At 44.4% G+C, this 420,000-nt stretch overlaps 3 protein-coding genes across 7 annotated transcripts in view; all 3 read left to right on the forward strand.

Moving 5' to 3' along the window:
- The first annotated feature begins 46,760 nt into the window (after positions 1-46,760).
- Positions 46,761-286,602, forward strand: LOC121276969 (aminopeptidase Q-like). 4 transcript variants are annotated; one of them, XM_041185717.1, is made up of 21 exons: positions 46,763-47,610; positions 83,320-83,462; positions 122,245-122,381; positions 125,754-125,880; positions 131,750-131,904; positions 147,698-147,811; positions 159,560-159,703; positions 201,011-201,076; positions 201,857-201,922; positions 204,686-204,846; positions 226,705-226,781; positions 227,818-227,954; positions 241,664-241,719; positions 242,579-242,726; positions 247,013-247,107; positions 262,520-262,630; positions 265,420-265,587; positions 270,335-270,475; positions 276,772-276,850; positions 277,711-278,321; positions 284,948-286,602. In XM_041185717.1, exons 1-20 carry the CDS (start codon positions 47,003-47,005, stop codon positions 277,864-277,866), a joined length of 2,889 nt encoding a protein of 962 aa, XP_041041651.1. In that variant the 5' UTR covers positions 46,763-47,002; the 3' UTR covers positions 277,867-278,321; positions 284,948-286,602. The 4 variants fall into 4 exon arrangements, with proteins under 4 accessions (XP_041041654.1, XP_041041651.1, XP_041041653.1 ...); XM_041185719.1 differs by having other exon boundaries at positions 284,999-286,602; XM_041185718.1 differs by having other exon boundaries at positions 277,711-277,992.
- Positions 286,603-305,003: 18,401 nt separating this feature from the next.
- On the forward strand, positions 305,004-324,336 carry LOC121277123 (ARL14 effector protein-like). The gene is made up of 6 exons (XM_041186159.1): positions 305,004-305,048; positions 314,991-315,027; positions 316,204-316,349; positions 318,005-318,138; positions 321,621-321,633; positions 324,127-324,336. Exons 1-6 carry the CDS (start codon positions 305,004-305,006, stop codon positions 324,334-324,336), a joined length of 585 nt encoding a protein of 194 aa, XP_041042093.1.
- An 11,062-nt stretch (positions 324,337-335,398) lies between these two features.
- commd10 (COMM domain containing 10) overlaps positions 335,399-420,000 on the forward strand; it is a 136,279-nt gene continuing 51,677 nt past the window's right edge. Inside the window, exons 1-5 of one of the 2 annotated variants that reach the window (XM_041185502.1) lie at positions 335,399-335,584; positions 340,070-340,160; positions 347,104-347,214; positions 352,215-352,370; positions 353,512-353,622. In XM_041185502.1, coding sequence (XP_041041436.1) covers positions 335,556-335,584; positions 340,070-340,160; positions 347,104-347,214; positions 352,215-352,370; positions 353,512-353,622 — 498 coding nt within the window. In that variant the 5' untranslated portion in view covers positions 335,399-335,555. The remainder of the gene's footprint in view (positions 335,585-340,069; positions 340,161-347,103; positions 347,215-352,214; positions 352,371-353,511; positions 353,623-420,000) is intronic. The other variant, XM_041185503.1, reaches the window with a different exon arrangement.

The raw sequence follows: 420,000 nt of genomic DNA on the forward strand, positions 1-420,000 counted from the left end.
TACCAAAATTACCATCTAGTCTGACAATTTCCCCTCCTGGTTTTGCCAGGGCAAATCTTTTAGAGTTTTTAGATTGCCATGGAATGTGTCTCTTCGACCAGAGACCATCACCCCTGCGTGTTCTGTTTGGTAGCTCACTGAGGACTCGCAGATTTCTCCACTATGTTGAGCACGCCAGCTGCAGCCTTTTGTCTCCGTGAGATCTCTCTCGCTCTCTGTCCAGAGACTTGGGGCAGGATTTTACGTGTCGGTGAGTGGGAGCTCCCGAGGTCACCGCGCCCCATTTAAATTTTCAGGAAGGCGGGGGTGCAGTGAAATCAGCTGTGCGCCCGCCGACCTGTCAATGGCCAATTGAGGCCACTGACAGAGGCTATTAAGTAACTAAGGGACCTGCCCGTCCAACCTGAAGGTTGGCGAGCAGGCCAGGAGCCCCGGTGTGAATTGGAAAAAGCATGAAACCTCGTCCACGGGCGGGATGAGGCTTCATGTAGCATTTTAAAAAAATTTTATTAAAGTTTTTGCGAAAATTATGGACATGTCCCAACTCATGTGACATTGTCAGATGAGGGGATGTGTTAGCGAAATTTATTTTTCTATTTTTATCTTTTTGACATTTACAGCCGATCTCCCTGAGGCTGCCCTTAGCCAGGAATGTCCATGCCCATATCCCATGAATGAGTTAAAAAAAAAAACCGTAAAAGGTTCACAAAGCTGTAGAGTATTGTTTGACATATGTTGTGTTTCTCAGTTATAAATCTGCACAAAGCTATAGGAAAAGCAATAAATAAATATATAAAAACAGTCAATTTAGGATTCTTACAATTTCATAAATGGAAATTAAATTTAAAAATTATTGGAATTAATTTTCTACTTGTAATGATTTATCACACTGTTTTACTCTATCACCTGCGATCAGCCCAAGGATGCACAATTAATTATTTAGTAGCAAATAATGACATGTACTACCATAAATTTCAAGTAATTAACACCCCTAATATGTGCAAGTTGAATATAAAGTAGAAACAGAAAATGCTGGAAAAACTCAGCAGCTCTGGCTCTTCTCTCTCGGCAGATGCTGCCAGACCTGCTGCGTTTTTCCAGCAGCTTCAGTTTTTGTTTCAGATTTCCAGCATCTGCAGTATTTTGCCTTTATCTACGTGCAAGTTCAGGTTTGGTGAATGTTCTGATCGATAAGCAGTGTGTTAACTTCTGCCTGAGGAGCAGCAAATCTAAATTGGGGCAACACAAGGGTCTAAGGTCTCCGCTTTTGCAGAATGGGGATGCATCTCTGGTGGGGCCGGACCTTGTTCCCACACCCTGGATGATCTTCTGGCCTTGAGGACGTTTGAATCTTGAAGATGGTCTCCCTGGCTTTCATATCTGATGCCTTTACAAAATGGGTGCCGAGCTCTACTACAGCAATCCTAGACCTCTATGTTACCTTTGCAACAATTGTTTTTGTTGTAAGAGTTAAGGTTTGTGCCTGAGCACTCTATCATTTTCAATACCTACCATGCAGACATTTTTTTAGGACCCCCTTCACCACCATTGGCATAATGGAAGGTTGGCACAAACAGATATTCTTTACGCCCACTATTTTGGAGACACACACAAGTGATGAACACCAGAAATGGAGTTATACTGTTCCCCAGGTTTTGAAGCAGGAATTGGGGTAGCTGCACAGCAACATGTGGATAAGAGCACATGATGTCCCCAACCAATTTTCTGCCCTGACCTACCTTAAATCCATTGAAAAATCCTGGTAGGCAGGCTAACCAAGTGCTTTTAGTTTTTTTGGGGAGAGTAGGCCTTTTAGGTAAATTGACATTTTAATGGGCAAAATATTGCAGATGCTGGAAACCTGAAATAAAAACAAAGCATGCTGGAATTACTCAAGGGGTCAAGCAGCATCGGTAGAAAGAAATGGAGTTAGCATTTCAGGTTGAGGTGATCAGAACCCAGAACCTCTGATGAAAGGCCATCTCGATCAGAATCTGTTTCTCTGTGCAAATGCTGCCCGATCTGCTGAGTATTTGCAGCATGTTTTGTCTTTATGACATTTCTATGGAGCTATTATGCATAAGTTTTCAACATTCCATAGCTGGATTAGAAAATATTTTTGCAAGTATGCATTTAAGTATTAATTTGGGGGGGTGGAGAATGATAATTGATACCTTACAAGGTCATAAAATTGACTTTGTAACACCCATAGACCTGAATCTTTCCCTAGTCAGGCCTGCGCGATCTGTGGGCTTGGGAGCCAGCATGAAGCAGGGTCCTGAAAAGCTCAGCCCTGCCGGGTTGGGGGGCAGCAACATCACCGAGGGCAGGGTGAGCACCTCAAGAGAGTCCTGGAAGGCAGACAGCTGACTCAGGGAGTTGCGGACCTGCAAATAATAAAATAAGGCGTAAAAAAGCTGCAAAAACTGCCCATGCAGCACAATCAAGCACCTGAAAGCATACCTCATAAAAAATTTTGTTCCCAGATATTTCTTTTAATTTTATTTCCTAATGGAGATTTCATCCCACCCTTGGATGAGGTTTCATGAAAAATGTGAAAGACCGCCTGGTGGATTGACCTGTCCTCCCAGTCCGTAACGTTGGACGGGCCACGAAAAATCGCTGACAATTGTGCCGTCAATGGGCTTAATTGCCAGCGTAATTGTCAGCGGGCATGTTTTTGACTGCCGTGCGCACCCACCGAGCGAAATATCGCATGAGTGCGTGATGACGTTGGGATGCTCACCCGACAAGATCTCGCACGATTTTACACCTGACCGGGTTGGGAGCTTGCCCCCCACCCCATGGAACGTAAAATTCTGTCAATAGTTTTAGTGCATTGGGTGCCATTTTGGAACAAAAATGTCATCTGCAGCGCTTATGCTCACTTCTGGCCAGGACATTGGTGTGGACATTAGGAATATGTGCTGAAGGTATATGGAGTAGGCAGGTCATGACGTGTGTCAGCTTATAAACAATGATTTTATGATGTTAGTGCTATCATTCCAGGCCACTCTGCTCTCTCTTAACCTTTCACAGTTGAACATGCACTCAGCAGCAGGAAGGAGTCATTCCGACCATGCCCCTCACACCCACCACCCCCACTCCCCCAATTCCTGGCCTCCCACCCAGTGTTATATAATTGAATGACTAGGAGCTATCAGGTTAGTTGTTGATTACTTCCTACTGGCTTCTACTAACATGAAGTTCGCATGCTGCCTAGATGACTTTGAATGGGGCATGGCTTAATCATGAATCCCACTCCTGTTTTTGATGTTGTATTTGGCCATTTTTCATCTGCTGCTCCTGCCAAATTTCTATTGTATAAAATAGTTTGCAGCAAAATTCTGCACATTCTACCTTTGATTTGAGTCCATTACTGTCTATGAAAATAGGATAATTAATAATATTTGCAAAAAGAGGAAAATATAGTACATTGCGCTAATCATTTGTGTATGTACAAGCTAAGTTAGTCTGAACCACATTGTTTTACTTATGTTCCTGTTTCCTTGCTTCATCTTGGAATCCTGACCAACATCTGTGTTCTCATTTTTTTTAAATAAGTTTTTGCAGAGTTCCCAGTTACCATTAATGCCATTAAAGTGTGCTATTTTTTCTTCCCTGCTCCTGGAAACAATAGTCAAAAAAGTGCAAAGAGAACAGTTTACCTCATTTGTAATTTTAGCGAGAAGAGAAACATTGCACTGCAGAATGAAACTTTCTGCCACTGGCAAGTGGTGTTTACCAGAGTATCATGGGACCTGTGTACATTTCCAAAAACATCTGGACTGAGATCTTGCTATGTTCATATGTCTTCTTCATTATATTCTTCAAATGTTTGAAATTATTCCAAATGGTTGAAGTGATCAGTAACTCACACAAAAAGAAAGACAGCGTGTTTGTGTAGACATACTCTGATGCAATGTCAGTTTAGAAGAAAACATCTTTTAACTTTGTTTTGTCAGTTTAGCCAAGATTGTGCATCATGTGGCTGCATGTCTGCATGTGTAGCCTACTGATTCCAAGCAGTTATCACTATAGGGATGCATGATGAATTTAAGTTCTTAAATACCACTATGTAGAAAAACAAATTGCATCAAGGGGGGGGGGTAAATATTGCCAGGCCTCAAACGTATTAAATACACAAATTGTTTTTTAACGTGGAGTTTTGTGGATTCTGTGTAAATAAAATGTTTGTCGACTTCCAAAATTTTCACATAAAATTCATTCCTTATGTTGATTGATCGAGCGAACAGTCCTGGGTGACTATTGCTTCTGTAATTTTCCTGTTTGGTCCTTGTTAAAGACCAATTCAGGGCATTACATGATAAGCTTCCCCATAGTCTTGGACTGCATACATTCCCTCTGTGTATTATGAGCTGTTAAAGCTGGCGTTAGATCAGTGCAGTGAGCTGGTAGAGTTCCACCAGAGAATAGAGGAGTAACACAATTATTGACAGAGTAGTATTCATTTGTCTGCAGCTACAGGGTGCAGCATGTATTCCCATATTTAACTGGCAAGCAAACAGGATAGGCTTCGCTAGTCATACCAGAGGACACAGAAATAGGGTAGCATGTTCAGCAGTTTGCACTGGGTGTTACCACAACAGTGTACTATCAGAACCTCATAGGGGATTTGTGATTGGGTGTAAATTATAGAGTTTCAAGGTATAAAACCCTTTTAAATAAAATCTTTAAGTTCCAAATTCTTAATTTCTAATATTGGGGTCCTCAGTTGTGCCTGACCTAACAAGATATGAATAGCTAGCATTTATCAATCAAGTAGAATTTATTAAGCAAGATCTTACATATACTTAATAAAAAACAGTGAAGACAACATGGAAGTTTCTTATCCCTCAAGGTCCTAGGATTTCTCAATTACTGCCAACACAGGCAATGCCTTTCTTCTTCTGTTTCTGGAGTGATGTTATGTTTCAGAAAAATTAAACCACAGAAGCCATGACAAAACTGCCAACAAAGGCTCTGATGTTCCCACTTATATCCCTAATCCTTATTATTCTAGAATCCCTTATTAGGAAATAATCCAAATTCACCTCTTCTATTGGCTTAGGGTGTGGGTCATCTGGTGTCTCCCCACCTCTAACTAGACTCATGTAGACTGAAGACAAATGTCCATCTCTTATTCCATGGGCCCCCAGAGCTACATTCCATTGTGAAAAAATGACACATCTTTGTAGGTACAGAGCAGTTACAAACGATGTTAAATTCTCTTAAACATATTTCAACCCAAGTCGCACAGATACTAAAGCAATCAAAAATAAAAGTTAATAAAATTTCCTATTATAATGTCAAAGAAGAACGGTTTTCCTCTAATAGAGATGTTCTGTCCTATACATATGGTTAATCAATTAAAACAATACATGGTTTTGTTCAAATATAAGGTATCATCCTAAGTTCAAGCTATCTTATAGCCATTTCTTCAAAGCTAACAGAAAGACCCAATTTCCCATGGTACAAATAAGACAACAGGCAACTGCGTGAACCCAGGCTTTACAGTACCTTTAAAGTAAAAAAATCCATTAACACCTGTTCCTCACAAACAGCTACCATCCTGTGCCCTTAACTGCAAAGTAGTCCCACCAGCAAAAATTCAAACTGAACTGTTTAAAAAGCGGTTAGAATAACGTCCATCGCTGTTACTTCAGATTAAAATGGAACCCAAAAAATTAACAGGTTCATCAAAATCTTACATGGGAAGCTCCAACACAGCCGTTGCCATATTCACTGTTCACGTAGGGCTGCAAAAAGTTGCTCATTGTGCGAGCATTTTAATAGTCACAAAAAGCATTGCAAGTTATATGCCGTCATTGAAACATTGCACACGTGGGGAGGAGGTGATGATTTGAGTTATGGAGCATTTGAGAAAACAGCATATAAGTAGCAGTTTTGCAAAAGCAGGCGGAATCTGAAAATAATAGGTGCAATCATGTTAACCACCCTGTGATCATGCCAATGGCATAACTAAAATATTGTGACTTTATTTTCATCCTTTTTTTTTCTAATTGGATTATGAGCTGTGCACAGCAGAACCAATTTTTTCAAACTAAAGTAATTAACTTGCAAATTGTCGATCTGAATTCACCAAAAGGTTACAACAAACTAATCTCGATCTGCTTTTCTGCTCTAAGAATTAAGGGGATAATTTTTGCCTCACCATTGTCTCTTTTTATCGGAGGGAATGGAACATTAACATGACAAAATATTTTTATAAACCTAATGCTCACCAGATGCCCAAGGTCTGCCTGATTGCAATTAAAATAAAAACATTGGCAAATGAGAGTAAACTAGCGAAAAACATCAACATTTACTGTATAAGCTTCTATAGGTAGGTAAAAAGGAAAAGATTAGCAAAAGGCAAATGTGGGTCCAATACAAGTGAAGTCAGGAGAATTTATGATGGGGAATAAGGAAATGGGATAGAAACTAAACTAACACTTTAGGCGGAATTGTCCCAGATTTGCACTAAGTGTGGCATGAAAATGTTCTTTTACCGGCTGGCCGCAATGGTGGGTTTTCATGCCATATCGTCCTATTCCTGAAATATTCTGCCTCATTAATAAAGCATGCATGGACAACACTCTGGATCTATGGTGCGAAGTTTTCTGATTTGCCTGCCCCGCTGTCAGCTCAGGCCTTCAGTAAACAAGGTGCCTTATTTAAAGGGCACCACTGGGCAGAGCTAGCTCTCTCTAAGGGATCAAAAGTTGCTGGAAAGTCATGTCTGCCAAAGAGAGGCAACATGCTGCCCCCAAATTTAGCGACACCTCCCTCAGGTGCCAACTGGGCACACTGAAGGTCGGCCATGGAGTCCTCTATCCCCACTCTGCGAAGATCAACAAGCAAGGTCAACAATCCAGCATGGGAGGCAGTAGCAGCAGTGGTCAGCACAAACACCCTGCAAAAAAAGATAGCCACCCAGTGTCAAAATTGGATGAATGATCTCCTCTGTTCCACCGGCGTAAATCACTCTTCTTATCATCTCAACTCACACACTCACAAACTCATCACACATCCACAGGGATTTCATTCACTGCCAGGTCAAGGGACATCACCATTCACTCTCTCACACACTACCTTCGTCTACCTTATGGATCGTGTCCTCATCCCATCCATGGCCCCGCTCACCACCCAAACATGCCAGACATCCTTCTCACCTGGCCTGGTAGGTGTCCTGCTTACAGTCTCTCCGTCTGTCTTTATGTAGGACAAGCTGGCACACAACAAAAGGAGAGGTTGCAGACCAGTGGAAGAATGCTCAACATCAAGGTCCTCGCAGACTTTGAAAATCGAGTCATCCAGCTGGCCGGCGAGGATCTGGACTGTTCCTGTGCTGATGGTGAGGTCAGTGGTGCTCAACCAAGTGAGAATCCAGCAGTGCAACATCCATTAGACAACCATGCTGTGAGTGAGTTCCCCTGCTCCACAGCCCCTGCTGTGCACTAATTATCTCTCCTTGCTTTTACAGGCACATCTGGGAAACAGCTGGTGGAGTCCATGAGCCAGGTCCTTGACTCAAGCTCTGAAGACACCTCGGAAGAAGAATCTGCTGAAACCCACATTGAAGTCCTGTCACAGCGCTCACCCACACCCTGCACCAGCACAGAGATGCACACCTCGGTGGGACCTAGTTCTAGAGTAGCCTCAGGCTCACAATCTGGGGAGCACGTCGCACTGTCTGATCAACAGCAGGTGGAGGCAGGGACTTCCCAGGTTTCCTGAAATTGCAGTACTGCTGGAGGCCAGGAATCTGCTGAGTCCGAGTCAGATAGGAGCCTCTGGACTCGGTCATACCTCAGTAGTTGGAGCTGCAAAGGCAAGCTCAGGAACATCAGGAAGGGCTGTCCGTTGCACTCCTCAGATTGCAAGACACGATGGAGGAGTCCGTCCGCCTTCAGTCTGAGGTTTTAGAGCCTCATGTCAATGTACTGAGGTCAACACTGGTCAGATGGCAGCCGCCATGGAGATCTTGGTCCAGGACATCAGTCCTGCACTGCTGCACGGGCTAAGCTCCATCACTGATGCCATAGTTGACCTCCAAACAACGTGTAAGTGAGAGGGGCAGGGGGCAGCTCGATCTCACTCCAGCTTCCCCTTCTCCTTGAGGAGTCAGCCAGGGGCCAAGAGATACCGTAGGGAGGAGGACCAGCAGCTCGACACCCTGGAGCCATCAATCCAGGTGACTCCGGCCAGTCCAAATCCCCTGTTTCTGTGATCCCTACATCTCCAGCTCCACAGGCTGAGGACAGTGCAGCTGGCCCACACCAGGGCACCCAAAGCAGCTCAGGGCCCTCCAAGTCTCAGTCCACCAGAGGACGCCCGCCAAGGTCATCATAGACAGGGTGTAGCAGTCAGCAGGTTGCCTCCACCCCCTCTAAGGATGTCAGGAGAGCACCAAGATGTAGCGGCAAAGTTAGGAAGGTTAAGAAGATGTAGTTGCACATCGTGGGCACGGCTGTTAATCACATGTACATAATGTTCACTATTACAAATAAACTCCCAAGAATGTCTCCTTGCCTGTGGCTCCTTGTTATGTCTTGAGGGAAGGTGCTCCTCCCTTTGTTGAGCCAGATGCCTTCACCACACTCTTATCCTTCGTCACTGCTCCCTGGAAGCCATGACGAATTCCACTAAATCACCAGGCTCCATGATCCTGATTTTCTCCTCCTGCAGGGTCAAAGATAGAGACGTGTGTGTTGGCATAGGTGACCTAAGAACTTCCCTTGGTTAAGTCTGAAGGCCCCTTCACACATGAAGGTGAGTGCCAGCCACCACTTGTATGGCCAGCGTGTAGCGTGCTCATTGGCTGTCTGAAACCCCAACCATTCCGCCCCACTCCACTTGACCGTTTGGTGATAGCTTCGGCCACTGGACTGGATGCTGTGCTCTCAGCTCAGACGCAGGCATTCTCCTAACCCACGCTGCAAGGCTGCGCTGTTAACTTGACCCATGATGGATCCTGGTCCAAACCTTAATAAAGATATTGCAAGGGGCTGTGAGCACCTCCACCAGTGACTGCAACATGGCCAGCTTTAGCAAGGGGATTCTGCAACTTTCCCAGTTAGCCAATTGCTTTGCTGTCCCCTAAAATGCATATTAATTTGCAGTCTGTGCCTGAGGGGGTGAAAAGTTCTGGAGCATTTGGTGGCACTTTTATGCTTTTGCATTGCGTGAGTGGACAGAAAAGCTTCAGAGACCCAACTGCAAGCATATCGATGGAGCTGCTGCTGAACTGTCTCAGCTGTGGAAGTATGCTCACTTTTGACAAGTGTTTCCAAGTGCGTGGCCACTTCCCTCACCCACTCACCCCCCCCCACCCCACCCCCCAACCCTCACCACCCCAGCATGTGCTTGAGTACTTCCTTCAGCCTGGGCTGCCTTTCCCCCAACTCACCCCACCCCACCAGTTTGGCCCTCATTGGAGCCCTTGGAGGACTGAAAGCCAGTCAAGGTAAAAGAAACTTGCCTGTGGCCTCTCCGACCGTGTGGTGCCTCTTCCTTGATGTCCTGTGGATTATGCTGATGAGCACTGCGCAAGGTTTTGTGCACTCACCTCCCTGTTCCCCTTGAAGATCAGGTCACCAGGTCCACGCCTTTTTAAGGCAGTCTTGAAGCACGCCGTTCTGAAGGCACGCCTACATGGGTGGTAAATGATTTCAGCAAGCAAGGCTTATAATGAGATGCTGAAGTATTGAAATTAGGCTCCCGATGTGCAGTGATGGGAAAGGAGGTCCACCTTTGATGGGCGGAACGGACAATTGCAATCGCTTTTTGGCCTTCTTGCCATGCTGTCCGCTAAAGCCAATCATGACACCCGTCGCCAACGAGGCCAGACAGACCATAAGACATAGGAGCAGGAATTAGGCCATTCAGCCCATTGATTCTGCTCCACCATTCAATCATGGCTGATAAGCTTCTCAACCCCACTCTCCTGCCTTCTCCCCATAACCTTTGAACCCCTTACTAATCTAGAATCTGTCTATCTCGGTCTTAAATTTACTTAAATGACCTGGCCTCCACAGCCTTCTGTGGCAATGAATTCCATTGATTCACCACTCTCTGGCTAAAGAAGTTTCTCCTCATTTCTGTTCTAAAAGATCTTCCCTTTACTCTGAGGCTGTGCCCTCAGGTCTTAGTCTCTCCTACTAATGGAAACATCTTCCCCACGTCCACTCTATCCAAGCCTTCCAGTATTCTGTAAGTTTCAAGCAGATCCCCCCCATCCTTCTAAACTCCATCGAGTATAGACCCAGTGTCCTCAAACGTTCCTCATATGTTAAGCCTTTCATTCCTGGGATCATTCTCATGAACCTCCTCTGGACCCTCTTCAGGGCCAGCACATCCTTTCTGAGATACAGGGCCCAAAATTGCTCACAATATTCCAAATGTGGTCTGACCAGAGCCTTATAAAGCCTCTGCAGCACATCCCTGCTTTTATATTCTAGTCCTCTCGAAATAAATGCCAACATTGCATTTGCCTTCCTAACTACCGACTCAACCTGCAAGTTAACCTTAAGAGAATCCTGGACTAGGACTCCCAAGTCCCTTTGCAGTCCAGATTTCTGAATTCTCTCCCTATTTAGAAAATAGTCTATGCCTCTGTTCTTCCTACCAAAGTGCATGACCTCACATTTCCCCATGTTGTATTCCATCTGCCACTTCTTTGCCCATTCTCCTAACCTGTCTAAATCCTTCTGCAGCGTCCCCAACTCCTCAATACTACCTGTCCCTCCACCTATCTTTGTACCATCTGCAAACTTAGCCAGAATGCCCTCAGGTCCTTCATCTAAATCATTAATGTATAAAGTGAAAAGTTGTGGTCCCAACACTGACCCCTGCGGAACTCCACTAGTCACCGGCTGCCATCCTGAGAAGGACCCCCTTATCCCCACTCTCTGCCTCCTGCCAGACAGCCAATCTTCTATCCATGCTAGTACCTTGCCTCTAACACCATGGGTTCTTATCTGACTGAGCAGCCTCCTGTGCGGCACCTTATCAAAGGCCTTCTGGAAGTCCAAGTAGATAACATCCATTGGCTCTCCTTTGGCTAACCTGCTCGTTACCTCCTCAAAGAATTCTAACAGATTTGTCAGGCGTGACTTCCCCTTGATGAAACCATGCTGACTTTGCCCAATTTTACCATGCACTTCCAAGTATTCTGAAATCTCATCCTTAATAACGGACTCTAAAATCTTACCAACCACCAAGGTCAGGCTAATCGGCCTGTAATTTCCCATCTTTTGCCTCACTCCCTTCTTAAACAGGGGGGTTACATTAGCAATTTTCCAGTCCTCTGGGACCCTCCCTGACTCCAGTGATTCCTGAAAGATCACCACTAACGCCTCCACTATCTCTTCAGCTATCTCCTTCAGAACTCTGGGGTGTAATCCATCTGGTCCAGATGATTTATCCACCTTCAGACCTTTCAGTTTTCTTAGTGCCTTCTCCTTGGTAATGGCCACCATACTCACCTCTGCCCCCCGACTCTCTTGAACTTTGGGGATGTTACTCGTGTGTTCCACTGTGAAGACTGACGCAAAGTACCTATTCAGTTCCTCCGCCATTTCTTTAACCTAGAAAAAGTTAGAAGAATTAAAACCTCTTCTAACTTCTAGGTAACTATTGTACAGACCCAGACCAAACCCCCATGGGACACCCCTCACACCGCCAATCCCCCAGGGGACTCCTCCCACCTCCTGACCAAGCTTCCACTCCCAACCAGACACCCTCCCCAACACACCCCCACAGGCCCGACAAAAAGGAGGCCTGTCTTCCTTCACTTCAACTCTCCTGCACTTTGACTCTAGGCTTCGAGGACGTGCTGCAGTGCCTGGATCTTGCCCAGCCTGAGTCGGAATGTCAGGTGAAACAGATTGGAAAAAAATAATATAATTGGGCACAGAGTGACAATCCGACACGGATTGCCACTCTCAGGAAGTTCTGGCCCAGCATGTTAAAATGAAATAAGTGCTAGTAAATCATTTTTCACTTGGAAGGAGTGTTTTGGGCTTTGGATAGTGAGAAGGGTGGAGGTGAAAGGACAGGTGTTGCATCTCCTGCACTTGCACAAAAAGGTGCCATGGGGAAGGGGCATTAGGGGTAACTGAGGAATGGACTAGGGTGTCATGGAGGGAGCGGTTCCTTTGTAATGCTGAAAGGCGAGGGCAGAGGAAGCTGTGTTTGGCAGTGGCATCACACTGGAGCTGGTGGAAATGGCGGAGGATGATCCATTGAACATGAAGGCTGGTGGGTTGGAAGGTGAGAACCAGGGGAACCCTATCATGGTTCTGGGAAGGAGGGGTGAGAGCAGAAGTGCGGAAAATAAATCGGACACAGTGGAGGGCCCTGCCAAACATGCTGGGTGGGAATCCTCGGTTCAGGATAAAAGAAAGCATGTCAAAAGTGCTGGTGTGGAAGGTTGCATCATCAGAACAGATGCGATAGAGACAGAAAAACTGGGAAAATGGAAGGGATTCCTTATAGGAAGCAGGATCTGAGGAAGTGTAGTCAAGGTAGCTATGGGAGTCCGTGGGTTTGTAGTGAAAATTAGTTGATAGTTTATCTCCAGAAGTGGAGACAGAGAAGTTGAGGAACGGAAGGGAGTACTCAGAGATGGATCTGGTGAAGTCGAGGGAAGTGTAGAAATTGGAAACAAAGTCAATAAAACTTTCCAGTTCATGGCGAAAGCAGAAGGCAGCATCAATACGAGCATCAATATACTGGAAAAAGATATGAAGGAGAGGGCCCAAGTGGAACTGAGATAATGAACATTCCACATATCCCACAACGGGGCAAGCATAGCTAGGACAGATGTAGGTACCCATAGCAACACCTTTTATTTGGAGTGTTTCTTTCTTTATCCCTTCAAGTTGCATTCAGATGACTGAAGCATAGACCTGACAACCAAATTTTGTCTTTTGACGGAAGAAATGAACAAATATTTTACTTCTGTGTTCACTATAGAGGATACAAACACATTCCAGTCATAGCTGCAAATCAGGAGGTGATCAGGAGAGAGGGACTTGGTGAAATTGAAATCACTCAGGAAATGGAACTGAGCAAATTGATGGAGCCGTGTGCTGGCAAGTCTCCCGGTCTCAATGGACTACATCCTAGGGTCTTAAAAGAGGTGGCTAATAAGGTAGTCAAAGCGCTGGTGTTAATTTTCCAAAATTGGCTAGATTTGGGAAAGGTGCATCAGATTGGAGAGTAGCAAATGTAACCCCTCTATTCAAGAAGGGAGGGAGGCAGAAAACAGGAAACTATAGGCCAGTTAGCTTGATGCCTGTCATGGAGAAGTTATTAGAATCAATCATTAAGGAGGTTATAGCTGGGCACTTAGAAGAGCTCAAGGCAAATGGGAAGAGTCAGCATGGTTTTGTGAAAGGAAAATCATGTTCAACCAATTTATTGGAGTTTTTTGAAGGAAAAAAGGAGAGTGTGTAGACTTACTGTACTTGGATTTCCAGAAGGCATTTGATAAGGTGCCACATCAAAGATTATTACAGAAAGGGAGTTCTTCCTCCCAACCCACCCCCTTCAGCACCAGGTGCCCATAGATCAGGAGCATGGGATTGAAGTACAACCAAAACAAAAGCAAAAGGTTCTTCAAATAATTAAAAAGGGGGTACGGCCTACAGCAAGTAACATATGCGTGGCCCACAGGCGCCACATGGTCGTACAAAGTGCAAGCATCTTGGGAGTCTGTGAATCGACACAACCTACAGTTGTACAGGACTGATGTGTGCAACAGCCTCCACGCCAGGTCCCTGATGGAAAGTGGGAGGACAACCCCTTAGAGGGCCCCACTGGGGACTTCCGCAGCCTGAAGGCAACAAGGCATGCCAGGGTGTGTCCGGGTGGTGGGTGAGGGTAAGGAAATGAAGGGTGTGCAGCAGCAGCCTGCAGCAGGAAACCCCTCCACTAAAATTCCAGGAAAGACCCCAGCGAGATTTAAACTCGCAGCCCCTGGTTCACAAGACCAGTGTTCTAACCGCTGAGTCAAGGAGCCAATTCAACTCTCCTGAGTCCGATCAAATAAACTCAATTAATGAATCAGGGGACAAATTAAATAGCAGCCCCTTAAAGGGAAACTGCAAAGATAAAAGACAAAATTTAAAGGAAACTTACAAACGTCAAACCAAACTGTGATCAAAGGGGTCAATAAAGCACCCCAGTCCCCACAGTGTCCACTGAGCATGGAAGGCCTTGACGGTGCCAGAGGACACTGCATGCTCCCTCTCCAGGGACACACAGTCACAAACGTAGCTGCGGAAGAAGGGCAGACAGTCGGGCTGGACGACCCCCTTGATCGCCCGCTGCCTGGACCTGTTAATGACCAACTTGGCCAGACCCAGGAGCAGGTTCACAAGGAGGTTATCCTCCCTCCTAGCCCCCCTCCACACCAGCTGCCCATAGATCAGGAGCGTGGGACTGAAGTGCAAACAAAAGAAAAGCAAAAGGTTTTTCAAGTAACTAAAAAGGGGGTGCAGCCTGCAACAACTTATTTAGGTGTGGTCCACAGACTCCACAAGGCTGCTAAAGACAGAGGCATCTTGGGAGTCTGTGAACCAACACATCCCGTGGTTGTATGGGACTGGTGCGTGCAACACCCTCAAGCCCAGGTCCCCAATAGAAAGGGGAGGACTCCCATGTAAACAACCTCCGCCGTCGGATGACAACAAGACAAGACAGGGCATGTCCGGGCGGTGGGCAAGGAAAAAAATTCCAAGAAAGAGATTTGAACTCACTACCCCTGGGCCAGTGCTCTAACCCCTGAGCTATGGAACCAATGTGGGCATGGGTGTTAATCACTGTACATAATTTTCACTATTGTAAATAAACTCCCAAAGGTTTCTCCTTGCTTATGGCTCCTTGCTATGATAAGCAGTGTTAGTGTTACTCAGATATGAAACCTTGGTTCCTGCATAAGATAAAGGTAGGTGTCTCGGTCTAGGGCCTCTTCCCTGTGCACTGTGTAATCTTCAGACCAAAGTGATGGTCCGGCTTCACACTCACTGGACACATTACTGATGCCTGCACCTCGATGTTGCTTGTCATTGCTGCCAGAATGTCGTGGGCAGGTGTCCATCATTCTCTCTGTGTGCTCTCAGCATATTTAAGGTGGGGCTGGCCCCCATCTGTACAGCATCTGTGACCAGTGACACTGTGCTCCTGAAGGAGTCAGGTGCTGAAGTGCTGACGAAGGATCAGGCGTTTTTAAAGTTTCACAGCCGCATCTCTATGATATGACTCTGATCACAGGATAGGAGTCAGGAATTCACAGAGGCTATGTGAGGACCTATGGGGTGTCCTCACTGCATGTTGTCATTATCCTCCTGAAATCTAACGACTATTGGGGCCTCCGCTGTGCCTCCATGACATGATCCTGAACAGTGAAGGTATGTGCGCAGCCACCAGCCACAAAGGAGTCAAACGTTCACAGATGCGGAGTGAGGATGTCCTCACTCCATCTCATCATCATCCTCCATGAGTCGTGCAGCTATGAGGGCCTCCTAAACACGCTTGCCTTGACTAGCCGGTGCGATGGCCTCATTGCCGGCATTCTCGACTTTGAGTACCTCATCACCGTCATCTCTCTCAATGGCCTCCTCATTGGAGCAGACATGCAGCTCCTCCATCTCCTCCTCAGCCAGGTTCTCCCCCGGTTGGAGCGCCGGGTTGTGGAGTGCGCAGCAAGCTACGATAATGTGTGACATCCTCTGGAGACTGTATTGCAGTGCCAAAGCACCGGAACCTCATTTTTAAGATGCCTATCATTTGCTCCAGCAAAGTCCGGTTCGCAGCATGAGCCTCGTTATACCGTTACTCTGTGAGCACTCTGAGGACACCCCACAGGCCTCTGCGGTCGCCCTTGTCTCTGCGGAGCCAACCCTACAGCCTCTGTGGACCCTGGGAGACATCAGGGACCTGAGAACTGCTCAGGATGTAGGCGTCAAAGTCACTGCCTGGGAATCATACGCAGATCTGTAGGATGTGTTTGTGGTGGTTGCACACCAGCTGAACATTCAGCGAGTGGAAACCCTAGGGGTTAATGTAGGTGACTGCCTGTTGCCACAGAGATCAAAGTGTCATGTGAGTACAGTCAATGGCACCCTGTACCCAGCTCAGAAAACCTGAGATCTGCACAAATCCTAGCGCTCTTGCTTCCTGGCTTTCCTGATCCTGGCCGAAAGGCACAAAGTTCTGTGCCTTCGTGAAGATGCATCAATGACCTCCTGGATACACTTGTATGGGAGGCTTGTGAGACCCCTTGGATCTGTGGAAGGAACCACTGGCATAGAAATTGAGCACCGTGGTCACTTTCACAGCCACTGGCAGCGAAGCCCTCCATGTCCCCGCCAAATCCTGCAGCAAGTGACATATGTGACCGACCAGTTCCATAAACACGCGCAGTCTTCAGCGACACTGGTTCTCAGTCAACTACAGGAATGACAGATGCCGTCTATAGACCCTGGGCCTAGTGAGGCAACCACGAGCGACAGCTCGCTGCGGACCTTCAGCTGCGTGCTCAACAGGCCCTGCCTTCCCTTACCTTGAGGGAAGTGCTCCTCACTTTCCTGAGCCAGGCCCCTCGACCGCACTCTTCTTCTTCTGATCTCTCTAAGCCATGAGGCATACCGCTAAATCACCAGGCTCCATGATTCTGATGTTCTCCTCTTGCAGGATCAAAGAGAGAGACACATGAGTTAGCCTAACAACTTCTCTTGGTTAAGTTTTATGGCCCCTTCACGCAGGCAGGAGAGTGCGGGCCACCACTTGGATGGCCGGTGTGTAGTGTGCTCATTGGCTGTCCAAAACCCCACCCACCTCCGCCCCACTCCACCTGACCAATTGGCAGGAGCTTTGCCCACTGGACTGGATGCTGTGCTCTCAGCTCAGGCACAGGCATTCTCCTAATCTGCACTGCAAGGCTGCGCTGTTAGCTTGAACCCTATGGGACACTGGTCGAAATCTTAATAAAGGTATTGCAAGGGGCTGTGACGCCTCCACCAGTGACTGCGCCATGGCCACCTTTTGCAAGGGGATTGCAGAACCTTCCCAGTTGGGCAATGGTCAGCTGCTCCCTAAAACGCACATTAATTTGCAGTCTGTGCCCAAGGGGGTGAAGAAGTCTGGAGCATTTGGTTGCACATTCGTGCTTTTGCATTGCTCGAGTGGGCAGAAAAACTTCAGAGGCCCGACTCCAAGCATGTCAATGGAGATGCTGCCGAACGGTCTCAGTTGCAAAAGAATGCTCACTTTGGACAAGCGTTTCCAAGTGCATGGCGGCTTCCCTCATATCCCACCACCACCCCCCCTCCCCTGCTCCCACAACTTGTGGTTGTGTACTTCCTTCAGTCTGTGCTACTTTTCCCACTACCCCCATCACCCCGCCATTCCCCCCACTCCCCCGCCCCCCCCACCCCGGCACTGGGGCCTTTGCTCCAGCACCACACTAAAAGACAGCCAGGAGAAAGTGACTTGCTGTGTTCCCCCTCAAATGCGCGGTGTCTCTTGTTTGATGTCCCTACGGGCGATGCTGACGAGCATTGCGCAGGGTTGTGTGCACTCACCTCTGAGTTCCCCTTGAAATTCGGCTCAGCAGGGTGCACACAATTTAAAGGCAGTTGTGAAACACACTGTGTTGAAGTCACGCCAACATGGGCAATGAATTTGACATGGGGGGGGGGGATGATGTGAGGGCACAATAATAAGATGCGAATCCATTAAAATTAAATTTCTGACGTTGGAAGGCAGGAAGCGTGACTCACCATTGGCAGGCGGAGTGGACAATCACAAATTGGTTTCAAAATGGCGTGAAACCAATTTTTGACCTTCTCACCGTATTGGCCGCGCATGCTTGCTGCCAAAGAGACAGGATAATTCTACCCTGAGTTCGAAAAAAACAATTTCAAAACATAAAACTCATCTTTGTCAGGTGATTTCCAGTAAACCATTAAGGCCTTTGCCTTTAAAAAAAGCTCCCCCCCCGCCTCCCCATCCAGCCATTAAAGTAATTACTATTCAAATAAGCAAATAGCTCTCCTCCTCAAGTATCTTGTTTATCATTTAACTCAAGTTATGTGATTTCTTGGGAAAGGCAAGCTAGCTCACAGCCCAAGGTGAATTTATGACATTTTTTTTAAAGTCCAAGTCAGTTCCCAAATGTCCAAATAATGCCAAATTTTAAAAGAAAATATAGTTCTTGAATATATGGTTTCCTAACATTATGAAAAGTGGGGGTGACTAAATGTTTCCCATTGACCTTGCTATCTTGAAACAAATGCTAGAGAGAAAGGAAATCTCTAAGATGAAATGAGTGGGTGCAAATCATCAAAGGTTGGATTGCTTAACACATTGAAATGTATGTCCAAATAAGTTGTTGGGTCCTGAAGGGTCATCTCTCAATCTTCAGTGGGGATTCCATATTCAGCAAGTAGGGGGCGATGATAGCATAGTGGTATTGTGGCTGGACTGGTAATCCAGCGACCCAGGTGATGCTCCGGGGACGCAGGCTTGAATCCCACCATGGCAGATGGTGGAATTTGAATTCATTAAAAGTCTAATGATGACCAGGAAACCATTGTCGATTGTTGTAAAAACCCATCTGGTTCACTAATGACCTTTAGGGAAAGAAATCTGCTATCTTTACCTGGTCTGGCCTGCATGTTACTCCAGACCCACAGCAATGTGGTTGGCTCTGAGATGGCCTAACAAGCCACTCAGTTGTAACAAACTGCTACAAAGTCACAAAGAAGAAATGAAACTGGACAGACCACCTGGCATGGATAATGGCAATTGCATTCCTGTTGACCCTGCAAAGTCCTCCTTACTAGCATCTTGGGGCTTGTTATGAAGCTATTAATGTATATAATATTTTGGAAAATATTTTTCTTTTAAAATAGAGGTTTAGCCTGTAGGTGTATCTCAACTGGATTAAAGCCAGCTAGCCTGGGTGCTTTGATGGGTACGAGTTTTCATATTTAAAAGAGATAGTGTTCATGTGCATTTTTTGAATAGAGCATTCAAGAAGTAGGGTGAAAATTGATGCCTTTCTAGCAGCTACCAAACCATATGTTTATATTACTAATAACATTGGTACTATGAAAGGGGTTTCATTGTTAGAGAGGTTTAGTTCAGAGGTTGCTGATACAATGGGAATTAGCATTCAATGGGGCTGGTAGGTATAACTTCAGCAGTTTTTGGGTGTGCAGTGCAGATGCTGCGTGAGATCAAAATGCAGCTTCAGTCTCCAACTCTCTTCATGGGAACCAAAGTGAAAAGAACCTCATTTTGAATTTGTAAGGTGAAAATGCTTTGCCTGGTGTTTGGTTAAGTCTATGGGTTGCTGTTGCCGTAATGGAGATTAGTTTGGGAATTTGTTAAAAGTTATCATAGTAGTAATTTGAAGCCATGTGTATCTATATTTTAACCTGTGTAAATTAATAAAGTGTTTCATTTAGTTTAATGTAAAACCTCATGAACAGGTGGTCTGGTTCCTGAATCTCAAACATAACACTTAAAATGATAGATTATGACAGTTGTTTTAAGTTTCCCTCTGAGATTTTTAAATAACTCTGCTTTACCAACTTCACCAATCATAACAGGGCTAGTGCAAAAATTGGGAGAGCTGTCTCACAGGCTGGTCCAGCAACAGCCTGACATAGTCATCCTCACGGAATCATACCTTACAGAAAATGTCCCAGACTCCACCATCACCATCCCTGGGTATGTCCTGTCCCACCAGCAGGGCAGGCCCAGCAGAGGTGGCAGCACAATGGGATACAGTAAAGAAGGAGTTGCCCTGGGAGTCCTCAACATTGATTCCAGACCCCATGAAGTCTAATGGCATCAGGTCAAACATGGGCAAGGAAACCTCCTGCTGATTACCACGTACCACCCTCCTTCAGCTGATGAATCAGTACCCCTCCATGCTGAACATTACTTGGAGGAAGCACTGAGGGCAGCAAGGGTGCAGAATGTACTCTGGGTGGGGGCTTCAATGTCCATCCCCAAGAGTGGCTTGGTAGCACCACTATTGACTGAGCTGGTCAAGTCCTAAATGACACAGCTGCTAGACTGGGTCTGCGGCAGGCAGTGAGGGAACCAACAAGAGGGAAAAACATACTTGCCCTCATCCTCACCAACCTGCCTGCTGCAGATACATCTGTCCATGACAGTATCGGTAGGAGTTTCCACCGCACAGCCATTGTGGAGATGAAGTCCCACCTTCACAGTGAGGATACCCTTCATCCTGTTGTGTGGCACTACCACTGTGCTAAATGGAATAGATTTCAAACAGATCTAGCAACTCAAGACTGGGCATCCTTGAGACGCTGCTGGCCATCAGCAGCAGCAGAATTATACTCGAACACAATCTGTAACCTCATGGCCCAGTATATGCCTCATTCTACCATTAACATCTTGCAAGGGGATCAACCCTGGTTCAATGAAGAGTGCAGGAGGGCATGCCAGGAGCAGCACCAGGCATACCTAAAAATGAGGCGTCAACCTGGTAAAGCTTTAACACAGAACGACTTGTGTGCTAAACAGCATAAGCAGCAAATGATAGGCAGAGCTAAGTGATCCCACAACCAACAGATCAGATCTAAGCTCTGCAGCCCTGCCACATCCAGTTGTGAATGGTGGTGAACAATTAAATAACTCACTAGAGGAGGAGGCTCCACAAATATCCCCATCCTCAATAATTGAGGAACCCAGCACATCAGTGCAAAAGATAAGGCTCAAGCATTCACAGCAATCTTCAGCCAGAAGCGCTGAGTGGATGAACCATCTCGCCCTCCTCCAGAGGTCCCCAGCATCACAGATGCCAGTCTTCAGCCAATTCGATTTACTCTATGTGATATCAAGAAATGGCTGAAGGCACTGGATACTGCAAAGGCTATGGACCCTGACCATATTCCGGCAATAGTAAAGAAGACTTGTGCTCTAGAACTTGCCGCGCCCCTTGCCAAGCTGTTGCAGTACATGTGGAAAATTGCCCAACTATGTCCTGTACACAAAAAGCAGGACAAATCCAACCCAACCAATTATCTCCCAATCAGTCTACTCTCCATCATCAGTAAAGTAATGGAAGGGGTCATCAACAGTGCTATCAAACAGCACTTGCTTAGCAATAACCTGCTCACTGTTGCCCAGTTTGGGTTCCGCCAGGGCCACTCAGCTCCTGACTTCATTACAGCCTTGGTTCAAACATGGACAAAGGAGCTGAAATCCCGAGGTGAGGTGACATCAAGGCAGCAGTTGACTGAGTGTGGAATCAAGGAGCCCTAGCAAAACTGGGATCAATGGGAATCAGGGGGAAAACTCTCCGCTGGTTGGAGTCATACCTAGCACAAAGGAAGATGGTTGTGGTTGTTGGAGGTCAGTCATCTCAGCTCCAGGGCATCACTGCAGGAGTTCTTCAGGATAGTGTCCAAGGCCCATCCACCTTCAGCTGCTTCATCAATGACCTTCCTTCCATCATAAGGTCAGAAGTGGGGATGGTCACTGATGACTGCACAATGTTCAGCACCATTCATAACTCCTCAGATACTGAAGCAGTCTATGTCCAAATGCAGCAAGACCTGGACAATATCCAGGCTTGGGCTGACAAGTGGCAAGTAGCATTCGTGCCACACAAGTGTCAGGCAATGACCATCTCCAACAAGAGAGAATCCAACCATCACCCCCTAAGGTTCAATGGCATTACCATCACTGAATCCTCCACTATCAACATCCTCGGGGTTACCATTGACCAGAAACTGAACTGGACCAGCCATATAAATACTATGGCTACAAGAGCAGGTCAGAGGCTAGGAATCATGCGACGAGTAACTCACCTTCTTCCTCAAAGCCTGTCCACCATCTACAAGGCACAAGTCAGGAGTGTGTTGGAATACTCTCCACTTGCCTGGATGAGTGCACTCCAACAACGCTGAAGAAGCTGGACACTGTCCAGGGTAAAGCAGTCCGCTTGATTGGCACCACATCCACAAACATTCACTCCCTCCACCACTGAGGAACAGTAGCAGCAGTGTGTGTCATCTACAAGATGCACTGCAGGAATTCACCAAGGTTCCTTAGACAGCACCTTCCAAACCCACGACCACTACCAACTAGAAAGGCAAGGGCAGCAGATGGATGGGAACACCACCACCTGGAGATTCCCCTCCTGACTTGGAAATGCCTTTCCTTTGCTGTCGCTGGGTCAAAATCCTGGAACTGCCTTCCTCACAGCACTGTGGGTGTACCTACACCACAGGGACTGCAGCAGCTCAAGAAGGCAGCTCACCCACCACCTTCTCAAAGGCAACTGGGGATGGGCAATGAATGCTGGCCCAGCCAGCAAAACCTACATCCTGTGAATGAATAATAAAAAAAATAACATCTAAAGCAAACAGGATTCTTCAATATTTGAGGAGGAATCTTTGGTATTGCAGTAAAAATATCAGAGTTATAGCTTGCCAACGTTTTTAGCATCTAATCATGTAGAGTGTGTAAGGTGAGATAGAAGTGTTAAGGGAAAACACAAGTAAAGTGTGTTGAAAATCTGTGTCTCCTCGAGCTTTGCCACTCACCCTTGACATACCTCACTCTTTGTCTGTGATGGTCAGCAGATCTTGCTTGAATGGGGAAAAGACATGCAGGCAGCCTTATGCTTCTCTGGTCAGCATCTGCTGCCTCAATATGTTGGCCACTTTGTCTTACAAGAAAGGAGAGGGTGTTTTAGCAACAACCTGAGGTTTATTGAGGGTGTGCCTATCTTGGACAAATAGCATTGATATTGTGTGCAAGATTTGAAGTATAGGAAAATGAGACTTGCAATAGTACTGAAAGTAGGAGGTGCAGAGTGTGTCTGAATAGGAAATGTGAGGGAGTGTGGTGCAGTGATTGTAGGGGAGTGAAAGGAAGTGGGATTGGAGAGTGATGTTAGTGGTGGAACTGCAGGTGACTCTAGTAGAATTTATAGCTTGAGAACTCTGCTGAGGTCTTTGAACTTTATCAACATTGCAGCACTGGCTTGGATGTTAAACTGTTCGCATTTAATTCTTCAGACATGTCTTCCCATTGTTTTCTGAAATGTTGGCTGGTGGGTTTCCTGCCACCTCCCCTGTTAGCAATAAGAAGACACAGGATCTCTCTTCCTGCCACACACCTGAACTATCCTTCAAACTGGCATTGGAGAAGGGAGGTGTGCTTTCTGGAGCACCTGAGAATGAAGATTGGGCCTCAATTTCATCTGAAAGACAGCATGTTCAACAATACAACACTAAATCTGTACTGCACTGAAGCGTCAGCATAGATTATACGTTCTTGACTCTGGCATGGTTTGAACACATTATCTCCTGACTCACAAACAAAAATAGCTGGAAAATCTCAGCAGGTCTGACAGCATCTGCGGAGAGGAACACAGTTAATGTTTCGAGTCCCTGACTCAGGTGCGAGAGTGAGCTAGATAATGCATTCCCTTTAAAGGAGTTAATTTACGTATAGGTACAGTAGATCAAATCCGGCTGTCCAAAAACCTGCGATGTCTGAAAACTGGACATTTTTTTAGAGCTTGAAGAGCTTTTTCCCAAGAACGACATTCCCTTAGTCTACTGACAGAGAAGTGCTACGGCAATCTGTGTGATTTTAGCTATAATGCTTTTAATCTATGCAAGCTATTGCAGTCATGACATTCTTAACTGGCTGCCAAAGACTATGCTAAGAAAATAATAATGTCATTTTGATTAGTCGCATGACCTAAACCCAACCCAACCCAACCCAAAAACCACCAACATCCAAAATCTGGCACCTACTTGATCACGAGGTCGCCAGTTTTGAAACACTATCTGTATAATCTTGTTATTGGACACCGAGGAGCTTTTAATTATACGTTCAGTAAAACATAGAAGACTATCTATTTCCTTGGTAATTAATGGCCTACGAATGAAACTGCATTGCTTTGGAATGTATAGTTTCTGAAAATGTAATCTTGTTAGCAAGTCAATAAAAATACAAAAAAAAGGCATGCTCTCACCTTTTTAATTAAAGGAAGAGTTACACCCAAAGTGACTTTCTTCCAAAATGGTTTTCCCTACACTGGCTCATTTAGCTGCACATTTGGCGTTACTTTCAAAACAAGGATCACATGCCTTTGCACTGGGAGTTTGTTACCTATTGGGAATTTCCTGTTGGTCACTGTAATTTGGGTGAAAGATCAGTCAACGCCTCATATATCCGTCTATCCAGGGTTTCTGCTGAAGCAACAGTGGACAACCAGGAGAAACACTGAGAAAAAATTCCAGGCATTTCCCCTTAATGCTACTAATTGATCTGACTCACTGGGCCAAGTCTTCCGGTCGACATGCGGGGGCGGGCCCCAGCGCGTGAAATGATTCGCGATGATGTCGGGCATGCGCCCCGGCCTTAGCGGGTGCCGTTGCGATAGTCCGTTCGGCGGGTTCACCCCAGAGTCGGCTGCACACCTGCCAAAGTCTCAGCAGCCTACTGAGGCCATTAAGAGATTAATCAAAGTATTTTTGTCCCAACTCACGTGCCACTGTCACACGAGGGAACATGCTTAAATAAATTTTGACCTTATTTATTAAACTATTTTATTATCTATTCAATCCCCCTGAGGCAGCTCCGTGCTATGAGGTAGCTCTGAGCGCTATCAGCCCCGGGTTAGGCTGGGTGGGCCTTAATTGGCCCGCCTGCACAAAATGGCGGCGAGCAGCCTATCGCGGGCGGCGATCGACTCCGCGCCTGCCCCGCCCACTCCGGCCCAGCATGCCTGCCATAAAAAATATCCAGGCAGCTGTGTTTATGCTGCTTATCTTTCTGTTTCCTTGCTCTCCTTCCTCATACTTCTCATGTCTTATTAGTAGCTTCAAGCTTAGGAGGGGTATCAGTTTCCATAATTCAAACTAAAAATATAACACTATACATTTTTAATAAGTACATGGGCCAAACTGAGCAAGATGGAAAAGTCAAGTTTGTAAATGGCAAACTAGGACTTTCTTTGCCTTTTAGAGATTAGAAGGCTCTGTTTTTACACTGGCCAACATCAGACAAGTTAATCCACAGCCATATAGGCTTGCTTTGGCAGAATAGGTTACTGCAGGAAAATGATTAAATGTATTCAGTGCAATTAATCAGCATGGCGAACGATTGCACATGAACCCTGAAGGATTCAACTGTAAGTAATTGATTATCCTTGACAGAACCAATAGGCTTTGCAATAACTTTGATCTCTTACTGTGGTATCAAACTGAATATTGCAAGGAAAGTTCAAAACAAACACAACGGCCTCCAGTTACCTAAATCTCTTTCAAGCTCTCTCTCCTGAACATATGTTTCACAATCACTATCCTGCCTGTATTATTGCAGGTTTTAATTAACACCTTGTGCAGATTTGTAGCACTTTATTTATCAAAGCCGTGGCTTGACCTTTACAAAGTTTTGTTGTAAATTCAAAACACACCTGGGAGGTTTGTTCCTTGCACTATTTGGACATTTCTAAGTGGATTTGCTTGGAGGAAGTTTCTGTTGGACAACCAGATTTTCCACACTTCATACAATTTAGAATAAATATTTGCAAAATGTTGATGACTTGCAGTGTTTCTCAACACTAAACTAGGAGTGTTTCTGTTCCTGTACAAAGGTGGTACCTTTAATTGTCATTTGTAAATGCACGTTATATGTACATGCCTTTGATTTGTATTTGATTTGTTAGGGCAAATCGTGTTTAAATAACTTGCTTTAGTTTTTTAATGAGGGAATAGCAAGGTTTGATGAGGGCCATGCAGTGGATGTGGTGCACATGGACTTCCAAAAGGCATTTGATAAAGTGACAAATAACAGGCTTGTCTGCAACATTGACACCCATGGAATAAAAGGAACAATAATAGCATTGATACAAAGTTGGCTGAGTGACAGTGAACAGAAAGTGGTAGGGAATGGTTGTTTTTCAGATTGGAGAAAGATATCTAATGGGGTTCCCGGGTGTTAGTGGTAGGAGCACTGCCTTTCTTGATCTATATTTAGTATACAGAGCACAATTTCAAAATTTGAGGAAGATACAAAACCTGGAATTATTGTGAACTGTGAGGAGGATAGTGATAGACTTCAAGAGCATTTAGACAGGCTGGTGGAATGGGCAGACAGATGCCAGATGAAATTTAATGCAGAGAAAGGTGAAATTACTCTTTTTGACAGGAAGAACAAGATAAAGGGTACAATTCTAAAGGGGGTGCAGGAGCAGGGCAGGTCATGAAAGTGGATAAAAAGATATTCAGGATCTCGGGTTTTAAAAATAGGGGAACAGATTACCTAAGCAAGGAAGTAAGGATGAACCCTTATAAAACTTGGCTTGGATTCACCCGAGAGTATTGTATCCAATTCTGGGCACCGCACTTTCGGAGGGATGTGAAGACTTCTGGAGACTAACTGTTTGGAGGGACATTAGAAGAGGCAAGCAGAAATGGAAAGCTCAGCTGTCTGTGAAGGGGGCCCAGAAAAAACAGAGGCCAGCGAATCCTGCACCTTCTTAGCTGACTGCCTTCCTTTGCAGCAGATGCAGCAGAGACTGTCTTGCCAGAGTGACGCTCCCTGAGCTACACCAGGCAAAGTTTAACACAGAATTAACCACCATGACTCAAACCACCATATCACAAGGCAGAAGGCTGCAACAGCTATAAGAAGGCATTAAAAGAGGATGCAGAGAAAATTCCCAAGGATGGTTCCAAGTTTGAAGGACCTCAGCTATGTGGATAGATTGGAGTAGCTGGGGTGTCCTCCTTGGAGAAGAGAAAGTTAAGAGGAGATATCATAGAGGTGTTCAAAATCATGAGGGGTGCGGTGAGAGCTGATAGGGAAAAACTGTTCCTGTAGGTGGAAGAGTTAAGAACCAGAGGGCACTGATTTAAGGTGATTAGCAAAAGAAGCAATGGCAACATAAGGGAAAATCTTTTTAAGTAGCCCATGGTCAGAATCTGGAATGTACTGCCTGAGAGTGTGACCGAGGCAGATTCAACCGAGGCCTTCAAAAGGGAATTGGAGAATTATCTGACGTGAAAAGATTTGCTGGGTTTCAGATAAAAGGAGGGTGAATGGGACTAGGTGAGTTGGTCTTCCAGACAGCTGGCACAGACATGATGGACCTCCTGTGCTATAACCATTCCACAATTCTATAATTCTATTTATTAAGTGGATGTGGTACATAATATATCTGTGTAGCCAGTGATGTTGTGTGATCTTTTACTTTTAAATATCATGTCTTTAATTGATTTGCTTTGTCTGTATGAGTTTATGGGTGGAATCAACGCAGATTTGCACTAAGTGTAGTAGCAGGCGGGTAAGATGACGTTTTACCTGCCGGCCACAAGACGACTATCCACGCTGTATTGTCCCAATCCTGCCGTATTAATTATGCATTCCCGGGAAACATGCCGGGAAGCGGCCTCTCATTCACCCGCCAAGCTATCACCTCATTACGCCAAGCATCAGATTTAAAGTGCAGCCGCATGCACATCATTCAGTGTTTCCAACTCATGACTACTGTAAAGAAGACACGGCCCTGAAAGGCACAAGATTGCAGCCCCCAGGTTTAACGTCGCATCATTGGAATGACTTTTGGATGCCAGAAAAGCCTGCCACAGTGTCCTCTAACCCTGCTCTGGCCATAGGACAGGCAGCAGCATCACCAATCCAGCATGGCAGGTGCTGGCAATGGTGGTTAGCGCCATTGCCCTGCAAAAAAGGAGAGCTACCCGGTGCCACTACAGGATGAATGGTCTCATCCATTCCGCCAGAGTAAGTCACTCTCCTCATCACTCTCAACTCACACACCCACAAACCCATCACACATCCACAGGGATCTCACACCTCAAGGGACAACACCGCTAACTCTCACACACACCCTCACATCTCCATCAGGCTCATATCCACTCAAGCCCTCATTTTCATCCCATCCATGGCTCTGCTCACCACATAAACGTTCCATGCAGTGCTATGTGTCCTGCACACACTCTCTCCATCTGTTTTCATGCAGGAGAAGCTGGCTCACATCAGCAGGTAGAGGTCCCAGACCAGGATTGGAGTGGCCCACATTAGGCCCCTCACTCACTTTGAGGAGTGTGCCATTGCACTCACTGGTAAGGATATGAACTATGCCCACGGTGACGGTGAGGTCAGTGGTGAACACCCTCATGAGGATCCAGCACGACTTCATCCCTCTCTCAACGTAACTGTGAGTGCTCTGTCTCCTGCTTTTGACTCTGCTGCCATGCACTGATTATCTCTACTTTGGTTCACAGGGAGCTCGGCCAAGTGACCGACACCCTCAGCCAGTCAGTCCCTCAGCTCCATCTATGTCCTCATCTGCAGCCTGGAGGACATCTTCTCCAGTGAAGAGGTGAAATAAGCAGCCTGGAAGACCCATCACAGCGCTTACCCACACCTTCTAGCAGCACAGAGACACACACCTCAATGCGGCCTAGATCTAGAGCAGGCTCAGGTTCACAATCTGGTGCTCACCACATGGACACGTGTCCGCAGCAGGAGGTGGCAGATTCCACTAAGCTCCCCAGCACTTGGAGGACTACTGGGGAAGAGGCATCTGTGAGGTCTGAGTCAGATGATGAACCTCTGGATTTGGCCTTCCAACTCATCCTGGAGAGTCAGCAGAAGACAGGGGAACATCAAGCCAAGATGTTGGAAGCCCCCAATAGGGTGACTCTCGAGTCGGAGGAGTGTGTCTGCCTGCTCTCTGATGAAGTGGTGCTCACATGTGCGCATATGGAGGTCTCCATCGGGAGAATGCGGACGCCATGGAGACCCTGGTCCAGCAGAACACGGAGATATGTGCAGACATACAGTCCGTCGCAGGAGCCATGGGTGAGTTCCTGTAGCAGCAATGCAAGAGGGAAATGGGGCATCTCAACATGGCTCTAGGTGCTCCTTCCTCTCAAGGAGTCAAGCCAAGGCCCCTGGGCACCAGAAGGGAGGAGGAGCAGCAGCTGGACACCCCTGGGTCATCCACTCAGGAATCTCAGAGGCTGTCCACTCCCTCTGAGTCTCCTTTGCCTGTGACCCCCTCAACCTCGTCCTCTGTCACTGCAGAGGGAGCAGATGGTCCGCAGGTGATTCTGGAGGGAGAAGTGTGTGTGTGGCAGGGCCTTTCAGAGGCTATTGCAAGCACTCTCACATGCACGTGGATCCTTTATTTATCACACTCACCTCAATGTCCTGAGCATTTTCAATGCTGCCTGCTGGGGTTCTCTATCAGTTGTCCATCTGAGCTGAGCTACATCTCCGCCCACCCACTGATCACACTCCCAAGCAGCCCCTGATCTCGCTCACCATGACTCTTGTTTCACTTTCAATTTGGACAGCATGGTCTGGATTCATTTTTTTCTGCGGTCCCCTGTCTTTTCCCATCCCCGAGTCACCCATTTCCCTTAGCCCATCACGGCTGACACCCCAGCATCACCTTTCACCTCTCCTCCGTGACCTACCAGCCTCAACCCTCTCCTTTGGGGATATCCAGCTGAACATGCACATTCCCTTCCTTCCTGAAAATCCCACCCCCATCCACACTAACCTTACCCGACCTGCTCCTTCCCACTCCCAGGGTCCATGTTTGCCTCCGAGACCCCACCAACTGTCTGGTTGCTGTCCCTTCTTCCGCTACTGTCGAACCCTCACCCTCCCATCCTGCCTTCTCACTCTGTCCTTGGTAATTTCACTATTCTTTCATATCACGCCAGCCTTCAGGTCACTCCCCAGGATGCAGGCATCAACCTATCAGACCCCTCCCTTGTACCTTCACCTGCACATGCCCCCCTCTGGACCCCCTCCCTCCTTTGAGACCCTTCCCCCACTGGAGCACTTCCTCCCACCCTTAGTCCTCCAAACTCCCGGACTCCACCCCCCTGCTTATTCCCTCCCCCTTCCTGAGTCCTCTTTCCTCCATCCTTACTTCTTCCACCATACTTACTCCTTCCCCCTTCCCAATTCCTTCCTCCACTCTTACTTCTTCCTCCACCCTTAATTTCTCCCCTCTCCACACTTCTTCCTCTCCCCAGACACCCTCCCCTCTCACACTACTTCGTCCCGCTGGACACCTTCCCGTCTCCGCACTCCTTCCCCTCCCTGCATTCCTTCCCTTACACATTCCACCCCTCTTAAACCCACCTCCCCAGTTGCTGTCTTCTCCCGTTACCCCCTTCTGCTGCCATCCTCCCTCCCCCTCTCCCAACCTCAGCCCCCGACACCTTCATTCCCCCCCCCAACCTCACCCCCCGACACCTTCATTTGCCCCATCCCAATCTCATTACCCCTCAATACCTCTTCTTCTCCCAGCCAACCTTAGACCTTTCTCTCCCTCCCCATCATCGACCATCATCTGTTGTGAGCAGACCCTCACCGGTGACTTTCCAACTTCCATGAGCTGCTTCACGGCAGAGCCATGTCCATGAGAATCCACCCAGCATGCCATGGACGCTCCTGCAGTGTGCTTTGGCTGTTGGGCACCAGCATCTTCTGCTCCTCGGACGTCCGCGATGTGAGAAAGGCCCTGGTAGGTAAGTCTTGACTTCTGCACATCACACTTGTCAAGATGTGTCCTACACCGGTGGGTTTTCCTGCCAATGTGGGCTGACGATCCAGTACGGGGGGGGGATGAATCTGGCGGGCTGGTCTTATAATGATATGCTGATGGGTTACAATGAGGTTCCTGATGTCTGATGGCAGAAATGCAGCCCACCATCGGTAGATGGAGCGTACAATCGCAAAGTGGTTTCATGACTTTGTGAAACCGATTTTTGGCCTTCTCGCCATATTGTCCGCTCATGTCACCAAACACGCCTGACGCCAGCGAGCACAGAAAATCCTGGCCTAAACGTTCTTAATATTTAAAGCGTGATGATGCCTGCTTTATCAGAAAATAATAATGGCCTAAAGCGATCGTTTGTATAATTATGCTACACTCTAAGCTTTGGTTGAAGAGTTGTACAAACTTACAAAGAGAGGACAGGAAATGTCCAGATGGTCCATTAAGCCTATCCGGTGCCACAAGATGCTAACACCATTTAAACCCACCCCATCCATCTTCTAACCCCACTTGCATTGCAATCTCTTGAGAGAAGTAAAACGGCAGAAATAAACGTAGGTTAATACAGGAAAGCCTCTGGGAGGTTCTTCTTCCATCCCTGCCATAGCAAATACATTTGTAAGAGAATTGTAATTGTAACACACCAGTATCCCTTTAGCCCATATTTCTTCTATAACAAGAACTATTTTAAACTCTCGCTGGCAAAATTATTCCAAAGCTCCATTACCATCTGTAGAATTTCCTTTTGTGAATTCCTCCTTGCCTTATGAAGTTAACTGATCTATAAAGTGGATGGAATCTAATCCCTTCATGAGCTTAAAGATCTCAATAACATTCCCTCAAGTGGACAATTTTCCAAGTTAAAAACTACCAGCTTCCTGACTGACCTAATATTTAATGGGGGGGGGAAATTTTGACTACATGCAATAATGCAAAGCAAGCTGATAGTAAATTGACAGCACATTTTGTATCTCTCTGAAGGTCAATGCACATAAAGGTTGGGAGACTTGAAAATTTGGCTGCCAACTTGCTTTCACCCTTCTAATCCCCTCAACCCCCACCCCTGGATCCTTCCAATAAGTATCATAAAATCATAGAATGATAAAATACAGTGGCATGCACATGTACCAGCTCTTTGAAAGAGCAAGACACTTTGTCCCACTACCCTAATCATTTCCTATAGCTTTGCAAATTTTCCCCCTTCAACTACTTATCCAATTCCCATTTGGCAAGTTATTATTGAATCAACTTCCATCATGCTTTGAGGCAGTGCAATCCAGGTCATAACAAATTGCTGTGTAAAAAATGTTTTCCCTCACAGTGCCTCTCATTCTTTTGCCAGCATCCTTAAATCTGTGTCTTCTGGTAACTGACCCTCCTGCCACCAGAAACAGTTTTTCCATATTTACTTTATCAAACCCCTTCATTATTTTGAACAACTGTATTGAAACTCCCCATAAGCAGATTGGACCTTCTCCGGAGGTGCCCAGCATCACAGATGCCAGTCTTGAGCCAATTCCATTCACTCAACATGACATCAAGAAACAGCTGAAGACACTGGATACTGCAAAGGTTATGGCCCCTGACAATATTCTGAGAATAGCACTGAAGACTTGTGCTCCAGAACTTGCCACGCCCCTAGCTAAGCTGTTCTAGTACAGCTTCAATACTGGCATCTATGTGGAAAATTGCCCAGGTATGTCCTGTACACAAAAAAACATGACAAACCCAACTCAGCCAATTACTACCCCATCAGTCTACTCTCCATCGTTCGTAAAGTGGTGGAAGGGGTCATCAACAATGCTATCAAGCGGCACTTGCTTTGCAATAACATGCTCAGTGACACTCAGTTTGGGTTCCACTCAGCTTCTGACCTCATTACAGCCTTGGTTCAAACATGGACAAGAGAGCTGAACTCCAGAGATGAGGTGAGACTGACTGCCCTTGACATCCAGGCAGCATTTCACTAAATGTGGCATCAAGGAGCCCTAGCAAAACTGGAGTCAATGGAAATCAGGGGGAAAACTCTCCGCTGATTGGAGTAATACCTGGCACAAAGGAAAATGGTTGTGATTGTTGGAGGTCAGTCATCCATGTCCCAGGACCTCATAGCAGGAGTTCCTCAGGAAAGTGTCCAAGGCACAACAATCTTCAGCTCTTCATCAATGACCTCCCTCCACCATAAGGTCAGAAACGAAGGTGTTCGCTGATGACTGCACAATGTTCAACACCATTCACGACTCCTCAGATACTGAAGCAGTCCATCCCATGTGCAGCAAGGCCTGGGCAACATCCAGGCTGGGGCTAATAAGTGGCAAGTAACATTCCCGCCGCATTAGTGCCAGGCAACGATCAGCACCAACAAGAAAGAATCTAACCATTGCACCTTGACATTATATGGCACTACCATCACTAAATCCCCCACTATCAACATCCTGGGTGTTACCATTGACCAGAAACTGAACTGGCCTTGCCATATAAGTACTGTGGCTACAAGAGCAGGTCAGAGGCTAGGAATCATGTGACGAGTAACTCACCTCCTGAGTCCCCAAAGCCTGTCCACCATCTACAAGACACAAGTCAGCAGTGTGATGAAATATTCTCCACTTGCCTGGATGAGTGCAGCTCCAACAACACTCAAGAAGTTTGACACCATCCAGGACAAAGCAGCCCGCTTGATTGGCACCACATCCACAAACATTCACTCCCTCCACCACCAATGCACAGTAGCAGCTGAGTGTACCATCTACAAGGTGCACTGCAGGAACTCACCAAGGCTCCTTGGACAGCACCTTCCAAACCCACGACTGCTACCATAAAGAAGGACAAGGGCAGCAGGCAGATGGGGCCTCCACCGCCTGGACGTTCTCCTCCAAGCCACTCACCATCCTGACATGGAAATATATCGCTGTTCCTTCACTGTTGCTGGGTCAAAATCCTGGAACTCCCTCCCTATCAGCACTGTGGGTGTACCTACACCACATGGACTGCAGCGGCTCAAGAAGGCAGCTCACCACTACCTTCTCAAGGGCAATTAGGGATGGGCAATAAATGCTGGCCTAGCCAGCAATGCCCACATCTCATAAATGAAAGAAAATAAAGCTTCTCTCCTTTAAGAAGAGCAACCCAAGTTTCTGATGAAAGGTCATCAACCTGAAATATTAACTGTGTTTCTCTCTCCACAAACACTGCCTGACCTGTTGAGCATCTCCAGTATTTTGGGTTTTTATCTCAGTTTCTCTAGTCTTTGCACATAAGTGAAGTTTTTCATCCCTGGTATTATTCTAGTAAGTCTCCTATGGCCTTGACCTCCTTACTCGAGTATCGTGCAAATAATTGGATACGATACCCCAGCTGGACCATTATAAATGATTTTTAAAGGCTTAGCATAACTTCCTTGCTTTTGTACTCTATACCTCTATTAATAAACATAAGGAGCCATATGCTTTTTTAAAGAATTTACTGAACTTGTTCTGCCACTTTCAAAAATGTGTGTACAAATTCTTCCAGGTCTCCTTGTTTCTGCAGCCCATTTTAAAATGGTACCATTTAGATCCTATTACATCTCTTCATTCTTCTTACCAAAATGTATTACTTCACACTTCTCTGTGTTAAATTTCATCTGCCATGAAATGATCAGATCATTTCAACAGCCTGCAAATGTCCTCCAGAGGTCTGCTCCTCCTCATTGTATACCCAAGTCCAAGTCATTAATATTTATTGAAGTACAGTGGCCCCTACATCGACCACTGGAGGACACCACTAAAAGACAACAGTTCACCACTACTCTCTGCTTCCGTGCCCCTAGAAATTTCCATATTCACACAGCCACTGCCCCCTTAATCCCATGGGCTTCAATTTTTCTAATAAATCTATTATGTGGTAACTTATCAAAAACCTTTTGAAAGCTCATAAGCACAACATTATTTGTACTACCCTCGTCAACTCTCTTGGTTACTTCATCAAAGAACTCGACCAAGTTAGTCAAATACAATTTAACAGATCCATGTTGTCTTGTCCAGAATTTCCAAATGCTAATTAATTTTGTCCCTGAACATTGTCTCCGAAAGTTTCTTCACCACGAACATTAGGCTGGCTGGTCTGTAGTTGCTGAGGTTAACCCTCTCCTCTTTTTTGAGCAGGGGTGTAACATTTGCAATCTTCCAGTCCTCTGCCATTAATCCCATATCCAAGGATGATTGTGGCCACAATTTCTACCCGTAATTCCCTCAGCAACCTAGGGTACATCCCATCTGGACCGGGTGAGTTTTCTTCTTTGAAAGTTGCCACACATTTAGGGCTGGATTTAATGCTTCCCCACCGGCGGGTTTGAAGGCAGGCAGGGGACATGTTAAATCCAGCAGGCAGCTTGCCCACTGCCTACCTGCCTGCCCCCACAGCAATTGTACCCATGGAGGGGGTGGCATTGGGTGGCCTGCCTATGAGTGGATTAATTGAGACCTTGAAGTGGATAATTAATGCCCAGTTAAGGATCTCATCCCATTGCCCCCAGGATTAAACAGGGGCAGGAGTGGCACATGCCAAGCAGCCAGCCTGGCAGGTTTCCCTTCATGGGCTGGTGGTGGGCAAGGGGGGGGTTCCCTTCTTAACTGGCCCACGGGACCATCAAAGGATTCCCCTTTAAAAGTATTACACGGCCCAGGTTCCCCTTCCATCATGGTCTCCCATATCCCATCCGCACACCCCTCCCCAAACCACAAACACTTACAAAGTTCTGATCTATCACTGAATGCCTCCTCAAGCCCCGAGTGCAGTACTGACAGTGGCCGTGATGACACTGCCTGTGCTTGAGAGCTGCCAGCCTCTGCTTGGCCAGAAGCCCTCTGAGGTGGCACATCTGTCTCTGAAGGGCAGAAATCCTGCATCCAGCCTATTCATGGCCAATTGAGTAAATAGCTATGGGGCTGCCACACTTCCCATGGGCATGCTCGCCCTGACTTTTTAGCTGAGGATGCAATGACCATGGTGCATCATATAATTCAGGCCACCTCTGAATTTTTCAAAGGACTTGCTATACCTGACCATGTGAAGGGAACAAAATCTAGAAACGGTGATCTAGATGCTGCTAAATCAAAGTCTAACTCTAGGTAAGGATCATTAATATTTAATTACCTAAGTTATGCATTCTAGCACCCTATTCAACTTTCACAACAGCCTCATTGTACTTGTGGGCCTTAGGGTACTCATGAACGATAATCCCCAGATCCTTTTCTTGCTCATTGTGAGAAATAACCCAAGACAAAATTACTTGGCACTTGGGAAAATATTGGCTAAAAAATGCAAGCCAGCATAGATTTGTTAACTTGTGTTTGAATAACTTGTTTTGGTTCTTTGTTGAAAAATCAGGGAAGGTTGATGAAGGTACTAGGATTGATGATTGATCGTTGTCTTGGGTGTGCAATCCCTAAAGACATATACTTGAATAGAATTCTCCTTTCCCAAGTGCAACTCGATGCACATGTCCATATTTAAAATAACAGTTACCAGTCAGGTTCCCCCATTGTCTCCAAATCTTCTTAAAACCTAGTTTTCCCATCTTAGGTCCTCATATCTGCAAACACATGTTTATCATCCACAAAATTACAGATTGTTAATGAAAATGCTGAAGTGCAATAATCATAACATGGATTCTTACTCCACTGGTGGCCAATGCCCAGGCAGGGTTGCTGAATCACTAAATAACTTAAACACATATCAAAATCCCTGCATGCAATATTGGCCCATAATTTGCTGTCAACATAATGGCAAAGTTAATAGTTATTTTTTTGCACACGCTTGAGAAACTTCAAATGAAGGAAGCTGCCTGATTAAACTCAGAAATCCAAATATTGTTGCCAACATGAGCTGCTCCTCCATTAGCTTCACAAAAACAGCATCTTGTTGCCTAGATCACCATAGAGATACATTTAGCCACATGAAGTTGAAGTATTTGTATGGCAGATACCAATTAAACTTGCCACAGAAAATTAGAGTTGGTCTGAAGTGATGCAGCAAACCTGCTTTGAAGCTATTTAAGCTTGAGCATATTTAATTATTAATTGATTAACTATCAGAAATTATTTTAACAAAGTGCTAACTGTTAATTATTGTCAATGGCCCTCTCTGACACTTGAAAATAAACTATTACAAGAATGGAGTCTCAATCTTTTAGGTTTTAATTATTGTTGGACTTTTTGAAAATGCAAATTTTATTTATTTTTAACTCTTCCTTTCTTACACTTTTCCTTTCTTAATCCAATCTTTCATTCCCTCTGTTCAATTCTCTTATGGCACTTGCTACTGAATTCACCCATTCTAATTTACACTCCCTGTTCAGTCCTTGTGTTGTTAATTTCAAATCCTGTAATCTGATTGGGGAAAGACACTTGCTTGCTGTGTTTACTCATGTTTCAGGTAGCCTGTTTCTCTTGCTGCAGGTTTTTCAATTCACACTTTGGTGCAAAATATTGTTGAGATTAAACAGGCGGGAACACATTTAATAAATGTCAGGCACTGTTTGATTCACTCCTACAGCGAATTATGGACCAATGTAAACAGCACCAAAAGGTATTTCAGAATAGCTAAGGTTATTTAAGAAAAGTTCACACTATTTATCTACTTTTAAATTAAGCATTTAAATAAAGCACAGTAAGGGTATCCAGTGTCCTTATTTAAATGTGATCTTCTGTGTACTGATTTTAAAAGTAAAAATTCTCTGTTTTTGTTAAATGTGTAAGATGTGTATTTGACTAGGGATGGGACATAAATACCAGTCACATCAGCAATTCCCACATTCTAAGAATTAATCAAAAATATGGCATAAGTATCACATGTACAATCCCCACATTTGAAATCACTGAGAATCCCAAAAATGCCAAAGGAATGATTCCGTGCTAAGCTCTTCCAATGGTTTGTTCTCTCTATTCACTGAAAACACATAGCTAAGAATCTGGATCAAATTCGTCTACTGCATTAGTTGCTCCCAATGCAGTTTCCTCTACCTTGGAGAGACCAAAAGCAGACTGGGTGACCGCTTTGCAGAAAACCTTCGGTCTGTCCGCAAGCATTACCCAAACCTCCCTGTCGCTTGCCATTTCAACACTCCACCCTGCTGTCTTGCCCACATGTCTGTCCTTGGCTTGCTGCATTGCTCCAGTGAAGCTCAACGCAAACTGGAGGAACAGCACCTCATCTTCCGACTAGGCACTTTACAGCCTTCCGGACTGAATATTGAGTTCAACAATTTTAGATCATGAACTCTCTCCTCCATCCCCGCCCCCTTTCTGATCTTCCCCCCTCCTTTTTGTTTTTTCCAATCATTTATATAGATTTTTCTTTTCCCACCTATTTCCATTATTTTTAAATGTATTTCCATCCCTTGTTTTATCCCTACCTTTTAGCCTTTTTTGATTCCTTCTCCCCCCCCCCCCCACCCCACCCCACCCCCACTAGGGCTATCTGTACCTTGCTTGTCCTGCTTTCTATCCTTAATTAGCACATTCCTTTAGATAATATCACCACCTTCAACACCTCTTTGTCCTTTTGTCTGTGACATCTTTTGATTATCTTCACCTAGCACTGGCCCTCTACCTAGCTCTTCTTGTCCCAACCACACCCCCCCGCCTTAAACCAGCTTATATTTCACCCCTTCTGTATTTTTAATTAGTTCTGTTGAAGAATCATGTGGACTTGAAACGTCAACTGTGCTCCTATCCACCGATGCTGCCAGACCTGCTGAGTTTTTCCAGGTATTTTTGTTTTTGTTTTGGATTTCCAGCATCCGCAGTTCTTTACTTTCATAGCCAAGAATCTGCTGTAAAGTAATGGTGAGGCTAACAGTGCTCTCCGTTATTTATTCACAAATTATACAGCAGCTTCAGGTGAATGGCAGATGAATGGTTAAATGCCAAACATTTACATTTCCTTCTTGGCCCTTGCACTGTTATTTTCACAATATTTCAGTGTGATTATTTAAGGAGTTGTTTACCCTGTTTACTGACGTTCCAAATGTCCTGTCATTAATGACAGCTATTAATATATATAATATTTTGGAAAATATTTTTCTTTTAAAATAGATGTTTAGTCTGCAGGTATGTCTTAACTGGATTAAAGCCAGCTAGCCTGGGTGCTTTGATAGGTATTAGTTTTGATATGGAAGACAAATAGCGTGCATTTGCATTTTTTGAATTGAGCATTCAAGAAGTGAGGTGAAAATTGATGCTTTTCTAGTAGCTGCCAAGCAAATGAATATATTACTAATAAAATTGGTATTATGAAAGGGGTTCATTGTTAAAAGGTGTACAACCTGTTGATACAATGATAATTAAAATTCAATGGGGCTGGTAGGTGTAGATTCAGTAGTTTTCGGGTGTGCAGGCAGAGGCAATGTAAGATCAAAAGGCAGTTCCAAGCCTCCAACTGGCTCCACATTTTGAGTTCGTAAGGTGAAAGTGCTTCGCCTGGTGTTTGGTTAAGTCTATGTGTTGCTGTTGCCTTAATGGAGATTAGTTTGGGAATTTGTTAAAAGCTATGATAGTAGTAATTTGTAGTCATGTATATATATTTTACCCTGTGTAAATTAATAAAATGTTTCAATTAGTTTAATGTAAAACCTCAAGAACTGATGGTCTGTTTCCTGAATTTAGAGTTGCATCTCAAACATAACACTTAAAATTATAGGTTATGACAGTTGTTTAAATTTTCCCTCTGGATTTTTAAATAACTCCACTTTACCAAGTTCATCGGTCATAAAAATTGGCAATTCCAGTGTCATATCAGTGCGATATTGTCAGTAACTTGCTACGCAAAGGTTTGAAAACCTAAATGCCTGAGGGCAAATTTAAGAACAGGCACTGTTAGATTCATCCCAGAGCAACTCATGATCCAATGTAAACATAGTATTATGTCCACAAATGGCATAATACTGCAGATGCTGGAAATCGGAAATTATAAACAGAAAATACTAGAAATATTCAACAGGTCAGTTAGCATATGTGGAGGGAGAATCAGAGTTAACCTTTCAACAGAACTGGAAATCGTTAGATGTGTAACAAATTTTTAGCAAGTTACAGGGGCAGAGAAAGACAGGGAAAGTCTGTGATAGGATGGAAGGCAGGAGAGATTTTAATAAAACAAAAGGATGGTGGTGCAGGGCAGAATGAGATATGAATGGAGCAAAAGATAACTCAAGAGGAACTGCAAATGGCAACTACAAAATCATAACCAGCAACATTACCAGAAGGCTGGAAAGTACCTCACTGAAAAATGAGTGTGCTATTCCTCAAGCTTCTTTTCAGCTTCATTGGAACAGTTGAGGAGGTGGAGGACAGAGAGGTTGGAGCATGGGTGGAGAATTAAAATGACAGGCAACCAGAAGCTTGGGTTCACTTTTGCGGAGGTGTTCAACATTTGGTCCGCCAAATGTAGAGAAGACTGCGCTGTGAGCAGCGAATACAGTACACTAAATTGGAAATAGTGTAATAAATCACTGTTCACCTGAGGTCTGTGGGGCCCAGGAAGGTGACAAGGATGGAGGTGAAAGGACAGCTGTTGCGTCTCCTGTATTTGCATGGGAAGTTACGGTAAAAAGGAGAGGAGGTGTTGGAAAAGTGGATTAGAATGTCATGGAGGGAATGTTTCCTTTGGAACACTGGAAGGGGAGGGAAGAGCAAGATATGTTTGCTTGTGGCATTGTGCTGGACTTGGCAGAAATATTGAAGGATAATTCATTGAATGTGGATACTGGTGGGATGGAAGGTGAAGAGAATGGGAACCCCATTGCAGTTCTGAAAGGGAGGTGGTAGGAGCAGAATTGTGAGAAATGGGACAGACACAGTCAAGCACCCAATCAGCCATTGCGATGGGGAATCCTCAGTTGAAAACAAAGGAAGGCATATTGGGAAGTTGGCATTGTCAGAGCAAATGCGCTGGAGACAGAGAAACTGGAAGAATGGAATAAAGCCCTCATAGGACATTGGTGACTGTGAAGTGCAGTCAGGAAGTGTGTTAGTAGGCTTGTACTAGATATTGATTGATGACCTAGCCCCAGAATTGAAGATGGGAAAGGAGGAGTCAAAAATGGACCATGTGAGGTAAGGAAGACTGGAAATTGGAAGCAAAGTTGATGATTTTTTTTTAGTTTGGAATGATTGTAGGAAGCAACACCAATACAGCCATCAATATATCGGAAATAGAAGTAAAGGACATATGTAGGACTGAAACAAGGAATATTCCCGTGTCCCAGAAAAAAGCAGGCATAACCAGGACCCAAATGGTTTCCCATGGTGACACTTTTCAGTTGGAGGAAATGAGAGGAGTCAAAGGAGAAGTTGTTCAATGTGGGGATATTTTCAGTGATGCAAAAAATAAAGGTGGTGTATATGGGTTGGTTAGACTTCCATTTAAGGAAGGAGCACAGACTTGCAGGACATTCTGATCATCTCTTAATGAGCCTCCTGGACTCACATTGAACTCGAAGCTATCAAATCATAACCACTGCCCCATTTTTCTCATACATTGGGTGCTGGTAATGAATCTGCTGTTGTCATTTACAGTCTTTTGTTTCTTTGCCTGTCTGTAACAAACTTGCTGTAGCAGACAGGTTTCTTACTTGAAACAGTTAACTTTATTTACAAAGTTCCTGAAGAAGCTACATGTTTGAACCAGGTCCATGACTAGAAAGCTTCACCCCTAAGATTACCTGCACTTAGGGATGATTCGTTAATACTATCACATGATCCCTAAACAGTAGGAAAGGTTTTACTTACAATCACTACATTATCCCATTACCAACCCCTTTTGCCCTGCACTATCACCTTGTTTGTCATTGAAATCACTCCTGCCTTCCACCCTATCTGAGACTTTCTCTTTTCTTTCCTCCTCACACCCATTTCCTTACTTCAGTGCTAGTAATATATGTAGACAAGGACTGCGTGCAGTCTTTTCCAGCATTATGTAACACATACGTGGATGAAACCTTAAACCTATGGTTTGTAAAGCGCCTAATTGTCCCATAACTTATTTTCCGACATGTGATGCTTCACTGCCAGAGTGAGGTTATTCTTTAAGATTGAGAAACCTGGGTGAATGGTACAAGACAGCACAGAATGAAAATGTAGATATTTGGAATAAAGCTAATGAATAGAAAATTATGGCCAATGTGAGGGCAATTTATCAAAATGTGCCCTATTATCTCCTATCCAGTGCGTAAAAAATAATTTTAAGTATGAATTACTTTGTTAAGAATTGCTACCTGATATCAATCCTGAATTCACCTGTCGCCAGTGTTTAATTTTAAATACCGCATTTTTCATTACAATTGTACAGATCTCATTTGTTATAGTCATGTTACTTTACTTTTCAAGTTCAGGAAGGATTTCTATTTGCCAACCGAATTAAATGTTGCAGGGTGCCTGTTTCTCATAACCCAGGCTCCAATCTGCATTGAGGTCTGTTACACGAAACTCAAGGGAACAACAACCAGCAATAAGATTGCCTGAAGTCAAACAGCTGTGTTTGCTTCTAAATCTGCACCAATACTTTTAAGTAATAAAAAAGTTAATAAATGCAGTAGGTTAAATTCAATAGCCTCAAAAATAGGGGCAGTAATCCAGATGAGCACTTAACTTACACCCCTTGACTACAATGCAGGCAGCTCACCAACATCGTGCTGCCTGCTGTTATAAAATATTTCAGCAACCAGCCAGTGCTAATTGTGCTGTTGATTGGCTGGATGCCTGAACAAGGGGCCAATATCATGAGCGGCTACCACCAGTTAAAGCTAGACTGCACAACTTAAAGCTACATTACAGTTTAAAGCTAGATGGCACCTCTTGAGGGAAGTCCATTGCGACTGGAACAGATGTTGGCGGTTATGCAGTAAGTGAATCAGGTCAGTGAAACACAGGAATGACACAACACGAGAGAAAGAGAAAGCAGGATCCAAGGTTTCTGGATGCAGCATTGGAAGTCTTGGTGGAGGAAGTGCAAAGGAGGAGAGATGTCCTTTATCCACAGGGGGACAAAAGGCCCTCCAGACACACGCTAAGTAGCCAGTGGGATCAATTAGCCATGGAAATCGATGTCAGGTGTCAAACCGAAGATTCAGTGCTGCAAGAATTTCCATGTCCTCACACAAGTGGTCAACATCAGTGAATCTATACTCAAATGCCATATCCTACTGTTTGTATCACTAGCCCCCCACTCTGCACAATTCACCACAGCACCATCACCCACCTACCAACAATTTTCTATCAATCTGATTCATATCTGATATTCATATGTTCTACCATATCCACATCTCACAGCTATACACAGTACCAACTTTTCAACCATGACAGCCACATTAGCCAAATACATTGTACAACACAGACTAACGTACTTCCCTCTCTCTTGCAGACGAAGATTACACACAACCAGAAACAGCATGAACTAACCAGAGAGGGACAAGCTCACCCAAAGGTACTAGCCCCATGGAGGAGGCAGTGTTGGTCATTGTTGTACTGGCCATTACTGAGACAGTGGACAGTAGAGGGGTTGGAACTGTCAATGATGATGCTATCCTCATTCGTAATTCTCCTTTTCACATCCCACCACTCCCTCACCTAAATTGTCTCCTGATTTATAAGCTACAGATGGTATAAACATGCATCTCTTACTCTTCCCTGCTCCCCACGCCACCACCTTACCTCTGTGCCTATTTCCTTTCAGACGCCTATGAACTTAACCTGGCCAGGTATTGGAGGAACAGCAAGAAGACACACTATATTTCAATTTCACACTCTCATGATCAGCTCAGATACTGACACAGTGCATAAGTTAGAGGATAACAACGAGGTGGGACCTGCACGTGGTGAAAGATAAGGCCCAGATGGACTGCAACCAGGTCAGCGGGCAAGGATAAGGCAGGTACCAGCTTGCTGGAGGAATGTTGCACATGGGTTCTTCTCAGAGGATTCAGATAAGCATGGCGAAGGGACAACCGACACATGGGTATTCACAACAAAATGTTTAATGTAGTTGTGAACCTGCTAGGAAGCCTGTGATCAATTTCAAAATGCGCATAGGGGTCCAGCACCAATTTGACCCAGGCCTTTATACAAATATTAGAGCCCATCCCTTCCAGCATGCAAATGTTGGCCAACTCCATCAGCATACTTGTGCACCCAACTGTCCAAACTCCATCAGATGGCCCATATCTCAGCTTCCATTGCAACACAAGCTGGTTCCATTAGAAGCCTGAGTGCTGCAGTGGACGCTCTGACTGAGGTCATGAAAGGTCAGTTAGCTGCCATGCAAGTGCAGACTGCTGTCATCTTGGCTGTGGATTACAGTGTGAAAAAGGGGCTTATAGGATGTCACAACAGTCCAACAATCTGCCCGCCAATACTTCACTAGGATCACTGAGGTGCCACCCCATGGGAATAGCAGTGAATTTGTGAAGCACAAACCAGGTGATCCTCTCTCAGGATGACATAATCGGTCCTCTCACCCATGTCAATCTGCCAGTGCCTTTGCTAATGCCTGTTAGCCAACCAGCCCAGTCTGCTGTCACCTATACCAAGATGGTGCATTGCGCAGCAAGCCTTCTAGGTCCAGAACAGCATGAGTTCATTCTCCAAGGCCACCTGCAGTCTCAGTCAGCAGCCTTCCACCAGTCACCAGTCATGCTGCAGTCACTGGGATAGAACTATATAGGAGACTAGGACAGGCAAAGCACATGGGTGAGGTTACTGGTAACATGCTAGAATTCATTCTTCACACACAGCCTGACCAGAAAGTGGGTGTTTAGGCTGCAGCTTCCCTTCCTCTTTCTCATCATCCATCTCCTCCTCTTCAACATCCTCATTTTTCTCTTCCTCATGCTCCAGCTTTTCAGCTTCTTACATGGAAGACAGGCACTAAGGGAATGCACAAAGGTAATTAACTAGCCTTTGCATGCATAAGGAATGATTTGAATTATAAATTTGGTTTGGAATGTTTATTTTTATATTGTGGTCAGATAGATGCTGTGATGTTCACTGACAAGAGGTGTGGGACTGATAATGAATGGGGAACTGGGGCTGTGGTTACTGGTGTCGCAGTCGAATGAGTTCGTCATGGACGGCCCAGCCAGAAAGCAGCTGATTAGGTTGCCTTCTCTTTTCCTCTTCCTCCACTTCACCCTCCTCTCCCTCTCCTTCATGCTCCTGTTCCTCCTCCTCATGGATTGCAGCATGCAGCAGACTGCCACAAATCTTGACCCGCTGTGCCGAGTACTGCAGGGCTCCTCCAGAGTGCTCCAGGCAGTAGAAGCACTGGTTTGCTCCCGTAGATATCTTGTGGCAGCATGGCTTTCATTGTATGCATACTGCACGTATGTGCTTGGTTTTCCATCAGAGTCATCAGCCATATCATCAGTGGATAGCCCATGTCACCTAGTTGCCACCCTTTGGTTTGCTATGGTGGTGGAAACATAACTGACACAATGGACTGCCAGGATATAGGACATTGACCTGTATGATCCTCTCCCTATGATCACAGCTGGACATTGAGAGAGTGGAATCTCTTTCGTTTTCACTATATGGCAGAGTGGCACCCTGCATAGGAACAAGGAACTGAGAGGTAAACATGCAATGCCCAATCCAATCTACAATTTGCCTGGGAACCAAGATTCCGCCTGCTCTCAGAATGAAGTCACCATGCTGTTGATTTTCCAAACCATCAACAAGGTTGTGAATGACAATGTAGAAGCCACGAAGAAATGCGTGTGCATTCAATGGTGCTCTGCACCATGCACAAGCCTGTAATCCTCATTCCACCTGCTTCTCTCTAGCAAGAGGGAATGAAATGTAATCAGTTCTTAATGAATAGAGAGTCTCAGTGACCTTCCTGATGTAACAGTGGTTGGAAAACTATGGTTTTAAAAACAAATTTGTTCATGGGATGTGGGTGTTGCTGCCTAGGTCAGGATTTATTGTCCATCCCTAATTGCCCTTGTTCAGAAGGGCATTTAAGGGTCAACCACGTTGCTGTGGGTCTGGACTCACATGGAATCAGCCCCCGACTGTGATTTCACGCTGACTGGCTAATTAATGGCCAGCCAGCATAAAAGGCGCGCTGAGAAACTCAGTGCTGCCGGGGTCGGGGTCGGGGTCGGGGTCGGGGTCGGGGTCGGGGTCAGGGTGGGGGTGGGGGTTGGGGGCAGGAGAAGAGCGAACGCTGAAGTCAGCGCTGAATGAAAGCTCCTTGAAGGCAGAGAGCTGTCTCAGGGAACTGAAGACTTTAAAAGCAATAAATAAAGAGTTTAAAAATCGGGACACAATGCCCATGCATCAGAATCAGTCACCAGGACATATACCTGATGAAAATTCTGTCCAAGCGTTTTTATTTATTTTTCATTTAATAACGGAAACCTCATCCTGCCCGTGGATGAGGTTTTCTGGAAAATGCAAAGGCCACCTGGCTGATTCGCTTGTCCGCCCACCAACAGTAACATTGGATGGACAATGAGAAATCTCAGTTAATTACTACTTTAATGATCTTAATAGGCCTCTTAGTTGTCAGTGTGTGCACTTCAGACTTTCGTGTGTGCCCACACACCAAGCGAAAAACTCTGCCCCCAGGCTCATATTCCAAACAGAATGCCTACTAGGTTATCCATGTCCAGCAGCAACTGGTTTGTCCAGAAGTCCACAAGTCAGCAGAAAATCCACCAGCAGTTAATACAACACTCTCTGTAGACTTTTGCAACTTGGAACAACTAAAGAAGTCACCAAACACTTGTCGAATTATAGCAACAGCCAGAAGATCTCAACCAGCTTCTAACCTGTAAATAGCTGGTGACCCCTTTAAGCAGCACTGGCTGAGTGGGGTCCTTTTGTTGAGTTGTGGGAAGTTAAGAGAGGGTGGTTAACGGGAGCATGAGCTCCAGAATGGCACCACTGGCATCAAATCAGCGAGGTATGTTGGTCTCAAATGGCACTCAAACAATGGGTGCTATTGATCTCAGTTTTCTACCAGTTTGTTGTAGAATAATCAAGTACTATTTCAAATGTAGTTCTACGAATTACTTAATGTAAGCAAGACGCAAAGCCCTTTTATCTGATTTTTCACATTCTACTCGAATCTCTTCGCGAACAGACTCCACCTTCATATTCAAAGTGATCTGAGGCACTCAAAGTATTTAAAAACAGTACGCTTTCTGCTATTGGTAAAATGGGATATCACTGGGCGTTTGACGTGGTGTAACCTCACCAAAAACTATTCCGATTGCTAGTCAGATTGATGTTGGTCCGAATGGGATCAGTTTCAATCCTTTCTCACTCCGGCAATTTGAGACCTTTAATAAAATGTGAATAAAGTCAGCAGAGCTGGAGATCACATAAGGACCCGGGATCAAAAATGGGACCAAAGTCTAACTCTGGGTTCTATCTCAGCAAGAAAGTGGTTGCGTTTTTCACTCTCCTCATCCTAGCTTTACTGGTGATTTCAACTGTTTTTACGATTCTTTACGCCAGGCTGAGAACTGGGAAAGCCGAGGAGATCTTCCCAACGCCCTGGGAGCCCCCTGGCACAGCGACCGTGCCTGAGCGGTGGGGACCTTGGAACAACTCCCGTTTGCCAAGCAACCTCTTCCCCAGTCATTACCAACTGGAGCTCTGGCCAAAGCAGGTGCCGGGGCAGGACGGTCTCTACTTTTTGATCGGCCAGGCCAATGTGACAGTGATGTGTAGAGAGGAGACTGAGATCATCCTGATTCACAGTCAGCACCTCAATTACTCCGGGGTGACTGTCACTGTGGCCGGCAGCCCCTCTGATGCCAAGCTTCGCCCCACTCCGAACATTCAAGACATCTGGGTTGAATTTGAGAACGACTACCTGGTGATCGAACTGGACGGCAAACTGGAGACAGGGCAGGAGTACATCATCCAGACTAACTACAGCGGGCACCTGGACGAGAATCTAACGGGGCTTTTCATCAGACGCTACTCGGAGAATGACAAGGACAAGTAAGTGAGAGTTTGAACAGTCCAAGTTGGGAAAGTCTCAGTTGTCGGGCGCGCTTAACCGAGCAAGTAATAATGTTACATTTGCTGCCTCTTTAAGGGAACACTTCCGAAGTTTGGTTTTCCTTTGATCCTACGTGGCTTTCTTTAGGCGTCCCCGTGTTGTCGGACAGTCTGTCCATTCTCTGTAAGAATGATATATATATATATATATAAAAAATCATCTGTGCTGCAAACAGATTATTATGATCTCGAACCTAATACATGCACGCGCTTCTGAATGATAATCTTCACCTTCAAGCTGTTGTTTATTTCCTTGTTTTCAGCCTTTGCCGTGTTTGAATTCTCCCCAAGTTCAGCGTTAATCAGCGGTTAGGTCGCTGGGCGATCAGATGGGCCGAATGGCCTCCGTGTGTGCCGTTAAAATCCTGTGATTCTGAGTACCGAAGGGTCGTTTTTGTTCACTTGATTTCTCGAGGATTTAAGAAAATGCATTTTGAAGCACAAGCACTTAATTAACGCTTTGCTGTTGTAGGTTTCTCGTCTGAGAGCTAATCTAGTCCAAACGGCTTTAGTGCCATGCACAGCACCGTGTTAGACCCACTTATACCTTTTCTTCCCCAGTGCCAATATCTTATTTCGTAAAGAAACTCAGCAATAATCTCCTTGCTCCCCACTTGGAAGAAAACTAAATGTATTATTGTATCTTTGCAATAAAACATATTCGGGAGCAACAATTATTATAATACGTACATATTGCTAAGGCAAATTATTTCAGTAATTTTATCTTGTATTTATAGCTTAAAGTTTAACTGTGCAACTTGAGTCACTGAAACCATATACTTAATACAAAAATACAAGGGGAAAAAACATGGGAATTTCTGTTAACGCAGTTTCCTACCATACACTTAAGAATATTTGACTAGGTTTTCCCTTTTCTGACATTCACATCCACATAGCTTATATTTATCATGGTTGATGTGCCGCCTGGGAGTATCTGAGACTAAACAGTATTGCCATATGGACAGCAAAGTGAACAGTCTGACTGTACCCCTTAATATGAAGTTGATTTGGCGAACCTGATTTGTGTCTGGGCTCCTAGGGGGTCTAGAAGAGGACCTGTAACATTGCACACAAAGAATGATATACTTTCACAGAATCACAGAATCACACAGTGCAAAAGAGGCCCTTGGGCCCATCAAGTCTGCACTGACACGTGAGAAACACCTGACCTACCTACATAATCCCATTTACCAGTACTTGGCCCATAGTCTTGAATGTTATGACGTGCCAAGTGTTCATCCAGGTACTTCTTAAAGGATGTGAGGCAACCCACCTCCACCACCCTCCCAGGCAGCGCATTCCAGACTGTCACCACCCTCTGGGTAAAAAAGTTTTTCCTCACATCCCCCTAAACCTCCTACCCCCTCACCTTGAGCTTATGTCCCCTTGTGACTGATCCTTCAACTAAGGGGAACAGCTGCTCCCTATCCACCCTGTCCATGCCCCTCATAATCTTATACACCTCGATCAGGTTGCCCCTCAGTCTTCTCTGCTCCGACGAAAACAACCCAAGTCTATCCAACCTCTCTTCATAAATTAAATGTTTCATCCCAGGCAACATCTTGGTGAATCTCCTCTGCACCCCCTCCACTGCAATCACATCCTTCCTATAATGTGGGGACTAGAACTGCGCACAATACTCCAGCTGTGGCCTCACTAAGGTTCTATACAACTCCAACATGACCTCCCTACTTTTGTAATCTGTGCCTCAATTGATAAAGGCAAGTGTCCCATTTGCCTTTTTCACCACCCCACAAACATGCCCCTCCACCTTCAGAGATCTATTGACACACATACCAAGGCCCCTTTGTTCCTCAGAACTTCCTAGTGTCATGCCATTCATTGAATACGTCCTTGTCAAATTACTCCTTCCAAAGTGTATGACCTCACACTTTTCAGGGTTAAATTCCATCTGCCACTTATCTGCCTATGTGACCATCCCGTCAATATTTTCCTGTAGCCCAAGACACTCAACCTCACTATTAACCACCCGGCCAATCTTTGTGTCATCTGCAAACTTACTAATCCTAACCCCCCAACATAGTCATCTATGTTGTTTATATAAATGACAAATAATAGGGGACCCAGCACAGATCCCTGTGGTACACCACTAGACACTGGCTTTCAGTCACTAAAGCATCCTTCTGTCATCACCCTCTGTCTCCTACAACTAAGCCAATTTTGAATCCACTTTATCAAAGTACCCTGTATCCCACTTTGTCTGAACTTAGTCCCTTTTCATTATTATTTATGTCTTTGATTAACTTAGATACATTTCCTCTTTTTGGTTTTACTCACCTGTGTGTAATAACCATTGCTGGTACATTTGGTGGCATTGACAATAAAAAGATACATTTCTTGAAATGGTTTATCTGTTATTTTGTCAAACACTAAGGATTTCAAGTTTATCACAATCCTATTTTGTTGTATTCAAACTTTGTGCATAAGGATGGCCTTTAAGCAACTTATTTTAGTATCTGCATAGGCACATTCGCATTTTGGTTGATACTATGGTTGGACTGTACATGCCAGTTATGGCTCGGTTGGTAATGCTCTTGCCTCTGATTCACAAGGTTTTGTGTTCAAGTCCCAGGTCTTAAGTATAAAAATCAAGTCTGACGCTCTAGTGCAGTACTGAAGGAGTGCTGTCTTTTAGTTGATGTGCTCAACTGAGGCATCATCTGCCTGTTTGGGTGGATGTAAAAGATCCCATGGAAATATTTCAATGAAGAGCAGGGAATTCTGGTGTTCTGCCCAATATTTATCCTTCAAATAATATCACAAAAACTGATTATCTGGTCATTATCACTTTACAGCTTTTTAGGAGTCACTGTGCAAATTGGCTGCTAGGTTTTCTAATTACAAAAGTAGCTACACTTCAAAAGCACTTCATTGCTGCAAAACACTTTGAGATGTCCTGTAGGCATGAAAGATGAGATATAAATACTAGTCTTTCTTTCTTTTACTTGGGTGATGACAATCCCTGCATTATTAGCTTGGACCCATCATTTCCTGAATGAAGGGAGAAAACACTTTAGAGATTTCATTTATCAAATCTGGTATCTGAAATTTGGCATCAAAATTGGCTGTTTTTCAGTGTTCATTTTTGTATTATTTTCAAAAGGGCTCCAACCATTGATGACCCTCATCTTGGTGAAGCTATCATTGTGAGCCAGTCTTGTTGCTAATATTCCTGTTGTTGCTCAGGCAACAAGTCTTGCACTAACAACTCTCTCTCTCTCTTCAGGTACCATGCCCTAAAAGGGCTTTGGCAACATGGACTTCCATGCATTGGTCCATGGTTAGGCTTGGCAAGGTACTACAGTGGTTTGCCATTACCTCCTGCAGGATCTGGCTGACCAGGAGATTATCACCTGCCACAGGCATATTGAAAAGATTAGCCTGTTTGGCCATGTTATGAATGCACCTTCCATGACCATCAAAAGTCCCAGAGTGGCTTTTTGCTCAGAGGTAGGGTGGGGGCACTACCACTGCACCACAAGACGCCACACTAACAGCTAAAAGATCATAATTATCACTCTTTAAGCATTGATTATACAAGCAATTAATAGGCACAAACAGTTGTAGTCAGGGTCACTGTGCAATTTGAACAACAAGTAACTAATGGATGGAGTTACTTAACAAAATGAATAATAGGTTATAACCTATTATTCAGCATTAATTGGATTATTGAATATTCGGAGTCTAAAACTTGTGTAAATTGAAAGACTGGTTGAGAAGTTAACTCCTTAGTTTCTGACAAGTTAACAGCATTGATAGGCAGTCTCTTGAACAGATTAGAGTCTACACATGGGCGAAATGTTCTTAGAGTTTATACAAGCTTATCCTTGTGAGTGGCATGGTTTGATTGATCTTCTTCCTTACATGGGATGATGGTGTTAGTTTCTGAAACTTTGAGTTGATGAGACCTTCAATGGTGAGGCAACCAGACCATCCATTCTGGATTAATCCACCTAATGGGTGGTCACTGTTTCTGAGATAGCTGTCTTAACTATCACTTTCTTTAATGTCAGACAACTTTAACAATGAAGTGAAACACTACCTATAACTGGTTCATATATCCGTAAAATGTGATTCATATAAAACCACTTACTCTCTGATATGGATATACTTTATACTTCTAAATGTGTCCTTTTAGATAAGCTGGATAAAGATTACTGCAGAAAAAAAACCAGATTAGGCAAAGAGAACTTCTGACTAATAAGAGAGCTTACACCTAATAAAGAGAGTCTGTCAGAGAGGATGTCTATAATTCTAGATTCAATGAATAAATCAATTTTTCCATTCACTTGACCTGCATGACACATATGTCTACATTGTTCATCTCTTTCAGTATTCACCTCTTTTGGTGTCAGTAATCTCTAACAGTCACATAAGCGTCTTGGAAGATGTTGAAATTATTGAGGCATAAATACCTAGGCATATCAAATTCCATTTTCATTTCATAAGTTCTGAATCTTTCTTTCAAGAAAGGGTTTACAAAAAATAGAAAAGGCGTAGCATATTTCCACCCCACTAGTGAGTTATTCCTTTCCTCAGCTCTTAATGCTAACCTCTTATCAGTGGTAGAGAATGCTTGTTTAAGTCAACTCATACGCCTAATTAGTTTTGATTTCCCAGCATTCAGCAAACTATTTTTTGGCCACTTTTTAAGTTAAACTCAATTTGAAGAAAACATTTTGGAAATTTGCAAAATGGCTTTTGAACAATGATGAAGATGGAAGGAAAGTTCCTCCAACAGCATGAAGATGTTGATAAGAAGGAGAGATGGTGGATGATGACTGTGAGAACCCATAGAAAGGAGGACATAACTTGTGGATCCAAATTCCCAATGAATAAAAGATAGTGTACCAAATAATTTCACTTCCTATCTCACTGTTCTTCCCACCCTTACACCCTCACAAAGTATGTCATTATCAAAGACTTCTCCCGAATTCCTACATAAATTCCCATATAATCAACCTCCCCCCAAATGTTGCAAGTGTACAAAGAAATTAACTCAGAACTCTATGTACTCAAGTGTTTATTTTCATAATATTTTTTCACAAAGTTGCCAGAAAATGTATTCACCCCCAATTAACTATTTTTAAACCACTATGTCTCCCCCTTATGACAATTAATGCACTCAACCTTGATTGGTGTAAAAATCCTACAAGATGCTCCCTGAGTGAGAGAATTTGGTAAGTGAGTGGCTGCAATGGTTCCCTGGAGCCTTAAAGCTGATGCTTATTGCAGGAAGCTGTTCTTCCAGAGGAGCCAAAATCAGACCCATGGGATCTCAATCCTTCAACACCACAGATGTGGTATGATTTTGGTGGTGTGCAGCAATGGGGCACCAGTGAAGCCCTGAGGACCAAAGTAAATTTTTCTTCTTCAAAATAGACAAACAAATTGCAAGTGCCAAGAAAGTACACCAATGCAGCTGATCTGCTGTGACTTCATCACACTGAGGCCTCGAGGTAAGTCCAGGAACAGGGAGGTGATTGGGAATGGGCTGAAAGCTGGCTGGTAGCGATCTGCAGTTGATTAATGGAGCCAGGAGCTGGTTAGGCTGTTGAAGACTAGAAATGCCAGTCAGGACCTGCACATCACAAGCTCTGACTCTGGCCAACTAATCTGGGGGCTCTGATGTGATAGGAGTGGAGCAGCCTTGTCTCAAGTCTATGCTCATTTCAGGCAGTCATGAGAACAGGAGAATACTTTGCACTAAAGCTGTTATGAGGCAGAAAAAAAAAATCACAGGAGTTAGTAATTGAGCAGAAACCTCATCTCCATTTGAAAATAGGTTAGATAGGTGGTAGATGAAAAGTGGAGTAAAAGGATTTGGGAACATGTTAGGCACTGTGATTATGACCACTGCTCATATTTACACGTGGTAAACACAAACTGGTTGGACTGAATGGCCTGCCATGTCCATGTAATTTCTGTGTAAATCCAACAACCTTTTTCTTACAAAGCAAAGGGAATTCAAAAATCCATGTCAGAAACTTTCTCATGTGCAGGCATTGGACAGGCCTTTAGGAAATAGGCATAATATCATCATTCAGAAAGCAGCAAGTTGACAAGTCTTTGCAGCCCATGGTTTCTGGCCATGGTCAGTGTCATCCCAGGTGTAATAGACCCAGTCAGGTGTTGAAAGTTCTGTGAAAGTGAACTACTCAGTGCAACTATTGCACCACTCGTAGTGGCCACTCCGAAAGCCATCAATGTCCTTGGAAGCTGTTCTTGAAATGTTACTATCTGGAGGTTGTTTTGTAGGTTGTGAAAAGCTTCTTGCAATGTGTTGCAGGTCCTGGAGCCCCATTTATGTATTGTCTCAACCATATAGCTGGAATTGTCTTTACTGAGATGAGATCAATGTTCCTTAAACAAATGCTCCTTTTGAATACTGGGTTTCTGAGATATGGAACCCAAGGCTTCACTGTTTCTCAACCTTCTGTGGAGGGATACACCAAAAGACAAAGGACATTAATAGAAGGAGATGCAAGGAATCGATGAGTAGTGAAGATTGAGAGCGATACAAAAATCAGTTAAGGAAAAGCTATGAGTACACCAGAAAGACAATACGGGCCAGAGTTATTTTAATTATAAGTGGTAGAGAGTGTTATAACTGAAATGGTTTATCTGGGATAAATTAGGTGGAAATATTACAGGGGATCAGAAAATAGCAAAAGTGTTAAATTAATTCTTCACATCAGTTGTTACAAATTTAAGATATGAAAAACACAAAGCATTTAGAAGACTTTTCCTCTCTGGTCGGCTTTAACACTCGTTGGATAAGAATTTGTTGTCACATGCCTTAAATTCATAGAGGAACATAGTACATTGTAATTAGCAGTAGCTAAAATCAATCGTGAAAGATTTTTTAAAATTAATTTATGGGAAGTCAGGAGGTGAGATACTCGCCACAGGATTCCTAGCCTCTGACCTGCTCTTTTAGCTACAGTATTTATATGGCTAGACCAGTTCAGTTTCTGGTCAATGGTAACCCCCAGGATGTTGTTAGTGGGGATTCAGTGATGGTAATGCCATTGAACATCAAGGGGTGATGATTAGGTTTTAGGTTCTCTCTTGTTGGAGATGGTCATTGCCTGGCACTTGTGTGGCGCGAAGGTTACTTGCCATTATCAGCACAAGCCTGGATTTTTTTCAAGTCTTGCTGCACTTGGACATGGACTGCTTCAGTATCTGAGGAGTCACGAATGGTGCTGAACATTGTGCAATCATCGGTGAACATCCCCACTTCTGACCTTATGATGGAACGAAGGTCATTGATGAAGCAGCTGAAGATGGTTGGACCTAGGATACTACCCTGAGGAACTCCTGCAATGATGTCCTGGAACTGAGATGACAGACCTCCAACAAAGACAATCATCTTCCTTTGTGCTAGGTATGACTTTAACATATGGAGAGTTTTCCCCCTGATTCCCATTGAAACCAGTTTTGCTAGGGCTCCTTGATGCCATATTCGGTCAAATGCTGCCTTGGTGTAAAGGGCAGTCACTCTCACCTCACCTCAGGAATTCAGCTCTTTTCTCCAAGTTTGAACCAAGGCTGTAATGAGGTCAGGAACTGAGTGGCCCTGGCAGAACCCAAACCGTGCGTCAGTGAGCAGGTTATTGCTAAGCAAGTGCCGCTTGATAAAACTATTGATGACCTCTTCCATCACTTTACTGATGATGGAGAGTAGACTGATGGGGCAGTAATTGGCCTGGTTGGATTTGTCCTGTTTTTTGTGTATAGGACATACCTGGGCAATTTTCCCCATAGCCGGATAGATGCCAGTGTTGTAGTTGGAACAGCTTGACTAAGGGTACGGCAAGTTCTAGAGCAGAAGTCTGCAGTACTATTGCCGGAATATCGTCAAGGCCCTTAGCCTTTGCAGTACCCAGTGCCTTCAGTCATTTTTTGATATCATTTTGAGGTATCATTTTGAGTGAATCAAATTGGCTGAAGACTGGCATCTGTGATGCTGGGGACCTCCAGTGGAGACTGAGATGGATCATCCACTCGGCACTTCCAGCTGAAGATTGTTGCGAATGCTTCAGCCTTATCTTTTGCACTGATGTGCTGGGCTCCGTCATCATTGAGGATGAGGATATTTGTGGAGCTGCCTCCTCTGTTTAATTGTCCACCACCATTCATGACTGGATGTGGCAGGGCTGCAGGGCTTAGATCTGATCCGTTGGTTGTGGAATTGCTTAGTTCTGTCTAACACTTGCTGTTTGGCATGAAAGTAATCCTGTGTTGTAGCTTCACTAGGTTGACACTCATTTCTGGTGTGCCTGGTGGTGTTCCTGGAATGCCCTCCTGCACTATTCATTGAACCAGGATTGATTCCCTGGCTTGGTGGTAATGGTAGAGTGGGGGAAATGCTGGGTCATGAGATTACGGTTTGTGGCTGAGTACAATTCTACTGCCCACAGTGCTTCATGGATGCCCAGTCTTGAGTTGTTAGATCTGTTCGAAATCTATCCCATTCAGCACAGTGTTAGTGCCACACAACACGGTGGAGGATATCCTCAATGTGAAGATGGGACATTGTCTCCTCAAGGATTGTGTGGTGGTCACTCCTACCGTTACCGTCATGGACAGATGCATCTGCAGCAAGTTGGTGAGGATGATGTCAAGCATGTTTTTCCCTCTTGTTGGTTCCCTCACCACCTGCGGCAGACCCAGTCTAGCTGCTATGTCCTTTTGAACTCGGCCAGCTTGGTCTGCCGTGGTGCTACTGAGACATTTTTGGTGATGGAGTTGAAGTCCCCCACCCAGAGTACATTCTGCACCCTTGCTACCCTCAGTACTTCCTCCAATTGGTGTTCAACATGAAGGAGCACTGATTCATCAGCTGAGGGGGGTGAGGGGGTGTTGGTGGTGGTACTTGGCGATCAGTAGGACGTTTCCTTGCTCATGTTTGACCTGATGCCATGAGACTTCATGGGGGCCAGAGTTGATGTTGAGGACTCCCAGGGTAACTCTCTCCCAACTGTATACCACTATGCCACTATCTCTGCTGGATCTGTCTTGTCAGCAGGACAGATGATGGTGGTGTCTGAGACATTGTAATGTATGATTCTGTGATTATTACTGTGTCAGGCTGTTGCTTGACTAATCTATGAGACAACACCTGATCAGTGTTGAGTGTGATCATTATTATAGTTTAGTACCCTAAGGAAGAAATCATCTTCTTTATTCTTGTAGACAACTAGGATGCACAGAGCTGAAGAATTTAGACCTACTTGTGCAAAATTGATCACAAGAAAGACATACTATCATAAGAAATTGGAGAAGGAATAGACTATTCGGCCCATTGAACCTGCTCCACTATTCATTTAAGATCATCACTAATCTAATTTTGGCCTTAACTCCATTCTTCAGCCTGTCCCCCATAACCCTTGATCCCTTGGTAGATCAAAAATTTGTCTAACTCAGCCTTGAATACATTGAATGAGCCAACCTGCACTGCTCTCTTGGGCAGAGAATTCCATAGACTAACAACCCTCTGAGAGAAGAAATTTCTCATCATATCAGTCTTAAATGGGAGGCTCCTTATCTTTAAATGTATCCCTTGTTCTACATTCCCCCCCACTCTCTCAGCATCTACCCTGTCAAGCCCCCTCAGGATCTTATACGTTTTAATAAGATATCTCTCATTCTTCTAAACCCCAATAAGCATAGGCCCGATCTGCTCAACTTTTCCTCATGAGACAACCCTTCATCCCAGGAATCAGCCTAGTGAACCTTCTCTGAGCTGCTCCCAATGCAAGTCCGCCCCTCCTTAAGTAAGGAGACCAAAGCTGTACACAGCACTCCAGGTTTGCTTTCACCAATGTCCTGTAGAGTTGTAGCAAGACTTCTCTACTTTTATAATCCAGCCCCCTTGCAATAAAGATTCCATTTGCCTTCTTAATTACTTGTTATACCTGCAAGCTAACTTTTGTGATTCATGTGCAAGGGCATTCAGATCCAGCTGTACTGTAGCATGCTGCAGTCTGAACTTAAATAAGATTCTGTTTTTCTGTTCTTCCTGTCAAATTGGACAGCCTCACATTTTCCCAAATTATACACCATCTGCCAATTTTTTTGCCCACTCACTTAACTTGTTTTTATCCCTGAAGTTTACCAAGGGAAGGAGAATAGTGATATTTAGCAAGGGCTGGAGTTTTCTCTCCCTCCCTAGTTCCTGAATACAGGACACCTGGAAGGTATGAAATACGCCCTACAATCCTTAAGGAAAATAGTGAAGAAATAAAAGTGCCAGTAGATAATATTTTTAGGAACTCTACAATTATAATTGTTGGATTTTGAGTCACTGAGCAATAGCAAGTATTGCTACAATTAATAAAAAGGAGTAAGACGTGAATCACAAAATTATAGACCAGTCAGCATAAAAATTGCTGTGGAGGAAATGCTTAACAGCAGTAGTCAGATGCTAATATTGCATACCTAAAGAGTGTTACTAGTAGTCAATATGTTTCATTATTCAATGGAACTCTTTGAGGAGGTAATTAAACTAGTGAATAAAGGTGTATGTTAGATTGGGGCCTAGATCTTTCAGTCTCCAGATGGCCAGAGATTGGTAATACCCTGCAAGAAGCAGCGCAGGACTCTGCAGAAGTCCCAACACAGTGACTCCGTGGGAATTGCCCGGGAAGTCTGAACTTCTGATGGGCCATTCCCCTGCTCCACTTGACCCTCCAGAAGATTCTCCAACTCTGAGTTTGAGCTGGAGACTTTGGACCGTTGCAACTTTCTTACCTGGATAGTTACCCAGGAAATGTTAAATGAAGAAACCTAGTCTAACCCCTGGGAATCTATACAACTGAGCCCCCAGTCACTCACATTGATCCCCTGTCCCTCTGACTCCCTGCAACCCAAGCTGACTAACCCCCAGCCCAACCTGAGTAGCTCCCACCACTCAATTATCACCCCGCCCCCCAACTCCGACCGAGCCCTCAAGCCGCCCCAACTCAACGTGACTAGCCCCCAACCTGATCTGACTATCCTCCTGCTCCAACTCACTCCCTGAACCAACGTAACTCAACCCCACCACACTACTCACCCCCTGATTACCCCTGACCCAACCTGACTAGCCCCCAACTTGACAACCCTATCCAATCCAAACTGATTAATCCCTGACCCACCTACACACACACACACACACACACCCACCTACCCACCTCATCCACCCTGCCACCCTACACCCACCTGTCTCCCTATCCCCTTACTCACCCTACCCCCTCAGCCACTTACCTTCTTACCCAGTTACCTGACTTACCCTACCCACTTACCTTCTCTCTGTAGCTTTTCAAAGAAGCTTTGGACATTTAGACTCTTTGCGTGGCACCAGCTGCCATATTCTGTTAAATAAAGGGGATGTGGTTTCTTCATGGATTCTCTCCACTGCTCCCACTGAGGTTTGCTGCACTGATTCAGTTCTGCAGGATCCCTCATTGGAAGGTTGGCCAGAAAAATCGGTGGAAGGTAAGTATGTATTTTATCGTCTGATCAGGGCCCAAAATAGGGTTTCTGATCTTGATCAGATCCGGACAATAATTTAATTGGATTTTCAAAAGACAATATCCAAAGTCCTGTGTGTAAGTCTTCCAATGCTCTAAGGAGCATTGTTTTAATGGTTTGATTAGAGGGGTGGGGGAGAGGATTAGTGGAATTCTCCATGGATCTGCTCTGCCGACTTTGTTGTTTTTGCTGTTCATAAATTATATGAAGGTTGTTACTTTTTAAATTAATCTAAAATTTACTATGACTGGTATGTGAGATTGCAAATTTAAAATGGATTTGCACCAATTGAGTGATGAGCTTAGAAATGGAAAATTGATTTTAATGTGAATCAGTCTTAAGTAATATTAAAACAGCAACATACAGAAATTGATTAGAAAGTGCAATAATAGAAAAGAGTTTGCTTCTGATTATAATATGCTCATGGAATTAGCGGCTGGTGCTGTTATGGAGCAGCATTGAATGAGAAATAGAAAGGAGCCTAGGATAGATTCTTGGGGTATACTAGAGGTAACAGGTGGGGAGAGAACCCACAGCAGCTAATTCTCTGGCTACAACTAGATAGATAATAATGGAACCAGGTGAAAGCAGTCCCACACAGCTGGATGACAGTGGAGAGGCTATAGTGGAGGATGGTGTGGTCAACCATGTCATGCTAACAGTTTCAGAAAGCTGGTGATGGCTGGAAGATGTGTTTGGTGGAACACCTTCGGTCTGTCCGCAAGCATTACCCAGACCTCCCTATCGCTTGCCATTTCAACACTCCACCCTGCTCTCATGCCCACATGTCTGTCCTTGGCCTGCTGCATTGTTCCAGTGAAGCTCAACGCAAACTGGAGGAACAGCACCTCATCTTCTGACTAGGCACTTTACAGCCTTCCGGACTGAATATTGAATTCAACAATTTTAGATCATGAACTCTCTCCTCCATCACCACTCCCTTTCCGATCCCCCCTTTTTACAATAATTTATATAGATTTTTCTTTTCCCACCTATTTCCATTATTTTTAAATGTATTTCCATCCATTGTTTTATCTCTACCTTTTAGCCTATTTCGATCGCTTCCCCCGACCCCACCCCGACTAGGGCTATCTTTACCTTGCTTGTCCTGCTTTCTACCCTTAATGTCACCGATTAGCACATTCCTTAGATAATATCACCACCTTCAACACCTCTTTGTCCTTTTGTCTATGACATCTTTTGGCTATCTCCACCTATCACTGGCCCTCTATCCAGCTCTACCTGTCCCACCCCCTTTAAACCAGCTTATATTTCACCTCTCTTCTATTTTTACTTAGTTCTGTTGAAGAGTCATATGGACTCGAAACGTCAACTGTGTTCCTCTCCGCAGATGCTTTCAGACCTGCTGAGTTTTTCCTGCTATTTTTGTTTTTGATTCAGTGACCCCTCCCTGGGACACCTTCTGGATACCATTGGAGCTCTCCACGATGTCCTCTACCCCTGCTCTGGCCACAGGACGCCCATCATTGTCATCACATGGCTTGGGAGGCAGTGGCAGAGGTGCTCAGTGCCAGTGCTGCACAGAAGAGGTTTACCATCCAGTGCAGAAAGGGGATGAATGGTCTCATCCATGCCACCAGAGCAAGGCAACTATCTCATCACTCTATACTCACACACTCACAAGCCCAGATAGAGAATGGGTGACCATCAGTCAGAAGAAAGGTGTCAGGCAGGTAGTCAGGGAATCCCCAAGGTGCATCTCGCTCGAGAACCGTTTTCTGTGTTGGAAAACGGTGAGAGTGACGGTTCATCTGGGGAGTGCAGCTACGCTCTTGGCACTGTGAGTGGCTCAGCTGCACAGAGAGGGAGGAAAAAGAGGGGAAGTGCAATAGTGGTAGGAAACTTGATAGTAAGGGGAACAGACAGGCATAGACGTGACTCTAGGATAGCATGTTGCCTCCCTGGTGCCAGGGTCAAGGATGTCACTGAACAGCTGCAGGGCATTCTAAAGGGAGAGGGCAAACAGAGATCGTGGCACACATTGGTACCAGTGACATAGGTAGAAAGAGGAATGAGGTCCTACAAGCAGAATTTAGGGAGCCAGGAAGCAGATTAAAAAACAAGACCTCAAAGGTAGTAATCTCTGGATTACTTCCAGTGCCACGCGCAAGTGAGTATAGAAATAGGATGTTAGTCCAGATGAAGGCGTGGCTGGAGAGATAGTGCAGGAGGGAGGGCTTCAGATTTCTTGGACATTGGGACCATTTCTGGACCTGGCAGTGGGACCTGTACGAGGCAGACAGGTTGCACCTGAATCAGAATGGGACCTACATCCTTGTGGGAAGGTTTTCTAGTGCTGTTGGGGAGGGTTTACACTAACTTGGCAGGGAGATGGGATCCTGAGAGGAGGTTCAGCAGGGGGAGATTCACAGCCAAAATTAGAAGAGAGAGCAAGTAAGCCTGGAAGGCACAGAAATTATAGGCCAGTTAAGGTGCAAGGGAGTTTGGCAAGGTTGGATGGTATTTATTTTAATGCAAGGAGTCTGATGAATAAGGCAGATGAGTTGAGGGCACAAATTAACACATGGAAGTATGATGTCATTGCTGTCAAAGAGACATGGTTGAGAGAGGGGCAGGATTGGCAGCTCAATATTCCAGGATATAGGGTCTCCAGGCGAGACAGGGAAGGAGGTAAAAGAGGAGGGGGTATCACAATTTTGACCAAAGAATCAATTACAGCAGTAAGGAGGGATGACATCTTAGAAGGCTCCTCAAATGAAGCCATAAGGGTAGAACTGAAAAACAAAAATGGAGCAATCACATTGCTGAGAGTGTACTATAGAACCCCAAACAGTCAGAGAGAAATAGAAGAGCAGAAATGTAGGCAAATTTCAGAGAAATGTAAAAATAATAGGGTAGTAATAGTGGGGGATTTCAACTTCCCCAATATTAACTGGGTTAGTCATAGTGTGATAGTTTAGAGGGAGCAGAATTCTTAAAATGCATCCAGGAGAGCTTTTCAAGCCAGTACCTAGAAGGTCCTACAAGTGAGGGGGCAGTCCTGGACTTAATTTTAAGGAATGAAGCCAGGCCAGTGGTGATCATAACTCCGTTAGATTCAACTTTGTTATGGAAAAGGCCAAGGATGGGCCAGAAATCAGAGTTCTAAATTGGGGGAAGGCTGATTTTAATAAAATCAGATATGATTTGGCCAGAGTGGACTGGGAGCAGCTACTTTTTGGTAAATCTGTGTCAGAGCAGTGGGACGCGTTCAAGAAAGAAATAGGGAGCGTAAAGGGCCAACTAATTCCAGTAAAGGTAAAGGATATGACCAACAAATCCAGGAAATCCTAGATGTCAAGGGATATGCAGGACTGGATAAAGAGAAAAAGGGATGCTATGGCAGATACTGAGGGCTCAAAACAGCGGAAGCCCTAGAGGAGTATAGGATGTGTGAGGGGCAACTTAAGAAGGGGATTAGGAGAGCAAAAAGGGGGGCATGAAAAAAACATTGGCAGGTAAAATAAAGGAAAATCCAAAGTTATTTTACAAGTACATTAAGAGTAAGAGGATAACTAGGGAAAGAGTAGGGCCCATTAAGGACCATAGTGGTAATTTGTGTGTGGAGCTGGAAGACATAGGTAGGGTCTTAAATGAATAATTTATATCAGTGTTCACAATTGAGAGGGACGGCATGGGTATGCAAATCAAGCAGAAGGACTGTGATATAATTAAAGAAATTAGTATAGAAAGGGAGCAAGTTCTAAGTGGTCTGGCAGGCTTAAAAGGAAATGAATCTCAGGCCCAGATGAAATGTATCCCAGGCTGTTGAGTGAGGCAAGGAAGGAGATAGCAGGGGCACTGGAAGTAATTTTCAATACATGTCTGGCCACAGAAGAGGTGCCAGAGGACTGGAGGACAGCCAATGTGTTATCATTATTCAAGAAGGGAGGAAGGGATAAACCAGGGAACTACAGGCCAGTCGGTCTAACCTCAGTGGTGGGGAAACTATTGGAAGCAATTCTGAGGGACAGAATTAATCCACACTTGGAGAGTCAGGGATTAATCAAGAACTGTCAGCATGGTTTTGTTAAGGGGAGGTCATGTCTGACCAATTTGATTGAATTTTTCGAAGAGGTGACCAGGTGTGTAGATGAGGACAATGCATTTGATGTAGTCTACTTGAACTTCAGCAAGGCTTTTGATAAGGTCCCACATGGAAGACTGATAACGAAGGTAAGAGCCCATGGGATCCAAAGCAATTTGGCAAATTGGATCCAGAATTGGCTGAGTGGCAGGAAGCAGAGGGTGATGGTTGGGGGGTGTTTTTGTGACTGGATGCCTGTGTCCAGTGGGGTTCCACAGGGGTTGGTGTTGGGTCCCTTGCTGTTTGTGGTAGATATAAATGATTTAGACTTGAATATAGGAGGGTTGATCAGTAAGCTCGCAGATGACACGAAAATTGGTGGGATGGTAAATAGTGAGGCGGATAGCCTTAGATTACAAGAGGATATAGACAGGTTGGTCAGATGGGATGATCAGTGGCAAATGGAATTTAATCCGGATAAGTGTAAGGTGATGCACTTGGGCAGGATAAACAAGGCACGGGAATACACGATGAATGGTAGGACCCTGGGAAGTACCGAGGAGCAGAGGGACCTTGGTGTGCATATCCACTGGTCCCTTAAGGTAATGGAATAGGTAGATAAGGTGGTTAAGAAGGCATAAGAAGGGATACTTGCCTTTATTAGCCGAGGCATAGAATATAAGAGCAGGGAGGTTCTGCTGGAACTGTATAAAATGCTGGTTAGGCCACAGCTGGAGTATTGCATGCAGTTCTGGAATCCATATTATAGGAAGGATGTGATGGCACTAGAGAGAGTGCAGAGGAGATTTATCAGGATGTTTCCTGGGCTGGAGAATTTTAGTTTTGAGGAGAGATTGGACAGACTGGGGTTATTTTCCTTGGAGCAGAGGAGATTGAGGGGGGTCATGATTGAGGTGTGTAAAATTAGGAGGGGCATAGATAGGGTAGACAGGAAGGAACTTTTCCCCTTGGTGAAGGAATCAATAACCAGGGGGCATAGATTTAAGGTAAGGGGCAGGAGGTTTAGAGGGGATATGAGGAAGAATTTTTTCACCCAGAGGGTGGTGGGAATCTGGAACTCACTGTCTGAAAGGCTGGTAGAGGCAGAAACCCTCTTAACATTTAAGAAGTATTTGGATGTGCACTTGTGATGCCATGGTATACAAGGCTATGGGCCTAGTGCTGGAAAATGGGATTAGAATAGTTAGGTACTTGTTTGACTGGCGCAGACTTGCTGGGCCAAAGGGCCTTTTTCTGTGCTGTAGACCTCTGTGACTCTATGACCCATCACACATTCACTGGCATCTCACTCACTGCCAGTTCAAGGGACGTCACCACTCACTCGCTCATACACACTCACACACCTCCATTTGGCCTCATCTCCTCTGGAGACTGCCTCATCGGTCCTCACCATCTTGAGGCCACTTGCACAGATCAATATGTTCTCTGCATACACCCTAGAATACCCACCTTCCGCAGACAGCACTTGCCCTGCAGCCTCTTCCCTTACCTGAGGCCACTTCTCCCCCTGTCTCAAGCAAGCCCCAGCCCTGCAGCCATTGAAAAGCCACTCCTGCCTTATGGGTGGTCTGGTAAGGAGAGGCCTGCCTGTAAGCCCCCCCCACCGAAGCAAGGTAGGCAAACAAGCCTTAAAGCTCTGAGGGAAGTGCAGTTCGGCAGGTGCACATCGCTTATGTCCAGTTGATCCAGCCTGGGGGAATGATTCCCGGGAGCAGGACTTATAATGAAATGCATATGTATTGTAATGAAGTTCCCAACGTGCAGCGATGCGAAATGCGGCCCACCACTGACGAACAGAGTGTACAACTGCAAACTGGTTTCATGGCGTCGTGAAAGCGATTTTTGGCGTTCCTGCCATGTTGTCCGCTCGTGCCTGTCAGGACACCTGAAGCCAGCGGGTACAGAAAATTCTGCCTATAGTATTTCACTTGTGACTTTGATAAGAGATGTTTCAGCACTGGGGCAGGATCAGAAACCTGAATGGAGGAATTCAAATACAGAGTTCTGTGAAAGACGGATTTGAGGGGGGGTGACAGCATGTTCAAGGACTTTGGAGAGGAAAGAGAGTTTGGAAGTGAGGCAGTAGTTTGGAAGGACAGATTGCTCAAAATTCCTCAAAATCAACTTTAGGAGTTCCAACAATGTGTCACAATGTTCTTCAGTCTTAATTTCTTATATGAAATGCAAACAAAAAGCCATCCCAGCCTCGTTGTTGTCTTTCTGTTGTGTACTACACTGAGAAATGCTCAACATATGGATTCACCGCGAGCAGCCAATATTGAACTTACTTTATTTACACCTCCCAAACAGACATGATAGCAGAGAGCAGAATATAACAAAATGTTCAGATCTTACAAAAACACTACACCTAGTTTCATAGGGGAAAATAAACCTGGTGAGACATTCATCTGTGAACTAATAATTACAGTATATTGATAACAGAGGTATAAACAGTTACTTGTTTCAACTTTTAAGTGTTACACTGCAGGGCATGAGCACAATATTAGCAATCTTCACATAAGAACCATTTTATTTCTCTTTTAGGACCATAGATACTTAAAAGTTGAAACAAGTAACTGTTATCCATATATCCTAATTATTAGTTCACAGACGAATGTCTCATCAGGTTTATTTTCCCTTATGAAACTAGGTGTAGTGTTTTTGTAAGATCTGAGCATTTTGTTATATTGTGCTCTCTGCTATAGATAAATTTCCCAGAAAGAACAGTTAATCTATATTGAATTACTTTAAAAAAAAGTCTTGCAACTTTAAAACCTTTGTATTCTGAATGGCTGGAAGGTTACTACACTTCAGCATCAACTTACTGCACAACCCCAATGTGCTGTGGCACTGTACAGGATACTTTTTACCAAATCACCAAGACTTCTATCAACACCTCCAAAACCTGCAACTTCCACCATCTAGCAGGGCAAGTTGAAGAAGCTTGGTAACACCATTATCTCCAGTGTCCCCTCCAAATCGTGCACCATCCGGACTTAGACAGATATCACCACTCTTTCAATGATACTGGGTCAAGATCTCGGCACTCCTTGCCAAACAGCAGCTTGGGAGCACTTACATCACATAGGTGAAAAGGTTTAAGACGATGGTCACCAGCACCTCTAAAGGGCAACTAGGGATGGCCATAAACCCTGGATTTTCAGAGACATCCCAATTCTGAGAATAAAAAATAATATGCATACATAGGGCTGGAGTTTACTCATTGATAGCCTGAAGTCAGAATCTGAGTTGCCCTCTGGCGGAATAGTATTTGTAGTATCCTATCTGCCTGCGACAGCTCCTGCACACATGGGGTGGCATCATCCCAGATTTGCACTAAGCGCTGTAGCGGGTGGGTAGAACAATACTCTACTCACAGGCTGTGATGGCGGGCTTTCACATCGTATAGTCCCAAACCCACCACGTTATTTTTGCATTCCTCAGAAACATGCCATTTTCATGGTGGGCGAGCTCTCATTCGCCTGCCCACCATCACCTCGTCGCTTCATCACACCGGGCACCATATTTAAAGTCCAACCATGCGCACACATCTCAGTGCTTCCAAACCACGAATGCTGCAGGGAAGATGTCCACTAAAGGCAAAAAGACTGCAGCCTCCAGGTTCAGTGACGTGTCACTGGAACACCTTTTGGATGCCATGGAGTCCTGCTGGGATGTCCTCTACCCCCGCTCTGGCTGTAGGGTGGGAGCAGCTTGACCAACCAGGCTTGGGAGGCGGTAGCAGCAGTGGTTAGTGCCAGCGCCCTTCAAAAAAGGACAGACACTCAGTGCCACAAGAGGACGAATGATCTCCTCCGTTCCGCCAGGGTAAGTCACTCTTCTCATCACTCTCAACTCTCACACTCACAAACCCCTCACACATCCACATGGCCCTCACTCACTGTCAGTTCAAGGGACATCATCATTCACCCTCTCACAATCACCACCACTGTCCTCATCCCATCCAAGGGATCAATCACCACTCACATGCCAGGCATACTTATCAACTGGCCTAGCAGGTGTCCTGCTTACACTTTCTCCATCTCTATTCATGCAGGACAAGCTGACACACAACAAAAAGGAAAAGCCGCAGACTGGTGGAGGGATGACTGAAATCAAGGCCCCCGTGGACTTTGAAAACAGAGCCATCCAGCTGGCCGGCAAGCGTCTGGACCGTTCCTGTGCTGACGGTGAGATCAGCAGCGCTCTACCAAGTGAGGGTCCAGCAGTGTAACATCCATCAGACAACCATGCCGTGACTGATGTATCCTGTTTCACAGGCCACTGCCATGCACTAATTATCTCTCCTTGCTTGCACAGGCACATCTGGGACACAGCCGACAGAGTCCATGACCCAGGGCCTCCAATCAAACACTGAAGAAAGCTTTGAAGAGGAATCTGGAGGCACCATCCTAGAAGGTCCCGACACAGTGCTTACCCACACCCTCCACCAGCACAGAGACACACACCTCTCTTTAGAATGGCCTCAGGATCACAATCTGGTGAGCACATCACACTGTCTGATCCACAGCAGGCGATGGCAGGGACTTCCCTGGTGTCCAGCACTCGGAGGACTGTTGGAGGCCAGAAACGTGCTGAAATTGAGTCAGATGATGAGCCTCTGGACTCGGCCATGTCATAGTTGCTGGAGCTGCATAGGCAAGTTCGGGAACATCAGGAAGGGATGTCCGCTGCACTCCTCAGATTGCAAGGCACGGTGGAGAAGTGCATCTGCCTTCACTCTGAGGTGATAGCTCCGGCATGCTACTGCACCAAGGTCAACACTGGTAGGATGACAGGTGTCATGGAGACCATGGTCCAGGACATTGGTCCTGCAATGCTGCGTGGGCTTAACTCCATCGCTGATGCCATAGTTGGCCTCCAACAGTCTTTTTTTATTCAATCGTGGGATGTGGGTCTCACTGGCTGGGCCAGCATTTATTTCCCATCCCTAATTGCCCTTGAGAAGATGGTGGTGAGCTGCCTTCTTGAACTGCTGTAGTCTATGTGATGTAGGTACACCCAAGGTGCTGTTAGGAAGAGATTCCATGATTTTGACCCAGTGACAGTGAAGGAACAGCGATATATTTCCAAGTCAGGATGGTGAGTGACTTGGAGGGGAACTTCCAGGTGGTGGTGTTCCCATCTATCTTTTGCCCTTGTTCTTCTAGATGGTAGTGGTCATGGGTTTGGAAGGTGCTGTCGAAGGAGCTTTAGTGAATTCCTGCAGTGCATCTTATAGATGGGACACACTGCTGCCACTGCGTGTTGGTGATGTTGGGAGTGAATGGTTGTGGATGTGGTACCAATCAAGCAGGCTGCTTTGTCCTGGACGGTTTCAAGATTCTTGAGTGTTGTGGGAGCTGCACTCATCCAGGCAAGTGGGGAGTATTCCATCACACTCCTGACTTCTGCCTTGCAGATGGTGAACAGGCTTTGCGGAGTCAGGAGATGAGTTACTCGCAGCAGGATTCCTAGTCTCTGACCTGCTCTTGTAGCCACAGTATTTATATGGCTAGTCCAGTTCAGTTTCTGGTCAATGGTAGCTCCCAGGATGTTGATAGTGGAGAATTCAGTGACGGTACTGCCATTGAACATCACGGGGCGATGGATGGATTCTCTCTTGTTGGAGATCGTCATTGCCTGACACTTGTGTGGCATGAATGTTACTTGTCACTTGTCAGCCCAAGTCCAGGTTTTGCTGCATTTGGACATCGACTGCTTCAGTACCTGAGGAGTTGTGAATGGTGCTGAACATTGTGCAATCATCAGCAAACGTCCACACTTCTGACCTTATGATGGAGAAGGTCATTGATGAAGCATCTGAAGATAGTTGGGCCGAGGGCAATACCTGGAGGAACTCCTGCAGTGATGACCTAGATCTGAGATGACTGACCTCCAACAACCACAACCATCTCCCTTTGTGGTAGGTATCACTCCAACCAGTGAAGAGTTTTGCCCCTCATTCCCATTGACTCCAGTTTTGCTAGGGGTCCTTGGTGCCATACTCGGTCAAATGCTGCCTTGATGTCAAGGGCAGTCACTCTCACCTCACCTCGGGAGTTCAGCTCTTTTGTCCATGTTTGAACGAAGGCTGTAATGAGGTGTACGTGAAAGGGGTGCTGGGCAGCTCGATCTCACTCCAGCTATCACATCCCCTCAAGGAGTCAGCCAGGGACCCTTGGCACCCATAGGGAGGAGGATCAGCAGGTACACACCCTGGGGCTATCCATCCAGATGACGCTGGGAATTTCTGGCCCAAATAAATCCCCTCTTCCTGTGACCTCCGCAGCTCCAGCCCCACAAGCCGATGAGGGTGCCACTGCCATAGAGCAGGACACCGAAAGCAGGCCAGGGCCCACCAAGTCTTGGACCTCCAGAGGACACCCGTCAAGGTCATCACAGACAGGGCATTGTAGTCAGCAAGCTGCCTCCACCTCCACTGTGGATGTCCAGGGAGCTCCAAGACATAGCGGCAGGATTAGGAAAGTTAAGAATGAGTTGCACAGCCTGGGCATGGGCGTTAATCACTTGTACATACTATTCACCATTGTCAATAAACCCCCAAGAATGTCTCCCTGCCTATGGCTCCTTGTTCTGATGAACAGTGTCCTTGTTACTCAGATGTGAAACCTTTCTGCATAAGATAAAAGGCAGGTGACTCAGTCCAGGGCCTCTCCCCCATGCCCTGTTCAGCTTTCAGACCAAAGTGATGGTTTGGCCTCACATCCCCTGGAGCACTTGGTGGCTCTTTGATGCCTCTGCATTGCTTGAGTGGGCAGATAAGCTAGAAACCTGACTCCAATCCCATCAGCGTGGCTGCACCTGAACTGTAGCAGCTGCAGAGGAACGATCACTTTATACACGTTTCCCTATTGCTTGGTTGCTTCCCTCGCCCACCATACCCCCCAACCCCTAATGCTTGTGCACTATATTCAACAGCAGGGCTACCCTTGTGGTCCCCCCCTCAACCCCCACAAGTCACCTCAACTGCAAGGCAACCCTTGTCCCCCGCAACAAGTCACCTCAATGGCAGATCTGCTCTTGACCCTCCCCCCACAAGTTGCCTTAACCACAAGGCAGCCCTTACCTGCCCGCACCCCTACAAGTCACCTCAACGACAGGGCTGCCGTTGACCACTTGACCACTCCCCCACCAACTTGGGTTGAACTTTAGCTTGATGTTAAACAGGTGATGGGATGGGGAGGGGGGATGATTCCGGTGGGCTAGCCTAATAATGATAGACAAATGTATTACAATCATGTTCCTGTTGTCCAATAGCAGGAAATGCGGCCCGCTGTTGTTGGATTGAGTGGATGATCTCGAACTGGTTTCACGCCATCGTGAAACCAATCGCGCCATATTGTCTGCTCATGCCACTGAACACACCCAATGCCAGCAGGCACAGAAAAGCCCAGCCTAGGTGATCCGCTTCCTCTAACCTATCCTCTAAAGCAATGTTGCCCAATACACTTGCTACTTGTGGTGAATCAACCACAGCCACGTGGCAAATTGATGCTGTTCATTTTTAGAGCCACACAATGGTGAGTTCTGTTAAAGCTATAGTTGTACTCGAGGGTCTGAGTAAGGGTGTCACTTGCTAGACCACTATTCTGTCCCTAATCTGTCCATAATTAAGCGAGGAGGAATCAGCCATATTGCTTTCAGATAGGAATCACATATTGTTCGGACCGCGATTATGTTTATGAGTATAGTTCAGTTGTCAGGTTTCTGGTGACCTGAAAGCTGAAGAATCACTTGCTCAAGAAACCAGAAAGAAAATAATTTGCCATTTGTTACCTGCTCTGTCCCTGGTCATTCTGGGTGCCTTTAATTGACAGTACAATTAGACCTGCAGGGTGTCTCGGTGGAGTGCTGTGAAAACAGAGTTGGCCTTCAGAAGGACAGCGGTCTGATTGCTTTCCATTTTCTTGCGAAATCTAATGACACAGGGAGTACTAACTGGACGACCTGGTCCTGTTTAGCTTGTAGTTGGCGGATTTCACAAAACCGTTGAGGCGAGTGAACCATGGACAGCACTGCATGGCTACAATGAGGGTTGAAATGTGCACTGTTAGCAAGCCAGGGCTTGCAGCAATAGTGAAATCTATTCAGAAGAAGTCACATGGACTTGAAATGTTAACACTGATTCTTCCTCCATAGATGTTGCCAGACCTGCTGAGATTTTCCAGCATTTTCTGTTTTTATTTCAGATTTCCAGTGTTGGGTGGCGGGGGGGGGGGGGGGTGCAGCGGCAGCAGGGGGGGTGGGGGAAGTTAAATATATATATTAAAAATGAGAACACAGTAAGAGTTTGCTGAACCTACTTAAAATCACCAGGCAGCCATTGATGCTAAACATATTAACAGTTAAGGATAATCAGATGGACATTGCATACAAAGAGGCTTTGAGATTTTGTGTGATTTACACAGAAGTCAAGAAATGAGCTAATGTCCAGTAACAGGGAGGACAGCCTCTGTCAGGCTGGACAATTGAAGTAGAGCAATGATGCGGTGAAGCCTTGAGAGCTAGACTGGAGATAAAACATGGCACAAAGTTAGATTAAGTATGCTCGACCCTCAGACAAGGGGAGGACAAATGGTTTAGCTTAGATATGGATTAGTTTAGGAATGATGAACAATGGACAAAGAAGGGGCTTTGATGAAACACAAAGTCTTGAGTTGTAAGAGCCAAGGTCTTTGCGTATGTGTTTTAATGCTGATTGGATAATATTATGTATACATCCTTTAGAATAATTGCTAAGAAAAATCACATGTTTCTATACTCAGTAGGATAGAGTTACTTTGGAGCTGGTGCGCCGGTTACCGATTGGATGTATTCAAATGTACTCAAATGTGTTATGATAAGAAAAAGTACAAGAGTAGTGAAATGTCATCAGTCAGGGAGCTGGGTCTTCATTCTTAGGAATGATTGCAGTTCCCTTGCATATGCTTGAATAAAACCAGTTAAAGGAAGCCTGAGTCTCTGTGGTCATTGCGGGATCGGTGAATGTAACTTCTCCTCTTCATCCAGCATCCGCAGTATTTTGTTTTTATTCAAATGTGTTCAACCTTCATCTTAATGGATCTGTTGAAGTGAGCAATTGAAAGGAATATTGGCGTAAGAAGAGAGATTACAGGAGATTGCCCATGAACCAAAGATCTATTAAATGTTTGGACGCTGTGTTTGGAATGGCAGGCAACAGAGCATCAGCAGGGCAAAAGTTAGAGGCAGAAGCCAATACTTAAAGGACAGGATTTTTCCGTCCGCGTGCGGGGGCGGGTCCAATACACCAACGCGTAAAATGACACGCGATGACATCATTGTGCTGAGTAGCAATGTTTGGGTCGGCGGGCACACAGCCAACTCCGGCTGATATATAAACGGCCTATTAAGGCCATTAAGCATTTAATTAAGGTTATAATAGATGCTGCCTGTCTAACCTTTTAAGGTTGGCGGGGCAGGCGAAAAGGACAAGCGGCCTTCGCGTTTTTTAGTAAATCTCATCCACGAGCGGGATGAGGTTTCCTAAAACTTTTATTAAATCAATAAAAACATTTTTATGAGTATAAAAACATGTCCCCACTCATGTAGTCACATGAGTGGGGACATATTTAAATCAATTTTTAAACCTTTAATATCGATTCAGCTCCGTGCCACAGGGAGATTGAAGCACTCTTTCGCGCGCATTTGTGAAAGAGCACTAGCCCCGACTCTCCCTCCTCCCCCCACCGCACACACAGGTAGTGCTAACTGCTACCCATCGCATCATATGCTGGGTGGGCCTTAATTGGCGTAAAATGGTGGCGCAGAGCTGATGGCAAGCGGTGATCGGCTCCACACCCGCCAAGCCCACCCACCAAAGGAAAAATTCCACCCAGAGGTTTGTTAATTAAAAGCAAAATACTGCAAATGCTGGAGATCTGAAATAAAAACAGAAAGTACTGGAAAATGCAGCAAGTCTTGGCAGCATCTGTGGAGAGAGAAACAGAGTTAACGTTTTGAGTCCAATATGACTCTTCTTCAGAACTGAACTTAGCGCTTTGTTGATTCTTTTCCCTCCCCAAGTCTCCTTATATATCAATGTTGATAAAATAGAGGCAGTTTACTCTTGAAGAAATATGTTTATTTGAAATATACTGGAGCGCACTGTCAGAAATAGAACTCTTCTGTTAACAGATTGTCATCACCCTTTGAGAGTGTATTGAGCAGACCTGCTTTGTAGAATCGTTGGAATGCAAAATCCTCTGAAGCTGTTCCCTGGCAGTGGAAGTATCGGTTTTGATTGCTGACAGCTTAAAACCTCAAACCTAATTTCAAAGGATTGTACGTTTGTTTAATTAATAGTGCCCATATTTTGTATCGAGTAGTGAATATGGTGATTAGATTGCCCCAAGTTTGGTGAGCTCAAAACTCTATTGGAAAACAGTGTGCTAATGTAGGTGTGGTGCTAGTCTCTGAACTGCTGCTTGCTGGATTCAAATTACACTGCATCCATAGAAACTCTGTCCTCCACTTCTACACTGGTACTGGGGCCTGGACTTTTCCACTGCCTGAAGAGAGAGACAAAGTTTTGCTTTAAGTGTGAAGAGAGATCAGAGAGACAAGAATGGCTGCTGAAGAAGCTGCAATCTGTCATGTAGAGTATATGTGAAGAGGAAAAGAGGCAACCTCTAGCTTCTCCAGTCACTCTTTCCTGCCTCATACTCTGTGAAATCTGCTCTTGCAACAAAGAGGGAAATATACTGCAACAGCCTTTGAGAATATGCCTGTCAAGATCAAATGAACCAATTGTTGTGTGCCAGATATGAGTTTGGGGAAGCGAGGGTTACTGTTTGTGGAATCTTTCTGTGTGCAACTTGGCTTGTTTGTTTACTTTATAACAATTATTACACTTCAAAAGTATCTCGTTGGGTGTGAATACTTTAGAACATTCTGAGGATGTGAAAGGCTCTATTGAAATACCAGGTAATTCTTTCTTTCACTCTTACATTCTTCCAGAAGTGGGTTCAAATAAACATCTGCTTGTGAACACTGTGGCACTTTTAAACATGGAAGACAACCTCTTAGAATCTGACTTTCAAGCTATGGTGCACTTGATCATAATTAGAATTAACATTAATTCCAACGTAAATGAGTGTCAGGATTATACTTAGGGCACAATTCACTAAGCAAGCAACTATTAATCATGAAGTATGTAATATTCTCCCTTTAATGACCAAACCATCAGTTATATTGTAAACAGCTAACTAGCAGCTGTGAGACCCAATTTTGTAGTCAACAGTGAAGTGACAGTATCACCACTGATCTGTAAGGAAGCTCCCCACAAAGATCTAATGATATCTGTGATGTGGATTTCATCTTCCCTGGGGTTGATTTCATTCTGACATTATAGGTGATCTCCAGCCTGCAGTAACAGTCATGACATCAAGCAGGATAAGCAGCCAATCACATATCACAGTCAATCACACGTCACAGACAGCAAAACCAGCAAGTAAAATGACAGAAACAAATATTAAGGATGTTGGAAATCTGAAATTAAAAATAGAAAACGCTGGAAACGCTCAGCAGCTCAGGCAGCATCTGTGGGGGAGAGAAACAGAAAACTTGAGAACTTTTGAAGAAAGGAGGTAAAATGAACGAATTATCTTTTACTTTCTGATCTTTTTGCAGAGCAAAATAAAAATTAGGACATTCACCGGGGATCAAGGTGGAATGTGAAGTATCATAAACACACTGTTAAAACATTTTAATTTAAAGATGAATGGAAATTATTATTATCAAGTAAAAAGCTGACATTCCACAAATATAGGTTGTTAGTTGAAGGGTCAGTCACGAGGGGACATAAGTTCAAGGTGAGGGGCAGGAGGTTTAGGGGGATGTGAGGAAAAACTTTTTTACCCAGAGGGTGGAGAGGGTCTGGAATGCGCTGCCTGGGAGGGTGGTGGAGGTGGGTTGCCTCACATCCTTTAAAAGGTACCTGGATGAGCACTTGGCACGTCATAACATTCAAGACTATGGGCCAAGTGCTGGTAAATGGGATTAGGTAGGTAGGTCAGGTGTTTCTCACGTGTCGGTGCAGACTCGATGGGCCGAAGGGCCTCTTCTGCACCATGTGATTCTGTGATTCTGAGAAATATAAAATTGGATTTTTAGGGCTAGGGTCAAAGAGATTGTTCAGCAATAATTATGACTTTATATGTTGTTTTAAAAAAAACAGTTACACCTCATTCAACAAAGCATAACTTTTTCAAGGGCTTTTACAGCAAGACTAATAGTGTAGAAGTGGAAATTCACATCAAATCAAATGATTTCTAAGATTTCTACCTGTGAGGATTTCAACATTGCACCCACTGGATGAACTAAGAATCATTGTCAGCAAGCTTTGGATTTCCACGTTTAAATGTGCATGTGTGGGTGGTAGAGGTTTCTGTCAGTTTCACAGTTATAATGATGGATGATAACACTAATGGTTTTACCAACATTGCAATTGCAAAATATGGGCCTATGTTAATCTGAGACCCCAAATTACACAGGGCAATAATGTGAGGGAAATAAATTGTGCACAAAGCACTTAGTAATAATATGAAAAACAACTTATATTTTATGAAGGCCTTTGACATGGTAAAATGTGCCAAGATGCTTCACAGCAGCATTATCAATCAAAATTTGACACCAGACCACATAAGGAGATATTAGGGCAGTTGACCAAAAAGTTTGTTCAAAGAGGTAGACTTTAAGGAGCATTTTAAAGGAAGAAAGCAAGGGAGAGAGGTTTATAGAGTGAATTCCAGAGCTTAGATACTTAGCAGCTAAATACACTACTGTGAGCTGTGGAGTGATTAAAGTTAGGGGTGTGCACTAGGCCAGAGTTGGAAGAGTGCAGATATCTTGGAGAGTTGCAGGGCTGGAGGAGGAGGTGTAGAGATATTCCTCCATGGTCTCTCCCTCCATATCTCTGTAATCTCCAGCTTCACAACCCTCCCAGATATCAACACATCTCTAATTCCGGCCTCCTGAGCATTCCCAAAAATTAAGAAATAATTATAGGGGAAACATTTTATCAACATCCACTAACATAACCCACCAAGGGGGTTGGTGGGGATGTTGAAAACAAGGAAGATCATTTTAAAATCTAGGCATTGCTCAACTGAGGGCCGGCGTAGGCGCATGAAAACAGGGTGGTGGGTAAACTCAAGTTGAACCCTTTCCAATAATATCAGCATTTTTTTTCTGAGCCATTTGCTGATCCATGGTATTGGAATGCATCATTTCAAGCTAACATTTAAGAGTCCAACTAACTGAGTAATGCTATTTGCAGCCGTCACTTTAACCACAATATGGCTGTGATTCTCTCCAGATGGTAAAGCTAATATCTGCCAGACCACATATTGTACTATTGTAGTAGCTGTTGAATAGGGATGTGTTTGTGTTGTAATCTTTGAGAATTAATTAGGTTTTGAGGCACTTTATCTGAAATTTTCATAAAAATGATATATTGTATGATTTCTAATATTACCAGACATCGGCAGTTCTAAAAGTTATGCTCAGAGTTATTTACTTTACTCTGAATCTTCTAGTTAATATTAAAAACACATATTCCTATAGCAGAACAAAGTTTGTAGGCTGCGTAAGATATCAAAGAAATTTATTACTGGTGGGCTGTAATGAAATTTTGACTTATTTATTATGTGGACTCAGCAAAAAATGTATCGACTGTAGAGTTGTGTCATGGCAAGAAGGTCCTGGTGGTAACTGTGCATGTACCTATATGTGAGAAGGAGCCAGGGTTAATAGTTATTAAGAATAAGAATACAGTTTTAAAGAGTGACAATATAAAAATATAATCACTTAAACAAATGGCACCAAAAGAGGAAAATAGCACAGAGGTGCTGCTATAAGAATAGGCCTACCCTTTGTTTGCAAGGAGTCAAATAGTTAAAAAGAGTTTTGATTTATCCCAACCTACTTTTGTTTCTTCTGCTTATTTTGGTTAAGCTTTAAAATATGTGTGTTTAAATGGTGAATGCTGATAATATTTTTAAGAACTATGTGATATGCTTCACTGAACGAAGCTACACCAGGGTCTGAGCTAACACAGAGACAGAGGCCTTGAAATCCTGCAGGTATTCTCCTGATTTTTATTTTGCTTCAGTTAGAGCAGGAGATTGAGGAAAGCCCTGACCAGTGAGATTACTGAAGCGTGTTGAATCAACATTCTTATCTCCTGCTGTTAATTCAACTCCATCACGCTGTCAAGTTCAGTTACCCCTCCAGATCAGATACCCAATGGTATCAATAGCCGCTTGGTAGTACAGAACTTGAATATTGCTGAAAAGAGAGACATATTGCTGAAGTTTTTCATCTTGGACTCATCAGGACAAAATGAAAGAATGCCAAATTACAAACGATCACAAAAATTTACACGCAGGAGAAAAGGGGTGCTGATTGGTTGGCATTGCCATGAAAAAAAGCAATGGGGAACTATAGGCTCCCCATGCTTACAGGTAATTGAAAAAAAGGCACAAGACTTGAACATACTGCTTTTGTTTGTGGAGATCAGGTCCCTGCATATGAAGGTCTGTCACTTCAAGAAAGCATAAATGAGCCACGTTATGAGCTTGATTGATAATCTTAATTTGGTTGTTAGTGTAGTCATTAGCACACTCAGGATTGTTCAGCAGCTGCTGCCCAATCATGAATACATTTAACAGTAGAAATTTTGTTTTGGGTTTTGCAAGTGTGGGTTGATTGAGTATGGTCTGTGCTCTGCCTATTACAGACAGTTGGAGGAACATGTTGCTTGATTCAATCAGCCACTCATTGGGATGTACTGCCTATGTACCTGGCAACACACTGGTACAGAAATTCATATCTGACATTGCTCAGTTGTGTGGTAGGCAGAACAACTTTCTGGACTGATGATAGCATCCTGTAAATGGAGATGGTTTGTGAGGCTTAGGATTTTTTTTGTTTTGTTTTTGTTTACCTTGGTTGTATTTGGTAGTTTGGGAGGCATTCATGCTGGAAGCAGTTTGTGTCTGGAGTAGTTTTGGAGCAGGCAGAGAGAGAATCTACCAGCAGCCAGAGTAAGGAGCAGAGGGCAATCAGGAACCAGTGGTGTTTCTGATTTGGAGTCACTGTGCAAAGATGGGGGTCGTGGGCCCATGCTCAGGCTGGAGAAATCCAAATTTGTGTTGAAGTAGGGCTCAATGATTCCCCTAGCCAGATGTTGGTGGGAAAATCCCCAAGGAACTCCTAACATCAGAAGATAACTGGGAAAAAGAGAAAAACCACAGTAAATCCTTGGAAGCTGAGGCATATTGGCTTGTTTCACCACTTGACACTCGAGAAACGGTAATGTAAAAAGGGATTTTTGGTTAAAATTCAAAGTGAAATGGGAAGTGTTCTGTTTGGAATTTTGGGTTTAAAGTGCTTACGGGAAGCAGCATTAATTTAATACAAAAACAGAATTACCTGGAAAAACTTAGCAGGTCTGGCAGCATCGGCGGAGAAGAAAAGAGTTGACGTTTCGAGTCTTCATGACCCTTCAACAGAACTGAGTGAATATAAGGAGAGGGGTGAAATATAAGCTGGTTTAAGGTTGGGTAGGGGGGGGCGGTGGTGTGGTTATAGGGACAAGCAAGCAGTGATAGGAGCAGATAATCAAAAGATGTCACAGACAAAACAACAAAAGAACACAGAGGTGTTGAAGGTGGCGATATTATCTAAACGAATGTGCTAATTAAGAATGGATGGTAGGGCACTCAAGGTACAGCTCTAGTGGGGTTGGGGAAAGACTAGCAGGGCATAAAAGATTTAAAAATAATGGAAATAGGTGGGAAAAGAAAAATCTGTATAAATTATTGGAAAAAACAAAAGGAAGGGGGAAGAAACAGAAAGGGGATAGGGATGGAGGAGGGAGTTCAAGGTCTAAAGTTGTTGAACTCAATATTCAGTCCGGAAGGCTGTAAAGTGCCTAGTCGGAAGATGAGGTGCTGTTCCTCCAGTTTGTGTTGGGCTTCACTGGAACAATGCAGCAAGCCAAGGACAGACATGTGGGCAAGAGAGCAGGGTGGAGTGTTAAAATGGCAAGCGACAGGGAGGTTTGGGTAATTCTTTCGGACAGACCGCAGGTGTTCTGCAAAGCGGTCGCCCAGTTTATGTTTGGTCTCTCCAATGTAGAGGAGACCGCATTGGGAGCAACGAATGCAGTAGACTAAGTTGGAGGAAATGCAAGTGAAATGCTGCTTCACTTGAAAGGAGTGTTTGGGCCTTTGGACGGTGAGGAGAGAGGAAGTGAAGGGTCAGGTGTTGCATCTTTTGCATGGGCATGGGGAGAAATGTCAATTCTTTTCTTCTCTGCCGATGCTGCCAGACCTGCTGAGTTTTTCCAGGTAATTCTGTTTTTGTTTTGGATTTCCAGCATATGCAGTTTTTTGTTTTTAGCATTAATTTAAAGATGCTTGTTTTTCCTCTTGTTTCTGGCAGTCAGAGTCTTTTCCTTTAAAATGTGAAATCTTGTTGCATGGTTTTTTCAGTTAATAACTGGGCATCGTAACAATAGGATGCAAAGTACTGACGATCAGAGGGACCTTGGTGTGCCTATCCACAGATCTCTGAAGGTAGCAGGGCAGGTAGATAAGGTGGTTAAGAAGGCATATGGGATACTTTCCTTTATTGGCTGAAGCATAGAATACGAGAGCAGGGAGGTTATGCTGGAACTGTATAAAACGTTGGTTAGGTCACAACTGGAGTACTGTGTGCAGTTCTGGTCACCACGCTATAGGAAGGATGTGATTGCACTGGAGAGGGTGCAGAGGAGACTGACCAGGATGCTGCTCGGGCTGGAGGGTCTGAGCTATGAGGAAAGATTGGATAGGCTGGGGTTGTTTTCCTTGGAGCAGCGAAGGTTGAGAAGGAACCTGATGGAGGTATATAGGATTATGAAGGGCATAGATGGGATGGATAGAAAGGCACTTTTTCCATTAGTAGAGGGGTCAATAACCAGGGGGCATAGATTTAAGGTAAGAGGTGGAAGGCTAAGAGGGGAGTATAGGAGAAATCTTTTCACCCAGAGGGTGGTGGGAGTCTGGAACTGCCTGAAAGGGTGGTTGAGTCAGAAACTATTGTAGCATTTAAGCAGTATTTAGATATTCACTTGCATTGCCATAGCCTCCAGGGCTATGGGCCAAGCGCTGGAAAATGGGATTAGGGTAGTCAGATCTTTGTTGACTGTGCAGACACGATGGGCTGAATGGCCTCCTTTTGTGCTGTAAACATCTATGAGTTTATGAGTAGGGAATGCTAAGACTGCTGATAGAAGTGGCCTTTCCACAGCGTGGGAAAATAGCTAGTTTAAAAACTTAAAACAAGGCAGTCTTGGTCTTGTGAAATATTTTGAAGTTTAATACGATGGCTTCCCATAGCAATTCAAATGCCTGCTTCTTGATCGCATCTATTTCGGCAGGGTCAGCAGTGAGCTATCTAAGACTAGGAGTAGATCACTAATTACTATGCCAGCAAGAGTACCTGTGCTACTGTGAAAGGGTCAGGAAATATGTCGCTATTAAGATACCAGCACTGCAGCCAACATCACTACCAAGAAAATGTTTTAACACTCTCTCTAGGATGTTCTTCTTCAGCCAAGGCCTGGAAAAATCTTTTGTCCTGGGCTGGGGCCCAATATGATTCCCTGCTGGCACTTTGAACTTCTGTCTGCCTTAAACATTGTATGCACAGCTTGTGCCATGCACATTTTGGACAAATGTTTGTGAGTTGCCTGTCTATTTTAGATGGGACTGATCCCTACCTAATTTCCAGAGAACAACTGAGATGTCTATTTTGCCTTGCAGAGCAACCAGTTTAAAATGCCTTGAATTCTGGATGTAGACCTAAAACCCAGATTTATCACAGAAAATAAGCAGCTCCAATTCTGCTGACGCAAGCTTATCTAGAAAAACATCAGTTTTATCATTATTATAATAGAACCATACTGGACTGTTCAAAGAAATCAGAGAATGATACTTACATTTTAACAGGGGTAGATGATCCTTAGGGTGGTGTAGTGTTAGCGTCCCTACCTCTGGGCCAGAAGCTCTGTGTTCAAGTCCCACTACAGGACTTGATGGCTACAGAAGGTGCATTCATAATGTGGCCACAAATAGGTTGACTGTCAACCTATAAATTCTTCCAATCTGTCTGACGGCAGGAGGTAAGATTGGGAGAGTTTCCTGGCCAGCCACACTGCAGAAGGCATTGGCTAACCACTGCAGTACTTTGCCAGGCAGAATCATGGACCAATCCATTGGAAGTCCATGGTTCCCAATGCCGTCTTAGGGCCTGGTCCCTGAAGAGGAGTAGGAGATGATCCAGGACCAGATTCTCAATGGTTCTGGCGAAGGGTCATCAAGCTGAAGAATTAACTCTCTTGCTCTCTCCACAGATGCAGCCAGATCTGTGGACTTTTTCCAGTATTTTCTATGTTTATTTCAGATTTCCAGCGTCAACAGTACTTTGCTTTTATAGCAACTTCAATGTTGAGAACGTGAACTGTGAGACCATACAGTAAATGAAAAATAACCTTATTTATACATTTAAAAAGGGAAATTTAGTGCAGGACGAGGCATTTATTTTATTGCATGTTTCACCACAATAACTTTAACTTACTGTAAAATAATCAGAACTTGAAGGCCTCCTGTATAGATTTCAGAAGTCAATTGGATGTAAAGCAGACATGCTCAGTTGTTACGAGATACAGAGAGTTTTGCAGGCTAGGCCCAGTAGGTTGGGTCTTGAGTCCTGTATTGTTTTGCCAATATTTGTGAACTGTAGCCTTTCTGCTGGTCTGGAGCCTGCCTCTGCCCAGTTAACTGATTATTTTTCAGTGAAAGATCTTGTTTCAAACCTAAAGATTTAACACAAATAAGGAAAATACACATCTGATTCAGTCGGTAACTGGAGGTGGATGTACAGGGAGGTACTTTGAATAGAAAGATTGGTAAAAGCACAATAGTCATGATGCTATGGTTAACATGGCAAGCTTATTGGACCAGCAGATCTTTTTCTGCCCATCAATTTTAATAAGTTCGGTTACAAGGATAATTGTGCCATTAGAAAGCTAATTGTTTCTCGGAATAATCGTGATGGGTTAGTGTTGCTAGGGACATGGAGACAGTGGGAACTCATTTAATACATCAATGTAACGGGCGAGGTTTCCTGCTGGCATCATGGACTTATAATCCTCACCCTCTGTGACATTGAATCTGGAACCAGTAGTTCCAGCCTTAGTGAAAGTTTGTGAAGAACTGATCTCATCCCACAAATACAGATTTTCTGCAACAGTCTTAGCCAGGACTTGAGCCTGGATCTGCAGATGGAACTCACTTGTGCCACTCAACAGGCTGGTATGCTTTGTTCATCCCAGTGTACTGGCTGCCTGGTGAAACTTAGACTGGAACTCAGGGAATTCTCTTCCTTGGGCACAACCACCCACATAAAGAGTCACATTTGGGACAGGTGGACATTCAACTGCAAACAACCCTCTCAGAACCTTGCTCATGAGGCCTGGACCTGACATATTCCCAGATCTTCTGCTGGTCTCCTGTTGGACTTACATGACGAGTGTACAAAAAAGACTAATGTATTTCTGTGACTGAGATATTTTAATGGGTTATCTTTATTTTTTTTCCGGGGGTTACATCAAGGCCTGAGTAGCCTCTACCCAATGGTTTCCAGTAGCAGCAGGCTGGCAGGTGCCTAAGATGAACATATAGAGGCATTGGGCACCCACCAGCCTCAAGCAATTATGGTACTCTCCTGTTATACCAAATACTCTGACAAGGATAATGCTGGGGCCATTAATAGACAATGTTCTGGGAAAGCCTCCAAGATCTCAGACTACTGATTTTCAAGACTTGTAATTGTTGTGCTGCAGGACCATGTTCCATAATCTGAATGGTCTTTTACTTCCACAATTTTGCTCTTTTACTCTTAAATGAAAAGAGCAATAATTAGTTGTATGTTTTTCCTCCAATCAGAATTATCATTGCATCACTGTTGGAACCAACATATGCCCGATCAGTTTTCCCATGCTTTGATGAACCTGCTATGAAGGCAACTTTCGACATCAGGCTTGTGCACCGCTCCCAGTTTGTGGCACTTTCTAACATGCCAGCAATTGGTGAGTAAGAAGACAAAAGTGGTAACTCTAAAAGCAATCTGGTTTCTCTAAATAAACCATGCCATTGGCAACTAGTAAGAGCAGCATTGTTCTACACATATTCTGCATTTGTGTTACCGATCTGTAAATACACTGCAAGATTATTTAGCGATTACCATGTGAAGAGAAATTCTGCCTCATTAGCATCTAATTTTGGTTAAAAAGAGAAAGTACTCATGCAATCATGAAATACAGAATGACTGTTATGATGTTCTGCTGTGAATGGAAAATCGCGGCTGTCAGTCTGATTTACTGACTCGCACTTCTGCCTGTGAAGACTCACGTGCAAAGTCTGCCTCTGCATGTCACATTAATGATATATTTGTTACTAAGGGGAGTACTCCAATCAACTGTGGCATTGGACAGATGCGGAACAGCTGTAGATGAGATTGGATATTTGAATGAGACGGCCTTAGATATCTTCTCCATCTGATTCTTCTGCTCAGCATTTCCTGGCCAACTTTGATTTGTGTGTTACAATATCACCACACATTTTATGTTGTCTCCTCATCAAACTGAATGGCAAAAGCATTTGAGTAAATATCCAACACAATTTCCCAGTTTTTGCCTCAGGTTTGCAATTTTAATCTTCAACTCGAATGAATGTAAAGAAAGCATCTAAGGGAAGCACCCCTTTATCCCTCTCCTCCTATCCCTTTATTCCCCCCAGCATCCCCTCCTCACTAGCAGCTTAAACTCAAAGTTGGTTCCTGAGCTTAGTGAGCTGATCGATTGTGATACTATACACTTTCAAAATTAAACTGCTGGTATGCACTTTAGTGCAGGGAAATAGATGATCAAAATGGAATGGGTAGGGGGCCCAAGACAGGCCAAGGATGGGTGGCCAATCATTGCCAGTGCTTCTGGGCGGAGGGGTGAGTGGGGTGGAGGGGTGGGGTGCAGTGAGCAGGGGGGGTGGTGGGTGGGGGCGGCTGTCAGGTGGGGAGAGGGCGGGGGAGAGATGTTCATGACCCTGACCATTAGATGGACAGACAGAATGAAACTGAGTATATATTCCCAATATGTAGAGTGTTGGAGTTTCCAAAACTTGGGATGTTTTCTTCATGAAGTAAGAGCAATGAACTAGTTGTTGGAGGTGTACTTGTTGCTGGCAACAGCCGATATGAGCAGAAATGCTTAATTCTGGAGCTTGCAGTCTGGTAATCATCTTTAAGGAGTGATTGCTGGACCTGCAAGAGAATTTTTGTAGTTTACTTTTGGTTTGCAGGAGAGAACTGATCTTCCCTCCGACAGCCCGAGGACCTATGAAAATACTGCAAGACTTTTCCATCCCCACAAGGTAGGTTCAGAGTGTTCTGACCAGGTGAGAAGGGGTGAACTGGCTCCCCTCTAACAACCTCCTCAATTGGTCACAACAAAGGTTTAAGTTTTTTTTTCACGAGGATATGCCTTTTCCAAACCCAAATGTATTTTACTATTTAAACTCTGAGCAATAAGAAGCCAATCAAACAAGTCAAGGAAAGAGCAAATTTATTAACCACTAAATCTGAGAAAAATAATAACTTTGCATCCACTGGGATGGCAAAGTAAGTCACAACCAGAATCGTCCCCCCCGAGGCCCGATTTACCTTTATGCCAGGGGGAAAATATGCCGGTGCAGGACATGTCTGGACAATCGTGGTGTGCAGAAGTTGGGACTTATCTTTAGGGCCTTGCTCAGATTGTGGACATCCAAGAAAAAGAGGATGCTGGAGGCCAACAGCTACCGGACCCTGGAATAACACGTGCATTGTATGGTGGCTAGATCCTCATGCACATGGCTCTGCTGTGAAGCAGCTCTTGGAAGGTGGGAGGTCTCCACACAGCAATTTCAACTTTGCTGAGGCTTCAAAAACTTCATGGACTTCACTGATGCTTCAGAGTCTTTGCCATGGGCAGATATGTGCAGTACAGGAGAGGAAGGGAGAAGAAGGTCTAGGTGTGAGTGTTGGGGTGGCGGGGGGGGAATGCGGTGGGGAGGAGGAGGACAAATGTGTCGGGAGGGGTGAGGTTGGGGGGGGAAGCGAGGGTGTTGGTGGGGTGAAGTTGGGAGGGAAAGAAGGTGTAAGGGGGAAGGAAGGTGCAGGGGAAGCACTTGCAAAGCCTGTAAGTGAAGCTGAAAGATAACATTACCCATTATTCAGCAAAAGTGACTATTTCTGTGTTCACCTGTGCACTTGTGATCAAAATTTCTTAACTTTTCTAGGTCTATCACTTCATCAAGGTGCTGCCCTGATATCCGCAGCAGGGCTGGAGACAGCCAGTGGAACAATTAGCCTTATTGCCTCTGCTGACTTTGGCGTGCGTCCTCTGGAGACCCAAGGCCTTGAGGGCCCTGGCTTGCTTTGGCTGTCCTCCTGTGGGCCAGCTGCTCCCTCTGCAGTGACAGAGGATGAGGTTGAGGAGGGTCACAGGCAAAGGGGACTTGGAGGGCCTCTGGGATTCCTGAGTGGATGACCCAGGGATGTCAAACTGCCACTCCTGCTCCCTTTGGGTGCCCCAATTCCTCAAGGAGAAGGAGCACCTGGAGGTACGTTGAGGTGCCCCATTTCCCCCTTACATTGCCACTGCAGGAACTCACCTGTGGCTACTGCGATGCAATGCTGGTCTGCATGCATCTCCCTGTTCTGCTGGGCCAGAGTCTCAATAGTGTCCGCCATCCTCACCATGGAGAGCTTCATTCGCGTACATATGGGCACCACTTCATTAGAGAGCAGGCAGACGCATTCCTCTGACTCGCATGCCACTCCTTTGAGGGCTTCCAACAGCTCTGTGTGATGTCCCCCGGCCTAATGCTGACTCTCCAGGATGACTTGGAAGGCCGAATCTAGCGTCTGGTCATCCAGCTTGGACCTCACAGATGCCTCTTCCCCAGAAGTCCTCCGAGTGCCGGGGAGCTCAGCTGAACCTGCCTCCTCCAGCTGCAGACAAGTGTCCATGTGGTAACGACCAAATTGTGAATCTGAGCCTGCTCTAGATCTAGGTCCCACCGAGGTGTCTGTCTCTGTGCTGGTGCAGGGTGTGGGTAAGTACTGTGATGGGTTTTCCAGGCTGCTTATTTCCAGCCCTTCAGTGGAGGAGATGGCCTCTTGGCTGGAGGTGAGGACGTGGATGGAGCTGAGGGACTGGCTGGCGGAGGGTGTCAGTCGCTTGGCCAAGCTCCATGTGAACCAAAGTAGAGATAATTAATGCGTGTCAGCAGAGTCAAAAACAGGAGAGAGAGCACTCACAATTACGCTGAGAGAGGGATGATGGAGTACAGGATTCTTGTGCGTGTTTGCCACTGACATCACAATCACCACAGGCATGGTCCATGTCCTCACCAGTCAGCGCGCTGTCAGGCTCCTCAAAGCGAGCAAGGGGCCTAATGTGGGCCACTCCACCCCTGGTCTGGGTCCTCTTCCTGCTGCTGTGAGCCAGCTCCTCCTGCATGAAAACAGATGGAGGTAGTGTGAGCAGGACACACGGCACTGCATGGAATGTGTGGTGAGCAGAGACATGGACGGGATAAGGACACAAGCTCCAGAGAATATGAGCCTGATGGAGATATGAGGGTGTTTGTGAGAGTTAGTGGTGTTGTCCCTTGAGATGTGAGATCCCTGTAGATGTGTGATGGGTTTGTGAATGTGTGTGTTGAGAGTTACCCTGGGAGAACGGATGAGAGCATTCATCCTCTTCCTACACTGGATGGCTGACCTCCTCTGTGCTCCATTGGCAGTGACCACCACTGCCAGCACCTCTCAGGCCGGATTGGTGACCCTGGTGGACCTCTTACGGCCAGAGCACGGGTAGAGGAAATCGCGGCTGGCCTCAATGGCATCCAAAGGGCGCTCCAGTGAGGCATCACTAAATTTGGGGACTGCTTTCTTCCTGTTTTCTGGGGCCATCTGTTGCCTGGAGCAGTCCTGGTCTACGGACATGAAGTAGGCTGTGCTCTGGTGTGCTTTAAATATGGCACCCGGAGCAAGCAAGTGCTGAAGTCATGGCGTGGTGGACAAATCCAAGCCCGCCCATCAGTGATCCAGCGTGTTTCCCATGAATGCGTTATTAGGTGGTTGATATGACGCAAAAACCCACCATTGCAGCCGGCAGAAGAAACATTTTTCACGCTCGCTACTGCACTTAGTGCAATTCAGGGACTATTCCACCAATTGTGTATTTCCAAGAGGTTTTGAGCATGTCTGCAGCAGCCATTGTTTCAGTATCCAGTATTTTTAATTTTTTTATGTCCCTTCCTTAGACATTTACAAGTTTTGATGGGTGTCTGGATTATAGGAAATGTCTCTCTTCATATGCCCCTGGGAGTGATTTGTTTGTTTCTCACCTTCACCTTAGAATGTGGCCTTGCAGTTTGTTCTGTCTCAATTCAAATTGCAAAATTTCCAGTCAACTGAGAGTTGAAAAGTCATATTTTCAAAAGTAAAGGGGCAGAGCCTGGTGGCTGGGGTTGTAGGATTCCAATGAGCAGTGTAACTGAAGGTGCAATAAAAGCAGTAGGCACTGGGGAAAAGAGAGTTAGAAGGGTGTGTTCAACAACATATTACATTTCTCTAAAGAATTTACAGGCATTGCAGATCTTACAAAAACCTCAATGAAGATCCCTGCCAAGGAAGGCTATAGGAGAGCTTGGTCCAACTTTTTGAGGAAGATCTGCAGCCAACATCATCTGGCCAGAGAATTCTGCCAGAGATAGTAAATACAACCACGGCTCTCAACTTTTACAATATTAGTTAATTACAAGATGTCTCCGGGGATCTTAGAATACCACCAAAGATTCCATCGAGGCATTCATTTGCTAACTCACTGACAATCATTTTTAGTTCATTCAGTTTGGCTAGACAGCAGCCTGATAGAACCATGGCATTTTATTCAGTTGCTTTGTTTCCTGAAGTGCAGAGTTCAATCGGTGACATTCATGTAACGTTGTGTGTACATACAATAAGCCTCCTAAACTTTCTGAACTTACTGAACATATACATTGTATATGACCAGGTGCAAATAATTCCAAAAGTACTGCTAGATTCTCTGAAAGGTGCTCTGCCACTTCAGTCCTGGCCAAAACTCTGCTCATGACTTAGGGGGCAGTGTTACAGTCCAAGTAAGAGATTTGAATAATCTTGATAGAGTTTGTTTTTTAAAAAAAACATTGCATTGCCAGGGTATCCCTGACCCTCCAATGAGTGTATATGAGGGGCGCGGAACCTTCTGCCCCCACAGGAGGTGAGGAAGGAGGTGGGAGGGCCTGAAAATTCGGTGGAGGACTTTAGATCCAATGCCCAATGTCTTCCCGCCTCCACAAAAAGTAAGTTCTGGGCAGGAAGGCCATGGTCGACCTTCCTGCCCTGCCTCCACTTGAGACCCTTAAATGGCTAGTTAACAACCACCCAGAAGCCTCTTCCTGCCTCTGCATGACAGGTTAAACTGTGTGAGCTGCATGTCAGCTGGAGCAGGGTCCCTCAATCTGCATTAATCTGTGCATGATTAAGGTCAATGGGCATGGGGCAGGGAATGGCTGCTGACCCCCCTTCTTCACCTCTCCACCACCCCCTCCCTGCCCCCCAAAAGAACCAACCACCCGGCCATTTCTTACCTTTTCCCTGGGGCCTGGGACTCCAGGGGATGCTGTTTCAACAGCAGCTACAGCCTCCTCCATGGTTCTGTTGATGCCAGCCGGCTCTGGCTAGCTTGGCAGCTCTTGGAAGGCAGGACTTCTGCCCCCGGGCAATTGATTCTGGAGGAAGGTCCACTGCTGTCCCTGATTCTGCCTGATTGGCATAAGATCCGGCAGGCCTTCTGAAGGAGAGGCAGCGTGGGGGGTCTTGTCAGCTCTCTAGCCAGCAGGCGAGACCCTCACCACCAATGGAAGATTTCACTCCAGGAATTCAGGTGCACACTTCCCATTACTGTCCATCCCAAATACGCACCCAACTTCCTCTAGATGCTCCTAAAGGATAAGACTCTGGACCAGAAGTGTGAGCTTCTAAAAAATACTTCAGATATTGCTCCATATATAACTTTAAAAATGCACACTTTCCTGTAGTAACATGATTTTGATTCTGGGCACTTTCATCAACCAGTGTATGAGCTCATATGCATATTGTTTTTGCAGAGAAGGGCAGTATTGGTCTTATTAAGATCAGAGATGCCACTAATGACAAACCCAATCCAGGCATAACTAAATTGTTGGTGAAATTCCTCTTTCTTCCAATATTGCAGAAGATTACCACTTGTAGCGATGTTGTAAATGTATTTGAATAATACATATTTACAATATTAGTACATGTAGCCTATTTCCTGGCCCACTCCAGATCCCAAAAAGTATAAATCAGGTGAGTAGATTGTAGTAATTATGGTTTTATTTAACGTAATGTACCTTTAAGAATAATACGTGTTAGGAAAGATCACATGATCAATAGGAGAGTAGCAAGGGCTACCTCAGCAGACAGTCTAGAGATAGGGTTGGAGTTGAAAGCACACATGTAGTTGCTGCTGAGTATATTGTAAATAAGCTTAATGTTTCCACTTAGAAAGTTGTCTGCAGATCAACTCTAATACTAACAGTACAACCCAGCCACCCTACAACATAGATAAAACAGATCTAGCGATCCAGATTTATAAAATCATTATAACCTAGAGCACGTCATGTGTGCTGTGACTGAAGGCAGATCCTTGGCTCATTATCTGCTGAAGCTTCAGCCTGAGACATTTTCCTTGACAGTCTTTTTTAGTCAGTGATGGTTTGCCATTGCTTTCCACGCACAGGGGCTGGGTAAGGAGGCAGACCCCAGCAAACCTACCTCAGCCCGAACAGCAGTTGAAACCCATGTTGGCGTTATTCTGAACCACATTTTGCCCAAATGAGCTCACCAGCCTCCCAACCTAGGGAGCGCATTGGAACAAAATCTAATGAATCACTAGGCTTTGGCACAAGATGTATAGGATATAAAAGCAAGGGAGTAATTCACAGTTCTCACTTGGAGCACTGCTTTCAGTTTTGGGACTTCAGAAGGATCCTGGTCCAGTGACGATTCTTCTGAGTGATACCTAGGATGATTTTGCTATGCTGTGAGACCCGATAACCTCATGTTCCTCAAATATGAAAAGGGTGTTTAAAATAATGAAGCGGTTTGACAAGCTGATTGGGACTTTTCCCTTTAGTGGGAGAATCCTAAACGAAAGGTGGAACTGCCACTCTGGGCCTAAGTTCCATGTGGGGGCAGGAAGTTGGAGTATTCCCCGCCGCAGATCCCAGTGGGAAATCACGCGATGCTGGGCTCATTAATTAGGCAGTCGAGGGTTTCCCAACATTTCTCCTGGTGGGCCGGGCAGGATGTTGCGTGTCCTGTGATCATATCCAGGTGCCATTCTTAAAAGGCGCCCAGATAGCAACTTTCATTTCGCTATTTACAAAAGACCAGATCATGGTACGTAGATGCCAAGAAGCACCAGCCCCCAAATTAGACACTGCATCGCTGGAGGTATTGCTGAATGCAGAGGAGGACAGGACAGATGTCCTTTACCTTAGGGATGGGAGGAGGAAGCCTACCCTTCTCACCACCCCTTCATGGGAAACAGTCTCCAGGGTGCTGAGTGCCAACTCCATGCACGGGAGGACCGTCCTTCAGTGCAGACAAAGGATGAATGACCTCATGTGCACCGCCAGGGCAAGTGAACACTCTACTGCCCTTACTCATCTGACTGAATGAGAACTGCGACATGGGTCTCAGTAGCAAGGCCACCATCTGCGCTGCCCATGCATAAGCTAGTCTCAACGTGTTGCGTTGTTGCCTCATCACCACACTGCAGTCCATGTAGTCTTCAGGTATCGAGGTGACTGTATGCTTCTGACCCTGCCACATCGAGAGCTCACATTTGGCGGGGAAGGGTTGTTGGCATAGAGGGCAGCATCAAGCGCTGATGATGCCATGCCTCTGTTGGTCTTGTCCTTCTGGCTGCAGGAGTTCACTGCTCTGGAGGGTGTTGCCAAAGAACCTTTGTGGATTAGCTGCAGCGCATCTTTCACACAGCACTGAGATGCCCGTTGGTTGGTAGTGAAGATTGGCATCATGTGAACATCACCTGCATCCCAATTGCTCTCAAAGCATCTTTTCACCTTGCACAGGGCAAGTTATTGCACAACGTGCTGAGAGAGAGAAGACAGGAGGGGGCATGCCCAATCTCCGCCTCCTCAAACTATTCAAAGAGCCGGCTTCCAAGCAGGCAGGAGAGGATCGAGACCGTGAATTTGGAGATGGTGTGTCGATGTCCGCCCACCATCCAATATGCAACCATGCTTAATGACTTCACAAAGAAACCTAAGGGTCATGCTCAATGCAATGTTGGAGGCTGTCCATGCAGTCACTCATTTTCTGTTCTTTCCATTACAGGTGCCATCAAGAAGAGGGTTGGGCCCAATCCCAAACCTTAGTCTAGCTCCAGCTCCAGCCTGCAGAGGAGCAAGGACAATGAGGATGACAATGATATTGGACCTGTTGAGCCATCACAGCAGTCACTGGTCCTCCACCAGCACAGAGACACACACCATGGTGGGTACTAGAGCTCGTTCATGCAGGGTTTCACATTCTGGTGGTCACAGCATGAATACGTGTCCACTGTAGGTGGAGACAGGGCCAAGCTCACTGGCACTTGAAGGGCTTCTGGGCAAGGACCCTCTGCCAGTTCTGAGTCTGATGATGAGCCTCAGGGAGCATTCTAGAGAAGATGCTGGAGATGTAATGAGAGGTGGGGGAACATCAGGCAGAGATGTCGGAGGCTCTTGACAGAGTGGCACATGAGGTGGGGGAATCTGTCCAGCTGCTCTCTGAAGTGGTACCGACGTGTGTGTGTTGGATGCAGTGCCCTTAGTTTGTAGGGGCTAAAGGATCCAGGGTGCACGCTTATTTCAGGGTGACCAAGTTGGTACAGAGACAGAGAACAACATACATGCTGTTTATTTACAAACTAAACTCAGCAGCTACACTTGTGTGCTCACAACTCAAAATTCTGTCTTCACTCCTCAGTGTCTAACTCAAGACTCTTCCACGTAGAGGTAGTCCGCACTACTCTGCTATTGGATATTAAGATCATGTGACCTTACATTACAATACGTCTTGAAGGTATACTACATATCAGATTACTACATCCCTTCCCCTTTACTGAAAAATACATTTTTAAAATTTTTCAATATATCAAGTTATTTACACAGATCAATTATTTTCAAAGTCAGTCTCTCTGGAGGTTTCCTTATACGTGTAGAATGTCTCAACTCTACAGCTTCTGAAGTTTGCTTTGGGATCTCCCTTATTGAAGTCATCTGAGCATCTGGTTCCACAGTAGGTATCTGTAAATTTGTTTCTTCGACTCTTTCAGGCACAGTCGTCCCTTCAAATACATTTGTACTCAACTGAGTTCTTTTAACAGGAGATGTTGGTTCAGTCTCGAACACTGATGGAATCACTTCTGGATATTTTGTTTCTCCACCTCGTATGTGATCCATGTCTCCTTATTATTTGATCTCCAACTTCCACATAGTAGGAAAGAGTCCCATTACTACATTCATTTCACTGAATAATCATGCTGGTCCTTCTCTAAAATTTTTCACAAATACCTTCTCTCCTATGTTAAATGTTCAGTCCTGACTGTGACAATCATGTCCTATTTTCTGACTTTCATGCCTCTTTTCTAATAACTCCCCAAGTTTGGTTTAATTAGGCTCAGTCTCGATCGGAGACGGTGCTTCATCAACAATTCCACAGGTGTGACACCTGTTGTTGAATGAGGGGTGGTTCTATAATGGAAAAGAAAATGTGCTAATTTAGTCGTTATCGAATCTCCAGATAATTTCTTCAGACCTTCTTTGCTTTAGTGACTGGCCAATGTCCAGTGGCGTACCACAGGGATCTGTGCTGGGTCTCCTATTATTTGTCATTTATATAAATGACATAGATGACTCTGTGGGGGGTAGGATTAGTAAGCTTGCAGATGATACAAAGATTGGCTGGGTAGTTAACAGTGAGGTTGAGTGTCTCGGGTTACAGGAAGATATAGATGGGATGGTCAAATGGGCAGATAAGTGGCAGATGGAATTTAACCCTGAAAAGTGTGAGGTGATACACTTTGGAAGGAATAATTTGACAAGGAAGTATTCAATGAACAGCATGACACTAGGAAGTTCTGAGGAACAAAGCGACCTTGGCGTGTGTGTCCATAGATCTCTGAAGGCAGAGGGGCATGTTAGGGGGGTGATGAAAAAGGCATATGGGCCATCTGCCTTTATCAATCGAGGCATAGATTACAAAAGTAGGGAGATCATGTTGGATTTGTAAGGAACCTTGGTGAGGCCACAGCTGGAGTACTGTGTGCAGTTCTGGTTGCCACATTATAGGAAGGATGTGATTGCATTGGAGGGGGTGCAGAGGAGATTCACCAGGATGTTGCCTGGGATGAAACATTTAAGTTATGAAGAGAGGCTGGATAGACTTGGGTTGTTTTTGTTGGAGCAGAGAAGACTGAGGGGTGACCTGATCAAGGTGTACAAGATTATGAGGGGCATGGACAGGGTGGATAGGGAGCAGCTGTTCCCCTTAGTTGAAGGATCAGTCACGAGGGGACATAAGTTCAAGGTGAGGGGCAGGAGGTTTAGGGGGGATGTGAGGAAAAGCTTTTTTACCCAGAGGGTGGTGACGGTCTGGAATGCGCTGCCTGGGAGGGTGGTGGAGGCGGGTTGCCTCACATCCTTTAAAAAGTACCTGGATGAGCACTTGGCACGTCGTAACGTTCAAGGTTATGGGCCAAGTGCTGGTAAATAGGATTAAGTAGGTAGGTCAGGTGTTTCTCACATGTCAGTGCAGACTTGATGGGCCGAAGGGCCTCTTCTGCACTGTGATTCCGTGATTCTGTGAATGTCTGAACTGCTGCCTCAGAGAGTCCATTTGAACAAGAGTGGTATGGCGAGGTTTTCACATGAACAATACCATTGAGGCTTGTAAATCGGTCAAATTCAGTACTTGCGAATACTGTTCCATTATCTAGTACTAGCACTTCAAGTAATCCATTTATAGTGAAGCTTTGTCATAGTTTGTCTATTGTCGCTGAAGATATGGGTGACCTCACTTCTTATATGTCCATCCATTTTGAATGAGCGTCTATGATAAGGAGAAACATTGTTCCCATAAAAGGTCCCACATAGTCGATGTGTACTCGTACCCATGGCCTTCCTGGCCACTCCCAGGGATGTAATGGAGCTACTGAAGGTAATCTGCAAACTTGTTGACACTGCAAACAATTTCTCACAGTCTTTCCTATTTCTCCATCCATTCCTGGCCACCACATACAGCCACGTGCTATTGCCTTCATTATGCAAATTCTGGGATGTGCACTGTGAAGTTCAGATAACAATAGGGCTTTCATTCTTTTGGAGGAGCAATCACTTGAGCTCCCCACAATAAGATACCTTCTTGGCTGGTTATCTCGTATCTTCTCTGGAAATATGGTTTCATTTCATCAGATTCTTGTGTTTGTGACCAACCATGAAGAACTTGGTTTCTCACTTTGTATAAGACTGGCTCTCGATTCGTCCAATCTTTAATTTGTTTAGCACATATCGGTGATGAGTCCAGGAAGTTCAACAGCAAAATGTACTCCTGAGGAATTGGAACATCATAATCTTTTACTTGCAAGGGTAACCAGTTGAGTGCATCTGCATTTGCAATCTGACTTCTGGGTCTGTGGATAAAAGTATTCTCATATGCTGCCAAGATCAATGCCCATCTTTGTACTCTCGCACATCGAATAATCCTAATAATGGCTTGTGGTCCGTTATGATAGTAAAATGATGACCGTGTACATATTGATGAAAGTTCTTAACACCATACATGATTGCCAGGCCTTCTTTTTCAATTTGTGAGTACTTTTTCTCTGCATACTAATTGTTCTCGACACACATCCTATAGGTCGTTCTGATCCATCATCCATTCAATGGAAAAGCACTGCTCCCACTCCATAAGGTGATGCGTTACACGTTGATATCAACTCTTTCTTTGGGTCAAAATGTACTCGAAGTGTAGATGACTATAGCAACTGTTTCACTTTTGTGACAGCTTCTTCTTGTGGTGTTTGCCATTCCCATCGCTGGTTGTTCTTCAGCAAATAATATAGTGGTGCCAGTTCTATCGACAAATTAGGCAAGAAGCATCCATAATAATTGATCATCCCCAACAATGGTTTCAGTTCGGATGTATTCTTTGGCGCTGGGGCTTCTTTAATGGCTTTCACTTTTTCTTCAATTGGATGTAGGCCTTATGAATCTAGGTAAGTTACTTCTTTCACCTGAAATGTGCACTTTTCCTTTTTCAGTCTCACTCCAACCTGCAAAAAAACGTTTCAGAACTTCTTCCAAGTTCATCAAATGTTTCTTCTCAGTGAGTCCAGTAACGAGAACGCTATCTAAATAAACTACAAAGTGGGACAGTCCCCATAGTAAACTTTCCATGGCCCTTTGGATTATGGCGTAAGCAGAAGATACGCCAAATGGTAAACAGGTGTATTGGTATAATCCCAAATGTGTATTTATGGTGACAAACTTCTGGGATGCCTTCTCTATTTCCAATTTCTGGTAGGCATGACTCATATTTAAATTTGTGTAGACCTTTCCATCTGCCAATTTAGCAAATGAATCTTCTATTTTAGGTATGGGGTTTCCATCCAATTTTGCCACTTTATTAACTGTTAATTTGTAGTACCCGCATATTCTAATGCTTCGGTCAGGTTTGAGAACAGGTACAATTGGAGCTGACCACTCTGAAAATTGTACTTGTTGTATCACTCCCAGCTTCTCTAATCTGTCCAGTCTGGCATCTACCTTATCTCTTTTTGGTTGAGGTTCCCCACCCAACATGGAGGATGGCATCATTTTGCCCTCCTTGAATGGCTTCTGAGTCTCACACTGTACCTTCCATTGCAAGAGTGATTTCCAATGCCTTCTGAAAGTCTAGATTTGTTTCAACCAGTAATCTCCTCTGAATCACATTTTTGTTTATACCGCACACCAAACAATCTTTATGCATATCATTGATATAAACTCGCAATATTCAGTTAACTACTTCAGACTTGCCACAATCGACTGTCTCCCCTGCAGCTCTATTTCTTGAGTTAAATTTAAACAGTGTATTGTCAACGACGCTCGGGCTGGTAATGATTCTTTACAAGGTTCACTAAATCATCAAAACTTTTCGAGTCTGGGATACTGGGCACCAACAGATTTCAAATTAATCCATACGTCTTACCCCTACACATGGACAGAAGGATCGTGCGCCTCTTCTCCACCCCCGCAATGTCATTCACCTGGAAGAAGAACGTGAGGCGTTCGACATAATGAGACCAATCGTCTGAGGTTGGATCGAACGGCTCCACTCTTCCAAATTGCGGCATGCTCTGAGGGGATCACTTAGACGCTCAGGAAGGAAATTTTTCTTTACTTACAACTACCGTGCAAGGTACAGCCCGATTTCAGTTCTTCTGGATTCCTTCATTTTTTTTTTTTACCTTTTGCCTCGTTTTTTTCATTGATTTTTCATGCTTTTACTCTCTGTTGGATCCAGTGCCCTTGGTTTGTTGTGACTAAAGGATCCAGGGTCCACACTTGTTTCAGGGTGACTGAGTTGGTACAGAGACAGAGAATATCAGGAGATCATTGTTAGAATAAACACATGCACTGCAGTGCACATCAAGGTCTCCATGTGGAGAGTGCCGGGTGCCATGGAGAACCTGGCCCAGCAGAATTCCCAGTTTCCAACAGACCTGCAATCCATCGCTGGAGCCAAGGGCAAGCTTTTGCAGTGGCTACATGAGAGCAGAATGGGACACCTCAACCTCCCTCCAGGTGCCCCTTTCCCTCAAGGGGTCAGGCAAGGGCCCTCGGGCACTGAAAGGGAGAAGGAATGTCAGGCTGACACCCATGGGCCCTCCACTCAGGACTCTGAGGGTGTCCAGCCCTTCCAAATCCTCTGTCTGTGACCTCATCAGCTTCAGCCTCTGGTTCCACAGAGGGCGCACATGCCCCAAAGCAGGAAGCCTAAAGAAAGCTGGGGTCCTCCAGGCCTTGAGGATCCACAGGACACCCACCAAAGTCATCAAAGACAATAGGGCATTATGGTTAGCAGGCTTCCTCCACCCCTGCTGCAGATGTTGGGGAAGAACCTCAACGCAGTAGCAGCTAAAGTAAAATGAAGAAGTTCTGATTTCATGATGGTAACACTGTTATAGCATAGCCGATGGTAAGTGCTGAGTTGTTCAAATCCCAAACGGAAGCTTGAAACTGCCACAACTTGTTCTGCTGTTTGTATAAGTTTCGAGAAACATGCCTGGAATTCAGTAGTAACAAGACCACCAAGTCTTATAGGTTTTTACAAAACTAGATTAAAAATTTATTAATAAGAGAAATGTTTTTAAACACATACATAGGTCTACAAATTTCTACTATGATAACTTTTAAATCCCCTAATCAATCTAACTCCCATTTACACTTTCATTAAGGCAATAGTAAGACACACAGATTTTAAAAGACCCAGGCAAAGAAACATGATACCCTGAACAAGTTGAATTCAAAGTGAGTTTTCTTAACTTCAGTTCTTTGAAGACAGCAACTTGAGGCACAGATGCTGAAGGCTTTTCACCCTTGTTAAATCTCAAAATGCCTCCCTTACAAACGGTCTTCTCTCCTTTATATATATATTTTCCTCTCTGAATGCAAATTCCCATTGTTTCACTATGTCTTTTGAACATTACCTCTCTACTAATAGAAAATCTATCATAGTTTTTAAAAAAATTAATTCATGGGATGTGGGCTTCGCTGGCTGGGCCAGCATTTATTGCCCATCCCTAGTTGCCCTTGAGAAGGTGGTGTTGAGCTGTCATCTTGAACCGTTTCAGTCCCTCTGGTGTAGGTACACCCACAGTGCTGTTAGAAAGGGAGTTTAAGGATTTTGACCCAGCGACAGTGAACGAACAGCGATATATTTCCAGGTCAGGATGGTGAGTGACTTGCAAGGGAACTTCCAGGTGGTGGTGTTCCCATCCATCTGCTGCCCTTGTCCTTCTTATTGGTAGTGGTCATGGGTTTGGAAGGTGCTGTCAAAGGAGCCTTGGTGAATTCCTGTAGTGCATCTTGTAGATGGTACACACTGCTGCTACTGTGTGTCAGTGGTGGAGGGAGTGAATGTTTGTGGATGTGGTGCCAATCAAATAGACTGCTTTTCCCTGGACGGTGTCAAGCTTCTTGAATATTGTGGGAACTGCATTCATCCAGCTCTCACATTGATGAAGCAGCTGAAGATGGTTGGGCCGAGGACACTCCTCTGAGGAGCTCCTGCAGTGATATCCTGGAGCTGAGATGACTGATCTCCAACCACAGCCATCTTCCTTTGTGCTAGGTTTGACTCCAACCAGCGGAGAGTTCCCCCCCACCCCTCCCCGATTCCCATTGACTTCAATTTTGCCAAGGCTCCTTGATGCCACACTCGGTCAAATGCTACCTTGATCTCAAGGGCAGTCACTCTCACCTCACCTCAGGAGTTCAGCTCTTTTGTCCATGTTGAACCAAAGCTGTAATGAGCTCAGGAGCTGAGTGGCCCTGGCAGAACCCAAACTGAGCTTCAGTGAGCAAGTTATTGTTAAGCAAGTGCTGCTTGATAGCACTATTGATGATCCCTTCCATTACTTTACCGATGATGGAGAGTGGACAGATGGGGCAGTAATTGACCAGGTTGGATTTGTCCTGCTTTTTGTCTGCAGGACAAACCTGGGCAATTTTCCACATAGCCGGGTAGATGCCAGTGTTGTAGCTGTACTGGAACAACTTGGCTAGGGGCGCGGCAAGTTCTAGAGCACAAGTCTTCAGTGCTATTGCTGGAATATTGTCAGGGCTCATAGCCTTTGCAGTATCCAGTGCCTTCATGATGTCATGTGGAGTGAATCAAATTGGCTGAAGGCTGGCATCTGTAATCATGGGGATCTTCAGAGGAGGCCAAGATGGATCATCCACTTGGCACTTCTGGCTGAAGATTATAGCAAATGCTTCAGCCTTGTCTTTTGCACGGATGTGCTGGACTGCTCCATCATTGAGGATGGGGATATTTGTGGAGCCACCTCCTTCAGTGAGTTGTTTAATTGTCCACCACCATTCACAACTGGATGTGACAGGACTGCAGAGCTTAGTTCTGATCCATTCATTGTGGGATCGCTTAGCTCTGTCTATCACTTGCTGCTTATGCTGCTTGGCATGCAAGTAGTCCTGTGTTATAGCTTCACCAGGTTGACGCCTCATTTTTGGGTATGCCTGGTGCTGCTCCTGACATGCCCTCCTGCACTCTTCATTGCAATTCCACTAGTAACCTTTGGAAAAAATAAATGAACACACTATTCCTTACTACTTCTGCTGGCTATGTATACATTACACCCCCTCCTTTGAATTCAAGCCACTATAGTTTGTGTAAAAATGCAAATGTTCCGTTTACAGTTCACATTCTCAAAGTTCCCATGCTTGCCTAATGAACATTTCAAACCTAACCTCTCTTCTTTCACCAAAACACTCAGAGTGGCTACCCCTACTTCAATTAACACACACACACACACACACACACACACACACATACGTACATCCCACTATTACCCTGTTTTACAATAAATTCCAATAACATTGTGGAAATTATTATATCTTCCCAACAAGCACAGCTGCACTATCATTGTTCATTGTTAATGCCATTTGTTAACATATGCAGAATCACACAGTGTAGAAGAGGCGCTTTGGCCCATTGAGTCTGCACCGACACGTGAGAAACACCTGACCTAATCCCATTTACCAGCACTTGGCCCATAGCCTTGAATGTTATGACGTACCAAGTACTCATCCAGGTACTTTTTAAAGGATGTGAGGCAACCCGCCTCCACCACCCTCCCAGGCAGCGCATTCCAAACCGTCACCACCCTCTGGGTAAAAAGGTTTTTCCTCACATCCCCCCTAAACCTCCTGTCCCTCACCTTGAACTTGTGATCCCTCGTGACTGACCCTTCAACTAAAGGGAACAGCTGCTTCCTGTCCATGCCCCTCATAATCTTGTACACCTTGATCAGGTCATCCCTCAGTCTTCTCTGCTCCAATGAAAACAACTCAAGTCTATCCTACCTCTCTTCATCACTTAAATGTTTCATCCCAGGCAACATCCTGGTGAATTTCCTCTGCACCTCCTCCAGTGCAATCACATCCTTCCTGTAATGTGGCGACCAGAACTGCACACAGTACTCCAGCTGTGGCCTCACAAAGGTTCTATACAACTTCAACATGACCTCCTTACTTTTGTAATTTATGCCTCAATTGATAAAGGCAAGTGTCCCATGTGCCTTTTTCACCACCCCACTAACATGCCCCTCTGCCTTCAGAGATCTATGGACCTTTGTTCCTCAGAACTTTCTAGTGTCATGCCGTTCATTGAATACTTCTTTGTCACTTCCTTGTTGCACTTCAAGGTGGTCGGATGTGTTTTTAACATGTCTGTTAGTTTTAAAGTCTGTGCACACCCTCTGTATTGAAGGGGACAACCCAGGCTGTGTCTGTGTCTCCCAGAATCATGCATGTGCAGGTAGGAATAAATCTTTGTCAGGGACCTTGCGAGCAATGTGCAAGAAGCCTCCTACACACGCTGGTCCTTTTTTTCTTCACACCCTTTTTGATCCAGATGTTGCTGCATCTTCAGAACTACTGGGATTCCCCTTCAGTTGTCCAGTTGAGCTGACCTGCAGCTCCACTCACCCAATGACCCAACTCCCATGTAGCATTGAGATATCTGGACAGAGGCAGGTTCACAGCAGCCTTCCACCTGTTACCCACACTCTCCAGAGACCATCACCATTGACCCCCCCCCCACACCGGTATCACAGTCAGCCTCTCCACGGTCACCTTTGAACGCCCCCCACCCCTACCTGTTACCCTTCAGCCCATCACAGTCACCATCCAAGTACTTTGCCTCCCCAAAGAGCCCACCTCAGTTACTGTCAAAATGCCCAACTCGTCCTTCATCACCCAAAGATTTGTGGTTTTGTTTTGTTTCTCCTCCGCACAACCCTAACTGCCCTTTCACCCATCATCACAGGACAATCATCTTCCCAACCTACCGCACACCATTGCCCTTTTAAGAGTTACAATTCCATCCTACAACCAATTCCCTGGCGTTTCCACCAAGGATTCATCAATTGATTCCACAGACACCTCCCTTTGAACCCGACCCCTACCTTCCCCGTCTAAACCTGCCCCCCCCAACTCACCATCCCCCTTGTAAACCTGCCCCCCCCACTCACCATCCCCCTTACACACCTGTCCCCCCCACTCACCGTCCCCCTTGTAAACCTGCCCCCCCCACTCACCGTCCCCCTTGTAAACCTGCCCCCCCACTCACCGTCCCCTTCTAAACCTGCCCCCCTCAACTCACCGTCCCCTTCTAAACTCACCCCCCCAACTCACCGTCCCCTTCTAAACCTGCCCCCCCCACTCACCGTCCCCTTCTAAACTCACCCCCCCCAACTCACCGTCCCCTTCTAAACCTGCCCCCCAACTCACCGTCCCCTCCTAAACCTGCCCCCCCCACTCACCGTCCCCTTCTAAACTCACCCCCCCCAACTCACCGTCCCCTTCTAAACCTGCCCCCCAACTCACCGTCCCCTCCTAAACCTGCCCTCCCCACTTACCGTCCCCTTGTAAACCTGCCCCCCCACTCACCGTCCCCTTCTATACCTGCCCCCCCTACTCACCGTTCCCTTCTAAATCTGTCCCCCCCCCACTTACTGTCCCCTTGTAAACCTGCCCCCCAACTCACTGTCCCCTTCTAAACCTGCCCCCCCACTCAGTGTCCCCTTCTAAACCTGCACCCTCCCGCCACCCCCCCTACTCACCATCCCGTTTTACATCTGCCCCCCCAGTCCCTTTCTCCACTGGCACCCCCTCACTCATTTCCCCCTTCCCCCTACTGCCCTTCCCATGCTCCTGCTCCATTCCCCCACCGCACCCATCTATGAGCCCCGCCGGACTTCAAACTCTTCCCACCCATTCCCTGGCCTTTTGGCCTCCACAACCACCCAACCTCTTTGAGCCTCCCCTCCCACTATTCTCCCCCACCCCACCACAAAGACCATCGATGTTCTCCACTGTCTGTTGTAGCCATACACCTTCTGCCCGATGCTCCACTCACTCACTGGTCTACATGCTACTCCAATGTCCACTACCGTGCGACTGCCACATCTGCTCCAGGGTCCAGATGCTGCTCCAGACCTCCATCCAGATAAGCCACGACATGTGCATGCCACATTGGTCCAGGCATGTTTTGGACCCACATGAAATCCCGCTGGCGGGGTGGGCGAATGGATGGGAAGGTGGGGGAACAATTCCAATTGGGTCTTCATTTGAATCCTGACAATGTGATGCAAAATGGCTTCCCAATGGCCTCTGGTGGGAGCGGTGACCCGCCATTATCCTGTAATAACTGCTGGGACCTGAAGTTCCCACCGTTGGGAAACCAGTTTTTGAGCTCCTACCATATTGTCCGCTTCCACCCACCACGATCCCCACCACTTGCAGGAGGGGACAATTCTCCCCCAAAAAAAGTTCCCATAAAGGGTTGAGAGAATGTACAATGCACTGCTCTGGAATCCATAAATATAGCATCGCTCAAGGTTTTAATGGGAAAGTAGGTATTTACTCGGGAAATAAAGATGAAAGAAACATGGAGAAATTGCAGGGAATTGTGATTTAAAAGACTAAGAGCTACCATAGCTAACACAAGATCTTTAAAACAACCATGGGGTCAGGGCCTCTGAAATCTCAGCAGAGACCAATGGTTCCCATCAAGACTGAGATTCCCACAACCCAAGTCTCTGATGAAGGGTCATCAATTTGAAACATTGGGCGGAATTTCCCACCCCTGCCATGGGTGGGTTTCATGTGGAAGAGGAAAATTTGGAGACCAAAAATCGGATTCCCAGTGGTGAGAAAACAGTTTGGAATCTTCCCTCACCACTTTCACGGCTGGTTGATAGTGGGCTGATCCCTGTTGGGAATGCCATTTGCAAGCATTGCCACGTCATGAATGCTCATTAAAAACGCCACTCGTGAGAATCGCATTCCCCCTCCCAATCTTGCGTCACGCCAGCGGGAAAGATACCGGCCTGAAATACGTTTGGAAATGAGTGGGGTATGCAGCAACCCACCCTCACTTTGCTCATGACTTTGAGGTGAGTACAATGTTCAAAGCCTACCTGCAACAGCGCTACTCCGGTTTCTCAGCAATGGCTGTGTGATGCAACACTGTAGGTTTGGTCTGCTCATGGTGGGTGCTTAGTGGGAGGACACCACTCTCAGGCAGGGCTGCACCCTGAAAGAGAGATCAGAATTGCGACCATGGTGGGGGTTGGGGGGGGTGAGATGCAAGTATGGTGGAAACATTGGAGCAGTGGGATATGGTGGGGTTGTGGGTGGGGGGGAAGGATGATGGAGACATGAGGGCCAATGGGGTATGGTGGGGTTGGGGAGGAAGGATGATGGAGACATGAGGGGCAAAGGGGTATGGTGGGGTTGGGGGGGAATGATGGAGACATGGGGGGCAAAGGGGTATGGTGGGGTTGGGGGGGAAGGATGATAGAGACATGGGGGGCAATGGGGTATGGTGGGGTTGGAAATGGGGAATGATGACAGGTAAGGGGAGACCAAGGGCAGGAAAATTGGCACCTGACATGGAAAATTAGAGTATGGTGGGGTTGGGGGGGAATGATGGAGACATGGGGGGCAAAGGGGTATGGTGGGGTTGGGGGGGAAGGATGATAGAGATATGGGGGGCAATGGGGTATGGTGGGGTTGGAAATGGGGAATGATGACAGGTAAGGGGAGACCAAGGGCAGGAAAGTTGGCACCTGACATGGAAAATTAGAACGCAGACACAGAAGGGGGTGAATGGGAATCGAACCGTATGAATGGGAGGGGATGTACGCAGACTCCAGAATACTGTAGGATGGGTGGTGGGGTAGTGTTAGTGTGGCCCAAGAGGGATAAATTGCGCAGAGAGTCATGGGATGCAGGGGGAAGGGAAACTGTGTTGCGATTAGTCATGAGGAAACAGGGAGCTCTTTGAAGAAAGTCATTATCCCTAGTCCACAGTGAGAGATTAAAGGCAGTCATGGAACTTTGTGGCCATGCTACAGGGCTTTGCATGGTATGCACACAGAGGGGTAGGGCCTGTGTGCTCAATTGGAATAAGACAGTTTGATGAGCAGCACTTGGTCATTGTCTTACAGTCGGTGGCAGTGAGGTTATCTGGCTTGGCACTGGGCTGCAGATGGGATGGTCATGGTTAGGGGAGGCATCTGCAGCCTGTAAATGGGGGAAAAGTAATAAAAGGGAGGGGGAATCTCAAAGCTCTCCTGGGGGGGGCCAGGAATGTCCACCACAATGACAACAGGATCCAGGATTACTGGGGGAGGCTGGAGAATAACTGAAGGGAGGGTCTACCTGCACATTGTGAGGGTCCAGGAAAATTGGAGGGACCCAAACATTGACGGGGGAGGGTCGAAGCTGGTCTCAAAATTCAACACCACCACCTTGAAACCACGAAGTACTGGCACAGTTTAAAATCAAAACTGGAAAAGTATTTACATGGGAGGGGTCTGTGGCAGTGTGGGAGGAGCCCATGGCTAGACTAAGGGGATCTTTCAGGGGCACTTCTTGGGGTCACAATGTTGAAATAGAGTCAGAACTGTGAGAGAAGAGGAAGACTTCCTTGAGAAGGTGCCATTGGAGCCAATGCCTTTTGATGAGCATTAACAAGAGACTGCATGGGTCATTGGCCTAACAATATAGTTGCTCCATTTTAGTGTTAACAGAGAGGAATGTGATAATGGAAAATGCAGGCAACCATAAAGGAAGCACAGCTGTTGCATATCTGCCAGATCATCAAAGAAAGCCTCTAAAATGCTTTCTCCAATTGACATGGATAATGGGCCAAAGGGCATCCAGTGATTGTTGAAATGTAAGTTGACCTTAATCAGTTTACTAGATCAGAGGTTGTAGGAGTTTCTTTGGTAAGGTGGCACACTTCCTGAATGTGTCCAACCCCCTTCCATCCTCTCTGGGATTGATATGTAAAGTATCAGGGTTACCTAGATCTGTGAGTTTGTGCTGCAGCTACAAGTCAGTATCAGCAAAAAGCCAGTAGCACAGACAGAGCTCTAGGGCATGACAGTGGCTATCTGTTTGCGAGTGGGGGGGTGGGGGGTTGACTATATTTGCCCACTATTTATTAATCTGTTGATCTATCAGTCCACAGGGAGAAAAGGTTTGGATAATGGAGCCTGTGCTCAAAGCTGCCTCCTTGATGGCAGTGATTCAACTGAGGAGGTGAAGAAGGGTTCGGTGCTACCTTGCTCAACGTCGAGAGCAGACCCAGCCTGAGGTCCATGGTCCAGGGGAGTTCAGCAACATCCAGAGGATGAAGAGGTCAAGAAAGCTGGTGGATCATATCTGCCACATTCTGCGGGAGTATCTAATGCCCTGTGGGTTGAAGGACACCCCCTGCCAATGCCCCTGAAGGCCACTGCAGCACTCAATTTTTTTGTCTGCGGCTCATTCCAGTGATCCATAGGATCCTATGCAGCACTTCACAGTCCTCAGCACATGAATGTATCAAGGAGGTGACAAATGCCTTCTACAGTAAGGCTCATCATTATGTGAAGTTCACACTCGCTGAAGCTGGCCAGGCAGCTAGATTTCTGGGGTTTGCAGCTATCTCAAGCTTCACTGAGAGTACAGGGTACATTCGATTGCACACAGGTGGCTTTGAGAGCTCCATGGCAGCAGCCCCTGATGTTCATTAACAGGAAAGAGTTCCATTCCCCCAGTGTTCGACTAGTGTGTGTGATCATCAGAAGCACATCATGCATGTTTGTGCCAGGTACCCTGGGAGTTCCCATGACTCATACATCCTGAGACACTCCCAGGTACCTCACATATTCAAAGGGCCTCGGCGATTATAGGACTGGCTGCTTAGGGATAAGGGGTACCCACTCAAACAATGGCTCATGACACCCATGCATCATTCTCAGAGTGCATCGGATGTGCACGTAGCTCAGCACAATCCATCATCGAGCAGACCATTGGCATCCTGAAGATGCATTTCCAAAGTTTGGCCTGCTCAGTTGGGGCTCTGCAGTACTCTCCAGAGAGGGTGTCCTGCATCATCGTGGTCTGTTGCACCCTTCACAAACTGACGCTTCGAGGGTCTGCTTCCATATGAGGATGCTATCGAAAAAGGACAAAGTGGAAGATGTGGCCGTGCCACACTGATAACCATAAGATTCCAGGAGGAGTAAGGTCCAGACAAAGGGACACGGCCACATTCCTTCTGTCCCTTAGTGCCATGCCAACGCACTGAGAGGCCTTTACAACCAGTAACATCGAGAGCAAGTTCAGCATTCAGACTTGCACCTTCAACCCTCATAATTCACTAGGCCCTAAGCTTTGGAAAGGCCAGCGGCGAACCCTGTATCTGTGCGCTCTGGGAGGTGAAAGCTGCCACAACAGCACAAATGCTGCGTCAAACGAGTTGATGCGATCATTGCCACCTTAATGAGAAACTTTCAGCAGACACTGAGATGCATGCATGATTGGATAAACCATCATGCCTGCAGGTCTTGTGCTTTAGCGCTACCGGTGAAGGCAGCCGTCTCATTTTGCGAAACAATTGCAGCTGCCCCTCCAAGGCCAGTGAGCAAGGCTAACTCCATGTTGTCTTGTAAGGAGTAGAGATTACTTACGTGCTTTGCAACACTTACAATAAAGAGTTTGACACATCTCCCTGACATAACACAAGGGTCGAGTAGCTAGCGTGAGTCATCAACACATCACGTGAACGTGAGGCTCACAAAGGGAGTGAACACTGAATGGGAGCATAGCTCACTTTGGCAATAAGAGAGCACATATGCATATGCACGATGCTTTGAAATGACCAGATAATTACCATGAACAGCAAATGTATTTACAAAGGTGCATGGTGTAAACAGTGATTGAACATCTGTGACCCAGAAGTGATGTCAAAGTTTCTTAAATTTTCTTGTCTTGGTGCATCCCCGACATTCAGAGCAGAGATGGGGGCAGCCTGCTGACTGCTACACCCTGTTGACTGTGATGATTTTAGCGGGTGTCCTCTAGAAGGCTGAGACCTGGAGGGCCCCAGCCTGCTTTCGATTTACTGCTGTGGGGTAGGTGCACCCTCCTACCCTGTACAGCTGGAGGTGATGGGGTCATAAGCAGAGGGAATTGGGAATGACTGGATACTCTCGGAGTCACCTGTGTGAATGGCCCCAGGCTCTCCAGTTGCAGGTCCTTCTCTCTATGGGTGCCGGAGGGCCCCATTCTGACACCCTGAGGAGAAGGGGCATCTGGAGAGAGGTTAAGGTGCCCCACCCCCTCGCCTGGCCATTGATGGATCCCACCAATGTCTATAGCGATGGAGTGCAGGTCCGAGCGCAAATGAAGCAGGATCTGCTGGACTAAAGTCTCCAAGGCGGCCACCACCCATGGTGACCTCTAGGCTCTCGCATGTTGGAGGCACAACATCAGACAGAACTTGGACAAACTCCTCCAACCATTGCTCTAGTTTGTTGACTGCCTCTCAAATCTCTACTTGATTTTCTGCCACCCCCAGCATGTGTGACTTGAGGGTTTCCAGAGATTCATCATCTGACTTGGACACAACGGGCGGCTGTTCTTCAGCAGTCCTCCAAGTGCCAGAGACCTGGGCTGTCACTGCCCTTGACTGCTGTGGAGACATGTCTGTGAGGTGTTCTCCAGAAAGTGACCCTGAGCTTATTCTTGAACTATGACCCACCAAAGTGTGTTCCTCTGTGCTAATGGAGGGTGCAGATGAATGCAGTGATGGCTCTTCAGTGAATGCATCCTCATCATCTTCCTCAGAGGTGGGCTGGGGGCTGGAGCTTATGTTGGCTCTGCTGCTCTGTCTGGACCTGCTGCTGCCTAAAAGAGAGAGAAGATAGATTTAGTTTATGAACAGGCTGAGTACAATATTGTATGTCACTCACTGAGAGTGTCTTGACTAAGACCTCCCTCAAGAAGCTTGACACCGTCCAGGACACAGCAGCCCACCTGATTGGCACCCCGTACACAAACACTCACTCCCTCCACCACCAATGCACAGTGGCAGCAGTGTGTACCATCTACAAGATGCATGACAGAAACACACCAAGGCTCCTTGGACAACACCTTCCAAACCCATGACCACTACCATCTAGAAGGACAAGGGCAGCAGATAGATGGGAACACCACCACCTGGAAGTTCCCCTACAAGCCACTCACCATCCTGATTTGGAAATATATTGCCATTCCTTCACTGTCACTGGGTCAAAATCCTGGACCTCCCTCCCTAACAGCACTGTGGGTGTACCTACACCACAGGGACTGCAGCAGTTCAAGAAGGCAGCTCACTACCATCTTCTCAAGGGCAATTAGGGATGGACAATAAATGCTGGCCTAGCCAGAAAAACCCAGATCCCTTGAATGAATTTTTAAAAATGTGATCAACTCATGGAGGGCTCATCCGATAAAGCTCCTGTATGTTGGCCGTCCCACCTCCAGTATAGGATCTATCCCTCTTGTTGGTATCGCAAAGAGATTAATGTCTATAATGTTATTAGAAATTATTTTTTAAAATAAGGTTTAGTGATGTCTGTGTTTATGTACGTGTATGTATGTGTGTCTTAATTGGATTAAAGCCAGCCGGTCTAGAGGCTTTGAGGTACAGCAAGAAGTAGGTTTGAAATGGTAATTAGATAAACATGGGGAAGTTTAGAACCAGAGGTGTCAAGGAGGCAATTTGCATTTTTAAGTAAACCATTCAAAAGAATGGGTAGAATCTTGCACCTAGCTAGAAGACGCCAATCAATGTGTTTATTTTTTCAGCTTACTAGTAAAATTGATAGAACGAAAGGATGTTAATGTTAGAAGAGGTAAAATTAAAAGCCTAGTGATACAATGGAAAATTTACATTCAAAGAGAAAGATATGTATAAAGCAGAAAAGAGATTGTGCGTAAGCAGAGGCATTTTAAGATCCAACAAATGTGAGAATCCTCAAGCTGCTGTCTGCAAGGACCCAGAGCTGAAAGAAACCCATTTTGAATGCGGCTGTCCAGGGTGTGCTCTGCCAGGCATCTCTTTAAATCAATGAATTTTACTGTTGTCTTAATGGAGGTGTAACTGAGAGATTATTAGGGGATTTTTGTAGATACATCTGTCTACAAAATTACTACTATAGCATATGTTTACAATCTTTCTTGTATTAATAAATGTTTAATTCAGTTTTATAAAAACCCTATTGAGACTCAGTGGTCTTATTACTATTGAATTCAAAGCCTGCATCGCAAAACATACAAATTGCAAAATGGGTTCTTACAGTTGTTTCAAGTTTCCCTCTGGGATTTGAGCAACTCGGCCTTTTACCATCGGCTGTGTCATAATATTTTGGGCAAGCTTGGCCTGCATAAAGACAAATAGATGAAATGTGATGAGAAGGGATGAAGCAGAGGTTGAGAAGCATGCATACCTCCTGTGCATGTTGAGCCCATCCCAGTAAGGCCTGAGGATGGAGTTCGTGCAGCACAATAGATGAGATGCTGGTGGTGTTAAAGTGTCCGTGCGACAATCAGTGTCCCCCGCTATTATTGTGTGAGGTCCCTGACAGTGTAACCCTTTGGGCGCATGATGCCATGATGACAGTGAGATTGGAGTAAGTTGAAAGTTGACTTACCCTGGCGGAGCGGATCAGATCATTCATCCATTCATCCTCTTCCTGCACTGGATGGCTTTTCTCAGGTGGGTGCCTAGACAGCTGACTGCCCTTTCAACCACGTCTGCGGCCGACGAGATGAGACTGTTAGGCCTCCTGTGGCCATCCCTGGTGTAGCCAACATCCCGGTGCTGCTGGACCCCATGCATTACAGCCTCAAGGAAGCCATTGCTGAACCTTGGTGCAGCCTGCTTCTTGGGTTCAGCTATCTTGAGAGGTTTCCTGAGGTCAGCAGGGCTGGAGAGAGTGAATGTGTGCGTTCGGGTGACCTTTAAATATGGTGTCCGGATATTCGAATCCATTAGGTAACAGCGGAGCGGATGAACTGATTCAAGCTGCCCATGTGATTGTGGGAAGCTACTTGCCAATGCATAATTAATGAGCTTCTGAGCGTGAAATCGGGCGTGATTTCCCACCTCGCGGGACCAGCAGGAACACATCGCGAAACCCACCCACCCACCACGGCACTTAGTTTCCAAAATGGAAAATTCTGCCCATTAACTCTGTTTCCCCCCACAGATGCTGCTTAACTTACTGAGTATTTCCAATCTGGGCATCCTCTGGTGTTTCACTCCCCTTCTCCACTGAAATCGCATATGCAAAAGCTTCTCATTTGCTCGTCAAGCTGTTGGTCTTCAAGCTGCAAGAGAGTGGGGACAGCGAGCCTTTGTTAGGTTTTCAGTGATGTTCATGTAGGCCAACTGTTGTCAGTCAACAGGCTTCTGTACGTTCTGCTACTCCTATCAACCAAATATGGCTGCATAACAAACCACTATAGGAGACTGGTGAATGTCCCATAAGACAGTGTAAAATTTTAAGAATCTGTTCAATAACAATAAAGCACATAAGTTCCTCATTAGTGTTGAAACCTACAAAGTTCGAAAAATGCACTTCACCATTCCAGGATATTGTGTAAGAGCATCATGCCAGTTTCTGTGCATGAGATAATTTCTGCCATCCCATATTTAGTGCTGCAAAAGCTTGACTCACACAAATGAAAATGTCACCATTGCAGAAGGTAGACGGGTGCCCAGAACATTACACAAACATGTCTGGTATTATTAAAAAGTCTTGCATTATGTTCTTGAGAAGTAACAAAGTAGGTTGGTGGTTTGGATTAAAATAATTTTACTTCAGCATAAAAAGCAATTTACAAGCACAGTATTAACAGCAGACAGCACAATTGAAATTAGCATGTGTTCTGCTCATTGTACTAATGAAGAGAAGAAGTTGATTATCCTTGTATGCTATTTTTCTTTAGCAAGTGGACTTTTCTCTTTTCTCTCCAATTGGTTCTTTTACTGCACATTGCACATCAGGGAGGGGGAGAGTTACCTGAATGCTTTGTACCAGGAAGCAGGCACACTACTTAGGATAGGGTCTTGATTTGGTTAGTGGTCAGGGACAGGAGGGTGTGACTGCAAGTGAGGCAGCTAAGGGGACACAGAGGGCAGGAGTGCAGGAGTCTCAGCCTTTGCAATTGTCCAATAGGATTGAGGTTCTCTTAGCTTGTTTGGATGAGAGTGAGGGCCGCAAAGTGGATGAACAACAAACTTATATGGCACCGGAGGAAGCCATCCAAGTGGGGGAGCAAAAAGGAATGTAGTGGTAGAAGGGGGCAGGATAGTGAGGAGGATTGTTCTCTGCAGTTAAGAGCAGGAGTCCAGGCGGCTGTGTTGCCTCCCAGTGCCAGGGTTCAGGACATCTGCTCAGGGCTGGGGAGAAACTCGCATTGGGAGGGAGAGAATCCAGTTTTCATGGTCCACGTAGGTACAAACAATATAAGTAGAACTAGGAAAGAGGCTCTGCATAGAGAGTATGAGGAGCTAGGCACTAAATGCAAAAGCAGAACCTCCAAGGTTATGATACCTGGATTATTATCTCATCCATATGCAAATTGGCATAGGGTACATAAAGTTAGAGAGATGAATACGTGGCTCAAAGACTGGTGTGGGAGAAGTGTGTTCCAGTTCATGGGGCACTGGCCCTAGTTGTGGGAAAAGTAGGGACTGTACCATTGGGACAATCTATTCTTGAACCATGCTGGAACAAGTGTTCTTGTGAGCCTCATAACTATGGAAGTAGAGAGGGTTTTAAACTAAATAATAGAGGAAAGAGATCAAATTTGGAAAGATGTGGTAAATCAAAGAGTAGAGACAAGGCAAGAAAGAAAGTTATTAATGTGGGAAATGATAGATAGGGACAGAGTGTACATGGACTACAAATCTAAGAGTAAATCAGGAGGTAAAGCTAGAGTTTACAAAAGTAATAAAAGGACAAAACTAAAGGCTCTGGGAATCGTCCCAGATTAGCATCAAGTAGCCGGCTGCAATGGTGAGTTTTCACGCTGTATCGTCCCCATTCCCGAGAAATGTGCCATTTCGATGGTGGGCAGGATCTCATTTGCTCATCATGCCATCACCTCGCCACTTTATCACACTAGGCGCCATATTTAAAGTGTAGCCTCGTGCACCCCTCTCAGCCCAGGATTGCTCCACAGAAGACATGGCCCCTAAAGGCAAGAAAATTGCAGCCCCTTGAATTAGTAAAGCATCCCTCAAGAACCTTTTGGACTCCGTGGAGGCTCACCACGATGTTCTCCACCCCCACTCTGGCAGCAGGAATGCCAGCAATATTGCCACTCTGGCTTGGGAGGCAGTGGCAGCAACGGTCAGTGCCAACGCCCTGCAAAAGAGGACAGCCACCTATTGTTGCAAGAGGATGAATGATCTCTTCCGTTCCCCCAAGGTAAGTCACTCTTCTCATCACTCTCAGCTCACACACTCACAAACCTATCACACACATCTGCAGGGTCCTCACACATGGCCAGTTCAAGGGACACCGCCATTCACTCTGTCACACACATTGTCCTCATCCCATCCATGGGACCACTCACCACCCACAAATTCCTAGCATACTTATCATCTGGCCTGGCAGGTGTCCTGCTTGCGCTCTCCCCATCTGTATTCATGCAGGACAAGCTGGCACACAACAAGAGGGAGAGGCCGCAGAGGTCGTGGAGGAATGCTGGAAATCAAGGTCCTCATGGACTTTGAAAATAGAGTAACCCAGCTAGCTGGCAAAGGTCTGGACCATTCTTGTGCTGGCAGTGAGGTCAGCGGTGCTCTTCCAAGTGAGGATAAAGCGAATGCAGTGCAACATCCATCAGATAACCATGCTGTGAGTGAGTTCCACTGTTCTGCAATCCCCTGCCATGCACTAATTATCTCTCCTTGCTTTTGCAAGCACATCTGGGAAATAGCCGATGGAGTCCATGACCCAGGACTTCCAATCAGGCCCTGAAGAAACTTCTAAAGAGGAATTTTAAGGCAGCTTCATTGAAGACCTGTCACAGCGTTCACCCACACCCTACACCAGTGCAGAGACACATACCTCGGTGGGACCTAACATTAGAGTAGCCTAGGGGTCACAATCTGGTGAGCACATTGCACTGTCTGACCCACTGCAAGTGGCAGCAGGGACTTCCCAGGTCTCCGGCACTTGGAAGACCACAGGAGACCAGAAATCTGCTGAGTCCAAGTCAGATGACAAGCCTCCAGCTCAGCTTACATGAGTTGCTGGAGCTGCAAAGGCAAGTTTGGGAACATCAGGAAGGGATGTCCGCTGCACTCCTCAGATTGTAAGCACGATGGAAGAGTCGATCCGTCTTCAGTCTGAGGTGATAATGCCATCTTGCCAATGCACCAAGGTCAACACTGGTAGGATTGCAGCAGCCATGGAGACTTTGGTCCAGGACATTGCTCCTGCACTCTGCGCAGGCTGAACTCCATCACTGGCGCCAAAGTTGGCCTCCAACAGTGTGCACTCGAGAGGGGTGCAGGGCAGTTCAGTCTCACTCCAGCTTCCCCTTCTCCTCGAGGAGTCAGCCAGGGGCCAGCGGGTACACATAGGGAGGAGGAGCAGCAGCTCAACACCCCAGGGCCATCCACCCAGGTGACTCAAGAAGTGCCCAGCCCATCCGAATCCCCTCTTCCTGTGATCCCAGCAACTCCAGGTCCACAAAACGACAAGGGTGCCACAGCCACATGGCAGGTCCCCAAAAGCAGGCTGGGTTGTCCAGGACTCTGTCCTCTAGAGGACACCCGTCAAGGTCATCACAGACAGGATGTAGCAGTCAGCAGGCTGCCTCCACCTCTGCTGTGGATGTCGGGGGAGCACCAAGACGGAGCAACAGGGTTAGGAAGGCTAAAAAGATGTAGTTGCACAGCCTGGTCACAGATGTTAATCCCTTGTACATAATGTTCACGGTTGTAAATAAACTCCCAAGAATGTCTCCCTGCCTATAGCTCCTTGTTATGATGAGCAGTGTTCATGTCACTCAGATGTGAAACCTTGGTTCCTGCACAAGATAAAGGCTGGTGTCTCTGTCCAGAGCCTCTTCCCTGTGCTTTGTCCGGCTTCACACTCCCTGAGCACGTTGGGGATGCCTGCAACTCAATGGAGCTTGTCACTGCTGCCAGAATGTCGTGGGCAGGCACCACAGAGTTCCATCATTCTCTCTGTGCGCTCTCAGCATCTTTAAGGAGGGGCTGGCCCCCATCTCGTCAGCATCTATGACCGGTGACGCTGTGCTCCTGAAGGAGTCAGGTGCTGAAGGCTGACTAAAGATCAGATGCATTTAAAGTTTCATGGCTGTGTCTCCATGATATGACCCTGATCACAGAGCGCAAGTGAGCTGCCCTTGGCCAGACAGGAGTCAGACATTCTCAAAGGCTGTGTGAAGATCTATGGAGTGTCCTCACTGCATGTTGTCATCATCCTCCTGCAATTGAGCAACTATTAGGGCCTCCGCTGTGTTTCCATGACAGAGGTCTTATCAACAGAGTGTATGTGTGCTGCCATCAGCCAGTCTGGAGTCAAATGGTCACATATGCAACGTGAGGATCAATGATGTCTCCTCACTGCATGTTGTCATCATCCCCCACAATTCTAGCAGCTATGAGGGCCTCCTAAGGATGTCTGCCTCATCTGGCCAGTGCGATGGCCTCATTGCGTTCAGCACTGCCTTCGAGGACCTCCTCACCCTCATCCCCATCAACGTTCTCCTCATCAGAGGAGATGTACAGCTCCTCCATCTCCTCCTCAGCCAGCTCTTCTCCCAGTTGCACACCAGGTTGTAAAGGGCACAGCAGGCAACAACGATGCATGACAGGCTCTGTGGACTATATTGCAGAGCTCCACCAGACGGGTACAGGCACCAGAACCTCATTTTCAGCATCCCAATGGTTTGCTCCACCGAGGTGTGAGCTGCAGTATGAACCTCATTGTAGCTTCGCTCAGCTGCAGTATGAGGCCCCCGCACAGGTGTCATCAGCCACGTTCTCTGTGGGTCGCCATTGGCCCTGAGGAGTCAACCCTGCAGCCTCTGTGGATCCTGGAAGACAACAGGGGTCTGAGACCTGCTAAGGATGTAGGTGTCATGGACACCCTCTGGGAACTGTGCACACATCTGCAGGATGTATTTGTGGTGGTCGCACACCAGATCACCATTCAGCGAGTGGAAGCCCTCGCAGGTGTTGTAGTCGACCGCTTGTTGCCACGGAGATCTGAGATCCATGTGAGTGCAGTTGATGGCATGCAGTACCTGTGAGAAACTTGAAATCTGGGCAAATCCCAGCGCTCGTTCCTCCTGGCTTTTCTGGTACAGGGCGAAATGCACAAAGGTGTGGCCTTCACAAAGACGGCATCTGTGACCTCATGGATGCACTAGTGAGTGGCGGCTTGCGGTATCTCACAGATGTCACCTGTAGAACCCTGAAGGGAGCCACTGGCATGAAAATTGAGCAATGCAGTCGCTTTCACGGCCACCAGCAGTGGATGCCCACCATGTCCCTGTGGCGCCAACTCCTGCAGTAACTGGCAGGTGTGACCGACCAGTTCCCTAGACACGTGCAGTCTTCAGCGACACTGGTTGTCAGTCAGTTGCAGGAATGAAAGGCAGCGTCTGTAGACCCTGGGTCTAGCTAGGCACCGACCAGAGATGGCTCGCTGTGGCTCTTCTGTGGCGTGTGCTGGAGCCCCAGCTGCCCTTTCTTCCAGAGGATGCTGCTCCTCCCTTTCCGCAGCCAAGCATCTCCCTCACTCTCTTCTCAGTCGTCTCTGCTCTCTGTACGCCACGAGGCATACAGCTAGTTCACCAGGCTCCATGCTGTTGATGCACTCCTCCTGCAGTGTGAAAGAGAGAGATGCGTGGGTTAGCATGGGTGTACTAAGAGCCTCTCTTGGTTAAGTCTGAAGGCCCCTTAACGCATCCTGGAGAGTGCTGGCCACCACTTGGATGGCCAGAGATTAATGAGCTGCATGGCTGCCCGAAACCCCACCCACCTCCACCCTACTCCACCTGGCTGATTAGTGGTAGCCTTGCCCATTGGACTGCAGGCTGTGCTCTCAGCTCAGGCACAGGCATTCTGCTAACCCGCACTGCAAGGCTGCACTGTTAGCTTGAACCATGGGGGAGACTGGTCCAAACCGGGATGCTGACATTGCAAGGGGCTGTGAGCATCTCCACCAGTGACTGCTCCATGACCAGCTTTAGCAAGGAGATTGTACAATGTGCCCAGTTGTCCAACTGTTCTGCAGACCACTCAAATGCTCATTAGTTTGCAGCCTGTGCCCGAGGGGTGAAAAGCTCTGGAGCGCTTGGTGGCACCTTCATGACTCTGCATTGCTTGAGTGGGCAGATAAGCTAGAGGCCTGACTCCAATCATAACAACATGGCTGTACCTGAACTGTCTCAGCTGCAGAGGGATGGTCACTTTATACAAGGTTTCCCAAATGCATGGCCACGTCTCTCCCCCCATCCCATACTTGCTTGTGCACTGCCCTCAACTGCAATGCAGCCCTTCCACCCCTGCCAAACATGCCTTGACCACAGTGCTGCCCTCGCACCACCCCCCCCCCACAACCCCACGGCCAAAGTCGCATCAACCTTGAAGTCCAAAAGACGACCCTGGTAAGCACTGCGCAACCTTACTGTGCACTCACCTCCAAATTCCCCTTATAGTGCAGCCCTCCAAGTGCACAGCTTAGATATGCTGTTGTGAAACACACTGGCAGATGATCCAGCGTGGGGTGGGGGTGGGGAATGATTCCGGTGAGCTGGGCCTATAATAATATCCAGATGTATTACAATGAAGTTCCCAACGTCCGATGATGGGAAGCGCGGCCCGCCATTGATTGTTGGAGTGGACGACTGCAAATTGGTTTCATGAAGTCGTGAAACCCGATGTTTGGCCTTCTTGCCATATTACCCGCTGATGCCACCAGCAGGCATGAACAGCTCTACCATCTGTATTTGAATGCACGTAGCATTCAAAACAAAACAGATGAATTGATAGGACAAATAGAAATACATAAGTACAATCTGACAGCCATCACACAAACATGGTTGCAGGGTGACATAGATTGGAACCTGTATATTGAAGGGTAAGTGACAGTTAGGAAGGACAAGAAGCTAGGAAAAGGTGGAGGGGTGGTTCTGTTAATTAATGATGATATTTGCACATCAGAGAGGGATTATCTAAGTTCAGGAAACCAGCATGTAGAAACAGTGTGGGTAGAGAGGATAAATGATAAAGGCAAGAAATCACTTGTGCGAATGGTGTACAGGCCCCCTAACTATAACCATACAGTATGACAAGGTATTAAGGAAGAAATAATGGGAGCCTGTCAAAAATGTACAGCGATAATCATAGGGGATGTTAATCTACATATGGAAAAATCAGATGGGCAAAAGTAGCCTAGATGAGGAATTCATAGAATGTTTTCAGGATAGTTTCTCAGAACAGCATGTTCTGGCACCAACCAAAGAACAGGCTATACTAGACTTGGTATTGTGCAATGAGATAGGATTAATTAATTATCTCATATTGAAGGTGCCCCTAGGTAGCAGCGATCATAATATTATTGAATTTTACATTCAGTATGAGGGAGAGAAGAGTGGGTCCAACACCAGTGTTTTAAACCTAAATAAGGGCAATTATGAGGGCATGAAAGCATAGCTAGCTAAAGAGAACTGGAAAACTTAGCTAAAGGATAGGTCAATAGAAATATATTTAAAGGAATATTTCAGAATACACAGATTAGATACATTCTAATGAGAAAGAAAAATTCCAAGGGGAGGATGCATTATCCATGGTTAACTAAAAAAATTAAAGATAATCTCAAATTAAAGAAAAGGCATATTATTGCACAAAGATGAGTGGCATGTAAGAAGATTAGACAGAATGTAAGGATGACCAAAAGATTGATAAAGAAGGAGAAATTAGAGTAAAGAGAAAGCTAGCTGGAAATAGAAAGATAGATAGTAAAGTTTCTATCGATATTTTAAAAAGAAAAGAGTTAATAAAGTAAGCATTGGTCCTATAGAGAATGAGTCTGTGGAATTAATAATGGAAAATAAGGAAAAGGCAGATGAATTGAACTAGTATTTTGTGTCAATCTTCACTATAGAGGATACAAGTAACATCCCAAAAATAGTTATAAATTAGGAAATGGAAGCGAGGGAAGAACACAGAGAAAATTAAATCACCAGGGAAGTGGTACTGATAAAATTGATGGAATTGTGAGTTGACAAGCGCCCGGGTCCTGACTGACTTCATCCTAGGCTCTCAAAAGAAGTGGCTAGTGAGATAGTTGATGCATTGGTTTTAATTTTCTATAATTCCCTAGGTTCAGAGAAGGTTCCATTAGATTGGAAAAAAGCGAATGTAACTCCTTTATTCAAAAAGGGAGAAAGACAGAAAGTAGGAAACTACAGGCCAGTTAGCTTCACATCTGTCATAGGGAAAATGTTAGAAGCTGTTATCTTAGACGTTATAGTAGAACGGTTGGAAAAATTCAGCACAATTAGGTAGCATCAACATGGTTTTGTGCAAGGAAAATCATGTTTACCCAATTTACTGGAGTTATTTGAAAAAGTAACATATGCTGTGGATAAAGGGGAACCAGTAGATATGGTAGATATACTGTATTTAGATTTCCAGAAGGCATTTGATAAAGTGATAGGTTATTGCGAAAAATAAAAGCTCGTGGTGTATGGGGTAACATCTTAGCATGGATAAAAAATTGGCTAGCTAATAAGAAACAAAAGGTAAGCATAAATGGGTCATTTTCTGGTTGGCTAGATGTAACAAGTGGTGTGCCATAGGGATCTGTGCTGGGGCCGCAAATTTTTACGATTAATATCAATGAAGGGATGAAGGGACCAAAGGTATGGTTACTAGATTTGCTGAATACACGAAGATAGGTAGGATAGTAAGATGTGAAGAGAACACAAGGAAGCTACTAAGGGTTATAGATAGGTTAAGTGAATGGGCAAAGACCTGGCAAATGGAGTAAAATGTGGGAAAGTGTGAAATTGACTATGTTGGCAGAAAAAATTAAAAAGAAGCATATTATCTAAATGTTGAGAGACTGCAGAGCTCTGAGATGCAGAGATATCTAGGTGTCCTAGTGCATGAATCGCAAAAGGCTAGTATGCAGATACGGCAATAAATTAGGGAAGCTAATAGAATGTTACCATTTATTGCGAGGGGAATTGAATACAAAAGTAGGGAGGCTATGCTTCAATTGTACAGGACACTAGTGAAACCACATTTGGAGTACTGTGTGCAGTATTGGTCTCCTTATTTAAGGAAGGATGTAAATGCTTTGGAAGCAGTTCAGAGGAGGTTTACCAGAATAATACCTGGCTTGGGCTGGTTGTCTTATGAGGAAAGGTCGGACAGGCTAGGATTGTATTCGCTGGTGTCTAGAAGAGTACGAGGCGACTTGATTGAAACATATAAGATCCTGAGGCGTCTTGACAAGGTGGATGTGGAGAGGATGTTTCCTCTTGTGGGAGAATCTAGTTCTAGAGCCCACTGTTTGAAAATAAGGAGTCACCCATTTAGGACAGAGATGAGGAGAATTTGTTTCTCTCAGAGGGTTGTGAGCCTTTGGAACTCTCTTCCTCAAAAGGTGGTGGAGGCAGAGTCTTTGAATATTTTTACGGCAGAGATGGATAGATTCTTGATAAGTAAGGGGGTAAAAATAAAAAGGAAATATTATCTAAATGGTGACAGTTTATTTACGAGTAACTGCCCAGTTTGCAAGGTTGCTAATACTAAGTTACATTTCTCCTCAATGTTAGCTACACGCCACAGTTTGATATCATCAGCAAACATTGATACTGAGTTATTTGTTCCCAAGTCTGAGTCATTACTGCAAATTGGAAATTATTCCACAAGGACCAGTGTTGGGGCCACAAATAATTCATAATTTGCAGTAATGACATGAACTTTGGAACAAATAACTCAATATCAACGTTTGCTGGTGACATCAAACTGTGGTGCATAGCTAACATTGAGGAATATTACAACTTAATATTAGAAACCTTGCAAACTGGGCAGTTCAGTGGGAATAAATTGTCACGTAGATGAATCTGAGAAGAAGCACTTTGGTAGAAAAAAATAAAGGTGAGCCACACTTTAGAAAATTGGGGGTAGGCAGGAATGTGGAGTTGAGGTTACAGTCAGGTCAGGCATGATCTTACTGAATGGCAGAGCAGGCTCGAATGGGTGAATGGCCTACTCCTGCTGCTAATTCGTATGTTCATAAATTCATATATTGCCTTATACGATAATCTCTAGACTAATTCCTAGTGTCTTATTTATGCAGTGTGCATCGGCATCCTTCAACCACCCTGTGATTACTGCAGCAGTTGCACTGTCCTTGTTGTAAAAGTCACAGTCTGAAAGTTTCTATTGGCAGGACTTCAAGTTTCAGCCCCTTGTTTAGTAAACAGGTCAATCTTAAACACACTGACTGTTGCTAGGATAATCTTCATCTCTTCATCTCCACCCCTCTCTCATGTCAACATCTGGTGTGCCAGTTCACATGCAATCATTGCGATAATGGGCTGAATTTCCCCAAATTCGGGCAGGGTTGTGTGGGGGGTGGGTAGGAGCGAGCGCCCCAATCGGGTCCTCAGGGAGATTTGCTTAACTTGTAAACATCTGAATAAAGTAATTAAAAACTCTTAAGACATGTCCCCTCATGTGACAGTGTCACATGAACTGGGGACATGTCAATAAATTTTTAAAATAATCTTTATTGCATTTTTAAACACTTCATGAAACCTCATCCCGCCCGTGGATGAGGTTCCATAAAAAAATGCAATGGCCGCCTTGGCTCTTCGCCTGCCCCCCCAGGTTGGACGGGCAGCTCATTTAATTATATCAATTAGTTTGTAACAGGCCTTAATAGGCCTTTGACAGTTTGGTGGGTGAGCGGCTGACTCGGTTGTGAGTCCGCCAAACTGAAAATCTAAGTGTCGCATGGTGGTCACCAAGCGTCATTTTATGTGTCAGCGAGTGAGCCCCACCCCCGCTCACTGACTGGAAAATTCTTTCCAATAGCTCATTCCCCAGAGCGAAAAAACAATAAAAACTGGAAAATGAGAATACTAGTCCGAGCTGGTCTTGTGTACCTTAAAATGGAACACCAGTAAAAACTGGGAAATAAGAATATTGGTCCGAACTGGTCTTGTGTACCTTAAAATGGAATACCAGTAACAACTGGGAAATAAGAATACTGGTCCGAACTGTTTTTTTCCTTCTGGGCTATTATCAGTGTACTCTTGCTTTGGATGAAGCAACCTTGAATTCTTTCAGAATATCAGAAAACTCCCGGTTTCCATCACACCTGCTGCAAAGTCAGGCATTTCCTTGAAAAAAATATCTGTCAGAGACTAAACCCATGAGTACTAATAGATAAGTCAGTATAATGCCAGCATTTTCACCATTGCAGAAGCAATAGGAAACTATTCAACTTGAATGTTTTGAATTTTTAGATGTTTCTGAAAGACTGGACGTGGATGGTAAATGGAAAGTTACAACATTTAAGACCAGTGTGAAGATGTCTACTTATGTAACTGCTTTTGCTATTTGTGACTATGATTACATTAACACAACTTTCAATGACATAGAGGTAACTATCAATGATCTTAATATTTATTATTTCTAGGAGTGTTATTTGTATTTTTTTCCTTTAGAAATTTTAACTCTGCTGTATTGACTATATCATATTTAATTCAAGTTGAAAATAAATTAGGTTAATGGAAAGACATGTTTCTGAACTAGTTTAGCAGCTTTTAAATGGAAGTCATTTTGAGGAAAACTTAATAAAGAAAAAAAACTGGATTTATAAAGATTAGCACACGTGGAGTAAGGGAATAAATAGCTGAATGGATAACAACTTGGGGCTAAAATATGGAAAACAGAGAATATTGGTAAAGAGTAGCTATCCAGACTGGAAGAAGGTAGAAATTATTCTTCCACAAGGATCAGTGTTGGGGCCAAAAATAATTCATCATTTGCAGTAATGACTCTAACTTGGGAACAAATAACTCAATATCAATGTTTGCTGATGACATCAAACTGTGGTGTGTAGCTAACATCGAGGAGAAATGCAACCTAATATTAGAAACCTTGCAAACTGGGCAGTTAAGTGTAAAGAAACTGTCAAATAGATGAATCTGAGATGATGCACTTTGGTGGAAAAGAACATAGAGATGAGCCACACTTTAGAAAATAAGAAACTGAATGGATTAGAGGGCTAACATGATCAATTGGGATACAGGCAAACAAATTAAAGGCAGCATCAGAGGTTAGCAAAGCAATTAAAATGCTAACAGCACTGGTATTAATTCTAGAGGTGTAGAATTCAAAATTAATAAGCTATGTTGCATAGTAACATGGTCAGGTTGCACTGAGAATTGTCCACTGTCTGCTGTTTGTACTATAGAAAAGACTGCAGATACTCAAGCACAAAAGTCTAAGCTGAAACCCCAGTGCAATACTGAGGGAATGCCACATTTCTGGAGGTACCATCTTTCTGATGAGAAGTTAAACCAAGCTCTCTCAGGTGGACATAAAAAATCCCCTGACACAATTTTAAAGAAGAGCAAGTAGTTACCCCTGGGATTCTGGCCGATATTTATCCCTCAATTAACATCAAATACACAAATTATCTGCTCATCATCACGTTGCTTGTGGGATTATGCTGTGCACAAATTGGCTGCCATGTTTACTACATTGCAAAAGTGACTACACTTCAAAAATACTTCTTTGGCTGTTAAGCACTTTGAGGAATCCTGAGGTCATAAAAGGTGCTACATAAATGTAAGTCTTCCATTCATCAAAAAAGACAGAGAAAGTGCAAAATAGGATAGGACCAAAACTGAGACACTACAGCTTTGGGGAAAGAGTGAATAGGTTGAGGATGTTTTCTTTAGAAAGAGAAGACTTAGAAGACTTGATCGAGACTTTTAAAATGATGACCTGAACTTTTGTAAAGATGGAGACCTCTCTGTCATTATGAAAGTGGCAGTGGAGGCCCAAATCGGGAAGTCCTTGCCACCGAACATGGCACCTACCATTTTCTCAGCGGGGTGGGGAGAATGAGGGCAGGGTGCAATGCATGAATCTGTGGTTCATGGAGGGAGCTACATGTGTTAAAGTGCAGCTGCCTCAGCTGATCTGATTTTTGCTGATGGGATATGCACTTTAAATGTGCTCAGAGAAGGTCTAAAGCTGCCAGAGTTCTTTGGAGAGGTAGAGTACCCTTTTCGAAATGACCCTGGGACACCTTTGAGAGAGGTCAGGTGCCCTTAAGGAGAGGGTAAGGTAGCCTTTTGGATATGGTCCCAGGACACTTTTGGGGGAGGTCAAGTTCACTTTGGGATTGTTAAAATTAGGCATGAATGTGTATATAAAGTGCTTAAACTCATTGGAACCGTTAAGCTCATTTGAACTATAAAAAAGGAGCTTTCTACCTTCAAGGCTTTAAAAATCCTCCTCTTTAAATATTTAGGAACATAGGAGTAGGAGTAGGTCACTCGTCCTTTTGAGCCTGTTCTGCCATTCAATAAAATCATGGCTGATCTGATTGTGGTCTCAATTCCACTTTCCTATCTGTCCCGATAACCCTTTACTCCTTTGTCTATCAAAAATCTGTCTAACTCAGTCTTGAATAAGATCAAAACCCAATCTCCACTGTTCCCTGGGTAGAGAAATCCATTTACTAATGACCCCCTGAGAGAAAGAATTCTCCTCATCTCCGTCTTAAACGGGAGACCTCTGACTTTTAAACTGTGTGCCTTGGTTCTAGTCTCCCCCACAAGTGGAAAAATCCTCCCGGTATCTGCCCTACCAAGTCCCCCCAGAATCAAATGTGTTTCAATAAGATCACCTCTTATTCTTCTAAACTTCAATGGGTATAGATCCAACTTGTTCAACCTTTCTTCATAGACTAAGCCCCTCATTCCCAGGAATGAGTCAAGTGCACTTTCTCGGTACTGCTTCTAGCACAGTTATATCTTCTTTCAAATAAGGAGACTAAAACTACATAGTATTCCAGATGTGGTCTTACCATTGTGATGAACAGCTACAGCACAATTTTCCTACTTTTATATTCCATTCCCCTTACAATAGATGCCAACTTTCCATTTGCCTTCCTAATCACTTGTGGTATCTGCATTCTAACTTTTTGTGAATCACGTACCAAGACCCCCAGCTCTCTCTGTACTACCATGTTCTGCAATCTCTCTTCATTTAGATAGTATGTTCCTTTTCTATTCTTCCTGACAAAGTGGACAACTTCACATTTTCTCACATTATACTCCACCTATCTGTCAATTTTTTTTGCTCACTCATTTAACCTGTCCATATCCCTTTGCAGGCTGTCTACCTCACCTTGACAATTTACTTTCCTACCTTTCTTGGTGTCATCAGCAAATTTAGCTACCATATATTTGGTTCCTTCATTCAAAACTAAGGGCCATAAAAGTAAGGTAGTTATTAATATATCCAATAGGGGAATAGGGAGGAGTTTCTTTTACTCATGAGTTTTTAGAATTCGGAACTCACCACTTGAGGAAGTGGATGAGGCAAATAGATTAGATTCTTTCCAAAGGGAATGGAAAGATATGCTGAAAGCTGAGATGAGAAAGCTAGAATGGGAGGAGCCATATGTGAAATACAAACATCAGCACCCACAAGTTGGGCCAAATGACCTGTTTGGGGGCAGTATATTCGGTGTAATTCTATGCAATATTGTGCCTGTCACCACTTCAGGGCGTCCATGCGATTTCCAAACAATGAAGTAATGTTGAAATGTTGTCCCTGCTGTAATGTAGGAAATGTGAGAAGTTTGAATTACTAGAGATAACAAATCAGTCAGCAAGGGCAGAGAATTACATCAACTGGAGGGAGGAGATGGTCCTAAGTTTTAATATGAAACCAAAATTTTAATTAAAAATTATTTATAAATGCTGTACTTTAAATTCAACAACTTTTTCAGATTCGCATTTGGGCTGATAAAGCAGCCATATCAAAAGGTGAAGCTGATTATGCATTAAATATAACAGTTCCAATACTTGCATACTTTGAAGAGTATTATAATGTGAGTTACCCCCTCCCCAAATTAGGTAAGTCACTTATTTGTATACTCTTATCCTATGATTCTAAGGCCAACTGCAACATAAACTAAAATGTCTTGATTCATTTCATCTGTCTGTCAGTCTGTCTATCTATCTGTCTGTCTCTATTATTTAAAAATGCAGTTTACAATCATAATCATTTCAGTATTCCGTGGTTTTGTGAGTAATGTCTGAACCATTTTATCTCCCGGGTCTCATCCAAATTAGTCAAACCCAACTCCCAACCAAAGCTGTAGGCTTTAACTTGAAGGTCATGGGCAGGAGCAGAATTTCAGGATTTTAGCAGAAAGCTGAGGGACTGTGCACAATTTGCCTGATTTTCTGTTAAATTCACAGCGAGTCCAGATTATTTTAGCAGGCTTCATTTTTTTCATCATTGATGAGGCATCCACTAACCAGAATTGATGAGGTTAAAATGGCAGCAGTTAGAACCCAACCATCATTTTCATCCATTCACTTTAGGAGTCATGGTTTAAAATCATTGCACTTGAATTCAAATCCTACTGCAGCAAATTAGGAAATTGAATTCAGTAAATCTGGTCATTTGTGGACTAGTACTAGAAAATGACATAGTCATAAAAACCCAACTTGTTCACTAATGTCCTTCAGGGAAGGGGCCTGAGTGATCGTGTAAAATGGCCATTACCGAATTGACTGCCTATTTTACATATCTCCCAATTTTTGTTGTCATTGCAGGAAATAACTTCTCTCTCTTCTAATCTTAAACATCTGCATTAGAGTGCTACTTTGGGCTGCATTAGAGTATTTAAGTTGGAGTTTGGCGAGAGGGGGACTTTTAAGGGTTAATTTAAGGGTTAATTTCTATCTAAAGTCGAATCTTTCTTTAGTTTAGCAACCACCTAAAAGTTGCTCTTTGTATTGGGAGAAGGTGAGTTTTAGTCCAACTTTAAAATGGCTCTGCTTGCAGCTGCAGCTAGTTAATTAGATAACTTGCTTAAACAGGTTTTCAGAAGCTAGATTCAGAGAGCTTAAAAGCAGGCTGTCAACAGTGCTGCCTGGTATGCACTGGAGTGCTGGTTTGGGTTGCTTTAGAGTGCTTAGCTTGGAATTTGGTGAGAGAGGGAGTTCGCTGAAGAGGGAAGGAGGGTTCCTTCATCTTCTACCTTTCCTCAGTAAGAAGAGCGGCGGCCTTGGTAAGTAGGACCTCGTAAGCATTTCTTCTATCCTTAATATTCTCTAAACTAGAGGAAGTAAAAGTAAAGGGAGTAATTTAAGGGTAGGTCATGGCAGGGCAGCTCAGCCAAGTGGAATGCTCCTCCTGTGCAATGTGGAAAGTCAGGGACACTTCTAATGTCCAGGGTGACCACATGTGCAGGAAGTGTCTCCAGTTGCAGCTACTTGAAATTCCTGTTTTGGAGCTGGAGCTGCGGCTGGTGTCACTGTGGAGCATCCACAAGGATGAGATCTTTGTGGATAGCATGGACAGTGAGGTGGTCACACCGGAGGTAAAGAGTGCACAGGCAGAAAAGGAACGAGTGACTGCCAGACAGAGTAAAAGCACTAGGCAGGTAGTGCAGGAGTCCCTGGGTCCATCTCCCTCGCTAACAGATTTTTTGTTTTGGACACTGCTCGGGGAGATAGTTTCTCAGGGGAAAGCAGCAACAGCTAAGTCTGTGGCACCAGAAATGGCTCAGCTGCTCAGGGTGGGGGTGGGGGGGGGGGTGGAGAAAAAAGAGTGGGAGAGCAACAGTGATAGGGGATTCTATCGTAAGGGAACAGACATATTTCTGCGGCACAGACGCAACACCAGAATGGTATGATGCCTCCCTGGTGCCAGGGTCAAGGATGTCACTGAGTGGCTGCAGGTCAGTCTGAAGGGGGAGGGTGAACAACTAGAGGCCGTGGTCCATATTGGTACAAACGACATAGGTAAAAAGAGTGATGCAGTCTTGAAAGCAGAATATAGGGAGCTAGGAAATAAATTAAGAAGCAGGACCTCAAAATTAGTAATCTCAGGATTACTCCCAGTTCCACATGCTCACGAGATCATGAATAGGAGAATAGATCATTATGAATGTGTAGCTGGAGAGATGGTATAGGAGGGAGGGATTTATATTCCTGAGGCATTGGGACTGATTCTGGGGAAAATAGGAGCTGTGCAAGCTGGACGGGTTGCACCCCAGCAGGACTGGGACCAATATCCTCACAGGGGTATTCAGTAGTACTATGAGGGAGGGTTTAAACTAGAGTGGTAGGGGAATGGGAGCCTGAGTGGGGAGACTCAAGGGAGGGAAACAAAGATAGGGATGAAAGACAGAAAAGGAGAATGCAAATGTGGAAGGCAGAGGAAACAAGGGCTAACAGAAAATAGGACCATAGTACAAAAAAATGTATAAAAATGTTAAAAAGCAAGTCTAAAGGCACTGTATCTGAATGCGCAAAGCATTCGCAATAAGGTAGACGAATTAACAATGCAAATAGATGTAAATGGGTACGATACAATTGCAATTACGGAGACATAGCTGCAGGGTGACCAAGGCTGGGAACTGAATATCCAGGAGTACTCTAATCAGGAAGGACAGGCAAAAAGGAGAAGGAGGTGGGGTGACATTGTTAGTTAAGGATGAAATCAGTGCGATAGTGAGAGAGGATATTGGCTCAGAAAATCTAAATGTAGAATCAGTCTGGATGGAGCTAAGAAGCAACAAGGGGAAGCAAACATTAGTGGTGTTGTATATAGGCCTCCAAACAGTACTGGTCAGGTAGGGGATGGTATTAAACAAGAAATTAGAGATGCATGTAACAAGGGTGCTACAATAATCATGGGTGACTTTAATCTACATATAGACTGGGCAAACCAAATTAGCAATAATACTGTGGCAGATGAATTCCTGGAGTGTGTACAAGATGGTTTTTTTAGACCAGGACAACAAGGAGCCAATTAGGGAACAGACTATCCAAGATTTGGTATTATGCAATAAGCAGGAGTTAATTAATGACATTGTGCTGCGGGGTCCTTTAGAGAACAGTGACCATAACATGATAGAACTCTTCATTAGGATGGAAAGTGAAGTAGTCTGATCCGAATCTGGGTCCTAAATCTAAACAAAAGAAACTATGAAGGCATAAGTTGGCTAAGATAGATTGGGGAACTTCATTAAAAGACATGATAGTGGATAGGCAATGGGTAATGTATAAGGAATGAATGTATGCATTGAACCAGTTATACATTCTTTTCTGGCACAAAAACACAACAGGAAAAGCGGCCCAACCATGGCTAACAAAAGAAATTAAGGACAGTATTAGATCGAAAGAGAAGTCATATATATTTGCTAGCACAAGTAGCAAACCTGAGGATTGGGAGAAGTTTAGAATTCACAAAGGAGGATCAAGAGATTGATTCAGAGGGGGAAAATAGAGTATGAGAGTATACTTGCAAGGAGCATAAAAGCAGACTGTAAAAGCTTCCGTAAGTATGTAAAAAGATTAGTGAAGACAAACGTAGGGCCTTTACAGTCTGAAATGGGAGAATTTATAATAGGTAACAAGGAAATGGCAGAGCAATTAAGCAACTACTTTATGCCTTCATGGAGGAAGATACAAATAACTTCCCAAAAATGCAAGGGAACTAAGGGTCTGATGAGTAGGAGGAGTTGAAGGAAATTAGTATTATTAAAAAAAATAGTGCTGGAGAAATTAATGGGACTGAAAGCCAATAAATCCCCAGGGCCCAATAATCTACATCCCAGGGTACTAAAGGAGGCGGCAATGGAAATAGTGGATGCATTGGTTGTCATCTTCCAAAATTCTATAGATTCTGGAACAGTTCGGGCAGATTAGATGGTGGCAAATATAACCCCACTATTTAAACAAGGAGGGAGAGAGAAAACAGGGAATTACAGACTGGTTAGTCTAACATCAGTAGTAGTGAAAATGCTAGAGTCTATTATAAAGGATGTGATAACAGGACACTTAGAAAATATCAACAGGATTAGACAAAGTCAGCATGGATTTATGAAAGGGAAATCATGTTTGACAAACCTACTGGAGTTTTTTGAGGATGTCACTAGCAGAATAAATAAAGGAGAACCAGTGGATGTGCTGTATTTGGATTTTCAGAAAGCTTTTGATAATGTCCCACGTAAGAGGCTAGTGTGCAAAATTAAAGCACATGGGATTGGGGTAATATATTGGCATGGATTGAGAATTGCTTAGCAAATAGGAAACAGAGAGTAGGAATAAATGGGTCTTTTTCAGAGTGGCAGGCAGTGATTAGTGGGGTACCACAGGGATCAGTGCTTGGGCCCCAGCTATCAATGATTAGATGAGGGAACCAAATGTAATATTTCCAATTTTTCTGATGACACAAAACTTGGTGGGAATGTGCGTGGTGAGGAAGATGTTAAGAGACTTCAAGGCAATTTAGACAAAGTGAGTGGCCAAATAGATGGCAAATGCAGTAAAATGTGGATAAGTGTGAAGTTATCCACCTCGGTAAGAAAACAGAATGGCAGAGTATTAGTTAAATGGTGATAATGGGTGTCCTGTACACCAACCACTGAAAGCAAGCATGCAGGTGCAGCAAGCATTTAAGAAGGCAAATGGTATGTTGGCCTTCATTGTGAGAGGACTTGAGTATAGAAGCAAGGATGTTTTACTACAGCTGGACAGGGCCTTGGTGAGATCACACCTGGAATGTTATGTGCAGTTTTGGTCTCCTTACCTAAGAAAGGATATACTTGCCATAGAGGGAGTGCAGCAAAGGTTCACCAGACTGATTCCAGGGATGGCAAGATTGTTGTATGAGGAGGGATTGGCTCCACTAGGCCTGTACTCACTGGAGTTTAGAAGAACGAGAGGGGCTCTCATTGAAATGTATAAAATTCTGACAGGGCTGGAAATACTGGATGCAGGGATAATGTTTCCTCTGGCTGTGGTGTCCAGAATAAGGGGTCACAGTCTCAAATATGGGGCAGGCCATTTAGGACTGAGATGAGGAGAAACTTCTTCACTCAGAGGGTGGTGAACCTGTGGAATCCTCTACCACAGAAGGCTGTGGCAGCCAATTCACTGAAGATTAAGAAGTAAATAGATACATTTCTAGACTTTAAAGGTGTCAAGGGGTATGGGGAGAGAGCGGGAGTATGGCATTGAAATAGAAGATCAGCCATGATCATATTGAATGGCGGAGCAGACTCAAAGGGCCAAATGACCTACTCCTGCTCCTATTTTCTATCTTTCTATGTCTCTCAATTGGAGCATCCCTTAATCTTCTATACTCATTGTTTGACTCTACTATTCATTTGAAGGTATTGACCTAGAAATTTATTTGCTGGTGTGAACTGGGCACAGGGAATAGTCCACATGGTGGACTGGTTAGGCCTGAGGCACACCGAATATTGAAGGAGAGTAGATGAGCGATCAAGAGAGAGAGGGTCAAGCAGAAGTTGCCAGGTCTTCAGGGTTGTAGTAGGGTTGAGAGGAGCACTCCTGCTCCTCCTGATGCCACGTTCAAGTAAGGTTTTTTTTTAGAAAATTTGCCTTTCGATGATGGCCTGCACATGTCAAACATGCTGTCCTGAATGCAGCACATTTAGTGCCAGTGTGTTCAAGATAGACCCAGTTTGCAAAAGGGACCTCAAACACATTTTTGGCTCTTTATTTGCATTTGCAAAGGGCCTAATGACTGTTTCAGGCATGGGCCCTGGAATTTCCTTTTTGTGCTTTACCAAAGTGGTGAAATTTGCACCTCATGCTTCCTGCCAAATTAAATGCTTTGATATCAATTTTACATGTGTAACGTGGATATGGCACCAGCCAATTGCTAGGCTATTGTGCAGTATAACTTATTACATGACTGCATTGCAACTGACTCATTGTGTTCTTATCCTTTTAGATATAATAGCATTGCCTTACTATGGAGCAGCGGCAATGGAAACCTGGGGTCTGATGATGTTCAGAAAGGATTCGCTGTTATATCGTCCAAAGATGAAATTCTTTGATGATGACTTAAGCATTTCTATAATACTTGCACATGAGCTGGCACATCAGGCATGTTTGCGCAATGCTTTTTTTTATATATTAGTCGCTGTATTAATTTCTGTTGGAAGTTAGGGATGGTGCAGAAACTGTTCAGGGCACACAGCTATATTCTATATTTTGTGATGGTGATTGTTTTAAATTGTTGTTTGAATTAGGTGATTGCAAGTACTGAATACGGGTTTGAAGAAACTGTCTAACACACAAAAGATGGCATTATACAGAACCCTGGAATAATGAAGTAATTGTGATGTTAAAAGTTTGTATTGAAAAATTTTATTATATGTGTATGCTGTATCGTGTTTACACTAAACTGGCCTCTGACTTGTCTAATAGTCTATGGGACATTCACCAGTTTCGAATGGTGGGTTGCCATGAAACTTTATTTGGTTGGTAGAGATTGAGTGGCAGGAAGGTATTGCAGCCTGTTGATTGGCAGCAGGTAGCCTGTATGAACACCAGTGAAATCCTCATTGATCTTTCTTGTCCCACTACTCACCATGCATCTCCAAGACCACCACATTTACCAGCAACTGAGAAGCCTTTGCATCTGTGATTTCAGTGAGGAATGACACATCCAAGTACTGAGAATAGGTTGGCCCCCTTCTCTGAAATAAGTTTGTTCCATTCATGGAATTGTCTACATCTCTCTGCATTGTCTGTAAACAAGCCTTCATCTACAATGCTTTGGATATTCCAGGAACTGCATCAATATCACACACCTACTTCCTAATCAAACGTCGGCCAGAATGTTCAGCAACCCCCACCCCATCCCGAAGCAGACTGGCATTTGGGAATGGCGGGGTTAAAATCAGGTGGGATGGTGCCGTGCCCATTGCCTACCACTGGAATCTTGCCATTAGCGGGGAAGGTAGCAGGTGGCTTGTCCACCTTTGGGCCAATTGAGGTCCATAAGTGGCCAATTAAACCCTGGCAAGCCAGCTGCAGGTTCACAGGGGCAGGTGGGTTTGGGAGGGTCCCTCCTGTTCAGGTACCCTGTGCCCCACAGAGTACCCCTCCCACCCACCCAAGTGAAATGACCACACTACTTCAACCAATTCTCCCAGTTTCCTGGCCTCCCAATCACAGCCACCCCCACTGGAGGTTGGTCATGTCAGTCCCAGCACAGCGTGACAGAAGTCTCTCAGGATAGTGTCCCAGGCCCAACCATCTTCAGCAGTTTCATCAATGACCTTCGTTCCATCATAAAGTCAGAAGTGGGGATGTTCGCTGATGATTGCACAATGTTCAGCATCATTCACGACTCCTCAGATACTGAAGCAATCCATGTCCAAATGCAGCAAGACCTGGATAATATTCAGACTTGGACTGATAAGTGGCAAGTAACATTCGTGCCACGTAAGTGCCAGGCGATGTCCATCTCAACAAGGGAGAATCTAATTCTCTCCCCATGACATTTGATGGCATTACCATCACTGAATCCCCCACTGTCATTGTCCTGGGGGTTACCATTGACTAGAAACTGAATGGACTAGCCATATACATACAGTGGCTACAAGAGCAGGTCAGAGGCTAGGAATCGTGCAACAAACAACTCACCTCCTGACTCCCCAAAGCTTGTCCACCATCTACAAGGCACAAGTCAGGAGTGTGATGGAATACTCTCCACTTGGCTGAATGAGTGCAGCTCCAACAACATTCAAGAAGCTTGACACCATCCAGGACAAAGCAACCCACTTGATTGGCATCTCATTCACCATGATAAATATTTACTCCCTCCAACACCACTGATGTATAGTGGTGGCAATGTGTACCATCTTCAACATGCACTGCAGCATTCACCAAGGCTCCTTTGACAGACCAGAAGACATAGAAATAGAAGCAGTTCATTCAGCCCATCGAGTCTGCTCTGCCTTCCAATGAGATCATGGCTGATCTGAAAATCCTCAACTCCACTTTCCTGCCTTTTCCTCAAAATCCTTGATTCCCTTCCTGATTAAAAATCTGTCTATCTCATTGGTAACATTGAATAGACAATGACCCCGCCTCGACAGCCCTCTGAGGTAAAGAATTACACAGATTCACAGCCCTCTAAGAGAAGAAATTCCTCATCTCTGTCTTAAATGGGTGACCCCTTACCCTGAGATTATGCCTTCTGGTCCTAGACTCTCCCACAAGGGGAAAATAACCTCTCAGCATCTACTCTGTCATATTCAGCCCCTCTATTATTCCTGCCAAAGTGCATAACCTCACATTTTCCCACATTATATCCCATCTGTCAAGTTTTTGCCCACTCAGTTAGGTAGCCAATTCTCTATCCATAATAATATACTACCCCCAACACCATGGCCTCTTAACTTATTAAGTAGCCTTATGTGCGTCACCTTATCAAACACTTTTTGGAAATCCAAATATATTACATCTACTGGTTCCCCTTTATCTATCCTGCTTGTTATCTCCTCAAAGAATTCTAATAAATTTATCAGGCATGATTTCCCCTTCATGAAGCCATGCTGAGTCTGCTTGATTATATTATATATTTCTAAATGCTCTGCTATTACATCCTTTATAATAGACTCCAATATTTTCCCAATGACAGATGTTAAGCTAGCTGGCCTATAGTTACCTTTTTTTTGTCTCCCCCCCCCCTCTGCCACCCCATCCAATTTTTGAATACGAGTGTTAAATTGGCAGTTTTCCAATCTTCTGGAACTTTTCCAGAATCTAAGGACCCTTGGAAGATTACTACCAGTGCATCCACTGTCTGTGTAGCTACTTCCTTTAATATCCTAGGATGCAACCCATCAGGTCCAGGGGACTTATCGGCCTTTAGCCCCATTAGTTTCCCTAATACTTTTTCTCTAGTGATAGTTATTGTATTTATTTCCTCCCCACCCCCCTCCCCACCATTTTGCCCCTTGATTATTTAGTATTTTTGGAATGCTATTAGTGTCTTCTACCGTGAAGACTGATGCAAAGTATTTATTCAACTCCTCTGCCATTTCCTAGTTCCCCATTATTATTTCTCCAGCCTCATTCTGTAAGGGGTCTATCTTCACTTTGGCCTCTCTCTTCCTTTTAAAGTATTTCTTACTGTCCGTGTTTATATTGCTTGCTATTTTACGCTCAAAGTTTATTTTCTCCCTCTTTATTGTTTTTTGGTCATCTTTTGTTGGTTTTTAAAACTTTCCCAATCTTCTGGCTTACTACTGATCTTTGTCTCATTGTATGTTTCTTCTTTCAATTTGATACTATCTTTCACTTCCTTGGTTGACCATGGTTGGTTATCCCCTTTCTAGAATCCTTCTTCCTCACTGGGATATATCTGTGTCGTGAGTCATGAACTATTTTCTTAAATGTCTACCATTGTGCATCGACCATTTTTTCTGCTAAACTCCTTTCCCAACTCTAACCAACTCTGCTCTTATTCTTTTGTAATCATCCTTATTTAAGTTTAGCATAGTTGTTTTAGACCCAAGCTTCTTACTGTCAAACTGAATGCTAAATTCAACCATGTTATGGTCACTGTTTCCTCAGGGATCTTTTACTTTGAGATAATTTATTAAACCTACCCCATTACACATTACCAGATCCAAAATAGCCTGATCCCTGGTTGGATCCACAACATATAGTTCTAGGAAACTGTCCCAAATATGTTCTTTGAATTCTTGCTCACGGCTACCTCTGCCAATTTTCCAATCTATATGAAGATTAAAGTCACCCATGATTAATGTAATTGGCTTTTTTTTACATACCCTCATTATCTACTGATTTATTCTCTGTCCTACAATATAGCTACTGTTAAGAGGCCTGTAGACTACTCCCACCTGTCTTTTTCCCCTTGTTATTTCTTACCTCCATCCATATGGATTCTACATCTTCCAATCCAAGATAATTTCTTGTACTTAGTCCATCTCGTACTAACAAAGCTACCCCACCATCCTTTCCTTCCTGTTGTCCTTTCAAAAAGTCATATACGCCTGAATATTTAGTTCCCAGCTTTGATCTCCTTGTAACTATGTCTCTGTAAGGGCTATAAGATCATACCCATTAGCCTCTATCTGTGCTGTTAATTCATTTATTTTGTTTTGAATACTTCGTGCATTTAAGTAAAGAGCCATTCATTTTGCCTTTTTACCATTTTTCCCCCTTTGACCCTATTTTCTGCTTTTTTTACGTTGGTACACTCTATCCTTTCCTGTCACACTCTGGGTACCATTACCTAAATAGCTGCCCTGCAATGCTGCCATATCCTTTTGCTTTGTAAGCCTATGCATCCCCTCTCCAGAACCTTCCTGCCATTCTATTTATTTTAAAGCCCTTTCTACAGCTCTAGTTATTCGATTTGCCAGGACACTGGTCCCAGCACAGTTGAAGTGAAGCCCATCCCAGCTGAACAGCTCCCTTCTACCCCAGTACTGGCACCAGTGCCCCATGAACTCCCACATCAATCTTTGAGTCACACATTTAACTCCTTGACTTTATTTATCCTATGCCAGTTTGCCCATGGCTCAGGTAGTAACCCGAAGATTATTACCTTGGAAGGTTCTGCTTTTTAATTTTGCTCCTAACTGTCCAAATTCTTTTAGCAGAACCTCCTTTCTAGTCCTATCAATGTCATTGGTACCAGCATGGACGACAACAATGGGATCCCTTTCCTCCCACTCCTTCCTTCCAGTTCTGAGATGTCCTTAACCCTGGCACTGGGCAAGCCTTCAAGACTCATGCTCATGTCTGCAGAGGACAGTATCTATCCGCCTAATTATTCTGTGCCCTACCACTACTATGTTCCTATTTCCTCCCAACCCACCTCTTGAATGGCTGCCTGTACCACGTTGCCTTGGTCAGTTCACTTGTCCTCTCTGCAGTCCTCGTTCTTGTCCACACAGCAAAAACCTTGTAGCTGTTGGACAGTTGTAGGGTCCGAGGCTACTCAAATACTACCCCCCAGGGACCTCATACCTGCTTCACCTGCAGTCACACCCTCCTGTCCCTGATCACAGACCGAATTTTAATTACCTCATCTGAGGGGTGTGACCACTTCCTGGAGCAAAGTGTCCAGGTAACTTTCCCCCTCCCTGATGTGGCGCAGTGTCTGCAGCTCGGACTCCAGCTCCTCAACTCGAATCCAAAGTTTCTCGAGCTGCAAGCACTTACTACAGGTGTGTTCGCTCTGGATCAACTTGGTGACCAGCTAGCCCCACCTGCTGCTCCAGCAACATATCGCCCATCCTGTCATCGCTATCGTATTTTATTTACTTTATTAAATAATTACTCTTGACACTTGAAGAATACCCCGCTCTTTACACTTAATTGAAATTATTTTCTACACCAGTGTCGACCCTATACTTAACAAGCTATTTTTAAGAAAAAGAGAAAAAAAAGACTAGAGACATAAACAAAAACTAAAGACTTTACTTTTATTTTAAAGCCTAGAAATACATAACAATCATACTCACCAATCAGCTGCTCTCCGTGCTGTTTTAATGGCCTCTCCATGCCCTTTAATGGCCTCTCTCTCCGTGCTCTTTAATGGCCTCTCAATTCTCTCTCTGTGCTCTTTAATAGACTCTTGCCTCTCTCTCTGTCTCCATGCTCTTTAATGGCCCTCTGGTTTCTACCACTTAGAAGGACAAGAGCAGCAGATGCATTGGAACATCACCACCTGCAAGTTCCCCTCCAAGTCATATACCATGCTGAGTTGGATTTATATCGCCCAGTGAAGGAGGCTTCACTGTCACTGGGTCAAAATTCTGGAACTCCCTACCTAACAGCACTGTGAGTGTTCCTACAACACATGGACTGCAGTGATTCATGAAGGCAGCTCACCACCACTTTCTCAAGGGCAGTTAATGATGGGCACTAAATGCAGCCAGAGCCAGCAATGCCCAAATCCCATGAATAAATATTTTTTTTAGAATGAGGTCAGCCTGACTGGCCCCAGCATGGCTCTCTGAATTACCTTCCGGACCAGCCTCCTCAATGGCTGCTCATCAGGACTGACTGCAGTCTCGGCTTAGCCACAGCTCCCGGGACTGAAGAGCTGATATTCTCTCACGTTGCAGTGGAGGCCACGACCTCAGGCAACTAATCGCCCGATGACCATAAAATCCAGTCATGGCTTTCCAGGCTTGGGGAGGCAGTTTCGCTCCCAACATTTCAGCCGGTGGCTGGGTCCACCACCTCACGTAAAATCCAGCCTATGCATTCTAAATTTTGAAATAATGCCCACCTGTATGTTTTGCTACAGACCTTTACATCTGCTGTAGCCCATGATTTCCCACAGTAGGCACGCTCTCCTAGGTGAATGTTTTCCTGCCATGAGCTCCCCAAGATTGTACTGATGATTTCAGGAGTCTGCAGGAGGACAGTCTGGTTGGATTTGCATCAGATTAAAAATCTAGGCTCACATATCAAAAGTCCTTAGTATAGTTCAACATTAGTAACAATTTTAAGTTATTGTCTATGCACTTTCTCTCTAAAGGGTCTTAATAAATAGATAACGTTCTTTTGGCAACTGCTATAGTAGTGGGTATCTAGATATGTTCCTTGACCATGATTGCATGTTTTGGTAAAGAGCCTAGTTGAGTATCCCACAATTTAAGAGTGCTGAGTTCAGGTGCTGGAGTTATTAATTTATTCTTTGATTAGTTTGCCTTTGGGAGCCAGTAAAAAATAGCAGCATAGCTTAGACTTAGGTAGCAACAATTATATAAATAATCACTTAACAACTAAAGAATTTATGTTAAGTTTCTAAGTGGAATGGAGGCACAGCTATGACCATAGCCTGAAATTCCTGTGTCACGCGGGAATTTCAGGACACTTCAGATGCCCTGGAGGTCAAGGTTCACGGGATGTGCAACCAACTGCTTGAACTCACACTGAAGATTTCAGAGCTAGAGGGATGGCTGGGTCCACTGCAGTGCATATGGGTGGCTGAATGTTTCCTCAATCAGCCAAATAGAATAGAAAGTGGCTGGCCACTAGAAATGGGAGGAAAATCGACGTTGGAACTAACAATATAGAGAGGAAGAGGGTTGAGATCGTGAAGTCAGAGTTTAAGGAACTAGTGAGGAAGTTAAAAAAGCAGAACCCTAAACGTAGTGATCTTTGGATTACTCCCAGTACCATGCAGTAGAGTGAGTAGAATTGGGGGATATGGCAGAAAATAGGTGGGTGGACACATGGTGGAGGAGGGAAGGCTTCAGGTTTCTGGGACAATGGGACCAGGTTTGTTGCAGGAGGAACCCATTCAAAATAGATGGGTTACTCCTGAACGGAAGTGTCCAACATCCTTGTGGGGAAGTTAATTAGTGCTGTGGGGGATTAACTGATTCAACAGGGGGTTGGTTCCAATATATAGCATTAAAAAGTATAAACAAGATGCACAGCGAACTGGGAGAGACAGAGGTATAAATAATATAGAGTTAGATAGGATCATAGAAAATATAAAGAGGGCTATGTCAGGTTTGGAGTGAATGTGCAGTTAATAAGGTTGGTGAGCTGAAGGTGCAAATAGCCACATGGGAATATGATGTAGCAGCAATAACTGAGGTCTATCTTAAAAAGGGGATGATTGGATGTTCCTGGGTATAAGGTATTCTCAGCAAAGATGGGGAAGGAAAATTGGTAAAGGGGTAGCAGTTTTGATTAAAGAAAACATTATAGTGCTAGAGAGAATGGGAGAATCAAAATCAGAATCTATTTGGTTGGAATTAAGAAATTATAAAGGAGCTAATATGCTGTTTGGTGTACATAATAGGCCACCAAATAGTGGAAAGGAGATGAAGGAGCAGATTTGTAAAGAAATAGCTGAGAGGTGCAAGATCCCACTTCTGACTGTATAATGAAGGGAATATCATTGATGAAGATGCTGAAGGTGTTTGGGCCTAGGACCGCACCTTGAGGAACTCCTGCAGTAATGTCCTGGAGCTGAGATGATTGACCTCCAACAACCTCAACCACATTCCTTTGTGCTAAATATGACTCCGATAAGTGGAAAATTTTCCCCCAATTACAGTTGACTTGAACTTTGCTCGGGCTCCTTGATGCCACATTTGGTCAAATGCTGCCTTGATGTCAAGGGCAGTCACTCTCACTTCACAGACACATTTGCGACAGGCAGATTGGCAAGGGCAAGGTCAAGTAGTTTTGAATCATTCTTAGATGCAGAGCTGGTGTCAAAGGACTGGATGATAAGCCCTTGTTCAAAAAAGGGAAGAATTATAAACCTGGCCAGTCACTTTACTGTCAGTGGGGGGGAAGCTTTATATGATAATGAGAGATGTTAACAACCCCAATATTGAAGGGACAGAGAAAGGGAGGATGTTTATGAGAATTTTCTTGATCCATATGTTTTCTGCCCAATAAGACAGGAGGCATTCCTGGATTCAGCTCTGGGGAATGAGGTGGTCAAGTGTAGAATACGGACATCTCAGGAGTTGTGGTCATAAAATTGTAAAGGTCTAGATTAGTTATAAAGAAGGACAAGGAGCAATCTAGAATAAAAATACTTAACTGGAAGGGGTTAAATAAAGTGAATTAAGGAAGGGCCTGTCCTGGCAAATTGGAGTCATGGGCTGGCAGGCAGAAATGTAATGGAGCAATGGATGGTCTTTAATGAGGAGATAGTTCGGGTTGACAATGTGTGGCTGTGAAAGCTGGACCAGCAAAAGGAGTGGCTAGGCTTGAATAAGAGCATTTAAAATGAAAGGACACAGACGGACATTACATGTGCCATAGACGGCCAAGTGGACAAATGTGTGTGTGCTTGAGAAAGCTGGTGTTGAGGAATTTGTTTGAGCCAGTGATATCAAGGAAGTTCACATATTTTGGACACGTGATGCAAACAGGAGGGGAGTGTTGGAACAAGAAGTAAAGAACAGAAAAATGCCTGGAAAATGTGTGCAAGGAAGACCCAAGATGGCATGAGTGGATAATATCGGAATGAAGACTGCCAGTGAGGGCAGCAGAGAATTGAAATCAGTGGAGAAAGATTGTCATAGAGTGGCCAACATTCGGAACGAGGACAGGTGAAAGACAACACAAGACTCAAGATTCAGGTTGAAACTAGGTGCCCTCCTACAAAGGGGAAAGTCAGGATGACTGAAGCCAGAGCTTCCCAAATAACAAAGGAGTTGGATTGTAGGATGAAGCAGAAAAAGATGGGGTACGATAGACGTCAGCTCAATAACACAAGGGAGAATCAGGCTGAATATAAAAAATTCAAAGAAGAAGTGAAAAAGTAAACAAACATTAATAATGAAACTGTTGTCAGAAGAACAGTAGGGCTGATTAGGGACCAAAATGGAGAACTATAGCTGGAAGCAGAAGGCATAGCTGAGGTACTTTGCATCAATGTTTACCAGGGTGGAGGCTAAAGTTATGATAAACAAGGAGATTGCTGAGATATTAGATGAGGTAAAACAGATGCATAGGAGGTACTGAAAAGGCTGGCAGTACTTAAACAAGATGGGTCACCCAGTCCAGACAGGGTGCATCCTGGTGCTGAGTGAAATAGGGTAGAAATTGCAGAGGTGCCGGCCACTACCTTTCTTTCAGTTTGTTCAGGGTATGTGGCCAACACTGGCAAGGCCAGCATTTGTTATCATACCTACTTTCCCTCGAAAAGGCAGTGGTGAGCCATCATCTTCATCAGCTGCAGTCCACGTGGTGTAGGTACACCCACTGTGATATTAGAAAGTTCCAGGATTTTGACTCAGTGGCAGTGATGGAATGGCAAATCTTGCTCCAAGGTCAGGATGGTGTGTGGCTTGGAGGGAAACTTGCAAGGTGGTGGTGTTTTCAAGTGCCTTTTGCCCTTATCCTTCTATGTGCAGAAGTCGCAGGTTTGGAAGGTGTTGTTGAATGACCCTTGACAAGTTATTACAGTTCATCTTATATATGGTACACACTGGTGACACCATTCATCGTGATGTTGAGAGTCAATGGAACACTTGCTAATCAAGTACGTTTTGCCCTGAATGGTGTCAAGCTTTTTGACCGTCCTTGGACCTTCACTCATCCAGGCAAGTGGCATGCATTCCATTATGTCCTGACTTGTGCCTTATGGCATAAGTGGACAGGCTTTGGGGAGCCTGGAGGTCAATTTTCACCGCAGAATTCCCAGCCTCTGACCTGCTCTTGCAGCCACAGAATTTATGTGGCTGGTTCAATTCAGTTTCTGGTCAAGGGTAACCCCCAAGATGTTGATGGTGGGGGATTCAGTGATAATAATGTCATTGCCTGGCACTAGAGGGAGATGGTTAGATTCTCTCTCATTGGAGATGGTCATTGCCTGGCACTTGTATGGCACAAATGTTACTTGCCACTTATCAGTCCAAACCTGATTGTTGTTCAGGTCTTGCTGCATGTGTTCATGAACTGTTTCAGAATCTGAGGAGTTGCAAATTGTACTGAATATATGAATTCATTAGCAAACATCCCTCTTCTGACCGTATAATGAAGGGAATATCATTGATGAAGCTGCTGAAGGTGTTTGGGCCTAGGACCGCACCTTGAGGAACTCCTGCAGTAATGTCCTGGAGCTGAGATGATTGACCTCCAACAACCACAACCACATTCCTTTATGCTAAATATGACTCCGATAAGTGGAAAATTTTCCCCCAGTTCCAGTTAACTTGAACTTTGCGCGGGCTCCTTGATGCCACATTTGGTCAAATGCTGCCTTGATATCAAGGGCAGTCACTCTCACTTCACAGACACATTTGCGACAGGCAGATTGGAAAGGGCAAGGTTATTCTTAGATGCAGAGCTGGTGTCAAAGGACTGATGATAAACCATTGTTCAAAAAAGGGAAGAATTATAAACCTGGCCAGTCACTTTACTGTCGGTGGGGGGGAAGCTTTTAGAAACAATAATCCTGGGGAAAATTAACAGCCACTTGGACAAGCACTGAATAATAAAGCAGAGCCAGCATGGATTTGTTTGACTCACTTGATTTGGTTTTTGATGAGATAACAGAGTGGGGGGATTAGGGCTGTGCTATTTTTTGTTATGCACATGGACTCCCTAAAGGTGTTTGATAAAGTACCACAAATGTTTGCAAAACTTAAGCCTACGTGATGAAAGGGGCAGCAACAGCATGGATCCGAAATTGATTGACGGATAGAAAAGGGTCATGGTGAATAGCTGCTTTTTGGAATGGTGGGGAGGTACACAATGGTATTCCCCAAGTTTCAGTACTAGGACCACCGCTCTTTTTAATGTAAATTAATAACTTGGGCTTGGGAAAGAGGGCACAATTTGAAATTCGCAGGTGGCATAAAAGTCAGAAGTGAAGGAAATAATAAGGAAAATAGTAACAGACTTCAAAATTCACAGGCAGGTGAATAGATAGTTGGCAGATGAAATTCAATGCAGAAAAGTGTGAGGTGATACATGTTGGTAAGAATGAGGAGAGACAATACATACTGAGAGCTACCATTTTAAAGGAATACAATAATGGGGAGACCTTGGGGCAGTTATGCATATACTGAAAATGGCAGGGCAGATAAAGCAACTAAAGTATATGGTATCCTGGGCGTCATAAGTAGTGGTATGGAGCAAATCTTAATAGCCAAGGTGGGTGGGTTTGGGTGAGGGGGGTTGTAGTGGGGAGTTTAAAGCCCCACAAGGTTCTGGCAAGACTGGAACCCGACATGGTCTGGCTTACTTCTAGGTTTAATAGAGGCATGTTTGGGAGCAAGCCAGGAAATCCCAGTAGTGCTGTCCTGTAATTGTATAAGATATTTAAATTGTGTATTTAATATAAAATGCAGACATTAAAAGACAGTGGACTGGTTTAAAATCACCGGGGTGGGGTCACCTAGGTGAGAACACAGCAGGGAGTCATTGCTTAATGAAACTAATTGGGTTGAAAGACCTTAAACAGTGAAACTGCATAGCTGCTGGGTTACCCATGTAAAAGTTTTGGGCTCAAAGACCTTAAACAGAAAGCCAGATTTTACTAGCTCACTGGTGATTTCCAACCTTTAGGAAGCCACTTCACCTCACTTGGACGTTAATCACCTTGGTCTGATCTTCCCTGCTGTCAGCCTTCACTGTGGTATGGGAGCATGAGGACCAAGAACAACAGCAACACCAACACCACCAGAAGCAGTAGGAACAACACCAGGAGCTGATATTTCATCTGCCACATGCTGCTCCACAGGAGAAAGAGGATGGTCACAGAGATACAGCTCAAAGGAAGTTATTCTTCCAACATAGGGTCTATAGGCAGAGGACCAGGTTTCTCAACACATATGAGTACCAGTGCCTCATGAGGATCAGGCTTTTAATGCAGGTCATGAATGACATCAGCAGCCTCCTGCAGCAAGACCTCCTTCATTGTGGGCCTCTAGGGCATCCATTGTCAATGGCTGCCAAAGTGGCTATCACTGGAGGGTCACCCCTAGTCTCTCCCTGGAGTTGTGCACTCTCTTCTGCAAGGAGAGAAATCGGAGAGAAACGCATATTAGAAATGGATTGTGCGGACAGGGTGAAATGAGAACACTTGTTGAGAGTGACTGTGAAGAATGGGTGCAAGATGCAAATAAGATGAAGGTGAGTGTTGCCTGTTCAAAGGGGGATGTGAGGAGGTGTTTGCAGAGAGGGGAATGAGTGGATCTAGAATTTGTGTTGTTCTGAGCAATGTTGTGCAGGAGAATGTTGGGCAGATTAGACTGTGGAGTGTGATACCGGGAAGTGTTGTGCCACTCACTTTCCCTGTCCTCCTGAGATCTTACTCCACTTGGTGCACTGTCTCCAAGTTGGGAAGGACCACACTCCTGCTGCCTACTTCTCCCAGTCAATTCCATCCACGCCTGTTCAGTTTGAGAGGTCAGCCTCTCCCTCCCGTGCAATTCAGTTTAGTGCCTCAGATCCCACTACAGGACCTCCAGGGATGAGTTAAAGACCTAGCGTTGAGAGTGGGCAGCTTGGGAGGGAGGGGTGGCACCTTCTCAGGCCTCCATTCCTGTGGATGCTGAAGCCACAGAAAGTGATGTACAGTTCAGGCGCCCTGACTCCTGCCAACGTTCATTTAAGTAGAAATCCTTCCTCTGACAGAATGGGGCTTGTCATCATGCCTGCACGATGTGATTGGTTGGGAAAATGGAAAGCGGATGCTAATGCCATGGCTAATTTAAAGATCTACGACAAAGCTACTGAATCAACAAAGTTCTTGAACATTTTGGAGCAAATTCAGAAGAGATTTATGCGAATAGTTCCAAGTTTGAGGGATTACAGTAATGGGGATAGACTGGAGAAGCTGGGGTTATTCTACTTAGAACAGAGATGTGTATTTAAGACCAAGATAGATAGGTTCTTGATTGGTAAGGGGATCAAAGGTTACGGGGAGAAGGCGGGAGAATGGGGTTGAGAAACTTATCAGCCATGATTGAATGGCGGAGCAGACTCGATGGGCCGAATGGCCTAATTTCTGCTCCTATGTCTTATGGTCTTATAGTCTTATGTCAAAGTGGAGATTTGGTACAGGTGTTTAAAACCATGAAAAGATTAGCTATAGTAAATAAAGAACATAAGAACATAATAAATAGGAGCTGGAGAAGGCCAAATAGACCTTTGTTTCCAAAGGTTGGAGGGTCGATAATCAGAGGACACAGATATAAGGTAATTGGCAAATGAACCAGAGGTAACATGAGGAAAAACTTGATTATATATGAGTAGTTAGGATTTGGAATGCACTGCCTGATAGGATGTGGATTTCCATTCAATAATAGCCAACAAATGAGAATTAGATAAATACTTATGTTCTTAGGAGAAAGGTTTACATGGGAAAAGAGCAGGGAAGTGGGACAGACTGGATGGCACTTTGAAAGGGCAGGTGCAAACTTGATGGGGCAAATAACTTCCTGTGCTATACTGTTGCACAATTCTGATTCTATGGGTGGAATCATCCTTTCTCAGTGGGTATCTCTCTCGCTGCCTGAAAAAGCGACGAGAAACCTGTGCTAATTCTGGGGGGGGAAGGCCCACCATATCGTCTGCCTGTCAGGCATTTAACCAGACAGCAGCGGACCTTCCTATCAGACTGAGGACCCTGGAAGATGATTTTCCACCTGCCAAGAGCTGCCAGCCAATCAAAGGCCGGCAGCTCTTGGACTTGGCAGAATATAAAGGAGGCTGTGGCTGCTACCAAAACAACACACCCTGGAGACCCAGAATCACAGAGCGATCCAGGAAAAGGGAAGTACTGTTGGTCCGTGTGGTGGGGGGTGGGGGGGGGGTGGAGGGGTGTTGTCTAGTGGAGTGGGAGTCACGGGGAGAGAGGGGAGGGGGGTCAGCAGAAGAGGCAAGAGGGCAGTTGTCATGGCCAACCCCTCCCCTTGATCGTTCACAGATTAATGCAGATCGAGGGGACCTCCCACCACCGCCCCCCCCAACCATCCCCTCTAACTAATGTGCAGTCCGCACAGTATTACCAGTAGTGCAGGCTGCATGTTGGCAGGCCCGCCTGGACCTGGGAAGATTGCAGTGGAGGCAGGAAGAGACCCTTTAGTGGTTGTTAATTGACCACTTCAGGGACTCAAGTGGAGGCGGAGGGGGAAGGTTGACCACGGGCCTTCCCGCCTAAAATTCACTTCCTGTGGAGGCAGGAAGGTGTCAGATGTCAGTCCCAAATCCAACCTTTCAAATTCTCAGGCCCGCCCGCCTCCTTTCTCACCTTCTGAGGGAGTATAAGATGCTGGCCTATATATGGAAGAGTTGATCATGTAGATAATTATATACAAAATAGAAGCAGGACTAAGTCATACGGACCTTCTAGCCTGCTCAGCCATTCAATAAGATTATGGCTGATCTATTCTTGACCTCAAATCCACTTTCTTGCCTGCTCCCTATAACCCCTGACTCCCCTATAGTTCAAGAATCTATTACTTTCAGCCTTGAATATATTCATTGACTCAACCTCCACTGCTCTCTGGGGTAGAGAATTAAAAAAAATAACATGCCCGCTTGAGAGACAAAATTCCTCTTCCCCTTATCCTGCAGCTATCTCCCCTTGTTCTAGATCACCCATGAAGCGAAACATCTTCCCAGCATCTTTCCTGTTAAGAACCCTCAGAATTTTATATGTTTCAATAAGAACACATCTCATTCTTCTAACTCCAATGGGCATAGGCCCAACCTGCTCGACCTTCCCTCATAAAACAATCACTTCATTCCAGGAATCAGCATAGTGAATCTTCTCTGAACTACCTTCAGTGCAACTGTATAAAGATAATGGAATGCAATGGCTGCTGTGACCATGTTGTATTATTTGTCAAAATCAATGTCCGTTTCAAGGTTATACCGATGTTCTAAAACTTAGCCATGGTGAGTTTGAGACTGGGAAAATTCTGACAATATTGGCACATCAACAATTTACTTATAGTGTGCATTAATACATGCATCTTCAAATGTCAGATGAGAAATATACGATAAGAGCATAGACCATCCCCAGCTAGTATATCATGTGCTTTTTGTTTAGACAAGGGGACACTATCCTGCTGGCAGTGAACAATCATTGCCAGTGTGGCAGCATGATTGAATGAGCTCGCACAACAAAAATAAGTTACAAGTGATATTCATGTCACCAATAACATTAAACTTCTCAAAAAATGTGAATTACCCACACGGCACCGAAAAGGTTAAGCATGTCAATGTGCGGTTCCAATAAAAAGGGCTTTTAAAATGACATGTTGTTTGCAATGGCATGAACTATATTTGCTGTAAGCATGCTTAAAAATTATCTTCAGATTTACAAACTAGGGACCTTTGTGGATTAGAAAGTTCTGGAGTATTCAATTTATGATGAGTTTTGTTTCTCTGTTTCTTTTTGAAGTGGTTTGGAAACTTGGCTACAATGAGATGGTGGAATGATCTGTGGCTTAATGAAGGATTTGCATCATACTTCGAGCACCTTAATATTGCCTCTATAGAGACTTTAGAAAATTTGGTAAGAAAATCCGTCAATTCCAAAACAACAATATAGTAAAAGTTCTGTTACTAGACTCTGAGAAGGGTGGTTTGAAGAAGTTGAGCTATTCACAATCCTCTTTACAAAACATGGGGAGTTAACACGATATCACAATGGCATTGAATAATTAAATTCACATTAGTTCTTCCAAAAGAAAGAACAGACTTGCAATTATATAGCACCTTTCAGGATATCCTAAGATGCCTAACAGTCAAAAACTTACTTTTAAAAGGAATTTACTGATTCATTGGCAAATGTGGCAGCCAAATTGCTTATAGCAAGATACCACAACGAGAAAGAGGAGATAATCTATTTTTGGTAATTGAGGGATAAATGTTGGAGAAAAAGTAGACAAAGCTCTTAACATTTAAAAGAAAACAAAACTGTTGTAATATAGGAAACATGACAACTAGTTTGCACAAAGCAAGTTCCCACAAACAGCAACAAATTAGTGACCAGATGATTTGTTTCAGTGGTGTTGATTGTGGAATAAATAAATACTGGCCAGGACATCATGAAAAACTCTCCTGCTCTTCACAGAATCACAAAATTGTTACGATGCAGAAGGCCATTTGACCCATGGTGTCTGCACCGGTTCTTTGAATGGGCATTATGACTCAGTGCCATTCTCCTGCCTTTTCCCCGTAACCTTGCATATTGTTTCTATTTAAATAATTACCTAATGCCCTTTTGAATGCCTCAATTGACCTGCCTCCATCACACTTCCAGGCAATGCATTCCAGACCCCAACCACTCGCTGTGTGAACAAGTTTATTCTCTCATCGCATTTGCTTCTTTTGCAAATCGCTTTAAATCTGTGCCCTCTTATTTTCGATCCTTTAGCGAGCAGGAAGTTTCTCCCTATCTACTCTGTCCAGCTCCCTCATGATTTTGGACACCTCAATTGAATCTCCTCTTAGCCTTCTCCCCTCCAAGAAGAACAGTTTCATCTTCTCCAATCTATCTTCAAAAATTAAGTTTCTCATCCTTAGAACCATTCTTGCAAACCTCTTCTGCCCTCTTTCCAATGTGTTCACATCCTTCCTATAATGTGGCACCCGATCTGTACACAATATTCCAGCTGAGGTCTAACCAGAGTCTTTTACAAGTTCAGCATAAACTCCTTGCTCTTGTACTCTCTGTCCCTATTAACAAAGCCTAGGATACTTTATGCTTTATTAAGTGCTCTCTCCACCTGTCCTGCCAACTGTAATGACTTATGCACATATACACTCAGGTCCTTCTGCTCCTGCCCATCCTTTAGAGCTGTACCCCTTATTTTATATTGTCTCTCCATGTTCATCCTACCAGAATGAATCACCTCACACTTCTCCACATTGAACTTCATCTGCCATCTATCTGCCCACTCCACCAACTTGTCTATGTCCTTTTGAAGTTCTGCACTGTCCTCCTCATAGTTTACAATGCTTCCAAGTTTTGTATCATCTGCAAACTTTGAAATGGTCCCCTGCACATCAAGATCTAGATCATTAATATATACCAGGAAAAGCAAGGGTATCAATACTGTTTCCTGGGGAATTCCACTAAAAGCCTTCCTCCAGCCAGAAAAATATCCATTAACCATTACTCGCTGTTTCCTATTACTTAGCCAATTTTGTATCCGCATTGTCCCAAGCTCTTCCTTAATATAGTGCCATGGAATCTTTTAGGTCCTGCTGAGAAGTCAAACAAGGCCTCAGTTTAACATCTCATCTGAAAGTACAGCTCTCCTTCAAGACGGCATTGAAATGTCAGCTTAGTGCTGAAGCCTCTGGAATGGGGTTTTAAAATCCACCACCTTCAGAGCCAAGAATGCTATGACTGAGCTACATCTGACATTAATCAGGAGATCCAAAAATGCAGGAATTGTAGCTGACAACTTAGGGATAATGAATATTATTCCAATATTCAAAAAAGACTACAGATCAGTTAGTGGAGAAAATGCTTGTGATAGAGGATTAATTGATAGGTCAGATAGAGATGATGAGATAGTGTGTGGAAAATGATTATTCTTCAGTTCTGGCACCATGGAAATGCTTTGCAAAGATTAAGATAAGGTTGCATATTCAGGAGTTGGAGACAGCGTGAAGTTTAACAGCAGCAAAGTTATAAAAGCTTATATTTGGTTAATAAGCATTCTGCGTTTCATCAATGACCTTCCCTCCATCATAAGGTCAGAAGTGGGGATATTCGCTGTGAATTGCATAATGTTGAGCACCATTCGCAACTCCTCAGATACTGAAGCAGTCCATGTCCAAATGCAGCAAGACCTGAACAATATCCAGGTTTGGGCTGAAAAGTGGCAAGTAACATTCGTGCCACACAAGTGCCAGGCACTGACCACCTTCAACAAGAGACAATCTAGCCATCGCCCCTTGAAGTTCATTGGCAGTACCATCGCTGAATCCCCCACTATCAACATCCTGGGAGTTTCGATTGAGCAGAAACTGAACTGGACTAGCCATATAAATACTATGGCTACAAAAGCAGGTCAGAGGCTGGGAATCCTGCGGCAAGTAACTCACCTCCTAACTTCCCAAAGCCTGTCCACATCTACAAGGCACAAATCCGGAGTGTGATGAAATACTCTGCACTTGCCTGGATGAGTGCAGCTCCAACAACACTCAAGAAGATTGACACCACCCAAGACAAAGCAGCCCAGTTGATTGGCACTACATCCACAAACATTCACTCCCTCCACCACTGACACACAGCAGTGTGAACTATCTACAAGATTCCCTGCAGGAACTCACCAAGTCTCCTCAGACAGCACCTTCCAAACCCATGACCACTGCCATCTAGAAGGACAAGGGCAGCAGACACATGGGAACACCACCACCTGGAAGTTCCTCTCCAAGCTACTCACAAACCCTAACTTGGAAATATATGCTGTTCCTTCACTGTCGTTGGGTAACGTCCTAGAACTCTCTCCCTTACAGCACTCTGGGTGTACCTACACCACATCGACTGCACCACCATCTTCTCAAGGACAATTAGGGATGGGCAATAAGTGCTGGCGACGCCTGCATCCCATAAATTAATAAAAGAATAAAAAGTGAAGCTGTTATCAACAAACTGATTATGTACAAAAATGCAGCACGAGTTGATTTGAAGTTATCACAAGTTTAACTTAGCATTGTAGAGATTATTAGTTGGATCATATTTTGAATATTGAATGCAATTTTGGACACCCAACCTTGAAAGGGATGTGAAAATATTAGAGAGGCTTTAGGCACGAGGGATAGGAATGGTTTCCGAACTTGGGGCTCTAACCTGAAACAAGGGAACCACAAAGTATAACCAGAACTGAACTTTATTGGGAGGAATGTCCCCTTGTCGAGTGGGTGCGGCGGGTGGACCTGGGGGCGGCAGTGAAACGGTCCGCAGCCCGCAATCGGGCTCCGACCCGTGATTTCACACACTGGCTGGCCAAGTAATGCGTGAAACATCCGCTGAGAGCCTCAGCACTGCTGGGGTGGGGGCTGGAGGAGGGTGAGCGCTGATGTTTGCACATCAGTGCTGGGGGGTGGGGGGGTGGTGGGTGCGCTCCTTGAAAGCTCACAGGATGTAGCGAGCTGCCTCTGGGAGCTGAAGATTTTTAAAATGAGGAAAGAAGAATCTACAATGAATATAAACATGTCCCCACATGTGACTTTGAGATTTTTTAAAAATCCATTTTTTTTTTTACTTAATTGTTGGAAACCTCACCCCACCCGTGGATGATATGTTACTAAAAATGCAAAGGCCGCCTTGGCCTATTTGCCTGCTGCTAACCATAAGGTTCGATGGGCAGTGAAGAACCCTGCTTAATGAGCTGCTTAAGTGCCTTAGTAGGCCTCTTACTGGTCGGTGAGCACGCTGCCGACTCTCACGCGTGCCCGCCGACTGAAATACCGCGCGAGTGTGCGATGGCCTCAGGACATTAGCCTGAAGTTATCATGCGCTATTCCACGTTCAAATGTGTTGGGCGAGCACTCGCACACCGAGCTGAAAATCCTGGCCCAATCAGAATCTGTAATCAGGATTAAACATATTAACGTAGTAAACAAACTGGGTGGGTGGGTGGGGGGGGTGGTTATTTGGTCTGTTGCATGGAAACAGCTCATTTAAAAACAAATAATAATTGGTGTTTTATTTTAGACCATCATTACAGGCAACATTTTGAAAACTAAACCTTTAATTAGCTAGTCACTCTGCTATGTATTCCAAAGTCAGCATTTTATTATTAGAAATAGATTTTCAGCACAAACATGTTTTCAATTAGCTTGGAAATAAACAGACTACTAATTTAATGTTAGTATTAAAAGTAGTTGGCATATAATGAAAATACAGCAAAAAATCAAATTGTTTTTAAGCCAGCATTTAATTTCATTTTAATGAACAATGATTACAATTTGAATATGAATTTAAAAAAAAACCACATAAGAGTTGATTTTACGTGCTGGGAGGGCTGAATGAATTACCCTCCTTCCCCTACCCCCCAACACAAGGTACCTCACTGACATGAAATCTGGCTTCCCCACAGTGATAATGCATTGGGAGAGGCCTTAATTTGTGCAGAGAGGGACTTTTGCTCCTCAGAGACAAGACGTTCCACCCTAGAGAGTTGCCGGCCAATCCGTTGGTCATTGCCTGACACTTGTATGATGTGAATCTTACTTGCCACTTGTCAGTCCAAGGCTGGATATTGTCCAGGTCTTGCTGCATTTGGACATGGACTGCTTCAGTATCTGAGGAGTCATGAATGGTGCTGAACATTGTGCAATCATCAGTGAACATCCCCACTTCTGATCTTATGATGGAAGGAAGGTCATTGATGAAGCAGCTGAAGATGGTTGGGCTGAGGACACTACCCTGAGGAACTCCTGCAGTGATGTCCTGGAGCTGAGATGACTGACCTTCAAAAACCACAATCAGCTTCCTTTGTGCTATGTATGACTCCAACGAGTGGAGGGTTTTCCCCCTGATTCCCACTGACTCCAGTTTTGTTATGGCTCCTTCATGCTACACTTGGTCAAAGGTGGCCTAATGTGAGGGGCAGTCAGTCTCACCTCACCTAAGGAGTTCAACTCTTTTGTCCATGTTTGAACCAAGGCTATACTGAGTGGCCTGGCGGAACCCACACTGGGCATCAGTGAGCAGGTTATTGCTAAGCAAGTGCCGCTTGATAGCACTGTTGATGACCTTTTCCATTACTTTACTGATGATTGAGAATGGACTGGTGGGACGGTAATTGGCTGAGTTGGATTTATCCTGCTTTTTGTGTACAGGACGTACCACCACATAGCTGGGTAGATGCCAGTGTTGTAGCTGTACTGGAACAGCTTGGCTAGGGGCACAGCAAGTTCTGGAGCACAAGTCTTCAGTACTATTGCTGGAATATTGTCAGGGCCCATAGTATTTGCAGTATCCAGTGCCTTCAGCCATATCTTGATATCACGTGGAGTGAATCAAATTGGCTGAAGACTGGCATCTGTGATGCTGGGGAGCTCCGGAGGAGGCTGAGATGGACCATCCACTTCCCACTTCTGGCTAAAGATTGTATCAAATGCTTCAGCCTTTTCTTTTGCACTGATTTGCTGGGCACCCCCATCATTGAGGATGGGGACATTTGTGGAGCCTCCTCTTCCAGAGAGTTGTTTAATTGTCCACCACCATTCATGACTGGATGTGGCAGGACTGTAGAGCTTATCTCTGTCTATCACTTACTGCTTATGCTGTTTGGCATGCAAGTAGTCCTGTGTTATAGCTTCACCAGGTTGACATCTCATTTTTTAGGTACACTTGGTGCAGCTCCTGACATGTCCTCCTGTGTGCATCATTGAACCAGTGTTGATTCCCTGATTTGGTGGTAATTGTAGAGGGGGGGATTGCTGGACCATGAGGTTATAGATTGCGTTCGAGTACAGTTCTGCTGTTGCTCATGGCCCGCAGCGCCTCATGGATGCCCAGTTTGAGTTGCTTGATCTGTTCAAAATGTATGCCATTTAGCATGGTAGTAGTGCCACACAACACAATGGAGGGTATCCTCAATGTGAAGTCAGGAAATCCTGACTTCATATTGAGTATACGGTGTTCACAATGACTGTACGGTGCTTTATCCTACTGATACTGCCATGTACAGATGCATCTGTGGCAGGCATATTGGTGAGGATGAGGTCTAGTATGTTTTTCCCTCTTGTTTGTTCCCTCACCACCTGCTGCAGACCCTGCAGTCTAGCAGGTATGTCCTTTAGGACCCGGCCAGCTCAGTAAGTAATGGTGCTACCAATCCATTCTTGGTGATGGACATTGAAGTCCCCCACCCAGAGTACATTCTGCGCCCTTGCCACCCTTGGTGCTTTTTCCAAGTGGTGTTCAACACGGAGGAGCACTGATTCCTCAGCTGAGGGAGGGCGGTATGCGGTAATCTGTTGCCCATGTTTGACCTGATGCCATGAAACTTCATGGGGTTCAGAGTCGATGTTGAGGACACTCAGGAACTCCCTCCCAACTGTACACCACTATGCTACCACCTATGCTGGATCTGTCCTGCCAATGGGACAGGACATACCCACAGATGGTGACGGTGGTGTCTGGGACATTATCTGTAAGATATGATTCCGTGAGGATGACTATGTCAAGCTGTTGCTTGACTAGTCTATGAGACAGCTCTCCCAATTTTGGCACTCTGCAGGGTCGACAGAGCTGAGTTTGCCATTGTCATTTCCAGTGCCTGGTTTGATGCCAGGTGGTCCGTCTTGTTTCACTCCTTTTTTTGAGACTTTGTAGTGGTTTGATACAACTGAGTGGCTCGCTAGGCCATTTCAGAGGGCATTTGAAAGTCAATCACATTGCTGTGGATCTGGAGTCACATGTAGGCCAGACCAAGTAAGGACAGCAGATTTCCTTCCCTAAAGGGAACCAGATGGGTTGTTACAACAATCATCAGACCTTTAATTCCAGATTTTTATTGAATTCAAATTCCACCATCTGCTGTGGGATTTAATCCTAGGTCCCCAGAGAATTACCCTGGGTTTCTGGATTACTAGTCCAGAGACAATGCCACTACATCATCATCCCACACCGCCCCCTCCTCCCTTTGCACTTTATGTAACTTTTACTTTAACATGAATCAGAATCAATGTACATTAAAGATGAATTAACAGACAAATGATACTTCAAATAAAAAAGAAATTTCACTTTAAATAGTCAATACAATAAAGATACACCTTACACAACCAGAAGAACCCGCATCACTCCCCACAGATATGTGGCACTGTGTAACAACTCAGTTCCACACTATGCCAGGATAGATCAGGGCAAAGTTCAGGGGGCCCATCTGACAACAGTTTTCACCTCCGAGTTTCATGGGTATAATTATCATCAAGACAAACTTTTATGAACTCTCCCTCCCTCAGGCCACAACAGTCCTGCTGGTGTAGCTTTCCAGAGTTCTTTTTCAATTGACCGATAAATGACATCCTGGTTCACAGTTTGGCTACGTGGGAATACACCCAGCTCTTTAGCATCTCTGAATTAGGAAGGAAGCTTTCAAGGCTTTAGACTCCTTTTAGCCAGCTCACACTTTCCAAAAGCTCCTGTCTCCTTTTCTGCCAAACAAAGAAACTAACCTCTTTCTGAATGGGATTTGCATCTTGTCCTTGCAAGAATTCTGTGCCTCACTATTTCTATCTCTGTCTGCATTCTCATTGGCTTGGAATTTCTGGCCCTGCCATGCTGGGACCCATCACTGGGGATGTGGCAGCCCAGACAAAAGCCCATTGACTTTCAGCGGGACTGGATGATAACAGCGGCAGGTGGGCAGGGCCAGAGAATGATGTCTGCATCTGTGTGCTGATCGCCTTCACCCTCCAGCTCTCCTGTTTCTAGCTCTCCTTTGTATCCAGCCACAATGCTTCTGTAATTTAACTTCCTTCTTGTTCATACTGCTGCCACGTCAAGGGTCACCAGGTCACATGGACCAATATTTCTTATTATTCAAGAAAATTAGAATTCATCCCTTTACAATGATGCATATTCTAAAAAAGATCTTGTCATGCATTTTTAAAAACAACTATGCATTCCACAGAAACTTTGAAGGAGTTACAACTTTTCCTTATTGTACTGCTTCTGGGTCAAAGCTCATCTCAGGATAAAGACAATTAAATGGGTATTATGTATGTATATTATACATTTTGTGTAAGGTTTTGAGGAAGCATTAAAAGCAAAGAAAAATGTGTCAATATGAAAGAAATGAGGCAGAGCATAGGAACATTGGAAGTAAATGCAAGGCTGCCAGTGGTGGAATACAGGTGACAAGGGGTGAGTAGAAGTGCACGCAGTGTTAGAGGAGCAGAGAGTGCATGTGGGGATGTAAGGCAAGAGGTGATCACTAAAGTAGGGCGTGGCACATTCTGAGCGTGATTTGAAAACCAGGAGCTGAGTAAAATAGCGGGTGGGTGGGTTGGGTGGGGGGGACACTGCTGGAAGCAAAGTCAGTGTGGAGCTGACATGCTTCACGCTGACTCGCCCCCATAGCCATAATGCACTGTGGGTCAGCTAAACGAGGGCCAAGTGGGACTTCCAAGAGGAAGCCCCGCCTTCTGGAGCTGCCGGCCCCATCGGTCCCGGCAGCGCCAAGAGTGCGTCTTGACCACTGCCGGGACTGCACTGAGTTAGGAGAAGAAGGCCCATGGATCCCCAGAGCAGGTAAGTCTGGGGCCTTGGGCTGTGAGGATTTAGGCAGGTCAGGGGGAAGGGTAGTGAGGAGGGAGTGTGTTTAAGGCCGTGGGCAGTTCAGAATTTTAGATATGCCCCCCACCCCACCACCCCCCCCCCCCCCACCAGATCGACAAAGAGCAGCCCCTGTAGATCTAACCCTCCCTTCCTTCCCACCATTTGCAGAACTTGTTAAAACATCGGCCTGCCCGCTCCTGCCTGACTGCCCATGCCAAACATTTTATGGCGTGGACAAGGTATTATCAGGGCCAATTGGCCTGGTAACAATTAAGGCTAATTAACCCTGATTACTCATCCGAACATGGTGAGCAGGCTGCCAATTTTGGCACCTGCCCACATCTTTAACTATAGGGGTGAGCTTGGGGGTGGGTGGGAAGGTGATGGGGTGAGCACCCGGATGAACAGCCACCCTGTTTTATGCCCCTCCCATCCAAAACACGCCTGGCAGGGGCATGTAAAATGCAGCCCAAGGACACTCATTTCAAAATGAATATAGTTGGCCAGTGAGGCTTGGATAAGTAATGAGGTGCATCGGTTTGCATGAGTTGTAATTTTTTGGAACACTGAAGTAAGAAGATCAATTAGACAGCTTTAGAATAATCAAATTTTAAGATAACAATATAATAAACTGAAGTTTTGGTAGCGGAATTGGAAACATAGGATGCAGATGGTTAATTTGCAAAGGTGGAAGAAAACAATTTTAGAAACAGGGCAGGTGTGGGTGAGAAGTCCGAAGTACAGTCGAGCAGAATGTTAAGGCTACTTCCCTTCTGACTCAGCTTGAGGTGGCAGCCAAGGATTTTATGGATAAAAACCAAAAAAAACTGCGGATGCTGGAAATCCAAAACAAAAACAGGATTACCTGGAAAAACTCAGCAGGTCTGGCAGCATCGGCACAGAAGAAAAGAGTTGACGTTTCGAGTCCTCATAACCCTTCAACAGAACTGAGTGAATATTAGAAGAGGGGGTGGAACTCAGTTCTGTCGAAGGGTCATGAGGACTCGAAACATCAACTCTTTTTTTCTCCGCCGATGCTGCCAGACCTGCTGAGTTTTTCCAGGTAATTCTGTTTTTGTTAAAGGTTTTATGGAGTTGTGAACAGAGGCACAGTGAAGTTAGCAGGAGCTGAAGAGGGTAGTCTCGGTCTCCTTACTGTTGACTGAAGGAACTTTTGTCTCAGAGAAGTCAGAGAAGCAATATGAAAATATGGCGTCAGTCTTTGGGCCAGTGGGACCAGACAGCAAGATAGAGTGAGCTTCTCCTCTGAGTAATGACCCTTTTCTGGATAATGTTGCCAAGGTGTAGAAGGTAAATAATGAAGAACAGCAAGCTAGGAGTGATCTCCAGGGGATACACCAGAAGTCATGAAGTCTGCAGCGGAGGAGGAGAAAAAAAAAATCACCTCTTGGGGCATATGCTCAGATTGAACATTCTCAGCTTGCAATTTTCTATCAATGCACTTTAATGAACAGAAAATCATGTGCTGGGAAGATACAATTTTGTGATATGCACTCCTAGGGAGAAAGGTAATCCTCCTCTCAGGGACGGGTTGGGAGACGGGGGAGTCATTGTTCAGGGTAGAGGGCCCATTGTCTTCCTGACAACCCACAATTAAATCCAGGTCAGGAAAGATCAAGAACAGCCTTCCTGCCAAGGGGCCAACTGAGGCCCATGGGGCCTATTTAAGCACCTCATCCCACAGCCACTGGTATTCAACCAGCAGCTGATGGGGGTCACACCATATGGCCAGGTAAACCCTGGAAGGCATGCCTACAGCCTTTTGGAGGAGGGGTCCCCGCTGTCCCTCCTCAGATACCCGACGGAGAGAACTGCCAGCAGCAAGGGAGGGATCCTCATTGCCTTTAACATCAACCCTTTGGCTCTTCCCTCGCCATGACCTCCCTGATTGGCCCCCAGCGATGCTGCTTGCTGCCTCACTTACCTGTGTGTCAGGGCTCCGGTGACATTCCTCCTCCTCGGGCAGGCTGCAGTACCGGCAATGGGCCACCGCTCCCTGTGGCACTGTAGGTCCTGAACGGCTGCTGAACTCTGATCGACAGGCAGCTAATGGAAGTGGGGAATTCCTGCTGCAGGACCTGGGAACTCCAATGGTGGCCAGCAGGCTGCTTGATGAGTGTCTAATCCTATCAGGACTCCTGGAAATGGCCGTGGCAGGGTTGACACCGGCTCTTTGGCCAGCTGATGTGCCTAGTGTCACAACCGTTAATTTCTTCCCCTAGTGAATGCAGGAATGGATGCCTCGGAATATTTACACACTAGTGCCTGTTATGAATCGTGGAAGAAAGGGTTCAGGAAAACATTACCCATTGTTCGGAATTTGAAGCAGATGCACAGTAAAGTAGTGACTTTTTCATCAATTAACTTTAAAAGGCAAGTGGAAGAAAATTTGGTTCAGAGGGGAAATCATGGTTACTGAGATTGTTGCAGAGAAATATAATTAAATGCCGCTTCGTTACAAGTGTGTCATCATTGGCTAGGTTTTTTTGTGCATTTCACCCCAGCGGGAATTTGAGTCCCTCAGAAGTACATGTTCCAAAACTGTGACTTTATTAGCTAATTCAAAATCATTTTGAAAAATTGACACTTTCAATAAAATATGAAGCTACAGCATTGCGAGATAAGGTTAATTTTCAACAAGCTGATGCGGAACTGAAACAGATTTGCAGCAAAAGTAATTATCACGATGTTGATTAACTAAACTAAAAGCCAGAACTAGAAAGTATCTGACAAGGACTGGGATTCCTGGTTAGATGAGCAATGCCCTGGCCCAAATCAGCTGTGAACACCAGGCTGCCTGATTAGAAAGATGTAATCCATAATCTGGAATATGGAATAATTTTGTTTGGGGGTCAGCAACAAGCAATGCAGAACCTTGGGTAAGGACATTAATTTAGTGAGGTAGAGTTCAGAATAGGATAAATTGTACTTGTTTGTGACATAATAACTCAACTGTAGTGAACTAATTGCTGTACTGATTTATTTCAGAACCATACATACCCATTTCATTTGCAATACAACGTGTTCCACAGTGAGACACGCTTTGGTTCACATTCATTGTCTATGAAGAAAGAAGATGTTAAAACCTTTGACAAAATCATGGAAATGTTTAGCGACATCACGTACTACAAGGTAAATTTTAGAACACATGTAAAAGATGAAATTGGGTTTCATTTTAAATATAGGATTTAGCTTGTCATTGAAGGTTTGGAAGAAGAAATCCAAGTGCATACATTTATCATCAGGACGTACTGTTTAAATAATCTCTTGTTTGTCCTTTGAGATGAACAGTCCAACCTCTGAGGTATTTGGTAGGATTCCGGTGGGTACCTAGTTGACTGCAAAGGCCAATCTGTGCCCGGAAGGTTATGCTGAGAATAGGTCAGGACAAGTTTTAGACAAATAGCTGGCTCAGGATTTCCTCTCCTTGTGTTTTTTTTCTCTCTTTCTGATATCCACTTGCTTTTGAAGGAGGTCACACTGTTTTTTATTTGGTTGTGCCAGGTGTAGTGGCCCTGGGTGAGCTTTTCATAGGAATTGAAGGCGATATTAAAAATCCTAAGGAAAGCCTTCAGAGTATCCTTGTAGCATTTCCTTTGATCTTCTTGAGGTCACAACCCAAACTGAACCTCTTCATTGAAAATTCACTTTGCTAAGTCAGTATTAGGCATTTTGAATACATGACCAATGCAACTCAGCTGTGACTGTCTTGTATGGTGCAGTTACTCGGCATACCAGCTCAGGTGAGCACCTCAGTGTCTGATGTTTCGTCCTGCTATCTGATCACAGAAGCTCCCGAAGGCAGCTCAAGTGAAAGTGGTCAAGCTTCTTGGTAGGATGCTGGTATACAATCCATGTCTCACATGCGTAGAGAAGAACGTGTAGGACGCTTGTTCTATTGGCTTTCGGTTTGGTAGGCAGACTTACTCCTCTTCATCTCCAGACTGATATTTGAAGTCTTCTGAAGGCTACACTTTCTTTGGCAATAATCTTGCATGCATCTCATCGTCAATATATAGACAGCTGAAGAGATTGTGCTGCTGAGACAAGTAAACTTATCCACTGCTGAGAGTTTCTGGCCATGGACTGAAACCTTGGGCTCAAGATCGGGTTTTCCTGGACTACGCTGGTATATTACTTCAGTTCAAATATTAATAAAGCAATAAGATATGGATTACAGATGGGATTCACAGGGTTTCTATTTTTTCAAATAAAAGAATGAAGCTAATATGTTTGTAAAAGGAAAAAGACAGGCTCTGGAGTCACATGTGGGCTAGACTGGGTAAGGGCAGCACATTTCATTCCTTAAAGGACATTAGTGAACTAGATTGATTCTTACAACAATTGATGATAATTTCATGGTCACCGTAACTGAGACTACCTTTCATTTCCAGATTGATTTGAACTGAATTCAAATTCCCCCAGCTGTTATGATGAGATTCGAATCGATGTCTCCAGAGCATAACCTGGGCCACTCGATTACTAGTCCAGTGACATCACCACTACACCATCATCTCCCAAATTAAATCACAAATTAAATCAAAAGTGAACAAAAGCAGATAGCGAAGGCAGAGGCAGAAGTGGAGTGCCTGGTGAGCAGGAAGCTCCAAGCTCTGCTTAACTGAATGCGGATGCTGGACCTCAGGCCAGTCAACAAAATGGATACTTCTGGAGCAGCAGGAGAAAGATTGGCATTTCAAGCATGACTGGCATGAGGTCATCGACATTTGCAATGCTGTCATCATCCATGGAAAGACTGGCCACCAATGTTACCTTTAGTATGTACAGCCGAGTGTCTGTGTAGCAACCCAAATTTTAATGTACAGGCCATGCACAAACCCATCTGCTCTAAGATACTAGGTGTGTGCACGTAAAAATGTAAAGATACCACACACTTAAATTAATTGACTGTGTACTATAATAAACAATTAAGTGGGATGTCGGTGGCCAACTCCATGGACCATCAAAGACAGCAATCTAGCGAGTGCGTGCTGGCTGTCAGCATTGGCTTGTAGGCTATGAATGCCATCTTAAATAGGATTGATGAAACCCTAATCTTGGCCATTCATCAGCACACTGAAATGCAGCAATGTTCTCTCATGCTCATTGCTCATTGTTAGCAGGTAAGTGTAGTGGGCCATAAGAGGGATGATGGTAAAAGAATCATGGAAGTGAGGACTTAAAGTGCTTCCACTTGTCACTGGTTTCCCCCCTTCCATGCTCCTTCAGTCAGTACCCCACTTGCTGCCTCCTGTCCTAAGCACCATGTGCGCTCTGTACAGGTGCAGGTGGAGCAGTCTTTGGTCGGGCATTCCCAGGTTCTAAAACCCAGAGGGTATTAGCTTAGAGCGTCTCAGCAGTCAGAGTGGGGGATCTGAACAGCCTGCTAAAACCACCATGTAGAACTTTTAGGCAAAGGAAGAGTGAAGATTTGTAGTGGTCAAAGGTCACATACATAAGTTGTGTTAAGCCTAGTCAGTGTTAAATTTGTCTAATTTTTTAAATTAATTTTAATTTTACTTAAATATTATTTATCTCCACTATTCTTCCATATTGTCCACTTTTGGTTGCTCCCTGACGAGTGGCCTTTTCACTTGTGATGAATGGTAAGGCAAGAATTGATGTTGAGCAATGAAGGGCTGTGAAAAGGATCCTTGGTTGTGTACAGGACCATGCAGAACATCATAAACTGAACATGTGCCAATTAAGTGTTTTGGACAGGGGACAGAGATTGACTGAAACCCCCAATTCCTTTTTCTTTCTGTCTGTAATCAGAATAGTTTAGTTTTGATTCGGCTGATTTGTGTTTCTAAACCCCCGTTAGTGTGCGGTCAATTTAAAAGTCACCAGCGGCAGACTTTCATGGATTTAAACAAGGAATATTATTTATTCACACACTAACTCCGGAAAGGTCTATCCCTACATCAACCACATAATACATTCCCAAGAAAGATACAGTTATGGACAGTAGTGCACTTCCACAAATATTAAACCCAAACAGAATAGTTAACAGTTCACATGACCTGGAGAGTCCAGCGAAGGAGGGAGATTTTCCCACTCTGGAATTGAATTTTAGGTAAATTCAGATGGCTGGGGTCAAAACAGGATTAACTGCAGAGTTCCAACAGATCATGTAGAAAGGCCTTGGTGGCTGCTGTAACCAGAGGTCCAATTTCTTGCAGGTAAAGCCAGAGCTATTTGAAACAGATCGGAAGAGGCTTTGAAAAGGTTTTAAATCTCCCAGGTCTTGAAAAGGCAAGATAACACAGCTGTTTCTTTGCAAATGTGATGTTGTTGCTAGTGTTCTGCAGATTGCCCAGTCTCTCTCTCTCTCTCTCTCTCATATTTTAGATTAAAGGGTTTTAAAATCAAAGGACAGTTTTGATCACTGTTGCGATCCCAGCTGATGTTAATGCTGGATAATTCAGCTCCCAGAGTGGAACCTGGTTTGATAGACCGTAACTTTTATTTTTGTTTAGAAACCTTGGGGTTTCGGGGGAGCAGTTACTGAACACATTCCCAGGAGTCTGCTCCTGCACTTTTAACAAAAGAATAAAACGTTTATTAAACAAGAAAAGATGAAAGATATTCCAACATTCCTTCACTCCAACTATACCTTTACAAATATATACAAATTCATAAAGATAACACAAGATGCAAAATCTATCTTATACTATAATGTTCACAGTGAGTCTACAGTCCATGTGAACTAATGGTGGTCGGGCACCAAATTCCAAAACCAAGCTTCTACAGATTTCTCATCAACCCCCCAGATGCTTGACACACTGTGAGTCAACTAGTCTCACTGCACCTCTTGTCTTTCTCACAAGGGCTTCCAATCCCCACGTTCAAAGAACTCACCTTGGAGTTCTCTCCCAGATGGCACAATCTCTCTGATGTCTCCAACAAGGATCCACCTCCAAGGTTCCAAGCTCACTCCCCGGTGTTCCTTTCCCCTGGATCTCCACGTACATTCATGCTTCACCTTCCAAGCACACTCTCTGATATTTGGCTGTGCCAAGCAGAACACCACTACTCCAAAGGCCCGTAGTAAGGAGTCACCAAACTTCCTCTGTATTCTTTGATCTTCTAGCTTCTCTCAAGCCTACTTTGCTTAAGTCTACTCCCTGCAGCTCTGTCTCTTTAATGCGGACGATTTTCTTCTACTCCTTACTCTCACTTCCACTTAACAGGGCCTGTTTCATATTCCTGTTCTTGTCTCTTGGCTTGACTATCTTCCTGGGACCTCTCCCTGGTTTTGGGACCTTTCTTCTTTGTTCTTTGGGATCTGCTCCCTGCAGCTCTCATCTTGCAGGAGTCCATCCCCCCTGATCTCTTTGCACCTCAAAGCAGTCTTCCTGTTTGCCTGGTTGAAGAGAAGGGATGTACACATAAAAACATAGCTAATGACATTCGAGAGAACCCCAACCAATGAGGACCAGGTGCAATATGATGAGAGCATTATGACATTCAGATGTGTCACTGGGCCAGCCAGTGGTGCACTGAAGATGCACATGATGTATCTGGCCCTGCAATCCACACCAGCCAGGATCTCTAGAGTGGTTGTTTAGAAACCGTGGAGGTTTGCATGCGTGTGTGTGGAAGGTGAAGTTTGAATGCAGGAAGCGATGAAGGAGATAGGAACATTGGGAAGAGAGGCTGAAACCTGGAGATGGATCCTTGTTGGAGACGTCCAAGAGAAAGCTTTGTTTGGGAGAGAATTCCAAGGCGAGTTCTTCGAATGTGGAGATTGAGAACCATTGCGAGAAAGACAGGGGCCAGAATTTTACACTCTAGGAGCCAGTGGGCGGCTGATCTGAGCTCACACGAGAAAATTATGGGTGTGCGTCCTGACATCATCACACTGTTGCACTATATTACAGTCGGCAGCTGCTCGCTGGAGTCGAAAGCGTGCCTGCCACAATTAAACGGGCATTACAAAGGCAATTGTATGAAATTTTACGTGGCCAGTGTGATTTAACAGGCCACACAGCCAGGTAGCCATCCTGCTTTTAATTGAAACTCGATCCAGGGCGGGATAAAAGTTGAGCAGAGCCCTGGTGATGTGAGTAGGTAGGAGTTTAGGTGAGGGTTGGTTGTAGGTGGTTTTCTGACATTGCATTTCCTGTGTTTTCTAGAGGATTCTTTGGCTTACAAGCTTTCTCAGAGGCTTTCTGCCAAGTGCACCCTTCAGTGCACTATCCTGTGCCTTCTGTATTCCAGCAAATGGGGATTGTCTACTCTGCTGGAAGGACTTCCTCTGAAGAGGAGGAGAGGGCCAGAAGGGAGAGAAATCCGGGTGTCCACAGGCAGCATCCTGGAGAATGACCTGTAGGAAGAGAGGTGTAGCCAAGGGGTTGCATGATTAGCAACAAGTGCAAGGCAGAAGGATCCACAGAAGATGCCATTATCCTGCAGCCAGAGTCTGCAGGCAGTGCTTCAGCTACCTGGACAAGGCTGAGGTCCAGTGCCGGATGAGGCTCCAGCTCTCTAGGGAGACTGTCACCTCCATTTGCCAGATGATTGGCCCAGAGATCACCTCAAACTGTGTAGGTGGCCATCCTGTGCCAGTGGCTCTTAAGGTGACAGTGGCCCTGAACTTTTTTGCCTCCGGTTCCTTCCAAGGGTCACCAGGGGTCTATGTGGTGTTTCCCAGTCTGCTGCCCACAGCTGCATCAAGCTGGTCACTGACACTCTGTTCAGACGTGTCAGTAACTTCACTCATTGCTGGACTGATGAAGCCAGCCAGGCTGAGCGAGCCAGAGGCTTTGTTGCAATTCTGGATTCCCCCGTATCCAGGGTGCCAAAGGTTGCACACATGTGCCCAAAAAGGTGCCAGTGGATGAGCCGTGTGCCTTCATCAACAGAAAGGGGTTCCACTCCTTGAACATCCAGATTTTTTTGCAACCACAAGGCACAGATTTTGCAGGTCTGTGCCAGGTACCCAGGCAGCTCCCACGATGCATACATCCTGCGGCACTCCCAGGTGCCGGGGCTCTTCATCACTCCAGCTCGGTTGGATGTTTGGCTCCTGAGTGACAAAGGCTATTGCCTGAAAAGGTGGCTCCTGTGTCCACTCAGACATCTAAGGACAGAGGCAGAGCAGAGGTACAATAGAAGTCGTGCCTCTACAAGGGCGGTAATTGAGAGGGCCATTGGCCTGGACCGATCAAGGGGAGAACTGTAATATCCTCTAGAGCGTATCTCACTTATTGCCATTGTGTGCTGCGCTTTGCACAATCTGGCTCTGGCAAGGGGGACCATTGGAAGATGAAGACAGTGAGGCTGCTGCCCAAGCCACAGAGGATGAGACAGCTGATGGGTCTGATGAAGAGCTGGAGGAGGCCCAGGGTGAGGATGCGACAGCAGAAGCGATGAACCTTCTGGGAGGCAGGGAGACCAGAGAGGCCTTGATTCTGTGTTCATTCAGCTAGGCATCCAAGGCATGGCTAACTAGTGAGCTCAAGGGTGATGCCTCCTCACTGAAACTTCCTGATGAGGCCATCCTGTGACCCCTATGTCAATGAACTACCTCTGAAATAAAGTTTTCAGCCCTTTCTGTCTGTCACAAGACACTCCCATGCCCAACACCTATGAAAAACACGAGGCGCATTCAGGCCATGAAACATAATAACATCTTTAAATGGTCATGTTTACACAATCTGAGCACAGAACACATATTACTGAAGTTCTATCACCTGTGACAACCCCTTAGTAGTGCCTTAAATTTTGCTTGCGGGTGCTGCGCCTTGGTGCCACCCCCAACCCCCACTCACTGGCAGCAGCATTAGAGGCCGCCTCCTGACAGTGATGCCCTGTCTGCCCTGATGATCTTGGCGGACACTCTCTGGCCGGCTGAGCCAGTTCAGGCGCCGCCCGGGACAGAGCGTCCAGCACCATGGCTGGGCACTGCTCAGTTATCACAGCTTCATCAGATGCCACGGGTACTGGCAGAGGAGTGGTGCCTTCATTCTGGAGCACCCTGAGAGGATCCTGGCAGATGTGACATACAACTGGTCCACCAGCATGAGGTTGGTTTGAACCTCCCTGCTCACCATTGATGGACGGGGACCTAACAGAGTGACTTGGTGCTTCATCCATCTCTCACACTGGCAACTGACCTGCTGAGTTCACTGCCAGTGTGTGGACATGCAGGTCTGAGTACAGCCCCAGAAACCCCTGATTCTGTTCCTGGAGCTGCCTCTCTTTGAGAGAGCTGCCTCTCTCTATCTACAGAGGAGGCTGTTCATTTAGAGCTCCAGTTCGATGCAGCGCTCACACTCTGCACGGACTCCTCCATGACAGAGACCATGGCATGCAGACCCTCGGGGATCTCCGCCAGGTCTTCCCACGCATCCCTCTGGACATCCAGCATCTGCCACCTGATGGACGATCCCAGAGGCTCATCACCTGCCTTGGACTCAGCACGGCGCTGGTCTCCAGCAGTCCTCCGACTGTCAATACCCTGGGCACTCTCTACCTCCTTGTGATTGTGATGCCTCTCACCACTGTGCACTACCATCTGAACTGACACACTATTGCCCACTGACGTGCCTGTGACTGCGCCAGTGCTTGGCATGGAGAGAGGATTTGATGCGGGTGCATCTGTCCATGGCTCCTCCTCGGGTGTCAAGAGGGGGTCCTTGGAGTCTCTCAGGCATGGTGAGGATGGTGCATCTGAGGAAGGAAAAGAATATGTCAATTGATTACATTGTAACAAAGTGACTGTACAGGCACAATAGTTTCTTGTCACGATGGACAACTGTCTCAATGAGGCTCTGTGACTGAATTTGCAATGGGGACTCTTGATTTGAGCTCCTCTTTGGAGATGCCAAGATCCTACATCTATTACACACTCCCCAATCTCTCACCTGTCCACTGGACTTTCACCACCTCCCCCCACCCCCCCAAGACCACTGCCTGTCTGCGACCTGTGGACCTTGCTCCATGCTTGCATTCTGTAACCATCTTAAATTTTGAAAGTATCAGCAGTTTGATAACCCCACCACCCAATCATGAGCGTTCCAGTGCATTATGGCTTCCCTTCTCCTGTACAGACAAAAGTGCATTCATTAGTGCCCCCTAAAGCTGCCAGAACCATACCAGCCTCCCACCACCACCCCAAGGAGACCGAGGTTGAGGTGCCCATCAGATTAGCCTCATCCTTCTATACATCCAAGGCAAGTGGGCACATCTCCCAGCCTTGGATGACACAGGGATATGTGCCACTTGGCATCCTGCATCCCACAAAGAATGGCCATTCTCTAAGTCATCTATACATAGTTACATGCCATGCGATAATGCCAGTTAGAAAGATCTGGTGCTTGGATTTGCAGCTCTGGCTGATTTCCCACATGTGCAGGGCATCATCAACTGAACACATGCCAACAAGGGCATCCCCAAATCACCCAGGAGTGTTTGTCATCCACAAGAACTCTATCAATATGCAGCTGGTGTGCAACCACAAAAAGATCTTTCTGCAGATGTACACAAGACTCTGGGAAAATTGCCATTATGCTTTGGTCCTGCAGGAGTCCATCCTCCCTGATCTCTTTGCACCTCAAAGCAGCCTTGTGGAGCATAGAAGATCATTGAACCTCTTCTGGCACTGGATCCATGTGCGGCACAAAACATCATGCCTGCTCACCTGGGCAGCCACCTCCATCCAGGCCTCCTTCGTCTGGTGGGGTAGCCTCCTCTTGCCATCGCGCAGCATGATGATGTCATATCAGGCACTCCTCCACAAAAGTCCATAGGCACTCTTCAGAAAATCGGGGGTGGGGGGGTGTGCGGGCACAGTGCCCTCCAACTTGGTATGCCCAACAGGTGCTGAGACCATAACTCCTGCCAATTAGAAAATCTTATATTCTCTCATGGACAGCTTCCTGAGGCCCCTCACCAACTCTGGGCTGCCGTCAGGGAGCTGCCTGAGATCTTTTAAAAGACTCCTCTGCAAATTCTGCCTCCTCCTCCTCCTGATCCTCCTCCCCAGAATTGTCAGAACAGACTCTGTGATCTGTACATTGTTCCTCCTGAAGGTCCAAACCTTGCTGCTGTGCAAAGCTTTGAAGAGTGCAGCACACCACAACCACACTAGAGATCCCAGCTGCTGTGTATTGCAGGGCCAGATACATTATGCACATCTTCAGTGTGCCAATGGCTTGCCCAGCGACATCTGATTGTCATAATGCTCTCACCATATCACACCTGGTCCTCATTGGTTGGGGTCCTCGAGTGTCATTCGCTATGTTTTTGTGTATATCCCTTCTCTTCAATCAGGCAGCTAGTAAGGCTGCTTTGAGGTGCAAAGAGATCAGGGAGGATGGACTCCTGCAGGACCAAAGCATGATGGCAATTTTCCCAGAGTCTTGTGTACATCTGCAGAAAGATGTTTTTGTGGTTGTACACCAGCTGCATGTTGAGAGAGTGGAAGTTCTTGTGGATGACAAACACTCCTGGGTGATCTGGGGATGCCCTTGTTGGCATATGTTCAGCTGATGATGCCCCTGCACATGTGGGAAATCAGCCAGAGCTGCAAATCCAAGCGCCAGATCTTTCTAACTGGCATTATCGCAGGCTAAGTTGACATAATTTGTTTTCCAGTAGTCAATTATCAGTCACCTGCCTTATGTATTTGTGTTTTGCCAACTGACAAATCCTGCAAAAGTCTCTGGTGAAGTCCTGGAAGTTTCCAGAGGCAAAGGAGTTGAGCGAGGTGGTGACTTTGACAACCAGTGGTCAAGCATGACCGCCAGGTTGACTTGGCAGCTGGTTTTGTTCCAGAGGAGGCAACTTGGAGCCAAATTCCTGATCTGCTTGAGAGTGCATGAGATGGTGAATTGAATTGGCAAGTGACCGGAAGGTGGGGATTATGCTTGCAGACTGAGCAAAGGTGTTCTGCGAAGCAGTCATCCAGTCTGCGTTTGGTCACCCCAATGTATAGGAGACCGGACTGTGAGCAGCAAATACAGTATGAAAGAGGTACAAGTAAACCACTGCTTCACCTTAAACCTACTCCTGCTCCCAACCCCACTCATTTTTGAAAGTTAAAGTTCACCCCTTTTAACTTTAAAACATTTAGGGCTAACCATTAGTTTGTGTCATTATTCAAGTGCGGGCATCACAATTTGTGACCTGGTCTTACTGGTTTCGGTGGAGCTGGGAATCATTTCCATGATTGTAATAAAGGGCGGAGTGTCTGCTGTACTGTTGGCTGCATCTGCACGGAGCTGAGCAACATTGCCTAATACCATGTGGTACAATCAGCCTCCACCATATCCTGCGCCATTTCCTTCACCTCCAGCACAATGCCACCACCAAACACACCTTCCCCACCACTCCCCTGTCACCATTCTGAAGGGACCATTCCCTCCGCGACATCTTGTTCCAATCCTCTATCGCCCCTAATACCTCATCCCCTTCCCACAGCACCTTCCCATGTAATCACAGAAGGTGTGATACCTGCCCCTTGACTTCCTCTCTCCTCACTGTCCAAGGTGAAGCAGTGATTCACTTGCACTTCTTTCAATTCAATCTACCATATTTGCTGCTCACAATCCAGTCTCCTATACACTGCGGTGACCAAACGCAGACTGGGTGACCACTTTGCGGAACACCTTTGCTCAGTCAGCAGGCACAATCCTGACTTTCTGGTTGCAGCACTGGAGGGCTTTGTGGTGCAGGCAGATAAGAGGCTGGGAGGCCCTCAAGGACACCCCCTCAGAAAGGATCGTGAGTAGGTGACCAGGGAAGTCAATTCCTTGTGTTTGGAGCTGAGAACCTGGTAGCAGTGCAAAAAAGAGTTGACTAAGCTCATGATGCCTTGCATTCACACCCACTTCTATAGGGTCCTATCTCAACCTATGACTGAGGATCAGGTACAGGAAGGCTGCTCCATTTTCTCTGCATTGGGCCTGTGACTTCCCTCCTCATTGTGGAGATGTCTGTGGAGAGTCTCCTCAGCAGGCGACTGTGCCTGCATCGTTTCAGGGGGCAGCTGCCCTCTCAGGGCCTTTCAGCATGGTTGGGTCCTGAGTTGGAGATGCTGAGGAAACAATGAATGACGCCGATGCCCCCAAGGAGTGGCCTTCCATCAGCCTCTTCGTTTGCTTCAGACTGTTCACGGTGCCGTTGATAGCTGGACGAGGTCATCAGCAGGGATGCAACTGATACATGATTGGGTGATCCATCTTAGCCTCCTCCGGATGTCCCCAGTATTACAGATATCAGCTCTCAGCCAATTCGATTCACTCCATGATATCAAGAATTGATTGATAGCACTGGACACTGCAAAGGCTATGGGCCCTGACAACATTTCAGCAATATTACTGAAGATTTGTGCTCCAGAACTTGCTATGCCTTTAGCCAAGCTGTTCCAGTACAGCTACAACACTGGCATCTACCCATCTATGTGGAAAATTGCCCAGGCGTGTCCTGTCCATATAAAGCGGAACAAATCCAACCCGGCCAATTACTGCCCCATTAGTCTACTCTCAACCATCAGCACAGTGAAGAAAGTGGTCATCGACAGTTCTTTCAAGTGGCACTTACTCAGAAACAACCTACTCACTGACACTCAGTTTGAGTTCTGCCAGTGCTGCTCAGTTCCTGACCTCATGACAGCCTTAGTTCAAACATGGACAAAAAAGTTGAACTCAAACAGTGAGATGAGAGTGACTGCCCTTGACATCAAGGCAATATTTCACCAAGTGTGGCATCAAGGAACCCTAGTAAAATTAGAGTCAATGGGAATCAGGGGGAAAACTCTCCACTGCTTGGAGTCATACCTAGCACAAAGGAAGATGGTTGTGGTTGTTGGAGGTCAATCATCTAAGTCCCAGGACATCACTGCAGGAGTTCCTCAGGGTAGTGTCCTAGGCCCGACCATCTTTAGCTGCTTCATCAATGACCTCCCTTCCATCATAAGGTCAGAAGTAGGGATGTTGATTGATGTTTGCCCAAAGTTCAGCACTATTCGTGACTCCTCAAATACTGAAACTGTCTGTGCCCTTGTGCAGCAAGGCCTGGATAACATTCAGGCCCAGGCTGATAAGTGACAAGTAACATTGCCAGGCATTTATATGCCACAAATGACCATCTGCAAACAACAGAGAATCTAACCATCTCCCCTTGACATTCAATGGCATTACCACTGCTGAATCCCCCATTATCCACATCCTGGGGGTTACCGTTGACCAGAAACTGAACTGGACCGGCCATATAAATACTGTAGCTACAAGAGCAGCTCAGAGGCTGGGAATCCTGTAATGAGTAACTCACCTCCTGATTCCCCAAAGCCTGTTCACCATCTACAAGGCACAAATCTGGAGTGTTATGGAATACTCCCCACTTGCCCGGATGAGTGCAGCTCCAACAGCATGCAAGAAGCTTGACACCATCTAAAACAAAGCAGCCCGCTTGATAGACACCACACCCACCACCTCTAACATTCACTTCCTCCATCACCAATGCAGAATGGCAGCATTGAGTACCATCTACAAGATGCATTGCAGCAACTTACCAAGGGTCCTTCAACAGCACCTTCCAAACCCGCGACCTATACCACTTAGAAGGACAGGGGCAGCAGATGCTTGGGAACATCACCATGTGTAAGTTCCCCTCCAAGCCACTCACCATCCTGGCTTGGAATATATTCCCATTCCCATTCCTTCACTGTAACTGGGTTAAAATCCTGGAACTCCCTCCCAAACAGCACTATGGGTGTACCTACACCACATGGATTTTTTTTTATTATCCATTCACAGGATGTGGGCATCTCTGGCTAGGCCAGCATTTATTGCCCAACCCTAGTTGCCCTTGTTGAGAAGGTGGTTGCGAGCTACCTTCTTAAATCGCTGCAGTCCCTGTGAGGTGGGGGTTAGGGGGGAGGGCAGTACATGGTAATCAGCAGAGCTTTCCTTGCCTGTGTTTGACCTGATGCTATGAGACTTCATGGGGTCCGGAGTCAATGTTGGGGACTCCCAGAGCAATTCCCTCCCGACTGTATACCACCATGCCGCCACTCCCTCCCGACTATACCACAAACCTCTGCTGGGTCTGTTCTGCCGGTAGGACAGGACATACCCAGGGATAGTAATAGTGGTGTCTGGACATGATCTATTAGGTATGATTCCGTGAGGATGACAATGTCAGGCTGGTGCTTGACTAGTCTGTGAGACTTCTCTCCCAATTTTGGCACAAGCCCCCAGATGTTAGTAAGGAGGATTTTGCAGGTTTGACAGGGTTAGATTTGCCGTTGTCGTTTCCAGCACCTAGGTTGATACCAAATGGTCCATCCGGTTTCATTCCTTTTCATTGATTTTTTAGCAGTTTGATACAACTGAGTGGCTTGCAAGGCCATTTCATAGGGTATTTAAGAGATAACCACATTATTGCAGATCTGGAGTCACATGTAGGCCAGAACCTACATGTTTTCTTCCCTAAAGGACATTAGTGAACCAGATGGGTTTCTACAACAATCAACAATATTTTCATGATCATCATTAGGCTTTTAATTCCCGATTTTTATTGAATTCCTGCTGTGGTGAAATTTGAACCAGGATCCCCAGAGCGTTACACTGGGTCTCTGGATTAGCAGTCCAGTGACAATACCACTACCCCCCTGGCGCCCCCCCCCCCCCCCCACCCCCCAACACTGGTTCAAAAGGCGTCTTACCACCACTTTCTCAAGGGCAATTAGAGATGAGCAATAAAAATACTGGCCTTGCAAGCAAGACCCACATCCTGTGAAAGAATTAAAAGAAAATACTTCAAGCATCTCTGCACCATTAGTGACACTGGACGGAATTTTCCATTTATGAGACGAAGTGTGATGGGGGGTGGTTTCGGCGGCACCCACCCCGCTGGCCAGAATGGCCAGGACCTTGCGCCCGATTCCGCATTTGGAAGCTCATTAGTTATGCACAAGTGAGCATTGGGCCTAATCAGCTGGCAGGTCGGGAGCTGAATCATCTGCCCACCATCAGCTGATGGGGTTGAATGTCCGGGTGCCACATTTAAATGCCAGTCCAGCACATACATCTCACTTTCTCCAGCCCACCTGTCTTCAGGACCCATCCAGTGATGTCTTTCAGCCGCAAGACGAAGGCCAGAAGCCTCAAGAAGAAGGCAGCAGCTCGCTTCACCCAATCCAGGCCTTGGTCAAAGGATTACGGGCACACAGGTATGTCCTGTATCCCAGACAGCTACTCTCTTCAGGGGTTTCACACAACAATTAGCAGGGGACACATATCAACAATCATTCTGTCATGGAGACTTCACATCACCACCATCTCATCCCATCGATCATGTTGCTCATACTCCATCCTCTGGCCCTTCATGGGAGGGCTCACCACACACAGGGGACACGCATCTCACCCAACCTCTGCTCCATCCTTTTTCATCACATGCCTTTCTTCTTCCTGCAGGCCAAGCTGGCACACAACAGGCACGAAAGATCGCAGAGCAGGGGGAGGGATGGCTGACGTCATTGCCCTCACTGAATTCGAGGAGGCTGCAGGAGAGCTGGCTGGGGAGAATAGGGATCGCTCCTGTGGGGAAGGGGAGATCGGCCCCTCCCACCAACTTAGTGTGGATCACAGCTCCATCACTTCATCAAACCCTGACAATCACAGTGACTCACATGGAGCTTTATCTACCTCATGCTCATCAACGGAAACTCTATTTTCTAGGCACTAGCAGATCAAGGCCCACAAGCCTGTCGAACAGCAGTCTGACCCCCAGACCCACGTCCAAAGGTGGAGCTCTGGGAGAACCATCACGGCGCTCACAGGCACCCTCTGCCAGCTCAGAGACACATGGGTCGGTGGGGTGCAGCTGTAGGTTAGGCTTGGGCTCACTTTCTGGAGAACACCTCACTGACACATCGCCGCAGCAGTTGGAGGCTGGGACAACCCAGGTCTCCGGCACTTAGAGGTCTGCTGCAGATCAGCCACCCGCTCAGGCCGAGTCAGATGATGAGCCTCTGGAAGCAGCTGCCAACTCAGTGCAACAATAGGCGGTGGAATCAACAGGCAGAGATTTGGCAGTCACTCAGTGGACTAGAGTGAATGATTGTGGAATCCATCCACATTTTGTTTGATGTCGTGGCTCCGACATGCGAGCGCCTCGAGGTCACCATGGGAAGGGCGGCCACCACCATGGAGACCTTGGTCCAGCAGGTCTTTCCAGATTTCACTCGGCCCTGCACTCCATGGCCACACACACCGGTGGGCACCATCAAGATGTAGGCATCATGGGGAGAAGGTACATTGACCTCCCTCCAGGTGCACCATTTCCTGCAGGAGTCAGAACAGGGCACTCGGGCACCCACAGAAAGGATGAGAGTCATCCAGGAACCCCAGGGGCATCCTCTCAGGACACTCCAAGGCTGTGCATCCACTCACAGCCCCCCTCAGCCTGTGACCCCATCCACTCCAGCTGCTGAGGCTGCCAAGGATGCTTCTGCCCTTGGGCAGGTGAGCCTTACCAGACCGGGACCCTCCAGGTCTTGAGCCACCAGAGGATGTCCGCCAAGGTCATCACAGACACCAGGATGTAGTAATCAGGCTGTCTCCATCTCTGCTGTGGATGTCGGGGCTGCACCCAGGCCTAGCGGGAGGGTTGGGAAAGTTTGGGAAAGTTAAGGAACTTTGATGTCACTTTTGGATCACAGGTGTTCTATAGATGTAAATGAATGCCACTCTTGTGAATACATTTGATGGTTACATAACTGTGTTGGTCAACTAAAGAAATTATGAATTGTACATTGGAATTCTCTTATGTTGAGGTTTATCCATCCTCCCACACAATGATATTGTCCCACTGTGAGATTAACACTCATGTGATGTCAACCTCAGTTGAATTAGTCTCTGCATCCTTGCGTGATGTCATGGAGATGTGTTTAAATCTTTATTTGAAGTATGCGATGTAAGCGTTTCTAAGCCTTCTTCCTCAAGGAACACCATTGAGTGAGGGCAGCTCATTGGCATTGATAACCTAGCGGCATGTGCATCTCCTCAGTGGTAGTGGCAGAAGACAAGACATACATGGGAGGAAGAGATCCCTGGGCATGTCCACATCTCAGTCACAGCAACATTAGATGGCGTTGAAGGCTTCAAGTCTCTTCTCACATCGCTCTTGTTCCTCATTGGACTCTCAGCTCCCAGAGTGAGCGCATTCACAGGGCCCTACGGACTAAAACAGAGATCATGGCCTGGCGATGAGCATTCATGAGATGTTAATGAATGCAAATGGAATCCCGCCACTAGTTGGTGAGATAACCCACCATCAGGAGAACAACAAATGGTTTTAATGCCGGTGGATTTCAGACTTTTTGCCTGCCGCTGGATTATCCGCTCCCACCTGCCATGAAACCCACCGCAGGCAGGATGGGAAATTTCCGCACACTGAGTCCATGCTACTCTTCCTGTGCATGTCAATGCGCTACTCCTCCATCCGCTGAGTGGTGCTGCAAGAGGGAGGCCACTCCTTGCGGACGAGCTCATGTGCTCAAATCCCTGAGCTACGATGGAGTACATACTAGGCATGGACTCCTCCATTGTCTGCCGATGGGTCCGCGATGCCTCAGGAATTTCTGACAGTCAGGAACTCACCTTCCTCTGACGCTTTAGAAAGACCCTTCCTTGTATAAGGCAGGCCCAACAATCTTCACCCAGTGGAGCATGGCTGTGTCCGTCCTCAGTCCTGCTGTGTTTTATGGCTCAGCAATGTGGTGCACTCCGGGTGGGATTTTCTGGTCCCACAATTGGCGGGCATCATGGTGGGCGAGATGGAAAAATTCAGAGTGCGGCCAAAAGCCATTTTTCCGCTGGCAAAAAATAGTTTGCAATTCTCCACTGCCGACTTTCATCGTGGATCGGGTAGCCAACGAACCATGTCAGAAACCACATTTGCATGCGTTTGAATATCATGAACACTCATTAAAAATACAGGTTGCCGGAATCGTGACCCTCCCTGCAACCCCAGATCAAATGGCCATGCTGTCAATCACAAACAGATATAACTGACATACACCTGGCAAACTGCACTTCACGCGCAGCCTCAAAGTTCATGTACACAGCGCTTGCTTACCTTTCACCGTGCTGCGTTCACAGCTTCTCCAGCTCCATGCCAACATAACTCATGCAAGACCAGCGGGAAGGCCGGTGGGGGGTGGGTGGTAGGATCCATGGCACAGCTACTCAGGCAAGACCAGCAAGAAAACAAGGGGGGATTGGTGCTGGAAGGCAAAGACTTGACTAGAGGGATGGTGTGAGATAAGACAGAGACAAGGGAAGAGGCTGAAAGGCAAAGGCTTGACCAGGGCTGGGGGTTTGTTTGGCTGGGGCCTGGGAGGGAAGGGTTAGTCACAGGCACAAGGCTGAGGGGGGAATGATTGGTGAAGGGTTAGTCACAGACCCATGACTGGGGAGGAATGGCTGGGAAAGGGGTAGACACAGGCACATAACTGGAACAGTTGTACAGCAAGCAGCCAGGTCTAAAAGCAGAGACAGTCCTGGGCCATTGCACTCCTTGCTACAAAGGCTGCACTTGGCATGCATGTCCTAGTGCCCAGAGCAGGGAACGGAGGGCTTGTCCATTCCGTGTCAGTCATGCCCAGCATGGTGTGGTCAGTCTCTCACACACATCGGTCCTGGAGGTTAGTAGTTTGGTACTGGGCCGCAGATGGCACAGTCACAGTCAGGGGAAGCATCTGCAGCCTGTAGGAGAGAAACTGGTAATATGGTGGGGTGGGTGGTGGGGGAACTCTCAATGGTCTCATGGTTGTGGGAGATTTCTGTATGTTACTGTGCATTGGGCCTCAACATGTAAAGGGGTCAGTTCAAAAAGGGGTATCAGGGCATCAACATCAAATGGTTCGGTGGAGCTCAGGGATATCCACAACAATCACGATGGGATCCAGGATTAGAGGGGGAGGAAGGAGAGTGATCGGAGGGAGGGAAACCTGTACGTGATGCTTTTCCTGTATGGTGGGAGGGTTTTCGATGGTCATGGGGGTGGCGGGGTGAGGGGTGAAGTGGCATTGAAAGCTGGTCTGATGATACAGCCTCAGCACCACCATTTCACTGGCTGATGCCATGATGAGAAAAATAGCCTACTAAAACATTCGCCAGGGCAGAGGCCTTGGGGATTGTGGGGGATGTCGATTACTGCACTTTTGGGCCAATTGAAGGGACACCCTAATGATTTCCACTTCAGACATGGACACCAAGGCACAGCTGAGACACAAGTGCCAATTCAAGTGCGCTAAGGGTTTGCAGTGCTGCTCCTGCCTCTTGAAGGCTGCCATAGGCAGTGAAATGTTAGTGAGAAGCTTGCAGAGACTGCATCATATCTACTCTGCTCACAATGCACGCTGGTGAAGTTCATATCTCATCACAGAACAACTACATGCTCTAGCATTCCAAGGGTGAGGCCATCATCAGGCAAGATTTCAACTACTCAGTCTGAGATTGATGTCCTTCATTGAGATGCAGAGGATAGAAAAGAAAGTGTTAATGTTGAGCATTCATGGAGGGCACAGGTGAAAGAGGCTCATATGAGTTGGTTGTCATCATCGTCCTGGAACCAAGTGGCTATCAGGAGCTCACAGGCACATCTGCTGCATCTGGCCTGTGCAATGGCCTCCTCCTTTGGAGCCTCAACTTTCTTGCCATCATCGAACTCAGCCCTCTCGATGTCTCCCACATCGGAGGAGACATGCAACTCCTCCATATCGCAACTCATCCCCTCTTTGGAGTGCCAGGTTGTGTTGAGCGCAACAAACTGCGATGATGCAGGATACCCTGTGGGAAGAGTACTGGAGAGCACTGCCTGATCATTCCAGACATCTGAAACACATTTTCAATATGCCAATGGTCTGCTCAATCAAGGAGCGTGTTGATGAATGAGCCACATTGTACCGCTTCTCTGAAGCGCTCTGTAGCAACCGAGCTGGCATCATTAGCAACATCTTTTGTGGGTAGCCTTTGTCACCAACGAAACAACCCTCAATGCACTGAGGACCCTCGAAGGTGTGTGGCACCTGAGAGTGACTCAAGATGTAGGCATCGTGGGAGATCCCTGGGTATCTCGCACAGACCTGTGTAATCTGATCAGATCAGCTGTACATCGAGAGAGTGGAATCCTTTACTGTTGGTGAATCACAGCTCTTAAAGCCACATGTGCACAGTCAATGGCACCCTGCACCTGTGGGAATCTGGAGATCGCTGCAAATCCCACTGCTTTGGAAGCTTGTCTGGCTTGAGGGACTGCCTGTGGAGAGATGCCACAGCGCAGATTCAGATCAGACCTCAGACATCAGCATGAGAACAAGTGGGTGCTGATTGTCCTCCTTGAGGCTCCTTGCAACAATTTAACTCAAGGTGCGCATTCTTGTGCGAATGCATTCTGAGTGGGTTCCAATGATCATTTGTTCCTCTCATAGGAAAGCAAAAAGGACAGAAGGATCTAACTGTAAATACAAGAAGGAGTGGAGAATCGATGGAGCAGGATATAATGCTGCAGGAGCTATGAATGCATACGATCCCTCACTATTAGTGGAAATGTAAGCCACACTCAAGCCTGACAGGCATTCCTATTGAAAGAAGCACCAAGTGAGATTGACTCCATTGTGGGTTGTCGTTAAAATCTATAAGATCCACACTGAGCAGAAGCAACAGGAGAATAAGCCAAAATGCAAAATCTAAACCCATGAGGCCACATGATATGATCCTTTGATGCATGCCTCAGATATGCACTGCCCAAACACCAGCCTGCTGACTGCTACGCCCTGAGGTCTCAGATAACCTTGGCGGGCGTCCTCTGGATGGCTGAGGTCTGGAAGTTCCGGCCTGCTTTGCGTCTCCTGTTGTGGATATGTGCACCCTCCTCAGCCTGAGCAGCTGGAGTTGCTGGGGTTACAGGAGGAGGGGACTAGGAGCAGATGGAAAGCCCAGGAGAGTACTGGGTGGATTGCCCCGGGGTGTCCAGCTGATGCCCCTCCTCCCTGTGGGTGCCGCCTGAGGGCTCTTCCCTGACTCCTTGAGGAGAAGGAGCTTCTGGAGGGAGCTCGAGGTGAGCGATCCTCCTCTTATGCATCCCACTCATGGCCTTAGAAATGATGTTCAGGTCCTCATGATTATTCAGCGGAAAGTGAGCATTCTGCTGGACCAAGGTCTCCATGGTGGCCGCCATACTTCTAATGGTGACCTCAAAGAGCTGGCATGTCGGTGCAATGAAAGCAGACTGAACATGGACAACCTCTTCCATCCTCTGTTCTAATCTGGTGATGGCCTCTGACGAGCCTGCCTGCTGTACCACTGCCTGTCTCTGGAGCTCCGACATCTCTCTGAGGGCCAATGGGCTGCCGGCGGTGTGTCTCCTCCTTTTCTTATTGGGCGCTGTAATAGACAGAAGAGATCATTGGTGATTGGCTGGATAGTCACCTGCATGAAAGAGACTCACAGTTTCGGCGGGTGGTCAAAGAATAGTGGATGAAGCCTCTCTGACTTGTTGGGAGACACTGATCTCACCTTCTGCGCAGGAACAGCCCCTGTCATCACCAGCCAGCTCTGCTGCCTGCTCCTCATAGTGGGTGAGTGGCCTGAACTCTGGTATCCCATCTCTGGCCTGGTGTCTCTCCCTGTTGTTATGGATGATCTTTTCCTGCTTAAAGACAGGAGGACAGACTGTGAGCAGGATGGATGCCAGAGCAGATGGTAAGCGTGCCTGCATTGTGCTTGTGCCCGGTGGACCTATGTAAGGGCTGAGGATGTGACTTGTGCAGGATGAGACAAGAGATTAAGATGTAAAAGTGATTGTGAGAGAATTAGTGGTGATGTCCCTTACGCTGGCAGGGTGTGAGATCCCTGTGGACTGCAGCCCTGCAAATGCCTGATGGCCTTGTGAGAGTGTGAGTTGAGAGTGAGAAGAAGGTTGGCTTACCTTGGCGGAGCAAATGAGATCATTCATCCTCTTCCTGTACTGGATTGCAGTCCTGTTAAGCAGGGCACTAGCGCTGACTGCACTGGCGACTTCCTCCCAAGCCTTGCTGGTGACGTTTGCAGACCTTCAGCTCTCATCATGGCAGAAAAGTATCTCCCACCGGTCCTCGACTACCTGGAGGAGTGCCGCTGAACTTTGGGGCTATGGGTTTCTTACTTTTGGGGGCCATCTTGGTGCTTGCCAAAACAAGTCCTGAGCTGGAGATGGGGAATGTGTTCACAGGCGCTGGTTAAATATGGCACCTGGAAATATGAGCCTATGAGGTAATGGTGGGGCAGACAAATCCCAGCTCACCCCACCACGAGATACAATGAGCTGTCTCATGGACCTGGACAACCTGGCACCGATGGAGGAGACAGTGCTGGACATCATAGAATATCATCACCTTCATGCATGTATAATGAGCTGAAAAGTGGGTGATCTGACCCGGGAACCTGCGCCTAGTCTCTGGAGCAGAAAATTCCGCCCTAGGTTTCTATGTCTGAACAAGTTTATTGACAATATTTTTAAAATATCTGCTCCCTCATGCTTCCAGCTGATTCTTTCAGTTTAGTTTCTGTTTCTCTCTGTCACCACACCCAGGCTTGACTAATAGCACACAGAACAGACAAGTGTCAACAGAAACACATAATCAGACACCGAACAATTGAATACTACACTTCTGAAGGGAACTGTCCACAGTTGACTCTGCCTCACTTTTCTTTCACTCACTTGCGATGTGCTGCTTATCCTCTGCTCCCCATCTGAATCTTGATTTAGGCTGAGGTAAGTAAGTTTGCAGTAGTGGAAGGTGCAGAGTTACGATGTGACAGTCCAAGCTCCGTGAGGTCTTCCTCCACCAAGGAGAATGGCAGCAACCGACACGCAGCTCCCACTCCAATACAGGCCTTGTGGGGAAACACAAGAAGGAATTAATGAGAATTCAGGCTACTCAGCAGAGGCCTAAAAACAACCAACCCCATAAGTGACAATGGCTGAACAGCCACAGTGCACATTGGACAGGAGTTTCCTCCATCACCTTCATCTGAGGATAGAGCCTGCTCCTCATGGCCTCCCACCTCACTATTGCACACAGCCTGCTGGATGGCATTATATGATGTCCAGCACTGCCTCCTCCATTTGGTGCCAAGCTGTCCAGGTCTACGAGACACCTCACGAGAGCGTGAGCTCTCTTTTCCTGCAGGATAAGAAAAGAATAATGTATGAGTAGCCTGTCTTCCATCACCTATTCCAGCATGAGAAGGACAAGAGCTGTTGTGCTCCTCAATCACACCCCATATTTGAGAGTGGCTGACACCTCAGAGATGCAACTGGCCACTTACTCTGACAATGCTAAAGAGAATTATGGACATTCAACCTGCTCAGCTCATGTGCATGCTGCTGTTGCTTTCTGTGATACTTGTGTTTAAAGCTTATGGTTTTTTTTGGTAAAAGGACATTTTAGTTAAAAAGAAGTGTCTTATAAAAAGACCTGCCAGCAGCGTGTGCTAAGTCCCAGATATATTGTCCTCTGGTGTAGAATAAGGAACAAAGGAACCTTCTGTTTTACACACAAGGAGTTGGAGTTCAGAAGCAGATAGCTGTGTGTGTTTTCTTAATTGTTCAGAAGTGACAAAACACGTTAAATGGCGCCGAGGATGGAATCATCATTATTAGGGGCTTTAGAGGCTTTTGATCCACCTACTATGGACTTTGTAGTTTGTGTCGAGCAAATGGAACAGTTTTTCATTGCGAATGAGATTGAAGAGGAAAAACAGGCCTCAGTGTTTCTTACAGTCACCAGAATGAAAGAGTTCACTTTACTGAGAAATCTCATTGCCCCTAACAAACCAGCAGATAAAAGCTTTAAAGAGCTTGTGGACATTTTGAAAAAGCACTTTGATCCCAGAGCAGCAATTATTGCTGAGAGATTCAAGTTTCACCAAAGAGAACAGCATGAGAGTGAGTCAGTTTCCCAGCTCCTGGCTGAGTTGGGAAAATTAGGGGAACATTGTGATCTTAAAGATTACCTGGAAGAAGCATTGCCTGATTGCTTGGTTTGTGGACTAAGAAATGAAAGAATTCAGCATAGATTGTTAGCAGAGCAAGAGTTGACACTGAAGAAAGTGTTTAAGGTTGTGCAAAGCATAGAAATGGCAGAGAAACAAGCAGGAGATTTGGAAGCACATTCTAACAGTGCCAAAGTTAAAATAGTAAAGTCAGGGTAAACTCGCTTTCAAACATGTTACCGCTGCAATGGAATAGGGCATAATACAGAAGCCTGTAAGTGGAAAACTGCTGATTGTCGCTACTGTGGAGAAAAGGACACACACAGCGTGCATGTAGATCAAAGGCTGATCACAGTAAAGCAGTACCGCCAAGAAAAAGGCATCATGAGGAACACACAGACAAATCGTGCTTGAAAATAAACAAGCAGTTTAATAAGATACATTACTTGGAAACAAAATACAAAAGCAATGCGAGTACAGATGAGACAGAAAGTGAAACTGGCAGCAACAATGTAGAAGAGCAATTGTATTGCATTCAGTCTGATCTGAAACTAGATGAAGGACCAAAAGTTGGTATTGCCTTAAATGGTAAAATGGTTGAAATGGAGGTTGACATTGGAGCATCTGTTTCTACTGCTTCAGATGGAGGTGGTGGCATAGTGGACTGGTACACCAGTGACCCAGGGCAATGCTCCTGGGACCCAGGTTCTGATCGCACCATGGCAGATGGTGGAATTTGAATTCAATAAAAATCTGGAATTAAGTCTAATGGTGATTATGAAACTATTGTTGATTGTTGTAAAAACCCATCTGGTTCACTAATGTCCTTTAAGGAAGGAAACCTGCTGTCCTTACCTGTGTGACTTCAGGCCCACAGCAATCTGGTTGACTCTTAAATGTCCTCTGAACAAGGGCAATTAGGGGATGGGAAATAAAGGCTAGCCTAGCCAATGATGCCCACATCCAATGAACGAATAAAAAAAGAGAGAAGACATGGGGGGAAGTTTTTAAGAAATGCCCATTGGAGAAAATCCTCCTCCAAGTTAGCACTTACTCTGGTGAACCTGTGAGTATACTTGAAAAAATGTTAGTTCAAGCTAAATATGGAAATCAAATATCAAGGTTGCCACTTATCATTGTGGCTAAAAGAAATTTGGCTGGACTGGAATAAAATAAAGAGCATTCCAACCCATATTGCAGTCCTTGTTAGCCAAGCATACTGATGTCTTCAAGGAAGGTCTTGGAGTTATTAAAGACACTGAAGCCAAACTTGCTGTGAAAGCTGAAGCTTCTCCAAGGTTCTTCAAAGCACGTTCAGTTCCCTACTCAATGCGACAAAAAAATTGAGCACAAACTAAAACGAGTTGAAAACTTTCAGATAATTGAGAAAGTTGGTTATGCAGAGTGGGCAGCTCCAGTAGTCCCAGTAGTGAAGGATGACGGGTCCATCAGAATATGCGGTGACTGTAAAATCACCATTAATCCTTTCCTGGGAGTGCATCAGTACCTGCTATCGAAAATTGAGGACCTGCTCGCTGCTCTGAATGGAGGTGAATTATTCACAAATCTTGACCTGTCACAGGCATTTTTGCAAATGCAGCTGAGTGAAGATTCCAGGAAGTATTCAACCATCAGCGCACACAGAGGGTCTATATCAATACAAACAACCACCATTCAGAATCGTGTCATCACCGGCCTTATTCCATCAGGCTGTGGACAAAATACTGCAGGACCTCCCTGGTGTAATCTGCTTCCAAGACGACATGCTCATCACCGGGAAAACCCTCCCAACTCATTTAGAGAACCTAGGCAGGGTCCTGCACAGACTGGAAAAATATGGCATCCACTGTAAGAAACAGAAATGCTCGTTCCTGAAGCCCTCAGTGGAGTACCTGGGATATGTGATCAATGAAACTGGCCTCTCAACCTCAACCAGAGAGGTGGAGGCACTGGTGAATGCACCACAGCCCAAAAATCTTAAAGAGCATCATTCGTTTTTGGGACCTGTGAATTACTACAGCAAACTCATTTCCAGTTTGGCTACCAAGGCAGCACCACTGAATAATCTGCTGAAGAGGAATGCAAAATGGGATTGGTCACAAGCCTGTCAGGGAAGTTTCAAGGAACTCAAGCAAGAGCTCATTTCTGCTGAAGTCCTGGCACATTTCAATGAAAGTTACATGTCAGCCTGGCTTGTAATGCATCTGAATATGTTGTTGGAGCTGTCATCTCCCACACACTTCCTGGTGACAGTGAAAGACGCGTTGCAAACGCCTCACGCACATTGTCTAAGGCAGAAACAAAATTGAGAAGGAAGCTCTTGGACTAATCTATGGAGCTAAGAAGTTCCGCCAATACTTGTATGGTGGAACTTGTACATAAATTCACGTTAATTACAGACCACAAGCCTTTGACCTGGTTGCTTAGTCCGAAGTCATAAACTCCAACACATGCTGCTGCACACCTACAAAGTTGGGCACTGATCTTATCTGCTTACCAGTACAAAATTACATTTCTCTCTATTGAGAATCATGGAAATGCAGACACGCTTTCCAGACTTCCATTACACCACAACTCCACAACCCGAAGTGAAGTCACTGCTTTCACTGTGAACCTGATAGACATGTTACCTGTTAAAGCAGATCAAATTCGACTTGAAACGCAGAGGGATGCTGTGCTCGCCAAAGTTTATTTGTACACGCAGAAAGGTTGGCGTGCACCTCAGGAAGTGGCTACTGAGCTTAGACCTTATTACATGCATAGATTTGACGGTTGCTTGTTATAGGGAATCAGAGTTGTTATTCCTCCAAAGTTCCAGACATGAGTGTCAGAAGAACTTCACCTCAGTCACATGGGAATCATCAAAATGAAAGCATTAGCTCGTCCACATGTATGGTGGCCACACCTGGATAAAGACATTGAAGGCATGGCCAGTGTTTGGCTTCCATGCCAAGAAATGAAGTCTTCTCCTGCACCTGTCCCATTACATTCGTGGGCTTGGCCTGACCACCCATGGCGGGGACTTCATGTGGACTTTGCCGGACCATTTCGCGGACGTACGTTCCTGAGTGTGGTGGATGCCCACACAAAGTGGCTTCACGTTATTCCCATGAAGTTGACTACTTCAACAAAGATCGTTGATGCCCTCCAGAATGTGTTCACTATTTTTGGAATGCCAGAGCAGAATGTGTCTAACATGGCACACAGTTTACACCATGTGAATTTCAAGCATTCCTGAAAGACAATGGGATCAGGCAGATTCTCATCTCACTTTACCACTCATCCTCAAATGGTGAAGTGGAGAGCTTTGTCCAGACACTCAAAACAGCCATATTGAAGGAGAGGACTCAAACAGATTGGAAGTTGAAGCTGAGGAATTTTTTGATGTTGTATTGTAACACTCCACATTCAACAATAGGCGTACCTCCTGCTGAGCTGGCGTTTGGAATGGCTGCATATCAGAATGGATTTACTGTGTCTGGATCTGAAAGGAAAGATGGGTTCAAGGCAGCTTGATCGGAAAAGGTCACATGACGCATGTAAACCAGCTGGTGAGTTTAATCTGGATCAGTCTGTTTGGGTCCAAAATTACTGCGGAACATCAAAGTGGCTCCTGGGAAGAACCATCGAGCGTCGGGAGCACTGACCCATGATGCTGAATCTTCCTGTGGAATCTGAAAGGGACACACTGACCAGATCAGAGAAGCCAAATCCAAGGAACCAAATTTCCAGGGATCTCCAGTCACAGCAGAAGATTTCTGGGAGACATCTGCTCCAGTTGCTGAAACCCAACTTGATTCAACTGACAAACCTGTAGTACCTGTAGCTGCAACTGTTGGACCTGAACAGAAACCAGTGGAACAGCAAAACCTTCCATTTCTAAGCAAACAAACTGAGATACCGAAGCCAACACTCCTCTCTAGACCGAAGTGAATCTGCAAACCCCCTGTCTGATTTGTTCCTGGCTAAAGGTAGAGAAGATGTGAGGTTTGTGCTTAGCATTAATGATTATTTGTAAAAGGACATTTTAGTTAAAAAGAAGTGTTTTATAAAAAAAAAACCTGCCACTTGGGTGTGCTAAGTCCGGATATATTGTCCTCTCGTGTAGAATAAGGAATAAAGGAACCTTCTTTTTCACACAGGAAGCTGGGGTTCAGAAGCAAAAGCAAATAGTTGTGTGTGTGTGTGTGTGTGTGTGTGTGCACGCGTGTGTGTGTGTGTGTGTGTGTGTGCACGCGTATGTGTGTGTGTGTGTGTGCACACGTATGTGTGTGTGTGTGTGTGTGTGCACGCGCGTGTGTGTGTGTGCACGCGCGTGTGTGTGTGTGTATGTGCACGCGTGTGTGTGTGTGTGTGTGTGTGCACGTGCGTGTGTGTGTGTGTGTGTGTGTGAACGCGTGTGTGTGTGTGTGCATGCGTGAGTGTGTGTGTGTGTGTGTATTCTTAATTGTTAAGAAGTGACAAAACCCTTCACTCTCCTCTTATGTTCCCAGAACTTATTAGGTCATTGAATTTTTCTGATACTGGACCCATGTGTTCCTGTACAGCTGCCTTTGGTTACCACCTCCACCCAGCCCATTTGGTGTCTCTGGCTGGAAATTTTCTGTCAAACGTCAGGACAAATATCTCTTGCCCCGTTAATGCCTCAAGAGAGGCATCTGAAAACCTGGGGGCCACCCGTAGATGTCTGCCTGTGCCAGTGCTGGCCCTATGCGAGCCCTCCTGTGCCCAGTCATAGTTGCCGCTCATCTTTCAAAGGGTTGTAAATTTCTGGAGACTGTCTTCGGGCCGCTCCCGATGTTACTAATCGGGCAACAAATTCGACCCCAGGCCCTTTGCACTTTAAAATTGCTTGCATCACAGATGTTGACAGTACGCATGGCCAAGACTCAGGAATGATCCGGGCCTCGAGTTCCTGACCCTGAATTGAAAATCCAGGCTGCAGAGTAAGAAATATGAATTGGAATATTTAAGTAAATATAAAATCTTGTACAAAAAACAAAATAAAGAAAGGGAGAGAAAGGTGGGCTGAAGAAAGAGAAAAGAGCTGGAAAGAAAAAGTTATAAAAAAGTTTTTATTTTAATATTACATTTAAAAAAAATCTCCAATAAGTGAAATGTGAAGCAATGAGACTTCGCGTTTGTAAAAGTTAATTTTCAGTGCCAGAAAAGTTGTTCTGTAGCTATTAAGACTTATCACACTGTTACAAAGTTCACTTACATTTGAACACGCAAGCCTTAACTTTCTCTGACATGTTTAGCGGGTATCTAGTGGGTCAGCACTGCAATGTCATGCCCTTCATGTATTGGAGCGCTGAATCTCTCAGCATTTATCACTGTAGTGAAACTTGTGGAGGAGCAGGGCCAAACAAACAGCAACTTTTGGAATTCCTTATTTTACTGCATATGTGCAGATGCCAGAAGTTGTTGTCAGCTTTATTCCATTATAGCATATTATAGCTGATAGCCTCAGTTATTCTTATCACACATTCAAGGAAATTATGTTCTTATTGAGCTATTCAGTCCCATCATGGTTGTGTAGCTAATACTCTAAAACATCCAAGTATAACATTACTCCACAACATTCCACGTGTCAAGTTTAATTATCGTTCCTCTCATTAGTAGATACATTCTAAAAATGATGGCAGAATCGTCCCAACTTTGTACTAAGCGTCAGCAGGTGCGAGAAAAACCATTTTACCCGCTAGCCACAATGGCAAGTTTTTGTGCCGTGTTGTCCCCTTCCCGCCTCATTAGTTATGCAGTCACAGGAAACACACCATCTCGCTGGTGGACGGCCTCTGATATGTCCACTTCCTCACAGAGGGCGCCACATTTAAACTGCAACCGCGTGCACACTTCTCAATGGTTGCACCCTAGGACTTGGAGCAGTGAAGACATGGCCCCAAAAGCCAAGAAGTGTGCAGCACCCCCACTGTTCCCCCCCTAATAACAGCACCCCCCCACCCCCCTCCCCACAATTCCCGCTCAACTCCCCCCCCCCCCCAATTCAGTAACATATCCTGGGGTGCCTCCTGGATACCATGGAGGCCCACTGTGAAGTTCTCTACCATAGCTCTGGCTGTAGAAGGCCCCTCATACTCACTGCTCTGGCTTGGGAGGCAGTGGCAGAGTTGGTCAGTGCCAATGCTGCACACAACGGGATAGCCATCCAGTGCAGACAGGGCATGAATGATCTCATCTGTGTCGCCAGGGTAAGGCAACCATCTTATCACTCTAAACTCACACACTCACTGGTATCTCACTCACTGCCAGCTCAAGGGATATCACCACTCACTCTCTCACACACACCCTCACATCTCCATCTGGCCTCATCTCCTCTGGACACTGGCTCCTCAGCCCACATCATCATGAGGCCACCTACATGGATCAACATCTGCCTCCACCCACACCCTGGGATACCCACCCCCACCCTTCCCCAGTAATGCCCTCACCTTGAAGCTTCTTCATTTGCTTGAGGCCACTTATTCTTCTTCCCCAAGCACGCCCTAGCCCTGCAGTCATTGAAAAGCCACCCCCTGCATTCTGACTGGTCTGGTTGGTAGAGACCTGCCTGTGAGCCCCCCTAAAAATGATGTGGTACTGCCTGAGAAGCCTAGCGCTGGTGACTACGAATGCTGCCTGAAGCAAGTTAGGCAAATAAACTTTGAAGTCACGCCGACATGCCTAGGTGATCCAGCGTGAAGGGATGATTCCAGTGAGCAGGGCTTACATTGAGATGTTAAAGCATTGAAATTAGGTTCTTGATGGGCGGCGGTGAGAAATGCAGCCATTGATGGGTGCAGGGGATGATCACAAACTGGTTACACAATGACATAACACCAATCTTTGGCCTTCTCACCATATTATCCACTCACACCTGCCTTGATGCCCGACGCCAAAGGGATCGGATGATTCTGCCCAATGTGTCTGAAAGAGACCTCTGGTTATAATGAGAGGACAATGGATTCTCAGTGAGGAAACTCAGGTTTAAATTTCAGTATTCATTGGCATTTGGAGTTGTACCTTGAAGCCAAGTTCAGTCATATGGTTTTTGATCAGTTGTCTGGATGGAAAGAAAATGGCATGGAGTAATGTCTTTGCTGTATAGCGCAACCCAGCATCTGCTGCTGGTTTAGCTTGAAATGTCAGCCATGTTGGGAGTGAAGATCAAATGGAAGGGAGGGTGCAGAATGCGCACTTGGTTGTATAACAGGCATCTCTAATAAAGTTTTGCTTTCTAATAGAATCTGTCCTGTTCAAAAACGATCTAATGCGCACAATTAAAGAGACTCGATAATGCAGGTATGTTTTTTAAAGGGTCCAAAATCAAATAGAGTTATAGATAATCAGTTCCAAGGTAAGGGACGTCAAGGTAATTAAATGATTTTTTCACTGCTATGGCTTCAGTTCAAATACAGTCCAGAATGATGGGCTGAAAGTTTCCCCCAGTTATTGGCTCTATTTGAAATGACTTTTGGGCATAACTAAAGACCATTGATATAAAATAGTCACCACGAAATCCAATAGGTAATTCAGAAGAAATGTATTTATCGAACAGTGGTTAGAATATGGAACTCACTACTACAGAGAATGGTTAAATTGAGTAGTATTGATGTATTTTAAGGGAAATTGGACAAACAGATGTCCATACTGTCCTATGTAACCCTATATTACTGATTATTGAATTATAGTAGAGCAGCTATTATCTATGTTTTGTCATGTCGTACCTAACCTGGTAGTTCTCGGTACCTGGAATTTCCAGCTCCAAACATTTTTGGTCTAGAAAATGCCCCACCGACAAGTTACAAAATCTTTTACACAGATTTCCATAATAATGTCAGCTTAGCAGCTTTGTTAAGAATATAGCCAGATTCAGGCAACTGAAGAAATTGAAAGCAGCTGCTCCAGGAAACATTGTTGTACTGTGAATCCAGGCAGTCATTTTCCAGTCCTTTTGCTAGTTCTACCCCTTGCTTACCATTATCATGGAGGAGGATGAAAAGAAGGAAGAGCACCACAGATGGAAGGCATGGAGAGTAAGGCATCACTCAAAGGAGACAACCTTTCACATGTAAGTACATGGCCTGAAGAATGTCTAAGCTTCAACTGACATTCAAGGAGATGTCCAAGGAGCTGATCATGTAGTGGCTGAGCTTCATTAAGGAGCTTTACCTTGGCTGAGTCCGTGACTCACTCCAAGATGGGTTAAAGTGACAGCACACAAGCAGTAGAGTCTGAACTGTAGAAATAAGGTCACCGCAGCTGAAATAAACTTTGTGCACGAGGCAGGTCTCTTGTTAGAAACAGTAGCTTTATTTATAGAGCTCCTGATGAAGCTACATGCTTGTACCAAGACCAAGGCTAGAAAACTCCACCCCTAAGGTTACCCACACTTAGGGCTGATTCATCTGTACAGTCACATGATCCCCATAACAGTATGAAAGGTTTAATTTACAATTACTACATTCCTCCCCTTTAATTTTGTTTTACCTCTCTTACAAAAATATCTTAACCCATAAGAGTAAATTGTGTTTGACTAATTTGCTAGAGTTCTTTGAAGATATGATAAGCAAAGTGAATAATGGGGATCCTGTAGATGTAGTGTATCTGGACTTTCAGAAGGCCTTTGATAAGGTGCCGCACAAAAGATTAATACACAAGATAAGATCACACGGAGTTAGGGGTAATATATTAGCTTTGACAGAGGACTGGCTAACAAACAGAAAACAGAGTCAGGATAAATGGGTCTTTTTCTGGATGGCAAGCTGTAACTAGTGGGGTGTCACAGGGTTCAGTCCTTGGGCCTAACTATTTACAATCTATATTAATGACTTGGATTCAGGGATGGAAGGTACTATAGCTAAATTTGCAGATGACACCAAAGTAGGTGGGAAAGTAAGTTGCAATGAAGAAATAAGAAATTTACAAATGGATATGGACAGGTTAGGTGCATGGGCTAAAATTTGGCAGATGGAGTTTAACATGGATAAGTGTGAGGTTATCCATTTTGGTCAGTAGAATAAAAAGGCGACATATTATTTAAATGGAGAGAAACTTCAGAATGCTTCAGCGCAGAGGGATCTGGGTGTCCTCGTGCATGAATCGCTGAAAGCTGGTATGCAGTTACAGCAGGTAATAAGGAAGGCAAATGGAATTTTGGCATTTACTGCTAAAGGAATAGAGTATAGAAACAGGGAAGTGTTGTTGCAACTGTGCAAAGCATAGGTGAGACCGTACCTGGAGTACTGTACACAGTTTTGGTCCCCTTACTTGAGGAAGAATGTAGCTGCACTGGAGGCAGTTTAGAGGAGGTTCACTAGATTGATTCCAGAGATGTGGAGCTTGTCTTATGAGGAGAGATTGAGTAGTTTAGGCCTATACTCGCTAGAGTTTAGAAGGATAGACGAGATCTAATTGAGGTATATAAGATGCTAAAGGGGATAGACAAAGTAGATGTGGAGTGAATGTTTCCCCTTCTGGGACATTCTGGAATGAAAGGCCATAGATTTAGGCTAAGGGGTCGTAGATTTAAATCAGAGATGAGGAGGAATTACTTTTCTCAAAGGGTCATGAATCTGTGGAATTCACTACCACAGAGTACAGTGGATGCCGGGACGCTGCATAAACTTAAGGAGGAGATAGACAGACTTTTAATTAGTAATGGTAGTAATAGTTGAAAGGTTATGGGGAGAAGGCAAGAAATTGGAGTTGAGGCCGAAATGAGGTCAGTCATGATCTTAATGAATGGCAGGGCAGGCTCAAGGGGCTGAATTGCCAACTCCTGCTCCTAGTTCTTAAGTTCTTATAACATATACAAAGGTATATGATTCATGCAATTATAGATTTAATCTTTGGGGTGATTTTCTGATTCGGGTAGAGCGATGCAACTCTACAATTTGAGATACTTCCATTGGATCAACTTGACCAGGAACTCCAGCATCAGGGACATCCTTAGACAATGACAGTTCAGAATTATTTACTTCAACAGAGACATCAGGTATGTCTATTCTATGTCGATGTGGCACCTCAGGGATCAAAGGTTCAACTTCAATTTCAGGTGGAGTAACTGGTTGTTGGAGTGTCTCTCTACTTCTGAGATGATCCATGTGTTTCCTAACAATCCTGTTTTCCACTTTACTTGTTGTGACAAAGGTTCTGTTTTGGAGACGATTATACCAAGGACCCATCTTGGTCCAGTTGCAAAATTTTGCACAAAAACACTCTTCCACAGTAAATTCTCGATCTTTATTGTGAGTATCATGGTTCATTTTCTGACTACTCTGGTTTTTCTCCACCTTCCGCTCATAAATTAGGGAATACTAGGCTCAATCTTGTATGAAGGTGACATTTCATTAGCAATTCAGACAGTGTTGAACCTATAGTTACATGAGGAGTCGTGCGATAGTTAAAAAGAAACCTTGAAATTTGTGTTTCCAAAGTTCCCTCAAGTAATTTCTTCATGTCTGTTTTAAAGGTTTGTACTGCCCTTTCTGCTAACCGTTGGAGGAGGGATGGTACGGTGCTGTTCTGACATGTTTAATCCCATTTAGGTTCATAAATCTCTGGAATTCTGTACTAGTGAAAGCAGTATCATTATCCGACACAATGACTTCTGGTAGGCCATGTACACTGAAACATTGGCGCAGCTTTTCAATAGCTGCATACAATGTCAGTAATCTCACTTCATACAAATTCATCCACTTTGGGTGTGCGTCGATGATCACTAAAACCACAATACCTAAAAATGGACCTACATAGTCTATATGTAGTCTAACCCAAGGTCAACCAAGCTATTCCCATAGATGCAGTGGAGCTGAAACGGCCAATTTCTGCTGTTTCTGACACTGGAGACAATATTTCACTATTTTTTCTATATCACTGTCTATACCTAGCCACCAGATACAACTTCATGCAAGCATCTTAATTTTTGAAATGCCTGGATGCACACTATGCAGTTCTGTCAATAGTGGTTCTCTTCCTTGCGAAGGGACGATGACTCTTGCTCCCCACAAGAAGATACCAACTTGACAATTTAGTTCAGATTTACGAACATAGAATGGTTTTAATTCTTCAGGGACTTGGGTATTTGACCATCCTTGCAATTCCTGTTCTTGGACTCTTGATAAAATTGGATCCTGGTTTGTCCAATACTTTATCTGCTTTGCACTGACCAGTGAGGAGTCCAGGAAATTCAACACAAGTACAACTTCTTGAGGTACTGGAGCATGTGTAATGCTATCTGCCAAAGGAAGACCACTGAGGGTGTCTGCATTTGCTATATGCACACCCGAACGGTGCATAAAAGTGTACTCATATGCCAACAAAGTTTAAGCCCATCTCTGAATTCTAGCAGAGGCTATCAGTGGGATAGCTTTATCTTCACTAAACAAACCCAGTAGTGGCTTGTAAGCTGACATTATGGTGAAGTGTTGACCATGCAAATGTTAATGGAACTTCTTCACTCCAAACATAATGAATAAGCCTTCTTTTTCAATTTGTGAATAACCCTTCTCAGCTGCAGACAGGGATCTGGAGACAGATCCTATTGGCTTTTCAGATCCATCCTCCATCTTTTGTGACAATACTGCCTCCACTCTGTGGGGAGATGCATCACAAGTGAGTATTAATTCCTTTGACAGGTCATATCGCACTAGCAGACATGACGTATGTAAAAGCTTCTTGATTTTTATGAAGGCTTCCTCTTGCTTTGCCTTCCAGGTGGTTCTTCAATAATAAGTGTAAAGGAGCTAATACTGTACATAGATTAGGCAAGAAGCGACTGTAATAATTTATGCCCAAAAGAACCTTGATCTCTGTGACATTGGTCAGAGAGGGTACTTCCATGATTGCCCTGACTTTCTCCCTTATTGGATGCAACCTTAGGCATCCACTCAATGACCCAAATTTGTGAATTCATTCGTTTGGAAAGTGCACTTCTCTTTTTTCAATTGTATGCCAGCCTCCAAAAATCTCTTCTGAACTCATTCTAGGTTGCCCAAATGTTCTATTTCCGTTGATCCTGAGATCAGGACGTGATCCAGGTACAATACAACTCGGGGGAGTGCTTGTAATAGGCTTTTCATGGTTCTTTAGAAAATCGCATAGGCAGATGACACACCAAAGGATAGGCAGCATGTATATTGATAACAGGCCCTTGTGTGTGTTTATGGTGACATACACTCTGATGTGTTGTCCAGCTCTAGCTGTTGATATGCATGGCTCATGTGTAGTTTAGTATAGGATCTTCGTCCTGCAAGTTTAACATACAGATCTTCAATTCTTGGGATTGCGATAGTTGTCTAATTTTGCAGCCTTGTTCACAGTTAATTTATAATCTCCACAGAATGGTTTGATCTGGTTTCATCACAGGGACTATGGGTGCTGCCCATTCTGAAAACTGGAGTGGCTCCAAGGGACACTATTCTGCATTCAAGTTCTCCTTTACCGTGTATGACACAGGTCTTTCCTTAAAAAAAACTGAGGTATTGCTTGAGAATCCAAGTATATTGTAGCTTGTAGGCCTCATATTTTTCCCAATTCATCCCAGAATACTCTGTTGTACTTTGTTAACAACTCAGGAATTCCTCCTGTTTTGACTTGAAAAATTCCTGACCAGTTAAGTTTAATTTCTTTCAACCAATCACAGCCCAGATGGCCAGGTCCTTCACCTGTTACAACCATTACTGGCAGCTGGGCTGTCTGTTGCCTGTAGGATACAAGTACAGAGGCAATGCCTTTCACCTGTTTTGCTGCGACAGTATATGTTTTTAGCTGAGCTGTGGTTTGCTCCAAACTCAATGCCTAGGTACCTTTGCTGAAGTATTTAAAGATGTGTTCTTCCGCCATTGTGGTCAATGCTCCTCTGTAAACCTCCATGGCTACTTGAATGGTAATGGTGATTGGTTCAGTTTTCCTGGCCTTAAGATTGTATAAGGAATAGATATCAGTATCAGTCAGTAGCTTCTGATTCATTTATATTATACACTTCATTTAACTTGGCCTGAGTCTGGATGGCTGTCTTGATTTTACTCTGCACTGTTTTATAACATGCCCTTTTTTGTGACAGTAGTGGTATTCAGTCTCTTTAAATCTACAGGTTACCTGTGCATGATTACCCCCACATTGGCAACACTTTAATTTCAGCGTTACTGATGAGCTGCTTCCAGTATTTCTTTTTGTCTTTTGAATGCATACTCGATGGGCCAAAGGGCCTCCTCTGCACTGTGTGATTCTGTGAATGGTAGGGACGGTGTCCCACTTCACGGTAGCCTCCCTGGTTTCCGCGCCACGCTCGGTGGCAGGTTCCCACCCTAACTGCAGGACAGCGCCATGTTGCACACTCTGCAAAGCCTGCGTGTCCCTTTCAGCATTCTCCATTGCTATCGCTGAATCCATGGCTAACGCTTCAGGTCTATATTAACTTCTGCAAGTAAACAGTGCTGAATGGCATTGTGGTGTACACCACATACCAAACAATCTCACAACATGTTGTTTAGAGTATCTCCAAAGTCACAGTACTCTGTTGTTAACTGTTTTAATTTCAAAACGTATGTTGAAGTCGACTCACCAGGGGCCCTCACTCTGGAGTTGAGCTCGAATCTTTGCATGATCACCGATGGTTTAGGCTGAAAATTTGCCTTCACAAGGTCTTCTAGTTTGTTGAAAGATCTGGAATTTGGCACGTTTGGGGCCATCAGACTACAGATTAGGTTATACACCTTGCTCCTGCAGACACTTTGGAGAATTGCCTTCTGTTTCTCCTCTGCCGTTATTTCGTTGACCACAAAGTAGAAACCTAGGCGCTTTATGTACTGACGTCAGTCTTCAATGGACGAGTCATACGGGTCAATTCTGTTGAAGAATGGCATGACCGGTGAGTATACTCTCTTCCTTTAAAAATCAAAATGCTCACACTCGTGAGGTGAGGTGCAGCGTCTGAGCTATTTATCCTTGTCGCCAATTGCAATAAACTTGGAGTACGGACAGGTTTCTTGTTAGAAACAGTAACTTTATTTGCAGAGCTTCTGATGAAGCTACATGTTTGCACCAAGACCAAGGCTAGAAAGCTCCACCCCTAAGATTATTTGCGCTTATAGCTGATTCACAGTCACATGACATGTACAGTCACATGATCTCCATAGCTAGATGAAAGGCTTAACTTACAATTACCACAATAGCCCTCAGCATTATGGGTTTGCATTCTTCTGATCACCATGGAATAGCTCTCACTGAAGAGATAATTAGCCATAATCTGTGAGGGATGTCGTGCCCCTAAAACATGAAGAAGATTATAAACTGTTTAAATCAAACCTTTTTTGCTTACTTAAGAAGTGGACTTTGCTGAACCAAAAGATGGCTGCTATAGGTCACATGATTCACAAGTTGGCTAGAGTTTCTCGAAATTTCCAACAGTAGTTATAGGACAAAAGCTCAACCTTCTTTTTTGTGGAATATCACACCTTTCATTGTGAAAGCACATTACAATCAATGAAACCAGGGACCAACAGACAACCTGTCCCCCCAGCCTGGTCCTATAACAAAAGGAAAGCCATCAAAACTTATTATACCTACAGAGGCACTAATGACCGCCATTTATCTCCCAAGTTTTTTTTATTCATTTATGGGATGTGAGCATCATTGGCTAGGCTAGCATTTATTGCCCAATGCTAATTGCCCTTGAGAAGGTGATGAGCTGCCTTCTTGAACTGCTGCAATACATGTGTTGTAGGTAGACCCACAGTGCTAATAAAGAGAGCGTCCCAGGATTTGGCCCAGTGACAGTGAAGGAACGACAAAAATTTCCAAGTCAGGATGGTGAGTGGCTTGGAGGGGTACTTCCAGGTGGTGGTGAACAATGAATTTTGACCAGAGGCATAGAAACTGCTTGTTAGCTTGCAACTGACACATTAATGGGCAACCTCACATGACCTAAGCTCCTGACCTTTGGAAAGTTTTAATATTACATATCTAGACTCACAACTCAGTCTGCTGTTTAACCTCCATCCTGCAAGCGTCAAAACAGGACTCCAGGTTAACCAGAAACCTGCATCAATTCTAAGGGCTGTATCTTCCAGTCGGCAAGTGGGGGGGTGGGGGGGTGGGGCAGAGCCCGCTCATTGACACATAAAATGATGTGGGGTGACATCGGGTGTGTGCCCTGACATCAGCCAACGTCATTTAGCTTTTCGGTTGGGCGGGTGCCCCCGTCGAACTGTCAAAGGCCTAGTAAGGTCATTAAAAAAGTAATTAAAGTGATTAATGGACCTGCCTGTCCAACCTTAGGGTTGGCAGGGCAGATCAAGAGCCCAGGCCGGCTTCTGAAAAAACATGGAACCTCATCCAAGGCGAGATGACGTTTCATGAGGTTATTAACATTTGTATGAAATCTCTAAATAAAAGAAATTGACATGTCCCACCTCATATGACATTGGCACATGAGAAGACATGTCAGTAATTTTTTTTCTCATCTTTATTTAATGTTTCAAACCTGAGCTGATGTCCCTGAGGCAGCACTTTGCCTCAGGGAGATCTGAGAACACTTTCGTGCGCACACACAAAAGGGCGCACTCCCGGCTCAGGGAATCCCCCCCCCCCCCCCCCCCATTCAACCCCCCAGCCCGGACAGGGAGCGCATAACGCTTCCTGGCAGACGTCACGCTGGGTGGGCCTTAATTGGCCTGCCCACGTAAAATGGTAGCGCAGCCCTGACTGGGAGTGCCGATCGGGAACCTACCCGGCCACTCCCGCACATTCCCCCAACAGGGGGAAAAAGTTGCCCTAAGACTCCTCGAAGTCTGTTTTTCTGGAAGATTCCTGCCATCACCTGCTGAACAGGCCTGGTCTCTGTAAACCAACCTTAACACGCTGCATCACCATCAACGTTAAAGGTATTGAGAAACTCCTGCTTCAACTAGCTGAACTCCTCCATGAAGGAACTCTCACTAGACTCTGACTTTCCGGACTCCATCAATCACATGAATTGATATTTATGTCTGTGGCTCTTTCTCTTAAGTTATTCATAGTTGTAAAAACTCCTCTTTCCTTTCTTCTTATTGTTTGCTTGTGTTTGTGTATTAAGTTGCGATCATTGCCCGGGTTTGAATAAACAATGCTTCTGATTTAATGAGAGTTTGCTGCAAGTCACTTTGAAAATTAACCTCACAAACCAAAGTTTGGGAAAACAGCCACAACCCATTTCAAATATTAAAATACCTCTGCTTGCAGACAGATGGTGAGAAAAAAGGGAGTTCGGGTTTGCCTCTCTCCTCTGTCCATAACAGGGACCATAGGCACCCCTTTCTGCTAGAGAAGGAATAGAGTAGGAGGCATACCACTCTGCATCCAGCCTGGGGCAAGGTGAGTAGGAAGCCTTCTGAAACAAGGTTTGAACCTACACTGTTGGCATAATTCTATACCACACTTTAGCCATCTAGCAAACTGAGCTGATCAAACCCCACACACACTAAGGAAATGAGCACAATACGAAGGGTGATCAGCTTTGGTGATTTATAGCCTGAGCTCTGAAAAGAGTCATATTGGACTCAAAACATTAACTCTGCTTCCCTCTCCACTGATGCTGCCAGACCTGCTGAGTTTTTCCAGCACTTTCTCTTTTTATTTTATACCCTACCAAAAGCTGCTGAAATTTCAGGAAATGTTTCTTCTCCAGCTGAATAAAGCTAAGACTATCTTGCATCACTACATGCTTTAAAAGCCTTGAATTGTAGTATGAGCATGATGGAAATCAGACTGAAATCAGAGGTCAAAGTTGCATTTTTTTAAAAACTCAGTCCATCAGCATTGTTAGCCTGTGCCTTGAATAACCCTTATCATGCATGATCCACTTGGACCTCCTATGAAGGACCTTTACCACTCTGAGGCGCATGGCCTGCTTAATCTCCAGCGTGATGCAAAATCTGGGAATATATTGCCAGGCAAGCCTCCCATCACCATCCGCGTGGACTCATGCTAGGAAGCATTTCCCAGTCAATCATGTTCATATTGAAACTGGATTAAGACAAATTCCACAAGGTCAACTCTTCTGAGGCTTTTCAGTAAAACGTGCTGGAGGTGAGGAAAGCAGTCAAAACCATGATTCAAAGAGTTATTTCTTCATCTACTGTCTTGAGGGTTGCAGAATCTGTGCATTTTTGGATTCACTTTCTTTTCACTTTCCAATGTGCCTCTCTTTTCTTCTTCTTTACTTGTTTTCTACTCCACCCTTCTCTCGAAGACTCCCCATCTCATTGGTGTGGAATGTATGTTTAGCTGGGACAGCCTGAATTCCTCAAGCTTTGGCTTGGGCAGCTTTGGATCTCTCCCCTGGGCCACAGAATGAATGGCCTGTTCAAATTATTGATCCCCACCACCATGCCCCTTTTACAGAATGAATAGCCAGGTATTTCATGCTCTCTTATTTGCATCATTTTCATCCTGCATAAATTACATCTGGCTACCCTGTTGTATTTGCTACTACATCTTATTCCTTCACATACAATTCCCTTAATGTCTCTCTATTCTGGCTATATATTCTTATAGTTTTCCTTTTTTTAGAATGATAAAATCCTGCATAAAATTATCAAAGATATTTCACAAAATGAATAAGACAAGAAAAATGATAGAATATAGATTTTAAAATGTAATTAAAGAGGAATGTTAGCCTTTAACTCAAGAGGGCTGGAATACAAAGAAGTGTAAGTTATGCTACAGTTTTATAAAGCTCTGGTTAGATCACATTTGGTGTACTGCATTCGGTTCTGTGAACGACACCTCAGGGAAAATATATTGATCTTCAATAAGGCAGCGCAGATTCACCAGAATGACACTGGGATAAAAAGGTTAAATTATGAGTACTGAGTGCATAGACAAGGTTTGTATTCCTTTGTTTAAAGAAGATTAAACGTTATCTTATTGAGGTATTTAAGATGATTAAAGCAGTCAATAGGTTAGATAGAGAGAAACTATTTACTCTGCTGGGGGAGTCCACATCTGGGGGCAAACCCTTAAAATTAAAAATAGGTCATTCAGAGAAGATGTCAGGACATATTTCTTCACACTAAAGGTGGTAAAAATCTAGAATTCCCTTCTCCAAAAAGCTATTGGGGCCAAGTCAGTTGAAAATTTCAAAACTGAGGTTGATAGATTTTGATTGGGCAAGAGTATTAAGGGTTAAGGAACCAAGGTGATTAAATGTAGTTAAGCTTCAGATGAGCCATAATCTAACTGAATGGCGGCTCAGAGGCTGAATGGACCACACCTGTTATACATTCATGTGCTCCTAATATTATAAATTGATGCATGTATGTTTTAACTTGATCTTTTAGAAGTTTGCTGTGTTTAATTTCTTGTGACATTAAATTAAATTTCATATACAATTGCAAACATTAGTAGTCAGGTGTCTAGTATATTAACACATAAACCATTTTTCCTCTTCCAACTATAGGGTGCCTCCATCATCCATATGATCTCCAATTTTATGACAGAGGAGCTGTTTGTAAAAGGGCTCAGGGTGAGTTTAAAAAGATCTTTCCTGGTTTGAGTCTGTAAGCTCTCTACTAATAGAATAATGGCCAGGACTTTTCCCTCATCGGGCAGGCTCGGTGGAGGCAGGTGTGAGCGGTCGGCAAGCTGACCACCGCCCGCGGTGAGGGCCAGACCGCCTCGCCCAGCATGAAACGTGCGCTGCAGTGCTCAGCACTGCCTGTGTGGGTGGGATGGGGGGCAGAGGAGGGCGAGCACACAAGTTCATGCAGGCGCGCCAGTGCATGCAAGAAAAGCTCCCTGAGGCACAGAGCTGCCTCAGGGAGATGAAGAATTTTGAAAATTAAAAATAAAGATTTTGAAAATGTTAAAAAAAACATGTCCCCTCATGTGACTCTGTCACAAGAGCAGGGACATGTTATTAATGAAAAGTTTACATTTTTACTTTATTTTTATTTGCCATTGGAAACCTCCGCCCGCCAATGGATGAGGTTTCCCAAAAAATGCAAAGGCCGCTTGGCCTTTTTACCTGCCCACCAACGAAAAATTTAATTCATTTATAACTTTAATGGCCTTGACAGGTCGTTTAATCGTCAGCGGGCGCACTGCTGACTCCCATACTGCCTGCCAACCGAAACATTTCGCATCATTTTATGCTCGTTTGGGTCAGGCCGACAAGGTAAAAATTCTGGCCAATGATTCACAACATGATTTGAAACTGTTTCAAGAGTTTTTGTTTCTTGTCACAGCAAGTGCTTGTCTTTATTTCTTCAAACACAGCATTTCAGTTTTTCCCTTTGCTTTACAGTCATACCTCAAGGCCTTTTCCTATTCAAATGCTGTGACAGATGACATGTGGAATCATTTGCAGATGGTGGGTTTAGCATGTGTTTAAAAGGGCTTCATGTACTATGAATACAGTTTTGCACACTGATCCTGTGGGTGTTTACAAGTTTTCTTTGCTTCTTTCCTGTTTCATAGTTGGGCTACTACAGTCAGTCAGTTGTTTACATGGTCTGAAATTAAATTGTTTTATTGGATGCTATTTTTATGTGTGACACTCTGAAAACACCATACTATGTGTATGAATGGCATATTTGAGTAAGTTTGCACTTAGCATCATATGTTCTGATCGTAACTCTCATTCTGACTCTCCATGGTGGCTTTATGGCTACTATACATTTTTCCTGACTAAGTGCTTGGGCTAGACGCCTGCTGCTAAGCTTCCTCTAATGCGATCGTCTAGACAATTGTTAGAGATACAGGAGGTACAACCTGTTTTCCCCTCATTGTGAGGAAGCACTCATCCCATCTTGTTGTCTTCACACCAGCTATGCCAAAGGACATGACCCTCTGTGAAAAGGTATACCTCCTGACCTTTAACCTAGACCTGTGCCAAAGCATCGCGAGGAATGTTCACGCAATGCCCAGGCAACTTAAAGAAACATTACACCTGACTGAGTCCTGATGAAGAGTCATATTAAACTCAAAACATTAACTCTGTTACTCTCGCCACAGATGCTGCCAGGTCTGCTGAGTTTTTCCAGCATTTTTTATTTTTATTTCAGGTTTTTCGTGTCACCATTGCTTCTTTGACCAATTACCTTAAATCTGTGCCCTCTCATTCTCAATCCTTCCACCAGGGGGAACAGTTTCTCCCTGTCGACTCTGTCCAGACCCCTCGTGATTTTTAATACCTCTATCAAATCTCCTCTCAACCACAGTATTTTGCTTTTATTCCACCTGATAGATTGTATCGAAAGAAAGAGAAATATTGACCTAAGTGGCATATAACCTGATTACATATTCCTATTTCCGATTGAGAATAGAAGTTCATTAGTTCAGGGAAACGATTACTTTTCCCTGGTGGATTATGAGAATGATTGATTAACATTATTCTTATGTCATGACTTAAGTGATGCCATATTACTAGGTCATATAAAAATATTTTGGATTAACATAGGTGGTGATGTGTCACACTAAAAACAGTTGACCTCTACTCATTCTGGTCCACCACCAAATAGCATTAAGGTCACATTTGAAATTGTGATGATTTCACAATCAGTAGTACCTTCAGAAGCATAAATAGAATAAACTTCAGCCCTGAACAATGCTCCGTCTAAGCTGTGTGGGTGCCCGACTGCGTGGCAGTCAGGAAAGGTCCATGTAGGGAGGACGTGCACAAACAATGATGCCTTTAAGATGCGCACATGCATGACCTCATGACAATCTTAAAGAGACCATACGGCGCAACTAAACAGCCACACACAGAAAACAGACATTAGACGGAAAATTGTCTATGAATATTAAATCCAACCTGACTAATAATTCAAATTGATAATTTGACACATTTTTAAATACATTTTATTCAAAACCTATGAAGGGAAAATGCCATATAGCTTTAAGAGAGCTCCATCCTCTCTTGAAATGTATAAGAAAATGTGCCTTGCCTCACCTTCAAGGCACTCAGGACGTGATGAAGCATTTGGTATATAATTGCATCACTTGACGCAATGTGTCAAAAACACAACCAATTTATTATTGTATCTTATCTAAACTTCTATAATATCTGGGTTTAGCTTGGTAAATCCCCTAATATAGTGCAGTAATTGCCTGATACATTTTATTCAGAATAACAATAGATTAATAACATCATCTACATTTTATAATCTCAAATAGGAAACCACCTCCAGATAGAACAAACATGTCAAACCTGAAGTCTTAAATTCCATAACAAATAGAAAGATATATTTTTCAAGTTACTTATAAGAACAGTATTTCAAAGTTGCGGTCATACAAAAATCTTATCGCTTTAATCAAATCCTTTTGGAACATTTGGATATATTTGAGATTCAAAATCCTCAAGTCAGCAAATGCTTTTACTCTTTATAACAAACTGGTTTCATTTTAGCCCATTTCCTTCAATCTCATTTAAAAGTCTGACCAGACTTCAGCTTTTTTTAATTAGTTTTAAAGGCCTTGTGGTTTTCATGATAGTGTTACATTTCATTCTTATGACAGAGTGGAAATCATACTTCTTGTTTGAATGGGTGCAACGCAGATTTAATCCTTAAGGACTGAGTATTGCTGAACAAAGAGACATGTCGAAGCTTTTCATATTGCATTCATCAGGACACTTTGCAAGAATATCTATAAGTTGTTGTTTTCCCCCTATATTGGTATTCTTGTGAAGTGTCCTGATGAGTGCAAGACAATAAGCTTTGACATATCTCTTTCTTCAGCAATACTCTAGCTTTGAACCACCAAATGACTATTTAAAGATTGATTATTCATAGTCGAGTTAAGTAATTTAAAGTTGGCCAGAGTTTATTTTATTCTATACTTCATATTGTTTGTTAGTAGCAGTTTTTTAAATCCATCCATGGGAGGTGGGCATTGCTGGCTGGGCCAGCATTTAATGCCCATCCCTAATTGCCCTTGAGGTACCTTTTTACAGGTACCTTTTAGGCTCTCTGAGTGATGTTTGATGATATTCATCTGGGAGGATTAAGAATTTAAACATAATGATTATGAGTTTATTGAGTGCTATTCAACAATTGATTACTAGAAAATATGTCAGTATATACAGTAGAAGCATAATTAATGAATTACTAATTGGTGACTTCTGCTTCACTAGGCTATAGATGGCCAAGATGCCATTAAACTGCCAGCAACAATAAAATCTATCATGGACCCATGGGCAACACAGGAAGGTGTGCCTGTTATAACAGTTAATACATCGAATGGAATTATAACACAGGAGTACTTTGGCAAATCAATGGAAAACAGAAATTCAAAGTATGTATAATGTTGCATTTTCTAATATGTTGTCAGTCATTCTTCTTTCTCACCAGTGATAGGTAGGTAACTTGAACTATCAATCAAACAGTGAAATTATTTCCATCCCTAAATTGTGCTCTATACTATTGCAGTATTTATTTAAATGAGTTTGCAACCTTTTATTAGATTACAGCCTGATTATTATTCTAAAACATTATTGGATAAGGTTCTTTTGTTGCTGTTAAGCTGAAAATCTTTCTTTAAAACATACTTTAATTTCTGTCCCCTTCTAAAGCTTCTATTCTTGGCATAAGCTAGGGTCAAAAAGACTAATTAAAGAACTTAATAACAAATATCAGCCTGCTTGAGGGGCCAAATGGCCTACTCCTGCTCCAAAGTCCTATGTTCTGCCACTCTGAGACCAGTGAGCAAGTGAGATGACTTTGGGTGAATCCTCCATTTAATTTCACCTTCTTCTTCTTTTAATACCATAACTGAGGTTGGAAATTCAACATCCTATCATTCCTTGACTTGCTGCTTCAATACGTTATGTCACCATGGTATCATAGTTCAAACTTCATTCCAGAAACAAATTTTGGTCAGAGATGGTGACGCTGGTGAATCCGTAACTTCAGGGCCCTCGGGTGTGAGAGGGGGTCTCTGCTGCTCCTCCTCCCAGCCCTGCTCTGCTGATGCTGAAAGAAAGAACAAGGACATTGGATCAGTTAACGTGGAGACTATGTCAATGTGCATCCCTGTCCCCCGGATCATTATGTGCTCATCCTTCCATAAGCAATGGTCAAGACATGTTGCAAACTTCAGTCACTGAACATTCAGCACTGCCAAGGCTGTTGGGAGAACAATGGTGATCTCACTGCTGGGCAAACATACCTGCCCGTGGCACCCCAGCCTCACCGACACCAGTGGACCTGGGTGCATGGGGCCTCTCTAGATCGAGGGCCTCCTGCTTGAAGCAGCTGAGAATCGTTAACTGTGCCGGCCCTCCGCCAGTCCTCACCCGCTCGGCTGCATTATGTACATTCTTCTCCTGAAAAGGAGAGAAGAGCATTGATTAGTGCTAATTGTACCTGGACTCTCTTCACGGACGGCCCACCCCAACCAGAGTGGGACATTGTAGGGCTCCAGTGTCTCCTCACCCTGCAGCTGCCGAACACTCACACAAAGATGCTGGGCCTGCCCAGCTCCCCACCCAACCCCTTGGCCAAATGCTGCCTACATCATATTAGGCACCACACGGTCTAACCTCCCATAACAAGGAGGCGCAAGCACGTGGAGGACAGAGGACAGCAGATCGATCAGCGCCAACGCCACCTTGAAGCTCCCCTCCCAGTACGTCATCACCCTGACTTTGACATATCCTGGAGTTCCAGCTTTGCGCCCAGATGCAGCTCCTACAGGTTGCCCCCAAAACAGTCAAGTGGGTCTCAGTGTATCACATGCTGCGGGTGCAGAACCCATCTCTTCACCACCCTGTCAGGGTGACCTCAGCATGGGCAATATCTGCTGGCCCACCCAGCGAAGGACACAGGCTGTCAATGATTCAATGCAGTCACTGCACTCAGACTTGGCGGGTGGGGGAGGCACCAGGGGGAAGCCTACCTGTTGGGCTAAGTGACCAATGCCAACATGGTACTCACCCTTCCCAAGTGCAACAGGTCATTGAAGCGCTTGTGACACTGGATCCAGGCGTGCCGCACCATGTCGCAGGAGCTCACTACCTCTGCCACCTCCTCCCAGGCACATTTGGTCATGTTGGGGGGCTCCTCCTCCTCCTGTCCTGGGGTAGGAGGACCTCCCACTGTACTGCCACCTCCTCAAGGCAATCATCGGAGGAACGAGGTGTACAGTGCCCCCCTGCCCTATCCTCCTGCCTGGCCTGCTCACCAGCAGCTCTCTGGGGGGGGTGCCCTTCCACTGGCCGTGATTCACAGCCATGGAGAGGCTGCAGCAGCTTTTCTAAAACAGACTGTCGGGTCGTCATTGGACCCGGTGGTCATTGCAGCCCCACCGCCACCCCCCGCCCACTCCCGCTGTCCTCGGGAACCGTGATTCATGCTGGATGGGACTTAATTGGCCCACCCACGTAACATGGCATTGCCAACCTGATCATGGGTGGTGATCAGGTCTGTGCCAGCCTGCGCCCACTCCCAGTCTACCTCCCCACCCCCCAACCAGCTAGAAAATTCTGCCCATGGTCTTTATCATTTGTTTGAATGACCACCTCATGTTTAGTCATTGCTGGAGGGCATCAGATACTTGTTTCTGTCCAGTCCCACCAGTCCATTCCATATTTTACTGAACACGGTCAGTCTATTTTTCTCCCTCTCCTGTCATGATTCCCATTCCAAATCTTTGATCGAGGATGTGGCACAGTGTATTTCCCATACTGACCTGGGCAGAATTGTGCACCTCTTTGGATCACTTCTGCCTTGCTTACATCTCTTGCCCTATAAGGATCCCACACAAAAGTTACATCCTCCTCCTGCTGTCCTGTGGTACCAGGACCTCCGCCAGCTGCCACCTCCTTGTCCCAGTATATCTGGCCCTGCACCAGCAGCTCTTTTGTCATTTAATCTCCCCTGCTTTCCACCCTATCACAGACCTTCCCTCTTGCTCCTTTCCACCCTCCCTACTTTCACTTGCTTAAAACCTGTAACATTTCTAACTTTTTCCCGTTCTGGGGAAAGTTCATCAACCTGAAACATTGGGCAGAATTTTATTGATCCCTGGGCGGCGGGAAGTTGGGGGAGGGGAGAAGGTGCAGTAAAGTGGTGAGAAGCCAGGTTGGGACAGCTTCCCGATTCAGCCCTGCCACCAGCAGCTGTGAGGTGGATCAGCTACTGCTCCAAGGAAGTGGATTCCTGATTCGCAAAGGCCTTTTTAAGGGCCATTTTACAGGACTGTTGTCATGTTAGTGATGGCAAGGCAGCACCCCCCCAGCCCCCAACTCGGTGTGGCGATGCCCCCAGTTTTACGCAGATTGTGTCTGTGCAGCAACCCGGGGGCCATTGGAGCCTGTCAGCGGGGACCATGGGCAGCCTCAGTGCTCCCAGTGATGTGCCTGCAGGAGGTTTCCCTCTGACCTTTGGCCCTATGAAGTTTTTTATTTTTAATGTACTTACCTGAAGGTGCCCTGAAGCCTCTGACCAGCTTCAGCAGTGGCTGCCTCTCCCAGTGGCCACCCCCCACTCCCGCTGTCCTCGGGAACCGCCATTCACGCTGGGCCAGCCTTAATCGGCCCACCCGCGTAAAATGGCAGTGTGGACCCACCCACGCCCACTCCTGCACTGCCCACCTGACAGGCAGAACATTCTGCCCTGGTTAAGTTTGAAAGTGACATATTCCACTCGCAAACAAAAAGCTTAAGCAAAGCCAATGACATAGGTAAGAGGAGAGAATTGGCTAAGGTTAATTGCATAAACTGATTAAAAGTTATGGAGGTAAATGAATAGTGGGAAACCTTAAAGAACAATTCAAAATGTTCAACAAAAATAAATTCCATTGAAGAACAAAAACTCAACAAGAAGGACCCATCAGTTCCTCACTCAAGAAGTTAAAGATAAATTTAGATTAAAAGAGGCTGACAATGTTTCAAAAACAGTAGCAAGCCTGAGAATTGAGGATGTTTTAGAAATTAGCAAAGGGCCACCAAAATGTTGATAAAAAGGGGAAAAATAGGTTATGAGAGCAAACTACCCTGAAATATAAAAACGTATTGCAAGAGCTTTTATAAGTATATAAAAAGGAAGAGAGTAGCTAAAGTAAATGTTGGTCCCTTAGAAGCAGAGGCAGGAGAAATTATCAATGAGGAAGAAGGAAACAGCGGAGTTGTTGATCAAATACTTTGGGCAGAATTTTATGGTTGATATGCAGCTGGCAGAGTCCACACGTCTGCGCTTAAAATGTCGCGCACTGACGTCACACAGGCGTCCCGATGTTAGCGCGTGGCATCGCGATATTTAGCTGGGCAAGCGCACTATGAAGCACCATGCGCACCCGCCATTAACTAAAGGCCTTTTAAGGCCCTTAACTCGGCAATTAAAGCCGATTTCGAGGAGTCCGTGTGATCTTCACCTCGGCGCACGGACCCAACGGGCAGGCGGGTAACTGATTTTTTAACAAACCTCATCCACGGGTGGGATATGTGGGCTCAGAAGGGTTGTTAATGTTTTTTTCTGAAGTATTTAATGCAGAAAGTGTTTTAAACTTGCCTGTGTGATTGTTAGCAGTTCAGATCGATTTCCAATAGCTTTCTCTGTACTTTGAAGCCTCAGCTCACCGGTCTGCAGACAGGAATCTTTATCGGGCCTACAGCTTTCCGGAGGCCTCCATTTAGTCTGGGTATGGGTTCTGACCTCTCCACTGGAGGTAGCTCCTCTGAGGAGGGAGGGAGGGATAGAATAAGGAGGAGGCCAGGACTGGACAATCAGCCTCCAGGGGAGCCACCTTTGGGAGACCAGGCGCAGGCACAAGGGGCGTAGGGCCAAGAGGTTATCCAAATGGAAGGGGCCACAGAAGATGCCACTATCCTGCTGCCGGGGTGTACAGGTGGAGAAGCAGCTACCGCAATATGACTGAGGTGCAGTGCCGAAGGAGTCTCCGACTCTCAAGGGAGACAGTCAACTATATCTGTCAGATGATTGGCCCTGGGATCTTTCCTAACTGTGTGGCTGGACACTCCATGCCAGCGGCTCTGAAGGTCACAGCTGCCCTCCACTTCTATGCCTCTGGCTCCTTCCAGGGGTCGGTGGGTGATCTTTGTGATGTCTCCCAATCAGCTGTCCACGCTTGTGTCAAGCAGGTTACAGACGCTCTGTTCAGACATGCATTGCACTTCATCCACTTCTGTAGGGACCAGGCAAGTCAGACACAGTGAGCCAGAGGCTTCGCAGCCATTGCTGGCTTCCCCCGTGTCCAGGGTGCTATAGACTGTACACATGTGGCCATCAAGGCGCCAGCAGGTGAGCCCGGTGCCTTCATCAACAGGAAGGGCTTCCACTCCATGAACATGCAGATAGTGTGTGATCACAGGATGCTGATTCTACAAGTCTGTGCAAGGTACCCAGGCAGCTCCCACAACACCTACATCCTCAGACACTCCCAGGTGCCGGGGCTCTTCAGTGCTCCAGCCCGGCTGGATGGATAGCTGCTGGGTGACAAGGGCTATCCCCTCAGAAGGTGGCTCATGACGCCTCTCCACCATCCAAGAACAGAAGCTGAGCAGCGGTACAATAGGAGCCAGGTCTCCACAAGGGCTGTGGTGGAGAGAGCCATCAGTCTTCTCAAGATGTGCTTCCATTGCCTGGACCGCTCAGGGGACGCACTCCAGTACCCCCCAGATCGCGTCTCGGTGATAGTGGTAGCATGCTGCACTCTGCACAATCTTGCGCTGGAAAGGGGGGATGCAGTTGACGATGAAGACCTTGACCCCCTGGATGAGGCTGCACATGATGAATCCAGCAGTGGCTCAGAGGATGAGGAAGAACAGGGCGATGATGAGGAGCAGCACGTCAACCCGCTACTACACCAAGGAGGCAGGGACACCCGGGACACTTTAATCCAACAAACCTTCAGCTAGCTGCGCACACATGGATCAGCAGGACCAGCATTGCCTGGAACTTCCACACGTGGCACTTGGTGCTACATCTTCCACCTCATCAGCTGTAACTAAGGGATTAGTACAGAAACATCAATGTCCACTCAAGCACTCATGATATGTATGTGAAACATCCAAATACAGCACAAAGGAAACACCCTCAGCCATGGTCAGAAAAGTGGACTAAGCACAAATGTCACTCTGACATACATAATGATATATTCCCTAATCTAGGGCCAACACAAAATCACCAGTGACACTCCCATGGAGTGCCTAACGTGCCTTATGCTTTTGTTTGCGGGTGCTACGTCTTGGTGCCGCCCCATCGCTCGGAGTCGCCTGTGAGATAGCCTGCTGACTCTGCTGTCCTGTTGGCCTCGATGACCTTGGCAGACGTCCTCTAGCCCGTGGAGCCTGTGATGGCCCCGCCTGGGAGGGAGTGGTCAGTTCCAGAACTGGCACCTCCCCATTTGTCACAGCCTCAACGGAAGCAACATTGACAGGCAGAGGGGCGGAGGAGCTGCTGCCCTCATCTGGAACTCCCTGAGAGGAGCTCGCAGCGACGACAGGCAGCTGCTGCACCGACATGAGGTCACATTGGACCTCCCTGCTCACCGCAGATGGATGGGCACCGAGCGGCGACACTAGGTGCCCAGAACATCTCCCACATTGGGAATGACCACCTGTGGCCATTACCGCGGTGAGGGCTTGCAGGTCAGAGCATAACCCAATCAGAAGATTCTCAATCCGATCGAAGCCCCTCTCCATGAGAGTCGCCAATCTCTCAATGGAGGAAGCCTGAAGTTCTGTCCTGAGGTTCATGCCATCACTGACACTCTGCCTGGACTCCTCCACCACAGAGACCAAGCGAAGCACACCCTCATGCAACCCTGCCAGATGCTCCCATGCATCCTGCTGCTTGTCCTGCAGCTGCTGCATGGTGGACATCTCCAGAGGCACATCATCACTGCCCAACTCAGCATGTGCCTGGTCCCCTGCAGTCCTCCAGTTGCTGGCGCCATCGGCACTGTCTGTCTGTGCCATCTCCTCCAGCGATTGTGAAGTGCCCTCTCCACTGTGCCCTGGGACACTAGCCGACGTCATAATCCCCACCGAAGTGTTTGTCGCTGCGCTGGTGCCTGGCTGGCTGAAAGGCTGTGATGTAAGTTACAAGTCTTGGCCCTCAGGTGTGGAGCGGAGGCTCTGGGCTTGTTGGGGGCGGCCATGCGGTGGTGATGCTGAAACTAACAACAAGGACAGTGCATCAGTCAGCGTTCAGTCAGTAACACCTTTCATCCCTCCCCCGCCCCAGCCTCATAAGTCGCTCACCCTTCAAGAACCTAAGTAGGAGGAACACATTGGTGGGGTGGTAAATAGTCAAGAGGAGGCCCAAACATTACACACACATACAGACAGGTTGGTCAGAGGGCCTAAGGAATGCCACATGGAATGTTATGTGATAAGTGTGCGGTTAAGCACTTGGGCAAAACAAGCAAGGTACGGGAATACATGAGTAATGGTGGGACTGTGGGAAGTCATGGCGATTACAGGGACCTTGCTGGGCAGACCCGTTAAGGTAGCAGAACAGGAACATAAGGCGTTTAACAAGGTTGAAGCCAGACATGCCTTTATTAGCCGAGGATTAGAGTTTAGGAAAAGGGAAGTCATGTTGCAAGTGCAGAAAACACTGTCAAGGCCACATCTACACTTCTGCGTTCAGTTGTGACCTGAGCTTCATGGGAGGGATGGGATTGGAGTGGGGAGAGTGCAGAGGTTCCTGACCTGGATGCATGCTGACCTGGAGAGTTGGAGTGATGAGGAAACATTGCAAACACTTGCGACATTTGCCATGGAGCACAGGAGATTGACAGGTCACATTATTGACCTTCATACCATTATGAGGGGCATAGAATGGGTGGGCAGAAGGCAACATTTCCCCTTGGTGCAGGGATGAGTAACATGGTGACATTTATTTAAGTTGAGTGCCATGAGGTTGACAGGTGAGGAGCTGAGGAGCTTTTGGACAGAGTAATGTGGGACGCACTGGCTGAAAGGGCGGTGGAGGTACAAACCCTCCTAAGATGCAATAAGTCTTTGGATGTGCAGCAGCGATGCCAATGGCATGTTAGGCCATGGGGATAGTGGTCACAAATGGGATAAGGTGACTTTGGAAGGTGCTAGAGACGTGAATCCTCAAGGGGCCGAGGGACCTTTGTGTATGACCCACACGTCTGACTGTATCTGTCTGTGAATGAGCTGTGTTGCTGCATTAACGACTGCAGCAACCATCAGTGCTTTGGATGGTGGGGAGACAGAGTGGATGGGACTGTGACCCTCAAATACCTGCCCGCTGTACCCCAGCCTCACTGACACCTGCTGACCTGGCCGCCTGCCTCCTCCCCAGCTCCATGGCCTGGTCCTCGTAGGTGGTGAGGTGCTGGAGCACGGTGTCCCCACCACCAGTCAGCTGGCGCTCCCTCTGATTGTGTTCAGTTTTTGCCTGCAGAACAGAGAAGAGCATTTATTGGGGCTGATCGCTCATGTACTCTGCACGCGCACGCTGCACCCCAACCACAGTGGCCCATCTGAGGCCTCCAGCAGCTCCTGTCCACACAACTGGTGATCAGTCACCAGAAGATAGTATGGCTGCTCCCAACCCCCTCCCCCAACGGCCACCTTGGACACATTCAGCATCCATCACTTTGAATAACACACGGGTCTTAGCGCTCATGGCAAGGAGGCACAACTAGGTGCAGCGCCAAGACCAGCAGATGGCTCTTGGTCACGACACCTTGAGGCTCCCCTTCCATCATCTCATCACCATCAATAAGACATGTGTCGGAGTTCTGAGTATGTGTCTAGCTGCCTCCCCTGCAGGTTGCCCCCAGACTATACAAATGTGACAAACACCAACATATGCTGCAGGGAGAACCCATCTTCTCCTCAACCAATAAGGCTGATGTAAGCATGGTCACTATCTGTTTGCCCACCCAGCGTGTGCCAAATGCCCAATGCAGTAACGACACTAAGACGTGAGCGTGGGGGGGCCTCAAAGGCTAAGGCTACCTGCTGGGTAAAATGGCCAAGGCTGACATGGTCCTCACCCTTCCAGAGCGCAACAAATCATTGAAGCGTTTGTGGCAATGCGTCCCAGTGCGCCACACATCGTCATGGGAGCTTACAGCCACTGCCACCTCCTGCCATGCCTGCCTGGTCACTCAGGGGGCCCTCCTCATCCCATCCTCCGGAAACAAGACCTCCCAATGGTTGGACACCTCTTCCAGGAGGACAGCAAGGCAGGCATCAGAGAACTGAGGGGCACAGTGGCCTCCCGCTGGCCTACCCTGTAGCCTGCCCCCCATCCTCCTCCTCCTCTGCCCTCACCTCATGGTGCCCAGTCGCTGGCCATGGTGAACAGCCTAAAGGAGGTTGCCTGGCCGCTCTTTATACAGATTGCCAGTTCCCCATTGGAACCGGGGGGCTGAACACGCCCGCCACTGATTTGATTTTCCCGATGAACACGGGAGTCTGAAATGCGCTGGGAGTGGGCCTTAATTGGCCCGCCCATGCAAAATGGCGGCGCAGCCCGTTTCACCCAGCTCCCCACCCGCCCGACCGACAAATGCAAAATTCAGCCCTTTGTGTCTGTACTCAGAGTAGAAGACACAAGTTCCACACCAGAAATAGACAATAGCCCAGGGGCTAAAAAAAAAGGAGGAAATTATGGAATTTAATATGAGCAGAGATAAAGAACCATAAGGCAGTAAAATCCAACAAATCCCCGGGACTTGATGGCCTATACCCTAGGTTTCCAAAAGAGATAGCCACTGAGATAGTTGATGTGCTCGCTATGAGTTTTCAAAATTCCTTAGATTCAGGAGTGGTCCCATTAGATTGGAAGTTGGCAACTGTTACACCACTTTGAAGAAAGGAGGGAGAGAGAAAAAAATAAACTACAGGCCAGTTAGCCTAACATCGGTGGTTGAGAAAATGCTGGAACCTATTATTAAGGAAGTCTTAACAATGTACTTGGATGAGCATAGTATAATTGGAACAAGTCAGCATGGTTTTAGTCAAGGGAAATCCTGTTTGACAAATATATTAGGGTTGTTTGAGGATATAACTGGTAGGGTAGATAAAGGGGGCCAGTACATGCAATAAACCTGGATTTCCAAAAAGCATTCGATAAGGTGCCACATTTAAGGTTAATAGGCAAAATAAGGGCTCATGGAGTTGGGGGTAATATATTAGCATGGATAGATGGCTGGTTAATGGATAGAAAACAGAGAGTGGTATAAACAGGGTTTTTCAAGTTAGCAGGCAGTGAACAGTAGAGTGTTGCAAGGATCGATACTGAGGCCTTAGCTATTTACAATCTATATTAATGACTTCAGTGAAGAGACAGAGTAATGTATCTAAGTTTGCTGATGATACTAATCTAGGTAGAAAGATAAGATGTGGGGAGGGCATAGAGAGACGGCAAGAGTTAGGTGAGTGGGCAACAAGATGGCAGATGGAATGTAAAATAGGGAAGGGTGAAGTTATTCACTTTGGTCCTAAGAATAAAAAAGTAGAATAATTTTTTAAAAGGTGAGAAACTTTTAAGTGTTGATGTTCAAAGAGACTTGGATATGTTCGTACAAGGAACACCGGAAGTTAGCATGCAGATAAAGCAAGTAATTAGGAAGGCAAATGGCATGTTAGCCTTTATCACAAGGGGATTGGAGTACAGGAATAAAGAAGTTTTGCTACAAGTGGTACAGCGTTTTAGTGAGGCTGCATTTGGGCAGAGTTTTGCCCTTGGTGTGTGGGCTCGGTGGGGGCAGTCAGACCACCACCCGTGATCAGCACTGCATCGCAATTTCATGCTGGCAGGCCAATTAAGGCCTGCTCAGCATGGAACACGAGTGGCAGCACCCAGTGCTACCTATGTGGGCAGGGAGGGGATGGGGGGCAGAGGGCGAGCGGGCCGGGCACGAACTTCGCACATGTGCACGAGTGAGTGCTTCATAATCTCCCTGAGGCACAGAGCTGTCTCACAGAGGTGATGTGCTGTTCAAAAAAAAATAAAATAAAAATGTCATAAAACATGTCCCTCATGTGTCCACCGTGTTATAAATTCAAGTCGTACAACTTTTATTTGATTTTTATTTGCTTTAGGAAACCTCACCCTGCCTGTGGATGAGGTTTCCTAAAAAGTGCAAAGACTGCTTGGCCTTTTTGTTTGCCCGCCCTTTTCACCTGCCTGCCAGGCATGAGGTTGGACAGTCAGCGTAAATTTGAATTTAATTGCGTTTTTAATGGCGTTAGCAGGCCTTTTAATTGCCGGCAGGCGCACTGCCCACTCTGGGTGTGCCCGCTGAACGAAATATCGCGGGACTGCGTGATGATATCAGGATGCTCGCCCGATGTCATCACACGTCATTTTACACTTGGCTGGGTTAGGCGTGCGCCCACCCGCCGAGCTTAATATCCTGCCCCTGGAGTACTATGTGCAGTTTTGGTCTTCACATTTAAGAGATACTTACATTGGAGGCAATACAGTAAACATTCACTAAATTGGTCCCTGGGATGAGGGGCTGTCCTAGGATGAGAGGCTGAGTAAATCGGGCTTACATTCTCTGGAGTCGAGAAGAATGAGAGGCAATCTCGCTGAAACCTACAAAACTCTGAAGGGTCTTGATAGGGCAGACGCTGAGAAATTGTTTTCGCTGGCTGGGATAGACAGATTTTTGGTTTCTTGGGGAATTAGGGGATATGGGGAGTGGGCAGGAAAGTGGAGTTGATGCCCAAGATCAGCCGTGATCATATTGAATGGTGGAGCAGACTCGATGGGCCATGTGGTCTGCCCCTGCACCTATTTCTTACGTTCTTAAATGTCATCACAGGGATTGTTTGAGGCATTGTTTCTCTTAAGGAAAAAGTGGCTAAATATGTAACAGAAAGATGTGTGACTAGGGAGGAGAGCGAAAAGCAATGGGATTAGTTTTGGATCATTTCAGCAAACAGCTGGCAGGCAGAAGGGGATAAGGCAATGGAGTTCTAATAATTTGGACAGAACTTCTTTCTGCTGTGTAAAAAGCCCAACAAGGGAAGATTCATTATTGGATCTAATAATGGGGAATGAACCAGAGCAAATAAGAGAAGTAAAAGTAAGGGCACATCTAGGCAATGGTGACCATATGCTTTAAGATTATGATAGAGAAGAACATAAGCATAAAACAAGCTAGGTTAATAGATTGGAGAAAAGTTGACTTTGAGGGGCTGAGAATAGAATATGGACAATAAGATAGGGAGCTATATTGGCAAACAATGGACTGAATGTTTCTGGCTTATTGGAGGTGATCCTAGAGGCAAGAGGCATCAGAAAATTGGGTTGACAGGCGTCGGGACAGAAGCCTGACACCATCACGTCAAAACCGGATATTGTGAAGGTTGGCTTGCATGGCAGGAGGACCTCACCCTTGCATGTGGTGGACAGCTAATTAAGCCTATTTAAAAAGCAATTTAGCTTTAATTTGACGAGGAACGTTGAATTTTTCCAGACCCAGAGATAAACCATGGGACTTCAGAACACTGCCAGGTATAAGGAGGAGATGAGCTACCTGGAGGTTAGCTCTGGGATCATGAAGAACAGCAAGCCTTAGAGGGTCGTGGAACAGCTCGGATATTGACATTTGCAATGGGGAGAAGGGGAATAAGTATGAGAGCTGGGCAGGCACATTGCCAGAGCGGCGTATTCCAAGTTGGCAGTCGTGTGGATGAAGAAGGGATGGAAAGAGGCGGAGACTGAATGAGTAAGCAAGGCATGGGCTTCATTTCATCAGATTTTGGTTCCTCCTGTGAGGAGGAGCATCAAAGAGGGAGAAAGCTGTAGCAATGACCAGCTGCAGCAGCAACCAGAGGAGCACCAGCAGCACCAGACTTGGGGAGTGGGGAGAGAGGATAACAGAGGAGAAGGGCGCAGAGTGGCATCCAACCAGCTTCTGGTGCAAAGAAGAGACTGTCCACCAGAGGGGTTTACTGACCATTGTTTAGCTACCTTCAAATGTCTGAGCCGTGTGTCATAGAAGACTTCATCTCTCTCCAGGAAGGCCATCAGTGAGCTGTGTGCCATGCTGGATGATGAGCTGAATGGGAAATGGTAGTCACCCAATAATTGTGGAGCTGATGATTACTGCATCGCTGAATTTCTACATCTTAGGTTTATTCTAGGGATTGTCTGGGGATGTGTGTGAGATCTCACAGTCTGTGGCTCATCGCTGCATCAAGATGGTCACAAATGTCAAGTTCATGAGGGCCAGCCAGTATGTGTCACTTTTTCACTGCTCTGGACAATCAGACTGAGAGGGCTATTTGGTTATGGGCCATCACTGGATTCCCCCAGGTGCAGGATGCCATTGCTCGCTCAGCTGTAGTCACAAAGGCATCCACAGGCCAGCCTGTAACCTTTATCACCAGAAACTGAAAACATGTGAGAATGAAGCCTATTTCATGCAGGTTCACTCACTAAATGTACAACTGATCTGTGATCACCGCAAACAGTTCCTTAAGGTGTCTGTACCATTCCCAAGTAACAGCCACAACATCTCCATATTAAAGCAGTCCTAGGTGCCAGACCTTTTCAGACCCTCAGGATGGATAGATACTGGATGTAAAGAGCTAATCATTCAAGACGTGGCTAATGCCTGTGAGGAACCCTTACACTGATGCAGAGGAGAGATACACCACCTGCCATGACAACTCAAGCAACCATCGAACAGGCCACAGGGCTTCTGAAGATGTGGTTCAGATGTATCGATAGATTTGTTAGAGCCCTACAGCATGCCCCAGTGTCTTGTACATTGTGATGGATTGCACTCCCTTGCACAACCTGGCACTACAGAGGGGAAAGCAATTGAACAATGAGGATATCGTTGAGCATAATGACTCGTCCAATGATGAGCAGATGGAGGAAGATGATGACCAGGCCCAGGGACCGTATGCAAAGTGTCATGAGATGTGTGCAAGGAATGCTCAGGATGCACTGATGCAGGCACAGTTCACGTGATCCTTACTGACAGATCTGTCCAATCCACTAAAGCTTCAGCCCTTTGCTGCCTTGTTGCCACCACATTTATTGACCTTGCCATTTACCTGCTCCCCGTTAGATATCACACTGCAGCTGGTGGAATACCTCGACCTTAAGTGGTGTGGCTCCTTCGACAGAGCCAGTGTACTCCTGAAATCACCACAGCCCACAAGAAATGCAAGGAGACCTCAAGTCTAGGCACATCAATCATTTAATGGTGGAACAAAAAATTGCATGGTTCCCTGAATCAGAAAGGAAATCTGAGAACCCCATGTGCAGTTAGGTACTCTTCTTAAATCTCTTCACTATCAGCTGAGGCGCAGGCAGGCTGTTGACATTCCATGGTTTGGGGTGACCTTGGCTGTCGACCTCTGGTTACCCCAGGAGTGGAGGACCAGGTCATATTGAGGGCCTCCTGCATAGTCTCCTCTGTCAATGCAGCTTGTGAGCGGATGAAGTCACTGACAGCTGGGACAGAGGGGAGGCGATTGTTAATTGTTGTAAAAACCCATCTGGTTCACTTTGGGGAAGAAAATCTGTCGTCCTTACCTGGTCTGACTTACACGTGACTCCAGACCCACAGCAATATGGTTGACTCTAAAATGGCCTATGAAGCTGCTCAGTTGTAACAAACTGCTACAAAGTCTCAAAAAAGGAATTAAACTGGACGGACCCCACCTGGCATTGACCTAGGTACGGGAAACGACAACGGCAAACTCAGCCTTGCCAAACCTGCAGATTCCTCCTTACTAACATCTAGGGGTTAGTACCAAAATTGGGAGAGCTGTCTCACAGACTAGTCAAGCAACAGCCTGACATAGTCATCCTCACAGAATCATATTTTACAGATAATGTCCCAGACACCACCATCCCCATCCCTGGGTATGACCTATCCCATCAGCAGCTGGCGGCACAGTGATATACAGTCGGCAGGGAGTTGCCCTGGGAGTCCTCAATAATGATTCTGGGCCCCATGAAGTCTCATGGCATCAGGTCAAACATGGAAAACAAGGAAAGCTCCTGCCAATTACCACATGCCACCCTCCCTCAGCTGATGAATCATTGCTCCTGAATATTGAACACCACTTGGAGGAAGTACTGAGGGTGGCAAGGGCACAGAATGTTCTCTGGGTGGGGACTTCAATGTCCATCACCAAGAGTAGCTCAGTAGCACGACTACTGACTGAGCTGACAGAGTCCTAAAGGACATAGCTGCTAGACTGGGTCTGCGACAGATAGTGAGGGGAACAACAAGCGGGAAAAACATACTTGACCTCATCCTCACCAACCTGCCTGCCACAGTTACATCTGTCCTTGACAGTATCAGTGGGAGTGACCACCACACAGTCATTGTGGGAACAAAGTCATGCCTTCACATTGAGGATACCCCTCTATCATGTTGTGTGGCAAAATGGGATAGATTTCAAACAGATCTAGCAGCTCAAGACTGGGCATCCATGAGGCGCTGTGGGCCATCAGCAGCAGCAGAATTGTACTCAAACACAATCTGTAAGCTTATGGTCCAGCATATCCCCCACTCTACCATTACCATCAAGCCAGAGGATCAACCCTGGTTCAATGAAGAGTGCAGGAGGGCGTGCCAGGAGCAGCACCAGGCATACCTAAAAATGAGGTTTCAACGTGGTGAAGCTATAACACAGGACTACTTGCATACCAAACAGCATAGCAGCAAGTGATAGACAGAGCTAAGTGATCCCACAACCAATGGATCAGATCCAAGCTCTGCAGTCCTGCCATATCCAGTTGTGAATGGTGGTGGACAATTAAAAAACCCATTGGAGGGCGAGGCTCCACAAATATCCCCATCTCAATGATATGGGAGCCCAGCACATCAGTGCTAAAGATAAGGCTGAAGCATTTGCTACAATCTTCAGCCAGAAATGCCAAGTGGATGATCCATCTCGGCCTCCTCCGGAGGTCCCCAGCATCACTGATGCCAGTCTTCAGCCAATTTAATTCACTCCACGTGATATCAAGAAACAGCTGAAGGCTTGGGATACTGCAAAGTCTATGGGCCCTGACAATATTCTGGCAATAGTACTGAAGACTTGTGCTCCAGAACTTGCTGCGCCCCTAGCCAAGCTGTTCCAGTACAGCTACAACACTGGCATCTACCCAACTATGTGGAAAATTGCCCAGGTATGTCCTGTACACAAAAAGCAGGACAAATCTAACCCAGCCAATTACCAATCCATCAGTCTACTCTCAATCATCAGTAAAGTAATGGAAGGGGTCATGAAGAGTGCTATTAAATGACTCTTGCTTAGCAATAACCTGCTTACTGATGCCCAGTTTGGGTTCTGCCAGGGCCACTCAGCTCCTGAACTCATTATAGCCTTTGTTAAAACATGGACAAAAGAGCTAAACTCCCGAGGTGAGGTGAGATAACTGCCCTTGACGTCAAGACCACATTTAACTGTGTTTGGCATCAAGGAGCCCTATCAAAATTAGAGCCAACGGGAATCAGGGGGAAACTCTCCACTGGTTGGAGTCATACCTAGCACAAAGGAAGATGGCTGTAGTTGTTGGAGATCAGTCATCTCAGGAACTCCCTCCCTAACAGCGCTGTGGGTTCACCTACACCCTAGGGGCTGCAGCAGCTCCAGAAGGCAGGTCAACAACCACCTCCTCAAGGGCAGTTAGGGATGGGCAATAAATGCAGGCCTAGCCAGTGATGCCCACATTGCATAAAGGAATTTTAAAAATGGCCTATTTATGTTCTGTATATCCTTTGTGTAATGACCTGACATACTGGACAGATTTCAACAAGAAACAGATAAACTTTATTACAGAGAGCTTTTCAGAAGGTACATGATTGAACAGGATTCTCGAGAGGAAAGCTCCACCCCACAGATTACCCACACTTAGGGCTTATTGGTCAGAGTCTCCAAGAACATCGTGTGACCCCTGATTTTCTTTTGTTCGTTCATGGGACCTGAGCATCGCTGGCTAGGCCAGCATTTATTGCCCATCCCTAATTGCCCTTGTTCAGGAGCATTTTAGAGTCAACCACGTTACTGTGGGTCTGGAGTCTCGTGTAGGCCAGACCAGGGAAGGGCAGCAGATTTCCTTCCCTAAAGGGATATTAGTGGACTAGATGGGGTTTTTTAATGACAAATCGACAATGGTTTCATGGTCATCATCATCAGACTTTTAATTCCACATTTGGAATAGTATGTGAGGCTAATAGTACAGTCAGTGGAATAGATCACTTAGAGATGAGTTCACTGACCTTGACGATTTGCATGAGATCATTAAACCTCTTGTGACACCACATACAGGTCCTCAGGGCTAAACTTGGCATTGACTACCACAGCTATCTGCTCCCATTGTCTTTATACAGTTTTTCGGAAGGTGTCTTACCTTCTATGGCGAGACACCCACTGACTCTTAGGTGGAATGCCCGGCGTATCTTCTGCCTATCAGGCACATAAGACGGCAGTGGCAGGCTTTTCTCTCTACTGCGGACCCCTGGATACAATGTCCCGCCCACCTAGAGCTACCGGCCAATCAGAGGCTGGCAGCACTTGCACTCAGAAGTGCCATGGAGGAGGCCATTGCTTTTACTGGAAGAATGACCCCAGAGGGTCATGGAGCAACCCAGGAAAAAGGTGAGTGCTGTTTTGGGTGGGGGGGGGGGGGGCTTCTTGCTAGATGGGGATTGGTAGGGAAAGAGGAGTCATAGGGGTTGGCCGCAAGGGCAGGGGGTGCCTATTGGCGGCCACCCTACTGCCTCATTATAGCCATCCCCTTGATCTGGACAGATTAGTGCAAATTGAGGGACCCCTCTCCAACTGACATACAGCCCACACAGTTTTACCAGTTGTGCAGGCTGCAAGTTGGCAGACCCGCCAGGAGCTGTGAAAGTTGCAGCAGAGGCAGCAAGAGGCCTTCAAATGGTTGTTAATTGGCCATTTAGGGGTCTCAAGTGGAGGTGGAGTGGGAAGGTCCACCATGGGCCTTCCTCCCCAGAACTTACTAGAGGTGGAGGCAGGAAGGTGCTGGTGCCGGGTACTAATTGCCAATTCAACCCACCTAATTTTCAGTCCATCCCACCTCCTTCCTTACGTGCTGCAGGGGCAGAAGATTCCACCCTTTGTCTGAAGGGTCTAAAGGCCTTCTGTGATTACAGAATCCAGTGCAGTTTCAGAGAACCTGGGAGCACACTTTCTGCCCTATTGCACCATATTTCAGTGTTGTTGTTGCTTACACTCTCTTCTGTGATGAATTCCCCAGCCAGTCCTGCCAGAATGTACCTCTCCTTTAAGAGGTGGAGGCTGACTTTGAAGTAGCGCAGGCAGGCTTTAATTGCTGGGAGGGTGCAGACACTCAACAGTATATTTTACACTGGCTACAGGCAGCTATCATGTAAATCAGCAAGCAGCACAAAGTTATCTGAAGCAAATCAGTCTGGGTTAATTACGCATTGCTATGTCCACATCCGTTTTAGGGCTCTCTCTCGTCTCGTGTCAAATGGTTCCAAACCCAGCACTGGTTCTGTAAGTTTCTGTTGTCCAGCTTGAGGTATTGCTATAAAGCCACTAGGGTGACAGCAAAACTTTCAGTTTTCCCATAACCATTTTAAATACTCTTCTCACAATTCCCAAAGAGGTAAGAGTGACTGCTCTTGACATCAAGGCAGCATTTGACCGCGTGTGGCATCAAACAGCCCTAGCAAAAGACCAATCATCTCAGTCTGAGGACAACACAGTGTGAGTTCCTCAGGGTAGTGTCCTAGGCCCAAACAAAATCAACATCTTCATCAATAACTTTCTCTCCAACAGAAGGTCACAAGTGGAAATGTTTTCTCTGTGTTCAGCACCATTCGCAACTCCTCAGATATGGAAGCAATCCAAGTCCGCATGCAATAAGACCTGCAGGACAAGATTCAGACTTGGGCTGATAAGTAGCAAGTAGCATTTATGCCACACAGGTGACCATCTCCAACAATAGAGAACCTCACCATCACTCTATGATATTCAATGGCATTACCATCATTGAATGCCCCATGATCAAAGGTTATCAGGGGTAGATGGGAATGTACAACTTGAAACACAAACAGATCAGCCATGATCTTATTGAATGGCAGAGCAGGCGCAAGGGGGTCAAATGGCCTACTTCTGCTCCTACTTTGTATGTTTGTATGATCAATATCCTGAGGGTTACTACTGACCAGAAACTGAACTGGACCAGCCATATAAATACTGTGACTACAAGGGCAGGTCAAAGCTTGGGAATTCTGCTCATTCCTGACTCCTCAAAGACTGTTCATAATCCAGAAGGCATAAGTCAGGAAAGTGCTGGAATACTCTCCGTTTGCGTGGATGAGCATGGCTCCAACAACACTCAAGAAGCTCAACACAATCCAAGACAAAGCAGCCCACTTGATTGATGCTCCATACACCACCTTAAACATTCACTCCCTACACCAGCGATGCAAGTGGTGACAGTATGTACCATAAACAAGATGCACTACAGCAACTCACCAAGTTGCCTTCAACAGTACCTTATAACCCAGTGACCTCTACTCCCTAGAAGGACAAAGTCAGCAGATTCACGAGAACACCACCATCTGCAAGTTCCCCTCCAAGCCTCACACTGCCCTGACTTGGAATGATAGCGCAGTTTCTTCAACGTTCACAGTCAAGATCCTGGGACTCCCTTCCTAATAGCGCTGTGGGTGTACCTACACCAGTTGGACTACAGCAGTTCAAGAAGGTGGCTCACCACCAACTTTGAGGGTAATGAGGATGGGCACAAATGCTGGGCTAGCCAGCAATGTTCACATTCCATGAAATAATTTAAAAAACACTCAAATATCCTTCAGGATATGACAGCTAGTAATTGGCAATATTTTCCCTATACCCCTCCTCCTCATAAGTCATTGTTTTGAACTCTGCCACCCTATTTCGTCCCACCAATGTAAACCCCCATCTGTCAGCAGTGAATGTAAACCTTCAGGCACAATGTCACTCCGCTAGTATGCTCCACTCCCAGATTCCCCCTCATCCTCATTCCCACACCCCCGGTCAGCTAGGTAAGTTCAAGCTACTAAGTGGGAATTCTGGCCTCCCTTAGACTTTTTCCGATGCACACTGCTTTACAGGTCATGAGAAAAATACTGATCATCCACTGTGTGTAGTGTTCCTAAGGAAGAGGTTGGATGGATTTGATACAGAAACTCCTTGAACAACATGTCAGCCTGCTACCACATCCATGTAACTCCCTCCCAACTGCTGGTCCTTTATGGCCTGCTGAAATGGAAATGGATGTGAACTGCCCAGGCCCTCTGTCTCGAGGAGACATAAATGGCAGTTGCATAATCCCAAAGGCTTCCAGTGTGACAGGTTTGTTGTTTAAGCATAAGGTAATTTAAACAACAGAGCTCCTTTCCACCAAGTTAGATCAGCCCACTTTGGACTGAGTGTGACAGGAAAGTTTATTGATCTGGCTCCTGCCTCTGACATTTGCAGCCATTGCCCCTCATCCTTTACCAGCTTGGGGCCAGGAAATTCAATGAAATTCAACTCATTGTCAGTGCTACCGGTTACTGAAATGTGTGTGCATGGCATTTCTATCGAATATTATTGAAAGGGCAATTGGATAAACTGTCAAAACAAAGGCAGTCTTTAGGGATAGAAAGAGCTTGATTTTGGCGAGTTTTTCAAAATGATGGCAGTGCACTTCTGCCTGAAGAAGAAGGAACAGCAAAGGTCGGCTCGCTGCAGACTTAATTAATTTGCTGGTATTGCATTATGAGCCAGGCCTCTTGGAAAAGAGCCACGGGCTTGCTGTTTCCAAACTTGAATGGCTGTGAGGTACCCAGAGCGGACAAAATGAATTATTAATAATTTGTTATTCTCTTGCCGGACTTGGGAGTCTCGCACTGAAACTTGGAATCTGGAATCAGGTTTAGCGACGGGTCTTTTTCAAAGGGTGCTTCTGACTGAATTACTTACAAAAGGGCTTTCTCAGGATTAGCTGTCCTGGAATTTTAAAAATATTATCTCGCCCTTGCAAGCTGCGAGCACTGTTTGCTGAAGCTGGACTTCCAAGGGGAATGCAATGGAGTCTTCTGCTTGAGTAAAACTTTGAGCTTTCTTGTCTGCTTCTAGTCTCTTGTGTCTCTAGAGCTTTTCCTCCTGGTGAATTTTCTCAGCACCTGTCACTTCAGTTCGGAGTTAGGTTCAGTGCAGAATCCATTGAAGGTGTTCTTAATCTTAGTTTCTCAGCATTCTTCTGAGAATGGGGGTTTTAATACTGAGGTTGCCACCATGAAAAATCCTCCTTCAGACACCATGAAGTAGGCTTCCAGTCTGGAGTACGTTAGCAGCGAATCTTTATTAACAACTCATAACTATGTGCATATTTACAGAAGAAGGGACAGGTATGGCACTGAACCCATTCTAACCCAACTATCACCATCTCCAGACTAACCCTGGCTCAGGTGTCTTCTTACATGACTGTGTGAATGGTACTGTACTCAGTCCCACGTTAACCCTTTATGTACCAGACTCTTCTACTGTAGTCTCCATTGGAGTTTACAGGAGCAAGAAGTGACTTGATTGAAACATAAAAGATCCTGAGGGGCTTGACAGGGTGCTTGTGGAAAGGATGTTTCCTCTTGATGGAGAATCTAGAACAAGGGGTCACTGTTTAAAAATAAGGGGTCACCCACTTAAGACAGAGATGAGGAGAATTTTTTTCTCTGAGGGCCGAGAGTCTTTGGAACTTTCTTCCCCAAAATGTGGTGGAAGAGGAGTCTTTGAATATTTTTAAGGCAGAGCTAAATAGATTTTGATTAGCAGGGGGGTGAAAGGTTATCGGGGGTAGGCAGGAATGTAGATTCGAGGTTACAGTCAGATCAGCCATGATCTTATTGAATGGGAGAGCAGCCTCGAGGGGCTGGATGGCCTACTCCTGCTCCTAATTCGTATGTTTGTATGTTCATAAATATAAGACCTTAAAATGAATTCTCTGGTTGAATGATTTCCCATGCCATTTAAACTCACTTCAACTGATCTTGTCTCAATGTATGCAAAGCCAGAGGAGGTGGACTAATTAAGTCTTGGAAGTACATTTTATAGTATTGCAAATATTCATACAAAACCAATAATAAGCATACAAGAAGTTAATCTCCCCTACTGTTCCATTATTTCCTCTTTAGCTTCTCATGGTTTATTCCTATTTCCTGGATGAAGAATGGATCCATGCAGCCATTTTTCTGGCTTGAGAAAAATCTTAGTAAGTAGTATATATGGTATGGTCTCCTTACTTTATCTTAGGGTAAAGTTGTATTCATGCTCCTTGTCGAGTTAGTTGGAAAGCATTACCAATCAGAAATATTACCAATTTGGAAAAAGGAACAAAATCACATTTAGTGAAACAAACTGGGGATAGTTTTCTCATATCACATCCTTCTTAGTGAACTTTACTTGCATTTATTAGAAAGTCAGACACACGTTACACTTAATTTTCCAACCACTAATTCCCAACAATTTTCCCCATCTTCTGGGACTATGAAGTCAGATAGTTAACTCTTTACTTGAAGATTTCAGTAACACTTGTTTATTTTCTATTACCTAAGGCAAGTTAATGGGATACCTTCAAGAAAGCTCATCAGTATTGTGCAATTTGTGACAGAATTTCATGGTATTAAATTACTTCTTATTGCAACTCTCAGAATGTCCAAGTTTTTTTTATCTTTGGGGCCTGCTTAAGTACTCACCATAAGCTGATATTGCAGTCTGTGTATGATGTAGACAAAATTGCTGTTATTCAGGCATTGCATAATGTGAATGTTGCTGCATGTTGTGAATGGCATTTCCTGTTGTTGTAAAATTATCAGATGGTATTCATTCCTCTGCAGCTACAGCAGGGAACCAGAACACAAAGCAACATTAAAGGCGGAGCCAGATTGGAAATGATTCTCACAAACATTGGGTGGAAAATTGTGTCCTCCCCCATGGCAGGTTAGGTGGTGGAGGGCATTTAATTAGGCAGGAGGGGACCCCACCACCTTCCCCTGCCTCCACCCCAATTAAATCCATGGTGGAAAGGCTATGGACAGCCTTTCTGACCACTCCTGCTGCCAATTGAGGCGCTTCAGAAGGCGATTAATGCCCATCAGATCCACAAGATTTTGCCCATTGACTCCAAAATGTTGACTGTACTGAAATGGGGGAAATTGACACATGTCCAAGTACACACTACTCATTCTTCTCTATACTAAGCAGAAACTATTGTACTGTTGATTTTCATTCTCGGTGCTTGTACATAGAAACATTCTCTGGGATAAAACGTACTACAGATGAAGAATGGATCCTTCTAAATATCAATGTTTCCGGCCTCTACAGAATTATCTATGATGATTCAAATTGGCACCAGTTAATTCTACAACTAAACAAAGACCCTTCAGTAAGTTATAATCTTCTTACCCTTTTAATAACTTTTATTCATCTTCAGTACACTAAACACAAAGAATGTCAGTCAGTTTATATTGCCTTAAAATAGAATGTTCAGTTAATAATCACTGAAAACTCATAACAATAATGTTCCTTTCTAAACCACTTCTCACTTGAAGAAAGATGACTCACAGCACTTTATGGTACTGTGTTTGAAGAGCAGGAGTGTGAAAAGGAAAAAGGGCGTGGAAATATGAAAGTCAGTTGAAAGGAAGGATGTTTGTAGGGAAGAGACAGAAATGACATGATGGAAGTCCTGTGCAGACAGCCATCGGGGGAATATAGTGACTACACTAATAATGGAGTAGTGAGATGGAACAGTAAGGATAGGCCACTGCTGGAGGAGCAAAGTGTGCTTTTATGCGGCCTGCGAATGACCTCATCTGAAAACACAGTCAGTTTTCACATGTATACTGATGACACTCAGCTCTAACCTCATCATTTCCTCTCTCAACTCCTCCAGTGTTTCGAAATTTCCAGACTGCTTGTCTGACATCCAGTACTGGTTAAGCAGAAATTTCTCCCAACCAAATATTGGGAAAGACAAAAGTTATTGGGCAGAATCGTCCCAGATTTGCACTAAGTGCAGTGGCGGGTGGAAAATCAATGTTTTACCCGCCAGTCACAATAACAGCTTTTCACACTGTATCATCCCAATCCTGCCTCGGTAATTATGAGTTCCCAGGAAACACGCCATTCTGATGGTGGGCAGGCTTCGATTCATTCACCACTCCATCACCTCACCACTTCATCCTGCCGAGCGCCATATTTAAAATACAGCTGCACGCTCACCTCCCAGTGCTTCCAGCCCAGGATTACTGCAAAGAAGACATGTCCCTGAGAGGCAAGAAGACTGCAGCCCTCTGGTTTAGTGATGCATCCCTCGAGCGTCTTTTGGACACCATGGAGACCTGACCTGATGTCCTCTACCCCCGCTCTGGCTGCGGGAGGAGCAGCAACATTATCAATCCAGCTTGGGATGTGATGGCAGCAGTGGTCAGTGCCAATGCCCTGCAAAAGAGGAGAACCACCCAATGCCACAAGAGGATGAATGATCTCCTTCATTCTGCCAGGTTAAGTCACCCTTCTCATTACTCTCAACTCACATTCAAACCCATCACGCATCCACAGGCATCTTGCTCACTGCCAGTTCAAGGGACACAAGAATATAAGAAATAGGAGCAGGAGTAGGCCATTCGGCCCCTCAAGCCTGCCCCGCCATTCAATAAGACCATGGCTGATCTGCCCCAGACCTCAATTCCTCTTTCATGCCAGCTCCTCACAACCCTCAAGTCCCCGATATTTCAAAAATCTGTCTATTGCCTCTTTAAATACTTTCAGTGATCTAGCCTCCACAACTCTCTCAAGTAGAGAATTCCAGACATTCACTACCCTCTGAGAGAAGAAATTCCTTCGCATCTCAGTTTTAAATGAGTGTCCCCTTATTCTGTAACTATGTCCCCTAGTTCGAGATTTCCTCACTGGTGGAAACATCATCTCAACCCCTCAGAATCTTGTACGTTTCAATAAGATCACCCTCATTCTTCTAAACTCTAATGACTAAAGGCCTAACTTGTTTAGACGTTCTTGATAAGTCAATCCCTTCATCCCAGGAATCAACCTAGTGAATCTCTTTTGAACTGCCTCCAATGCCAGTATATCCTTTCTTAAATACAGGGACCAAAACCGTACACAGTACTCCAGGTGTGGCCTCACCAGTGCCCTGTACAGTTGTAACAAGACTTACCTATTTTTAAACTCCAGCTCCCTAGCAATACAGGCCAAAATTCCATTTGCCTTCTTAATTACTTGCTGCATCTGCATGCTAACTTTTTGTGTTTCATGCACAAGGACACCCAAATCCCTCTGGGCTGCACTTTTTTGGAGTCTCTCTCCATTTAAATAATAGTCTGCCTTTTAATTTTTCCTACCAAAGTGCATGACTTCATAATTTCCTATATCAAACTCCACCTGCCAAGTTTTTGTCCACTCACTCAACCTGTCCCCTTGCAGATTCCTTATGTCATCACAACATGCCCTCCCACCTATTTTGTTTCATCAGCAAATTTGGATACAATACACTCTGCCCCCTCCTCCAAGTCATTATATAGATAGTAAATAATTGAGGCCTGAGGACTGATCCTTGTGGCACTCCACTACTTACATCTTTCCAACCTGAAAAAGACCCACTAATGCCGACTCTCAGACTCACACCTTCAATGTCCTCATCCTATCCATGGGACCACTCACCACCCACACATGCCAGGCATACTTATCATCTGGCCTGGCAAGCATCCTGCTTACACTCTCTTCATCTGTATTCATGCAGGACAAACTGGCACACAACAAGAGGGAGAGGTCGCAGATTGGTGGAGGAATGCCCAATATCAAAGTCCTAACAGACTTTGAAAATAGAGTCATCCAGCTGATCGGCGAGGATCTGGACCAGTCCTGTGCTGACGGTGAGGTCAGTGCTGCTGTACCAAGTGAGGGTCCAACAATGCAACATCCATCAGACAACCATGCCATGAGTGGTGTGTCCTGTTCCACAGGTCACTGCCAAGCACTAATTATCTCTCCTTGCTTTTGCAGGCACATCTGGAAACAGCCAAAAGAGTCCATCATCCAGGGCCTCCAATCAAACCCCAAAGAAACCTCTGAAGAGGAATCTGAAGGCAACTTCATTGAAGACCTGCCACAGCACTCACCCACACCCTCCACCAGCACAGACACATACTTCGGTGGGACCTAGTTCTGAGTAGCCCCGGGATCACAATCTGGTGAGCACACTGCACTGTCTGACCCACAGCAGGCGGTGGCAGGGTCTTCCCAGGTTTCCAGTTTTCAGAGGACTGCTGGAGGTAGGAAATCTGCTGAGTCCGAGTCAGATGACGAGCTTCTGGACTCGGCCATACCTCAGTCACTGGAGCTGCAAAAGCAAGCGCAGGAACATCAGGAAGGGATGTCCACTGCACTCCCCAGATTGCAAGGCACAAAGGAGGAATCTGTCCAACTTCAGTCTGAGGTGATAATGCCAGAATGCTAATGCACCGAGTTCAAAACTGGTAGGATGATGGCCGCCATGAAGACCTTGGTCCAGGACATCACTCCTGCACTGCTGGGGGGTGCTAAACTCCATCGTTGACACCATAGTTGGTCTCCAGCACTGTCAACGTGAGAGTTCTGCAGGGCAGCTCAACCTCACTCCAGCTACCCCTTCTCGTCAAAGAGTCAGCCAGGGGCCCTCGGGCACCCATAGAGAGGGGGATCAGCAGGTGCATATCCTGGGGCCATCCACCCAACTGACTTGGGGAGTGTCCAGCCCATCCAAATACCCTCTTCCTGTGACCCCAGCAGCACCAGCTCTGCAGGCCGAGGAGTGTGCCATCGCCACACAGCAGGACCCCTGAAAAGTAGGCTGGGTCCCTTCAGGTCTCGGCTTTCCAGAGGATGCCTGTCAAGGTCATCACAGGCAGGGTGTAGCAGTCAGCCGGCTGACTCCACCTCCACCGTGCATGTCCGGGGAGCACCAAGATGTAGCAGCAGAGTTAGGCAAGTTCAGAAGATGTAACTCTTTTGAGACAACCAAATAAGCTAAATGAACAAAGTAAAAAGCAGTCCCTTAAAGGGAAACTGCAACAACAAAGACAAAATTTAAAGGAAACTTGTAAACATTAAACCAAAATGTGATGAACAAAGTCAATAAAACACCCCAGTCCCCACGGTGCCCACCGAGCATGGAAGGCCTTGACGGTGCCGGCAGACACCGTGTGTTCTCTCTCCAGGGACACCCGACTGTGAACATAGCCCCGGAAGAGGGGCAGACAGTTGGGCCGGGTGACCCCCTCGATCATCCGCTGCCTGGACCTGTTAATGGCCAACTTGGCCAGGCCCAGGAGCAGGTTCATGAGGAGGTCCTTCTCCCTCCCGGCCCCACTCCGCACCGGGTGCCCGTAGATCAGGAGCGTGGGACTGAACTGCAAGCAAAACAACAATAAAAGATTTTTTAAATAACTGAAAAGGGAGAGCAGCCTACAACACCCTATTTGGACATGATCCACAGACTCGACAAGGCCGCTAAAGATGCAGGTATCTTGGGAGTCCGTGAACTGACACAACCTGTGGTTGTATAGGACTGCTGCATGCAATGCCCCCCAACCCAGGTCCCCGATATAAAATGTAGAGAGCCCCCCCCACCACTGGGTACATACACTACCAGGGCATGTCTGGACAGCGGGCGAGGGCAAGGAATTGATTGGTGTGCAGCAGCAACCCATACAGGAAACCCCTCCGTGCAGTGCTAAAAGCCATGGAGGGCATTTCCACAAGACGACTCAGGTTGTGAGGCACAGGTTCCCGAGAGAGGATTCGGAGCCTGGGGCCAATGTGGAATTCCTTCCAACAGGGGTACACTCGAATGGAAGACCACCACGCACCTACACCACCTTGAGGCCCAGAATGACATAGGGGCCGAGCACAACCATCCTAAGGTCTTGAATGACATTGGCCGCAGATGCCCACAGATACGTGATGCGGCAACTCCTGTGGTAGCATCCAGCCCATTACTCTGCCATCCAGCACATCCCTGATCCTGGTCACCCCAGCAGCCACAGCCCCTCCTCTCCGCCAGCCACTGAAAAGGACAGAGGGCTGGATTCCTGAGCAGGGGTTCTCTGACGATAGCCGCTACTCCTGACGGGGGAGAGCTGCATTGCGAGGCGACCATGTTCCAGACTTTGAACAGGTCCTGGTAAAGACGGGCAATGCCTGCAAGGAACCACAAAGACCCCTCATCAGGTCTACAAACAGGAGCTGCATGTCATAACTCAGGCCATGCACCTGGCAGAAGAAATAGGTCACCAGGGCACACCCGGGGCTTGCCGTAAAGGTATCACCACAGGGCCTGAAGCTGGAAAGTCACCACTTGGGTGTGTAGGCACACCAGCGCCTGACCACCCTCCCTAAAGCACGAGCCCTCCTTTTTGGAGCAAGGGCTTGCCTCCCCATCAGGGAATTGAACCCTGGTATCCATGCATGATGGGCATAGATACTAACCACTATACTAACAAGGAGACACCGACAAGAAGATGTAACTCTTTTGAGTTAAAACCAATAAAACCAACTTAACAAAATTGGGATAAATTAGGCACAGCCCCTAATTCAGGTTCAGCTGTCAAACCAAGAACAAAGTTTAAAGGAAACTTACAAACTTTAAATCAAAATGTGATTAAAGGGGTCAACAAAACACCCCAGTCCCCGCGGTGCCTACCGGGCATGGAAGGCCTTGAGAGTGCCAGCAGATACCGCGTGCTCCCTCTCCAGGGACATCCGGCCGCGAACGTAGCCGCAGAAGAGGGACAAACAATCGGGCGGGACTCCCCCGTCGATCACCCGCTGCCTGGACCTGTTAATGGCCAACTTGGCCAGGCCCAGGAGCAGGTTCACGAGGAGGTCCTCCTCCTTCCCGACCCCCTTCCGCACCGGGTGCCCATAGATCAGGAGCGTGGGGCTGAAGTGCAAACAAAACATCAATAAAAGGTTTTTCAAATAACTAAAAAGGGAGTGCAGCCTACAACACCCTATATATGCATGGTCCACGGACTCCACAAGACCGCAAAAAGGGCACGTGTCCTGAAAGTCCGTGAACCTATGCATTCTCCTATTATAGGGGACTGCTGCATGCAACACCCTCCAACCCAGGTCCCCGATAGAAATGGGGAGGATACCTCCGTAGAGTGCCTCCCATCGGGGGCCTCCGCCGCCGGACGGCAACAAGGCACGCCAGGGCGTGTCCGGGCGGCGGACAAGGGCGAGAAAATGGAAGGTGTGCAGCAGCAGTCCGTACAAAAAGCCCCTCTTTGCCGTGCCAAATGGCACAGAGGGCATGTCCCCAAGACGGCTCATATTGCGGGGCACCAGCACCCGAGGGAGGGTTCGGGGCTTGGGGCCAATGTGGAATTCTGTCCGAACAGGGGAACGTTCAGACGGAAGACCACCGCGCACCTGGGCCACCTCAAGACCCAAAATAACGTCGGGTCCGAGCACGACCGTTCTCAGGTCTTGGATGGCATCGGCTGCGACCTGGACACTCACAGACGCGCGTCACGCCAACTCCTGCGGGAGCATCCAGCCCAGTCCTCCGCCACCCAGCACGCCCCCGATCCTGGTCACCCCTGTGGCCACAGCCCTCCTCTCCGCCAACCACTGAAAAGGACGGAGGGGCGGATTCCTGAGCAGGGGCTCTCTGACGATAGCCGCTACTCCTGACGGGGGAGAGCTGCGTCGTGAGGCGACCATGTTCCAGACTTTGATCAGGTCCTGGTAAAAGACGGGAAACGCCTGCAAGGAGCCACCGAGGCCTCTCTGTTCTATAAACAGGAGCTGCACGTCATAATTCAGGCCGTGCACCTGACGGAAAAAATACGTCGTCAGGGCACACCATCTAGGAGGAGGCTCGACGTAGAGGTATCGCTGCAGGGTCTGAAGGCGGAAAGTCGCCACCTGTGTGCGTAGGCACACTAGCGCCTGACCACCCTCCCTAAAGCACGAGCCCTCCTTTTTGGAGCAAGGGCTTGCCTCCCCATCAGGGAATAGAACCCTGGTATCCACGCATGATGGGCATAGATACTAACCACTATACTAACAAGGAGACACTGACAAGATGTAGTTGCACAGCCTGGGCACAGGTGTGAATCACTCGTACATAATGTTCATTATTGTAAATAAACTCCCAAGAATGGCTCCCTGTCTATGGCTCCTTGTTATGATGTCACTCAGATGTGAAACCTTGGTGCCTGCACAAGATAAAGGCAGGTGTCTCAGTCCAGGGCCTCTTCCCTGTGTCTGTGCAGCCTTCAGACCACAGTGATGGTCCAGCCTCACACTCCCTGAAAACATTACTGATACCTGCACCTCAATGGTGCTGGTCATTGCTGCCAGAATGTAGTGGGCAGGCGCCACAGAGTTCCATCATTCTCTCTGTGTGCTCTCAGCACCTTTAAGATGGGGCCAGCCCCATCTCTACAGCATCTATGACTAGTGACACTGTGTTCCTGAAGGAGTCAGGTGCTGAAGGCTGACAAAGGATCCGGTGCATTTAAAATTTCATGGCCGTGTCTCTATAATATGACCCTTATCATGGAGCGCAAACGTGCTGTCCTCAGTCAGACATTCTTAGAGGCTAAATGAAGATCTATGGAGTGTCCTCGCTGCATATCACCATCATCCTCCAGGAATCGAGTGACTATTAGGGCCCCCACTGTGTCCCCATGACAGGAGCCTTATCACAGAGGGTATGTGTGCTGCCATCAGCCAGACTGGAGTCAAATGTTCATAAATGCAAAGGGAAGATCTATGGTATCTCTTCACTGCACGCTGTCATCGCCCTCCATGGATCTACCAGCTATGAGGACCTCCCGAGCGCACCTGCCTCATCTGACCAGTGCAATGGCCTCATCGCCTTCATCTTTGCCTTCAAGGACCTCCTCACCCTCATCCTCATCAAAGCCGTCCTCACTGGAGAAGACAAGCAGCTCCTCCATCTCCTCCTCAGCCAGCTCCTTTCCCTCTGGCAGCGCCAGGTTGTAAAGGGTGCAGCAGATGACAACGATGCATGACACCCTCTGTGGACTGTATTGCAGGGCTCTACCAGACCGGTCCAGGCACCAAAACCTCATTTTCAGCATTCTTATGGTTTGCTCCACCAAGTTGCGAGTTGCAGCATGAGCCTCATTGTACTTTCGCTCTGCTGTGGTCTGAGGCTGTTGCATGGGTGTCATCAGCCACATCCTCTACGGGTAGCCCTTGTCCTTAAGGAGCCAACCCTGCTGCTTCTATGGACCCTGGAAGACGTCAGGGAACTGAGAATGACTGAGAATGTAGGAGTCATGAACACTCCCTGGGAATCATGTGCAGACCTGCAGAATGTATTTGTGGTGGTTGCACACCAGCTGAACATTCAGCAAGTAGAAGCCCTTGCAGTTCACAAAATGGACTGCTTGTTGACACAGAGATCTGACTGCCACATGAGTACCATCGTTGGTACCCTGCACCAGTGGAAAACCTGAGTTCTGGGCAGATCCCAGCACTCTTGCACCCTGGCTTTCCTAGTCATGGGCAAAATGCACAAAGTCTTAAGAACCTTTCTTGGTTAAGTCTGAAGGCCCCTTAATGCATCCCAAAGAGCGCTGGCTACCACTTGGATGGCCAGAGTTTAGTGCGCTGCATGGCTGCCCGAAACCCCAGTCACCTCCCCCCCACTCCACCTAACCGATTGGCAGCAGCTTTGCCCACTGGACTGCTTGCTGTGCTCTCAGCTCAGGCACAGGCATTCTCCTAACCTGCACTGCAGGGCTGCGCTGTTAGCTTGTACCAAGGGGCAGATTGGTCCAAACCTGACTGATGACATTGCAAGGACCTGAGTGTGCCTCCACCAGTGACTGCTCTAAGGAGATTGTACAACGTGCGGAGGCGTCTAATTGTTCTGCAGTTCAGGCTCATCAGTTTGTAGCCTGTGCCCAAGGGATGAAAAACTCTGGAACAGTTGGTGACACTTTCATGACTCTGCGTTGCTCGTTTGGGCAGATAAGCTAAAGGCCCAACTCCAAGCATGTAAATGTGGCTGCGTCCGAACATGCCTCAGGCTGTGGAGGAATGGTCACTTTATACAAAGCTTCCCTCATACGTGGATGCTTCCCTCCATTCCCCCACTGCAAGGACTTCTGCATTACCATCAACCACAGTGCCACCCTTGCCCCCCCCACCGCCAATTCACCTCAACCACAGAGCAGCCCTTGCCCCCCCATCCCACCCTCACCAAGTTGCCTCAACCACTGAGCAGCCCTTGCCCTCCTAGCCCCCAACTCACCCAGCTGAAGGACAGCCCTTGCTCTGACACCACAATGTCAGGCAGCCAGGAAAAAGCCCTCAACTGAATGCACAGCGCCTCGACCTTTAGATCCAACAGTCGACCGCCGCAAGCACTGCGCAACATTACTGTGCACTCATCTCCTAGTTCCCCTCAAAAGTGCAGCATGCCAGGCGCACATCTTATACATGTTGTGAAACACATTAGCGTTCCCCGGCCGATCCATCGTGGGGGGCTGATTCTGGCGAGCTGGGTTTATAATGATATGCAGATGTAATATTGTGAAGTTCCCAACGTCCAACAGCAGGGAATATGGCCCGCCATTGACGGGCAAAGCAGACAATTGCAAACTGGTTTCACGACATCATGAAACCAAGTTTTGACCTCCCTGCCATATTGTCCACTCACACTCGCCACGACACCAGCGACAGCAGGCAAGGAAAATTCAGCCCATCGTCTTTGGGCCCCACCATAAAGTCTGTTCCCTAGCCACCGTCTCTATCCCTCTTCTGGAAATTGTCTAAGGCTGCACCAGACTGTTCACAACCTTGGTCTGATTCCAAGTTGAGCTTCTGATCACATATCCATGCGATCACTAAGACCACCCATTTCCGCCCTCTCTAATATTGTCCAACTGAGCCCCTGCCTCAATTCATCAGCTGCCAAAACCCTCATCTGTGTCTTTGTTACCTCTCTTTAACTTCCAACAAACCTTAGAGTCATCAGCGCTCCTCCAATTCGTGACTCTTGAGCAGCCCTGATTTTAATCAGTCCACCATTGGCAGCAAAATTGTCAGCTACCAAAGTTCTAAACTCTGGAATTCCTTAAGTTCAAAACCTCTCTGCTTCCCTTCTACTCTTTCCTTTTTTAAGATGTTTCTTAAAACCTACCGCTTTGAATAAGCTCTTGGTTATCTGCCCTAATATCTCCTTATGTGGCTCAGAATTAATTTTGTCTGATACACGTGTTGTGAACCTGAACCCTAACCCTTGGGATATTTTACCTTAAGAAAGATGCTATGTTAATATTGTTATTAAAGTCAATTCAGGTGAACCCAAAACAGGATTTGAAGGTGAGAACCAAGATCTTTAAGTCATTCAGCATGGCACAGTAGAACCTGGAAAAGACAGGGAGTGTAAGGGTACCAGCCTTGGTGCCAGTAACAATGTTGTTGCATTTTGGGCGAGTTATAATTTGTGAAAGCCAGGAAGCCAACAAACAGAGTTAGAAAGTTTGAACCTTGAGTTAATAAAACCATTGGTAAGCAGCAGAGGAGAGAGGGGAGAGTTGGGAGAGGTAGAGGCCAGGGCCATTTTCTAGATGAAAGAAAGCAGTCTTATCAGTCTCACAATGAATTGGAGGTGGAGGCGATCCAAAAATGACCCATAATGGCTTCATTTTGCAACAATCCATGATGCCACAAATATTTGTAGGCACAGGGGGAGTGGACAGATGGATACTAAGGCAGGATTTTTTTTACAGAATCGGGAATACTTTGCGGATCTTAAAAAGTGTTGAGGAACCCAGATGCAGAAGTACCACACCCATTTCCGACAAATGTAGTTTTTGCTGGCGGGGAAGGGAGCGGGGCATGACTCATACAGGAGGGAGACCAGATGAAAGGAGAGCCATTTGAACCTAGTGCTGAGGTCAAACAGATACTATTTTGGTGGTCCAAGGGCCTTAATCCGCAGCGTGGGGGTCATGAATTGATGGAGACGATGTAAACTCTTGACGGGTAGATAAGATCCATTGAAGTGTCATAATCTGAAGCTTTTTAAATCCCCCACTTTTTACATGCGTAAAAAACAGGCTGAAAGTCAGTGAGAGTTAAGGAAAAAATCTCTGATTGACGGGCAAACTAGTATAGGTTAGAAAAAAATATTACTATCTGTTCATGCAGTTTCAATAGACACCTTTGTTGACATTTCCCAAAGCCGATTGCTATGTCATTATGAATGCTTGGTCAAGTTTCAAAACCTACAATTAGCTCAGCAGGGGATTCTGAGTTCACGCTTTCATTGATGGTTTAAAGAGGCGATATTAAAGGAATATCTGTTTTTGATGATGGGGTATGACTAGAAGATGGTTTTTACAAGAGATTAACCATTTGGGGAGATTTAAAAGCTTTGAACAGGTTTCTTGAACTGAGTTTGTTTTCCCACTTTCAAGTATGCAAGAGTGAGAGCTGTATTAGATTGCTGGAATTTTTTCTTTCCTCTTCACATGACACCTGAGGTTTGCCCATGGTGGATACTGGATGGTACTGTGGCTGTGGAGGAGGCATGGGTGTATGGGACGCATGGGTTGGCATGGTGCTATAAGGACTGGGTGGGGGTCATGAGTTGGCATAATTGGGCCAGGGGTGAGGGGATGTGAGGGGTGAGTGCTAAGAGCTGAGCTGGTCCTTCTAACCAACTTGCCTTAGCGCTCGCTTGCCCTCTTGGCCTCTTAGGATCTGCTTCTAGGGTCAATGGAGCACAACTCTATCCTGCCCCCGCCTCTCCAGAGCAAAAATTGAATCTAACAGGGCCCCTTAAACTGAGGCGTGTCTGCCAAGTAGGGAAATTTCCCGACTCGAGCTATCTGCCTCAGTAGCAAAAATCCAGCCCTAGGGCTTCACCCAGGTTCTGTCTTTCAAACCAAACTGATTAAATCTCAATGCAGGTCTCTGAGAATCTTCACAGCTCCCTACATGGAATAACACAGAATATTCTTGAGCAGCGAATATATTTGAACTGTGATCCAGTTTATGTTTTGTACATATTCAACAGCGTTTCCTTGCTTGATATTTAATATCACTATACATAAAATCCAGAATTCTATTTGGCTTTTTTCAGCATATGCTATTCTTGGGTATATTTCTTATGAAAACCATGGGCAATCTCTCGGAGCTCAATTGTTGTCTGCTTATTGGATTTGTGGAGAAGAAAGGCTTTCCAAATAAATATTGCAAGCATCTGTCAATTGTCAGTAATTCCAGACTTTTATTGGGCTGGCAGTCAGGAGGTGGTGGGGAAGGATGGAAATAAGAGTGACACTCAGGAGGAAGCACTTGATGATCCACTGTGTTGGTGTACCTATGCCACATGGACTTCAGCAGTTCAAAACAGCAGCTCATGACCACCTTCTCAAGAGCAATTAGGGCCAGGCAATAAGTGTTGGCTGAATTACTACTGATGTCCACACGCCATAAAAGAATAAAAAAAAATACATCAGTCCTGTCGATCATCTGCTGTTGCTTCCACTTACGCCTGCACAATTAGACTCAAGGACCCCGGGGGTGCAAGTCCAACTCACCAAATGCTGCTAGTCAATAGGGACCAAATGGAGGTCTCAAGCCCACACTTGACAGTGTAACAAGTTCAGTGGAGCAATCTTCCCAGATGCTGCCTTTAATTCGGCACCTTCATGGTTGCCATTCCTGTTCAGGATGGTATGTAGGCTCCCTATGCTGCAGGTTCAATTAGAGGGCCTGGAACTCAGCCTCAGCAGTCTCACCGGGTGAAATGGGTGCTACTGAGGTAGGTCAGTTACTGAGGGCACCTCAATGTGGAGGCAACATTGTTGGCCTGCACATCTTCAAATAACTGGTACCTAGAGCAGTAGGTGAATTGATCTAATAGGGATTGGTCTCGGTCACAATTGTGGCCTTTCATTAAACTAATTGCCAACCACCACCAGCCCCACCTCCCCCCCACCCCCCCCCCCAAACCCCTTTTGCAAGATGGAGCCTCCAGCTCAGAAAGCCACCAGCCTGCCACAGGAAGTCACCTCAATTGAGTTGGCAACTTTTGCTTGAGGCAGGAGGGGCCACTCCAGCACTGGTAAAATAAAGGAAAGGCCACAAAATCACCCTTAACTGGGGACCCAACAATGTTAATCGGCTGCCCATCTTCATGAGGTCCACAACTGATCTACTTTCCAACCAGTACCCGGAAAAGCTCCCTGGTCACGGTTATGTGTCTGGAAGTTGTCCCAGTGTGGTTTCCCCAGATCTGATCTTCAAGCCTGGCAAAACAGGGCTGGTAAAATTCAGCCCAAGGAGGCACAAACACCAGACTATCACAAGAAGAACAGATCAAGAATTATTTGGTTTTTCACACGATAGGTTATTAAAATATGGAGGGCTAGAAATTCATCTGCCTCAATTTGTGGGCTCAGAATTTGCAATACCCCCCATGACCATTCAGATCGAGGTGGCCAAGGCACAAAATTGATTTGCCCACTTCGTTTGAATGATATAAATGCAAGAACCTATGCTCCAATAGCGATCTCCTCTTCTCAGTGCTCCCGACATGGTTTGCACATGGTTATGTTGGCAATGTCATTTCCCAATCATTGATACAGGCAGCCTGCTTTTCTTAAAGTTACTCTGCTTCTTAAAGACAGGTTAGAAAAAAGTTTGCCCAATGGAAAATCCTGAAAAATGAACAACAAGGCATGCAGAAGTTTCCAGATTGATCAATGTGGCACTGGAAGCATCAGTAGTGCAAATGGGCAGCTGGAGAGGTGCTATGATCTCACAGGCAGTTAGAAAAACCTCACGGACAACCCTCAAAAGGGAGTGGAAGTAGGTGGGCAGCAAGATCATCTCCCAGAGTCTGGGATCGAGGAATTGGCAGCAGTGCCAGAAGAAGCCTAATGACCTCACGTGAGCGGGCAATGTCATTGAATGCATCTTCACATGAAAACCCAAATTATAAAAATTCATTGTTGGATACGTTTGCATTGTTTTGAATTTATTCATTGTTTTAACTACTTTTCTTTAATTCTGAGAGCTCATCTTCCATAGGTTATTCCAGTTTCTAACAGAGCACAGTTAGTCAACGACGCATTTGACCTAGAATGGTGAGTAATGCATCAAAATAGAAGTATAAAAACTCTTATCTGTTAGCTCCCTCTGTAAATGTGATCATCGCCTCAACACTGGGTATATTCTTAAACGTTTTGTTCCAATTACAAATGAAGTTTAATCAACTCAACTTTGGGAAAAAAACATCTATCCTATCTATTGGGATTTGCATATAGAAGGTTTAGAGAAATTAGAAACACTATGAACGTTAAGGGCTAAAGCACGTGTAGTTTACTTTCTGATCCTTGACAAATATTTGAGTTTTTTTTATTTGTAACATCCTTAATGTTATGGATTGTTGCTTATGACCATGAATGGAAGGAGTATCAACCAATATTGCTAAATAGATAGTTTTGCCCTGTTTAAAATTATTTTCCGCATAAGTCCGAATTTTCAACCTTCATCAAAATAAATTTGCAACCCCCGTCACAGTTAATCACTTTTCATTTACCGGTGTTACAAACAGACTTGATGTTTCCATCAGTGGAAACTGAGCACATTGGTCCCAATTTTAAGTCAGGACACAGTCAGTCCATGCAAGGAGGCCTGGGTGAGCAACAAGCTTGCATGTTGAGGCCCAAAACTCCCCAGGCTGCATTTTAATATCCAGCCCTCAGCTCCTGCCCGAATCCAGCAGAATCCAATGCCTGGCAGGCAGGTGGATGCAGAGTTTTGGCAGGAGGAGGCCACTGTTAGGAACAATAGGAATAGTCTCCAGCAGTCAAATAAGTGATACGATGAGGAGGCTCAGTAAAACTCCTAAAATTAAATTTTATCTTTTTTCATCCAGAACTGATCGGTTCATTGCAGGTTTTTAATCAAAATTATTCTGTTTTTTTTTTTGCTACCTAACAGGTCTGGGTATACTGACATCAAAATTGCTCTGGGTATAACTACGTATCTTGCCAAGGAACAGGACAACAATGTATGGCTATTAGCCTTCATTCACTTAGAGAGGCTTCGATCAGTATTACAAACCACCCATACATATGGGCTTTATAAGGTATTAATATTTTCCTATACCCTATGTTTTAATGAAACAATGTGGCTGCAGTAATAATTTAAAATTATATTCCACATAATTTATTCCTTTAATTTTTTGGGGATGATTTTAACTTTTGAATTTAATGGAAATGAAATCTGGGGAGATGTTTAAAGGACAGCTGAGCCATGACTTGTCTTTTTTACACTGTCACCAAAGTTTCACATGACTACATTGGGTCTAAAGAATTGTTCAACATAGGAATGAGTAATGATCCTAAGAAAAGAATTATCAAGACTGTGATTTGGAACGTCTTGTTGGAAGAGGCTGAAACATGGACCTTCAGAAAAGTGGACATCCAAAGAGGAGAAAGTTGTGAAATGCTGTCCTGGAGAAGGAGGGAGCTGGTCTGTTGGAGAGAACACAAGAGCAATAAAGAAATTCTCAGCATGATGGAAGTGGAAAGATTGTTACTGAATATGATCAAGGTTGGATTGGCCATATTTTAAGGTATGAGAACTTGCTGAAGGAAGTGACTGAAGGAAGATTAAAAGGATGCAGATCAAGAAGAAGAAAGAATGATGATGTAAGACAAAGACAACATGCAGTTGAAAATGGGAGACTTCCTAGAGCAACTGAAGAGGACAGTGTAAGACTGAGTGCAGCACCCACAACACTCAAGAAGCTGGACATCGTCCAGGACAAAGCAGCCCGCTTGGTTGGCACCACATCCACAAACATTCACTCCCTCCACCACCAATGCACAGTAGCAGCAGTGTGTACCATCTACAAGGTGCACTGCAGGAATTCACCAAGGCTTCTTAGACAGCACCTTCCAAACCCACAGCCACTACCACCTAGAAGGACAAGGGCAGCAGATAGATGGAACATCACCACCTGGAAGTTCCCCTCTAAGTCACCATCCTGACTTGGAAATGTATCGCCATTCCTTCACTGTCGCAGGGTCGAAATCCTGGAACTCCATTCCTAACAGCGCTGTGGGTATACCTACACCACATGGACTGCAGCGGTTCAAGAAGGCAGCTCACCACCACCTTCTCAACGGCATCTAGGGATGGGCAATAAAAGCTGGCCCAGCCAGCAAAACCCACCCATCTCATGAATGAATAATAAAAGGAAAATTGCAAGACATGGAGAAATGAGCAGAGGACCTGGCCTTAGGCAGATCACCACTACTATTGGGTCTAAATCCATTGTCAAATTGAACAAAGAACAAAAGACTAAAGAATATTTGTGGTTTCCTTTGTTAAAGTATTTGACCTGCATCTTGATAGGGGCACACTGCCTAGGCAGGGGTGGGGTGGAGTTGCTGTCGGAGAATCCAGAAGTTTGGGTTTCCTCACATGCTTTAATTCGTATCTCTCAGCATGAAAAGTTTTGCCTCGACAGGGTTTCTTGCCCAAAAGTCAGCTGAATGACAGCCTAGGGTTCCAGTCAGGCAGGGAGTAATGGAGGTCAGAGCTGCAAGTAGGGTGACTGCTGCTGCAACTGGAAACATGGTGGACATGTCACACTCTACATAGCCAGGCAGTGAAGGACTGAACTAGAGCCTAATCTTTACACTCTTGATAAGCTTCTATGTACAGAGAAGCACATTACAAATATGCATGTCCAAACTTGATAACCACAGTTTCAATCTGCTCCTATATATTGGTGCACAAATGAATCCCTAGTTAATTATCCACTACCTGAATGCAATAAATACTCAATTATTTTACAATTAGTGGTGGCGGGTGGGGGGGTGGGGGGGTGGTGGGAAGAGGTTCAACTTCTGACCCTGGGAAGGGCAATCCCATGGTCATTCAATACCCAACTCTGGTGGTGGGGGTCTGATCATCGACCCAGGAGGGTTAGGGGACAGGATATATGGGAGGGTTGTGTCTGTTGACAGGAGTGCATGGGGCCTGCGAGAAGCACATGCCCTTTCCCATAGGCTGTCTACACCTTCCTTCAACTGTTGGGTTTACTGTGGCCTGGGAAATCCAGTTGTACAGAGTTAAAGCTGCAGTGCAGGTTAAATCAGAGACTGCCAATCTCATTAAAATATTTAAGTGGCCAACCTGCATCCTTCGAGTGGGTTATCTGCCCACCCCTTCTCCCACCTGCATTAAATCTGGAAGGGTGATTTTGTGCTGGGTTTGAGATGTATAAAGTTTTAACATCTCACCCAATCTTAATCTCCCATCTTTGGAGGTTAGGGTCCAATCTTTGGAGGTTAGGGTTCAGCCATTTGTAACTGTTGGGGTTATTTAGGACTAAGGCTCTAGAGCCTTTATACCAGGCAACTCTGATGGACAAACAGGAATGGGCTAGAACTTGGAGCATACAGTGTCTGTTTTTTGGCATTATTTGGACTACCAAGCCCCCAATATGGTGAGCATGATGCGTGCATATATTTCTGGGGGGAAGTGCACCATCCATCATATTAGGTAAGGACAAATAACAGGCGTCCTTTACCCATGCCTGAAATGAACATTAAATTCTTTGCAAATGCAATCAGGAACCGAATGCCAGCTTGAGGTCCATCTCCAAGGCTGGTTTGCCTTAAGGCAGCCAGCATCATCACATGCTGCACTCAGTGAAAACAATCAAAAGGAATTGCCTGCAACAAAGAAGATAAGTAACTTAACTGAATGCAAGCATTCCTACTCTTCTTGACCCTATATTTAAGTCCCTTTGCAGTCACCACCACTCCCACTCCCAAATGCTCCTTACCTGCCTCTTCCCAAACCCTGATAGCCCCATCACCCCAATCCTCAAGCCAATGCTCAACTCCAAACCCCACATACAGCCCAACATGCTGGCCCACTCACCAGCCCTTTCCCAAGCCCCAATCCATTCCCCTACCAACGCCCCAAACCCTGACCTAGCCCCTTATTCCCTGTATCCCATTTAGGTCCTGACCCCTGATCCCCAATCCAGGCCTTGACGCCCAACAATACTTACTTGTGCACTGCTACATTCCAAACAGTGATTTTTTTTTTAGCACTTTTTCAGTAATATTGAAATGGCATCTGAGGCCCAATGTCTAGAGAGCCTCAGGCCTCACCATTCAAATATGGGTAGGCACAAAGTACACCATTTGCATGAACAAAGCTAGGGGAGGTCCAAATCCAGACCAATAATTCTATATTTAGCTGGTCAGGCAGCACCTATGGAGAGAGAGAGAGAGAGAGAGAGAGAGAGAGAGTTATCATTTCAGGTTGATGACCTGTCATCACAAAGTCATCTATCTGGAATTTTACATTCTCCCTGCCGCCCCCCCCAACACCCCCACCCCCACCCCCACAATCACCCCTGGGAGCATGCTGGCAGATGGAGGGAAGGGGGTGGTAAATCAGGTGGCATGGTGGGGGTGCCATGCCCATCCCTACCTATATCTGCTGGGATTTTACCAGTGGTGGGGTAGATATCGAGCAGCCTGCCTGCCCTTAGGCAAAGTGAAGTCTTTAAAATGGCAAATAATGGCTCCTCCCACCACTGCTGATATTTTACCAGTGGCACCATTGCCCATGCAATATGGCAAGGCTGCTAGCTAGACACTGGCAGCCTGACTGTGGGCTCAGGATGCAGTCTTCCTGTCGATGCACCACACACACACACACACACACACACCCCAACCTCCCTGCACCCCCCACCTCTGGCCCCCCCTCCCCCCAACCCCAACGGCAAGGCCACCCCATTCGGCCTCCCAATCGCTGCAACCCTTGCTTGCCAGAACCAGCGAAGCCGCCTCATTTACCTAGTTATTCAGCATCCCTTGCTGTTCTTGGTTTGGCTCTGACTGCCTGACTCAGCAGTGGCTAACACTCTCAGTGGGGGTTCTAGGTCTGGGGGGGTGCCAGCCATTTGATTGGAGGTGCGACATCCACCCTAATCGGTGCAGAAGCTATGGCATCGGGAGTTAACTGCCTAATGACATAAAATACTGTCGTGACTTCCTGGGCAAGTGAAGGTGGGTTCATCACCCACTTTTCAAATGATGGGTGGGGCCACTGCCTTCACATATAATTCCAGCCATTAACTCTGCTTCTCTCTCCACACATGTTACCTGACCTGCTGAGTATTCCAGCATTTTCTGTTTTTATTTCAGATTTCCCAAAATTGGCAGTATTTTGCTTTAGTGTGTGTCTGTGTTTAGCCTGTTTACATGAAACTGGTGCTCTGTTAACCAGATTGCATGAGCTCAACTGCCTTAAAAGTGTCAGATGCTACTGAAAAGTTTATAAATAATTTGTGTTAACGCCCTTATTTTACAGTCTAATTTATTTATTTGTTATTTTCAGAAATACATTTTCAGCCGAATTGTTCCATTTTATCATTATCAGATGAAATTGATGAACGAAGATTTCAGTAACATTCATAATAGCACCATTGTCCGGTACGTATTACAATTTTCTATCCATTAGCTATGAGTTAACTGATTCAATGTTTACTTATTTTGTGCCACATGTAGTTTATTTTCCACCCGATCTTATGCTTGTACTTTTTCCCAGTTCTGTTAAGATGGAACCAAATAGGGCTATCCTGATGCCTTAGCATCTAATTGCATCTTCCAGCATGGTACTTAGCTGAGTAGACCAGGGAGATACCCCACTTACTTCCTTGCCTATGCTGAGGTATTGGATCTTAACCAGGATTGAGCAGGATAAGGAAGTGAAATATAAATCAGGACTCTGGCTTCTACTTGCTATCAAATAATACCCAGTGGAAAGCAGGTAAATGTGGGGAATATGGTGAACTGTCAATGGCATCAGCCTTTCATTTCTTCAACCTAGATTAGAATCTATTAGGAGGATGTTGGTTACAGAACTGCATATCCTAAATCGTCTCTGGAGTCTGCTGTAGGTTAACTAAGTCTTAATTAACTCTAGAATTATTTACACATGTACAGTAAAGGGTACAAGCTAGAAGCTGTCTTCATACTTAGGTCTATACACGTCTCTGCTCAACACCACAGGGACCCTGGGTCTGGGTCATGTGTGTTCTTACACACTACTGTGTGGGCAATACCCTGCTCAGTCCCACATTAACCCTGTGTGCCATTCCTTATACTGCAACTGCACCCCCCCCCCCCGTCTTTATCCAATGTATTTGGAGTTATACTAGTTTACTTCATGTCTTATATTGTTGTCAGTCCCATAGTTGCATTGCTGTTACTACATTAGCACAATTACCACATTAGCACTACCCCATCTGCCCCCTTCAAATCCTTGAATTTAAAGGTTCAGGTGATCTGGAAGCCTTTTAACCTTCTCGATTGTAGTTCTTTTAGAGGGGTGGTAGGCTCTGTTGCTGCTGGTTCTTCCTGTTGATCTGAAGGTTGAGCTGGCATCTGGGTATGCTTTCATTCTTTTCTTCCATCCCTTCATGCTGAACTGCACTTGGTCAGTCCAACTGTTGCGTTGATCGGTGGTTGCTGCTACTCTAACTCGTGTCTTGAGGGGTGGGTGAAAATTGTGTTCATCCCCCTTGTCGCTTCTTTTGCTTTATCCATTGTTGTGTGGGTCATCCCAATATCCCCTGTGGCTGAGGAAGAGCATTCCTGTGGCGAGAAGAAGGTTTAGTGATACGCTCACCTCCGCTTTTTTGTGGTCAGCCATGGATGGCTACTACCAGTTTCCAGCATCTCGTGACTTTGGCATGCTGACTGGGAATTGCAGCATATGTACTGTGGTTGCAGTGTTGACCTGCTGCTCCATGGCTTAACGAAGTCTCTGGAATCTTCTGTAGGTTAACTGTATTGTTAACTGGGGCCAGAGGTAGAGATTTCTCAGATTGCTGATCAATCTTTTTCACCTCTTCCACAGGAGGTGTCATGGTTACCTCCTCGGTTGTTGGCTGGTCTAACCATTGAGGGTTTCTGGGGCCTGTAATGAGAATGGACAACCCTGCTCCGCAAAGAGAGAAGACAGCTCAGAGCTAAATTCCCAGTCAGGATACTCTTTTTAGTTTGAGTACTTGGGAATGTGCAGTTCTGTTTAGTTAACAACAACGGTTGGCTTGATATCACCTGCTGTCTTGAGGAGATCTAAGGCTATGCAGGCATCCCTGCTCAGGAGAGAGAAAGGCTAATTATGGATGTCATACATCAGCTCAAAGATCTGTTGTCACCATACCTCAGAGGTTCCAGGATCATACCAATGACTGGAAGTTGGATTCCTCTGGGCCTGTGGAGTGACCTGTCCATTGTTCGAAGTCAGAGGTCTTTCAAGCAGGGTTCTTTGTCTGAAAGGACTGTCGCACTGGTTCCTGTGTTTAATTTAAAATGTTAAATGGCCATTAACTGAAATGTCTGCATTCCAAAATAAGAAGCCAAGATCTTTGACCTCATCCAAGAAACATGGCTGTGTGCCTTCTGGGTTTGCAGTTCTAACCTCATAGATCAACTTTGGGCCTCCTGTGCCTTTTCAGAGCTCTTGGCTTGCCCAGTTTGCCATAGTGTCCAATCCTGTTGCATGAGAAGCATTGGGCTGCACTTGCAGGACATTGACCTTGCCTGAGAGGGCACTTTGCTCCACAGCGCTGGCACAGTCGCTCTGCTGACCGGTTTGGGAATTGCTTTCCCTGACTTAGTGTCCAAGCTGGACTGAGGATTAGCCTTTGTACCATGTTTTATTCTGTCCCCTTAAGATTGTCCTGTGCTGCTCAGGATTCTTACTGTCAAACTATCTGGATTGCCTTCTCCAGGGTCAGATCTTCCTTTGCTTGTAGGAGGTCAGGCAGCGCATCATCTGTTACTCATACCATTATTCTGTCTCTGATGAGTTCAGACATTAAATCTCCATATTCGCAATCTTCTGCCATCCTGTACAGATCATTGAATGAATCAACTGGCTCTCCTGCCAGTTGGACTCTTTCCTTTGAGTATTTTATTGCTTCTTAGATTGAAATAAATGTTGAATGATTTTAGTACTTCTTTCAAATTTTGCTGATGATTCATTAAATCTGTCTTACAGTTGTATCATCTGTAATCGGGCCTATCAAGTAAAGCAGCATGTTCATCTGCTCTTCTTCTGACATGTTTAAATCCGAAGCAATGCTGTATCTTAATAATCTTTTCCTCCAAAGACACTAGGTTTGTGATTGGTCTGGGCCTTGGATTATTCCAAATTGACTTGGAAGTGTGGAATTGTGGTCCATGGTTAAAAAATATTTAGAAATGTCTGTGCAGCTTTAAGAGATTTTTGAATGTCAAGATGGTGTTGCCATTCGCTCAGAGATAAAGGGATTTTCCTTGCTTCCCGCTTTTAGCAGGCTCCGCAAAAATGCCAATGACACTCTTCTTGGGAAAAAGAAATTAACAATGTTTGTCTGGACCGGCTCCACCGATTTCCTTTTATTCAGCTGTTTACATTGTGAACTGTTGAGTCGGTTGAATTGGAGGTTCTGCTTATTTTTTCTTCTGTATGGGCAGTTGCAATATTCCCAAAATATTTCATTAATTTGTTCTCTTTTTCCTACCTGATAAGCACAAATGCCATATGTTCAAGCTCTCTCCCAGGGATCAGGTTTTAGCAATGGCTTTCTTTCAAATGGCACTTCTGACGTGGAATTGCTTTTAAGATATCTCAGGACTTGCGGCCGCCTGGAATTTTAAAAGATTTAGCTCACCCCTGCAAGCTCTGTTGGATCTGTACCCTGAAGCTGGGCTTCAAAAATGATTCAATGGAGTCTTGTGCTGCAGTGAGGAATTTTAAATCTCTGCCTTCAGTTTTCAGGCCTTTCTCTGGAGCATTTTCTAGCGATTTTTCCTCTGCGTATCTGCTTCTATAGGAGCTTCTTTTCAGGTTGGAATGCTTTGTTGAGTTTTTCTCTCTTTCAGCATTTTGGTTTGTCTCTGCATTTTACTGTCACCATGTTGGGAGGGTGTTGGTTACAGAACGGTGTGTCTTAAATAAGTCTCCACAGACTTCTGTAGGCTAACTAAGTCTTTATCAACTACTAGAACTACTGACACATGTAATTGAAAGGGTACAAGCTAGGAGCTGTCTCCATGCTTAGGCCTATACACGTTTCTGCTCAATACCACATTGACCCTGGCTCTGGGTTATGTGCCTTCTTGCATCACTGAGTGGGTGGTACTGTTTCTGTCCCACATTAACCCCATACGTGCCAGACCCTTATACTACAGAATCCGGGGCAGATTTATGGCACAAAGGTACTCCCAAGTGCCAAGACCTCATACACAATGAGTATGAACAGTCTTGAACTATGCAGGCATATGGGTACAATACTAAATGGTCCCCAATTTGGCACTAATTTGATCATCTCACTAAGAGAAGCCACAGGACGGTGGTCTTGGAAATCGATAAACATGGTGCAGTAGAAGGTACTCTTCTGAGGATGATGGACTGAAACCATATTTTGGGGGTTGAATAGAAGGAGATTTATTTTTTTAATCTACTTGTAGTATATTTCACATTAGAGTGGCTGTGGCTGATACCCTATCTTAGCACATCCCTCACCTTTGTTTATCACAGAAAAATCTTTTCTTAGCAGCTTAAACCATTGAATGTATTGCACTGCTCAATACTTTTTTTAAAAAAAAAACAACCTTCATCCTTTTAAAATGAAAGACTAGCCTCACCTTATCATTACTTTCTGACTACATCTGTTAATGTTTAGGTATCGCCAATACTTTACTCATGTTCACATCAACAAGTTACTTTTTATTGACAGACCTCTGTTTCCTGTGAACTAAAATGTATTACCTTAAGCACTGAGCGACTGAATTATTGTGCTGAAAGATTTTAGTAAGATATTTCACACCAGAGTAGCATACAAAATACCCAATCCCTGCTGATCTGGCAGCTGTGGATCAGTTGATAGCACTCTTACCCTGGGGACAGAAGGTTGTGGATTCAAGTCTTACTCTAGGACTTAAGCACAATGATCAAAGCTGATGCTCCAGTGCATTCTTTTGGATGAAATGTTAAACTGAGACCCCCTCTGTCCTCTCAGGTCCCCATGGCACTATTTTAAAAAAGAGACCCAATGTCTTGGCCCATATTTATCCCTCAATCAACATCACCAAAACAGATTTTCTGGCCATTATTGCATTGCTGTTTGTGGGAGCTTACTGTGCGCAAATAGATTACGGCATTTTCCACATTACAACAGTGACTAAACTTCAAAAGTACTTCATTGGCTATGAAGTACTTTGGGGCATCCTTTGATTATGAAAGGAACTATATAAATACAAGCCTTTCTTTCTGATCTTTTCAACAGGTAGAAAAGAAACAAACTGTTAAACCATATAGTTCAGACTAAATGACTAGTAGGACTTCGAATCCAACAAGAAACACAGAAAAAATAAAATAAATGCAGCAGATAAGCATTACACTTACTTAAAAGGTACTTCCTGAATTAACAAAAGCGAAGTTCTACAGAATTTTAGATTACTTTACAAAGCTTTTAAATTTAACCTGTTGGCAATGCCTAAGAAGATACATTTCTCTGAGTTGAACTGTCACCTAAAATCCCTAGGGTGGTGTCTAGATTGTTTTTTTGAGGTGGAGGCCAAATGTTTTTGAAGAAGTGCCCAGTTCTTACTCAGCATATCGTTATTATGATTTAAGTTATTTCTAACATCTGAAAAGATCTGAATAACAGTCCCATCACTGTCTGGAAAGGTGTTTACTATTTCAGGCCTGATAAAGAAACATTTAGAATCCCTATACAACATGATGGGCTGGATTTTTATGCTAGAAATAGGTAGCAGGAGTCCAAAAATTTCCTGGCTCAGCACACCTGCTTTGGGAAAATGTGCCTCAAAAAGTGCTATTTTCATTCCAGAGGAGAGGAGGTGTATGTTGGAGTCAAACCTGCCAACCCCCGGAAACAGTTTGAGGGTGGCCACAGGGACTGCCGAGTGCCAAGGAAAGCTGGTTAAAAGACCTGCCTTAGCTCTCTGGAACTATGTTCTGATAGGGTTCTGGTATCTTTATAATCGGCAAGGTAAATTTATTCACTCAAAAACTTATTGCCAGTCTTAATTCTCAACAGAGGGAGATTTAAAATCATCATAAGAGCTTAGTCAGCTACACTAGTTATAGACATGCTCTTAAAATAACTCCCTCCCAGGAATATTTAAACTAAACAAAGATATCTTAGAATAAAATATAAATGGTATATTATAACAGAAAGAACTCTCTCAAGAGTCAACCTCTTTCAGAACAAAATCCTTCATGGAAGAATTCTAGAAAATTTAGGGCACTGAGATTTACAAAGTGAAACCATAACAATTTATAATGGTTACTTAATAATATTTTATTATAATCTTGAATCTTGGATTATATTTTAATGGTTACAATATTACAGAGTGTAAAGTAAATCACAAACTAATCTTCCTAAAAGTAAATATATAGGAAATTCAAATCCACTTAAAATAAATGTAGGATATTCAAAGAAATAACAACTAGTTTATACTTACAATCAAAAGTACAAGGTGTAGTTTTCTGTTGTCTCAGTTATGAGGAAACCTATCTAAGGTCTTGACTCATTGATGGTCACGCCAATCTGACCCCAATGTTTATCTAACAGTCTATTTTAAAGAAAATCTGTTGCTCTTAGAGTAACATGATTATTATCTGTTATATTTCTGAGGCTCTTTTGTTTAAGAGAATTTTTGATGGGTTCAAAACCTGTTTCTTTTTCTAAAAACTCAGGTGCAGTTTCTCAAGTTCCATCTGGATAAAGCCTTTTACAGGCCTTAGCATCTGTGTATGTGGATGAAATTGATGTGTGTGTAGGTGTGTGTGATGTTGTGTGTCTCTGCTTTTTGCAAAGGATTTTTAGCTGAGTTTTTAGCTGAATTAAAATTTTAACCCTTTCATTAACTGGGTCAGATCCTTAACAGTTGCAATTGTTTCGTTCAATATTAGGCACCAGCCCTCTCACCACCCTCCGCCCCCACACCCACTCCCCATGTCTCATCCATGCTAACTCTGCCAACCTATGCCCTTCCACCCAATGCAATGGCCTCTTATACCCTCCATGCCAAGCCATGCCCTTCTGCCCAATCCCTACAGCTCCTCATACCATCCACGTCAACCCATGCCCCTCCAGCCATGCCAATGGCCCCTCAAGCTCATTGCCAACTCATAGCAGTTCCATGGCCATTCACCCACCATACACTCTGTATAGAATCAATGAACCCTATGTAATAATGGCATGTGTGGAAACGCTCAAAAAAAGCTATCATAACTTCCTTTAAAAACTGCTGTTACTACAACCCTATAAAAGTGTCAACCAGACCTTTAAAGTATCAATAGCAGAAACTTTAAGTATTTGACACTCTTTATCTTGCTTGAATAAACATTGAGTCATTGACAAAATAGACCTAAAAACTGCTGTCGATCAAGAAATGTTTTCCCTTGTGTGCACCTGTTTCAATAAACTAATGGAAATCTGGGCTCTCAGCCAAGTATGCATAATGCACAATGTATTGGGGATGGGTGAAGGGGCATGGGTTGGCAAGGGGGGATACGGGTAAGACTTTTTGAAGTTATCTTTCAAAAGGTTCCTTCGTCCAGATTATGGTTCATGACCCCTTGTGGGGCCATCTAGCACAAGTCCTTGAGAAGCTGTCCCAACTCAATGAAAATTGATAGGAGATGCCTATCCCCGCAATGGAGCTGGCCAAGTCAGGAATTCAGGGTGCGGGTTAACTGCCCACACTCTTTTCCCGCACTGGTGAAAATTGAGATGTGCTGGGAATGGTTCAGGAATCCTGGAATTGAATCCAGTCTGTCATTTTTAAAGTTCCACAGAGTCTCCTCTGCTCCTCAAAAACCCAGCCCAATGTTCCTTTAATGGGTGTCACAATTACAGTTATAAATCTGAAATTATTTTATTTTACAACTTCTGTGCTAGTAGCCAAAAAATTTTGACTTGACTAGGTTTTAGTATGAAATCAAAATATATCAAGTCAAATCATCCTCCCTTGAAACTCGTTACCTATTTGCTTCATTCCCAAACAATTGCTGGTAGATACTCCGTTTAAATTTGCAATAGTTAGACTAGCTAAAGGAGTCTTTTAAAATTCAGAAAGGTTCCAATTTAACACACAATGTATCCAGCGTCCACCACAATGTTGCCTACTCTTTTGGTTTTGGTGCTTCACTTTGGTTTTGCAAGCAAAAGCCCAATTAATCACTTCCACATTGTTCACACAGTGAAAGATTTACACCAACGATGCATTGTGTACAATGATTAGTGGGCTGAATTGCTGTGGGGGTTCTTCTGCTCATCTGGTGTAACTTTGCTGGAAGAATCATGGAAATCCTTGAATAAATGTACCAATGCAGTTTACACTCTTCTTGAGAGGTTTTCATGGCTTTTCTGCCAAAATTGCAGCAAACCAATGGGAGGACCTCCACAAAGATTTACCCACAGATCCTTATTCAACCTTCATCATTTTTCCACAAACATTAACTCAAAATGCAGAAAAATGTGTTTTGACATTATCGACATTTATTTGAAGGTTCTGCCTCTACTTTGTTCCTAACTGCATTAAATTATGCCTTGGGATGTTACCATATGAATGTGCAGTGCAGAGGTACAATGGGCTGCCTTTAAAGAGGGAATGGTTCAAATTTGAGGGAGAAGGTAGTATAACCAAATCCAGAGCTCTCTGGATGATGAAAGAGATAGGGAGTAAGGTGAAGCAAAAAAAAAATGGTGCTTATGACAATTAATACAAGTGAGCACCAGACTGAACAAGGAAAGTACAGAGGGGAAGTGAAAAATGAAATATGAGAGGCAAAGAGAGAGGATGAGAAGAGACTGGCAGTGAACATAAAAGGGAATCCAGGAGTCTTCTATTGGCTTATGGATAGTAAAAAGATAGCAAGGTGATGAGTGTGGCTGATTAGGAACCAAAAAGGGATCTATGCATGGAAATAGAGGGCATTGCTGAGGTCCTAATTGATTACTTTGCATCTCTCTTTACAAGGAACATGCTGCCAAGGCGTTAGTGAAAAAGGAAGTGGTTAAGATATTAGATGGGCTAAAAATTGATAAACAGGGAATATTTGAAAGTCTGACTTTACTTAAAATTGATAAGTCACCTTGATTGGATCAAATGCATCCAAGGATGCTGAGGGAAGTAGAGTGCAAATTATGGAAGTACTAGCCATATTCTAACAATTTTCCTTAGATATGGGGGTGGTGCCAGAGGATTAGAGAATTGCAAATGTTACACCGTTCTTCCAAAAACAAGGTGCAAGGATAAACCTAACAACTCAGTCAGTTTAACATCGGTAGTGGGAAAACTTTTAAAAATGATAATCCAAGACAAAATTGACCATCATATGGACAAGTGTGAATTAGTTAAGGAAAGCCAGCATGGATTTGTTTGGGGCAAATCATGTTTAACTAACCAGATTGAGTTTGTTTGATGAGGTAATAGAGAGGGTGATGAGGGTAATGTGGTTGATGTGATACACATGGACTTCCAAAAGGTACTTGATATAATAGGCTTGTCAGCAAAGTTGAAGCCCATGGAATAAAAGGGACAGTAGCAGTATGGACACAAAGTTGGCTAAGTATCAGGAAATAGAGAGTAATGGTGAACAGTTATTATTTGGACTGGAGAAAGTTATACAGTAGAGTTGGTACTAGGGCCATTGCTTTTCTTGATATATATGAATGACTTAGTCTTGTGTTAAAGAGGCGCAATTTCAAAATTTGCAGTTGAGACAAAATTTGGAAGTATTGTGAATTGTTAGAAAGATAGCGAAAGAATTCAAGAGAATATAGACAGTTTGATACAATAGGTGGACACATGACAGACCAAATTTAATGCAGAAAAATGGGAAATGATGCCTTTTGTTAGAAAAGACACAGAGAGGCAATATGAAATAAATGGTACAATCTTAAAGAGGGTGCAGGAACAGAGATGGACTTCTGGCTGCAGTCTCCAGTGCTTTCTGTTAAGATGCTAACTGAGGGTATTAGTGTACCAGGACAGACCAACACATCCATCACACAAAGTATGTGCATTTACAAAGTCAGCTATTCAATATCTTATCAGTGCTCCTAAATTACACCATGGATAACCCATCAGTGCTCGAGTTGCTGCAGCGTCCTGCACTCATGAACACTCCTACGTTGTGCCCCCACCCCACTAGGAGTTGCCTCGGAATCGGTGAAAGCAGGCTCACCTCTCCTGCTATATGCCATTGAGAAGCATGGTATCTCTCCCAGTCATGTAGTAACCCGTTGGGTCTTACCTGAGCTGTGGGCTCTGTATTTCTGCAGGGGCAGCCTTTATCACTTAGACACGCACGACAGACAAGGGGTCTGACAGAGAGGCTGGGGAAGCAGAAGATGAGGGAGCTAAAATGCTCTCAGAGCCCTCATCCTCCTTGCCAATATCCAGAGCCCTGGGCTGGCTTTCAGGCAGGTTAGCTGCAGCTGACTGCTGGTTGGAGAGTTGTCAATTCCAGCCACCATTGTGCTGGGTATGGGTAAGCAGTTCCTCATGTATTCCCTGGAGATCAGTGTTCATAATCTGAATGGACAGCTCTGCTAATGAGTCAGTCTTGAACTCTTTGCAGGGTGTCAAACATAAGAACATAAAAACTAGGAGCAGGAGTAGGCAATTCAGCCCCTCGAGCCTGCCCCGCCATTCAATACGATCATGGCTGATCTCATTTCGGCCTCAACTCCAATTTCCCACCCTCTCCCCATAACCTTTCAACCCATTACTAATTAAAAATCTGTCTAACTCCTCCTTAAATTTATTCAGCGTCCCGGCATCCACTGCACTCTGGGGTAGTGAATTCCACAGATTCACTACCCTTTGAGAAAAGTAATTCCTCCTCATCTCTGATTTAAATCTACCACCCCTTAGCCTAAAACTATGGCCCCTCGTTCTAGAATGCCCCACATGGGGAAACATCCGCTCCACATCTACTTTGTCTATCTCCTTTAGCATCTTGTATAGCTCAATTAGATCTCCTCTCATCCTTCTAAACTCTAGCGAATATAGGCCTAAACTACTCAATCTCTCCTCATAAGACAAGTCCCGCATCTCTGGAATCAATCTAGTGAACCTCCTCTGAACCACCTCCAATGCAGCTAAATTCTTCCTCAACTAAGGGGACCAAAACTGTGCACAGTACTCCAGGTGCAGTCTCACCAATGCCTTGTACAGTTGCAACAACACTTCCCTATTTTTATACTCTATTCCTTTAGTAATAAATGCCAAAATTCCATTTTCCTTCCTTATTACCTGCTGTACCTGCATACTAGCTTTGAGCGATTCATGCACGAGGACACCCAGATCTCTCTGCACTGAAGCATTCTGAAGTTTCTCTCCATTTAAATAGTAAGTCGCCTTTTTATTCTTCTGACCAAAATGGATAACCTCACACTTATCCACGTTAAACTCCATCTGCCAAATTTTGACCCATTCACCTAACCTGTCCATTTCCATTTGTAAATTTCTTATTTCTTCATTGCAACTTACTTTCCCATCTATTGTGGTGTCATCTGCAAATTTAGCTGTAGTACTTTCTAACCATGAATCCATTCATTAATATAGTTTGTAAATAGTCGTGGCCCAAGGACCGAACCCTGTAGCACCCCACTAGTTACAGCTTTCCATCCAGAAAAAGACCCATTTATCCCGACTCTCTGCTTTCTGTTGGTTAGCCAATCCTCTATCCAAACTAATATACTACCCCTAACTCTGCGTGATCTTATCTCGTGTATTAATCTTTTGTGTGACACCTTATCAAAGGCCTTCTGAAAGTCCAGATATACGACATCTACAGGATCCCCATTTTCCACTTTGCTTGTCACATCTTCAAAGAACTCTAACAAATTAGTCAAACACGATTTAATCTTCATAAAACCATGCTGACTCTGATGGATTGCATTTTGACTTTCCAAATGCCCCATTACTACTTCCTTAATAATGGAATACAACAATTTCCAAATGACAGCCGTTAAATTAACTGGTCTATAATTTCCTACTTTCTGCCTCCCCCAACTTTTTGAATAAGGGCGTTATATTAGCATTTTTCCAATCCACTGGAACCTTTCCAGAATCCAGGGATTTTTGGAATATTATAGCCGATGCATCCGCTATCTCCGCTGCCAATTCCTTTAAGACACTGGGATGTAGGCCATCAGGTCCCAGGGGCTTGTCACCCTTTAATCCCAATAGTTTGCTCAGTAGTTTTTCCTCTGGTGATGGTGATTGTTCTAAGTTCCTCCTTCTCTATACCCTCTGCACTATCTGTTACTATTGGGGTGGTACTAGTGCCCTCCACTGTGAAAACTGAGGCAAAATATTGATTAAGCGTCTCTGCCATTTCCGTGTTCCCCACTATTAACTCCCCTGTCTCATCCTTCAAGGGACCAACATTCACTTTAGCTACTCTCTTTCCTTTTATATACTTGTAGACAGAACATATACTTTATGTACTCGTATACAGCTCTTGCATACACTCAGAGCGATGCTGCATGTGTTGCTCATGAGATTGGCCATTCGGTCATGTTTGGAATTCATGTGGTCGAGCCCTTGAGAACAGGCAGAGCTCATCACTGCAATGAACTCCTCCACTCGAAGTGCATGAGCTCACATTTCCTCAGGGAACTCCACCAGTTGTTCACACTTATGCAGCTGCTGCTCCAAGTACCCCATAAGGTGACTCCTAAGGCCGTACCTCAACGCCTACTGAAGCATCATTGTGACTGACCTCCCCTTTCCGAGGGGGCACAGAGGTTTCTGACTCAGACACCCCTCCTCTTGCACTCTGGTGTGGTGCCTTTCACCATGCGCTACATCCCTCCAATGTGCTACTATATGTGATGGTGGAGTGTGGGCTGGTCCGATGTAACGGTGCACCCTTGGCCAGTTCTTAGCACTCCTGATGCCCGAAGGATGAGGCAGTCCAGGGAGAGTGCCTTGTGAATGCTGTGGGGACCTGTGTGAAACACAAAAGGAGGCAGTGAGATTTAGCCCTCGACATTCTGAAAGCATGCTCGGATACATGCTATTGCCTTTAACCATAATGGCAGTGCCCTTATCATGCAACCCAAGCTTTGCACTCTTCTTCATACCAACATCCCCTTCTGCACGGTGCACCAATAGAATTACCACCATGGTCAAAATGCCTCATTTAGCACCTGCTACAGAAAATTTTCCATCCCTGGCAATTAACTGCGATGGCACCCTGGCTACCTCCATGGCTGTCTCCTTCACTTTACCAATAGCCCATAACCTCATGGACCCTCCCCGCAGTCTAGGCTTTCTCCCTGGCATTATGGGCCCTCTTGTCCTTCAAAAACAATATAAAGAATGATGTCAGCCTATTCTATCATACCACCATTGACAAAGCTCTTCAGTGTAGCAATGCACTACAATGGCCATTCTAATTTCACCCCATAACTCCGTGAGCCTACCTGAAAGCATTGGACATACCTCTCCTTTAGCATGGACACTTATATGTGCTAAGTCTGGCACCACAGGTGCAGCATTCAGATACCAGAGGGACCTCTGTGTGCTTCTGCCTAAAAACTCACCTTGCCTGAGCACAGCAGATATTGGAAATTCTTCTGACATTTGGTCCAGGATTTTGCATATGCCCCCTGCTGCACTCCTGGTGGAGGCAATCTCCTGCCATGCCTGCTTGCTAATGGAAAGCTGGGTTCCGCCATCCTGTAGGGTATACCGTATCCTTCCTTTCCTGGACCTCCTCCATCAGGATATGGAGGTCACTGAACCAGGGCACCATCCCTCCTGCTCCTTCATCAGCTGGCCTGCTCTGCGAGGTTTTGGCATGAAAATGAAAAAAGGTCATGGGCATGCAAGGCTTCCAGCTTTGATTGGTACCACACATCACCTATGTCTGCTTACACACAAGAATCATGTTCTCTAGTTCAGCGATGCCTGATGTCGGGGGGTGCACTGCATGAATCGCATCTGTTCCACTCAAAGCTGGTATATTATGCTCTCAAGGGCAAAGTGCCCTTCTGGCTGGCTCCCTCCGAGTCACACTAGTCTGCCATGACAGTGTACTGCTGAGAGAATCATGGGCAAGGCTCAATTGCATGGCCACACTCTGGGAAATGGGTGGATAAAGAGTGGGTAGAAGGACAAAGGTTCTACATGTGGTGTCTAGCAATCATCCAAGTCACTGTGCTATTCTGAGTTAATGTAGAGTGTCAGGAGCAACTGATGCTGCCATTGCCATGGCTGTATCTTGTGAAGCTTTGCCAATCTTAACTTACTGGAATTTGCTCCTTCATTATAAGGTGAATATGCAGTAGTAATCTCTACATTTTCTTAGGTAGGGCCAATAATGGGTCATCTGTCCCAGTGTCAGCAACCAGTTGCAGTTAGTGCTCACCTGACCGGTGATGGACTTCTCCCATGCCCAACAGTACTTCCATGAACTTCCTGCCTCACAGCAGGGACTCCTAACAACACAAACATCCTCCCACCTGACTTTATTTGACTCGATCAAAATATTTTCCTATTCCTTTCTCTCTCATGTACATATCGAGTTTCCCCTTATAGTCTGCCCAAGACATGTTCCCCACACAGGCTTGCTCCATCCCACACCCAACCCTTGGAATGAAGACCCCCACCATTCAGGTGAGGTTCCCCCAAGGCAGGCATGGTGAGCCGGGAGATTTCCTGACTCCTGCTGTCTGACTACGGAGCGGAAATCCAGGCGCAGGTGTCATTCATATAAGATAATCACTAATAAATCCAAAAGGGAATTCAGGAGAAACTTCTTTACCCTGGGACTTACTATCAAATGGAATGGTTGAGACAAATAGTATAAATGCCTTTAAGGGGAAACTCGATATGCACATGAGAGAGAAAGGAATAGGAAAATATTTTGATCGAGTCAAATAAAGTCAGGTGGGAGGATGTTTGTGTTGAATATAAACTCCAGTTTGGACCAGTTGGGCTGAAAAGCCTGTTTCTGTGCTGTAATTTCTGTGTAATTCTATGTAATATAGCACCTTTCAGAGTTTCAGGACATATCAAGCTTTTTACAACCAATTAAATACTTTTAATGATTAATTCATTCTATGTAGGAGCAAACTATGAAACACAAGATTGCAGGTTAACCATATATTAATTCATTAAAAATATATTAATTCAGTAAAAATAATTTGCATAGGAAATTTTGGCATTTTTCAATTATCAGAATTACAATTTCCTCATGGTTTTGTTATTTAGCAATTATTTAACACACATTAAACTCTCATGGTATTACATATGTGAAGTCAAAACCAAGTACTGCATTCAGATCATGCAGGGTTTGGGGGTTGGGGTTGGCAGGGGGAATAATTGGTACAAGGCAGAGTCGTGGGGGAGGATGTGGTGTAAAGGAGTGTAAAGAGGAGGAGAGAACAATGTGGAGCCCTGTTTACACCCTATCCGATTTTCCCTTCTGTTGAATTCAATAAAAAGATAGAATGGTGGCATATATAATGGGAGGCTGACCCACTACCATCCATTTTGTGGCCATGGTGAAGCTGGCCATAGAGTCTGGTCACAAAGGAATAAATAAAGGTTTCATCAGAACATTAACCAAGGAAGGGAGGTAGGTGAAGTTACAGAAATGGAAAGTAGGGGGTCCTGGTGATGAAAGCCTGAAATACGAGTTTGCTGCGCATTTTCAAATGTAAAGATGCAATTCATTCACTTGAATATATAATAGATTTTAGTGTAAGATTAACAACCCATTCTTTATTTCGAATGTAGAGTCACAGTACATAAATGTCACTAACTTGCTTCTACTTAATTTGCCATCCAGACCAATACTCAAAGAAACTCTTCAAATAGTGCGTCTACTTGATCTAAAGGACTTTGTGGATCGAGCAACGCATCTTTATTCACAACTGATGAGTAATCCAGTTAACAATACGTAAGTGTTTCAAAATTACAAAAATCAATAAAAACATTACTTTCCAAAATAGCAATAAAAAATGGCACAGAGTCAGATGGGGAGGTTTACTGCCACATTCCCACCTGCATCTAATTTCCCTCCCCTTCCAGACCACTGCTTGTCCCCCTATCCCATTAAGCACAATTAAATGGCATCAAGAAAGAGGAGGAGGAAGGGGAAAGGGACTTGTGGAGAGGAATTTCCCCCTTATTGCTGCTGTATCTGCCTTTCCCAAGAACCACCAGAAAAAAGGTAGCAGTATGCGCTAGTGATAAGTCCCCAAAGTACTTCAAAGGAAGGACAGGGTCAAGTAGTGATATACTTTCCACAATGACCTAAGAGTATATCCTATTAAATATCATTCATGGTCAAGGCTGAAGTATCTTTTGGCTTCCCCCTTGGGGATCTTTTGGCTCCATTAACTTATCAGTCACCACCTCAGGTGCAGCAATGGCAAACCTACAGAATTCATTGTCAATCAGTATAAGGTAATTGATGTTTGAAATATTTTTGGAAAGAGAGACATGTTGTCGAGACATGGCATTCATCAGGACAATCACAAGAATGCCAAACTTAAAACCATCATAACAATTTATACTACAGGAGAGAAAGGTGCTGATTTGTTGACAAGTCAACTCTGATTGGCTGAGACATTAACATGGAGAAAGCAATGGGGACCTATAGGCTCCCCAAGTTAGCGTAGCTATTAACACACTCAGGATTGTTCGGCAAGCACTGCCCATCCCAGAATCACATCTAACAGTAGACATTTTGTTTTGGGTTTTGTAGAGGCATTGGCTATTTGATTCAATCAGCACTGAAATTCATACACGATGTTGGCCAGCGGTGTGGTAGGCAGAACATCATTTTGGATTGACAGCAGCTTTCTGCCAATGGAAAATACCACTTGCATAGCTGCTGCATAGTAACAGTATGAAACAACTTGCTTGTTGAACCTGTTGTTCAAATTTTTGAGATACATATCCTTTCCAGGGTAATATTAGATAGACAGGCATTTTTCAGATCCGACGGTTTCGGTCTTTGGTCCATTTGAGAGTTTGCAAGACATACAGAGCAAACGTTGATCTAATCAGGATAGCCACTGGCCCACAAGATAGTTCTGATGCCCTCTACTTCTGCATCAATCTTGCAAGAGCAGCAAATGTTTGGGGCCCTATTTACAAGATTGCTGATGAGGCCAATCTTATAGCACGTGGATCTATATGAATCCCAATGTATATATTGACCCCTACACCTTAATACATTCCAATTCACTTTTGAGATGAAGCAATCTAATTTCCTCAACGTGCTAGTTGAGAAATTCGCTAATGGGTTCTCCACGAGTCTACCACAAATTTGAACAGCAGGTTAAGGAAGCTGGTTCACGCTGCTGCCATGCGGTAAGTATGTGAGTGGTATTTTCCACTGTCTTCAGTCTAAGATGATGTCTTGCCTGCCATACAATTGAGCAACATCATGTATGAATTTCAGTGCCGGTGCACTACCTGGTACATCGGTCGTAAATCCCAAATGACTGGCTGATCGAATCAAATAGCATGTTCCTCGATGCATTAATTCTGTTTCTCTCTCCAGGCCTGCCGAGCTTTTCCAGCATTTTCTGTTTTTATTTCAGATTTCCAGCATCCGCAGTCTATTGCTTTTACCAGCATGTTCCTTTGGTTGATCGTAATAGGCAGACTACAGACTGTACTCAATCAACCTGCACTTGCACAATCCAAAACAAAACAATCTACTGTTAGATGGGGTTCCCCGATTGGGCAGCATTTGCTAATAGCTACACTAACAACCAATTCTAGATGATCAGTTGAGCTCATAATGTGGCTCATTTACACTTGCGAGAAGCAACATACATTCAAACACAGGGACCCGTTCTCTGCAGACAAAAGGAATATGTTCCAAGTCTTGCTTCTTTTTCTGAACTACCCGAAGCTTGGGGAGCCTATAGCTGCCCGTTGTTTTCTCCATTATGCCTCAGCCAATTGGAGTCGACTCGCCAAAAAAAATCAACACCCTTTTCTCCTGTAGTATAAATTGTTGTGTTCATTTGAAAATTGGCACACTTGCATTTATCCAGATGAGCGCAAGGTGAAAAACTTCAGCAACATGTCTCTCTTTTCAGCAATATTCAAGTTCTGCACTGAGAAGCACTTGATGATTGAAATGAAAAATGCCACTGTGCTGTAGAATGCCCTTCTAAATTTGTGACTAAGTCAGATTTACTGCAGAGTAGAGGAAGCTTTAATCTACATTTAACCTAGCATGGGAATGCTTGAATTTGGGCTATATTGAAACTTGTGAATAAGAATATTTGCAACAAAAACATCTGTGCTTTACTGTCATCTACCCTTCATTTAAGCCAATGAATAATTCATGGCCCAAGGATCGAAAGAGTCATTGCAAAAAAAAAGCATAGCGTGGTACAAAAAAACAGTAGCGTGTTTCCAAAGAAAGTTGCCAGAAATATTTTTTTCATTACCTTTGTATCGAATCTCCTATTATCTACAACACTTAAATCCACTGAAGTTACTGCCAAAAGGAATATCAGCTGAAGATTAGGGGAAATTTTAGAACGTGAGAAGGTGGAGATAACTTCAGCGCTGCATTCTAGGCAGGCAGCCCCATCTGCCAGGCGCACATGTCAGAAATTCATCAGAAAGCCACCTCAAAATATCAATTTGATTGTACAGAGTTTGAAAAATGACGATTGAAAGAAAATGTGAAAATATTGCTACATTCTTGTTTTTCAGAATTCCAAGTTACGTCAGATACTTAATCTACTGTGAGGCCATTAAAGCTGGCACTGATAAAGAATGGAACTTTGCGTGGACACGTTATCTGAATCAAATATCAATAGCAGAGGATGAAGCTTTACTTTTTGGTATGGGCTGTAGTAGAGAACCATGGATTCTGACCAGGTATTAGCTTTCCAGAATACAGCAATGTAACAAACCAGTGTTTACCTTGTGTCTTTATTTTTTTTTAACTCGGTACATTTCTTCTTCGTGGAATTCTGTTAACAATTTTAACCATTTGTCCTTTCCAACTGCATACTTCAAAAATCCTTGGGCTGGATTATATCCTCCTCTGGCATGTTTGAAGGTGGGGGTGGAGGGAGCATGTAAAATCCAGTGAGCACCCTGCTCGTTGTTGACACACCCGGCCCTGACCCCCTCCAAAATTATACACAAGATTGGGGGGTGGGGGGGGGTGGAGGCAATAAGTGGCCCACCTGCCCTTGGGCCAGTTGAAGTCCTTAAGGGACCAATTAGTGACCACGTAAGGGCCTAATCCTGCCATTGCAGGTATTTTACCAATAGTGGGGGTGTCACGCCATGTGGGAAGCACGGCAGCTTTAACTATATGAGGTGATATCGGACAAGTCATCTACTCGACCTCCCCCTTTACCCCCTTCCAAGCATCTCAAACCCAGTCCCACAATCCCATCAAACCCCTCACCAGGGCTTGTAAGCCTGACACCAGATTTATCGCCGAGCCTGAGCTCCTCTTCATCAGGACTCACTGTCGTCCCAGGAGTGGTCACAGTTAAGTGGGGGCGTACTCGCCCTTAACTTTTTAGACAGGGTAAGGGCACTAGGACTCCAGCGCCCCATTAAATCCGGCTCCAGATGTGATAATAGTGATCTTATTTCAACAGTTACTTCATAGTTTTAACAAATCTCATTGGTCACCTAGATCACTAATGAGCATTTTGTAGAAACAGAAAATGCTGAAAAAATTCAGCAGGTCTGACAGCATCTGTGGAGAGAGAAACAGAGTTAAATGTTTCGAGACTGTATGGCCCTTCTTCAGAGCTAAAGAGAAGTAGAAATGTGAGGAAATTTATTCTGTCCAAGGGGGATGGAGCAGGTGAAGCTGGGTGGAAGGTAAGTGATAGGTGGGGACTAAGGAGAGATTGACAAAGATGTCATGGACAAAAAGACAAAGGGAGTGTGAATGGTAGTGGTAAGGGCTAAATAAGGTGCTGATAGTGGCAGAAAGGTAAGAAAGCAGCTTGTGTTACTGGCAGAACAAGGGTCAGCACTCTGCGAAAGAACAACATGGAACAAGTAACAGATGGCCCTTTCGGGAGTGGGCTGGGGTTTGGAGAAAAAGGATGAACAATGGATTAAAAAGGAATAAAACAATGAATAAATGAATAAAAGTGAAAATAATGGACAAAAATAAATAGAGCTCTTTTAAAAATGGGTGAAGATAGAGCAGAGTTCATGGTCTGAAGTTGTTGAACTCAACATCAGGTCCGGAAGGCTGTAAAATGCTTAATCAGAAGATGAGGTGTTGTTCCTCCAATTTGCGTTGGGCTTCACTGGAACAATGCAGCAGGCCAGGGACGGACATGTGGGCAAGAGAGCAGGGTGGAGTGTTGACATGGCAAGTGACAGGAAGGTCTGGGTCATGCTTGCTGACAGACCAAAGGTGTTCCACATAGCGGTCACCCAGTCTGCGTTTGGTCTCCCCAATGTAGAGGAGACCGCATTGGGAGCAGCGAATGCAGTAGACCAAATTGAGGGAAGTGCGAGTGAAATGCTGCCTCACCTGAAAGGAGTGTTTAGGCCAAGGCACAGGAGTTGCACATTCTGCAAGTGCATGGGAAGGTGCCATGAGAAGGGGATGAGGTGTTGGGAGTGATGGAGGAGTGGACTAGGGTTTCCAAGAGGGAACGGTCCCTATGGAATGACAGGCGGGTGGGGAGGGGGCGGGTGGAAGGAGTGAGGGGAAGATGTGTTTGTTGGTGGCATCATGCTGGAGTTGGTGGAAATGGCGGAGGATGATCCTTTGAATGCGGAGGGGTGAAAATTGAGGACAAGAAGAGCCCCATCATGGTTCTGGGAGGGAGGCGAAGGTGTGAGGGCAGAGGCATAGGAGATGGGTCAGACAAGGTTGAGGGCCCTGTCAACCACAGAAGGTGGAAACCTCGGTTAAAGAAGAAAAAAGATATGACAGGAGCACCGTTTTGGGAAGTGGCATCATCAGATGTGATGGAGGTGAAGGAACTGAGAGAATGGGATGGAATCCTTACAGGAAGTGGGGTGTGAGGAGCTGTAGCCGAGGTAGCTGTGGGAGTCGGTGGGCTTATAAGAAATATTGGTGGACAGTCTATCACCAGAAATGGAGACAGAGAGGTCAAGGAAGGGAAGGGAAGTGTCAGAAATGGACCATGTTAAGATAATAGAGGGATGGAAATCAGAAGCAAAATTGATAAAATTTTCCAGGTCCAGGCAAGAGCATGAAGCATCACTGAAACAGTCATCGATGTACTGAAAAAAAAGGTTGTGGGATGGGGCCTGAGTAAGACTGGAACAAGCAATATTCCACATACCCAATAAAGAGATAGGCATAACTGGGAGCCATGTGGGTATCTATAGCCAGACCTTTTATTTGGAGGAAATGATAGATGGGGATTGTTTGGGCCACTGTTCAAGGAAGAAGCGGGAATCCCTCAGACCATCCTGGTGGGGGATGAATTTGGCCTACTGCATTTGCTGCTCCCAATGCGGTCTCCTGAACATTGAGGAGACCAAGCGCAGGCTGGGTGACCGGTCTGCAAGCATGACCCAGACCTTTCTGTCGCTTGCCATTTCAACACACCACCCTGCTCTCATGCCCACATGTCCACCCTTGTGACCTGCTGCAATGTTCCGGTGAAGCCCAACACAAACTGGAGGAACAGCACCTCAACTTCCAATTAGACACTTTACAGCCTCCCAGACTGAATATTGAATTCAACAATTTAAAAAAGGCGATCAAAAAAAGTTTGAATATAGAGGATAGAGTTCTTAAGTGGTCTTAAAAATTTATTTTTATTTTTTATCCACTTATTTTCATTTTTATTCATTGTTTTATCCCTTTCCACCCACTTTTTCCCCAAACAACACCCCCTCCCCCTCAGCCCATCCCAAAAGTGCCACTGTTACTTGGTCCATGTTGTTCTTTCACTAAGTGCTTACCCTTGTTCTGCTTTCTTACCTTTATGTCACCATCAGCACCACCTTTAGCCCTTTCCACCACCATTCACACCCTCTTTGTCTTTTTGTCCATGACATCTTTGTCAATATCTGCTTAGCCCCCGCCTATTGCTGGCCTTCTATCCAGCTTCACCTGCTCCACTCCCCTTTAAATTTCAATACATTTCTACTTCTCTTTAGCTCTGAAGAAGGATCATACAGATTCGAAATATTAACTCCGTTTCTTTCTCCACAGATAGTCAGACCTGCTGAGTTTTTCCAGCATTTTGCTTTTAATTCACATTTCCAGCATCCACAGTATTTTGCTTTTAACATTCTGTTAGCCTCATTTAAATAGCAATCTTAAAGAACGTTAATAAGCACAGGATCAAATTAATTACTCAAATGTTTAATTGGAAGGACCCTGGACCAATCCCAATGTAGGAAGGAAAGGCAGGGCTATGGGTTCATTTGCCATTGGTCTGTGGTAATTGCTGTTTATTAGTCCGTGGAATGCATGTGTTTCATGCTAATCTTTATTCATTGCTTTTGAGCACAATGATAAGTCTATGAAAATAATGTGACTTAAAAATCGCATCCATCATTAGTCTGTGGTAACTACTGTTCATTTGTGCTCATTAACAATTACAGTGTGGCTTAATAGTACAGTTTTAATTGATTTTTCCAGGGTAACAAAAAGAGTCTTCAGTAACATGTTAACATTGGAATAGCAGTAAATATATAAATATACATCAGGGATAGCTTTGGTCCTGGAGTGGAACTTCATTGTTTGGGAGCAGAGGTCACAAATCTCACCCTTCAATCATTACAGCCCTATCTTCAATCCATGCTCCAATTTAGTTAGGATTTATATCAGGAGTAAACAAAGTTACCCCTATATAATGGATATATGCAGAGATATGTATTCTATATTAAAATTGATGAGAGGCCTGAGGATTCCAGAATTTCTGGTAATAAGTGATTCTGTCAATGTAACACAAGATAAGTCGATGATAATAAGACATCACCTCATGTTACGCGACAGCCTAAAAACAAGTCTAATCAAATGTCGGGTTTCATCAAAACAGCCAGCAGTCACGGCATCACAAAATTCGTCAGAAGTAGTATATGTTACTTTAACTGATCCATATCAATGTCAATGCTTTTAAAGGTGTGAAAGCAGGAAAAAAAATTTAGCAACAGAAAGCTGCATGAAGGTGGTTAAACAAGGAAAAAAACAAGGTCAAAGGGCAATTGTAAGGGAATCCTGGGATGCAGAAGGTGGACCATAACTAACGCTGGTAACAAAGAACCCACCAAGAGGGATCAGAGCAGCAGAAAAGTGATAGAGCAGAGCTGTCATAAAAAGAACACAAGCCACAGGGACATACAAACTGCTTCTATTTACTGTAATTTTAATATTATTACATATTCTGGAATTACTAGCATTCAGTGTCAATGGGCAAAGCCACAAGAGATCTTGTATCCAAAAGAGACCCTGTATAAAACACCAACCTTTGACCTTTTGCAAATTCCATAATAGTCCTATTTGGAATTTTGACTACTGTTCTACCTGTGTAAGTGCCAGAATGAAACCCTTACACAGCTCAAGTCATGAATTACATAATGAAACTTGAGAATAGATATACTGTACCTCACTAATGATCAATAACAACATTGTGGATCTTTATTTTTGCAGATATTTATATTATACTCTGGATGATTCAATGACATCTCCTGATCATTCATTGTTGGTTTATTGTTCTGTGGCAAAAAATTCAATTGGTTGGCCTTTAGTCTGGAACTTCGTAAGAGCAAACTGGGATACTATTGATACTAAGTAAGTCAATGAGTCCAGAGTGCAGTTTTCGTCTGACACCTGTTTCTGGGTGCATTTAAGAGTAATTTTTAAAAAATCTATAATTCTATTTTCAGATTGCATCAGTTGCTAACAGAGATGTGACATGTGCAGATATCTGCCACAGAATTCTTGTATAAATAGATGCATCAGGATAGAAATTCAATTCTGTATTCAGCAGTGACCAATATTCTATTTACTTAATGGGGGGGGAAATCATTGCCAAGCAAACCACAGAATCGCAGTTTCTACGTCGAAACTTAGAAAAATTTGCAGCACAGGAGGTCATTCAGCCCAGTGGGTCTGTGTCGACCAAGGTCAAACTGTTCAGCCTAAATCAACTTTCCAGCACTTGGTCCATACCCCTGTAGCTTACGGCACTTCAAGTTAGTTTCTTAAATGCAATGAGGGTTTCTGCCTCTATCATCCTTTCAGGCAATGATGTCCAGATCACCAGAATCCTCTGGGTGAAAAGATTTCTCAATTCCCTTCAAATTCTTCTGTCAATTACTTTAAATCTATGCCCCTTCATCACTGACCTCTGTGCTAACCGAAATAGATCCTTCCTATCCACCCTAAGCCCCTCGATGTTATACACCTCAATTAAATCTTTCTTCAGCCCCCTCAAATCCAGCCTTTCCAATCTTGCCTCATAGCTAAAATTCTCACATGGGAGACCGCAGGTCAAAGGCCAAGAGCTGAGGTTATGAACTATGCAAGGCAGTGGGCAGACAGCAGGACAAAAGTGCCGCATGCAAGTGGCAGGAAGGTAACTGAGCTTGTTGAAAAGGTCTTTAAATTAAACTAACATACGTTTGATAGGAATTAAATGCTTCCCTCCAAATTCAATAAGCAGTGAATGGGCAACAATGACTATTGGGACCCTGACCGTTACAGTTGGAAGTTTCCAAAAGTAGGAGAGATTGCAGCTCTGAGAGCAGCAACAGCTCCACACTGCATCCAAGGGGCAGCAGCCAATGGAAGGGGTGTCATCCAAGGATGGGATTCATCCACCCAGTCCTCCTGGATCCACAAGCAGTGGGGGAGAGGTTCAGAGGAAGGGTGCATCAGACACCAGCATTACCAGGGCAGCAAGAGATGAACCTGTGGCTGGACAGATCATACCAGGATGCCATGGGGAATGGCAGCAGGAGAGAGAGAAAATGGCCCTTGCTGCATGCAAGCGTGTTCTGATACCTGTAGCGCCAGAGGTGACTGCGCATCTCAAGGGAGTCCGTTACTGGCCACTGCGTGATACTGCATGATGACATAGCAACTGATGGGACTTGTTGAGCACCCAAATCCAGTGGCACTGAAAATCACCACAGCACTGAATTTCTACACTTATGGCTCCTTCCAAGGATCTACCGGGTCATGTGCCGGCAGTGATCATGTGTGAGATATCCCAGGAAGTCACACACTGCTGCATTTGTTAGGTGACCAAAGCACCTGCTTAGAAGGCTGTGGAATTCTGAACTGTGCAATTTCCTGCCGGCCAGGCTGAGGTCTGTTGGCCCCAGGGCCATGGACTTTCCACGTATGCAGGATGTATTAGATTGCACACAAGGGGCATCAAAGCTCCAACAGACCAGCCTGCAGCCTTCATCAACAGGAAGGGCTTCTACTCCATAAACATTCAACTGGTATACGACCAATGCAACCACATCCCTCAATTGTGTGCCCGTTTCCCAGTGAGCAGTCATGATGCATGAGCTCCCACACATTCCAGCTCCTCACCTGCCTCTATGGATGGATCCTCGCTGGAACCCCTCAAGTGATAACTACTAACACCAGTGAGGAACCCTCACACGAAAGCCGAGGAATGACCCAATATTGCCACAGTTTGACCCAGCCATGATTGAACAGACAGTAAGCCTGCCCAAGATGAATGGTCTGGGCCTTTCCAGAGGAGCTCTGCAATATGACCTAGAGAGAGTTTCCAGAATCATTGTCATCTGCTCTGCTCTTCACAGCCTTACACAGTACAAGGTTTGTGAAGAGCAGGGCAGCCTTACATCCAGAGGACATGGAGGAGACTCAGTCCTCTTCTGATGAGGAGGCAGCCAAGGAGGCAGGGCTACAGGGTGAGCCATCTTCACCAGATGTCAGAGCCTAGGGAAGCTCGTGACAACCCAATTTACAGTCACTTCCAGTAGGCATGATTTAACTAATCGACCTGCCGCAAACCACGTCTCCCCCAAATAATATCAGACATATCACTTACCAGTGCCCCATACAAGATGGCCAGATGACTCCTTCACGCTTACAAACCAGTAGATAAGGGTCCAAGGGTTGGCAGAGCCATTCAGAAGCTATTGGTCACTGAATAAAGGGTGGAGGAATAAACTCACCAACACAATTAAATAAAATATAAAAAGCACTAATTAACATCAAAGTTTTAAACACCCGTGCTGCCCTGGTGCTTTGAAAGTGCCCCTTCTAATATACTTCTGAATGCCCCAACTGTCAGGCCCTCTGCTGTCACAGCTTCCATTAGCTGCTTCTGCATTTCTGTGAGGTACTCACCAGCCTGTGACCCCCAAACGAGTTTGCGAACACATACCCACCAAGGGTGAATGTATCTGCACTGGAGAAGGATGCAGCGGAATCATGTGATGCTGTGTCCTGGGAGACTCAAATGCCTTCAGAGGAAGAGGTGGACTCCTGTTCCTCCAGACTGCAGATACTTACAAGGGAGAGCAAAACTATCAGGTCTTAGGCCTTCCAGTTCACTCCTCCCATCCATTCCTGCTGTATGCTTCTTTTCTGCCCAGAGGCGGACACTATCTTTTCAGCATCCTCATTCTCATTGTGCATCCCTCCAATCTCTCGATCAGCCCAGCACCCTGCTCTCCAGCCAGGTCAAAAATCTCCATCTGAGCAGCTGTTGGGGTTCTCAAGTCTGGCACAGCTCCATCCATCTTCGCCCTCTCTCTTGCACTGTGGGTCTTTTCCTCCTGCTGACTGAAGGGGAAAGTGAGTCTCCAAACAACGATCCACCGGCCCCCTCCTCAGCTAGCATCCCTCAGGCCCATGATATGCCAAATCCTGGCTTTACATTGAACATTCTATGGAGGCTTGTAAGGTGCAGAGCCCTAGATGGGAATGTAGTAAATAAAATTACAATAATATCCAAATATGCTACAAACTTCTACCCACCCTGCATTTTCCACTAGCCACTATCTATTTTGAACTTTTAAGGAGTAGAAAATTGGCAGAAGTAGTGTGAATTTTGGAAGCAATATCCTGTGCCAAAACACGACAGGGGTACACACACTGTCATACTGACATAAACAAATGCATGGACAGTTGCCTCCTGAAACAGACATTACGAGGAAGATTTTATGAAGCCCACAAGAGCAGGATATGGGGCATGCAGGGTGACTTAATTGTGAAATTTGATTTCCTGAGGGCAGGTTCAGATGCAGAGATAAAGTCAGCAGCGCGTCTGCAGCATGTTGGGCATTACACCGGCCTGTGGTGGGTTCCTATTTGGAATTCATTTGCACACCATGAATGCTCAATGGCGCAGGAGTTTTTAAAATTATGTCCTACCTTCAAGATAAAGTCAGCGGCGCATGAGAATCTCATGGCACCCGGTTCACAAATACCTAAAGGTGGCATGCACCTGTCGGCTTTGCGCAGTTTTGTGCAAGGTCAACGGCTTTCCTTGTTTAACTCTATGGCACAAGGGAGGGAACAGGAGAATGGACTCTTGCATGATGGATTGGGACTGGCGAGTCAGTGGTGAGGGGGATGGGGCATGGAGGAGTGGAAGATGGAAGGGCTTAATGTCCTGGCTGTGATGGTGATGGGGGGAGGAAATGGATGGATGGACAGTTATGGTCAAATTAGAAAATATTCAGATGTGGGTCCATCTCGGGCTGTGGGTTGTCAGAATTCTTACAGGACTTTGAGTTCACCTATGATATTTCAATTATCCCTGCTGAGAGTGATCCCGGACAATGTGCTTTAGGGAGGGCCTGCTGAGCCTACAAGTTCAGCCATGTCCCATTAGAGCAGTGAGTCCAACACTGGACACTTGCATGAACAATCAATAACAAATTTACAAAATACACAAAATTGTTTCTTCTACAATAAAGGAAATATCCCTAACTCCCGTGTAACTATCAACGCGTGCCAATCATGAGACATGCCAGTACATTTTGCTCTCTGTCTAAACTAGTCTCAACAAATTATAATGATGGACACATGAATAAAGTGAAACAAATGCAATGGGAAATATTTACGAGCAAAATTTAATTTTGAAGAACACCCATGCCACCTTTGTACTCTCAATAAGCATTATGTTAATGGCAATGGAGTTGAGCACACAAGTTGTGGCCTTGATGCAGACCCTCCCTGCTTCACAAAAGGCTCTTTAATAGGCCACTCCTGGATGCAGCATTGTCAGCTGACAGTGCTGAAATGAAAAGCTTTCCCTGCCGCTGAATCACACGTGTTTTGCATGGATACCACTGCTATTTTGAATTTTAATTATAATCGCATGGGGAAGGGCACAAAGAGAAAGCCTAAGCGGCGCACAGTTTTAATTAAAGTCAGGAATGCAAGCTATTGACAAAATCTCAGCCTAAGCTTCTAACGAAAGTAAATAAGGGGCCTATAGCCAGTTTCAGTATGCTTGCACCAAATTGGTTGACAATGAGCAGAGCAGGCTCCGAATTGCTCTGCTCAAAATTCATGGGTCACTGCAGCTGATGTAACAGACGTTAATGGGCTTGATTTTAACTGACTCAAAAGTCATTCATTTACTCAGAGTTAAAATCCTGTTGTCACAGATAAAAATCACAGTAAGAATCCTTGGTCACTAGAGCAGTTCTTCTCACAAATACCCTCTTATACACTTCATTACAGTAGGCACGCAAAACATAACACTGACCTTCTCTCCAAATCCTCCCAGTCCAAGTCCTTTTTCTGTTTGTTCGTAACATATCCATCACTCATTAGATGTTGATTGAATATTCAGTCTCGTCATCTACAACAGCCTGTAGCACTTCATTAGAAAGTCTTCCCTTCCTTGTTGCTTTTTCTGCTTTGTTTGAGGTTTTGCTTTATCACAAGATAAAAGGGTACTAAGTATCTTTTGTGGATACCATGAAGAACCTCAGCATCTCTTAATAAGCGATCACCCCATTACTAGAGGTACATATTAAATGCATCCCATCTTGTAAACTATTATGTTAAGAATCATGTGTTTGGATCAATCAGCAAAGTCAGCTTACATTTTTAACCCATACATGAAAATATATTTTTGATATCAGTCTTTTTTAATTTACAAGTTGAAGTTTATTTAAAGAACTTGATATAAAAAAAAACATTTCTATTCATCAAGGTGAAGGATATTAGTACTGAGGAATAGAAATATTTCAGCTTTGGGGCCTGTGGTTGTATTTTCCCCATTTTATACTCACATTGATTTTTTTGTTTTGCTTACAATAGAGATCGGAGAAAAATGTTATCGCAAGCATCAAATACTCACTGTGTCAGGTGCAGCATTGAAAGCTGAAGAATATAGCTCCTCTATTCCTTTAGATTCATCTCAGCCCCAATCTCAAAATGTGTGCCTATGTGACATATTTCCATTTCCAACACTAGTCATCTTAGGCATCTCTGAGAAAGCCTGTTCATAAGAGTGTTGAAATGTCAGCATGTTTGTGCTAATGGGTCAAGACCAGTAAGCCCTAAGTTAAGTTTGCCCACACAAATTTCATGTAGAACTGTTACCACCAGTAGACTGGAACGTTCATCCTGTCTGTCCATGTGCGATTCAAATCCAGATTCTGGAGGTGAAGGGCTGCTGTTCACAATAATTTGGGGATTGCCCTTTCAGGTCCTCAGTAGGTTCCAAAGTACTTCATAATAATGAATAAAACTTGTGAAATCTAGTCAAAAGAAATAAATAACCAGTTTTTTTTAAAAAGTGTAATTGATTAAAGGAAAAGCATGGGTCAGGATATCTGGAGACCTCCGTTTCTCTTTAAATGATGTATAGGATACATTGCCTACTTAAGCAACACATGGATCCTGAATTCAATACCTGTTCCAAAAGAAAGCACGTCCAGCAAGAGAACAATCCCTCAATACTGCACTGGAGCATGAGTCTACATTATGCATTAAAGTCCTGGGTGGGGTTTGAAGGCACAACCTTCTGACTCAGATGCAAGAATACTACCAAGTGATACAAGATTATACTAATAACAATTTTTACATAAGATTATCATTGTATTTATATTTCAAATTATTTGTCCTTATTGTAGCTCTACAAATTACATTGAACTGATATCTTTATTCTCCACATTGGCTGAAGGACATCTAACAGATTTTGAATTCAATGAGGTATGAGAGTTTGATATCAGCCTTGCTAACTTAAACCCAAGTATGGAAAGGATTGACCCTAATCTTTGGTTACAACAACCGGCCTTATCTAGCACCTTTAATAAAATAATGTTCCAACTTAACTTAGAAAAATGTAAAGGAAAAAATGGATGCCAAAGATGGAAATTATTAGGAAAGTGACCAAGCATGCCCAATGGGGTGAATTTTAAAGGAGAACTTTAAAGATAGTGGAGAAGGCGATATCAGAGTGAGGAAAAAGAGAGGTCACATCACAGCCACAAGAGGGGTGGAGGGAAGGGAGATTCATAAGAGGCTAGAGTAAAAGAAATGATGAGTTTGGAAACAGGGGATGTGTAATACTGGAGGAGGTTACAGGGGGAGGAAGGGATGGGTCTGTGAATGAATTTAAACACAAGGATAAGTGTTTTAAATTTGAGGCATTGGAGAACAAGAGCCAATGTAGGCTAGGAAGAACATAGTTAATGAGCAATTGGAACAATCCAGGACAGGATTAAGGCAATGCAGTTTACAGGATCAGTACTTTACAGAGAGTGGTAAATGGGAGATGGCCAAGACAGTAGTAGAATAGACATGTTTGGAGATTACATGGGTGAAGGTTTCAGCAGCAGATGGATAGAGGTGAGGCACACAGCCTCATGGGAAAGAATTTTGTCTCTTCTAGGCACTTGCTTCCAGTTAGATGGTTAAATGTACAGCAGAGTAGAAAAAGCTCATTCATACTGATTACTGTAAGTTTTCTTGAGCCCTCCTAAATAAAGCAGTAATGACTAATATACCATCACTTGCACAGTAACCATATTTCTATGACTCAGCTTCTTCCTACATTTTTTTTTATATAGTTCGAATTATTCCTGAACAGTACCACTGATGAAGAAGGAGAATGGGCAAAAGAGGTTAAACATATCATCAGAGACAATCGGGAACTTTTGAATTGGAAGAAGAAAATTCATACTGATGTTCACAATTGGTTAAGTGAAAATGTACCTGAGGATTAAAACCAACATTAAAAAGATTCAGGAACACAACAAGGTCCATAGGCTCAAACAAGCCCATCTTTCTTTCAGAAATCACCCCATCCACCTACTTTGCATTATATTCTTCACTGCCTCCTTTCTCCAAAGGTATCTTTAACTCATTTAGACTGACAGCTTCATTTGCCTTTCCTGTTATTTATTGCACAATTCTATTATTATTTGAGTGTAAAAGATAAGCTGGACTTTCCTTCCGGTTATAATATCTCAATTTCAACATGCGCCCTGGCATCTAACCCTTCATCCTAATGAATAAAAAACTGGGAAGAATGTTATTGGGCAGAATTTTACCAGCCCCATGAAGGCAAGACTGGAAACAGGCCCGTGGGGCCAGTAAAACAGAGTGGGCCGGCATCCTACCATCGACCAATTTTACCAGATGCTGACGACAGGACAGTTCAGCAGCTGACACGTCGGTGGTGAGTAGAAAATTAAGGTTCTTGAACAACCAATTGTCAGATATTTTACTATCTTTTTCGGAATTTGCCAATGGATGCATGGGATGCACAGAAGCTCAGAGTCTTGCCCACTCAAACAAGCTGCATTCATTGCTGCGAGCGAGTTGCGGAGGGAGCTGGCAGCCATAATGTGAAGCAGTCTGCACATTTTATGTTGGAGGAGCGATGCAGGAGCGCTGTAGAGGGTAGGGTCAAGTGAAGTGCTGTTGGTGGAAAGGTGTTTCCCAGGTACACAGCAGCCACCAAAGGCAGAACAAGGTTCTTGAGAAACTCATCTTGGTGGAGTCCTTATTTGGCTTTGGGGTTAATGCTTTCGGATTCTGATTCATCTAATGAGGAGGAGAGTGGCACAGTAAAGGGGGATGCAGACACATGGAGTGGCTGTCAGCAGTTAGTAGGTTGAGGAAGCTATTCGATGTAGATGAGAAGTTCACATGGGAGCAAGAGGGCAGCCTCACAGGAAAGAGGGCAGTCACAGGAAATGCTATACAACTCAAAGGTGTACCATCAGAGGTTTAGCTTCATGAAGATGTCGGAGCATCAGTGCGGTATGCGGGAGCAGGAGTTGGTGCCAATGGGAAATGTTGGACACCCAATGTCTGTAGATTTAAAGGTGATGTTAGCTGTCAACTTTTTTGCTTGTGGTTTGTTCCGAGGTTCATGTGGAGATCTCTATGGCATTTATCAGTCAGCAGCCCATCGCTGCATAAAGGAGGTCATGGATGTCATGTACCATCAGGCTGGCCAATATACCAAGTTCAGAAACACTCGGGTGAGTCAGGCTGAGAGGCCAGTCAGCTTTGGGGCCATGGCTGGATTTCCCCAGTGCACTGGGGCATTTATGGCCACATGAGTACAGCCAATGCTCCCTTAGAGCCTGTGGACAGGAAAGGGTCCAACTCCCTCAAGACAGCTTTGACCACCGCAGGCAGATCATACAGCTGTGCGCAAAGTTTCCAGAGGCTGCCATGACTTTGACATCCTTAGGCAGTCCCAAATGCCTCAGTTGTTCAGGCCACCCAAATGCCTTTGTGAGTGGATCCTGCAGGACAAGGAGTATCCACTGAAGTTACGGTTTCTGACCTCTGTATGCAACCCCACAGCCAGAGGGCACATACAACCACTGCCATCTGACTACAAGGGCCACCATCGAGCAGGCCATGGCCTTTTGATTATAAGACTTAGATGCCTTGGTAGATGTGAAGGAGCCCTTCAACTCATACCCTCAAGGTTATCCTGTGCATTGAACAACCTGGTGCTCCAGAGGGGAGTAGCGTTGGAACAAGAGCAAGACACAGTGAGCCACATCCCCACAGAAGGAGAATGAGAATGAGGCACCTCAACTGGTGCGAGCCACAGGGCCCAGCTCACAAGGCAGTGACATGTCTGACGGAGATTCACGACTCCCTGATCAGCAAACACTTCACATTAGGACAAGTGCAAGGGGCCACCAAACAATCAGTTCTCTCCCAGAGCCAGCACTGCTGACCTTTCAACAGAGATCCTTAGCATCTCTCTGCAGCCTCAGGGACATATGCAATCCTTCTGTCAACACCGACACTCATCAGGTCCTCAATTTTACATTGCATTAGATGCCCGTGGTTTGTTTCCTCTGGGCGTCTAATCCTACTAGACCTGGTACAATAGGGGTGACCTGTATCTGTGCAGGGGGCAGCCTCCATCATCAGACCAGCATGCAGTGCTGCTGTCACCATCAGAGTGGCTGAGGATCTGCCTTCAGCGATTGCAGCACCTTGAGACAAATCCCAAAATAAAAGCAAAAAACCTGTGGATTCTGGAAGTCTGAAATAAAAACAGAAAAACTCAGCAGGTCTGGCAACATCTGTGGAGACAGAAACAGAGTTCATGTTTCAAGTTCAATATGGCTTTTCTTTGCATCCTGAAGATGCTACCAGACCTGCTCAGTTTCTCCAACAATTTTCTATTTTTGAGACGAACTCCTATTGCCTTCTGCCTGACACTTCTCAGTCTTTTCAGGCCCTGCGTGCGCTCCTGTGGTGCCAAGAAATAAACCACTCAGGCAACAGGCAAATGTATGGCTGGCCCATCTCACCCACCTATCACTCATTAGACGGCAAGGATGAGGTAACGCTGTGGAGGTCTGTGTGCACCCTCTGCGTCCAATGGGTGCTTTGTTCCATCTGCCTCTCCATGAGTGTCATCACTTTCTCAATGAAGGATGCCATGTGCTCCTAAGTCAAAGGTACAGACCCACTCGTGGTATTAATGGGCTCCTTCATCATTTGCGCATGGAACTTCACAGCCTCCGGAACCTCCAGCAAATCTTCACACATTTCTCCCTGCTGCTGAAGCATCTGTCACTTCACTGATGACACCCAAGATGCATCTCCTGCATGAAGCTCAGCATTGGTGGGCCACCCCTCACTCCTCTGAGAAGTGGCCACTGTTTTCACTGCCTCCGCTACAACCTCCTGTGCGTCTGTGTATCATTGACCAGATTGTGCCACCCACTCTACACATGCTACAAAGCCCACCAATGTGAGTGCATCTGCACTGATGGATAGTGCGCTGAAATGGAGTAATGCAGCGGCTTTAAATGGTTTCCAGTGTCGCAGGAATACTGATCTCTTCATCATCTGCTGCTGTGCCAGCTACAGAGACATGATTTCAGTGAAACAGCTTCTACTTCAACCAATCCCTGGTCCTCCCATTGGTCAGGAGCTTCCAGTGGTGTTAAAAGGACCACACAGCTGCCACAGTTCACACATGGTGTAGGGAATGTTGGGTGAAACCGTCCCTTTACACACTCTCCATTCCTTCCACACCTGCCTCGCCCCCAGTGACAGGCTGCCCTGCCCTGATTCATCCGATCTCCATAGCCTCCTCCATCAGTACCTTCAGTTTTTAAAATTTTTGTTCTTTCATGGGATGTGGGTATCACTGGCTAGGCGCTCATTTGTTGCCCATCCCCGCATTGCCCTTCAGAAGGTGGTGGTGAGCTGCCTTCTTGAACCGCTGCATTCATGTGGTGTAGGTACACCCACTGTGCTGTTAGTGGAGTTCCAGGATGTTAAACCAGCGACAGTACAGGAATGGTGATATTGGTCCAAGTCAGATGCTGTGTGGCTTGGAGGGGAACTTGCAGGTGGTGGTGTTCCCATGCATCTGCTGCTCTTGTTCTCCTAGGTGGAGGTGATTGCAGGTTTGGAAGGTGCTGTTGGAGGAGGCTTGATGAATTCCTGCAGTGCATTTTGGAGGTGGCACACACTGCTGCCGCTGTGCATCGGTGGTGGAGGGAGTGAAAGTTTGTGGATGTGGTGCCAATCAAGCAGGGCTGCTTTGTCCTCGATGGTGTCGAGCTTCTTGAGTGTTGTGGGAGCTGCACTCATCTAGGTAAGTGGAGGGTATTCCATCACACTCCTGACTTGAGCCTTGTAGATGGTGAACAGGCTTTGGGTAGTCAGGTGGCGAGTTACTTGCCTACAGCTGGTTCAGCTTCTCCTTAATGGTAACCCCCAAGATGTTGATGGTGGAGGATTCTGTGATGATAATGCCACTGAATGTCAAGCGGAGATGGGTTGGTTTCTCTTTTTGGAGATAGTCATTGCCATGTAATTGTGTGGTGTGAATTTTACTTGCCACTTATCATTCCAAGCCCGAATGTTCTCCAGGTCTTGCTGCATATGGACATGGACTGTTTCAGTATCTGAGAAGTCACAAAGCAGTGACACAGAGGTGAACTGGCATTCCACCTCTGGATCATTGACACTCCCCGGCATACTGAGTGTGTTTCCCCTGAAAGACTGGACTTACTCGTGTACCATAAGACAGGAACGACACTATGTGCAGGTCACTCTGAAGCACAGTAAATGTGCAGCACAGCACCTGCTGGGATGCAATGGTGAGGGGCCATTCAGCAACTGAAAGCAGCATTCACCCATCACAGAAAATGGCGTTCGAGTGCTTGTGAACTGGATGCCTCAATGTGGACTTGGCTGCCTGGTGTTGCTCCTTACATGGGTCTATTACCTTGCCTCACATTTCATGGGCACCCTTTAATTGATGCTGAGCTTCTATTTTCCAACTCTAAACACCACTCACTTTTTCCAGACCACAGCAGATCAAATCTCTTACTGCACTGGATCCACATTCTTGCAACAACCCTATTGGGATGCTCACAATGGCTGTTACCTCCAGGCAATGCCTTCTTGGTGAGACGTCGTGGCTTCCTCCTCAGCTGCTGGAATCAGGACCTGTCCCCTTTCTGTGACGGCTTGCAGGCCATTTCCAAGGAGGTGTCGCTGAAATGGAGTGACCTTAAAGGAAGCAAACCCAATTCCTTTATCTTGACACAGAATTATCTTTGTTACTCACCTCTGTTAAACATTTCCTATGATTAAATGCACACAGTATATCAGATGGAATAATGCCTTAAATAACAACATCATGACTTCTCTCAGTTGTGCGCTGTTACTTGGCTAATGCAATCAAGACCCTTGACATTTTATCTGCAGCTGTGCATTGTACTTACTGTTTCTTAGATCTATCCATTATAATTCCAAAGACCTTTCCTTGATCAACACTTTCCATTTGACACACACACACATTCTTTAGATTATTTGTTCTTGTATTAACTATTTCACGTTTAAACACCCTCAGTTGCACCTGCTATGTACAGATCTAAATCATTGCAACTCTGGCTAAAGTTTTTCTCAAAATTTGCATAGTTTCCTGGTTTGATACCCTCTCAAATGTTAGAAACTTAGTTTGCTACACTTGCTTAAGTCCTTAAAAACAGCAAAGGTCTTATGACTCATTCCTGGGATACCTCATGGACACCCTGAAACAAATGTTCATTTTTAGCTTGCCCTGCAGCATGCTTCACCCATTAGGAATTTCAATATGTACCAACACAATTTTCATCCATAATTTGAGTCTTTATTCCTTGGGCAGAATTTTGATGGTTCCCCACCAGCAGATTTGCAAACCGGGTGGGGGGGAAGAGGGGAGGGGGGGGAGACCATAAAATTGTCCAGTTGGCCTGCCTGTCACCCTCCTTCCTGCCCCTGACCTGTTCATAATTTTCTGGGGGCTGGGCAAGGCCTAGGGCAGCCCATCCACCCGTGTTCAAATTGAAGCCCTTGAATGGCCAATTATTGGTCACTTGAGGGCTGTTTCCCACCCAGCCACAATTTTGCAGCCAGAAGGATTGGTTCAGAGACGGGAGGGAGGCCCAACATCATCACTCGCGCTGCAAAGAGGGGTGTATCTCATCACCAGCCCCTCTTTCCAAATGAGATAATCTCTCCGTCCCAATGTCTGTCACCCCATTGGGTGTTCCATTGTCATCTGGCCTCTCCCATCAAGACCCCACCACCTTCAGGCCTCCCCTCCTATTCCCTTCATGAGATCTCACACCTAACTCTTCCTGTGGGCTTCAGCACTTCAACTCATACCAACATCCTGGGGGTTACCATTGACTAGAAACTGATCTGGGCTAGCCATATAAATACTGTGGCTACAAGAGCAGATCAGAGGCTGGGAATCTATCAGTGGATTATTCACCTCCTGACTCCCTAAAACCTGCCCACCATCTACAAGTCAGTAGCGTGAGCGCAGCAATACTCTAGAAGCTTGACATCATCCAGGACAAAGCAGCCCGCTTGATTGGCACCCCTTACACAAACATTTACTCCCTCTACCATCAACAAACAGTGGAGCAGTGTGTACCATCTGCAAGGTGCATTGTAGAAACTCACCAAGGCTCCTTAGGCAGCACCTTCCAAACCCACAACCACTACCATCTAGAAGGACAAGGGCAGCAGATAGATGGGAACACCACCACCCAGAATTTCCCCTCCAAGCCATTCACCACCCTGACTTGGAAATATATTGCCATTCCTTCACTGTCACTGGGTCAAAATCCAGGAAATCCCTCCCTAACAGCACTATGGATATACCTACATCATTGGGACTATAGTGGTTCAAGAAGGTGGCTCATTATCACCGTCTCAAGGCCAATTAAGGATGGTCAATAAATGCTGGCCTAGCCAGCAATATCCACATCCCGTAAATGAATAATTTTTAAAACTGCAAGTGTCCCCAGCAGTGGCTAATGCTCCCTGTTGCATCACTGGAACTACAAAATTGTTGGCCAATCAGATTGGCAAGCAAAACCCAAAGAAGCAAAAACTGCAGCGGGGCAGAGAACCATGTTACCTGTAAAATTCTGCCCCTTATGTGCACTGGGGACAAGGAAAGCTCAGTACCAGGATCGTTAAAGGTAAAGATCCAACCCTCTCTGTTTTCTTTTCTTAATAAAATTTTCTATCTAGCAGCATATATTCGATGATTTATTACCTTATTCTTTAATCACTAATAATAGAGCCTTGTTGAAAGCTTTCTGAAAATCCAAGTATAAACTATCAAAAATATTTAATTTTTTGTCCCTATGCCATTAATTTCTTCCAAAGATTCCAGTAGGTTAGGTAAATAAGACTTCTCTTTTCTCAATCAATACCAGGTAAACTTTAATAAATTGTGCTTTTCAGATGCCCAGCAACTAGGGATTATATTTTCTTTTTTTACTTTCATTTTATTTGTAGAATGGAAGAATGTTGTCCACTTCATGCTCATTTATTTGTTCCTATGGCCAGGATTTTTAGGATGGCGAAGTTTCCCTTCTGAAGAGTTAGTGGCGAACACATCACTGCAGATACTGGCTGCCACTGTATCAAAGAATGAGACTCCATACTTATAAAATTTAACTTTCAATGCCAGAAAGGTTCTTAAGTTGTAATTAAGACTTACTACACCAGCAGAAATGTATTTACATCTGAATACACAAGCCTTACCTTTTCTTGATGTGTTCAGTGAGTATCTAGTGGAAGTACAACAACTTCACATCATTCTTGTGTTTCATGTTGAGGTGTCAGTGTACCAATGCTTCTGGATGAGTAAGGCAAATTGGACAGTAACTTCTAGGTTTCAGTGTATTACAGCACAGGTGTAGATGGCAGAACTTGCTGTTAGATTTGCTCCATAATAACAGCCAGTACTGATAGCCTCATTGTTATCCCTTCCACAAAATCTGAGCCAAATTAATTTGAAATAGTAATTATTTGAATTCCCACTTTCAGGTGAGAGTAGTTCTGACTGAGTACTCTTGATGGTATTTAATAGAGGCGACAGGGGTCTCACCCAATGGCTGGAGAGCCAGCGAGAGCCTCACACCACCTCTCTTCCGGAAGGTCCGTCGAGTTAAATCATAATCAGAGATTGGAAAACAACAGGTACCCACCTGACTAAATGCCTCCCTAACCGTCAAACTCACCATGTGGGAGGGTATTAAATTCTGCCCTGTGTTTTGAGAACAACTAACCCTTTCCTGCTATATCTTTATATTGTTTAGCTCCTCCACCACTGTTACTAGAAGTTAGGGTGAAATTTTCCTATAGCCTGAATCACTGGCTGGGTTTCAAATACAGAAAGAAACTTGGGGGCAATTTTTACATTTGCCAATCGTATAAAATGGGGAGATATCAGATTGGCCACTGTTAGACATCTCTCTCGATTTTTGTGTCCTTTGAAGTCAAGAGAAAAGAAAATTGAGATGTATAACAGGCGGATGATCTGATATCACCCTGTTTACACTTTCACCAAAAGTTACCCTCTCATTAAAAAAAAATCTCAGATTAACTGTTCCTAATCTTCTGATAAACTGCCTACTGTATGAGAGATCCATCAGTGGTCTGGAGTCTCAGGAAATGTATTCATCTCAGGAATAGGAAGAAAAGATGCCTGAGAAAAGACAACTATGAAATAAGTGTTCAATAACTATGTTGTTCGATCATGTTGTTCTTTGTTTAGCACATGTATTTTTGAAAAACATTGCATCATTGGAGATGTTCCTGCAATATTAAGTTCGATGTTTCATCTGCTAAGTTTCTTTCACTTGTTTTTGCATGTCTTTATACTATAATTGTACAAGCTGAACCAGCCTCAAGAAACATTGAATTGTATCTTTATTATATTTTCATAATCAAAAACACTGTAAAGTGTACGTACCTTATCTGTAACATTGTACATGAAGTGGTTTAAAAAGGATTTTTATTGAGTACCCACAATTTATACTGTTAATGAATAGTTTCTCAACCTTAGGGACCAACATTGAATTAGATACAACATGTACTTAATGAACTATTGTAATTAAATATTTAATAAAAGGAAAATCATTGAAATCAGTGAACTATCCAATTTATAAAGATTCATTTTGCCTCATTAAATATCCAATGCCCTTTCTCAAAGTAAAGCTGAAAGATTGCGATGACTGCTGTGGGTTACAGGAACAAATTACAATGATGAGTATTAGTATAAAATTTAATGTACAAGTCCCTTGAATTTTCTTAAAAGCATTTCTATTAATATTTCTGTAGAGAAAATAGAATCCAATACTCAGCCCAGAAAAATGGTCTTGAAATCCAAGTTATGCTGGTGCTGCACCCCTCAGATGGAACTTATGCCCATCGATACGGTACAGCACTGACCCTGCATGTACTTTGGTGGTTTATTAGGGAAAATCCAGTGTGAAATGGAATTATGGTGCTGGAATAAACAGTGCTACCTTTTAAAGTTCAAAGCATGGCTGAAGGAGCAACAGAGCCAACTTTCTGCCTGGTTACAGTAACTGTGAGGTATGTTTCATTGAGAACTCAGGAGAAAAATTCAAACATAGGCTTCATGTGCAAAGTGGATGAAGGTAGCAATGGCACTAGGTGCTACCTCTTTCATCTCTAGGACTAAAAACCAGTGCCAGAAGACAGTGATCTGATGAAGGCAACACACTGACTGCCCTCCCTTTTCTTCCTTGGACACCATGAGTTTCAACAGACTTTTCACAGAAGTGGATTTAAAATCAGCCTGGCTGCTCCCACCAACAGAACTGGATACACAAAGTCCACCCAGCACTGCCCAACACTCTTCTTGTGGCCCCATTAAGCACCATGTGGCCAATTAAAGCCTACACCGCAGGACTGCCGATCAATCAGTACAGCCGGAAATCATGTCCCAAGGTCAGGGTATCCAGTGACATTTGGAAGAGTGGGAGAGCGCTCGTTATTCAGGGGGTGTGGGCACCTCTGATGAGGCCGGTATTTATTACCCATCCCTGATTGCCCTTGAGAAGGTTGTGGTGACCTGCTTTCTTGAATCGCTGCAGTCCATGAGGTGTAGGTACACCCACAGTGGAGTTGGGAAGGGAGTTCCAGGACTTTGGTCCAGCAGCAGTGAAGGACCAGCAATATGTTTCCATGTCAGGATGGTGTGTAGCTCAGAGTGGAACTTCCGGATGGCAGTGTTCCCATGCATCTGCTGCTCTTGTTCTTCTAGATGGTAATGGTTGAGGGTGTGGAAAGTGCTGTCTCAGGAGGCTTGTTGAGTTCCTGCTGATGATGAGTTTCTAGAGATGTCAGGAAGGTGGCTGATGCTAGACGCACAATGGGAGGTGTGTGAAAGCCTGGCAGAATACCAGGAGGGGATGGGTACCTTTCCCAGGTCAGTGGCAGAATCCATCCCGTCCAGGCCATGAGCACTGCAATCTCCCTCCTGTGTGCATACATGACCTTCTCCATTGAGAGACTGGCAACTCTCATGAGAGCCAAATCCAGCAGACCAGCTAGTGGTTGCTGTGCTGTCCTGCATGCCATTGCCTTGTCCCTGCACTCAAGCTACCAGCTCCACAGCAAGTAGGAAATGAGGCACATGGACTCTCCACCATGTCCTCATTCCTCTCAGGTGAGCAGGGAAGAACAAATGGACCTCATAACAGCAGGTGGCCAGCATCTGACAGCCTCTGAGATCTCCTCTCAGGGTGATCATAATGCTGTCAGCCTCTCATCCGCCCCTCTGCCTGTGGCACCAGCCTAGGTGCCTGCCATTGTGCAGGACTCCCATCACCACATCAGAGCCCTCATGGCCTTGAATGGCCAGAGGATGCCCACCAAAGTCATCACAAGCAAAGGTAGGCTGCCTCCAGTTGGCAGTAATGGAGGAACACCACAGCACAGCATATGGAAAATGTTTAATTAAAGACACTATAGACACAGGAGTGAACATGGGTGAGACTTTCCATTACATGTGAAGTGTTGCAGGTATTTGTCCTTTTTTTAAAAAATCTACTTCACTTTGACCTTGAATGGATTTTATGTGGAATTAAGGCTTTGGATGTGTAAAATCTGTATTTAAAGGGCTTCCATAATAGCACTGTTTTGTGATTATGCGTACAATAGACAATGTTAATTTAGGTGACCTCACTTGTGAGGGTCACAATGGAGCCCCAGCATAGGAAGGCTTGAGATGGTGAAAGGGCTTTGTGTCTTAGGGGGCAAGGCTTTCCCAGTGAAACTCCATGGCCATTGCCTTGTTAACTGAAGTGCCAGTTACAGCCTCCCAACTTTCATCGGCACCACATCCAGGTCACCTGCATGTTCACGGCCTGCCTGGAATGCATCAGGCTGCTTCTCCTCTGCATCCTCCTCTCCTCCTCTGAATCATCATTGGAGAATGCGTTCCTCTTTCCCACTAAGTTCCTCCCCACTCTACAGTGCAGGTCATGGAGAGCACAGCAAATCATGTCAGTCAAGGAGACCCTTGCCAACGCATACTGAAGAGTGCCACCACTCTGTTTAGGCAATAGAACTTCATTTTGAGCACACCATTGGTCTGTTCAACTACAGGGAACCCAGGGTGTTCCTTTCTCCAGTCTGAAAAACCACCATTCACCACTACTCTCTGCTTCCTGTCAGTCAGCTTTGCATCCATGCTGCCACTGCCCTTTTATTCCATGGGCTTCAACTTTGCTGGTAATATTATGCAGTACTGTATCAAGCGTCTTTTGGAAGTCCATGAACACTGTATCAAACCACATTACCCTCGTGAACCCTCTCAGTTACCTCAAAAAACTCAAACCAAGTTAGTTAAACAAGATTTGCCTTCAACAAATCAATACTGGCTTTCATTAAATAATCCACAGTTGCTAAATACCTGTTAATTTTGTTCCAGGATGAATGTTCTAAATGTTCGTCCACTGTGAAGGAATGCAGCAATAAATATGGAGTTATAAGAGAATCCAGCGATAAATACGGAATTGCAAAATTAAAGAGAGTGATTAAAAATTAAAAGCCGAGTTCATCTGCTGGACAAAGTTAGAAATTTATAAACATGCCTGGGCATAATTGTGTGCTCAAGGACACAAACGTCTTGTGGCATGGGATATTGTAAATCCTCTAACACAAGGCAATTCCAGAAAAAACAGGAACTGGCCTCTACATCTCTTCAGCAAGATGTGGATAAATTGTAAAATGCTACAATCTAACAATGGATAATCTTAATTATGTCCCTAAGTCACTTGTCAACTCAATCCTGGAAACGGAGTGTAACAAGGAAGTGACCACCTGGATTTTTCAGTATCCGGTTTACTTGACGGATATTGACTAAAACTAAGGATGTTGTCCAGCGAGTCTGCTTAACATGCTCCCTGCTAGTTCAGCTCTTTTATGGTATAAATATTGGAACCACACAGTAGGATTTTTAGATTCATGGATTCACTCTAGTGTCTCTCAAGGTAAAAGGTATAGCTACTGTAGTGTGGTGATGAAATTCTCCTCTTAATTGGGATAGAAATATCTCACTAGCTTTCTACTCTGGGATTTAATGTTGTGATTAACAAAGGTGGAGTCAGTGAGTCAGTAGCGATAAAATAAATTTAAAAACATGACTAAATAAATAAATGCAGGAAAATAACTGCATTAAGAAAGGGGGTAAAGATGGAAGAGAGAATTGTTAAACTCAATGTTAAGGCCAGAAGGCTGTAAATTGCCTAATTGGAAGATGAGGTGCTGTTTCTCCAGTTTGCGTTGGTTTTCAAATATGGAAGTTTTGTTTTGTTTCCTTGCACTTTGTGATTAGTGTCTTGACAGTGCAAACCATTTGCTTGCAAGACAGTTGGCTGTATGGTCAGGGTGTCTCATGGTTTGTGCCCCATTTAGTAGACGTGTCCATAAAAGGTTTGCCAGCCAGCACAGTTACAACATGGTTGTACTGTGGCACATTGGTGTGCCTGAAGAGATCATATCGGACAAACAAGATGAAAATTGCATTCAAGGTGTGGCTGCCGTGGACACACGAAGTATCCTTCAATTGTCTGATGATTGGAAATTTGGAAAAGTAGTCAGTGGCTAGGAGAAGGTCGTCACCATGAATAGTAACTAAATCTGTTACTACTTTAGACCAAGGGTACAATAAAACTTCGCGAGGGTGTAAAGGTTCTTTGCGTTGATGTGGCTGGTGTCTCTAGCATGCTTTGCACATCCTCACCATCAAGATATTGTTGGTGATCCATGGGCAATACACAGTATAACTTGCCAGGTACCTTGTTCACATTATGCTCAATATGTCCTGACAAAGAGCTTCAGGTACAAGTACCCATTTTCCTTTGAAAACCAAGCCTCTTAAAATACCTAGTTCATCTCTAAATAGCCAAAAACATCGGAGGGTGTCTGGCGTTTGTTGTATAATATCAGATCAACCTTCTACAATGACTTTCTATAATGCCTTCAGTCAAGGACCATTTGTTGTTTCCTCCTGAAGCTCATTGCACTTGTGTTGACCAGAATTCAACAGAGCAACCTTGAGTACATCTTCTACGCCAATGTCTATGCCATCTACTTGTAGGTCTAGCAAGACATCCACATTTTATTTTGGATTGGGTAACCTGCTGAGTGCGTTTGAATTAACCATTTTTCTACCCGGTTTGTAATGGACTTTTTAAGTTGTAGTCCTATACTTTTTTCAGAAGTTGTTATAGTCTGAACGATGCACATGTCGGTGGCTTGGCACCAAATAATTTCCAATGGCTTGTGGTCAGTTTCCACAATGAATCGTTTACCAAATAGGTGCATGTGGAATCTTGTGATACTGAATACCAGAATGAGTGCCTCATGATCTTATATTACAGACTGTAATGGGAGGATGGGGAGTTAATTCTAACCCTACTTCTCCACAGGTGGTAAGAGTTTAAATGTTTAATTCACCCACAAAACTGGCCAATTGTTTACCATAGATACTGTTATTCCTAGCATAAAAAGACTAACCAGGCTGCTTTTAGTAAACACAAAAAAAGGATTATAGAACAAACTACTTTTTTAAAAAACAAGTTAATGAACTAGTTAACATACAAGCTGTGGTTTAGAGGCATAACAATTTTTCCTCTTTACAAAATAAAATATTCAAACCCCCATACACACACTCACAAAAACACAGTCCCCTGCAGAGGCTGAAATATGGGAACATTTCTTTTAAAAGAATAACATTCAGAGATCTCGCTGCTGTTGATCTAACAGAATTTTGGTCACAATCAGGCTGGAAGCTCTTTCAGGCAGATATTTTGGTGAAACTGTCCTCAATGGCTCTTATTTATCACAACTTTGCAGACTTTCAAAACAAAAAAAAATTATCCTGAAGAGACATTTCTGAGGAAGGTTTAACACAAAGGTGGGGTAGAGAGAAAGAGAAAAAGTCTTTTTCTTGCAGCCTGTTCCTAAGGCCCACCGACACTCACTCAGAATTTAAAGATGTTCAAAGAATACTTCTCTTGGACCATGTGCTTTTAACCAATCAGCAAGAGCAACAGCAGTTCTTTGTTAACTTAGATACACAAAACACCTCTTCCCTCTCCAGGTGTTCTTTGCTGGACATATCATGACCTGTGGTTTCTTGAAGAATGGCATATTCACAGCCCAAAATATTGCAAACATTTAGAAAATAACTCAGGAGGCAGAATGTCCAAAATTCAATGTCCTTCAAATTTTCCACAAATGGTATCCCCAAACTATGTTTGAAAAATTGGATTGTGCTTCTGATAGACTGTTGGAATCAAATGCAATTGGGTTTGCCATCTTGCATAATGCATGTTCCTAACCCTTTTTGAGATGTGTCAACCTCTAAGATAGTCTCCTTTCTTGGGCTGTAGTGTTGTAGAACACATATCTCTCCTGACAATACCTGTTTAAGTGGCTCAAACACGCATTAATGGTCCTCCTTCCATATATATGGAACACGCTTTCCACGCTGCTCTCTAAGTGATGATGCTCTATTGGTAAAGTGGAGTACGCGTGGTGCTAAGAAATTGAAAAATCTGAGGCATCTCAGCAAGTCCTCTTTGTCCTGGGGAGTAGGCATGACCTGTAAATCTTTGAGTTTACCTGGTTCAGGACAGATCTCAGAACTTGAATAGATATTTGGTTTTGCCCATCACAGCAATATCATCAGCTATGTCTACACACCCAGGGAAATTTTCTCTATTTCTGTCAATTTGCTGCTGGAACAGGTCCTTACTGATGGATAAACCAAAGGGTAATCTCCAGAAGCAGTATCTTCCGAATGGTCTCCTGAAAGTAGTGATTTCTTGTGATCCCTCTGCCAAATGAACTGACCAATATCCATGTTTGGTGTCCAACTTGGAGAAAAGTTTTGTTCCTGTGAATTTGGGATTCAATTCCTTTAAAGGTTGGAACCTTGTGTGGGCAGCTCTTTAGAGCAAGATTTAGACATCTTGGGTCTAAGCATACCCAGATTGTGCCATCTTTTTTCAGTACACACATGAACTACACCACCAACTGCACACAATGGATAATGCAGTTACACTCCATGCTATCCAACTTACTCTTTAGTTTCTCTCGTATGTGCACACTGCATTTTCTAGGAATGTCAATCGATGGAATTGCATCTTCATTAGAGTGTAGTTTAGCATCACCTCAAGTTTCTATTTTGAGTTCCAAGACAGCAGTGCCAGTGCTTTCTCAGTGTCTTCTCAGAGAGGTATTTATTGAACTGATGTAAAAATGTCTGCTTCCAGAGAGATTGCCTCATGGCAGAGGTCATATGACTATGGCAAGCCAAATAGAACATGTTCTATCATTGCAAAACCCAAATTTCCCGCTTTTCCTAATGAAGAGAAGTCACATTTGCATGCATGGTGTAACTGTGAGTTACCCAAGCTACCCACTATACACCTACTGTTCTCATGCATTAACAACTGCTTATTCTACTATGCAGTCTTTGCACCTGTGCTGCATACATAGCCTTTAAATTGTGGAGGTCTCTTAAGGTACCTGGTGGAGGTACATGTGTGTGTTGTTACATGTGTTTGTCTGGATGATGTTCCTTGTCCAGAGAGAGTGGCTGTCGTTCCCATGACACTTGTTTCCATGGTAACTTATTGTTCCATTGCCATTGTTGAGGTTCAGTGGACTTCGGACACTGATGGTAGTTCTGTATTCAGTATGGCCGGCAAGATCCCATCTTCCTGACTGGCAGGCTGCAGTGAAAGAACAAGTTTCTCTAGTTACCATAAGACCATAAGACATAGGAGCAGGCCATTCAGCCCATCGAGTCTGCTCCGCTATTCAATCATGGCTGATAAGTTTCTCAACCCCATTCTCCCACCTTCTCCCTGTAACCTTTGATCCCCATACCAATCAAGAACCTATCTATCTTGGTCTTAAATACACTCAATGACCTGGCCTCCACAGCCTTCTGTGGCAAAGAATTCCATAGATTCACCACTCTCTGGCTAAAGAAGTTTCTCCTCATCTCTGTTCTAAAAGGTCTTCCCTTTACTCTGAGGCTGTGCCCTCGGGTCCTAGTCTCTCCTACTAATGGAAACATCTTCCCCACATCCACTCTATCCAGGCCTTTCAATATTCTGTAAGTTTCAATCAGATCCCCCCTCATCCTTCTAAACTCCGTCGAGTATAGATCCAGAGTCCTCAAAAGTTCCTCATTTGTTAAGCCTTTCATTCCTGGGATTGTTCTCGTGAACCTCCTCTGGACCCTCTCCAGGGCCAGCACATCCTCCCTGAGATATGGGGCCAACAATTACTCACAATATTCTAAATGTGGTCTGACCAGAGCCTTATAAAGCCTCAGCAGCACATCCCTGCTTTTATATTCTAGTCCTCTCAAAATAAATGCCAACATTGCATTTGCCTTCCTAACTACCGATTCAACCTGCAAGTTAACCTTAAGAGAATCCTGGACTAGGACTCCCAAGTCCCTTTGAACTCCAGATTTCTGAATTCTCTCCCCATTTAGAAAATAGTCTATGCCTCTATTCTTCCGACCAAAGTGCATGACCTCACACTTCCCCAAGTTATATTCCATCTGCCACTTCTTTGCCCATTCTCCTAACCTGTCCAAATCCTTCTGCAGCCTCCCCGCCTCCTCAATACTACCTGTCCCTCCACCTATCTTTGTATCATCTGCAAATTTAGCCAGACCGCCCTCAGTTCCTTCATCTAGATCATTAATGTATAAAGTGAAAAGTTGTGGTCCCAACACTGACCCCTGCAGAACTCCACTAGTCACTGCCCACCATCGTGAGAAGGACTCCCTTATCCCCACTCTCTGCCTCCTGCCAGACAGCCAATCTTCTATCCATGTTAGTACCTTGCCTCTAACACCATGGGCTCTTATCTTACTGAGCAGCCTCCTGTGCGGCACCTTGTCAAAGGCCTTCTGGAAGTCCAAGTAGATAACATCCATTGGCTCTCCTTTGTCTAACCTATTCGTTAACTCCTCAAAGAGTTCTAATAGATTTGTCAGACATGACCTCCCCTTGATGAAACCATGCTGACTTTGCCCTATTTTATCATGCACTTCCAAGTATTCTGAAATCTCATCCTTAATAATGGACTCATCATTGTAACAGTCACAAACCATTTCTCACCTATGGGCTTGACAGAATCGACCTGTTGTATCATTTATAATTCTTTACCAGACTCTTCTGCTGATCTCTCTCCAGTGGCCATCTGTATCTGCTTGGTATGCTTTCCACCGCCCCCCGCTCCCCCACCCCACCAACGTCCCCCCCCCCAACACCCAACGCGCACCACCCCCCCCCCCTACCCCCCACCCCTCACCAAACACTTGTTCCAAATTATTCTGCTTCTTGCAGTTAAAACGTTGCTTTTCCTATGCTGGGCAATCTGTCTTTTCCTTTGTATGATGTCCTCTGCAATATTTGCATCCTGCTCTTTAGGCCTGAAATATATCTCAGCATAACGCATCGCCTGCTCTGCTCTACCATACATGTGCTCCAACTGACGTTTTACGAGCTCTGCATTTCTACACACATCTATCATTTTCCTGAGCGTAGGTTTCTCCTCAGAAGATTTGTTCTCACTGGAGGAGTTGCATATACCTAAGTGTATTCTATCTTTGATCAGGTCATCTGTTAGTGGTCTAATTCATATGATTCCGCAAGCTGTGTTACTGCGGTCACATACTGTTCAATGGGTTCATTTTCCCCTTGAGCTCTAGTGTTGAATACATAGCATTCAGAAGTTACTTTCACTCAGGTTCAAAGTGTTCATTCAAGGTTTTCAAGATCTCTGCTGTCTGTTTTCTTCATTCTTTGGTTAGATTTAGGGTGGTAATACAATTTGCAGCAGTCCCTCTCCAGCAGTGTTAGAAGTGTGGCTACCCTTATTGGTTCTGGTTTGTTAATTAAGTCTGTTGCCAGCTCAGGTTTTTGCGCTTGCAAATGGAAAAACTGCCAGTTTTACCACATATCACTTTTAATTTGACAGGAACTAGGAGTGGAAAATTTACTGCCATGACCTTGGAATGCAAGACATCTTTGTGATGGATGCAGCAGACTGTGCTCCCAGTGACTTGCTTGCTTTGTGCGTCCTGGCTACCACACCAACACTGGTAGTTGCACATAATGCTTGCAGATGTGCTGTCCAGCTACAATGGCTTCTTATTTTCTGCCATCTTTTCTGTGATCTTCGAATCTTCAGCATTTTGTTTAAGAGAAAACACTGCTCCTCACCGTGTTGTATTTCTATGTTTGCTTAATACAAACTTACCAATCTCACACAGGACTGGTTAACTAAACATAGGTTTGGTTTATTTGAAGATGTAGAACAGGATTGCTCAGCTGACAGATTTACTATAAAGATTCAACAGCTATTGTTAACAGGGAGGTACAGCTGCATCTCCTTCACACCACATGCTGCTAGATAAACTGAAAGCTCACCTGAACAATGTCTGCTGGTCACGGTTTACATCCTGGCTACTTACTCATTAGCATACTCTCTGAAAGTGATCTCACAACAGGTGGCACTATCACAACCAGCATCCTAATTACCCTTGAGAAGTTTGGGTGGGCTACCTTCTTGAGCTACTGCAGTCCACCTGGTAAAGGAACTCCCACAGTACTGTTTGGTGGGAGTTACAGGAGTTTGACCCAGTGTCAATGAAGAAATAATGATATATTTTCAATTTAGCACAGTGTTCGTAGCTGCATGAGAGCAGATGTGTGTAATTTGTAGCATGAAGTATAGATAAACTTGATGCAGAATATTTTGCTTCTGTAGAATCCATAAACCTGTGTAACATCAGACCAATGTGTTTATTGTATGAAGCTAACAGACTTCCAAACTGGCCTAATCGAACTTTTAGCCAGTGATACATTTAAATGATCAGAAAGCTTTGAAAAATGACATGATTTTCAAAGCAGATCTCTGAAAGAGTGCTTACAGTTGGAAGGTCATGTGTTAAAGTAGAAATAAAGACTTTAAGATTTGTTGTAACAGTTAATTTATCTTCAGTCTCCAAGCATGCAAAATAAAATGTTGTAGTTCTAAAGAATCACACAAGGTGCAAGGTTAGCTAAAACTAGAAAGAAAATACAATTACTGAAGTTAAGACGCATGGACAACAACTCACAAGTGTCCCTAAAGGTAAAGCCAGAACATCCTAGAGGGAGGCAACACTGCCAATGCCACAGCAGCTAGTCTATCACAAGAGGAATGTCCTGTATGATTTTACATTCATATCACAAAAAGACAGTCACATAACTGGAAATTTACCACTGATATTTTGACCTAAATTTTCCTGTCAAAATAATGGTGAGGCTAAATTCTTCATCACCATCTTCTTTTGTACCAGGTATGATTCCATCCAGTGGAGAAATTTGTCCCTATTTTCCATTGACTTCAGTTCTGCTAGGCCTCCTAGATGCCACACGTGTCAAAATCTGCCTTGATGCCACACCTCACACCTGGAACTCCGATCTTTTGTCCATGTTTGGCCCAAAAAGGTCTCAGGTAATTGCTCAGTAAGTGCAGCTTGATGCTACTATTGATGACACCCTTCAGCATTTTGCTGATGATTGCGTAAGCCGGTCAAGTGATAATCATCGCGTTGGATTTGTCCTGCTTTTCAAGGAGAGAAATACCTGGGCAATTTTCCACATTGATGGCTAGATTCAGTGTTGTAGTTTTACTGGAACAGCTTGACAAGAGCCACATCTGGTTGTGCAGCACAATATTATAGCCAAGTGTTATCAGGGCCCATAGCCTTGTCTGCATTCAGCGCCTTGTGGCACAAGATTTTTTCCACTAAAAAAATTAGTTCTACAATTAAACTGACAAAATTATTATTTTGTCTTATTTAATATGAAGCTTGTTGCTGGTGCTTGTTTTTAAATTGCTCTATGGCCTCACCCCTCATGTCTAAAACCTCCTCCAGCCTTTACAACTCGAAAGATCTCAGCCCTCCTCAATTCTGGCCTCTTCCACACCCTGGATTCTTTAACATCTGCACCTTTCGCTGGCTAGTCCCTGGAATCCCCTCCCTAAACTGCTCTATCTCTCTCCTCCTTAAAACTTCTGTCTGAGATGAATACTGCGGTAGAACTAGGAAAGAGGTTCTGCATAGAGAGAGAGTATGAGGAGCTAGGTGCTAAATTGAAAAGCAGAATCTCAAAGGTTATAATCTCTGGATTGTTACCTGAGCCACATGCAAATTGGCATCGGCTACATAAAATTAGAGAGATGAACATGTGGCTCAAAGACTGGTGTGGGAGAAGTGGGTTCCAGTTTGTGGGGCACTGGCACCAGTATTTGGGAAAGTCTACTCCTGAAATGTGCTGGGACCAGCGTTCTTGCGAGCAACATAACCAAAGATGTAGAGGGCTTTAAACAAAACAGTGAGGTCAAGGGATCAAATATGCAAAGATGTGGTATATCAAAGAGTAGAGGCAAGGGAAGAGAGGAAAAACAAGACAAGACTGGATGTCACAAAGATAATAAAAATATAAAACTAAAGGCTTCGTATATTAATGCGCATAACATTCATAACAAAGTAAATGATTTGATTGCACACATTGAAGTAAATCAATATGATCTGATAGCTATTACAGAGACACGGCTGCAGGATGACAAGGATTGGGTCCTGAATATTGAGGGGTATACGACCTTCAAGAAGAATAGGAAGCTAGGTAACGGTGGAGGGGTAGCACTGTTAATCAAGGGTGGCATTTGTGAAATAGTTAGAGATGGCCTTGATTCAGATCAAGATGCAGAGTCAGTTTGGGTAGAGATGAGGAATAGTAGAGGAAAGAAGTCACTAGTGGGAGTATTCTGCAGGCTCCCTAACAGTAACCACAATGTAGGGCAAAGTATACAAAAATAAATATTGGATGCTTATGATAAAGGGTCAGCAATAATCAAGGGTGACTTTAATCTACCTATAAATTGGAAAAATCAGATTGGCAGTAGTAGCCTGGATGAAGGGTTCACAGAATGCTTTCGAGATAGTTTTTTTTAAGAGCAACACATGCCGGAACCAATCAGAGAGCAGGTTACATTAAGATAAAAGCAAAATACTGCGGATGCTGGAAATCTGAAACAAAGACAGAAAATGCTGGAAAAACTCAGCAAGTCTAGAAGCATCTGTGGAGAGAGAAAAACAGAACTCTGAAGGAAGATCATACAGACTTGAAACATTAACTCTGTTTCTCTCTCCATAGATGCTGCTAGACCTGAGTTTTTCTAGCATTTTCCATTTTTGTGTGAGCATTAGACTTGGTATTGTGCAATGTGACCCGGTTAATTAATGACCTCAGGGTAAAGGCAGCCCTAGGCAGTGACCATAGCATGAATAAATTTTACATCCAGTATGAAAGGGGAAAGAGTCTAAGACTAGTATCTTAAACTTAAAAAAGGGCAACTATGTGGGTATGAAAGCTGAGCTAGCTGAAGTTAACTGGGATACTAGGCTAGGGGTTAGATCAATAGAGAAGCACTGGCAGATATTTAGGGGGATTTTTCAGAACACTCAGAATAAGTATATTCCTACTCTAAAGAAAAATTCTAAAGGGAGGAGCCACCATCCATGGTTAACTAAAGATGTTACAGAAAGCATCAAACTTAAAGATAAAGCATATAACTTGACAAAGATGAATGGCAGGTCAGTTGGATTGTTCAACATATAAAGAACAGAGACTGACTAGAAGGTTAATCAAGAAAAGGAAATTAGAGTTTGAGAGGAAGCTAGCTAGAAATGTACAAGTGGATAGCAAGAGTTTCTATAGGTTTCTATATTTCAGTAATAGCTGTAAATCAGGAGATGGAGGGTAGAGAGGAACTTGGTGAAATCATCATCACTAGGGAAGCGGCTCTGAGCATACTGATGGAGCTAAGGGCTGACAAGTCTCTGGATGCAGATGGGCTTCACCCTATGGTCTTAAAATAGGTGGCTAATGAGGTAGTAGATGCATTGGTGTTAATTTTCGAAAATTCCCTAGATTCTGGAATGGCTCCATCAGACTGGAAAGTAGATAATATAACCCTGTTATTCAAGAAGGGAGGCAGGCAAAAAAAAACAAAACTATAGGCTAGTTAGCTTGACATCTGTCATGGGGAAGGCGTTAGAGTCGATCTTTAAAGAGGTTACAGCTAGGCACCTTGAAACACACAAGGTAACAAGGAAGAGTCAACATGGTTTTGTGAAAGGGAAGTCACGTTTAACGAATTTACTAAAGTTCTTTGAAGGAGTACCATGTGCTGTGGATAAAGGGGAGCCTTTAGACATAATGTACTTGGATTTCCAGAAGGCATTTGATAAGGTGCCACATCAAAGGTTATTGCGGAAAATAAAAGCTCAGTGTAGGGGGTAACATATTAGCCTGGATAGAGGATTGGCTGGCTGGCAGAAAACAGAGTATGCAAAAATGCATCTTTGATTGGCAGGATGTGACTAGTGGAGGCCCACAGGGGCCTCAACTTTTTACAATTTACATCAATGACCTAGATGAGGGGAGCGAAGGCATGGTAGCTAAATTTGCAAATGACGTAAAGATCGGTGGGAAAGTATGTTGTTAAGAAGACATAAGGAGTTTGCAGATGATATAGCTAAGTTGAGTGAGTGGGCAAAAATCTAGCAGGTGGAGTACATTGTGAGAAAATGTGAAGTTTTTCACTTTGACAGGAAGAATGAAAATAAGCAGAGTGTTACTGAGAGAATGACTGCAGAATTGTGAGGTGCAGAGGGGTCTAGGTGTTCTTGTGCATGAGCCATAAATTTAGTATGCAGGTACAGCATGTAATCAAGAAGGCTAATAGAATGATATCCCTTGTCACAAGAAGAATTGAACATAAAAGGATAAAAGCAAAATACTGTGGATGCTGGAAAACTGAAACAAAAACAAAAATTGCCGGAAAAACTCAGCAAGTCTGACAGCATCTGTGGAAAGACAGAGTTAATGTTTCGAGTCCGTATGGCTCTTCTTCAGAACTAAAGATGTAAAAGATGTCATAAACAAAAGGTCAAAGGGGTGTTGATGGTGGTGAGACTGGCTAAAGGAGGTGTATCACCATCATCAACAGCTTTTACAATCTCTCCTTTGCTTCCACCTATTACTGGCTTTCTATCCATCTTAATCTGTCCCACCTCCCCCCCTTTAAACAGTTTATATTTCACCACATTGCTACTTCTCTTTAGTTCTGAAGAAGAGTCATCTGGACTCGAAACATTAACTCTGTCTTTCTCTCCACAGATGCTGTCTGACCTGCTGAGTTTTTCCAACAATTTCTGTTATAAAAGTAAGGGTGTTATGCTTCAGTTATACCAGACATTGGTGAGATTACACCTCGAATAGTATATGCAGTTTTGGTCTCCTTATTTAAGGAAGGATGCAAATGTGTTGGAGGTGGTTCAGAGAAGGTTTACTAGGTTGATAGCTGGGATGACTGGGTTGTCTTATGACGATAGGTTGGAGTTTAGAAGAGTAAAGGGTGACTTGATTGAAGAATATAAGAACCTAAATGGGCTTGACAAGGTAGAGGTGGAAAGGATGTTTTCTCTTGTGAATGAGTCCAGAACAAGGGAGCTCTTATAGGACAGAGATGAGGAGAATATTTTTTCTCCAAGGGTTGAGAGACTTTGGAACTCTGCCTCAGAAGGCGGTGGAAGTGGGGTCACTGAATATTTTTAAGGCAGAATGGAATGGATTCTTGTTAGGCAAGGAAATCAAAGGTTATTGGGGGTAGATGGGAATGTAGAACACAAACAGATCAGCCATGATCTTATTGATTGGTGGAGCAGGTTTAAGGGGCTGAATGACTCCTGCTCCTATTTCATATGTCTGCATGCTACTGGTACTGAAATCTCCATGATTCTGGAGATTTGGTAACGTTGCTGTGAAGCACTTTTGGTATGCTGAAGGTGTCATATAAATGCAATTTGTTGTTGAGACTGTGGGTGTTCCTGGGACTCTGCAGAGTGTATGGAAGAAAATTAGTTTGGCGACATAACAAAAACACCCTGGAATAGACAAAACAACCAGTTGACGATTTCTTCAGCAGGTATCGTTGGTTATTTTGTGACTGCATGAAGCTTCACTGAATGGAACCACTATATAATCCCTCACTTTCAGAAAGGTCAGCCCATCTTTTAGCTTCATTTGTTTCTGCAACTTTGAAACTTTCTAAGAGTCATTTACAGCACAGACAGAGGCCATTCAGCCCATTGAGTCCATGCCAGAAAGTATCCAAACAGGGTCTTGAACCCTGGACATTCAGTTTAAAAGTCTGATGCATTACTGACTGAGCTATCCTTGGTCAATAGAATTGCAATTGTTTTGAATTTCCTGAAGAATTTCCTCCATTGGTTTTATAATCTACCCTACTCTCTGTCAACCCCAAGATCTCTAATTAAAAGGTGCTCTTTTCCTATGAGAACCTGGTAAGTCACAGGTGACCTGACCAATCCAATTGCCCAGAAGGACCTTAACAGAAGCACTCTGAGTGACAGACAGGCTAGCCAATTCACTTCCCTCGGAGCTCCTCACAGACTGGAAAGTCGCCAATCAATGCCCTGGACCGTGAGTTTACAGAGATTATTTCTGTTGTAAGAAGCTCCCATGCAGAGCTTGCTTATTTGGTTTAATTGGTTTTAAACATAGCAGTAATATTTGCCCTTCTGACAAGGCCATGTGTTTGGTGGACCCCTTGACACCTACTTGCAGGCCCCGAAGGCGCTGTGGAACCTCAGTTGAGAAGATGTGGTCTAAGTGATAAAGCACAAATGAAATGCTTCTTTCACCCCACTTCATAATATTGCAGCCTTGGTTTTGCTGTTACTGCTATTACCATTAGTACTTGTACATCAATGCTAATATGGTATTGCAACAATAGCTCTTTTGTTCACTTTATAACATTCCATTTGTTTAATTTATACAAGGTTGGTACAAGAGACAACACACAAACAAGTGAATTAGCATTCTAATCAAAGCAAGAATATTTTTACAACAATTGAAATATATTTTTATTGACTCTTCATCAATAGATAAATATAACAAGTAGCAAGTTTGTGGAATGCATTATGGCACACAGTTATATTATTGCAATTTTTTAGAAATCTATTCTAAATGTTACATCTTTCTTAAGGAAAATCTTTGGACTGAGTTTAAAGCCTGTTCTAAAAATGGCTCCAAGCTACCAAACAAAATTGTAGATTTCAACCATCTTTTCCTTACCTCCCGAGGAGACAAGGTGCATTCCCAGATATATATGAAAGGAAGGCACTTTGAAATTCAATGAATGTTCCAAATGAGTAAACAGAAGATCAATTTAACTGCTTTTCCTCTGAACACAAACATACTAAATGATAAGCCACTTAAAGTGTAAACAAACTTGGCCCTTTTGATCGCTACAGGGAGTAAGGAGACTTCAGATAACTGTAATGAAACTGCCACTGACCTTGTATGAAAATGATGTGGTGTTCTCGTTCAGGCCACATGATATAAGTGGCCAACTTGGCTTACCTGCAAAAAGCATCAAAAAGGGCAGAAAGCTGCCTACAACAGAGATCCATCTTGAAGAAGCTTCAGCCCAGGGAGACATAAAAAGGCATCTAAAAACAGCTGAGATAAAAGCAAAAAACTGCAGATGCTGGAAATCCAAAACAAAAATAAAAATACCTGGAAAAACTCAGCAGGTCTGACAGCATCTGCAGGGAGGAACACAGTTAACGCTTCGAGTCTGTATGACTCTTCAACAGAACAACAGTTCTGTTGAAGAGTCATACAGACTCGAAACGTTAACTGTGTTCCCTGTTGAAGAGTCATACGGACTCGAAACGTTAACTGTGTTCCTCTCCGCAGATGCTGTCAGACCTGCTGAGTTTTTCCAGGTATTTTTATTTTTGTTTTTATCTAAAAATAGCTACTAGTCTGCTATAAAAGCAACTAGGCAGCTAAAAGTGCCAGGTCTGTGGAACTAGAAGGGACCTTCTCTCCTCCCTGAAAATCTGATTCCACCTACTAAGCTCACCTGTTACAGCAACCTCTGGCAATTTGACAATGGAAGCCATCACAGCTACAGAAACAACTCTACAACCTCCAAACCTTCACTTCAGGCAATTCAACAGATCGACTTAAAAACATATCACTGAATACAAACTGGACTTAAATCATGCTTTTAAGCATTGTTTTATCTTCATTTGTAACTAATCTTTCTGTATGCATCAGTAATTTTATCTATTCTAAAGTAACTTACAGAGCAACACAGCGAAATAAACTAACCTTTTCTTGTTCAGTACAAAAGCTTTTCTGCTGTGTTATTTTAAATTGAATGACTCAATCCCAGGGCAAAATAGACACAAGTTTTTCCAGCATTTTCTGTTTTTCAGATTTCCAGCATCCGTAGTATTTTGCTTTTATCTTAGCATTTAATTCGCTGCCACTTCTCTTCCAGGAATGCCTACCTTGAAGAAGTACTGCACTTCTCTCCAACAGGATTTCCATTTGTACTTCACTTTAGCTCTGAAGAAGAGTCATATAGACTCGAAACGTTAACTCTGTCTTTCTCTCCGCAGATGTTGTTAGAGTTTTTCCAGCATTTTCTGTTTTTGTTTCAAAATATACACACTCACATTGTTCATGAGTGACTTTGGGGAAAACACTTTATAGTAGCCATGACAAATGTCTGTTTAATTCATTGCTTCCATAGTTGCATAAAAGCCTAAATGGTATAGCAACTGCAAGTGAGGGCAGATGCATACTTAAATCAAATGTCTAAAAATTGCTGTCCAAGTTGCCATTAGTTTTGCGCAAATGGCATCTTGCTACCTGGATCACCATTGAAATGCATTGAATAGCGTAGCATTGCTGTATTTGAATTGTAAATAGTGGACAAACCTCGCCACAGAAAATCTTGTTCGTTCCAGTTCAAGTACCCTTTTACATATGAACATACAAATTAGGACGAGTAGGCCATTCGGCTCCTTGAGGCTGCTCTACCATTCAATAAGACCATGGCTGATCTGATTGTAGCCTCATCTCTAATTCCGCCTACCCTGGTAAGTGTTATTTACAATTATAAAGTGTGATAAGTGCTTTTTATTACCAATGAATGTCCCTGGCACTGAAAATTAATTATAACAATTTTAAAGTCTCATTCCTTCAGGTTTCAATTGTTCTTGGAGATTTTTTAAATGTAGTTTCTTTCTTTCCCTCCCTTTATTCTTCTTTCTGTGCCTGATCTGGCTAAGAGTTCACCCTCTATAATTTACATTCCTTCTCAATCCTTGTGCAATTAATTTCACAATCCTGCCAGCTGACTGATGGGGATAGTTGTTTTCCCTATTCATTCAGGCCTCAGACCCAGTTTCCCTTGCTACATTATCGATTCACATTTTAGCAACTGACCACGCCATAACTTTTAAAACCTAAACAACTTTTAAAACCTAGGCAAATCCAACTAATAGCAGATGCAATTAGATTCTGTGCTACAGCAAATTATGGTCTATTAAATACAGACTGTTGCATTCAGTTTCCATTATTTTTCATTGTTTTTTCTTCAGTGAAATCCACCTGAAATTGGCCCAACCAGTACAAAAGACTTTAATGGAATTTTAAAGCGAATGACATGGAGCATAAATTGAGATTCTCTGATCTATAACACAAAACTGGCGATGCTCCAAGTTCAAAATAATGAGGATGGTAAGTTTCTGCCAATTGCACCAATGTGAAGAGAGAGACTTCTTTTAAAAAAAAGGCTGGAAAGGCACTAGTTCAAGTTCTAAAAGTTTGAAAATACTAAAGTGAAAAGTAGTGTGAAATTGGGATCATTTTTGCCCTTTTTTTTGGGTGCTAAGCGTTCTTCCACCCTGCAAAATGGCATCAGTGGCATGCGCACAACTTTGAGGTGAACCACTCAGAGCACCATATGGGTGAGGGCTACCAAAAGGATGCAGAGCAAGAACATCATGACATCAAACAATATACAATGGCAGTAGTGCTAGTTTATAGCTCAGCACTCCAGTAAATAACTCAAACTCACATAGCTGAACTGCTTTCAGCAGTAGGAAGAACACTGGACCATCACTATTTTAGGGTATTAGCTGCTTGTTTGTTAGTTGGTGGTTAATTTCTTCTGGCTGTTGCTTTGATTCAACAAGTGTTCAGTGCTTTTTGCAGTTGGGTAAAGTTGCAAAGGTCTAGAGAGTTGAGTGACAAAGTAACCAATTAAATTCTATTACACTGATCGATAATGCTGGTTCATGGAAGATCTTACATTTTACATTTGAGTATGCAAATTAATTTGGGCAGAAACTTGAACCATAACTTCGCCTGGGAAGAACTTTCAGGTATAATTCCAAGCACAATTTGCCTAATTGCATCCAAAGCACTAGTTCTTGCCCAGTAAACTTAATGTTGCTAACCTCCTGTTGCAATCTTGGAGATCAAACTCTTGCAATGTTACTAGTCAAAATGCAGTAATGGCTGAAATATTAAAGATACATTTCCAGATCCTTTTCCTGTATTAGAGTTGTCTATTCTCTTCAACAATCCCTCGTGTCAAGGATGATTCCTTGCAGATGGCTGGATTTAAGTGAGATGTCAGTATTCACTGCGGGTTCGCAGATAGCTCATGAACTCTATCTTAGCCTTGCAGGCTCTCCCACAGTGAGGACCTCGGTTGTTGGCTGTTAAGGGTGTTGATGGGTCACTGGCTCAAGCAGTTGCACTCGCTTTCCATCTCTCTCATCGTCCACTCTCGATGGCTGCTCTTGTTGATTGGCGACTTAGCACAATTTTCAATGATGTACCACCATTTTGGTTGTGATTGGCCATCTGCTTCCCACGTGTTGCTGTTAATAGAACAAACTTTCATGGAGGCTTTAAGGTGGCCTTTGAAATGTTTCCTTTGGCCCCCATGAGAATGGGCACCCTGGCATAGCTCTAACTTGATGACCTGTTTGGACAGTCATGAGTCGGGCATTCTGACATCATGCCCCATCCACCTCAGTTGATGTGAGGTCATGGCCTCTTTACTTGGTATGTCTGTGTCTTTGAGGATGCTCATGTTTGTTTTATTGTCCTCCCACTTAAGTCGCCAAATCCTTCTAAGATAGCATTGGTGTTGTTCTATGACTTTGATATGTGAATCTAGAGCTGTATAGGAACAGTGCACTGTTCCAACCCAGGAACAATGGGAATTGTTATGCGAGCCATCACCCAAGGACACATCCAGTATTAGACAGTTATGATGATCCTGGACCAGGCCCCCAATTGTTTGGTATGATCTGGTTTGGGACCAGTAACCTTTTGTTCACGGTAGACAAAGTTTGAGATTCAAGACAATGGCTAAGAGAATAAAGTTCTCTCTATTCCGGGGGTTTTGAAAAAAAAATAAACTTTACTGTACAAGATCAAAAAGATAAAACAATTTACAACATCTACCATAACCCTGAATGCTCGAATATAATATGAGGTACATGTAAATTAGCAGGCAAACCGCAGTCGAACACACCACACTATAAACAGCAAATGCGACCAAGCCAGATCCCATGGATTTCTCAGCAACCCACTCAGAAATTAGTAAACACCAAGTCAACCAATCTCATTGAAGCCCTGTTCTCCCTCACAAGGGACTCCAAACTTTTCACTTTTAAAGATCAAGCCTCTGAATTCCTTCAAAGCTGCTCCAACTTGGACTGCCTCAATGACTCTCAGGTTTCAGTCTCGTCTCCTGAAACTCTGTTCCCCTGGATTTCCGAGTCTGCACTCCAGTTTCTGCATACTGGCTCAATTTCAGCTTTAACAGCTGGCTATCTTCACTGGGCTGGCATTGCCCCTGGATTTCACCAAGCTCCAACCTCCACAACTAGACTGAGCTATAAACAGCTCCCAAGACTTCTCCTGAGCCCTAAGCCTTTCCAGCATGGAGCCAGTGACCTTCTGCCACTTTATCAGCTCCTCAGGTGGGACTTCTCCTCAGCCCTAGCTGCACAGAGCTATCAAACAGCTCCCAGAGTTTCTCCAGAGCCCGAATGACAAAGCCAGCTAACAGGAACACTGTTGCTGCCTGGAACCAGTTAACAGCAGCACCTTTTCAGTGTGGTCTTTCCCCTGCTGCTGCACACTCATTCCCCCAGCAAACACGCAAATTGAAATCCTAGAAATTTCTTAACCTCCACCCATCTCCATGATGACATAACCTTCCAGGGCTCACAATGCTTTTAAATTAATTGTAGCTTTAACTCGCAAAACGAAACAACTCTCTGGGCTACATTTCTTTGCAAGCATTGTATCTACCTCGTTTTCAATTCTCCAGCTAAGTAAGTCCACCTGCTGTTTTATGATCTTACCTTTCTCGCTGTTAACCCCTTTGATCAAAATGACTCCAATCTTTTGTGTGCACTAGTCTTCAATTTGCTTTAGTTACATTTCCTATTTTCTACATTTAACTTTAATCTTCTCTGAACTAAAAATTACCTTTAAAAAATTACTATGAACTAGGTATTTATAACAGTCCACTGGCAGAAGGCGCTGTCAATGTAAACATAGCTATAGGTCTCTGAGGTCTGCAGCTACATGTCAGGCTGCCAAGATAGGGACTTTCTGACTACTGATGCAAACGTCAATATTAGATCTTAATCTAGCTTTCTGACGTGAATATGTTAGAGAAAGAGATGGGCAGAGGCAGCTACCCTTCAAATAATATAGGTCCCATACTTGAACTACAGATACAAACCTGCTTATATATTATGGAGGAGTTAATGTTAGCATTATGATTATGTAAGATTTTATAAAATAAAATAATGTTAAAATAGAAAGGAATGGCTCTTATATCTCATAATTGATGATATTCTGCAAAAAAAAAGTGAAGTATTTGCCGTCTTGTGGCCTTCCAGCGAGATTGACAATATTCGGCACAATGTGGTTAAATTGGGCATTTTATGTTATTCCCTGACTTTTCTAACTACTGGGTAAAGGGGCTCACACTAAACAACATGGAAACTCAAAAATAATCTAGGAGACTTGCATCTCATTTCAGAGTGGATGCAAACGTAGGTCCCATGGGTGAAAGTTTAGTGAAATCATTTCCTTGGAGGAATGCAGTGATTTCTAGTGAAAGGATTTGCTTTTACCTTCAAGCACACCTACAGCTGCTTATTTACTAAAGACTTCAATCCTATTGTATTATGAGTATTGTATACTGATTGCAATCTAAGAATTTAAATGCTGAACATCTGTTTTGTTCTGCCTAGTTTGTCGAAGGCAGCTTTCAACTTAGCTGACTAATTTTTAAATTATAGATTCCATTGCATAGGATAGTTTTCATACACCATTACTTACTGAGAGTGCAAGGTGAAGTGCCAAGGACCTGAGGACAGACAGGAAAAGCATAAAAGCAATAAGATGCTGTAAATCAGGAAGTACTGAGAGGATGGGATATTCCATTCACTGAGGCTGTGAGATTTAAAGGAAGGTGATAATGAAATTGTCAGCAAAATAATGGAGACGTTTCATATGAAGGAGGAAAAGAGTGGGAGACCAAAGAGAGCACTGGAAATCTTCAAGATAATGGAAAAGGGACCAACGGATTAGGCTTCAACTGTAGTGTAATTTGAGTGACTCGAGAAGAAATCAGATACTTTTCAACATAGCTTTGGTGGGAGATATTATAATGATAACTTGCTCTTCACAGATTAATCATCAAAACAGATTTCCAAAGATGTGTAACATAAGCAGCAAGATTACCAATACAATAGTTAAATAGGCAACTATATTGATGAGTCTAGGTGATGAATAATTTGATTGTTAAAAGCAGCTTCCATCACCTTAGAAATTATTAACGCAAGGATATTAGTTTGAAAGGCAAGACTGGTCATGGGGTGAACACAAGCGAACCACAGCAAACGCAGGAGATGTAACACTTGCCCTTTTACCTCCTCTCTCCTCACCGTCCAAGGTCCCAAATATTCCATCCAGGTGAAGTAACAATTTACTTGCACATCTTTCAATTTATTATACTGTATTCACTGCTCACAGCGTGGTCTCCTTTACATTGAGACCAAATGCAGATTGGGTGACTTCTTTACAGAACACCTCCACTCAGTCCACAAGCATGAGCACAAGCTTCCATTGCTTGTTATTTTAATTCACCACCTTGGTCTCACGTTCACATTTCTGTCCTCGGCCTGCTGCAGCATTCCAGTGAAGCTCAAGGAACAGCACCTCAACTTCCAATTAGACCCATTACAGCCTTCTAGACTCAACATTGACTTCAACAATTTCAGACCATGAACCCTATCCCCCGTCAACAATATTAGAAAAAATTCCAAAACATGTTAGTCCTTCAAAAACAGTTATTTTTTCAATCTTTTGTGAAAGGAGCAAGAGAGAGGGCTGTGAGAAATTCACTTTGTAGTAGGTTTCTTTTTACCACCAATCTTCCTCATTTGTATACATCAACTCCTTTTCTCATTATAAGTCTTAGCAAAAAAAAAAATCAAAAACTCTTCATTTGAAAATGGATTAGCCTCAACACAATTGTCTCTCTTTTGATGTGGAGGCATCAGTTATTGAGATCTTCAATTCATTTTCACCAGCAACAGAGAAAACTTAGAGAAGCAGAGATTATGGCATGATTCACCTCCCATCCCCATCCTGCTTTAAACTTGCAAAAGTTGGTGACTTTGTACGTACATAGGTATAAAAATTATAGAATTGTAAACAATTAAAATGGCACTCTCGGCTCAGTAGTAGCACTCTTGCCACTGTTCCCTGTTGAAAACTTCAACCTCTCAAACATTACAGTATCTTTACAGTGCAGGAGGCCATTTGGCCCATCGTGTCTGCACTGGATCAATGAAAGAATATCCCAGCTACTCCCACTCCCCTGCCTTATCTCTGTAACCTTACACATTGTTTCTTTCCAGGTAGGAATCCAATTCCCTTTTGAATAACTCGGTCGAACCTTCCTCCACCACCCTTTTGGGAAGTTTGTTCCAGACTGCAACCACCCTTTGGGTGAAAAAAAAATGTCCTCACTTCACATTTACTCCTTTTGCCAATTATTTTGAATTTGTGCCCTCTCATTCTTTATGTTCTTTTGAGTAGGAACAGTTTCTCATTATCTACCCTGTCCATACTCCTCAGGGTCTTGAATACATCTATGAAATCTCCTCTCAGCCTTTTCTCCAAGGAAAACAGTCCCAACCTCTCCAATCTACCCTCTTGGCTACTGTTCTTTATCCCTGGAATCATTCTTGTGAATCTCCTCTGCACTCTCTCCAACTCCTTCACATCCTTCGTCAAGTATGGCACTCAGAAGTGGACGCAGTCCTCCAGGTGAGGCCAAACCAATGTCTTATACAAGTTCAACACAACCTCCTTACTCTTGTACTCAATGCCCCTATTAATAAAGCCTAAGATACTATATGCTTTATTAACTGCTCTCTCAACATGCCCTGCCATCTTCAATGACCAATGTACACATATACGGAGGTCCCTCTGTGCCTGCACCTCCTTTAGAGGCTCTCCCTTTATTTCATATTTTTCCTGCCAAACTGAATCACCTTACACTTCTCCACATTGAACTTCATCTGCCACTTGTCTGCCCAATCCACCAACTGAGGCAGATCATCATGGGTTTAAGGTCCACTCAGATACTGTTGCACAAAGTCTAGGCTGACAATTCAGTGTAGCCCTGAGGGAGTGCCCCACTGTTTAAGTTTTGTCTTTCAGATGAGAAACAAAGCCAAAGCCTTGTTTGACATGTTAGGTGGATGTAAAAGATTCCACAGCACTATTTGAAGAAAAGCAGCGGAGGTCTTGACCAACATTTGTCCCTCAGTCATTACCACTAAGAAACGGATTAATTTATCTCATTGGTGTTTGGAGGTCTTGTTCTGTGCAAACACACTGTTAAATTTGCCGATTTCACAACTGTGACATTTTGGCCTTGAAATTTTGCGATGCCCTGAAGTAACTGTAGGCTTTTTCCTAACAACCATTCCGGCACTCATTGTAATGTTGTCACTAAGTACTGAAATTTACCTTAACCTGACCTTGTCTTGTCACCTTATGTTCTTTTATTCAGCTTCTAATGCCTCCTAATGGTTTTATTTTCTTGGATTGAGTTGTCAGGCTGCATTATGTTGCCACCTAGTGGTACGATCATGAGGCGAAATCTCCGTAGTGTTCCAGTTATTCCTAAAATTAGGCAAGAGAAACATTTTCATAAACAAACATAAAAACACCTGGAAAAACTCAGCAGGTCTGGCAGCATCAGCGGAGAGGAACACAGTTAACGTTTCGAGTCCGTATGACTCTTCAACAGAACTAAGGAAAAATAGAAAAGAGGTGAAATATAAGCTGGTTAAGGGGGGGGGGAGGTGGGACAGGTAGAGCTGGATAGAGGGCCAGTGATACGTGGAGGTATCCAACAGATGTCATAGACAAAAGCACTAAGAGGTGTTGACAGTGGTGATATTAGCTAAAGAATGTGCTAATAGGTCACATTAAGGGTAGAAAGCAGGATAAGCAAGGTACAGATAGCCCTAGTGGGGGTGGGGTTGGGGGAAGAGGTCGAAATAGGCTAAAAGGTAGAGATAAAACAATGAATGGAAATACATTTAAAAATAATGGAAATAGGCGGGAAAAGAAAAATCTATATAAATTATTGGAAAAAAGGGGGATCGGAAAGGGGGTGGGGATGGAGGAGAGAGTTCATGATCTAAAGTTGTTAAACTCAATATTCAGTCCGGAAGGCTGTAAAGTGCCTAGTCGGAAGATGAGGTGTTGTTCCTCCAGTTTGCGTTGAGCTTCACTGGAACAATGCAGCAGGCCAAGGACAGACATGTGGACATGAGAGCAGGGTGGAGTGTTGAAATGGCAAGAGACAGGGAGGTCTGGGTCATGCTTGCGGACAGACCAAAGGTGTTCCACAGTGGTCACCCAGTCTGCATTTGGTCTCTCCAATGTAGAGGAAACCGCATTGGGAACAGCGAATGCAGTAAACTGAGGGAAGTGCAAGTGAAATGCTGCTTCACTTGAAATGAATGTTTGGGCCCTTGGACAGTGAGGAGACAGGAAGTAAAGGGGCAGGTGTTGCACCTTCTGCGGTTGCATGGGAAGGTGTTGTGGGAGGGGATTGAGGTGTAGGGGGTGATGGAGGAGTGGACCAGGGTGTCCCGGAGGGAATGATCCCTGCGGAATACTGCCAGGAAGATGTGTTTGGTGGTGGCATCATGCTGGAGTTGGCGGAAATGGCAGAGGATGATTCTTTGAATGCGGAGGCTAGTGGGGTGATAATCGAGGACAAGGGGGACCCTATCATGGTTCTGGGAGGGAGAGGAAGGTGTGAGGGCGGATGCACGGGAGATGGGCCGGACAAGGTTGAGGGCCCTGTCAACAACCGTGGGTGGAAAACCTTGGTTAAGGAAGCAGGAAGACATGTCAGAGGAACTGTTTTTGAAAGTGGCTTCAGCGGAACAGATGTGACGGAGGCGAAGGAACTGAGAGAATGGGATGGAGTCCTTATAGGAAGCTGATCCCCCTTTTTTCCAATAATTTATATAGATTTTTCTTTTCCCACCTATTTCCATTATTTTTAAATGTATTTCCATCCGTTGTTTTATCTCTACCTTTTAGCCTATTTCGATCCCTTCCCCCCACCACACCCCACCCCCACTAGGGCTATCTGTACCTTGCTCGTCCTGCTTTCTACCCTTAATGTCACCTATTAGCACATTCCTTAGATAATATCACCACCTTCAACACCTCTTTGTCCTTTTATCTATGACATCTTTTGGCTATCTCCACCTATCACTGGCCCTCTATCCAGCTCTACCTGTCTAACCCCCCCTTAAACCAGCTTATATTTCACCTCTCTTCTATTTTTACTTAGTTCTGTTGAAGAGTCATACGGACTCGAAACCTCAACTGTGTTCCTCTCTGCAGATGCTGTCAGACCTGCTGAGTTTTTCCAGGTATTTTTATTTTTGTTTTGGATTTCCAGCATCCGCAGTTTTTTGCTTTTATCGAAATGTTTTTGTGTTTAGCATTAATCTAAACATTCGTCAAAAGGCAAGCGAAGAGAAAGAAAATATTTGATTGAGATTTTCTCCAATTCGTCACTATTGATTTTTGCAATTAGCATGAAATAAAACAAGTATTTTACATGAAGTGAGACCTGGTTTTCAATCATCAAGTGGAGACAAGTCTTTTTCCTTCCCATCCATTACCCAATAATAGCTTTGTGGCAGCTGATGTTTCCTTCTCTCAAGGGACACTTTCTAATTGATTTCCGTCTAAGATCAGTCCCGAGAGTCTTGATGAGATGATTTCCCCCATACACCGGGTGTGGGGGTGGGGGGGGGGGGGGCGCTGAGAGTCAGGAAACTAACTGTGAATGGATGAGCAAATCTAAAGTACTGCTTTGTACCAAGAGGTTACATAATATTCTTCCTGTTGTGTTTATTTATACAAACTACCAAAACTAGTTCCTAATAGGAATTAAAAGTGAAAGATGATTTACAAACTAATTATCCGAAGAGAAAAGATTTGCAGGGCTAAGAGGCGTAAAAGCAGTTGAATTGCTGTTGCAGAGAGCCGGTATGGACACGATGGGGCGAATGGCCTCCTTGAGCGCTGTAGCCAATTACTGAACAGCACTGGATGCTGGCTACAGCTGTCATTGGTTCTTTGTGTCTGATTGACGGGCAGAGCTGGAGATTGAAGCCCATTAGTAGATGGAAATAAACGAAGGCCACAAATTGAAAGAGCGTTCGAGTGATCCAGAGACCAATTATTTTATTTCAGATAATTAGTTAAAAACAAACTGCGCATGGGCATTACATTTTCGGAATCTCTTGCACGTTTCTTTAAACACATTGGGGTTGATAGCAGGAGTCATTGCGATTATAACAAGTTTGAATTGTTCGGAGTTTGAAGCCGTGTCTGTAGGTTTATTGTTTAATTGTAAAACAAATCTCTGTTGAATTAAGCGGCGTCTCAAACGCCTGACACTTGTCTCGTTAATTGGTAAAGCATTTTGTATTGGACTTAAAAGGTTTTGTTTGAATGGTTGGAAGTTAGCAAAAACCTATACAAGATAATCCTAATTGCAAAGTTTTTAAATTATTTGTGCATTTTGTTTTTGTAGCAGTCCTGCAATGGTTGTTCCCCCCCCCCCTTTTATTGAGAAAATTAAAGACAATGGTTTCATTTTCAAGTACGGTATTAGCAACAGGTTATCCAGAAGAACAGTTGATGATCAGTGGGTAGGTCTGTGGTACTAACGGGCCTGTCGCTAACAGTTGAGTTTCTGCCTCACTCCAACTGATCGTATTATAGAATCGTTTGGCTCATCATGTCTACACCGGCACTCCGAATGACCAGTTCACCTATCGAAACGCAATAGCCCTTTTTAAGAACAGACTTAATTCCAGGTGAACTCAATCCAATTTGTGTTTTATATTTAAAAACGTCTTACATGCCAACCCTAGTCACTGATCTCTGTTGCAAAGTAACACTTCAGTTACCTATTTAAGGGTAAATATAGTCATACTTTGTGCAGCCCACTGGATCAGTTCCAGCTTGGAATCTATTCTAGATATTAGTTAATTTAATCCTTGGAGCAATTCTGAGCATAATTGTGTGGTTTTTTTTGTGTCCTGTGTGGGCTGATGAGGTAAATATGAGAAAGAACAGGTGAAATTCAGTTGGTCCATTAAGCTGATTGGAGAATGTAATTTTGAAACTAATATAAAATTGTTTCACGTATAGACAGCCATCAATTATTTACTTGTTTCAATATCAGCCCCTGGCAGAAAAACCTTCATCTTTCCAATCTGACTATCACTCATGTTTTGCTTAATTTCTGCTTTTCTTCCTTGTAGCTATTTCCTATCACATTGGAAATGAAAAGTTTAAAAGGAAATTGTGCTTAAACTTCCAAATAATCAGCTTTTTAGTGTTGTTTCAATCACACTTGCTATTATCCAGGTACACACAGCCTTACCAACCCTTACAAAGTACGACTGTCAGACATTGATTTATATTGTTTATATTGTTTATGCAAAATATAAAATCAAAGCTATATAAAACTCAATTTTTAAGTACTGATTCAAGATTGTTGTCCTGATAGCCTATCTGGAGAGGTTTTCTATTCTCATTTTTGCTTTTATAAATTCCTGTTTTTTTTTTAAATGAATCCAGGTCTGCTGGGTATGGAGCAGATTCTTGAAGAGCACACTTATACCCAAAAAAGGATGACTTTACATATTCAAAGTCCTGTCATGAACACCAGAAAGAAATTGTTGCAAGAGGAAAATGCATCAGAAACACAGGCCCAAAAGAAAATGGTATGAGAGGAAACTTTGTGATATGTGTTGTGTTTTTACGTGAAGTTTTGGGTTTCATTATCATGTTACAGATGGGGTTGGTGGGGGAATTAATTTAAATAGCACTAATTTTTCATCTCCTCACCTGTCCATAAACAGAAATACAATTTGGTTTGTTTCTCTCTTTACAAGCGCTGGTGTATTTCCCAACCCCTTGGTTTTTGTGTGATCCAATTTTCTATTGATGCCACAACAAACTCAAGGTAGGATGAACTCGGTTTAGCTTATTTGCACAAATGTAGGAGGAGGGTTACAACATCGCCTCGACACTCTGACAGTAGGAAGAGAAAAAAGGATGTTTTACAGTGCAGAGACCACAGAAAATAAATATTGGTTTGTGGTTTCCAGAGTCCAGAATCAAAATTCAATGAAGTATTCTTTCATGGAGGTCAATTGGCTGAAAAACCAAATTCACTTCACTTTTCCGGTGGTGTTGACTTCACACAATGAGATATTCATCTCTGTGTGCCTCAGCCTTGTAGGCAATTGTACAGGAGTTCCAGCAAAAGCAGTGGTAGATGGGGCTAGGTGTTCAACTTGGGCAGAGCTGCTTTTCTGTGAGGCTGCCAGTTTAAATGGTAAACAGCAAATTATATACATAGTGTGAGGTCTTAGTTCCTCACAGTTTCATTATCAAGGTGGGAAAAAAAAGTAAATTGGGTGGATTACCAATCCGGTTTAAAGGTTTTGATGCTGGAACCTTATTTTTCCCATTGACTTTGTGGATTGTTTGAGTCATTATCAGGATTTTCATAGAATAGTTTGAAGAACTGTGGAACTGTAGATACCATTAACTAAAGATTTAAGCATTATGATGAACACCTCAGTTGGACTACACTGAACAAGGGTAATTTCTCAATGGCTTTACATGTTTGTTTTTTTATTATTCTGTGGTTGCTGTTTGGTTCTGATTTTTGGTTTCTCTGTCTTAATAGCTCCAGGTTGTTAGTGAGAGTGAGCTTTTGCAGGATTAGGAATGCCAGGCAGATCAATGCACGTCTAGTGCCCTTGCACTCACTTTCGTCACCCAAATCAGTTTCCTACTATCATTACTAGGCCACCCCCTGTAAAGCTCTACTTGGAATTACCAATAATTTTGATGTGCTGACCATGAAAAACTGCACACAAACAGTAAGTTACAGCTTCATACTTCTGTCCATTTGATTCACCTGCAAAGCCAATTTTCTTTGTGCTGGAAATATTGTCCTCAAAGTATATCACAAGAGGTAGCTGGAGTCAGCAGTTTATCATCTAGAGCGTAATGAAGGGCCACTTTGCCAAATTGTCCATCTGTGCCACTCCTCAGTCTGAAGGAAGTTTAGTGAACTGTATCCATTGTTCAAGTTGCTCCTGCAGATATCATGAGCACCTACCCCTTCCCCCAAGTATAGCTGTTAGCAAGCATTGCCAATCCTAAATTATTACCCTGCACACATTTAAGCTAGGTTTGTAACAATCACTTTCAGATTGCTTTAACATTTGAGGAAGATTGGACAACATTGTACTTTTTCAGGAGCAATAAACCTGAATTAATGTTATATTTGAAACATGAATTATCTTTTATTGTAGTGTATCATTGAACATGTTTTACACAATCCCTTTTTGTGTTGCAGAAGCAAACAGAACGCCAGTTAAAATGCTTAGCATTTCAGAACCCTGGCCCTCTGCTAGCTGAATTCAACCCTGAGACCCGATTGCAGACAAAAGAGATTCGCAGGACAAAACTAAGGCAGCTGGTCTTCGAAAGCAAGTAAAGTTCCTCAACGTGATTTTCATAGCCTCTTTTCATGTCTCTGAACACCCTCTAATTTCATTTCGGGCTTAATTTTATTAGGTTTTAAAGTTTGAGTTTTTCTTCCCTTGTATTCAAATTGTGCGTGACCCAAAAAAATTTAACTTTCATTTTTAGCAGTTTTGTCTGAGTGTAATGGGAACATTGGTCTTTGTAATGTGCATGTTGTTCTGTTTTGCTGAATGAGGCAAATATGCATATGAACATATGAATTAAAAGCAGAAGTAGGCCATTTTGCCCCTCCGTTTGATAAGGTTATGGCTGATCGGTTTGTGGCCTCTTCTTTCCTGTCTATGAACTTTACCCTTAAATTTTGGACTGACAAGGGAATCAATCTATCTCTGCTATTTTTAAAAAAAAATCAAAAAGATGATTACAACCAGATAATTGCTTTGCACAATTTGGGAAGAATAAACTTTGGTGGCAGAACATCTAAGTATTAATTTTAAGTAATAATGGTATCTGCCTGTTCCCAGTCCTCAACACTTCTGGATGGGTCTGTACTGAAAGGTAACAAATGCCTCAGTGCACTTGTTGTACGGTATGTCCAGTCCACAAATACAAAGCTGCTGATAGCTACCAGTACAGTGACGGGGAGGGCACTGAGTAAAAGTTAAGGCCTTTGTCACAAAGGAATAAATAATTCAAGGACAAGTCTTCCCATGTGCACAGTGCTTAGCAAGTTAAGAGCAACTTTGTTGCAAGCCTGGGAACAAGTTACCTGCCTACTGTAGTGACTGCTTAGAAGGAATAGCTCAGGAAGCCTTGGATGTTGGAACAACTAGAGATGAAGCATTCCCATTAACAGATGAGTGAGGCCCCAAAATTTCAGAAAAATAGTGGCAAGTTTGTGGTGCCTAATGTTTTTAAAAACTCAGCAATGGTGGTGAAGGTGATACAAAAGTTTGGATTCACCACAAAGTTTGCTGGTTGATTTGTGCCCCACCTCCATTAGTCTTGTCAAAACCAAGGAAGTTACCATGTTGCCATGAGCCTCCCCATGTGTGTCATGAAATTGTTGGATTTAGTCCATTGATATGACTGAGTTGAGAAATGGATCTTGTTGCAGTTATTTAATTGATATTGTAAAGGACCCTGTTAATTACATGATTTATGGTTCTGAAATGCTACTGAACCCAAGCACCGGAAAGGGAAGAATTAAACTGTGGAGTTTGTCCTTTTAGGTAGTAAATTGTTCATAGAGTTTTAAATTTTTTTCATTTTCCTTTGTCTCTCTTTATGCGCTTTTAATTCATTTAAATTCTTTCTGTATAGAATGTGATTAATTCACCATATCTCCATTTCAGTCTGTTAGGAACATGGGAGCAGGTCATTCGGTCTGTCACCTGCTCCTCTACCCAATTAGATCATGGCTGATCATCTACCTCAATGCCACTTTCCTGTGCTATCTCCATATCCCTGAATGTCATTAATATCCAGACATTTATTGATTTCTGTCTCGAACACAATGATTGAACTTTCACAGCCGTTTGAGGTAGAGAATTCCATGGATTCACCACCTTGATTGAAGAAATTCCTCCTCATCTCAGTCTTAAATGGCCTGCCCCTTATTGTGAGACTGTGTCCCTGGTTATAGACTAACCAGCCAGGAGAGACATTCTATCCACATTAACATTCTTATATGGCGAGAGAGGGTAAGTTTCAATGAAATCACCTCTCATTCTTCGAAACTCTAGAGAATACAGGCCCAGTTTCCTCAATCTCTCAAAACAGTCCTGCCATCCCAGGGAATAACCTGTTGAACCTCCGTTGCATTCCCTCTATAGCACATAGTTCCTTCCTTGGATAAGGAGACCAAAACTGTATATACTATTCTGTACGTGGTCTCACCAAGGCTCTATGCAATTGCAGCAAGACATCTTTTACTCCTGTGCTTAAATCCCACTGCGATGAAGGCTAACATACCATTTGCCTTCCTAATTACTTGCTGCACCTGCATGTTAGCTTTTAGTGACTCGTGAACAAGGACATCCAGGTCCCTCTAGGCATCAATACTTCCCAACCTCTCCCCATTTAAGAAAAACCTCTGCCTTTGTTTTTTGCTAGCAAAGTGAATAACTGCACACATTCCCATTTATATTCCATCTGCCATGTTCTTGCCCATTCATTTAGCCTGTACAAATCCCCTTGAAGCTTCCTTCCATCCTCCACATACACATTCCCACCTAGTTGTGTAATCAGAGAATTTGTAAATATTTGATTTGGATGTGAGGACCAAATACTTATACAGATTGTGAAGAGCTGTGGTCCCAGCACTGATCCTTGCAATACTCCATTAGTAACAGCCTACCATCCGGAGAATGACTGGTTAATTCCTACTCTCTTTCCTGTCTGTTAAGCAATTCTCAATCCATGCCAGTATATTACCCCCAATCCCATGTGCTCTAATTTTGTTTATTAACCTCCCGTGTGGGACCTTACTAAAAGCCTTCTGAAAATCCAAATACACCACATCCACTGATTCTCCTTTATCTATGCCAAGAGTAACATCCTAAAAAAAAAAACTCCAGGTTTGCAAAAGATGATTTCCCTTTCATAAATCCATGTTGACTCTGTCCAATCATAACCAGACAGTTGGAAAATAATGTTATCACATCCTTAACATTTTTCCTACTACTTACATCAAGCTAACAAGTCTGTAGTTTTTTGTTTTATCTTTGCCCTCCTCCTTAAGTAGTAGGGTTATATTTGCTGCTTTCCAGTTTGCAGGAACCTTTCTAGAATGTATAGAATTTTGAAAGATAACCACCAATGCATCCGCTATTTGTATGACCACCTACTTCAACACTGGGATGTAGCTCATCGGGTCCAGGGGATTTATCAACATTCAATCCAATTAATTTTGAGTACTGCCTCTTTATTAGTACTAATTTCTTTCAGGTCCTCATTTTCACAAGCCCATTGGTTCCCTAGTATTTGTGGGAGATTTTCTGTATCTTCCTCCATGAAGACAGAAACAAAGTATTTGTTTAGTTTCTTTGCCTCTTCCCTATTCTCCACTATAAATTCTCCTGTCTTTGCCTGTAATGGTCCTACATGTGTCCTTGCTAACTTTTTTCCTTTTCACATACCTAAAGAATCATTTATACTCCACCTTTTGTTTCTTGCTAGCTTGCGTTGATACTGTCTTTTCCCCTTTTCTCAGTTTTTGTCCTCCTTTGGCTGGATTCGAAATTGCGTCACTTTTTCTGACAACCTTATAAGGCACTCGCTTTGAGCTAATGCAATCTTTAACTTATTTCGTTAGCCACATTTGATTCACCTTTCCGGTTTGGTTTTGTCTTAGAGGAATATATATTTTTGTGGAACATGTAATACTTTAAATACTAGCCAATGCCTGTCTACTGTCAAATTTTGTGTTTTTCCCAATCTGCCATAGCCAACTTGCCCCTCATACCTTCATCGTTTCTTTTGTTCAGATTTAAGGCCTTAGTGATCATAACGATAGTTTATTCTTAGTGCAAAATTCTATCTCTTAAAGGCTCCTTTACAGCAAAGTTATTAATTAGTCCTTTCTCATTACATAATACTAAATCTAAAATAGCCCAATCCCTAGTTGGCTCTTCAACATATTGCTCCAGGAACCCAGCTCAGACAAACTCCAGGAAGTCATCCTCCACAGCATTAGTGCTAATTAGGTTTACCCAGTCTATATGTCGAGAACTTTCCAATTTTGACTGTATTACCCATGTTACATGCAGCTCTAATTTCCTAATTTATACTATGCCCAACGTTACCACTGTAGTTTGGTGGCCTATAAATGACTCCGACCAATGTTTGCTGTCCCTTTAATGTTTCTTGACTCCTTGCAAACTGATTCTACATCTTGATCCTTTGATCCAAAATCCCCCCCTCACTAATGCACTGATCTCATCCCTTATTAACAACACGTCGTTTTCCTTTTTGCCTATCCTTCTTAAATGAGGAATATCCTTGAATATTTAGTTCCTAGTCCTGATCACCCTGTAACCACATCTTCATAATGGCAATTAAGTCATACCCATTTATCTCTATTTGTGCCTTCAGATCATCATCTACCTTGTTGTGAATGCTGCATGCATTCAGATTGTGTGCTCTTATCTTTCAAGATTATTCTGCATTCTGATCCTAATTGATGCTTACCTTCACTTCATCTTACTTTTAATTCCACTTACTACTTTTCTACTTTCTGATAGTTTTGCTTCTGTCAAATCTGAGCTCCCTCTCAGATCCCATCCCCCTGTCAATCTAGTTTCAACCTGCCCCAACAGCATTAGTAAATATCCCTGTGAGGATGTTAGTCTCAGTCCTGCTCAGGTGCAACACATCCAACTTTTACATATCTCACCTGCCTCAGAACTTGTCCTGTTGCCTCAGAAATCTGATGCCCTCCCTCATACACCAGCTCTCCGGCCAAATATTCAATTGCTCAATCCTCTTATCTCAGTGCTTACTAGGGCGTGGAATTGGGAGTAATCTTGAGATTACTGCTTTTGAGGTCCTGCTTTTTGATTTCTTTCCTGACTCCTGAAATCTGCTTTCAGGACCTCATCACCCTTCCTACCTACGTTGTTGGTACCAATGTGGTCCACGATCTCTGTTGTCCATCTTCCCTCAGAAGAATGTCCTGCAGCTGCTCTGTGATATCCTTGACCCTGGCACCAGGGAGGCGACATACCACCTGGAAATATGTCTACAGCCATAGAAATGCCTGTCTGTTCCCCTAACCAATAAATTCCCCCCTCACTATTGCTCTTCCAGTCTCTCTCTCTCCTCCTGTATAGCTGAGCCACCTGTATTGCCACAGACATGTCTCTTGCCGAACTCCTGAGAAACCATCACCTGCACCGTATCCAAGATGGGAAAACTGGTTAACAAGCAAGATCGACTTGAGGTACTTCTGCATTAACTGCCTGGTTCTCTTAAACTACCTGGCGGTTACCTATTCCCTCTGCTTGCATTGTCCTAACCTGCAATGTGAACAGCTTCCTAAACGTGCTATCCATTGTCACAGATGCACCACAGTGACTCCAGCCACCACTTGAGTTCCAAAACCTGGAGCTAGAGGTTCTGCAGCCAGTGACATTTCCTGCAGATGTTTGTCTAGGACAAGTGGTGTATCTGACATCCCACATACTGCAGAATGCACGTTCTACTTGGCCAAGCAGTCCTGCTATACCTTAACTTTATAACCTATTTATTACAATTAGAATAAGGAGAATAACTCACCTTTATTCTCACCAATTACTCACCAATCAGCTTCTTCTCCTGTACCAAAGTAAGAACCAAATACTGAAAAAGAGAGAAAAAGAAAGGAGCACTTCTTTCCCCTCTTCAGTGTTCTCCCTCACTCATCAAACTCCCTGTGAAGTTGCACTTAGTGCAAGTCATACTGAGAGCCCTGAATTTATACTAGCTAGGACTCGATGAGTCAGCCTTGCTATAGCTACAGAAATTAGATTAAGCCCAATTAACTAAATAGAGCTGCTCCCTAGTAGACAGCTTCTTTATCCCTGCTTAAGATTAGATGAAATTTAAACTTAAACAGTAATTTTTAGAAATGCAAACAAGACTAGATTTTTAAAGAGGTTTAACCCTTAAGATTCCCTAGCGCTCACCCAGCTCACTGTAAAGTTGCACTTGGTTTATTTCTGTTCTTTCTCCATCCTTAAATTTAATTTGTTAAAGAGAAGACTGGTGGATCAGACATTCATGAGGTCCCAGATACCCTGTTGGTACTACTACACCAATATCAATTCACACCTCCAGTAATTTGTAGCTCTAACCTAATAAAACTTGAAGGCTCTTCATCAGATTTGACACTCCAGCAATTTTTGTGGAAAAACTAACAATTGTAGAATCTGAAGAGAGGGTTTATGTTGCTGTTTTTTTGGGTAACTTTAAAATATGTTCTGATTTTTTTCCTGTATTAGTGCTGTTTGGCAGAGAAAATATGACAACACTGGCAGGCTGCTTTTCAATGGAATAGACCTTTGCGACTGTCTGGATGAAAACTGCCCTGGCTGTTTCTATCCCTGCTCCAAATGCAGTTCTTGGAAATGTGGCTCTACATGTCGCTGTAATCGGAAGTGGATCTATGATGGAATTGAAACAGAAGGAAGTGATGTTGTTCAAAAGTTCCCTAATTTGTGTTAACTGAATTTGTATAGATCTGGTGTGTATACAGTAATGAGTTTTTGAACTGAACATTTTTGTTTTTTGACAGGCATTACATGATTTTCACAAACCTTCAATTGTTTTCTATAATAGTGTTAATTTGTATATTTGTCAGATATTGCACATTAAATAGTTTAATTTGTCAATAGTATCTAGTACAATTCTAATAAAGGTAGAAATGATTGATGTACTATTAATGTAGACTAAACTAATGCTATCAATAAAAATAAAGAAAGCATCTCAAAATATGAGGTGAGAGTGACTGTCCTTAACATCAAAACAGCATTTGACCAAGTGTGGCATTAAAGACCTCAGTTTTGTTAGGCTCTACAGGAGTCATAAAAAGGAAGATGGTTGTGGTTGTTAAATGGTTCTAGGCCATCATTGCAGGAGGTCCTCAGTGTAGTGTCCTAGGCCCCATCATCTTCAGCTGCTTCATCAATGACCTTCCATCATAAGGTGAACTGGGAATGTTCAATGATGTTCACTGATGATTTGCAAATGGTGCTGACCATTGTGCACTCCCATTGAAGCAGTCCATGTCCAAACGCAGCAAGACCAGGACAATATCCAGGCTTCAGCAAACAAGTGGAAGTGATGTTTGTGCCAGATAATGACCATCTCCAACAAGAGGGAGAATCTAGCTATCATCCCTTGACATTCAATGACATTACCACTGCTGAAATCCCCACTATCAGCAGCCTGGGGGGTTACCATTGACCAGAAACTGAACTGGACTAGCCACATATGTCAGAGGCTAGGAATCCTGTGGTGAGTAACTCACCTCCTGACTCCCTAAAGTCTTTCCATCAACTACAAGGCACAAGTCAGGAGTGTGATAGAATACTCTCTACTTGCCTGGATGAGTATAGCTCTAACAACCCCTGAGAAGCTTGACACCATCCAGGACAAAGCAGCCCACTTGATTGGCACCACATCCACAAACATTCACTCCACCACCGATGCACAGTGGCAGTAGTGTGTACCGTCCACAAGATGTACTGCAGGAACTCACCAAGGCTGCTTAGCATCTTCCAAATTCATGAACACTACCATCTAGAAGGACATAAGCAGCTGACAGATAGGAACGCCACCACCTGGAAGTTCCCCTTCAACTCATTCACCATTTTGACTTGGAAATATATTCACTGTCACTGGGTCAAAATCCTGGAACTCCCTCCCTAACAGCACTGTGGGGTACCTACACTATCTGGACTGCAGTGGTTCAAGAAGGCACCTCACCACCACCATCACAAGGGCAATTAGGAATGGTGATAAATTCTGGCCTAGCCAGCGACAGTCACATCCCATGAATGAATAAAGAAAAAATTCTCTTCTGGGTACCATTTTGTTTAAACATAAAATTGGCACAAAAGCATAGATTCACCAACACTATGTTATACAACGATGCCTCGGGTTTGATTTCTTTTTTATTTTATTAGAGGGAAGTTGAAAGAGTTGGGAGTTTGGGATGGAGAAGCAGTGTAAGAATATTCCCAACCTGTTCAGACCCCAGATGTTACATTAAAGCAGTTCAATCTCCGCATAGCAGAACAAGGTACCTGTCATTCTATTGATTTTGGAGAATGCTGGAGTTGGGGGAAGAGGAAGGAGGAAAAATATGTATTTCATTTTTCTTTGTATAGTTATCAAAGGCCACTGACACAATCTCTGGAAATTATCTTTTTTTACATAAGTCATCTAAGCAAAACATTTTGCATACTTTACTTTCCTCCTGTAAAGACCATGTGATCAGAAAATGGACATGATTCTCCACAACAACTTGTATTATATAGTGCCTTTAATATACTAAGGCCTCACAAAGGATTTAATTGGAGTGTTACCAATAAAACTTGGCACTGTGCTGCATAAGGAGATATTAGGGCAGATGAGTGGTTTCACAGAGTGTGTTACAGGAGGAAAGAAAGACAGAGAGATTTAGAGGAGGATTTCCAAAGCTTAGGACCTTGGCTGCTGAAGGCACGGTCAATGGGAGTATAATTAAAATTGTAAGAGGCTAGAGTCGGCTTAACGCGAGGGTTATAGGGCTGGAAGCAGTTAGGGATAGGTTAGGGGTGATATCATGGAGAGTTTGGAAAAAGGGTGAAAATTTTAAATCAAAGTGTTGCTTAACTTCTGTGTAGGCCAGCAAATACTGGAGTGATGGATAAATGGAATATGTAGTGCAATTTAGGATGAGGCAGCAGAGTTTTGTATGACTTTATGGAGCGTACAGCATCGGAGGTCAGCAGGGGATATGTTAGAATAGTCGAGTATGTAAGAAGAAGGTGTGATTGAAGGATTCAGCAGGAAATGAGCTGTGGAGGGGCAGAGTCAGACAACTTTGGAGAGGTGGAATAAGGCAGATTTAATGTCACGGTTATGCAGTGAGAGGGGAGCTGGTTAGCTCAGTTGGCTAGATAGCCAGTATGTGATTCAGAATAATACCAACCACATGGGTTTGATTCCCATCCTGGCTGAGGTAGATTTGGGACTTGCCTCCTCACACGGCTCCTAAGAGTGGAAGGTAATGGCAAACCACCACTGACAAAAGCTGCCAAAAAATTGGCTCAAGATGAAGTAACAGCAGATGATGAGCCAAGGACCTACCTTCAGGAAGAGCACATATAACATGACATGCAGTTGGAAGCTCATCTTCCAATGTGCTGAATAGTCTGGTTTGGATGCTCGCTTAGGGAGAGGAATGGAATGGGGTTGCCAGGGAGAGGGATGGAGCAGTGTAGGTAGGGAACATAGTTTGTGCCAGGGACCAAAGACAATGGTTTTGGTCTTTCCATTATTTAGTTGGAGGAAGTTTCTGCTCATTCAATACAGGATGTCAGACAAACACTCTGAAAATTTAGAGGGATTGAGAGGTAATGATGAGTTATATCTGGGTGTTGTCAATCTATATGTACAAACTGACAAGTTGCTAGGAGTCAGCATGTACATGGGAAATAGGAAGAAGTCAAGAATCCCCTGTGGGGATCCCAGAGGTATTGGTGTGGGAGTGGGAAGAGAAGCCATCGCAGCTGGTTCTCTGGCTAGAACTGGATTAATAAAAATGGACCTAGGCAAGTGTAGTTCCACCCAGCTGGAAGACGATAGAGAGACTTTGGAGGAGGACGATGTCGCCAACTGTGTCAAAGGCTTCTCATGGGATGAGTAGGGATTGTTTATCTTGATCACAGTCACATAGGATGTCATTTGTGACTTTGAGAGGATCTCTTTTGGTACTGTGGCAGAAATCTGTTTGGAGATAATCAAACATGGAGTTCTCAGAAAAATTGACTTGATTTTTGAGGCGACAACATATTCAGAGAAAATGGAGGTTGGAGATGGGCTGGTAGTTTGCAACAATGGAGGAGTCAAGGGTTGTCTTTTGATGAGGGGGTGATGACGACAGATTTGAAAGCGAACTGAGCAGACAGAACTCTTAACAATGTCAGCTAAAATGGGAGCTAGGAAGGGAAGCTGGGTGGTCAGCAGTGGAATAGTGGGAATAGTGTTGAGGAAGCAGGGGGTGGATCTTGTAGAGAAGAACAAAAAATTCTGGAAATGCTCAACAGGTCTGGTAGCACCTGTGAACAGAAACAAAGTTAATACTTCAGGTCGAGATGACCTTTCATCAGCATGGACAAGATGAGCTCAGAAGAGGGCAAGAGAGAAGATCAAAGAGGAAATCAGTGAAATGGGTGAATCTGTTTTATCTTAATACACAAAATTATTTGATGTCCTCAATATTGTAATATCAATGTTTTAAAATTCTGGGCATATCTCTGAACAGTAGAACAGAATTATATCATTCAGCCCTCACGTGCTTTGCCATTCAATAAGATCATGGCTGATGTGGCTCAGCTCAATTTATCCACTTCTGATATACAAATCTCGATGCTCTTACCCTAATAAAAATATATTGATCCTTGTCCTGACAATTTCAATTGATGCAGCATCCACAGCCTTTATGTGAAAAAGGACATCTTGATTTCACTTCTAATGGGCCTAACTCTTAAAGATGTGTCCCCTTGTTCTGGATTCCCCAGCCGGGGGAAATTGTTTCTTTATATCAACCCTATCAAATCACTTTATCGATTCAAACACTTAGATTAGATCACCCCTCAACCTTCTAAACTCAAGGCCATACAAGCTGCTTTTCCTTGTTTCCCTGCATCCGAATTCTTCTCATATGCTTCAAAATAGTGGAGAAATGTGTGTTATGTTCTAAATAAAGTGAACTGATGTTCAGTTTGACTGAGCTTTCTGTTGCTAATTCTATAAAACATCCTCATAGACATCCAGGTACGAACTTTTAGGATTAAAAATTGATTAAATAGCTACTTTCAAGAGTGGAGTGTATGGGCGCCAGCTGGGACCGAGGCAGTAGCAGCAAAACTTGGTACTGCTTCCTTATTTACCGGACTGTAGTGTTAGCCCTGTGGAGCGGAGACTTTTGCTTCCGGCTGCCTAAGCACTCGGTGAGGGGGGCAGGGGTGAGCGAGCAACATTAATTGATAGCACATGTTGCAGCCAACCTGCTCCTCTTAAAGGTATTGTGGCCCTCCTAAAGGGAAGCTGCAGTCAATGGGAGGGAGTTGCTTCAGGCTGCCAGTATTGAGGCTGGCTGCATTTAGGAATTGCACAAATGGAAGTGCCAGGAAAGAGAGGTCACAGTGGTGGGACAGAAAGGTCAGGTTTCTGCTGGGGATCCAAGAGGCCCACAGGGACCACCCTCCAAAGGGAATGGGAGCAGTTGGCCAGGGAGGGCAATGCAAGGGGTCTGGCCCCAAAAACCTGGCAGCAGTGCCATGAGGAGTTCAATGTTTTCAGTTGGGTTAAGGTCAATAAATGCATCTTCACTTGATTTCTTCTACCCACTGAACCACCAATCACAAGTGCCACTCAATGCACCATACCCCCATCACTCGTCCATTAGCATTCCCTGACACTTATAACTCATACCTAACAACCAGATGCTCCAGTTCACCATCACACACATTCCAATGATGCCAGCCTCAAACCCAGTTGTTGCTGGTCCCACATACCTCAAGTTATTTAGCTATGGCAGATACCCAACCAAATGTCGTACTGTACAATCATTAACATTCTGCATTCTCGTTTACAGGATAAAGTCAAAAACATAGGAGAGCACAGAGCAGGACAGGTGGAGCATCTCCCGAACCCAACGAAGAAGATGGTTCTACACATCATGGGGCCAACTGTGAAAGAACCTGTGGCATCCGGCATCCCTGAGAACATTGAGGATGATCATATGTTCCTTCCTAATGCCCCTTCTCAACTCCCAGCCCACTCTCATCCTGCCAACTGGCATGATGTGCCAGCTGCTGATGGTATGACCAAGGATGTCTTGCTCCACCCCACTTACCTCACACCAATCCTCTCCTGCAGATTTTCTGCTTTCAAACATTGAAGAACTGCTGCCTGCTCAGCCAGAGCACACCCAGGAGGAAAGGAAGGGGCTACAGTTCAACATTAATGAGGAGGCCCTGAGACTTGATCTGATACTCGCAGCCACCAGCTCCCCGGACATGCAGATGAGTTCTGCTCCATGGGACTCAATGTGGAATTTGACAGGGTGGCCTACAGGAGAATGCTGATAGACATGCATACTGAGATGCTGAGTATGTTGGCTAGCCCACCAGATAGTCACTGTCCAGGAGTATGGAGGAGTCCAACTCCAACTTGACGAGGGGATCAGGCAACTCCCCCCCCCCCCACTCACCCCCTCCATAGCCTCTGCTCTATCTCCCTGTCATTCTGCAGACCCAGGGGCACTGTAATTGCTGCCCCCATGTTGCATCCTTTATGTTGACTTTCTGCCTTTGCTGTGAGGATGCATTAACATTCGCTGCCACATCCACCAACTTACCATAACACCTCCGAAACCACTTTGCAGTACTTCCAGAAACTTCATATAGCCTAAGTTAGGCTAAAGTCACCTTACCTTCAAATTAGGTTTCCAGCCCTTTAAATAATGTTGGTGCTAGGTCCTTCTTGCAGCTGGACGAATGTTCTTTGGTGAACGACAAGTGAATATATTGAGCAGACCTGCATAGTCCAGGTTTGTAAATTGTGTGCCACACCAGCTGGGACAGCTGTCTGACATCACGGTCTGGGACAGCTGTCTGACATCACGGTCTGGGACAGCTGTCTGACATCACGGTCTCGGACAGCTGTCTGACATCACGATCTGGGACAGCTGTCTGACATCACGATCTGGGACAGCTGTCTGACATCACAGTCTGGGACAGCTGTCTGACATCACGATCTGGGACAGCTGTCTGACATCACGATCTGGGACAGCTGTCTGACATCACGATCTGGCAATCTGGGAAGCTCATACAGAGCTCACCCCTGAGAGTGCCCTTCCCAATGGGGCACAGCACAGACCACACCATAAGCAAACAGAGGCCCTACATTCCCCTCTCAGAGGGCCTCTGGCCTCCATAACACCAGCTTCAGTGGGAGAATTTATGTCATGAATCCCTGTCTTTTTTTCATATTTCACTTGGTTTTTCAAACTCACATTTCGTTTGTCTCATGTGGGTTATGTTCCCAGATGTAAATCTAATTAAACGAGAGTCAAACCGAGTAAATGAAAATAAATTCATCGTGAAAAGCAATTTTTCTGTCAAATAATGTTTTCAGGTATAATAATTTTGTGTGATTTTAGGTTTTGTGTTTTATATTTGTGGGATTAAATTTGTTAATTAAAATAATTGTGTGCAAGAAGGTAATTCAGTGAATTTTTGAATGAAATTCCTTAGATATAAGAAATGCTTCAAATAAATTACTTTATAGAAACATTTTAGTGATCGACTTTCAGCTTTAATACCTTCTCATTCAGTCCATATGCCTGTAGGACACATAACTCAGCTCATCACTTCATAAAAACATTTTCTTTATCTTATTTTTTAAATCTTACTTTTAACTTTCATCTCTTTATTTCTTGAACATAGGACAGATAGCCCAGCATGTCTGAAATAAAAATATAAAAGTCAGCAGGTCAAGTAGTATCTGTAGAAATAGAAAATGTGAACTCACATCCCTCCCTCCTCTTAGGCTCCTGGTTCCAAGAGTTGGCTTGAACCTGTCCGGGTGGAAAAAACAGTCAAGGCTAACAACTCTTCTTCTTAATAGTTTATTTTAACATCAGTAACTTAAAAGCATCAGACCCCTGCCCCCCTTAAGTTCGTAAGTGCTTTACATTAAGCACGTTGTTCCTGTACCTTCTAAACTGCACTCACACTTTTACACCTTGAAGAGGTTACTGTTCTTTTTAACATTCCTTCAGCTCAATCATCCCATTTTAGTTCATCTAATCCCGTAATTATACTTATTTTCTGAGAAGGGCCATACTGTACAGTGCTGCTCCTGCTAAACGCACCAGTGACGATAACTGCCGCAAACCCCTCCCACTTTTGATTGTACCTTCTTACATATTGCAATAATCCCACATCCTGGGTTCATGAATAGTCCATTAACATATGAGAGCATTTTGATGAAGAAGATTCTGGTTTGTGAACTCCAGGCTTCACTCAAATGAAACAGTTCTTTGGGATGAACATTTCTGAGGAATGTGGGGACACACCTGTGCACAGTGGTTCCATAGTTCATCTGCCTGTAAGTGTTATTTACAGTTCTATACCAGTTCAGAGCAATCAGATGGTTCAGACAAATCCTTTAAATCTTGGATAGGTGCATTTCTCTGTGTGGATTAATTGCTTCTGTCATCTGTTGACTAGCTTACTGAAAAAGCCACTCATTGTGTCTATGTCAGGTTTGCACAGGTTTCTTTAGATTCATTTCTAAGATTCCATGGAATGCTTGGAGACAAAGTTTGACTAATTTTTGAAAATTGTCCGTTACAAATGGCCTTTGTGTAGTACCATCTTTGGGCTTTTAAATATCGGGCTTCTTTTTGAATACGTTCATGTTGAAGGACTGGTTACAAAACAATGTTAGTGTTTCCGGTCAATCCCCATTCATCAAAACTGGCAAAGGTTAAATACTACAGCAAGCGTGAGGCAGTGAAGGGGGCAATGGTGATGGGGACGGGAACAAGAGGGAAGGTCGGTTATGGGGTGGGGTGGTCAGGAATGATTAAATGACAAAAGGATGGTACCAGGGAAAGGGGGTAATCATGGGACTGTAAAAGAAACAGAGGTCAGCCTGGAGAGGTGTAAATAGTGACAACCGAGCAATTACCAGCAAATGCTATCTGAAAAAATTGCAGCAGTGGTTATAATCCAAAATTGTTGAATCTTCTGGACTCAACATTGAGTTCAATAATTGCAGATTATGACCATCGTTCCCATTTATCAGACAGCAAGTGATGTCTAACCCATGTTTTGTTTCTTTACTTGTTTCATTTGTACCCTCTTTTACCTCACACTATTATCCCTTTTATCATTTAATCTCTCCTATTTCCACCCTACCATTGAGCTTCCCTTTTGCTCTTTCCTCCCCTCGCCACTTCCCCATTCTTCCTTAAAAACTGTTAGATCTTTAACTTTTGTTAGCTTTGATGAAAGATCATCAACCTGAATCATTAACTGTTTCTTTCTCTCTCTCCCTAAATGCTATCAGACATTGTGTATTTTCATCTTCTTTTTTGCATAAAAGTAGAGCATATTAGCCAACAGCCCAGACATGCAAATATATAGTAAATTAAGTCAACACCATTCTAAAAAGAAAATAAAAACCAGAGACTTAGAGGCAAAGTGAGTAAACTGAAGGCAAAGGTCGCAGTCAATGAACAATGCCAGAGGTCAACAAATGGATTAATGGGAATATACAACAAAGTGGTGGGTGCCATGTCAATAATCGTTCTGTTCATTTGATTCTCAAGAATTATGAATTCTGGATAATATTGAAAGCCTTGCAGTGATGGGAGGGGCATTCTGGATCATGGTACCATGTTGTTCCTACATTATGCACCTGTAAGAAGTGACGGTGAACATTTACAAAACACTGGTTCTCCCTCAACTGGAGTATTGTGTCTGCTTCTAAGCACCACACTATACTAAGGATGTGAATGAATTAGAGAGAGTGCAGAAAAGACTTATGATAATGGTTCCAGGGATGAGGGACTTCAGTTTTGTGGATAGGTTGGAGATGTTAGGGTTGTTCTCCTTAAGAAAAAGAGAGATTTGATTGAGGTGTTCAAAATCATGAGGGGCCAGAACAGAACAGATAAGGTTCCCATGGGCAGAAGGGTCAAGAACCAGAGGACACTAGAGTGGTCGGACAGTCCAGATTTAGCACTGTCCGGTACATGATTCCCTCATTTCTGGTATTTTGACCCTTAGTACACTTACTTTAATAAAGCACTGGCAGAGGCTCCCACCTCTCACGCTTGCTGCTTTTCCAGATGCTTTGATGTAATAGGGATGAAGGAAACAGTTTTTTTCAATACATTTTTCCTGCCCCACCCTGTTTGTCTCTAGGTTGGTATCAAGTCGCCGAGCGTGATGACTTCACCCATACACAATGAGGTCATTCCCATACATGATGATGTCATCCTTGTGCATCCCAATGGTGTCCGTATTAGTGTCTTCTGGCGCTGGTTATCCTAGAGGACACAGATTTAAAGTGATTGGCAAAAAGAGCCAAATCGAGGATGATATATTAGCATGGATAGAGGTGTTAATTAACAGGAATCAGAGAGTTGGGATAAACAGGTCATTTTCAGGCTGGCAAAAGGAAATTGGATAATTACTTAAATAGAAAAAATTACAGAGCCACCAGGAATGCAACAGGGATCACTGCTGCAGTCTCAACTACTTACTATCTATATTAACGACTTGGATGTAGGGACCGACTGTATTGTAACCAAATTTGCTTACAATACAAAGATAGGAAAAGCAAATTGTGAGGAGGAATTGAATATATTCAAGGCTGAATTGGGCAGACTTTTGATCGACTAGGGAGTCAGGGTTATGGGGGATGGGCAAGAAAATGGAGTTAAGGTCACAATCAGATAGCCCATGATTTTATTGAATAATGGAGCAGGCTTGATGATGGGCTGAATGGCTTACTCCTGCTCCCATTTCCTACGATCTCATGACATGTGGGGAAAAGTGAATGGTTAGGATCTGGAAATGCACTGTCTAAAAGAGTGTGTTAGAAGCAGATTCAATTACAGAGAAGCAGGGAATTGGACAATTACCTGAATAGAGAAAAAAAACATTAGCGGTGCTTTAGGGGAAATGGCACCGGAGTGACAGTAGTCGAGTTGTCCTTGCAAAGACCTGGCACGTACAGGATGGGCCAAATGGCCCTTTCTGGTGCTGAAACCAGTCTACGGTCCTATCTTTAACACGGAGCCCATCACAAAAAACAGAATTACCTGGGAAAACTCAGCAGGTCTGGCAGCATCGGCGGAGAAGAAAAGAGTTGACGTTTCAAGTCCTCATGACCCTTCAACAGAACTGAGTGAATCTTAGGAAAAGGGTGAAATATAAGCTGGTTTAAGGTTGGGTGGGGGAGAGAAGTGGAAGGGGGGGGGTGGTGGTGTGGTTGTAGGGACAAACAAGCAGTGATAGGAGCAGATCATCAAAAGATGTCACAGACAACAGAACAAAAGAACACAGAGGTGTTGAAGTTGGTGATATTATCTAAACGAATGTGCTAATTAAGAATGGATGGTAGGGCACTCAAGGTACAGCTCTAGTGGGGGTGGAGGGGGCATAAAATATTTAAAAATAATGGAAACTGTTAGGAAAAGAAAAATCTATATAAATTATTGGAAAAAAACAAAAGGAAGGGGGAAGAAACAGAAAGGGGGTGGGGATGGAGGAGGGAGTTCAAGACCTAAAGTTGTTGAATTGAATATTCAGTCCGCAAGGCTGTAAAGTGCCTGGTCGGAGCTCATCTGATCTGGTTTTTTTGGACAGCTTTGACACTGACCACTCCTGGCCGTGCCGACTTCTCTTTTTTTTTTTCCCTTTGCACGAACCTGAGCCTCCGAGGTTGCCGTCGCTCCCCGGCGGCGCACAGCTGATTGGCTGGTCCATGTGATTCGGCAACAGCGAAGCGGAACCTCCGGAGTCGGCGTGAAATAGGACCCGGGGGCGGGTGGGAGAGACAGAGCGTTCGGCTGCGGAAACCCCCTCCACCCCCCTGACCTGGGAGACAGAGCCAGCTCCGGACACGGGGAGTGACAGGTCCCCGATCAGATGGCTGCAATCGCCAGAGAAACCCAGAGGTAAAAGCAAATGCAAGTAGCACATCAGCTCCTTAACTCTGCACTTTCCGGCTGTTAAAATCTGCTCTGGCGGCCCGGCTGCTCCTTCACTAAAACAGCAGCAGCAGCAGCAGCAACTTGCTGGGGTAGAACGTGGGATGGGGTAAGGGGAGGGGGAGGGTGGTGGGTCTTGCGGCAGCGGTTTGGCTGGGTCCGAGGCGGATGCTGCTGTGCAGAGGGGAGGTCGGTGGTCCCCGATACAGAGGCTGTGGGGCTGAGTAGGACGCGCAAGGTTGTGAGCTCGTTCAGCCCGGAGCAGGGAGGGAGCTGGAGCTGGAACTGGTACAGGTACAGGCAATGGGCTGAAGGGGATGGTTTTACTCTCCCCAGTGTTTCACTGGAGGAAATTGCAGCTTTATATAAGACTGGATGTTGACAGCACAGAAGCTGGGGGGGCGGTGGGGGGGAGTTGGGGGGTTTCTGGTTATGGGATGGAGTGTGGAGTTAATAGAAGTTTTGGAGGGGCAGGGTTTGGTATTGTCAATAAGCATGTGGATAGTGATTGTTTTACTTATTTATCAAATACTCCTAGCCAAAGTCAGCACTGGCATCCTTGGTGATTGCTTCGCAGACTTGGACGTCCGGGGAAGATGTTAACAGCCAGCAGAGGCGAAGGGGGTGAAGGAAAGTTCCTTTGGTGGGGTGGGACTGAGGTAGGGGCGGCGAATGTAACAATGTGGATGTAGGAAAAGGAGACATCGCTGGGGACGCTCTGGCTACAATCAGATATTTCCTAATGGCATCAAGTGAGTGCCATCCCGTTGAGCTGGATGATGAAGGAGGGGCATTGGAGGAGGCTGGTATTACAGCTGCTCATGTCCAAGTCTGCGAAGCAATCACCAAGGATGCCAGTGCTGACTTTGGGTTGGAGTGTTTGATAAACAAGTAAAACAATAAATGGAAACCGCTGCTACTAGGTTGTTAAAATATTGACTGAGGATTTTCTGAATAGAAATGTGCATCAATATTTTCACAAACAATCATTGTCTGGGAATCATAGAAACTTAGAGGAGCAGAGGACGCTATTTGTCTTATCATGCCTGTGCGAACTCTTTGAAAGAGTAATCGTGCTTAGTCCATGTCCTCACTTGTTTGTATTCCTGTATTGTTATAATGAAATTTAAACAAAGAAAATTCAGTGGATTTTAAGTACCATTTTGATATGTCAGAAAGAGCTTTATTGCCATATGATCCATCGTGGCCTCCTCCAGAGGTCCCCAGCATCATCAGTCTTCAGCCAACTTAATTCACCTCATGTGATATCAAGAAATGGCTGAAGGCATTGGATACTGCAAAGGCTATGGACCCTGACAACGTTCCAGCAATAGTACTGAAGATGGGTCTCCAGAACTAGCCGTGCCCCTAACCAAGCTGTCCTAGTACAGCTATGATGCTGACATCTACCCGGCAATGTAGAAAATTGCCCAGGTAATTCCACATAAAGTGGGACAAATCCAACCCAACCAGTTACCATCCCATCAGTCTACTCTCGATCATCAGTAAAGTAATGGAAGGTGTCGTTGACAGTGCTATCAAAAGGCACTTACACAGCAATAATCTGTTCACTGATGCCCAGTTTTGTTCTGCTGGCCCACTCAGCTCCTGACCTCAATACAGCCTTAGTCCAAACATGGACAAAAGAGCTGAACTCCAGAGATGACGTGAGAGTGACTGCCCTTGACATCAAAGGCAGCATTTGATCTCGTGTGGTATCAAGGAGCTCTAGCAAAACTGGGATCCATGGGAATAAGGGGGAAACTCTCCACTGGTTGGAGTCAGTGGTTGTTGGAGGTCAATCATCTCAGTTCTGGAGCTTTACAGCAGGAATACCTCAGTTTAGTGTCCTGAGCCCAACCATCTTCAGCTGCTTCATCAATGACCTTCCCTCTATCATAAGGTCAGAAGTGGGGATGTTCGTGGATAATTGCACAATGTTCAGCACCAGTTGCAAATTCTCAGATACTGAAGCAGCCCTTGCCCACAAGGAGCAAGACCTGGACAATACCAGGCTTGGGCTAATAAATGTCAAATAATATTCACGCCAAACAGGTGCCAGGCAATGATCATCTCCAACAAGAGAGAATCCAGTCATCTCCCCTTGACATTCAATGGCATTACCTTTGCTGAATCCCCCACTATTAACATCCTGGGAGTTACCAATGACCAGAAACTGAATAGGACCAGCCATATAAATACTGTGGTTACAAGAACAGGTCTGAGGCTGGGAATTCTGCAGCAAGTAACTCACCTCCTAACTTTCCAAAACCTGTCCACCATCTACAAGGCACAAATCAGGAGTGCAATGGAATACTCTCCACTTGCCTGGATGTGTGCAGCCCCAACAATGCTCAAGAAGCTTGACGTATTCCAGGACAAAGCAACCCCCTTGATTGGTACCCCATCCACCACCTTCAATATTCAGTCCCTCCACCACCAAAGCTTAGTGACAGCAGTGTGTACCATCTACAAGATGCATTGCAGAATCTCACCCAGGCTCTTTCCAAACCTGTGATCTCTACCACCTAGAGGTTCAACTACTGTGGATGCATGGGAACAACACTGCCTGTAAGTTCCCCGCCGAGCAACACACCATTCTGACTCGGAGCTATATTACAGTTCCTTCACTGTCGCTGGGTCAAAATCCTGGAACTCCCAAACATCACTGTGGAAAAGGATATAGATGGGTTGCTGGAGTAGGCGGTAATGTGGCAGATGGATTTTAACATAGAGAAGTGTGAGGTCATACATTTAGGGAGGTCAAACAGTTATAGGGATTACACAATAAATGGGAATATACTAAGAGGAGTAGATGAAGTGAGAAATCTTGGCGTACAAGCACACAGGTCCCTAAAGGCAGCAGTTCAAGTAGACAAGGTTGTAAAGAAGGTATATGGAATGCTCTTCTTCATTGACAGAGGTACAGAATATAAAAGTAAGGATATAATGTTGGAATTGTGTAAAACACTGGGGAGGCCACAACTGGAGTGTTGTGTGCAGTTCTGGTCACCACATTACAGGAAGGACATAATAGCTCTGGAGAGAGTGCAGAGGAGGTTTACAAGAATTTTGCCAGGGTTAGAAAAGTGTAGCTACGAGGAGAGATTGGATAGGTTGGGGTTATTTTCCTTAGAACAAAGAAGGCTGAGAGGCGACTTGATTGAGGTGTATAAAATTATGAGGGGAATAGTTAGAGTGGACGAGATAAAATTGTTTCCCTCGATGCAGAATTCTAGAGCCAGGGGACATAGATTCAAGATAAGTGGCAGAAGGTGTAAGGGGAACATGAGGAAGAACTTTTTTTACACAGCGAGTAGTGGGTGTCTGGAATTCGCTGCCCAAGTAGGTGGTAGAGGCAGAAACTTTAAACTCTTTTAAAAAGTACCTGGATCTGCACTTTAAGTGCTGTAAGCTGCAGGGCTATGGGCCGGGTGCAGGAAGGTGGGATTAGAAAGGGCACCTGGGTGTCCTCGGGCTGGCATGGACAAGATGGGCCAAATGGCCTCCTTCTGTGATGTAACTTTTCTATGGTTCTATGTACCTGCAACACATGGACTGCAGCACTTCAACAAGGCGGCCCACCACCACCTTTTTAAGGGCAATTAGGGATGGGCAATAAATTCTGGCCAACACCATCCACATCCTGTGAAAGGATTTTTAAAAAGCCTCATGGTGAGGGATGTGTGAAATTTTGGTATGCTACCTAGTTTGATGAGCATCTAGCCTGACACACACTTAACCAGAAAAGCTGAATTCACTCTATTTTCATTAAAATAAATAATTACAAACTTCATTTATTCAGTTATTTGAATCCCTTGCTAGTTTTGAATATGACATACAATATCATTATTCCAACTCTTCCTTGATAACTGTCAAAGAAACTAGGGAGTAAAATTAAATGCTTGAAATCCTGTTCTCAGGCTCACTGAATTAAGGACTCCTGAAAGATGCTGTTTCCCCATGATTTGGATTGATGTTCACTTTTTTTTAAGGGCAAAATACCTTCCATTTAAATAGCATTGTATTTCCTGAGAATACCCCAAGTGCTTCACAGCCAATGACTCACTTTTTGAATTGTAGTCACTGTTGTGATGTAGAGAAATACAACAGCCAGGAAGATCGACAAACAATAAATAACTAGCCAGATACTAATGTTGATTGAGGGAGAAATGTTTGGCAGACGCTGGGAGAATTCCTGGCTCCTGTTTGAATATTGCTGTAAACACCAATCTTTCATGGCCTGATCAGGAACTTCAGTTTAATGGGGTATCGAAAAATGACATCTGAGAAAATGCAGTGCCTTGTCAAATTGCACCATTGAAAGTACCGTATTTCCCTAATGTTGGCTGCGCTGAAGCTTTAGCCTGAATTTTGTGCTCAAATCTGCCTTTTAAAACTATATAGAAACTGAGTAAAGTTACCTGTCTGACTCATTTTCTTTTTGAACAGCATAAAGCAAGCTGTAATATTAATCAATGGAATTGATGCTGGTAAATTTCCACGACTGCTGTCGCGCATCCTTCAGAAACTTCACTTGAAGGTACTTGATGGAAAACATGTTTATTTTATATATGACAACAGGGTATCTAAATGAAACAACTAAATTAGATTGCCACCATGATGTGTATTGTCGATGTTTTGAGAAGTATTGGACCTGTTTACAAAAGTAACCCTATTATATGCTGCCTGGTTTAATTTGGCGAACATACATTCATCTTGCTGGCACAATGGATGTTTTTATTAAAAACCCTGACCTTTCTGAGTTTGGGACAGACGACCTTTCTCTTCTTTGTTAGTTGGAACTGTGATTTCATGTGCAAAGCCCAGCATTCTCACTCATAGTCAATTTAAACATTTAATTAAACCAGATTTATTTCCTTATGTATGTTGATCAGCAAATAATGCTTCTACCCTATAATAAAAACAGAAAACACTGGAAAACATAGGAATAGGAGTAGGCCATTTAGCCCCTCAAGCCTGTTCTGCCCATCATTCAGTGACTGTTCTGTGACCTAACTCTGTACACCCACCATTGTCCCATAATACCTTAATATCTTTAGTTAACAACCTAACAATCTCAGTCTTAAAATTAACAACTGGCCTTGCATCAGTTGCTGTTTGTCCCTTCTGCTTGAAGAAGTCTTTCCTAATTTTACTCATGAGAGGTCTAGCTCTAATTTTACAGTATATGTTCCCCAGTCCTACGTTCCCCAAATAGCAAAAATAGTTTCTCTTTATCTACCCTAACTGTTTTCCTTAATATTTTGAAAATGGATTAAACTACCTTCAGGGAATGCAATCCTAGTTTATTTAATCCCTCCTTACAGTGTAGTTATATAGTGTATGGTTAGGGGTACAAACAGGGATTTCTGAATGCAGGATGATATGTTGCTTCCCTGGTGCCATGGTTAAGGTGTCACTGAGTGGCTGCAGAGTGCTCAGAGCATTTGAGTGAATTGTCAGTGGTCATGCATGTAAACAAATGAAATAGGAGCAGAAGTAGGCCATTCGGCCCCTCGAGCTGCTCTGCCATTCATTAATATCATAGCTGATCTGTTTGTGTTTCGAGTTCCACGTTCCCATCTATCCCCAATAACATTAGATTCTTGTTAGGCAAGGGAATCAATCTACCTGCGCCTTAAAAATATTCAATGACCCCGTCTCCACCACCTCCTGAGGCAGAGAGATCCAAAGTCGCACAACCCTCTGAGAGAAAAAAAGTTCTCCTCGTCTCTGTCCTAAATGGGTGACCCGTCATTTTAAAACCGTGCCTCCTAGTTCTGGACTCACCCACATGAGGAAACATCCTTTCCATGTCCGCCTTGTCAAGCCCATTCAGGATCTTATATACTTCAGTCAAGTCAGCTCTCACTCTTTAACTACAAGTCCAGTCTGTCCAATCTTTCCTCATAAGACAATCTACTCACTCGAGGTATCAATCCAATAAGCCTCATCTGAACTGCCTCCACTGCATTTGCATCCTTCTTCCAATAAGGAGATCAAAACTGCACACCATATTCAGAATGTGGTTTCACCAATGTCCTCTATAACTGAAGCAAAACATCCTTACTTTTATGTTCAATTCCTCTTGTAACAAAGGAAAGCAATCCATTAGCTTTCTTAATTCATTGCTGTACCCGCATACTAACTTTTTGTGACTCATGCACGAGAACACCTAGATCCCTCTGCACCTTGGAATTCTGCAGTTGTTTAAGTAATACTCAACCTTTTTATTCTTCCTGCCAAAGTGAACAACTTCACATTTTCCCACATTATACTCCATTTGCCAGATTTTTGTCCACTCACTCAATCTGTCTATATCTTTCTGTAACCTCCTTATGTCCTCTTCACAACATGCTTTCCTACCTATCGTTGTGTCATCTGCAAATTTAGCTACCATGCCTTTGCTCCCCTCATCGGAGTCATTGATGTAAATTGTAAAGAGTTGAGGCCCCAGCACAGACCCCTGTGTGACTCCACTATTGCATCCTGCCAATCAGACAGACCCATTTGTGCATATTTTCTGTTTTCTGCCAGCCAGCCAATCTTCTATCCATGTTAATATGTTATCCGCTACACCATGAGCTTTTAGTTTCCACAGTAAGTTCTAATGATGCACCTTATCTAATGCCTTCTGGAAATCCAAGTACAGTATGTCTACAGATTCCCCGTTAGCCACCATACATGTTGCACCTTCAAAAAACTGTACCAAATTGGTTAATCATGATTCCCCTCTCACAAAACCATACTGACTCTTACCTTGAATTTTTCTAAGTGCCCAGCTATAGCCTCTTTAATGATCAATCCTAACACTTTCCCCGTGACAGATGTCAAGCTGACTGGCCTACAGTTTCCAGTTTTCTGCCTCCCTCCCTTCTTGAATAGAGGGGTTATATGTGCTACTTTCCAGTGTGATGGAACTTTTCCAGAAGCTAGCGAATTTTGGAAAATTAGCATCTACTATCTTGTTAGCCACCTCTTTTAAGTCCCTAATTTTTCTTTTGAATTGAATACAATGCTACCATGGTGGGATTTGAACCCATGACCCCAGAGCATTAACCTGGGTCTCTGGATTACTAGTCCAGTGACATTACCACTATGCACCGTTTTACTCATATTGGTTTCAATGACATGGGTAGAGAGAAAGATCAGATCTTGCTGTCAGATTTCAGGGACCTAGGGGCCATTCCTTCACTGTTGCTGTGTCAAAATCATGGAACTCCCTCCCTAACAGCACTGCGGGCATACTGGACTGCGGCGGTTCAAGAAGGCAGCTCGCCACCACTTTCTCAAGGGCAATTAGGGATGGGCAATAAATGCTGGCCTAGCCAGTGACACCCACATCCCATAAATGAATTTTAAAAAAAAACTAGCAAGGAGGACCTCAAAGTAATCTCCGATTCCTCCCAATGCCATATGCTAGTGAGTACAGAAATAGAATAAAGCAGATGAATGCGTGGATGGAGAGATGATACTGGCAGGAGGGCTTTAGATGCCTGGGCACTGCGACAAATTCTGGAGGAGGTGGCATCCATACAGGCTGGGCTTGTGGTACCTCTATGGAACAGGGACCAATGTCCTCATGGGGTGACGTGCTAGTGATGTTGCACAGGCTTTAAACTAATTTGACAGGGATGAGAACTGGGATGTAACATTAGAAAGGGAAAACAAGGTGTATAAATGATTGGAAGAGGCAGGTAGCATGAAGTAAGAAATAGTACAGTATTAGCCAGGGTCAGACTAAATTAAAAAACTAAATTATGTTTGCAGTTCACATATTGTGAATGTATGGAGTGTATGATAAATAAGATTGGTGAGCTGCAAGCACTGATAGCCAAGTGGAGTATGATGTGGCAGTAATAGAGACCTGCCTCAAAATTACAGAGAAGTGCAAGAACTATCCTCCTCCTCCAGGTGCCATGCCCTAAGAGGGTGTTGGTGACTGACCATGGACTTCATTGGATTGGTCCATGGTTGCTTTGCAAAGTATTGCAGGGGTTTGCCGTTGTCTTCTGCAGTGTGGCGGATGAGGAAACTCTCCCACTCTTACTGCCTGCTGTCAGGCGTATTGGAAAGATTTGGAGTCTGTTGATCAACCTGTTTCACCACGTTATGATTGCATCTTCCACGGCCATCAATTTCTGAAGTGAGACTTGAACCCAGTACTTTTGGCCCAGAGATGGAGACGCTACCACGGTGCCACAAGTCCTCCCTGCAAGAACTATTGAGTGGTTATAATGAGGGACTTTATTAATATTGCGTTCAATATTAGGATAACTAGTAAAAAGGGCAGAAATGAGGAAGAGTTTCCGAAGTAAGTTCAGGAGAATTTTTGGATCTATGTGTTTCCAAACCAATGAGGAAAGAGGCATTGCTGGATCTGGTTCTGTAGAATGAGATAGTTTAAGTGGATAAAGTGTCAGTAAAGGAACATTTGTGGTTGGGGAAGCGATTATAGTACCATAAGGTTTAGGTTAGCTATGGAAAAGGACAAGGAGAAACCCATAGTAAAAATGGGTTGGAAGGGCCAATTTCAGTGGGGTTATAACAGATTTGGTCCAGGTAAATTGCAATCAGAGATCGGCAGGCAAATCTGTAATGGAAAAATAGGCTGCCTTTAAAGAGGAGATAGTTCAGGTACTGTCAAGGTACATCCCTAAGGAGGGGAAAAGTAGGACAAATAAAGCCAGATAGACACTAAGATCAAACAGCAAAAGGGTACGTATGACAGATGTCAGGCTGATAATACAAGTGAAGTAGGCTGCATATTGAAAGTTCAGAGGTAAAATGGAAAAAAGAAATGAGATGCAAAGAGACAGTATGAGAAGAAACTGGCAGCTAACATGAAAGGGAATCCAAAAGTCTCCCAAAGCCATATAAACAGTAAAAGGAGAGGTGGGGCTGGGTGGGGACTCAAAAATGGATTTATGCACGAGACAGAGGGCATGCCTGAGGTACTAAATGAGCACTTTTTATATGTCTTTTACTAAGCAAGAAGATGCTGTTAAAGTCATAGTGAAAGAGCAAGTCGTTGAGAGGCTTGATGGGTTACAAGTTGATAAAGGGGAGATATTAGAAAGGCTGGCTCTGCTTAAAGTTGATAAGTCACCAGGACTGGATGAGATAAAACCAAGGATAATCAGGAAAGTATGGGTGGGAATTGCAGAGGCACCAGCCATTATCTTCCAATCCTCCTTAGATACGGTGCCAGTGTCTGGATAATTGCATACGTAACACCCTTCTTTAAAAAAGGGCGCACTGATAAACCCAGCAATATAGTCCAGTCAGTTTAACCTCAGTAGTGGGAAAGGTTTTCGAAATTGAAATCTCAGGCAAAATTAACAATCTCTTGGGATAAATGTGGATTCATTAAGGCAGAGTTTCAAAATGTAATTAGATAATTATCTGAAGAGAGAAAATTTGCAGGACTACAGGGAAAGGGTGAGGGAATGGAGCTAATTCGCTCTTGCAGAGAGCCGGCAGGGACGTGACAGGATGAATGGCCTCTTGTGCCATAGCTATTCTGTGATTCTAACCCTTGGGGTCCAGGTGTCATTCTCATAAATCCCTTAGGCCAATATGTCCTTCCTAAGGTATGGTGCCCGGAAATGCTCGCAATACTCGAGTCTAGTTCTAACCTGTGCTTTGTGTAGCTGAAGCATAACTTCTACCCCCTTGCACTCTATTCTTTTAGATATAAAAGCCAGCATTCCGTTAGTCTTTTTAATTATTTTCTGTACCTGTTCATGATGTATACACTTGGACCCCAAAGTCTCTTTGGACCTCCATTGTTTCTAGCTTCTTCCCATTGAGAAAGTATCCTGTTATATCCTTTTCATGTTCAAAGTGAATGACCTCACATTTGCTAAATTTGGGAAAATTGCAGAAAATGACGTTCAACTGGGGTCCCGATATGCTCCCACCTCCTTCCCTTTTTCTGGGAGCGGGTTGGGATTGAAATCTGAAACAGTCATGTCTGAGGTGGGGAACCATTTCGGGCAATTAAAAATGGCAATTAAAAGCCATTTTCCAATTGCAATGCCTCTTTCCCAGCAGCTGATCTTTTAAACACTGATCCTTCATTAGCGCTTCTGATGCTTCATCCCACCTGTTCTCCCTAATTGGGCAGCAATCCTGGAGACAGGCTCTTAATTTGTTGACTCCTGGAAAGAGTAACTGGAGGGCTCAGTGCTTGTAGGCTCTGGTTCCTGATGCAAAATGACCCCATTGTGTCGCCCGAGACTAAGGAGATAAAGATTCCACTCATGTTCAGCTAATTTCCTAACCAGGTCAGTCATTTGCCTTCAGTCCCATGGGCTTCAACTTTAGCTAACAGTCTTTTTTGATGGACTTTCTCAAGTGCCTTCTGTAAGTAATAAATAGCATTATTAGACATTCCCCTATCCACTTACACTAGCTACCTCTTCCAAAACAAACAATTCCATCTGGTTCATCGTTCCTTTTTTCAAATCCATGCTGACTGTCTCTGATCAATTAAAAATTTTCAAAGTGTTCAGCCACCCTATCCCTTAATTATAGACTCTCTAATTTTATGACAACAGATGTTAGGCTAACTGGTCCATAATTCCCCAGTTCTCTCTGTTACCTTTCTTAAATAGCAAAGTGGCATGCAGAGTTTTCCAATCGAAAGGAACTATTCCTGAATTGAGAGAACTTTAGAAGCTTGTCATTAGGACAACTCCAATGTTTTCACCTACTACTTTTCAAGCTTTGAATTGGAAACCTAGCCTTGGGGGTTTGTTGCTTAGTGCCATTCATTATTACTGTTATAAAAACAAAAAAACTGCGGATGCTGGAAATCCAAAACAAAAACAGAATTACCTGGAAAAACTCAGCAGGTCTGGCAGCATCGACGGAGAAGAAAAGAGTTGACGTTTCGAGTCCTCATGACCCTTCGACAGAGTTCTGTCGAAGGGTCATGAGGACTCGAAACGTCAACTCTTTTCTTCTCCGCCGATGCTGCCAGACCTGCTGAGTTTTTCCAGGTAATTCTGTTATTATTACTGTTATCTTGTTTATGTTAATTTTGTCAAGGCCCTGCCCCTGATTGAATAATAATTTCCTTGAGATACATGGGCTTACTAACCTCATCCTCTACTGTACATTTCTTGATTTCATTTTGTTTGGCATTTTACTTTTCATTGGTATGCATGTTTATTTTGCACTTGGAATGTAACTATAAATTAAAATCAACTTAAGTGTAGAGTAAGTGAAAACTGGTCTGGTCTCAAACTGGCAATTGACAGCAAAAAACCTCTAAATTGGCAGTCTGTTTAAAATGTTGTTTAAAGCCTTATCTTGGTTTGGATAAAAGTTAACTTTTTATAAGAGCATTCTTGGAATGTAATGAGCTACTATTCAAAACTACCGAATTATTTCTACAATTTACTGGTATCTTTTTACAGTGCTGATTAGGACCTCTTGTATCAGAACAGTACAGTACTAATCAATTATGGTTTTAGGATGAGCATTCATTTAATGAAGAAGAGAAAGAAAAGCTTCAAGTCGCACTCTCTCTGGAAAAACAAGGCCTCCGCTTGGTGCTGGAAACTGTATCCTTTTTCCTGGAACAGGTAAAATAATGGGAAATTGTCATGCATAAAGATTTGGGTGTGGCCACATTGCTTTGCTTGGTTTTGATTAACCCTTTCAAAGGCATGGCAAAAGCATTCCACTGAGTAGTGTGGCATTTTATAAAAATTGTGGAATAGTATAGTAGAAGTTCTTTAAGGGCTTGCTTTTAAAAATGCTCATTTGTTTATCTTGTGGTATATTACATATTTAAAATAGTGAAAAACAAAAACAGAATTACCTGGAAAAACTCAGCAGGTCTTGCAGCATCGGCGGAGAAGAACAAAGTTGATGTTTCGAGTCCTCATGACCTAGAAAGGGTCCTTCTGGGTCATGAGGACTCGAAACGTCAACTCTTTTCTTCTCCGCCGATGCTGCCAGACCTGCTGAGTTTTTCCAGGTAATTCTGTTTTTGTTTTGGATTTCCAGCATCCGCAGTTTTTTGGTTTTTAAAATAGTGGAGTTTGGTTTGCGTAAATTGGCAGTGCACATTGAGCTAGTTAGTGTAAAGTTCGCTGAAGTAGGACAGTAACATTCCAGACAGTTTTTTGAAAAGCTCAAAATTATCTGATACTTTAAAATGAATTACTTCTTGTAAAGTTTACAAGTTCATTGACCACTAACAATTTTTTCTCCCATATTCTTCTTCCTGTACCACATGCACATGAGTTAGGGACAGTAATCTGAGACAGATTAATGCATGGCTAGAGAAATGGTGCAAGTGGAAAGGTTTCTTACTCCTGGGGCATTGGAAACCAACCTTTGGGCAGGAGGTACTTGCCAAAAATAGATGGGTTCCACCTTAACGGGGCTGTTAGAAAAGCTAGGTTTTTCTCCTTTTAGAGGAGAGATGGTTCAGATGAGATTTAATAGAGGTATTAAAAATTAGGTACGGTTTTTGATGGGGCACATAGAGGGGCTGTTTTTGTGGCAGAAGGGTTGGCTACAAGTGGATATGGTTTTAAAGTAATTGTTAAAAGAACCAGAAGTGAATGAAGAATTTTCTTTTTAACACAACAGATTGTTATGATCCAGCAAGTGAGCCTGAAAGGGTGATGGAAGCAGATGCAACACACTTTCAAAAGGGAAATGGCTAATAATTGAAGGAGAAAAATTTGTAGGACTATGGGGAAAAGGCAGGGGAATGGAACCAGTTGAATAACTTGTTCAAAGGGCCGGCAGTGCACAATGGGCTGAATGGCCTTCTTACATGCCGTATTTCTCCATGAATCTGTATTAGGTTGACTTTTGACTTTGTTAGCTTGCCACTTTCTGCAATCAGACCACTGGGGACATGCAGATCGCTCAAAATGCTTTCTGAAATTTTCTTATGAGTAACTGAATTATCTATTGCTCTAAGGGTTTAAAAACTTTAAAAAAAAAAGTTCACTTACATATTATGCAATTCATCCATTGAATTTGCCTCAGTGCTTTTATACAAGTTTTTATTTGAAGACTTCAGTTTTTCCTAAAACTTTAGGCTTGTTGATTATACATTTGTTGAGACTCTTGAATTTGTCTGAGCCAAATTTGGATCGTACACCTAATTTCCCAAAATGTATCAATACCATAGTCAGCAGTATTGATGCAATATTTTTCTTCAGTTTCAGCATTTTTTTTTTCACCAGTCGTCTATCTTTAATAATTATGGAAACAAGAGGGCAAATTTCAAAAGCTTTATTGAAGTTTAATTTATATTGAGCTTGTGTGCAGGGAACAAAAGTCAGATACCTGTTGTAGCTTTTGTTTTGTGTTGTAAAAGTATCAGAACCATGTATTATGATGAGAGATTGATGAGCGCCTCTGTTCTGCCTGATGCTCAGTTTTCAAAAATTCATACACCGGAGGCTCAATGTGAATAATTTTCACCTAGGCTTTTGCTAGCAGGTAAGGCCAGCAAATTTGTTGGCTTGACTATTCAACTGGCAGTTTTTACAATGATTTAATATGTTAGCGTGGAAATGAGGCTCAGTCTAGTTAATGCACTTTCCAAAGTTGATAGAACACAAAACGTAAATATAATAGGTATTTACTCTGTACACTGTCATTGTTCCTTTTTCTTCTGCACATATGCAACCTGTTTAAATTCCTCCTTTTAAAATAGGCACAGCCTCTGTTTAAAAAGAAAATGCTAAATATAAATTTTATCTTTAGTGTTTATCCAAATAATTTTGAAAGCTTTCGGACTGAAACTGCCAGAAACTAGACAAAAAATACTCTTATCAGTGCAAATTACAGCCTATGCCAATACACCCTAGGAATTGTCTGTGTAAAAACTCAGACAACATAATCCAGATTCAGTTCACTGCATCACAGCTCTTGGGAAATGCATCAAATCCAAGTCCTTTTGGGAAATGTCAGACCTTTAAGTAAACAATTTAATGTATTTTAAATGAATTTTAACGAGACAATTCAGTGGATAAATTTAATTATATCAGTGTGAATTACGCATTTTTTTTTGTTTAAACTTGTAATTGTGAAATTGCTGAGATGAAAAAATCTTTCCTGGTTTGTGGAAACCTGGTTGTTGGATTGCGTTGACAGCTTGTGTTTATGTGGGAGTGGAATTGGAATTGGAGCATTATAAACGTGGATATTTGAATTGATAATGAGGAGAAAATTGACAAGTGTGATTTTTAAAACTGTACAGCTGTGAAACTGAGCCCAATCAGAAATATTTGCAAATGTAAGATTACAGTATATAGGCCTGGATTCTCACACCCGAGTTGGACAGTGAGAGTTGGGAAATCTCCTGGCCCACAGCAATTGTCTAGGGAAGAAACTCACCCGAATAGTAGAATCCTCCCTCTGGCTTTGGAGGCGGGTGGGGAGATTTTATTCATTCATGGGATGCGGGCATTGCTGGCTAGGCCAACATTTATTTTCCAATCCTAATTGCTGTTGGGAAGGTGGTAGGGAGCCACCTTCTTAAACCACTGCAGTCCATGTTGTATTAGTGTGCCAAAAGTGCTGTTAGGGAGGGAGGGAGTTCCAGGATTTTGACCCAGTGACAGTGAAGGAGCAGTGATATGTTTCCAAGTCAGGATGGTGTGTGGCTTGGAGGGGAACATGCAGGTGGTGGTGTTCCCATGCACCTGCTGGCCTTATCCTATTAGGTGGTAGAGGTCGCAGGTTTGAAAAGAGCTGTCGGAGGAGCCTTGGTGAGTTGCTGCAGTGCATTTTGTGGATCTTGTGTGTTATTGTTGGAGGGGAATGTTTAAGGTGGTGGATGGGGTGCCAATCAAGCGGGCTGATTTATCCTGGATGATGTCGAGCTTCTTGAGTGTTGTTGGAGCTGCATTCATCCAGGCAAGTGGAGGGTATTCCATCACACTCCTGACTTGTGACTAGTAGATGGTGGACAGGCTTTGGTGAGTCAGGAGGTGAGTTATTCATCGCAAGATTCCTAGCCTTTGAACTGCTCATGTAGCCACAGTATTTATATTGTTAGCCCAGTTCAGATTCTGGTCAGTGGTAAGCCCCCAGGATGTTGATTTTGGGGATTCAGTGATGGTAATGCCATTGAACATTAAGGGAGATGGTTAGATTCTCTCTTGATGGAGATGGTCATTGCCTGGCACTTGTGTGATGAATGTTACTTGCCATTATCAGCACAAGCCTGAATGTCCTCCAGGTCTTGCTGCATATGAACGTAGACTACTTTAGTATCTAAGGAGTCACAAATGGTGCTGAACTTTGTGCAATCGTCGGCAAACATCCCCACTTTTGATGGCAGGAAGAGGGAAGTTCGTGGATGAAACAGCTAAAGATGGTTGGTGTGAAATGGAGTCACCACACCCCTCTGCACCCCTTCCCCACCCCCTACCACCTCACCCCGGACGCAAATCGAAGGTAGCCACAGGGGCTGTCGAGTGCTGAGGTGGGCTGTTTAAAAGGCCCACCCCTCTTCTCTGGGACTTATCCCAGTTATGTTTTTAAATAGTGGACCCTGTAGCTTTCGCCCTTCACACCCCATCACCTCACACCCACTCCTCGTGCTCCCTGTCCACCCCCAATGCCTGCTCATACCCACCATGTCTTCCCCCACCCCACCATCCACCCCTTTGGTCTCTTATCTACCCTTCAAGAGCTTTACAATTACTCTTTTAAAAATGTGTTACTCCTACATTGGGGGATTAGGTCTTTGCTCCTGTGGAACTGGTGTCTGTTGGAACTGAGTTCAGACGTCCCTGCCGAGTTCACTTTTCCCTCCTGTGTGAATCACGTCCACCACCTTTCCCCTACTGTTGAAAATGGGATCTGTCGGAAATAGGGATGGGACTTTCAGATCTGGGTTCCACCTGCCATTTTTAAAGGTCCATGAAGTCTCTACGACTGTGTGGAAATCCAGGCTGTAGTCTTTAGTCAATACGTTGAGTGCCCTAACAATCATGTACCCATCATGTCTCTCTGATCCATGTTGGTCAACTAACGTTATGTCCTTCCTTCAAAATCTTGTGTTGGTGGGAGGCCAGAGCCCAGAACTGGCATTCGAAGTGCTTGGTGAGATTTCCTAAAATAGCAGTTCCACTGTTTTGGGCAAATCCTTGCTTTTTAAAGTTTTAATACTTGGTGTAAATGTATTTGTTACAGTTAGCTACTTTTAGACCGGGAACTGGCATTAACCATTCTGCTGGCTTCAGGATGATGAGTAGCTTGAGGCAAATGAAAAGTTAGGGCAGGATAAATAAGCAGAGATAAAATTCTTTAACTTAAATAGAAAGTCAAGATAATGCAGCATGTGCACTTTTGTTGAGACAGTTTATTTGCAAGATTCTCGAAAATGTCATAGAGCCAGAAGAAGGCCATTCATTCAGTCATGGAGTCCATGCCAGCTCATCATAGAGTAATGCTGTCAGTTCCGTTCCCCAGCTTTATCCTCCTCGCCCTTCAAGTTTATTTCTTTCAAGTACCTAATCCAATTTCCTTTTAAAATCATTGATCATCTCTGCAGGTTTGTCTCTGTTTTGAATTTTCACTTTACTTGTATGTTTCTCATCAGGCAGCTTATTACAACATGAAACCTGCTGCTCTTCAACAACAACTGGAAAATATTCACCTGAGTCAAGAGAAAGCTGAGGCCTTTGTCCAGGCCTGGGCAAATATGGGCCAAGATATTGTTGAAAAGTTGAGGCAAAGTACATTTGCTCCTAAAAAGGTAATACAAGTCGAGATGATCAAAAATAAATACTGGGGTTTTCTTTCTCAAAGGTAGAATTTGGACTTATATCACAAAAATATCCCAAAGCACTTCTTGTGTAGTGGATTACTTTGAAGTATAACTCCAGTTTATCACAATAGAGGTGGCATCCACGTATGGCAGAGAACTGAATGATGACTTTATTTATGTTTGGTAATAGCGGTGAGAGAATGGGCCACCACCCTTGGAGAATTATCCATTATTTTTCAAACGGTGCTACTTAAGCTGTAATGTTAATGTGGTTCATGTGAACATGAAGATGCGGGCCTCAATTTAACCTTTTCTCTGAAAGATGTACAGTGCTGAGAAACTGCTTCCTAGAGTGCCTTGGCGATGTTTTTGTGTGTGCCTTGAATCCATGACTACCTGATTCAGAGATGAGAATGTAATCAACTGAGCCATTTCAAAACCTGAATAGTTTTGACTTCTTTAAAACTTCCAGCTCTTTGCTTTGTTTTCTACTTATAGACAGAACCCTTGTTTTTCTCTTGGAACTTTAGAATCCAATCATGAAAAGCCAAGAGTTCTGGGAAATACAATGTATAATAATTATCCTTATAATTTCAGCATTTTTGGTCTCAAGTCATCTGATGTTGTTCTGTTAAAGAGCTTAAAAAAACTTCTGGCATAAGTTAGAGTATTAGAGTAGAGAAGTGTATGGGAGTTCAAATAAGTGTGCTGCGTTTTCTTACAAACATATATTATAAATAAAGGCTTATTGGGATGAAGTTAATCTTCAGCAATAGTGCAAGATGGGTGCAAGTACATAACAGCCTGCATTACATTGCACCCAATTATCTTTTCCATTGATTTCAAACAACCAATATTACCTCATTATGTTTGTTAGAAATGTGGATAATCTTAATTTGCTGATTGCTTTTCAGTATTGAGGCAAGCTCTTTGGGATAAATTTGTGTACACAGCTGCATGGTGTCGCACATGCTGAGTCAAGACCAAGTGCTGAATAAATCAAGCAGGGCTACACTGTAGGGCTAAGGTGGGAGAGCGAGGGAAGGCAGATAAATAAGTAGTCTAAAAATTAATTCCAATGCCGAACATCTATTCTGCATTAATACCTCAAATTTGTTCATATTTACAGCTCGAAAAAATTGGGTTCTGTCTTAACCTTGAAATGGGTCATTCAACGCAAGCCAAAATGAAATCTCCTCATGCTATTCTTGAGCTTGGAGTCAACAGTGAAGACTCTGAGGTAAATGAATCAGAAATATTATAAAGAGGAAAGCTGTCTTGTAATACTACTGGGTATAGTTTGTATTAGACAACTGGAACCATTCACAAGCATAAATAAGTTTTGTGCATCTAGACCCAAAAGTACTTTGTGATTAACAGACTTGAGTCAGTGCAGAGTTTTCTTTTGTGTGCCTTAGTCCTCCCACTTTGTCCTTGAAATGGTTGACCCCTGCTCAGTTATTTTACTATGTGCATTGCTTGCCTTCTCATACCTCACTCAAGTAACCCTTTTCTTATATGAGCCTAGGCATTAACTGTTAGCAGGTTACTTGTTTGACGTTGGTACCTGTGGAACTGTGCCATGGCATAACTGACCGCTTTCTGGAGAGGACGGGAGAAAAATGTTTTTTTTTTGTATATGTAATGATATACTTACAGGATAATTCCTTTTAAGGTAAGAGAGCTATATCTTAGGAAAGGTCTGATCTGTGGAAATGTAATAGTGTATTATGTTACGACCAGGTGAAGAGGAGTGAACTGGCTTTGCTCTACTCAACCTCCTCAGTTGGTCATGATAAAAGTTTGTTCCTTTTTCACAAGGATGTGCTTTTTTTTCAAACCAGAATGTATTTAACTATTTATGCAGTGAGCAATAAGGAGCCAATTAAACAAGGCTTTCTTGAGTTAAAGAGCAAATTTTATTATCAACTAAACCTGAGGTGGTGGAGGGGGCGGGGGCGGGGCGGTGGAGATGGGGGACATGTCTGTGATGTTGCATTATCAGAAATGGGGCAAGTTAGAGTCCAATAAAAAATAAGTTCGAAGAATACATGGTTAAATGTGCTTTGCTTTTCCTTGAGGTGTAGATTTTAAAATGCTGTGGCCAATTTGGGTTAGTTGGTTTCATAGACATGGTCAGATGTAGAAGATGGTGCAATTATTATGAGATCTCTGTTAGCTGGTGGATTTCAATTAAAGTTGGTTTCCAAACCAGTTCATACACTTTTTCCAAAAGAGAGGGAGGGAGAGAAGTGGAGCTATTCAGCCTGTTTCCTCTGTTGAAAACTTTCCTGACCCTCCCTGTGTCACTTGCAATCTCCCTGCAGTGGCTGTACCCTGGCCTGTTATACTTCACCCACTGCGTATTTCCTAGGGGTTTTGAATGGGTCTGTGTGGCAGCCATTGTTTCAATATCCAGCATTTTGCATTTTAGCATCTCTTCCTTGGACAGTGATGAGTTTCGATGGATCTGAAGCTTTGTTATTTTCTCACTTTCACCTTGGAAGTTGGCCTTGCGTTTTTAAATAGTTTGTTCGTTCTCATTTCAACTTGCAAAATTTTCAGTCAGTTGAAAGTTTGAAAACCATATTTTCAAAATTAAAGGGGCATAACCTTGACGATCATGTTTATGAAAGATGTGGAACACAATCAGCACCATCACTACTAAAGATTGAGGCTGTATGACCAAAATGGCAGTCCTTTGCATTAATTTAGGTATCCCTATACAGGGATTCCAGTCGGGTCATTCTCTCCAATCTGTCACAAAATCCTTGTCACTGTGTCTAATCCACTTTTATGGCCACAGTCTTGGATAGAATCATAGAATGATGCAGCACAGAAGGAAGCCATTCAGCTCATTGTGCCTGTGCTGACTCTTTGAAAGAGCTACCCAGTTAGTCCCACTCCACTGCTTTTTGTTCGTTGCCCTGCAAATGTTTTTCCATTTTTTTGCCTCGATTTATAAAGCCAAAGATCCCCATGCCTTTTTTTAAACAAGTTTCTTAATTTGTCTTGCAACATTCAAACACTGGTGCAGAGGTACCTCAGCCTCTCTGTTCCCTCACCCCCTTCAACATTGCACCATGTACTTTAATTGGCTCTCCTCAGTGTTCCTCCCAAAATTAGTCACTTCACACTTTCCTGCATTAAATCTTTGCTGCCATATGTCTGTCCATTTCATCATTCCAAAGTCTATTACTATCTTCCTCATTGTTCACACTATTTCCAAGTGTCCTGGCCTCTCCAAACTTTGAAATTATGCCCTTCATGCTTAGGTCCCCAACACTGGCCCCTGGGGGACACCACTGCACATAAGAAATAGGAACAGAAGTAGGCCATATAATCTCTTGAGCTCCGCCATTCAATAAGATCATGGCTGAGTTTCTACATCAACTCTACTTTCCCACCCTTTTTCCAGATCCCTTGATTCTGTAAGTGACCCAAAATCCAACTGCCTCAATCTTGAATATACTCTTCAGCAGGGCAGCCAAAACCTCCTGGGATGGAGAATTCCAAAGATTCACAACCCTCTGAGTGAAGAAATTTTTCCTTACCTCAGTCCTAAACGGCTGCCCCCTTATCCCAGGACTATATCCAGCCCTCCCAGTTATCAGCACTCCAACAGGGAAAACAGCCTCCCGGTACCTAACTTGTTAAGCCCTCTAAGAATTTCATACACTTAAATAAGGTCACCCCTCAGTCTTCTAAACCCCAGACGATATGGGCCCACTTGACATTATCTCTCCTCAAAGGACAGCCCTCTTTTCCCTCCAATTTATGAAATAAAACATTCACCACTACTCTCTGCTTTCTGTCCCATGGCCAATTTGTATCCACACAGCCACTGTTCCTTTAGTCCTCTGAACTTCACTTTTGCTAACAAGTTATTACGTGGTACTTCTATCAGACACCTTTTAAAAACTCATACACAATATCAAATGCACCACCCGTGTCAAACCTCTGCAATAATTTAGGAAAAGAACTCAATAAAGTTAGTCAACATGAGTTGCCTTTAATTATGCACACTAGCTTTCGTTTACTGATGCAAATTTTTGCCAAGTGCAAATTTATTTTGATTTTGGATTACTGCCTCTAAATGCTTCCCCAGCTCCAAACATCAGGCTGACTGGCTTTTAGTTTTCGGGTTTAATCCTCTCCCCTGCTTTGTACAGGATTCATCCAGTCGTTTGGCACCATTCCAATATCTGAAGAGATTCGGAAGGTTTTGGCCAGATCCTCCTCAGTTTTCACCCTTACTCACTTCAGCAGCTCAGGAACCATCCCATTTGGATCAGAAAAGTGACTTTTCTACCTTTGAGTACCGCCAACCTTTTGACAATTTATCCATTTACCCATTATCCATTTTTATCTGCTGCCTCTTCTTAATGGTGACTTTGGCAGTACCCTCTTCTTTAGTGAAGATCCAGGCAAAGTACTCATTTAATACCTCTGCCTCTTATCTCCAGAAGATGATGTTTTGGTCCCCTAATCAATCCCACCATTCCTTTGACTACTGTTGTACGATTTATAAGATTATAAAAGGCACGTGGGTTCCCTTTTATTTACCTGTTAATCTATTCTCACTGAAAACTGCTCCATTTGTCCCCTTCATTCCCTGGAGCTAGATCTAACTAGACGTTGTTCTCATAGAATTATGAGTCTGCCCTATGATATAAACTGGGTGAACTCCATAACATAAGGACCATCAATCTATATTAATGAACTGCTTCATTGAGCATCTTTCATGAATAAAGCATGAAGCCCATTAATTATGTTATGCCCAGCAGATCTTTTAATTTTCTTGATTTAACCTTGGTCTCCAGCAGGTGGCGGTAAAAGCATATTAGGTGGAATTTTACAATTCATTACCTTGAAATTGGGCTCCAGAACGACTGTCGCTTTGGCGCTTGGTGCCGTTTTGTTACCCGAGTTGTTGTCTGTGCTGCATGTGCACACTTCTGGCATGGCTTGCGCCAAATGCCATCTTGGGGAAGGCATTAGTGCAGATGTTAGGAGTGTACAGCAGAAGAATGCAGAATAAGCAGATTGTGATGTCAGTAAGTGGGTAATGCTGATTTGATGCCAGTGCTACCATTTTCAACCTCACGGCTCTCGTCAATGCCCTCACTTTACCTCGTGAAGCTGAAAGTGTGTTCGGCAGCAGGAAGGGCCCACCCCGCCCCCCCCCCCCCCCCCCCCCCCCCCCCCCTCACCAGTAGAATTTAAATGGATCATCAACAACTTGCATATTAGTAGCTGATTATTATTTACTGGTTCTGTTTGTGAATGTTCTGAGTGTTTTGAGGAGGTGGTTACAATTGAAATCTGCAAGGAGTGGTGCTGAATGTGGAAAAGGCAGTGGATATGACTGCAAATTTCCTTGCTCCCAATCATGAGTGCTATAGTTGCAATTCCACTTGGGCTGCAGCATGAGCTGGAGGTGGCAAAGAGAGGACAAGCTGCTCATAGAGGGAGGAGGAGGAGGGGGAGGAGGAAGGGGAGAAGGACCCTCTGCAGGAGGCCTTATCCATTTGGGGTGTTTTGGGTGTTCGCAACCTAAGCCAAGAGCAGTGTTGCATCGTCCCCCCCTTTACAAAGGAGGTGCTCACAGAACTCTGCCATCCTCTTGCAACTAGAACTGCAGCTTCAAGATCAGGGCAAGGACAGCGCTGCCACCAACTAGAAAAGTGAGCGTGGCTTTCAGTTTTTTTCTGTGTCATGATCCTTCCAGGCTGGAGCAGGTGACAAATCTAGCACTTCCCGGTTCGCCATCATGCTGCATCAGAAAGAGCAGAGATCTGTATGCCAGGAGAGGGGAGTTTGTTGTGTTCCTCTGAACAGAGAGAAGCAGCAGCTGGACTCTGCATGTGATTTTGCTGGAAGGGTGACTGCTGAGTGATCCAGGATATTGTTTAACACCTGGCTTATGATTCCACTCTGCAAACCAACCACATGTGACCAGCGTGCATACAATAAGAGTCATGTTGCCACAAAATACATCATCAAGCAGACGACTTGGGTGCGGAAGCAATGGTTCCGCTGCTTTAACCACTCTGGACGAGAGCTCTGTTCATTTGTTTCAGCTGGTGTCTAGATTCATAGTGTTCCTTCTGTACTCCTTACAACCTGCTTGTCATTAGGGCACAGCCCTTGCCACCAGTGATGTGGCGAGCGCCCTCAATAGGAAGAGCCGGAGGAAGGGTTGAGGCAGCTGGTATGTCCACATTCCAGCCAGGCTGCCTATGATCACTTCATTTGACTCCAGTTCTCATGAACGCAACCCAAAATCCCCATTTAGATCATAAGAATTAGGAGCAGGAGTAGACCATTCGCTCCCTCAAGCCCATTCTATAACATCCCCACACCCACCATCCTCCTTTCACTGACCATACCGCATCCTCTTGGCCACAGTGCTGAAGTGAAATCCATCCCTAAACAAATTTCCCATGCCAACTTTATCAAACAAACCACTCAATACTCCATGTAAATGCCAACTTCTCATCCTTGTGCATTTCCTTAGTGCCTGTCTTGTGGATGCCTTTGCCTGTCCTTCTGCTCCTGTGCACTGCTACCCCAGGAGCTGCAGCATGGCTGCTGATTAAATGTAGACAAAATTGCAGATGGTTTTGAGGATGCCCCGTGCATCTCCGGGCTTTAAAGGCCCGGCTTCAATCTGCAGCACCTTGGCGTGGGTGGCAGCAGTCTGGGCTGGCTGGCTGAGAGGCTACTGGCAGGGTGGAATGTTGGGAACACAAATGCAGTCATCCTGAGAGAGGACAGCAGGTTCATGCTCCCCGGGAGCACTGCCACTCCCCCTGGGGGTAGTGACTCAGTAATGCTTGTTATCTGTTCGAGCACTGGTTGCTAGGCTACTGTAAGACTCTGAACACCTTTTGGGGCTCTGGTATCTGCAGCCATGATGGTGACAGTATGAACCTGCACAGCTATAAGCTTCCACTGCAGACATGGTGTGGCCTCTGTGCTGCAATGAAAGCTTAGACGCTGGCATCAGATGCTACTTCATGATCGAGTGTTCTCATGGAGTTGGCCGTCAGTTCCAAGTTGGAAGAAATGGTCTCCAAGCTCGGCGTAAAACCCTGTGCCGTTAGTTTTGAACTGGGCTCCTCCATGCTCCTAAGCAGTCACAGCAGGCATTCTGGCAGGTCTCCAGTGCACCAAGTGTTTTGGTCTGTATGCCTGTCAGCCATTTTCTGTATCCTACACCCAACACCCCCTCCCCCCCCTCACCCCTGAGTTTTCTTTAGCAAAACCCATGTGCTGGCACCCATGCTAACCTTTCCCTGCCGCTGGTGCCTGGTGGGTCACCCATTCAGATCCTGTATCAGTATTTGAGCTGGTGGGTGTGTGTGAAGCTGAGTGGTCAGTGTTTCTTCATCACTGGTGACATGTACCTCTTGGCCTTCAGGCTCCTGCAGCTATGCCTGGCCAGGTGACAATTCTTGGATAATAAGAACATAAGAACTAGGAGCAGGAGTAGGCAATTCAGCCCCTCGAGCCTGCCCCGCCATTCAATACGATCATGGCTGATCTCGTTTCGGTCTCAACTCCAATTTTCCGCCCTCTCCCCATAACCTTTCAACCTATTACTAATTAAAAATCTGTCTATCTCCTCCTTAAATTTATTCAGCGTCCCGGCATCCACTGCACTCTGGGGTAGTGAATTCCACAGATTCACAAACCTTTGAGAAAAGTAATTCCTCTCATCTCTGATTTAAATCTACCACCCCTTAGCCTAGAACAATGGCCTCTCATTCTAGAATGCCCCACAAGGGGAAACATCTGCTCCACGTCTACTTTGTCTCTCCCCTTTAGCATCTTGTATACCTCAATTAGATCTCCTCTTATGTGCATGCTGATAGCATCTGCAGCTTACATATCAGAAAAGACTGTGGGGTGAGGGGGACGAGGGAAGGTGAATTAGGTAGAGATATACTCTCTCCTTTTATGGTCACAACCCTGCCACTGTTCAGGACCTCAGCAATGGCCAATATAATTATAGTGACGTCTCCATGGGGTTGGGCTGCCCGTCCCCTGCCTGTTGGGTGCTGATACTGCATCTGATTCTGTGCCACCTTGACTTGCAAGGGAGATGGAAGGGTAGTGCAATGTGTTTGGGTGGTGTGGCTGCCATGGTTGAATAGCTGGCACTTTGAGAAGTGGATGAGAGGCTTGTGGCAGTGCTAAGTGTGAAGCTGTGGTTAAACTATGACTATGAGGTCTGTTGTGCTTGATAGAGAATTTTGCTTGGTGAGTGAAGGAGATGTGGTAAATCGAACATTGTGTGAGGCTAGTGGTTGAGTTGTTAGGGTAGGTGAAGATGCATTAATTTACCTTGACCACTTGTGTGAAATCATGGAACTTCTTGTGACCCTGCATGCAGGTCATCAGGGTGCCACTGTTCACATTGACCTCCATGGCTATATACCCCTATTCTTTTCTAAATACTTGTGGGAAGAGCCTCCTGGCCCCTAGGTTGTGCTAACTTCACTATTCCTCTAGGTTAGTCACTCTTCAACAGCTTCCGATACCTGCTGCAGCCACAATGCACCTCTCCTTTTAAGAGGTGCAAACTAACTGTAGGTGGTGCTAGCCTCACATGAACTTTGGTTCCTTGCTGAGACATGCAGCTACTCAGCAGCGCATTTAGCACTGGGCTACGCGCCACTATCATTTATCCTGCAATACTTTAAATGGACATAATTAAGTTAATTGAGCATCGTGAACACCACCCCCCCCCCCGCCATGCCCATTTTTGGGCAATATCAATTTACATTTGAACCCTTGCATTAGGACACTTGCCTGAGAAAACATAATGGTGCACTGCTTCAGAAGAGAAATTCCTGTTACAATTGGAATAGCTAAAGTAAAGCTAAAGCAGAGCTCAGCTGGCACAAGGGTACATGCCTTGTTTGCTTTATGGTCAGTACAACTTGGGAAGCATTGTAGACTGTAAGTAAGTCATTAGCAAATGCATGCCATCCCAAAAGTCTGTTTGGTGATCCCAAGGGAAAATACTTGTATAGAATGCACGCTTCATATGAACACGCCTGCAGTATTTGAGTTGATTGTAGTCAAAGGAACCAAGGTGAATGGGGAAGTAATTCATATCTAATGTATGTTGTGTGTCACTTTCTCCTTTTATTATGTCATCTGTCACACACCTCTACTTCAAACTTAAATTACTACTTACAACCACACAATCAATAGTTATAAATAGAGCTCTACTTATTTTAAAAGTGAGACAGCTCAAAATTTGATGATAGGATTTTAATAAGGAACATTAAAGGTCTTGTCAATTATACTTTCGTCAGTGCTGTTGCTTTACTGAACCTTGGAAGTATGAGGACAACATGGGAAATAGATTACATACATCTATTGAGTGGAACTGTTTTTCATTAGATCAAATATCCCATTGACTAATCACTGGTATAGTTGAGCTAATCAGCAAAAAATAACTGCACTAAGTTTCAGTCTGGAATTCTTGCCTCACAGACATATGATTGGTTTAAATTATGATATCTTTAATATGGATTGTTTAAAATTTGCTGAGTGTTTGTACTTAGGTTCTAATCATACAGGACACTCTTTTGATATTGACCTATACAATACATTACCTACATCAACAAACTAATGCCTTTATCTAACCACTGTTGCTCAAACTATTTAAATACTGTGCATTTGTAATCCTTGTCCATGATTGTTTGATCAAATACTGTTATCCAAGTAAGAAACTGAGTTGTTAAATGTTATTCAAGTTTATAAAATGCAAGCATATTAAATAACTGCACCATGGCTCTTATAGAAAATGTTGGCATTGTATATTGGCCTCAGATGACTGGCAAACACTATTGTTGCAAAATGCCAGTAGAAACTGGCACTGTTGCTCTTTTACATCCTTTAATGTTGACATTTCCTTGGTATTGGAAGTGCTACCATCGAAAAATTAACAGCAATAGGCAGAGAACAATATTAACCTGTTCAAAAGGTAATGTAGGTCTACTATAACTTGATTCTCCTTAGACATGGATTCTTAAGCTGACAGGTCCCTGCAGCAGTTGGCAACGTGATATTGAAGCAACCGTGATTCAGGTTGACGCAATTACTCTTAGGACTGTACTTTGTTTGGGATTGTAAAAACCAAGCAAAAATGTTGCTCCTGCAGCAAATTATAACCTGTTAATGTACCTTTTAAATTACTCTTGTTTAAAGGTCCTGGTACTTCATTTTGGAGGATGGGTTAGCTATCTCCATCTGTATGGGTATAGACTAACCTTCAACATTGTAGCAGTGTCCTCTGAGATATCCACTACCTTTTGGCCAGGGAGAGAGTTAAAAAAAAAAAATAGACAAATCTTATATCCAGCCCTCAGACAGCAAGCTGGGGAATTAAAAAGCATATTGCATAAAGCCCTGAACTGAACTGTCAGTGGCTTGACAGAATCAAGTATTTCCATCATCTACAGGGCACAAGTCAGGAGTGTGATGGAATACTCTCCACTTGTCTTGATGAGGCAACAACAACACTCAGGAAGCTCAACACCATCCAGGACAAAGCAGTCCACTAGCTTAGCACCCCATCCACCACCTTAAACATTCACTCCCACCACCACTTGTGCGCAGTCGCAACAATGTGTACAATATATAAGTAGGAGCAAGTGAAGACCATACGGCCCCTAAAGTCTGTTATGCTATTGTATAGTCATGGCTGATCTTCGGCTTTAACTCCACTTGCTTTCCCGCTCCCCATATCCGTTGATGCCCTGTGAGACCAAAAATCTGTCAATCTCAGCCTTAAACGTATCTGACGATGGAACACCTACAACCCTCTGGAATAGAGAATCCCAAAGATTCTCCACTCATTGAGTGAAGAAATTTCTCCTCATCTCAGATAAATATAAGATACACTTCAGCAACTTGCCAAGGCAAAATCTTTTGACAGCCTGAATCTGTGACCTCTGCCCTAGAAAAACAAGGGCATCAGGTGCATGGGAATAGCACCACTCCCAAGTTTCCCTTCAAGTCACACACACAAGTACACTGCCATTGCTTCATTGGGCTGGGTCAAAATCCTGCGACTCCCAACCTAACTGCAGTGGTGGTTTACCAACACCATCTCAAGGGCAACTAGGGATGAGCAATAAATGATGGCCTGCCTTCCTGCGAATGAATAAATAAAAATACAGTATACCAGGGAATTAAAGAGCATATTGCATAACATGCTGAACAAAACTCAGTGACCTGGCACAACCCATAAGAACCATGCTCATGTGAATAGTAGGAGCACTGAGCTCCTCTTCACTTGAAAGCACAGGCAGTAGAAGTCCAAACAGCCATAATATAAACAGAACACCTTCATGAGGGAGGAGGAAAATAGCAATGAATTACTTGAGCATAATGTACAGTCCAGATACTTGGAAAATCCAAAGAATTGAAGCCTAAGAGTCCAGGTGAATTGGGACAAGAAATTTACCAACATGTTGGTTGGATTAGGATGGAATACCATGAAGCTCAAAGATAAATTTGCTCACTGAAGAACTACACAACAGGTATTAAGTATTTTTTTTAAATCAAAGATGTAATCTGCATGTTGCAGCTGGGAGTAGTGCTTTGCAGACATGCATGTTGCATCTAGCATTATTCCTGAAGGAGCTACAGTCAGCAGTTATTGTAACCACTATTTGATGAGGGAGATATTTTGGGAGGATAGGCACAGGACTGAATCGAACATACAGAAGTGCACTTTATGATGGGGATAGATCCGAAAATCTTGATCCTTTTTGAAACACCTGCTCATTCATCCAGCTAAGACCATATTCACACGCCTGGCTCAGCAGCAGTTTTATGTGACAATTAGGGCCCACTTACTGAGCCCATAGACCAGAATTTCACTCCTTTGTTTCAAGTGATGTTCATAGCCAGAGGCTCTGAAGATTTTTCTATACATCTGGGGTACCTCAGGCTTCATATCGTCCTCCCATCTAATATAGCAGGAGGCTGCCTGCAAGAATTTGGGACATATAGAGAAAGATCACTGTGGTTTGCAGGACTCCAGATATAATCTGGCAGGACTACTTCCTTTATTTAACAGATGTGTCACCGTTTCATTGGAGTGATCAGATTCAGTTGTCGCTGCAGTACAGTAACACATATTGTTAGCATTAGATGGGCAAGCTACCAATATTGGTGTGATTATGGTTAAAGAAAACTGGTTAGGAGAGTATCCTTTACTAGGGTTCGGAGTGCCAAGTTAATTGATAAAGCAGGAAAACTTAAATAGTCCCACCATCCGAGATTATCCATGCAGTGCACCCAGAAAGCTGGTTAGCTGTTGTAGATCCAAATTGTGCCAAAATCCATCTTCCCACATGGGAATAAGTTGAATTTCAAGAGCAAAGTTAAAAATGCAAGGTTTCTTTTAGTTTAATCAACCAAAGTTTTCATAAAGTGCTTTTCTGTAAGCACAATGCATTTCAGAATGAACTACCGACATGAATATCTATATTTGATGAATTACCTCATCAGAACCCCATACACAATATCATTCAGCTTGCCCATACATTCAATCCGAGCTAAAAAAAAAAATGGGACTTATAAATCCCAGTAACAGCCTGAGTAGAAGCCAATATTCTTAGGAGCATTATTTTGAGCAACCTGCTGTACCAGAAATTTGTTCTAACTTTAGATAGTTCACCTATTTGGGAATCTGCTATCCTCTTGCAGATTAAGCCTTGGGTCTCCCACTAAAACTTTTTGTCAGGTTTTCAGGCAGTTATCTTCTGTTTTTGAATGTCTCACATTTGATCTTCTCAGGCTGTTATCCCCCTACAAAATGTGCTTTTGCTAAAAGTTAAGGATCAAATGGGCCAGCCTACCTGTATAGGTACCTCACGTGAAGGTTACAGAGAAAAAACAGGGTAATGCATTGCTGCAGTCTGTTCCACAATTGACCTTGCTAACAAATTCTTACTTAATGGAATAGGACACCCACCTGCAAATAAACAGGATGTTAGAGCAGCCCACCTGACATCAATGGATTGGAACTGAGAATAGAAAGCACTACTAAGATGGTTCATTTAAATCAGCAAGTTACAGATGTGGGTGCTACAGTATGTGTTTTATTTCTCTGCTTAGGTTTTCCCTGGGGTTTCTGCCAGTTGATCAGTGAAATGCTCACCTCAGTCCATTAGGTTAGAGGCATATAATTCTTTGGCCAGGTTAGTTCACACCTGGCATCCAAAGTAAGGGAAATATCCATGTCATGGATATTTATTTTAACGCTACTTGAGTCACTATGTATAATACATCCAGCTTTAGTCCAAATGCCATCTTGCATAACATGGACCCATAACTTCAGAGCTCCGGGATGTGCTGGGGAACCCCTCCCACCCCACAGAAGTCCTCAGGTAAGGATTATACAGCAATTGCCTGGGAAGTTCAAACTTCTGTTGGGCAATTGCCCTACATTGGGAACCATCCAAAAGCATGATATGAATTGCCAGCTTCGGATGATTCCAACTGTCTTACAGTAATAGTTACCCAGAAAAAGTTGAAATTGAAACCACTCCTAACTTCAGGGTAACTATAGCACTGACTGACCACCACCCCCCCCGCCACACTGACCCCCAGCTAATGCCCATTAAAAAGGGACGTGGCTTCCTTACCTCCGACTCTCCTGCCCTCAACATAAGGCCTCGCGAACACACTGCTCTACACAGCTCTCACCCGACCTGTGCAGAGTAGCTCAGTAGCAGATGAAAAACCCAGCAAAACTGGAGTCTATTTTAACGACAGAGCCTCATTTAAATAATTTTGGGCAGGTTCCTGGCAGCCAGTCAGGGCAGTGCTCGGGGAGGGCAGAAATCCAGGCTGCAATTGGGTAGGGGTAAGGTCGGGGCTATGATCAGAAGAGGCAGAAGGTCAGGGCTGAGGGTGTCCAATTGGTTTCCTTGTGATGCCTCTGGGGGAGCAGTCCTGCACCTTCTGGCCCTCCTGATCTCCAGTGCTTACTTCAGCTCCTTAGGCTATCAGTGCCTCCTGCTTCTGATCTGCTGCCGGGCAGCCTACTGCATGGGGCTCCCTGACCTCCAGTTAAGTTGAAGCCACAGCACCTATGATTTCATTGGCCCATGGTTTTTGAATGTTAATTAGCCCCCCCCCCCAAAAACCACCACCTTTTTGTGAGATCCTCATCCATGGTCCGATCTGAGGTTGGGTTGTGACATATTAACATTTTCAACCCCTTCTCATCCTCTTGTCTCTCAAGCCAAGACCTATAAATCTAATTATTAGGTAGCTTTCAGATTCTGGTTTCTCGTCTTTCCTGTTCACTCTTTCTAATGTCAAGTTTAGTTTCTGGCACTCTGATTTCTTCAACTAGCCCTTCTCATGTTGGCCCCAATTTTTCAAGGCTTTTGATAAGATGTCTTCTGTGGTCACTTGTTCCAATTTTATTCTTGTCATCTAATTTAAAACAATTGGTTATTTCCATTCATTTTGCTCGGCTACATGCATTCTCCTGTTACCTGCTGGTATCCACAGTTTGAAATTGAGATCCTTGGTAATAGTACATCTTTTGCTGTTCTGCTCGTCTTGTGAAGCTCCTTTTGGTGACTTGGTTAGAGTAGTCATTTTAAGATGGCAGTTATTGTTTTGTGAGAGGGCCCATCAACTATTAGGGCTGAAGTGAGGCTATTCCAGCCTCCGGGCAATATGACACTGATCTAGGAACTGCTTTGTGCCTTGGCCTTTGTTTGGTTCCTACAATTTGAACAACTTTCTCAATTTTGCAGTTAATTCCTGGAAACTTTGGTGATGAGGCTTTGTTAAATATTTCTAGCATTCCATACTTGTAAACTGGAATATCCGATGTTATGGACAGGAGGAGGTTTAATGTAAACAGCCTGGATTTCTCCTCTTGCCTCTTGTCCATAAACAGAAAGGTGTTTTTGATTTTCTTCCCCCTTTTATAAGTGGTGGAGTATTTCCCGACCCCCTTGGTTTCAGTGTGATCCGATTTCTATTAATAATCCCACAGCAAATTTGGATAGGATGAACTTGGAGGATTGGTTTATTTTGTACATGCTGAAACGTGGGAAGAGGGTAACAACATTGCCTCCTTTTCACTTAGGCGGTAAAAGAGGGATAAAAGAAAGATTTGCAGGGTAAAGAGCACAGAAAAGATTTATTGTTTCACATGTGTCCAGAGTCCAGAGTCAATGTCAAATGGTGAATTCCTTCACAGAGGTCGACAGGCTGAACTGATGCTGGATAATTCACTTTTCCAGTAGAATTGACTTCCACAATGAGATAAGCACACGGAGATGAATCAATCTGGTGGTACAGAAGTTCCAGTAGAAATGGTGCAGATGGGGACCAAGCATTCAAACCTGGACAGAGCCCCTTTTCTGTGCTGCTGCTTGGTAGATGGAAAGATGGCAGACTGAGCTTTGTAACTCCATAAGGCAATATTACAGGTTCCACCAGCTAGGGGCTTCATGTCACATGACTCCCACCTCTCCCACTTTGGATTTGACAAAGGGTGTATATCTGTTTATCTGGCCTAGCATTTGCCCTAGCAGATGAATTGGCACCAGTTGGCCAGGCTGGCATGAAATGTAGATGCCCCTTTGAATTTGGTCACTGCATCCCACAGGAGATCACTAGAGCCTCTTCAGAGATAATGAGGTTCAAATTTCTTCAAAACTGCCAAATAGCCCCCATGATTCAAGGGTGTTACTGAAATTACTTCATCTGGGATGTACTATCTGCACATTTCAAGTCCCAGTGTGCTAATCATGCTTGGATTCCTGGTACTCGTTGACTACTTGGCCTGGATTTTGCAGGGAGTGGGGAGGGGCTGTCTGCAAACCGTCAGCGTTCACCCTCATTATTCCTGTAAAGCTCGGCACAAACTTCAGGTTGTCAGTTGTGTTACTGGATTTTTAATGGTGATGTGAACGAAAGAACTGGTCCTGAAAAAATAATTTTATTTCTGTGCAATGCTGTTAAATAATTATTTCATAGATTTTCAGCTTTTTTTTTAACAAAAACATATTTCAGAATATTTAAGCTTCTGCCTTCACCCCGTGTGTATAATTTTTAGTTTTATTCTTTCATGGGATGTGGGTGTTGCTGGCAATGCCAACATTTGTTGCCCATCCCTAATTACTCTTGAACCTAGTGTGATGCTAGGCCATTTCAGAGGGCAGTTAAGAGTCAACCTTGCTGTGTGTCTGGAGTCACATGTAGGATGGCAGATTTCCTTCCCTAAAGGACATTAGTGAACCGGATGGGTATTTACAACAATAACTGATAGATGCCATGGTGGGATTCAAACCCGTGTACCCAGAACATTAGCCTGGACCTCTGGATTACAAGTCCAGTGACATTATCACTATACCAACGTCTCCCCCTAAATGGCTCAATCTTTAATTTGTTCTGTGCATTTTTTAAAAGTGGCCTTATTTTACTACTCTTTGTTTGCTGGTTGTATGTCTGTGAAAATCCTTCAATGTGATCGACTGCTCGGACAATCTACTGACATAATTCCAGCTCCGTGCTGGAAGTGCCCGGTAAAGGGCACCACAATTCGTTGCAATATTACCGCAGAGCGATAGCAATGAAATTCTCATCAGAGAGGTCTGCAGTCATGATTTTGGACACCTCGCTCAAATCTCCTCTCAACCTTTTTATTCCTAAGAACATCAAAAACTTTTTCTCAGGCTGCCAGGTTCAAGAGTTTTGCTATTTTGTCAAACGTAACAAAACAAACGTGCCTATTGGGTTCACAATCCCAGAATTGCAAATCTTTTCTTGTTTTTAATTGCATTGTATTTGATTACTTCCATTTTCTCATTGGCCTTGTGTCCTTCCAGTGTGACATTGTGGCTGCAGTTGATTTATGATGTTTTGAGTATACAGCTTCACATCGTACAGCTTCACATTTGTACAGCGTCACATCGTCTACTCTTGTTTCTCAAATGTTCATTGTTTCTATTTGTTCTTGACTTCAGTAGTGTATCTGTAATAACCTCCGCTCCTTCAATTCCATCTAACATACATGACTTCACACATTGGGATTATCTCAGCTTCAGAAATTTTCCAAAGAGCATCCTGGTCTATGCATATCTGCTACTATTAAATGTGCACAACTTTGTTAGACTTCACCCAGCTACTTATTTCAAACATGATTTTGCTATTTAATAACCATAACACTACTTCCTATAGGATTTGCATACTATAGCTTCAATTGCTTTATTTAACTCTTTAAGATCTAAGCATAGTTTTACTTATTCGTTTGTTAGCTTGACTAATATTATCCCAGTGGAATTATTTTCCTTATGGTCTGGATTCATTCTACCACTTCTTCCTTCTATCCCTCTCATCACAAATTTTATGACAAAATAGAATTGCAGCTTTCCTTGATGGATGTGTGATTAGTTAAGCATCTGACTATGGTTATATGCTTTACGTCCCCACTTTGCATCTCTAGCCTTCACACACAGCAGCATACATCTTTCACTTTTAGGCGTTTAAATTAGGTGTTTCTTTTACGCAGTTCTAGCTTTTTGCACGCTTAAAATCCTAGGACTAACTGCATTCTTTCAATATTAAATGCATCCAAATTCTGGAACAAACAACGTTGAGTATGTCACTAACTGGATTTGCTAAATTTAGTGTTTAGTTTCTTGTGAACTGGTATGACTTTAAAGTATGCTCTCGTCTTGCTTAAATGTACAGGGACAGTTGCTCATTTTAATGCACTTCTGTATGTGAGTTGCATTCACAAATAATTCAGTCACGCTCTCACCTTCAGACTGCTGTTCTGGTCTCTGAACTTTTATTCTTTGCTCTGCTGACAAGTTTATTTTGCTTTGGCTTTGCATACTTTAACAAAATGGTTTTGTTTGTAACACTGTACCCTGGACATTTTTTCCTCTTTTATATGACATACTCCAGTACTTGCAAGTGAAGATCTGTTTGTCAACTTCTGCTCTGCCCGTGACACCCTGCACTGTTAGCTGGTATGGCTTAGGAGTTCTGCTCTTCAAATTGCAGTTGCCTTTTGATGTGTCTGCACTCATTCTCAATGACCATGTCAGAGGCAGATTGCTATTATATTAACTGCATTCTGTCTGGGGATAATTACAAGAGATCCATAGGGCAGAATTTTCTGGCTGATGTGCAGGTGATGGAGCCCAACGTCAACGCGCGGGGTCACGATATTTCAGTCAGCGGGCGCACACAGCAGCGGGACGCTCGCCCACCATTAATTAAGGGCCTCATTAAGGCCCTTGACTTGCCAATTGTCCAGGATTTTGAGGGGTCCGTGTGAATTTCAGGTCGGTGCACGGACCCAAAAGACAGGCAGGTAGGAGAATTTTTTTATAAAAGTCGTGCACTGGAGTGAAATGTGGACTCAGAGGGGTTGTTCACATTTTCCACAAAGTTTTAATTGTAGAAAGTGTTTTAAAGTTGCCTGTGTGATTGTTAGCAGTTCACATCGATTTCCAAGAGCTTTTTGTGTACCTTGAAACCAGTCTGCAGACAGGAATCTTTCTCGGGCCTGCAGCTTTCCGGAGGCCTGGGGGTACGGGTTCTGACCTCTCCACTGCAGGCAGCTCCTCTGAAAAGGGAGGGAGAGATAGAATGAGGAGGAGGCCAGGACTGGACAATCAGTGGCTCAGAGGATGAGGAAGCACAGGGCGATGATGAGGGGCAGCACGCCGACCCGCTACTACACCAAGGAGGCAGGGACACCCGGGACACTTTAATCCAACAAACCTTCAGCTAGCTGCACACACATCGATCAGCAGGGCCAGCGTTGCCTGGTGCTTTCACACGTGGCACTTGGTGCTACATCTTCCACCTCATCAGCTGTAACTAAGGGCTTAGTACAGAAACATCAATGTCCACTCAAACACTCATGAGATGTCTGTGAAACACACAAATGCAGCACAAAGGAAACACCCTCAGACATGGTCAGAAAAATGGACTTTATTATGTCCAAAATATAATAGAGACTTCTCCGTTGCAAACATAAGAATTTTGTTCCCTATTCTACGGCCAACACAAAATCACCAGTGACTTAGCCTTTGAGTGTCTAACGTGCCACTCCATCGCTGGGAGTGGCTTGTGAGACAGCCTGCTGACTCTGCTGTCCTGTTGGCCTCGATGACCTTGGCGGGTGTCCTCTGGCCCATGGAGCCTGTGCTGGCCCCACCTGGGAGGGAGTGGCCAGTTCTAGAACTGGCACCTCCCCAGTTGTCACAGCCTCAGCGGAAGCAACATTGGTAGAGGGGCGGAGGTGTTGCTGCCCTCATCCAGAGCGCCCTGAGAGGAGCTCGCAGCGACAACAGGCAGCTGCTGCACCGACATGAGGTCCCTTTTGACCACCCTGCTCACCGCAGATGCATAGGCACCGAGCGCTGACACTTGGTGCCCACAACATCTCCCACATTGGGAATGACCACCCGTGGCCAGTACCACTGTGAGGGCTTGCAGGTCAGAACGTAGCCCAGTCAGAAGATTTTCCATCCAATCGAATCCCCTCTCCATGAGAGTCACCAATCTCTCAGTGGAGGAAGCCTGAAGCTCTGTCCTGAGGTTCATGCCTTCACATGCACTCTGCCTGGACTCCTCCATCGCAGAGACCAACTGAAGCACACCCTCATGCAACCCTGCCAGATGTAAATGCACTTCCTGCCACCTGTCCTGCAGCTGCTGCATAGTGGACATCTCCAGAGGCACATCATCAGCGCCAGACTCAGCATGTGCCTGGCCCCTGCAGCCCTCCAGCTGCTGGCGCCATCGGCACTCTCTGTCCCTGCCATCTCCTCCAGCGATTGTGAAGTACCCTCTCCACTGTGACCTGGGACGCTAGCCAAAGGAAACTTCCCCACCGAGGTGTTTGTGTCTGTGCTGGTGCCTGGCTGGCTGAAATGATGTGCCGCAAGTTGCATGTCTTGGGCCTCAGGTGTGGAGGGGGGTCTGCGGTGTCTATGGGCACGGCCATGTGGTGGTGATGCTGAAATTAACAACAAGGGACAGTACATCAGTTAGTGTACAGTCAGTAAGACCTTTCATCCCTTTCTCATCCAGCCTCATAAGTTGTCACCCTTCAAGAGCCTAAGGAGATGAACATTGGTGGGGTGGAAAAGAGTCAAGAGGAGGCCCAACCATTAGACGCGCATACAGACAGGCTGGTCAGATGGCCTCAGGAATGCCACGTGGAATGTTATGTGGCATTGGATTGGGGAGAGTGCAGAGGTTCCTGACCTGGATGCATGCTGGTCTGGAGAGTTGGAGTGATGAGGAAACATTGCAAACACTTGCGACATTTGCCGTGGAGCACAGGAGATTGACAGGTCACATTATTGACCTTCATACCGTTATGAGGGGCATAGAACGGGTGGGCAGAAGGCAACATTTCCCCTTGGCGCAGGGATGACTAACGTGGTGGCATTTATTTAAGTTGAGTGCCATGAGGTTGACAGGTGAGGAGCTGAGGAGCTTTTGGACAGAGTAATGTGGGACGCACTGGCTGAAAGGGCGGTGGAGGTACAAACCCTCCTAAGATGCAATAAGTCTTTGGATGTACAGCAACGATGCCCTGGCATGTTAGGCTATGGGGATAGTGGTCACAAATGGGATAAGGTGACTTTGGAAGGTGCTAGAGACGTGAATCCTCAAGGGGCCGAGGGACCTTTGTGTATGACCCACACGTCTGACTGTATCTGTCTGTGAATGAGCTGTGTTGCTGCATTAACGATTGCAGCAACCATCAGTGCTTTGGATGGTGGGGAGACAGAGCGGATGGGACTGTGACCCTCAAATACCTGCCCGCTGTACCCCAGCCTCACTGACACCTGCTGACCTGGCCGCCTGCCTCCTCCCCAGCTCCATGGCCTGGTCCTCGTAGGTGGTGAGGTGCTGGAGCACGGTGTCCCCACCACCAGTCAGCTGGCGCTCCCTCTGATTGTGTTCAGTTTTTACCTGCAGAACAGAGAAGAGGATTTATTGGGGCTGATCGCTCATGTACTCTGCACGCGCACGCTGCACCCCAACCACAGTGACCCATCTGAGGCCTCCAGAGGCTCCTGTCCACACAACTGGTGATCAGTCCCCAGAAGATAGTACGGCTGCTCCTAACCCCCTCCCCCAACGGCCACCTTGGACACATTCAGCGTCCATCACTTTGAATAACACACAGGTCTTAGTGCCCATGGCAAGGAGGCACAACTAGGTGCAGCGCCAAGGCCAGCACCTTGAGGCTCCCCTTCCACCATCTCATCACCATCAATAAGCCATGTTTTGGGGTTCTGAGTATGTGTCTAGCTGTCTCCCCTGCAGGTTGCCCCCAGACTACACAAATGTGACAAACACCAACATATGCTGAGGGCAGAACCCATCTTCTCCTCAACCACTGAGGCTAATGTAAGCATGGTCAGTACCCACTTGCCCACCCAGCGTGTGCCAGATGCCCTCTGCAGTAACGACAGCAAGACATGGGGTGGGGGGGCGGTGCTCAAAGGCTAAGGCTACCTGCTGGGTCAAATGGCCAAGGCTGACATGGAACTCACCCTTCCAGAGCGCAGCAAATCATTGAATCTCCTGCGGCACTGGGTGCCTGTGCACTGCACATCATCATGGGCACTGACAGCATCACCAACCTCCTCCCACATCTGACTGGTGACATGGGGGGGCCCTCCTCCTCCCATCATCCGGATACAACACATCCCAACGGCTGGAAACCTCTTGGAGGAAGACAGCAAGGCAGGCATCGGAGAATCGAGGGGCACACTGGCTCCCCCCGCTGGCCTCTCCTGTAGCCTGCCCCCCTCCTCCTCCTGCTCATGGTCCACTGGAACCACAGCTGCTTCTCTCTCCCCCCCCGAGTGGCCATGGTGCACTGACCTGTAAAGGCCACTCTTTTTAAACAGGCTGCCATTTCCCCACTGGAACCGGCAGTCTGAGACCGTCCGCCCCCGTGACTGTTTTCCCGTTCTCCACGAGAGTCGCTAACCCGCTGGGTGGGCCTTAATTGGCCCGCCCGCGGAAAATGGCGGCGCGGCCCGTTTCAGCGGCGGCAATCGACCTCCCGCCTGCCGCCGAATCGGTCGGGTCCGCTTGCCCATCAAAGGCAAAATTCTGGCCATAGTCTCTGCTTTTGGCCCTTTTGTTCATTATCTTTGCAAATATTGATCAGTGTATCCCTTGTCTACTTGAAATCTGGTACTGAACATCTGCTTGCTTCATAATTTTCCGTGGTCTGAAATATTCCTGAAATGTTTCAACTAATGTCTTTACGTTCTGTCTCACTGTGCACAAACACGTTCTATGCACCTCTGTCTCTTCCTCAATTGCAGTAAAATACTGACTTCCACTTTTTTTTTGTTTTTTAAGCTGGTTAAGAAAACAAGAAATGGGATCAAGAGTAGACCATTTGGCCCCTTGAGCTTATTCCGCCATTCATGATGATCTTCTGCCTCAACTCTGTTTTCCTGCCCACCACGATAATTTGCGACAAAATTACAGATGTGGATTAATTGAGAAAAGCCAGCATGGATTTGTTAAGGGCAAATTTTGTTTAACTAATTTGATTGAGTTTTTTTGGTGAGCTAACAGAGAGGGATAATGTGGTTGACATGGGGTACATGAACTTCCAAAAGGCATTTGATAAAGTGCCACATAACAGGCTTGTCAGCAAAACTAGAGCTTATGAACTAAAAGGGACAGTAGCAGCATGAATATGAAATTAAAAACAAAAAAACTACGGATGCTGGAAATCCAAAACAAAAACAGAATTACCTGGAAAAACTCAGCAGGTCTGGCAGCATCGGCGGAGAAGAAAAGAGTTGACGTTTCGCGTTCTCATGACCCTTCGACAGAACTTGAGTTCGAGTCCAAGAAAGAGTTGAAATATAAGCTGGTTTTAGGTGTGGGGCGGGGGGGTGGGTGCAGGAAAGAGAGAGAGAGAGAAGTGGAGGGGGTTGGTGTGGTTGTAGGGACAAACAAGCAGTGATAGAAGCAGATCATCAAAAGATGTCACAAACAACAAACATTGTTTGTGACATCTTTTGATGATCTGCTTCTATCACTGCTTGTTTGTCCCTACAACCACACCAACCCCCTCCACTTCTCTCTCTCTCTCTCTCTCTCTCTCTCTCTTTCCCCCACCCCCCCCACACACCTTAAACCAGCTTATATTTCAACTATTTCTTGGACTCAAACTCAAGTTCTGTCGAAGGGTCATGAGGACTCGAAACGTCACCTCTTTTCTTCTCCGCCGATGCTGCCAGACCTGCTGAGTTTTTCCAGGTAATTCTGTTTTTGAATATGAAATTAGTTGAGTGATAGCAAACAGAGTGTGGTTTGAATGGGTGCTTTTTGAATTGGAGGAAGATATACAGTGGGGCTCCCCAGGGGTCAATTGTTGGGACCCAGGCATTTCTTGATGTATATTAATGATCTAGACTTGAGTATACAGGGCAAAATTTGTGTATGACACAAAACTTGGAAGTATTGTGAACTGAAGGGGATAGTGATAAACTTTAATAAAAACATAGACAAGCTGGTGGAATGGGTGGACAAGTGGGCAGATCAAATTTAATACAGTGAAGTGCTTCATTTTGGTAGGAAGATCGAGGAGAAGCAATCTAAAACAAAGGATACAATTCTGAAGGGGATGCAGGAACAGAGGCACCTGGGGGTATATGTGCATAACTCATTGAAGGTGACAGGACACGTGGAGAAATTGGTTAATAAGGGATACAGAACCCCTGGCTTTATAAATAGGAACAAAAGGGGACAAAGGCAAGGAAATTATGATGAACCTGTATAAAACATTAATTCAACCTCAACTGGAGTATTGTGTCTAGTTCCGAGCACCACAGTTTAGAAGGGATGTGACAGCATTAAAAAGAGTGCGAAATAGATTCACGAGAATGGTTCCAGGGGTGAGGAACTTCAGTTATGCAGATAGATTGGAGAAGTTGGGGGTTGCTCTCCTTGGAGAAGAGAAGATTTAACAGGAGATTTAATACAAGTGTTCAAAATGATGAGGGGTCTGGAAAAAGTGGATGGGGAGAAGCTGCTCCGATTCATGGAAGGATTGAGAACTAGAAGACTGTTTCGTTTGCCAATCAGGCATGAGGTAACATGAGGTAATTTTTTTGCGCAGTGAGTGGTTAGGATCTGGAACGCACTGTCTGAGAGTGTGATTGAGGCTTTCAGAAGTAGACTTGATAATTATTTAAAAAAGAAAATTTATGGGGATAAGGTGAGGCAGTTGGACGAGGTGAGTTGCTTTTGCACAGAGCTGCCATGGATACCAGTGACCTCCTTCTGTGCTGTAACCATTTCATGATTCTATAAGTTATAGTTTCCGAGCACAAAGAACACTCATCAGCTACTCGAGAAAACAAAGTGCATAAAAAGCAGAACTCATTCCCCCTCCCTCCTCTCCCCCACCCCACCTTCTGCTACTGACCAGTAGATTCTGTTAACTAGATATCTTGCCTCGCTTGCAATTTCTTCAGTTTCCAAAGAACAGTCATATTGGACTTAAAAATATTAACACACTCTCCATTGATGCTGCCAGACATGCTGAGTTTTTCCAGTTTCTAGTTCCGATTTCCAGCATCCACAGTATTTTGCTTTTATTGCAATTCCTTTTGCAGTTTTAAAGCTATTAGTCAAACTAAATGTTAATCTAAACTACAGCTTGAGAAATTCTTACCAGTGATCCCACTTGCATCAGATTCCTGACTTCAGCACCCGATTAACAAAGCTCTCTGTTCCCCAATCACTCTGTGCTCCACAGTCTCTTAATTCTTCTTGTTGCATAGGGTTCAGTGTTCCATTTCCATTTTCTTTTTGCTTCTGTGACCTTTCTTCAGCTCTTAAATGATGAATACTTCAGGTCAGGGATTCTCGACAGGGTTTCTGCAAGAAGGTTTCAAGGGATCTGCCAAATTGGACTCAATTCCAAAGCACAAAGACCTCCAATCAACTGATGAACGGAAAATTAATCATTGAGGCAAGGTGACTCATGCACTTACTGGCAACCTTGAGCTTGGCCTAAATAGCCAAGTGGTTATGGTACTGGGCCCCAAGATCAAGAGTTCAAATCTCACAATGGCAAACTATGAAACAGTGTAACTTCATCTGATTAGGAACAGATGGAAACGTGTTTGTACTCGAAAGAGTTACTGGCAACCTTGATTCCCCTGGTTTTAATAGGTGAAATCCAATAGGATTAAGGGGATGCCAACTGCCTTCCTGGTGGCCGACTGCATTAATTATAGACTACCCTTCACCCTGGGTAGTCTAAATGATGCACCCAAGGTGGTGAGAAAGCAGATTTATCAGTTTGGAAAACAGCCTTATGCTGTCACTCCATCTGGCAAAGGTGTCATCACACAGGCTTGATACTGCCCTCCTCAGCTCAGTAAGACCTTCCACTTACTGTTGACCTGTTCCAAACTGAAAAATGGAACACTGGGTGAGCATACCCAACCTGGCAGTGGGGTCACTATTTCGCCCTCTATCGTTGCTCACTTAGCACCAGTGCAGTCATAAAGCATTGGCACTAGGACTTTTCAACGAGCAATTGCCAGAGGAAGTCTGATTTGGAACCTGGAGCAAAAGGCTTCTGACTATGACCGTACAAACTGAAGGTAATGCACGATGTGAAATCGTTGACCGAGGTAATTCCAGGTCCTTATCCATAGGAGGCAGCACTTTGTTTTCAGGAAGACGCTTTTTAACTATTTCAATCCCTGAACAATATTTGACTTCCTGATGAATGAATTCCCTGCTTTCTGGCTAACGTTTTCTCCTTTAGGATTTGGTCTCTACGTGCGTTTTTGGCTTTTTGGTTAATAATTTTCCATTTTTTAACACATTTTTTGTCTTGACAGAATTGTCTCTTAGCACCAGCAACAACTTTCACATTGAGCAAAACAAAATTAATATGTTTAATTATGTAACTTATGTTTATACAGAAAATAAATACTTATGGGGTCCGTGGAACTTTTACAACTTGGGAAGGGGTGCCTCAGAAGCAGAACTGTGAAACAGCCCTGATTTTAAGTCTTCCATTTCCATCCGGTTGAAGAAGCACATAATACTTTGTAGCCTCTTTAACCAACAACATTTTGATTGACTCTGCATCGTGGCTTGCTGTTTAGTCTACGTGGGAGGTCATATGTAGGAGTGTGTATGTGATCTGAATATATGACAATACCATCCCTGACACTTAAGTAGATCTGTTTAGCTGCGTACTAAATGGCCCAGATTTTGCAACTGTTCTGAAGAGTAAATCGGATAACAATTTCCGTCAACTAGGCGGTGAAGTGCAGAAATGAGGAAGTCGCTGACTGAATTGCCCGGCTTTATCAGAAACTGTTATACTCTCTCTCGAGGAATAACTTGGCATTGAAACACATGGAAAGATGTGAACTTGCAGTACTTACATGTTAGGTGAACATACAAGAAAACGTTCAGGCTTATCCATTCTAGCGTAAGTAAATGTTCAACAGTCCTTAACCATCCCTCTAACCCAGAAACTTAATTTGTACTAGTGTGGAGTCTCACTCCTTCCTCCAGATTTTAATTATTGTCGGAACTGTCTGAAGAATTTTTTGCTCAAGGGGTGTAGGCGTTGCTGGCAAGGCCAGCATTTGTTGCCCAGCCCTAATTGTCTGTGAAGTAACTAACTTGTTAGGTCATTCCAGAGGGCGGTTAAGAGTCAACCACATTGCTGTGGGTTTGGAGTTACATGTAGGCCAGACCAGGTAAGGATGGCAGATTCCTTTCCCTAAAGGACATTAGAGAACCAGATGGGATTTTACGTCACCATTACTGAAACTAGCTTTCAATTCCAGATTTTGTTATTCATTGAATTTAATTTCCACCAGCTGCCATGGTGGGATCTGAACCTGTGCTCCAGAGGCTTGGGCCACTAGATTACTAGTCCAGTGACATTAGACCACTTTTTTAAGTTCCTGTCTGCCTCACCTCTATTAATCCCACCTTTCTTTTTTCCCTCTTTATTTCATGATTTTTTTTTTGTATTCCCTCCAGTATCTGTGCTCAGCTAATTCTGGCCCCTTGAGCATCCCCAATTTTAATTACGCCACCATTGCTGGACTGCACCTTCAGTTGCCTAGGCCCTAAACTCTAACCCTAAACCCTCTCCAAACCTCTCTACCTCACTTTCCTCCTTGAAGTGACTCCTTAAAACCTACCTCTTTGATCAAGCTCTTGGTCATCAGATCTAATGTCCTTATGTGGCTTGGTGTCATATTTTGCTTTATAATGCTCCTGTGAAGTATCTTGGAATGGTTTATTATAGTAAAGGCACTATATAAATATAAGTTACAATTTAACATTGAGCTAACTATTCTGTCTTCCACTTCCTGGTTCATACTCTGAATGCTTCACTAAGAATTCTTCAATCTGATTGATAAGGAGACACACAGGCCCCTGTAGATGACACTGCACTGAAATGAATTACTGATCACTGCAAGTTCCAAAGCAAAATCCCATCTGTGGACAAATGTAATAAGCAGCTGGCTCAGTTTGTTTGCCAATGATAGCAAAATCCAGGCTGTTATTACAATTGCAGTACAGAGAAGGGTTGCATGTCTGATCCCTAATGTCAGATAATTGAGTTATAAAAAAAGATTATAAAATCAAGGTCAAAGAGACATATGTTCCTGCATAGAATAGAAAAGTTTAATCTGAACCACTAGTTCAAACTACAGTTATTGGAAAAATTGATGACTGACATCAGGAAGCACATAACACATGGTAGTTAACACCTAGCATGATCTTTCACACAGAGTAGTTGAGGCAAAATCTTTGGTGACTATTTTGTTTGGACCTGCTTTTTATTAGAACAAAGCAAAGTAAATGTCACAGCTTTCCTTATCTTCCTCTGCTTCAAATATTTATTCCGTTTCCCATGAAATATGCTATGGTCTCTGCCTCTGTGAGGAAACATTTTACAGTCGCTCTGTATGAAGACATTTCTCTGAACATTTTTCACAACTCCCAGTTCATTGTGTTAAATTGATGACCTCCCCTCACTGACTCCCCAACTGAAGGAAATGGTCTTTCTCTATTTGCTGTTAACAAAACCTTCATCAATTTTGTTTATTTTTTTAAAAAAAACTTCAACTAAACCTCCTCCTGTGCTCCAATAGAAATAGTCTCATTTGGTCAAATCAATGCTCATAACTATTTCTCCCCTCATGTCATCCTAATCAATGTTTGTTGTCAATGACTTCAATGTTTTTTCTCTAATAGGACACTCAAAACCACGCATGCACTCTAAATGTGGTCTAATAATTTCATTGTACAGATCAATCATTGTTACTTTACTCTTGTGATTTACCTCTCTATTTATGAAATCTTTTTAAGGCTTTATTTACCTGCAGTTGAATATTACCAGAGTTATGCGTTTGAACTGTGTGTGTTTTGGTTCACTGTATTTAAATAAAAATACTTGGATATGGACTTTTAAATGCCGTGACTTACAGAGCTAGGCACAAAGTGCTGGGAAGTCGATTTAGGCTAGCTGGTTCTCTTTCAACCGGTACAGTCAGCCAGCTAGCCGAATGGCCTCCTCTGTACACGCAAATTTTCTGTTTCCATGTTTCACACCTTTTAATGTCTTTCCAGTGTTTACTCTCATTTATTATTTTTGACTTCAAAATATATCCGAGTCACATTTTTCTATATTTAAATTATATCTTCCATCTGTCAACTCATTCAATTAACCTGTCATATTTTTCCTGATGCCTTTTGTGATTCTCCTTGAGTTTTATCAAACCCCCTACTTTAGTGCCATCACAGAATCACAGTGCAGAAGAGGCCCTTCAGCCCATCGAATCTGCACTGACATGTGAAAAACACCTGACCTACCTACCTAATCCCATTTCCAGCACTTGGCCCATATCCTTGAATGTTATGACATGCCAAGTGCTCATCCAGGTACTTTTTAAAGGATGTGAGGCAACCCGCCTCCACCACCCTCCCAGGCAGCGCATTCCAGACAATCACCACCCTCTGGGTAAAAAAGTTTTTCCTCACATCCCCCCTAAACCTCCTGCCCCTCACGTTGAACTTATGCCCCCTTGTGACTGACCCTTCAACTAAAGGGAACAGCTGCTCCCTATCCACCCTGTCCATGCCTCTCATAATCTTGTACACCTCGATCAGGTCGCCCCTCGGTCTTCTCTGCTCGAATGAAAACAACCCAAGTCTATCCAAACTCTCTTCAAAACTTAAATGTTTCATCCCAGGCAACATCTTGGTGAATCTCCTCTGCACCCCCTCCAGTGCAATCACATCCTTCCTATAATGTGGCGACCAGAACTGCATACAGTACTCCAGCTGTGGCCTCACCAAGGTTCTATACAACTCCAACATGACCTCCCTACTTTTGTAATCTATGCCTCGATTGATAAAGGCAAGTGTCCCATATGCCTTTTTCACCCCCCCCCACTAACGTGCCCCTCCGCCTTCAGATATCTATGGACACACACACTGAGGCCCCTTTGTTCCTCAGAACTTCCTAGTATCATGCCATTCATTGAATACTTCCTTGTCATTGGCATATTCTGTGATTTTGCTGGTGATTTTTACTGAGAACAGAAGTGGACCCACCAGTGAGCCCTCGGTACATCACTTACAACCCTTCTTCAATCTAAACAACCTCTAATTATTTACTTTAATTCTTTGTTTCCAATCAGTCAGGCAACTTTCTATCTATGCTGTTATATTTCCTCGTATAAAACTGCGGATGCTGGAAATCCAAAACAAAAACAGAATTACCTAGAAAAACTCAGCAGGTCTGGCAGCATCGGCGGAGAAGAAAAGAGTTAATTCTTTTCTTCGCCGATGCTGCCAGACCTGCTGAGTTTTCCCAGGTAATTCTGTTTTTGTTTTACCTTCTAAAAAATACCCATCAACTGCATTACCTTACTCTATCCAATCAATCACTTCTTCCAAATAAAACATTAGGTGCCTTTGATAATGCCTGCTGACTATCCTTGCTTAATCGGTGCAGTTCAAAATGCTCACTAACATTATCTTAAATTATGAATTCTAAGAAAAAGATTAGAGCAAAAAAAGGTGATATATATATTTCAAAAGTTCACAGATAATATAAATGAAAATGATAAGAGCCCACATCTAATTTATACCTGGATTATCCTTCTTTCCCTTCTTCAGCAGGAACAATAGCTCGGTCCACAGTATATTTGCATATTTAAAGAGGGTTGAAACATTCTGCCCAGACGACTTTCTGTCTGCTGTCTAATATTCTTCAAGGTGGTCTGTCCAACTTGAGTTCTGCTGTTGTTTTCAGATCCAATTCTTTTATTTTACACTATCTCTAATCATTGTTTTGTACCCTCATCTGCTACACCTACATTCTCACTCCACCATTTGTGAAAATTAATCCAAAATATGTCCTTAATGGGCTGGCTTTTTTCCTTGAGCCGGGGAGACACTGGGGAGGGGTGAAAATAGCACCTGGGCCGTGATTCTGGGATTCCCAACCTCATTCCTGGGGGTTTGCGATTTTCACCAATGCTATTTAAGGGCGCGGGCTGGTTTAGGTCACGAGCACACACCCTGCACTCCAGACCTGGCCAACTCCATTGCAGGGATAAGCATGTCCTAGTCCTCTGCAATTTCCATGGGCTCAGGCCAGCTTTTCAAAGAGTTGTGGTTCACAGCATCTCAGAGGTGGCATGACCCATGGCCTGGATGAGGGAACCTTTTGATAGATAATTCTCAAAGGTTTTACCCATGCCCCCATGTCAAGCAATGCCCCTGCACCCGCACTCCATGGCCCCTTATGCCTTTTGTGCCAAGCTATGCCCTATCCACTTGCCCTCCGTGGCCCCTCATACCCTCCATGCCAAATTATGGCAATTCCATGCCCATTCACCCACTATATACTGTATAGAACCAACAAACCCTACTGTAACAATAGGATGTGTAAAAAAAAACTTATAAGAAAAGTCATTCAGGTTTCAGGGGAAGTTGGTGGTGTAGTGGTAATGTCATTGGGCTAGTAATCCAGAGGCCCAGGTTAATGCTGTGGGACATGGGTTCAAATCCCACCATGGCAGCTGGAATTTAATTAATTGAATTCTTTGCAGACTGGAAGGGCCAAGTGGCCGACCCCTCTTATTTTCTATATTTTCTATTCATAAAAGTTGCTTTCAGTAATCCAGACCCTTTAAAGTATCAATAACAAACTGCAAGCACTTGAAACCTCTATCTTGTACAAGTAAACATTGAGAAATTGACAGAAGAGATCAGGAGCCAGAGCTGTTAATGTTTTCACTGTGGTGCAGCTGTTTCAACGGTCTAATGGATTCCTGGGCTTTTAACCAAGCCTCATTATGTATTCTTTTTCACTTTCTAGAAATGTATGAATTTTGTTCTTTATGCAACTCATGTTTGAGGATTTTTTACTGTTGATTTGCCAACCTGTTAACCATTCTGCCCAAATAATCTGCAGCGGATTTCTTGGCTGACAACTTTGATGTTTTCCATTCAGTGAAGATTGACTTTTCATCATCCATTTTTTGTTTTTACAATAAATCTAGTGGTAACTATTTCCCAGTTGTTCTCCTACTTCCATCCCATCAGTTATTTCCTGCATTCAGTTAGTTGGTATTATGATCATTTCCAAGTAAGTTACAGTGGAAGATTGAGTTAGAAATTGTTTATTACTAGATATTGCAATATTGTTCATTCCAAAAGTAGGAAGGTTATGCTTCAGTTATACAGGGCATTGGTGAGACCACATCTGGAGTGCTGTGAGAAGAGTGTTGTTTTCCTTACTTAGCAAAAGATGTAAAGGCATTGGAAGCAGTTCAGAGAAGGTTTACTAGACTAATATCTGGAATGGACGGGTTGTCTTATGAGGAAACGTTGGGCAGGCTAGGCTTGTACCGGCTGGATTTTAGAAGAGTAAGAGGTGACTTAATTGAAACATATAAGATCCTGAGGGGTCTTGACAGGGTGGATGTAGAAAGGATTTTTCTTCTTGCGGGAGAATCTAGAACTAGGGGTCACCCTTTTAAAAATAAGGAGTTGCTCATTTAAGACAGAGATGAGGAGAATTTGTTTCTCTGAGGGTAGCGAGTCTTTGGAACTCTCCCTCAAAAGCTGGTCAAGCAGATTCTTTAAACATTTTTAAGGTAGAGGTGGATAGATTCTTGATAAGTGGGGGGGAGGGGGGGGGCGAAAGATTATTGGGGGTAGGTGGGAATGTGGAGCTCAGGTTGCAGTCAGATCAGCCATGATCTTATTGAATGGCAGAGCAGGCTTGAAGGGCCTACTCCTGCTCCTAAATCATATGTTTGTAGATGGGCAGGTTGTGTTCTCCCCCATCAGTACCTTGTGCTGTCCTGTAATTCCTCCAGCCTTCTGCAATATCTTTGGCACTAGTTCCTTGCTGGTTTTATATTTATTTGTATTCATATTGTAGCTATTTAAGTGTTTTAAGATCCATCTTTGTTTTGATCACAAGGGGACCATCATTTGTGTAAATTGTTTGACAGCTAATTCTTGCCCTCACTAGTTCCAAACTGAAAATGGAAGCCTTGCTCCTTGTCTGCGTCTGGAAACATTGATTTGTCTCATTTAGTCAAAATTACGTAAGAAAAAACAAAATTTAATAAGCAATGCGCTTAAAATTATGAATTACCTCTAAAATGGAGTCTCTATAGTTAACAGTTGGCAAGAAATAGTGGCGTCGAAAGGCACTTTTAAATTGATGTTCAAATTGTAAGGGTGGTGTTTAGACAGAGATTTGTGAACTCCAAATGGAGACTCAGATCACTGAGCATCACTCCACTTTTTATTGCCTCTCTTCCAATAGTCTCCATTGGGCCATAAAAGAAGCTTGCTTTGTGTTTCTGACTTCTGTTTTCTTGGCCAATTATATAGGGTTCCATCGAAGGCATGGAATTTACCTCTTTCATATGACGGTATGCCCTTGGCTGTTGGAGTACACTGCAACCAAAGGCACACTATAAATATATATGTGCCTGAAGGCAGTAACCTTACAGCCTTTACATCCTGGGAACAGGTCTTGCTACAGATTTCCCCATAAATAATAATCCAGTGTTTCAATCAGTTCATCACTTATCTTATCAGTCCCTACATTCGATGAAAAATGGTCATACCAGGAGCTGTCTGAGCATGCTTTTGTGAGGAATGACTTGTCACTCATGTATTCCTAAGGTGTTTTCATCCCAGTTTTAAAGTTTTGCACGTCAGTGTAGCCTTCTTCCACATTTACTTTAACTTATTTACTTCTTTGGACATTTATGCTAAGCTTGTAATTCACATAAATTGAAATGACGTTTCACTTTACATCACATTAGGACTTCACTCTTAATGCATTTCTTCAGGTGTAATGGTAGCTGTTCAAGGATTGAGGAACCTGGCAAGGGGAAGTGGGGGCCCCATTGAGAGCCACCCCATTAGCAACCCCTCCATGCGACACCCATCCTGCTTTCACTCACCTGTGGCCTGGGACTCTCGCTGGTAGTGGGCCTTTGGTGGGTGCATTGACGGCAGCTGTCGCTGCTCCTCTGGTGGTGCGGACGACACTGAAGAGCTGCTGACCTCCGGACAGCAGTCTCGGGAGGTGGGATTCCCGCCTCCGGGGTTCCTGATTCCGGGAAAGGGCCCACCGCTGGCCATTTGAGTACCTGACTGACACTTAATGCAGTGGGTGCTCTTCAAAGGAAGTGAAGCAGGGCTCTTGCCGACATTCCAGCGGCCGAGATTCCTGTCGCCTGAATTAAATTCTGCCCTTAACTTCCAAATGTTGCCAAAATTGAATTTTGTCGGTCGCTTCTAACACTGACAAACAATACCAAATCAGCTGTGATGACGATATGTAATTGGACGAATCCAAATCATAAATTGAGCTACTGATAGTTGTAGAACAGATTGATAAATGTGCTGCATCTATTGCAGGAATTAAAATATAATCGTTTGACAGGCTAATTGTAATGACTAAAACAATTTTGATTTATATACATTTGTATTTATATGCATTCTAGTCTAACAGGATCCAACGATCTCTTAAATAGTTGTTTCTCTACTTTAAGCCTATAATTAAATTAGCTGTATAAAATCTCAATAGCAAAGCCATTTCCCATTTTGTGTTCAGTTCTTTCAGTTGTGTACCTTTTTAAACTAAGTTCCTGCTAAGGGTATCGAATTGTGGCCAGAATTTAATGAAGCTTTTTGGCCTGTGTGGTGCAGTTTAGTCCCATTGAAAATGCCTTCTGTAAAAAAAACCACCTCTGAAAAGCACTGTTTCCTTTTATAGAATCCAAGCTGTTGTTCTTGACATTTTAAACACTTGTTGACAGCATTAACTGAAAAATGCTGCTTTTTTTAGACCTGGCTTTTTCTGCTCTTCAGTGTGAAGGAACTTCAAAGCTGCAGTAGATTGCAGCATAAAATTGATTTTTCTACTGTTGTATGATGCAGTCCCTGTAAGCCAATAAGAGTACTCTGGATTTATTCACACTGATGGGTCGTCTTGCTGTTCTGTGCTGATGCTCAATACAAAGCATTTTACTCACTTAATTTCTGTCCCCCACCTCCCGGAAGAGATTTGTAAAGAAACCTAATGCACATCAAAGCCGGACATCAGATTTAAAGCTGTGTGTTGCTGACGGGAGCTACCATGGTTGAAAAGGTTATTATCAATGTTCATTTTTGCACCGTGGTTTTCTTCCTACATACTGCAGTTTGGAGATATAGGGTGGAATCTTCTGCTCTCTCTGATGGTGAGCTTGGAGGCAGGAAGGACATGCAATTAGGTGGGATGGTGGCCTAATGTAGGGTGGAATCCCCCTTCCCCCCCCCCCCCCCAAAGCCAGAAACAAGGCCAGCCACAAGGATTAATGCAGTGGCAGGTGGGCACACCCACACTGGCACAACAGGTAAAACTGTGCAGCCAGCTTGTCACCACCTGGGGCTGGGTGGGTTGGTCCCTCGATCAAAGGAACTCTGTGCCTGATCAAGGGACTCAATATCAGAAAGGGGAGAGTCCACTAAGAGCCACCATCTCCCCCTCCCCCCCGCCCCCCCATATGTCCTGGGTCATTCTGTGACCCTGAGACTCTGGCAGTTTTTCATGCAGCACCCACCACCTCTCCCTGTGGTGCTGCTGAGCACAAAAACAGCCTCTGATTGGCCAGCAGCTCTCAGTGGGCAAGAGCTCCACCCACGGCATCTTGATTCCAGGGAAAGACCCACCACTGGCTTCGCCACTGCCTGAATGGTTTGTGGTTCGGAGTGTGGGTCTCTCGCCGGCTCTCCAACCAACAAGCGAAATCCCTGTGCCTCAACAAGATTATACCCGTTTTCTGAGTAAATGTGTTTTCTTTAAATGGGCAAAATGTTTCATTTTATCCTTTCTCTGGAGGTGGATGTAAGTGTCGCTGGCTGGGCCAGCATTTATTGCCCATCTCTAATTGTCCTTGAGAAGGTGTCGGTGCGCCACCTTCTTGAGAACCTTTGCAGTCCATGTGATGTAGTGCAGTTAGGAAGGGAAAGTAAGTAACTTAAATGTAAATAAATACTGATACTATGGGTGGGGCAGAAGGAGATTTTCTTTGCATTACACAGGTTTCTCTTGTATCCTGGACTCTTCCATTAATGACATAATGTGGCCACTAATGGTTTTGTCGGAATGTTCCTGCAGTATTTGATGATTTTTTAAAAAAAAGTCATCAAAGGAATCTCTCATGTGCATGTTATATCATCATAAATTATATACTCTTGTTGACAGATTGATTAACTGCCCTTTTTCTATTTGTTTTTATGGTTAAATGAGCAACCATTATTTTTCCCTCAAAATCGATCAAAGGCTTTGTTCAAAAAGAAGTTGAGTCTAATGCCATGATTTCCCACACAGCCAAGCAATTAGAAAATCTGAAGTTCAAACTTTTTCAAGTGCCTTGAGTTGAGTTTAGGTCAGTGGTGCCAGTTTATGTGGCCTGGAGGTATACAGTGAACTTAAAAGGGATCTGTGTTTTGACCCTTGTTGGGATTTTTACTGTTAAAACTTATTGAATCTGTATGTACCTTTGAAGATCCCTTTCAAAGTATATAGTAACATTTGAATGTAAACTAATATTAAGTCCAATAAGATAGGATCAGACATCTCATACAGTGAAATGATTACCCTTCCAGATGTCAGATATCAGTCAGGTACACCAACACATGTAGAAAAATGCTGTAATTAACTCATGAAAGACTGTTTCCTTCATCCTTTCTCCACTGCAACACCCTCCCCAACCAACAAATTACTTTCTTCTAAAGGCTGGGGTACGCTGGTAGCTGCTGTCACATCCAGTTTTCCTGTGAGTCTTACAGTTGAGCCACACCCTCACACGTGCTCACGATTTGATGGAGGCAATGGCAGAGGTGGGGGGGCAGGGCGGTCTCGACCACCGATTGGAGAATCGGCGACAGACCTGTGTTGCCTCCTTTTGGGGAAGCCTGCCAACATACATGCCAGTCAGCCATTAACTGGCCTTTGGTGGGCCTTCCATGGGATCAAGGACTCCGATGGCGGTAAGTCCTGCCTGCCAAGAGCTGCCAACCAAACGGTGGCTGGCAACTCTTTTTTTTGCTCAGATGGTAGTTGCTGTCGGAGTGACATCCACCGGAGGCCCAGGATTTGTGAGCAACCCCGGCCAGAGGTAAGTGATGGTGGGTTTCGCAGGTTTGAGCGTCAGGCAAGAGGGGTTTAGTGGATTGGCTGTCATCGGGAACCACGCCACCCTTACCGAGGTCGGATCCCTCGATCCAGGAGATGACAAGAAACCTGCACAAGATGAGGCTTTTAAGTGGGCATTAACTGCCATCCACAGGCCTTCTTACTACATACTTAATCAGAGAGGAGGCGGAAAGTTGGTTGGATTCCCCCCCCCCTGCTGCCCTTCCACCTGATTAAATGCCCCCATGCCTCCAAACTTGCTACAGGGGAGGGCACAAAATACCATCCATGCAGAGAAGAAAATAGGAGAAGGGATAAGGGAGCAAAAGCCACTGGAAGGCCCAAGATTTATATTGGAAGGTGTTGGAGATTGTGATGAGCTACACTCGCCTTCCATCCAATTTACTCTTTAGGCACAGAGATAAAACCAAAAAACTGCGGATGCTGGAAATCCAAAACAAAAACAGAATTACCTGGAAAAACTCAGCAGGTCTGGCAGCATCGGCGGAGAAGAAAAGAGTTGACGTTTCGAGTCCTCATGACCCTTCGACAGAACTAGTTCGGCGGAGAAGAAAAGAGTTGCCGTTTCGAGTCCTCATGACCCTTCGACAGAACTAGATCTGTCGAAGGGTCATGAGGACTCGAAACGTCAACTCTTTTCTTCTCCGCCGATGCTGCCAGACCTGCTGAGTTTTTCCAGGTAATTCTGTTTTTGTTTTACTCTTTAGGCGTTTGGCGAGCTGAACCTCGATTCCAACCCCTTACCCTCTTTCCTGCTGTGAGCATATGGAAGCAAAAGGGAAAAGATGAGCTACAATTTCCTCTGAATAAAGAGGTTATAAATGTTGGACGGTACTTAGAGACTATCTTATTTAAGTCAAGAGAGACAATTAGCTGATGTGCGACAATTTTAATTTGTTCTCAGTGATGGTAAATGCTACAAACTGAATGGAGTGGATCCAGAAGTAACACCTATGCTGCATGGTTCTGTCTGAAATAAAATGGTGTATTACTTTGTACCCAACCTCATTTCAACATGTGTTTGTTTGCTTGGTCTGTTTTGAGAGGGATTCAAGAAATATAAATGTGAAGAGCATATATCCAGCCCAGAACACAAGGAGGTGCTGTTGTTACATCCCTAAATTATGCATCCTGCAAATCAGCTCCTGTAAAAGATCACTTATGGAGTGACTGACATCACAGAGCTGACAGGTTATCTGCAGCAGACTAGAATTTGTAATGGAGAACCTGGGTTAAAGTGAAGATGAGGGATTAAGAAATAATTCAGTGTATATTTTAAGCAGCATTAAAAGCTTAAACATTGGAACAATGCTCACCTTTGCTTGCCTTTTGACAGAAAACCACATACGCTCCAGCACAAAGGAACAGTTTGGGCCACAGTGTGACTAATGCTTTAAGATTTGTAGGCTTTGACCATTTTTCGTCAAGTCTACCGAATATACTCACACTATATAAAATAAATATAATTAGGCTGTCGTGTGAAGTTAATTCAAAACCAAACATTTTACATTGGGAACCCCAATCACAATGTTACATGCTGGTATAATAAGTAATGTAAGTAAATATGAATAAGTTTAAAATGGATTGTGCCATAAATAGAGCCTGACTTTGAACACGTGCTAAAATACAATGTCGTGACCCATTCAAATTTTTTAATATATCAATAGATATTGTTTTCTTTTACATATTTCATGATCTTTCATTACATTTCCTGCAGTTGTGATTATGGAAGCCTGGAACATGAATTAAGAAGTGGAGTATTTGGGTGGCACTAGCACATAGGATGGGGTTGGAGCAATCTAGTTAGGAATACAAAAGAGATAACTGGAGTTGGGCACAAACTGAGTTGAAGTGAGAATGACGCAGGATTGTTTTTCTGTTATCTGGCAAATGGAAGTGACATAGATTGTTGGTTGAGAGTGGGAGCTCAGTCATCTGATGGAATGAGGCCAGAGACTGGAGCAAATGGCAGCTTGGTTCTTTAGAACAACACATTTGCATTATTACTGTCAAAAGAAAAATCACAGTTGCCAAGAAGTCTTCACCTTTCCTCCGTATTGAGTTTCCTCGTGTGGAATCATCATCTCGTGTCTCGGGTCCTGACAGCAGGACTGGAAGAGAGTGTGCGGCAATCCCAGCCAAAGGTGGGAGGGGCTAGTCACGCGCAGTCACATGGTGGCCGGCCAATTAGATATGCAGAGGCGAGGACCCCAGCCAATTAAGCAGTGGGAACAGTCCAGAAGCTGCCTGCCCTGCCATTACCTCCATGGAGTTAAAGGGCCAGGCACCACATGATAGACAACACCTGGACAGGCATCCATTCTTTGCCATCCAGCAACATCAACCTGGCTGTCTTTGAGGAGTTTGTAACCCCTGGAACTGCTGCAACCTCCTCCTACTCCCACCTGGACCCCTAGAACTGCATGCCATCCCCCTGCGCCCTCCCTCAGTTACCTTTGACCTTCCCTCCATCACCCTCGACCCTCACTTCATCACCCTTGCGCCGCTTTCGGTGACCCTCAACCAGGCCCTCCATCGCCCTTGACACACTATTATTCAGCCTGTCACCATTAGTCAGTGCCCTGACATACTGGAACTTCTCCCCCCCCCCCTCACCCTCGATCTACCGTCCATCATCTTCAGCCCTCCCTCTATCATCCTTGACCTGCCCTCTATTTTCCTTGGCTGTGAGGACCTCACCTTTGACCTTCCCCTTATTACCCTAGATCTCCCTAAAATCATGCGTGACCTACGGTTTGTAGACACTGACCTTCCCTGTATAGTGCAACTTCCTCCCTCTGTCCCCCATAAGCCTTGGAGAGGGCTGCCACCTCCTTCCCTTGTTCCGCCAAGCTCCTTTCCCCTTTCACAGCTGCCATTCGATGTGACTGCATCAATGCCTCCTCCCCTGGTTCAACAAAGCTCCCCGGACAGGAAGAGCAGCTCCTCCTCAATCCACATACACCAGGAATACTCCCTCGCCTGCTGCACATGACCTGAAGGCGCATGTTCCTTGTTTGCTGCCTACTTAATTCCAAAGGTACACTTTAATCTTGTTTTAATGAGTATGTGTAACATGCTAATGTATTAAAAAGATGTTCCCACTGCTTGCCATTTGGGTAGCAGGGTCGGCTCTCAGCCCGACGCCAATTTAATAACCAACTTACTTCCCACCGTCAGGAAGCTGACATTTTGCCTCCTGCCCACCTCATTTGCTGCTCCCAGGAGCTTCACAAGATTCGGCCTCTAGGATTTAATTTGCCATTTCCATTGCAGGCAGGGAATGGTTGAAAATAAGTGCGGTCATGCTCAGTGATTGGTCAATCCAGCTGTCAAACAAAATATAAAACTCTGATTTATTATCTGCTTTTACACACCTGTGCCATACACATAGAGAAGTTTCTCTAGGCGTGATACTCACTGGAAGTAAGGTATAGCTTAACTTGGACCTGGCTGGATGTAGGTTACAGAGTTTGTTGTAATATATTTTGGAGAAGCTACAGGCTCCCGGAATGCTTCTGATTTAAAAACCTGCCCATTTGAAGATTGAAGGCCTGAAGCAGCTAAAGGAATAGCAAATCTTTGAGTTGGTTATTGTGCATACGAGTTCAGTGGAACAAAATATCTATCAGGCCAGCAGGACAGTAGTGAGCATCTCCTTTCCCCAACAACAAGGCTTTCTCGTGTAGCTGCGGATGTACCCTTGGAGGATGTTGGGCGGATGTGGAAGGCCTTGGTTGGCAGAGTGATGCAAGACCCCAAAGAGAGCTGCCCATGATCAATGGAATGAGGTGATCAGGGCAGTGCGTGTGGACTTAACAAAGCCAGACATTAGAGAACTCTCCTTCTCTTGGATAGTGCCATGAATCTTTTTAATGTTCACCTTGATTTTTACCGACAAATTCCTGGAGCTTGGGTGGACAGGATGCTTTTATTTTATTGGGTTGATTAATTCCTTTGGAGGTGAGGGTTGGCGTTTCCTGATTGCATGTGCTTCCTGCATTTTTGCTGATATCAGGAGAAGCCATCAGCTGACAGACATCCTGCCAGTAACATCCCCGCTGATCTCAAAGCAAAATATGCTGCTTACAGGTGTACTTTGGTATAGGATAAAATCTTAACAAAGGTGGCCTTCGCTAAGAGACAAAATGCCAATTACCTAGCTGTTAAAAAATCAACAACAGTAAAACCATACACCTTTTTAATTTTCCACAGTTCCTCAGCTGTTCATGAGGGAGGCACCCATGGATCGCTGGACATAGTTTAGTTGCCCGCACCTTCCTGCAATAACCTTAACCCCAGGGTGTAGAATGGGGTCAAACTGGTGGTTAGAAGGCAAAAGCTTTCTGAGCATGGCAAATGCACAGGAAATGTAAAACTTTGGCAACATGAGCAAACATTCTTTGGCACCTGTTTTATTCACCTGCTAGTAGGACCCCACAGAGCAGGAACGGAAGAGAAAAATTAGATTCCTACTGACAGTTGGTGAAAGGCACGAGAAGCTGGGCATAGCACACATGTATACTCTCTCGAAGAGTTAGTAATATTAGCATATTCTGCCCTTTGTGTGGATTTGTGTAATCCTATTGTGACGCAGGTCTTTAATAGCTAAACTGTTTCTCTAAACTGTAATCAGATTATATCTGAGCATGTTTTCTCTTCACCATCATGTTCCTCTATGGGCTTAATTCAGAAAATTCACTTTAATCAGATCCTGGAACAAGATCTTCCCAGTTTACAATTGTGTTCAGTTCAGTCAAGCAGAATCAACATGGTTTTATGAAAGGGAAATTGTGTTTGGCCCTTCAAGGATGTAATGAGCAGGGCGGATAAAGGGGAACCTGAAGATGCAGTGTATTTGGATTTCCAAATGGCATTTGATGAGATGCCACTTAAAAGGTTACTGCACAGAATGAGAGTTCATGATGTTCAGGGTGCTAAAGTGGATTGAGAATTGTCGAACTAGCAGGAAACAGGGTCCAGATGAATGGGTCATTTTCAGTTTGGCAAACTGCACCTAGTGGTACCACAGAGGATTGTGCTCTTGTGGCAACTATTTGCAATCTATATCAACAACTTGAACGTAGGGACCGATTTATAGAGTAGCCAGATTTGCTGACAATCCAAAGATAGATGGGAAAGCAAGTTATGATGAGGGCACAAAGAGGCTGCAAAAGGTTATAGATAGGGTAAATGAGTGGGCAAAAAAATTGGCAGGTGGAGTATAATATGGGAAATAGTGAGATTGTCCACTTTAGTAAGATAGAAAAGCCAACTGTTATTTAAATGGAAAGAGACTACAGAATCCAAGAGTACAGGGGGATCTGGGTGTTCTTGTACATGAAACACAAACAAGGTTAGCATGCAGGTACAGCAAGTAATTAGGAAGGGAAATGGAATGTTGGTCTTTATTGCAAGGGGAATAGAATAGAAAATATAACTACAGGGCATGGGTGATATCGCACCTGGAGTACTGTTTGTTTTTTGGTCTCCTTGCTTTAGGAGGGATATACTTGCGTTGGAGGCAGTTCAGAGAAAGTTCACTAGGTTGATGGAGGCGTTATCTTACGAGGCGCAGTTGAGCAGGTTGGGCCAAATTCATTGGAGTATAGAAGAACGAAAGGTGGCCTTACTGAAATATGTAAGGTTTTGAGGGCAGATGCTGAGAGGATATTCCCCTCATGAAGGAATCTAGAATCATGGGACACAGTTCCAGAAGAACAGGTTACCCATTGAAGACAGAGATGAGGAGGAATTTCCTCTCTGATCTTTGGAATTCTCTACCTGAGAGAACTGTGGAGCTGAGTCGAAAGATATAAACTAGGACAGGAGTAGGCCATTCAGCCCTTTGAGCCTGCTGTGCCATTCAATATGATCATGGCTGATCCTCTATCTAAACGCCATATTCCCGTTTTCTCTCCATACCCCTTGATGCCCCTAATATCCAAAAACTGATCAGTTTCTTTCCTGAATACACTCAGTGACCCAGCCTCCACAGCCTTCTGTGGTAGAGAATTCCACAGGTTGACTACCCTCTAAGTGAAGAAATTTTTCCTTATCTCGGTCCTAAATGGCCTGCCCCATATCCTGTGGCCCCTGGTTCTAGACTCCCCAAGCAGAGGAAACATCCTCCTTGCATCTCGTCTGTCTAGCCCTGTTAGAATTTTATACATTTCAATCGGATGTCCTCTCATTCTTCTAAACTCTAGTGAATACAGACCCAGTCGAACCAATCTCTCCTCATACAACAGTCCTGCCATCCCTGGTATCAACCTAGTGAGCCTTCGTTGCACTCCCTCTATAGTAAGTATATCCTTTCTTAGGTAGGGAGACCAAAACTGCACACAATACTCCAGGTGTGGTCTTACCAAGGCCTTGTATAACTGCAGTAAGACATCCCTACTTCTGAACTCAAATCCCCTTGTAATGAAGGCCAACATACCATTTGCCTTCCTAATTGCTTGCTGCACCTGCCTATTTACTTTCATTGTCTGGTGTACAAGGACATTCAGTTCCCTTTGTACATCCACATTTCCCAACATATCATCATTTAAATAATATTCTGCCTTTCTGTTTTTCACATCAAAGCATACAACTTCACATTTATCCACGTTATACTGCATCTGCCATGTGTTTGTCCACACACACAACTTGTCTAAATCGCCCTGAAGCCTCCTTGCATCCTCCTCACAACCCCGCCCAGTTTTGTGTCGTCAGCAAACTTGGAAATATTGCATTTGGTTCCCTCATCCAAGTCATTTATATATATATATTGTGAATAGCTGGGGCCCAAGCACTGATCCCTGTGGTACACCACTAGTCACCGCCTGCCATCTGGAAAAAGACCTATTTATTCCCACACTCTGTTTCCAATCTGTCAATCAATTCTCAATCCATGCCAGTATGTTACCCTCGATCCCATGTGCTTTAAATTTGCCCACTAGCCTCTTATGTGGGATCTTATCAAAAGCCTTTTTGAAATCCAATTACACCACACCCACTGATTTTCCTTTATCTATTTTACTGGTTACATCCTCAAAAAACTCCAGTAGATTAGTTGAGTATGATTTCCCTTTCAGAAACCCATGCTGACTTTGTCTAATCCCGTTAATGCTTTCCAAGTGTTCTGTTACCATGTCTTTTATAATAGATTCTAGCATTTTCCCCACTTCTGATGTTCGGCTAACTGGTCTGTAACAATCTCTCTTTTTTTCTCTCCCTCCTTTTTTAAATAGTGGCCTTTTTAAACATTTGCCGCCCTCTAATCTGTAGGAACTGCTCCAGAGTCTATAGAGTTTTGGGAAATGATCACCAATGTATCCAATATTTCCAGGGCCACTTCATTTAGTACTCTGGGGTGTAGAGTATCAGGCCCTGGGGACTTTTTAACCTTTAACCCCATTACATTCTGTAGCACCATTTTTTTTACCAATACTGATTTTCTTCAATTCCTCCCCCTTACTAGACCCTTGGTTCCCTAAGATTTCTGGGAATTTATTCGTGTCCTCTGTTGTGAAGGCAGGACCAAAATATGTGTTCAATTCTTCTGCCATTTCTTTGTTCCCCATTATAATTCCCCTTGTTTCTGACTGTAAGGGACCTACCTTTGTCTTTGCTAATCTTTTTCTCTTCACATATTTATAGAAGCTTTCACAGTCAGTTTTTATGTTCCCTGTAAGCTTACTCTCAAACTCCATTTTCCCCTTCTTCATCAATCTTTTTGTCCACTTTTGCTGAATTCTAAACTGCTCCCAACCCTCAGACTTGCTGCTATTTCTGGCAATTTTGTATGGGCTCAATTCTCTGGTCAGTGGGTGGGGCCCGCTCGCCGGTGCGTAAAATGATGTCACCACGCGTCATTTAGATTTTCAGTTCGGCAGACGCGCAGCCAACTCGGCTGCACGCCTGCCGAACTGTCAAAGGCCTACTAAGGCCTGTTAGAAACTAATTTAAACAATTAGCTGCACCTGCCCGTCCAACCTTAAGGTTGGCGGGCAGGCAAAGAGCCCAGGGGGCCTTAGCAATTTTCATGGAACCTCATCCTTGAAAGAGTGCACTCCCGACTCAGGGAATCCCTGCCCGCCCGCACAAGGTGCACTCAGTGTTTCCACGCCCGCTTACGTAAAATGGCAGCACACACCCGACTGGTGCGCGCTCGTTCCCACCGGCCCCCACACAACCCTCTCGACAGGGGGAAAATTCAGCCCTATGTCTCCTCTTTGGATCTTTGAAGTCTTTGGCGTCATTGAATACTTTCGAGGCTGAGTAAGGCAGATTCTCGAACTATAAGGGAGACAAAGATTTTGGGGAACAGACAGGAACAGGGAGCTGAGACCAAGATTACATCAGTCATAATTTTATTGAATGGTGGTGGAACATGCAAGAAGGGCAATATGGCCGACTGCTGCTCGTATTTCTTATGTTCAAATGAGACAATCCCTTGATTAGCTGGCCTGCTGCACCCTGCTTTCATTACACTTAAACAGTGCCTTTCAGGACTTCAAGACGTTCTAAAGTATTTTACAACTAATTTAGTACTACTTCTTGATGGTTCCTAATCTCTAAACTTTTCAATTGCTGAAAATCATAATTGCTATTAGAAAGAAATTCGATAGGTTTGAGGATGTTGGAGCCAGTGGCATGGTGGTGTTGTCGCTGGACTAGTAATCCAGAGACGCAGGGTAATGCTCTGGGGACTTGGGTTTGATTCCTGCCATGGCAGACGGTGGAATTTGAACTCAATAAAAATCTGCAATTAAAAGTCTAATGATGATCATTGTTGTAAAAGCCCGTCTGATTCACTAATGTCTCTTTAGAGAAGGAAATCTGCTGTCCTTGCCTGGTCTGGCCTACATGTGACTCCAGGCCCACAGCAATGTGGCTGACTCTTAAAAGGCAATTAAGGATGGACAATAAATGCCGGCCTAGCCAGCGACTCCCATGTCCCATGAATGAATAAAAGAAACATAGGCAATCCATTCCTGACCCATTGTCTACAATCTTTCCCTCAATGGAAGTACAGCTGTGAGAGTATTGCTAACAAAGACCTTTCAGTATCACCCACATTACGATGTAGATATAACATCCCACAATGTGATTGGTGATATCATCTGCTGTGTCCAATGTTGCTGTACTACTTTAGTAAGCAATAGTGTCACAGGAAGTCTTAATTTTCATTAAAGCAAGTTGATTCTGAACAATGTTTATTTTTATTAATTTTGTACTGCCTAAACATCTTGCTGCTTTATTCAAATGGATAAATGTTGTCCACTGATTCTACAGATCACTCATAAAATTAGATTTTCTGCTTATTTGTTTTCACTGCTGGTGGTGGTTAATGTATGAAGTGGCAGTGATGAAATTTCATCCCTGGCGTCACGATTAGTTGTAGTTAATTATTTTAATTGCATAAATTAGTAAGTGTGAGATTTCACCATTAGCACTGCAAAATAAATCATTTAATGTCTGTGTATTTAGGTCAATGGCACAGCATTTCCTTTTGAGAATATTTACTCTTTAGAAAACTTATTTTAAGCTTCATTGTGGTCACTAAACTGAGTGTTTTTAACCATGCAATTAGATTAACTTTTGTCATGTTTCTGGTTGGAAATTTATCAGTTTCATGAGGTTCTTATTCTTATGATAAGAATGTGTTTTGTGATTTTAATTTATTGGTTCACGGTAAGTGGTTGCTGCTGGCTAGGCCAGCGTTTGTTGCCTATCCCTAGCTTCTGTTCTGCTTTTATAGCCATAGTATTTATATGGTTAGTCCAGTTCAGTTTCTGGTCAATGGTAACCCCCCAGGATGTTGTTAGTGGGGGAATTCAACAATGGTAATGCCATTGAACATCAAGGGACGATGATTAGATCCTCTCTTGTTGGACATGGTCACTGCCTGTTACTTGCCACTTATCAGACCAAGCCTGAATATTTTCCTGGTCTGGAATGTTTGACATTTATTTATCCGGTGTATGCATATAATTCCTGCCATTTTAGAGCATTTCACCACCAGCACAAAGTGGACAGGCTACAGGATGGATAAGTTAGAAAGATTGATTCAACAATGTGGGACGGGGCTTGTATTTGTCCACAAGAACTCTCATCATCATCATCATCATCATGAAAGTCCTGCAGCTGAAGATTTGCAGTGCATCTGTTAGAGATCCCTGCTCCCTTTTCGCCCTTAGGGATGGTTCTTGACTTTAAGATTTTTATAAAGAACAAAATTGCACAGACACAGGGTTTGGCAAAACCACAAACTTGTTGTCTATTTAAAAAAAAAAAATCTCCTAACACCCTTATACAAAGACCTCTAAACTAGTTTAAATAACACCACACAACACCTCAACTGGTTAAAAGCAGAGAACTGCAGATGCTGGAAATCCAAAACAAAAACAGAAACAGAAACACCTGGAAAAACTCAGCAGGTCTGGCAGCATCGGCAATTGAGCACAGTTGACGTTTCGAGTCCTCGTGACTCTTCAGCAGAACAAAGTAAAAATAGGAAAGGGGTGAAATATAAGCTGGTTTAAGGAGGGTGGGTTGTTGGGACAAGAAGCCAGTAATAGGTGGAGATAACCAAAAGATGTCATACAAAAGGACAAAGAAGTGTTGAAGGTGGTGATATTATCTAAAGGAATGTGCTAATTAAGGGTAGAAAGCAGGACAAACAAGGTACAGATAGCCCTAGTGGGGGTGGGGTGAGATGAATGAATCGAAATAGGCTAAAAGGTAGAGATAAAACAATAGATGGAAATACATTTAAAGATAATGGAAATAGGTGGGAAAAGAAAAATCTATATAAATTATTGGAAAAAACAAAAAGGATGGGGAAGAAACGGAAAGGGGGTGGGGATGGAGGAGAGAGTTCATGATCTAAAGTTGTTGAATTCAATATTCAGTCCGGAAGGCTGAAAAGTGCCTGGTCGGAAAATGAGGTGCTGTTCCTCCAGTTTGCATTGAGCTTCACTGGAACAATGCAGCAGGCCAAGGACAGACATGTGGGCATGAGAGCAGGGTGGAGTGTTGAAATGGCAAGCGACAGGGAGGTCTGGGTAATGCTTGCGGACAGACTCAACTGGTTAGTCTGATTTAAATCCCTCCATGATTTAACCTCAACTCCCACCCAAACATACAAAGTTACCACGACTTATTAGAAAAGCTTTTACTGAAAAACCACAGGCGAATCTGCACATTTGTGCCCCAAACCTTCCTCAAGTCAAACCCAAAGCCAGCCCCAGGATTTGGTTGTTACACTTAAGTTACTTAAGACCTCAGCCCAATACCCCTTGGATTTGGCTCCCACGTGGTTGGCTCTTCAAGTGTGAATTGTAGGTCCGTGAGCTAGGTTGACAATTGCTGAAGCCCCTCCCCCACAAACTGCTGCCCCAAACCCTTCGATCTTGTCCTTTCCATAATAATTCTTATTGGAATATCATAAACACATTTCCTGAAGCCATCCTGCTGGATGGTCACTGCTTAGCACCTTTCAATTCTTTTAGTCTGTTACATGCCCTGGTCCAGACAGACTCACTCAGTGCTGTTATTTCCATAAGTGTAAACAATGGGCTTCACTAAGGTGGGGGACCACTGGCTCTAAAGCTGATATGCATGTAAAAGTTTCTCTTCTTCCTTGACTGCTGTGAATGCTGTTGTGTTATGGTCTTTGTCTGGGGCCGTTTGGTTGTAACAACAGCCTCCTCAATTTTTCAGTTGGGTTACATGATGGCAATTATCTTGTGCCACTGTTGTGATAATGTTCCCGTTTCTAGTCCTTTAATTGTGTCAGTTCTTTTGCGATGCTGGAACGTTTGAAATTAACCCCCTACAGCATAGTCTGCCCCTGTGTGTTTTGTGTTGCATGTTTGGCTTTTATTTACAGTGCTTGTGTCTGTGGTTTTTGAGGTTTTTCATATTTCATAAAGTCCAGTTGGTGGGGATTCCAATCCTTTAAGCCCCACTTTAATATCTCGAATACTAGAAATATTACCTTCGATGAAATCTTCTGCTGTGTAACAGGAGTTGCGAGTCTCAGCCAAATCACTGTCTATACGTTAGAATCCATTACCAAACCCCTTCTTAAATATATCCCCCATGCTTTTCCTTCAGGTTTTTTGTTTCAGCTTACATGACAACATTAACACATTACACAAGCATAATCGGTTGTACAATCGCTAGCACGTGCGAAGCAACTCAAATCCAGAAGGGAATTTCAATATTGAAACCCCAAGGTGGGGTGGCTCTTTCCCTGATCTTGTCCTCCATGTCTCGGTTTCTCAGTTCGGGAGTATAATAGGGCTTTTGAAACAGTTCCCCCTCCTTTACCAATTTTGTGAGATGCTTGGACAGTGGTGGAATATCATATATCTGTTCCTGTGAAACCTGGACCTCCAACAGGGGCTTAAAACCGAAGGCTTGGTCCTGAACGGGACACCACGCATCATTGTTCAGCCTATACTGGTTCACACTGGTAGTAACAGTGTGCCTTGTTGCCCTCATATGCTGCCTGGGGTGGAACATTAGTTCTGGATCATCACCTCCATCGTGCAGTTGATGGGTTACACACTTTCTGATTCAAACCCACACACCATTCGGTCAAACTCATTCAGGTGATATGAACACAACACTGTGTGCACCCCAACCCCTGACGTTTGCGTTCTGACCCTTCAACACACACGAACCCCTTGCTCCTCCTTCCACCAAGTGTGCCAACATAATTTCACGCCCCCCCCTGCAAGTGCTTAGTTCCCATAATCCATCTGTCCTGCTCCAAACAGGATCATCGGCACTCTCAGCCGCAGGGTACGTGTCCCTTTGTGTCCTTGGTTCGACTTGCTTCTGGGAGAAAAGAAACTAGCACCGCTCTGAGAGAGTCTTCCCTCCACATATCAGACTTAGATTATGTACAAATTTACAATGAATGAGAGGTCTTCCCTTTAAACAAAGAAAAAATTTTCTAAAATTCAAAGCCCCCCCTTTTGTTAAAAAAACATACTCCCAAATTGTCCTAATTCACTTTTTAAATTCCTTTTGTCAAATGATCTTTTGTTTTTCCCGGAGTCTGAGCTTAAAATGCACAGTTTGAGTGTTTTTCCCGATTTGTAACTCGTGTGAATTTATGTCCTGAGTATAATTCCCACGTGTTCAACAGAATTGTAGATTGTCTACAGCACAGGAAGTAAGAAGCCATACAGCCTGTCATGTTCATCCTGGCTAGTCTCTGTCCCCTGCCTTTTCTCTATGGCCCTGAAAATATTTTCTCTTCAGGCGCTTTTTTCAATTCCCTTTGCGAAAGCCATGATTAAATCTGCCTTTACCCTATTCTCGGGCTGGTACGTCCCCGATCCTAGCTGCTCACTGTGCAAAAATGGTTTCCTTATGTCACCCTTGGTTCTTTTGCCAATCACCTTGAATCGGTGCCCTCTGATTCTTGACCCTCCCACCACTGGAAACAGTTTCTCTCCATTTACTCTGTCTAGACCCTTCATGATTTTCAACACTTTTGTCAAATCCGCTCTCATCCTTCTCAAAGGAGATTGACGCCAGTTTCTCCAATCTATCTACACAACTGATGCCCCTCATCCCTGGAACCATTCTCTTAAATTTTTCTGCACCCCCTCTAATGCCTTCACATCCTTCATAAAGTGCCCTGCCCAGAATTGGACATGCTACTCCAGTTGAGGCCAGACCAGTGTTTTATGAAGGTTCATCATAAGTTCCTTCCTATAGTATGCTATACCACCCTTTCTCTTCACCTTTTTATTCATTCGTGGGATGAGGGCATTGCTGGCTAGGCCAGCATTTATTGCCCACACCTATTTGGCCTTGAGAAGGTGATGGTGTGCTGCTGTAGTCCATGTGGTGTAGAAACACCCACAGTGCTGTTGGGAGGGGAGTTCCAGGATTTTGACCCAGTGACAGTGAAGAAACAGTGATATATTTCCAAGTCAGGATGATGAGTGGCTTGGAGGGGAACTTCCGGGTGATGGTGTTCCCATGCATCAGCTGCCCTTGTCCTTCTAGATGGTACTAGTCGTGGGTTTGGAAGGTGCCGTCAAGGGAGCCTTGGTGAGTTGCTACACTGCATCTTGTAGATGGTACACAGTGCTGCTGCTGTGTGCCAATGATGGAGGGAGTGAATGTTGAAGGTGGTGGATGGGGTGCCAATCAAACAGGCTGCTTTGTCCTGGTTGATGTCCTTCTTGAGTGTTGTTGGAGCTGTACTCATCCAGGCAAGTGGAGAGTATTTCATTAAACTTCTGACTTGTGCCTTGTAGACGGTGGACAGGCTTTGTGGCGTCAGGAGCTGATTACTCACTGCAGAATTTACAGCCCCTGACCTGCTCTTGTAGCCGCAGTATTTATATGGCTGGTCCAGTTCAGTTCTGGTCAATAGTAACCCCCAGGATGTTTATAGTGAGGCATTCAGCCATGGTAATGTCATTGATTGTCATGGGGTGATGGTTAGATTTTCCCTATTGGAGTTGGTCATTGCCTGGAACTTATGTGGTGCGAATGTTCCTTTCCACTTATCAGCCCAAGCCTGAATATTGTCCAGGTCTTGCTGCATATGGACATGGACTGCTTCAGTGTCTGAGGGGTTGCAAATGGTGCTGAACATTGTGCAATCATCAACAAACATCCCCACTTCTGACCTTATGATGGAAGGAAGGTCATTGATGAAGCAGCTGAAGATGGTTGGGCTGAGGACACTACCCTGAGGAACTCCTGCAGTGATGTCCTGGAGCTGAGGCGATTGCCCCTCCAACAATCACAACCATCTTTCTTTGTGCTAGCTATGACTCCAACCAGTGGAGAGTTTTCCCCGATTCCCATTGACTTCAGTTTTGCTAGGGTCCCTTGATGCCACACTCGGTCAAATGCTGCCTTCATGTCAAGGGCAGTCATTCTCACCTCATCTCTTATGTTCAGCTCTTTTTTTCTATGCTTGGATCTAAGCTGTAGTGAGGTCAGGTGGCCCTGGCGGAACCAAACTGAGCATTAGTAAGCAGGTTATTACTGAGTAAGTGCCAGTGTTCCAGCTGTACTGTAACAGCTTGGTTTGAGGTACGACTAATTTTGGAGCAGAGGTCTTCAGTACTGTTGCTGGAATGTTGTCAGAGCTGGTAGTTTTTGCAGTATCCAGAATTGCTATTTCTTGATATCATGTGGAATGAATTGAACTAGCTGAAGACTGGCATCTGTGATGCTGGGGACCAACGGAGGAGGCAGATATGGATCATTCACTCGGCACTTCTGGCTGAAGATTGTTGCAAATGCTTCAACCTTGTCTTCTGCACTGATGTGCTGGGCTTCCCCCATCATTTGAGGGTGGGGATATTTGTGGAACTTCCTCCTCTTTTAATTGCTTAATTGTCCACCACCATTCACGACTGGGTATAGCAGGACTGCAGAGCTTAGATCTGATCTGTTGGTTGGGGGATCACTTAGCTTTGTCTGACAGACCTGCTGAGTTTTTCCAGGTAATTCTGTTTTTGTTTTGTCCATCACCTGCTGCTTACACTGTTTAACATGCAGGTAGTCCTGTGCAGTAGCTTCACCAGGTTGACACCTCATTTTTAGGTATGCTTGGTGCTGCTCCTGGAATGCCCTCCTGCACTCTTCATTGAACCAGGGTTGATTCTCCCATCTGATGGTAATGGTAGAGTGGGGGAATATGCTGGGCTGTGAGATTACAGGTTGTGTTCGAGTACAGTTCTGCTGCTGCTGATGGCCCACAGCAGCTCGTGGGTGCCCAGTTTTGAGTTGCTAGATCTGTTCAAAATCTATCCCATTTAGCACAGTAGTAGTGCCACACAACACGATGTAGGGTATCTTCATTGTGAAGATGGGACTTCATCTCCACAATGACCTGTGTGGTGGTCACTCCTACCATTACTGTCATGAACAGTTGCATCTGTGAGAAGTAGATTCGTGAGGATGAGATCAAGTAGGTTTTTCCCTCTTGTTGGCTCCCTCGTCACTTGCTGCCAATCCAGTCTAGCTACTTTATGCTTTAGGACTCGACCAGCTTGGTCTGTGGTGGTGCTACCAGACCCCTCTTGGTGATGGACATTCTGTGCCCTTGCCACTTCCTCCAAGTGGAGTTCAACACAGTGGGACTGTAGGTGGTAGCCAGCAGGCTTCCTTGCCCATGTTTGACCTGATGCTATGAGATTTCATTGGGTCCAGAGTGAATGTTGAGGACTCCCAAGGCAACCGCCTCCCAACTGTATATCATTGTGCTGTCAACTCTGGGGATGATGTCTGGGACATTGTCTGTAAGGTATGATTTCATGAGTATGACTATGTCAGGCTGTTGCTTGACTAGTCTGTGGGACAGTTCTCTATTTCGGTACCGAGATCGATGCTGACTGGTTCATCCAGTTTAATTCCTTTTAGGCTTCATAGCAGTTTGATACAACCGAGTGGCTTGCTAGGCCATTTCAGAGGGCATTTAAGACTCAACCACCTTGCTGTGGGTCTCAAGTCACACGTAGGCTTATAGAGGTAAGGACGGCAGATTTTGCTCCCTTTTGCTCCCTTAAGGGCATTGGTGAACCAAGTGGGTTTTTACTACAATCAACAGTGGCTTAATTTTAGATTCATTCACTGCCATGATGGGATTTGAATCCATGACCCCCAGAGCATTAGTCTGGGCCTCTGGATTACTAGTTCAATGACATTACTACTACGCCACTATCTGCCTTTCCATTTCCACATCCACCATTCCTCTTTCACCCTTGTCTCCATCTCCACTCTTCCTCCTCTATCCACCCCACCACCACCTGGGGACGGATAGACAATTTTGAAACTTCTGAAAATTCCTCGTTGAACCGTTTGAAAGCAATTAGATCAGCATTACTGAAAATTGTCGAGACCTGCCTGTGAGCCCCCCCCTAAAAGAGATGTGGTGCTGCCTGAGAAGCCTGGCGCTGAGCAAGGTAGGCAAACAAACCTCGAAGTCCTGAGTGAAGTGCCGCTCACCAGATGCACATCACTTATGTACAGTTGTGAAACACGTTGGAGTTGAATCGCACCGACGTGCCCAGCTGATCCAGCATGGGAGGGGGGGGGGGGGGGGGGGGTGGTGGTGATATGATTCTGGGGAGCAGGGCTTATAATAGGATGCTAAAGTATTGAAATTAGGTTCCCGACGTGCAGCGGCAGACACGCCATCGGCGGGTGGAGCAGACGATCGCAGACTGGTTTCATGACGGCATGGAACAGATTTTTAGCCTTCTCGCCATATTGTCCACTCACGCCCGCTATGAAGCCTGCCATCAACCGGACTGGACGATTCTGCCCAGTGCCTTTAATCATTTTGAAGAGCTAAATTCTATTTTTTCGAATTCCATACCTTTCCAGAAGTTCCATACCAAGGAACAAAGCCTTATCTCTTGCTTCACTTATGCCATATATTGTCCTTCTCTAAGGCCAGAGTTTTTTTCCTGGTTTGTGGCAGGATCAAAAAGGTACACAGTTCTCCAGATTAATTCTCAATTAAACCTGCAACCCTTTCACCTTGGCCTTCATTTTACACTCCAGATAATACTGCACAGGATCCTTGTGTGCATTAGCTGCCGCTACCTTTAATTGAGTGAGGGGAGTAGTCATAAGAAAGTAATTTGCTGCACTATTTCTTCAAACCCTTTTCCACCCTCCCGTCTCCATGATAATCCAGTGAATTTATCAGATCAAAATTATTAAGTTCAACTAGTTGTAAATGACATGGCATATTTCTGTGGCCCCAGCAACATTGAAACCATTGCAGTTAATACAATTATTTCTACACCTATTTCTATAACCATAACCCTTATTTCTGACTGTTTATTCAAACAGAGATAATGTGCATAGCATTAACTACTTTTGCATGATCTATCTTCCATATGTCCACTACTCTGGGTGAAAATTAAATTTATTCTATAATTAAGAGTATTTGGGTTATCTTGAATATTTGTCCAAAAAAAGATTATATTAAATTTTTTTAGGATGTATTTTTTTTAATTAAAAGTTCTAGTTTACTATAAGTTTATAAGCTTCCTAATTAGGACTGCTATTTTACTTTCAGAGGTATGGCATTGAAACGTGAGGCATCTACCTAAGCTTGGCTTCTCACACCTCTGTTGCATGTTATTTTTAATGGAGTTACTATGAACTGATGATGGATGAAACTGTGTCATTTTTCAGGGCCTAGTTTCAGAAATCCAATGAAAAGTAGTGGTTCCAGTCAGGAAATTAACAGCCTGTGGCAAGTTGTGTGTCTGTGGTGTTATTTTTTTTTAAGTTTTTCACAGACTGTGTTTTTTAAGTTACACACTGAGGTAAGGCCATAATGCAAGAGCATTCATTTCACTGCCGAATTATTTCACTATGTTTTCTTAATTAAATTTTTATTGAATTAGTCAGTGGAATTCAGCTATATACAATCTGAGGTCAAATATGAATACACAAAGAACTTATTTCGGTATTTATCTGTCAGCCTTTGGCCTATTGATGACATTCAGAGAAAAAGTGAATTCCTGCCTGTTTTGTGTTCAGAGTTAAAGAAACTATTTTGTGAATTTTTGTGCTGTTAGACTTCTGTTCCCACAGTAATACTGTAAAGTCGATCTTGTCTTTCACAGTGTTGATCAGTGAAGCCTGCATACCAGAAAAGCTAACTGTGGTGTCCAGGCAATAATAAGACTCATTACATTAAGCCTACTTTTTATTTGGGTAAAAAAATGTAAATTGAGTAGAACAGGCCAAAGTACAATTGCTAATGCTTTATGGCCGGAGAGAGAAGGAACCTCCCATGTTCAGTAATATTGTAAATCGTAATATAACAAAAATCAGTTGTGCAATCAAATATTGGCCAATCTTCTTGTTCATTAAACATTTTTATATTTGCCGAAGAATTATTGTCAAATGTGGCTATACGGGGGACAGTTCATTTTCTAAGTTTGTGGTCTGTATTTCCTGTCTTTTATTAATTAGTTAAACAATGAATTGACTTGACTACTCTAACCTCTTTAAGGATCAGATCTTCAAATGTGGGAAATTATTACTTCCTTGACCAAAGTCCCTACCCCACATCCATGCAAACACTCCAAAATACTGCCTGGTACATTTTGCTTCTTACAACCTTTTAAGCTGTGAGCTCTGAATATTGAGATTCATTGAATTTAGCTCCTGGTCTTCTCACATTTAGTCATCACTGAGTGACTCTCGTTTCATTATAAGGAACTGTGGTTTGAAACATATATCCACTTTATATTGATAACTTGCCTGAAGCCCAGGTACACATTATAATTGGAAAATTGTGGTGTTTCTTTGCTTATGTATTCTGATTTGTAGATCTTTAAGAACGATTTGGGACCATCTCCAATGCTATGGTTAAACCATAGTTTACATAGTTTGCTTGTATTTGTATTTTGGATTTTTTTAAAAATTTGCTAACAATAGTCATTGAATTTTGCAAATGCTCATGCAAAACTTTTATTTAAATCTTTCTATACAAATTTTTATGCATCCTAAAGTATTTTTTAACCAGTACAGAAACACTGTTGCCGAACAATTTGAATTAAGCAACACAATCAAGACAGCAAGGAAGCAATTAGAGCTTAACAATTTAAATGATCAAATCATTTGAATGAAGTGACTTTGACTTAATGCAAGTATAACGTAGTTAGAAAGCACTTCGGTTCTGACAAAAATGCTGAGTTTTGGTGGCCTTGCGGTTATAGTAATAATAGCACTCCTACCCCAAGAATCTAAAATGAGCTATTCAAATGTTGTTGCAACTCTTGTTACCTTTGAACAAGTTTTGAACATTTTGCATTAGTGATATACTTTGCTCGGGATGGAAGAACAGTACAGAAATGCAACTCTGGTTAACTAATAATATATCACCAGCTGTGATATAGTTCATTTCTGTAGAGAGAAAAGCAGACCGATGTAAGAAACAGAAAGTTGTGATAGTAGGAGATTTTAACTTTTCACATATTGACTGGGACTCCCATACTGTAAAAAGGCTAGATGGCTTGGAGTTTGTCAAATGTGTTCGGGAAAGTTTTCTAAATCAATATATAGAGGTACCAACGAGAAAGGATGCAATACTTGATCTCCTATTAGGGAACCAGACAGGTCAGGTGACAGAAGTATGTGTAGGCGAAGATTTTGGGTCCAGTGACCACAATGTCATTAGTTTTAAGTTTATTATGGATAAGGATAGGTCTGGTCCTCGAGTTGAGATTCTAAATTGGAGAAAGGCCAATTTTGTGGACATGAGAAAGGATCTAGGAAGATTGAATTGGGATAAGTTGTTTTCTGGCAAGGATGTGCTCAGTAAGTGGAAGGCATTCAAAGGCGAAATTTTGAGAGTGCAGAGTTTGCATGTTCCTGTCAGGATTAAAGCCAAAGTTAACAGGCATAGGGAACCTTGGTTTTCAAGGGATATGGGCAATCTGGTTAAGAAGAAGAGAAGTGTATAGCAGGTATAGGCAACAAGGAGCAAATGAGGTACTTGTAGAGTGTAGAAAATGTAAGAAAACACTAAAGAAGGAAATCAGGAAGGCTAAAAGAAGACATGAGGTTGCTTTGGCAGATAATGTGAACGTAAACCCGAAGGGTTTCTACAAGTATATTAAGCGTAAAAGGATAGTAAGGGACACAATTAGTCCCCTTGAAGATCAGAGTGGTCGTCTATGTGTGGAGCCTCACGAGATGGGGGAGATCTTAAACAGTTTTTTTGCATCAGTATTTACTCAGGAAACTGGCATAGTGTATAAGGAAGGAAGGGAAACAAGCAGTAGTGTCATGCAACATATAGAGATTAAAGAGGAGGAGGTGCTTGCTGCCTTACAGTGAATAAAGGTAGATAAATCCCCTGGGCCTGACATGATATTCCCTCGGACCTTGAGGGAGACTAGTGTAGAAAATGCAGGGGCCCTGGCAGAAATATTTAAAAAGTCCTTAGCCACGGGTGAGGTGCCGGAGGATTGGAGGGTAGCTCATGTTGTTCCGTTGTTTAAAAAAGGTTCCAAAAGTAAACCAGGTAATTACAGGCCAGTGAGCCTGACGTAAGTTGTAGGTAAATTATTGGAAGGTGTTCTGAGAGATCGGATATACAATTATTTGGACAGCCAAGGGCTGATTAAGGATAGTCAGCATGGCTTTGTGCGTGGTAGGTCGTGTTTAACGAACCTTGTAGAGTTTTTCGAGGAGGTTACCAAGAAAGAAGATGAAGGAAAGGCTGTGGATGTTGTCGACGTGGACTTTAGTAAGGCCTTTGACAAGGTCCCACATGGGAGGTTAGTTCAGAAGGTTCAGACACTTGGTATCCATGGAGAGGTTGTAAACTGGATTTGAAATTGGCTGTGTGGGAGAAGACAGAGTGGTAGTGAATGATTGCTTCTCAGACTGGAGGCCTGTGACTAGTGGTGTGCCTCAGGGATCTGTGCTAGGACCATTGTTGTTTGTTGTCTATATCAATGATTTGGATGATAATGTGGTGAATTGGATCAGCAAGTTTGCTGATGACACTAAGATTGGAGGCATTGTGGACAGCGAGGAAGGCTTTCAAAGCTTGCAGAGGGATCTGGACCAACTGGAAAAATGGGCCAGAAAATGGCAGATGGAATTTAATGCAGAAAAGTGTGAGGTGTTGCTTCTTGGAAGGACAAACCAAGGTAGGACATACACAGTAAATGGTAGGGCACTGAGGAGTGCGGAGGAACAAAGGGATCTGGGAGTTCAGATACATAGTTCTCTGAAAGTGGCGTCACAGGTAGACAGGTTTGTAAAGAAAGCTTTTGGCATACTGGCCTTCATAAATCAAAGTATTGAGTTGGGATGTTATGGAGAGGTTGTATAAGACATTGGTGAGGCCAACTTTGGAGTATTGTGTGCAGTTCTGGTCGCCTAACTACAGGAAGGATATCAGTAAGATTGAAAGAGTGCAGAGAAGATTTACTAGGATGTTGCCGGGTCTTAAGGAGTTGAGTTACAGGGAAAGATTAAACAGGTAAGGACTTTATTCGTTGGAGCGTAGAAGAATGAGAGGAGATTTGACAGAAGTTTACAAAATTATGAGGGGTATAGACAGAGTAAATGCGAGTAGGCTCTTACCACTTAGATTAGGAGAGATAAACACGAGAGGACATGGCTTTAGGGTAAAAGAGGAAAGGTTTAGGGGGAACATTAGGGGGAACTTCTTCACTCAGTGTTGAGAGTGTGGAACGAGCTACCATCTGACATGGTAAATGCAGGCTCACTCTTAAGTTCTAAGAATAAATTGGATAGATACATGGATGGGAGAGGTCTGGAGGGTTATGGATTGGGTGCAGGTCAATGGGACTAGTGGAATAATATTTCGGCACAGACTAGAAGGGCCGAAAGGCCTGTTTTTTCTGTGCTGTAGTGTTCTATGGTTCTATAGGTGGGATAGATATTAAACCCAATAGTTTAACAAAATTTAGCAATATTAGGTGTGCGTACTGTGCCACAAAATTAAAGTTAAGCCTAGATGATTTAACAAATTTTAGGTCTAAGTCTCAGCTTACTATCCTAAAAAAGACGGAAATCCACTAATGTTCAGTTGTGTATTCTTGCTTCTTGTTTCTGCTACACCCCCACTCTTATTATTGTTGTGGGTCTTAGATATGGTAGTCGTAGGCCTGGGCTTACAGATAATGCAGGAGGCAATGTTATTGGTAATTTCAACCTTTTATTGAACATTATATTAACGATTTACAATACAGATTCAGCACGAGGCTCTCTGTGTTCTGGCATGTGGTCTTATGTCACTGATTATGAAGACTACATATTTAACATAACCCTTTATACTACACCCACTTCCCTAATAACCCACTTAATCTTAACACCTTGTAAGTGGAATGATTTTTCTCATGTTATTTAAGACGTGACCAAAACTATTCTGCTATCTTGCTTAATCTCATTAAGAAATTTTCAGTTAATCATTGTGGCATCCCGGCACATGCCCTTTAAAAGCCCACTTGTGTTGTTTCAGTGTGAATTGTTATTATGCCTGGAGGTCTTTCTCTCTCGAAGAGGAGGTCCCAGTGATGTAGGACACTCCAATTCCCTAACCATCTAGAATGAAAGCAGTTCTGCAACTTAAAACAAAATTTCTCCAACTGGTGATCTTGTTTTAAGAGGATATCTTTTGACTAGGAATCTCTGAGTGTGATGCTGTAATTGCTCCAACTGTCATTCATAATGCAAAATAAATGAGCCCAAAGCATATACAAAGAATATGTCCTTTAGCCAACTCTTAGAGCTGTTGTGGGGACGGAAGGGGTTGTTGGGGGGGTGGTGTGTGGAGCTGTGATACCAGGCAGGTCAATAATCTGTTGGAGCTTTCTGATTCAGAAGGCGGATCAGGATAAACTATCCTCTAAGCCTCATATGTGAACACCTCCTGAGCAGATCTACTAATAGTTTTAATGCTTATGCAGTAGCATTTTTTGACGCACCACTAGCTGCCATTATCGAAGTTGCCAATGATGATTCTCCTTGGGCTTTCTCTGGATTTCCATTCCATCGCTTGCGTTTCCAACCTCCTCTCTTTTCTGCTGAAGGGATTGATTGTTGCTGGGGGTATATTTCTGTAAGTAGCAACATTTCTTTTGGTACCTCAAGTGGTCATTCTGAGCAATAGTTACCAGTAAGCAGTTTAATTTTGGAGGGTGTCGCAGCCGAACCCAATCCTTCCCCTATTCAGTGGCTTGAGAAGGTGTTACCGGATTCTCATCAGGGCACAAGTCCTAACCGATTACCTTTCCTGGGTTAGAGAAAAGAATAAAGATAATTGTAATGTTCCGACTGCTGAACCAGCGCAGGCTGACCAAATAGACGCACAATCATTCATTGAGGAAATTTTTTTTATACAAGTGATAATTCAGCTGCAGAGGCACTACAGATCATGACAATAAGAGGAAGGAATCCAAGAACTATAATGTTTTGGTAACGTGAACTTACTGTCAGGGCGCTATAATAGCTGCCTATCAGATATACTGGATAAAAGCTCTGCCCCAGCAAGTGACGCAGCTTTCAGCACAGGTGTGCGAATAATGCCCTGGAGGTCGGGAGTGTTTGAATGCCCAAGGCATCCTGTATTATAGGAATGCTTAGTTGCACATCTAATCCGTTTCAGACCTCGCCCCCCCCAAGGCAGGATATTGCTTTTTAGGAAATTGATGATGGAAACGTTGCATTCTCATAAAGAAACATTAGCAAAAATTGTTGACTATTCTGGGAATTATGCCTGTTTTCCCTGGGTCTTTCTAACCAGCTTCTAGATTATTTCTCATATTTTGGGGCCCGAGAATAATTACTGATGAACAAACTTCTGAAAATGCCTCTTGTCTTGTGATCTTGGTAAACATTCAGCAACTCGCTCAGGACTGGAAAACATTTCAAAATGTCAGTTGCGGCAAGTGGAAGCACATAGACTTCATCGTTAAAGCTTAAAATGTTAGGTGAATATATTGTAAAAGTAACAAATATTTTTTACACGTGCATACTTAGTAATTTCCATTCCTGAATGGAAACAAAAGTGAAAAAAAGTTGCGACTCTTAGAGCTAACCTTTCGTAAAATAATCTTTGAGATTTGTCACCTGATTTGGTCCTGCCTGGGATCACAGCTGAACCCAATCTGATCTCAGCCAATCTCAATGTGCACTTCTCAGCAGGGGTCATAAAAGCTTAAGAACTAAGAGCAGAAGTTGTCCATTTGGTCCCTTGAGCCTGCTCTGCCATTCAATAAGATCATGTCTGATCTTCCATCTAAAATCCACTTTCCCACCCTAATCCCTTAATCCTTTTTATTCCTTTAATATCCAGAGATCTGTTAATCTCAGTCCTAAACAAACTTAATAACTGAGCGTTCATGGCTCCCGGGTAGAGAATTCCAAAAATTCGTAACTGAGTGAAAAAAAAATTACCCTCATCTCAGTCCAAAATGATTGACCCCTAATCCTTTGCCAAACTGATGGTGTTGCGGGCTGACAAGTCTCTGGGTGCTGATGGACTTCATCCTAGGATCTTTAAAGAGGTGGCTAATAAGGTAGTAGATGCTCTGGTGTTAATTTTCCAAAATTCGCTAGATTCTGGAAAGGCTCCATCAGACTGGAAAGTTGCAAATATCACCTCTCTATTCGAGAAGGGAGGGAGGCAGAAAACAGGAACCTATAGGCCAGTTAGCTTGATGTCTGTCATGGGGAAATTGCTAGAATCAATCATTCAGGAAGTTATAGCTGGGCATCTAGAAAAACTCAAGGTCATCGAAAAGAGTCAGCATGGTTTTGTGAAAGGGAGATCATGTTTAACCAATTTATTGGAGTTTTTTGGAGGAATAACATGTGCTGGATGAAGCTGTGGGTAAAGGGGAGCCTGTAGATGTACTGAAGTTGGATTTCCAGAAGGTGTTTGATAAAGTAAAAGGTTATGGCAGATAATAAAAGCTCATCATGTTGGGTGCAACATATTAGCATGGATAGAAGATTGGCTGGCTGGCAGAGAACACAGAGTATGCATAAATGAGTCTTTTTCTGATTGGCAGGATGTGATAAGTAGAGTCCCACAGGGGTCTATGCTAGTGCCTCAACTTTTTTAGTTTACATCAATGAATTAGATGAGGGGAACGATGACATGGTAGATAAATTTGCAAATGACACAAAGGTAGGTAGGAAAGTATGTTGTGAAGAGGCCATGAGGAGGTTGCAGATGGATATAGATGGGGTGAGTGAGTGGGCAAAGATCTGGCAAATGGAGTTTAATGTGGAAAAATGTGCAGTTGTTCACTTTGGCAGGAAGAACAAAAAAGCAGAGTATTACTTAAATGGAAAACGACTGCAGAATTCCAAGGTGCAGAGGGACCTAGGTGTTCTAGTACAAGTCACAACAATTTTGTATGCAGGTACAGCAAGAAAGCTAATGGAATGCCATCCTTTATTACAAGAGAAATTGAACATATAAGTAAGGATGTTATGCTTCAGTTATACAGGGCATTGGTGAGACTGCACCTCGAATACTATGTGCAGTTTTGGTCCCCTTATTTATCGAATGGTGGAGCAGGCTTGAGGGGCCGAATGGCCTACTCCTTCTATTTCTTATGTTCTTATGTCTATGACTCCTGATTGTAGATTCTGCAGCCAGGGCAAAACAGCCTCTCAACATCTACCCTGTTGTGTCCTGTAAATGTTTAGTATATTTCAATGAGATCACCTCTCATTCTCCTAAACTTGAGAGAGGTCAGACTATCCTAGTTAAACTCTCCTCATATAACAACTCCTCGTTCCCAGAGTGAGGTCCACCTCCTGTAACGCAAGTATATCCTCCCTTAGGTTGGGAGCCCAGGGCCAGGGAAGAGAAGTTATGGGCCCTGGTGCTTCTCTTTTTCTGGGTCCCAGACTTTTGTGCTTTTATAAAGCCCATCGTAAGCTCAGGTTTCAGTATGATATATTTTACAACGCAGCTTTGTCAGACAATTACACACAACCTGGTTGTTCATGTTATGCAACCAGCTTCACTTTTCTGAACCCGGCCCTATGCAATACCTGAACTGCAACATCCAAAAGACTTGAACCACAGAAGCACCGCCAACAACAGTCTCATGCACAAATGAGAATAACTTGAACCAACTGTGATATATTCTATTGGCGCATGACTCCTTTTTCTCACTTCCAAGTTTAAAATTGGCAAAACCTTCCAGTAAATTAGCACCAACCAATTCATTTGCTGCAATAATGTGCCACCTCTATCCACAGACATGGTCTTTGTTATCCCAAAAATTACACTTTGCTTTGAGTTATAAATATTTTCTCATTTTAAATTGAAACTAACCACACTTGCCAATGCCCAATACGGAGCATATAACAGGAGAGCAAAATACTATAGATGCTGGGAACCTGAAATATAAACAGAAAATGCTGGGAATACACAGCAGGCCAGACTGCATCTGTGCAGAGAGAAGCAGAGTAAACACTTCAGATCCCCATCTGCACTAGCTCTGACGAAGGATCACTGAGCTCTCTTTCTTGCCGCACAGATGCTGCCAGGAGTGCTGAACATTTCCAACACTTCCCATTTCTATTGGAGGAAAAATAAGCCCTTTTGCCAACCCTCCAAAAATCTTCTAATGACTTCTAATGAGTCTCTCATTCCCCTTCAGCGTGAGACCCAGCAGCAGCTGCTACCTGAGATCTGGTTTGGCCCAATGTTAAATATGAATTTCAAGTTAAAAAAAATTAAGGCATGAAGAAAACATTAAACAACTCACTGACTAAAAAAAAAAATGTCAAAGCAATAAATTGATGAGGTAAAAAAAGACCAATTAAAAAAAAATGACCAAGCAGCAGAGATAACAAAAAAATCTTTTTCCTGTTTCGCTTAGGCAGAGCTAGAGAGAGACACTGACTAGACGCCAAGCCCTTGTCACCAGGGAAGGAGGAGGGGACCAGGACTGAGCTAAGAAGTTGGGTTTAACTAACGCCGACCTTGTGTTCACCTCTGGTGGCCCACACTCCGAGCTGGCGCAGTGGAATTCATACAAAAGCCTGTGTCCAAAGTGGGATTCCTTTCAGCCTGTGGGGGTGGGCATCTGTCTGTCTGTATGTGTGTGGCGTCTGTCTGTGTGTGTGTGTGTTTGTGTGGCGTCTGTCTGTGTGTCTGTGTGTGTGTGTGGCGTCTGTGTGTGCGTGTGGCGTCTGTGTGTGTGCGTGTGGCGTCTGTCTGTGTGTGTGTGTGTGGCGTCTGTGTGTGTGTGTGTGGCGTCTGTCTGTGTGTGTGTGTGTGGCGTCTGTCTGTGTGTGTGTGTGTGGCGTCTGTCTGTGTGTGTGTGTGTGGCGTCTGTCTGTGTGTGTGTGTGTGGCGTCTGTCTGTGTGTGTGTGTGTGGCGTCTGTCTGTGTGTGTGTGTGTGGCGTCTGTCTGTGTGTGTGTGTGTGGCGTCTGTCTGTGTGTGTGTGTGTGGCGTCTGTCTGTGTGTGTGTGTGTGGTGTCTGTCTGTCTGTGCGTGTGGCGTCTGTCTGTGTGTGTGTGTCTGTCTGTGTGTGTGTGTGGCGTCTGTCTGTCTGTGTGTGTGTGTGTGGCGTCTGTCTGTCTGTGTGTGTGTGGCGTCTGTCTGTGTGTGTGTGTGGCGTCTGTCTGTGTGTGTGTGTGGCGTCTGTCTGTGTGTGTGTGTCTGTCTGTGTGTGTGTGTGGCGTCTGTCTGTCTGTGTGTGTGTATGGCGTCTGTCTGTGTGTGTGTGTGTGGCGTCTGTCTGTGTGTGTGTGTGGCGTCTGTCTGTGTGTGTGTGTGGCGTCTGTCTGTGTGTGTGTGTGGCGTCTGTCTGTGTGTGTGTGTGGCGTCTGTCTGTGTGTGTGTGTGGCGTCTGTGTGTGTGTGTGTGTGTGGCGTCTGTGTGTGTGTGTGTGTGTGTGTGGCGTCTGTGTGTGTGTGTGTGTGTGTGGCGTCTGTCTGTCTGTGTGTGTGTGTGGCGTCTGTCTGTGTGTGTGTGTGTGTGTGTGTGTGTGTGTGTGTGTGTGTGGCGTCTGTCTGTGTGTGTGTGTGTGTGTGTGGCGTCTGTGTGTGTGTGTGTGTGTGTGTGTGGCGTCTGTGTGTGTGTGTGTGTGTGTGTGTGGCGTCTGTCTGTGTGTGTGTGTGTGGCGTCTGTCTGTGTGAGTTTGTATGTGTGGCGCCTGTGTGTGTGTGTGTGTGTGTGTGTGGCGTCTGTCTGTGTGTTTGTGTGTGTGGCGTCTGTCTGTCTGTGTGTGTGTGTGGCGTCTGTCTGTCTGTGTGTGTGTGTGGCGTCTGTCTGTGTGTGTGTGTGTGTGTGGCATCTGTCTGTGTGTGTGTGGCGTCTGTCTGTGTGTCTGTGTGTGTGTGTGGCGTCTGTCTGTGTGTGTGTGTGTATGTGTGTGGCGTCTGTCTGTCTGTGTGTGTGTGTGGCGTCTGTCTGTCTGTGTGTGTGTGTGTGGCGTCTGTCTGTCTGTGTGTGTGTGTGTGGCGTCTGTCTGTCTGTGTGTGTGTGGCGTCTGTCTGTCTGTGTGTGTGTGGCGTCTGTCTGTCTGTGTGTGTGTGGCGTCTGTCTGTCTGTGTGTGTGGCGTCTGTCTGTCTGTGTGTGTGGCATCTGTCTGTCTGTGTGTGTGTGTGGCGTCTGTCTGTGTGTGTGGCGTCTGTCTGTGTGTGTGGCGTCTGTCTGTGTGTGTGGCGTCTGTCTGTGTGTGTGGCGTCTGTCTGTGTGTGTGTGTGTGGCGTCTGTCTGTGTGTGTGTGTGTGGCGTCTGTCTGTGTGTGTGTGTGTGGCGTCTGTCTGTGTGTGTGTGTGTGGCGTCTGTCTGTGTGTGTGTGTGTGGCGTCTGTCTGTGTGTGTGTGGCGTCGGTCTGTCTGTGTGTGTGTGGCGTCGGTCTGTGTGTGTGTGTGTGTGGCGTCTGTCTGTCTGTGTGTGTGTGTAGCATCTGTCTGTGTGTGTGTGTGTGTGGCGTCTGTCTGTGTGTGTTTGTATGTGTGGCGTCTGTCTGTCTGTGTGTGTGTGGCGTCTGGCTGTGTGTGTTTGTGTGTGTGGCGTCTGTCTGTCTGTGTGTGTGTGTGGCGTCTGTCTGTCTGTGTGTGTGTGTGGCGTCTGTCTGTCTGTGTGTGTGTGTGTGTGTGTGTGGCGTCTGTCTGTCTGTGTGTGTGTGTGTGTGGCGTCTGTCTGTCTGTGTGTGTGTGTGTGTGGCGTCTGTCTGTCTGTGTGTGTGTGTGTGGCGTCTGTCTGTCTGTGTGTGTGTGTGTGTGTGTGTGTGTGTGTGTGTGTGGCGTCTGTCTGTCTGTGTGTGTGTGTGTGGCGTCTGTCTGTCTGTGTGTGTGTGTGTGGCGTCTGTCTGTCTGTGTGTGTGTGGCGTCTGTCTGTCTGTGTGTGTGGCGTCTGTCTGTGTGTGTGTGTGTGTGTGTGTGTGTGGCGTCTGTCTGTGTGTGTGTGTGTGGCGTCTGTCTGTGTGTGTGTGTGTGGCGTCTGTCTGTGTGTGTGTGTGTGTGTGGCGTCTGTCTGTGTGTGTGTGTGTGTGTGGCGTCTGTCTGTGTGTGTGTGTGTGTGTGTAGCGTCTGTCTGTGTGTGTGTGTGTGTGTGGCGTCTGTCTGTATGTGTGTGTGTGTGTGGCGTCTGTCTGTGTGTGTGTGTGTGTGTGGCGTCTGTCTGTGTGTGTGTGTGTGTGTGGCGTCTGTCTGTGTGTGTTTGTGTGTGTGGCGTCTGTCTGTGTGTGTGTGTGTGTGGCGTCTGTCTGTGTGTGTTTGTGTGTGTGGCGTCTGTCTGTCTGTGTGTGTGTGTGGCGTCTGTCTGTCTGTGTGTGTGGCGTCTGTGTGTGTGTGTGTGTGTGTGTGTGTGTGTGTGTGTGTGTGTGTGTGTGGCGTCTGTCTGTGTGTGTGTGTGTGTGTGTGTGTGTGGCGTGTGTGTGTGTGTGTGTGTGTGTGTGTGTGTGTGTGTGTGTGTGTGTGTGTGGCGTCTGTCTGTGTGTGTGTGTGTGGCGTCTGTCTGTGTGTGTGTGTGTGTGGCGTCTGTCTGTGTGTGTGTGTGTGTGGCGTCTGTCTGTGTGTGTGTGTGTGTGGCGTCTGTCTGTCTGTGTGTGTGTGTGTGTGTGTGTGTGTGGCGTCTGTCTGTCTGTGTGTGTGTGTGTGGCGTCTGTCTGTCTGTGTGTGTGTGTGTGGCGTCTGTCTGTCTGTGTGTGTGTGTGTGGCATCTGTCTGTCTGTGTGTGTGTGTGTGGCGTCTGTCTGTCTGTGTGTGTGTGTGGCGTCTGTCTGTCTGTGTGTGTGTGTGTGGCGTCTGTCT

The sequence above is a fragment of the Carcharodon carcharias genome, chromosome 4 (genome assembly GCF_017639515.1).
Source record: "Carcharodon carcharias isolate sCarCar2 chromosome 4, sCarCar2.pri, whole genome shotgun sequence".
Taxonomy (NCBI): Eukaryota; Metazoa; Chordata; class Chondrichthyes; order Lamniformes; family Lamnidae; genus Carcharodon; species Carcharodon carcharias.

What these genes read in the sequence shown, in the direction of transcription:
- LOC121276969 (XM_041185717.1), top strand. Translation starts at nt 47,003, where the DNA reads ATGGGACCAAAGTCTAACTCTGGGTTCTATCTCAGCAAGAAAGTGGTT. An exon ending in AGTAATCCAGTTAACAATAC is followed by an intron (nt 262,631 to 265,419) that starts GTAAGTGTTTCA and finishes CTTGTTTTTCAG; the next exon opens with AATTCCAAGTTACGTCAGAT. An exon ending in CAGATTTTGAATTCAATGAG is followed by an intron (nt 276,851 to 277,710) that starts GTATGAGAGTTT and finishes TTTTTTATATAG; the next exon opens with TTCGAATTATTCCTGAACAG.
- LOC121277123 (XM_041186159.1), top strand. Translation starts at nt 305,004, where the DNA reads ATGGCTGATCTGATTGTAGCCTCATCTCTAATTCCGCCTACCCTG. An exon ending in CTCTAATTCCGCCTACCCTG is followed by an intron (nt 305,049 to 314,990) that starts GTAAGTGTTATT and finishes TGTTGAATTAAG; the next exon opens with CGGCGTCTCAAACGCCTGAC. An exon ending in CACAGGCCCAAAAGAAAATG is followed by an intron (nt 316,350 to 318,004) that starts GTATGAGAGGAA and finishes GTGTTGCAGAAG; the next exon opens with CAAACAGAACGCCAGTTAAA.